General features: G+C 38.4%; 2 protein-coding genes and 1 long non-coding RNA gene across 9 annotated transcripts; 1 reads left to right on the top strand and 2 right to left on the bottom strand.

The window, feature by feature from the left end:
* Window positions 1–131899: 131899 nt before the first annotated feature.
* GRM8 (glutamate metabotropic receptor 8) lies at window positions 131900–489991 on the bottom strand. 7 transcript variants are annotated; one of them, XR_003923503.2, is made up of 14 exons: window positions 489871–489991; window positions 489306–489565; window positions 488064–489113; window positions 480930–481775; window positions 421013–421229; window positions 325942–326077; window positions 325306–325460; window positions 323973–324110; window positions 263680–263880; window positions 202042–202178; window positions 179539–180474; window positions 156906–157038; window positions 138500–138801; window positions 131900–133361 (listed from the first exon to the last, which is right to left on the bottom strand). XR_003923503.2 is itself a non-coding variant. In XM_030015133.1 (12 exons), the coding sequence occupies exons 3-12, from the start codon at window positions 481437–481439 to the stop codon at window positions 133312–133314; spliced, it is 2727 nt and encodes a 908-aa protein (XP_029870993.1). In that variant the 5' UTR covers window positions 481440–481775; window positions 489306–489565; window positions 489871–489986; the 3' UTR covers window positions 132260–133311. The 7 variants fall into 7 exon arrangements, 2 of the variants coding, with proteins under 2 accessions (XP_029870993.1, XP_029870992.1); XR_003923502.2 differs by lacking the exon at window positions 488064–489113; XR_003923505.2 differs by lacking the exon at window positions 488064–489113 and having other exon boundaries at window positions 138555–138801.
* LOC115341733 lies at window positions 354555–368662 on the top strand. Its single transcript, XR_003923507.1, has 3 exons — window positions 354555–354758; window positions 364434–364557; window positions 365049–368662. It is a non-coding gene; the product is annotated as an uncharacterized LOC115341733 (long non-coding RNA).
* A 32409-nt stretch (window positions 489992–522400) lies between the features above and the next one.
* Window positions 522401–538750, bottom strand: ZNF800 (zinc finger protein 800). Its single transcript, XM_030015743.2, has 6 exons — window positions 538628–538750; window positions 537772–537879; window positions 535406–535501; window positions 531661–531804; window positions 526926–528687; window positions 522401–523411 (listed from the first exon to the last, which is right to left on the bottom strand). Exons 2-6 carry the CDS (start codon window positions 537830–537832, stop codon window positions 523408–523410), a joined length of 2067 nt encoding a protein of 688 aa, XP_029871603.2. The 5' UTR covers window positions 537833–537879; window positions 538628–538750; the 3' UTR covers window positions 522401–523407.
* Between the last annotated feature and the right edge of the window lie 37966 nt (window positions 538751–576716).

The raw sequence follows: 576716 nt of genomic DNA, 5'->3' as shown, positions 1-576716 counted from the left end.
ATATAGTGTATATATATACTAAAACAAACAAACAAAAAGCTAGTACAGTTTTATGTATATTAATGTATATGACTTTATTTCAGTATATATATATGACTATATAACGTTATATATACAAATATACTAGTGGTTTTTTCCCTAAGAGAAAAAACTCTAAGCCCATAGTCAAGTCTAGTATATTTGTACACTGATATGTGTGTGTGTGTGTGTGTGTGTGTGTGTGTGTGTGTGTATGTTATTTGCCTTTAGAACTTTCTCTTTGCTTTTTTTTTTCTGATGCTCAGTTCTTCAGAAAATCAACATTGCTTTGCCCTTTAAAGGCCTTGGATGAATAATAATCTTAGGAAAAGTCATCTAATCTATTTTAGATGCTTTTTTTAGGATCAGATGAATCACATTCTGGAAGCACCTTTTCCTCTCTCCTAAGTACAAAGGGTTTGTAGGGTGACTTGCTTAGACTTGAATATCTACTCGTTAGATGCCTACATGAATGCAGAAAAATATCTTCTGAAACAATGCAGACAGTAATTCATTATTTTAAGCAGAGTAAGTTCCAGTTAAAACAGAGACAAAAATGCAGCAAAACAATCAAATCCTGTTAGAATTGCAATAGTAGAGTAGAAAGTCAGGAATAAAAGCCAGTGGAACAGGCTTCATGTGTGTTTTCTTCTTGTGTATTATCAGTAGTTGAAGGTTCATCATTTGGGAAATATCCAAAACCATTATCAGTTAATGAATTCCCCACTTTCAGAGACAGAGACAGAGGAAGAGGAAGAGGTAGAGGTAGAGATGTTACAGGTGTAGATATAGATATTTTAGAGAGTCACCATAATCACCAAACCATTGTAATCTGTTCTGGGAACAGAAACTGAAGGTAGCAATTGCTTTGGTACAACTTTCACAGTATTTAGAAAAAATGTTATGTTTATTTACACATTTGCATTGCTGCCTAATTCTGGAGGCACTTAAAACTGGCTAGGATGCTACCTTTTCAACCTGAGAGCCACCCAGAACTTAACTGCTTGTGACTTCTGAAAATCCTGATCTAACCAGCAACACCTCTACCCCTTGCCAAAGCCCTGACTGATCTAAACACACCATAATTCCTTGTAACGGACAATTTATTAGGCTTGTTCTGTTCTTTCCTACCACAAAGAAACCACCATAAATTCAGCACAGGGCACAGGGGATGTGGCTGATTTCATTAAGCTGGATGAAAGATCTGGACATGTTGGACAACAGCCTTGGGGTTAGTGCTCGCTACTGGGAAGCAAGTGATAAAAATTCTTAGGCACAGAAAGGATTCAAAACCACATTTCCTAAGACAATGATCTCCAATAAGTTAACTAAGGTAGGCTGATCACTTAGTCATAAGGCTGTAGCTTTGGGATGAAGATATTAATCTGTGAGTCCTTGATAACTTGGATATATCTATTTTCCTATATTGTTAAAGACATCAAATGTTGTGAGATCTGGGGATTGAAGTCTTCTTGCCAGTTGCTGCCTGAATAGTTAGCTCCCAGAATCAAGCTTTTGCTTCCCTGTTTTTCCTCTTGTAGTCCTTTTTATACAGTGTCATCTACACGACCAGCAAAGGTAGCCTGTTCTTCTCCGTTTATGTTTTATTCCTGGAAATAATGTGCTGTAACTACTCTCCTGGAATGCAGTTCACGGTTCATTTGAAGAACCCAAATTTCCCATTTCTTGAATAGCTGTTATGTAAAAAGTGGGTATTATCATTATCATGCTCTGTTCAAAATGACACTTACTCTCCAAGGAGGTTTCAATGCTCTGCATAGTGAGTGGACAGAGGATTATTAATCTAAGCTCAAATGAGGGCAGAATTTGAGCCATTGCTGTGCCTGGCATCCCCTATTTGTTACTGCTATGCTGGTTTTCCACAGTTCCTTGCAAGCACTTCCTACTCCCCTGCAGCTTTGGCAATATGAAAAACACTTTGTATGTGAAATCTCTGTTTTACACTGACATCCACGTTAGCTCCAAAACAGGCATTTTCAAAGTGCTTTGCTCTACTTCATAAGGAACTCTGCAAAGAACAGCTAGTATGAATCTGTGAACATGCAAACAATACTGAAAATACCAAATAAGAAATTATTGGAGGGGCACTGTGGATCTGTATGGGAAGGTACTACCAACAGCTAAATCCTTCATTTATGATGAGCATACCTATTATTAGGTTCTCACAAAAATACAAATATCTGTTATAGACATGAAAACCCTATATTGAAATAGCATAATCAACATTGCAATGGTATCATAGAATTGTAGAATCATAGACTAGTTTGAGTTGGAAGGGACCTCTAAAGGTCATCTAGTCTAACCCCCAAACGTTTTCAAAAGTTATGAAATGTCACATATATGGCAGTCAAAACACCTAAATTCTTACGTGCTTACACTTTTATACAGTCTTCTCTTACATGGTCACATGTTTTCCTACTTTTTTTCCCTCTTAGTATATCTCTCATTCAGTTAATATGATAGGAAACTCTTGAGACATAGCCCATTGATTAATATTTGATTGCATTTTATTAGTAATCAGTTTTTAAGCCTAACTTTTTTCTGTTGCCCATTATCCAAACTGCTTTGAAGAAAGAAATAAGGATTTCCTTATGTACTTTGTATGGCATTCATCATTTGCTAGAGTGCTGAAGTTTTTCAAATATGTCAATACATCAGTTTTCATAACATTACTTTTCCATTATCTCTCCAGTAGGCAAACTGAGCTAGATGCTAGAATGGACACAGTAAGGTTCTGTCCCTGTTTAAACAATTTATGCATGTTTTTTTGCACCTTACTTCTTTTTAAATAGGATATGTAAGTTAAAAGCACAGGCCTGGTTAATTTCTGTGACCCCATGCATTTGTCAGAATTTCTGCCAGAAAAAAATCCAGGTTCTTAAGGCAGTCATAAGCAACATATAGACTGTGGGGACCCAGAAAAAATCAGTTAACTGTTTTGCCTAGCATCACATGCAGTTTCATGGCACAGTAAGTAATAGAATCCAGTTCACTAGGTCATTGTTCAACTACCCTAACAGACAAAATTTTTCAATTCCTTTCTTCAATTCTTTGCTTTGTTTACTAGAAAAACCACTAGACATCTTTTATGGCAACCTTATCTTGACGTAATTTGTTGAGATCAAACATGTTTAGAGAAATGTGATGACTTCAGCAGATCTTCTAAGAACACAGGCCAGTTTTGAAGCTCACTTCCCTGTCTGGTTTTGGCTAGCTCCCTTGCCCATCTTCTTTGCTTTTTAGTCTTAGGCCAGCTCGTCCACACACTATTCTTAGGAGCAGGATCACAAAATCTTCTATCCTCCAGCTCTCAAGGCTTCTTATTTTTCAGCTGCCTGGTCTCAGGCAGCCTGAGCAAGGAGACTGGGGAGTTTCCAAAATCTGTTGTCTCCATTTTCAAAATCATTTCACTACAAATTTTCCCCACACATTCACCCAGAGACAGATCCACAGCTCACCACAAGTTTAATCACACACAGATGAAAACTTATAAATGTTAGTCTCAAACCCACAAGTCTGATGCCTTAGGCATGAGATTCAGCCAGCGAGGCCCTACTCCCCTCCTGTTTCCAACTGCTGGCATCTCCTGTAGTGGCCACGTGGCTAGCACAACCCCAGCTCACCACGCATGCTAGTGTGCAATCTGTGTGCTCTCCCTGGCCAGCAACCATAAGGACAGCCAAGAGGTCAGTGTGAGTAGAGGAAAGCGCAGAAAGGGTGGGAGCAATCGTTTGTTGATCTCCATAACAAGATCATCCAAAATGTGTGCATAAACAAGCAAAAAGACAAATATTGCACGATGTAAAGACTTGATCACACTTCCAGACAAGCAAAGAACCCCCTTTCTTGGTGCCGTTAAAGGTGAGTGCCACCTGCAGGTGTTCATTTAACACCAGTTCGAAATTCCTTTCCTTGATACTCCAGTAGAAAGGTGATTTATTAGTACAACAACTTTAGACATCTTATTAGATATACCGTTGGAATATTATTACTATATCACTTTTTAAGTTTTCCAAAGAATCTCTCTCCTCTATTTTTTTGTAGAGAAATTATACCCAATGAAAAGTTTTAATAACAAGTTTTGTGAAAGACTGCTCAAATTTTCCAATTGGCATTATGAAAAGCTTTTGTTAATTATCTCCTAAATATCCCTATTTATTGAGAGATTTTACTCTAAAATTGCTTCTGATTTACCAATGTTCTGTCTTTGAGTTATTTTTGATTAAAACGTCACGTATACCTGTGATAAGTAAATATGAAACTAATAAGGTATATATATTTACAGTAAAGGAGTCCTCTTGGTTTTCCTCTTTGTTTTGGTTTGGGGTTTTGTTGTTTCATTTTTGCTTTATTTCTTTCTTCCCTCCTATTTATTTCCTTTATAGAGCTTCCATTTTATCTATTTATGTATTTATTTATATTTAATGGTGCAGTTTCGTTTAGTTTAGCTGAAGTGTCTGTTACTCAGTGTCACACCAGCTTAACTACAAAAGCAGCTTACAAGACTGGGAAAAAGACAGCCAGTGATACCTTATAAATAGGCATTTAAAATGCTGGCAAGCTCTTGGAGAAAGTGAGGGAAGTTAATTTTACCTGAACACTAGCACCTGAAGAGCAGTCACAAAAGTGATTGATTGCTACACAAAATGCACCATTATACGTTGCATGGGTTAGTGTATTTATTTCCCGTATTATTTCCAGTCTTCTTGAATTTTCTATGAAGAAGTACCCTTTCGTAGATCTTGATATTAAGATACAGAGGCTATAGATAGTGGCATCTGTGTTTATATTCGGGACCAGAACACGGGTAATCTCAGAGACTACATCACCACTCTCTGGATATTCTTCACAGTGTAAGGCTACAAACGTGGTTTTAGTTTGTATTATTAAAATTCAGTAATTTTAATAATGGATTTTCTTAGGGGAAAAAAAGGAATTTCCAAGAAAAAAATGGAATTTCTGTCTCACTCAACTTTTATTGCCATCTATAGAAGGAAAAAAAGAAATTGCAATTACAGTTTACCTATAGCAAAACAACAGAATTCAGAAAGGTCAGGCATAGATCAAAAGAAGAATTCTCCACATTGGTTATATTTCGCATAACACAGGTAGAGCTGTGTGACATTGTTTTTGCTATCCTATTCATATCTTTTTGTTGCTAAATCAGCTATACTACATTTGGGAATTCTAGTCCTTCAAGCAGCATGATTTATAGAAGACTAGTGGACTGAATTAGAGGTCCTATAACACAAGGACTTAAAAAATACACTTTAATAATTTTTGTTCCTTTGCTGAACTGTGGGTATTTGCTTAAACTATATATTTAGGATTATGCCCATGCAGCAAAATATTTTGATTCAGGTCAAACCTCCCTAAATCAAAATAAAAAAATAATCATTTTTATTTTCTCTCTCTTTCCTTCTCTCTCCCTCAATACATATATTTATACACACACACACATATATGTGAAGCTGAAGTTGTTAACATTTTTTAAATTTACCATTTTCTTAAAATACTTATTATAAAACTCTGTTCTTCTCAAGGATGTATTATAATATAAAAGAAAGTTATTGTTTATTTTATTTTACATTGTTAAATAAATATTAATGCATTATTCAGGCGGTATAAACATGTATTTTAGAATTACTGGGGTAAATGCTCTACACTGTAGAAAAACACAGCTAATAAGAATTTAAAGTTACATCATTGGAAAAATCACAAAACAATTACTCTTCAAGGCTTATCAGAATACACACGAGTTAAGAAATACAACTCTTTAATCGTATGTCCCAGTAAGCACTGGGAAAATTCAGTGTTCAGTAATTCTGTGAAACTCTAACTACTCTTCCTGGTCACAGCACCTGCCTAGTAGCAGGAAAATGGTGCAGAGGGAAGCTACATACTGATATGTTAATGTTTCATTTTTCTTATGCATTTTATTTAAACTTAGGTATATAACATGTACATTTGCAACCAGGAGAATTGTGTCTTTTAGCAAGTATAAGTTGCGCTAGGACATTCCTTCCTTGTTTTGTGTTGAAACAATTGGTTGACAAAGAGACCCAACTACTCTTTGATTTAACTACATAGAAGTAATGGCCTTTGTACTGAGAGAAAAAGAAGTGGAATTAACTGGTGTTTAATATGAATGGCATTTCTGTATCTTTCAGAGCTTTGTACACAACCAGCTGGAAAGAAGGCAGACAAACTCTTGGAAGCACTGGATAAAAACACTAGTTGATGACCTGTCACAAAAACATTTCCTTTCCTCAGTAAGATGTTCTTTGGAAGTTGATATAAGGAGATTAAGATGATGGATGATGACACAGCCTAAGCAGTACGCAGTATTTCACTGGTCATATATGTAAGGCTGAAAGTCACCTGGAACTTTTTCAGTCTTTGTTTCTGCAGTTTTGATATATTTTGTTAAGGCCCAGCACGAAAATTTAACCTTTAAATTTAATTTTAAAGCAGCCATTTCACAGTAATAATGCTGACTGTTTTTTATCTTTCATATCACATCAAAACAGTGCTGACTGAACACTAACAACTTTTCAGTACAAACAGATTGACAAGTAAAGACCACAACTACTTGAGAATTATTTACTACACAGAGAAACTTCTTATTAAAGGCCTTCTCTTTTTCCATTTTTCTTCATCTGTTTGCTAATCATGCAAATGCATTGTAAGTTTTCAGTTATCTGGGCTTGTCTACTTGATCTTGTATATATTATCATTGGAATACTCACATGGGTAAAATGAATCTCTTGGCTAAATGGCAATGGAAATGTTGTTTTTCATAGCTCTTTTTTTTTAAATCAGTTTATCTGTGGCAAACCACTCTTTGTTATATTTTATCCTGTGTAATAAGGTGTCTTCATTAATGACTTGGATGATGGGATGGAGTGTACTGTCAGTGAGACTGCAAACCTGACCAAGTGGAGGGATCACTACGCTGGAGGTTCAGAATGGCTTCACCAAGCTGGAGAAATGGGTTGACAGAAAACTCATGAAGTTCAACAGAGGCAAGTGCAAAGTCTTGCATCTGGGATGGAATAACCACATGAGCAGTACAGAGTGGATAGAAAGCAGTGCCAGGGAAAAGGAGCTGATATACAACAATTTGAATTAGTTCAACCCTTACAGCAAAGGCAGCCAGCTCTTGCCAGCAGCTACAGGGAAGTGAACCTTGCTCACTCTTCAACACTTGTGAGACCACATCTGGAGTGTTGTGTCCAGTTTTGGTCTCTCCCATACAAGAAACACATTGACAGATTGGAACAAGTCCAGTGGAAGACCAGCAAGGTGATTGAATGTTCATGACATGGAAGGGAAGGCTGAGAGAACCGGTTTTATTCAACAAGGCAGCCAGTGAGAGGGTAAAGAGAAGACAAAACCACACTCTGCTCCAAGGTGCACAGAGATGGGAAGAGAGGCAATGGATGCAAGTTGGAGAAAAGAAATTCTCATTAGGTATAAAAGGAATTTTTAATATTTTTTTTTCCCGATAAGGATGGTCAAACACTAGAACAGGTTGCCAAAAGATGTTGTGGCATCTTGATTCTTGAAGATATTAAAAACTCAGCTGTACAGGTCCCTGAGCAACCTGATCTAATTGGACTTGCTGTGAGTGGAGAGTCAGACAAGAAGACCTCCAGACATCTCTGTAACCTAAAATACTCTATGATTCTATTAATGGAATCCATGCTACTTCCTTAAAAAGAAAACAACTTACTGCTTACAAATGGTAACAGTCAATACCTTTCTAGCTCTGTGCATAAAGATCAGCCTTTTGGTGCTTCCTTACAACCTTTTTTGCCTCTGCAACTTGTACTTTTTCCTCTATCATTCCACTAAAGTTGCTGTATAGTGTGTACACTCTAGTTACTAGTCTATACAGCCAGTAAGTCTTCCCTTGTACTCCAAAGAAACTTGCATTCTCGTCCCCTAGTTTTCTTATACTGTATCACTGTCTCTAAGCCTCCTGTGCTGTGCTGCTAAATAATGAACATGGAAGGGAAAAAAAAAATATTACATAGTACTAATATGAGATCTCTGACTCCTGTTGACTGAGTTGGTATCTCTATCAAAATTGGGATCCTAGTCTATAGCTTTCACTTACAGCTGAAATCTTCTGAGGCATGAAATTTGTTCTTTTTAGATTTTAATAGGCAAAATAGATTTGGGAAATCACATTACACTGATTCTTTACAGTGTAGCACTACACTGTCCGCATTATTCATATACTTATGAATCAGGTCTTTGAAAGTCTGTAAACCAGGAATTTGCACTGAAGAGACCCGATTAGAATAAGTAGGTTTTGATCTTGCCAGTATTGTAGTACCACAGATTAGGTATCTCTAAACCGTTACTGTTGTCTCCTATTGCACTCACCTGTATACACAGACATTAATGTTAGACACCCCTGCTGGTGTACAATGCATTTTTTTGTTCTTTGTATGATCTGACTTGATGGATTTAGCTCATTGGGTGACTGCTTTGAAACTGTGTGGTGCGAGTATGAACTGTTGGCACTACACAGAGAGATGAATATGTTAGCATCAAGGACTCTGATCTCAAGTCCCACTAGAATCAATGGGTATTTGTCATCTGAAAGCAAGCAAGTTCCTGACAGAACTAGGTCCTTACAGTCTCAGGACTCAGCCAAAATACTTTTCATCTCATGAAAAAAATGACAGAATTTCTCCCCAACCAGACAAAACTTGCAAAGTATGATTTACACTACCTGGACAAAGATCTTATGAAACAGCCATTCCAGGTGATGCTACAAACAGCAGAAAAAAATTGGGTGGGATAATACTATCACTATGTAGCTGGTGTCCCATGGGAGAGTAATAGTGAATAAAAGCAGTGTACTGATAGCACTAATTACCCAGGGGTATCATGCTGCTGAATGATGTAGAAGAAAAAAAAAATATATTGAGGAAAAATAGATACAAAGCAAGATGGGACAGAAAAAAACCTGAGGAAGCAGGCACAACTGAAATGGAACAAATTATTTTTCAGGGACAAGGATGCTTGACAAAATTGATCATCTTGGAGGGAAAAATAAACCATTGATCCAAAAGCAAAAGAATGTGGTAGCAAAATTAGATTGAATATATGTATCCTCATAGAGATAAATGGAAGCAAGATGGAAAATGTAAGAAGAAAAAGAAAATTGCCATCTTTAAATTGCCAGCCCTACAGTAATATAGGGGAACATAGAAATGTTATATTAATAATATTTTTTTTTTTCAGATGCACTAAAATAACTGCAAAGCTCGACAGATTATAACAGTGAAGGACGAAAAGCTGGGAGTCAATGGATGGCAGCACATGCAGTTTTAGCTAGTTTCAGCCATATAAATGGTAGATCCTGACAGACATTGTTAAGCCTTATCTGCCTTTGGGTGTCTAAGCCAAAAGTTAGATTCTGAAAGAAATATTCAAAACATCTGCCTTTTTGACACAGATACAGGAATTTTTGAGCTAATATACTTGTGAATGCAAGACTATAAATCCACCCTGCTTTTTGTTGACATTATCATAAAAACAGAACTATAGTTATAAACTGCTTAATGTGTGTAATTGGAAATGGGCTAACAGTGTATTGGACCATAAACTTATGGGTATCTCGTAGCCAGTTTAGAAAATTGCACTCATTAGCTGATCTTTTATCACGCAGGAAATGCCTCCTATACAAAAACCCTGATCCTGGCTCATTTAAACTGCACTTACATTATCAATTCTATTGGATTAATTTCTGATACACACAGAAATTAATAAGAGCCATGACATGTTACTCTAGCTTTCATAGTGCCTTTAAAAAGAGCATTAGGAAATTAAAATTTTACTTGTTTCTTTTTGGAGAAGAGTGTTAGAGGCAAAAGCAGGAGAGAATGACAAAAGGAGGGGACTGAAGAGTGGTATGGACGGCTGCAGGTAAATGGCAGAGCTGGACCTCACTTTAGCCATAATTTAGTAGCTTGGCTCCGTGAGGCTGGAACGACAGGGTAAAACTGGTGATAAGCATAGAGCATGGGTACTGCAGGCAGCATTTACCTTCCCTGGGTCAGTGAAAATGTGATTCCAAAAGTGCTGGAAGTGTGTGTTGTCAACATGTCTCCTCTTCTGTGGCTTTCCCAAACTTGGGATGGATTCCTAAGGAAATTAACGGGACCTTCAACAATGACATGACAAAACCAAGAGAATTCTGTGTTGCCAGCAGAAGAGATGTCTAAATTGGTCTAGATTTGTATGAATTGACTCTATTTTATACCTGGACTTCTGCTTTGCCATCTAGCCTTTTTCCAGGATGAATGGTGGATCCAAGCCAAGGCAAGTGTGAGAGCACGTAGAAGGTCAGTGATGCCCTTTCACGTGATTTCGTTTCTAAAGTAAGACACATGGTCCAGACAGGAAATACAGTTTGGATTGTAAGTTTGTCTTCAGTAACAATGAATCAGTCTTCCCAATTCCAATAAAAAACTGAAACCAGAAAGATTGGGTTTATTTTACCTATCAATCTATTTCAAAAAATATTTTGGTCTTATTAAAAATAGTAAAAAAGCAAGTTACAGTTTGTTAAAATGTAAGGGATCTTAGGCAGTAGATGAGACATAGGGTTCTCCCTTCCTTCCTTTCTAAATGATGAACAAGTTGTACTATTATTAACTTAATTACTAACTGCCACCAGTTGTTCTGATGGTTCAGCCCAAAACTGGCTCTGTTGTTTTGTAATATTATTTCCAATTAGTACTCAAATTGTATTTAATTTTACTGTGAGGGTTTAATAAGACTAGCAGTAGTCGCCTCCATTTGAGTGGTATTTGTCTGTTACCATTATTATGATGCTAAAGTCAAGGCGACTTTAAGTGAAGACAGTGAGACACAGGGAGGTTGCAGAGCTTTTCTTTCTGACAATGTAATTCAGTCACTGGAATAGACAGGCTCAAATAATACATTATTTGTGTTGCAAAACTATTCGTACTCCTGGGTTTTTATCAGTTTTAGTTTAGCTCTTGCTAAAGGTCAAAGTATGTTTCTCTGAATAGAAAACAACTCAGGATCCTCAGACTGACACAGCATATTTTGCATAGATCATATTATAGAATCATACATACTGCTTTTGCTACCTAAGCTCTGCCAAAGCCTTGGATAAATCTGAACATATCAATTTTTATAAATAACGCTAAGAAATGAAAACATGCAAAGTTAACAAGAATATTTCAGTAGCTCTCATCTAGGTATTTGCTTATATGAGCCCTCAAGAACTAACTTGATTCTAAAAATGAAAACATAGCAGACTTGTAGATAGAGGATGGCTTTGTGAAACTGTCCTAGGTTTGGCTGGGATAGAGTTAATTTTCTTCCTAGTAGCTGGTATAATGTTGTGGTTTGGATTTTGTATGAGAATAATGTTGATAACACACTGATGTTTTAGTTGTTGCTAAGTAGTGCTTATACTAAATCAAGGATTTTTCAGCTTCTCATGTCCTGCAGCATGGGCATGAGAATTTGGGAGGGGACACAGCCAGGACAGCTGACCCAAACTGGCCAAAGGGATATTCCGTACCATATGACATCATGTCTAGTATATAAACAGGGGGGAGTTGACCAGGAGGGGTTCATCGCTGCTCGGTGGCTGGCTGAGCATCGGTCAGCGGGTGGTGAGCAATTGCATTGTGCATCACTTGTCTTTCTTGGGTTATATTTCACTCTCTTTTTGTTATCTTCCTTATTAATAATAATAATTATTATTATTATTATTATTATTTCTGTTATTAAACTGTTCTTAGTTCATGAGTTTTACTTGGTTTTGATTCTCGTCCCCATGCCAACGGAGGGGGGGCGGGGGGGAGTGAGTGAGCGGCTGCATGGTGCTTAGTTGCTGGCTGGGGTTAAACCACAACAGAAACACACCAGCTCAAACAGGTACATTACTGTTTCAGTGCTTCGTCTGCTTCACATATGAATTACAAGTGAGTGAAATAACACACTCTAAATATAAATATTTTCAAATTCATGCTAGTTTAGCCACAATGAATGAGAATATTATGTGTGGGAAATATTAAATACAGGGCAAATCATGCAGAAACTATAAAACTCAGAAGGGTGATGGACATGTCTCTGTTGGAAGTGGTCACACCTCGCAGCCCACAGTCCAGACAGCAGGTTTGGGATGGAAGCAGTGTATTTATAATGAGCAATCTTCCTCAGCTGAGAAAATCTCCTCCTACTTAGGCTGGAACTTTAAAGTTAAATTGGCAACAAAAGTAGTGTTTGGCAACCAAAATAGCCTCTGAAGCAGTTTATGTGGTTTTATTATCAAGTTCTTCAGAAACAGTAGTATCACTCAGGATGTGTTTGCTGGGGTTCAAATCCTCTCAAATAATCAAATGAAGAAGAGGAGTTATAATCATCAGATTACCCATTTACTGAAGCATGGGTTCTGCTCACTCCCCATCCTGATCAAGTTTGGTTCAAAGGTTAGTGACTTCATTTGGATGTTTCACAGTCCAAAAAGTGATGGTCTGTTACCAGTTTCTCACATACAAGATTTCTCTCTCTCATAATTTGGGTATGAACAAACCAGTTCTGCTGCTGCTTCATGGCTGATGCCCAGTAAATACTGGAAGTGGTACCTGATGCTAGTATCAATGACTTTTCCATCCTAGAGTGAAAGTGTTCCTTCAGGTAACTATGACCACTCTGTTACTTGAAACCTTAACTTGTTTGCACTGTTATCTTCTGCATTATATTGAAATACATTTCAGTAACACTTTTCTTATGTTTTATTCCCTTGCAAGAATTTATGCTCATCACTAGTATGAAATACTAGTATTTTCCACCTAATTGATGGTTTTCTAAGAAATGCAGTACTGTAGAAAAGAGGTAAGGAACCAAAGTCTTTCATTATTGTTGATCATCAGTATCTTGCATATGTCCATTGTTTTACATAAGTATGTATGCATCTGTGTGCATGCTGATTATTCATGGTAGAAGGAAATGTTTATTTGTATTAGAAATTCTATGTCATTACCAAATAGTACCTGCCCATCTTACAAACATAAGAGTACCAAATTTATCAAAATATTGTCTTATGTTTTTAAGACATGGTTTAGTGGCGGACTTGGTAGTGTTAGGTTAACGGTTGGACATGCCAAATTTCTCACTGAGAGCATACATGAACATACTTTACAGTAGCATAATCTTGCACAAGTATTTTATAAGCAGCAGGAGCTGTATTTCACAAAGAATGAGTTCCATCAAGTTAGTGGTTTCAGGTTTCAGGTTTTATTATCATCCTCTATTGAATTTTTTTAGACATGATAATGATACATATCAAATTAATATCCATGCAGCAAAACCAATTTCTTATTCCTGAGAACTTATTAATCCTTGAAATTGTCTTTAGTATTATGAACTTTCAGTGTGTGAGCGATTTGTCTTTTCCAACAAATATTGTTAGTTTACAGCCTTAAAAGAAGATCTATAATGAGGAGTTTTTTAATATGGAGTAAGTAATATTTATAATATTTTCTTATTTATATATGTTGATTATATCTTTACAATACCTGTTTTACATTTTCTCTCCTTGTGTACAGCATTTAATAAACCCCTCTAGCTCTATTAAATCAACAAAGAACTGTTCATCAGTTATAGAGAGTAAGATTCCATTTCAGTAAATAAATATAAAAATATAGGGGAATATCAATCTATATATCGATCTACCTATCGATCCACCTAGCTATCTATAGGACAGCACCCAAATTTATTCTGGTTCAGTCCTATGGCATCAATCACCTTGTCATGTGGGAAAACTGGAGCAGAAAACACACACACTTTTTTTAAAAATTCTTGTTTACTTCACCCAGCTGTATTGTAAAAGATGACACTACACGTAACTACTGTAGCAAAATACAGTGGATGCAAAAGAAAAAGTAATGTTCTTTGTCTACCAAAGGGAACAGAAGAATTGCTGCAGATTAGTGGCATTGATCAGGCATAGCATCCTTAAACCGGGGGTAATACTAGAGCATTTTCTCCTTTCTTTTTTCATTCCTTGCTCCCTCTTCTTCTAGAGGTTGTGACTGTCATTTAATTTCCTTGTTATTACCTTTGTTTTGGCAACATATGTGGGATGATTTACATATGCTGCATGTAAGGCTTTTGTTCTCTTTGTTACACCATAAACCAGCTCTGGACAGCTTTCAAGGTTGCATTCCTTTAGTGATCAGTGATTGACTGTTTCTGATTTGCAGCTATATCTCCAGAGCCCCCGGTATCATCTGTGCCTCTATTCTCAAAGCTTCTGTTATTATCTTGTGCTCACACACTTAGGGCACCATGTTACAATCTCTGTTGTATCTATCTTGATAGATAGATAGGTTGTGTTTGTGTGTGTGTGTGTGTGTGAAATTGTAATTATGGTTTTCTTTTGCCAGTGTTAGTCTTGTATTCCATCACTACCTGCTGTGCTGTCAATTTTGTCACAAGTACTTCTGGGCATAAGACTGAGGATTGAGCAAATGAAATCAGGAAGAGAGAAAGGATTTCTGGGTTTCTGAGTGAGTAGAAGAGTGTAGAAGGAGCTGATCCTTAGTGTATTTTGAAGTGATGATAGAAATGAAAGACTGGATTGTTTGCTGAGGGTGTGTTCAGACTGTGGAGAAGGTATGCAGAGCAGCACAGCCCCTGCAATACACTGAGGTCCCATCAGCCTCTTCCTGCTCGTGGTTTTCCCTTGCAGAAGAATTGGGTACTATCATGGAGTCAGGACATGGGAGTGATCCAGTTTTGCATCCATGATCACAAGCAAGGAAATGCTGTTCTGTCTCACTGCATATACAGAGACTGACTGAGCAGATATCCTGTCCCAAATTCTGGACTACTTAGTACTCTGTCAGAGAACTAAGATGATTTCATGGTAAATAAAATGGGAAAAAAAACCAGGAGTTGACAAAGCCCCACTTTAGTGGAGGTTCTGGAGCTATTTAGCCACTGAGTCAAGTTACACAATTCAGGAGAGTACATCAGCCCCTACTAGTGACTGGACACTGGTGTTGCATTGTCCTCTTAGTCTGCACCTGTAAAATCACCGGGTTTTGCCATAGGATGGAAACTGGACTATTAGAAAAGTAAGAACTTGATTAATTTTGTGGACCTGCTATATATCTCCAGGAAAGATATTCATCTCACTTTGCCTCACTTTCTCATACTTTTGTAAATCATGTTAAACAGCAAAATATCAGGTCCAGAATGATACTGTCCCTAAAATTCAATTCAATGTTGATATGGAGACATTAAAAAAAAATGCTACGATCCATGTAGAGTTCCAAAAAGGACTTTGGCATTGGTATTCTGAACATTACAACACATAATTTACTGGCAGGTGGTCCACAGAGCAGGGTTCACAGCTCACAGATGTCCTCAGGAAGTGTTGACTGCATAAATCCAGGATAGGAAATAACTGGCTTGGTAGCAGTTCTTCAGAAAATAATCTAGGTCATGAGTCAACAGTATCATGCTGTTGAGAAATAAAGCAAGCATCACACAGATGTATGAACAGGAACCCATCCCGGAAAAAAAAAAAAAAAAAAAAAAAAAAACAGAAGAAGAAAAGAAAGAAAGAGAGATAGGAAGAAAGGAGGAAAGAAAGAAAGAAAAGAGGAAAGAAAGAAAGAAAGAGATAGGATGAAAGAAAGAAAGAAAGAGAGATAGGAAAAAAGAAAGAGAAGAAAAGAAAGAAAGAAAAGAAAGAAAGGAGGAAAGAAGGGAGGAAGGGAGGAAGAAAGGAAGGAAGGAAGGAAGGAAAGAAAGAAAGAAAGAAAGAAGGAAAGAAAAATGTGCATTACGCATACACAGAGAGATGACTTCCAGTTCTGGAGGTGCTCAGTCTTCAAGAAAATAAAAGGCTTTCAAATAGTAAAAGAATAATCTCTCATGGCAGATAGGAAATAAGAAAGAGCTTAGACTGCAGCAAGACAATTAAAGCCTTGCTAGTAATAAGGGTGGTAACCATTAAACAGACTGCCTGGCTAAGTTATAGTCTCTGTTACTGAAACTCCTTAGGAACAGGTTAAGTTAATATGTGGGGGGGAGGGGGGAAACTAACCAAAACAAAACAGAAAAATATATGGAAAGGGAGAGGGAAAGTAGAGGCAGGAAGAAGGTTTCTAGACTATATTCATTTGTGAGAGTGAAGATCTGAATTTTGTTCCAATTTCAAATATGTGTATTTGAAAACTATATCCAGTAATACTATATCCAGTGATGATTTCCTGAAGAATATATCACTCCCTGTATCTAGGATCAAACAAAAGATTTAGTAATTTCTAAAATAATGCCCAAGCATGATCATAGAAAATCATTCTTTGCCTATTTCTTCCCTGTGGCCCTATGAATCATTAAATATGTTTGCCCAAAAGGTCTGTTATGCGTGTGCCCTCTCTTTATCCGCAAATCTGGTTGTTAGGGCATTCCCACGAAGGTCAGAGCTTCCATCTTCCTCCTTCTGGCAGAGGAAGATGTTGAATTTGGTCTCCTGGTGTTTGAAGTTTGGATACATGTTGTAGATTATTTTGTGATACTGACTTATGTAAGTCCAAATTCTGTTATCTTTACTTTCCCATTAATTTATTCAGTATTACTGCTATTTCAAATAAATAACACAAAAACATTTTTAACACTAAAACTGCTATTCAAAGTACTGGTATTTTTAATTACATTTGCAGATTTTGCATTGAAATAGTCAGGTTCACAACTCTTGTTAATACTAGATGAAGTTACAGATTTATAATCCAAAATGGTTTGACATCATTGTTAATAGCTTTTCTTTACAGATGCATGAAATTAAAATGTAATTTTCATAAAGCAAGAATTTCAATACTAATTTCCATGAATTGTTGATGTTCAAATAGAATGCCATTTCCAAGAATATTCTTGAGCTCAGCTTTGAAAAGTGGAAATCTTGCCTATTTTCTGTGAGAAATATGAAGGGTTAATGTTTGGGAAGTACTGAGATAAATGTTTATTGATGGCTTAAAGTGAACAGAGTATAAAACGGACAAAATATGTCTTCTCTTTTTTGTAACTCAACAAGCAAGGGCATGCAGTCATTAAAAAAGGAAAAGGAATGAAATCAAAACAAACGAAAGACAAACTCTTAGACCGTGGTGCTGATGACTCATTTTCAAACCCCTTTTCAACTTTTCAGTTTATTTTCTAGGGCAGACTCCTCACCTGTGCCAGCTTGTGTGACATCTATAAATAAAATTGTGGAACTTATTTATGTAAAACACTCCTAATGTGTCGTGTGCATCTTACATATATAAATGTATTTGCATTGCCTCTTTGGCTATAGAAGATAAACTATTTCCAGCTAAGCTAAAGACTGCATAATGGCAGTGAACCCCTGAGTTACAGGGCAGACGGCCGGTACTACGTGCAGCAGGTATCCCCGCCGAGGCTGATAGACTAATATCCGCTGTGACTTCAGTGCACTGAGCCCTCCCAGTGCCGTTGGGATGTGGCACTTCCTTCACTTGGATTTGGACTGACAGGTACAGTATTTGCTAGACCGATGAGAGCAGAGAATGGCCAGCTCCACAGCAGTCTAACAGCAGCCGGCATTGCAGAGGAATTTCAATTAGTCAGGTGACAATCAGCTGCAGTCCCCAAGGAGCTGGCTACCGCCTCTTCTGCACAGTGCTCTTTCACTGCTCCTCAAAGCTCTAATTGTGACACCACTTACATCACCAGGTGTAAAAGTAGCTACTTGGGGGTCACTTTTCCTGTCCTCATGCATTCATTTAAAAACAGATCTTCTATACTGTTTCCCTGAATATGAATCAGTTAGTTTGTAAACAAAGAACTGAAAAAGATGAGTTTGGCATGGAGAGGCAGCTGAGTCATTCTGTAATCCCCATCCCTTGAATGTAAATGGCAGAGGTTTTCTTATTTCACATAAGTGCAGCTATTTTAGCTTAATGAGCTCTGGGACTTTTGTAGTAAAATGATTCCTGTAAGCTCTTGGTCCAGTCAGTGCCTCCACTTTAAACTTTTCTATCCAAGATTTCACTTCTTGACCACTATGAAGAGAAAATTAATATATTGTCTCCAGGAGCTTTCTTTTCTCTTTTTCTTTCTTTTCATTTTAGCTATTTATTTTAATAAATGGTGTTTGAATTGATTTGAGTACATCTCTATCTTTTGAAGGTAGTGTTTCTTCACTGTGCTATGCCTTTCATATCATTTACAAAGGGGACACATTCAAATGTTGGCATTAAATCTTTGGAGTGAAAATATGGGTATTTAAAATGTGATATTAAATCTTTGGAGGAAAATGTGGGCCCTCTGTGGAAGGAAACAAGAGACCTGGTTACCCAGGACATGGAGAAAGCTGAGGTACTCCATGACTTTTTTGCCTCAGTCTTCATGGCAAGTGCTCCAGCCACACCGCCCAAGTCGCAGAAGGCAAAGGCAGGGACTGGGAGAATGAAGAACTGCCCACTGTAGAAGGTCAGGTTCGAGACCACCTAAGGAACCTGAGGGTGCACAAGTCCATGGGACCTGATGAGGTACATCTGCAGGTCCTGAGGGAACTGGCAGGTGAAATGGGTAAGCCACTATCCATCATATTTGAGAAGTCGTGGCAGTCCAGGGAAGTTCCCACTGATTGGAAAAGGGGAAACATAACCCCCATTTTTAAAAAGGGGAAAAGGGAAGACTTGGGGAAATACAGGCCAGTCAGTCTCGCCTCTGTGCCACGCATGAAGCGGATCCTCCTGGAAACTATGCTAAGGCACATGGAGAATAAGGAGGTGATTAGTAACAACCAACATGGCTTCACTAAAGGCAAATCATGCCTGACAAATTTCATGGCCTTTTACGACAGGGTTACAGTGTTGGTGGATAAGGGAAGAGCAACAGACGTCATCTACCTGGGCTTGTGCAAAGCATTTGACGCTGTCCCACACAACATCCTTGACTCTAAATTGCAGAGACATGGATTTGATGGATGGACCACTCGGTGGATAAAGGCTCAGCTGGATGGTCATACTCAATGAGTTGCAGTCAATGGCTTGATGTCCAAGTGGAGACCAGTGATGAGTGGCGTTCCTCAGGTGTCAGTATTGGGGCCGGTGCTGTTTAACATCTTTGTCAGTGACATGGACAGTGGGATTGCGTGCACCCTCAGCAAGTTTGCCGATGACACCAAGCTGTGTGGTGCTGTCGGCATGCTGGAGGGAAGGGATGCCATCCAGAGGGACCTTGACAGGCTTGAGAGGTGGGATTGTGTGAACCTCATGAAGTTCAACAAGGCCAAGTGCAAGGTCCTGCACATGGGTGGGGGCAATCCCAAGCACAAATACAGGCTGGGCAATGAGTGGATTGAGAGCAGACCTGTGGAGAAGGACTTGGGGTTATTAGTGGATGAAAAACTGAATATAAGCCAGCATTATGCACTCACAGCCCAGAAAGCCAATTGCATTCTGGGCTGTGTGAAAAGAAGCGTGACCAGAAGGTCAAGGATAGTGATTCTCCCCCTCTACTCCACTCTGGTGTGACCCCATCTGGAGTAAGCACTGGGGGCCCCAGCATAAGAATGACATGGACCTCTTCAAGCAGGTCCAGAGGAGGGCCATGAAGATGATCAGGGGGCTGGAGCACCTCTCCTATGAGGACAGGATGAGAGAGTTATGCGTGTTTTGCCTCAAGAACAGAAGGCTCCAGGGCAACCTTACAGCAGCCTTCCAGTACCTAAAGGGGGTCTACAGCAAAGATGGAGAGGGACTTTTTATCAGGGAGTGAAGTGATAGGACGAGGGGTAGTGGCTTAAAACTGAAAGAGGGTAGATTTAGATTAGATATTAGGAAGAAATTCTTCACTCTGAGGGTGACGAGACACTGGAACAGGTTGCCCAGAGAAGCTGTGGATGTCCCCCCATTCCTGGAAGTGTCCAAGGCCAGGTTGGATGGGGCTTTGAGCAACCTGGTCTAGTGGAAGGTGTCCCTGCCCATGACAGGGAGGTTGGACTAAATGACCCTTAAAGGTCCCTTCCAACCCAAACCATTCTATGATTCCATGGTTCTATGATTCTATGAGTTTTGATTCAGAAGTAGAGGTTAGCACAGAAGAGGATTATTTCTAGTTTGGATTATAACGGCTAAAATTAATACTAGAAAACATTACAGGTTTCAGCAAATATACCCACAGTTCAAAAGATGAAAACTTTCACAAAACATGAAATTTTTTTTTCCTTCAGCACTACAACTTTGAAAAGACACAATATGAATAAAGCAATAATGTTCCACAGAAATTGATATAATTTATCTTCTGTGTGACATACTTATTTGTTTTATTGTACATATCTTTTGAAATTAAAGGAAAATTCTGTCTTGTTAGAATATCTTACCTAAATAGATTTAATGCTTTAAAAGGCTAAAGAAAGTTTAACATCCTCTAATAAATTCTTTGAAAATAAGTGAATACTGTTCTGGATGTACATTTCCACTAAAAATTTTATTGCAAGCAAAATGGAAATCCAAATCTGAATATGCTTCCTCTTGTCATCATTAATAGTATTGATAGTAGCCACATAAGACAGGGTACTTCAAAACAGCTGACTATATTCAGAGAACACGAGTCTCTAGGGTAGTAGGTTACGGCATTAGTCAGCAAACACCATCGCTGGATCTATAAATAGGAATGTTGAGTATAAAACAGTGATTTTACTGTGTTCAGAGCTGATAAACTCAGCATTTCAAATCTGGGGCAATGCAAGTTAAAAGGAGTGATTCAACTAAAGAGAGTCCCAAGGAGAGCAGGAGGCTTTTCAAAGGTCTGGAAAATCAGACATTAAAAGGAAGATGAAAGGTTTAAGTATGTTTAGACTAAGGAAAGGAAAAGACAGTAGCAGTGTTCATATATGTAAAACAGCTTCTGAGGAGTTTATTCCCCTCTCAAAACTCACTGCAGATCAGACAAGTGACTTTAAATAATGGAAAAGAAGGTCTATGTTAGAGTGTGTAATAGTGAGGACTATGGAGTACCTACAACAGTTTGTTGGGAGGCTGGGGCAACTCCCTCAGCTCTAGTTCCTAAGAGCAGGTTGTAAAAGGGTTTGTTCAGAAATGATACAGGTATAGCTGATCCAACCTTTGCAAAGGAGGAGGGAGTAGAAACTCTCTTAAAACTTATTTCAGCATCAATTTCTGCTATTTCTGTTGTTTTATTATCCAGACTTATTGTTCAGTTTATTACCCAGATAATAAAATCATGAAGGAATTAATTTGGAGTGTTGAAGTCAATACAAAATTTTTACAAAACAAACACAGGGCTAGGCCCTGGACATTAGATGGATATCCTTTAAAAATTATCCTTAAAAATTATCAATACTTTCATTTAAATTTTACAGCAGACATTTTCAGATTGAATTAATATTTTACCTTCAAATGTTCTAAATTTCCCATAATTATTATATTATTACTCTGTTCAATGATTGAGGCTACTGCCACATTAGCAAAATATTTTCTTTACTTGCACTATAACTTTTACACATCATATAATGCCAGTATTAAGCACTAACAACAAGGTTGATAAATGCAATTTCATGGTGCCAGCTTGTGATAGTAAAGGGTTTTGAAATTTCATGCCAGTCCAACTAAACACTACAAAATATAGCTGTGAATTGTTCTTTTCCTTTTTTTAATGTCCCTAAATATTTTACGCTGCTTAATGAGGATGAGACAAATTATAAGTTCATTATAAGAATTGTAATGGACAGCAGTTACATTTGTGTTATTTCACATTTTCATTATTCTAATTATCCTGACAATAGGCTGATGTTGTTCTGCCTCCTGTTCTCATGACAGTTTGCCAGAGAAGTGCTGTATCAGAATGCTAATAACTTGTCACATCCACTCTTTGACAGTCAATAGTAAACTTCAACACTCTGAATTTTCTAGTGTTCATCAGTTTTGTTCAGTGGGTCTATCCTGCTTTACAGTGGCAGTAATCCACCTGGAAGAGTTAAGAATGGTTTAGCTGTCAAAATACAGAAAAGACTGAACTCTGCATTTTTAAGTCTATTAAATATTTAAAGATTTTTCAAATAACACTGTAAGGCATTGCAGTTTAGGTATATATTTTTAAAACTATAAGGCTAAAGAGATACTACTCCGTTTTTAAAGTAAACCATTCCCAGCTATTAGTTCAGAGCTTCTCTAGGAAATTTGTGTATGATCATTGAGGTGCCATATATTTTATCTGAAAATTATTCTTTTGCAATATTCAACCAGGCAAACAGCACGTGTGCTCTTGATCAAAATTGATTCAACATCTGTCTTGCAGTGTATTTCCTCGATAATCAAGTAGATTTTCTTTAGGTAAATCCTGTTTAGAAATATGGTATCTTAGCAAAATATAATAGGTTTATTTAATATTAATACACTCATCTACACAGTTTGTATCAATTGCACAGCGTTATTTTACATATCCACTTCAGCATGCACATAACTGAATCTGAATAATCATCCCAGTCAGTAAAACATAAATATTCATTTGATTTTAAGTTCACTGACTTAGACATTCTAACTTCCTTAAATGTGAAAAGGTGTTTAAGTGCTATGCAGTGATGGGGCCCAGAGTTTTTAATGAGAGTAATTTACTCAATGTGAGAGATAAAAATAAGAAGCTTGTTGCTAATCATCTAACCTTATTTACTATAAATCTCCAAACTCCCAAATTCATGAGGAACAAGCTTAACTTTGGATCCGGATTGAAATTACTTGTAATGGATCAAAAGTTGATTCTCTCTTTGGATGAGAATAGATAAACTGATGTGTATGGAGTGGATTATTATGGTTTAAAAAAAAAACAGCCAAAAAACCAAGGATAAAAATAAGGCTACAAGTCTTGTATTGGACAAAAATTATTGAAACTATAGAATTGGCACATACAAATAAAATTTCCTCTGGTACTTTATCAGTATCATGCTTTAGGGAGAATTGCAGCATTTCTTATGGGTATACTAGAGGATGTTACTATAAAACAGAGGGATTGCATAGCAATGCTGTGTTGGAGAATTGAACCTGAAACAAGATCAAGCCATTCATCCAATTAATTCGTCTCAAGATGTTGAGACAATTCATCTGCCTAAACATTTGACACAAACACTTCATTTTATTAATCTAGTATTATTTGAAGCCAGGAAGGAGTTCAGGGGGAAAGGGGAGATATTTACACTATTACAGGTACAGGTCATAAACCTATTCTCTTTCTATTTCTTGTTCTAACATAATTTACATTGGAATACAACTTGATAGTAGTAAATGCAGCCCGTTGAAGCATTTCTGCCTGTTGAATCCTGGATATCAGACGCAGCAGAATTTCACAGGGATATGAATTAGTCATATTTCTGCAGTCATGATTATCATGGGCCTAGAGCTCTTTGAAACAGTACTGGTGAAATAATTAATTTCCTTGGTTCCTTTATCAGTTAATTCAAAAGTTGATGGACAGTCAGAGTTTCTGTGCTCATAGGATCTTCAGTATACCAAGCTTCATGGCTTTAGAACAGCTTAACCTGACTGAGGCTCCAAAAACTTACAGACAATTTGGGAATTTTTAATAAAAAATTGCCCAAGTATTGAAATAATTCACAAAACAAAATTGCCTGTCAGGCCAGCTCAAGTGACTATATTTTATAGTCAGTTCGCAGATCCATCCGTTTTCTTGAATGGGTGGGTTAAATCACCTGCCTTCACAAATCTATGAAAAAATCATGCTGCTGTCACCTAGGTATTTTAAATGAGTATGTAAAAAAACCTCGACCTCAGTCATTATCTTTCAGTTTGTTCCATCCTTCAGTCTTCCCTGTTTATCACGATGTACTTAATAATTTGGAGTAAAATACAGACCAAATCAAAATGTGTGCCATTTTCTACATTTTATTTCTGCTATTTATCTGTCTATATAGGTAAGCCCTCTTTGTATATTCTGAAAATGCAGAAACACTGAGACATTCACACTACCTAGCATAATATGTGTGATGCAGCTTACAGAAAGTTAAAAAGAAATAGCAAAACCTCAGAGTGAGGAAGCATTCATCATTTCTTGCTAAGATTCATTTTTGTAGACATCAGTCACTTTGTTCTAAGAACCTGCTTTTAAAATTCATTTGAGAACATAGCCTACACTTTTCTGGAGTTTGGAATTTTGTATAAAGTTGCCTCATGTAGTCTTCACAAATATTTTTTCTACAGGTGATAAACCTTTATGGGTATTGAGGGAAAAATGTCATGCAAATAGTAGCAAGTAAATAATAATTTAAATCCAATATCTAACAGGAAAGCTACAGTTTTCTTCAAAGGTAAGGAAAAAAATTAATCTTTACTGTAAGCCACAGAAAAGACTGTAGATTGGAGATGGGTGTAAACATGCTTTGAAGCTGAACTGTGAGTAACGTTTGGAAGTCCTTGTGTACCACAAACATTTTATTATCCGTTGTCCTTTCAAGTCATGTCACAGGTTTTTCTGATCCATGTTTTGACAAAACACTGTGCCCCAGATCACTCAATGACGTCCATTTGGAAATCATTTTGGGTGTATTTTATAAGTACAGCTGAAAAAGCATGTGGGAATGGGTGCTGTTTTCAGGTGACAATCAACTAATGTCTTTGTTAAACAGCATCATGCAGTGATGCGATGGGTTGACCCTGGCTGATTGCCAGGTGCCCACCAAAGCCCTTCTATCACTCCCCCTCCTCAGCTGGACAGGGGAGAGAGGAAATATAACAAAGAGCTTGTGGGTTGAGATAGGGACAGGAGAGAGATCACTCACCAATTACCGTCACGGGCAAAACAGACTCAGCTTGGGGAAAATTAACTCACTTTATTACAAAACAACCAGAGGAGGGTAATGAGAAATAAAACCAAATCTCAGAACACCTTCCCTCCACCCCTCCCTTCTTCCCGGGCACAACTTCACTCCCGGCTTCTCTACCAACCCCCCCAGCGGCACAGGGGGACGGGGAATGGGGTTTACGGTCAGTTCATCACACGTTATTTTCTGCCGCTTCATCCTCCTCGGGGGCAGGACTCCTCACACCCTTCCCCTGCTCCAGTGTGGGGTCCCACCCACGGGAGACAGTCCTCCACGAACTTCTCCAACGTGGGTCCTTCCCATGGGCTGCGGTTCTTCACGAACTGCTCCAGCATGGGTCCTTTCCACGGCATGCAGTCCTTCAGGAGCACACTGCTCCAGCGTGGGTCCCACATGGGGTCACAAGCCCTGCCAGAAAACCTGCTCCGTGGGCTCCTCTCTCCACAGATCCGCAGGTCCTGCCAGGAGCCTGCTCCAGCGCGGGGTTCCCAAGGGGTCACAGCCTCCTTCGGGAAACCACCTGCTCCGGCGTGGGGTCCTCCCCGGGCTACAGGTGGATATCTGCTCCACCGTGGACCTCCCTGTGCTGCAGGGGGACAGCCTGCCTCACCATGGTCTTCATCACAGTCTGCAGGGGAATCTCTGCTCCGGCACCTGGAGCACCTCCTCCCCCTCCTTCACTGACCTTGGTGTCCGCAGGGTTGTTTCTCTTACATGTTCTCACTCCTCTCTCCGGCTGCTGAATCTGCCTGTCCCAACTTTTTTTCCTTCTTAAAAATGTTATCACAGAGGCGTTACCACTATCGCTGATTGGCTCGGCCTTGGCCGGCGGCAGGTCCATCTTAGAGCCGGCTGGTATTGGCTCTCTCTCGAACACAGGGGAAGCTTCCAGCAGCTTCTTACAGAAGCCACCCCTGTAACCCCCCCTGCTACCAAAACCTTGCCACACAAAGCCAATACAGTTGCTAATAAAATGATGTTCCTATAATTGAGTAACTGGGTTGGATTTGGAGTTAAGAGAACTGGTGAGTTATTGTTATGCATGACAATAGCATTAGAAGCAAAAGAAAATGCAAGCATTGCTTATTCATGACTTGATCACTAAAACCTGAAAATAAACACATACTATGAGGCAGTTCAAACAGTAACTGAAAGTTACAGCACTAAATGCAGAATCCTCTGTCAAAATCACTTGAATAGTTTCAAAAATAAATAACAATATTTTAATATTTCAATATTTCAGATTCAAATGCAGTGCTGAGTTCTATCATTTAGACAACCTAGTGTAAATATGATTTTTGTAACAATTTCTAAAACACAGAGAAGATAGACACATTATACAGTTCTACTCTGTCATTTTACATCCTTTTATGATGTTTCATTTCACATTATTCTGCATAATATGCCAAAGAAAAAAAATATGCACAGGCAGTTGTTAACAGTGGTGCTATTTTCTGTGCTCTGTTAAAGGCAGAGAAACTTTGAAACCCAGATTGCCACAGGCAGGTTTGAACAAACCTGTTATTGAAAGTTTAGTTAAACAAAAAAATTGTTCTCATTCTGCAGTAACACAAGTCCTGTGTTCCCCACATATCATACACTGAAGATGTATTTCCAAAGTGAACCTCCTTTGCAAAACTGACACAACCATTTCTGTAAATATCATGATTTTCAAAAAGATTTCAGAATATTTTAATAAAATGGTCTGTGCTGGTTTTGGCTCGGATAGAGTTAATTTGCATCCCAGTAGCTGGTATAGGGTTGTGTTTTGGATTTAGGATGAGAGTAATGTTGATAACACAGAGACGTTTTTGTTACTGCTGAGCAGTGCTTACCCAGAGCCAAGGGCTTTTCTGCTTCTCCCCCCACCCCACCAGCGAGGAGCCTGGGGGGGCACAAGGAGTTGGGAGGGGACACAGCCGGGACAGCTGACCCCAACTGACCCAAGGGATATTCCAGACCACAGGACGTCATGCTCAGCATGTAAAGCTGGGGGAAGAAGAAGGAAGGGAGGACGTTCGGAGTGATGGCGTTTGTCTTCCCAAGTCACCATTAGGCGTGATGGAGCCCTGCTGTCCTGGAGATGGCTGAACACCTGCCTGCCCATGGGAAGTGGGGAATAAATCCCTTGTTTTGCTTTGCTTGTGTGCGCGGCTTTTGCTTTACTTATTAAACTGTCTTTATCTCAACCCATGAGTTTTCTCACTTTTACCCTTCCGATTGTCTCCCCCATCCCAACTCAGGGGGGAGCGAGCTAGCAGCTGTGGGGCTTAGCTGCTGGCTGGGGATAAAACCACAGCACAGTCAGTGCTCTTACAACCCTACTCCACTTTCTATTATATCTTATTTAATCCTCTAGATGGTTTAGACCAATTGTGTAAAAAGGATTGTGAAAAATAATTCTGGTATGCAGTGAGAGATGAGTGTTATGTGAGGGTGTTCTCCTTCCCTTCCAAAATGGGGGAACAATTAATTGTTTACTTCTGCTCCAGCTGAATTGTTCTTAAATAACTCATTCTGGTCAGGTATTAAATGTTCATCCTTCCAAATTGTGAATTACCATATTATAGGGTATGCATCAGAGAAATACCGGAATGTTCTCTTTAAGGGCCTCCTTTATCAGGTAGTAACATGAACACTTTCTTCTGGGAAAACTAAAGATATTTTTCCTTACTAGACCTCGCTTTCATTAATGTATTTTTTCACTAGAATTTTAATTTGGAGAATTTTTCTACAAAGCTATCTGTGGCATGATGATACTATATCTTTCCTTTTCATTATACTGACTCTGATTATGAATTAGTATCTTTACCAGTGCATGCATTTGTTTTATTATAAAATTGACCAGAAAACAGCTTACAGAAGCCAAACCTGAAATATACTGGTAGTCACTGGTGACTTAAGTGTGACTAGAAGTTTTGTTTATTATCAGGTTTCTACTTCTGAATTTACATGAAATCTGGTGAAAGTTCCTTACTTTGCTTTTTATGACTTAAGTCCTATTTGGATTATAATAATAATACAATTGTGAAATAATTTTCAGCTTCTGGAAATGTAGCAGACTGCATCAAGGGAGTGTTGAACTATCAGCCATTCAGGAGGAAAAAACCAAACAAGTCAGCAAAAGTTGCAAAGACAAAATTTTCTTTAGTTAACAACAGAAACATCTCCCTTCACAGGAAGCAAAAGAGCTCATTACAAGACATTTCTTTATTTTCTTATGCATTACCAAGGAAAGGGAAACCAAAACAAGCCACAGCACAGCTCTTTGTCTCTTCATTATTGTCTTCTGCACTGTTAATTCTGATTTTATTTGGAACTTTGTTTTCTGGTAGGGCCTGGCATCTCAAATATAGAGCAGGACTCTATTTTGCTAGATAGGCCTTATAGTATTACATTAACAAATAGGTCCTATTCAACAAGAATAAAGATGCTGAGCAACAAGGATATGTTCCTGATGGCAAACAGAACTCAACCATTTAGTAGATGTTTTTTTCAAATCTTAATTATACATTTCTAAAAAGTACAGTCTAATTTCTCACAGTTGTCATTTGCTAAGCTATTCATGTTATGTAAGTAATTGGTATTTTTCTTTATTTTTCTGGGAAAAATAAAACTCATACAAATGAATATGAAAATGCTTTGGTTTGGATCAGCAGTTTGGACTGTAGCTTTTCTAATTGAAATTAAAACCCTGTGTGTTTAATTCTGTTTATCATTCTTGCATCCAACACAAGCATTCCACTTACACACGTGGAAGGAAAGTGAAGGAAGATTAAAACTAAAAGAGGATGCTCACCTCTTATTGAGTAGCTCTGGTGTCTTGGCATCTTATGACTTATTTCCAGCTGACCAATATTTTTGCCAATTTGGAGTGAATTTGCAAACACTTTCACAAGAACCAAGAATACAGTTTTTGTCACATTGACTGTATGGTGGAATAGACAAAATTTCTGGTATCAGAGGGTTAATTTATTCCTCTATAAAATCCTTCTCTGATTGACCATGTCTACTTCTTTCCATTCAGCTTTTGAGACTATTCTGCCAGAAGAGAATGGATCCCTAAAAGAAAATCATTTGGGGACCTTTAATGAGATTCATCTCAATATTTTGTTTCTGTTTTGTTTTGAGGAAGGCCTTATTATCTCAAACTGGTTTATTGATTTGTTCGGCAAAATCAATCCTTGATGTAACTCTACTGCCATGAACTTATGATTCAAATGAACATGACCTAGTCAGTTTTGTGGCATTCTTATTGCTGTTGTTGCTAATGTATTTACCAACTGTCAAACCAACCTTACACTGCTGTCAGGCACAGCATAGGGAGAACACAAAAAAAATGGCAAGCAAAAATATTGACTAAGGAAAATGTCTTACCAGGTACTCTACTTCCTATTTCAACTGTTCTTACATCTGGAGTAAAGGGAGAAACACTTTGGTTTAGTTTTTAAAACTATTGCAGCAAGCCCTCACATGTAAATTCTATTTTGTAATCATGAAGGACTAAGCACATGTATTCCAATACATGTTATTACCTTCAATATTAGATAAGAGTGGGCAGTAAGAGAGTTGTGACTCTAGCCAGTAAAGGAAAGTTTCAATACCTTAAGTTAAACATTTTCTTCAGAGTTGGAAAGCTTAAGTGCTTCTGATCAGGCACCCTGTTTCATTCCTTGTTATGGCTTCAGGTATTTTATCCTTCTCTGTGCAGATCAACACAAATTTAGCAACGCTTGTTGTATTAGCTTCATGTCTGGAGATCTTAAGCCATATATTAAGGAAACAAAATCTCCCCTCAGAATAAACTAGAAAGCCTTTCTCTAGGTTCAATCATTAAGAAAAACATAATGATCAGGCAGAAAAAATATATTCTTGACTGAGTTTCAAGTTATCACTTTGGAGGTTAGTTCTAATGATAACTTAGGAAGCAGGCAATTACTAATAGAATGATATGATTGAAGGTAATGCAAAACGGTACTGTTGACTGTGCTTTTGTGAGGTCATTGCTCTCTTCCATTAAGGAAGGTATATGTTTTACTCAAATGAAAAATTCTGCAGTATCTACTAATAGTTTAATTAGGGGCAGTGAAAGGATGTTATGAGCACTTATCTGTACACAGTAACTGCAGAAAAACAACTAGGTTTTATCCTGACAGTCTGTCTAAAAGCTACTACCTTAGCTGAGAGCCAGTCCTTCGTTGTTTAGAGTATCACCACAATCACACTGGATAATGTCCATACAATGAAACGTCAATTTGCATCACAGCCTCTCTTTTCATTTGGGAAAATTTGCTCAGAAGAGATAATTTAACAAGGCTTTTAATTCTTCCAGGGGCAGAGAGCAACCTTGTTCTAATCCTGCTCTCAGATCTCCCTTACAAAGAGGAAAAAGTTAGCCTATCAGTTTTTATAGAGATCTTATAAAGCTTCAACTGAATGCTGAGCAGAGATAAGTAATGACCATTAATGCTGCTTGGGGAACTCAAAGAAATTTTTAAGACACAATTAAATGTTTTTTTCCCATCATTTGTACATTCCTAGGAGACTTTTTTTCGAAATATCACCTTTCTGTTCTGGCCCTACAATCAATAGTAATCTCAAGCATTTAGATTAACATCTGTGATTGACTAATAACACATTTTCATTATAATATATTCCTGGTTTTTAAAATTTTGTTTTGTTCTACTCACCAACCATAAATAGCCATAGAATGTTAGGAGCTGAGTAAAATAAGGTTAGTTAGAAAACGGTGTAACCTAGATTACCTGAATAGTTAAGTATGGACTCAAATCACCCCAATACTTATTATTTGTGGTGATATCTTCAAATAGAATCAGTAAGAAAAACAACTGTTTGTATACTTTGTGTATTTCGTGCCTGTACCATGAGTATAAATATTGCATCCAAGGTATAAATGGAAGAAGTTCAACTTTCACCTTAACAATTGCTTCGAAGACCATTAATAAACTTCCTGGGCATGTGGTTGCCCCATTGCAACCCTCCTGTGGGAGATGCAGGTGCTTCAGCTCCAGGGGTGCACCAGCGGGAGGCAGCGCTCCCCGGCCCGCACAGGGGTGTGCTGTCACCCCCTGGCAGCACCCACTAGCCTTGCCATCCCTGTTTCCCTCTCAGTGTCTCTCTCCCATTAAAAAAATTTGTACTTCTTTTATGTCCCTTTTCAAGCTGAACCCTTCTCTGTTTCAAAAGTCTCCTTGTAATTCCCTAGTTAATGTTTAATCTAGTTGATGATGACCTCCTTCTTTAGCATGACTAATTTGAGGCAAAAGTGTTTTCAGACAGTTTTGGGTGTGCTCTTCCCAACACACTCACATTCCTGTCCTAAAAGCCGGTCATGTTTATCTGTGAGCACCCCCACAACAGCCTTCTCATTTGCATCCTGTCACTGTAAACCACCACTTTTTCGTGCATCAAAATTATCTGGCTGGCCAGGTGGATTTTGCTCACATTTGTAGTGTCAATTCTCGTTACCCAAAGTCTTGTTTTGTTTAGTAATAGAGATTTACTCAGGAAATTCCTCAAGTCTCCTAGTATGAATATATTGATTTAAAGAGAATATCCATGTAGCTATGAGGCACAAGCCTATGTTTGTGATGTGTACAGAGTTCCCCTACACTGGTGTAACGGAAGTACCAAAAAATCTTTTTCTATAATCTCCCCTGCCTTCTGTTCTGGAGAAAAAAACAGATGAATTACAGAATATTCCTCTTCAGTCAATATTTCATGCTACTACTTTCTTCCTGTCTCCACACCTAAGAAGAAAATGAAGAAACAATCCACTTAGTTCCCTCAATGAAATTCCTACAGTCGTGTCCGCTTTTTTTTTTTTACAGTGCACAAATTCCTCCTTTTTAGTTTACAGGAAACAAAAAACAACCCAAAGGTCTAGTTTTGTCAAAATGGGATATACTTTTAAGGCTGGATTTGCTTTGCATCTTTCTAACAACTGCAACTGGTATTAACTCAGGGCCTTCAATCTCCAGCCAAAAGTAGATAGGAACAGTCATAACAGCCTGGAATAGGAATGAGATTTATTCTTTTTAGCCTGTGATTCTTTCTTTCTGCTTGAATCACATTTTTTCAGTAATGGTACTTCTGATATTACACTATAGCTTACTTTCTCAAAACTGGACAACATTGGCATGAAAACAATTAGATTTCCTAATTTCTTTTATAGGTGATTGATAGAAAATGTATTTAATCAGATGGTTGATATCCCCACCACCCTCTTGGAGAAAAATCCTAATTAATTACAGAGCTATCACCGAATATAGACAATGAAATATGCAAAATCATTACAAATTAATTATATATGTATGAAAGCTCAAATAACTAGTTTTATAACTGTGTTGTTACTGAACTGCCTTGATTTCCAGATAGAAAGTTGAACATTTAATTTATATGTTTTGGAAGATGTCTTGGAATGCCACCACTGAGTTAGCTGAACACTATAATAAAAAATTATTGATGCTATAGTATATGTAAGCCCTTAATCACAAATTGACCTGATAAATATTGTCTTAGATCACCCATGCTGTAAATGATTACACTTAATTTTTAGACAGAAGTGCTGTAGTACAAAAATGATATCTTGTTCTCTGTTAACCAATCCTTAGGTAGCAGAAGCACAAACAGAATATCTAGAATCATAGGCTAGAATTATAGAATTTTTTAGGTTGGAAAAGACCTTTAAGATCATAGAGTACAACCGTAAACCCAACACTGCCAAGTCCACCACTAAACCATGTCCCTAAGTGCCATGTCTACACGTTTTTTAAATACCTCCAGGGACAGTGGCTCACCCATTTCCCTGGGCAGCCTGTTCCAATGCTTAATAACCCTTTCAGTGAAGAAATTTTTCCTAATATCCAATCTAAAGCTCCCTTGGCACAACTTGAGGCCATTTCCTCTTGTCCTGTCACTTGTTACTTGGGAGAAGAGACCAACCCTCACCTCACTACAACCTCCTTTCAGGTAGTTGTGGAGAGCGATAAGGTCTCCCCTCAGCCTCCTCTTCTCCAGACTAAACAGCTCCAGCTCCCTCAGCCGCTCCTCAGAAGACTTGTGCTCCAGGCCCCTCACCAACTTGGTTGCCCTTCTCTGGACACGCTCCAGCACCTCAATGTCTTTCCTGTAGTGAGGGGCCCAAAACTGAACACAGCACTCGAGGTGCGGCCTCACCAGTGCCGAGCACAGGCGGACGATCACCTCCCTGCTCCTGCTGGCCACACTATTGCTGATACAGGCCAGGATGCCGTTGGCCTTCTTGGCCACCTGGGCACACTGCTGGCTCATATTCAGCCGGCTGTCGACCAACACCCCCAGGTCCTTTTCTGCCAGGCAGCTTTCCAGCCACTCTTCCCCAAGCCCGTAGCGCTGCATGGGGTTGCTGTGACCCAAGTGCAGGACCTGGCACTTGGCCTTGTTGAACTTCATACGATTGGCCTCGGCCCATTGATCCAGCCTGTCCAGATCCCTCTGTAGAGCCTTCCTACCCTCGAGTGGATCACCACTGCTGTCCAGCTAGGAACTCAGTAACCTAGTGTCACAATTTCTCCTTTTCCTACTTTACACACAGAATAGTGGTTTGGAAACTTTTTTTCTGTTAGTGGCATTGCTTATTTTAAGTGATTTTGTTTGGCTTAAAAATTCAGTTTAAGATACAATGTTACTGCATTGCAGTTACTCTTTTAAGTTTAAATTTATACTGTTTAATGTACAGGACGTACTGATTTAGACTCACATATTCTGTTTATTCACATAAAATTCCATTGTTCAGTTTGAACATATAACCACCAACTGTGCCTTCAGTTTCCAGTCTGAAGAAAGAAAATGTTGTTACTAACATCTGAAGACACATAATACGACAATTACTGTGTAAATTCTCTTTTTAAACTCTGCCCAAGTAAATGTCTTTATTTTATTGAATAAAAAGCCTCATTTTTTATTCAATAGAAGTTTCAGTTTAAGGTCATTCCAGCAGCAAATAACTGCAGCACAGCCTTTCTACTAATTATATACTCATGAACCTTGATTTTCAGGAAGGAAAATTTATTAACCTGAGTCCAGTTTGCTCCAATTTGTGGTATGTTATTTATTTCTTCTGAAAACAGGTGAAACTCTTAATCTGTATTTCCCAGAATACCCTCACCCTATAGCAGTAAACTGCTGTGCCTGAACAGACTGTGCCATAGCTATGCTTTTCATAGGTGCAAGTAACAGAGTGCTAAACTGAAAAAGAAGAAAAAGAAATGTTGACATCCATGAATCACAGTTCACCTAAGAGCAAACATGACAAAATTGCTGACAGGAAATAAAGTGGCACTGAGGTGCTGTGTGAGATGGGACAGATGGATCATCACCAAAAAATAGAGAGCTTCTGTGCATGTCCGTTCATCAGAATGGATGGCTGAATTGATAGAGTGCATGTTGAATATAAGGCAATGACATATGAACCTATAGACAGAAAAATATGCCTTGCAATCAAGGCTGAAGCTCCCCTTTGTGCCATAAAAGAACTATTATTTAGCTTTCCTGTGTTATCTCCAAGTCTTCTGGCATAAAATCATTTTTTGGGAGATCACCTGCATTTTCAGAACTTGATTATGAAGGATAACATTTATTCAGGTGGTCTGTTCTGATTCTTTAGTGTGTTTCATATATTTTAATTTTTTGAGACATGCAGGTTACCAAACTACATTTTCCTCAGTAGTTTCACTTTTATAGTGGCAGCTGGGAACCACAGAAATGTTTTGTTATTTGCTCAGTGTATAATGCAGGTGTTATAATATCAACAACATTTTCTACTCACTTGAGAGACCTATGCGAAAGGAAGATGAACGGCATATTGACTGAGTAGGAAATGTAATGCAATAGACCAAGCTCCAAGCAGAAAATGTAGGCATTTGTCTTCAGTGATTTATTCTTTGAAAAAGACAGCAGATCAAAAATGTATGGGTTTATATGAGGACAAATTATACCTAATATATATGTATGACTCTTCTTACAGCAGTTTGTACTCTGTTATAACTTGTTTGGTGGTTAACTGGAGATATTTGGGATTAAAAAAGAGATTTTATGTTGTTGGTAACCTTCCTTAAAAATAAATCGCATTTTGACGAAAATGGTAAAAAAAATTTCTTTCAAAATAAAAAATTGAAAATCTTACTTTAAAAATGCCTACATTAAAGAATGGAGACATTTGTGCTTCTTCCCCATTTTTTGAACTGAACATTGACCAACTCCATGTGGGCACACAGATAGCTTCAGTAAAACCAGATCTTTGCTTTCCAAAGGAGAAAATGGTAAATAAGATTTTTTTTTGAGCAGATTACAATAGTTCATATGTGTCTGCCTTGCTGTTAAAACACTTCTGTGGTCCAGTCTACTGAAGTCCATTGCTATATCTACATAGCAAGAAGAAAAAGACAGTTTGCAAAGAATTAATGATAAAAAAAGAATTTAAGAACTTAATAGCATATGTTTATTAAAATAGTCAGGTTTCTGGGGGAGTGAACAAAATTTATACATCAGGAATTGATTAAATTTTATTTATCATTATTAAAGGGATTAACTCAGTTGTTATTGAATGTTGAAACATATGGTGGTTGAAAAGAAATTATGTTCATGAGAACACTTTCAGCTTTATGCCAGGGTGAAGAATTTTTCCCATTTTGTTTACACTCTGAAATGTATTGTTCTTTGAAATGTTCATTTAATCTCCAGAAAAGCAGAAATAATATGACAAAGCCAATCACTAACACACAGTCAACTTGTACAATTTTGCAAACACATCACAGATAACAGACTCTGAAAATAGTTTATCTGGATTATTAAATCAATATGTATGAATAGTGAGTGTACTCACATGGAACATTATGGGATCACATATTTATGGCAATATTCCATATTCATGGACTCCTGAACTTATAGGGTCTAAGAAGTCTATTTCACTGTTTTTACTTTAAAAAGCCACATATAGGTAATGCAGATTTTACGGTCAACATTAATCCAAAAGACGCTCCATTGCTTTTAGCATCACTATGGATCAAGTAATCAAAGTTCAAAAGAGCTGGTGAAAAAGATTCTTGCTTTCCAGGAAAGCTTGAATCAAACTGTATAAAATAAACAATATGTGCAGGCATGAGAGAAACTGAAGTTCCTGGAAGTTTATAAAATGCTTCAAATGTAGTTAACTTTTTCCCTCTCAATTTTATAACTCTCTGGCAAGAGCTAGTTTTCTAAATGTGTTCTTAAGTGTCTATGCTATACTTATGATATTTATTGTTGAACTGTTTCTGGGACCATCAAGGCAATAGAGATGTAAATATGACATTATTGAGTTCTTAGCTATAGATAACTTACTCTAATAAACAATCAATCTCCAGGTAAAAAAAGGATTCAGTTATGAAATGGAAACCTTGATTTGAATTTATATTTTGAACATTCTTATATTTAATATTATTTGAATTATGATTCTCCATTTCACCACTCAGATTGGTTGAGTCCTTGTTTTTTATATCCAGAAACTACTGCTCACAGGTTTGGCAAGGTATGCTCCTACCCTTAAATCTGATCAAATGATTTTTCATGTTCCTGAATATTATACTTTAGATGTTACAAACCTAACATTCTGATTCAAATCAAGTGTGCACTTTAATAAAAACATATTACTTATATAAAAATCCTTAAAAATGTGCCTAAGTTTTTCTGTACAAGCAAACTTAGGTTTCTTTTTCTAGCTTATTTTTTAATTGGTCCATGATATGCTGCCTTTGGCTTAACAGGTTTTTTTCCTGTCTGTTTTCTGAAGATGTTTTAAAACTTTTGTGTCAGGGATGTCAAACCTTTATCAGAAGTGAGCACCACATATATCGTTTCATTTTGACATCTCTCATTAAAGGACTTAAAAGAGCTTTTGCACAAACAGTTCTGTCTTTGGAAGCTGAAAATAGATTTCCATCATCTTGAAACCTGAAGATCCAAAGGGTGCCCTTTGGACATCTGAGAATAAGGACTGATGCTAACAGCAAAGGCTACCAGTATATCACAATACAAATCAGTTTAAAGGAAGTAATAAGACTAATCAGACTGCTGTGCCATCTCTTTTGGAATGGTTTGGCATTATCTATTAAAAAAAAAAAAAGTGCTGCTTTTCTTTCCTAATTATCATGTGAAAAGATACATTCAAACAGTTTTTCATGTTTATACATTGTCAGCTGAATGGATCTAAGAAGTCAGCACTTCAAAGTGATCATTATTCCTTTGCTGGGAAAACATATGGAAATAAGAAATTACAAAGTAGAGAGAGAGAAAGAAGTTAAAAAATAATAATAAATACAAAAAGTGAGAAAGCTCAAAGCAAAAAGTTAGTTCTCTAGTTTTCTTATGAAACATTCATGACAGAGTGAAGGTAAATGGAGAATAGATAACAGTATTAGCAACCTTTGCATCGCAAGGGCTTTCCAGGCAGTGGTTCAGAAAAAAGGGTGATATCACTGTAAACGAACAGCCATTAGTATAGGTAACTACCCAGATGGAGAGGAATTCAGGTTCATGGTGGAGAAACAGGTAATGTTGGGAATGGCTAATGAAAGACATTTTAAGAGAAATAGGCTTTCAGAGCAGAGAGTTCTGTTCCTAAGCTAGCCTCAAAAACATAGAAAATTGTGCTCTGTCATCAGGCCCTCTGTGGATTGCTCTAGCAGCTGCAAGTTACAAAGTACAGGTACCCTGATGGTACATCAGTATTACATTATATGATAACTAGAAAAAGAAGCGACATAATTCTGAACTTATCAAAGCATTGGATGTTATTTGATTTATGGATTAAATTTAAGTTATTATCCTTTTTAAATTGGTTTTATCACACACATTTACAAAGATAGAAAGGTAAGAAATATGCCATGTTATCCACTAGTCTGTTTTGACAATCCAAGAAAAAGTACTCTAGAGGAAGATAACAAAAAATTACTAGAAAGACACACTTCAAGGAAGTTGTATCTTACAAACAATCAAAATACAGGAACAGTTCTATGATGATGCTAATTTTAATCCTAACAAGGACAAACCAACACAATCTCCACTTCCTTCTAGTATCACAACAGGACCATCTTCATGCATTTGCAAATGACAGTTAATTTCTCTATACATTTCACTACATTTACATGCTTTCATGATATCTTGTATTTGGAAATAAGCAATGCAAAAATTCTTAAACAGGATATGTGTTCATCATGATTGTTTTCAATAAGTTCTTTTCTTTTTCTTTAGCATTGTAATTATTACAACCATAGTTGCACCACTTGAGGATTAAGATGTTCTCAAGGTATTTTGTAACAGTACCTTCTCTTTAACGAGGATACTGAATGTCCCCTTGTGGAAATACTTGTTATTATTATTCTGTTTTAGAAGTTCTTTCCTATTCAAAAGCCTTAGAAAATTTAAGGGTGGGTGTACTAAAGGGCTTAGGTTTTACAATAATAAGCACTGCATTAAGTGGCTAGGATCTCAGTACAATGGATATGAAGAATTAGATACCTCCGATAAGCAGTCAGTGACATAAGCAAAGAGGATTTTATAATAAACAATAAGAAATATTGAAAAGATGAGTAAGGTATAATTCTTATGCCTTTAAGAAATGTGCCCACTGCATTTCAGCCTTTAGGAATGAGCTAAACTTCCATGCAGATTTACATACTTCCATCCATCCAATGAGAGGGACTGTCTGCTGACTAAGAAGTGTTCATTTAAATCCTTCACAAGGCAAAGTCCTTTCACCCAGCAGGAGAAAGTTCTTAGAATATGTGTGAACTGTCCAAGTCCACAGTCTTCTGATAGTAACAATTTTTACTCACAAAGTAACTTTTGATACTGTATTTGGGAAGCATCTCGATAATTATTAGTAGTTCTCATGGTAGGGAATATTTAACTAGCAGTTTCTGTGAATTAGTCCATTTATCATAATTTTAAGTATTTTAATGTACTTCTCATGCCTTAGCGCATAAAAACACTAATTAAAGCAACCTGTTATAGACCTAATGCATTTACTCTCAGTTTAGCTTCATGCCAGTCCTCATTGTTAATTTTCTTTCACCAATAAAATCTGGGCTTAAGGAAAATTCTTATCATCTTCATACTACACCTTGTTCAAGAAGCATTGTATAGAACAGAATAGTATATTGATTCACAAAACTCATAACTGGACTAGCAAATGGTGGGGCATAATGAGTTTATAAACTTTGATGACGGCCATGAGGAGCTGTAGAAAGGTCTCCTAATAGTTATCACTAATAAAATAGCAGATGACGTTCAGTGCCAATAAATTACAAGTGAAATGTATGAGGAAAGAATACTCTGAACTAGGTATTTCCTCCTTAGGAAAAAAAGGGAAAAAATGAAAAAAAAAATTATAATAATTCTTGGAAGACTGTTTAATACCCAATAAAGAAAAACAAGGAAATAAAACAACAAACAAAAAACCCCTGCAAATACTGTGCAGTTATTACAACAAGACAGAGAACAAAATATAAAACATCATTATGCCCGTACATAAATTAATCACAGATTAAATATTTGGCCCAGTTCTGGCAGTTAATCTCTGAAAGTAAAGGATATTTTTAGAAAGGTGTAACTGTGGAGGGCTGTAACTGGGGGGGAGCTGGGATGAATACAGCTATAGAGCAAGTTCCATGCAAATAGAAGTTACACAGACTCTGATTCTTTGGCTTTGTTGTTTGTCACAAAAGAGATATATCAAACTCTGAGTTGCACAGAGAAGGTGAAGAGAAATTAATTATTCCCTGTTTCTTAAAGAGTAGGCAGGAATTAAATCATATTTTCCAGTGACAGGTTGGAAACAAAAAATGTGCATTCTTAACTCTGGAATTCATTATAACAAGACATTATGGGCATGAAAAGTTTACATGGGTTCAAAAATTGACTGGACAGATTCATGGAGGAGGTTCAGAGAAACCTTTGTCTCAAGCACTTCAGACACAAATTTTACAAGGATATTTCAGGAGAAGCATAACAGTCTGCTTGCCTTGTCCTGCACTTTTTTCTGGACATCCACTTATGACTAAGTGTCAAAAATATCAGGCACGCTCTCCGATAGAAGAGAAAAAATAAGAAACGCTGTGATATCAGAAATATGTTCTATTTTTATTTGTTTAGCTATGAATCAGCTGCACCATGCTAACTGTTGAGAACTGACCTCATGGGCTTTTTTAGCCACCACCCAGGATATAATCTCAAATGTTACTTAATTAAGCATTTGGTTGCTGGGGAGCAGCAAGGACCAGCAGCTCCGCGAGGGCTAGGCAAACCCAGCTCAGGCTGTGCCTTCACCAAGGAGCACAGTCCCATGGGGTCTGGACACAGCAGGCAGCACCAGTTGCTGGTAACAGAGTCCATCAAGAGCCCCAAACATGGCAAGTGATGAGCCAGGTCCAGAGGTTGTCCAAGGAGCCGAGTTGGGAGCAAAGGAGATGAGGTCATGGACACAAATGTGAGGTAATGTGACTCAATGAACCTGACTGAAAGAACTTCAGGCAATGTCAATTTATCTCCTGGTTCAGATGGAACAGATGAGAACTCGTAGCATCGGCTCAGGTGTTGGGTCTAGATTTCAGCTCAGCCCTTTGGGTTTACATATTTGTGTGTTTCACTCTGCTTTATGTAGAGTCCGTGAAAGAACAAAAGGCTGGTTTTCAGTCTTGCAATGTACATATGCTAAGTATTTATCTTAACATCATGAGAGTATAGATAGGTATGAAATAACGTGGCATTTGGCATTGATACAGGTTTACTCAGGATTCAAAAATCAATCAAAAAACTTATTCTGCAAATATATGGATGTATTAGTAAAACTGACACTTCAAAGATTACTGACAGCATAAATTTAATTTAGTTTCTACAATGTCAAGAATGAGTTGCCTTACATCTAAATAGACTGTAAGAAACCATTTTAAACTTGAAGGAAGTCATATATAATCTTTGTGAGAAGAGGAAATGAAAATCAAATTCTCAATTCTAGTTGAATTGAAACATCTCAGGCAAAGGTGACAGAATAGATAAAACATTTATATTAAAAAAATGCCATGTTGCCTGGAGCTTATTGATAAATGCTGCTTTATTAGGCTCAGCTATTCCTGAAGATATACGCATGCAACTTTCATTGATTTCCTTCAGCTTATATTTTTATAATCATTCAGAGTACCAGTGCTTCCTGACATTTCATGCTACTGAGTCAAATTGGTCTTATTGAACAGTCATAAAAACTGGAGAATCACTGAATCATTCACACTGGAAGGGACCTTGAGAAGTCACCCAGACCACCTTCCTGCTCAAAACAGAGTCAACATTGAATTCAGATGCGAGATTTAGGGCTTTTTTCAGTAGAGCCTTGAAATTCTCTAAGAACTCAGCTTCTCCAGGCAACCTAAGCAAATGCTTAATCTATCTGATAGTGAAGTGTGCTTGATCTTGTTTTGGTTTGGGTTTTTTTTCCCAGCTAGGCAGTTGGAACCTCTGCTGTTTCAATTTATGTCCACTGCCTTTCATTCTTTTGCTGGGTACCTCAATAGAAAGCCTGGATCTATCTCTTTGGCTACCTACTTGTAGGTATCAGAAGGCTGCTATTTACTCTCCCCCTAAGTTTTTTAGTTCTTCAGACAAAAAAAAAAAAAAACATTCCCAGTAAAGCAGGATAATATTCCTTAATTTGACCTACTGACTATACTCCTGCTAGCTCAGGAGCTGTTGGCCACGTTTGCTGCCAAGGCACCACTGGCTCATGCTCATCTCGCTGCCCATCAGCACACCCAGGTCCTTTCCAGTGCGGTGGCTCCCCAGCCAGCCCGCCCCAGCCTGTGCCGCTGCTCAGGGCACCACGCCTGCAGGGGAGGCTGCGGAGAAGGCTGTGGCCACCAATTTACCGGGGGTACTCTCTCCAGCCAGTGATGGGGGCTGTGCCCTGTGGCATATTAGCACCATTTTGATTTCAGAATTCAGAAAATGGAAAATTTTTTTTAGTTATTTCATGCTTTTCATCCTTACTCCTTGTTTTGCCAAACTCAAATCAAACAAAACATGCACACATACACATGAAATACGTCTTAATTTCACCCTAAGAACCCTAAGATTGTGTTTTTAAAGTAGCCATTCAAACTTTGTTGTTGTAATCGTACTACTAAGTCTAATAAAATGCATGTCTTCACACAGGAAGAAGCACAGAATCAAGATTGTTGTTTAAAATAACAGGATGTCATGGTTTCAGCCCAGCTGGTAACAAAGGACCATGCAGCCTCTCGCTCACTCCTCCCCACACCCCTCTGGTGGGATGGGGAGGAGAATCAGAAAAAAGAAAAGAAAAAAAAAAACGGAAACTCGTGCATTAAGATAAGGACAATTTACTGGGACAACACAAAAAGAGAAGTTACAACAACAACAACAGTACTGATAAAAGAATATACAAAACGAGTGATGCACAGTGCAACTGCTCACCACCCGGAACCCGACACCCTGCCACTTCCCCCACAGAAAGCCAAGCACCCCCCTCAGCCCACTCCCCATTTATGTACTGAGCATGATGTCACATGGTATGGAACAGCTCCTTGGCTAGTTCAGGTCAGCTGTCTTGGCTGTGCCCCCTCCCAGGTACCTGTGAAAATTAACTCTATCCCAGCTGAACCCAGGACACAGGAAAAAAAGAAAATGCCCCAAAATCTCTTGATGAAATGTTATGTTTATTCAGGAAAACAGCAAAACTCCTATTAACTCTGATGAGAGTCATGATTCCCCTTCATCCTGCCACATAAGGCCTGTGTCAACTCTTTCGTGTGGTAAAGTATTATCTTGGGAAGCAACCGGTAGAGAGTTGTCTTCTGCCTAATGCTGAGAGGGAAGGACTGGACAATCTAACCTAAACAATGTCCTCACATAATGAGGAGGAGCTGGACCTTGTAAAAAGGTGGCTATACTTCAAGAACAGCCTTCCCTAATGCAAAAGTCGTGTCCCTGTACCTGTCCTGAGTATGTCCTCTGACAACAGCAGGAACTAAAAGCCCAAGAGAAGAAGGCTGAAATATCTTCAGTTTAGAAAAAGAAACTGGAATGCCAGGAAATGACACTAGCTTAAGGTCAAAGTTTCCATATAAAGTCCAGTTATTTTTGTTGATGTGTTTTAAAGTATTTTTACAAATATACTTCATTATTACAGGCTTTGAACACACATTCATATCACAGTTTGTATAGGTGATAACATCCACATTAATGTTAGAACAAATAAAAAATATCAAAGTCAAGAGAAAATTAAAAGAAAAAAAAACAGGAAAGAACAATTTATAAATCAAATGTTTGCCCGTGATGCTTTACCGGATAAGAGGCAGAAATGTAACTTTACTTTCCATTTGGTATCCAAATTTTCTGTTAAGCAGCTAGCCACTTTCCCATAACCTCAGAGGTTCATCATTCTTTGTGAGTGTCCTTTTCTCTTTGTCAGCAGTTACCTATCATTACTGCTACAATCCATATAACTGAAGAGACTCTGTGATAGCACAGCTGTTGCAGAGAAAGGTGGCTGCAGTGATTATGTTAATGGGATCACTAATTTCTTGTATAAACATAGCTTTAAGCTGTTGTGCTACTTCATGTGTCACTAGCTGGGTCAATGAAAGATCTTGAGCAAAGGACAAAAACATTAATACCTCGGCTGTTATTTATATTTCAGTGGTACCTACAAGCCACAATAAGGTGAGACCCTAGTATTTGAGGCAAAAAATACCCTGCCTCCTTGTAAAAGCCTATATAATCAGACAACAGGGCCTTACTGACCACCTCTACACCGTTCTTCCCCTCTACTTCACTCTTATGAGACCCCAGCTGGAGTACTGCATCCAGCTTTGGGGTTCCCAGTACAAGAAAGACATGGACCAGTTAAAGAAGGTCCAGAGGAGGGCCACAAAAATGATCAAAGGGATAGAACACCTCTCCTATGAAGACAGGCTGAGAGAGCTGGGGCTGTTTAGCCTGGAGAAGAGGAGGCTCCAGGGAGACCTTTTTGTAGCTTTTCAATACTTAAGGGGAGCTTATAAGAAAGACGGAGAAAGACTTTTTACCAAGGCCTGTAGTGACAGGACAATAGTTTTATCCTGAAAGAGAGTAGATTTAGATTGGATATAAGGAAGAAATTTTTTATGATGAGGGAGGTGAGACACTGGAACAGGTTGTCCAGAGAAGCTGGAGCTGTCCTATCCTTGGAAGTGTTCAATGTCAGGTTGGATGGGGCTTTGAGCAACTTAATTTAGTGAAAGATGTCCTTGCCCATGACAGGGAGGTTGGATTAAATGACCCTTAAAGGTCTCTTCCAACCCAAACCATTCTATGATTCTATGGTTCTATGATTCTATGAGAGACAGATAAGAGATGACAAAGAAATAGTGAGATATTTACCTAAAAAAGTAATATATCAATTAATAGACTGTCATTAACATGTTGGAAGCCTCTCCACTCCTATATCTATCATATGATAAGGAAAAATATTTGTTTCAACATTAACAAAAAGAAAGATATCTTTTAGTATGTAAGGTTGTCAGCTTGACCATACAAGCTCCATTCCTAGAACCATGAGATATACACCATCTCTCCCAGAAGATCAAGAGGCAGGAATGATGTAGGACTAGTTCATACATGTGCTGACTCTGGGACTTGACAATATGTACCTGGAGATCTTTTTACATTTCTGCAGATAATGTTAACTTTTGTGGTTAATTTCCTCCCATAGAGAAGGACTCAGGCTGCCCACCAGTCCATGGACCACTCCACATATATACCTGGCCTCCTGACTCAGAGGCTTTCTTGAATTGTCCACATTGAGACATGGATTGCTTATTCTTGTGGTGTATCTTTATTGAGGACAAGAGTCTGTCAGGATTTTTGCCACTGAGTAGAAAAAAAAGCTCACCTTGGACAGCTCATGTGTCTAAAGCTAGGTGACGTGATATACCTATCTGTCTCTTAACAAGGGAGCACTGTGTTTTCTTATGGGCCCAGTTGCCTGTTAGTATGTACTGTTATATTCAGATTCAAAACACAGAGATCTTAGCCTAAGTCCTTTGGAAGATGGCAGCAGTTACAGCAACAGACTGTAAATAATCAATCTCATCTGTAGACAAGACTTCCAAATCTTTAGAGCTTTTGCAGTCATATCCCTTCCAATTAAGCTTTCCACAAAAATAGGCAGGAAGCCAGGACAGATCAGCCATAGCCTGCTCTCAGCAAGAAATGTCACTTAGGTAGACAGCACTCATGGGGGTTTTTTTGCATATTTTGAATATGTACAGTGTGATGTACTTGCAGAGCACATCACAGCACTTTAGACAGCAAGTGTGACAAGCATGGATAACCTAAGGCAATGTCCAGATCCCAAGATGAGCCCAATGTCCTTGCCAAACACAGATGGAAAGCTTTATTCCGGCAACTGCTGATTCTTGGATGTCTAAAGGTTTTAAGCTTAAATTATATAATGTGCAAACACAAGTAGGTGTATAGACATAATCCAGAGGGTACCATGCAAGTACCATTGGCACTGCCTCTTTTCTAATAATGGCTCTTTTCTACATTCTACCTGCACTTAGGGTTTGGCTTTCAAAGGTTTCAGTTAGGCTCTTCAAACATGAGATGTGGTATTTTCATTGTATAGCACCCTGCCAAAAAATTTGTGTAGCAGCCTGTAGTACCAGTTGAGTGAGGAAGACACATACTTGCTGCCCAGTCTCAAAGTAAATAAGGAAAAATATGAAGGAAAGCAGCATGATCTCAAACAGCTGGAAAGATGTTCTCATAAAGAAAAAAAAAACATAAACAGAATAAGCAAATCAGAAAAGGATGCATATGACTGCACTTTGGTTTATTTTTAAATCAGTTTTTTTAAGACTGAAGTTGTTCAGAGATACCCTAGGTATTTCTGAATGAAGTAGCTCGAGTGCTGAAGAACATCTGTGCTTCATGGCATTTTTCCAAGGTTATTTTACGCCATTTCTCATTGACCCCAATGGGAAGACTGCCACACTACGATACTAGTCAACACCCAAACTAAGTTGTTTAGAGCTAGGTCAGACTTCTTTTTTTTCAGGTCTGCACTGGTCTGTCCCGACATCCTTCCTTATGTATTTCATTTATCTCTTGGCTAGATTCAGCAGTTGCAACCATCAGTGAGCCCCTTAAAACTGTATGTTAATATCTCCATCTATGTTGCACTCATCTTTCAAATTCACATTAAAATATGTTTCAAAAGCAATTTATGCTGAATTGTTTCCAAGCCCCTTTTAGGCACTGATTGTGAAAAGGACTAAACTGTATTCATACAATATTAAGAAAGCCTCTTCAGTCTTGAGCATTGTTTAGATCTGACTTCACACTGGCTGAGAGTACCTATACAACATATTGAATATGTAATTCCATCATATTTTGAGAATGATGTCATATTTTTGTTGTAAAGACAGGTGTCCTGTTAGGAATATGAGTTGAATGACACAATCACCCATTGGTAAAGAAGTAACTCTACAGTACTGCAACACTTTACTGTAACTTTACTGAACACTCAGTCTTTATAAGGTACTACAAGAAACCTTTCACCCAACTGCTCATTTAGGTTATGCAACCCTTGCAGTAAATTCACATACGCAATTCCAATATACAGCTATAATGGTGTCATGGTCTAACCCTAACTGGTAACTAAGGACCATGCAGCCGCTCGCTCATTCCCCGCACCCAGTGGGACGGGAGAGAGAATTGGAAAAAAAGTAAAACTCGTGGGTTGAGATAAAGAGAGTTTAATAGACAGAAAGGAAGAAAATCATCATCATCATCATCATCATCATCATCATCATCATCATCATATGACAACAACAACAACAACAACAATAATAATAATAAAAGAATTAGAATATACAAAACAAGTGATACACAATGCAATTGGTCACCACTTGGTGATCGACGCCCAGTTAGTTCCCGAGCAGCGATCCCCCCCCAGCCCCACTCCCCCCCAGTTTATATACCGGGCATGACATCACATCGTATGGAATACCCCTTTGGCCAGTTTGGGTCAGCTGCCCTGGCTGTGTCCCCTCCCAACTTCTTGTGCCCCTCCAGCCTTCTTGCTGGCTGGGCATGAGAAGCTGAAAAATCCTTGAATTGTTATAAACACTACTTAACAACAACTGAAAACATCAGTGTGTTATCAACACTCTTCTGACACTGAACCCAAAACATAACACTATACCAGCTACTAGAAAGAAAATTAACTCTATCCCAGCCAAAACTAGGACAAATGGGAACTGAGAATTGCACAGTCCAGATACAAATATATTCTAATGAAATTACACAATTCAAGCTTCTGGAAGCATCTAAAATATAGAAATATAGACTCAAAAAGTTAATAGTGGCATATTATTCACTGACTTCATTAGGTCTGATTATGTGAGGTCAGAAAGAAAGGCAGATAGGTTGAAACACAGGTTCTTTAAGTAAAAGGGCAGTACACTGCTTTTACATAAGCCTGTTTCCTTGCAACTTACTGGAAATGACAGCTCTCTGGTTACTGCAATAGTGGTACAGACTTTGCAGTGGCAAGGCAATGTGATTCATGCACTTGATGTTGTTGCAGTTGGCCAGTTCTTGTTTTCTGAAAGCTGTCTTGATAGGCCAGATGTGTCATTAAAAGTCTAAAATTGCAACAAAAAGAGCTACAGAAATTTAATCTCAATATAATCATAAACTGATGTTTTCTACAGTTAACCCATTAAACATTTGAATTCCCCCTGAAATAAAATAGAACTTGGTATTTTGGGTTTATATGTTTGAAAATTCTAGTTAAAAAAAAAATTAAAAATGTGGAAAGGCATGATTACTTTATAGTATCCTATTGTGCTCTTGAGCATATATCCTTTGCTCTTACTCTATGTAGTGGGTTGACCTTGGCTGGACACCAGTTGCCCACCAAGCTACTCTATCAGTCCCCCTCCTCAGCTGGACAGGGAAGAGTAAAATATAATGAAAGGCTCATGGGTCAAGATAAGGACAAGGAGATCACTCAGCAATTACTGTCGCAGGCAAAACAGACTTGACTTGAGGAAATTAATTTTTTGCCAATCAAATCAAAGTAAGGTAAAGAAAAATAAATCCAAATCTTAAAACACCTTCCCCCCAGCCCTCCCTTCTTCCTGGGCTCAACTTCACTCCCAAATTCTCTAACTCCTCCCCTTCAGCGGTGTAGGGGGACAGGGAGTGAGGGGTGCTGTCAGTTCATCACACATTGTCTCTGCTGCTCCTTCCTCCTCAGGAGGAAGACTCCTCACTCTTCCCCTGCTCCAGCATGGAGTCCCTCCCATGGGGGACAGTCCTCCATGAACTTCTCCAGTGTGGGTCCTTCCTACGGGCTACAGATCTTCACAAGCTGCTCCAGCGTGGGTCCCTTGCGGGGTCACAAGTCCTGCCAGCAAACCTGATCCAGCGTGGGCTCCTCTGTCCACTGGTCCACAGGCCCTGCCAGGAGCCTGCTCCTGCACAGGCTTCCCATGGGGCCACAGCCTCCTTCGGGCATCCCCCTGCTCCTGCGTGGGGTCCTCCCAGGCTGCAGGTGGAGATCTGCTCCACCATGGACCTCCATGGACTGCAGGGGGACAGCCCCTGCCTCACCATGGTCTTCATCATGGGCTGCAGGGGAACCTCTGCTCCAGCACCTGGAGCATGTCCTCCCCCTCCTTCTTCACTGACCGTGGTGTCTGCAGGGTTGTTTCTCTCACATATTCTCACTCCTCTCTCCTGGCTGCTGTTGCACAGCAGGTTTTTTCCCCCCTCTTAAATACATTATCCCAGAGGCACTACCACTATTGCTGATTGGCTCAGCCTTGGCTAGCAGCGGGTCCAACTTGGAGCTGGCTGGCATTGGCTCTGTCAGACATGGGGGAGGCTTCTAGCAGCTTCTCACAGAAGCCACCCCTGGAGCCCTTCCACTACCAAAACCTTACCATGCAAACCCAATGCACTGGATAAACCAACAGCTGGTATTTTTAATTTTAGTTTGGTTTGATCAGTTGGATCATTATTTTACTGCCAAATTAAAGTATCTTGTTAGTAGGAAGTTTGATTTCATTCTATCTGTGTCCAGCAACTGATACCACACGAGCCATAACACACAAAATCTTTGGGATTTGTATTTTTACTATTTTAGATAGATAGCCATGTCTCTTCCTGAGTATTCTTTACTTTTCCACTGATGTTTTACCCTGTTAAACTTTCTGACCAAGATGTTGTACAACAAAACATTCAGTGAGCTCACTGGGAATCTGGTCAGAGCCTGTTGCTAGTGTGCCTGAAATAGCCAAAGGAGTTCTGATGTAGAGCGAGGTGATCTAAGCAAACTGCCAGATCAGCATTCCCTGTCCATGACAGCTCAGTGGTTGAGCATCTAAACCTATGGTTCTATGGTATCTGTCTAAAGATAATTCAGTGAACACTATCTGTAGTTTGGCCACACACATATTAAATATTTTTTTTTAATTATCGATTGTAATTATTATTTAATTTCCAAACTTTCATTTGATTTTCAGAATTGCTGGAAGTGTCTGAAGTAAGTCCAATTCTCCAATCCCCTCTGGATAGCCTGTCTGCTTCTTTCAGCTCAAGTCAATATACTTTGCTGGCTGGTTTCCACTATAACACCAGAGACAAAACTGTTTATTCTTCAAGTACTTTCACTGTAGGAATGTAATGTGGTTCATGTTGTCTCTCCTCTGAGAGAGGACAAGAGAGTCAATTTCTCACAGGAAGTTTGACTTCCGTAGACCCTAACTCAAATTGATATCAAATTCCTTTTTATTCAGGCAATTTATAGTACTGGCATTTTTCTGATCAAAGCCCAAAAAGTTAGGAACAGTAATTCAGCCTGCTACAGCTATGATTTCTATTTTTACCCATATACAACATTCGATCCATCATACTTTACATTTCATAATCAGTGACTTTGTGAGCTTTTGCACTTTAGACAATTACACTTAAGTTTGATACATATAACTACCAAAGCAGCCAGCCAGCTTAACCTTCTCTGGAAAATCACATGTCAGTTTCAATTGCTTAAAACTATAGTTTTGAATACTTCCTTCTATTTACTTGTGCTTGCTAATGCCTTCTGTTTTTCATCTAATTTCATGTACAGAATTTATACGTTTTACTATACAAACATTATTTTTGTATTTTAGACATTCTCACCAAGAGGTGCACATACTCATCTACAACCAACAGACATGAATCGATGAAAAATATGTGATTATTGAAGTAAATATTCAATACATATGTTTAGTGGTATTGCATACAGCACTTGGTCTTAAAAAACAATATTTTTAAACCAGTTTCTGCCTTCATTTTCTTACTTCCTTCTCTGTTACTTGAATTTGCCTTGTGGCCCCATAGAAGGTACTATTCCTCAGTTTCAGAATCACTGTGGGTTTAGACATTCCTATGGGAGAGTTCCAGGTCTTTTCCACTGGTTTGTCTCCTCCTGCCTACTAGTTCAGTCCTGAGCTATATGAGATTTGATTTCAGTGGAAACTGTCATTTGGCCCAAATAGCATTATTTAGGATCATGAAATTCCTATTTTGTCCGATTTATAAAGACAACTAAATTTAAAAAGTTAAAGATCCCAAGCAATATCTTTACATCCAGACTACTGACTATTTTAGTACAGTCAGTAATTGTTCCAGCTGAGACTGTTTCACTGCCTCTTAAATAATTAAACATTCAATGGGACTGAGAAAAAGAAGGAGAAATTGCAGACCTGATTGTACATCTTGTTGGTTGGTGTTCTTTTCTGGGATACAGAAGAGTCAGGTTACAAGTTTCTGCTCCAAAATTCAGTTTAATTATTTAAGCAAAGAGAAATAGCTTCAATTGTATATTGAGAGGAGATCACACTAGGATATCCAATATCTTGATGATTAGGGTACTCCCCTGGGTTGCTGGGAGACCTCTCTTTCAATTCCTATGCCAGTGAATATTTAATAATTTATACACAGTAAAACTGCTTCAAGACAAACTCATACCAGACTATCCAGCACCTCAATGATTAGGACACTTATTTGCAATTCAAACAGACCTGATTTCAACCCTCTGATCACATCAGAACCCCAAATCAGGAAACACAAATGCTTTGAACTCTGAACTGCTGAGTAAAATAAGCCCAAACTCTTTATCTGCAGGTTTTGTGGAGCAGAGGATTTGCGAGAGCTGACCTGGAATTGGATATTTATTTACTGAAGAGGATTCTTTATTGAGACTATATAATATCAAGTGTCTCAGAGTGCTTCCATATCTTGGCATTCCCATCTTGGATAGCTCATAGCTGTTAGCTTCTGTGAATCCTACATGTAGGCACCAAATTCTCTATACTATGGCCTTCAAATCTGGGACCCGAGGTTATAGTAGACTGCAGTGTGCCTAAAGGTTTTAAATGTTAAAAATCAACACTAGCCAACTTCATTTGTATGCATGGGAGAAGAGAGAAAATACTCATTGGTATATAAATCACTTGTACATCTATATCATGAAAGAAATAAAGATACTTCAAAATGAGTAGCTTTACAGATTGGTTCCAACTGGCCCCCAAAAGAATATTGCACTTAAAACTATTCTCTGTCTGATCAGATGGAATTGTTTCATAATTAAAAGTATGTCAAAGAGTTTGTAAAACCAGAAATAAGTGACAGAAAAGATATGCTTTTTCTGGCATTTCATGGCTCAATAAATCCTTATTATTTAGCCTTTATAAGGTAGATTCATTCATACAGTACATTTGATGTATCTACAAGTATTCATTAATGCATAAGGTAAATAAAGCACCAATGACCTTGTTAAACATTGGAAAACAAAACTAAGAAAAACACTTCATCTTGACTAAGGGGGAAATAGATTTCTCTATATATAGAATTCATAGTATGCATGAGTCAATAAGAGTCAGGTGAGAATAAATGTGCTTAATCCCCTTGGACACCTATATTATTTAGATATACATAAGGTCTCTAAATTCATCTGATTATCTGAATTAAGCTATTCAATTAGTGCTCAGATCAAAACAGGAAAAAAGGAACTTTAAGCACTACAACTTTGAAAAAATGACTGGAATTTCATAGAGAAGACCTTGGATTGTACTTTACTGATACAGAAAAAAAAAAAGGAGTCGCACAGCAAACTATTATTCTAAATTATCACTATTACTATTATTGTTATTGTAAATAATAAAACCAATAACACAAAGATAAAATTTGCATTGTGATTTTACTAATTTCTTGTAGGTGTATCTGAAATTCCTAAGTGAAAGAAAAACTTTAGGTGCAACAGCCAATTTTAATATCCCCCCCAAGTAATGAAATTATTCACTCAACAACAATAAAAATTGTAATTTAACACCATGAAACAAAATGTATCATCTACACTGTGCAGGGAAATAATTGTAGTAGTAATAATAGTAATAGTAACAATAATGTTTTGACTTCACCCATAAAATGTATTTTCCCTTTACAACCGCAAAAAATCTCTAACACTTGTTTATAGGGCAAAAAGTGCTTTAATTTAATATATCTTTTCCCTTTCACATGTCTATTGCGTTAGGCCACAGAAAGTATATAGCTCATTTTCTCGCCAATTATTCTGTCACACCATTTTGAAACTGCATGTATATCATACTGGTGACTCAACCACTTCCCTGGGCAGCCTATTCCAATGTCTGACAACCCTCTCAGTAAAGAAATTTTTCCTAATATCTAACCTAAATCTCCCTTGCCGCAGCTTGAGGCCATTTCCTCTCGTCCTATCTCCAGCCACCTGACAGAAGAGACCAGCACCCACCTCACTACAGCCTCCTTTCAGGTAGTTGTAGAGAGCGATAAGGTCTCCCCTCAGCCTCCTCTTCTCCAGACTAAACAGCTCCAGCTCCCTCAGCCACTCCTCAGAAGACTTGTGCTCCAGGCCCCTCACCAACTTGGTTGCCCTTCTCTGGACACGCTCCAGCACCTCAATGTCTTTCCTGTAGTGAGGGGCCCAAAACTGAACACAGCACTCGAGGTGCGGCCTCACCAGTGCCGAGCACAGGCGGACGATCACCTCCCTGCTCCTGCTGGCCACACTATTTCTGATACAGGCCAGGATGCCATTGGCCTTCTTGGCCACCTGGGCACACTGCTGGCTCATATTCAGCCGGCTGTCGACCAACACCCCCAGGTCCTTTTCTGCTGGGCAGCTTTCCAGCCACTCTTCCCCAAGCCTGTAGCGCTGCATGGGGTTGCTGTGACCCAAGTGCAGGACCTGGCACTTGGCCTTGTTGAACCTCATACGATTGGCCTCAGCCCATCAATCCAGCCTGTCCAGATCTCTCTGTAGAGCCTCCCTATCCTGAAGCAGATCGACCCTGCCTCCCAACTTGGTGTCATCTGCAAACTTGCTGAGGGTGCACTCAATCCCCTCATCCAAATCATTGATAAAGATATTAAACAGAATGGGGCCCAGCACTGAGCCCTGGGGAACACCACTTGTGACCCACCGCCAACTGGATTTCACCCCATTCACCACAACCCTCTGGGCTTGTCCATCCAGCCAGTTTTTTGCCCAGCGAAGAGTACACTTGTCCAAGCCATGAGACACCAGCTTCTCAAGGAATATGCCATGAGACACAGTGTCAAAGGCCTTGCTGAAGTCAAGGTAGATAACATCCACAGCCTTTCCCTCATCCACTAGGCAGGTCACCTGGTCATAGAAGGAGATCAGGTTGGTCAAGCAGGACCTGCCTTTCGTAAACCCATGCTGACTGGGCCTAATCCCCTGCTTGTCCTGGACTTGCCATGAGAGTGCTCTCAAGACAAACCATTCCATAATCTTCCCCGGTAAGGAGGTCAGGCTGACAGGCCTGTAATTCCCCGGATCCTTCCTCCGACCCTTCTTGTAAATGGGAGTCACATTGGCAAGCCTCCAGTCCTCTGGGACCTCCCCTGTTGACCAGGAATGCTGATAGATGATAGAGAGTGGCTTGGCAAGGACTTCTGCCAGTTCCCTCAGTACTCTTGGATGGATCCCATCGGGTCCTATAGATTTGTGAGTGTCCAGATGGAGTAGTAGGTCACTAACTATTTCCTCCTGAATTAAGGGGGGTATATTCTGCTCTTCATCCTCACCTTCCAGCTCAGGGGGTGGAGTACCCTGAGGATAACTGGTCTCTTTATTAAAGACTGAGGCAAAGAAGGCATCAACTACCTCGGCCTTTTCCTCATCTCTGGTGGCTACATTCCCTTCTGTATACATTAAAGGATATATATTCTCCTTGGGATTCTTTTTACTGTTAACATATTTGTAAAAACATTTTTTGTTGTCCCTTACAACAGTGGCTAGATTTAGTTCTAGCTGAGCTTTTGCCTTTCTAATTTTCTCTCTGTATGATCTAACAAGATCCCTGTACTCCTCCCAAGTTGCCCGCCCCTTCTTCCAGAGATGATAAACTCTCCTTTTTTTCTTGACTCCTAGCAAAAACTCCTCGTTCAGCCAGGCCAGTTGTTTTCCTCAGCGGTTTGACTTGTGGCACATAGGAATAGCCTGGTCCTGAGCCATTAAGATTTCCTTCTTAAAGAACGTCCATCCCTCCTGGACCCCTTTGCCCTTCAGGACCATCTCCCAAGGGACTCTCTCAACCCGTGCCTCAAAGAGGCCACAGTTTGCCCTCCGGAAGTCCATAGTGGTGGTTTTGCTGACCACCTTCCTTGCCTCACCAAGAATTGAGAATTCTATCACTTCATGGTCGCTAAGCCAAAGACGGCCTCCGACCATCACACCTCCCACCAGTCCTTCCCTGTTTGTAAACAGTAGATCTAGCAAGGCTCCTCCCCTGGTTGGCTCACCTACCAGCTGTGTCAGGAAGTTATCTTCTACACACTCCAGGAACCTCCTAGATTGTTTACTCACTGCTGTGTTGTATTTCCAGCAGACGTCAGGGAAGTTAAAGTCCCCCATGAGGACAAGGGCACATGATTCTGAGACTACTGTCAGCCACTTGTAGAATGATTCATCCATCTCTTCAACCTGGTCGGGTGGTCTATAACAGACTCCCAGCACAATATCTGGCTTATTGGCCTTCCTTCTCATCCTCACCCATAAGCACTCCACCTTGTCATCAGAATCGTGTAGCTCTGTACAGTCAAAACATTCCCTACCATAGAGAGCCACCCCACCACCTCTTCTACCTTGCCTATCCCTTCTGAAGAGCTTATAGCCATCCATTGCAGCACTCCAGTCATGGGGGTCATCCCACCATGTTTCCATGATGGTGAAACATGGTCATAACATGCTTAGAATGATCTTTTTTATAAGTCTTACTGTGTGATGTCCTTTCCATCCAGCAGTTATACATTCTAGTGTCCACTTGCTAAGTAACCACTAATTGAAGTACCTAAAACTTGTATTTACACATCTGACCAATATGTGTCCAGAACAGACAGCAAAGAGTTGTCTGAACTAAACACATTCATTGTGAAGCTGGCTACAACTAATTGATTAAGATGAAATACTGGCCTTACGGTATTTTACTAGCAGATCCAGGCAGCCATGTCCATTGCATTTTGCATCTAGAGATGTAGAAAAATCTCCTGAAACTGCGTATCTATGTTTCTTTTAAACATTTGAATAGAGCTTGGTGCCAAAATATTGTCAGTAGTTGACATAAGCCTTTAATCTTACTCTTTACTGCCCTTCAGAGCTTCACAAGCAGACCCAGCAGGGCAAGGCCTTCGTGGTGTCTCTTGTACAACCCAAGACTGGTATCAGTTATTAGCTTATGGGGAAGGAGGTGCCCAACAGGCCACTTCTGCCTTAAAAACAGAGAGGCAGACTGTAGCAGATCCAAAAGTTCAAATACCTCATTAAGCATTGCCACAAACATTTATCTCCCCTCTGCCTGCCTGCCATGATGCAAGCCCACATCATTCTTCCATGACAAAATTCTTTCTACTATGTTTCCACCTACTTAGATAACTCTCTCCATGAAACTCTTGAAACTCTCGAAACTCTCTGAGATCTGAGAGCTCAGTGTGCCTGACAGATTTCCTCCTGGGTATTTGGCTCAGCTCCTTTAGATCCTTCAAGGGAGCACCCTCAGATACCATAGCTGCTTGTACCTGTATGACTAGCAGCACAGTGGCACAGGCACAGAAGCTGCCTTTGAAATTCCTTGCTAAATCTATGTCTTAGTTTGGGGAGTAGGATTAAAGAGCCCTCAAAAGATATGCATAGCCAGGTCTCTTTCCTGGCAATAGCAGCTTATAAAATTCTTATGGTAAGCCAAGAGGATAGTTAGTTGTGCTGAGCGTTGTCCATGCTGTCCTATAAGACAGCATAGACAATGAAAGAGTAAGACCTCATGACAAAACTGGAAGCATGAACAGAACTTCTGTGAGTGAGGAATTTTGAATCAAAAACATAAAAAAACTGTTGATTTTTCTTACACTTGAATATTCTGGGTAAAAGGTTTTGGCATTGGGCAGCTAGTTTTTATTTGAGTTCCTTTAGAAGTTCAGTTTGGAAAAAGAGCTTCACATGGAAATAAAAGCATCTATCTTTCTTTGTGATTTGTTATGTAAAGCATGGGAGAAAATCAGTCCTTTACTTCTCCAGGTTAAGAAAAGGTTAGCTCTTCATCAAGAAAGACTTGCTTCACTGTGTAGTTTGAGAGAGGCAGGTTATTAATGTTGTTTAACAGCACCAATCGTTAATTTTTTAAACCATCCAATGGAAAAGGTACTTAACAACTTGAAGTAAAGGAGATGGGAAGCTATTACTCAATAAAGCATTGATGTCCAATATATGATTCAAGGAGTGGTTTGAGCTTGAGTTTGAGGTTTGGGTTTTTTTTTTACTCAGGAGCAAATTTTTCCATCAGTAAAGTGGTGAAGGCATTAATTCCAAAAGAAAATGAGAGGAGGGGAAACCACGAAGGAAACAAAGAAAGCTACAGGCTACAGACATAAAACTGTGTTTCAAGAAAGAACTTCCAAAACCTGTAACTTGGTAAAATTATTGTTCATTTTGGTAAAGATTTTTTATTGTTCCCATATCTACTGTCACTTAACATTGAACAGCTCCCAGGTCTTCACAGCTACATGCAAACTGACTTCTTAAGGAAGCTGGTAAGAATTAATAGCAAACAAAAATAGTAAACCTCAGATCAAAATTGCAGAAGTCAATAAAAGAGAACTTGTAGAATATTTAGCAAAATTGTTTGCTTTTTTAACTGCTTTAAATTATTGTCCTAAGTCATTCCTCTAAAAATTATAAAGTTTTCACAGCATACTCATACTATGATATATACACACAGGCTGAAAGTTGAAAAAAAATATTGTAATAAAGAAATAAAAATAAAGAATCATAAGCTGTTAGGATTCATTTCTTTATGAAATTATACAGGTAGTTGAAATGCACAGGAAGAATACTAAAGTTAGTTTCTTTTAACTTCAATGAATTATACATTGACTGTTGATGTGAAAGTTAAGGAGATATCTTTGTTCCAGAAAAGCCTGCATGAAGCCACGCCAAACTATAACTTCAGTGGCAATTTCAGAAAGATTCTTCTCACCATATGAGTGTTTGACTGTTTCAATTGTGCAACCTCTGCAAACATAGATCAGTGTACAGAGTATCCTTTCTTGTGTGTGGAAAGAAGTATGACCGTTGCAGCTGCTACAATCCTTTATGCTATCATGGCAATCTTAGCTGGTTTTCATTCCGCAGACTTCCTTCACTGTGCATCAAAAGGCCATATGTTGTACCTATGAAAACACTGCAGATTGAGAAGGAGTGCCAACCACAATCATGTAAGAGCTTAACAAGAATTCTTTTCACAGGACCGTCATGCACTCTCAAAAAGAACAAATTGCACATTTTATTAGGTGTTTATATGTGAGTTATGGGTGTGAAGGTAATAACTAGTGGATAAGACTAGCAGAATTCACACGTAAGATCTCCTAGAACTCTTTTTCCATATATCTGAGACAGCTTTGCAAATGGGACATGATCATACTGCATCCACCTTGCAGATGGCTAAGGTGCAGAGTGGTAAAACAATGTCTAACAGCTATGTTAGGACTAGAAGGTACACCACATGGCTTTTTAAATTACTGAATACATGTACCATAAGACACCAACCTAAGCCTCCCTTTAGAATCAGTGAAGACAGAGACTACCTCATCCCATCTACTACAGACATCTAATTTAGGATATAAATTCACCTGTAAAGCTGCCTTGCTCTCCAACGACTACAGACGGAGCCTACACAACTAGATTAGACAGGATACTCAGTGTTTAGGCAGATAAAGCTGGTTGATGATTCCTGCTATAGAGTTTTTACGTTCTTCTTTGATGCAGTATCCAAGATGCAGTCCTAGCTTGACTATTTGTATATTTATATTTACTGAATGAATATTGAATAGAAAATTGTTTAACATTTAGGATAAACTGAAATTGAAACTATGCATTTGTATTTTATTTCATAATTCTTCTCATGCATCAGTAACACATTCCTTTGTTTTAATGATATTATGTGGCTCTATATCAGGTAAATTTCTGTGACCTATTTTCTCATCCTGATAATTTAAAACCACTATGAAGGATAGTGTGTTATAAAAATAGATTTTTTATAAGTGTGTTTTCTGTGTCAAATGAAGGTTTTTGGTATGTCTTATGTGTGCAGTATAAGTGTTATTTGTCAATGTGAGAACTGAATCAGAATCAGCAGGAAACAGAAAACTTGCAATAAGAAACACTGTCAAGAATAAAGCAAACCAATAACAATTGAGCAGTAGTTAATGAAAATGGATGGAAAAAAGGAGAAGAAAGAATTGACACAAGAAGACTGCTCATACTAAGGATAAAAATGATATAGAGTTGTTTATCTTCATTTGGCTGCCCATCTTAAAGTAAAGGATAAGCCCCAATGTTGACACTGTAAATAAAGAGAAAATATGAACCCTTTTTCAAACTTGCTCTGCACATAACATTGACTCCTGTTTGTAGAATCTTCTACTATCTCTCTTCTTTTGCCACATTAAATAGTTATTTCTTCCATGTGTGTCACAGACACCCCTCCTCAAAAAAAACCCCAAAGCTTTTGTGGGTTTGTTTTAAATTTTTAAATTTTGTAGAGAAAGAGCTATGTAGCTAAAAAAAAAAAAAATAAAAAAAGTTGTAGTTCAGCTCAAGAATAATTTTGGAATTTTCCTTTTGTCAATTACATTTTTTTAATTTAAATTTCTCACCTCTCTTATCTTTCCAAACTTTGTTATGATTATAGTTACAGTGAATTATTTAAAGAGATAAATCACTTAGAAGTAAGCTGTCATTACCTACAGCCCATTTGCTATAACTATATCAAGGTAAAATTCCAAGCAGTGGCAATCATTAAAGCTAAAATCCATTTGGTTCTAATGCTTCAGGTTTCACGTGAGCTTACTGTTACCCTAAAACAGTAAAGGAAAAACATGTTTTCTTTTTCTTCCATACTGAACATATAGCATTGTTTCATTTATCAATTGCTCAGTTACTTTGGGTGCCAAGATCTGAAGAAATATCTGCAATTTTGCTTTTCCTTGGTCTATGATTTTATGGCTGTCAAAGATCAGTAGAAAAGGCGAACAATGAAATCACACAGTTTTATAATGTACCAGCTGTTATAGAATTACTCTAGTAGCTTTTTGTTATTGCTGTGCTCTTACTCACCATTTTTCCTGAATTTAAATGATAGTCTATGATCACACAAATTAAGGCATAAATCACATCAGAAATATGTCACCTATTCCTCAAATATACATAAGGAATAAAGGTGTATTGTGAACTAATATTCTTGGAGGAATAAGACATCTTCTTTTAATTGCTCTTAAAATGTAATCATTCTTGCATTGACAGGAAAATGCCTGGGATTTATGATCCATATCTAAAGATCTGATAGACAGACATACTTCCCTTGATCTCAGTGATTTAGCCAGGTGAAGGCTAGGTCCAAAACATGGATTAATCTCAACTTTTTCTCTAAAAACCTTTAGGGTCTTGTCTCAAAAGGACTATAAACTCAAAAATGAATCAGGTTTATCCTCTAACTGTTTTTTAAAGAGACTATAATAACCACCACAAAAATGCTTCTGTTGAAATACAGAATACATCTCTATTCTCAATGGAAAGCTGAAATTACAAAGAAAATTATTTTTTACATACTGAGAATATATTATTGGATACTGTTACGTCTTGTTGAGAGTCACTATTAAAAAAAATCAGCACTTTTTAAAAAATGACCACACGAGCTATGATGCATCTCACCTAGATTTTGCTGTTAAAGTTAGTCATTTGTTATGCCTAATGTGGCAATTTAAGTTATTCTGTGGTCCCTCAAGAAGCTACTTCGAGAAGATCATTCATCCTACCAAAGACACATAGTTTAGGACAGTATGAATCACCCTTTAGAGGTGCCTGTGTTACTCCATCTACTTTGGAAGGAGGCTAGATGAGTAGCTGACACAACAATTCAATGGCTAAAATGAGATGAGTGCTGTTTCCAATGACTGTTTTACCTTCCCATTAGAATCAGAATCTCAAAAGTCTGTAGTATTTTAGGCCATAGACACACATGGGTCAAACCTTGGTAATTGATCTGTCTTGATTTTAAATTCAGTCTGGATGAATCAGAAGTTAATTTACACTTAATTTAACATTTAATGCTATTGCTTACAACTACTGACCTTTCAATATGCAGATTTTTTTCTTTCTCAAACTCCAAAATATATGTCCTGATCATTCATGTACAGCTGTCAATGATGCACTTTGTTCCAGATTTATGCCCCAAGTTTTAGTGTTTCATTTATTTGCTCATGATTTGCATTAATTATGTTTGGTAACTGCTGCTGAAAATGCTTGGGTTTTAGAATGGTAACCATTCAAATCCCTTTAACTGGCTTTATATGAAGAAGATAATACTATTAATATGGCAAGTGATAGTCTGCTAACAGTAATTTAGTGAAAACTGATTTCTTATTTTGTTCCTGAAACAGAACTCCAGGTTTTTCTTTATGATGATAAACCATAACATATCAAGAAATTCAACAGAAGATTGTACTGTAAAAACTTTATTTTATAAAAAAACAGCACAAATAGTTTGTAGTTCTCCTAAGTCATAAAGTAGTCTTGTGGGTCTATTCTGGCCCACTGTGTAAAGGCAATAAAATCTCCCCCAGAAATTCCTGCATTCAGCCACCGTCTTCTGCTTAGCTTTAAGGCATAGCTTTATGACATCCAACCTAGATTTAATGGCAGCATAATATGGTCTGACTTAAAAAATCCAAACCAAACCAAAACAAAAACCCAAAGGTATTTGACTTAGACTGAACTTTAAGGATAAAATCATGAATTCAGTAGAATGAATTGGACTTTTGCCACTGATGCCTATCAGATTAGTGTCTCTACAGAGAAAACTTCCAACATACATAAAGCCCTGCCAAGCAATTGTTATTTTCTTCTTTTTGTATCAGAAGATGGAAGGGAAGGACCCCATGGAGGTGCTCATAGTCTTGAAACAGACCATGTCCTAACTCTGGGAATTAAACTACCAAACTTTTACTGTGGAATGAAATTGGTTCAAAGAGCTGCTTTCTACTTCCTTCCCCTTTATGTATGAAAGACAAACACTGATAATTCTGATGTGGTATCCTGATAATCACTGAGAGTTTATTACATGAAAATTGATTGTGGCTTTTAAAACTCTGCAGAATAACATTGGTTTCTACTAAGTTTCATATGACTTTACTATCCCGGTTGACCTATACAATACCATGTTTTCAATTGCCAATGAATCATACACAGTTTTTTTTAGCAAGAGGCTCTGAGACGGATTTTTCCTTTACTTTTTCTGTCCTCCATTTAGCTAATATTGATTTTCCACCACAGAGTTTCTAATGAACTGGAAAACAACCTTTCTTCCTTTATTTACCTTTTTCTTCTCTATAGTACATTAGCATTCTCAAATTACATGTAGATATGTGTAGGGCAGAATATTACTTTAATTACATTTAGAAAAGAAGAGATTGGAAACCATTTTTAGAGACAGAAAAGGACATAGTCACTCTTTTAAAATGTTTTTTCTTAGTACAAAATTATTCTACACCTATATTAATTGTTAAAATTAGAATATGGTTGCCTTCCACTCTACTGTCTGCACAATGGTTACTATTTAGGATTTAGTATGTTTATTCCCTGCACCAGCTAGCAATGAGGATATGTTTGTACTCTACCACAAACAATTGTGTACTGCATATATATATATATATATGTAAGCTATGATTATATTGTTAAACCTAGATACTACTAGCAAAACATCCTGAGCAGTCTTTATCCCAGCAAAGCGCAACTGGTCAGCCAAGCTACACAGGGAATGCTGAATCCTGAGCTGTCACAAAATATAGATAGAGGTATCCCAGCTAGCTATTTTAGATCTTACCTTATATATGTACTGCAAACTAGCAACATGGCAAGGACAAGTAGGTAGAAAGAGATAGGAAGAAAGCGAAGCTGCTTACTGATGTAGGAGCTGTCTGAAAAATTTCTGTAGTGTTACAAAATCACAACAGTATTTTCAGAATTCAGTGCTGTCAAGAAAAATAAATTTTGTCTACTATTTAATGCAGAAGTAACACTGAAATTTCCAGAAAGATGAGAATGGCAGAACAAATGAAGATTAAGCCTTAATGCATTCAAAGGTTTTATGTATTCACTGGCAGAGCTTAAAACTAGTCTGAGAATATGGAAAGCAATCGCTACCTAGATTACTGTAATGGTAAATAAAATCAAAGGCTAATAAGTCTTAAAGGCAGCAAAGAAGCTTCAAACAATAATGCAAAGCTCTTGTGTGTTTATTCTGCAATTTAATTTTATTAAACTTCAGAATACTACTTATCTCAAATAAAAATTGGGTTTGTTTGCTGGCCATGTTCTGAAAAAAAGTTCTTGCTATCATCTGCAGGTGCTATTTTGTACTTAAGAAAAGTTAAAAGAATTAATCGTGAAAAGAAAAGTAAATCAACTTTTCTTTCAGCTGTTTACTGCAAAAATTTGGTACAACTATCATAAGATCATATACAGTTTCCAGTGTAATAGGCTGAATATTAGTTTTTAATATGGCAAAAATAATTATTAAAGTTTTATACTTACTACTATATATTGCCTTTATTCTCCAGTCACAGCTCCCCCGATTATCAATAATTGTATAGTTAATCAGGAAACAAATGCTCCCCAGAAATATACATTACATGATCTAAATTAATTAATGTGTACATGGTCTAAATTAATTAATAAAAGCAATAACTAGTGGATGACACTGTATGGCAAGCTCTTGCTTAGCTGTAGATACCAGATACTTTAGTGAATATAGGATACTTGTTCCGAGATGTGCAGACTTTACTCACTTTGTAGACTGTGCTATCATTTCAAAAAAGCAGATTATAATTTTAGTAAAATGGGATTAAATTCCAGTCTTTGGTGTCAGAATGCTACTTTCGGTAAAAAGACTTCAGTTACTCTAAGGAGAGATATATATTTTGTCAGATATTGAAACAAAGCAGTCAAGATTCAATCCTCCTTTTTAAAGTATCTATCATAGAGGTAAAGGTAAGGATTTAGCTGAAGGAGAGTGATTCAGATTTTTTAAATGAGGTGCTTAGTTTATATACTTTTCTCTACTGACTGAAGGGAGTTCTTAGGAGATTCAGAAAATGTTATTCAGTGATACTGTATGCGAAGGAGGGAACTGCCCAGAGCTTGCCAAAAGGGAAGGTGTCTAACACAAGACTGATTCAGGGCTGCATAAGTCTCCTTTGCACAAGTTGCCTGTTGGAGAGAGGAAGAGAAGGCACTCTTTTCCTAAAGTTGATTGACAGTATAGGCACTCTTCAGTGATGAAAGTTTACACGAACACCCTTGCTTTGTAAGAAAGGGTCAAAGCACCAGATTATTGACTAGAGGAAAGAGGGCTGCTCTCCACCTCTTTTATTGAAAGTGCATTTCTGTATACAAAGTAATGTAGCATTCATGAAAATAGAACAGAAAAATAAGTAAGGGGAAGTCTATATTTATAATCATGAAGTTGGAGATCTGCATTCACTCACATCTTCAGTTTTCTGATGTAAAAATAGGAAGCCATATATTCCCAGGTAAATCCTGTCATTTCCCTAGCATGGGAAACCTGGTTTCCTCCATGTGCCAAGAATCCCTAGTGATGATACCATTCTATGGAGTGTCAAGGGCAATGTGCAGCCCTCATTTAGATCCCTGCCTTATCACATAATCCAGTGTTACAGGAGCAGAGTCATAGCTGCCCGTACATATCAGCACTATTTCTAGCTCTGTGTGCATGTGCATGTGCATGTATGTGAGTTTATTATAATACCAGTTATAATAAACAACTGGTTTATTTTAGCAAAATTTGAAAAAGGAGTGGAGATTGCAAAGATAATTATCTTTCTGCACTTTTTGTTTCAATAGAAAAGGGAGAGAGAAATGAAGTTGAATTATCCTTTAGTTTGTTTCTAATACTTTCTTATTTCATTAGCTAATCTCCAATAAGGAGTGGAGCAGCCCCTACATTGTTGACAAAATATAAGAGAAGGCTGTAATGGAAAAAGACGAAGGGACGCTCACATTTTAACTGCTCTCGGGAAAAGAACCTCAAGCAATTTTCTGCATTGAAACAAGATGTCTGTGGTTAAGAAGTGACTGACAGATCACTTTTGATTCAAATACCTTTATTCTTCCAGAATTGTTAAGTATCTAAAAAGTTTATGGTAGCTTGTGATTTATACATACAACTGATAGAGTACATTCCTACTCCACAGTATTTAAAAGCAATGCAACAGTCCCCATTTCATTGGTGAGGAGCTGAGGCACAAATATATTGAAGTTCCCCAGGGTGACTAAGTAGAACTATGGAGGAAGAGGCAGAAAGCCACCTAACATATTCAACATACTTACTTCAACTGCATCCATTTTCACACAACTATGACCAACCATCCTTCACTGTGGAGTAAAAATCCTTTTAAAACTCCACACTAAGTTCAACTTTTTATGCTTCTGTTTGTGATTAGAGCTTTAACAATGATTTACAAATTTACCAGTTTTAAGGAGCGTGTCTAAGGAAACCAAATAAACAATCATTGTTCTGAAGAACTTTATAGCTTTAGAAAGGTCATCATCATATATTCAAGCTTATTTCTCTAGTCTCATTGTACACAGGTTTCTTCAGATTTGTTTTCAAAATTGCTGCCTAAAAGTGTCCTGAGAATTGTTCTTTGGGGTTCTGTTTGTTTCTTTTCATTTAAAGCAGGTACATGCAGGTAAACGCACACATTGATTTTCCTCAGGAAACTCCTTTTACGTCTGTGCATCACTACTGGAAAACCTTATTTCCCTGCCTTACATATACATTAGGGTTTCCTGTGATAATTTCTATTCTTCTGGCACAGAATAATGGGCTGAACTCCTTTCCAAGGCCACCAACAAAGTTTTTTAATTAACATATGAAAATATCGCAGCTCCTGCTCGTCAGACAAACAAAAAAACATGAAATGCAAGTCTTCCGAATAGATCTTGCAAATGACATCTCCAATCCATTGAACTTTCAGCATTTTCAAATACAGTTTTATAAGGGATTCCACTTCTTTTGCAACACGTTTATTTTCCAATTAAGACATCTGTAAACTCTAAAATGAGGTTTTTAATTACTATTAAAAACTGACTTCCATCTTAGAAAGGCAGTCTCCCTCAATAAATTTTATAGGTGTATAGACTAGTTTGAGAGAAATCCTGAAAATAAAGTAACTAAAGCAGCTAAAACAGAAAAATTACACCAACTGATTATAAGATGAAATTCAACAGAAGAAATCAAACCATGCACAGATGAGACATAAATGTTTTTTTCTTTCAATCAGAAATAACTGGAGGTTATATTGTGCAAAAGAGAAACAAAAAAGGAAGCTAAGCATAGTGTAAAGACCCTTTGTCTTGGACAAAATGGGGTGGTAAATAGAAATGTCAAAAGTTGAAAGAAGTTTGTTATGGACAAAAAACCAAAGAAACAAACAATGAATCCCCAAAGAAAGCTAAAGTCCTGAAGAGAAATGCTGCTTTCTTTGTTTCACATATACTTCAACAGTCAGACAAGATACCTGATGATCACACAGCATGTTAGCATGAGAGTTCTTCATGAAACCAACCCCAGCCACATAAAATTTTCATTTATTAAGAGAAATAGTAGATGGGGAACACTGGATTTTGAATAGCCAAATATTTCAAGAGTATTTGAAACAAAGTGACAGGTTTTGTTTGGGCTTTGGTTGTGGGATTTTCTTTTCTTTTCACTCTGCTTTAGATTATAACAGAAATATGACAGACTAATATTTGAAATTCTTGTATGTCTTCAATACCATTGAGTAATTACTCACTTTAAGAAAACAGGTGACCAGAGATGCTTACTTTATGTGGCCATGTTAAAAGCATGTATCAGACAATTTCAGAAGATGCCTACTTGAATTTGAGTCCTAATGGGACATCTTTGTACACAGAGAACAGATTTTGGTTTGAGATCAACAGAAGTTTCCTAGTCTTATCAGCATGAAATCAGTGCCAAGCAGACACAGAAGGAGAACCTTTTAGCACCTTGGGTACTTAAAATATCACTGATGTTGTGGAGTTTATACACCTCCACAGTTAGGCATTAAGTCAGTAGACATTTATAAGATTACAGGATCAGCCCTATAATCCCTGAATTCCCTCTACTTCTTTTGTCAGTCCTAGCCCTTGAAGAATTAATTACTAAATTTCCTAAGGAAACAGGTTAAGACACTTAAATTTGAATATGGATTTTATCTTCTCACACATGCATGTGGTTTAGTACACAGTTTTACTACTTGACTGAAACATCATCAGTATGATCAATTTCTCTATGCTTTACTTAGATGTATGCAACAAAGCTTCAGCCAGTCATTAAAAAGCGATAGACCAAAATTCCAGCCTGCAAAACATTTAGTGCCAGAAATTCAAAGTACATCATTACTAGATCTGATGACACTTAAACTACTGGTGAGTCATTCAACAGTGTTAAAACCTGGTGAATTACACCCATAGCACGGATCCCATGCCCATCACAATTTGCAGATGGAATGATAATTTGGATAAGTATGTCCAGTTATAACACTTTGAAAAGACAAAAACTGAGGGAAATTGGCTTCTTAGAATTCACAAAAAAACACCTCATAAGTATTATCTGAGCAATAAATTCTTCAGAAAACTAACATAGTTAACATTAGTCTTCATATTAGTAATTCAAAGCTTAAAACAACATGAAATTGCTTGTACTGTGAGATGAATAACAGAGAAAATTAGGTGAGTAACTGCTCTATACATTTTTCCATTAACACACTTCCCATTGGGCTATTCAGAAAAACATTAATTGGAATTAACATTAAATAAGAAAAAATAAAAATAATTTTTTTATTTGTGTCAGTTTTCCATTTAAGGAAATAAGTACTCTTCAAAACTTACTTTTCTCTTGAAATTGTTCTGAAACCCCTTGTCATAATTTTCTGTGATCTTAATGATGGACAGAAAGTTGTCAAAAATCAAAGCAAGCAGAAAGAAACAGATTTGGAAGACTTACAATGGTGTTTTCTTACCAGCTTTCATGCTTCTTTTCCCAAAACGAAAAAGGAGAGCTTCTTGCAGTGTTTCTACAAACTTTGTGAGAAGAGACTATAAAAGTGCTTATGTTATATTCAGGCAGAAAACAGGTGAGATTTAAAGACAAACCTTTCATTTTCTAGGACAACATGATTTATTGACTTCTAGAAGAAACATTACAAATAAGAAAAGGAAGAAGGAAAAAGGAATGAAAACTCAGAAGCTTGTAAAAATATTCTTGTTCTCTAGGTCAATGTAAGAAACTGCTAGCTGTCTTGCTGTGAAGAGCTTTCCTGTGCATTTGGGTGAATATTCTGAAATAAATAGCTGTTAGACTCAACCATGAATAGCTGTTTTTTTAAAAATAAAATGTAAACTTATAAATTTTGATTAATTATTAAAAAAATTACCAACATCATCTCCATCTGTGAAATATCTGTGAAATCAGGATAAATTATATGACTCTGTTCTGTTCTTTCTTAACATTTTTTTTTGTGAAATAATAAGCATCACTTTTATATAGTGTCATTACAGTACATAAACAACATACCTTGTTCCTTTTCCATGATTATACAGCATACAAATTATTCTACTGCACATATTTTCTACTTTGATGTTCAAAATTCAGTTTCCACAAACAATTGCAACTGTTTCAATTTCACTCTGTGAACATTTTCCAGCAAAACAAATAACTGGAAAATTTGTGAACAGAAACATGAAGTAGTTTACAAATGACACAATAGAATTAATTAACAAATGCAAATTAATATTTAAATTTCTGTAAGTATGTATTTGTTTTATTAGATTTTGTGCACAATGCATTTTGAGAGTTACATGGCAGTTATTAGTCAACTCTAAATCACTTTTTTATTTATTACTCTTTTCCTTCTAAATTATAAAGTCTTTCCTGTGAAGGAAAAATAGAGCAGGTTTTTGGTTTTATGTTGACATATTTTGTTCTTTCACTAATGCTCATAAAAATCAAGCACTAGTAACTGATATAAAAAACATTATTCTCTTAAAACAGCGATGAGACCTCTTCATTGGAAAGAATACCAGTGTTTTGATTTTTTTCCCTGTTTTGGAGGTGGTGACAAATTTTACATTTGTTGCTAGTTTTTTGTTTAATATTTTATTAAATAGGATGGTATTCAAAAAGTTTTCAGACACTGAGCCATGGAATTATTTATATTTGACAATACTGAAACTGATGCAAGAAGAAATAAAAGGAAATAGGGTACACTCTCACAGGCTGCCAAGACCTTTTGGATATAATATCCACCATAAAACAATATTAAAACATATTTTTTTTTCTTTGGGATCCTAGTTGTTCTGTTATTTCCAGTGAAACTTTGTTAGGTCAGATCCTTTCAGCAATAACCATGGCCTGTTTTAGTGTCAGCAAAGGCTATGCAATTCCTGTGGCCATAGAGGCTTTACAGTATTGTTTTTAACAGGAAAGGTTAACCACAAGGTTTTAACAAGTTTGTTATCTAACGTTGTGTTTGCTATTATATGCCATCAAATATTGAAGAGCTTTCTACCCAAGGCAATGATGACTGCCGATTTGGAATGGCAGGCAAGTGATTTAAACAGTAAGAAAATAACATCAGTCAACATAAGTGACCTATACAGCAGAAATTTAAAATCTGTAAGACAAATGTCTTTTGCTTCAGTAGGCGTCTGGTTCACTGAAGGACACAATGTAGAGGCTAACACATGAAACAGAAATAGATATGTGTTGTAAATAGCAACACTGAACACTAATACATTTTACATATTTCATAACTACACTGTTCTGCCACTCGTACCTAGAAAAGTATTCAACTATTCCCTTTGTTGAACATATCTGTGAAATTTAATGTCTAAGTATTCAGTATTATCCAGCTTATGACATATTTATTTTAAGAATTTTTGCATACCTCTATATTAATCAATTCATAAAATCAGTCTCTGGTTTAATCCTCATCTGTATTTTAATGATGTGTTACCTTATGAAGTATAAGACTGAAGGTTGCCTGCTACTGACATATTCAGTTCATAGGATCATGCTCGTCGTCTTTAACAGCAACAAATGTTAATAGAGAGAATTAATCATTAACAGCTCTTTAATAGGGTTGACTGCAACTATGAAACTGGAAGTAGAGTATTAACTCATACCTAGAGGATGTCACATTGCAATCAGCCACTTATTAAAGCATCAGCATTAGGCATTCACAACAGTGATTGAACAACAGGATTTTGCTGAAGTGTTCACAATTTCTTCTACGCACAGGTTTTCTGGCAAATCATTACATTAGCGTTTTGACCCTTGGCACCTCTCATTTGAAATTGCAGTTTACAGGAGAATACTACACATTTTTTTATTATCGCTTTCCATTTTTGTTTTCAGTTGAAGAAGTCTTTGAGTTTAACCTTTGAGACCTAGTATCACAGTGCCAACTTTCATACACAGGCACATTCTTTTTAGCATATGCTCAGAGAAAGGAGGATTTTCAAAAAATATATATATTTTAAGACTTTCCATTTTTTTCAGAGCTAAAATTTATATTCAAATTGATGAAAGTGGGAAGCCAACAAAAGGAAGAATGAAAGAAGGGAAAACTGAAATTTTGAAAACTAAGGACAACTAATATTTTCACTTATTTTCCCCGTTTCCCCCTTCATCTTAAGAGAAAGAATGCATAGCAAATGGCTCTAACATTTTCTTGGTTGTGTGGCAAAGTTAATATAAATAGATTGTGTTTATATTGTGTTTCCAAAGTTGTGAGTTCATTGGTCATTCTAATGTCCCACAGGAGGGCAATGTCGGGCAGTGACTCTTAAAGGCTGTAATGAAGGGTACAATGTCATTGATGTGCCTTGGGATGTCCCCAAGTGCAAAGGCTCAAATCTGCAAAGCGCTGTGGAAGAAAGGATCCATTTGTACTGTGCTAATGCTTGGAGCACTCAGCACATGCCAAAGAGTACTCAGCACCTTGCTAGATTATCCCTACGGAACAGAAGATTAAATAGGATGAAAAAACACATTACTAACCCACAGCTCATCTAGCACATACACTGTCTACAGCAGTAAGCACTAGCCAGTAGCTGTTAAACAGAGCCTTTTGCTCTTTCTTGAAGAAGAAAGTATAGCTTATTTTTGATTCTGGGAACTGTCTGCTGTGTTTCTTTGATAGAAATAAGGCATTTGCAGCGTAATTCTTCGATCACTAGTAGCATTACAACAAATGCAGCAAAGCCACTTCTTTGTTCCATATTTATTAATGAGAAAATAATTTGGTCTATTTTTTTTTCCATTATATCCTCTGTCATTTGAAAGATTTGGGTGGCATGAAATAAACTAGATAACTATAGATTTGGCTACCAGATGGAGAGAATCTGGTGATCTGTTTTGGAAATTCTGGATAACCAGTGGTCAGTTAAGTTATGCAGTACTCCACTCTGTTCGTGGGACACTGCTCTCAAGTTCCATTTTAGATGGTAGTTAGTGAATGTGTTTAATTCTAGTACCTTTGCAGTCCCATGCAGTTTACAAGGATTATTCAGGTAATTAAAATGCTATGTGTTCTTAAGTAACATGTAGAGTCTAAGTTTAATCTTTACTTGCAATACACAAGTGGCTGCTGAGAGAAGATTTTGGTTTTACATTTTTCTGATAACTAATGCTAACTTTAATCCTTGATTAATCATGAGCATTCAAAAGACCAAGATGGTGGACTGCAATGCTGTTAATAACACTATCCTGAAAAGTAACTCCATGCAAGATAGCAGATTCACTCAACAATCCATTCTTCTGTTTTATCCTTTTGACTTTGTAGGTGAGGATGAGTATTCATAATAATTTCATCTGTTCTTGCAATATCTTCTGTATTTTTCTTTTTTCATTCTTTGGATAAGAGAGCACTGACTGAAGTAGATTCACAGTGAAGTAGTCTTGGTCTCAAACTGCTGAAAGATATTAAATATAAACTTATTTTTTCTATCTTCTTTTATGGCCCAGTGATCAGAATAATTGAGCTTCATGAACAGAAGGTGTCTGTATTCTTGTCTCCTGAATTCAGGGGTGTTCCAGCTAGTGGAACATTATTCCTCTAGATTATTTTGGACCTTAGTAGTAATCAAAGAATACCTGTTGTTTTTCAAATTTATTATTGGAAGAGTGTCTATCCCAAAAAATTCATAGTTTAATAAATAAAGCCATGCATGGTTAGAAGGAAAAACAAGTGAAACATTGGTTTAACACAGAAATGCAGTAGCTCCCTACTAAGCAAAGGGAGGTTTAGGCGTTATGCCAGCAATGTGATCTGAAAAAAAATATTTGAGAAACGAGAAGCAATACTTTTACATTTCCTAGCTATGGAAGGCTGCTTCTTTTTAAGAAGAACAGGTTGGAGTGTTAGAGAGATATGAGAAGTGAAAATGCCTGGGATTAATGAAATTAATAAAAAGACAGTGTAATGATTGCATGTAATGATATCTGAGGCAATTGGAAATGACCATTAAAATGCTTGGAATAACAGATGCTTAGGCCTGAAAATGATCAATAACATGACTGTGAGACAGCTGGCTTCATTAATTGAAGAAATTAGCTAACTGGCTAGGAACTTGCATCTGGTTAGATCAATTAAAAACAACTGATTGAATAGAAGGAGAGTTGTGCTTCATTGGTTCAAATAAAATAAGTTTAGTAAAAGATTTAAGAAATCACAGATGGGTGTCTAATTAATAAAAAAAACACCAACAAAAAAGTCTTGAGTGGTTAAATGGGGAAAAAAAAGTTTGAGCAGACATAAGGGATCAAGCGTATTGAGGGCACATACCTGAGGACTTTAGGGTAAGGGATCCTGTCACTGGACATCACTGAAAAGAGACTGGTTCTGTCTTCTTTGCACCTTCCCTTCAGGTATTTATATACATTAACAAGATCCCCCCTCAAGCCTTTTCTTCTCTAGGCTGAACAGTCCCACCTCTCTCATCCTTTCCTCATATGAGATGCTCCAGTCCCTTACTCATCTCAGTGACCCTTTGCTGGACTCTCTCCAGTAGCTCCATGTCTCTCCTGCACTGGCTATTTCCATAACACCGGTTACGGGCCTCCAACTACATTTTGTGCCACTGGTTACCACCTTCTGGGCCTGGCTGTTCAGCTGCTTTTCAATTCATCTCACTGTCCACTCATCCAGCCCATATTTCATCAGCTTCTCTTCAACGATGTTATGGGAGACAATGTCAAAACCCTTACTGAAGCTGAGAGAGACAATATCTACTGCTCTCCCGCCGTTTCCCTAGCCAGTAACAATTAGCAGCAGTAATAAAGAGCAGCAGTAGGGTCTGTGCTTCTCTGTCACTGAACTAGGTATTTATGGGACCTAATATTTTACTTATTCAAACAGGAACTGATTTTAAATGTGATCAGATGGGGATTTGCCACTACACTTGAGAATCTGAAATGAAATGGAAAAAAAATAAGACAGAATTATTAAACAAACATTAGTCTATGTCATTCAGTTATTCATGTGAGAATTTTGCTATTTACAACCTCTTAATAATTTAATTATGTTATTCCCTTTTTTTACTGTTATTTGCATTGCAGTAGGACCAAGGATTCTGTTATTGATCACAACAGCACTGAGCAAGTCATTAGATGTAAAAATTGTGTTTCTCATATTCTTAGCTGCCGATGAGATCCAAAATCTGTTGGTTGGTTACTCTTTCTATTCTTTGGCAAGATGGCAGCAGAAATTATCCAAGTAGATTTGAATGAGAAGAGGAAGAGAGCTGAAAACAAGAAGTGCAGAAGCTATGGTTTTGAGCAGAATAGCTAGAAAAAGACTCAGGTAAGACAGAATAGAAGAGAAAAGGCACTTGTGTATAAGCACAGAAAGAAGAAAAAAGTTTTATGTTGTTGAGGTTGTACACTCCTTATCCCACAAAGAAAATTTCAGAGAGGGCATATTGATAATCATGCTGTAATATAAAGACAAGGAATATCCATTGCCTAAATCTACTCTGATGTACATTTAATAAAAAAAGTGAATGCCTGTATAATTCTCTACAGTTGCTAAATGAAGTCTGGCTATAAAGAAAGAGCAAAGATAGGGCAAATGCAAGATTGCAGTTATCGCTAATAAGAATGGCTTGCACATTTGCCACTCTAGTACTTAATTCCCTACTACTGCACCTTTGATAGCTTGGTAACTTTAGTAACATAATAATCACTTAGCAGTTAGGTAACATAAAGAAGATTAATTATTAACAGTAATTTCCTGCAGCTTGACAAATTATAAACATCAATGAAGAAAGGTTTAGAAATATTTATGTAGCTGCCTATTGCCCTTATGAGTAGGTAGTGCCTTTGAGGTCTGAAAGTGTTTTCCAGACATTAATTAAACATGTATCTAGAATACATGTAGAATATAGAATATATATAGAATACATCATACCATATATAGAATATATTATTAGTATATAGAACGAATAAAATTTTAAAAGTCCCAGAAATTAATTTGTTGTATTTTCTATGTAAACAGATGACTAAAACCAAGAAAGGAACCTTTTAGAATGGTGATGTCTATAATTCTCAAATAGTTATTTTTACCTTGTTATTTGGGACTGCAGAAGGAAAACAAAAGCACATATTTAATACTCCTCCTACTCTACAAACAATTATACTAATTAATTGAACAGTTGAAATATGTTCTTCTGATGGTTCTGTAACTAGCTTCCATTCATATTAATTCCCCTGGTAATTATCCTTATTATAACAACACATATTTATAACAGCATTCTAAACACTTACCTCCTAAGGCCACACCAGTATAATAAAGGTGAAATGTTACTAGTTTTGCCACAATGCAAACACTCAAATTGAGATTTTAGGGTTAATTGAATACAAAGGCTTTTTGCAAAGATGAGATATCAGACCTGTAAAATGCTGCTAGATATTACATTAGCTAACACAACTCATGAGTCCAACTAATCAGCAATAGTGGCATCTGATTCAGAACTTTTGTTCTATATAGAAGCTTAATTCTCATAACTGTTTTTACACAGAATAGTCCTGTCATAGTATTCCGTTCAAACCTGACTACATATGAGAATTGCACTTTAAAATTCCAGTCTTGCAAAATCACGCGAACAACAGGGAATGTTGGAAATGTTTTATAACTCTTTTAAGATAAATTCTGCATTTGTACCTCTGAAGCAGGACAATAAGCCCTATGACTCACTGATAAAACTCTTTAGGATCTACTGAGAATGTTCCGTAGCCTTCAGATACACCTCCTACAAGAGGTTTGGAGGGAAATCATCTTGAGGAGGATAGGAGTGAGTAGGATAACTTTTCTGTTTCTTTTCCCCACACATGTCTGCAAAGCAAGAACAGCAAGAGTACTACAGTGGGAACTTCTTTTTTTTCCTTTTTTGAAGGCAAAAGGAAAGAAGGAAGAACTTTTTTCTGCAGCAGGATCTCTGTGACACTATGTCTTTGGTAACTATTTCTACAACATAATATTCACACGAGACATTCCTTGTTCCTGTGACAAGTGAAATATTGTATTGATGCCTTTTCAAAAAATACCAACAGAAAGAGAGGGAAATAAATGGAAGGTCTACACTCAGAGAGTTGAAGCTTGCACCAATTAAGGTCACCAGGAAAGAGTTCTTCCATCCTCTTCAGAGGAGCTAGAATTTCACTCCACAGACTGTACAATTATAGAGCCTAAAAGTACTACCTGCATAACAGGGAATTTCATCACACAAAGTGAATTCTATTAAACAGTCCAGAGATCCTGCAAATAGGAAAAGAGAATTTATAAGTCTTGAGTGCTGCAGCTATACAAAAAGACATATTTTATAAACAAATACACATTATTGTCAAGGAGGGTTTTTTTATGTTTTCTATACATCTAGATATTTCTATTTTCTGTTTTTCATCTTTGCTTTTATTTGCCATCTAAAAATAATTTAGATTTTCCTACTGAATTTTTAGATTATCTACCTGTTGTTTGAACTGGCACAGGCAAAATAATTTTACTATTTAATTTAATTCCTCCTTGTCTTCCATAATGGCTTCTCTGTTCTCCTTCTGTTTCTCTTTTTGAACTCTGAGACTCTTTGAAAGAGTGGAACAATTTTTACCCCAAGTGTGTAACTTTTCTTCTCATCACAGCCAGTGACTGCTTTGGCTTTTCTAATCCTAAGTGGGATGAATCTCTTAAATTTAAATATCAAGAACATTATTGCTTTTGATCTCATCTGTATTACTATTAACATGTCAATTTTTTATTTTACCTTCAAAAACAAAGCATTAATTACTGGCCTAAAGGTAATTTATTCTGCATGTTCTGTCTGTTTCAGTATCTTTATTTTACCTATTTATCCTCAGACTGCTGTGGATAACACTGTAGTTCATTAATTAATACAGGGTATTAACAACAATTGTTCCAACTAAGTTTTGCACATGCAAGCCTAAAAGTGTTTTGCGTTTTAGTTTATGAGACAGGTCAGGTGAGGGGTGGAGAACTTATGGTGCAAAGCATTTTCTGACAATCATTTCTATATGAGACTAAGCATTCAAAAACTGGTGTAGTCTAAGAACCTGAATGACTTTTAAAGAAAAAGTCATATATTTATGACACACACATATTGTTCTAACAAATATACTGAATAATTTACAATTTTATTGGTTTATTACAATATGAATAAAAATTGTATAATCCAGTTTCTAAATATTAGTAAAGATCTGTTGGTTCCACAGCATAAAGAGAAATAAAAATTCCCTTTCTGAGGCTCAGATATGCTGTTGATGTAGCAGGAGAAGATCTGGTGGAGGTTCCATAGGACTCATGCCAAAGATGTCTTTGAAATCTTATTGGGAACATTACACAGCATGTGTCCTGCTTGCATTTTCTGACTTGAAATGAGAAACTTGAAGTTCTCACAGTAATCAAGTAGTATAAGATTATTGCAAGACATGTCTTTTCACTCTTGGTGTTATTCTTTGTTTGATAGCACCTGCAGTTTGCATGGCTCTTGACTTAAGGTTTGATGTCTACCAGTGTATACTGAAACTGAGCTGATCACACTTTTCTTGGTTAATACTGCATATTTTCAAAATTGCCATATAACACAAAATGAAGCTTCTGTGACACTACATTCTTCTTGGACCTTCTGAAGCCATATGAGATACACATCTTACCTGTTTAGAAGAATGCTCATTGGTGACTCCATTTGTTAGTTCAATAAGTATAATCTTTTTACATATTTAAATATAAATTATTTCCACCTTGATACTGGTGATGGGTTTTCTCCAATTTCTAAGTAAATAATGGCAATCGAGAATGCAATTTTGATTTTGGCAATAATTTTGGAAAAGTTACTCATACACATCTACCTCCAGTTTTGCTAGTACAAACAGTAGCAGAGACTATCCGGGGTTCTACACCGCAAATACTAGAACCCTGCTTCAGCTTTCACTGTCAACACAGATGTCCTTGAAAAACAACAAGCGAAGTCCTACAGAAGCTGGCAGACACATGCCTATACAGATGTGTCCTGCAGTGCTCTGATAAAGGAACCACCACAAAACCACTTTGTCCTCTGCCTGCCTCATTGATGATTTATTGCTTAAACATCAGTATTACTTAATTAATGTTCTCTAAGCAGAAAATTTTAGATGCACTAATAGCATTAGATTCACTTAGGATAACATTCTTAATTAAGTAAGGTACTGGGAAATGCACCTTGAGGAGATGTCTTGGGATTGGTTTTCACAGGTGTCTCTACCTGCATGGAACTATTTGCATGAAATTCAGTATGACTGAAAGGATTAATAACATTATCTGAAAAGGCCAATAGGGAAATGTTTTTAATTAACTCTAAAGCTCTTAAAAAATATATTTCTTTCTAACTTTTTTCTTTTTAATTGCTGAGTGTCCTTATAGGAATAATAATGGATATTTGAACTCGGATTGGTATACAAACTGGTAAAGGTCTAAGTGGGAACACCAGAGAAGGAAAGATGCAGACCAAATGTCTCTGTTCATCTGTGCCATGACAGAAAACACTAGTTGCATAAGGATTTTTCATCACTCCAGACAAACCTGCTTATTAGTTCCTCCTGGTAATGACTGAAACAATGTATGCACCTGCCCTAGTATGTCTGACTATGTAACACATGGCTGCCTAGCCTAAATCAACATTCCTTCTTTTGCTGTTCTCCTTTGAAAATCAACGCAAATTTTGTCTGAGTAGGGACAGCAGAACTGACCTCATAAATCCTGTAGTCACTTTTGTTCTTCAATCTGATGTCTAAAAAGACATATTTTGAATATGCTATATTGTATTTAAAATCAAATCAAGTAAGGTGATTATTTTTTATAAAACAGCTAACAGTTGAAACAAACAGCTTCATAGAATGGTATGAAGTTTCTCATTTTTAAATGTGATTCAGATAAGAGATTATTAATCTGTTCTAAGATTAAAAGGGTAACTAACCATAAAGATACTCAGCAAAATTTCTTTACAAGTTATACATGGCTACTTCAAAGTAACTCTTAAGAATCCTTTTTTCTCATGGTAGAAACTGTGATGTGATCACTTGAAAAATGAATGACACCAGCTTGTTATATAAATTGAGCTGAGTTCTATGGCACTGCAAAAATATTTAAATTTGAGTAATAAAACATATTTTAATCTTCTCTTTTTTTTTTCTTTTTTTCTTTCCCATGAGTTGATGAAGTACTTCTTTATGTACTATCACAAGTCTCAAAGTCCTTACACATTTTCATTCAGGCTTCCCCCAATTGAATAGTCACTGTTAAGGATCTGCTAGTGGGCTTTCCATCTCTTTCTACTCCATGTTCTTGGGATACACAAAAGATTTGACTCTGCCACTAGATATCTGTATCCCACTATTATATTTTCTTATGCAGAACGTGTCCAACAAGCATACAGACAAGTTTAGAATTTAGTGCAACACTGCTGGACACTACAGGCTACTTACTACTGCACAGAGACCAGGGCTGGGATGATAGTGTAATGTAACAGATTTGATCTTCTCGTTACACCATCCTAAAAGGCACTAGGCAGTCTGGCTCTAAGTCTTGTTTTCCAAATTGAGGAGGTGAAGGCAATTAGTGATTTTTATGCTTGCTAATTAATAATTATGGTATGTATCTCCATGAGCCAGATAGACAAGTTAAATTAAGAATAATGGATTCATTGTCTGCCTATATCTAATCACCATTAGGTAACCAACTTCATATGCATTAGTTGATATGCAAAAGACTTCTGTATCTATTCTTCATTTAATCTTTTTGCTGATACAGCAAGATAATGTTATGGCTAATGGTCTTAAAAATTTGTATCAAGTTTTACATCTATATTATAGAGTTTTGCATAAGTTACATTTAATTAAGTTTACAAACTACTCAAGGACATGGCAGTGGAAAGCAGAAGGCACAGTACAACTTGTATTGGTAGAAGAGTGAACATGCTCTGCAGAGAACACTGTACTATACTTTGAATTAGATGAAATCATGATTTGCTGTGACCTGTGTAATTCAATACACACAGATATCATAACCTTATTTGAAAAAAATGGGAATTTAAATGAAGAACGGGTACAAATGCAATATTTTATTCATTGCCAGTCAGTTAAATCTATTACACTAATAACAGACCTGTATTATTATTATTATTATTATTTATTATTATTATTATTATTATTACTACAGAACCAAATTTAGCCATAGATGCTAGAAGCTGAATCTGAGGCCCTCAGATTCATCATTCATTATCTAAGTGCCCTTTGGCATCTGAAATCTAGACTCCCAGTTTTACTTCTATGGCTTGATACATTTTCCTTCAACAGGAAGCAAAAGGCAGGCAACAAAAAAGGTCGTTCCACAGTTATTGTTACTGCTCAGTTTTGTCTGTTACTCAACCAAGATCTGAAGCTGTTTACATGAATCCCACTTCTTTCCCAAACGTTTTAAAGTTGCAAACAAAGAAACAATATTACCTGTTTATTTAGAGACATACAAAAGTAAAACAAAGTTTGATCCCTTCCAAGACATGTCGAAATCATTTCGTAGTCCTTCGGTAGTGCAAAATAATACATGCTATTACAATTATAAAAACAATCTGAATCTGATGTTCTTTTTATGGTATAAAACTAAAAGATGTACGATGCATTGTCCACATTTATTTTTCATTTTTACCTTTTACTCTTAGTATCACAAATCAAAAGTGTTGTCATACCTACCATTTCATTTTTATTGAGTATTCCACACATTTTATACAATAATCCTAGTTTTAGAGAATAAATTTAATGCATTCATAAATGGTAGTTTCACACAATAAATAAATATCAAGAAGGATTTAGGCAGGAACATCATATCATATCATATGCAACAGATGGCATAAAACATGTTGAAGGCCCTAAAGCCCTTCAGGAACTGAAAATTATACTACCAAATATGCTTGAAAAGGTGCCTGAATGAATGAGAATCTTCATGCTGCAAAAAAACCCTCATTGTTTGAGTTGAGACAATCACACAACACATTTTTTTTTTATTTCTTTTCTTTTTTTGTTTTTGATTTTGTTAATGCAAGTTGGCATTTTATGAAAATGCATTGCATTTCAAAATATTCAAAATATTTTAAAGCATCACATCAAGCTCTATGCATACCTTCAAGTTAGTATTATGTAAGGTTATTTATTTTTATATACAGATATATATTTATTTTCAGAGGTTAAATTAAAAAAAATCTGGTTTCCTCTTCAGTGATGATTATTTGTGATATTTAGATGATCTGCACTAACATATGCTGTACAATACCCATCTGATATAGATGTCCTATTTGTGCTCCATAGTCCTTTGCCCCACATAATTTTTGGTACCTAGGTCACCTGTGTTAGAATCATGCAGTACTGTAGAGCATAAGGTTAACACCACCAGAAAAGGATTCAGGTGCTATGATTAATTCTCTATAGATGCCTTTCTTTTTTCGTTTGCTAGTTATACTCAACAGGGTAACTAGAGTCTTAATGGGGGAGACCTTAGGTCAAAAGAGGTTTACCTACTTCTGATTTGTTACTGTAGAACTTCCTCAGGGTTGATATCTGTTCTAGGAAACGAAAAAAGACAAAACTTGCATTTCATAAAATCATGCTGACTGTCATTAATGAATCACATTTTCAGCCTCCAACATATTATCCTCAAGTCTTAGAAGTGATGTTACTCAAGGTTAAATTCAAACCAGAAATTCCCCTGGTTTGGCCTCTTACCCTTTTTGTCGCTTCTGTTTCTGTTACTAATAAAATAGTAAATACAGCACTAAATTTTTTTCACTGACAGAATACAAGTCGTAAGTCACTTATGTGTAAGCAGTATAGGAAAGGCCCACAAGTTGTACCATGATTTCTGTTTTCAGACAAAATAAGAAGGATGTATTTATACAATATACTGATGTAAATAAGGAAGAAGTGATACAATATCTGTTAAGATTACAACTCATTAAGTTAAAAATCTCTGATAATTTAGTCAAGAATCATAAGGGAATTACCTTGGGAGCTCTTTGCACAACTCAGTTTTAACAAGTCTTAGGAAACTGGAGGAATGCTAAGGGATTAAAACCAAGTAACGTATGCTTAATGCTATAAAAAGATAAAAAAGGATAAACTAGAGGACAACAGTTTGGTGTCACTCCTGTGTAAAATAACTAAATGGCTATTTTGGCACTCTACCAATAAAGATTTAGGGGATGAAAATATGAGTAATTGACAGCCAGCATGGCTTCATGGAAGGTAGGTTTCATTAAGCAAAGCCACTGTTTTTCTGGTAGGGTTCTTCTGACAGAATTACACATTGATAAAAGTAATTCTATTGCTTTGACACACCTTTTTCTCCAAGGCATTTTAATTCTACATAACGTTTGATTAATAAGATTGCATTAGGGAATTAATCAGTCACACATCAGAAGGACTGAAAATGGTCTCATTGACATATCTCAAAATATAATTGTTACAGAGGAGGTAATAATGAGCAGGGACATTTCTGTTGGGGATCCTTAAGGGACTGATTTTTGGTTCTGCACTTTTTATTACTTCCTTTTATGATCTCAATAAATATAGAAAATCTTCACTGAAAGAGATTGAAAATTACATGCTGACAACAGGATAACAAATATTGAGAAGGACAAGTTACTAATGCACACTGGGTAATCATTGGCTTCACTGATATTTGTGGGAATAGTTGGAAAGTAGAAATGTAGTAGCAGCATATTACTACTCTTATACTTCCTAAAATCGTAACTCTGTTCTTGGTGTAGATTTGTATTGCCTCTCACTGAAGTGGATGGAAAGGCATTCCGCTGTGAACTGTTTAAACCTATCTTTATACTTCCCCCCCCCAAGAAATACAGGACTCTAATTTTGAGTTAAAATATTTGTCCAGTATGTGGGGTTGGAATTGTTTTTTGTACTCCTGGTAGTCCTTCTATCACTTGCCTCTGTGAATCCGTGAGTATCCCTCTTAGCACTTCTCTACGTGGGCCCCAGTGGGTATATGATCACTCGTGTTGTCAGTGAACTTATAACATTCACAGCTCTGCATCTGGATGATGGGTATAATCAAATCTTATGTTTCATGGTTTCAGCTAGTTTCTTGTAGAAGGCAGGATTATATTTTCCTTCTTTTCCTTCAGAACTACTTGAAATAATCAGTTTTTCTTTCCTTCTTTCTTTTCTTCTCCATTTGAAACATTATAGATTTGAGACCAAACAGACTATCCCAAAGCTCACAGAGAGAGTAGACAAACCTATCTCAAGCATTTCATTCCCTTGATGGACTCAGGATGATACGATCACATTGAGATCCCAATCTGGGATTGAAAACAAATTTTCCTTAAATTCAGATTGGCAAAGCAATCACCTTTTCAGTGCCAAAGGCTTGGATCATTTGCTTGGATTGTTTTGCTGTATCTTAATCCAAATGGTGATTTCATGGTCTCTGATTTTCTCTGTCTATGGTGCAATCTAAAAGCTCAGTCTTGACAGGCTTTAATCAAGGTAAAACCTGCATCAATTTATAGTCAGTGATATACAAGAAATTATGATTAAAATATCCAGGTGTTCTATGCTTTAACTCTATGAAATAGTCAAAACCATTCTTAGAGCCTAGATCTTGTAAATCACCAAGCTTACATTTAATTGAAGAAATTATATTGTTCCAAAGCATGGGGTTTAAAAAATGGGTTAGAAAATGGTCCATCCTAAATCAATTTTAAATATTATATGACTAGATTCAGTTTTTTAGAATATCTAAGTTCCCCATGCAATCATTGGAGAGGGAATTACTCTTTTTGCTTGGGATACCTAACTAGAAGCCATTCTCTGAATAGATTATGAAATCTGATTTCTGTCCCCACCCATGCAATGAGGTTGGCCTATTAATAAATTACAAAACTGCTGTCAACTTTACCTCTATAAATGGAGTATGCAGGCAATAGCATTTAATTATGAAAGCTTTACAAATACAAAAGATACCAAGTCCTCACCACCTATAGATCAGTAAGTAATCAGAAAAATAGAACCAAATCAGAAGGTTCAAGTTAAAGATTTTTGAACATACATGGAAGTAACTCTTAAAATTGAATTCAGTACGCTGCATAAAATGCATGTCAAAGTTACTGGCACGCGTAGTAGCAAATCATAAAGCCACAGATGTATTTAACCTTATGAGAGCTTTGGAAGGAATAGGGTCACATCAGCTTCAGGGAAGATGACAGTTGTTCTAAGCAAGGACATAGTATCTATCTATCTGTGTGCTTGTCTGAATAAGCCCCTTGGGTTAAAGGTGGAATCAAAGCTCTCTGTTTGTAAGGTTTCCTATGTATTTGGTTTCTGTGTAAAAAGTGGAAACTCACTCTCTTCTGATCTCATAGTGGCAGGATAGGGAGCAACGTAACACATCTACGGTCAAGCCCTTCAGCCCTTTCATTATTTAACATGGAAACAGAACTCTGAAAATGTGGCCTAGTTTCAGCTGGGATAGAGTTAACTGTCTTCCTAGTAGCTGGTACAGTGCTATGTTTTGAGTTCAGTATGTGAAGAATGTTGATAAGACTGATGTTTTCAGTTGCTGCTAGTAGTGTTTAGACTAATGTCAAGGATTTTTCAGCTTCTCATGCCCAGCCAGCGAGAAAGCTGGAGGGGCACAAGAAGTTGGGAGGGGACACAGCCAGGGCAGCTGACCCAAACTGGCCAACAGGGTATTCCATACCATGGGACGTCCCATCTAGTATAGGAACTGGGAAGTGGAATCGCCGCTCGGGGACTAGCTGGGTGCCGGTCGGCGGGTGGTGAGCAATTGCACTGCGCATCATTTGTACATTCCAATCCTTTCATTATTGCTGTTGTCATTTTATTAGTGTTATCATTATCATTATTAGTTTTTTCTTTTCTGTTCTATTAAACTGTTCTTATCTCAACCCGTGGGTTTTGCTTCTTTTTCCCGATTTTGTCCCCCATCCCACTGGGTGGGGGGGAGTGAGTGAGTGGCTGCGTGGTGCTTAGTTCCTGGCTGGGGTTAAACCACGACAAAATGCAAAGTAAGCAGGCAACATATAGCATACTTTTAAAGAACTTAAAAAAAATGCATCTGTTGCTTTCTGCAAAGCAGAAAAATGTGTTCTTCAATGTTGCTATTGTGCCAATTTGTTATTTGCATTATTCTTAGCCCAGTTTCCTGTGGCAGAGAATTCTGTTGGTTTTTTTCTTGTAGACAGTGCTAGATGACAGTAATTACTTTACTGTAATACTCTGAAGGATTTAAAAAAAGAAGTAGACAAAAATCTATTTTTCCAATATATTGAGTGTTAGTAAACGATCAGGAAGAAAATTAAAAAAAAAAACCAACCAAAACAAAACAAACAAAGACCACACACACGCAAAAAAAACCAACCAAAAACCCCAGAAGTCACATCTCCCACGCTAAATCCATGCTGGATCCATGGATGAGTGCTGTGTGTTGTCCTGCTTGACTGTATGTCCTGGTCAGCACCTCTGAATTGTAGTCCCCAACCTGTGTCCATACTAGGAGACATGCCAGAGCACACCATCTCTCCCTCCTTACTGCCATTCTCAGTTTCCTTTGGAAGAAAACTAAGGGGCACGATGATGTGATGCTCAGGGCAGTCTGCTCCCACCGTGGACTTGGGATATGCTCAGAGTGCACCAAGATTTCAAGTCCATTCCTGCTACATAATGTAGCCACAGCCGCAGCTATGAACAGTAAGGCTATAAATATCTCTGCTTTAGGAACCAGGCATGCCTATTGCCTTTTAATATTATAATAATTTGTATTGTTATTTTAAATATTTATATTATATTATTTTTCACAACATTTTTTTCTTGGACAGGAAAGAAATTAATTCACCATACTTAAGGTGGCCTAAAATGCCTGCATTTTTTTTTCACCTCTGCTTAGTTTCACCTGTTTTATTATTTCTCCTTTAAAGTCACACAAGTCAGTATTATATATGTGCCTGAAATATATTCAGAAACATGAACTCCTGAATTGTCTGTCTTGTGTTTGAAGACAGTAACATAACTCCCATAGAATGCATTGGGTGCAAAATTAGGCAGCACAGATGTCACTAATGCAGAGCTACCACAACTGAGAGTTCTTCTGAAGATCCCTTAAACTTTCATATATATCAGTTTTATAAAGGTGTGCCTGATTTTGCCCAAACCAACTCTTTTATTTGAAAAAGGTATGCAGAGAAGATTCACAGTGTTACGTTTTAAGTCTGAGATATAATGTTCCGTTAGGTACAATATTTTGCACTCATGTTGCCTTTTCTAGAAAACAATAAAACCAAAGAAGTTTTATACAAATGCATTTTAAAAGTCTCTCTATCAGTCTTCTGATTCCACACACAGAAGAAATCTATCATTACATTCCATTGTGTAGTAACTGCAGGCTATTGTTAGCATTTTAATAAAGTTCACAACTGGGTGTTATAATACAGAGAGCTATTCTTTTAATATCTTAAATGAAATCTTCACTCTTATTACTGTGATAGTCTGAATCTCATATTGCATGACTCAAGCCACAAAAACCCCCTGCTCTCAGACTGTTTAAATGGTTTATTGGCATATCAGTACTTTTTTATTGATCTTGATACAGTAGACCAGAGACCTATAAATTGGCATTCTTCTTCTTTACTTAATCAAATTTCCAATAGTATAATATTCAACCAATTTAAAATAATGCTTCAAGTAGCCAAGCTTTTTGCTTTTCATAAAGCAAGCTGTAGTAAGGTGCTTTGTGTCATGAGATTAAACATATCCATCACTACTCTTTATGTATGTTTACTTTAAAAATGAAAGAATAAAGTACTTCCTATTCAGTGCTGTAAGTTAATTTTCCCATCCACTCTTGTCATCTGAGTATATACACTAAAAGACCATCTTCTGTATTTTAAACACAAATGACTCCAACTTGGCTGGCCTACACTTTCTGCCTTTAAAAAAATAACATTAGCTGGTTTCAAGTGTCAACCTCATCAAATTCCTCAGTCATGAAGAAAGCAAAAGTATTTATTTCATTTTGTAATATATTTGGTATAACTGGCTTCCTCTGTAAAGCAAAAAGACTGTTTTCACTAATGTCAGAATAAGTTTCAAGTTTGCAAGTACACAACAAGGGCCAAAACAACATGGTCACTTTGATTTCAGTCTGGACAGATACAGAATCTTTCCTGGCTGTTGCTGTGGATATGTATAATAAAACAGTAGGCATTTTCAATATCTGGTGTAACCAGTCTGACACCTTCAAGCCTGCAATAATCCACAGCATGAACCTATGTCAGTATTTTGTCTAGTGAGTGCTTTTGCAAATCATAGAATCACAGAATTGTTTGGGTTGCAAGGGACCTTAAAGATCATCTAATTCCAACTCCTCTGCCATGGGCAGGGACACCTTCCACTAGACCAGGTTGCACAAAGCCCCATCCAGCTTTGCCTTGAACACTTACAGTCATGGGGCATCCACAGCTTCTCAGGGCAACCTGTTCCAGTGTCTCGCCACCCTCAGAGTGAAATATTTCTTCCTAATATCTAATCTAAATCTACCCTCTTTCAGTTTAAAACCATTACCTCTTGTCCTATCACTACCCTCCCTGTTAAAGAGTCCCTCCCCATCTTTTGTGTAGAACCCCTTTAAGTACTAGAAGGCTGCTATATGGTCTCCCCGGAGCCTTCTCTTCTCCAGGCTGAACACATAACCACAGATAGCCAAGTCCTGTTCTTCTTCAGCCAATCAGGCCTGAAGTTCACACAAATGCCCCCACTTTCTGGATTTACACACACACATGCTCGCAGATCCCTCAAGCATCAGCTTCCAGTGCCTGACCTCTCTCTCTGCCCACATCCCAGGCACTCTTACCTGCTCCACTGGTCTCCCACTTGCTGGCTGGTCCAGCTTGGTGGTCTCTAGCAAACACACATAAACTCTCACACTCGTCTCACACACACTCCACGCTCACTTGTCCCCCCCAATACCAGCATGGACCCTCTGCTTGGACCTGGGGCCACCTACTCATCATCTGGTCTGCACCCACACACACCAGGTTAGGGAAGGATATGAAGGCAGTGGTCCCCGCGGCCGCTGGCATGCAGGCACACGGGCCCTATCCCCACTCCAGCTGGTGCCGGGACCCTCGCTCACTCCAGCTGGTGGCACCATGGGCACAAGGGCCCTGAGGTCTGACTCCAGCTGCTGACGCTTGCATCAGTCGCTGCAGCCCCCCAGCTGCTCTGCAGCAAACACACGGGTCCCCACAACCCAGGTGCCTCCCAGCTGCTGGCTCTGAGCCCCTCACCCCTGCCAGTTGCCGGCACCTTGAACGCACGGGCCACTGCCTCCAGAGTCTCGCTCCTGTTGCCGGTACTGGTCAACCGCTCTAGCCTCTCCAATTGCTCGCTCCTAGACCTTGCAGTACTCGCACATGGGTTGAAGAGTGAGATTACATAGAAAGGCAGTTAAGAAAGGATTTAATAAGAAGATAGGATGGCTGCAGTGATCAAGCAGACTGGCAACTGTTTACATGTGACCAGCTCTTTTAATACTTGCTCCTCTCTATTGCTCCTCACCAGTTCCTGCCCCCTAAATATTCCTCAGTAAGTTTTGCCTAGTCCCACACGCCCCCCTCAAATATCCATAATCCTCGTGTTCATCTTATTTGTGCATTTTTATCAGTTATAAAGCCCAGGTTCTGTCCTGGGTTTGGTTGGGATAGTTAATTTTCACAGGAAACTGGGAGGGGGCACAGCCAGGACAGCTGACCTGAACTAGCCAAGGCGATATTCCATCCATGTGACATCATGCTCAGTATATGACTGGGGAGCGGGCTTGCGGGGTGGTTTCTCAATGGGGGAAGTGGCAGAGCGTCGGGTTCCGGGTGGTGAGCAGTTGCACTGTGCATCACTCATTTTGTATATTCTTTTATCAGTACTACTGTTGTTGTTGTAACTTCTCTCCTTGTGTTGTCCCAGTAAACTGTCCTTAACCCATGAGGTTCTATTTTTTTTTCTTTCTCCATTTTGATTCTCCTCCCCATCCCACCGGAGGGGACAGGGAGGAATAAGTGAGCAGCCTGGTCGTGCTTTGCTGCCGGCTGGGTTTTAAACCACGACAGGTTTCCTCTCAGTTATAAAGTCCAGGCTGGCCCTTTCTAAGACTATGCCCCATCAGTTGGTGGCTGAAGAGTTTCATTCATTGTCATGGTCTCCCATTACAGTTTATCAGTTTTGTATCTCTGTGAGTTTTGTTTATCACTTTCCCTTTTGCTTATTATCCCCTTTGAAATTAAAGTTCCTTGATCTGACAATCTTACTGAAGCAGATGGTCTCACAGTCCACACATCCTTAGACAAGCATTTTCTCAGTTTTCTCGGGTGGGGACTATTCCCACATGTTTGCATGGTCACCCAAGGCCATGCTTGAAGTACAATGATATCCATCCTCCTTTTTTACTACAGTTTGTATCATACCAAAACTAATTAATTTGATGTGTTGTAGCCCACCTGCAGAGTAGGATGGCACTTTTTCCTTATTAATACAGGATGGGGTAATTTTATAAACCTATAACAACAATAAGATGTTTCTGAATATTTAATAGTTTAATATATATATCATGCATTTAATGTTTATCTATTTTCAGGACTTGATTTATGACAGAGCAAGTTTGAAGAATGAAAAGCTTTGATAACATGAAACCTACTTCTCGTAGGAAACCATTTTACAAAATGTACTTTTTCATGTATAATTTGGACTGCTTAAAAGAAAGAATGTTGCATTACCCAGTATAAAGACATTTTAGTGAGTATTGCACCTGTTATGGCATCCTTAGTAGTTACACAGAATGTATATAATGTAGCCAGGACTGTAGAATTTATGATTATGAATTTATACTTTTATGTAATTTTGGAGTCAGAGAACTTTCCCTAACTACATTTGTGTAGATGACACAAATTAATCAATACTTATCTATGTTGCTCTTCTTTTCTGTCAAGAACAAATTTATTTCAAAGGCAGTTGTTTTTCTGTATGTATGCCTTCCATCAGCATGTACTCCCTAAAAATCGATAAAAAATCCACAAGTGAAAAGCCTGATACAAGTTTCATGAAGGGACACTTTAGACCACTGCCCTGTAATGTCTCCATGCCCTTCCTATACAGTTAAAATGAGTATTTCCAAGAGTTCAAATTATTTAAAAAAGGAAAGGACAGAAACAAGAGCAGTTTGTTAAAGCCCCCATTCCATACAGCTTGCTAACACACAGAAAGAAATTATCATCCCACATATAATAATGATCTGCTGCATAAAGTGTGTCTGTGGGACTGCAGCTTTGCAACAGAGTTTGGATCTATTTCTCCCTTCACAATTCTTAAACAAAGACAATAGCTTGTTTTTTACTGAAGGCATATTTTTAGTTATAAAAGAACTGCAATAGTGGTAGTTGCTTTGGTATAGCCGAATAAACATCGACTGCATAATATTTAAAATATATGTCGAGAAATAAAAAGGGTATTTCTTTTCAGCAATGCTAGATTGAAGCTATTATTATTTATCATCTAAACTGTAATCCCTTTTTTCTTTTGCATGAGTACTTAGGAGGTCTCTAATCACAGTGTCCTGGAAAGAGTTATTGCTGTGCTGTTTCAAAGCTTGTGATTATCTTCTGGTAAAGACAGTGTTGTGTTTATCCACACTATATTCTGCTGGTTCATACACACAAAATAATATTTCAAAGTGTCGAACAGAACATTTTCTTTTAAGTTTGAAATAAACACACTTTAGTCCTTCATTATAGTATATGGAATACATTTGATTTCTGGCAGAGAAAATAACATGTTACTGTAAATGTTTCAGGCAAGACCAATATGGAAATAGCACTGATTTAACATTTTAAAATTCAGTAGGAACTGTAGACTTTCCATAATCAAGACTTCCACTGATTTAGAAATGGCTGAAGACACATGGCATGAATGCAGAGATTTAAGAACAGTACCTTTGTTCTTTATTTGTGAAATGGCACTTTTTATAGGTAAAAAATTAATAGGTAACAAAAAAGTAAATTTTAGTGTTAAGAATTCTCTGCATTGTAGAGGACAACAACATGAAGTATTTCTATGCATGTTAGCTACTACTAATTTTTTAACATATGCATTACGATATTACAAGAGAATTGTGCAGACAATGGTGTGTTCACTTTTACAAGTCATGAAGTGGGAAAGCACAATCTCTTGAACATCAAAAGCCACTCAGTTTAAACAGAGATAAGAGAAATGCTATGTTTGAAGTTATGAGAAGAAATTTCAGAGAAAATGAGATGCTAACTGATTTCATTAACAATAATATAGTAAGGAAAAAAGGCTGATCTGAAGCTGTGTAAGGAATCTGGGGGAAAGGAAGAAATTATTTTTTCCAGTTGTCTAGAGATTTAGATCACTGACTAGCATATCAAAATATAGAATTAGAAAGTTCCAGTATAGATTAATTGATCAATCACAACAGAAGAATATGTAACAGTAACCATCAGACTCAGAAAACATGCAGAATCAACATCTGTTTGTTTGTGCCTTATATACCACAGAAGAAATTGCATTGATACTTGCTCTTTAAAGGTGTTCATGGCAGCTTTGCTCTTTACATAGGTAACACACTGTTGAGCAATTGATGATCAGATTTTAGTAGCATTTAAAAGTCCAAATCCCATAGTTTCTGAAGAAAACTGAAATTTAAATTTAGAAAGGAAATGAGACAGGGCAACAAAAGCAAAATCCGTAGCCCTGAGCTACATGCTTTATACAACACAGAGGAAGAATCAGCTCTTTCAGAAAATAGATCCAGCAAAGTCAACATGGTGAGCAAGGACTACTGCGCGTGGGAATGTGTTTTACTAACATGGTCCAGCTGATGGCTTGAGCTGGAGCCTGACAATCTTTCTGCCAGGATGGCTCCACGCTGCCTTCCTGCAGAGGAGCAAAGGAAGACTGCACTCACTCCCTCAGCAGCTAAATGCCTTATCTCCCTCATCTGCTTTGCTGGGTGCTCAGAATCCTACCAACTCCTGTTGCATCCATTTGAAAGGAGAAGCTGGGGTCCCGCAACGGGGTTGCAAGCTAGCCTTCTTGGCTGATGAGACTGCACGAATCCTTCCCCTCTCAAGGCATCTCTGAGCTGTAAGGAGTCACTGCACTTCACTCAGCACTTATGGCACTCAGGCCTCCTGTGAAGGATGCAGCCTAAGTCCTTTCTGACAAAAGCAGAAGTCAAGTGTTTCCTTCGAATCAAGGCCAAGTGATTTTAGCCAACAGTTCAGCAGTTATGAGATTTAGGTAGGCAGTGGCCTACCTGCGTCCAAATCCTTTCTCTTCCTCACAGGAATTAAATTCACATCTTTGACTCACTAAGGTCAGTCTGAAACCATTAAGCTATACTGTATTTTTAAAAAGAGATAAAACAGTTGTTCATCTTTGCTTGGAATACTAGAGGATTAAGTGGAAGCAGAGGAAGAAAGAACAAGCATAAGGACAATCGATTCTCTGACCCAGTGATAAAGGCATTTAACTGATAGGAGGATGAACTATGTTCTATTCCCCACTCCTAAGAATGACTTGTGCTTTTTGTAACCTCTGCTTCTATTTTTACTTAATCAAAAAAATGTATTAATTTTTTATACAAACAAGCATAATATATACACACTGAAACATAAGTTTGCAATCCTCTTTGTTCCCTTATCAGGCTGATTGAGTGAGCTCAAGCTGACCCAAAGTCATTTAAAGATTATAATTTTAACAAAGAAAGTGCTGGTTCATTTTAGGATTGTAGAGGAGTATACAAGATTCTTGTATTAATCATAATCTACATTCAATGGAATAATAATCTTTTAAAGGCTTTTGGACTTTTTTATTTTAAATCATGAACCATTTTAGTGTCTCCTTCGCAGTATTTCTGTACCATGTATGCTCGATCTCATTATTAGACTAAGCAGATATAACAGGACCGTTACATTTGTAACTGTTGAGCCAGTACACTGCAGCTTTTAAGTGCCCATATCTGTTGCACTTAGTCCCCTCACCATGGTCAAAATGAGAACAGATGCAACGCTCCTAAAATGCAACTGAGTGTTCTCTCACTCTTACGTCTAAAGTTTACTGAAAATCTATCAAAATAGCTACTCCAAAACAAGGACTTCCACACTAGTGTTTGTTCAAATAATGACACCAGAATAGATATTTCCATACCTTGCCTGATGCAGAAACTGAGACTTATATTAATCTTACATTTTCGTACTCCCTTGTTACTATTTTTGATCTTTACTCCCACCCCTGTCGGTTTCCTCCGAATGATTTACCAACAGAGGGCTTAATACAATTGGCATAATAGAGGCCTACAGAAATCTGCAAACCTGCTCTAAACGCAAATAACTTCAGGTTGTTTTGAGCTCAGGAGGAACATGGTAATACAAAGAATTTAATTAACAAATCTTTCAATACTACTAGAAGAATAGACTACCTTTAATAAGAATCAATTGCTGATAATTGTTTTTCAGCCTGGCAAGTAAAGATGTTGTTTTCAGTGATCAGATTAAGCACTTCTGCACACCTCACAAGGCAGAATTAAGAAAAAAAATAGAAAATATGTGGGGTTTCATACTGAAGTAATTGCAAGGAAGAGTTTACTTTAACTTACTAGCTATAAAACAAGTCATAACCTGAGAGAGACGAGAGAAAAAGAGAAAAAAAACCCCAGAACTCAAAGAGTGATGTTAGTTAGTTGATAACAACAGAACTCAGTCACAGAAACAAAATTTTTCTTTTATGTATTTTCCCCAAACTATGTGTTAGTCATATAGAACTAGGCGGTGCACAATAAGCAGGACCTCTAGGACTGATTACATTTCCTTAAGTCTCCCAGTCTGCAAGGACACATATTCACTAGTCCACCCTTAAAAAAAAAACCACGCTTTTTCTGTGCTCTTAATTGGAGCCGCTAGCACTTTAAAGACGTGTAAGGTGATGGCAGTAGCAGAAGAGATTTGGAATAATTCTCCCAGAGATTGGTTTCTCTGTGCTTTGTCTAAGCAAGTTACAGAAAACAATGCAGTAGACTCCTTTTTTGGGTTTGTGTGGTGGGGTTTTGGCAGCTGGGCAGGGGCGGCAGGGCCGGCTCCTGTGCGAAGCCGCCAGAAGGTGCCCCGGCCCCGGCCCAGGCCGAGCCCGCCAGCGACGGCGGTATCGCCTCTGGGAGAACAGAGTTAAGAAGGGGAAAAAAAACCTGTGCAACTGCAGCCAGGAGAGAGGAGTGAGAAAACGTGAGAGAAGCAGCCCTGCAGACCCCCAGGTCAGTGAAGAAGGAGGGGAGGAGGTGCTCCAGGCGCCGGAGCAGAGATTCCCCTGCAGCCTGTGGGGAAGACCATGGTGAGGCAGGCTGTCCCCCTGCAGCCCGTGGAGGTCCACGGTGGAGCAGATCTCCACCTGCAGCCTGGGAGGACCCCACGCCGGAGCAGGGGGATGCCCAATGGAGACCGTGACCCCGTGGGAAGCCCGCGCTGGAGCAGGCTGTGCCTGAAGGACTGCACTCTGTGGAACGGACCCACGCTGGAGCAGTGGGAGGACTCACGTTGGAGAAGTTCATGGAGGACTGTCTCCCGTGGGAGGGACCCCACGCTGGAGCAGGGGAAGAGTGTGAGGAGGAAGGAGCGGCAGAGACAACGTGTGATGAACTGACCACAACCCCCATTCCCCGTCCCCCTGTGCCGCTGCGGGGAAGGAGGTAGAGAATTTGGGAGTGAACTTGAGCCAGGAAGGAGGGAGGGGGGAGGTGTGTTAAAATTTGGGTTTACTTCCCATTATCTTTGTTTTGATTTGATTGGTAGTAAATTAAATTTATTTTGGTTTTATCCCCAAGTTGAGTCTGTCTTTTGCCCGTGACCGTAAGCGGTGAGTGATCCCTCCCTGTCCTTGTCTCAACCCATGAGCATTTCTTTATATTTTCTCCTCTCCATCCCACCAGGGCCGGGGGGGAAGGAGTGAGTGACTGCTTCATGGTGCTGTGTTGCTGGCTGGGCTTAAACCACAACACCTCCTGTACCATATTTTCTCAGTCTGGTAGCTTCTCGAGCAACTACTGGACAAGGATGTACTGGGAATCCCAAATTCATCTGCTCCTTTAAAATCCAGCAATGAAATAATATTCTGTGATTTTTTTTTTTCATTTAGTAAGCCTTGCAATATTTATTTAATCAGTACTATTTTTTTCCTATTTTTTAATTAATTCTGAGGAAAAGAAACAATTTGCTGCTTCTGAAGCTGGCAGGTGAGCTGGGCAGAAAAATATAACTATCTCTTCATCTGCATCAGCTACCCCTGGGATGTAGTTCTTGTAGCTTATCTAGTTAGTATTCATACTGTCCTGAGCTGCTGGACATTCTTCTGAGTTCAAGACACACAGGCTTTTGATGCATTTCAGAAAGGAGTTTGGAGCTAGAGGGCAAATGGAAAGAGTTTTAATCTCCCACTCCTGTGTTCAACATAATACAGAAAAGCAGATAGTTGTGAGTTTTTGTAGTGATGGATTAACAGTATAAATAGCCAGCCCTAAGTAGCAGCATACACATCACCTTTAATTTAATGAATATCAAACTATTGTTTACTATTTTTAAATCATACTTCCAAACCTTCTAAAACCTGGTCCTTCCCTTCTACATCCTATTATTTCTACACAGCAGCAATTTGTTTCAAATGGAACTTGGACGAAGTAAGTCTAATATATACCTGTCTTGAGTGTTTTCTTGCTATTTGCAGTACCAGTTCTGTCTGTAAGAGTCTCCCTCTGTCCTGAGTGATTGCCTTCCTTCATGTCTGAGTGCCAGCTAAGCACTGAAAGTTGACCACAAGATGCTGTACTCAGGGAACTAGGCAAGTCAGTAGTTTTCTGCTCCAATTACTGGGCTTTAGTCATTATTAAAACACACTTCAATTTCTTTTGTGGGCAAGTATTCCTAGTGATGCATAACCAGAAGATGCATGCCTCTAGTAGAGCATCCAAAAGTTGCTCTTCCCCTAAGAACATAAATAAAATATGTTGGCCTGCCAGTAACATTTTGGAGCACAGACAGGCAATGGTATGCAGTTTAGCAAGAAAACAAGAGTTGGTATAACCCCAAGTCCTTAGTCTCCTAGGAAAGACAATTCATGTCTAGAGGGTTTACCACAGTAATTAATTTTCCTAGGCAGAAACTAAGTCCGAGCTCTCAAGCCTGCTCCACAGAAGAGATGACAGATTATTCTTTGCAAAGCTAGTTCAAAACATGCCACATAGCTACAGTGACGGGATTAGCAATGTCAGAAACAAAGTAGAGTGAGTGGGTGAAGTGCCCTATATTTATGAAAGACACCCTTCTCAACCTCTTTACAGAAGCAGGAAACACTCATCTCCAGAAACAGTGATGTGGACTTTCTTTTTACTCCAGAGTCAAACCTAACTAGCTATGGTTTAAAACCAGCAGAACCAATAGGCTTTGCTGTAGAGCTGGTTTTCTGCTGCCTAGCAGCTTATAATTTATCACATTGCTCATGATTACATCACTGCATAACCAGGATTAATCCGCCATGGAGTTCTTTATGGTAGCAAACACAAGCAGAAATGCCAAATGAAGGATCACAGCACATGAAAGGAGGCACTTGATCTGCTGTACCTATTTGGTTTGAAAAAAAAGAAAAACAGACTGGGTTGTGTTCTAATGCAAAGTACAGCATAAAGTACTGGAAAAGTCAAAACATAAGCTTCAACTTTACATTTTGGTTTCAGTGGGCTTTTGATGTGTTATCAGATGTGTACACAGCTCTACTTCATTATCATGCTGAGGAGGAAATAACCCCCCTTGGCCCCTTTTGATGACCTCTTTTTTGTCTCTCTTTAATCCTGCTGCTCAAAAATATAATGAAAAACACTATGCTGCCACAGCAATCACAGAAAACATATCCCTGAACTTAAAAATAATCTTAGGGAGTTTACACGCCTTTGGAGTTTTCTGGCTAAGTCTGTGGAAAACATCAATATGGCAGTGTGAAGGAGAATCCTTGCAGAGAGCTCTAGGGCAGACTTGTAGAGGTGTTTATGTACCTCAAGAGCAGATGGATGATACATAGGTTTTCAAAAAATTCTTTGATTTTCAATAATTTAAAGGAAAATTGTCTTCCCACATTCCTTTGAAGATCTTCTATTTTGTACCTGACTCCAATTGCAGTTAACCACTTCTGAAATTCCCATTAGATACCAGTTTGCCACTTTAGGCACTGAAACGACCTTTAAAATCTTGTTCTACACTTCTAGCAAACTGTGAGGGAAAGGAAGTGGAAAACAAGGAAAAAGTAGACACCAGGAACTCAAGGCTATTTCAAAAGGTTACTTAACATTCACTGTATTCAGAGCCAGTGTGCTCATGTTGGGTGTTGAAATGGGGATAAACATTGGCACCACTCATTTTTGGCCATCCAAATTATCCAGTTGCCTAGGCTGTCTCTGTAGGTTGCCTTTATCATCAGCAGGTTGGGGTAGGTTCCTCCAGAGGGTGGTTCAGAGGATCCTAACAGAGGTGCTGTGAACTATTCTGTGGAGGACTGTTTTTCTTTCCAGTACAAGGAGCCTGGCTGGTTACTTTACTTAGCTAAAGCAGGTATTGAAAGTTGGACAAAGTCAATAGACCCTGTACCATTTATTTTTAACTATCATGTAAGAATACGAGACTACTATTGTAAAAATAGAAACCATGTGAGAATTTCCAATTGTGGGCAATGCAATGCAACATAGCATGGTGATTTTTGATATGTGGTTTAATTGTTAAGGAACACCAGCATTATATTACCCATGACTATTACTGAAAGCATATTTTGATTTCCTCTCAATGTGAGAAAGCTCATTTTCAATTCCATCAACACCCACTTTGCACTCTTTGTCCACGTTTAGTTTATTTTAGGTTTTATACAGGTTCTCCTGTGTGAAAATTCAGAGTTCACCATAGGGATACTGTGTGATGTACAGAATACACAGAACCCTGTTGTATTTCCATGGAAGTATTTTATTTCTTCTTAATCCAAACCCTTTCATTACAAATGAATGGAAAATGTGGACAACATTTTAATTAAAAAGTAATATGCAGAATGAACTGAAAACCTAATCTTGCTTCTACAGCTTTTGGCAGGGACTCCTATACATCTGTAGAACCTCATTACAGATAGAAGAAGTAAACAGCCTACAACTGCTCCTGTGTTTGCCCTTACTGAATTCCAGTATGGTTTTTTATAGTTACTGTCTTGAAAGCATAACAATTGCAACATAACTAGAGAACTGACTGAAAACTGAAGAAGCATAATTTAATAATGCACTGTAATGTAGTTAGGATTTTTTTGTGTGATGCTTGTTTTTCCCCATAGTAAATAAAATATATTGTTGAGTGATGGGAAATGAGAATTTTACTGAAATACTAGTAATATATACAAATGCCCAGCTTTCCACAGAGATCGGAATGACTATTTAAGTATTTCCCATAGACTGACAAAACTCCAAGAGGAGATAATTAAGGGTATTATGTCTCGTAATAGTCCACTCAATTTACTAGAATGTAGAGAATGTAAGATAAGATAGATTCTGCTCCCTCCCCTGCATTAGAGGAAGAACAGATTTGAACTCAGATCCTTCACTTCAGATGAATGGCTTAACTGTTCTTCCTTTTAGAAAATTTCAATTTAGGTACGTGTGAGGTCTCACACGGAGCACTGGACTGGAGATAAGAACACAAATGTAGAAGAGCTGAGTTCCAGTATTTACACATTCAAATTATTTACATAGAGCAGAAAAGCAATGGCATTCATAGATCCAACAGAGACGATTAGAGCCTCTTACTCAACCCCTCCAAAGAAAAAGAAGAGCAAGACATGGCGAGATGCATTTGGATGAGGTGGTAAGGCAGGTTCAAGTACTGATTAAAAATTTAACCCTTGTTTATTCTAAGCTGAGGGAGTGTTCTGCCTTCTGAATTGCTGGATGAGAAGCATGAAATACTACCACTTCAATCCAACTAGCATTGGGACAATCAAAACTCTGTGTTTGATGGGGGATTTTTTGGCAAATTAACCATTCACTAAGGAAAAACAAATCATCCAACTCCACTGTGGTTACCCAGTATCCCAAGAATACTGATTTGCTATTTTCTAATACTGGTTAGCTGCCATTTGTCTTGGGATAACTTTCAGTGAGTAGTACAGCTGTGAATTATGTAAACACAAAAGCAGTAACAAAGCTCTCTTGCTAATGATGATTGTTTCTTAGTAATTGTATGTATCATTCCTGTAATTATAATGTTATTTATTATGTTAATTTACTACAGTATTACCATTAATTATTTCTAAATGTGATTGGACTACTTGCTATTTCTGACACTTGATGTAGTTAGGAATGATGTGGCCCACATTTTAATTAATTTGTTAATGTTGGTCTTGTTTGGTGTGTGCTGTACTGTGTACTGCTTATTTTGCAAGCTTTTTTTTTTTTTTAGTTCCCTGTCTTTCCTGGTGAAGTAGCTTGTTCTAAAGATGCAGCATAGAACAAAGGCATTTGCCAAGTCTAAACAAACAAACAAACAAACATACAAATCCCTATATATATATATTCCCCAATGCTCACCTCTATATTTCTACTATTAGATGGAGCCTTAAAAAAACCCTTAAAAATTATATATATGTATTTATCTCTAAGAAACTGGATATAAATTATACTGTAGCACCAGCAAAAAATGACATACCAGTTCCTAAATGTAAGATCTTATTCTCAAGTTTGGAAAGGGGGAATTAACCTCCCAGGAAAGATACTGAAGGTGTTACTGAGCGCTCTATTGGCAGGGTAGGGAGGGTGTTCACATCTTGACTGATTCTCAGATACTGGGGAAAGAAGTAAAAAGGAGACAGTGCCTAAAGGCATTGCACTTTTCCATGCCTGATCCTGATTTTTCTTCTGGATATTATCTGGGCAAGAAGTGCATTAAAAAACAAAGAAAGAAATCAGCAAGGCTGGACAAGCAAGGATAAGTGCAAGAGGTGAATGACAGCTAAAAGTAATCTGAATGAGTACAAATGGAAGTCTTAACTTAAAATATCTTACTAAGCACAATATATCTCTGGCCTCAAAAGCCCCAGAAGACCATCTCTGTGGCAGGCCAACCTATTTAAACAGAAAGGTCAGACTGTCAAAGAAACTAAACTGCCTCACAGAGCTGTAGAGCAGATGATGAGCTGGGAGGTAATTTAATGAACTCCTCCAACCTCCCATCCTTCGATATTTCACACTCGGAGGTATTTTGGCTCCACAGTTAGCAGTGCAACAGATATGAGCTCACTGAGTTCCAGGCAACAGTAATTATCCTGAAGAGAAGTAAAAGGGGGAAAGCAAGTTTTAGCCTCTTTGTGCCATTAAGACTACTCTAGTTTCACAAATAGCTGTCTTCCATAATCTGTTCACCTTTTCACAACTGTCTGGTTTTTCTTTTAAAAACAACAACCTTTGGTGCTGGAGAATGCCTTTGCTGCTGACACACAGGGAAGAGGAGAGCCCTCAGGGGTGGAGCCTTCAGCTTATTCCCCCATCCTGTTGTTTCCCTGGTCAGGGACTACATCTGGTCACTTGGGACGATAAGCATTGTCACTGGCATTTCCAGATACAGCTCAGAAGCAATCATGTTTCTAGCTGACCAGATAGCCTATTTCCTCATAAGAAATGTGCAACCAAAAATATGCAAGCAATTTTTTTGATACAAAAATTGAGGTCAATGACCAAAAATACTTTTTTTTTTTACTCTCTCCAGTGAACCCTGATACATCTCATTTCCAGGTTAAAAAGCCCCTTTTCATCAAAATTAAAAACAATGAAAGTTCAACCAAAAAGCAAATTTTTATTTGCTACCCTGCTTCCTGATTCAATGGGCACAAATATACTTGAAAAAATGAAATGTATGTGTGATTACAATAAATTGTTAATTACTATAATGAAATTAACAGTGACTTAGAGTATATTATCTCCCATGAACTAAGTATTTGCTAGAATGCAATGGTTAGCTACTGTGGTGACATAAAAAGCATAGTTAGGAACACATATTCCAAATACTCTCAGCCATCTCAGACAATGTTACAACCTCAGTTCCCTGTATAATTTAAAATATTCAAAACTTTTACTGAAATCATTGCAAACATTTCTGTGTGTACTTTGAAACTGACTCTGCACCTCCTCTCCTATTTACTGCTTGTTTATAGTTTTTAGCAACTTTTGCGTTTGTTTGGGAACTACTCATTTTCAGAGTAAAAATATCATTAGCACTGTCCTTCAGTGTGAACTGGGAAAAAAAAAAATGAAGAACCGTGGGATCTATTGTGTTCTGAACCTTCTGACAAGAACAAATAATTCACGCTACAACATTTTGGTACCGTGTGAAATGGGTAAAATCTAGCATTCAGAACAATGAAGCAGCATAAGAAGCTGAGGCCTTACATATCCTTCTCCTAAAATACATACAGTTCACAAAATTCATTAAGAAGAAAACAAAGAAAATGTTTGGGTTTTCTTTCATAAAATAGAGCTAGTCAACATGTAATTAGAGGTGAGCAAAGTGAATAAAGGGTGGGGTTTTTATTATTTTATGTGTATTAATGTACATTGGGACCCTGATCGTAACTGTGTAACACAGTTCCATGCAGTCACTCAAACCAGAGCAATTTGCACCATATAAAAAAGGACAAGGGTATCTGAAAAGGAATCAACTGTAATTAGAAATTGCAGTATTCTCAAGGTCAGAGCCGCTAAACAACTTAAAAACTTAAAAGTTATATGCCTCAAAGCCATACTAGCCCTGAAGTACAATGGGATCTCCTGGCTTCCACTAGTGCCACGAGGGAAGCTAGACTTTCACCTCACAAAAATGAAAGTTTACTTTTTAAGACTGACCAGACTGCAACTCATCTCTGCCTATTCCTTCTGCTGCTGCTGACAGAGCTGCCCATGAAACAGATGAAGATCTGTCAAGAAGTTTATAGCTGAGCGTTTTAAAATCAACCAAAGCAAGATTGGTATGTTGCACCAATCTGGATTTAGAAACCCCACTTTTCCTAATCCCTAAACTCATGAACTACATTCCAGTTTACCTTAGCTGTGGAAGTTCCAGAGCTACTTCAGCAGGCAAACAGGTAAGGATAGCAACTCTATTATCCACCTCAGGGCAAGCCATTCCCACTTGCAGAAAAAAAGCCTGTAGTTATCTGTCTGCACTCTTGTTTTCATATGGTATCTCAGCTATTATAACCCTCTGCAGGGAAACAGGATATTCAATTAGCAGATTCAATTTTCTCACTTGCAGGGAACAGGGGAGGGAATTAGGCTATATTTGCCTAAGATAGTGCACTGACTATGAGCTCAAAAGGTGTTTATAGGCCCTATTGGCCACTCCTGCTGTATGTTTTGTGTGAGATAGTGATTCTGCAACCATTATAGGTTCCCCTATACACATTAACTTCTCCTCAGTCCAACATCTTCACCCTGCTTATCATTTTTCCTGAGATTCTGCGTGTAGACACATCTTCCCAAAGAGTCTTTGCAGTACGTCACAAGTTGTTGTGTGTGTTATCATCTAATCAGTGGGAAATATTATTATTCAGACTGTGTTGTAGGATCTGAAACAACCAGGCCACAGGGCAGCCAGGCACAGAAGAGAGAAAAACTGACCTTGTAACAAAGACTCTGTTTCATTTAACCCAAGTGATGATATAAACTATATGGAGTGGGGAGTGGGAAGGCTGCAAGGAGTAGGGCAAAATGGAAGTGAATGTTGGCTGTCCTAGGTGGACATGATAAAGCCTCTGAATGATGGAAAAATGAGTTTTGCATGGCACCTTGAGTGACTGATGGGAGTACAGGAGTAGAGAGGAAAACAGAAGAAAAATTATTCCCACATGAACAACGAGGAATCCCAAAAGAACTGGATTCCCGTATGTCAGTCTGTAAGATCAGATCACGCCTAATTTTAAGTTCACCTGGGCAGATGTAAAGTTCATTTAACATGTCCTGTAGCTGCTGCTATGCCACAGTCACATGTCAGTCAAACCGTAAGCGACTGATAGAGCAGTCTGTTGTTCTATTTGCTCTATACACTGAAGTGCCAAGGGAAGCAGGAGAAGCTTTTGCACCCACTGTCGGGGTCCTGTGCCACCAACTGGTGAGCAGGCAGCACTCCTTCCCTCAGCTGGCTGCTCTGACCGATGAGCACCTCCAGTGCTGCTCAAGAAGGGGGAGACTTCTGACAGGGCTTCCAGCTTTTGTACATCTAGCTGTGGCCCACTGACATCAGCTCTCTCACCTTGGTGTTTGATTAGGATAGATTTTAGGATAGGAAATTTTTGCCAGCATGCCTTTTTGACAGAAGCTGAGATTAATTGTTACAATGACAGAATGTACAACTGCAACCCTACCCGCATGGTGCTAGATATGTCAGAACATGGTTTATGAGATTTTCTTCCATCTTTGTGTTGATAGTACCTTCACAGGGTTAATTACCAGGCTCAGCTGTATTGTAGGTAAGATTAGGTCAATTTAAGTGACTAATTTGCCACAGAAATCTTGCAAAACTATAGGTGTTAAAAAATAAAATGCCTCTTAAAAATCAGATTTATTGTAGTATATAAAACAGAAGAAAATTACAGACAACACTCTGTTTATGCTATTGTAGCAAGAACTTCGGTAGACAATGAAGAACGTATTTGTTCTTGCAGATGAATATGTTTGGTAATTTCTCCTTAATGAGCATGAGAATTGCATTATACACATAGCTCCCATAGACATACAGACCATGTTCTCAGAAAGGTTTTCAGGAAAAGCAGTTGTAGAATTTTCAGTTCACTTTTAAAAATCACTTTTCCATCATTAGTATACTTCATCTGGACTATGGAGTTTGGGTGTGTAGTAGGCAACAGTATATAGCCTATAACTGATCATTTTATAACATTAGCCATGTCCTTGTCAACTGACAAACAGTAGGTTCCTCCTGCCTGCTCTCCCCCTGGGCCTTGAAGCATCAGTATCCTCATTTCAACAGGTGGAAGGGAGACTTGCTCCCTCTTGTGTTACCTTATTGCTTTGTATTTAAAACACTTAAAAATTGGAATGTGTACTTACCCTTAAGCTACTGTATAAAACCAACTGCTTTCATTCACTAAGGGCTATGCTTACCCCAAGAAAAGATTTTGCACAGTGACTGGGATGGATCAGGTCCTGACTAAGCTGCTGAAGCAGAGAACGAGTTACCACGTACAGGCATCTGGCACCATCAGGGAGGACAAGGCACCTCTTTCAGCCCCATGGCATCATGCTGTGACAGCGAGTGCCTGGAGCTGGCTGGGCTCAAGGAGCAGAGGTCAGCCAAAGAGGTACGAGAGGTTGGACTGAATATGGACGTAGTGCCTTGTACACCACTCGGGATTCCTTGATGGGATGGATGGTGTGGTATTTTGTGTATCCTATCAAAGAAGTATGTAGCCAGGTAACAGGGAGTATTGATCAGTGTTTGTATCAATTAACCAGTAGACAATCTCTGGAGGCATAAAAGACTATCATTCTTCAGAGCAAATGGATGTGTTCAGTAAAGGGAAGATGGTGTGCAGGGGGCATTGGGCAGAGCAGGAACAAGAGTACAAGCAAGGAAAACTGACCCTAGGATGTAAAAAAAGTGCTTTTGGTAGGTAGCAAAGTTTTGGAGAGTCTTTAAAGTGAAAGGAAGACATTTATTCTACAGACCTCTATATGACTGGGTAAATTTACTTCTAAGCTAGGAAGATTGCAGGGAAGACCTCAGTCTGCCAGAACACAGTGAGTAGATTTGTCTTAAAACCTTTTATTTAAATAGTCTTACCAAGCAGAGCTGAGTTTTTTCTGTTTAAAGTAAAAGAAAAAAGGATTAAGGAATAGATGCTTTTAGTGGGGAGACATGTTTTAACAGAGGGATAAGGCAGAGGAAGAACAGATCCTTTGAGACAGGATTTTATATACATTTACCTCAGAGTCCAGGAAGAACATTTGGATACGACATCTGTATTCTTCTGCTGTAAAGCTCCTGAACAGCCCCTTGGGAGGTCAAGTAAGCAATAAAGCATCCATATTAGGTAATATTGCATTATGAAATTGTGTGACCCTCATCTGTAAGTATGTGTATATCTTACATAGCACTTAAACAGTAAGTTTAAGTAAGGGAGAGAGCTTTTACTAAATCACATCGAAGGACATAATGTATGCAGCATAAGTAGGGCAAGAAGAGAAAAAAAAGAATAAAAAGATGGATGGAAATATCCCATTCTTACCATATGAGCATAGGAGCTGACTTTTGACATATTTTCATCAAAGAGTAGCTCTGAAACACCAATACTTTCTAGCCAAGTGTTTAAAACAAGAAAAGACCTTTAAAATATTGAAATCAAATGCTAAAGATATATAAAATTACTAAAAATGGAGACTTGAATATGAGAAAGGAAAATACTTCAAAACATTTCTTTTTCAAGCCTTGAGGCAAATAAAACATTCTTAGATCACAGTAGATGATTACTAGTAACTGTAAGGGAAGGCAACCTACTAAACTCGTCACATCAGAAATATTATATTTCTGCCTTTTCTCACCTTTTATTATCCAATAATCTGAAATATATGGGTGAAAGACTTCCTTTCTCCAGTAGGTAAATTCTTCTGATGCATTATTTTCTGAGAATTTAACAGTATCAGAGTTCCACTGTTCATCTGTGGCAAGGCACAAGCAGGCTACAAATGGAAAGAGGGCTTGAAAGTACAAGACAGAAAATGCAAACAGGGTGAAAAACAGAAATTGTGTCTAACTTGGTTTAATGGTAATTGAACTTGCCAAGTGTAACTGTTTGAGCCTATGTTGCCTTCAAATAACACAAATGACCTACAGAGCAGCACTGCAGGAAACAAACCAAATATGCTGATAATGCAGAAGTCATTGAAACTGAGAGCCCAGTTATTTCAGTGAGCAAAATTAAAAAGCAGTAGTAATTAGGCTGATGAGGCAAGTCATATTAAAGTGATGAATATCAGGTTTAAGTGTGAACTAGCAGACATCTGTAATGTGTCCAAAACCAAAAAACAAACCTCAGATATGCACATACGTTGTTGAACAGGTGAGGGAATACACAAAAGCTTCCACAGAAGGGAAAAAGCCTTGCCCTGGAGGACAGCCAGTCATGTTGGACATAATTTTATTCCATATGTGCAAAATGATGATGTTATTTTCTTTGGCATGCATAGTTACTGGATTTCTTACAACCCAAATTCCTGCAGCTATGATAGGGACAGGCTGGTGTCTTTTATGTCTTTGCTTGGGAGACAAGACCTCCTCTGAATGCTTCTCTTCTGAACTGATCGGGTAGCAGGTGGGTAGAAGATTAATCAGGTAATTATTCTTGTCTTCTATGAACCTGAAGGAAAGGCAGCTTTCTGACCCCTTACCAGTAGAGCTGGGTTATGGCATCCTTGACATATACTTCAGCTGTTGTCACATAAGTTGACAAAAAAAACCCAAACACTTCAATCCTCAACTGGCTAGAGTATTTTACTGCCATAAAACTAGTAAACAAGTGCCTAATTTTCTGTGTTTAGTTTCTTTATTTATCATTATAGGGAACAGGATAACAGCATATGTTGTTATAAGGTTTTCATTTCAGTTCCAAAGAGCGTATTCTTCCAACAAAGTGACGGAGCTCTTGTCATTTTATATTTCCTGAGCAATGAGTTGCCCTGTGAAGTGTCACATCAGGTTGTGTCAGTCACATTGCCTTGCTTAATAGTGAAATGAATAGATTTCAGCTGGAGCAGAAAGTCTGGAAGGGTTTTAAAAACAGTCTTGAGGTAACAATGAATTTGGCCTTTACAAATACCTACAAAGAAACAAACTAGAGAGGCCAGTGTTCTTGCAAACAGAAGATGCACCTGTTCCCTATCACCCAAGACAGTTTTCACATCAGTCATTATTACAAGTATGATTCTCCAACCACTTGGCTTTAGACCACAAATCTGCAAAGCATATTACCTCTGAGCCATTTTGTAAGACCATCTATTAAGAAGCTAGATACAAAGATGTGTGTGCATGTAAGAACTAAAAGCATTAAAATATTTTGCATAGTATTGTTCTTACCTTACAATGAAAGAGTTACTGGTGTGATGAATTTAGAAATAATACATGATATAGTGCCCCATCAAACATTGTGGAAGTAGGTGCTAAATCACTCACTATGAAGCATTTTACTTCCTTACTCACTGTGAGCACACTCTTAGAGTTCATCCGGAAGGCTGCCATTCCCCCTGGAAATCATCAAACACTAGCTGAATTGTACATTGTATGACCATAGAAAGAGACCTGTGGGTAAAGAGGGGAGAGAAGCACAGTTTATCTTCTCTTGCTTTGAGACAAAATCATGACCCCAACTCATGTTTTTTAAAGAACCATCTTACCCTCAGAATGGGACTTGCATGCCGGTGTGAACATACACACTGAAGCTAACCATGTAGATTCCTTCATAGGAGGAATCCTTCCTTGTCAAAGGAGACAAGTGCATGCAAGTCATCTAACCCTTTTGAGGTATCCTCTTTAAGATGAGATGGATTAGATCAAAAGTTCTCTTCCTCTCCATTGACTAATAAAAGGAACCTAGTATGACTGGCTCAGAGGTAGATATTCACATAGTCAATATCTGAAGTTAGGTGAGACTGTCCTGTCTTTAATTCCTGGAGAGGGTTTGCAGTGTGGATTCTAGGTAGAGAAAATTCACTATAGTCAAATAAGATACAGTTTCTGGGATATTTAAGGTGTACTTACACTTCAGAAAAGTCCAAGTGTTCATCTGTCTTGAATTTTGTAGATCAGAATAATGAACTGCTTAGAAGGCTGAAAATGTTTTGCTGAATGACAATCAAATACATTTAGACCTTCTGTGAAAAAGGCTAAATAATTATTATTATATATTCATAAAATATATCTGGCTCAAGGGTTTCACTCCACTATTAGTATGTTCTACCTTTGAACAGGAAGGCTTCAGAATATGAAGTCTGAATGAGGTAGATAGTTTGCAGCTTAGGAATAACACTTCTGTTCATTATTGGGAAAAATGAGTAAAAGTGTAACACAGCTGCTCTTCTATTTAAGCTTACTTTAAAACAAACAAGGCCACCACTCTGGGCCCATCTAGTTAATAACAGCTGGAAAATGTTCTCGGCCAATTTTCCCATTAGGCAAATAATTATAGGATTTAACAGAGAACAGTTTTCCCGGTACAAGACTGTAAACTGGTCTCTAGGGTATACTGACAGTATGAGAGATGCTAGTTTGGGAAACAGTAGATGTTTTAAGCTTCTAGTGGAGCTTCTCTCTAGGCAAATAGACCAACACAGTTCTCGCATGAGTAAGAACTGGCATGGATGATAGTCGATTGGACATATGTTTTCCTTGTCAAATAACTTAGTTCCCTAGGGTCTGATTCCCTGATCCACTCTATATGTAATTTGGTTGGTTCCTGGACTGTCTTTTGAAGCAAACCAACTGGTTGCTTCTGGATAAACTCTAGATGTAAATCTCTCATTATGTTGCTCCAGGGACTATTCTGTAGAGGGAAAAGGAATGAAACTGCAAAAATTTTGCTTCCTTCATCCTGCTTTAGCCTGTAAGCCCTACCCTGATTCTTCAGGTTGCCTCACATCCATTTTCTTTCATGGAAAGGAAAACAGATACTTAATGTTATGCTATATATGCTCAATGTTATACCTGCAAAACAGATACTTAATGTTATGCCACAAAAATATCATTTTTGAAAGCCTATGAAACAATCCTCATTTTCAAGCACTGCAGCTTCACCCAGGGACCAAGGGTATATCACAGGGAATCCAGAAGATACTTTTGTCACGTACAGTGCAGTGTAGCAGCAGTCCATGGGGAAGGGTTCATCATTAGTACAGACACAGAAGCTTCTGCAACTCTTGGCTTGGAGGCCTGGAATCACTCCCAGGCAGCATGTCTTTAGCAGTATAAGTATAGTCTGTGCATTTGTCACTGAGCCAATGACTTCCACACCTTCTGTCTGTATCTGATGCCTCCATTCAAGAAAGATGACGATACTTTGTTCATGGCAGAGTTGCAGGAATGATTAAAAGACTAACTAAAAAGTCACACTGTGAAGGACTCCAGAAACTCTATCTCTTTAGCTTAACAAGAAGGAGGTTAAACGGCAACTTCATTACAGCCTGTAAGTAGTTACAAGGAGACCAGAGATGTCTGTGCCAGTACATCTAAGCAGAAAATAGAATATAGATATATTCAGGTGAGGAAACATACCATAGTTTTTTTAATAGTGAAGACATTAACCTTTGGAACATATTACCAAGAGAAGTGGTACATTCATCATCATTCAAATTTTTAAAATTGAGACAAGATTTTATTTTATTTTTCCAGAAGACTTGTTCTACTTCAAACAGGAATTAATTTAAGAAAGTTCTTTCCTTTACAGAAGGTCAGACTACATGACCCTTTTTTTGATGGGTAATCTATGAATCTATTAATATAACAGAGAATTATGCTGACGATAGAACTCAACCAGCCATTTGTCCTGCTGATAGGATACATCCTCTATAACATTCAGACTTATGTTTATAGAATGTCACTTAATTTTAATCACAAAAATTCTTCATGTTGGACTGACTAGCCATCTCTTTTGATTGTATAACCCACAAAAGTAGCAGCGTCCTAGTTCTGCTGTTCATACACATAACCCATATTTATTTCTGTACTGTTCCTAAGATTTGTGATATAACTACAAAATTAAATCTGTTTTAAAATTTTCCGTTTTGTTTTACAGTTATTTTTATCTCAATTGTCTCCACACATTAGCTTCAGCATACTTCCCTGTTTCAATTCAAGTTTCTGGCCTCAGTATCCTCTGTTGTACTAGTTATATTTTCCATTCAATACATCCCTTTTAATGCCTTCTGTGTAGATCTAATCTACCACACCTAGAAGCCACATTTTCTTTTCCCTTCACATTTTCCTCCCAACTTGATAATTTCACATTGTTCCTGCAAGGTTCAAAATCATCCTGTCACATAGAAACAGAAGAATTGATGTCAACATCAGATTACTACTTAATCTGGCACATGAAAATATACTCTTAGTTTGCATGTATTTTTCTCTTTACCCTTAACTTCTCTCATCTCTCTCAGGGAGAAAAGTTAAGAAAGCAGCATGTTTGAGTTTGCAGTAGGAAAAAAATAAATACATGAAAAGTTTAGTTTATTTGACTTAGAAAGACATATGTTGAACTGATACGGAGACATTGTTATCCTCAAACTTTCTTTTATATCCTAGACTCCAAAAATTCAGTGTTTCAGAAATCTCTTTGCACAGCTATTTGTTTTCCTGTCCAATGTCTCATAGCATTCTATATGAAGGACATTCTATATGAATTACCATTCTGCACATGGATTTGCCATTTTCTTAGCAAAATAGATCAGCTTTGCCATTTACAGGTATCAGGGAAAACAGAAAGAAGTTTTGTCTGGATTATTTGAAAACCTCCTTCAGTTTCTTTTATAAATATAGCAATTAGACTTGAGTCTTCAGAAATCAGGATGGAGTGGCTGGATTTTGATATTTGCTTCTGCTGCTTCACACTGTTCTACTCAGATAACCACGGCAAGGGGGATCTAAATTTTTGCAGGAAGACTATATTTCTTTAACGGAGATTCAGTGCATATACATTCCTTGAGTTTCTGATTGGTTTTCAGTGACAATATTTTTGTCAATTGTTTTTTTATGAAAAAGAAATACCATTTTAAATTATTTTGGTTTTATGATAGACCTTCTTTTTTTCTCTAAGTATATGTATAATGTCATGTCCTATTACCACACCACTCTCAGATTTTTCACAGTTATCAGTCTCACACATTGAGATGCACATTATCTAAGCTGCTGATTAAAATTGTGTCTTTTTTGATTAATATAGCGCTCTATAATCCTGACTAAGCATGATCTGCAGGGCATGGATATTACATATTTCATGGCCTGACTACCATTTTCACATCAGAACAAACCTTTTTTTTTCCCTCAGATGCACATCTTGAATAGATTTCTCTTGTGAGGCTGATGTTCAGATGGTTTGTATTGCATTTCACAGAACAATGATGCTCTCCATATTCCAGACTACATTCTTTCTTTCCCTTGATATATACTTCTCACTGGATGTATTTTGGATCAGTGCTATGTCTTGCTTTGCTTCCTATATTTGTTTTGGATTGATGGCAATAAATGGCTGTGGTTCGGCCTTCATCTGTGTTCCAATGGTAGTTCTGCAAGAACTTGTAAGGGTTTAATGACCTAATATTATCCATTATTGATATGGAAATAGTACTGAGGGACTGAACCGGTGAACTAAAATGTTAAATATGGTAGGTACTGGGCAAGTGCGGAACAACGATTCTCTATCCTAAAACACTTAAAAAGCTGAATATGAAACAGAAGACAATATGGGATATATTGAGAAAAGATACTTTGAGAGGACAAAAATTTACCCTTTGAAGGTTCCATTGTGTGAAAACACTGGTCTTCATTGCCCATTACTCTGTCTCTGACTGTAGCTGTTAACAGATGTTTAAGAAGTGTTAGAAAAGAGCATGCATATAATGATACCTCTCCAGAAGAATCCTGGCCAAGTTTTAGCTGCACAGCCTTTTGATTAAGAAGTGGTTTCTTTGCAGTTAATATCCCTTCATGGATTTTTCTTGCATGAGACTGTCCAGCTATTTTTCAAAACTATATACAGTTTTAGGCAAAGAATTTCACAGCTGGTTTATGTGATGTGTTAGGAAGCATCTCCTTCCATCTGTCACCAGATAAGAAGACTTAAATCGTTATTGAGTTAGACTGCACTTTGAAATTATTTCCACCAATATTTTCAGGTCTTGGTGATTTCTTTTTGTCTATTAAAATAAACTGTCCTTTTTTTTTTTTTTTTTTTTTTTTAAGATAGCAAATCCACCTACTACGGATAGCAGCCACGTTAACTTGTCATCTTTGAACAATATTAGTTCCTACCTATAAGTCAGATTCTGTTACTCTTTCTGACACTGAATAGTCATTCAGGGCTGGATGAACCAAGAAGACAGATGTATAAGGTTAAATGTAGGCATAACTTAAGCACCTAAGTCCAATTTTTTTGTTGTCTTTAAACCATAATTGAAACAAATCTGTAAAGAGGTCTAAAAATCTACAGGCATCCATATCTTGATATGAAAACATCTTAGTTTCCATTGTTTTGTTTCTAGCTCAAAATTGACTTCAACCCCAACAAAGCCAATCAGCTGAGCGTTTAGCTTATGTCTATTTCAGATTCATATATATTTGGTTTTCATTAGCCCATTTTTCTCAAGAAGCTCAATCTATTAATCCTTGAATGTGTGAGGTACTGTATCATTTGTCAGATTTTGCATAAGCTGCAGTGATAGCTACCCCTGTATTTCAAAGGATGGACAGAAAAAAAGGATGAGTTGCCCATTTTTTTTACAGAGGGTTTTAAAGTAGATTACATCAAATTCTACATCTTTATTTAGAATGAAAGCATCCCAGTGACCAAACACAAAATCCCTTCTTTCTAAAAAAGTTCTACTTAGCAAAAAAATATTTAAGATAGGTTGGTTGTAAAGAGTGAGTGTCAAAGGTCGTGTGTTATGCTGAGCTCTCGTGGGTCAGAGGTTGATTGCACACAAATGTAAATATGCTCATATATTGTAGTAATTAGACATATTTTTAGAGCTGGAAGTGGTGTAATCCTCCTCTGTGTCACTTTGTTCAGAGAACAATTACCTTAGGCAAAGAGATTCTGCAAGTAGGATACACAACTTAGTATAAAACAATTACTTTCTGTCTAGTGCATACAATGGATAGCTAGGATTAACTGTTAAGTATTAACATTCTCACCACTCCCAAAGTCAGCTAATGACTTTTGGCTTGCCAGGCAGATGCTACTTAGGTGGAAAAGGTTGCCTCTGATGTTCTTTGGAGTGGCCTGGCCCTTGATATTGCTGACTTGCTATCTCCTGTTTTTTTCCCTTAAGATATTTTTACCTTTTCATATTAATACCTTTTCTCTTTTATTCTTGAGCTGCTAATACTCATCATCTCAAATATCGTGCCTCTGTCTGCAGTTTTACCGTCCTTATCCTGCATGGTTCTACCATGCTGGCATTCTTACAGATACTTCTCACAACTAAACTGTTTCCTCAGGAGTCTGAGTCAAAGTTACGCAGTTGGGGCATATTGGGAGTGGGTCTTGTACAGCAAATATTTGAGCCCTTGAGATCAGTGTTAGGGTGGAATGAATCTGCATAGACCAAGAGTTGCTTATGTGCTTTATTCTACAGCTGTTTAATGTAAATATGCCCAAGCCTCCTCCCTCAGTCAGGAAAAGACCCAGAAATATACTCATCCCTCTTCCTCTCTGAAACTCAACAAATCTACTGTTATTTTCTTCAGAGTGAATCCACTTCAGAGGCTGATCATGCTCCATTCTCTCTCCTCCCTGCTGTCATGTCATGCTTATGTTCATACCCCCTTATAACCTGGCAGTTGCTACACCATGACAGACAGACACTGTGGAATGGAGTGCTTCCAAGAAAAGACAGGATCTCACTAGCAAGTGAGAGTGCCTCAGTACTGACATCTTCCTCTCACATCTCCCAGAAAGATTAGTGTTACCTAGATTTCCATACCTTGGATTCCTAAAGAAAGTGCATCTGTCTCTGAAGAGAGCCCAGAACCGTAAATTCCTAGCAGCTGAAAGGTCCCATGCTGCCATGATACAGATTTTGGAGACCCTCTTGTCTTCTGCATTTCCTACTAGATAATTTAGCCATGACCCCCCACAGGACCTTGGCTTTTGCAGAGCCTATTCAGAGGCACTCTCCCTGTTCTGTTCTTGAGGAATCTGTGCAGCTGATTTAGGTCTGTGGATTCTCCTGCAGGGCCAAAAGCCTAAAGCTTACGTACTGCCACATGCAATCCCCCTGTGAATTTGAGCCTTATTCTCTCTGGTTGGTTTCTAGTTGAATACACTGTGACTCCTATTATATACCATTTCACTGCACAGTTGCATGAATACAGCCCATTACAAATTACAGTGTGTTTTTTCTGCCTTTATTTCCTAACTGTGATCACCATCAAGACTATGTAATGTCTTGCCCATGGAATAAGATTCTACATGGATTTTTCGTTGGTGGTTGCTTTGGATAAAGTATCTCCTGTACCATTTTAGTATCAGTAAGCTCTCACTGACAGCTTGTTAAGTTTACAAGAAAAAGAAATCTCTTGTATTCCCAGATGTTCAGCTCATCTGCCAGAATGAGAACTGAATTAGGAACTGAACAATTAGAAGGTGACATATTACAGAACATAGAGCAAGCCAGAGTTGTACCAACTTAATAGTCTTGAAGTCTATGGAAACTGCTGGTTCCTTTAGCATTTTATACAAGATTTTAACCTAGGTATTTTAAACCAGATAGTACATTTATTATTGTTTCTCATTTAAATTTATGTTATCTTTAATACTCTTGAGTGCAAAGTTTTTGAGACAATAAAATGTGCAAATGTAACTGTATGTTGTATGTCAGCTAGGCAGTAAATTAGTTGCATTTTTTTTAATGAACACATCAATTTTTCTTAGTTTGAAAACATCAGGTATATATCAGACAACACCTTCTTTTTAAAAGTTCATACAACACATGTGAAAAAACTTAGAAATAAAACAGACCCCATTTCGCATCACCAAGGAGAAATCTTGAATACATGCCTTCCCAGAAGAGGAAGAAGAGAGGGATTGCTATATCAGAAGAGAAAATAAGTATTATCCATCCAACCAACATAATAAGGAATCTGCAATAAATAATTTAATTTCAGTCAAGTTCAAGCTTTCACACATAGTTTGAGTACTCAAGCATACCTATTCCATAGTACTGAAAAACATAATGCAATTTGTCCTGGTTTGGGCAAGCTTATGACTTCAGCTACTGTACCCAACAGAGAAATAATTCTGCTGCCTCTTTTAGGTCAGTTTCCTCAACCAGCCAGAAGTGTATTTATATGGCGCCACTTGCTATAGTATTAGAATGTCTTACAGCCTTTATATGTTTACCTTGGTTACATCCATGTAGAATAAGGAAATATGACTATCTCCAGTCTATGGTAGCAAATTCTAGCAGATAGTTCCACAAGGATTTCTAGGCCTTTAAAATTGAAGCCTTCAATAAAGCAAAGAAGTTAGTTTAAGTCTTTAAAGACCCATGGTAGTATTCTAATCTCTGTGATACCTCCAAGATCCAATCACACTGTGACTTGCTTCCCTTTGGCATTGTGGACATCTCAAATACATGAGCATGTTCTTGCTAAGGCATTCCTTTGTGTGATCCAGTAAAATGTACAAGCGTACAGGTAAGCGTGCAACTCCTAATGGCTTCAGTGCAACAATTCGCCTCCTTAAAGTTATGTATATCTAATTAACTAGTTGACACTACTGTTTATTTTTTTTCCTTAAAGTGCTTAGCCCTTTTTATGGTCACTCTTATCCACTATCAGCCAATTAGCTGATTTCATTCTTGACGGCTTTTCCTCTATAGGTGAAAGATATTCAGAAGGTAATCCTTGAAGGTTTCTGAATATTTTCTATTTACTTAAGATAGATAGATAAATAAATAAATAAAATTGGCATGTGAAGAAGAATCAAAGGAAGTTGCATCGGGTAATCCACTTTTTTGTAAAATCACAAAGGTTCCAGGGGTATCACAATCCAAGCTTCTGACCCGAATCATTTTAAGTCTGCCTATTACTGATATTAGGTCTATTTAATCTTGTGCTTCTATGCTTAACCACAGCCTGAAATATTGCTGATATATGTATTTTTTTGGGGTGGAAGTTTAGTATTTGTTTTTAGTGAATAGAAATTAGATAGATCATTATTGAACAGTAAATCCTGCAGACTATATCAAGAAATAATTCATATTCTTATTTCATACCTATCTTTTAAATAAAATTCTCTTCTATACTCCAATTTGTGCTTTCATTGCAACATTCTCTAGTAAAATCTTGAAGTAAAAACTAACTGTGGTGAAGTCCAGGGACTTGGACCAGACTTAAGCTGCCAGATGTCTGTAATTCTGTTTATACTAGTCAGAGGAAAAATGAGGCTTTAACAGAAAACTTGTCAAGATTTCAAAAAACGTTTTCTAAGCTTTAAAGATATTTACATGATCCTATTCCCAAGAATAAACCCTTTGCATTTGTACATGCATAACTGCATTGATTTTTCCAAGTAGATGTCTATGTATTCAGTTGTTTGGCTTTCAAATAGTTGTTTTGGTGTGCAAACAGGTTTGTACAAATTTAATGGGTGACGTTTCACAGAATCACAGAATGGTTGAGGTTGGAAGGGACCTCTGAAGACCATCTGGTTCACTACCCTGTTCAAGCAAGGCCACCCTTGGCCAATTGCCCAGGACCATGTCCAGATGTTTTTTTAGTATCTCTAAGGAAGGAGTCTTCACAACCTCCGTGGGCAACTTGTGTCAGTGCTCGCTCACCCTGACAGTAAAAAAGTATTTCCTGATGGTCAGAAAGAACCTGCTGTGTTTCAGTTCGTGCTCATTGCCTCTGCCCCTGTCAATGGGCACCACTGAAAAGAGCCTGGTTGCATCCTCTTTGCACCCTTCCTTCAAGTATTTATATACATTGATGATATTCCTCCTGAGCCCTCTCTTCTCCAGGCTAAATGGTCCCACCTCTCTCAGCCTTTCCTTATGTAAGAGATGCTCCAATCCCTTAATCACTGCAGTGGCCCTTCATCGGACTCTCTCCAGTACCTCCATGTCTCTCTTGGACTGGGGAGCCCAGAACTGGACACAGTGCTCCAAGTGTGGCCTCACCAGTGCTGAGCAGAGGGGAAGGATCACCTCCTTCAACCTGCTGGCAACACTTTGTCTAATGCAGTTGAGGCTATAATTTGCCTTCTTTACAGCAACGGCACACTGCTGCCTAATGTTCAAATTGGTGCCCACCAGGACTCCTAGGTCCCTAGTTTTGAGAGATTTTTCAGAAAAGTTGTTACATGGTGTTGGAAAATAAATAGAGTATTCCATCTTACTATCCATTATAATATAACTGAAGAGAAATATAAGTTAAAACTAAGCTTTTAAGAAAATATTTAGCAGCAAATATCTCTAAGTAAATCTTGATTACTAATAAGTTTGTAGTTCTGCTATTACAATTAACATTGTTTTATCTGAGGTTTTTCTTCTTTATTGTTAAAGAAACATTTAGACAGATTTTTTTATCAACATTTTAAACAAAATTATATCAAACTAAAGAGGATGCTTTTTGAGAAGGTGGGTAATCCACTGTATAATTGCTGAGAGATTTTAGATCTAGTTGCAGACAATCTCCTTAATGAAGAAAATCTCTATAAACAGTGGGTTCTAAGTTTTTTAATTCATTATGCATTTTTGTCATTTATGTATTTTGTGTAGTTTTTACCTCTAATGGTAATTTTAATTACTCATTGTAAACATGGTTGTGATACTTTAACACACATTGTAGGACTGCTAATTGAATCAGTCTTCAGATTTTTGTTCTATAATGATCAAAATGCTTGTGAAGTTTAAGACTTTCTTATATATGTTTCTCAAGCTATATATTCTTAGCCATCATTTCATCATTCATCCTAATTCTAATATCATTTCCTTATCCTTAAGCTACTCCATTACTGAAAGAATATTTTATTCTGTTCCAAAGAGAATTTTTTTCCAGACAAGTTATATATAAATTAAAGACAACTGTGTTCACAATGGAAACATCTGTCTTCTCCAAAAGATTTGCTCTCTGGATGCATGTGTATCTATTTTTACTGAACGAAAGATATTTCAGTTTTATCAGTGTAACTGAAAAAATACAACTTTTGGAGAGTTAACTAAAACTGTCTATATTATAGCTTCTCAGTAGGATTTGCATTGCAGAACAAGTTCATTTGTTACATATTAGAAGCTCAGAGTTGATAAAGGAATCTCTATGCAAATCTTTGCTTGGCAGAAGTGTTTTATTAAGGAACATGTCAACAGATTTGGAGATGTATGTTTTCATGCTCTTTCTGTACTTGCTGGTCCTAAATGAGAAAATTTTGCTACACAGCTGCAGGTACTTCGCAGAAGAGAGGCTTGTCTAACTAAAATGCTTTTGGGCATTTATCCACAAAAGACCTTAGCTTCATCCAAATATGCATGCTCTAAATTCCACTAGAATCATATAAAGTCTCCAGACAGCTACATTTTCAACATTTAAATCCCTCTAAATAAGTAAATGTCCATTTTTTTCTGGAAATTCCTTTCATACAAAGGTAGTTATGAGTTACAGAACTTGAAACAGATAAACAACATACATTAACTTCTTCAGTCATTCCATTCAATAGTGTCAGTCCTATTGCTCATATAATACGTTATTGCTTCTCCACTTTTCCACTCTGCTCACTCCTGTTTTCTTACACCCTATCTATCTCATCTCCTGCTATGGTGTTTACTATAATAACCCTTTATGGTTATTACTAGATTTAGTCACTTCTGTTTAAGAATAAATAAATGTTTGCTGACCATTAGTTTGAAAAGTATTCAAAAATGCCGTAAAATTCTGTCTTGAAGACATCTCAGTACCTGTTTAGAATATTGGATTTCCACATCCCAGATCATTTGACTCATGTTGAACAGTTAGGATATCGTATATTTTTCTTCTTTGTTTTTTTGTCAAAGAAACCAGACCTGGTTTGTGTGATTAAGTCCTGAGGTTGAAAAGGGTTTGTGATCTATTCCTCATCAGCTCAGGATTGTGTGAATCCAGGACAGTGTTTGGGCATCTGGGTGTCTAGTCCTGGGACTGTGCATTACACAGTGCAGCAGGGTGTCTTCAGGCTAAGCCAAGAGACAGAACTGAGATTATTTTTGAGTTCAGTTCTTGTACAGATTCACACATACCTGAACTTGCTACCATTTATTATCCTTTCAGGTAATCAATGGCTCATTAGCTGATTCATTAACTTTAAACTCCTTCAAACCAGTTCTACTGGGAAGTCCTACAATTAAAACTGCAAGGAATTCTACAACAGAGTAAATGCTAACATTCAACTCCTCTTCAGTGCAGACACTGGGCACCATTTGGCCCAGCCCATTTCCTTCCACCGCTCTCCCAGTGTCTATTATTCAGGACTGATGAACTGGAGAGAAACTGCAGCCCTAGGCTGAGGCTCGGGACAGGGCTCTGAAGCAGAGAATGAGGGATGAAGACCAGGTAGGAATGGTAGAAAGACTCACCTGCAAGCCCCTGGTGGATCCATATGTGCACGGAAATACATATACACACAGAGAAAGCATCCAAAAACATCTGCCCTTGGGATCATCATGTTTTTAGCTGAACTATAATTCTGTAGAAATGCTACTGGTTTAGCTTCAGTTTGTATTCAATGAAGAGCTTCATTCTGGTTCAGGGTTATTTAAAAGCAAGCTATAGGCTGGTTTGAACTGGTTTTTAGTGGATTTTGATTTTCAGACTGATCCTCTGCGTGCAGCACTGTAACACCTGAATTGCTTTGTACATTTACCTCAAAGTAACAGCAGCTCCATGACACTGCTACAGTACTAGGCACTGTGCCCAAGTCATAACCCTTGTCACAGTTCTCAGCTATTCATTCTCTGCTCATTTCCCAGTTCCTCAGAAAATATCAGTACAGGAACTGGATGTGGCAGGCAAGCTATTGTAACAGCCAGGTTTATTTTTTAGACAGTGATAATTTAGTGATCTGAAAATTAGACTCTTCCTATTACATTTGTAGCCTCCTGGATGTTTCAGGGAGAACTGGATGCCCTCAACTCTCAGGACACACCAGTATCTTACAGAAAACCTTGGATTAACTTCACAGTGAGAAGAATCTAGTGCTTATTTGTTCATAAATGATAAAGCTAGTTGCACTGTGGAAAATACATTCCTATCTGTTGAAGACTTCTTAGTAAATCATACTCAAGTTACCATCACCCACACATTCTATAAACATGTACAGACATTAGCAAATAATGTCATATTGGCTTCTCCACTAAACTGTGGGCATTAGCTCATCAGCTTTAAGTATGATGCTGAGCTGCACGGTACACATGAAGTGACAAGTGACATATACATAGAATCGAAAGTTTTGATCTTTTTACCTTCTAGAAATAACAGGAAACTAACAAAAAAGCAAACACCAAGCAGATGCCAGGAAGAACTTTTTCATGGAAAAGATTAGAAATGCATGGATCAGCCTAGTGGGCATTATCGTTAAAGCAAAATCACTGAAGCCATTCAAAAAACAATTACATTAGATGACTCCCTGGGGGGACTGGAGCTCTGAAGGAGAAATAAGTCCTAGTAGGATGAAAAGCCTTCAGTCCCTAAGCTTCATATCTATTAGACTTTGACTGTATTGAGTATACCTACAGATCTGAGATGCATACTGCAGTTAAAAGGTATTGGTTTACATCATCAAAGCCCAGGCTACTATATAAATGCCTGCTGCAGATAGATCACCCTGGCCTGACATGTTTGGGTTGTTCTAAACAAACATAAGGGCAGGGAGACACACACACACAGAGTGTAGGTCCCTAATTGATTATCTATTCAACTTAATACCATAATAAATGTCTTCCAAACACCTGCATTATACTGGATTCTTTTTGAGAGACATCATCTTCAAATTCTCTTTTTCAAAGTGATGCATCAGTTATTAGATATTGTATATATAAGGAGAAAGCATGGTAGATTTCATGCATATACATCCTCTAAGGTCAGTATTTCCTTTTTACTGTTTACTCAATATCTGCTGCTGTAATTCTTCCCTCTTTTCACTCTTTTTTATCTGTTTGTTATCCATTTAACTTAGGACATATTGCTTCTCTTTTTTTTTTTTTTTTTTAAGGCATTTTATTCAGATCGTTATGCACTTCTAACACTAAACATGGCAGTACTACTGTTGTGATGAAAGTTTAACAAAGGCAGAACTTATAGCATTATAGTACAGAATGCTATCATGTAGGTCTATTGAAAGAAAGTTATCAAGCAAAGGACATAAACTCATCAAGGAATGTCACTGCAAAAACTCTTCAGAATACATTAAGTGCATGGAAATAGCACCACAATTAATTTTATTAAATTCTGTTAATTGAATATAAATGAAATATTAATATCTTGAAAAGGCCAGTGCAGTGCTTTTTGGTCCTGCTCGTTGAAGTGTCATTAAGAATATTAATGTGTTTAGAGACTGAAATGCTATTACAAATAGAAATATGATTCCTATTCAGAGGGATCCAGTCCCCATACTGGAGTGTCCAGTGCCCCTAATTGGCACTTCAGTGCTATGTTTCTAGTTAAGAAAACTCCTAATATAAGTGTCTAAATTTGCTGTCTAGTCAGTAGGAAATTATGAAGATTTCATAGTAAGCTGATATACCCCTAAGATCACCAGCCACAGAGATGCTGCTAATGCAAAAGAGTCCTGTGAGAGGAAGAAACAGAACCAAGCTCATTTTGCCCATAGCGTGACTTTGTTGAAACTGTGTAGCCACTCAGAGCCATCTCATTAATATTGACAACGATTACTGACACTTGAAGCCTGCTAGCCAAATCACTCCCACAATTTCACCTACACATTGCTGTCAAAAAATTACCAGGCTGCATGACTTATCATTTTAGCTGTTCAAGTAACCTGCTAATTCCTTCTGGGAGAGATTAAACAGAAATGACACAACAAAATTATTTGGCCTCTATAAGCTATCAACAATTTTTTTGCATATGTGGTGTGTGAGGGAATATCAATTCTGTCTTATGTCAACTTTTGACATTTTCAGTTTTTCACTCCACTGGGGACTTCCAGTCAGCATCTTTCAAGTGTTTTCAAAGAAAGAAAACTCTGTTCAGCTCTAGACCAACAGTATAGTATTTCATTTGAGAAATTCTTTAGACCTAGGTTCTCTCATAATTTCTGATCACAGGCAAACTAAGCGGATAACACTGTTACAGAATGGAGCTGATGTATGCCAATCACTTCTTTCCTGTTTTCTGTGAATTACACACAGGGAGTTTTTCAAACTGGATGTGTCTCGGTTGCAGGCTAGTGGTTTAACTAGTAGTTTGGAGAATGGAAGAATGTTTCCAAAACCAAGTAAAATCCCAGATTATCCTCAAAAAGTGAATCAAAATTGACACATTACAGAAGTGCTGAATAACGACAAATGATCTGAGTGTCTCAGTACTGCTACCATTATCTTTAAGGATGACTCACCCTTTGTGCTCCTCTAGATACACTTTCTGTGAGCCCAAGTACCTTCTTCAGATACTGCTGATGGAATACAGATTAATATCCTTACACAGCTTGCAAATTCTTAAATGGAAATAATTAGAATATTTCATCCTGCTACAGTATTCCACCCATGAGCACCTTGGTCAAAAAAGATAAAGGACATTGTAAATACACAGTATGAACAGTGCATGTGCACCTCTTAAACATCTCCTCATTACTGTATTTTGTAGAACAGAGCATATAGATGTATGCTGTTTGGCCAGCTTCTGGGGACTTGTTGCCAGAACGAGACATTTTGAAGTACTTGATGGAGGCTCTCATGCAGAAAGTAAGCACCAGCTTCTGATATTCCTAAACTCATCTTTTGTTGTAGGTGTCTGAGGACTCACTTGCACATACTGCTTTAATTTGATTCTTACCTACAGAGATGTATCTGCCTGAAGTTTGTCAGCTTCATAGGGAACCACTTCTGCCCGTGTCCTAGGCTTCTGGTAGTGTCAGTCAGTACTGCCACTAGCTGCCATATGCTAAAAGTTTGTAAATAAGGAGTAGAACTATAAAAGAAAAAAATGTGGTTATTTTATTGTAATTAAAATATTCATCGGGTTCAGCAGTATTTTAACTAAAATATGGAAATTAATATGTACAAAATGCCAACAGCCAGCAATCCTTTGTAGGATATTCTAATTACTTATTTTCACAGAATGTTGGATAATTTGTTTTATCCTAATGCAGGGGACTTTCCATTTTTTTTGGTGCAGGAATAGTACCTCTGTAGACTCATTTAATTGCTCAGCAAAGATCTGGCTGACTGAGTACTTTGATCTCTTTACATGTCAGCACATTGCTATTTGCAATTTATATCGGAATAGAAAACAGGGTTACCTGGTATGTCAGTCAGCCTTCTTTTTTGTCTTTCTTTCTGAAAGCCTGACTCAATTTACCCAAAAGGCAATGTGAAATTTGTAATGCTGGCTGTGTATTACATATCTGATCAGTATCAAATTCAGCTTTCAGTGGAAAACAGATATGTGAAGACTTTGTGGATCCTTGAAAACGACCTGATACCAGTCTCTTCAGTTCAGCGTCTCCAAGCAACTATGAGTTCATTTGTTGTAAAATTAACTTCATAAATCTGCCCCCGTCCCCTGCAGTTGGAGGGGCTTTATCTATTGGAAATTTCACAATATCTAACTAAAAGAAACAAAACCCCCGATCTACCTGTTACCGTCACTTTACCAGATAAACAGTAACATCTACATCCTGGGTCAGGATGTGTTGCAAGTCCCACATTATGCAAGTGTTTTTCGGATGAGTTCCCCACACCAGAGAGCTGTGAGTCTCATTTGCATCAGTAGCACACCAGGCCTTTGGCCCTGGCAGCTGGCAGCTCAACCCCACCGTACCAGGCAGGAAAGCTGACATTACACTTCTGCTCTCCAAAAAAGGCCTTGCTTTGATCCCTGACTTCATATCTATAGGAAATTCTCCCAGATGGGATATAGTCACAGTGATGTTTTCCTACTACAAAAAACATTCTGCTGTCATTAGTGCTGCTTAGGGAAAGCTTGGCTTTCAAGCACAACCTCATCAAACGTAGGTCAGGAGCTGTGTCAGGTGCCTTGGCACTACGAAGTATACGGTGGGATCCAGTGGTGGAAAATGTGCAAGCACCTGCCTAGGACAGTATGACTTTCCTCAAATGGACACACAGGATTCATTAAAAAGAGGTCTTCTGCCTATGGATGGCTGATCCTCTTTGTTCTTGAAAGCAAAGCATGGTGTGTTTTAAGGAGGCTTATTACAAGGGGATCATGAACATGGTTCTTTCTTGAAAGAAAACCCTGGGGGAAGTCGACTACCATACTAGAGACTTTAAGTATGTGTGGCACCGTTCTGTACGTAGAACAACCAGAAAGCATGGTGTGATTACTTTTTGTCAGCGTATTACCTGTACTGTCTCATTTCTGTTTTCTTGGCAATCTACATAACTATAAAATGCACTGAATTAATCAGACTGAGAAAACAAATGGTTCCCATCTTTCACCTGTAATATTTATGTTGTTGTTGCCACTGCCGTTGTTTCTCTTTTCTGGTTTTATATGTGGTCTGTTTCTTGAAGTAACAGCTCATTTTTCTTAAGTGAAGAAATAGATGCCGAAACATCATCGTTTGAAACTATCTCCAGAACACACTTTCAAGGCATCCGTCCTAAACTTTCAATGCTTTAGGCAATAATTTATAAAGTGCCATCAGTCTGGCATTTGAAATAATCACATTTTTGTTATTTTATCTTGCAAATTGTGCGCTTCATATCTGTCATTCAGTGAAAAATACCCTGAATTTCATATAAAACTAATCTTTCTGTCATTCCTTGTTCAGTGTCACACTGGAGACGGTGGCAAAAGATGAAAACTCTCACAAGAAATGATAACCTCTGTATATCAAAATGATTGCAACTTGTTCTGCATTTTCAGGTAAGTGTATGAACCATAGAAATGAAGAAATAAACAGCATATTGTTTTTAGAAATGTCTATCACTTGTGATGAAAAACTATGGGGAGCCGGTGCAGAATATATGGATACAGTTATATTTACAACTCTGTATCCTCTCTAAATTATGCACACAGTAAGAACTGCGCATCTGAATTAAACACAGCAGGCAAGCAGTATTGAGGTTTACTCTTTGCAGTCTGCAATATGTGAGATATATAAAGAAATAGATAAATAGAAGTATGGATAGTTTTATCTCTGATGAAGATTTCATATTCTTGTAACAGGCAAGTCCCCAAAAGTTTGGCAGTTCAATATATCATATGCATCTCCAACATCAATTTTCACCTGTGCATTCTCTCTGTCTTTATCTTTTTGAGATTTTTATTAAAATTCTATTAAAAAAAAAAATGTGGGTAGCATTCAAAGGCTAATCCAGGTGTTGAGATTTTCTAAAAAAACAGTAAGCCACTGAGGCAGACTTCCAACAGCAGCCTGTGGAAACTGTCTTTAGATATGATTCTTCCATTCCCTAGAAGAAAGCAATCAGTCATGTCTCTAGCCAGGAATGTTTTCTGGAGTTGTTTTACCTTCTTTAAGCACTTTTGACCCTGTTATTCCTCATATTTGACTGTTGTTGCTATGGATTTACTCCATTGATATGTTTTCTTCCATGATACCAAAGCCAGTAGTTGGATAAAAGCTCTAAAGGGAGTACATGAGAACTACTAGAAGCTGTATTGAAGAAAGATGGTGATCAGTCATAAATCTAAACATATCTATTGGAAAGTTCATCAACACTCTAGCAAGACTAGGAAGAAGAAAATTTGTAAATTAAATAAAAATAGTTTATTTTCTGAAAGGTCATACTTATTTAATATTGACAGTCAATGACCACAAAGACAGTAAAGACACTGCAGCTAACCTGGGGAGTAGGCTCCCAGATAGAGAGTGTCTGTTGTATCAGGCAAACAGGAAGCAGAAAAGGCTTTGAAACTAGCACTGCATATAGGAATTCTTAATGACAGCAGTCTTGCAGAAAAATTTTGCAGAACAACACTAAACCTTGGCTTATCACTTGATCAAAGAGCCTCCAAGGCACATTTTCATGAAACAGGAACGGATACTGGCAATGCAATTTATGTTTTGCTTACTTTGGGATCAGGTTGAAGTTAACGCACTTCCAGTGTTTTTGATATTAGATGACACTGTGGAACAAGACACTCTGTAATGTTTGTATTGGCCATTGTGTGTGTTTCTAGGTGTGTGTTTCTTCTACATCTGACCAATAAACAAAAAACCCAACACCTTCTACCAGATAGCAATTAAGCTTTCAGACATACTCAGTCTGAATACATTTAATATACTGGTGAGCTGGAAATTTAGAGTTATTTTTGTTAAATATAGCATGTCCCACAAAATAATAATTTTAAGTGAGAAAATCTCAATTTTGCAGGCAAACTTTCCCTTTATTTTGGAAAATAATTTCCAGTTCCCTCTCAGACCAAGATATGATGGACCAGGAAGGCTCCAGAGATCTTCTGAAATCCCATCATTGAATTAGTCATTGACAAAGGAGAATAAGCTAATTCATTTGCAGAAAGACAGGTGCTGTATTAAAGGATATGTTGCAATCTTTGATCTCAACCTACTCCTTGTGAATCAAATGTTAAAGTATTTATATTTGCAGGTCTTTGCAGAAGTTGTGCATATTCCTTGCACACGATCATAATATTTTCTTGAATTTCAAAGAAAAATAAGTCTATGTTCGTATTTGCTACCTCATCCAACATTAGCTCTGATGGCTCCCATCGATTATTTTGTCATGTTTGTTCACTGCAGTTCTGTAGAGTATGTAAGATTAACACACACTCTGGGGATGGCATGTGCCCTTGACAGAGGTCAGCATGGACTTTTTGGAGCTGACACATTTCTTCAACAGTGGAACTTTCCAACATTTTCTGCTGCTTCCAGTAGGGGTTTAGGTACTGTGGTTCTGTCACTGCTCTTTTTTTTTCTTCCATGTCCATACTCCTCTGCATGTCATACTGCTCCACTTCTACTGAGAGACAAGTCATTTGTGTAATACAAACAAAAGCTTTGTTTGCTGTTCAGGATATTGTGCATCTTAGTGTACTTCTAACATTGTTTTAGCTCTGGGGGACACTGCTGTTTTCTCTTCGCTGCTGTTGTACCATTGAAAATAGTAAGTTCCTGGGAGCTAACCACCTGCTGTCACCCTATAATGCCAAACAAGAAAAACTATTGCTCTCCATTACTTTAGTTTTTCAATGTGATGGAAGAATTTACAGAGTTATCAACATTCATGAAATGTACAAAGAATTCTACAGTGATCTTTTATAGACAAACTTTCAAAATCTTTGAAAGAGTTTCACTGAAACAAGAAGTTTAACATACTCCTACATAGTTCATTTCCTGATAAAAAAAATTTAGTAGACTCATTATCAAGGTTTCCAATTTCCTTTAAGTTATCATAACCAAAATGTTTCCAGATGAATGTGTCTTTCCCATCAGTCAGCTTGTTTTCTTTGCACAAATGCAACAGATTATTTCCACCAAATGTATTTTGCCATTCTCATGATCCTACTGGTAAATTTAAGCCAAGTAAGAAGCTAAAAGGAGACAATGCAACTTACATATATTCAGCAGTTTAGGATGCAGTCCACAGATAGGATCTATTCATTCTTGTATTTGCTGTATCCCATTAATTACAATCATTTACTTTCCCAGGAAATATAATAAGGATTAGTGACACATATACTTTGCTCTCCTATTAGCTACTGAAATTTCAGAAGAAAGTCAGAAAGAAGTTACTTCTTGCTGAGAAAAAGACCATTTCACAATTAGATTGCAGGAGGTAATTATCCACAGCAAATGAAACATGCATGTAAAATATGAAATGGTGTTTTCTGGATGCAAACAATTGCAGTACCACAAGTGCTAAAGGTGCCATTAGATTAGATACCACTGAAACTGGGAAAAGGAATGCTTACTTCTTCTGTCATTGAATTTTGCTCTTTAAAATTTAACCAGAATATGTAGATCCATATGTAATTTCTTAATTATACCACGTGGCACATAAGCTATTTGCAAGTGTAGTTACAAGCTTCATTTTTTTAATGGCTGATGTGATGGTGAAATGTGCTGGATCATTCATTTACATTTTCAAACCAAAGCATTACAAAAGAATGCTGCAAGAGAGATATTTTCTCTTTATCCATTCACCATGCTATGTCTCCTGCTTTCACATTCTGCCTTTAAGTAGACACATAAATGAATAAGTTGTATTCCAATACAATACATTTACAAACTGGATCTGTTAGGAACGCTTTCCTTCATTTGTTTCCTTGGCTAGTAATAAAAATTATCTATTCATTGGAAGAGAGCTAGTTCTATTAGTTAAAAACCCTGCTGTGGAAATTGCTATTTAGGCATTTCTTGAAAGGAGATTTTTGTCAAAAAGTAGCTTATTACTCTTTCTATAGAACAGTTAAAGTATTGTCTATAAATTCTGTTTAATTTCTGGTTCATTGACCTGATACATAGAGTCATTCAGATCTCATTGTATCTATCCTGCAGCCACAAAACAACATTAAGGACTTGTTCCTGATCTCAGTGAAACAAAGTTGTATGTCCTGATGGAGTTGCTTCAGAATACTCACACATAAATGACCAGTAATCACAATTTTAAAACTGTAGTCTGCTTCTCCACGATCGGAACTAAACCCTAAGTTTGTACAATAAAGACTTTTTATAATTTTAGTTGAAAAAATGTTCCTGTGCCTACACAAAAGTTTAGTTACTAAACTTCAAGATCTCAGCTACTGAATTACTGTGAAATCTGAGTGGACTGAAAATAATTGAGACAAACTCCTTGTTTAACAAAATTTGGATAATCACATTTTCAGACACTGTCTCTCTAGTGTGCATAAACCATACCCTGCAGGCTTTCATTAGTATAATACTTCAGTTACTGTGCTTTTGGCATACATATTTTGGTCTTGCCACTGGGACCTCATTCATAACAATGGTAGCTTCTTCTGGATAAAAATTAGATTGGAATGTATTTTGACATTGTGTATTGCCTATCTGATTTATAAGTCATTGGATAGTTTCAGGTTACAGTCTGGACTAGAAAAAAGTAGAACCATCCAGTCCCTCTGGGTGGTTCTGACTAAGTAAGCCTACTAAAAGACTCCTGTGAACTTCACTTGGCTTTGGATCAAATCTTTAGCATAGAGTATATCTTTAGTCTGTAGAAGTATATAGTTGATAGGAGAGAGTAAATCTTGCCAAAGTATACTAAAACTAGTGTGCACTAAATTTATATGATGGGACAGCTTCTCTAGTAGAAGACAGTACCATTGACAGGGGATCTCACCCTGTCACCTGTCTGCAAGCTAGAGGCACCACCCCAGGCTTTGATCTGCATGCATTTTAATTTTTCTATAATGAACTGCTCACATTTGTGATATGCGGCAATGAAAGCTTGCAGAACTAAGGTTGCAGGTTAGTTCAAGACCTTCACCCATTCTTTGTTTCTAAATGGAAAGGTCTGAGATCTAGATACTTTTAGATACCAAGGTTTTTAACTTCCATCAGTACTAAAGAGATTCATCTACCATAGTCTATATTCCTCTAATGATTTCACTATTTGGTTCTTTTCCCCTCAACAATCATTTTTTTAGATCAGGTTAAAATGATCCTCTGCAGCTCTAGTTGCTGTGCACGTTCAGATACCAGGGAAGACTAGGTGATTTAAGAGTGTCCTGTGTCTCAAAGTCAGGCCAACAGAAGATCTAGCTTAGCAGTCCCATAACACCATTTAATTTATAAAACCTAATATGCACAGATTTTTTTATAAACATGAGTGATTTATACACCAGAGTTCCTTGTACACATAAAGGATTTTAAGGGTTATAATTATCAACTAAAATATAGTTAAAAATTGATATATAAGTAATGTAGCTTTTGGTGACAGACATTTATTTAAAGCTAATAGTTTAAAAAAGCCATATGTTAATTTAATCTCAACATGTTAATTTTGATCTCAAATCTGCTAAAACAAAGGTAAGACCTTCATTAACTTGAATGGGTTTTACATTAGGGCCATAGGCCCTCAAAATATACTTTGAAGGGAAGAAAGTGAAAAGGTATGTGAAAATGGATACTGAACATTTATATTTTTATATGGTTCTTTCCTATAATTTTTCCTTTAATTTTTCTAATTATATTGTACATAACTAGAACATACTGTATTATGATCATTGGCCAAATCTCAGTTTTTAAACTGTTACCATCTTCTGATTACATCTGCCTCAGAACTTTATTCTATTTGTAAGCTTTTCATTTTAACTTACCTAAATAACTGTTTTTCCATTTACATTCTTTTGCATATACACTAAGAAAATAAATGCCAAGTTTCAACGTGCAGAATCTTTGTGTGTGTTAGATAATATCATTCATAATGGAAATGTTGATAATTGTTTAACTGTAGCTTCACGAATGTCAATGTTATTAGATAAAGAGCAGAACAAGGTAGAAACAGAGGTTGTTAAAAAAAAAAAAAAAAACCAAACAACTAAAAAAAACCCCAAACAAGGAGTTTTCTGTATAGACAGATTAAGTGATGGCTATTTCACAGAGAAGAAAAATGCAGCAGCTGTATAAGAATTCAAAGGCACAGTAACAACAGACTCTGCAGGGATTTCTTATTGCTGACTGAATTCCCCCAATCTTCTCATAAAAATGGGCCTTGTAATATGAAAGGTAAAGCACAGAGGAAGCAATTTTTCTAAAATTCATCCTTTTTTATACTCATGTTGCAAAATTGTATCAATTTTTCCTTCCTTTGTATTATAAAATTCTCTGGCTCTTTCTTTATAATAGCTCTTTTTTTTTTCTTTTTTTTTTTTAGGAGGTTGCTTTTTTATTATAATAGCTAAACTGGAGACAAAGCCCCAGTAAGCTGAAAAAAAGACCACTCTTAACCTAATTAGAATCAATCATTCAAAAATATTTAATTCCTTCATCTGAACTGTTTGTGTTCAATGATGATGCTGAAAAAGGTACATCAGTCTTGGTTAGAGGCTGTAGACTGCAGTCTCTTAATCAATAATCCCCAAAGTAGAGGTCAGGTGGGGTCAGAAAATTTAGGTCACCTAACCTGGAAGTTAGGACTTGTAGAGCTGATGCACAATCTATTGCACAAATGGGACTTAGAGTCACCTGAAGACACAGTCTTGGAAGCAGAACTCACAAATCAGGTTGCTAGAAAAAAGTCTTTGGAACTGCTACTGTATGGGAAAAAGTCTCCTAAGCTGAAGAGAACAAAGTCAGCATTTCAATTCAGAAATAAAATGTATTGTTCTTCCATAGCTCTAGAGGGATACAAGAGAAGAATGTGCTTTTGAACACAGTTACAGGAGACAGATATGCACTATTCTATGCAAACGTATAAACTGTACATAACTACTCTATAGAAGTAAAAACTGCAGACCAGTGCTGTTCTGTTGTATTTTGAAAACACCCAGTTCATTCCATAATTCATACTGTCTGCTCATTTTTCTGATGAGTTACATTAATACCAGTGACACTCATAGGCTTACTATACTCCCTGTTTCAGACAGAATGACATAGAAAATGCATAGAATAATTTGCATTCCATTTTTACCCTACTGTTCAACCACAAAAAGTGTATATTGGTCTTGGTAGATCTCTTAAGAATACCATTTTCTTTGGACTACTGTGAAACTGGAAGATATTAATATATCATATACTAAACTTTATGTGTATATACATTTTTTATGTGTATATGAAATGTTTTAAACACAATTCCTATGTACTGCTTTTTCAAATGCATATTGTTATGCTTATGTTATTATGTATAGACATTGAAGACAAAATATTTGAAACTTTTTTTGTTGTGCATTGAAAACTAAACTTTTCAAAGGTTTCTTTAAAAGAAACTGTGCCAAAACACTTATTTTCAGTTAAAACACATTCTCTCTTAGGAAATCCATCCTAGACACGAAAGTCTGTCTTGTTAAAACATTGATCTAATCAATTCATTTTCACAAAAAACTTCAATTTGATGAGATATTAGCTAACAAAACAGAACTAAAAATGTTTTTATGATTTTTTTTTTGCAGGTCGCATTGCATTAGCTGCATTACTCACATGCTTGAAATTAAGAATATATTGGTTTATAGGTTTGGGATTGATGTGCTTGTGGCATAGCCAAAAAAGGAATTTTCACATAATATATCACACATACCAAACACACAATACCACACTATGTCAAAGCAATCATCAGTTAATAATTCAGGCATTTAAATGCTGGGAAAAAAATAACAATGTTTTGTCAAATATTTTGAAAATGGAAATTCACTGTCATGCAGTTTGCTGACTGTGTTGGATTTTAAATATTGACATTGTAACAGAAAGAGATTCAGTTTCAGATACTTCAATTTTCATTCATGTAATTTAGGACCCACCACAGCTTCTTCAAGATACGTTATAAAAATATAGCTCCTTTGAGGAAAAAAGCACAAGGAGCCATCCAGGCTAATTCAGGAGAAATAACATTTAATAACCAACTGATTGTGAAGACCCATTGAGTTCACGAATAGTACGTAGTGTATGGAGTGAAAAAGTCTTAAAGAACATCAAAGGTAGAGTTACAAAGTGGAAAGTCCCTACCTGTCTTTTTTAAAATTCTTTGGAGGGATTTATTAACATGATAGTTATCTATATGAATTTCTCTTTCTCTTTGCATAATAATTTCTAATGTATGCATAATCATTTGACATGGGAGTTAGAAGATGTGAAGATTGTAGATGGACATCTATTTCTTTGATTTTTTAAGTGTTAATAAGGCAATAGTACATATATCCACTGCTTTCCAAATTCTCCATTGATTTCTCTCCTGTTATTTCAAAGTCACCTTTATTGATAAGCATCTGCTACATTCCCCTGTCAGAGACAGGATACTAGGCTGAATAGACTTTCAGCTTAATCCAGTCTAGCTGTTATAAAGTCTTACAAACTGTAAGTTCCAGAAATGAAAAAGATCAAAAGTATTAGTGAAGGTTCAAAAATATAATACAATCATACAAAATAATTACCATCAGGACTCCTTCACTTTACAAACATATAAAATGCACTTACTTTCCAGGTGAGAAGCGGGAAAAAAATCCTTCCATTAGAAAATATAGTCACAAAGCTTTGAACAAATAAATTCACGCACACTGCAGAGTACACACACGCACACTCATGCAGGCATGCACGTACATACACGCACGCGTGCACACATACACACACACACATGCTTAGAGTTTACACTGCATTCTTCTGATGCCATGATTATTATTTTATTTGTACACTCACCTTTACTGCACATTCTAAACAAACAATAGACAACAGTGTAAGGACTTTTTTTCCTTAAAACTGCAACAAAACAAGTCTCAACATTTGCAAAACATTCCTTTATTATTAGAAATAAATTATTTTGTATAAAAATTAGCATGCGTTGACCACTGCATTTATTTTAGCATAACCCAGGACTTAATTCAGTCAGCCGCCACAAGAAACAAACTCTTCTTTTACGAGTTGAACAATGTAGGACAGGAAAGGAAATTGTCACAATCACAAAAAAGTACTTACAAATATAACATCAGACATGATTTATTTCAACAGCTTTTTTTTTTTTCACAAGCTAACATTTGTTCTCCATTTGTGATTTGCTTCCTTTTGTGAGTGAACAGTTCAGAAGCTTGACACTGTCTCTATGTTATAAAACTGGACTTTTCCTTCCCCTGTCTCTTTTTGCCTTTTGCCTCTTGTTTAATCCTTGTCCTTTAGGAGACTGACTATTGATTTGAATGTAGTCTACTGATATTTCCAAGACTGAATTCTGGTGGTGGTAAAGTCTATGTTTGTAAGATCCCATCCTGCAGGTCTTCCAGTGAATTTCATCCCTGCTCAGTTTGCCTGATTGCTGTAACTGACATAAGTTGTCTTGGTAGAAGAGGCTGTAAATCAAAAAACCAAAAATAAACAACAACAAAAAACAAAGTTCAGGATTTTTAGAATCAAGAGAGGAAGGAAAAAAACATATTTAGCATTTGAACTCAGTGTCCAACTATATTTCCAAATAACATGGCCCATGTTCAAGGAATAAAGTAAGGAAGTTTAAGCACGTATACAAGCCGTGAGTAAGTTGGATCTCAAGTTCTGTGTTCCTGATGATAACTTATTTTGTTTATGACTTGGGGAAGGAGAGGTCAATAGAGAGGAACAATGATGGGTGGTTTTAGCATACCTGTAACAGAATTTCAACGTGCTATTTGTCTGGTATTATTTTAGCTGATTTCTGTATAGACCTTTTTAATTTAAAGCTTGGATTTTTCTCTCTCTTCTGCTGGTTGAAGACAACTTTGCAGCTAGTGGTGGGTTGTCCATCTAAAAGGGCTTATGTTCCTTGAAAGGAGCAAAGCCTAACATGGGAAACATCTCTCCAAGTTAGCGAAACTGAGTAGCTACTGCCTACAGCACATATTCTCTGAAGAGCCTTCAGACACAAAGCATCTGCATATAAGTAAGCCAGCAGAAATGCTTATGAGAACCTAGGCTGTATTTTAGAGCTGCCATGCCATGCTATTATGGTCTCCTTTATGTTGACGGTCAGCTGATCATGTCTTCCTTTGAGCAAAGCTGATACCCCTTGTTCAGAATGAGGCAATATGTTGAGGAAGCTAAATACCTTTACTATTGTAAAAGTGAACAACTGTGAATCTTACATGGAAGTTTGTGTCAGCTTCTAGCCCTTGAATCTTATCCCTGTGCTGTAAAAAATACGGCTCAAGTCTCCACTGTTGTGTTAATGTAGTGGTGGGAAGAGGGAAGTGGTGACGTCAGGTCTCACAGGCAGCTCGCTAATTTTAAACCAGTTGGGTACATGGAAAATCAGACTGCTGGGGGACTAAGTCTCTTTTTTGTCTCTATAATACGGTCTATGCCACACTGCCTAAAGAGGAATTTGGCTTCCCAAATATGTTTTATATTCCGTCTGCTACAGACATGTTCTGTTCATGATAGTGAAGACTGCAGCTGGCAGGATGAAAATATTGTGATGGCACAAAAATTGTCTGATCTATAGATTCAAAGATCTTAATTCTATTCCCATACCTTCCTGCCTTCCTCTAATTTTTTTTTTCTATGTAGAATCTGGTGGGAGCTGAGATAGATAGGAAAAGGATTCTTCATGCTAACTCCTAAATCCAGCCCAACAACCCAAAGATTTTGGAAGAACAGACTACAGAAACCAAGAAATGACAGTTTCTCTCTCCTGCACCAAGGATTAAACTAAATCAAAGATCACTAAAATTGCTGCAAAATAATACTAGGCTGTATACATAACTAAGTTTGCTGCTTGCTTTTTTCTTCATGTTTTCTTTGGGTTTCTGAGCAATTTGATTTTCATATTGCATTTGCCATTTTGTAAGACACAACAGAACCAGACCATTATAATTCACATACTACTATAATTTTTGTTCCATAAGAAAATATATATAAGAGTGAATAATCAAAAGGAAGTGCAAAACATAATATTTCTTACTTCCACTTGCACAGGTAGCTCCAGTACTTTGTGTCTGCAAGAGCTAATTCATGAAAGGATTGCTTTTGGCACATTAAGCAAGTTTTTCACATAATCGATCACAGTATTTGAGCACCAACATGAAATAGCTTTATTTGCATGTATTGGGACACTTGAAGCAAATATAGCCTCATTTACATCTTTCAGATCTTTCAGATGGGATGTACTGATCCCATCTGAACTCTCCCATGCTCCCACAGCTGGATTTCTGAGAGGATTCTATTTTTCCTTTGGCCTGTAAAGTTCCTTCTGAAAATAATGCAGGACCGCTGAAATGGCACCAAGTTCCTTAGAGCATAAAAGGATTTTGTTCCCAGCTAAGAAATAACAAATAAATGCACATCTGCAAACTCTGCACACTTGGGAACAAAAGGACGGAAGGAGCAGAGCTTATTTTTTTCCCTCGCCCTGAAAATAGGCTCAGATACGTGATCAGGTTAAGCTAGCTTACCACATTACCCTGTATCAGCTGAGTTCTATGATAACTTTTCATGTGTATGTTTTTAGCCCACAGCAGTGTAACATAATCGGATTTATCACAACTCAGTAAGCTGAATTATGTGAGGACATTTGCAAGCTCAAAATACAAAAGTAAGTAGTTACTACACCTCAGCTGATTTAGAGTAACTTGTTAGTTTCCTGTAACTTCACTGTGTATCTGACACTTAAATAGTTTTGAAAGAATTAATCTAGGACTGATCAAGAAACAAAAATCATCCTATTGAGTTCTGAGTGTTGTTACTTTAAAAAATGATAGCACAGGAAGCTAGTGTAGATAGTCATTTGAAATGTATTAAATCTAATCTCATCTCCAAACAATGGTTTTTTACTTGATAAATATTGCAAGTGTCTTTATAGTTCACTGTAATAAGCCTACAATTCCTGTTTGGGGATCTGAAAGCTTCAGCAGCTGGTGTCCTGCTCTTTAAGACTGTTAGCATTTCATAGTAATAACATGAACCACATTTGGCAAGCATAGACAGCCAGAAAAAGTAGCAGACTTGGCTCAAAATATTTCTGGGAATGAACACTCTTTTCTAGCTCCAGTTACTACATTGCTGTTGGAATGAAACAAAAAGAAAAAGAATAAAATAAAAGAGGATCTAAAGCAATTTAAAATTATTGTTGTGATCTGACCTATATGCATTTAAAGTACTTGTCATTGTTATGTCTCCTGTAATTGCATCTGGATTTTTTTTTTTCATCCTGTTTCCCAGATACAATCTGTTTTCCACTGAAGATGAATGTATTTCCACAAAAAAACATGACTGTGTTCATATGGGGGACAACATGGAATGAAGTCTGTTACATGGAACAGGACAAACCAAACAGAGCAGAGTTGTCTCTGGATGGGAAGCAAAAGAAATTACCTGACTGTCTTATCTTATTTCTTACCTAGTTATGAGCACTGTTATCACTACCTGTATTTGTGCTTGCAGAATGGTGGGAAACACTTACTAACCACTTCTCATATACTTGGAATAGCCTGATTGTTTGTGATCAGCTTCATATACTATCGCTGAAAAGAAAGATCTACTTCACATTGAGTCAGTGCAAGAAGAAATTTTGCAATGTTGAGAGGTCATTACTATTGACCTAATGAAAAGGACTTATGTGGCATTGTGCACTGATAATTCACAGGAACCTCCAAAAGTTTTGACAATAACTATTTTGGCAGAAAAGAGGGAAGCTGATCAAATCCAAATGGTACAGAACAATTCTGGGCAAGAGAGAAACCCATCTTGAGGCCAAGAGCTCAATTACATAGGGACAACTCTCTGGAGTGCAGATGTCTTGACTGAATTTTTGCCTATGAAGCATTATGCTGCCTGCATCAAAGCCTAGTCAGGATATACTCCTAGTGAGCTCGGAAATATATACATGTGCTACTGTTAAAATTATGTTTAGAGTACAGTAAATAAGCATTACCCTGCATACATCACACTACTGGAGAAGCAGACTTGCTTCCAACAGTAGCTGTTTCCATGAATTATGCATAATCATAGTTTAAGTAATACCAGACACAGCATTTCTTAATTAGGTGCAGTAGATAAACATCAGATACCCAAGACTTTATTATTAACAGTCTTTCTTTCCCTACTGTGGAATCCCTCCTTTGACCTTTCCTCAGAAGTTAATAATTTTGGAAACTCAGCAAAATCCACCTCTCTTTCCCTTCTGTATTTTCTTTTGGTGACTTCTGAAGATTTGAGAAATTATTGAGTTCTTCATATTCCCATGCTATTATTTGATCCAAAAGGAATGCCATTGCCTTTCTCCTTTTGTCCTTTGTTATATGTCATAATCTGAAGCTGTATAAACCCATAGCTCAGTCTAGCAGATTTATACATTTTGAAGGGTCATGAGTTTTTCAAGTGAATTGGTTTGTACTCGGTATCTTCCATGCATCAGCAACTATATTATGGTAAACTTACGGACTATTTTAATATAGTCTTCAATCTGGCAAACTCTGATTGAATTCAGTGGGGGGTTGCATTTTTCTGAAATAAGTACAATATTTTTCTGCAAACTTGGTACTGATTTGTCTGAATGTGCTCAAGCAAAATAGTACTATTGAATCTCTTGTCAACATCATTAATAAGTAATAAAAATTTTTTAAAAAATCCCCATTTGCAGTAAAATGACTGAAAAAATTTTCTTTAACTATAACAGCTGCTGTCCATCCCATGTGACCTCTACCTCCTCAATAGAAACCAATTCTCCATGACTACTAATCTCTGGGGTAAAGTTACTGGCTCTACTCATATTTGATTATTATTATTGTGAAGTCCAGTTTATAAGACTGTATGTCATGTGGTGGAATGGAAGCTATAACCTCTGTTTTCTTCTATACCAGAGCAATTTAGAGATGTGGCAAGGTTCAGGAACTTTTCTGACATGGGAAAGAACTTTTTCCCATTACTAACCCACGATGTATCAGAACATGTAATGATTAAGCTGTACATGAATTATCACGATTTTGTACCAAGATGAGTAAGACCACAACCAAAAACCTGGATGGGAAATGTTATTTTGGGAAGTGTTAGTACTCATGAGTTGTGATAAATGAACAAGTCAACAAATATTAAGTTAAGGTGGAAAGGTAAAAAGCATTATTTTCACTTCCGTATCTAACTGCAAAATAAAAACAAAGTTAACTGTTTTCATTATATTTTTTTCAACAGCCTTTGAGTTTTGAATATACAATGATGACCATAAATACACCTCATGAACTGTCAGGACAGACCATGACTGGCACAGCAATGCACAACACATCAAATTAGCACTAGCTAAAACAGATCATTTTAAAAAGATGTGGCTTTCCAAAATCTGCTTGTGCATTTATTTCTTTTTTTTACTAGCTTCCTGTGAAAAACAAATTGTTTGAAACAACTCTAGGCATTCCTGCATTCAGCAGTACATGAATTCTGACATATCTCTGGATTCATGCAGAACAAGTAAGAAAAAGAATAAAGTTTATTATTAAAAGAAAGTGCATTCTTGTGAACGTACATCTATTAGGAAGTGCTGCCACTCTTGACCATGGGAAAGTCTACAGATGACTTACTGTTGGTTTCAAGACTTTCACACAGTTCAGTTTTGACCTCGCCATTTGGTCTGTCATTTCCTTTTTGGGTCAGTTTGCTTTGCATTGTGGCAGCTGTCACTACAGCCTTGAAGCTCCGCTTCCGTTTTTGAACATTCTGCTCTGGATGAAAAATGATAATATAAACCTTGGGCATGTAGAGCATGCCCAGAGACACAGAAGCACTTAAACTCATGGAGACAGTAAGTGTTGTTGTCTGGATGTACATCTGGGGAAGGAAAGAAACAACATAAAAAATCATTGTTATATTGATTTAATATAAGAAGGAAAATAAAGTATTTAACTCAAAAATACTAGGTGGAAAGGGGACCAATAACACTCTTCCTTTTCTGTACATACATCAGAAGGACCCTTGACTTTGGTTGCCTTTAATTATAGTCAAGTATGGCTATTTCATGTTGGTTTTTTAACATTAAGAGTAGGCGGTAGAAACAACATAAAATTTATTAAAATTCATTCTCATAGAAGTAATCAAGATGCTGTAGCAACCACATTTCCAGAAAAGAAACAAATATGTCTGTACAAGAAAAGAGGAGTGACAATAGGGTTAGCCTTTAATACACGGAAACCTCTACAACAATATGCCACGTGGTGATTCAGTAGTGTGTGCAGCATGGCTCAAGTGGCAGCAGGCATAATGCAGAATCTAATGAAAACTTTGATATACTCTTTGAGTTTCAAGCTTGGGAAAAAAAAATAGTTTCTCTGTAGCGAAGCATGAATATTCTTGAGTTTGTTGGGTCTGGGGGTTTTTTTGGTTTTAACTTTTCCACCTTACTGTTGAATTCTAGTCCCAATGCTCTCTTGGCACACAATAAACATACTAATATGTCACAGTCCTAACTAAGAAATCAGAAAATCGGGGAACCATGAAATCAGATCACAAAGGACTCAGTTCCCTATAGATACAAAGGAAAAATCTGACATTCCTCAGTGAGTCTGTCTATTGTTATCACCTACAAAAAGAAAGCAACTATGGTCTTCCATAGTCCCATAAAAGAAAATTACAATGATAACTCCATAAGGACAGCAGAGAGAAGTTTCTATTTGGAGAAGTATTCAGATAGTGTATTAGAAATAGTAACTATAGTTCTGCTCAATATTTATCTTTTTCTTAGGAAGTTATATTTTATTAGACAACAATTTTACTTTACAGTTGTGTGTGGTTTCCTAAACTAAGTAGGAAATCTCTCAGTAATCATGTTGTAATACTGAAAAAGATACTGCAGTAAAACCTGCTTACTGCCTTGGCAGAGGATTCACTGACAATGTTGTCAGGCATGATTTTAAGCACTGGCCAATACTATCGCATTAACCTGGAGATAAGGTAGTAAGTCTGTCTGCAATGTCAGCTTCAGATCATCTGTTTTTATTAAGTGCCCTTGGGTAACTTGGCCCTTGGCAGAAAAGTAGAGATATAATAAGCTGGTGTGCAGTCACTATTATAGTTGAATGTTTTTTAATGTTTTTCAGCTTACAAAGTTTTTCCATTAGATACTTTCTCCTTCTAGATCACAAATAAACTGTGCTCTCATTTAAAGCAATGTTAGGTGAGAAATGCGACAGATGTATTTTGGAAGGGTGGACTCCTGCTCCGAACCACCTTGCAAAGTACCTGTATAATTGTACAGAAAACTGCCAAATATTACCATAAAATGAGGGATACCCCAATTTACTCTTTAAGAAAAGACCAACAATGCTTCAAAATTTGTAAGAAGCTGAACCTCCTTTCAGGGACAGCACCAGACTGAAAAGACCATCAGGCTTGTCTTCCTATTGTGCTGAGGAAAGTTATTGGAGCAACACCTTCCTTCATTTCACTAATACATCAAGACAATACATCAGGAAATATACACAATACAGTCTTTTCTCACACCAGTGAAATAATTCCATGCCTTTCAATCTCCAAAATGACAGTGGTGTGCCTGAAAGCAGAGCTTGGCATAGATTGTGCATGAACACTTCTAACAAAAACCTCACATGGTTACATTAATAAGCAGTTTTTTCAGACTTCTGTGGAAGGACCTCTGTGCAGATACACATTCACATGCAAAAAGCACCAATGATATATCCATTTCACTCTGAACCAAACTGGCTGATCTCCAATTAAACTGGTACAGCAGTGGCTTTTAGGGTTAAGCATTGCATTAAGTGGTGTCCAAAAGCAAAAATATTTTGGTTCCTAAGGATGCATATATTTCCTAATGGGATTTTCAAAACTGAAATCAATGCAAGTAATACCTTTAACAAATTGTATTGCAAACGAAAATTCCATTAAACATAAAATATCCTTTTTTGAAGCCTTACCATTTTTTAAAATCCAACTCATGGCAGTTAAGTGGCTAGCTGAGCCTCACCCACGTAATCTGTAACAATGCCTAGCATTTAAATATGCATTTTTTAAGTCCTTATCAAGTACCCAAGCTGTAAGGCTCATCTTCCTCTCATGGTTCAGTATAAGAGTTAGGTGATAAAAAAAGGATAAAGAACCTCTAGATGTTACAGGGTAAAATACATACATTCATGTAATAGTACCAGTCATATTAGCAACAAATACGTGCATTATGGTAGATCTCAATGACTTTTTTGTGATAAGAAGTCCCACAGTGCCAAGCTCTTATGAATACTAAAGAGAAACAGTGTCTGCCTGAAGGTTTACATTCAGGTAAGCTCCATAAGTGAATCAAGTCTAAATCTGATCATGCATTCACTGAAATAATAAAACCCCACGGATTTCAATGCACTCAGTGCAGGTATTTTGCATGAGCTATATCATCAGATCTAATGTATTTTCTGTGGATTTAATTGAAATGACCAGCACAACAGCCTATTTAACATCCAAATCACAGATAGTTTCACGTTGCAGATTATGGTTCATATGCAGTAGGATTTATTTCCAATGATTGCTGTGGTTTTGAACCAGCTACTATGATTACTGAAACATTAAAACTAGAGTTGGGAATTTTCTGGTGGAATAGTTTTCAAATAGCGAGTATAGTCTTTAGAGAGCTTTGGTCTCAGGGATCCTGTTTTGCATGGATCACCCTTACTCTTTTCTCTTTAATGAAGCTAATGAGAAAGAAGGGCTTCAAGAAACTTGCTAGACCTTGAGAGGAAGGCTTTGAACATATACTTACATGTACACATTGTGTGCGGTGTGTACATCAGTCTGACTCCATTCGCTAATGCAATTGCATACTCAGCTGGAGACTAGTTGTCAATGACAGTATGGGTCTGATTCCTTTTCCTATCAGAATCATAGAATCATAGCATAGTTTGGGTTGGAAGGCACCTTTAAAGGTTATCTAGTCCAAGCCCCCTGCAGTGAGCAGGGACATCTTCAACTAGATCAGCTTGCTCAGAGCCCCGTCCAACCTGGCCTTGAATGTTTCCAGGGATGGGGCATCTACCACAACTCCTCTGGGCAACCTGTGCCAGTGTTTCACCACCCCCATCATAAAAAATGTCTTCCTTCTATCTAGTCTGAATCTACCCTTTTTTACATTACCCCTTGCCCTATCGCAACAGGCCCTACTTCTTTTTAAATGGTCATTTGCAGGCTGAGAGTCTGTTTATAGGACAGGAACATCCCCTGCATCTAATCCTTCCTATCTTTGGAATCCCCCTTCTTGCAGCCTGATGAAGCACAATTCTAGCAAACAGGATGCCACACACTTGGTTTGACTTTTGTCTGACTCTTATCTTGTTTTATCCCTGACAAGAGGACAATGAGGTTTTATGGCTGTGCATTCTGGGTACTTTTATTATTCTGGGAATATAACTACCTGTAACTTTTACAGAATTAGCTGCTCTAAAAATCAAGGAGCAACAAAAGTAGTTCAATTTAATAAGATATGAGGTCTGAATAATTTTTCATGTGTCTCACAGTGGTAGCTCGCTCTAAGTTACAGGAGAATAAAGGTCCCTTTCTCACAACGATTCATAGTTACACAGAAATAAATTTCAGCATTCCTCACACTAAAGTCTCTTCTGAACTACTAACTTTTTGTCCAATAATGCCTTTCACAGATGTAACAAAGACTGCTATATCTATTCTCCTTGTTCTTGACAGTCAGAAGATATAAGACAGAAAAGTAAAATCATGGTAGCACATGAAAAAAAAAAAAAAATCTTTATACTATGGGAAAAACTTGAGACCTAAATACCTTCCTGTCTGCATCCCCCACCCCAACCCCACACCAGAACTGATACAGGACTTCTTATATACTGTTTTCCACCTCCACAACTGACAAAGAATCCCTCACAACAGACTGTGTCTCATGTAAATGATCTAGACCCCTACTCAGACACATGATCTGCCTATCTCATAAATGACCTAGACCCTTTCCTCATCAGAAGGATCCTACAAGCTTGGTAATATAGCCTCTGACTGCCTCAGCAGCTAAAGAGATAATGGCTGTGTGGATATTTAGGGTTTTTCTATCTTCCACCATTGATTCTAGGACTACATATCTCCTTCTTTCTACTTTGAAACTTAAAATATGACATAGAAAATACTGGAGCACCAAAAAAGGCTATTTTAGAAAAACACAGATACTCTGATGGTTTCTTCAATTTGGAAGTACTTGAAAATGAATTGCCTCCTTGGTAACCTGAAAAATTTCTATGCATCAAAGCAGGTGTGTGCACCAAATTGTCCCAGTGCAGGTAGCTGAATGACTACCTCTCAGCTAGGCTTCACTGCTTAGAATTGAAATATCCTCCAAGTCTCCAGTAGTCCCCCATCAGTTTGGTGCTTGCAGAGGCAATGTCATGCACACAGCATGCCTTGAGTTCAACACAAAGCAACCATTTCCATTAGAGAAAAAAAAAATAGTGTTACTGTCACAACTTTTGTCCAGATTGCTTCCTTGGTTTGAGTCCTCCACTTTCACACATAAGATTATATTCAGGGTCTCTCCAGAACTGCTCGTTTTCTCAGGCTATTTGTTTTTCTTTTCTGCTCAGTTGTAATAGGTCAAACAGAGGGTACCTCCCACCCAGCCTGTTCCCTATTCTGGTTTTAATAGTATATCCTGGATAGGTGGGAGATATGGCTATTGTAATTTCTTGAGTGAACTGGATCTAAGTTTTCCACTTTGGTGCAAGTTCTCTAACTGCTAGCAGTTGTAACACAGAAGATGAACAAGTCCAGCAGTTAGAGAAGTGCTAAACCACAGAGGGAATTCTTGGTACATCTCAAGCTGTCAGGGTGCCTAGTGTAGATCCATCTCCACTACTTGCACTCCAAAGAGAAGTGGATGTTTAAAAAGACGCAGCTGGTCTAATGTCTCTTAATGCCTAATTCTATACAATTTGCCCTTTAGAAGTGCCTTTCTCCACAGGCTAAAGAAACAGCCTTGGTATCAAACACTGGAGTCTAAACCATCCCGCTGAGACAGATATACACAGATAGGCACTCTTGAACGTGTCCCACAATGCCAGTAACAGAGCAGAAGATTGAATTATGATTTAATTTTTCCCTTATCCTTGTTACCAAATACTTTATGTCTCTTACGTGAATCTTCTCAGCTCCTTCAGCCAGTTTCATTTTTTAAGGCCAGAACTGCAGCAAGCTTCATTTCCCACGGGGGTTTTTTGCTCTCATTCCCTTCCCCCTCTCTTGCCTTCACTCCCAGCTGTTGAAAGCCTTTACCAGACCATTTATAAACAGAAGATAAATGATAATGTCATAAATAAAGATACATGCCATCTATCCAAGGCATCCCATAGATTGGAAAAGACAGCAAAATGGTCCCTCTCCGTTTATGGTGGAGAGAGCACGAGTCTTTTTAGTTTCAGAAAAACAGTGAAAACATTCCTAGCCATCCTCACTCTGCTGCAGAATCTAGAGGGCTTAGAAAAAGACAGTCCCTTTCTTCTTTTAAAGTCATGCATAAGGTGCCAATAACTAACAAAAGGATTCACGCTTCTCTGCAGAACCTCCATCCCCATCAGCTTACACCTACAGATTTTTATTGCTTTCAGTGCACAACATACTTTTCTGTCTGGACCTGTGGGAAGAAAATTCATCTTTTCTTGAAGAAAAACATTACAGGTGCAAGTCAGTCATTGTTTTGCTCATATAACAAGATTATTAAACTTCATAGAATGAGTCATCTTCAAACATTTGTTCAGTTAGAAAACATGGGAAACTACTTAACATATATATTTTTTAACCTTTTAAAAACATTCCTTACCAAACTACCAATTAAAATGAGGCTTTGAGAGAGAAAGTCAAAGCCTTCTCACAAACATGAAAGTACAACATTCATTCGGTTATCTCAAGCAGTAAACGTAGGCTGTAATTCCGTACATTGCAGAGAAAACTGAGAAAACAAATCCTCTATTTTTATCTGTACATTTCAGTTCCTTTCAGAAACTTTAAGAGAAAGGAAAGATCTAATAACTGATTTCAAATTAAATGTGTGCCAGCTTTAAAAAGTATGAACTTTCATTAAAGCTTGGATAATTTGAAATATCAGTAGGTAATTTGATTCTTTTTTCTTCTCATGTTAGGTTAGATATCCCACTATCATACAGCTTACATTTACCACAGCACACAATTTATTGCAGTATTATGGTTTTTAAAGGGCCATGTGATCCATTCATCTCATCAACCTTACTATAAATAGAGCCACAGTAGTCAGTCACTGACCAAAGACTGATCTCTACTATGTTGTAATGTGTATGTCAGTCCTGATATTCAGGAGTACTGAACTCCAAAAGCTCAAGTAGAAAGTAGATACTCACAATTTGTAACACTAAGCTAAGAAATCTCCAAATACCAGTAAAAAAAAGTCAATGTTAAATAACCATGTTAGAAAAAGTCTGTGCTGCATGGAAAAAATGAGGAAGGAGATTATTTAAAAGTAGTTATTATGTTATACATTAATTGAATCTTCAACATAATGTAGAAGTAGGATTTTTATGGTATATTGTGTTACACTTAAGATCTTCTTATGGGCAAAATGCCAAGCAAAGAATTTATTGTTAGTCTAATTAAAATCTGAACAGCCTAATCAAAACTATGGCAAATATTATTATTAATACATTTACAATGATACTAGCTTTTACTGTTCAAATTACTTCATTATTACAGGAAAATCGCATTAATAATGTAGCTAATGTGTTATACATGAACTTTAGAGTATCAATCCCTTTTCTCCAGTGATACACACCCTGTCCATGCTCCTCTGGTTCCTAAGGACAACAGATTCAGCCCTCCACAAGAAGAATAGAGGGAAGGGGAGGTTATGTTGAGTTGTCAGCATCCCAGTTCGTTCACCAGGAGAAGGTGCATGATGTTGATGGCCGGTGTTCCACCCCCTTAGTGTTGGGTCCAGCTGAGGTTACTTTTACATATTTTCTAACCCTGTGTGCTTACCTGCTCTTTTTAAAAATGAGTTCCCAACTACAATCAGTCTATCTCCACCCATTAACTGCTTATTAATTGAAATTAAGTCCCAGTCACTTTGTTACTGAGTGGATTCACAGGTTTGCTAGATCTTTACCATATCCTGTATTCGGAGAGCTAAGCTGAAACAAGTTAGGCAGTAGTGTCCTGAACTGCTGGACAACTGTTATCACAACTAACACAAGCTCAGGATACAAGCCAAAATATATCCTGAAAGCCCACACTGACAGGTCGATACAAAGCCTGTAGCCTTTTCTAGTAACAAAAAATCATATTTATTGGGCTACAGCTGGATACTCTGTACAACAGTGAATTTCAACATTATTTCCAATTTTATTTAATAAAAAAATATTCCTTTATTATAAGATTTCCAAAGATTTTCTACCAGAGTTGTAGTCCAGCCTTAAAATCACTTTCATACTCCTTTCAAATACTTAGAAAATTAAAACTATCTTTGGTCAAATGCATTCTGATTTGCACAACTTAGATCCAATCATCTAGATAAGATGCAGCACATTTTAAAGAATAATTTTATTTTTGCACTTGTATGATTTTTAGCAAAATTGATTTTATAAAAATTGTTTATTATTAATTCAGTCTTCAGGTATGTATTTTGAATGCGGATTGTATTTACCCTGAGGCTATATCAACTAGCAAATGTGACAGGTGGACAACTATTCAAAATAAATTCATGTAGATTGGTGCATCTTCAATTATAAGCCATTTGAAAATATGGGAGCTAACATTTTGGAACACTTAAAACTCAGGAAGCCACTTGGCAACCCCAGAATTGTCACTTTCATACTCATAATTGTCTAGTGATGAAAAGGGGAAAGAAAGCAAGCTGCCTTATAAAGAAGTAAGGAAAGATGTTACCAGGAAAACAAAAAAAGTATGGTTTGGATTTAATTCATACTCCAGGTTTAAAAAAAAAAACCTAAATGGTTTGCTATAATACAGGAAGACCATTGTTGTTGACTGACACCTTCTTATAACTAGAATATATTGCTGAGTAGAAAGCAGTATTTTTCTTGTCCAGATTTGCAATTTATAGAGTATTACAATCCTGCCCTTTTAAAATGACCAATACTGACTGAAGATCTATTTCTTATATTCACAAAACATAGAAAAAGTTAAACCTTAATTGCTAGTTTATTATGCTATTATCTGCATTTTAGTTTCTGTTTCCTGAAGTCTTTTAAATATGCATTATACCTGAGCTAAAGAGAAAATTGTGCTCTAGAAATACTGTAAAACAACCTCTGACTCTAATAATTAACTTGCTACTAGGTTTAGTTTTAAAATTTGTTTGCTTATTTAGTGCACATGGCTTAAGTGTCAGAGTTCAAGTACCTGATAGAGACAAATATTAAGTGAAGTACACTTGTTCAGAAGATAATTTTGTTTAGCATCTTCAATCAGGGCATAATTAAGTTACTCTGTCATACAAAATGATGGAGGCTTAAGTAAGTAACAGCTGGTTACCCCAATGGCTGTACACTGCAGGGCAGCCTTTGGCAGGAAAAGCTGTGCAAACACAACCAATACATTATGCTAATGGGACCAATGTAATGAGCAAGGAAGCAGCTAAAATGGAATGGCAAAAAGAAAAACAAACAATCAAACAAGTCCCTTCAGCCCTTAGCATGCATTTCAGTTGCGATTTATGAACAGAAATCTTACAATGGCTGTACTCGGGTACTAGCCTTATCTGGAAATGTTTACTGAGTCCATTCCTTATGTCAGAATAAGTTTAATGACAGCAGGATAAACCCACTGGTGGTTGCTCTCTTGACTTCAATGAATTTACACTGAATTGCTCCAAGTGGTGAATTGAACAAAATATATAAAGTAATAAAAATATTTTTTCATTAATTTTCTCTCTGATCATTCAGAAAAAGAAATTAACTAAACTGCAGTATAAGTGGCCAAAATTAGACTTAAAAATATGTACATTACAAAAGTATTTCCCCCCTGTTAGTACTAATCTCTAAAGGTTTCACTTGAGTGTTTACTTGCCTTGGTGTCAGTCTGATTCTTTTTGTTCTATAATTCATTAGGACACTGCTCCAGTAGAGTTTTTCTGTCAGATTTCATTCATTGCAGAAGGCCATTGTGAATTCCTTACCTAGCTCTGGAGCAGGACAAAACCCCCACTAACCCGAACTGGACAGTAGAACCAGGCACCAGGTTCCTAGCTGCAGTGCAGAGGGTATGTTGTATGCTATACACAATACGATCTGTGCTGCATCTAACCCACACCCTTTCAAAGTCCACTCCAAAAGGACTTTCAAAATAGGACTTTTCAAAAATAAGACTTTTGAAAAAGCCTATACTGCTTCATAATCTAGGCCAACAATCATAATCTAGATTACCCAAAACAGAAGCAGAGGACAGGGATTTCCAGGGTTGGAGACAACAACCTGGAAAAGTTTAAGGACAGAGCAGAAACGGGGGGAGAAGAAACACCTCAAGAGCAGTTAGCTTATAAACTGCTGGAGGCAGTAGGAATACAGAGAGGAGTCTCTAACATACATTTTCCCTTCTATTTTTCATATATAAGTATAACCCACACTACTGCTGAAATGCTGGTGATCCACCAATCACACTGTGCTGGTTTTCGCTGGGATGGAGTTAATTTTCTTCATAGTAGCTAGTATGGGGCCGTGTTTTGGATTTGTGCTGAAAACAGTGTTGATAACACAGAGATGTTTTTGTTACTGCTGAGCAGTGCTTACCCAGAGCCAAGGGCTTTTCTGCTTCTCCCCCCACCCCACCAGCGAGGAGCCTGGGGGGGCACAAGGAGTTGGGAGGGGACACAGCCGGGACAGCTGACCCCAACTGACCCAAGGGGTATCCCAGACCACAGGACGTCATGCTCAGCATGTAAAGCTGGGGGAAGAAGAAGGAAGGGGGGACGTTCGGAGTGATGGCATTTGTCTTCCCAAGTCACCGTCAGCTGTGATGGAGCCCTGCTGTCCTGGAGATGGCTGAACACCTGCCTGCCCATGGGAAGTGGGGAATGAATTCCTTGGTTTGCTTTGCTTGCATGTGCGGCTTTTGCTTTACCTGTTAAACTGCCTTTATCTCAGCCCACGAGTTTTCTCACTTTTACTGTTCTGATTCACTTCCCCATCCCACTGTGAGGGAGGTGAGTGAGCGGCTGCGTGGGGCTTAGTTGCTGGCTGGGGTTAAACCACAACACACACACAAAGGAATCTGGTGCATAGTGAAATTGATCATCTTAGACAAAAGTCTAATATGAACAGTAACAAAATAAAAAACTTTAAGCGATATATTCACACTATCTATATTAGGATGTGCATGAACACAGAGCAACTGTCCCTGCTCCACAGACTTTATTATCTAATTTTACATAAGGAGTGTCAAAAATATGTCAAATAGCAGAAGACACTGATTCAGTAGAAACTATGAGAGTACAAGCAATTTAGCAAACAGATCTTTGCTTTGGGACATTTCATGTCCCTCTGTGATGGCACATGATTGTTGTATAAACCTGGCCAGATTCATTTATGCTGGCTACCAACAGTGTTTTTATTGGTTTCTAGTTAAGTGGCTTTGCATGCTCTGAATTTCACTTTGGCAGTCTTTCTCTGGGCTCAGATTAATGTATATATGCAAAATCTCAGCTCTTTTACCTCAGTGTCTGTGCACCTATCATCTCAAGTGACCTGAGCACACCAATTCAGAAGAGAAAGAGAAGAACTACCACCTCTTTTAGGCTATGCAAAAGCTTATCTAGTTTCTATAAGCATTGTTATTATGGACTCCCTATGTTCTTTCTAGAGAGCAGAACTGGTAAAAACTCACCATTATTTCACATCCGTCTAGCTGCAGATTTACCAAGGGGGAAAAAAGTATGTCAGGGCAAACATATCTTCATTTCTCCCACTGAATTACCTCAATAGCATAGCCTTGTGAAGTGTCATGACTTTAGTTCTCCCTTTTGCCTCCCTATGATCCATGTTTTGACACATTCTCCTTACAATGCCAGTATCTTCTTGCTCAACGGCTCCTTGCTGTATCTATCAGATACAGCAGATCTTTACACCCAGCAAGCAGCTGAATCTATCAAATCAGGGTCATGCGAGGAAAGACAGGCAGGGGCGTATCCTTAACTTGAAGAAAGTTCTGCACCAGGGCATCTGTTTAGTGCCACAGGACTAGTGCCAACCCACACACACAGTTGTTCCTGCAGGCACAAGTAGGACTGTTTTATGACCCCATAGGCATCCTGTGCTATGTACAACAGCCTGTCATGTGACAAAGCACTTTATCAATTGTATCATTTCAGGCTAACCATACTTCTTTTCAAGCCCAATCCTGCCATTCCGCTACATGGTTCAATCCAGCCATACATACTGTGACCCAAATTGCCTTGTTTCTTTCAGATGCATGTATCCTTATTTTACATATAATGTCATATGATGGCATGGAGTCCTGATGCTTCATCATTTAAACCAATATCTGTTCAGGATCCTACAGCTCCCCTCTGAAGTGCACACCTGCATTTCCTTTGTACGGAAACTTTCCTGGGTGACAGAAGAAATGGAAAAAATGCAATCGCAAAGACACGAGCAGAAAATGTATGACTTGGCACTTGTCAGGGGTCCAGGTACCTGGACAGGTAGCATATCCCAATGCTTCTCAACCTTCAGGACAATGACATCAATTTGATTACCAAGGTGTTTACTTACACCAGAATTCAGCAAGAAAACCACAGAGTGGTTTTAATGTGGCTTAGCTAACTATTACCCAAACTTCTAATTTGTATTTGAAGTTTCTCTACGACCTAGAGAATCTTCTCGGTTTCTTCAGCAGGTAACTACATATTTATGGCATAGACCTGACACAAACACTATTTTTATGTGAGAACCTGGATAAGCTTTAAATTTCTTCTTTGTCTACCTGAAGGATTCTTATGGTACGGCAGGATTTTGCTGACTCCCACAGAAATGTGCAGTATGAAGGTATCTTAGAGGACCATCTCTGAGGTATCTCAGGAGGGGATCTCAGAAGGGCAACAAGGTAGAGCAGTGATGACATATGTTCCTCCCTTTCCAATCCCTCCCATGCATACATACAAACCCTCCTTCTACCTTTCACCTTCCATTTGCTCTTTCTGTGTTCATGGTGAATCTTACAATGAACTATTCTGCCACATTATTATTTTTTTTTTTTAATTCAACTGCAACCCTCTCTGGTGAGGTTTCAGTTAGTTTCTCCTGGATAATAATACAGTGTAGTCCTTCCACAATTCTTATATATCATTATTGACAATTATTTCTGTATTTGCACCCTCACCGGCTACAATGTCATCCATAGGTAATACTGCATCTTTACTAGAATCTCTCTGATCTCAGCATCCGACCTCCGCTCTCCCTCTGTCATTCTTAACTGTCAAGAATATTAATCCTGAAATAAAACCTAACACGTTAACTTTTCTGGGGGTACCAGCAGGTAGGAACTTATGTGTAGAAGTATGCAGCAGCAGATGTGTCTAAATTGCACTGCAGAACCAGCACCAAGGTGGGCTTGTGACTGATTCAGGGCTGACTCCAGTATGCCTTGGCTGATAATACCTGGGGAAACTATGAGTGACCCAAACATTTATGTTACTGTCCCAAACGCAGTTAAACATACAAGGTGAATCTGGCACACTGGGATGTTCATGTATCCATCTACTCTCGCTGTGGTAACACTACACAGTGCGCCAGTGTGCTTCCCTTTAGAGATCTGGGATACTTCCTATATAGTCACTGTTATCATCTGCCACAAGGAGAGATTTGTTATCAGTCTGAAAAGATGCTGTCTATAAGGACGGAACAGACCTCGATTCAAGCAGAACGTGAGCCATAGCTACCAAAATATTTCAGTTTCCTACTGTTCAAATTTGAACTCTAAACTTGAGAATATGTTGGCCTGAGCCATGAAAAGATGATGGTAAAATAATCTCTCAACTTTTAAATGGTTACAGTACTCTTTGATGTACTGTGTTATACAATGGTGTCAGCATTACTGCTGAGAGGGAAACAGCTTGTCCCTCATGTGAGCATTCTCAGTGTGAAAAAGAGTTTTTGTCCCAGATCAAGAACTGATTTTTTTCTCAAACTGAAAATCCACAAAAACATGCAAAAATCCATATCAGTTCAACTGAAGAATTTGGTTTCATTCTTTCCAAAAAGATTTTGCTTTATTTATAATTATAGTCAGTTCAGGTTGGAGGGGACCTCAGGTCTCTAGTCCAACATTCTCCTCAAAGCAGGGTCAGCTGTGCAGTTAGACCAGATGTCTCAGGTCTTTATCCAGTCAGGTCTTGGAAATCCCCAAGGATGAAGAGAGATTGCACAGCCTTTCTGGGCAACCTGTTGAACTTGACTGTCTTCAGAGGAGAAAATGGTTTTCTTTTTATCCAGTCTGAATTACTTTTGTTTCAATTTATGCCCATGGTTTCCTGCTCTCCAACCACACCCCACTGTGAAGACCCTGGCTCCATGTAGGCACTGAGGGCTGCTGTTCGGTGTGTCCAAAGCTGTCTCTGCTCCAGGCTGAACAAGCCCAGCTTCATCAGTCTCTCCTCACAGAGCAAGTGCTCCAGCCACCAACCATCACGGAGGTCTTCTGCTGAACTTGCTCCACTTCATTGATGTCTGTCTTGTACTGGGAGGCCAATATTTCAGAAGTGGCCTGATGAGAGCTGGGTAGAGTGGGATAATCCCTTCCCTCAATCTATCTATCTGCTTCTGTTAATACAGCCCAGAAGGGTGTTGGCCCTGTTTGCAACCATGGCACTGCTACCTCACACTCAGTTTGCTGTCTGTGAGGCCTCCATGGTCTTTTCCACAGAGCTTCTCCCCAGCCAATCAGTTTCCAGCCTGTATCATTGCAAGGGCTCTACTTTTGCATTTGTCCTTGTTGAATTTTATGAGTTTCCCACTGGCCTATTCCTCCATCCTGTCTAGGTGCCTCTGGATGACAACCCTTTCCTTTAGCATATCAACTTTTAACCCCCAATTTTGTACCATCTAAAAACTTCATGAGAGTGCATGTCATTGCCTCCTACTGGTCATTGATAAAGATGTTAAACAGGACAGGTCCCAGAACCGATCCCTTGTTACTGGTCTCCAAGTATGACCTATATCCACAACCCCATGAGCCCCATCATCCAAACTGACTCTTACCTATTCGGTTGTACACCCACACAGACTATAACACCCTAACTTGGGCACCAAAATACTGTGGGACACAGTGCCAAAACACTTGTTAAAATCAAGGTAAATGACGTCGCCAGCTCTTCCCTCATCTGCAAACCCAGATGTCCCATCACAGAAGGCAATCATGTTGTTCAGGCATGTTGGCTATTCCCAGTAACCTTCTTCTCCTTCACGTGCCCAGAAATGTGTTCCAAGAGGGCTTGCTCCATGATTTTCCCAGGGACCAAAGTGAGACGGGCCTGCCTGCATATAAACCTAAATGTTTTTCAGCTTTTAAAGTTGTTCTTAAAATTGAGTACTACCAAGTTACTTAAAGGAACATGGGGGAAGAAAAGGTGCCACTACAAATCATATAATAGTAGTAGTGATAATTAGGAGGTGTTACACCACAAGTCCTATAATAGTAGTAGTAATAACTAAGAAGTGTTGCTGAATTATCTGTAATAAAAATTGAGAAGTATTACTGAACTATCTAATGATTTTATTAATATTTTTTCTTTCTTTGTCTCTGTGGTATACTCTTGACATCTTGACCTTCCTTGTTCTCTCTTCTTGAACTAAATAAAGAAGACTAAGACAAGGACCATATTTTAATTTGCTATAATTTGGTTTAATGTGTTCCAATTTGCACATTATGGATATTTAAATATCCTAAATAATAATGATATCAATAACAAATTAGCATTCAAAGGGGAATGATAAAATACAGTGAAACCCATGTAAAGTACATGGGATTCAGGTCAGCTCAATTAATAGTCTCTATTTTATATGGTATATTTTACTTGACTACTTTACACAAATTAAAGGGTTCTATTCCTCAAGGCATTTTATAAATGTTACTTATTAATATAAAGTAAAGCCTTTCCTTCAGTACTGTGTTTCCAGTGCTCAAAGCCAACCCAGAATTCAACAGATTGCATATTTTTAAGATGTTGCCAATGTTTTAAACAGAAAATCCCTTTGGTTTACATTCCCATATATTCAGATTGTTGTTGCACATCTGCTGTAATGATTAAATAGGACATTCCATCTCTGGAGGAAAACCAGCTCAGTTAAGTGCAAGAACTAAAAGGTAGTTTTCCTTCCCTTTCTTAAAAACAAATTAAAAAAGACACTTTTGTTTTTTCTACTTCTAAACTGTAATTAATACCTGTAATTGTATAACAAAATGACAGAGAGCAGTTGCATGCCAAAAGGAACATGACCACACAATTACTAGTTAAGAAATACTGATTTTCTGTCATTAAAAAAAATTAAGAACCAACACTACATTTGTTAGTTATGGTTCCAATGTGTCTAAATAAAGAGACCAACACTCCTTGTTCTTTTAAACTAATGAGATGATCTATTTGCTTACCTTTCAGTGAACATGATTCAATGTGCTGGAATACAGTCTGCAGCCTGCAAAACGGTGGCTAGACAAAAGAGCCAACTTCATTGGTTCTCTTAACTGCTTTATTGGGCTATTCCAAATTAAATGCTTTATCTTGCCAGATCACCCAGTTTTTCAATGCAAAGTTGAATGCTTGTCTAAACTAAAAAGCCTCTGCCACTAGCCAATCTGCTGGGGCCATGCTGTCAAAGCCCCTTGATGTATGCCAAGAAGAGATGCTCTCCTGCCAGCACAGTTACATCACCTCACTGAATGACAGATGCAAAACTAACATTAGCTTTCCTTTTTTGGCACAACCACACATTGGGGTTTTGCCACTGTGACTATGTTAGTCAGCTTTGGTATGTGTGTGTGGGGGGGTGTTCAGTTTCCACTCTCCTAGCTTTGTTGGCAAGTCTTTGTAGACATGGCCTAAGAATTAATGATCAAAATGGCAGCTGAAAATTTACTGCCATCTATAAGGTGTTTAATGTACTAAAATGTACCTGAAGACTAAAAAATACCCTTGAGGACTATAGACTTCTGTTTGATTTGATTAGAAATAAACAGCTCATCAGAAATGTTTCGTCTAGCTGTTTGACCAGAGACTCCAAGAAGTAACAGTCTTTATCTGAAGTTTTTCCTATGTTGGAATATCTACAGATTTATTCTGCAATGGAGGGATTATACCTTATAATATTTTCTAAGATGTAGTTCACACTACAGCTTGTTCTTCCCTTCTCTAGCTGTCCATGTAGGACCTCCACTTCTACATAAAAGTTGGCTGAAACTGGATGCCAAACTACTCCTTGTTTTAACTTGTGGTGGAGTTAAGCTGGCTAGGGCTGGTCATAAGTAAACTCTAGGTACTTTTGATATACAACTGCATATACTGTCCACACTTTATTCTGTCTGGCAGAACCTCACCAATCTCTATGTTAGCCTGACAGATTTACTGTATTTCCTTCTATCATTCCTATAAACCTGGAGAACTAAGTTGTTGTTGCGGTTGTTTTATCAGTGGTTAGTAAATCTGACCTGTATTGCAGACACCTACAATATTCATTTTCTGAAAGGAAGAGGTTGTTTGTTTCACGCTTTGCAAATCAGCATGAAGAGCAAACAAAGAATAAACATGGTGCAGTAAGATGTATGTTGTTATTTTATTCATTATTTAGCTTTATAACTGTATAAATAATCTGGCCTGGAGTAGGAACAGTCCAGTCAAATTTAGCACACCATTGTTTTTATGCAGTAGTGGTTTGTGTAAATTGTGTTTGTGACAGGTTATAATACTATGAGGAAATATTTTGGACGGAAGTAACAGGTGACCCATGACAACTCTAACTAAAATATATTATTGGTGTAACACAGCTAATAAACCCATCATATTCCAACTGTTGAGCTTCACGAAGAGGCAAAATAATATATAGTGCATGATAAAACAAATATGAAGAGGCAAGCCCTGTTATTTACCAGCTACACACATCCTCTAATAGCCAACAGTGATTCTAATCACTGTCTCCCTGTTGAGCCTTTTAGAATAAACCCTTTTCCCAGGTCACTTCCTTTGCTTCCCTGTGTCCTACCTTGTAACCTCTTTTGCCTTTATCTCTGAAAGCATTTTTAGATTTTTACTGTCTGACAGGTTGCCTACATCACTGACGTAGTATCCTGTCTTCACTGCCTTCCCTGATTGGATGACCTAATTTTTGCCAACAGGAGCACTGGATGAAATAATTATTAATGCCCTGAGACTATTCAGGTGAAGGCTAAGAGTACTTTAGAATAAGGGACATAATAGGAGACAGTAAGTATAGGAACATTTAGGACATTAAAAATAATTTCCTGTCCTTCCCCAAGCCTCTCCCCCCACACTCCCAACATTTTTTGCTTTTTGCATGAGGTTTATTTTTGGCTGTAAATATGAACTCTAGAGTTTATATTAGCTGTGTTCCTCCCTTCCTAAGGCAAAAGGCAGAGTGAAATCTAAATCAGATAGATACAATGTTTAGCAAATTTTGCAGACCCTTTCTCTTGCCATTTTCTAACCAATAAGTTGCTATTTCTGCTGCCATTCTCAACCTTCCCTTACCAGTGCTGCTCACTGATGACTGGCAGCCTCTGGCTTTCACTCCCTGGATATGTCCAAGGCATGTTTGAGGGCCATAAAAAGTTTCTATGGGGCATTTGCCATCAAATGATGAGCTCTTGCACCATGCTGTTGAGGAAAGAGCTGGTATACAATCTTTCTCTTCACAAGTAATTTTTCTGTTGCTCATACATACATGACACTTGTTTTTCCTCATTTGATATTGTGTTGCACATATGTTCCTTGACAAATGCAGATATTTTGCAGTAATCTCCTTTTCTTATCCACATTACTGATAGCCTTCCTCCACTTCCGTGAAAATCTAAAATCTACAAAAAAGTAGGTATGTCAGAGAGGGGCTGAAAGCCCATTTAGTGTCCATGTATATGCTCGAAGTCAAACTACAGTTTTTGTAGATGTAAGAGAAATGTAAGAAAACAGGGACAAGCGCTTACTGAATCACAAGTCAAATCGCATAAACAGAATCATAAATATATTATTCCACTGTTTACTCAGCTCTAAACCTGACACTTAACAAGAAACGTTTAGCCACATGAGAGAGGAAATTGCATCTTCTCACTTATCCTCATTCACGCTCTGTCTCTTGCATTTGATTTGTGCCAGATTAGCAGAAGAGAGTGAGGAATGAGGCTAAATTGTTCCTCCCTGTGCAGAGGGAACGCAGAGGTCTCCCAACAGCAAGTGGCTTTCCTCACCATATGTGCTGCTTCATCTTGGCCCAGCAGGGCAGGAAAATGGATTTGAGGATTTTCAACACAACGCACGTTATGTAAGCATTAGCTGCAGTGCTTTGCTCCATTTTTGCTTTCAGTGGCTTATTCACATGCATTTCACAGCGAGTGGCTAAGCCCAAAAGTTAGAAAAGATTTAGTATATGTGGCAAGATCTGTGGAGTTCAAGTTAAAATTGTTACATGAGGGTGAAATTCAGGTTAGTACTTTAGATATAATCGTGATGTAGCTCAGTAAGCAGGGCTGTGGTTTTGTGCACATGCAGCATACTTAGTCATCAGTTCCCAGGGTACTCCAAAATCAGCCTTGCTATTCTCAGTGCTGATAAAACAATGGACTAATTTGAGACAATAGACTCACTTGAGACAAAGTGACTGACTGAATAACAATGCATTTGGCTAATTGTTACAGAAGTTCTCTAGGTAGAGATTTTGGACAACACAGGAGATTCTCTGAACAGGTGCTGCTGCCATAGGGCAACTGATAGGCACCATTTGTATGTTGTTCCTATAGAAGCAGAATGGGTAATGCAGGACAGTCTTTTGTAAATAGATAAAGATAGTTAGGGGATGCTTTGTACATAGTTCAAGATAATAATGGGAAAAGTTCATGCATTTGGTGGAGAGGTGAACTCAGCAAAACAACAGTTCGGGGAGTCTCATCCAAACCAGTTGAAAATGCCATTGCAAGGACCCAGACAGTGACAGACCTTTCTGTTTGAGATATTCAATTCTACACATGAGCATTACCCTGTGCAACGCATTTCAACAAATTAGGGGATTTTTTAACAAGCATTCTGTCTGTGAATGTTTGCAACACATGAACCATACAGTCCTGAAGGGCATATCATGTTGTAATCTCACTTGCCAACATATGACCTCCCCCCAAGAAATAGCATTTTAGATGCAGCATTTAAAGTGGTTTCTTTAAACGTTGGATGTTCGTGTCTATGCTGTTTTCACCAGGTGGCATGATGGCCAGCTTCCAATTAAGCACAGGTGAAGTCATGATCATCTTTCTTTCCTGCCTTCATCATATTGATTAATGTTCCCCATTACAAGGGTATATATCGTATTGCTACCAAAAACGGGTAAGATGAGGAAATCCCTGTAGTTTTGCTGCCAGTTGTGAAGTCAATACAACTCAACCAATGCGCTTGAAATTAGGTGATGTGCACTGCCTTCTGGAAAAAAATTGGACTGCTGGTCAGACAGTGTGATGCGTTTTACCCTTGTATCCTGATCCAAGCAAACTCAAGCTGCACTGTTAGCAGATACTGAAGCCCGTAAATCTTACCTCTGCAATTGTGAGTAAACAATATACTCCTTAATACTATTTTTATGACTGTGTAAGCAGAGAGTTTCTTAGAACAGAGGAGATCTAAGGGAATCCATAGTTTAAAATGTTGTCCATAGGTATTTCTATGCTAATATATCTCTGTATCACTCCATTCTTAAAAAGCAAAATGTAGTTTGTAAGAAGTGGATTAAAAGACCTTTCATTCCTATTTTATTGACAAAATTTATATAGCAATCAAATGCTTGGAAAAATCTTTGTTCCTAAGCTATTGACAGAGTTGATTCAGACATTTCATATCTACGTAATAGATTTAAGGCCCTCCTCCAAAATTTAAGACTCTATTTATATCATATTATATCAGATGATCTTTATCACTTATAAACAGTCCCATGAAACAGAAAAAAAGTATTCAGTTGTGTCCAGAGTAAAGGAATGTACCCATTGCATTTGTGGGTTTATGTTATAGGCTGCCAATGCTTTATAACTGATCCCACAAACAATGCTCCCCTCCTCTCCAAAAAATAATTACTCTGTCTACATCCACTCTTATTTTCATTGCTATTCAAAAAAAGAAAACTAAAAATCAGAAAAATAGAAGTACAAAACAAGGCTAAACTAACTACATATGCCTACATAACTACTAAGCTAAATACATATGCCCCTTTATTTAAGCATTATAAAGTTTTATATATGAACATTCTGAAATTTATTATTTGTAATCTTGGAAAACAGTAAAGATTTTGGTGATACTGATTACCTGACTGAAGGAAGTATGTGAATATAAAAGTTTTGATTTGCACCAATTAACTGAACATTGAAATACATTTAAACAAAGCAATAAAGACAAAGTATATCTCAGGAACATTTGAATCTCAAAGTTACAACAGAATAGTGATGCTATGCTATCATAAAACTTTTTAAAGTCTCAGTTGTGGATCTCAGTGTACTTTAAAATCACAACGGTCTCCTTTCTTCTCAGTGAAAACCTTTCAAGTTATCAGTTATTTGAAGTTTTGCTTTTCCTATGAGTATCACCCTGTGAGGTTTTTCTGCCAATGCCATTTGGGGTGTGAAAAGTATCCTAATTTTCATTCTTTAAAAACCCTGTGACTCTGCAGCAGTCAGGCTTTTTTGAATGCATGGGTAACAAAATCAACATTTTACCTCCACGCTCCCCCTCTGCCAACAAAGCATCCTGCCAGTGTTTTCCCAAAGCTTACTCATATTTCTGCCACGACAGTTCTTCCACCATTTTCATACATTTTTCATTTTCCTTTCTTTTCAATACTGAAATTCAAAGATAACTCACAGCTACAGACTATCAGAAGTTACAGGTTGTTAAAGGATCTGCTAATAAAAACAGGATTTTAAAGGGACAGATTATATGTGTGAAAATATGATGGACTGAAACTGTGAGTGGGATAAACTACCAAAGAACTTATCTTATGATAGCAAAGTAATATAGAATATCAGAGACATGCATGTCATCTGGAAGTCATGTCAAATCATATGCCTTCTGATAATCAAAAAGAGGAAAAATTCATATACTCTTTAATGCTCATTCTTTCATGTAAAATGCATTCCACTTCCTCTGAGAAAGAATTTATCGACCACAGTGATGTTCTCTATAAAAAGTAGAAGCTACAGGGTTGATGCTTATGGCTGGCAAAAGTTGAAAAATTGATGTAGCCAAGACATTTAGTAAAATTATTGTATGATAGAGTAAATGTTTGTTTGCTTAAAAGTCACCATTTCAGACCATTGAAGTGCTATGAGTGTAAGGACTCCATTTATTCTATCAGTTTTTTAAAAATTCCTAGGTAATTACTATGTATTAACCATTTTAGCACATATAAAAGACTAGCTTCTGTGCTACAGAAACATTCATTTTTATATTTGAAAGCTTCCATGTATTGCATGTTCAGAGACACAACGTTTCATAAATACTGCATTTGTAAATGTGAAAGATAACAGACAAGTCATTGACAGGTGGACACTGAGAGTTCTATGATTATTCTAAATGCAGTATCTAGTAAGACCATGGGTTTGGGATTCAGCGTACAGACTAGAAGCCTAGGGTGACTGGGTTCACATATACTACATGTCTGCATACTGTCAAATAAATCCCAACTTATCTGTCTGGAGAACAAATATTGGCATAAGGAAACTGAATTGTCCATCTCCCTTGCATTAAGATCGTGTATTCCTTTATTCATTGAGCTTATCTGCCAACTCCATACAAATACCCATGTGACCAGTAAGCAGATTTTTTTTTTATCTCATCTCATTTACCTTTTTTATTGAAATATACTGCAACCTGTTTTTTTACAGTAATTATACATTTTTAATTTTTTTTTAAAAAGGCTTGTCTGCTTACTAGAATTTAAGTGGAAATGTTCTACAAAGTCAATTTAAAAGTGCTTCAGTTATGAGAGAATTCCATCCCCTGAAACACAACTATATAAATGTGTAAAACATGTAACTGCAAAGAGTTTTAATCGATCGGTGAACTTGGCAATGCAATCTATTCCTACTCCATTGGAGTGCTCATAAATTACACTACAAAATAAGCCCTAGTTTGCTCCAAAACATTATGCCGTTCAGTTAGCCATCGATGCACGTATGTTCTGCTTGTGGGGTGACTACAGATACTCCACGTGCTGCGCACCCAGGCCATCCTGACGCAGTGTCAGGATGCAGTCAGACGCTGTGAGGTAGACATGTCCAGATGAAAGGTCAAGTGAGGGAGGTCACCTGTCCCCATTTTACTTCCAAAGCAGTAACTAAGCAGTCTTTCCACCAGCCACACAGTACTTTCCCATCAGAACATGCACCCTGTAGATTAGGAGCCTCCTCTTAAAAGAAGAGGTACTTTTTAAACTGTTGGTGCCACAACAATTATGTCAGATTAGGAAATTTCACTAACTGCATAAAACCTAAAAGCTTCCACTAGGATGAAAAGTCATACATTATGTATTTGAAAGTTATTAAACACCATGGTTTGCATTACCAGATGAAAGCATCTTGGAGTAATCACAAATAATTGAGTGAAACAAGCATTTGGTGTCTCCACTTAAAAAGTATACTCTTGCTATGCAAGTGGAAAATCACAGCATGTTTGCAGGAGCACATTTACTTAGCTGCAGAGAATACAGATTTCAAACTTTCCAGGATGAAGACATGAAGAAATTAAAACATGATTCTAAATGAAGGAATGTTCTTCTTTTTCATAACCACAGCTACCTAAAGATGGGGGGGGAGGATGTTTGGTTTTACTATCTTATGGTTTGCACGGAATGACTGACCAGATCTCTCACATAAAGCAGAGCTGCAAAAAAACAGATGGGGAACAAAATTAAAAAGCCTGAACATCACAAAAGGTTTTCAGGAGCTCAGAAACACTAACAAAAGTGCCATATAAAGGCAAACTACTAAGAAGGAAAAACTGGTGACAAAAAACCCCCACCCAGTTCTATACACTTCTACTACAAATAGCTATTTTATTTTTAAAAATACATAATATAAAATGAAAATTTTCTAAATGTTTAAGAATGTAGAAGTTACTGGATTAGAAGTGTGATCCATGTGGTCAAATATCCTGTCTTAGAGTGTGGCCAAAGTGAGGTGCTTTAGAGAAAGGTATAAAAGAGACCTAGCTGCAGGAAAATCTACTCTCATGAAGTTCTTATCTTCATAATTAATCATTAGAGACTGTACTGAACCCTTAAGTATGATATTTTATCCCCTTACAAAATTGTTTCATGCATTAGCTATCCTTATCATCTAATTCCTTTTGAATACTGTTAGATTCTTGGTCTCTGACAGATCTGTGTGCAGGCCTATCTGTGTATCTGCAAAATTATTAGTTGTTTTGGGACCTAACTCCACACTTTTGTGGGTGTATAAATGATCATGGTGATGGGTATTGGCACTCAGAGTCTAGCCTCTCACTCCTCTGCTTTCAGGTGCTATGTATATTATAAAACTAAAATACTTATCCCTTGGATAGACAAAAATTCCTACCACAGTAGAAACCCTACAAAGGTCACTACACCTGAGGACCCATTCTGTATTTTATATTCAGGTACATCTGGCTTTTGATCATGAAGCTATATCTAACTGTTCAGCGATGTAGGCATATAACTACTTGCAACTGTCAGGCAGAGCTGGGGGCCAACAAGTGGCTGCCTTGGCTGTCAGTGTATTTGAGGAGGACTGCACTGAATTCTGCACAGAATCACCAATAAAAAAGACTATTGTCATACTTTTTAAAGTCACTAGCAGATTCAAGGACAACAATAATTTCAGTGGAGATATTCTGAGATATCCTTCTTCTCATGGGAAAGGAACTGTGCATTTTTTCTATGTTAGTAATCATTTTCCATTTACAAGTAATTGTAGCCGAAGGCTGTGTTTCCCCTAAGGCTACTGTAGAACAGTGTGTACAGCACTGCCATGAAGCAAGGGCGTAAGACAGTGAAGTTAAATCAATGACGTATTTTTTTCCTCTGGTTTGGTAAATAAGCCATAATTTAAAAATTGGTTGAGAACGAACCAAATGCATTTATTTTGGTTTTGCTCATAGAAAAAACAGAGTCAATAATGTACACCATTTTTTATTAATGAATATTTTATTTATCACTGAATCATATATTTTCTTTTCAGGCCCTTGAAAGAAAAGCAAATTAAATCAAATAGAGATATCAGAGACAGAACAGATGGTGGCATTCTTTTAGCTCATAACTGTTGTTAGATATTGTTGTTTAACCTCGTAACTGTTCCTGAGAATGGAGGGACTTTGGCTCATATTTCCCAGAATAGTAGCTTCATAATCTTGCTACAGAGCATCCTGGAATTATGTTTTACCATACTTTCAAATGGAACTTTTCTATATGAGTGAACAATTCAAGATTCACTGAAACTAGAATCCCAGCTTTCTTTTTTTCCTAATTGGTCTCTTGCTAGTAGGTTCCTTGGCACAATTAGCTCCTTTACAGAGTATCATTCTCAGAGACAATGATCAGGAGTAGTTCAGGGATAAAGCCAATGATAATTTCCAAAGGCAGCACAGACAAAGCTTTGTCAAAGATGCCTCTCTCCATTTTGTATTGTTACTAGCTGAGCAGGAAATGAATTCACAAATTCTACATGCTCTCATGGTAAAGGATCCATATTACAGGGTGAGATTTCTGTTACAAAAAGTTCTCTCATATGCTGTATGCCCTCAAATTATTTCAGTCACTTTGAACTGAAAAAAAATGTACAGAAAAAGTAACAATTATGTCTCGGGTCCATAGATGCACCACATGGGATCCAGAAGACAGATATTTTTAAGCGCCCTGTTGTATGGTTGTAGCCATTGTGGTTTCTATTCCTATTTTGTTCAGCACTAAAGACGTAGCTAATAAGTCTTGTATATCTGAGATCTTCCTTGATTTTTTTTATTTCTTTTTTGTTGTTGATGATTTTTTTCCCATTTTTTATTTATTATTTCTCTACAAAGGTTTCACACTAGTAATTGGACAATGTCTTAAACAAAGTTCAGCTGTCTAACCCAAGTGATCAGCACCATGCTATTTCAGAGTACTCTGCACCCCAGAGGGCACAACATTCCTGAGAAAAGTTGTTCACCATCTTCGAGTCCCACTGTGGACAGTTTTATACTAATCATAAAAAGGGACGGTAGGACTTAGGTCTGCTATGCTCACTAATTCAGGTTTGCTCTTCCACATTACCAGTAGTGGGAGATCTGTAGTTCATCTTCAGACACCCCTATTTCTGTAAAAGTAACCCCAAGTTCAGAAAATTAAATTCCACCTGACCTTGCAGTAAGCAACATAGCTGTATGAAGGCTTCATTGGTCACGTAACAGCGCTGCAACTGCAGAGACACATGGCAGCGACTGAACATGCTGTAGGGACACACTGAGGTCCACACTCAGAAGCAATGTCTCCTGGTCTTTTCCCTGAGTGCTCCTCTCAAAGGTACTTCAAGCTGCTCAAAGCACTGTGTAGAGGTAGCTTCTCTGATCAGCTTGAGTCATATGTTCTATCTATCTTGTTTTGCCAGGAGCCATACTTACCATATGAGTTCACTGGAAAATGGCACCCTCCTACAGCATAGGATAATCTTTTCTCTTAGGGAAAATGTATCATCCAAAGCCATAATAAGCTTATAAGATGTTTCTGTCATCAGTGTGTCATAAGAGATCGTGCACACATTACCCACTCCCTTCAGAATTTATAGTATATGATCTGTCTATGCAGCTAGTCAATCCTTTCTCTTGTCCTGTTGTGTTCCATTTGGGCATTTTTCATATCCAGTATGTTAGCTTAAATAGCATGTATACTCAAGAAAGGACACAAACTGATATTTTCTGCTCTTTCCCTCACACTCTGGTACAACTACTTCAGGAGCTACAGAATCTATGTGTCCCAGAGTGCCAAAATTAAGGTTGCACAAAAGCTTCAATTATGAAAACACCACATTTACAGAGGGTTTTCTTTTGTATCTTTGTCAACTTGTATAGATTTTATTCTGAGGAAAATGGAAATTCATTTACTGTAAAAATTATCTGAAAGCAGTTCAGTCTTTCATAGGAAAATCAAAGTATCTGATGTGGCTTCATCAAATAATCTAGTACAACAGATGTGGCTCTTTTCCTCCTTTGAAATGTCTAAAAGGAATTCCATACTTCTAACTAATGAATTAAATCTTTTTAGTTGATGTGCTGACCTGTTCCATTGGATTTCACGATACCAAAACAATTACAATATCTTGCTAAAGCTCCAGAAGTGTATGTTTGAATTTGGCCCTGAAGCAGTCAGGCAGTTGGACTAAATGTTCATTGTAGGTCCCTTCCAACTGGAATATTCTAATCTAGCCTACTCTAGTCTAGTCTAGTCAATTCCAGCTCTTGTTGTACAGCACTGATGACCATGTAGTAACGGCTGGTCCGCTCATGGAATCAAATGTAGCTGTAAGTAATGTTTGCTAACTCCCCTGCATGCCTTGGGTATGCAAGTATGTCTTCAAACACATGGATTAACCCACTCTTAAACTCAAGCAATTGGCTTAACATACCTTAAATCCACACAGAAAACTTTAATTAAACTGAAATTTGAAATTAGACCTTCAGGCCTGGACTTGTAGAAATACTGGGAACAGAGGTGAAGACCACTGACCTGGCACTCTCTCAAGCTGTGAAAAATAATCACGATCTATGTACAAAGCAGCAACATTTTCTGTTTTCTTTGCCAAATCTAAGTACTTTAAGCTTTTAGGAAGCAACAGAGTGTTTTCTTTTCTTTTCGCCTTTTAACACAGATATTACACGCTTTAATTAGATTGTGAGCTAAATGCTGTCATCATCTGAATAAGAAAACATGTACACTTAAACCTCTTAAGGAAAGAACATATGATTCTTCAAAATAAGTGAAAGAGGCCTTGGTTAAGGAAAAAAAAAAACAGAGAGAGAGATGAATTGTGAATATAAGGAAAAAGTAATTTCAATGAGCAGTCAATAAGGCGTAGAGTGTGGGGCCTCTGTGAAATATCCTTCATCCAAGTGGATGGCTTTGTAGGAGGAAGGAAGTACTGTTTACCAGAGCTGAAAAGCAAGAATAAGTAAGAAAAAAAGCACAGAGAAAATAAGCGCACTGGTGCTCTGAAACACATCACTGTTGGCTAACCTGACAGGTTAGATCTAAGTTCCTTGCCTGTACTCTGTCATTTTAAACAGCATGGTAGTGCTAACTGCAGTAAAAATAGGTCTTAGCATTGACTCTGAGGCATTACATGTGTTGGAGGGGTGCCTGTGGTTTCATTTTGCAACCATAGGGGTCTAGCCTTCTGTCAATGTGGGTGCACAACAGCTTTAACATTAAAAGGAATATGTGTATTCATCCATGGGCAAAAAGGCCCAAAGAGCTTGTGTTAGTATTCAGATGACACAATTAAAATCAGGCTTAATCCTTCTCATTCTGTAGATAAAAAGTCTAGCATAATTTTACCAAAGCGTTTATTTCAGTCATGTATAGGAGACAGAAATTATTAATTAGCCTTATAGTCAAAGAGCGTTCTGCCAGGTACAGGTACATTGCATAAGATGACACCGACAGCACTTAAAAATCTCTTTGTTGCAATTAAAAAAAAAAAATCTATCCAGAGTAGATCTTCAGCCCACTGTCAGTGTTTTGAAATACAAAGAACTTTTTCCAGCAGACAGGTATAGAAATGACATTAACTTATGTCATACAGAATAGGCCTGTTCAACTGCAGTTTTGCCATTTCCTTGTATATTCTGATGACCTTGAGAGAAAATGGATATAGTCAAATACTAAAACGCCTGGCTGTGATATTAAAATGCCTGGCTCTGAACCACATTCTCAAAGCAAGCACAGCTGGAGCAATGCCAGCTGACAGTGCTTCCCTCTAGCCCACAGTCTAGCATGAAACGCGCCCAAGTACCATACAGAGCTACACAGGTACAAAGAGAAAAGCCAAAAAAGGAAACAGGGAGTCAACAAGATCTGCTTGTTACATCCCTGCCTAGGAGACAGGAGGAAGCATGCCACGTATTTCTCTTTCCTACATCTATGCGCCCTTCTTGCTTACAAACGTCTAGTGTAGCAGTAAAACCATGTATGACACTGTTTAAGGACATAATGTATTTAGAATTTCTCCTGGTTTGGATGTTTAGAGAACCAGACCTGCCTGCAGTGTATTTTTATACCATTCTCTTGGTATACAGGAGAATTCAAACACACACAGGGCTGTTTATTAAAACTACAGAAAAGTATAGGACAGTCAGCTCAAGATGAAGCCAAGTCATATATGACATTATTTAAGATAAATGATGAAAAATACAGTGTCAGATTCCCCAATTATATTCTTGTATAACAGAGATGTGCAAAATTCTAACTTACACAGGTCCCTTTAGAAAAGCTTCTAGCAGCTTGGAAAATAGATAGGATGCATACAGAGGAAGGATTAAAGGAAGAGTTAACAGCAGTTGGAGCAGTGACATCAAAGGTTTCTTGACATCATTGGCAAAACTCCCACTCACTTGAACTGGACTGTGGCTTTACCTGAACCTTTCAGAAATGGAGCACTAAACAAAGGAACTAAAACTTGGATAGATTTGAGAATGCTGGATGTAGTCAGATGGAAAGAAAGAAAGAAAGAAAGAAAGAAAGAAGGAAAGAAAGAAAGAAAGAAAGAAAGAAAGAAAGGAAGGAAGGAAGGAAGGAAAGAAAGAAAGAGAGAAAGAAAGAAAGTGTTTGTGTACAGGAGTCATAAAATTTTGCTAAATTTAAGAATGAAAGTAACAAACACCAATAACAAAAAGCCAACGTCAATGTCAGTGAGGGAGAAGAGGAAGAGACACGGGGAGAAGTGCAGGGTCTAAGTACTAAGTCATACAGAAAAGAATTAGTATTTTGGATATTATGGAATAAAAGTGGCACTGGCTGGAATGACTGTTCTATCCTGGACAAATTATAAGGTAAGCAAACAGGGAAACAAGACAGGAGGACATAAACAGCAAAAAAATGAAGGTTGATAAGGACAAAGGTTATGGCTTTGGTGGTGGTTGGAAACGAAGAAATTACAAGCCTCATTAACAAGGCAAATAGTGCAGAGGGAATAACAGAGAAATTTCCAACTTGGAAATCTGGAAGCCTTGATGGAGATACATGATCTTTGTAGGTCAATAAAATTTTATGCACTGTGATGGCTCAAAGGGATAGAAGGTGATGTGTTCTGGAGAAAGCTGCTTCAGACTGTACCATAATTTCCATTGTATGTGTAGGACTTCTCCCTCTACAGCACCATTTGAGTAGATCAGCTCTTAAGGAAAACATATGGTGCAAACAATTCCCTTACAGAGACTGTTTGAAAAGCAGTTCGGGGCTTTGGGACCAATTTCTGTATCATGCCACATTGGTTTGCCTGGGTCTTTTTGATGACTAGATTAGGAGATAGATGCTTTGCCTGCTGTGAGCTCTTCTGCTATACCTCACTCAATTACAAGTGCTAGCTTACTAGAAAAGACACTTGCAAAATGTCATGTGTTCCTCAGCTTCAGGGCTAAAAATCTTTTCCTATGTTTGCTATTGAACACTGTCTTTTAAGTTCCCTGCTTCTCTTCTAATCTCCTTCTGACCTTGCTGTTTTGTAATTGGGAAATGTTGTGCAGTACCTGTTTGAATAGCATTCACAATACCTGTGAATACCTGCTGTTATTCCATCTGAGTTCAGTGGAGTTAAAGGACAATCAAGTCCTGTGCCTTTCTTCCTTTCATTGTTCAACTATTCTTATTGTACTGTGGCAGACAGGAGGATGTTTTCTGTAAAAACCAGATTTATCCACTTGCTGTGTCATCAGTTTATCAATGAGCCTGATAACATCACTTTAATCCCATCCGTATGTTTCACCATATCAAGTAAACATGACCTTGATAATCACCATGAAAACAATCATTTGACCGTTCTACTAGGGTCATGTTTCTGGTAAACTGACTGATTATGGAATTACTCTCAAGTCCAGAAAGCACTGTTTTAGGAAGAGAAAAATTCAAACTATATGTACATACTGAAAATGCATGTCTGAAGTTAAGAAGATATTTCATAACTAATCCATTTTTAGCTGGATTACTAGGAAAAAAGATAACGTTCTGCTACTGTTAAATTCTGACCCTCTTGGCTTAGCTTGTATGGTTCTCTCTATTTTCATTTTATCTCTTGTTAAGAAGCTTCACTGTAAACTGAAAGAAAAATGGGCTTTCAGAAAAACAGATGTATATGACCAATTGAAGTCTTTGTTTTGTACAAGGTGGTCATATATGTATTGAAAGTATTGCTTTTGCTGGGCCTTTTAAACTGATTATTCTGGTTTCATGCAAGAAAGATCTTACAGTTATATAAAATGAAATATTTGTACAGACATGGTTACATGCATATTCAGTGTTAACAATCCAATTAAAGATTCATTCCTGTAATAGATTTAGTTTTGCTTTTTAAGAGTAAGCATAAAGCTCACTAGTCTGTGTGAAATCAGACTTCCAACATTTTCTGGTTCCTGGTACTTCCATCCTTCTGAGATAGGAATTTAACATTCACTGTCCCCAAATTTAAGAATTTTATTGTATTTACCAATTCTGTTACAAAATTTACTGGGCTTATATCGAATTAAATTTTTGGTCTGGATCTTGTATTTTTATTGAATGTCCAACGTATTGGCATATTCTCAGCTACACGAACTATTACAATTCTTAAACAACAGAATGGTCACGAGGGGCTGAAACACATATCAACTTACTGTGCTTTACATGACTAACACTTTAGTTGAGTCACCATAATTGTCTTTGAAAATGTTATTACTCTAAAGGAAATAGAGGGTAATATGGCTTTGATTAGGTGCTGATCATGAGTCAAATTCCAGATGTGGTGTGTGATGATCTTGTACATGCGTTCTTCTTAAGGCTCAGCCTATGCATCACAATTTACCAGTCCACAGCATTTCATCATACTTGTAAGATCAAAATCTTGATAGTGTTATGAAACCTATGCAAAATTGGAATTATTGTAGTAGGAGATAAGAAAGACGAGAAGCTGAATATCTACTCAAAGCTAAGCTAAAAGCCTTTTTAATTTGTTTCTTCTGTCTTTCATACATGTGTTTACTTGTTTTCAGTAAGGTAAAAGCATTTTTAAAGCTACAACAAAGGCTATTTTTTGTACTGCTTCCAACTTGGCAGGAGCTAGCAAGTACAAGAAGTCTCACAAGACCATCCCAGAAAGAGTTCCTACCCAATTTCTAAACAGTGTTCTATTCGAAGATTTTCTATGTTTCTTAACAAAAGTGTAAAAGATAGCTGGAATTAACTTTCTATTACCCATAGATATATTTTTTTCCCAGTATGTGGGTTTATCATATAATTCTTAACTGAAAAAAAAATAAAATATCCCTCTTCCTGTGTATTTACAAACATATTCAATTCCATTTTTCAGTAAGTGATAAATTTGCTTACATATACTTCCTATACAGTTTGTGTTACCACTTGTCCTGGTTTCAGCTGGGATAGAGTTAATTTTCTTTCTAGTAGCTGGTATGGTGCTATGTTTTGGGTTCAGTATGAGAAGAATGTTGAAAACCCACTGATGTTTTCAGTTGTTGCTAAGTAGTGTTTATACCAATTCAAGGATTTTTCAGCTTCTCATGCCCAGCCAGCAAGAAGGCTGGAGGAGCACAAGAAGTTGGGAGGGGACACAGCCAGGGCAGCTGACCCAAACTGGCCAACGGGGTATTCCATACCATGGGACGTCATGCCCGGTATATAAACTGGGGGGAGCGGGGCTGGGGGGAACACTGCTCAGGAACTAACTGGGCATCGGTCAGTGAGTGGTGAGCAATTGCATTGTGCATCACTTGTTTTGTATATTCCAATCCTTTTATTATTATTATTGTCATCTTATTATTGTTATTGTCATTTTATTATTGTTATTATGATCATCATTAGTTTCTTCCTTTCTGTTCTATTAAACTGTTCTTATCTCAACCCACGAGTTCTACCTTTTTCCTTCTGATTCTCTCGCCCATCCCACTGCGGGGGGGACAAGGTGAGTGAGTGGCTGCGTGGTGCTTAGCTGCTGGCTGGGGTTAAACCACTACACCACTAGTTTTGCTTCATCCAAATTAAATCAGCCTTTCTAACGCCCCAGGAACCTAAGATTTTATAAAATGCAAGTCACTTCATTGCTCTGAAGTGATGGCTGAAAGGAACAGGGTCCTGTCAGGCCACAGGGCAGCAGTGGAGCTAGTCACTAAAAGATTCATTCATCAGTAACACATCAGCCTGCTCTGGTCTCAATCTGAGACCAGATTTCAGTCTGAAATGGAAACCTGAATGAGTTTGTAGGCTCATGAACTTCTGTGAGGATTAACTTTTTATTAGGCATCTGAGTCCAAAAATTGCTATGTATCCCTTCATTCTGAATGCAGAATAATGGATGGTATTGAATACAAAACAAGATGCAGGAGCTGCATTTGTCTCAATCTGGGTTTTTTTGTAAGGTCCCATGATGCAACACTTTATGTGCATCCCTTGAATACCCAAATCCGCTCTTGTTGCATACAAAGAAGCTTGCAATTGGTCAAAAGAAGTATGCTTGCTTTTAATGAACTGTTAAACTGTCTGTGGTCCTCTTCACTGCATCCACTCTTCAGATGCAGCGTGGCTGGGCACCAGTTGCCAGTGCTTGACCATAAGGGCATGAAGCAGCTGAAAGCATGATTAAACTGTAAGATGTATTACCTACTTTTTCTTTTTATGCAAAACCATCACTGACTTGGATGCTGTCCTGTGCATAATAATGACATAGAGGACCCCATGTCACAGTTACACTTGTTGATGAAACACAATCTTGAAAGTTTATAGCATCTTAATACCAAAGAGCAATCTCTTAATGTGCAAATATCATCTAATACAACTGGAAGGTTATCTGTTTAACTGCACTTGTTGAAGACAACCAGATTTTTGGCATTGAACAAATCAGAGCCAAAAGATCAACATTTTTGTGAGGTAAAGCTGATTTCTAGAAATACAGTAGATAAGGCATAATTTTTTTTCCAGATTATCTCTATGAAACATTTGTGGTCTTTCACAAACTGCTATGTGTGATTACTGATTATTCTTTTCTAAAGTAGATGGAGATGGCAGAGTTATTTAGCGATCTGTGCTTCACAGAATAGTTTCTGCTTCTCAGTTAGAATTAGTTACTTATCACAGAAACCAGCAAGCATCCAAAAAGGTCTGTTTAAAGTTCTCTAGCACGCATTCCTTCTTCATATACCTGTTACCAACTCTCTGACATTCCTCAGGATGGAATAGGAAGCAGATCACAGGCAAATTTAATTTTTCTGGCAGCTCTTTCCTGTCTTTGGGAAAGAAGCTATCACTCATCACAGGGCCAGAAGCAAACATGTCAGACAAGCAAAACGCTGGTGTTTTCCATTATGTGACAGGTGCATATCTCTACAATGTACACAACTAGGTACGCCAGCTCCATGCTTATACTGGAACAGACATGCAACCATGCAGAAAAGAACAGGGTATACAACCTTCAGGTGTACACACGAGCATCTCACTGAACTGAAAAAAATGGCTTTATATCTCATTAAATAATCCACTTCTTAGAGAAGCTGGCATTTTCTCTCTTCCTGGTACCTCCTAATAAACTTACAATGAAAATCAGTGCTCAGCGTATATACTTAAAATGCTAGTGGCTTAATTAATGTAAAAGTAAACAGAGAAATAAAATTGCAACCTAAAGACTGTAGGCATATCTTAAAACAATAAAGTTGAGTCTTTAAAATTACGTATACATTAGCTTTGCACAAAGTCTTTAATTCAGCAAGAAGAACACCTGCTGAAATTTGGGTACACACTATGCTGAATAACAAAAAATCTAAACAGGGGCTAGGATTTTAAAAAGTAGCTGCATTCAGCCCTCCATAAGATTTCATTGAGTGGGTAGCAGTCTGACAGAAACCTTCCCCCTAGCTTTCATGCACTTTACCAGGCACGTCACACCTACACGTCATGAGCAGGCAGAAGCAGAGGGACCTTTTCTCTTCAGTCCAAGGGGGTTTCAGCAAAGCTTTGCAGATGCATTTCACCTCAAAACAACTTGAAAGAACTTGGGAGCCTTACCTCTTTTTCCTCTAGTCATTCACTTCTGGAGAAAAGCAGCTAAACAAGGGAGCAGATGACTACCCCACAAAGAATGCTATGATCTTAAATTATCAAAATGAGCCTGAACAACATCTAAGTGAACAGAGAGCTCAAGACACCTTTTGGCAAAAAAGACTGACTTGGTTGACTACAGTAATCCCTTCTGATTTCTTAGTTAATCTAATGCAGTTTAGATAATTACACTATAGTATAGTTTCATTGCTAAGAAAGTCAGTACTTGGCCTGAAAGCTGGTCAGAAATGTTTTGATAAATGTTTCTTTAAATGCAAGTCTGGCATTACAGTTACCAGTCAGTTCAGACATTTTTCAGTTTAAGAAAGTGGGAACAGTTTAAAAGTTATGAAATTATGCTCTTTCAATATCAAAACTGCTCTGCTTCCAAAATCCAATTTAAACTCAAAAAGATAGAAAAGGTTCAAACTGGAAAAAAGCTTTCTAAATGCCCACAATATTTTAAATGACCCAAGCTATCATTTTTGTTTCCCTTATTAGCTAATAAACTTTTTTCATAATTTTCACTTGTGATTCTAGTGGGAACAGAGAAGCTTTTCCTAAGAAACAACTTTTGGAATGGGTTCCCCCAAAGTGACTTTTGAAAGAAAAGAGGATCTCTATATTTAACTGGTTTCTTATTAGGGGTACCTTTTGCAGTTTACGCAGCCACACTGGAGAAGTATGACCACTGCTCTGTCCTCTTGCACCAGCTCATGGAAGGCTGGGGAGAGAACAGGTTCGTGGGGCTGCTGCAACCGTCATTTGTTCATCCAATGGGTGGACCCAGCAATGTCCACGACCTGCACTGCACTGAATATCTTCACCAGCTGGAGGGAAACACGCTGTCTCAGGAATAAGCAAGGAATGAGGAATTTCCCTTACAGAGGGAAAGGGAGCAGAGGAAGATTGGGCAATAAATTGCAATTCAGTTGTACTCTTGTTCACGTCTTTTTTGCCACTCTGCTTCTACAACAGAACAACAAAGTCCTAATTTCTGCTAAGGATTAGGTCACAAATCCTAGGAAATTATCAAATTTAGAAATAATTCAGCTCATGAAATATTTACATTTTGAAAAACATGAAATGAGAAAACATTATTAAAAGCTTCCCCTTTCTTAACATACAATTTCCAGTGAGAGGGAGGGATATTTCTATCAGACAATCTGGTGAATTTTATCTGATTTTCTGTGTTCCAAAATATGCAAAAATTCAAGTGCTGATAATTTTGTTACAAACCTGCAGGTTGTCCCATATTCCAAAGATTATGAAAAAATAGCACAGAAATTGAGTTTTGAACAATGATAAACTGCTGAATGTGGGAAGTATCGCTTCAGCAGTATTCTAACTTTGTATCCCGTAATAATGAAAATCAGAAACTGTTCCAAATATCCCTCAGATTAATCCTCATGCTATGCACAGTGTTGGCACTAAAGATTCTAGTTTAATCAAGCCAAACATTATTCATAAAATGGAAGAAATACTAACATGATAAATTGTCTTTCTGGACTTTTTCCTGTGATGTGTACTGCATGGACTACCTGCAGAGCTAGATCTCTGAATATGATCAGGATTAGAAGAGAGTGCTTTGAGGTGAAAAAAAGGCTCAGAGCAGTCTGCTTCATTAACACAGCTTGAGGCATCATTAAGATGCTTTGTTTTCTTACAGTCACAGGAATATATTTAGCCAAGAATTCATAACATAAACACACACAAAAAAGGCGATTTGTATAAATTTTTTAGAAATGTGGGGGAAGCAAAGGGTCTTTACCTGAATTGTCATTAGTAGTTCTTTTCTTTAAGCTAAAGAACATATCTGACTAGACTGATGGAACTACCTCTCCCACTGAGAACTGAATATCTTCCTCTTGACAACTACAGCAGTAGTTTACAAGTCACATTAATACTGGGATACTCTTAGAATTGTTTCTAGCTTCTTTTAATGTTACTAACATCTGGGTATAAGCATAAGATCCACATGATCAGTAAATCTAGGATGAAAACAGCTGGAATAGTAAGGTCATAAGGATAATAATTTATGGGAAGATTTCTACCATATATTACAACTTGTTTTGCCTCTATTGCAGTTATGAAAAGAGAAATAAAACTTGTCAGCATAATTGGAAATACATTAAAATTTATCTGCCTTGTTAGATTACACCTTGCAATTGCTTCCAGTGGGAGGAGAAGGAAGAAATCGTTCAGTGTTTTCCATGGTCCTTTTTCCTCAGCAGAAAGCGCAACCTCTTTTCTTTCACATGGGAAACAAGTATTCATCTTCTCATTCAAAACAGAGTATTTCCAGGTTAATGTAATAAATGATATCTTTATTATTTGTGAATGAACATGATTCATCCACCTGTCAAAACTGGTAAAAGGATGGAAATTTTAAAAGTTCAGTTTATCAAATAGGGACGTACTTTAGACAGCCATCTATCCTCAGCTGGGTTTTGTGCAGTCTTCCGCTGTAACTTAATTTTACCCAGAGGTTCCTCAAACATCTGTTTTAATCACTCAGCTAAATTCAATCTTTTTTCTGTTGCATTCCAGACATCATGACATTTCAGCCATCTCTATTCCAGATGATCCCAGTACTTCCAGTGTTTTGCCATGTTCACATGCATGACATAGATGAAGGCTATATTCACAGAATGCTTTCTCACAGAATTTCACTCCTTTGCCTCTAAAGCACCTCACTGACATCTACGCAAGTGTTAGAAAACTGGCATTTTATGTTGTAGGGATACATTTTTCATTCAGTTCAATGACACACTGGAATAATTTAACAATCTGTGGTGTGTTCCTTCTGTAAAACAGCAGCTATCAAAACAGGCTTGATCATAAATGGGCAAAATCATGAATTGGACAAAAAAAAATCACACAGGACTTAAAGTCAATGCTCTTATTGTTCTCTGCAGAACATCTGTAGGAATGACAATCTAAAAATGGTGCGTTTAATAGCACAGGGGTTTTATATTCTGCTGCTTGAGATTAAGGACAAACAATAAACATGGACTTCCATAAGACCCACCAAGCTTGGGTTGTGCTAGGAAGACAGTTAACTCTATCCCAGCTGAAACCAGGACACAAGGTTATTTTAACCTTTTGTTAATTGGCCATAGATACATACAATTTTAATTTCTTGAATATTATGTAGTACTTTTCTCAATTTTGTATTAGTTTTAAACTTACACATAAACTCAGGTAATATATATGAGTAGAAACAGCATCTGTTATAAAGGACTGTTAAACATGTTACAAATGTCAAGACTATAAATCAACATATTCCCACTTGTCAAGTCTTGTCAAGTTACCTTAACTTTTACCGTGTTTTCTCTTATGGATGTGTCACATCATGCAAATTCAGGCATTTAACTCAGCTGTATTAACAGCTAGACACCCAATGTTCCTCATATGCACAGTGGAGAGAGAGGTTTCCCATCCTGAGCTTCACAGCAAGAACATATCAGCAAGATTCACAGTCTGTCTGCAGAGAAGTACTTATGCTTATTTATATGCCCTTCATCACACATATTTGAAGTTTGACGGACACCAACACTCAATTTACGCACTTGTGCCAACTGTACAGGCTTATACTCCTCTAGGTTCTACCCAAAATCTCTTAGCATATTTACACTTTTGGGAATTGATCCCAAGGCCACTAAAAGTAAAGGTAACCTTTCCACGATGATCTATGAGTTTTGGATCTAGACACCTGTTTTTCGCATTAATGGTCCTATTTTTTTGTTCAACAGTGGAAATACTTTGACAGTGAAATAAAAATAAAAGCTTCTCGATATATTTTCTACTTAATCTGTGTTCAGGGAATAGTTAACCTCTGTTTCAAAAAATGCATAATGACTTCTGCTATTGTTGTAAGTACTACTGATGTTTAGGAAAACAGAAGTTCCTTAAAAAATTTTGGAGAAGTTTTAACTACTCTTTATTCAAACAGAAGTGTGTCTAAAGCTAGTAGTTCAATGAATTGCTAGTTGGAAGTACACCTGGCTTGTAATGAATGCTATGTTAGATTTTATTACTGTCAACATTTCAAAAAAGGAACCACTGCTTTTAAATAGTACTTTAAGTCCCCCAGCTTATTGCTCTGTTCTCTCTGAACAAACTCAAGCCATAAAAAAAAATAATTTCAGGATTCTAAAATCAACTGCAAAGTGAGTAAGCACATAACAAAAGTCTGTTTAAGTTCATTTTCTCTTTCATTTCTTCCATCCTCAAAAAAGGTCATAACACCAAATTTCAAATAAAGTATTCTATAATGTATTAGTTTGCTCTTAAAATGCTTCTTTTGGTGTTATGCATTAACTGAGAAATCTACAAGCAACTTTGAGTTTTTACAGCCAATGTACATATGTATGCACTAAGATATTACATTTTTGTCCTATTCGGGTAGGCAATTTAATTGTATGAATATACGAACTATTACGATAATATCCATAAGACTCTGTGTGGAAACATGTTTTTATTTGCAGCAAAAAGTAGAAGCACTGTGAAAAGAATTATTTGAATTACAGAGCTACTGTATTAGCATATTAATTTCTTTTTTTCCTCCTGAAAGTTGTTACCTGAAGACTAACAAATAATTTAGAAAAAAAGGCAACTAACAAGTGAAATTTAGTGTTAGAAGCTGTGTGATTTAGTATCATTTGTGTGTTCAGTCTTCAGTTTCATAACAGAAATGCAAAACAGGTGTTCATTAATCTTGTCTTTAAAGGTCAAAACCAAGTCATGCTTTACTACAAGCTAAGGTGAACCAATGGCGTAAATCAAAACTCACTGCAGAATTGCCAGCCAAATAATCTTTTCTGTGTTTCAATGCTCAGAAATACATTTCTTTTGTTATAGGTTCTTGCTATAAAACTGACTGGCCCAAGCTGTTAAACCAAAAAGTACCACACATTTATACAATGAAGTATTTTTCTGACTTAAGCCTACACATACAAAAAAGTCGGAATTTAAATACAATCCACCTAAACATGCGAGAGGGCAAGAGTGCTCTCTAAACCAGACAGATGCCAAAACTTTGCAATTATAAGTGGACGCATTGACTTTTCCAATTAAATTAAAATGTATATTTTAAAACATTATAAAAAACACCTACTAGAAGAAAAGGGGAAAGAGTTTATGTAAAAGACTGATGACTTTAATTTCTTATTTTTAAGATTTTCCAAATCTCGCAGATCTGCAGTTTTTGAGACTGATGCTGGTATTATGGCTCTTTCCTACCTAACTTGTCACTTTCATCACTATCACCTGGATAAAACCTTACACAGTCGACATTTTCCTCTGCCTTCCCATTAGAACTGAGAGAAGGAGAGTTGAATGTCTGACATATTTTGTACTGCCCACTATGACTGGTATCAGGAAAGACCCATGCCAATTGAACAAGGAATAACAGATATCCAAGTATGCAACATTTCATTTCTCATTAAAAGATCAAGAAAATGTTTTCTTTTTGCTCTGAGATAATAATTAGTGAATTACACTTTATAGGATTTTACATACACTTAATTAATTCTTCCCCTTTCTTTTTTTTTTTAAAGTTATATGTGTCAACCAGAGAGAAAAGTAATTCTTTTCATTCCGCCCAGGCATTCTTCTTCATTATTTTTGACAAATGTAAGTTGATCTTCTTAGACTTTTGAAATGTAACCATTTCTATCAGATCTGTGGATGATAACAAAGATTTATAGTGCTTCCTGTAACAGGCAAGAGCATCACTGAAGGGTAATAATAAACGTTAGAAGAAACCGTCATTTAAGGATATATTGAGAAAATGTCAGTGTTGTTATGCCAGCCACACCACAATCACATTCAGTTTCTTGTCTTAAAATATAGGAAACCTACCTTTTGAATCATATATTTTATTATCTGTGAATTCTGAGAGTTTGTTTGCAATTATCATTCAGAATTACTCATTCATAAGAGTGAAAGTGTACTGTAGTGCTGTAAGTATTGCAAGATGAAAATAGGAAAAGGATAGTATTTAATTTGTAAACTTATCATCACTTACCTTCTCTGCTGATTGGGCCGTACCAAAAAAGATTGGGATAAAAGCTAACCAAATTATGCAGGTTGTGTACATGGTAAATCCAATGGGTTTGGCTTCGTTGAAGGTCTCTGGAACCCCTCTTGTTTTAATAGCATAAACAGTGCATGTGACCATCAAGAGAATACTGTATCCAAGGGAACAAATGAGAGAAAGATCTGAAATGTCACATTTGAGAACTCCCCTGGCATTTTCTGGTTCAAGTGTCCTCTGCTCTCCATAGTCTACGATGGTATGTGGTGGATCGATAGCAAACCAGATGAAGACTCCAATAAGCTGCATGGATATGAGGCTGAAAGTGATCACCAGCTGGGAAGCTGGACTAATAAATTTGGGAGCTGTGACAGACTTTTTACCTTGTTCAAATATTCTGTGAATCCTGTTTGTTTTGGTAAGCAAGGCAGCATAGCTGAAACACATGCCAAGTCCTAAAAAGATCCTTCGAAACGAGCAGACCACTGTATCAGGAGTCGCGATCATTAAAAAAGTAATGGAGTAACAGAGAAAAATCCCAGTCAAGAGCACATAACTGAGCTCCCGTCCAGAGGCCCTGACGATCGGTGTGTCGTTGTACCGGACGAATGTCACAATCACAAAGGTGGTGGCAATTATACCAAGAATAGCTATGAAGACGGGCACGATGGCCCAAGGAGAATGCCACTCCAGTTTGATTATAGGGATAAGCTGGCAATCTGTACGGTTGGCGTTTGGTCTCTTATTAATGGGGCACAGTTCGCAGTTGAATTCATCCACCTGGTAATGGTACCCCTCGCAGCGTTCGCAGTGCCAGCAGCAGGGCACTCCCTTCACGGTTTTCTTTCTTTCCCCAGCTTTACAGGGCAGGCTGCAGACAGATGCTGGATGAGTGTGTTCTCTGTTAGCCCACTGCATGTCTTCTACCTGTGGGTATAAAAAATTAATGAGCCTTCTATTTTCCCCCATTTATAATACCCTAATCCTGGCCACAGGTTTGTCATAAATCACTACATGCTGACACTACAAATACAGTTTACCATAATAAGAAACCTGTTTCTTTCCCTTGTATTGACTTTATAAAAGTGTTAAATGATTGTGTCCAATAAATCATTCATGCCACAGGCTTGATGAGTGTCATTAGTTTCTATTTACCTCTTTACTGCTGACCAAATTGACGTCTGTAAAGATATTTATTGACTCCAGGCTAGTTTAAAAGCAAAAAGCCCTCTACACAGTGCTTTAAAAGTTAATTACATGCAAATACAAATACCAGTAGTTCTCAAACATTTAATTACAAAATAAGGCTATGTGAGTTTCAGACAAGTTTCTGGTACAGTAAAGAAATAGATTAAAATCTCCCTGCATCAGCTCTGGCAGAACAAAGAGTGCCAGAAAAAAAAAGATCTGTGATGCCACCTCTTCCATGAATGTGGATATTTTATACCTTTCCACTTTCTAAGTCTTGACATGCACAAAAGTGTTTTGTTTACACTTCTAGAAGATAAAAATGAGTATACACTGCTTTCTGAATAATAATGGGAAAAGATGTCACGGCTACTACTTTGGTCCTCCTGATTTAAGAAGTCCAAGGATCTTTTTGTAGTACAGAAGAGATGCACACAATGCAGTCTTGTTTTGGAAATCCCAGATTTCTTCATGGCAGCGCATTAACAAAATACACTTTTTTCATCCACTTATCTATTCTGCCCGCATGCCCTCCAAATAAAATCTGAATTGGAAACTCATGGATTTAAAGCATTTCCTGCTTAAAATTATGACTCGCTTTGGTGCCAGCTCTCCTTAGCCCACCCTTAGTAAAACCGTGTTCTCCCAGAGGTCACGCTGAGGGAACCAGAGCAGTGCGTGGAGTAAAGAGCTACTTGTGGGCACCAGAATCACTCTGTGTTGCTCCCATGCTCCACCTTCCATTCCTTTGTTAGGTGGTGAGCACTCAAGGACAAAGGACTTGCCTTGTTCTTGCCTATTAAGTACTTAGCACTTTTGATTCATTTGGAGGCTTTATTTATAAGTGCAACAGCAGTAACAAAACTTCACATGTCAGGAATGTTTTCAGTTCCTTCTGGAGGAGGACAGAATGAGGACAGCTTATCAAGAGGAATAATTTTGTCCTTAACAGTTTATTTTTCCAGCAATATTTCACCAGATTTGAGAGAAAATCACAATGTAACATTGCCGGCCTCGTTTGCCTTCCTCAGAGAGCTGGAGCACCGGTTACAGCACCGCGCAGGGTGAATAAAGCAGCAACAAGCAGCCAGGCTCTTTGTCTCCTCTGTCCGCTCTTCTGCACAGTGTAGGACTTTGATGTTATTCACCACTCAAAGGGGCAAACGAGAGACCACACAATAACAAGGAGACAAGAAACTCGCTCATACAACCAGCTCTGTGAATCCCCAGAGTCACTCAAGGACTTCAGAGGGGTTTGGATCGGTCCTGAACCTACAGAAGTTAACCGTATTTTATATCAAGGACTGTGATAATTACACAAAATGCAGCATCTGGTGACTATCTAAAAGGAAATCATTTAAGTAATTAGCTTCCTAAAAACCAGAAGAATAACCCAGTTGCATGAAACAACTTTAACAGAGCCCTAGCAGAGCACTTGACGCTCTAAGAAAATATTCACCTCTATTACCTCCTGGTTTTAATCACTGAAATTCTCAAAGCCTGCATAACCCCTACTGTTTCATCTACTAGACAAGAGAGAAAACATGTTATGATGAAACCAGTGTGATAGCAAAGACGTATTCTCCTTCACAGTGTTGTTAGGAGAATAAATACATCAAAGCTTGTGATTTAGTCAGATACTATGATAATGGGGGCAACAGGAGGCCATGGTCATTAATCCAGATCTGTGGATAAATTTGGGATGACTCAAGAAAGAACAGTATTGCATATTTGCCAGATTATAGCACACAATACAGAATCACCAGGAGAGTACACAACACCTCATCCAGCATAAAATTAGAATGGCATGGACAGGCAATATCTAATTTGGCAGAAAGCCTGACAGGATAAAGCTAAGGTGTCCATTTTTTTTTAACACATTTGAACTAGCAAAGTGAGTTTATATCAGATCAGCATTTAATACCATGAGGCTACAGTGTTTCTTAGCTGCCATTAAGCATCCTAAAGTCACATTTACTGTATTGTGAATCCACAACTTAGGTACACGGCATTCCTTTGTGTCTTTCAGAGTTTCTACCTTAATAAAAGCAAAAAGAAAAAAATATCCTTTTATTGTACAGCTATTTATGAATTTGTATACTTTTGTCTTGACGGTGCTTTAATTGACTAAAAACATGCTTAAAAACTCTTCCTGGTTGGCAAGACATTAGAGTGCCTCAGGTTACACATCCCAGTGGCAACAACTGATAATAAATTCCTATTTCTGAAGGTCACTGGTAAAGATTTGTACTATGTTTTTCATTCTAGTACATCTGACACATAAACTACATAAGATATAATCTCCAGCATGGTAATACAGGGTTATGAATGTTGGAGAACTCGTTGGCTAAACAAACTTGAGGGGGGGGGTTAATTAATTATGAATATAAACACTATTAGCTGTTAGCGATGGAACGATTCGAACAAGAATGGACTCTCAAAGCATAAAAACATTCTAAATCAATGTCGAGAATAACCAGAATGAATGGCTGTTACAGGTGAATTTTACAAGGTATACAAGTTATAACTTACCATCTGTCTTGTCTGGATTACTTTTTTTACACAAAACACACAGTTACATTTAGGTTGACCTACATTTCTGAAAAAGCTCTTAACGAAAATGTTATGAATTCTTGCTCATGAGTTTTTAATTTCATTTTCTATCCAATAGGAAAGAGAAGATATATTCCCAGGAAACATTGGCCAGTGTTTGAAATTGGAGAACCCCTTTAAGATACTTGCAGATCTTAGAAAATTCTGGCATTGTAGGATTTTAACTCTGGAAGTGGGTGCAAAGATGGGATTCTTCCGTAAACCCAGCCATCCTGACAACTCAGTTTATAGCTACATTAACAAGCAATGTGGAATAGTCAGAGCCAATCTTCTGAGGACTTGATGTTCACATTGGTCAGTATTTGAAATTAGAGTCTGGGCAGGAAGGTTATATTGAACTAATTCTAACGTAGTTCAGTGGACTGAACACACAATAATGATTAAAGAAGACTAGATGTCCTTCTGGAAAGCATCTTCTGTTTTCATTTCAGCCAAAAGCAATCCAGTTGACATAGCCTGAGACCCACTCCACAATGAGCAAGTGCACTAAGTGGGAATAATCAGCAGATTCCTTTCAAAAGCAGACTCTTGACTGAAACCAAAATGCTAATGTGTGTACACCCTCAGACTGCTGCTTAGATGCTACTGTAATAGAGGCAGAGTAAAGGGCCGGGGAAACTATACCTCAGAGGGAGCACTGCTTGCTTTTATTACATCTGAACAGGTCTGCTAAGGGTTTCTGTATCTGCAGCAATTAAAGACTGAAAAGTCATGCTACTTCTGGTCATTTTGCTCATTCCCAGCTATCCATAACCTGCAGCAGTCTTTGCCTGTAATGTATTTTTGAGTTATTATTTTGCATAATAGAAATGTAATAAGGAAATCCAGTATAAGACATAATTACATCAATGGTCTTTAAGCTCTTATCAGTTTTTTCAGTCACTGAATGTATATACCAAAGGACCCAGCTTCTTGAAACTGTGCATAAGATTCACCCATGTGATTATTTTTCTATCCTTAAGTTATAGTACTATTGATCCCACTTCTTCTCTGAGATTAACTTTAGAAAAAAGGAAAGCAAAGGAGGAGCATTTAGGAACAGAGACCAAGGAACATTGTATAATTTTCAGAACTGCTTTTTCAGTTTTCACCTGTAAAAGTCATAAACTTTAAAGGGAGTTGCTGGTTCCTCAGCCTTTTTTGAAAATCATAGTTTTTTATGTAGACATAAATACTTAGCAGTGGAACTTTCAAAAGTGCCAAGGGGAACTTGTTCAATCCAGCTAATTAATTTAAATGGGAGCTAAGTGCCTTATCTGTTTAAGTGCTTTTGAAAATCCCACTATGCTTCTATCTGCAGTTTTCACGATCTCAATACTTTTGAAAATCTGCCCCAAAGTGATCTAGAAGTTCAAACGTTACAAAACTAACTTCAGGGGAGCTTAACTTCAGGTGCACAGTTTTAAACAAAATTCTCATGAGGGAAAGAAACTGACAAAGAAGCCAAAGACAGACAAAAGACAGACAGAAAAGAAGTGGGGTGTTGACATTGAAAAAGAATGAAAAAGTTCTGCATCTCTTCAGCCTGTACTGATCAAAATACCTGGGTCTGCAGCACTCTTTATACTGCTCAGACCCTGCTAAGGCTGAGGGAGTCTCAGATTATTAAGTAGCCTTAGGTAAACATAGTTTCTAGAAGACTTATTTTGTCACCTTCATTTTCATGTGACATCTTCTAGCTGCTCTTCACTACAGTATGATATATGACAAGGCAAAGTTCATTGTTAAGTGCATCTGAATTCATCATCTAGGTCAGAGGGACTGGAATAGCCTAGCTCTTGTATCTATTATTAATAATAGTTTAAACATTATTATTAATTTTATTTGAGTATCTTCTCTGAATTTGGAAAGTGTCTGATAGATTGATGTGCTATCATGAAGTACCTCACATTTCCCTAAGATGAGTTTCCATTTTCTACTATTCCAATACTTAATGGAGTGAAAACATCAGAAAGAGTATGACAGCACGTCTGTAAGACACGTACTCATTTTCTATGAAATGCATCATGATACAAAAAGAGAATGGCTTCATTGCTATTTAAATACACATAAAAATCATCTCTATATGAGATATCTGCCTGATGGAGCTGCAATTTGCTTTACTTTGCAGCACTAAGACTCACAGTTCACTAAACCATTAGAATACAGACAAAATGCCATTTCATATCAAAACCAAGTAAACACCTCTATCCTTCATGAACATTACAAATGCAATTTCCTCTAATATCTAATAATAAAGCTAAAAATTAATGATGTGAGAACTGTGCTAAAACAAGATGAGATTTACATGACACAGTACAAGTAGTACATTCACATTCCCGGCACCAATGTTCTTCCAATAATCAAGCAACTCATTCATTTAGCAATGACCTCAGCAACCGGAGGAGACTGATCAAAAATGCTGTTAATAGGTCACGTATAATTTCTGAACAATTTATGTGTACAAACCCGCTCTGTTTTCCATTCTTAATGATCATGGAAAAATCTATCACTTACATAATTCAGCAACCAGGGACAATATAAAGGCACTTGGACAGCCTTCAGAGAGTTTATATCAAGGACATTGGTGGATAATATTTTAATGTTTCTGATTATGTTATATTGTCACTTGCAGGAATTTTCATTTTTGAAATCTTTTCTCAGAGCTAGATATTTATTAAAAATAGTGAAACATATGTGTTTAAGGATATTACTGTAATGAATGGAATTATACAAGACCTGGACAGAGGAATGCAAGTAGTGCATTCCACCAGAGTTGTGGGAGCAGGCAAATATCTTTTTTTTGTAGTCAGTTAGCCAAGACTTTCAGAAGCATCAAGGCTCTCACATATAACTTCATACAGCTTTTAATAGATATTCAGATTCTTAGTTATAAAAATGACAAAGAACTGAAATATCACCTCCAGCTGTCATTAAGAGTTGTTCTTATTTTTGTCTCGAGTTCCTAGAAGTATTTATCTTCTGACAAAAATGTTCATCAGAAGAGCATAGCAAGTGAGTGAATTAAGGTAATTTAGTCTAATATTTAGCTTTTTAAATTGCCTAATGCATCTATCCTCACAGTAAAAGTTCAAGTCTCTAATGTACCTTGTCCAATCAAGTAATCTCAACCATCAAAAACCAAAATTAAACTGAAACTGGTTCAACCAAAGTGAATTCATTATGAGTCTAAATATAATGATCATTGCATTCAGTCTGCCAGACAGACTTTATCCCTCTAGAGAAAAGCCGGACTAAACTTACAAATATTTAAGCAGGCATGGACTGAAGAAAAATAAGTCAAGGACAAAAAATACAGTTTTAAATTAAAATACAAAACAAAACCCAGAATGAATCCAAATTGTCAATGACAGTATAAAATCACTATCATTACCAAGTTTGCCATAATTGCTGTAAATTATTTACCTCATTCACTATACACAGATGTTTTCCTAACAACTGAGATGTCATTTTCTGGAATTTCAGGCATAGACATTCCTAGAGGTTTGCAAAGAACATGGGATCATATCTTTGGTTTTACCACATACTGGTTGAAAATTAATGCAGTTGAACATCAGTTTGAAGAGGAGTCTGAGAAGCTTGATCAGATGCAATGACCATTAAAGGACCAGTCTGAAATATTACAAGGAAAATGGTTCTTTCTCTTTTTCTTTAGGAACAGAAGCACAGGTTGTTGTTACAACTCAGATGGAAGCTGATTTCTCCTAACCGTGAATCCACCTGCCCAAAGTTCCTCCTAGGCACACCACTTACCCTCTCTATCTCACAGCTTCCCTAAAGGAAAAACAAAGACAGTTAAATTTACTGTCATTTAAATTTTAATACCCATTTACATGCATGTATGTATAATTATATATATGCACGTATGATTTAAAATGGCCTAGACTACAGGAAGGAAGGTGATAATTATATTATTTGAAAGCAGTGCTACAGAACAGTTAAACAGCTTTGGTCTCTAAGCTTAGAGTTAGCCTATATGGCTCTGATACAGTGTGACTTTCTCGGTGACCTTAGGCAAATTATTTAACCTGCTTGAATCTCACCTTTGCAATTGGCTGGAGGGAAGCTGTCATGCAGGCAGGAGCAGTGGAAACACTTAAGTTTAAAATGTGGGTAAGAAGTTTAAGTAGCAATATAACTGATCTCCATCTCTCAGGTCTAGAAGGTTTTTTGCCCAGCAAGTACTTATATTTTAGGAAGCTCGATTAAAACAATTTTTACTTTTAAAACTGAGCAATATTTTTTTCAAAGATTTATTACCAGAAACATCATAACAATTCTGTGCTTCCTCAGCATGTCAAAATCTTTCTTGTCATCTCCAGTTTCCCAGAACTAAAATATTGTCAATCTCTGGAGTTACTAAAGCTAAGAGAATGTACTTTTAATGTTCTGGTCATATTAACAAGTCATTCTCAGCTAGGGCAAAACAACTGAAGGGAAGGATGCTCTGAGGTAATACACACAAACAGAAAAGAGCGGTGTAAACAAATATAAAGCTTCTTATGCTCATAAACAGAAAAGGTTAAATACTAGCCTTGCTTTATCAATAGAAGTATGTTATTTAGTGTGCTGAGACTGTAATTTTACCTCAAAGAAACTAGCCTCGCTAGTTAAGTCATAAAATTCATGACTGCTGAATACTTACATAGAGGAGCATACCATGGAAACCTTAAAACAGGGAATAATTGTACCACTGTATCATAATCTACAGAGACTGTTTATTAGTGCTATACAGACTTTAAACCCCAGTCTTAAAATGCTAGCCTTTGAGTGGTTTGGGACCTGTTTATTTTACTTTTTTTTACTTTTACTTTTACCTTTCTCTACCTGTGGTTTGATTGGTACTGATGGGCTACAGAAGTGCTTACCCTAACAGACTCTTGGTACAAGGGTAGGAGGAACTGCAATATATTCCCTTCTTCAATTTGACAAACACCAAACTTACTAATGTGCATGGAATACCTGGAAAACAACGTTTTATTTTCAGAGGCCTTGGGGAGTAGACTAGCACAAAGTGCAGTGATTAGCATGTCATCAAGTAAACAGCCACTGTTACTACACTGTATAACTATCAGATGGAATTTTACAGCAATCTAGTAGGCACTTCAATATAGGCAAGATTTTTTTTTTCTTTCTTGGAAACATGAATCACAATTAATTTTTAAGCACCTGTTCCTGGAGATAGTCTTTTTATTTACAAATGAGGCCAAAGAACCAAAAAAACCCCCCAAAATCCAAACAAACAAAAAAGCCCCACCACAATTATTTCCCTGAGTTTTATGACACAGAAATATCCTATACAAGATGACATCAGCAGACTTCAGATTTTTTGGAAGTGCCTTGCATGTTCTATTGTCTATATTTTGAAAATATGTAATTACTATCAATGGATCAGACTGCAAATCAGGTTTCCAAAGTTATTCTTTATGCAGAGCATTTTCACATTGACAATCTCTATCACATATACTTACCTAGAGGTCCTCACCACCCTTACATGCACCTGACATGCACTGGGAGAGATTTTAATGAGCATTTATATATATATAACTTCTGATGTACACACAAGGACTGAAGTCATCATACACTACCAAAAGCAGACTGTGCCATAACTTTGCTTATAATTAAGCATGTTAAAAAAACCTCAAATTAAAAAAAACCAAACTTGTCAGATTTCGATTTTTTTTCAAAAATGCTGTTTTGAGAGGAAACCTTCCACCATTGCCCCTTTTTGTCAAGTGATAGGTTTTGACCAGCTCTAGTACTAAGGCCATTTGAACCACAAGGCTTGGGAGTACATTTTTCTTCCTGCAGTTGATCATGCAGAAATAGCCTGCAAGCACACTTAAAAAAATTTAGTGCTTTGAGAAAAGAAAAGGAGCCTAGTTCCGGAAAAGGGTTTTTTAACATCACTTTCATTGTGCCGTTTCTCAGTTCTGCCCAAGGTCCATATGATCACTACTTTAATGGACTAGTTGCATTTCTTGATGAAGCTTTTAATAGCCATAACAAACATGCTCCCTCCCAAATCTGTTGTTTTATTTACAGTTACCTAAGTTAAATTTCAAGTTGGCCTGTCCCAAGTCCGGTGCTCCATAGCTACTATATTTCCCTCCAATCTGTGTCAGATGCCTTTCGTTCCCAATGGTGCTCAGATTCTCCCCCACTTCACAGCTCAGAGTAAACAGAAGAAACACAAGGGGTTAAGCACAGCTGCTGTTTGACTTTAATGGAATTTTATTTAGATTTTTTTCTTTAATTTGAAGACTAATTCATTTAATAAATCCCATTGTTTAATGAAAAAATAGTCACCATTACATGCTTTTAATCATTCTGTTGGTTTAAAGGTGAGTTTCTTTATCAAACCAAGAAGCTGCTGTCCCCAAACACCTTCATGATGCCCTGTAAAAAAATGTACTGGTCTAGACCTTCAGCAGATTTAGATCAGTCCACTAACTTCAGTAGAGTTATGCTAACAAGGTCATGACCCATACACATACTCAACATTACTTAAGAAGATGACCTGTCACCCTTTTTGTTATCTTTAATATGTCATTATTTTAAAACTAGAAATTAGCCAATCAGAAAAAGCCTCAGTTCAGTATGAAAAAAAAAGATATTGATGGGTTTGTTTTAGTTTTAATCCTGGCTCATTATTTCTAAATAGTTTAATCTATTTTGCATTTCTTGACCAGTGCAAAAGATGCTGTGCATATGAAACTGAAGAATGGATGCCTTTAAATTCCAACCTGCACAACCTTTCTGACAAAATAATACCAATACACAAATAATATATTCTTTTTATTCCCACGCTGCTCACAGACCAAGACTTCAATTACACTAAAGGATATACAAATCTGCAAGAAAAAATGATGGTCTCGATCCTATAGAATTCACAGTCAAACCATAAGATAAAGGAGAGCAGAGTATCAGCATAATATAGAAAAGGACATCGTAAATACAGTAAGGCAACACTGATCAGCATGATAGTCAGCAGCCATAGCATACCTCCAAACAGATGCTTTATAAGGAAATTGTAGCAAAAAGGTTTTTAATGAGAGAACTGAAAGAAGAGAGCAGGGGAATTTTGCATCCATCTCTTGAGCTTTCCATCCAAGCGTAAGCGGCAGCAAGACGGAAAGCACAAAGGCAATAACTTCATCACGGACCTCTCAAAGAGTAACAGAAAACAGAGCTGGAATATCTTGTGATCCTGTGCTTCTCGCTTTCTAAACAGTGTTTCATCAAAGTGAAGCACTTGAAATTCTGAGCAAAGTTGCCCTCACCTCAGCAACCTTGTGCCTTAATTGACTGTGACAGAGGAACAGACAAGCTCAGTTGAAATGTAGGGATCAAGTTTATTTCCCTGTCTCAGGAAAAGAGGCACTATACCTAAACCGTTCCTGACATATTTGTCCAACCTGTTTTTAGGAAAAAAAGCAGTTAATATGTGTAGTACATTCTATCCTGAAGCACTGCAAAATCCTAAACACTGAGACATATGTTTTGATATTACTGTAAGGTGGTTTTCCACTATAATTGCTCATATCTTCTTCGCAAGCTCCTCTTAGTGAACAGGCAGATCTTTCCATTACAATAATTGTGAATTTTCAGCACTACATAAACAAAAGAAAATCACATTGGCCCTTTAAACACAGTTCCAGCCAGGTAAGAAAATCACATATAAAAAGTCTGAAAGTCTAAGCTGGTTCAGAACTGGCAGAAAACAGGCTGTGTTTTATACGAGATTTTCAGCAGCAGGGGAAGAGCAATCTCTGCCAAGTCTATACTGCTGCTTAGAATGAAGAGTCAATAATTAAATTGAAAATTCAGCGGAGAGAGTGATCTGGCAGGCACAAAACAAGCATGTGGAAGAAGCTTAAGCTAGAGAAAATGCCACACAGCACATTTAGTCAGAAAAAAAAGGAAAAAAAAAAATCCTTGTTACTAAGGAAAGAAAGATGAACACATTCAAAATGAGAGTACTTCAGGAAGACAGGGGTTTTCATATGGACTGAACATATTGAGATTTATTCTACAATACTTAAAGAACTGTCTTGGAAGACAGAAAGCTCTTGAGACTTTATGGCAAAGTATGGAGAACTTGCAGATGGGAAACCTAGTGCTTATGCTCAGAAAAGAGGGGAAAAGCAGAAGCCAGGGAATTATCAATCATTCAGTTTAACTTGAATTCTCAGAAAAATCCTGAAAGAAATAAACAAACACATTTCAAAAACACAGAGAAAACAAACAAGACAAATAACAGCCAAAAGGGATCTGTCAACAATGAGCTGTCACATTTCCTTCAGTGAGAGGGTAACAGGCATCGCGGATGAGAGGCAAGCAGCTAGGTGTCATTTATCTCAACATTAGAAAGATTTTTGACACCATCTCAAATTACACTCTCAGTCATAAGCAACCTATTGAAACAGATCTAGCCCCTCAGGGCTAGGTGCAAATTATATCAGAAAGCTGTGGGAAGATAAAATTTGCCATTGATTCACTGTCAGGATGGAAGATGGTATAGGGTGGGGCCTGGAAAGGTCTATACTTAGTCTGCTATTATTCAATACTTGTAATAAGCACTCAATGCAGTTTGGATGATAAAATAGAGTATATGGTGATCAAATTTGGGCAATAACATTGGAAAAGGTTGAAGCTATGCTGAAGGTCAGGACACTTATTCCAAATGATACTGCAGAGAGTCTGAAAAAAAGGAGCATGCAGTTTAACAGGGACAACTAACAGGTAGCACATTATGGGTCAGGAAGGACAAAGAGAGAGCAGCTCTTCAGAAAAAAGAGATCGCAGGGCTCTGGTGGATTATAATATGTTGAACCAATGTCATACTGTTGCAAAAGGGGCAAATGCCATCCTGAGAAATGCAGATAGAGAAAATAATCTTTCCCCTCTACTCTGCACTCATGAATACATGAAATGATGTTTCTCCTGTACTCTGCACTAGCGAGAGTTCAGCCAGAGCACTTTGTGAAGGCTGGATCTTTGGGTTTCAGTTTGAAGGGGAATCAAATGGGAAGTCCAGAGGAAAACAGCAAAGATCAGAAGTGTGTCTAGAAAACATGATCTATGTGACTAAATTGAACAAATTCAGGTTGTATAGCCTGAAGAAATAACACAGCCTAGAGGGTGAAACAACAATCTTCGAATACATGAAAAAGATGAGGATGTGCTTGGTGTATACTGAATAAAATAAGAAATAATGGGTTTAAATTATAGCAATGAAGAGTAAAGTCAGGTATTTATAAGACACTTCAGAGTGATAAGGGTAGTTAAAAAATGGAAGAGTGCCTTCAGAGGCTGTAAAGTCTTCATGCTTGGAGTAACATAAGTATAGAAGATGCTAACTTCATGCAAGGGCTAAATAGTCTCTTGAGATCCCTTTTGCTGTCTTCTATAGTGCTAGGGCAGATTTCAGGTACTAAAGATTTTGAGCACAAAGAAAAAAACTAAGATCATAACTAGGCCAGGTAAATAGAAAAATCTCTATGTATTCTCATGACAGCTAAATTCTTTAGACTGCCTTTTGTGGTTTTACAGAATACCTATTTAAGAAACCAATTTTTTTGTATTTATAGGAATAAAGTAAATAAGAAATGCTGATGATTGTACTTTTCCTACTTCTTGGCTAATTAATGATGCATTTTAAATATTTTTATGGGCAGAGCTGCTGTATTGCTTCTGGTTACAGGGAAAAAGCTTCTCTGAAAAATGGTAGAGAAAGAAGGTCTAAGTAAAAGAAATCACCACTGTCACAATAGTAAACTGTTTTCCACATAGACATAAAGCAACATAAATCAGTTTGGGAAGTATTAAGCAGCTCTCATGTAAAAAAAGTCCAATCTGGAGTCTTATATGTGAACGGAAAGTTCTCCAAGTATTCATAGAAAAGTTGTCCTTACCTACTAATGTGGTGCAGAACCTGAAGCAAAAGAAGATCCTAAATAAGTAACCAAGTTTATAAACTAATAAATCTGTCATGGCGTTCTTCTAGAGCTCTTGCTAGATACATACACAGTGTTGCATTCACTCGGGAAACTTAGAGTGTAGGAGTCCAGTTGCTTGTATCCCTCCCAGCATTTGCTCAAGGCATACAGGAAATCTACCTACCAGCAAATCAAACAAAACAAACAAAGAAAAGCCAGAAAACTTAAGAAATGATGGCTGAAGGAGATCTCGGGAGTACTCCCCTGGCCCCACCTCTGATTCAACTCTGCAAAATCAGTCTGTACTGTTCACCTGCTCCAACCAGCCCATAGCACTGGAGATTGCCCAGCCTTCCAGGCAATGCAACCCAGTACTTAATTATCCTCATCATTAGAATCTTCCAGCATGTCTGGGTTAAATCTCTCTTACTGTAATTCAAGTCCACTACTTCTCCTAATAGCCAAATTAACTATGACTAACAGTTTGTTCTTTTTCTGAATAATCTTTTACGTATTGAAAGAGATTAATGTAACTCCCCTCAATTCAGTCTTCTCCAGACTAAACAGTCCTAGTTTGCTCAACCTTTCCCTACAGGCATACTTTTAGATGGCTGATCATTATCACTGCTTGCAGCTGGACTCTCTCCAGCTACTCTACTTTTCCTAGTGAAGTCACAGTTCTGCTAAGAGGTCATAGCACTGGGGAAGAGAACAGATGGATTACATCACAAGTCTAAGAGTTCCTTGCTGCAATGGCCTCTGGCAATGCAAATCTCAGTTAACCATTCCAAAGACATTGCTTAGCTTTATGCTTATGCTTTCCATAAAGGAGGTTTCGCTTCAATTTGTGGAGTTACTGGAAACATTACTGCAATCCTCCCTATTTGATCCAGTCATTCCCAGCACATCCTATTGTCCCACTCAACACTAAATCTGTTTACTGTGAGCTGAAGTTAATAATGAGATTAGCTATGCATTCTTTATTCCCTGCCTTAAGCTGTACTATCACAATATCACCACTAAAACCAGTGATACCATTTTGGAAATGCGGAAAATAATTCACTCCCTGTGTTTAAATAACTTTAAAAAACGTGTTTGGGGATTTATCAGCATGAAAAGTCCTGGATAAATATTAGATGACTATCCTAAAGAAATGAAATTAATACTACTGCAAGATGAAGAGAAATTGCAGCAAAGCAAACAGAAAAAAATAATCATACAGTAATGTTCTGCTAACTGCTGGTTATTCTCTTTCATCATATCATAACCACTGAATGTCTCTTTTGTTTCCCATTTAATGATTTTTAATTTACTAGTAGACTTCCATTATGTAACACAAATGAACAATAATTAACGTAATTTAATCTACCTTTGTTGCTTTTAAGCATGAACATTTTGCTTCTAGGTTTAAAGGGCAGCTCAATCTTCAAATTATAATACATATATAAATTTATGTGGGGGAGAGGAGAAAGATGGAAGAGACTGGGGACGAAACATGGTGATACTCCATGTTTCACACTGGTACCTCACGAAGCAATTCACTGCAGACTTGCTGCCAACCATGCATAATCCAAGCTACCTGCTACGTCCAGTAGCTGTTTGTCTATGCTAAAAGTCACAACATTAGCTGGTACCAAGGGAGCCGCTAACCCTGCTCTGAAGTCCCATACATGAATGCGGAACTCTCCAGGAATATATATATAAGCTCCTGATTTTTCATTGGTCTATCACCACACAGTTGTTTTTCTTGTGAAAGAGAAAAGAATATTTTAAAACACAAGTGACTTATTTTATTTGTCATGCATGGCAAGGCCTCCTTTCTGGTTTTTTGAAAAAACAAGAATACTCTATGGTCCTGTTAGTTATCACTATTTAAAGAACAGTTCAGTCTAATCATAACACTTCTTACAAAAGATGATAACAAAAAGCTATAAAATATCTACCATCCACTCAAGAATCTTGTGGAAAATTCACAGCCAAGCGTGCAACTGCAACCCCATGCTTCATTTGAGAAACCTGACTTTCACTCACCCTGACAAGGTGGGAAAAAAATCCCTATTCATCCTAACTCTCAAGCAGAGGCTGTTTCATTGGCAATCTGGTATCATTCTAACGAAGAACAAATGGTTATCCAAGTTCAGGATATTTTCTTAGCAGCTCTCTTTTTTCCATTTTCTTTTTTTCTCTAGAGAATCAGTCAAGAAGTCTGTTTCATTGAGGAAAAAAAAAAAGACTATTAGGACCACCAAAGTAAAAATCTTTAAAAGGAAGACAAGTTGTCATTCTTCTTGGGTTCCTATAAGGTCATTGGCTTTTGAATCCAAGTTCTGTTTTGATTTTCAGTCATGTCTGAAATAGCATCTGTTCTACTACAGGCACGTCTTAAAACCATTTAATGCTTTTTCAACATCTGTATTCAGCTTATTTCTCTCCCATCCCAAAGTAATTTTTTTAAGAATAATACAATCTGTAATCTTTCAAAATCATAAAATCCCAATTTTATTCCATGTTTTGTGTATTTTGTTGGCTTGTCTACAATTTGCATTCACTGTAGCCTACTGTTGACTGACTTCTTCAGTCTAGCATTGGTCCTTAGTGACTACAAGTCTCATATTGACCTCAGACTGACAGTAAAGAAGAATAAATCCTGAGTCATACTTATTGACCAGTGCTAAGATCAGGACTAGCTTTGTAAAACCTATGTAGCCTTCTAAAAACCATAATAGTCTCTCTCTACTTTCAGCCCTGTGCAGAATGAAGGAAGACAGCAATGTAATTTTGAGAAGAAGAATAGAAGAACCTAAAACATTTTTTCTTGTCTCATTGAGTTTTATTTTTAACCCAGCATCAACAATTTTCAGGCAGATAACATGGATGGAGTATAAGTTTGAACTCTACTGCCCTATTACATATGGGCAGAAGAGCACCCTGCAGGCAGTATGATTGTCATATTTTGTTTATAGATATAATCATATACAGCACTAAGTGCTCCTGTTGTATATTTCACTGTAGTGTGTTCTTTTGTTAAACACAGGGCTTAGGTTCAGCAATTCGAAAACATCTATCAATTATATAATAACTACCATAGGAAAAAAGAGGCTCTCTGGCTTCTTTAATGAAATATAGTGGCCTACAGCAAAGCTTGAAACTTATTTGCTGCAGTTAGAGAAAACATCAGAAGCTTCTTGAATCATTTTCTTTTACCATGTCACAAGAAAGGGAACTAATGCATTTTGAATCTGTTACTTCCAAAAAGAATTCACTAATGTCAGTGTTGATAGTTTCCTTCAGGATTAGATACATAATTTACAAGAGTCCTAGAAAAGAAGAGAAATCAAGTACTGATTCAAATTTTTTTTTGTGATATGGCTGCCTGAAGGGAAGCTCATTGTCAATGAGGGGTTCCCAATTTTTACTAGTTCACCAAACACTGTGCTTAGGGCTGATGATGATTATGGCTGTCTCTCTGATAGTTCATCACATCAGTGTAATTTTAATTTATGGTTTTCTTAGCCATAAATCAAGACCATTACAGAAAAATGGATGCCCCTGAGTCATTTATATCCTCAGTGCATACACTCCATAAATCTGAAAGCTTATGCATCCTATTATTTCTAAGAGAATGTTAAAAATCTGTTATTGTAAAATTTCTCTTGCCTTACAACAGAACTGTTGTGCTCTGGTGAAAAAAACAAAACAAAACAAAAAACCCCAAACACAAGTGAATTCTGTCTCAAAAATGTCACTGTTTTCACTTGAAAGATACAGTGTTTTGATATGCTTTGTTTTTTTCTTAAGGAATAATATCACATAAATGGATATCCACTTAAGCTTTTTAACTGCATCAGCTAAATACCTGATTCTGAAAGCACCAATAATTGTGTCTGCCTGAAGTCCCATCAATCAAAATTACTAACTTGGAAGAATATGGATTTGGATCTACATATTTTTTCAGATTAGGATCTTTAAACACAGATTTTGGTAGACCAAAACAATGCATAAGCTTGAAATGAAAACTGACAATGCTTTAAACTATATTAAAAAGGATTTTTTTAAAAAGTCAAAATATTAGATTTTAAAATTTGTAAACATTTCAACTTTTCTTTTTCCAACTGGCATTTAGGTTTCAAAATAGAACATTTTTAAAGAGGGGGAAAAAGTCCCTCAGAAATTAAGCAGAACAAACTGAATGGGTTCCTAAGGAAAGGGAACTGAGAAAGTTGTTATTAAAAATTTAGGACTGGGACTATTTCCGTTGACTGCCACAAGCCATCAGTCAACATCTTGATCTAGCCCTTATTACAACACGTGCAATACAGAACACAGTTTCTAAGAGGGAATTCATTATTAATCACAAAAGGAAGTTGATTTCAAATCGTAAGCGCCAGGAGAAGCAAACTTGTTTTTAACAACTTTCCTCCTACAGAGACTGCATGGTTGAGAGCTCAAATTTGCTAAACCCACACATTTGTAGGGAACTTTTACATGAGACATCGTATGCAAAATACTGTTGCAATGTGAATAAAACATAACTTTTGCAGAAACAGCTACCTTTTCCTGAATTTTTATTCATTATGAAACCCAGAATATTTTTGGAAGAAAGCATTTTAACTATCAGAGTTTCCTGAAAAATGTTACCTTCTTCTACTGATAAAGAAAAGAAAATGAAGAAAGCAAACAACAGAAAACCCTCACAGTTGATGTGTAGTCAATGATCAGAAGTTCTAAGGCAATTATTTTTTCTTTCAAAGTGATACTAAAAATTTTTAGGGTCTGGTTATTTCCAGTACATTAAGATTATTGAAAGTCAGGCAACCTTAGAGAGTAAAAGGACTTTAAAAGGGGTGTAAATCTACATTGTCAGAATCATGTAAAGTGACAACAGTACAAAAAACAATCAGGTTCTTTGAGATTATAGTTTGATGTTTCTAAACATCTGCTTTCAGAGTTTCCTTGCATCTGTCAAAGATTGAGATACCTTATTCAAACCGAAGAATCACACAAAAATTTTAATTTTTTAAGATTCTGACTTTTTTAATTTAACTTCTATACTGGATGTCTCAGCATTGTCACGCATGTGTTTGTTTTGTAAGAATTGGAAGAGTAGTACTGATCAGTAATTGTGAAGTTCTTGTATCTGGAAGCTAGGGCTGCTTCAGAGGAAATCTGAAAGGTCAGTCTGCCTAAAGAAGAGCATTAATTACTGAGGACTACAGGGAGAAACCAGCATCGCAGCTAGGAGGGTCTCTGCAGCTGGTGAAGCCTGCTGACAAAAAGCCCCTTAGGGAGCATGATACAGAGTCTTTATCTAGCCAGAGTCAGCACTTTCTGCCCAAAGGGAAAGCCAGCACTGCACCAGGAAAGGAACCTTGACCTCAAGGACCCTGCAGAGACAGTGAAAACTTTGAGGAACCAGAGGCACCAGCAGAGGAATCCTGAATCCTGAGGGTCGGGGTCAGGGACAGGACCAGGGCTGGCCACTGGGTGAGGAGCCATAGCCCGCACAACAGAGACCTGCAGCCAAAACCTGACGGAGAAAATATCAAAGAGCATCCTAAGGAAAAGGAAAACAAAAAGGAAGTGGAGAAAAATAATTTAAAAAAAAAAATCAGAAAGAAAAAAGGAAACCTTTTGATTCAGTTATTTAGATACAAGGTGTGTTCTAATCTTAGTTATATTAATTGTTCCAAAGGTTGAACTGTACTACAAACCTGGTACTTTCATGATTTATTTTTCTGTCATGGAAAATAAATAGATGAATAAAAGCTATAAATTTTCTGAAGCACAATACCAGCTGTATACATGAACACAATCATGAATACATCATAGCTACATGTTACCACACAATTTGAGGAAGAAGTAACTGTAAAAACAGGAGTAGAAGTGTCTATAAAGTAACTGTAAAAACAGGAGTAGAAGTGTCTATAAAGGATATCTAGCTGACAGAATCATTAAAAATCATAGTTACACGCGTCTTCATTGACAGGAAACTGCAGGACAAAGAAGGAAACAGTGGGAAAAATATTGTATTTTAAAAGCATCTCCTTTATAGAACAGCAGGGTAAAAAGTGCTCTGCCATCTTAATACTGCTTTGCCTTCAATAAATATAGATGTTTTCACCGAAACCAATGAAAACATCCACCGTGTTCCCTCTGATTCATTGGCAATCAAAGGCACTACCTAATTTGCAATATGATGATTTGGAGTATTGACAATCATTCACAAAGATTACTCGGTTTAAGTACATTTTGTCTAGTGAGAGGAGGCAACAGCTTTGCCACTGCAGATCATCATGTGGCATAACTACTATCGACACGTGCTATGTAAGTTTAGTGAATATAGAAACAGATGGAAATGAACTGTATCACCCCTATCATGACTTCCTTCTTCACTGTTAGCGTACCAGCGCCTGCAGATGCCGACGGAGACCAGCATCCAGCATCTCGAGCCCTGACAATCTTTAAGAAATAGATCCCAGTCGTCCCTTTAGAAATCTTCCTGGCTTTAGATAAAGATGACTAAGTCGAGAAACAGGAGTGAAAGGTAGGGAGAGAAACATCTTGCTGAATCGGTCCCGTCGCACCGTGCACGAGGGGACTGAGCCCTGTGCGCCTGCTCGCTCCCTGGTCCGTGTGCGCGCGGGCTGTGCAGCAGAGCAGGGGCAGTGGGACGAGAGCAGGGCCAGGCAGCAGGCTGGGAGCAGAAACACCCTCTGCGGAGCAGTGTGCCAGCCTTTTCACATCTCCACAGCTCCACACGCTAGACAGAGCTCGCCCGCAAATTTGGACAACGGCTGTATCCAGCGCGTGAGCTCGTGTAGGTGAAAAAAAAAACAGATGAAAAAAGAGAAGCAAGGAACATCCTAACACATCCATTCTTAATGAGAGTTAACAAGGGGTGTCCTTAGATAAATCCTTTCCTGTTAGCTTTGTGGTCAATGTGGTTAGCATGGTGTGGTCTGGGTAGCAGCCAGTCTAATCATATTTCAGAGAACTCCCTGGAGTACACATACATCAGACAGAAATAACGGGACTGAAAAGCTACAGGCTTAATGAAAAATTTAGCAGTCTAGGGGGGGATAGAAAAAGGCAGATTGGAATGATGTTAAAATTGAAGCAAATTCTAAGGTAGCTTTTAGCTACTACTATGTAACTGCTATGTTAGTACTAACATTTGTGCAAAATGTGTGTTAGCAGTTTTTCAGCTCGCCTAACAAACACTAACTTTTCAGAAAACTGTAGCAATTATAAAGAACTGGAACATATGCCATACTAGTTATGATAAGGGTCTAACTCTAGTGTTTTCCAGAAATTACTACTTAGTATTAATCTTTAAACTTGTTTAACCATTCTTTTCTTTTCTTGCCTTTCACAGACAGATATCAGGTTAGTGGAGGGAGATAACACTGCCACACAGTCTGCTACACACAGTTTCTGTTGGTAGGGTTTTTTCTATTTGGGCAGAAGAATTAAATAAATGAGTCCTTGCCAAGTAGTTATAGATATTAAATGGTAGATATGGTAAAGTGGTTTAACAGCTGTGGCTGAAAAAGGGGAGCTATCATATGTGTTGCTGCGGGTAGCACTCAGATAAATATTGCAAAGTAGCCTCAACAGGAGAATCATTTGTAAATATTTACTACACCGTCTTTGTTCAGGAATCTCTACACAATCTTCTTCAGGAATCTCTCACATGGAAAACCAGAGATGTTTGAAACCTGCTTTTTGTGGTTTGATTAAAGTAACTGCATAAACTCCCTTTGGTGAATCTAATCGTCAATTCACACTGTTGCCCTTCTCATCACCCCGTAGCAAAACAACACTTGATATTTCATGTTTGCAGAGCTACCCAAATGGCTAACATACCTCAACAAGTAAGCCCTTTAAATATTGCACAGATAACAAGGAAACAGTTTAACTTCATTTTGCTTTTCTCATGATTGTAACTCTTCTCGCATGGAGCCATCTTCTGACAGAAAGAAGTGCCTTGGACCCAACAACTTCTCAAGTTACAGCTGTGGCTTGATGCTTAGCTGTCATACAAATATTGCATACTACATTCTCTGAATTTTATTGGGATGGCAATTTTCAAAGCACATATAATTCCATGCACAGGTGGGGCTTAACTACCACAAAACTTGCAGAACATATTAAGGTAGCAATGAGAAACACCCCCTAAGGATAGGTAAATTGTTGTGTCTTTTGTTTCTTCTGCTATTAAGTAATATGGAACTATATTAATCCTAGTTAACTACAGAAAAACTCCAAATTCTCCCTTTATATTCAAGAAATACTTTTATTGCAGTAGTTCACCATCCCCGTGTTTCAACTAAATCAGAAGTGGTTAGAGAGCCCAAACTTCTCTTTTACTAAATACATTTCCAGCCCCTTATATTATTTGAAATACCTGGGCAATATACATGTACCCATCATTTTGTCTGACACCCTCTTTTGAGGGATGAGTTCCTATTTCCCCACCTAACTTAATAATCAGTCTGAGGAATATCAGATATATAATGATTCTAAAATATCATTTAAAGGAGCAGGTAAATACACTGCCTACTTTAAAATATAAAGAATTTGGTTCAGGTTGTTGTGCTACCTTTTACTGTCTTCTCACAAAGAGAATGGAAGAGCTCTCTTCTGCTAACTGACAGAGAATAAATCATCAAAATTTTTTAAATGTTTTGAAATAATATAATGCTCAGTGAGTATTCTCCAATGTCTGCAACATAATCAAACTAGTACTTACATTTAGATGAAGTTGGTTAGTCCATTGACCAATTACTTTGTATTCTGCACTCTTGTTGGTGATTTGATACTGAAAAATATCATAGCGTCCAGGAGCATCTCCATTTTCATTGAAGATAACAGGTGTTCCAGCACTCCCTGAAAAAAAATTAAAAAGCAATTAGGATAAATACCTTTAAAGCAATTTTCCAGAAAATAGATTTTGGAGGAAAAATACTAATTAGAGATTGAGCAGGTTCTTTGTAATGCAAGGCTAGTATGGTAATAAATCCAGAAACATCTGTGGCAGGTACACCTGCCCTGCTAGAGACCGAAACATCTCGACTGCTGAAAAGAAAGAGTTAAAACTAGAAGCCGCGGTTTAGGGGTTGAGCCGCCTGGGCTGGTGGTCACATACACACCTCGGCCGGTGACCACCATCCCCTACACACTTCTGTCAGGGGATAGGAAAGGCAAGGCCCTTCAGTCAACAGACAAGGCCCTCAGCCAATGCAACGCCTTGGTCAAGAGAAATTTCCAGACCGCTGACCATCTATGACCACGAGCCCTGGTTCGACTTAGGGTATAAATGGAGCCCGCCAGAAGACCCTTTCGAGCCAGTCTTCCTCAGAGCAGCAGGTCTGCAATTGGAGGCTGTCCCCTTAGACTGGGATGCTGACTAAGGAAACTCTCTGGTGTCGAGTGCCTCGTCTTATCAGTGAGTGATCGTGCATTTTGAGTCATCATTCTAAGCTTAGATTTCATTATTGTTCGTGTAGTAATAGTTCCCCAACTGACACCTTGAACCTGTAAATAAGTTGTGTTTGTTGCAGTGTTTACAACCTAATACTCCCGTCCAGTCTGGCTGTTATATCTCAATACCGCATAATGTTCCTGTTCAATTTGACCGTTACATTTTGCTATCATTAAAGAACATTGACTTTTGAAATACACTGCTACCTGTCTGGTGTTTCTGCAACTACCTCACAAAGAGAAAATATGTTATCATCATGACAAAAACTACTTTATCTGTAAGTTAATTACAACAATTTAGAAAGATAATCTTTTGCAATCTTTTTGTTTGGTTGGTTGTTTTTTCGTGTGTGTGTCTATTACAGAACATTAGGAAATTCTGTGATAAAACAGAAGTGGAGAAGCTCCCTTTGACTCACAGAAGGGCACAATTTCACCTTAGTATGTGAATGCAGTGCAATAGGCACAAAATAGCAATCTTGTAATGAACTTGATAAAGAATTTTGCTGTTAAGTATGAAAATAAAATTAATATCATCAACTTAGAAGCCAACACTCATAAAAGACCTTGAGATGCAAGTGTCTAAATCTGGCCACAGTTAATGTGATCAGTTTCTAGCACTGACCACCTGTGTAAAAGTGTTTTATCAAAATAAATTAAGGATAACAGCTGTGCTTGTTGCTCTCTCCTCTATACATGACACTGCCTGACAGAAAGGTCCATTGCGGAAGCTGTCAAAAGTTATAAATTGACACTGTTCTTACTTCGATCAACAAAATGTTCAAAGATTGAAAACTACATGTCTACCTTGGCAACCAGGCCAGCCAAATTAGAACACATTTTGATGAATTCCCTCAAGGTGAGATCAAGGATCTGCACTCCTACAGAGACTTTTCAAAAACTACACAAAGAATATGATTTTCACCCATCCCCCAAATTCATATGTATAAATGAAATGTATTTATAGTTGAGGTCCATTGAAGACAAATTTAAGTATGTTAAAGTTCTATTTCAGTGACTGGAGAATGAAATCTACCTTTACTGGGGAAAAAAACCCAAACCACCACAAAATCCAGCCCCAATGTTTTCACTTTCTACGTATGAACAACCTAGAAAGGGATAATATTCAGCTCATAGTAAACTGGTACAGCATTAACCTAGAGGCCCTAAGTCCACTGTGAGTGGTTTCTAGAGAATGCCAAAAAAAGCCTGAAATTCTGGGTACATATCAAGTAGAAGCTAGCCAGCAGAAGTGGCAACAACAATCTACATACCCCAGAATTTCAGCATAAATACTTCTTCTATGTCTGTCTGTCTCCCACAAAGTATTTTGTTCTCTTGTTTGGTATAGCAGCTTTCATACAAAACTGATATCCAGTGAAATAAACACTGCTTTGAGAGTGACAAGTGGCACATTAACTACTGTGCCAATTTCACAGTTCTGGCAGCAAAAGTCTGGCTGCAAAAATTAGATGTGAGCAACCATGGAAGAGGAGTATCAAAAAATTATGTGTGATAAAGACTAAAGACCCCATGAAGACACAAGAGACTCAACACAAAATTTTGGAAAGCTCTTCATGCTTTGCTCCCAATTCATTTGACAGAATGAAGGGCAAGAAAAATGCCAGTCTACAATCTTTCAAGCAATGAAATTATTCTTCACTGCTCAAATAACAGGTTGATCCAATAAACTTCTTCCACCTAATAAACACATACTCAACTCTTGCTGGTATGTAGGTATGTAGGTAACCTTCAAAATATTACTCTCAAGTAATGATGGAATTCATCTTTCCACTCAGCAGCTCATGGTTTTGAAGAGCTCATGGAAAGAACAGGTATCTTTTACCAACAGATACGAAATGTCCTTTGTATCCCTTAAGACTAATGGGAACTTCAGACGTTCTTATGCTCAGCAATAACAGTGTGAGCTTATAATCTATTGCTGGCTTTGAAATATCATGTACGAAGAGACAGACTATAGTACAAGCCAGAACCATCTTTCTCTTTGACGTAGTGGTGTTCTCAGCTACAGCATAACAGCATCTCACGCTGTGCACCTCAGTCGACAGGGACAGAGCATCCTGCTGAATTCAGCTGCCACTCCAACTGAGTCCAACAAGATCTTTCTCCTATAGCAGAAGTTAAAACAACCTTTGCCAAGTTAATAAAATTAATCTTGTTAAAAGCTGAATAAGTAACAGAAGATTCAGACTCCCATACATTGGGAAGACCACACTATCCCTCTGTTGAATAGCAGATCTAGAAAGTACCGTAACAGTCACAGCGCCTGCTGTAAAGTAAATTTGATTATGTTCTAGCAATGCTGCCATAACTAGTAGATACTGTTAGCAAGCAGTACCAGACCCTTATTTTCATCTATGTCTTATGTCTTATGACTTATATATGTCTTTTAGTTCATTGTTGCTTTGTGAAATGAAACATGTAATGGACCTAAAACAAGGAGGTATGCATGGCTGGATTGTGCAAATAAACATTAGCTACATAACCAGGAAAGAAAAGCTTAAAAACTTTTGAAGAAAAACTGGGGATTTTACCAAGGGTTCCCAAAATTATGAATGCAAGATGGTAGCAGAAGCCTTGAAAGTGTAAGGACAGAATGAAACTAGAGGTCTCAAGGCTATACACAAATCACCAATGGTTACTTAGTGTTCTTAAAAAAATGTTAATCTCATCTGAAGAAAAATATACCCTGGTGGACGACCCGGATGAATAGTTCATCTGGGAATGGATAGTCCACAAAATGAAAAGGTTTTCTAAGAAAATATACTTTGTTTGATAGTTCATCAAATTAAAGTGAATACTTCCTGGAAAAAATGGTTAACACTGTACAGAGATCAGATAATTAAACCGTGTAGAGAAACACTGTAGCTGACCATAACTAATAGCACAGGTGGAGGCATGTCTATATTCGGTATGTAACACTGTAACAAATGCCATTGAGTTGCACAAGTGCCTTTTTTTTTGACAACCAGAAATGCAGAACTGAGCACTCTTGATATCTGGTACCATACTGCCACATATGCTTATACTGTACCATTGCAATTACAGGGAGCTGCATCTTAGTTCTAGTTTAAGACACTGAGTGTTTAATTGCTCCGCTTAACAGTCATCGAGGACTAGCTGCTAAATCTAAATGCAACACACTGTGGAGAGACAGTAATACAGAATACAACACTGACCTGAGGTAGTGAGCCCAGGTTAAATAAATTCCAGCTTAGATAAAAAGATTTTGGGAAACCACAGTGAATAGTTCTTGGATGTGGTATTTACCTTAGAGAATGAACTTGGATATCCTCACCCAGGAACCGCATTTATTACCAGGTAGTTAAAGAACAGTGAGGGAACTGTGCCTTTGGGCCTTTTCACATTTTATCCTCTGTGTGGTTATGTTGCCATGCATAATTTTAACCCATGATTGACTCAGGTAATTGTATTCAATCTGTCACCATCTTAACTGAATTTTTAATATAGTCTGGATGCCTAAAACAGAAGTACGTGGTAGATTTTCAAGAATACATAATAAGCTTGGCTAACTATGGAAAATCATGTGTAAGCCTTCATCTTCTTCATATTTCCTTTGTGCCAATCCTTTTTGGGGTTTTGTTTCTTGGGGTTTTTTAATATATAAACAGAGTTACTAACTTATTTTGAGATCTGTTTCTGAAGTCTCTCTTTGCTGAGCAATTCCAGAATACTTTTAGAAAGCCTTTTTTTTTTTTCTTCCTGATATATAACTGTAGACTGATAAGTGGAAGGAAAATTTCAAATTTCACAATGAAACATTGCTCAAAAGGTTTTCAGACTTGTTTTGAAATCGCACTTTTTTGCAGTTAAATAGGTAAAACAAAATAGGAAAATGCAGCTCATTTAATGTCATCAGTCTGTAAAGGAAAGACAAGCAGTTCAGTCTCATGGTTCATATAGAATGAAAGTGCTCATTTTTCTTTACAGGAACTACTTAACCAAAAGGGACAAAAGGGATAAGATACAGAGAGAAACATGCAGAGGCAGAGCTCCGTCCATTCTTCTGCTGCTTCAAAGACATCACAGCACGAAGGGATCACATTGTCCTGACAGCAGAGCTGTGGCTATGTCCAATGAGGTGGTTCGAAATACGGACAAAGAAATACTAAGTTGTGCACCTGAACTGGTGTCCTGACTTTTTCAAGTCATAAACATAAGCATTTGTCTACTGTTGGGCATCCTTTTAACAGCCATAGGTACTGTAAGTCTGATGTGGTCACCTCAAAGCTTCGGAGTCTTTGCTATATCGCATACCAAGTCCCTCAGATTTTTTGAAACACTGAATGGCTGATAAACAGATCCTGCTTCAAAATCCCTCCAAAATCAGACTAGAATATATAATCTTCTATAAACCCCATAGAAAGTAGAACAGCTCTGTTACCATTCATTTGAAGACAATCCCTATCCACAGCATAAAAGAATATGTTACATTTTATTAAGCCTAAGGGCACATTTACTTATTGTAGAAATAAAGTAATAATCTGGTACTGAAAGAAGTTATCCCTCCTCCTTCCCAGTTTACAGCCAGCAGCATTAAACAACTCTGGGTGTTAAACCAGCACATTAGCTAAACATTACTGAAGCAATGTGTCTGTGACCTCAGCTGTTTATGAGCCTTTCAAAATGCAGCTTAAACTAGCCAGAAATGTTATTTAGAGAAGAAAAAAAGTAAAATGCATGAGGTTTTTAGTTCAGAATCAAGAATGTAGCGGATCCTTTTGAATTCTTGATGCCTGACACTGATGTCAGGGAGGACTCTTTCTGATAAACAACTGTTTTATGACAGGTCCTTTGTGCACTGAACTTGAAAATTCACAATCTCCTGAAGAAATCCTTAAACATGTACCGTGATAGTCTTAAGATGCTTCTCAGCAACTACCTTATCCTGCATATGCCTACCTTATCAAGTTACATTTCACATGAATCTAAAACATCCCTTCTCCTAATGCAAACTGTAATCTTAGTTCCCTGCGAGATTATGGAGTAAACTTGCCCAGATGCCTTCCAGTGAAGTTGTTCTCTTTACATCTCAGGTAGTGGGAAAGAAGTGGAATGACTGGAAAACCACAAGTTCATGCGTAGTTGTGGCCAACTACATTTTAAAGTGATTAATCTGTAATGGTTCCTAAATTAAGAATAGTGGTGAGCCTTATTTAAAAAAAAAAAAAAAGAAAAAAAAAAAGTTAAATTAAATTAACAGCCTTGGATTTTTCTGATATGAAAACCTTTAATAAAAATTTACTTATTATGAGGCACTGCTACTTCAGTGCCTTGACAAATGTGTAGAAAAGTGGTTGTGTTGATAAGTCTCACAACGGCCATTTACAGAGTATTCCAACTGTAGTGGAGCTGATTTCATTACAAAGCTTGATACCAGATACAAATCTGTTATTTCACCATATTTCAGTGGCTTGATATTAATTTCATTTTTTAAACTGAAATGAAAATTTCTTAAGCTAAATCTTCATCCTTTGAGCTGCTCCACACAGGCTGTTTTATCTGTAATGAATCCTAATGCAGTCAGCATGGATTCAAGGGTATGTTTAGGTGAATGGAATTCAAGCAGTTTATTGTACACTGTAATACAGTTAACTGTTGTGTATCAAAAACTTCAGAATGCACCATCTGTTAGAATTTGGCTTTACTGGAAGACTCTTCAGATTTATAGGATCAACCCTTATTTCATTAATTTATACAATTAGTTTCAAGTGGTAGAGTTGGGGGTTCATATTTTTTTTTAATTAACATTTCATTTTAATTAGCTGTTAAAACAAAAAAGTACTACAGAGATATACATGAATTAAATTGTTCTCAGTAAAGTAGAAAGAAGGAAAGTAACCATTTGAACTTTCAGTACTAAGAGTTCCCAGAGAAGAAGAATGCATTTGTAAAATTAAATAAGAAATATGTCACTGATAAGTATTTCCATGAGACAAATGACATAGAAGGTTGAAATGGAATCAATGGAAAGAGTAAATACAAGCTGTTAAAACATTTAATACTTGGGGAAAAAAAAAAAAAAAAACCAAAAAAACAAAAACCCACAGAGAATTATAAACAACTAATCAGAACTAACAAAAGTTAATTTGTGAACATTAGGCTGGCAGACAGAGGAAGAAAACACACTGTATCAATCTATGTAAGGTTTGTGATAAATGAAGCCATTATCTGCTCAATCTCCATACAGCAGACATTTTCAAACAATGAGCAATGTGGTTACTAAAATAACAAATGATGATTGTCTTACAGCTATTCAGAATCTGAAAAGACTTCTCTTTATGCTTACCCTAAATGTCTCAGTTCAAGATTAGGACAATAAAACAGGATTGCATCCAGTTTCTGTAAACATAGATGCTTACTGATGTTTTAAATATCCTAAATTACTGGAGACATCCACACAAATATGCAGAATATGCATATGACCGAGAACCTGTGCCTTTCCCAGGCAGCAGCTGGAGGCCAGATGGATACCCTGGGGTATCTGAAATGGCATTCGATGCCCATATTTAGGCAATTTATCTCACTTACCACAGGGGAGATTCTGGCTTTTCATGTACAAATGCACAAAATAGAACTAAAGAGAAACTGAGAGTGCTACAGGAAATGAATTATATACAGATTTGGGACATATGTGATATAAATTAAGGTGGTACCTGCTACAGGGCTCATAGAGAAAGTAAAGAATTTAGTATTAAAATAAATTTATATAAATCAATTCCAGGCCAGGCAGTATGACTTTATATTATTGCAGCTGATGGACAAGAACTTTAGTTGTGATTCTGCAGAGATGGGTATAATTTATTTGATGTCTTGATCCTCAGCACAGTGAATGATCAGAAATGTGTACTTCTGTGAAAGGAACAGTTCATTCCACCCCTGCATGAGAACATCAGGCAGGGTGGGTATCATGAGTGGGTATTTAAAGTAAGAAATAACAAGTAGTACTTTTTTCCTTCCAGAATATGTCAGGATTTCTTGCCACAGCAAGCACAGAGACACAATGTCTCATAAAACTTACCCTAAAATGAATAAAATTTGAAGGTGAGACTGAGCTGTTGCAGCCAACAGTATAGGTATATTAAAAAACAATTTTCCCTGCCATTCATTAGCGTGTCTATCAGTGGTTACTAAAAGCAGTGGTCTAGATGCAACTCTGGTCCATGCAGTCCTTCAGCTACTAATTGCAAGAAGAATATACAGGTGAAAAATTATTCTACATTTTATTTGTTCCCTACATTCTCTCCCCAAGTACCTGCTATCAGCCACTCTCAGCAAATGTACTACACTGGTGAAATTTTTGTTCACATCCTGTAACAAGTAATACTTGCTCCAGAATATAAAAGGACAGAACTCTAGCTCCTCTCCTTACAGCACCTTGAGTCTACTAGCAGATGATAACTATACCTGTAATACAACCACATCACAGATTAAACTTCATATTTTGCCAGATAAAGAATTAAAATTGCTAGACACCAGTCCTGCTATGGTGACATAGTATTGTGAAGGCAGTTTTATATTTCCCAGCCTGGGCTGATGCCATTCTTCTCTACACAGCGAGGCTGTGCCTCTACCTTGACCTCTCCTCCCAGAGGTGGGGCAATGCTATGTGAATGACTTTCCCTACTCCAGGGCTAACTGAGAGGGGTAGGAGACATAGATTAGCTTCTTCACGGGTAGGTGCTAAAGCAAGGCAGGCATTAGCACTGTGGCATTGGCAGAAACACCCCTCAGTCCTGGGAAAGGAGTGTGAAGAAGGAGGTTCTGATGGGGTAGGAACTACAGAGAAACAGAAAATGAGCCTCTTTGGACCTCCCCTGCCACCTTAGCTTTGTTCCTTTCACCTCTGGAAAAGGGACAGCCCTGTCCACACAAGGACATCAAAGTAGATAGGGAGCGGGGGAAGAGGGGAGACAGAGAGTGAGAGAAAAAGCTTGCCGTTTCCTACATGCAGCCAAAAAGCTCAGTGCTACCAGAGTACTTGGGAGAATCCAGCCTGTTTTTATTCTGGACTCAGAAAATCCATAGAGACAGGTTTCATCTTAAAATCTACAGCCAGAGAAGATTGGTTCAGTTCTGCAGCTGAAGAACCCAGTAAGCCAAAAAAAGCCAACAGGCTCTGGGAAGGGATATTGTATGCAATGAGGATACATAACTCAATCCCTTAAAAATCAACACATGACATAAAATTCCACTGAAGACAAATACTACTCTAGTAACACACTAAAATAGCAAGGTGGTATGACATTATCTAGTACAAGCTAACAGCTTGTACTGGAAGAGGAACTTATAAGAGGGTGGTTAGGTTTTGGGGGTAACAGCTATACAAACATGTAAATAAATGCATAAAGTTTTGTTTGCCTGATACTATAGACTGGATAATATCAAATGTTCCTGGGTGAAAAATGTTTATTTTAATGTTATCAAGTATATGTTCATATTTTTAAAAAATAATGTTGTTGGGTGTTTTTTCTTTTTAAATGTATTTTGCAGCACCAGTAATAGCAAGCACATTTCTTGTAATCCTTCTGAGAAGAGTTCATGGTTACAATTCTCCACAAGAAAAAAAAAAGAAAATAAGGTAACTTACATGCTGGGAAGTGAGTGGGAGTGAAAGTGTGAGGAATCTTCACCACAAATAAAAATGCAAGTCATTTGTTTCAGTATTGCCAAAATGAATACATTTCAAGTAGACATGCATTTCTCTACAGAAGCACGATCACCTCCAGTCCCCAGCAACACAACCATACAATAGATGCCCAGTTCAAAAGGGTCTTTATAGCATTTATTTCCATTTTCATTATTTTACAGGCAAAAAAACTCTTCCAAGAAGCTGTAGCAGTATAGCGCAAATGGAAGAGTTCAGAAAAGATTGAGGACATCCAGGAGCATCCAAGAACATCTGCATTAGCAGGTTTTTGTTACCTAAAACTCTAATTAGTATGTTCCTAGGAAGCACAGAACAATTCCCACGTCACCATAAATCTGGCAATCAGTTTATCTCAGGGTACACAAGAAGGACACGCCAAGACGTATATGAGAACTACATGTCACGAAGAGTGCACCCTGCCTGCATCTGTCTTCAGCAGTAGCCAGTCTCCAGTGCTTCATGAGATACTGAGGTTCCTCCTTATTCTACATTTCCCATTTTTCCTACTTTGTGACATGATTTGGGGAGGGTGGTGTGGTGCTTCATCCCCTCCACCCCCTTTTTTTTTTTTGTTTTTGTTTTTGTTTTACTAGTCCCAGAAAGATGTACTGATTTCAGCACTACTGACCTCTGTCACTGAATACACACTACTTCCACTGGGATCACCTGCCGTGTTCATCAGGTCCTATCTAGGTAGATCCTACCTAGGACACTGTGCATTATACAAGAAAAAAAAAAAACCTGTTCCCTTCCTGGATTAATGTTCATACATCATTCTATAGCAGTGATCCTATTATTACAATAGATACAAGTATAAATATTCAAATTTTCACTCTCTCTCTCTCTCTCTTTGTTATTTTAATCTTTCAAAGAGTTCTGGCCAGGTTTTGTGTGAAATTCTGGTTTTATAAGGCTCCTCCTTTTTTCACTTTGGTAATTAGCTTATGTCCTCTGGAATAAGCACTTCTGCTCAGTTCTACTAAAAGGTAGGCTTGCAGCATACTTTCTACTCTGCATCTCACTTCTGGCACTCTGAAACTTTTCAGGTAAGAGCCTACCAAGCTGACAATTGACAGAGTGTCTTTCAGATGATACCAGGCTTTTCTCACCAGCTTGCGCTTACAGAATACGGGAAGGCAGAGACGAGTTACAGCTCTCCCACTTCAGACTCCAGCCTGAGCATTTACTTCAGGCCGGGATGAAAACGTGCCAAGCAGACACAAACACACCTCTGTGGACTTCAGAAGTGAAAAGACACTAAGATAAAGTGTTTCAGATAAAGAAAAAACTTTGGTGAATATCAGTAACTCACAAGTGCCTGTACAGTCTCAGGAAGAAAGATTTCTTCCCTTCCCACTCCTGAACAATACCTCTGGTACTGAACCATGTGAGAGAAAGGAGATGTGGAGCTAAGTGAAAGCCCTGCCCAAATGGAGATGGGGCTCATATAAGGAAGCGGATCAGAGCCACACATTACTACAGGAATCAACACAGAGACTGTGATGTTCAGGAACTAGCTAAACTGTAAGGGATGACTGCAGAAAAAGGGAGTATCTGAAGAGCTGTCTATACTTCCAGCTGCTGTTGGACAGAAGTTTTGGGGGTTTGTTCAGCTTCTCAAGCAGCTCTTCTGTACTAATAGATTCCTGAGGCCAATGGGAGGCAAATAAAAGTGCTTTGCCACAGGTGATAGCTGCCTGGGGAGCAAGGCAGTATCCTGGTGAGGAAAGGTAAGTACCTTCTTCAGAGTAATTGTTAAAATGGCATCAAAATGGGAAAGAGGGTAAATGGTCCTACTAACAGGCATCATCCCCCATACAGGGGCTTCTGTCCCAACTGCAGCATAGCTTTTATTTGTGATTCTGCTCCTCTGTCTCCAGGCACTTCTCTTGAAGTCTTCACCTGATGAGCTCTCTGTTCAGCAAAGTAGGGCTTTACATGGAGTTACTCTGCACTAAGGTCACCACCTGTACTGAAGCTGGTGGTTGGGCTTTGACACAGCTTCTGTCATCAGCTGCTTTTTCACCATGCTATTTTTAATTATAAAGAGAAACTTTGGAATCAGAGGGGAAGGGTAATAGTCACTCCCTTAGCTAACCTAGACCATGGTCACAGTTCTCAGATACCAAAATGTGATTCATCGTGTTAATATTGACATGTACTGATTGTGGTATTCCATGTCTAAGCCTTCATTCTTTTTCCAGAAATTATATATTGCTAGAATAACATGAACAGAAAACAAACAAAAAAGAAAACTTTGTCACATAATCATAGTTGAAATAATGGATTACAAGAAAATGAAGGAACTAAACATTTTCCCATCTAAGGGAAACATACAAACCCATAGCCAAAAGCCATGAACTATGAGGGTGTTCTGAAAGCACACAGATAATTTACGATTTCTCAAACAAGACACATCTGCGTCTTTAACTGTGTCTCATTGGGATTGTCATGACACAGACATTAGTCCATTAACATTTAGTTAACAGACAGCTGAAACATAAATGTCATTTTCTTCTCTAACCCAACTCCACTTAACATTTTCTTTCACATGCAGCTTAGTACCAATGTACTCTCAGTCATCCATGAGTCTAGTTCATCTTGCTGAACAAGAATCTATTTGACATTAAGCTATTTCCTGTCATTTCCTGAATGCAATAAGCTGTGTGATAATTAAAATAATTAAGCAGGTTAAAAGTATATCGGGGCATTTCCTAATATTGATTTCCATCAGTTGACAGGGATCACAAAAGGCCTTCCTTCCAGTGTTTCAGCTGCGGCTTAAACTCTGTTTTTAGAGAGGACATAGCTTCAAAGACGAACTGTTAAATATCCATAACCCATTTTGTAGCTAGATTTCTTTTGTACAGTCTACATTGAAAATGAACTAACTCACACAACCATGCACACGTACACAGACACAGAGCTTCAGGTCATGCTTCAATTATCACAAAAAATTTGGAGAGAGGCATCAAGGAAGAGACGTCCCTGTCTGAATCACATCTTTAGATTTTCCAAAGTATCCAAGGTAATGTTATTTCAGCCTCATGACCTTGTCATGTCTTATTGTTTGATGTTTCTAGAATGCAAAACAGTCTAATACAATTCACAGCAAATACTATGTTACTCATTAAAGCATTACCTTGTGCTGAAAAGATAGGGCAGACTACAGAGCAGTTACTGAGAAGTCTGATGTGCTGCAGCAAGGAAAAAAATGCTTGAAATTCCCGAGTCGTTCAACTCTGCATGGCAATAATTAATGTATTGAAGTCAAAGAATAACAAATAATTTCTGGGGTTTTATTATCTTGTTTCTTTGTAATTACAGCAACCATTAGTGAGTAACTGGTGCCCAGTGAAAATTTACTTTGTCGCCATCATTATTTCATGTAATTGTACAGCTATTAATCTCCAAAGACATAAAACAATATTAATGCTATATCTATAAAACATTTAAGAAGTAATTTTAATTTACAATGTTTTACAAGCAGTTTATAGGTCACAGCCTTACTGAAGAACTGACTTAAATTTGGAAGTGAAGTCATTTAATACACCTATAACCTATATACTTACTCCCACGCTTCCCACTTTTTAAAGACCCTACTTCAGATCATGCTGACCTTCCAGGAGGTCTGTCCATGGAATCTTTCAGAAACTTATATAACAATGTCTATACTAATGTTATACCTTTATGGTTGTTGTGAAAGAGTATAACTAAATTTTTTTTCACTGACTTTTGCCTAGTATAAAAGGTTTTTCACCTGTTTACATGGAGCATATTAGAAGCTGTTGATATCTGGGGAAGTAATTTACTTTTATTGAAGACAAATGAGCACAATTTTTTTTTAACAGCATAACAAATCAGTATGAGAGGAACAATATATTCTCTGAATGGCTAATCTCTCCATTCAAGGAGACTGATGATGAGTAGACTTCATGAACACATTTTTACAGGTACGGTTCTGTATTGATGTTAGTGAATAGCACAGGCCATATTGCTAATGCAGTAAAGCTTGAGACTGTACATCTCAATCTTGTCTACTGCTATGAGAAATTCACATTCCAAAAATTACAAGTAGAAATACCACTAACATTTTTAGTATTACTGAAATTTTATGGCTAATCTTACAAAACTTCTTTTTGGATCCCAGATACTAGGTTCATGTAAACATGGGAGAATCTTTTTAGCTTTCTTTAAAAAGTTCTGAATCCTCAGGGCCACAGAGAAAAGGTTTCATATGCAGCCAAACCGCTATTCAGAAAACAGATGGTGCAAAAGAATTTCTCCAAGAGTATTTTTCATCTTAGAATTTAAAGGCTTCTTTGGGGGTCTGACTCAAGACATCTGAGCTCATGGTATTGGAATACTTCATTATAGTAAGCGATATAATGAAAAATGCTAATATTAGACATTCTTCAAATCTTGGCATTATCTTCCCTACATAACTAAATTATGTAATGACTAAAAGACATATTAATCAAACAATGCTGGCTTCTTCCTTCAGTATCATAAGGAAGACAAACTCTGTTTAACTAGCTACTTAAATCAGGTTTGCAACTGATTTGCATTGTGGAAACAAGATAAAAGTTTAAAAAAATTGCAAATAAAAGAGAGATTTTATAAACATGTTTGGATCAAAATTTCTAAAATAAATCCTTATAGTTTATCACTGTACAATGAGAGTCACATAAAAACATAAACCCACATTTTTTTCTTTTGCCACAGTTATCAAGGCTTTTAACATTTAATATGCTGGTTTGGGTTGAAATCATAAAAAAGATACTATTTTCACAGCTGGGCAACAAAACCAGATACCATTCTTCTCTCAACTCATACTCAACCATAGTAATGACACTGTCCTGATTACCTGCTTGTCACAAAGGGTACTTTTTATCTGATTTAAATGTCAATAGGCCTATCGGAAGCTCATGGAGTGCAGGGACCTGTTGAATTGCCTAGAGATGAAGTCATACATCTTGAGTTGGCAAAAGGCATACCTGGCAAGAGGGCTAAACCCAGCAATACTGGGTTGAAAAAAAGACACACACACACACACCAAAAAAAAAAAAAAAAAAAAAAAAAAAAGGACAAATATAAGACCGTCTTGCTCCTGGTCCTATTCAGCATGTGCAAAAATAAGCTTTTAGGACTGATTTGGAGAAAGTGTTGATTGGGTTATCAGACTCATATGATTATGTCCAGGTGTCTAAAATCTAAGATTACAGCATTTAAAAAATAATTCATAATGAAAAGTTTAGTACCTAGATTCAATGCAGATACTGGAATTCATATAGCCATAGGTTATCTCAGGCATTCAATGGAAGCATAGTCTTCCCAGCTGTTTGAAGCCTTGTGAAGTCTCTAATAATAGCACAGATTACAGCATTGTGTGCTTACTTACCATCATGCCCAAGTTTATTATTTTAAATGTGTCAGTAAATCTAGTGTTTTCACTGATAACTACAATGCAATATGAAGATTTAATTGCTACCATGAAGTATTTCAAAGACCACTTAAAAAACCTAATTTGCCAGTTGTAGCTCTACCTGCCTAAAATAATTTGATCATTCTTGCAGGTGGTTAGAGGAAATGGTGTACTGTTTTGTTACTGCACTAGGTACATGCAACAGATATCTGGCAGACATAAACTGGAAAAGGTCTTGTACAGATTCTCATTTCCTTTTGCTATTTCCCTGTAAGAAAGTTGGACTTCTGTACCCTGTCGGGGTAAAAATCAGTATTTGCCTCTGCAGCCATCAGAGCAGACCAAATCCCCTTACAAAAAAAGAGCAATTTTTTTGATGCAAATATTGGTGTGATTTAAAAGGCAATAAAACCAAAGTGTGATAGCAGTCATCTCTGCTTACCATAACCTCAGCAAGTACAATGGGACACAGCCTATGCTAATTATTACAACTTGCACAAGCTTCAGTAACAGTTGCATCCATGTATCTATAGGTAGTGTTAAGTCCAAAGAGCTGAAGATTTAGGATTTGTTGATCCCATTGTGTAAACTTCAGCTAACACTATACATGACCAGTGCTTGAGGCTTTTAATCACATTGACTGATGTCATAAAAAGATGATTTACAGACAAATTTCCTCCCAAATCCTTACAAGGACAAGATTCTAGATGCTGATCTTGCAGAAACTGCCGAAGAGTTACAAAAATTGCTTCAAGGAAGGATCCTATCCCAGAGAAAGAATACTATGTTGTAACCATAGGCTGTCAGATTTCAGCTGCTTTCTCTTACAGTAAAAACTCCATCAGTTCAGCTCACTCAAATATTGCTGCTTTCCATGCCCGTCTCACATACCCTTAGAACAATGGCTTTATCACCCACCAAAATCCCCATAAAATAAGAGAAACAAAAAGGTGATTTCCTATTCAGGAAAATACTACAAAGCCTTTTCAGATTCCTAGACTAGTATAACCTGTGCAGTTATCTGGAGCCCTTTCAGATTTGTTCCTTTTAAGGATAAACTTGATTATATGAAGCATGTAGTTGCAATCTTAGTAAGTTAAATAAATAATGCACATAAAATCCCATTTTCTTGAAACACGTCTGGCCTTTTTGCTATTTCTACAGCCCAAGGAAGTCTTAGGTCATATTTATAGCTGATTCTCCCAACACATCTAGGCAGGAAGGACTGCAGGAAGGTATCCCCTGAGCTACTTCCGAGAAGCCAGCACACCCACATAGTATAGTGCATTGTAGCTTAGCAGCACAACCTCCACAACCAGCACAGCTTTGTTGTTAGTACTGTGCTGGGTCAGGTTCAGCAAGCCCCATGTCGCAGCACTGGTGTAGTTTTGGCACTACTACAAAACAGTCACAGTGAACTAAAACATCCCCTCACCACTGCTTTCCACTGTACAGCCTGTGTGTACATGCTTACGGCCTTTTTACTCTTTCCTTTCTTTACCAACCACCTCCACGACTCCCCTCTCCACCTCATGAAACCTGAGAGTGCAAGTCAGGACCGTCACCATATACTGTGTATCATCTGATCCGCTATGGCTGTATAGCTCATCACTTGGAACTATGTCTCTCAGTATTCACAGAAATTTCACTCTTTAAAGGAGCTTTACTGACACATTTGTTGAAGAAGAAAAAGGTTTGAACTAGTTTGAACTAGTTAAAACAGTTTTAACTAGTTCCTGACTGGCTGATCTGGTTGAAAGCATCTTATACTCCATGCTATGATAAAAGCTGCCGACTTCTCTTCTTCTCTCACATCCCTGGCTGAAAATACACTCTCAAAGCCCATCATTATCTTTCATTAAAGGAAATAACTGTAGAAAAGCAGAGGCCAAATGAAATAAAAGAGTGTGTGTATATATATTTTTTTTTTTTTTCCCCCCTCAAAAAAAGTCAGATATGCAGTCTCTTCACTATTTCCCCAACTCCTCAAATCAAGTACCTGAACCTAGGTGGGAAAGGAAGGCAGATTTGACTCCTAAAAAGGATGCCTTTGAAAATTGTCCTGACAGGCCTCTCCAGCACAGGAGTTAAGCTCAGCAGAGCAGCACATGACAAGTTGCTAGCTGTTCATGACTGCCTTTTTACTTGGATGTTAAAAATGCTACTCACATTTGCAACTTGCGTATCTAGCCTTAGCAAGGATTAAACTTTCCAAGTAAAATATTGTTTGGTTGGTCACAGCTGAGCACTGTCCTGCTTTGATATTCAGCTGGTAGTGTGCAGTACGTACAGAATAGCAGAATAGCAGAAGCTGGGCCCTTTCCTTCTCATGGCTTTCTCTGTGTGTGTGTGGCTTGTTCCCAGCACTGTTACTATCACAGCATCCTTACCAGCCTTGACCCTGGGCCTGTTAAAATTTCCTGTTTGGTTACCCGAAAGACGTTAAAGTAGTTGGACCGCTGCCAGCTCTGTCAAATTCTTACAATATAGCTCTAAGGCAAAGATTTAATCATTCAGTGAGACCTCTGGCTATGGTACCATGATCATGGTTACTCCCAGTAAGTAAACAAAAACTGCTGCCTGTTGCCACTAGGGAAAGGTGTTCTGTGCATGCCACACAAATTAACCAGTTAGTTAGTCTTTCTGCTCCTGTAACTGATAATACCATAGATATTGCTACTTATCTCCAACTATCTGCCAGTTTGTATTCAACAAAACTCTAAAGCTCCTGGTGCATTCTCACCCACACTCTGATATCTGAAAGCATTATATGCAGTTCTGCAGGGTTTACAGGTTTTCTTGCAATCACTGTGAATTCTCCAGGTGTACAGGTGCCAGACTGAGAATTTTCACCTCTCTTCTTGCAATCGGAGTATATGCCTTCACATGCCAAGTTTCAGCTGGAGTGGTCTCACCTGATGATTATGCAAGATTGTCCCTCATACCTGTCAGATGATATTCCACATTTTGCCTTCTGTTGCTCTTTTTTCACTCTCTTTCTCACTGTGACATTTTGTATTTTAAGATTATAAAATCCTGTTCTGATCATTGCATTCTCTTTATGCTTTGCTTCAATTTCTTGTTGCTTTTTTCTTTAGGATGGCTCTCTATCAGAAGAACAAAATCATGTCATGGCTTAGAGTTCAGCTTCATAAATAGTTCCTGAATAAATACAGGTATAAATACAGGTAATCACCAAAATCATGAGTTGGTTTCTTGAGAAAACTTCTCCTGAAATTCATGCACCTGAACTGATTTCCACTAGTTGATAATCTGATGAACACCTTTAAATGAATGAGGAACGGTGTTTCATTAAGCAAAGCAAGGCTAATAATTTCTGATAGATCACTCATGACCCTTTCAAAAATCTGTCCAGAAAACAGTTTATTCACAATATCATATTTACAACTTATGTCCAGATGTTAAACTATTAAAGCAAAGTTAAAAACAGAAACAAAACCAAAACCCCTCTTCTTGTATTTTGCAAAAAGGCATGTATATTTGCCAGGTCATTAAGAAGATTTTCTTTACATATATAATCCAACGTATTAAAAAGGTTTCAGACTTTTTTATACAGGCTCCCTACAGCTACAATAAGCTTTATAAAAGAAGATCATAATTTGCTCCAGTCAAGCTATGCATGGGAGCTAAAATACACCATCCGTTCCATGATTGAGAATGTGAAGTAATGAACAACACTCAGAAGAGCAGCCTAATGATTCAAAACACCACAAAGAGAGCATGAGGCTATCCATCTAAGTCTATAATGATCATTTCCTAATACAGTGACCTAAATCTCATCAGTGATGCATGGTAATATACGAAAACATAGTCTTTACCACCTGCAGTAATACATCTCACCTGCGATATGTTGCAGGCATTAGACTCCAAGTCCTGTATAATTAATAACATTCTGCTTATCTAAATATTCCTGCAGTGTTCATGTAGACAGTTTCTTTCTTCTAGGTCAAAAACTGACAACTGAGGAACTCTTGTCATTTAATTCTGCTGAACAAATTTCACCTTTTGTCTTTAAATTGTCATGGAATGTACATGTTAATGTACAAAATTCAATGCTCTTCTTAAGAATTGCTTCATATCATGGTGAGAAAATAATATTCTTTAGTAATATATTTTAACTGTAAAGCTGAGTCTCATGGCATAATATAACTAATGTAACCAGATATGAACTTAGGATATGTTATTGCTGAATTCTTATTTTCTAATATTACTTGTATTTTTTAAAAAACTCCTGTAGTAAATATTTTTAAAGATAATGAAATGCCTATCAAATGACTCTTCATGCCAGAACTTAAAAATAGAGTTAAGCAAAAATATTTTTATTATGAAAGCTATCAACCAAAAATCTTTTTCAATGAAAATATTTTGTGGCTTTTCATTGAAAATTTTCATAGATTTTTTCAGTGAAAATCTAAAAGGGTTCTGAATTTAAAAAAAAAAAGTGTTATTTTAAGATAACATCAATTAATATAAAACTGCATACATTTAAAGACAAAGGAAGCAAGTTAAGGCTGGATGCACTGCATTTAAATCAGAGAAAAAAAGGGGGGGGTGGAGGAAGAGTGCTAATTATTCCATCCTACCACAGCAAGATATTTCATTGTAAGGCTTTGTTCACAATAAAGCAGAATTGTTGAAAACCTCAGAAAGCAAGCAAACAAACCACATCCTCATATACTCTCTAGATTTCTAGACCAAACCACAGAGTAAAAGGTTGTGCTAACCTTGGAGTAAGGAGAATAAACTTTGGAAGCTTTCTTGAGCTACACACAGTATCTAAACCTTCAGCTATTTACTTATTACCAATTTTAGCACCATTAGGCACTTTGTGTGAAATTTTATCAGAACATTAGTGTACACCTTTGGTGTTCAAAGGCATGAAACTCCATTTATCTGGCCTCCTAACAGCCCCCAAGGAATGTATTAATGAACCGTTAAAGCTGTTTGTTATGACCTATTACATTAACCCACTTCATATTAATAAGTATGTCACATGTACCATATTTCTGCAAGAAATAAAAAGAAATTAATCAATTTTTACTCTCCTGCTGTTGTGCAAGATATTAGAAGTGCCTCAGACAAATCCTGTTTCAGCTTAAGAAAACCATAAATTCATAATTTTATTCTTAATTGAGAAATCCAAGGTCTGGTTTTCCAAGTTTTATATGCAGTGAAATATCAAATGCAGACAATATATAGTCAACAAAATCCACAAACACAAGACCTCTTTATCAATTTCAGATATAATACAAACAAACAAAAATCTCTGATATTATCTTTTAATGTCACCATATTTAATACTAAATTGCAGAAATAGGCGCATAAAAAATCTGTGTAATACACACACAAAGGCCATTCAAATAAATCCTAGTTAGAAATGCTTCAAAATTCAAAATGGTGGTTTGTTAAACTTTACTGCACATTTCCTCTTTGCAAAGGAATTCCGCAGGTACAGCGGTACAAATACATCCTCTTTTTTTTGAGTACAGTTTCAAAGACACCCTGTGGACTTTGTGGGTGTAATAAGGGACACACTGACATTCCTTAGACTGTGCTTTCCAAGGCTTACCAAATAAGCTAATGATTTTTTCTTGTAATGTCAATAGCTGGGGAAAGAACAAACACGCTTGCCTGGAGCTTTAAAAGACAAAGAGCTTTATACTAAGACTAGGATGCACTTCAGTTTCAATGCAGAGAAGAGGAAAGTGAATCCATATAGATACATACATGGAAATGACTGAGACTTATGTGCAGTCTATATCATGCTGATTTACATCCTTGTTCATTGATCCGCACACATTTTGACAGAGAAAAGATTTCTCTAGACCACAGCTGAACTGAATGCCTTGAAAACAGTAACACAAGGACTAGACAAATTATTAAAAATTTTACTATAAAATCATAGAATCATTTAGGTTGGCAAAGACCTTTAAGATCATCAGTCCAACCATTAACCTAACACTGCCAAGCCCACCACTAACCTATGTCCCTAAGTGCCTCATCTACATGTCTGTTAAATACCTCCAGGAATGGTGACTCAACCACTTCCCTGGGCCCCCTGTTCCGATGCTTGATAACCCTACGATACAACATATATGGTAGATTTTTGAATAGTTGTAATTTCCCAGTCATCATTGTAATGGATAAATGAAACTGATAAAGCCATTATCTTCCATCAGAAGCTTGTCTGAATACAGAAGTTGTGATAAATCATTTTCTAATACGGAACTTTTGCTCAATTTCGCAGCGTAGACTCTATCACAAAATAGCAAAACATAATTGCTGTACACCAACTCCAATCTGAGGACAGTCTCAAGTTCATGAAACAGGGAAGTCAAATACAGCTATTTTTTCGCATCTAGCAGTCCATATCAAATCAGAAGAAACTTATCTAGGCAAAAAGATTGTTCCATTTGTTGCCAGCATTTGTTCTCTAGGAACAGTCAAATGACTGCAATTTAAAAATGAAAGCCATGATTTTTGATGAGCATTTTTTTGCATGCTTTCAGGGGAAGGCAAAGAAAAAAATTTTCTGCTACAGATTGAATAACAAGTAAATAAACACTGTCTGTTGTACCATAAAATCTGAAGTAATTATAAAAGGAAGGACAAGCAGAAGGGTAGAAAATTTCACTATGTGCTTAGGATAATACTAATTCCCGGGAAAAAAAGGCTTAAAACCCAAATATTTCAAATTATACTGGACATCTCAACTTTTTTTTGTAGTCATTTTGGATTCACATTGACTTTTGTCCCACACAAACCAATTATCTCAATTCTTAAATGGAAAGTTGCAGAGAAGAGGACAGAATGATCTAACATCTTTTTCCATCCTTAATGCCTTCTGTATAAGTATTTGTGTTGTAAATGACGAATCATGGGGCTAAAGCCAAAAGTCTTTGAGTGAGCAGAAAGGGAGAAGAGAAGGCTACAGTAAAGAATATTGCGAAGAAAATTATTCTGGTAGTCTTTGAAAGTCTTTCATTATTTTATTTTCTCTCCAATCCTAAACTTTAGCCTGGCATCTGAATGTTTACACCTCTATAGTATCAAAATTCTTACTTCAATGTAGTTAATTAATTTTTTTTTAATTCATTTTTTTTTTCCTTCAAGAAACAGGAAAGTTGCTGTTTCATCACCACATAAAAATATGCAGAAGTTATAATTTTTTTAACATGGAATTCTAAGTACTAAGTTATTTATAATGGAAAATTGAGAAGAGTTATTCAAACTTTATCTATCTTGTACATAAGATTAGCTAAAACTGTTTAAATTTTTGCTAATATAACGAAACAATTCTCCAACGTATTGAACAGATAGAAGATGCAGTTGTTTGTGAAGGACTCTTGCTCAATATCAGGCAGTTCAGGATGAGAAGTGTAATGATTTTACTTTTATTTATAAACCCTAAAACTCATGACATTTTTAAAGTAAGGAATTTCCCAAGGAAATTCCCAAGTTTCTCATCTCTATCCACAATGCATATTCATTGTATGAATAATTTTATTAACCTGAAGGGCTTTCAATAATCTTGAAGTCAACACGACCTAATTTTCTTTCTATTTATCATGACTATATTTTAGACACAGTCAATCATCTTGGCCATAAATAAATTTTACATTTAGAACAAAGTGTAATCTGCCATACAAGACTGTTGTGGACATAATTCAAAGTACACATCAGACACTAACGTGACAAATCACTGACATACAAAACGTTAACTAATAAATTCATTTTAAGCATTCCTCCTGTTAGTCCCCCAATAGGAAAGTCCATTGTTTGGGTTTTCTTTTTACTGATGCTTAACCCTATTTTTTTTTTCTGTTCACATGCTAAGTATTACAATTTTAAAAGTATAACACATTTGAAGTAAACTGTGGTGCTTTAAAATATTATTGAAAATTATTTTTTTCCCCAGAAAATGCCTATAAATCAGGCAGAGAGAAAGTAGCAGGAGAGACACTAAAATAAACTCTCCCTTGTTCTTGCTGAACATATATACCTGTATATCTCAGCCATATCAGGGTGGGGTAGTTTGATTTCATTTTATGTACTGTATTAAAACAGATGGCCCACAAGTTTTACCATGAAAACTCTTAAGTTTTTAACATACCTAGATTTCTACTCAAGGAAGTCAGGTAACTGCCCACTTCCCACATTTCTGTCATCCCTCTGGCCATGCTGCAGGTACAGAACCTATGCCATAAAAAAAGTAACATTAAGGGATTATGCCTGTCATCTCAGGCTGGATATTTCTGAGTCTGAAATATCATTTTCAGAAAGGATTCAGGTGACAAACTGTAAGCCCATTGGAAGGAGGGATTGGTTTGCCTAACTTATTTCAAACACTAAAGACTCCTTAAATTACACTCTCTGGTGTTCCAAGGCAAGATGCAGGAATATAGTTCATTGTGCTCACATTTTTGCTACATGAAAGTAACTTCCAAGCTCAAACTTCGATTTGCCTTTGTTTGCCTTAAAGAAAACCAAATGGGACTGAAGAACAAATGAGTAAAATGGTAATGCATTTATCTTCTACACAGCAAACTTCCTGTGGATTTATGTCAACTGCTGATGAATGGAAATGAGCAAATGGATGGCTAAGCCTTTCTTAATCTGCTCATAATTGAGTAAATCTAGTTAAGTTAATTCACTTTTAATTTATAACAATGGAAGCATATTTTGCTAGCTAGGATGCATCTCCTGAAATGATCTACCGGGCTTGAGATGTAATGTTACAGGACGCACTCTATTCTTCTCTTTTAGCTAGAGATATCCTGCTGACAACATGTTGTCTAAAAGCAAGAGCAGTGAAATCCTACCAATTTAAAATATCATTGTCTCCCACTAGAGCAACCTTCCATGGAAGTACAAGCCCCTGGGGAACATTCTGTAAGCGTGTGAAATAAAAATTCCTTAACAAATACGTAAGAACCTACAGTGCAGTAAGAGCTATAAAAATCCATTCAGCGTATTAATGTAGTGCAGGAAATTCAGATATTCTGGAAGTGGCCCTGGGAATACCAAGTACCAAAAGAAGGGTGACATCCTGCCTAACAAATATCAAAGTATTTGATCATGTGACTCCTGCCTCAAATCTACAATTATGGATCAGAGCACATCCCTTAGGTAGAAGCCTGATCTAGGTTAAGGAATTCAAGTGGTGGGGAAATGCACCAGCTCTCCCAGCCTTGTCCAACCAAGCACAGCAAGAAGCACCTTCTCTTCCATTGAGCAGGCAAGTCTTTCCCAGTCCACCCATCCTGTCTCCAGGTGTCTTATCTACCAGTTTCTGGCAAACTCTGCTGATGTTTCCTGAAGATCAGCTCCTCTCCACATTTGCTTACCTGCAGAGATGTTCTCTTTTCTTTTTCTGTTCTTTCAGCCTTGACAAGCTTGAGGAGTGGACCCATGTGAACCTCATGAAGGCCAAGTGCAAAGTCCTGCAGCTAGGTCAGGGAAATCCCCAATATCAGTACAGACACGGGGATGAATGGATTGAGAGCAGACCTGCGGAGAAGGACTTGGGGGTACTGGTGGATGGAAAATTGGATATGAGCCAGCAATGTGCACTTGCAGCCCAGAAAGCCAATTGTATCCTGGGCTGCATCAAAAGAAGCGTGACCAGCAGGTTGAGGGAGGTGATTCTCGCCTCCTACTCCAATCTGGTAAGACCCCACCTGAAGTACTGTGTCCAGCTCTGGGGTCCCCAGTACAAAAAAGACATGGACCTGTTAGAGTGAGTCCAGAGGAGGGCCACAAAAATGATCAGAGGGAAGGAACACCTCTCCTATGAAGACAGGCTGAGAGAGCTGGGATTGTTCAACCTGGAGAAGAGGAGGCTCTGGGGACACCTTATTGCAGCCTTTCAATACCTAAAAGGGGCTTATAAGAGAGATGGAGAAAGACTTTTTACCAATGTTGGTAGTGACAGGACAAGGGGCAACAGTTTTAAACTGAAAGAGGGTAGATTTGGATTGGATATAGGGAAAAAATTTTTTACGATGAGGGAGGTGAGACATTGGAGCAGGTTGCCCAAAGAAGTTGTGGATGCCCCGTCATTGGAAGTGTTCAATGTCAGGTTTGATGGAGGTTTGAGCAACCTCAGTGAAAGATGCCTCTGCCCATGAAAGGGGCCGTGGATCTAGATGATCTTTAAAGGTCCCTTCCAACCCAAACCATTCTATGATTCTATGATTGCCTGCAGGAGATCATTATTTCAGCTTCTGATTGGTTCCCAGGTTAAGTACTTCCTTGCCATTAGGGACATATAAGCAGCCTCACACTCTAAAAATATCACAGTATTTCTAGTTTCAATTTGTCTCCTTCAGCTTTCAAACCATGCCATGCTTGAAAAATTAAAATAAAATTAAATTCTCCTTTATCAGAGTACATTCCTTTGTGAAACAAGAACAAAATCAGAAGAGTTCTTAACCTTTCATCAGATAAAGCTTCTTGGGTTTCTCACTGTAAAAAAAATTCTTGCTAAAGTCTTGTAACACTTCTTTTAATCTCTTTGCAATATGCAAGCAGCATTTTTAAACAATGAATACTAGAAATGGATAATGACTTCCAGTGATAATACCACAAATGCCAAAGACAGTAAATATAATTATACTTTTCATTCTGCTATTTACACACTCAGAATCACATCTGTTTTCTTACCAAAATTCTCCCCATGAACTGGCGTTCAGCTGATTATCTACCCTGAGTCCTAAATTATTTTCTTAGTCCCCACTCACTAGGATATAATTAATTGTTCATTATGTGTATGCTTTGTTTTGGTTTTTGGTTTTTTTTTTTTTTTTTAAATTATGTAGGGCCCATAATATAAACTCACAGACTAAAACATCAGTGTATTTTGGGTCAGTTACTTATTTTTTTCTTAAGCTTACAAAAGATGATAAATCATTAAAAAATAGCAGTTAAGAAAAATTACTGATTAATAAATGCCCTGCTAAAGTGAGAAAAATGGGGCTTTTTATACCAAAAGATCTAGAAGTATACTGCAAAAATGTTGATAGAGTCATTAGTCTGCTTGCTTGAGAAGTACTATTAACAATACCAACACACAGTGTAATGATTCTACTGAGGCACAATACAAGAGTAACAACCAAAAGGCAGCAAATACAGATATGCCTGTTCAATGCCCAAAGTGACTGCTTAGATACTTCTGATTCTGTTAGAGCATAACCAAAATTTCCCTCAAGCATGATTAGATTTGCCCTCATTTTTGGATTTTCCTGTAAAATATAAACCAACTTTGCTTGACATGCTTTATCTGTACTTGCAATAGGGAGGTGTCAATATAATAAAACTTTTTCTTTAACCACATAATATAATGTTTGTATCATTCAAAGTCACATTTTAGATCATTAAATATATAGTGTACCATATACCTACATCATTAGGCTATTATTATGTCATGACAAGTTCAGAAGTCAGCTCATTAAAAAGTTTTGTAGGTTTCCAAGCCTAGGGCAAGTTTAATTAAAGTCAGTCAAGAATTTTAAATTGAAAGAAAATTAAAATAATAGAAAACATAAAATATAATCTACTGATTCATTTGCAAGTTCTCCAGAAAAAAGCAAACAGGATCAGTTGTTAATGAACATTGATTAAAAGAGTCACATACATTACAGCCTAGGTTAGAAATGGCAATGGAAAGCCCGCTTTGAAGAAACCTGCCTCATATGTGTGTCTGTCGGGCTCTAGAAGCAGCATTTTTAATTGTATGGTATGTGATGAATTAGTTAAGAGAGCATGGACTCAGTCAGCATGGGTAGGATTCATCACACTTCATTCAGCTATTTTAAATTATTATATAAGTGGAAGGAGATAGACAGGGTGATTCATCTTATTCTAAAGTTGGCTTTTAATACAAGTGGGTGAATCACCCCTCTGAAGATTCCTAGATTTTTGATAAACCATACAAGGAGTCTAAATGGCCAAATTAAACTAATGCCTGGTTTTGCACAGTTAAAGTTAGGTGAAACAAAACTGATGCCTTAAATGTTTAGGGTATGTAATGAAAAGGAAAAAAAAAAATGCTCTTTAGACCTTCATCATGGCTATTTTTCTCTAGACAAAACAAAACTAACTGAAAACAATAAAAATCAATCATAATGTACTTTTGAAATAAACAGCTAATTTGAATTATTCAAATTCATTTTCTTTTCTGCAGATGAAGAAAAGATCTTCCATTCAGGAAGATAAGGTTCAAATGTATTATGGTATCTTCTGATTTCTTTTTAGAGGATTTAATTTCAAGACTGTATTTTGAATTGAACAAATGTACTGATCTTCCTTATCACTTAAAGACTTTCCTTCACCATCTATAGGAGTAGCTATAACAATGTGAAAAATTCAAGTCTTGGTAATCATTAATGGAAAAACCCAATGTCATGGTTCCTACCCATTTTTCTTTTTCAGTTTAGTGGCTCCCCCCCAGATATTTACTTTGCTTCTGAAAATCAAAGCTATTTTTCACGGTAAGAAGGGACATTTTGGGCCCAGGAACATTTATTGATGACAAAGCTAACAGTAACTAAAAACACTTGGTGCTGCATTTTTCAGTATGTGTATGCAAAAGTTGTAGATGCTAAAAGGAAAAGGGACAGGCTTTCAAATGAATGTAGCGCTGCATGTCCAGACTTTCTTATGTTATTTTGTATGGGAAAATTATTATCTGGGCAATGGAGCCCTGCCAGCAAATCGCCAGCCAGTTGTGATTACCAATATAATGTTATGTTCAACAGCAGCTGCTTCACCCAACTTTCCTAGTTTTTTTTCATCCAACTGGATCAGTGGTCACAGGCCTATTTTTCAATGCCCAAGTATTTCTACTGTACACATCTGTAGATTAAAATCAGGTTTCACTTTGAGATTGTATATACACAGGCAGGTTCTGGTTTAGTCTATCATTAATTAAAATGCCAATTTGCACGTCACTCTTTTTTTTCCTATAGTGTTTCTTACTGTTTTAAGAATTATGACTTTCCTGGATAAAAAGCAGTAATAAATATAAAAGTCAGACCCACTGAACATGAAAGTCAGGACTGGGGTACTGCTCTAATGGGTCTCACTTTATCTGCTTTCTCCAGATGGACTGAATATCTTCCTAAGAAGGCAATAACTTAAACATTTGTAATAACTTACTAAAGCGGCACAGCATCCTAGTTCCTTTAGGATCCAAGCAAAGGTTAGTTCCCAGGCTGCTTTTAAGTAAGCATACATCACAGTATTTCAGGAGTATATGTTTTCTGATCTAACAGCAAATAACTATCCCAGCCTCAGAGCTGCCAGTCAGCAGACTGCCAGGATGCTTTTCTTTGTTGTGTGTTTAAGAAAAAAGGTCTGGGTAATATTCTCACAAAATTTCAGAACTTCAAAAAAATAATCTAAAGGTAAGAGTTTCAAGGCTAGTTAATGGGATTCAAATTCCCAATCTATGCAAGAAATGAAAGAAAATTGCTGCAGCTCTGAAATCACAAACTGGTGAACTACCATATTTTATATATATATATATATATATATATAAAATAAATTATTATAAATATATGTGTTTATAAAATATGGTGGGTGAGCATGTACAAACACAAAGAAATTGGTCTGAAACACAGGCTAAGCAGAAATGAGTATGACAAGTATGCTCCATTAATTGCTGTAAGATATATTACACCAACCAGGCACTATTGACATTGGTTTAGCTGGAAAGTGTGATTGCTAAAGAATTTTATGAGATTTTTCCACATTGCAAGTCATCTTTATAAAAAAGGGCTATGAAATTGATCACTTTATTGAACTCTGATTGTAGGAATATAACTACATAATTAGGTCTTAAATCATTACAGCATCCTAGATGAACATGTATTTTATACCAGCCATCTAGCAGACCTGGAAAAAGCCAAGCATAACATAATAATATATATTTCTTAAACAGGATCAGGTACCAAATTTAATTCTATAATAAACCCAAGTGTTTAAGCAAGCAATGAAATAATGTCAACAGAACTATACACCGTTGCTCCCTCTGTTTTCCCAGAGGCTTCTCTCACTGTTTTTCTGCGTCATCCAATTCTGTAAATGCATGTGAGGGCCCCGACTAAAGCAGGAGAGAGGCTGAGAGCATCGGCAGAGCAGACTTTTAGGACGGAATTCCATTAGATTTGACATGAGCTTCCCAGAAGGGAACAAGTGCAGCTTTAAGAAAAGAGCAATGCTGTGGTTTTGGTACCTCCTCAATCAATCTATCAGAAAATATTTTTACTTCTGTTTGATCTTTTTTCCCCCAGGATTTTTTTTTATTTATTTTATTTTGTAAGGCTAGTGGTACATAACAGAATTGTTCTCATATTTATACTTAAAGACTCAACTGAATTGTTATTGTTAAGTATAACACAATGTAACCTGAATCCAGCAAAGGAGGAGTGCTGCAGCTTTGCCTTCTAACCTCACTTAACTAAAGATATCTTTAACAGGGTTAAATTTCTATCTAAAATAAAAAACTCAGTGCATTTCAATGACATGTTGCACTGAGTTATGTAAGAAGATAAATCTAGACCTCCCAAAGTTAAGTTAAAAATTTCTTTCAGTTGTCAGTTCTTCATTCATCCTTAAACTTCTTTCTTCCCATTTTTGCACATTCTGGTTAGTACTTTTATATTTAAACATCTCTCATAGTTTCTCTGCTTAGGGTAATAGAAAACTAATTCTGGCTCAAGCAAAATTTTCCATGCAAAAGCAAATTTTCAAGGCTCTATCTTAAGCATGCCTCTAACATGGTTTGCCTGACTGGTAGTGATAAAAGTTTTGACATCCAAATGACAGTAATGCCACAGTGGGCTTGTGAAACAAGGTCAAAGAGTTAAAAATTCAATAATAGACTATTGCCAGAGTTTTCAGGGGAAATAACTTAAATACGTTTATCAAAAAAACATGACCTAATTCTGGCCAGAGTAATACCTGGGTTTCAGGTATTAGTTCTTCTGACTTGAGTAGTAAAAGGTTGTAAAGGTAGGCTGATAGAAAAGACAGGGATGGTTTATAAACATGTTGTGACATCAGTTAATTAAAAAATTCATTGTTTGGGAAAGGTTGTGGAATTGCCAGATTTTTAAACACATTTTCTCTGCCCTGTAGTAGAAGAATGGACTAAACAACCTCTTGAGGATTCACCTCACTCTATTTTCTGACACCAGTATTTGAACATGATAAAGGAAAAAATCATTGACAGTAGCATAGACATTATCCAGAAGTTTACCATTCCAATTTTATTTCATATTTGGATCATACTGGTAAATAACCATTGCTTAGATATAGTACCCACATACTGATTTGTTTTCATAATACTCAAAATTTCGCTCCTCTGTATTTGATACTGCCTTGGACAGCAGTAGATGAATGAGCCAAAGCAGAATAGCAACCCATAAAGAAACTGTATCACAATTGCGAGTGTAAATACCATCTGTATTAACCTTACATTCTTTAAAATTTCCCAGGATGTCTTATTTTCGGCATTTAGGGAAGCAGAGTAGCCCAAAGTATACATTAGTTTATTGCTGGGAGATAAAATTCAGATAAAGAGATCATTACCTTAGAAGACAGGAAAAGAAAACACAACTGCAAGTATTGATCCTGGTTTTAATGTCATTTAAGGTATTATTTGGGGAAGGAAGCAGCTTTCAGAAAACAGGAGGACTCTATTAGGAGTCAAGAGGAAACAGGCGAACTGAAATAAGAGGACTCAGTCCTCTTATTGCCTTAGTCTGAAACTCACTGTGATGCCCAGAGTAATATATCAAACCGCACATTTTCAGGGGAAGCGTCATAACTTCAAAAGAACTAAGTATGATTCGTAAGTAGTTATCCACATCATCACCGAGTCTACAAAATAGTGAAAGAAATTAATTACATGGCCATTACTTTTTCCAAAGGACTTCCAGAATTTAAACCACTATAATCCTTGAGTTGGTGTCCAAAATATGATCTTAGGTCATTAAAATGGTTATCACTATGAGTAAAAAAATGCATCTATCAAAACTGTCATTAATTTGCATATCAGAGACCACAGCCAATTTACAGTGATTGCAATTGATAACAATTTGGGCATTTCTGTATCCAAGCTGCTCATTAGTATGAAAAAACAAAATTATCTACTTCTTTTGTGAGCTTTGCTAACATCACATAGATGGGGAAAGTAAATTAATTATCATAACACCTTTCTCCATAGAAGTGTGTATCTTGGAGACCTTGGCAGTCTTTAATAAAATGTAACCATATAAACAATATATAAATAGATCAGGCAGAAAACTAGTAATTAGGTCTGTGCAGGCATCATTCTCACTGAAATCACAGGAAGAAATAGGACAAGGTCAGTCCTTATAATCCGGTAACAAGCAACAACACTAACAATATGTTGGTATAACCATATTGATTTCAATAACTGTATTTTTCATTTGTGCTGGTGTCAGCTCAGAAGCAAGTCTACACACATTTTCATGTCCGCTTCAGTTTAAACAAAGCCCACGGACAGTCGTCAGCACCAGCAGCTATTTCACACCTCTGCTGTGGACTGCTCACTGCAAGAGTGACCTCACTAAGCCACCAGCAAGACTTTGTACTAACATACTATCACACCAACATATGTTAGTAAAAAGTGGGTGTAACTTTTCAACAAGAAGCTGCTGAGATAAAAGACAGTCTCATGCCTGAGAAAAAATCAAGTAAAATGTGCAACGGCTGAGTTTTCTTCAGAGATTTCTAATTTGGAGAATTTAAGCCTTGGTCCCAGATGGTGAATCATTCATAAAATTATCTTCATTGACATCCTTAACATCAGTTTATCATAATATCCCTTTCCTCATTACTTATGATATCTATGCAATCAATGGCTATTACAGCTTTCAGTCTGGTTTTTAAAATAGTTAGTAATTACTCTAGTGACATCCCTTTTCCTATCTATGACACTGGGCTTTTACTTTCTGTGTGGTGAATTAATGACATTAATTAGCTCTATTCCTTGACAACACACAATTTCTGCCCAAGGGCTTCCTCAAACAAGAAGGAGAATAAGATCAATTAAAACAAATGCAATGAATTTAATCTCTCTTGAAGACAAATGGTCAGTTGTAATACATATGGCATCCTAAAGATCTAGATCCCACTCCTGACTTGAATACTATCACCTCAAGTTTAAACTCGTGTGATAAAAATTAGGCAAGTTATATGTTTTCCAGCCCCAGGGCAAAATTTGGGTGAAATGTACATATTTAGTTTGGAAGCAGATCAGTTAAATGATTAATAAAAACTTCATTTCTTCACTACTGAATCTACTAATCCTCATAATCCATGACAATTATGGGAAAAATCTCTTCATTTCCCACTTTGGAAGTGCAGTTACTCATCTGTTGCTAAATGCCTCTAAAGACAAAGGTTGCTCAAAAAACGGTCTCTGTTTAAAAAAGAGCACAGATCCCATCATGTGGGATGCACACATGCAAACATAAAGTATTTACAAGCACCTGCAAATCTGAGTGTGTGTCATTCCCCCTGAACAACACACATCAATTCTCTAGTGCGAATTCTGCAAATGCAAAAAAGCAGATATGCATTTCTAAGCAAAAAGAGGCAGTTTTAGAGAAACAAAGTGAAGAGAAAGCCCACGAAAATCAAGCCCAAAAGACCATGCAACACAAGAAATAATTTTATAAATTACTACCAAAGCTGGATTTTCTGTTTGATCTGCAAATACCAGTTGCACCCCAAGAAGCAAATTTTTGCTTCCAAGTATTAATGTCATTGCACAAATGGAGATTGCTAGTATGCAAATAGTGCACAAATGCACAACCCTGTGTGGATGGATGAGAATTTGGATCTAAATGGTCAAAGAGACAACAGAATAAATTATAAATATGTTATGAGAAGTACAGAATTATGATAGCATAACATCAGTCGCATATAAGCATTAAAATGTTAATGGAGTACTTGGGCAATCCATATACCGCATATAAAAGTAGTGAAGATGCTTTCTAAGTAGGAGCGAAAGAATTGATTCCCCCCACCCCAAGATTATTTTAGACATTTCCTGTCACGTTGAATTTCCGAACTGAAGACAATGATGATATCCATTTATATCATTGTCGTTCTTTTATGCAGTGTGACATAAATGATATGAGGCATCTCAACAAGATACAGCAGGCCAAAAAACTGTACCAGGGGCTTCGCATGAACTCAGTCTCAGCTCCCCACCACAAGATATATTTTGTGCTTTCCTTCAAAATTTTTATATCATGAAGAAGAATTACATTACCGTTTCTGTTCCCCAAACACAATTAAGTGTAGCACATCTTTAGTAATTAATATTTCATTAGAACCTGATTTTTTTGTAAAACTCGGAAGGTAAACAACTGCATTCTCCATTTAGTGATTTAGATTGGGGGGGGGGGGGGGGGGGGGGGGGGGGGGGAGATTTACCACACCAATGTGACCATTAGCACTGTTCAAAATGCATACGTAGAGCTTTGATCACCTTCAAAATCATACTAGGACTTCTAATATAACATTAATGTAGTGCCACAGTATTTGAGGAGTAAAAAGGGTTGTTGTTACAGAGTATATACCCTTCTATCAAATAGTATGTAAAATGGCTAATTAAATTAAGGTGGTTGTGATGCTGCAGTGACCTGAGCATAGTCTTTACTATAGCATTGAGGATTAACACCTCTGGCAGTAGGCCTGGCCAAAATGAGATAAACCTTATAAAAGTATTTTAGATTCCAGCATTATATGAATCACAGAATGGAAACAATTTTAAGCGGTTGTGGATTTCTTAGAAAAAGCAAGACAAAGAGCCCAAATGTTAGGGGATCACAATACATCACCAGTTCAAGTGCTTTCTCTAAACCAGGGTCTCACATTCCATTCAAAGAGTTACTGTTTATCTGTTCATCATGGTTTTTCCCACCCCACCCCCTTCTCTTATTTTTATCCATCTCCATTCCCTGCGAAGTGTTCACATGAAGGTTTGATGATGAAAATATGGTCAAAACAGCTGCACTTCTGCAAGAGTTTAAGTTTCCAGAAATTAGCATTTTGAAGTTGAAAAGGGTTTTGTCAATGTTCTCTCAGCCTCCCCTACATATTCCACTTGAGAACCATGACTATCCCAAAACTTCCTGGGAAAATGGAACTTATATTTTTATAGTAAGGTTAGGCAAGGGCTGCTATTGCATCACTAAAAACTGAAAGGTCTTGTAAAAGGAAGAAAAGCCCTGTTCTAAGACAGGAGCCTTAGGGTTCTTATTCATGTCTGTCTATTATTTGAGACTCTGTATTGAACCAGTCACATCTAATTAATGAGCTATTTTTAAAAGACGTAAGCTACAATGATAGCTTAATACCCTAACAGCTTTTGTTTCTATAAGCCCACCACATCTCATTATTCTCAGGATAACAGTAAAGCTAGCATAGACTGGAAGTTTTTTGGTTGTTTATTCTTCAAATAAAACAGTACCCAGGAGCTAAAGAAGAGAGATCAGCAGAAATGTTGTAGTATCAATACAGCCCTATTTATGTGGTGCACGATTAGTATATTAGGGTTTACGAATATTTTTTTCCTCTCAAAAGATCCAGCTGAATCAGATAGCTCTTAAACCATTCAAAGGACAGGCTTGTTTTGACTAGCCAGAAGGAAAGAAACAAGAGACAATACCGTCTTGGTGAAGAACGATAAGGCAGACCAGAAAATTTATTGAGAAGTAGTTTTCATGGGAATGAAAGAACAAGTCATGTATCGGTGTGAGCAGACTGAAATTGTCTTTTAAAAACAGGTCTGATGGTGACTCAGTGTTGAGGGTGCTCTTTTTCTATGCTTATATTCACAAGAGCCTGCCATTTAGTATGAATTAGGTAGAAAAAAAGCTTCAGTCCATGGCTGGCAAGGGCAAGTCTGATAGTGGCTGCACTAGAATTAGGAACCTCCTGCACTGGAGTCTCAGCAATGCTGAAACACATATTGAAGCTAATCCCTCCTCACCTCCAGCAGGCTGGCAGTAGTCTCCATATTAGTATGCAAAGCCATTTGTTATTGGAAAAATAGGGTTATTCCTCCTCTTGAAGGTATGGATATATTCAGTCTTGTTTATTTGTTAGCTTTAGCAGAAAGCGGATTTGGTTTTTATCGCTGTTCTTTAAACCTTTAGGGAGATTGAGCCCTGGCATACATACTGATCACATGCTCCTAATGCCCCCAAAACATCTGGGTTTTTTCAGACCACTTTTATATGTGGCATGTAGAAAGGAATCAAATAAAATTTAAACCATTAGCAGTAAAGGCTTGGTTTTTATTACTGTAACACATGTAAGAATCCAGGAGGCCTACCTCTCACATCTGTGATTTTGTAATGAGTAAAGGTATATGCAAAAACTTGCATTTTAATTTTTGCTTGAGGCACAAGCCTTAAATATCTCATCTATGCATATTTTCAGCAAACTAGCATTTTTAGGAGTACCAATGCAGTAAATCCCGTGAAAATGCACAGCATAAAAAGGCAGTTAAGAAAATTATTAATGGTAATAGCAGCCCAACAGTAAAAGTGTACCTGTTCTAAAGTGCTTCCTACAGAAATCCAATATGTTACTTTATTTTAATAAGTTCTGCCAGGAAGTCTGAAAATATACAAGAAAACTCTCTTAAAATGTCCACCTAAGAATAATTTGCTGCTCCAAAAACTATCTGAAGCAATTTTCAGCCCTGCAATTAAACCAGGTTTCATTTCCTTTTTGTTTTCTTTTTAATCCTCCCTTTGCAGAGATGGAGGGTTTATAACTTTTAAAGAAAACTGTCAGCATGAAAATGAGATACAGAAATACAGAGTATTTAAAGACAATCTATTGCAGATTGCAATGGTCCTGAATTGTAGTTGCTAGTGCATCAGCAATACCAGGGTGACAGCTTAGCAAACATTTCACATGGACGGTGTCACAAAGAACTCAGTCATAATAATTCACATCGCAAACTCTCCAAAAGCTCAGGTGTTATACGCTTACAGGAAATGCTACTCAAACACAATATAGAAAGATAGAAATGCCACTATGAAGAGAATCACTTACCTCCCTTCAGTTATCATGAATTTTGTTAAAATGATGGATTAATGTCACTTCACTTCACCCCTGCCCTTTTTTCTCACACATGTACCTGCACATTTAGAGTTTGGTCTTCTGCATTAAAATTCCCATGCCAGAAAATTTCTGAATATGTAACACAAAGTGGTTTTGACAAGGGTGTTGGTTTTAATGATTTTAAATTCGCTAACTGATTATAACAGTGCATATAATAATCTTTTTTTTCTTTTCCCATTTCATTTTTTCTTTTCCAAGCACATGAAACGCAATAAGTATGAGAAGTTACCAACACAGGATTTACAATAGTGAAGAGCAACCAATAAGGAAATTTTGAATAAAATGTGATTTAGAATAAATACATGTTAATTATATAGGGTCTGGGTTTTTTATAAACTAGACAGATTTGTAATGGAATGCATTCATATCATCTTTGAGCATTATCAATTTACCTCAAAATATCATTCAACATCACAGTTGAAAAGGAGTTACATTCCACAGCAAAGAAAGAAAATGGTGGTTGAAATTCCATTTTTCATTTCTACTAACTTCCAATTGAAAAATTGTAGCAAACGTGTTTTTACTAGCTACCTGAGGAGAGCTGACACTGTAGAGATGCAGTACAACAGCCCTCGACACGTCAATTGTTTCACCCATTTGCTAACTCACTGTACTTTCAGAATGACTGTTATCAACCTTGCCTTTTTTTCTAATTGCTGATGAATATACTTAATAATTTCAGTTTGTCCTCTTAATGCTATAAAAAGATTAAACTTTAGAGACCACTGCATAAAATATTACAGATTATTAAAGAAATACTCGTTTTTTCACTAGATGCTATAAAAAAATTCTGAGTTCATAAGGACCAGCTGGTCATTGCTGGGCCTATGATTGTTCTGTGTAATCCACTTATCAGCTGTAAATAGGAGTACTCTGGAAGTTCTCTACAGGCAAGCTGAAAAGCAAATCAGCACTGAAATTTTCTGGAAAGGACTGAGAAGAAAAGTTTTCCTCAGAGAACCTTTTTAAAACTGTTGGTCACAGAAAACAATGTGATGTCAGTTTTAATGAGAACAGCAGATGTATCTGCCCTTTTAAAAATCATACCCAAAATGTCACTCTTAATATTGCAAGTTGTGAGCACTTCTGTTTTGGCCCTCTTACTGCATCTTCTGTGACTCTTAAACTTCTCCTAAATATCATAACGTTCTAAAACAATTCCAAGATTTTCCAAATAATTTATCATATACAGCAATGTGCTATATAGAATAATGCATTAGTTCATACCTCCAAGATTTATCCACATTTCTGAAAGCCAGAATTTAGAGAACTACAAATAAGAGGGAAGTTTTACTGTAATTAATGTATTTGAAACAATGTCTGCTCTCACAGATTTTAATGATCTTAACAAATGTTAATAAATGGCACTTTTCCTTATTAAGAGACAATATTTTTAATAAGGACTGAGGGAAGATAAAATTCAAAGAAAGTGGCATTAGATAAATGTGGTTCTTGTCTTAAAGTAGAAGGAGGCAAAAGGCACAAAATTCAAGGCCAATTAGCTCAATTTCAGTTCCTAAAAAGTGGTAGAAAAAATAATCAAACACTGTCTGAGCACTTACAAGATTAGAAAGATATGAAGATGAGTAACAGTGACAGTGGATTCATCAAGAAGAAGTCGTGTCAAAATAATCTGATTTTTTTTCCATGATAGCATAATAGGCCTTTGGGATAGAGGAAAAGCAGTCACAGTGTCATCTAGTTTCACTTTAGAAAGCCTTCTGATGCTCTCCCACATGACATTTTGATAAGCAAACTAGGGAAACACTGCCTGGATGGAATTACTACCGAGTATCATTATTAAGAGTTCACTGTCAGGCTGGACAAGAGTTTGCAGTACTGTTCCACAGGGGTCTGAGTGTATTCATTATTTTCTTTAATGGTTTAGATAAAGAAATCAAAAGTATGGTTATTACATCCGGAAGATGACACCATGCTGAGAAAGCTGCAAATACACTGGATCAAAATGATCTCAACAAATTGAAGAAGCCTGAAGAAAATTCAGTACAAATAAGGGCAAGATCTGCATTTCATGGTAGAAAAATTAACCACATCATTGCAGAATGGAAATAACTGGTAGAGAGCAATAGCATCCCATTAGTACAGGTGGCTCTGCCACAAACTGAACATGACAATATTTTATGCAAAAATGGCATTTTGAGATGTGTAAAGAGATTATTTTTAAACACTCTTCCACCCCATTCAACACTCGAGAGGCCTTAGCTGGAATATTATATCCGTTTCTGAGATCAGCATTTTAGGAAGGATATGGAACAGGAGGAGAAGCTTCAGAGGAGAGATTAAGGAAACAAAACCTGGTTTAACCACAGTAAGTGGTTAAAGGAACCAGGTGTTTTTAGTCCAGAGAAGAAAAGACTGAGGGGCAATATGATAATATTAAAAATGTAAAAAGGTAGGAAAAATAAGAAAGGAAAAAGCTCTTATTCTTGTCCACTGTGGATGTGAGTTTAAAATAAGCTGAAAATTTAAGATTATTATTCCAAGACATGGAGTAACAACTTTCATTTGCAAGAATGAAGACTTCAGTTAAAGCTAAGGAAAAACTCCCTAGCAGAAGGCAGTGAAGCAATGGATTGCCTGCAAGGCAGACTTTTTTCAAGAACAGGCTGGACAAGCATCTGTCAGCAGTGACAACAGTACAGTTAATCCTGGCTTTGGCAGTAGGATAGAACCAGTAACTCTTCAAAATCATTTTCAAATTTATTTTATACTATTTTTATGATCCTACACTGATTGCCATTTATCTATCATTACACAAGTAGAAGCTTATGGACTAAGTCACAGTGTACAATATATAGTAACATACTTTTAAAAACTATCTGTAAAACTAACATGTATGCTTGACTTTTGGTGAAACTTGACCAGACCATTTACCCCAGGTCTGAAACTATGAAAATCATTAAATAAGTGACTGAATTTTAACTATAGATATGAGGGATAACAATGTGAATCTAAACCCACATATAACAGGTTTCTACTGAAGAATAAAACCAATGGGCAGTTAAAAATCTCATTCTTCCTTAGACTTACATTCACACATTACAGCTTAATGTACTGTAATACTGATTCCATTAAAAACAAACAAACAAAAATCCCAAACAAAAACAAAACCCCAAACCAACCAACCAACCAACCAAACAAACAAAATGAAAAAAAAACCCTACCAACCACAAACCAAAACCAAAACCTTTTTTTTTTCCAGTTTTAAATATTTGGAGACTCACAATATTATGTAGCTGGAATGGAAACAGAAATGTTCCACTTTTCACGTCACAACCTGCAGAAGCCTTTCTGACAAGTTTTAAAAGTGATTCTGAATCATACTTCAGTCATAACTACACTGCTAACTCAAACACTTCTATGTCTGAGGTGAGCCCAGGGGAAATATTTAAGTCTGCACAAGTAGTGATTTCGTTTTGCTTTAGAACTTAAGGCTGAAAAGCTTACATCTGAGATCAATAGGAAATTTGAATTGAATTATGTCCCTTTTTTTTTTTCCTCAGCTTTCTTTTTTTTAATGGGTTTTAAGTGATTTCTCCATTGACATTGTTATTAAGTATTTATATAACCAGAGCAAATATTGAGCATTATAGAGAAGATATCAGTGTGATGTTCTCCCTTCCAACAACAGAGCCCATGTCCTTCTCTTTCAGAATATAAACTCATCCAGCCTGCAGATAACAGTGACTGACAAAATATCCAAGAACTTCTGAAACCCTCACATCCTCACTGAACTGCTAGCACTGGATTAGCAGTTGGTAAGGAGCCGTAAGGGAGGCTGCTCAAAGCAGAAACAGTGATTTACAGCTGCTGTTATCTCTCCTCCCTTCTTTCATTGGGGTGTCTACTCATCTTTTCGATAGTTCTGACTATGGAAACCTCATTGTCCTTTAACAGCAAATGAGTACGATTCTGTTTAGTGATCGGCACCTGTCATTTCAGAACCCCATTTCTTCAAGCAAGTTAATAAGAGGGCGTATCTTTAACTCTGTACTAAATCCTTCAGTTGTAAATATGGACCAGATAACACCTTTAAAAAAAAAAAAATTATGTGTTTGTCAACTGAAATCATATAATGATCTCTAGCACTTATATCTCATCTCTATTGTTTATACATACCTCTGTTGTTATTTAAATCTTCCTGAAAGATATTCAGATCATTACTTCCACAAAGCTTCTCATTTTGTCAAAATTATTTCTGTTTGCAAGAGTAGTTATTATTACGCTTAAAATGCATCTTTATTACATTTCTGCCAGCCAAGTGCTACTTACAATTCCATTAAGGTGACTGCTAACAAAGCAGTTAAGCACATGCATAACTTTACATGGATAGTGTCCCTAAATTCAGCGAGTCAATAGATGACTTGCTTGTTAACTGCAATTGTATGCCTTGAGGGGATTCTTAAGTGCTCTCCTAAATGAAAGGTTATAACCTTGATTTTTAAATCTGAGTTAATATTATTTGATATTCCATAAGAAAAGCTTAAAATTAATTTTCCTCCAAGACCACTAAAAGGTTTACCAGGTGAAATAAATTATCATTACATTGTAACACTCAAGGACTGCACAACTATAATACCGTATACCGGCACCACTACGTCTCAATATTTCACCAGGAAAATCTGAATATGTTATGTGTATTACCTGATTGTTCCTGTAGAATAAGACCTCTAGCCTTGTCAATAAAGGTACTAGTGGTCATGAAGAAGAATGAACTAGTTTGGTTCCATGCGAATAAAAGTCCATTTAAAAACGTCCTGCAACTTCTAGAGGTAAATAATCACCAGGTCCTCTTCATATGCATGCAAAACTCTAATAAACATCGTAGCAAGATAGAAGAACCTTAAACCAGATACGAAGAGCAATGTGGATTTTTTTTCCTGTCACCTGTTCTCAGAGTAAAAAAAAGCCAAGGGAACAGGAATGTCAGGGCAGAAGAGAGCTAACAGAAGCAGGCAGCAGACAGAGCAGGTTGCTCAGCATTTTGGGGGCTCTGCTTGTAGATCTTCTGTGAACTCCTCCTGGGATGGGCAGAGACTCCCGGGAGCTCCTGGAGGAACGGCAGGGCGCCTGCCGTGCCGGGAAAGGCAGCTGCGCGGGGCTGTGACTTCCAGCAGCTTCTGACGAAGCTGTTGCCGACCAAAGGGCGCTCTGAGCTTCAGCTGACCCTCAGCAGGGAGAGTCGGGCACCGGTTCAGCAGGTGCGGGGAGAGGCAGGCCGGCCCGGAGCGCAGGTCCCGGAGAAGCGGTTTCTGCAGAGGCTGCGAAAAGCTGGCTGGAATCCCTGCTGCGGAGGGAGGCGTCCACGGGCCGGGCAGCGGTGGTGGAGCGCCACAGAGCGCGTCCCCCGCCTCCACCCCAGCGACCACGCCGGCAGGCGGGAGGCTCGGCGCAAGCTCCCAAGGGCGGCCGCATCTCTGCCGGCCTCCTGCTGAGGCTAGGGCCGGGGGAGGACGGGCGCTCCGCCTGCAGGAGCCGAGCGCTGGGGAGCATCCACGTCGCCGAGCGGAGGAGCTGTGCCGAAGGAAGGGCAGGATGAGTCTGTGCTTACCGGCTTCAGAAATGGAGAAACCCAGGACGTTGAAGCCTGAGACTTACAGTGGCAGAAGAAAAGCTCCTTCTCCGATCGGCAGCTACAGAACAGGGTCTGTGTGCTGGTAGCAGATGAGGTGCTGAGTCCCAGCAGGAGGTTGAGGCGGTGATCCTTCCTCTCTCCTGAGCACAGGTGAGACCACAGCTGGACCACTGTGTCCCGTTCTGGGCTCCCCAGTAAAAGAGAGGCATGGACGCAGTGGAGCGCGGCCAGCAAAGGGCCACAAAGATGATTAAGGGGTTGGAGCATCTGCCATACCAGGAGAAGCTGAGAGAGCTGGGACTTTTCAGCTTGGAGAAGGGAAGGCTTGAGAGGGGGATCTTATCGGTGTGTACAAATATCTTATGGGGGGAAGTAAAGAAGATGGAGCCAGACTCTTCTCAGTCATGTCCAGTGACAGGACAAGAGGCGATGGGCACATACCCACCCACAGAAAATTCTGTTTAAGCATAAGAAAAAGCTTTTTTAGTGCGCAAGCAGCCAAAGAGCGGAATAGGTTGCCCTGAGAGGTTGTGGAGTCTCCATTCCTGGAGATACTCAACATTCAACTGGATGCAGACATGAGCAACCTGCGGCTGTAGTTCAGTCTACTCTGAGCAGAGGGGGTTGGACTAGACATCTCCAGAGGGCCAGCCTCAACCGTTCTGTGATTTTGTGAACAGTAATTCTGTTTCTGAGGTGTAGTGAACCCAGACTTTCAGAAAGTTGCAAATGGTCAAGGACAATGACATGAGTATTTGCAGCCATCTGGCTGCACCACCAAGCCAGGACAGGTGTATAACAGCCACAGAGAGCCATCTTTGCTGCCTCATTTCCCTCTGTTAAATACCAAATAAGGAATATCTGAAAAATCAACATAGTATGTTTCATGAGCCTCATCTTTAAATGCAAAGGGATATTATAATTCTATGCATGTATCGTCTGTGTGAATCTATGGAATGCAGACTACACAAACCTGAATGAGAAAGGAAGATGACCCATGAAACACCCACACTATTAATTGTTGTCAGCACAGTGGAAAGACTTCAGGAGCTCAGCCCTCGATAGCTTTGTGTTGGAGGAGCTAACAAAGACGCAGGCATTTGAGAAATTATACCTGTAGTCAAGGCACTCATGATATGTACGATTCTTATGCTTATTCTGGCATGAAAATGTATAATGCTTTCTCTTTAGAAGTAAGTAAGATTGAATAATAAACTAAATAGCTGAAGATATGTGTAAATAGAAACAAATCTCTTCAACTCTCTGTAAAAATGTAGCTCTAGATTATAACTAGAAACTAATAGGTAATCTTCTTCTAATTTTTAAAGCATACAAAATGTAGATACTACCACAGCCAAATGAAGTTTATAATGTCGCTTGCAATTTCAGTTCAGGCAACAGAAGAAGAAGCAGACAATATGACACATGTAACAGATCCAATGAAATAATGAAAAAAGTGCATATCACATGGGGAAAGTGAAAACCTTTGTTACATTTCCACAGATCTTGTCTGTTATAGATCATTCTTGATAATGCACTGAATATTCCCAGAAATTACTATGAATAATTTTAATTAAAAATAGACACTTTTTTTGGAAGTGCTACTTTTTAGAAGACCTGCTTCCAGGAATGATAGTGGACAGGTCAGTGTAGAAAATTGGACACAAAATAATATAACCTTAGGATATACACAATAGAATGGGCTGTAAAACTCTTCTGTTACAGTCGTTTTTCTCACTCCTGTGAACTGCTCTTTTAGGATCCATTTAGCAATTAATTGCAGCCCTCACTAGATGATAATGCTGCAACAGAAATCTACAGAATAAATTGTGCCAGTGCAAAAGAGACAGTGATTGGCAGGCCTTTCTTAATTACAGCATTAAGTTCAGCACTTGTGTTAATCTGAAATTCATTAACATGTCTCCAGATACCACTAGTTAAATCCAGTTTGCCAACAGGCAGAGCCAGCCCTGAAATTAGTGCTTCAGAAAACCTTGTTTACTGCCTGCTGTCCTCTGAAAAAAAAATCCACTGAGGTCAGGTTTCCTGACATATTGTTTGACTGGATTCCCAAAACAATTCCGTGATATTCTCAAGGGGCAACTCTGGACACACAAAAGCTAGAACGCGGTTTGTGCCAGAATCACTTACATACAAGTAAAACTCTTATTTCTTCAAACAGATTCTTAATTCCTCTTTTTATACTTTATTGATATAGTCTTTCATGCTGCATTTTCATGATCAATAGTTATTCTACCCATATAGAAATCTCTGTAGATGATACAGACAGAAATGCAAATGAGAATAAAAGCTACATAAATTTTTCAGAAACGGATCGTGCCAATGATCCTGGTGTCTTTCTTTGACAGATAAGTTATTTTACTTTACAAGGAAAGCATGACAGATATAATCTCTCTGGATTTCAGAATTTTATTCCATGGGAGATGTCTGATTAAAATTGAGAAGATGGGGATCAGAAGCTGGACTGTAAAGTGGATAAGGAACTGATCAAAAAGGAGATCAAACGAGTTGTGCTGAAAGTGTTGGGTATGGGTGGGTTCCCCGTGCAGTTCTTCACAATCTGTTTTGGAAAATGTTAGTGTTTTCACCAGTGACTATGCCCCCAAAACAGAAAAAAAATACCCTTAGGGGGCACAGAATGTGCTAATGAAGTGTATCAAAAGTGTGAAGACGGGATGCATCAGGAATATGGAACGAGATCAAACATCACATGGCAGAAACTGGGTAACCTTAGGGGCTGAGGCAATAAAAAATAAGATGATATGTATATTCTGATGCATTTACAGGCTAATAGCAGGAACTTTGCTAAGAACACAGAGTACATATGCTTCCAGATACCAGAGAAGAGAAAGTGTGTAACAGTTCAGATAAATCTCACACTAGATTCCTGTCTTTCTTTTCAGTCTCTTTCTTCAGGCACATTAAGGATGTATTATCTACCTTCATAATGTTGTAAAATTATTTTTATTTCATATTTTGATCTCTAATATAATTACACTGGGATTCTCTATATTATCCAAACTTTTTCCCAATCTTATTTTGTAGACTTTCCTTATTATATTCTCAGAGCAGTAAATCTTGCAAGGATTTGACATAGATCTTCTTAGATCCAAAAATAGGCCATCATATGAAGTCATGAAAGACAACCTGTTATTAAACTTTCAAAGTCATCTCTTCTAAATGTAGCTTCCAGCTTTCTGTCTACATTTTCATTCTTACTTCTTTATCACTCTCATATCAAATTATTTTACACACATTTCTTAGAATACACTGCATTCTTTCTTCGAAATGCTTGGTCATTTTACACTGGATGGACAGATGCCATAATGATGGATTGGGTGAATTCTACAGAACAATGAATTATATAACTCTTTTCTTCATCTCATTTCTATAGCCACAATTGTCAAAATTCTTCCCTTTCTTAGCAGAGTGTTGACAAATGACAACTGAAATAAAGCATTATCTCACTGGCTCCCCAAAGTCTCCAGAATTAAATAGAAGTCTCTTCTACCACATCTGATTCTTTTTCCCAGGTAACGTCTCCAGTTTGCTTGAGTTCCAAATAATAAATAACCTTGTAAGTACTGTTGCTTGCTCCCATGCACATTCTTTTTTTGTTTAATGTTCAGTTCCCCAGCCTTGTCAACCCCTGTCACTTATAGTCAGAATTACTTGTCTAACTGTTGTACAGACATACAATATGTTATATTCTGCATTTACATGTTTCTATCCACCAATTTTTCCTACTGGTTTCAGTAGGCTGTTTAAGACCAATTTTATTTTTCTTTTTCCTGAGCTTTTTCCTTATTTGTGTTTCTTCCCTTATTCCTTTCCCATTGTCAGCTTTGCAACCTGCAGATTATTTTCAGTTTTAAAGGTGTTGTCATATTGGTGTAATCTAAAATCTTGTTTGACAAGATGCATTTTTAACTATCTATCTTCTTCAATGTTAATAGTTTTGTCTGTAAGGAGGTTTTATCATTTGGATGTGTCTTAATTAGTCTATACAATTTCTGTGTATATGAGGGAGAACTCCATAGGGATTACTTCTCCTTTCACTGCTTTTAAAGCAGACACAAAATAGTAGTCTAACTTTACTATTAAATAATTTATGGTTATTGTTACTGTTATTGTTACTGGTAATTAGATTAATATCTCTCTGCAAAGTAGTGTTACCATATGGCTTTTTGCACCTACTCTAAGTTTCTGCCATTTCTTCTTTCATTTGGCAGAAAACTTTCAGGTGATTTACAATAATAACACTTTATTCCTAGTTTCTCTCCTCAAGCTCATTTTTCCCCCCAAAATCAGAGTAGTATTGGAGTCATCTCACCTGCCTTTGGAAATAGACATCTAAAGCTGATGTAGTTTTATAGATTTGCTCTGCTGTCAGCAGAGGCATCTCTACAGCACAATTCATCTCGCTTATTTTATACAAGTAAATGATGAGGTGAACTATGCCCGAGTAAGTGACTTTCTCTCCATTCACTATAAAAGTAGTGTAATCACCTAGTTCATGTGTAGACATCTGCACTGTACATATCTAATGTGAAATAAATTGAATTCCATTCCTATACTGTTTGGCTTTATGAACAGCTAAAGTCTCTGTGTCCCTGTATTATTCCATTTTTGATACTTGTCCCCTCTTCCACTTTATCTAGTTGCATGACACACAAAATACAGCGAACCAAATAGATCATAGTAATAGAGCATTTTGCTACTACCTTTTACAATGCTAGGAAAAACTGCATCTTTTATCACCTACATCATCACGTGTCTATATTGTTTGCTGTTATTTCTCATTGGGAAAAAAGAAAAAAAATACCATTATAAATAGCCCTTGTCTCTAATCTATCTACTGTTCAATATTTGTAGCATGTCAATCTGCTGAAGTTATGAACCCTTCTGTTTTTCTGTGCCTAACATTATTACTTTCCATTTCCTGGCAACAAATCATATGGTTCAGGCACTGGCTTGTGACCCTGTTCTATGGGAGTCATGTTCATTTGTTCTCACCCTCAGTGCTTTGTCCACAGTTTTCTATTATTGCCAGATTTCATTATCCTTCCACATTTCCCTACTCAGAACCCCTCTTGTTACATATCTGTCTGGCAATTCATATCAAGGTCTGTGCTCATTCCTGTTAAATACTCCATTAGAAATCATTAGCAAGTCAGGACCATGAAGACGAAAGATTTACATTTTCAGAAATATTCTTCCATTGATCTGGATGTTATTGATTCTGGCAGAGGGACCTCTGAGGGAGGACAAAGAAGCAATTGTAGCAGCAGCTAGGGAGAAAAACTAAGAATACTTATAGTCCTCTTTACAACATGTTAGGAGTAACAGATGCACATACCAAACCAAGAAAATAAAGGTAAATGTTTATAACAATAGATCTGTATTAATTTTTCATAGATGAGCCTCAATAAAAGATCTATATGCAGTCTCTGAAGACACTGAACTCCATGAGAATTACTCCCTTTCTTGACCACCTCCCATTTAACCACAGTATATCTATGTTTACAAGGTCTGTGTTATCAGAGTCCAAGGACTTCACAATCTGAAAATCACCCATACGAAACAAGACCTTTTATAGGATAAAGACCAATAGGAAAGACAAGATTGCAACTGCCTGTTTTGGTGACCAACACCTGAGTTGAATTTAGTTATCTAAGAACTGTCCAAGTGGCACTGAATTGCAACTCTAAGTTTCTGAAGGACCAGCACTTACACTCCCATTTTCAGAAATTCCTTAGTCCAACCAGTGAGTCACACAGCTGCTTCTTCACACCCCTTGCAGCTCGGACCCAAGAGGGAGAGGCACCCCTCTTTTTTGCTTGTATCTCTGATCTGAGTTGTCCTCTCTGGACAGAATTCAAGAGAAATGCAGCTACAAACTCACGGGGATCCTGGCTGCTGAGGGAGGCAACTCTCAGCTCTGATGACATGGCACTAGCTCGGCACAAGGGAGCCTTGCCCAATTTCAGATGGGCTTGCCCTGAAGGTTAGCAATATTGGAAGCTGAGAGACTCCATTCCTGGGACTGATTTCCCAGAGGTTTTCACTCAAGGACCAGAGCCACAAAAAGAGTTTCTTGCAATTGCTCAATGAAATCACATCCTTGTCAGCAATGTCAATTAATTGCTGGTTTTCATTAGCGATTGAACTGATAGGAACATCACTCACCAGTGCAGCTTTAGGGCCTGGAGAGATTCTGATTCTTCATGAAATTAATTTTAGTTTAATTCAGGTCAAAATCAAAAAATTAAACAATAAGACAGGAGAAAAATTAATCCTTCAAAACAAAGCCTGTTTGTTTTTTTTTTTTTTTCAGGTGACACAAGATAAATTGGATAAACAAATTTCTCTTTAAAGGCCATTTATGCTTTGTAATACTATTTCAATCCAGTCTAAGAATTCAACTATTTTATAAGGTCTTTGGTTTTCCGGGTCTTTTTTAGCATTTAATGACTTCAGAATAAGAATATACTACACTATTCCATGAACTACTGAAAAAACCCCCTCATATATTAGGAAAATGCTTTTAAAGTGTTTGATGCTGGAAAGCCTGACTTCAATACACTTTATGAGGAGCACATAATAACCTCTTAGCTGCACAGACTCGTAGACATCTGTTCACATGACGTGGTATGCACCTGGGTAAAAGTACTAGACCCTGGCCAAGGAGCTCACAAGGTATGCATTTATAGGCGTTAGTGGACCACTTCTTTAAAAACAAATTGCCACCTCTTCTCCACACATGAAAAAAAGTCTGTACTTCTCAAGTGGCACTGTTGTTATTCACCGTTTGGCAAATATAGGCAATGTCTATTATCAGCTTATCTTCCTAGGAAATCTTTAATCTGATTATACATGAATATAGAACACACAAAAATCTCCTCCTGTATTCGGATGACTCAAATAGAAGGTGAATTTCTCAGCTGCCATTTTCTACCTTCTTTCTCTTCCCTTCTTCACCTTACTCCTTTTCAGCAGTTACAACCTCTCGTCTCCACAGGAGTGGCAAGGTCCTGCTATTCAAACCAAAATAAGTCAGCTTAAATCACCTTTGAACACAGATTCAGAGTCCTTATTTAAAGAGAATGGTTCATGTCTTTATTTCAAAAATTTGGTGGACTGAGATAACAGTCAGTTATGTCTGCTACATACTATGCAATAATTCATTAAAACACTGTAGTTAAAACACATTCACACGTATGCCTTCACTTTTGTTGTGCAAATTGGTATAAGGATTAAGAATTTCAATCCCTAAATAATAACAGAGGCTGCAGGCACATATTGCAGATGGGTATGCCTGCTACAGGGTAGCTGGCAAATGCATATATCTTTGCTCTGACCCTTCACACCTTGTGAGAATGAACTTCAGCAGACCTGACAATTCAGAGCCCAGCACTTGTGGACTTATAAAACTTACTGGCTAAAAAATATCTACATTGTCTAAAAATGCCTTGAAAAGCTAAAGTGTTGTCCCAGGACTACCTAAACAAAGACACAAGCAAACAAATAAATAAAATAACATCTGTAGGTAATTTTTGTGTTAGTAATACAGTAACCCAGAGTCAGCAGGTGTCAGGCAAACAACATAAACATGAGAAATCTTCAAAAGGTCAAATTAGGTCTAGGGCAAATCAGCTGACATAAGGAACAACCTCAACATTCAGCTGTAACTGGAACTAAAAATTAACAACTTTCTTAGATTTGGGAACAACTTCTTGAACATTACTTTTTTTTTTATTTTACACATTCCTCAGAAATTTCTGATTCATCATACAAGGCTCAGGACAGCTCACTTACTACAATAAGAACAAAACCATGTGCGTTTTATGCTCAGATAAGCAAGAAATCCTGCCTAAGCACTTTGTGCATGAACAATATCCCTTGCTGGTAAGAAATGGTGAAAGTGCAAAACAGAGAAAAAAAATTATCAGTGTTTGAGCTGCAGTTAGTCTGTGCATAAGGGAGGATCAATACAACAATTTGTAACTATCAAGAGCTGGAGCCTTTAAACGCCAGCTGGCTTAGCAGAAACCTTCCCACAGTGGCTGTATGTCAATATAAGGGTTATTTCCAAGCACCTTGAGTTGTTTTTCTCCAACATGATAAGCAGTGGACTCTAATATCCCAAGGCTTTCTCTTCAGATCTCTGGATAGGGACTTGGAAGAACCACAGCAGAGACTGCACTAAATCAGCCTTTCAAGTTCGCAAAGTCTGGCGTGTGCTGAGGAGTCTGACTACGCTGTAGCTGCATATCCTGCACACAGGTTCCATACATAGTTTTCACTTTCCTTTAAAATGCATAATAATTACTTCCAAAAAGTGGGACACAGCTACCATACCTGGCCATATTATGAGTTGTGACTTAATGCTACCTAGGGATATATTTATAAAATGTGATTATGTGTGGCACGGGAACAGTGCCAATACATTTTTGTCTCTCAACTCAGGATCAAGCTGTATTGAAGCAGAGCCAGGGTAGTCCTAGAGTGGCTGCAGGGCCAAACACAAAAATCAAACGTTGATCCAGCTGGAGCTCAGAGTGAGCAATAATAATGTCTTCCATGATTATATCTGTTTGCTTAGCCTTACAGTCAAAGGAAAGCAAACTACCATTGAGGTCTCCACAAGATGCAACATACAGAATTGTGAATTTCTTGCTATTTTAAAGAGTTTGATGAGTATACGTATGGCAAACCTTGAAAGAAAAGAAATTCTGAGGAGCCAGCAGGATACAGTGCATGGGTGACATATAGCTGCTTCTTTTCCACCAAGTCTGTACAAACTGCCACCTTCACCTGCCACGAATAAACACAAATTCCCTCGCCTTTCCACTGAAAAACATACAGCTCCCAGGGGAATATTCATTTAGTGAATGTCAAGGACTGTCTCTTACTGTGCTGTTTTTCTACTCCTGCAGATAAACATATGTGACAGAGAGCACGTCTGTAAACTCAGGATTTTCTGAATTCCCCAGACACGTCAGGTAACCGCTATGTTACTATGACACTTCCCAAGCTCTTAGGAACCATCTTCCCATACAGAGCAAGTGCAACACCTAAACTCGAAGCCACATCAAAGTGACTAGATGATACTCATAATAAAAATAAGTAATTGTAATTGCAAATGTTTTTCTTCTGTCTGTTTGCTTGTCAACTCACCTGGATTTTGCTTTAACTTACTTTTTTAGCAATTCTTTAAAACTCTTAGGGTGACTACTTTTTTACAGTGGGTTTCCAGTATGACTGATGAACACCGGTATTCCAGACTCACTAAAATAAACAGTAAATTTTCTATTGACTATAGTACAGTTGGAACTTTATAAACCTAGTGTTGATAAGCATAATATTTCTGCATTTTCCTGGTTAGCTGATGGATTTTCCTTTTTCAATGAAATAATGAACAGGTAACATTTATTACCTACTTTTCAAGAAATACTTCAGCAAACTGAATGACATTGTTCCATTTCAGCATGTGAAATAAAAAGGGTGAGCTAATTTAACAAAGAAGTTCAATACTCATAATCTTGGAGCATTCAGGTTGGCTCAATATTTTTTAATGCTTCCAGGCACTGGAAATTTCTGGACAGTAATAACCAGCATTAATTTCTATCTGCTGTGATATTTGTATGTTATTGTACTTTTAGGACAAGTCACAGATTAAAGATGAAAAATATATTGCAATCATCTTTTAAGAACATTTTTTCCTAAATTAATTAAACACTTGAATAGATCAGAGTTTCTACTTCTTTATTGCTGGTTATATTGGTAAATTCTAATTACAAATATCTTTAGCAGCTCTGAATCCTTATTTGTTTTAAGTTAAAACATGTGGAAAAAAGTTACAAGGAGATATGCAGATAGCATAGACCTAGAATTGCAAATGCAAAAAAGTACTGTAGGAACAGAGACATAGCAAAACTACTGCTTGAAAAACTGCGTAAAATTTTGGGCTTTTGCAAGAATGGACTTAACCAGACACTCCCATTTCTGTGAAAATTCTTTTAAATAGGGTGTTACCTAATCAAGCTATATTTCACACATTGTAAGGACGTCATAAGAAACTTGAAAGCTATTCATTTCATGGTAGCATAACATCTAACCTTTTATTGCTCGTTGAAAGAAAATAAAAGTGATTGATGGAATACTCGACCATCATTATTACATGAAAACTCTTTTTTTTGCCCAAACATGAATTTTCTCCTTTATATTAAAACTATGTTAATAAGTTGATAGTTTCTTTCTCTAACCAAAGTTGGTTGGTTTTGGTTTGGCTTGTTTTGCTTCCTTATTGGACAATAATTGTTTATTAGCAAAAAATAATGTTTAAAAATCATTCTAGCTTCTCTAACCCTTTGGAGATAATAGAGATATATGGCTTTAATACAGATATATGGCTTTAATCCCAAAGGGTAACTTGTAAATCATCTTCTATAAAACAGAAAATTTTTTATCTGAATAAAAATGAAAAATAATTCAGATGTTGATGATAGGTCTTTCTGTATGCTGCACAATAGAAAAAACTCCAACAAATGCATAAAATTTATCCTGTACTGCACTAAGATTTCTTGCTTCAGTGCTGGCTGGGTAGAAATATGGAGTCATACATTTATAGCTGCTTCCATTCTGCTTTCACTAGAATAAAAATACAATAAAAACTACAACTTCATATAAATTAATAGCCACTTAGTGCTACTAACATAGGATATTGAGAGTCCATTCGGATAGGACTTCTAGGAAGTCTTGCATTCTTAGCTGCACAGAAACACAAATGCAACAAGACTAAAGAATATCCTCCCAGTCATGCCCTACACTTGTTTAAGGCTTGCTTCTGGGACACGGCTTCAGTCTCCTTTGGATTAAAGGCTTAGAAGTCAATTATTTTATTTCTTTAGTGAACATCCTAATCCCAGACTAATATGAACATTTTGGGGGAAGGACCAAACTCCACTGTTTCTACCATCTTCATCTCAAAGCAGAGTTAGCACTGCTGTATCAAATATTTCTAATTCCCCTCTGGAACTGTTCAGAGGCATAAACCTCTTCCCCTTGACTTAACATAGAATGGTTGTACCACACCCTTTTACCTTCCAGCTAGACTCCTAAAATTTAGGCAAGTCAGCATCAGAGTTAATCATACCGGGTAATAAACCTCACCCATTGTAATTGGTGGGTCTAAGGAGGAGGCTATGATCGGTGCGTAAATTTTGATACAGTAGTTAAAAACACATCCAAATTTTCATATTCTGAAGTGTAGCTGAGTATCCTCTAATAATCTTACTTTTACATAAATAGCTCAACTATCAGCAGATAAAACTGTATTCAAGTAGAGTACCAGTCAAGCTGATAATTTGTTAATAGAGCTGTAAGTAATAGAGAGAAGCACCATTTTCAAATCCATCTGGCTATGTAGGCTCCTATGACTTGGCTTAAAAGAGTTTAGGCTTCCAAGTGTAACTAATAATAAAGAGTATTCTGTATTTCCTATATTCCAAACTATTTTTTTATTAAATGCTAATGTAATTATAAAAGTTAATAACCTAAAGAAATTGGCACAAATTGAAAAACGTTAATATAGAAGCCTCACTAATGCATCATCACTTTGAAAGTGTGCTATGCACAGAATCCACAGAATTGCAAATATAATCTTTACTGCAAATTATTTTACCTTTAATTATCAAATGTTCAATTTTGATGATAGAGAAAACAGGAGAATTGAGAGAAACAGTCTCTCTGTTTAAAATGGAATGCCTCAGGAATTTGTGCATCAAATCCCTTTTATTTCAGGCTTACAAGGGAGAGATTTGGCTAAGACTATGGGGAGCAACATTTTGGGTCCAATCTGTTCAGCATAAAACATAACCTGCTGTGTGGCCAAAATGATTGGATACCTTAATCCTCAGGAATAACAGCAAATGCTTCCTCTGCTGGAGTAAATTACAGAGGCTTCTAAGGTAAACTATCTTCCACGTATTTAATATTTCATACTATTAGAAATGCTTTAACCAGCCTTTGAGAAAATCTCTCTGACTCATAGCTGTTTGCAGAAAAACATACAGAAGTAGATGAGTTGCTATGGTGCCTAAATGCTAACGGACAGGCTAGCTCTCTGGTAGCCTTTAGAGGTATCACCCTCTCCCATCACCTATATGGAGAACTAGACACTCACTGCAGACTTCACCAGCTGCTGAAACTGAGGGAAACCTATTTGCCTGTGAGGGATGAACTGAATCCCACCCCTTTGCTCTTGGATGACTTGTTTAGTTTGCTTGGATTCTCCTGGGTTTTGCTTAAAATGACATCTGGTGACAAGCTCTAACATGTCTAACTTGCTCTTGAATCCAGTACTCCTTTGCCTATAGATCTGAATGTGGTTGATTAGTGCTGAACACAACATCTCCCTAGAGTAGAAAAACTAGATAGTGCTGTCTGATGATGTCAGCAATGTCTGTTAATTATAAATTTATTTTCTCCTTACCGTAATTCCTGCCCTACAGTATTAGGTCTACCTGATTGCACTGTCATTCCCTTTAACATAAAGAAATGCTTACTTTCCTCTTTATATGAGAATGTAAGATTTGTCAAGATAATTTCTCTGACAGTGACGTCCCTGAAGAACGGCTCTATTTTTTGAGTTTGTCACTTATCAGCCATTACCAGTTAGATCACTTTTTATGTGAATGAACTATAAATGTGGCGTATTTATACTACCAAATACCCTTAATAAAATCCTTGCTGTTTTTTAACCTTGATATTCTCTCTAATGTGTCTATTTCATTTTGTAAGTAAAAGTTGTAGGAAAATGAAAAAGGCTCATATTATTCTGTCACGGAGGTACTAAAAAGCAATTCATTTCCCCTCATGACTGTCCTGCTGGCTTGCAGAACTGTTGTCTTACCAAAAGGGTCATTAATCAACATATGGAAAAATTAATAACTTGTACAAACATTCTTACTTGATTTGATAGATTTAAGAGGAGATTTTAAATTTAAACATTTAAGTTAGGAAGCTTGTCAAGGTATTCTTTTCCTCAAAACATGTGGCATGCCTTCTTCCTGTTAATAAAGGTAATAAGGATATCTGAATGGCTTAATAACACTGCAGAACTGCAGCTGTGATGTTTCTTACACTGACTAAAAGGTAAAAAAATACATGCAATATGGATCCAGTTTCTTTGCACTCAGATACCTTTTCACTCAGAATGGCAAGGTTTAGTTTGTACTACTCCTCACTATTGCTTCAGTTTTTCACTTGGTCATATTAGAAAACTGTACTTTAATATAGCTGAATATCCTCACCTATCAGGAGATGTGAATCAATTTTCATGGGTAATGAGGGTAAATCATTTATCACCTTCCTTTGCATAATAATTATAAAAATACCTTATGAATTAGACCTTGTTCCTCAAAACAGAGAACTGACCTCAGTCACGTTCTACATCATGAATTTTGTATGTGGAGCATATATATTGCTCAATTAATCAGTACTTAAGATCTGTACGTAAACAAGAGCACACCTATAAATTGCACTTACTTTTAGGTTCTACCTTCTAATTTCACATCCAGCATTTTCATAATCTCTGATTTTAATCACATGGATTCATGAGGTACCTAAGACTCACAGCAGCTCCAAGCTTTGCTTGCTGTGCGTGCTTACATTATAACCATACGTTACTTAAACCTGTTAAGAGTGATTCAGAATGTGCAATTTCAGTTTCCTGTATAGCCACCTGGATTAATTCCCTCAAAATAATTAGCATGCTAAAGAAGAACTTATTTGAAATCATCCCCTGCTCATCTCCAATAATAAATTAACAGAGGTAACTCCTTTCTTAATTTAAGATAAAGGTATGGGAAAATAGACATCAGGATTCTTTATTACAAATGGACTGCCACAGCCTCAGTGCATTCACAACCCAAATTAGACACCTCTGAAACCATGACAAAAGTACATGAAAAGAATGAACTATTTTGAATTCTGGGATTTTATGAGTTCAGGTCTATATTAGCTTAAGCTTAGCCATGTTTTCAAACATTCCTCTGTACCACCAAGATTAAAAAAAAAAATTACATGGAATTATGTCATGTGACATAACAGACAAACAGAACAAACATCACAGATTTTAATAAAACTGCAGCAGACATTCCCCCTTCCACTCCCACTTCTGCAGCTGAAAGCAGTATCTTTATTTCTTCAGTAGAGTACAGATTAGTGAAACTAGAGTTGCTACCACAGTGAATCCTAGCAAGATCAGCAGAGTTCAGCCCTTCCCAACTCATTGTCAATGTTGTTTGTCCCTCTCCGATCTACTCATCTGCTATTATCTCCCATTATACTTAAATATGTTTTTAACCCTATCAGAATACCAGTGGCATCGTATGATGCCAAGTTTTTCTGACAGTATGAACCACTAAATTATGAACTGACAATAAGAACTCATAACTTTGAAAATCACAGATGTGCCCAAATTCAACTGTTTCAAAAAGTTTTTTTTCTCCATTGGTAGTTGTAGACTTGAGAGTTGGATTTTTAAAAATCTGAGTTAGGAGTGGGACATTTAGTTCTATTGTCCTTAATGCCTTAAAAAATATCAAAACTTATCAGCCTCAAAGGGCACGACTTTAAAGCTTCTGTTTTAAAGTTAAATAATGATTTGAGAATGCAGATTTTGTACTCAGTGAAAGAATAGACAGGTGTCAACTTTCTTCAAGAAAACACTTAAAACAGTCTGAGCTGAATATCAAGCCATGAGAGTTTTGCATAGATTGATGTCTTAGCAACTTCAAAAGATAGCAGGAGAAGATTAATTTTGTAAATGGCTGATTCCACAATAATGGTTCTCTGGAGGGTTCAAAATTCTCCATGAGAAACCTCATTCTTCATTTTTTTTAAATACTGTCCTCAATAGGTACTGCTTTCACAGAAAAAAATATTACAATGTAGAGTGATCATTAATTTTTAGTTTACAAGTGTTGACACGTTATTTTGAGTTTGCCTGCTAGTTTCTGTTCTTATGTTCTCATTCTCTGGCATCATTCTGCCCTTTCCGGATGAGATTTTGCATGTTTCCTTCTTAACTAGGGCTGATGCTGCATGCATGTGTATTTTTGTTTGTGCAGCCAAAATTAAACTTTTCTCAAAGGCATTTAATTAACATATCTAAAAACCAAATAACAGCAAGGCTTACTAGTCTACTCAGACTATGAAATTAGTTCCAGAAGAACAGAGTAAAGGTAACATATGTTCATTTAATATTGTAAAGCAAGGGTAAGTGACATACTTTCTTTCAAGTCCAGCTAGGGCTACAGAATCACAGCATGGCTGAGGTGGGAAGGGACCTCTGGAGATCACCTAGTCCAACCCCTCTGCTTAGAGCAGGCTCAGCTAAAGCAGGTTGTCTGTGTCCAGCCGGGTTTTGAATATCTCCAAGGATGGAGACTCCACAACCTTTCCAGGCAACCTGTTCCAGTGTTATTGTAGACTTGTCACAAAATCCCAGCAACATAGTTGCTTTACTTTGTCCCAGAGAGGACCAGAGAAAAGGTTGCACAGTCAGACTCAGATTTTATTTTGAGTCTCTTCTTCACTAGGAGGGGGAATTGATGTTGCAGTGACCTCCTGCAGAAGCAACAACATTTATCTAAGCATTGACAGCAAAGGGGAGTCAGTGCTTCCCCCAATTCTCTGTTCCCTTCTCGCTTATCCCTGCTTACCTAAAAAGATATCAAAGTAGCAAGTATCCCTGCTCAGCCACAGGATAAGTAGCCCATCAAAGCAAATAAAATGTCTGTTTGTATGCATGAGAGTATGGGTCAAGTTCTGCCCTTACCCTTATGATTAAGCGAAAGACTTATATTGTAATATCTGTAAATATATTGTGTCCATGTGTGATGTTTTCTCAATATTTATCCCTGGAACTACTACAGTGTGTTAATGTCAATATAAATACAAATATATCACTAAAGGTAGGCAAAAACCACCTACCTTATACTAGCTATAAGTCTATATAAATAGAAAGAGTGAACTTTCTTCTATAAGAAATGTTTTATGTACAATATAAGCAATGATCTTTACCTTTGGAATTTAACTATAAATTCTGATCTTCACTTTTGTAGTGGGACAAATGGAAAGGGAGTCATTGATCAGTCCTACCACTTTCTGCTTTATTCCCACCCAAGAAATAGCACTGTATCCATGTTGTCATCCTTTTTTTGCTTTGTCAGGAAGGAAGTATAAAGATAAATCTTTTTCACAAAAAGAAAAACAAAACAAAACCACCTTTGAAACATCTCCATCCACCACAAATGCATGTTCATTCAAGTCCCGTTTCTGTTAAATGATGAGCACTTATGTTGAATTCAGCAGAGCACTTCTCATAAAACACTCAGCACATACCAGGGTAAAAACCCTTAGAAAACATCTGCTTATTTTGTAGACAGAATAATGAAGTTAAATAGAGTGAGAACACTAGAGCAACGTGGTGGGAGAACTTATCCTGCCACAATTACAATATTGCAGACATCACCATTTGTAAACCTAATTAACAGAAAAACTATTTGCTTTGCATAACTTTAAATATGAAACACCACTTTCACATAAATATCTCATTCTGTTTGAATACAAAAGCTGGTAAGGAAAATCTTTCAAATATGGCACGTTTATTAAAATAAGAACACCATAAAGTGACAACATTCACTTTTTGCCTGGGAAAAAAAAAATTAGGAGCAGGAAACTTCTGAAATCTCTAAGTATTCTTTGATCAAATAGCCAGAAAGGGCTGGTTATGGTCTACTAGCAGTGACCATCAAGAACACAGTGAACTAAATATGACGCATCTTAGCACACTGGCTTTATATTTTCCTGTTGTTTAAAAACTCTTTCGATGTACACAGCAATAGGTTGTACCAGTTACATTAGAAGTTTCTTTCCCCATGAAATTAGATTAATTATTAAACTGCCCATTATAAATGAAGAGCAATTGTTTTTAGACACCATACTTTGCTAGCTGTCCTAAGAAAAACACAGGCAATAGTAAAACAGGAGACTACACTCAGCAGTAACTCAAATCTCATGTACAAATAAATTTCTTCATTCCTATTACAAATGAAGAAGTTCTATCCCCTTTAAAATCATGCTGAACTGTGAGATTTTCTGCATTTATCATACAACTGGTAAAAGAATATCTAAGCAGAAACAAATGTCGTATCAATTACATCAGTACACTGTGTGCTGGTGGTTATGATCACCCTTCAGTCATGAAGGTGTCATGGAATATTACACAGATGAATCCTTCAGGGGAACAAATCCTCTTCATAATTTGTAAATAAAACTAAAAAGAGTAAACAAAAATAAACACATTTCAAAGAGATTACTTGCAGTCAAAAGCAAAACAGTTACTCCAATGAACACAAATATCTATGTTTTCTTACCCTTGCAAATACCCTCCATAAAGCAGAGAGATGTCCTTCATAATACAAGTCCATTTTGTGAGATGAAACCCACTAAGTTGAATGTGACAGCATATTAATTGGACTTACACCCACTCATTACTACCTCGGTTAAGAGGGATATACTGCGTTAAGAGAGGCGAGAAGTTGGTTTAATATGCATAAGGGTAGAATCATGTGGGCAAACTGATATGGAATAAAAAGAAAAACTGCCTGTCTCAAAAATGCCAGTTACTTCTTGATACTAGAAATTATTATCACCTTGAAGAGCAGGGGCTTAATTCTAAAAAACACAGGAAAAGTTGTTTAAGCATAAGAAGAAACTTCTTTACTGTGAAGACGATCAAATATTGGAACTCACTGCTCAGAGAGAATTTTGGAGGGTTCTCCATCCTTATATATATTTAAAATCTGGCTGGAAATGGTCCTAAGTAACCTGATTTGGCTGATCCCGGTCTGAGCGGGACATTGGAGTAGGTGATTGCCGGAGGTCCCTCCCAACTTCAGCAATGCTCTGATCCTGTGATTGTTAGGATAGAAAAATGCTACCTTGAATGGCTGTGAAAGCCCAGGTTTTCTGTTCATGTATCACTTCACTTGTAATATACTACATTATTAACAACTGAACCTATGATGCATGTCAAAATCAACACACAACACTACTGTCAACTCCCAGCACAGGACGACTGGCAATCTATGTAAATATTCACTTCTGTAAACCAAGTCGGACATAGCGGCAGTGCTGTCCTGAGGAACAGGAATTTGGGAGTAAGAGGAAAAGGCAAAGGCTTAAAAACTGTCCTCTGCTTATGCCTCCAAACGCAAGATGAAAAAAAAGGAAACATTTGGGCAAATAACACATGCCAAAAATTGGTACACCAGTACATAATGTGGACTAGCATAGTACAGGGAACAGTTAACGTATGCCATGGGACAGAAAGTCAACCTCACAGAAATGTTTCTTTTTTTTTTCTTTTTTTCTTTTTTCCTCTTTCAGTAAATCACTAGTTCAAAAACAGATATTTTTTCATTAGTGTCCAGAATGCTTTATCCCACTCTTTCATCTCCCCTTGTTGCAATACTTAAGAGTCAGCCAGAGAAATCATGACAGGTATTGATGAAATACAACAATCTAGGGAGAGAAAGGTTTCATATAAAATGTACAGCTTACCTTTCTATGCTAAACTTCCATGCTTACCAAATGAAAATACATCACTTTCTTTGTGCTTTAACAACACATACCCAGAAGAATATCTACTAGAAATGTAGATAATTATCACTGTAAACCTTACAATATGCTGCCTACCTTTGTCATCATAACAGTATTTCCCATTTGCTAGCAACATATTTTGCTCCAGGAGGTCTTTAAAATCACTAAAGAAGTATTTAAACTTCTATCTTTATATTCCTGGAGACAGGGATTCCCTTTTCATGAAAATTACATTGGAAGAAAAAACTGTGAACTACAGCCAACTTTCATATCAACCAAATGGTCTGGTATATTACCTAAAGCAAAAAAAGCTTCCACTCAGAAGCTAAATTCAAAATGACCTTGTACTTTTTTTCAAAAAGGCTGGCAGCTGAGGTCATTGGAATAAATTGTGATAGACAGTGCTTCTCACTGCATAGTTAGAAGGCATGTCTAGTATGTAAATTACCACCAAGTGGAGAAAAAAAAGCAACCAAAACACAGCAAAGAATATTGTTCCATTTCTTTGTAAAATAATGATAAATATAGTCTACAATAATTATGACTTTAATGAAATAATGTAGGTTTTCAGCAACTTTATTTCACAATCAAGTATGTTCTACCCTTTTCAATTCCACATACATAAATTAATCCTGTTCTTTATTGGCCTCTACTGTTAACAGCATAAGCATCTGTAACTACATTTCCCCAGCAGGCAGATCCCAGCTGCACAGAATATTATGTAGTGTTGTTTAAAAATATATATTGCAGTTGTGTTAAAGCTCGCTAAATCACTGAGTCAGAAACAATGAAATGGAAAAGAAGCCAGAACTGCTAGTGAGTGTTTTAATTGAGATTTAAATATGCAAATTGAAAGCAAACTCCTCACTATTCACTTTTGTAAGGAAATTGTTAACAGTAATTTCAGAAGAAGGCAATTTTCAAAAGGGTATTTTTTTCAGTTCATTCTCTTGCAAACACACAAGCAACCTCTGTCAAAGGATTTTAATCTGTCAATAGGACTGCATGAGTCCTCAACTTGTTTCTGTAATAGCACCTTTTCACCGGAATATTTTGATCGACAGATTCTTATTTTTAACATCTGCCTCTTTTGGGAGCAGCTTAATGTTAAGACGAGAAATACACTTGGGGTTTCAAAGCAGGTGGAAAAACTCACAGTTCTGATTAAATGAGAACTGCGTCTAATCCTGTTTTCCACTGTGCCTTAAAGTATCCTACATAAATAAGAAAAAAAATCGTGTCACTTCTGAAACATTTAAAGAAGAAAAGGGAGCGGGGGGGAGTACATATAACTTACCATTAAAGTTTACTGCCCGGATATAGCTAAGTAGTTCTTTACCATCAGTTGTGCTCATCCTTGGGCATAGACCAATATATCCAGGACAGAGATCTTTATGCATGTTGTGTAGTGCATAGGCCATGGAATATACCGCATCAATTACAAACTGAACTTTTCCTTCTTGCTCATAGGCTGAATCTCTTGCAATTCTTTCTAAGCCTAAGGAAGAAAGAGAAAGAGGCAGTTTACTTCTATTTCTCTGTGTGTGTGTATGTGCATGAGTATTTGCATGCAAAAATTCACAGTAGAACATAAATAATTACAGTTAGATTGATAGGTAAAGTTAGGACTCATCTATCCGTCACCTAAATAAACAAGACAAGGAAAAAATATGGCCATCTGGTTTTTGCCTCTAATCATTGTACACTGTGCCAGGTATATAAACAGTATGTTGAGTTCTGGGCTGGGAAAGAGGACAGAACATTTCATTACAAGAAAAAAAAAATATAGATATATGTATTTCTACAGTCCAATAGAAAAACTCTCTTTCCACCTTATTGACTTTCGTTCAACAGCTGTTTATTGTTATTTATAGGACACTTCTACAGCAGCCTGCCAGTCTGTTTGAGATAAATTTAAGGCTACCTTGATTTTTATCCCTGTCTATTGTTTGATAAACATTATTTAAACATGTCAGGGAAAAAAGCTGAATGCTTGCCAAGTGATGTGGCCATCTGTCTCCATATTGAAAAGTGCTTATTCTGAGACTTTTTTTCCTGTATTTGCTAGTGAATTATGCTTCACATTGAGAACCATGTACTGTCTGTTATTTCCTATGGGGACATTTTTCCTTCAGAGGGAATACAGAGCAAATCAATACATTATGAAATTTTTATTCTGCTGGAATTGCCCACATTAATCATCTATGTCCAAGTCCAAAGAACCTTTTACATTCATAGGTGATAGTACTAAGTAGAAAAGTTGAAAAATAAAGTTCAGAAAAATTATATTTTAAGCAGACAATCAACATGAAATCCCATGTCCTATATGGGAATTCAGCCACTGATTTCAAAGGCTCAAAATCTTCATTTAGCAGGGAAAGAAGGCTCTGCAGATCTCACCATGAAATCTGCCCTGCTGAAATCTACATTCAGTGGACACAAGAATAAATACCTAGCTTATCTACCAGACTGACAACTCAATCAGTACGAAAATAATCCATTCACATTATTTAAGACTATCTAGAAATGAAACAAAAGTTTATACATTTTTTTTTATTTTAACCTTCTGTATCTTATTTTTTGTTTCTTTTTTATCTCTAAACACAGATTTTTATCAGTTCAAGGTATCAATTTTGTTGTATCCAAGTTTTTAAAAGTGCACTGTTTGTTTATGTCTGAAAATATACTGTACACGAGATCTTTCTTTAGACAAAGTATGCAAGCCCAGATGACATGAAAAAAAAGCCAGGGAGTATGCTCAGAAGCCTTTCTTCTGTTTGCCTGCTGCACTTCAGTGCCACCATCTCGCATTACAATGATAATGTATGAACAAATTTGTAATCTGACAAACAGTAGTGTTTTGTGCTTTAAACATCCTTGAGCACTGGGAGCGATAGAAAGCCTTGAAAAATCATGATGTACTTTTATTTCTCCTCAGGGATTAGTTAAAAAAAAATAAAATCACTACCTCTTGAAAAGGTACTAACCATTTGGAGAGGAAAGCATATAACTCATTTTTGTGATTTGTTACAACTTCATAGGCACTTTTCAAGACATGCTATCTAATGATTAGCAAATAATTAGCAAATAGTGCAACTCTGCTGCAAATAAACAAACAGAAAATCTTTTCCTTGCACATGCTAAAAATCACACGATTAGTTGCAATCCATTGCCCAGACATAAAAGAACATATGAGGGATGGAAGAGATGAAGCTTAATTAGATTGCAACTTTATTAACTTATTTCATGTGGGAACTAGCTTCCAACAGTATGTGATGGGTAGAGCTCGTGAACCCCACCTTAACTGTTCCTGCCTTGTTAACGACTGCCAGACAACAAGTGAAGGACAGGCTTTACAGAACTGCTGCAGGCACACAGCAGTCAATAACCTGTATGTGCTCCCCAGAGCTTCCACATCCTCTAAACAGGATGGTCAGGGCAGGAGGAGTTTGAAGGAGATATATCCGCTTTAATTGCCAAGCTAAATATAATTCCCCTCACATATCAGACGGATGGATGTGTATGTTGAAAAGTGGGGGGGTGGTGGAAGACAGAGGGAAATAACTTTCTGTAATAAATGCTAAGTCATAGAACACTAAAAGTTGCAAACGCTTCAGCAAGTACGTTGTACTAAGTGGTACAGATTTTAAAAGGGGGAAAACATCAGTATAATACTCCCCTATGTTATACTATATTTTAAACGCACATAGGATTTGCATAACTTTCTTCCACAGCATAACATTTTACCTTTACTCTTCACAGATATGTGATCATAAACTAATTTATCATATAAATTACAGCGAAAAAAAATTAATTTATTGGGACTGAATGTGTTTCCATACATACAAAGGGGTGAGGAACATCACAGAGTTATCAGTTTTAAACCTGCCAAACCCAGAAGGCAATACACAAGAAGCGTCTCTGTGCTTTGCATAACCAACAAAACCCAACAAATTGGATTATGTGCTCTTTCTTTTTGAGGTTTTTCTTCATATTCTCTTTCTAGAATTCTCAAACACGTGAAACAATAATTTATAAAGATGACAAGAACTCATCAACTTAAATTACATTACACTGCCCTAAATGTTAATGTATAGTAGTAAAATGATGCATACTGTCTAAGCCATAAATATGGTCAGCCTCTACAGAGATAATATTACACATTTGGAAGACATGATTATAATTTTCCTTCAGACTTGTATATCAAGTAATAACATTTTCATTTATAGCTTGACTCTCAGCACTACAAGGCATGTTTCACACTGGTGACTTGAAAGAATATAACAATTTGTATCTCATAATAGAAATGTTTTAATGCTTTCTTAATGATCACTTCAATTTCTCATCCTACAGTTTTTCCTGCAGATAATTTACTTAGGCTGTGTCTTTATCAAAAAGAATGAGAAGATGTTCCCAACTCTTGAACCCAGGCACTTGATACTCCTGTGGTCTGACAGTGTGTCAAGAACTGAGACAAGCACTGGGCTCGCACCATCCCTCCCTAATCTTATCTCCAAACAAGGGAATCCAGGGAAATGTGCCATGGTGCTTTCCAGCAGGTCTTTCAATCCAGCTGTTGAGAAGTGCAAACTTGTGGGGAATTTCAGCAAGATGTCAAGACTTTCCCTGACCAATGAAGAAAATACATAGACGCATGTACTAATGTTATCATCTTGGACTAGAGAAGAGCTAGGAGAGGTGTAACACTAGCACAGGAAATGCGTCGGCTGTTCCTGGCTCCTTCCACTTGAAGTCTCTTTTGGGAACCCTAGAGTGAGCCACAGGAACGACCCTATAAGAGCCTGTACAGGTGAAAGTCTTGCTACAGCTACTCTTGCACTTCCTGAGCAAGAGTGACAAGCTGGGCTGTTGCAGGAGGTATTGCCTCCGTACCTTCTCATCATTTCCCCCTTTGTTCCTGTAGTTTCTGTGCTGCAGGACTAATTGCGTATCCTGGTCAGGATGGTGGAACTCAGCTACGACAGAGAAAGATAAGGAGCATAACAGTAGGAAGGTGAGACGTGGATTAGGTGGATAAGGGGATGTGGCTGGGGCTGCTAGTCTGGGGGGAAGGCAAAGTAGGCGACATTGTCAATCCCCTAGGTATGAACTGGGAATCAAGAGATTTCAGGGAATATAATCAAGAGAAATTAGGCCTTTACAACAATAAATTAAAATGTGTCTTAATTAAAAACTTAGTAACAGCACACAGTAAGTAAATATAGATTAATGTAATATAGCTAAGATAATGAATTCCTACATGGGTGATGATATCACCTGTGGGATACAAACAACTATCTTAATCAGAACTTAAGTTGCTGATCTGACCAGCAAGGGACTAATCTGCTAGGTGATAAATGTTGTGTAATTCATCTAAGTTTTAGAAACCGTGTTCTTAATGATGATCTTAAAGCATATGTAGAAGTAACTTCTGCACACGTATAAGTCCATGGCAATAGGAAAACTTCAGAGCAGAGTTCCTAGTTATTGCTCTTTTAAGAATATAAAAAATTCTAAATGAGGCAAATGGATACACCTGGTTTGTAACTTGTGATATAGGAGAAAAAATATTAACTGCTCTGTTTCTGGAAATTGCCAGTTCACCTAACATTCCTTAGCAATCCCATTCCTGCTGTCTCACAAATCTTTATGTTTCCATTTAGCGTTATTGAAAGCAATTTATTTAAAAGTGCAGCCAACATTATTTCTCATTATTATTTCCATAGTTTCAAGAATCCATCCCATATATCTAGTTAAAATTTTAATTCATGCTACTTGAAGACCAAAGGTTGAAGTCAAGGACCTTGTCCACAACAGCTGGTTAGAGTTTTAGATTGGAAGAACGTTGTGAAGGTGCAGGGTTTGAGAAAGGTTTTGGGCACTGGACAGCTTTGGAAGACAGGAGTAGGGCTCCATCATTTAAAGGAATAGAGATATCTGGTATGGGGGTGCAGTGTGCATGGGAATACGATCCTAATTTTGACAGAATAATCATCATAAGCTCAGGTTCCAAGCTTAGAAAAATAGTGCAGCCAGAGACAAGAAAGTAGGAATAGGTAACTAGAGCTCCAGGTAGGAAATAGGATGCTTCAAGGTGTTGTCTCCTAATCACTAGTCAATGGCTTTTTTTTCTTTATCGTTCTCCTTTATTATAATTTTTTCTTTGTCTTGTCTAGGACTGATTGGAACACAACTGGCCAGCTCACTTACCATTTTCAGTTCAAATATTGGCTCAGTGTAAGCGTTCTTCCATTCTCTTGCAGTACTAATTCTCAAAAGCTTATCAAAATCAAAGTTAAAAACTCATAAAACTTCCAACTTTCGTCTCTGAAAACTCTCAGGTGGAAATTATAAAATGTTCTTTTTAAAAACTCTCACCTTTAGTTGTTGCAATGTGTCATAGTCTTTCACTTAATTAAAATGGAGATTACTTTTTCATCATCATCATCTGATAGGGTTACATCTTTTATATTAGTAACCTAAAAATATTAACGTAATACTTGTGATTTTTCTGTGTGATTATTGATACATCTAGCAATGGACTAACACTTTATGTCTCCTTGAAAAACTCAATTGCTGACTATAGATTTGCATTTATACTATATTAAGCCACTTATTTCTATGTTTGCTATTGCTTGATTTATGTATCTTACTCTTACAGTTGGTAATTTTGGTCAAAATTAGTATTTACCAGGGGAAAAAAAAAAAAAAAAGCTTTAAAAAAAAAAAAAGACTTGCACTTCTTGTCCTTCAGTTGGGGAACAGCAATGTGAACAGTTAGCTTAGCAGTGACAGAAGTCCTACTGTAAGAGCGTCAGGAATCTCCTAACTGTGGATTTATCACCAGAAAGAAAAGATCCCTTTCCAAGAGCCTCTACTCCTCCCTCCTTTCCACATGCCCGTCCACTCTTCTGTCACCCTATCCCCTCTTGCATGTGCTGAGTGACAAATCAGCTCTTTCATGGACTGTGCTCCAAATAAGGGGAGAAATCTTTCTGGGGTAATGGTGGGAGGACAAGTAATGCGGAGTGGGGGAGAAAAATGACAATACAAATTATTGTGAAAATGGTAACAGGCAAAACGGTTACTCATGAACAGCTTTTATTCTATTTGCTTCCCTTTACCTGCCTTTGTTATATATGCTTGTGCATAATTACTGCTTAAAGACAGTTGGTGCATCTGTGCAACTCTCGGTTTTTTTCCTGAACTTCTGTTTTGACAACTCTGGATCTTGGGATCTCTAGTAACATTTTTTCAGTTCACAGTTACAATTCACATTATTTACTCAGTGCTAAATTATTTACCCCATTACTTGGCTTACAAAACAGTTTTACTTAAGCTGCACTTGGAAGCAAATGAAATCAAAGATAAATATTATTGTGTTGAGATTGATCTTTTTATGCGTGCCAATCACAATCACAACTAAATCACAAAAATTTGTAAGAAGGCTCCCACTACTCTTCAGCTCAGGCATGATAGTCCTCTATTTGTCAGAATTGGTTAGAACTTCCCACCTTTGCAGCAACAGGTTTTTTCCTCAGAAAGTTGGCATCTGTAACTGTAAGCCATTTCAGCAGGCTCAGCAGGAAGCACCAGGAGCATATGTTGCTCCCATTGAAGTCTTCCCGATTATTCAGCTGTTTTCCTCACACATTACAGAATTTGCTCTCTCTGAACAAATAATGCAGTAGAAATCATCATCTTCTGTTACTCAAACTTAAGGGGATGATATACTTTTACGGTGGGAGAGCTGAGTTTTGTAATAGCTGCATGGTAACTGTGATGCTTGTTTTGTGCATGAGTTAGTTCGCAGAGAGCATCACAAAACCTGTGGCTCTGCTGTAATAGTATGGTGTCAGTTTAGGAAGCAATTCAGAGAGGAAGTTAAGGATTATATCAATTTTCTCAGAAAATTGAGAACGTAGAAGCAATGCTAGTGAAATGAACCAGTTTGTCTACTCTTCTCCAACAACTGACAGATGTGGTTTTGTGGTTTAATGAACTGGCATTTGATGTAATTTTTCTGGGGTTATGCCTCTTTACGCCAACTCACACAAAAAAAAAAAAAAAGAAAAAGAAGACAGCAAGACCAATTAGCAAAAGTCTGAGAAAGAAACAGTTTTTCAACCCCTAGAATAATGTGGAGATTTTCAAACACTTCCTACCTGAAACTGAGCTGAAACCTCACATTTTTAAAACACTTTTCAAACAGAAAATAGCAAAAAGAACATTTCACGTAAGTGAATATGTTTCAATAATTTTCACTTTAACATCACCATAAATGAGAAACTAGCTTTTTTGTTTGCCTGTTTCTTTAAATGAAGTACCTTAAAAATTCTACCCCTGCCCACAAATATTTTTCATTGGAAATACCATAACATTTTTTGTGACCTTCACAGTAAATCAGAAATTTGTTTCAGCAAAACACTTCTAACAAATGCACAATAGTATATATCAAAGTGGAATTAAACCATTATTCTAGTCATATTGGGGGGGTTTGTTCGTACTGCTATATGTGACATTTACTAGAGTGTTTTCTCTTAGAAAAACAAACCAAAGTTGCATTGCTAATAGAAGATTCTTTTTTTGCTCATTTCTGTGCTTTGAGAGAGACCTTAACAACAGTTTGAATGTTGTTATCAGAGTGAAAAACTTTCCCTTTTCTACTTAATGCCTTCACACCGCTTAATTATAGCTCCTTGAAACAGTGTATAGATTTGGAGAACACAGGCATTCAGAACTCTCAAACATTTAAAACCTGAGTCTACTACATCTAACAGCAGCAGTATTGTGTAAAATACCACCTTGCTGAGCCAAGATTTGCTGTGATGCATATGTTAGGCTAAACAGTAATGACTGCATTCAAATAACGAGGAGACACCGCTGGATATGGTTTCTGCCAACCACACTAAGAACCACACCATGCATTTAAAAGAGAAGGTGTATCAAAATTACAGTGGGATAAGCAATAGTTCCTTCAGGCTAGTCAGTATCAATAGAATTGCCCATGTAGGAGTATATTATTTAGCGTGGACAAAACTCGAAGCTGGGCATAAAGTTTTAAAGAGTTATATGGCCTTGTTATCAACAGATTGCAGCTTTGAAACTGCAGGCAGAGCATTACCAATGTCCCTGCCAGTAGATACTTGCCCTCCAAAAATGGTGCTCTGGCAGAGATGTGCTCACCTATACTGGTTCACTTTCTAGCTACAATATGTCTGACAACCTGAGAGCACACAATCACTCCAGAAATACCTGCAGAAAGGAAGACACTGTAGAAGTTTAAATAAACGGGAGAGAGACTTTTGCATTACTAAGCAAGGATCCATAGCAATTGATAAATCTGACATCACGATAGGTTTTGTTAAACTTTCTCCAATTGTTAAGCCATAGAGAAAACCACAGTCAAGTCTTGCAAAGCTTTCTTTACAATTCATTCCATGCATTTTGTAGGTTTCCTAAATATTTACATAGTCATTTAAATATCACTCACGTCCCCTCTTGCTTCTTCTCTTTTTATTTTAGAAAAGACACTGAAGTCAGAGATTCACATCTCAGTTTTCCTTGAGCCTTATACTTCTGCAAATTTTGTACCATATATCATTTAGAAGTGTTAGTGATCCACTGTCTCTTTCATTCCTCTATATTTCTAGTTTCAGTATGTGTTAAAGTAATGCAGTTGATCTGATTCTATCTTACTATGGTATTGCACTTTCGTAACCCTCTAATATCTATTCTGCTTTAGTTATAAAAATAAAAATCTAATGCAGAACTAAGTTCAATTTATATATTTGTCAGATTTAAGATTTTATTTTACATCTATCAGTATATAGTAACAAACAAAATTCAATTTCAATGTAAAACCATAAGTTTTACCATTAATTACCATTCCCTAAATTCTACAAAAATAGGGAATTTCAGCCTCAAAAGTTGTCAATTTGATTTATGAATGAGGAATGTTATTTTACTGATTTTTTACCAAATCAAAATGGTACAGGGAAAAAATGTTTCAATTATGTTATAAAAAGAGGTGTATTTGTCATAATTAAACCATGTCAAAAGTTTTACTTGAGCTTTCTGAACAAAATAACATGAAGATAAAGGAGAAAACTTGCTTCCTGTTTGCTAACACAGAGATCTAAGGACTATTTGATCAAAGACACTTTAAGTGTTGTTCGAACTTTAACTCTCAAAGTTAGGTCAACCTTTTTGACTCTGCTTTGAGCTTCTGTACCCGTAAATATAAATGTTTTCATTAATAACAGCAGATAAAAGAATGCAATAACATGGAAGCATTTGTCAGTCTCCACCCTACTTCAACTTTTATAAAGTCTATGAAAATTTGCCATATCTGTGTATTCTGTTCATTTTATAACTGGGATCCAAAGACATGCTAAGCAATTCAGTCCTGTACCCTGGTAGCCTAGCACACTCCTTTAGGCACGTATGATAAGAAAGAACACAAAATTTTGGAGAAATACCACATTTCTTTATCTCTCAGAATAGCATCAGTATGCAGGTGAATGTTAGCATGAATAGACAAGCAAATATTTTGCTGAATTTCTCAAGTTTAAACCAAATCAAAAAAGGGCTATCTTTTCAGATCTCGAGGTGAGTATGTAGACAGAATCTACATTTTCTAACACAGATTACCCATGGGAATTTCTAACTACGGGAAGAAATTACTAGTGTACTAGTCCAGGCACACAGGTGGAAATACCTGATATCACTCTAAAATCCCACAGGCTGCAACACTTCTAATGCAGACTTCAGTGTATAACTACAAGGCCTATAGCAATGGCTATCAGAAAAAGAAAAGATTCAGTACAAGCAACTGAATTTATTCATTGTCTGTTAGCATTTAATCTCAGAGGACCTTCAGTGCATAGCAACAGTATGTATAAAAATACTTTCCTCTGCTTATTGACCACGAGAGCTTTTAAGTTTAAGCTTCAGACCAGAAACCCTAGGGACTTTTGTCCTCGGGAATATTACTTTTAGTTACAAACTTGATTGAGATCCTGCTTAAGAAAGCCCTTTCTTGCAATTGGAAAGCATTTGTTAGAAGTATAAACAGACATAGAGGTATCCAGGTACATCACTTTCTTAAGTACTTATGGCCACTATGTGGTATGAATCTGGAGACTAAAGAGTTAAGTTACAGCAAGACTTCACCAAAAATATTGCAACATCTGAACTAGTCATATTAACAACTACTGACCAGAGGTTTAAGCATTTTCCTTTAGTTTGATGAGAAGCTCCACAAAAGCAGACTAATTTAGGCTGCAAAGAGTTCATAGTCAACTTTTTACCAAAGAAAAAAAAGTATCAGTCTGAGATGTTATTATGCCCCTTTCATCACCTATAGATACTTGTTACTAACCCCTCTGTAGGAATTTAAGGCCTCTTCAGCTGAGCCAACAGAAGGAGCCCCTTCTCTGATATCAGAGAGCTGGGCTGAATTATCTGCTCCTGCACCAAATGAGGACCATGTGTGATGGATATCTCCTCTGGCTTGGCTTGCAGTCTGCAGGCTAAGGGGCAGCAGCTCCCCATCAGGACCGTTTCTGCAATGAATATTTGATGGCTTGTTTATGCAGAGAATTTAGATATAGATTTGGAATGTACTGTGAATTCAGACTAAGTGTTTTGACATCGTGATTTCACAGCAAGTATTGGAAAACTTTGGTTGCTCTTGAAAGGGAGCTTTCATCAGCTTGTGGTATTTCCTTGCAGTTAGTGGCTTAGGCAGGATGCAGCTCATGCAGCTTTAGTGATCTAATAGTTAATTGCCTAACCTAAAGAAAGCTTTTTTGTTTCCAAGGAGAACACTCACTTGCCCTCACTGAAAATAAGCATTTAAGAGAACAGGTTAAAGTGCCCTCCTGAACTGACTTTCTTGCATGACTAGCTTAGACTACATAGTGAACTCCTAGAGAACTAGTATTATGTAAGATAAATCCCAACCAAAGAAAAGGATGGGTCTTTTGCTAATCTTGAATTTAAACAGTTCAATGAACAAAATATCCGTTTTGTCAAGCCTTGGATAAACTCACTGTGGTATCCAGCATTTCCATTGGAGAACGGTTTTTCCTCCAGTGTTTAGCTTCTCTGCCCCCATGTACTCCACTCAGTCCTGGGCATCTCTCCCTTAACCCAAGACCTGAGATTCCCTCAGCCACCAGCCCACTCATCCCACTGCTCCTGCTCATTCTCAGTGGCCTGTATTATTTTCCTTTTCTTACTCTGTCAACATCCAAGTGCTCTTTAATCACATTTTACTGCAGGTCTGTGTGATAACTTTGCAGTCCTCAGATGAAGCCTACTGCTAGTGTAAACCAGTATCTCACATACTATCTACTGTTTAGTCAGCTGCTATGGGGATAGAGTCTCAGATCCAGCAGAACAAAAATGCAGTTGTTATGTTTTCTTACAGTTGTTGCAAGGACTGACTATAGCTATGAGAATATATGTCATATTTGGATTAATTCACAGGGCTGCATGTTACCGCTAAGACCGGAGACAATTCTGCAAAAAGATTTCAAGACAAATGCAATGAAAACCAATGTAAAATGAAAATAAATGTAATAATAAATCTTAAAATAATTTCACTATGAGTTACTACTGGGTCTGTATTCACAGCATCAAACTTCCAAGAGGAAATTTTTGGAGCTGGATGAGATTCAAGTACTCATGACAGAGTTCCTATGTGGAAATAGGGTGGCTTTTTTCAGGAAGCAACAGTGGGAGGATTTTTTTCAACTGCAACCGAAAAATAAGGGAAAGAAAGAATGCTTTTCACAGCAAAGGGACAACTACCAATTTAAGCATATAAAAGATCCAACAGTAACTTTTTACAATATTGAAAGCTGAAAAAAATGTTGCATTAACTTTTCCATTTGCCCTATCCACTGTCTCTTCCTGCTGTGTCCCATTTTAATGATCCTATCACACTGCAAGAAGTAGGGCATGATGAGGAAAAGAAATAGCTGATTTTTCTTAGTGGAACCAGTAGGAAAAAATGTTACAATGTCACAGAAAATTAAATACTTTTTTTGGTTCCATTTTTCACTTTTCTGCGAGACAAAAGACAATTTTTGACGGTCAGAATGTAAAATGTGGGTTGAAGAACTCTGAATTGCTATAGGCTGTAATTTTATCATGTATTACTGTCAAAGTAAACCTATGTGATTTTCTTGAGATGGCGAAACACCACTTTGTTCTACAAGCTGTGTAGACAGCAGTTGAAACACAAGATTTGCAACAGATGAAAATCTGTAATTTCCCCACTACTCTAATTAAAGGTGTTTCTTCAGGACCTAATAAAAATAAGAGCACCATAAATTAGAACTAAGCAGCTAGTTAATGGACTGCTTGATGCCATGAACAGGACATGGACAATTGGCTTCTGGAAGGGGATTTCAATCTAAAAGAGGAAGCCAGTTTACCCACAAACACTACTCTTCCCACAACCTAGAAGACAGCTAGTTCTTTAATCACAAACTAATTAGAACGGATTGGCTTCATTGCTAAATTAGGGACATTAAAGGGGTTTGCTCCTTTTGCAGGTTTGCTGCACACGCTCCATTGGCAGCACTCTTACAGCTGCACATATCCCATCCTCAGCGGGGCAAAACGGTGACAATGACAATCTTGCAGAAAAGTTCCCTCATTGACAGTGCTCTCCCTTTCAGACACAGAGAATCGATTTGCTCTACTTGCTCCCTTTGTATGAATCAGGACAATTATCTACAAAAAGAGGAGGGGAGAGGAGGAAGAGACTTGTCTGGAGATGGTATTTTTGAGGTAGAGGGTAGAAGATATTCTGTCAGAGCTTTTGCAGCAAATTTCAGAATTATCTTGGCTGAGACATGCTAAATTAGATAGTGCTGAACAAGAAGCTCGTGACTAAGCAACAAACAACACCCAGAAAAGTATAAAGGTCCCTGCAGTACAATTTAGGCATCTAATATTAAAAAGTAGTCAAAAACATCCTTAACTGCATAAACACCTTCAAATCTCAAAACTTTACCAAAGTATCTGAACTTCTATTAAGTCACACAGCTAACACAGAGCCACTTTGCGGATTTGAGGGCCTTTCCACTGTGCCAAGGGCAGTCTAGAATTCACAGTACAAACAAGTTTAATTCCTCACAGGGGATGAATCCAACAAATACATCTGAGTACACCAAATTTACACTGAGTTTAGCACAAAATATAGACATCCGATACTCATCTCCTTAAAAGTCTTAGTGATTAAGGACTTTCTCAGGAATCAAATCTCTCCTTTAGGTGCTAGTACACTAGTAATAATAACACAATAAATATGCAAAGTACTGTTAAAGTACAGGCTTTCTCTTGATAGGAGGTACTCACATTGTCATATTTTACATACCTGTATCAGCAAAGCCCCTAGCATGAATTGTTATGAGCACAGTAAGGCTTCAGACTTGCAATTCACTGTACAGTCTTATAACAGTATTCTGAGCCTGAAGTTTTGTTTTCATCACTGATTTCTACTGGCAATATGTACCCAAAAAAGCAAATCTTTAGCAGTGTGTACATACCACTGTAACACTGAGACAGTGAACACCTGCTTGGTTCTCATGCACTCTGAAATCAAAGGAAAAAGGACATGACTTTTTAGGTATTCTGGTTCTTGCATTGAAAGAAAAGACCTCCTGTGATAAACATTATATTATCATAAGTCTATTATAGTAACCTAAGGCTGGTCAAAAGTAATTTTTCACCTGATCTTGAACAAAATTGAAATGCTCCCATCTACTTCCTTACAGCACATTTTACAATTATAGATACACTTTCGGAGAAATCAAAACTCCTCCACAGAATGCCACAATCTTGTGCAGTTCATGTTCCAATTTACCAAGCGCAGTTTGATCTCATTTTACCAAGGCTCTTTCATTTCTCCTTATTCTTATAACTCGTATCATAACCTTTAGTATACAGACTGATGGGAAAAGCCTCAAAATCATTTAAGTGTTTCACCAGTACATTAGATGTGTAAATGTGTTTTGAGCTCCTCTATATAAGTATCATATCAATAAATTGGAGCAAGTTCAGCAGAGAGCCATCAAGACGTTCAGGGGGCTGGAGCACATGCCCTGTGAGGAAAGGCTGAGGGAGATGGGTTTGTTCAGCCTTGAGAAGAAATGGCTTTCGGGCCAAGTCCCCCAAACAGCAAACCCCAATGCCTACAGGGAGATGGAGCCAGGGTCTTCACAATGGTGTATGATGCAAGGACAGGACATAACGGGCATAACTGGAAATGAGAGGTTTAGTCTGGTAAAAGCTTTTTTCCAATAAGGATGCTCACGCAGCAGAACAGTCTGCCCAGAGAAGATATGCAGTCTCTCTCCATCCTTGGAGGTTTTAAAAACCTGGCTGGATAAAGTCCTGAATCACCAGGATCCAACCTCAGACTGACCCTGTTTTGAGCAGGAGGTTGGACTAGAGACCTCCTGATGTCCCTTCCAACCTGAAATATCAGATGATCCAATAGTCAGATGCCACTGCATCAAAAATGTCCTAGCCAATGCTACTGAACAATCTCAAGTGCATATGTACATATGCATACATACAAGTGCGTGTGCTCATGCAGATGAGCACGTGGAAATCCACAACAGTCTAGACCGAGCTCATTTGGGAGGGAGCTCTGAGGGCATCCCAGGTGAAGAATTAACCCCCTCTCACCTTGTCTACAGACCCAAAAGGCAGGTTTGGATAACAAGAGTTCTGACAATGAGGCCTTTTGCTGATTTCTCTCTCATTCCTTGAGAGAGATTAAGAGAGGTGATTAAGAACAGTTCAAGGCAAACAGAAAACCAGGTAGATTTTAATGAAAAATATTACTAGATTTGACCTCATCATGTAAGATATCTGCATCTTTAAGGACATATTACATAGACGGGGTACAATACATTTAGTGTTGCCAGGTTGGATGCTTTTTATTGCAACTACTGTATCACTTATTGCAAGAATTTGGTAACTAAGACTTTTTCACTCATTCCCATGAGGCTGGAGTTCTGTGACAGTGGGAGGAAAAAAAAAACGTTTACTGATGGAAAGTGGTGGTGAGAACCTTGGTCCCTTTTTAAATATGTTTCAAACATTTTAATCAGTAGAGAACTCACTCACTGTGACTTCAGTGGATACCAAAGTTTTAAAAAAACAGAAAGAAAAGCCAAAATGTACTTTGGTAAGATCATTTTTAACCCAGCCTAATGATCTGCAAGTGACTTGTTTCATGACTGAGAGCGTTCAGAGCTCTCGGCACTCATCTCTTCTGCTGGCCTAAATCAGCTCAGTTCCAATGGAAGTCAATTGAGTAAGGGTGATTTACAGCCCCTCCAATTTTGTCTCAAAATTATGTCTGGTGTAATGTGAGACTGCCAGAGGGGTAAGGACAAGAATTTTATTTTTTTAAGACAAATTGCATTATTTTCTGTTACAGTAGACTGATTGCTTCCTTACAGTAGACCGATTCTGATGTTCTCTATTTTAATTTAATCAAAGAAAGGGCACCCGAGGGATAGAAATTCAAACACTACCTAGATCATGTAGCTCAGCATAGCTGTGGTCAGCCTTTCATTTTAACATTCTCCAGTCTCATGGGTACATGCACTTAGTTATACTAAGTTAATTAGTTAGTAACATACAATAGCTGATATATAATTCACAAGATGACCATCATTGTAAACAATGTAAACAATATTTTGTAATTTATGTTTCCCAAAAGCTATATTAAAACCTAAAATAGATCTGATAACGTTCAGAAAGAGCAAGAGAAAGGGATGGGAGTGAAACACAGTAACAGAGTAATTACTATTCAGGATGCAGAATAACAGAGACGTTTTTTCTAGCTGTAATCAGTATGTAATTATGGCCCCACAAACAAGGCAACACATAAAGAAACAGCTAGAAACTAGTGCCTTGTGCTATGCTATAAATGTGTGGTCTCTTCAGGCTTTTTATCTTCATTGACTTTATGGACAATTGGAAATCTGTATTTTTTAGGCTGCAGCTCTCTTCATCAGTAGCACCATCCAGAGGTACATGTTAATGCTCTGGAGAAGCCAGTTTACTAAAAAAAGCACCAGGAAGAATGACAAATACAAACATTTATTTATTTAATTAATTATTTAAAATAAGGCAAGGCATGAGGACAAAGTGATTCCGTTTTGTGCATGAGAAATAATTCAATAGCAAACTAAAGATTTTTTTCACAAAATGAAATAATAAACATACATCACAGCTTCTTAATGTGAAAAAGGCCTCCAGTTATCTTCTGTTATGACTTCAACCTCTTAATGCCTTGACGTCAAGAAACCCTTATCAAACAAAGAGGGACAGGAACTTTATCAACAGGTCCCTTAGATGAAAAGAACATTTTCAGACTTCTATATTTTCCTTTGATTTATACATAACATTTGGTTAGGACGCTGAAGGAAAACAAATGAAATCTTAATGAAATTCAAGTGATGCCATTCCACATTGATCACTGGAAGATTTGGCCAATAACAGTTGCAGAAAGAGGTGATAGCTGAAAGATTATTTTCTTCTTTTGGTGAATAAACCTATTAATTTATCCTTATTAGTTATCATAATTATTCAATGTAAAAATAAAAGCAAACAAAATGTATTCTACATAAAGAGTATTAAAACTGGATATTTTCGTGATTGGTTAAACAGGATGCAGTTGACTCAATTACACATTTTTCCACTGCCATAAAAAATCCTGTTCTTAGAAATGTAAAGATATAAAGATACAAATGGCACTATCATCTATGGTAGACTGATTCCTTCTCAAAAGTGATGTCAAAAGATGAAAATTAAATGTACATGATATATATGCACACACTGAGTGAATCATATATATTGAATTATTTGCTTGCTTTTTTCTCTTTTTCTTGGCTAGGAGGAATATACATTGATTAAAGCTTCAGAGTCTGTGACCAATACCTTTACTATGTGGGAATTATTTTATAAAACAGATTATCCCATAATAAATCTCTCACAAATCAATGAAGCAGCTTTGCATAGGGAGTAATGGCAGAATCTGACCTGTGTTTATTTTACTTTATTTGTTGTAGAGCTTTCTGGAAATAACTTGTGATATGTTATTGCTCATAAGAAATGAAAGCATAGCTAGTTGTGATAAGAACCATGATAAGAACCGTCAGTAAGGAAGGGTCAGTTCATACTTAATATACATGTCTGCCAGCATGACATGGAAAATGTATGTGAGTGTCAGGCTGTGCATAAACTATGTAATTACCATTACAAAATGACTAAACAGGTCTGGCAGCATACTGAAGATGTGGGTTGCAGTTAATCAGTGCAATCTAGGAGACCAGACAGTCATGACTGAATGCTTGCTACTTTGGAAGGAAAATCTTTGAATAGCAGTGCTAGGACCTGTGACATGCCAGTGTGAAAAGCTAGTTCAAGACAGCAGAGCCAAGAAAAACCAAAATACTCCTGCCAACTGTGTAGGCAAAAATGAATTTTTGCTACCCCAGGATGGGCCACTTTTGCCACAGAAAGAGAAGTCAGAAAGAGAAAGACAGAAATCTTGTAGAGCTCTGAAACACTAGGCTTGCTCTTAACACTGTCACCAAAAGATGAAAAGGATGGAAACACATGCCATAACCACAAGTGACTTCACCCATTTTCAGCTGAAGCCATGGTTTCTTGTAACTCTCAGGGGAGCTGGCAGCAACCAGCTTGGCTCTCCAGGCTGCTGGGTGGAGGGGGGCACGGCAAAATCTCCAAACAACAGCTGATTTTGCCTAGTTCAAATTTGGTCCTATCTTGCCCTTGCTTCATTTAGAAGGTTTTCAGGCAGAAATGCACAAAATCATTTCAGGATGGCAGCTAAACAGAAACAATGGGAGCACTGTGGTTTAAATCCCTCTATTTAAAATACATTCCCACAAAGATCTGGAATAACTGCAAGTGAACTTGTAAAATTGGTCTAGTTTCAGTGAAACAGTACCAAAGATCTTACAAAGCGATACACAAAATCAGTATTATGCAAGGATTTGTACTTAGGTAAAACTCTCCCTGAGTGCTATCAATAATCATACCTTGCTAATCCTTTTTCAAGATTTTACCTCCAAAATTGTTTTCTGAACAACCAGTCTGCAGAAAGCCCATTGTATTGTTCCTCAAGCCAAAAACAAAGGCTACATGCGAACAACATGCCAGCAAAGGAGAGCTATGGCTGAGGAGGCCTTCTTTGAAACACAGACTTGATGTATAGATGAGAGCTCTGACAAAAAGATCAATGACACTTCATAATAGTCCCATCAGTCCACTCATGTTCCTATTAGTACGTAAGTGGTTTAGTGTACTCACTGGCATCACTTCTGCCTTCACGGGACTGAGATAAGACCAATTTTTTTACCCAGGCCAGAGTTCTCAATTGCTAACTCAAAAGTAATTACATTTATCAGTAGATAGACCTGACAATCCTGGTGTCACCAGAATATTGGTAGCTTTTAATTTCTACACCACTCAGAATATCCTTTGGCACACACAGAATTAATAAAACGAATGACAAGATTCACCTTTTTTTTAAGACTCCACAGCTGATAGCTGTTGCTGAAACAACTCAATATTTAAGAGAGGGAATACGTTGAGAGCTGGTTTTTTTATAATTCTAGTGTCCCTATTAGTAGAATCAAAGCATCTTACTATTTTATTTCTCTTTGTTCTAGAATCTTCTTAAAGAAAAACTGTAGTCTTTCTTTAAGACACTCAATCTTTTATTCTTTTACATAAAATTTTGTTCTAATTTAAAACAACAGATCTCAGCATACAACCACAATAACAAAAGCTACTCTCGAGATCATTATTAGCATTGATAATAATATAAACAGTAAATTTGTTATGTCGTGTCCTACTGATCCTAGGAAAGCAGCACATGAAGCAAAGTTACCATTTCTGCTACCAGGAGACAGAAACACTTCATCAGGGAAGAGTTTCAGATCATCCCTCTGCTCTACTGCTGTTTAACTGCATTAAGTTCACAGGCAAGCACTGTTTTGATTTGAGCCCTTATAATTCATCAGAGCACAGACTCTCAAAAGAGAAAGTCTGTTTAGTCTATTTCTATCATCATAATGACAGTAGAAACACAAAATAGCCTGTGGCTCCGGGTGAGTTAATTATCTACTTTTTTTTTTTCCTAGGACACTGTCTTGAAGTACTAACACATTAACCTTGCAGACTGTTCTCTTAGACCTTCTGCACAGCATGAGATTACTACTAGTCTCAGCTGGTTAGTGTCAAGTTCCCTGCTCTCCAGGGTTACTCAGGTCACTCCTTATTGCCTGGAAGATTCATCTCCCTCTTAGGGACAGGGTAAATTTAAGCGTACAAACACTTGAATAAGCGATGGAATATATTCTGAAGAGAGAAAAACTAAGTGAAACAAATCTGCTGTTTGCCCTGATGAAACAGAAACACCATCAGCAAACAACATCCTTTTTTTACTAAAATATTTATTCATACCTATTCTAAAAATATATCCAAATTATCTATTTTAATGAAAGGACTAGGACTCTCCAACAATACACTTTGGTTTCTCAATACCGTAAATCTCATAAAGGTTCATTTATATATAAGTACAATGTATTTATATTTATATATGATACAAACGGTGAATCTTCATGGCCCCTCACTTCAGTGGCCCCTCACTACAGGAAAGACATTGAGGTGCTGGAGCGTGTCCAGGGAAGGGCAACCAAGTTGGTGAGGGGCCTGGAGCACAAGTCTTATGAGAAGCAGCTGAGGGAACTGGGGCTGTTTAGCCTGGAGAAGAGGAGGCTGAGGGGAGACCTTATTGCTCTCTACAACTACCTGAAGGGGGGTTGTAGTGAGGTGGGTGCTGGTCTCTTCTGTCAGGTGGCTGGACATAGGACAAGAGGAAATGGCCTCAAGTTGCAGCAGGGGAGGTTTAGATTGGATATTAGGAAAAATTTCTTTAGTGAAAGGGTTTTCAGGCATTGGACCAGGCTGCCCAGTGAAGTGGTGGAGGTGTTCAAAAAATGCGTAGACATGGCACCTTAGGACGTGGTTTAGTGAGCATGGTGATGTTGGGTTGATGGTTGGACTTGATAATCTTAGAGGTCTTTTCCAAACTTAACAATTTGGTTTGATTTGATTTGATTCATCCACTGTAAGTCACCTGTATTTATGATTTCCTTGCAACCTATTATATAACTATCCTTCTCGTAGGATAGTGATTCACCAAGTTGTATCAAATACAAATGAAGTAAATATTTAGCAGAATATTTTAAGTGTGATACAAAGATTAAAAAACTAAATATATGATTTCCCAGCTCTGACTCCATGTTTTCATTTAAGCTTTTACTTTTTACTTTTCACTGACTTTGGACAATGGAAATGGAATCAAGAAATTTACATTTAGGTTCCTGATGTAAACACTACATTATTGAAAGAAATATTGATTCATTTAACTGTTTGGAAGTGTTGCTGTGTAACTTCACTGGAAACAGCACATCTTTTTTTATTCTTTCAGTTCTGAAGGATTGCTTGGGTTTGCTTTTTAGTAGATATTTGCTGATAATACTCTTGTTAATTAAATCGTGATAACACACTAGTTAATTAAATTGTAACTTTTGTAAGACAGATATAATGGTTTACTATTATCAAATTAGTATTTTTTCTGAGCAGGACAGAGAGAGCTTGCATTCAGCTTCATTTCAGATTCCTCACCTTTTTGAATCTAACAGCCTGTTTCTTGATACCAATGTGGAAATCATTGATAAATGACCACCATGTGAGCCAAAAGATTTTAGATCACCACAGAGTCTACAGAATACTGTCCTTTGTCAGAAAACATCATCTTTGTCAACCTGTCACAGAAAATTTCTTCAAGACATGTGACCTTAAGACTCAAAAGAAGAGCGGTTTACATTATGCCTTAATAAAGATGTCTTTGCAAATTTTAGAGATTCTACTTCCAAGCTCTCACAGCACATATATGGCATACAGTTTCTGGGAAATACAATAAAACTAGTACCACCTTCAGTAAAATTTAAGTTTTTCAAGTTATCCAGTGAAAAGTCTGGTTATGAATAGCCATGTAAGGCCAAATAATCTTATAAGGCTGGTTGAAAATTTGATCCCAAAGTAGTCTAGTTTTGGAATGAGCAGAAACAGGTGTTTACTAGGAATAATTTGTGAAAATCAGATTATGCAAGTCTAAGTCATATCTAAGTACTGCATGACATCTACAGTGACTGAAAATAAACTCTATCAAGATCACAGCCAAGCTAGTATAGTTGTTCTGTAATTATTTAGGTAACATAGTTGGAAATCCCACAGAAACACAAAAGATGCACAAAACAGTACTCACCAACCATTTGCTTCAGGTAATCACTGTGTGCAGTAGAACTATCAGCTTTTAAGGAGCATTCTAATAAAATTATTTACTTCCCAAGTTGCTCATGTTATTGCTTTAGGTGAGTTTCTTCTCACTTTTGTTAAGACATTTCACAACTCTTAGCATCCAACTTAATGCTGCTTTTAGGAGACCAATTCAATTATGTCCTTTTAGTTTTAGACAGAATTGAAAGGTTTAGCAGGCAAAACAGAGAAGTCCACTTCATTGTACATAGCTCCATAACCCTAATACCTTGTTAATACATTCATCAAATTTGAATACATCCATTTGTTTGCCATTGCAATATACAGAAAGCTAAGATGTCTGAGTTGCTAGATTAAGTTTACACAGATCTGTATCTATATAGCTGGACAGACAGATAGATAGATAAGCACTCACACACAAAACTAGAGTTTCAAAGTGGGAGATGGTTTTAATTTGTTTGAAATCACTTAAAAACACCTCCATTTTTTTTAATTGATAGCTGAAGGTTCTCAAAAGGGTTTCTTTGAGGAAAATCATATTTATGTGAGGTTTTCCTTAAATAACCCAATGATAAATGGTGCTTAGAAATTTCATCTGAAGGAATGAATTCAACACTTAAGAACTATGCTGGATTTTTCTTGTCTACAAAGGCGTACTGTTAGGATCTTTAATTTCCCTCTACAGGATTCCAGGCTCAGATGCTGATTTCACTTGCACACATTTTGAATCTTGAATAATATTACTGAAGTAGATTTCTTGCACAGTTGGCCACATTTACATTAGTAAATGAAACAGGGCTGGTTTTCTAGCTTAAGCACTAGTGTGCAGCCATTAAATTTTTAGCCTGGGATAATAATGCCTGATCCTGTGGGGTACCACAGGCTGTTGAGATGCAGCCACCCTCTTTTGGGAGGGTAAGAAAGTTAAGTCATATTGATGTAAGTCACCTCACAGCAGCATCTTGACCTGTTGTCAGTCTGCTTTATCTATTTGTAACTGCTGCTGCCAGGACCTGACCAGACTTCCCTGGGTCCCCCTCATCCCACCCAAAGGCCCAGAAGCCCCATTTTGGCTCAGCCGCCAGCCCCCCACTGGTGCCTGGCCCACATTTGGTGACTGCACTTCCAGGATCGACCTCGGACAGAACATCTGTGCCTGACGATCGCTGCCTGGATGGGACGTGCTGCTGCAACCCCTTGGCTCTGCTCGCCCTGCTCAGGGGCTGTTGGACAGCGGCAGCATCAGGGCTGCTCCTGCTGCTCCCCGGCAGCTGACCCCAGATGTGTCCCTAGCAGTTTTCTGAAAAAAATACAGTTCTCATCTTCAGGTGGTATAGAAAGAAAAGGTTACCTTCATGATACTTGCTTTACACCTTCTAAACCACTCTTCAGTAGAAATTGACTTTCAAAAACTGAGCAGTGATATGATTTCACCTCTTAAGTCTGCCCATTCTGAAAGATTTAATTTTAACTAAAGTACATTTCAGAAAGGATGACTGCATCAGTACTAGAATTGCTGAGTTTAGTTGATTTACTAGCTGCACTTTAGCTAGCCTTTGTATGACACACTTCTTTTCTAACAACTTCAGTAAAATAAACAGCAAGCTTAGCCATTTAGACGCCTTATTGTCAATAACCCATTCAATCAGCAGGTTGTTCAGCTATTATCGAATTATTGCTGAAATGCCTTCAGCTTTAACTCCTACAAATCTTTTGATGATATTTTGGGGGAATGTTATGTCTCCAGCCCAAAAAGAAAAAGATAAAAAGAAAGGTGAAATGTTTCTCTTTCTTAGAGAAATTTCTAAGTGCTAAGAGTAGCATTATTAAAATATATTGACAGGACTCTGTCTTCTTTCACTCAGTTCTAAAGTAAGATTTTTCACTCATTAAAACCCAAGAAGCACCCTATTAAATCCTTTAAGTCAACCTATTGGTCATAAATAATAAGTCGAGTTTAAAAATAATGAGCTACTGATGTAGGATTAATGCTTGATTATATTTGTGAAGTTGATAATAGTGACTTGCCTGAATTCATGGGCCATACAGAAGTGACACAGAAAGGGCAGCCACTGCTCAATTATTTTCATTAGAACTTCTTTATTTAATGATGGAATGTCATGTGAAGCATGCTATGCTTCACTTGGGATCTGGAAAATATGACTGTCGAAAAAAAAGTACCACGGTTCTTTCTCATTTATACTACAATGTTAGCTTGGTTTGTCTTTTTTAATGTAGCACATATTTGAGAGATTTTGATGGGTACATGGAAGCAAAAGAATTTGGAATTAAGAGATAAAAACTGAAAAAAAAATACAAACTGTACACAGCAGTATAAATTTCTCTGTATTTCCTTCTGAATTGATAGTGAATCAAAGTTACAACATAAATAAACCAGTGTTTGGTTTTGTAGGACCAGAATGAGCCAAAAATGCATTATAGATGTCAATGACACAGGGCTAAGTGTAGCCACTCTATCCAATCAGGAGACATACGCAGGCTGTCCTTCAGGTGCGAGTGCTTTAAATTCACCTGTCTTTACTCAGCATGGGTATTACACTTATTATTGGTTTTGATTCACCTCAAGTTCACAGTCAAGAGAAGACACTTAAGGAAAGTAATCATACCCTCCCTATTTCATTACCTCCGTAGAGTTAGGGAGACTTAAAGGTAATATGAAAAAGCAGTGAAGTGAAGACCAAAAAAAAGAGAGTATTCTGAATTACGGTTGCAGCAGTCATCATAAACCCTCCATGGTATCTGACATATCCTCAAAATGGCCCACCTCCCTCCCTCAGTAACAAATTTCTTTCAGATTCAGTGGTCTAGATTAATTCAGTCATGGTACTCTGAAGGCTGTAATAAATATACAAATATATATATATACATTTGAATTCTGTTTCCCTCTGAACTCTCCCAGAGGAATAAGACTTTTTAGTAGAAGGACAGTCTCATTAACCTGCCTTTTTACAACAGGATTCTGTGTAAAGATTCCAGGCCTGTAAAAGTCAATGCAGTTGTAACAGACGGAAACAAGGTGAGTGCTAAGTGCATGGCTTTTTAGTGCACTGAAGTGCTGAATTTTTTCATTCCTTCCCTCCCTATATCATATTCCCATCCTGCATAGCTTATTCAGAATGACACAAACTACGACAGAAAGAAGGCAATTAAAAAAACAAGGCTTAGATCCCCAGTGGCTGAAGTACTCTCATAAATCCCTATGGCTGTCCTGGTCTTCCAGAAGCACTGGTCTCGTGCAGTTAAGAAGTTGCTGTTGTTTTCCCGATGTTTTGGTACGCAGGGAATTAGGAGTAACCAGGTTACACTTCCTCTTCAAGTGTTCCTCCAGAGTAAGCTACTGTTAGCACAGCAGCATCCTAAGGATTCTGCACGATGAACCCATGAGAAGCCAGCTGAGCTGAATTTATGGCTGCTTTCTATTGCAGAGCAGTGATGGAGCCTGAGGCAGACAAAAGTTCTTGCAAAAATCTCTAGTGCCATCTATTTAGCTTTGATAGAGGAAGAAAGAAGCTCAGCCACACTTAACTAAATTACACTGAACACTGATATGTGAATATGGTGTCAAAGTTAAATGAAGTGCTATGCGGAGATAATATTCTCTTTCATTGCAAAGACCCAGAGCTAATCAAAACAATTAACTAAGCTATTAACCGTACTGAACATACTGACTAGTATTGTTTATTACTCTTCCCAAAAGAATTTCTCATTTTTCTATGATGATGGAAGAAGGAAATACATTATCTTAAGTGTGGCAAGTGAAAATTATGATGATCCTAGAACCATCTCTGAAGAGTGTGTAGGAGAGGTAATAGTAAAGGAATTACAGAGAGTAGACATGTTGGCACCAAATGTGTCAGCCTTACACTATTCACGGGGGTGGGCTGTAGAGAAGCTCCAGAATTAGTCCTTTTCAACATACAATAATGCAATTTTTCATCCTCCTTCTTTAGTAAAATGCTAAGCAACAGTGCTTTTCTCACTTACATTCTGTCTTTGATTAATAGACAGCAAATATAATGATGTGTCTTGTCCTGACTCACTCTAAGAAGCTCATTTAGAGGACCCTATTTCTACAAAATGGCATTGATCATCATCAATTACTTATTTATTAAAGTTCTGAATGGACCTTCAAATTCTTTAATAAACATGCAGCAATCAAGTCTGTAAATTACAGACCCATCTGGATGTCAAGACTTTTATTTTAAAATGATCTTCAGCATATGCATGATTTGGTGAGGCTGTATGGAGCTCAGCTACCATGTCGTTTGAATGGAAAAAGACAAACAAGTCAGCTTGTTCACATCTCTAGTATCTGAAAAGAAGGCTCTTTGCATATTTACTATTTATCTTTTCTTGATCTAATGCAAGACTGGCTTTTTAAGTGAGTACCTCTCCTTAAGGGAGGAATCCATTTCGATTTTATTACTATTGTGGTACAATGCTGTAATATGACCTTGTGCTGATTCAAAAGCTCAAGTTATTTTGGACACAAAATGCTGTATAATGAAAAATACTTTGGCAACACATCAGTGTAATTCTAGGCACCTTGTGAGCAGCCCCAAGTTAGCAACCCCAGTCCTCTGTATCTTTTCTTCTCTTTTTTATCAGAGAAAGTAAACATCAAAGGAAGATGCTTCAGAAACCAAATTGACACAGTCCTTCTCCATCAATCACCTCGCTAAACTGTCCAAAGCTATGGATTAAAGGAAAAATGTGAAATCCAGCCCAAAGTGGTGTCCTTCTGTTCAAGAACCATCAACCTGCTCTGAAACTTCAGTGTGGTAGGTGAGTTTTCTACCAGTCATATAGACTGGTATCTGTAAAACTACTTGTAGTTTTACAGAAGCCTCATGACCAATCATTCTGTTGGGTGCTGGATATTCAGATCTCAAAGACAGCTCCAAAAATTTCAGCCATCAACTACAGAGCTATCAAGTAGGATTTTAAATGTGTCGGTTCTGCCTTCATGAAGAATGGAAATTGTAGGTTCTGCAACAATGGATGGAAATAAATGTTGAAAAGACTGAGTCACAACAAAGGAGTTGAATTACTGGGTATATATTTTTTTTTATAAATGTGACAAAAGGAAAGGAATATTGGTAACATACATGATGAATCTAGCCTGCTCCTCTAAACATTAGTCTCTATCTCTCATTTCAGTGACAGAGGCACTGCAAGCAATTCACTGTGTCACTTTTATATTAGTATGTAAGATCATAAGTTCAATCATCAGAGTAAAAAGGAACAAAGATAAAACTGAAAAAAATCCAAGGGAGGTCTGGGAAATGATGGTTATTTGCAGAAAAAAAAATCTAAAGAAAAAGATGGCTTTGGTTAAATCCTGAAAGTTGCAGTATCTGAAGGTCAAACTAGCAGTGCTGTCACACATACTGTTGGCAATGGGTAACAGTAGCATAATACCGAAGTACTTTACATTTAGGAAAGCAAAATGAGAAGACTCAAACTTTAAGAAAAAAAAAATAAAAGTAATGGTGGGCTTTTGCTGCATCACTAAGTGTGCTGTAACTTTCTGTGTCATGTGAAGCTCTATGCCCCCAAAAGTGTGACAGTTTCAAAAACTTCTGGATGAAAAAGTGGTAAGCATCATCAAATCAAGTCCAGGAGGCATTCTGCTAATATTTAAGACTGTCTCAGTGAAACTGGCAGACCTCTGACAATCCTTTGCTTTTCCACTCTCTAGTCTGTATAAAACATAAAACAAAATCGTATTTTTTGCACAGATTATACATTGGCACCCAGCATGCAGTACTTGAGAACATACTGATGATAGCTGGCTGTGTGGAAATGTCTGGAGCATTCAGGGAAAAAAATTGCCAGTCAGTTCATCAGTAGTGAAACTGCTGGAATGAAGAGAGGCATTAGCAGGATGCCAAAAAGTGGAAGAGAGAAGGAGAAAAGAGGGTTGTGAGAGACAGACTGGAGCAAAAATAGCAGAAGAAGGAAGAAGAAATGGAAGTGTACTGTGAGGCTGAAGAGCAAACAGAATAGCAGCAAAGGTAAAGGTGATAGTGGGAGAAACTCTTGAGTACCATGGTTCCAGGTGTTGTTTTGGATTTCTGTGCTACTTAAACATTTGAAATTATTGGTTTTAAATATGCATCAGAGTTCAAATGATAAGAATGTTGCCATTCTGATTCATAAGCTTAATTAGAACTGAGGAAAAATACATCCTCTATTAAGAGTAACTCTTCACATCTTAAAACCTTATTTCTACTGTTAATTTGTTATCTTTCAGATTACAATATTGCTTTGAAGTTCCAGACAACATCAGAAATTAAAAATACTTAGAGTCATGTTTAAAAAAAAATTTAAAAATTTAGGAATCTCAGAAAGTAAGATATCCCTTGGCAAAATCTTAGGTGCCCAGCTGAGCCTCCCTTATATGCCACTTCCATGGGCCTTTAAAAACAATTCACTTACAAATTATAGCTACACAGTAGCTATAAACAGTCAGCTGCCAGAAGCACCAGTAGCCAATTAAGAAAGGCTGAGTGGAGGAATGAGCCAGAGCTACCCATTGGCATCTTCTTCCATTTTGGTTCATCCTCAAGGTTGAATCTTCTAAAACTGTTCTTTTCTTTCAACACCTGGTGGTGGTGCTGTTGCTCCTTTCTATACAGGAGCTTAATCTTTCCAGGTTTCACCTGGGATGTGAACAACCCCGAGTTTATAATCCGGCACACAGTGCTAAGAGTAATGTTGCTGTACTCTCCCAACTCCTCCGTGGGCTGTTAGCTCAGGTGTCCCTGCACTTCATAGGTATGTGCTGAACACTTCAAAAATCCACTGGAAAAGGACAGTCCTAGTTTTGTAAAAACATACAGCTTAAGTAAGGAAAACAAGACAGTGGGATGACAGCAGAAAGTCACTGGATTGACCAAAAGTGTTGGAGTTGGAAAAAGAAAGCAAACCTCCTGGATTTGGGGCAGTGTCATATCTACTTGTTCAGGCAGTTTTTCAGAGAGAGGAATTTCACTCATATTACTAGTCCTCTTTAGTTCAGAGGTCTAAACATGTTCATTTAGGTGACTGGAGAGATCAGAAAAATGTAGAGCTGTATATATCTCCCAACCTGCTGTGCATGTGTTTATAAACAGCAATTATCATTAAGAAGACAAGTGGTTGCTAAATCTGAAAGATTTGTGCCAGTGATAAGCACAGCATAGTTTCTGTATAACTTCACTGATCAGATTTTCCAGCATTTTATAAGACAACAAAATTCTAAGGGAAGAAGTCTATTCTTTTGATTTATTGTTTATGATTAGTATCAGGTACACATCACAGTATATGAAAAGCTTGCTTCAAATGTAAAAATAAATGGTGCAGGCTAAAAAAAATTCAAGCCATAGCAACAAAAAATTTAAAATGAACAAATAGCAGAGCTATGTAAATTTGTCAAAATCCTGCTAATTATTTAATCTTATTTAAAAAACAAAACAAAACAAAAGAACAGCAACAAACAAAATCAACAAAAAAGTTCTGGTAAGAGAACTCATTCAAAAGTTCTCATATTTATGAGCTGAAGGGTAGATAATTAAAATGTATGAACAAAAATGAATTAAGCACTAGCAAGGGCTTTTTCATGGTTTGCAAATCATCTAAATGTCAAAATAGAGCAATCCCATTAAAGAAAAAAACAAACACAAAAGACAAAAACATGACTAAATCAAGCAGAACCAGATTAATGCTTATGCACCATAGGTCTGAGATTAGGGCACCAGCTTTTGGAATAACATAATGAGATCAGAATCCCAACTTTCTTTAAAAAAGCATGTTTCTCATCCCTGCAGTAGACAGGAGAAAGGAACAGAGAAAGGGGAGAGCTTAAAAACAGAAATGAGGTGTAATTAATGTCCATGTCTGCAGATAACTCCAATGGATTTAAACTGTAGCACTGAAATAAGTCATCACGGAAGGAGCAGAATCACACTCAAGACAAGGGAAGCAAGCAAAGGTGAAGATGAGTTTTGGTGTTGTCCTATATTATCTAATGCCATGGATTCTGTTCTTTGATTGTTGCTGATTTGGGTACCATACAGCATATCAAAGCTCCCTTCCTTCTGTTTCTGAATAACAAATGTACTTAGAGATGCTACACTGAGTGATCTTGCTTTTGAAGCACTTCTAACCCCCTCCCCCCGCCTCCGCTTTTTTTCTTTGCTGGGGCACATTTACTGCCTTCACAACCTAGACAATCCTTAAGCTTTAATAAATCTGGAAAAAAGAAAGTTCAGGCAGGGTAAAGGAAAAACAAAAACTGGGGGGGGGTAGTGACAGATAAAAAAGCCCATGTAGCTAAAGGAAATAAAATCAGCAGAATAATGACTAGTGAGAAGAGAAAATTGTAATTATCGTCATTTCCAAAACATTCAATGTTGAGAGAAAAGAGCAAGCAACAAATGTGAGAGTAGCATCATGAGCAGGGATAGACATAGTGGTGATGTGAATGGAATGGCTATGTATCTGCACAATTGCATCTACATCACCTGTGCATGAATTTAAGCTTTGGATGTGGCAGTGTTAATATGAAGAAAGGAACTGCATCCCTCTCTATTAGTCACACTCATAAATCCATGCTTGTGCAGTGACATCCTTCCTTGTTCTGAATAACAAGCACAGAAAAACATTTCATCTGACATCCCAGCAACTATACGTCTATGTCAGGGCAATCCTTTCCTAAACTGAACTGGAGTGAGACAACCCTTCTCTGCTACTGCAATTGCACAGTTTGCACTATCATTTCATGATTATTTTTTTCCTTTTCACCTAGATAAAGTGCCTAAAAAAGAATAAGACAATATAAATAGAAATTTAATAGTCATTGATGCCCTTTCCAAGCACTTTCTCATTCATTATCAAAATAAACTTTTCATCTATCATGCCAAAAAACTCACAAGCAATCTGCTCCTGAATTTCAGACAAAAGAAAAAAGAAAATACCATTGTCCATCCCCAAAGTTTGTGATTCTTTTGATTTCACTCATTTGAATGTGATTATTACAGTGTGGTTCACCTCTAGATGCAGATATCTAAATGTCTTGAACATAGATGTATCCATGTGCGTGAGATGTCTTACTCCCCCTGAGGTCATGGGAGATCCAGTCAATCGAGTCTCATATACTTCCCAGATCACCCCCAAAAAGATATCTGCATTCAATGAGCTGAACAGACCTCCAGACTTTTGATTAGCTCTATTCACTATGAAGAACATCTAAATTTAGGTGTCTGAATCTGGAACCGAATTCCACTTCTGGGGCTCAATTCAGCTGTCCCCACATAGGAATAGTGTCTCCAGCTGCCACTTCAGAAGGGCACATGTCATTCCAGCCAGCCACATACAGAGTTGTTGGATATCAATAATCTCAAATGACCTATGTGTGAATCAGTTAATTGATTTACTCAAGTGCCAAAACCAGATGCTTCTTCTATCTGTTTTTGCAAGGATTTATAAAGCATATGGATTTGGCTCCATAAGTTTGTTTAGAGATTTCAAACCTAACCATACATCCTGGGCTTTATTCAGGTTGTTGGATAAATATAAATCTTGATCTCACTGACCTCATCCTGATATCACTTAAAAAGTTATGCAGGGTTGTCAGAGAAACTCTCTCTGCGATATATAAGGGATACGAAGAAACCACTGTGTGAATGTATTTCTCACAGTCTTTCTAAATGGCCTTTTACTGTCTGGAGAGTTGTGAATTGTAGCGATTATTCAACTTTCTATCAGAAATACTTCAGCTGAAACTTTCTAGGACTGCATTTGCCTTTTTCAAAGCCAGATCACATTAGTAATTCACAGCCATTCTTTGACGGAATACTAAATCCAGCCTTCCATCTGTTTCTTCCATGTGATGAATTCTCACTCTACAGTATATATTCTTATTAGCTTTTTATTAACAGTCCCTATTAATTCTCATTCCAGCTCTATTTCTCCATTCCTAGGGAACTTACTTTTTTTTTTTTTAGTACTGGTGCCAATCTTCCTACAGATTGGTAATGTCTCACAGGTGTGTTTCACCAGATGATTTCCTTGACAAAAATCTTCATTTCTGTGTCCTGCCACTGACAAAATAGGATGGGTCATAGGGCAAATGTTTGAGAAATCCTGTTAGTCATCTACCTGTGCTTTCCTTTGAATACAATAACGCCTCCCTCTCCATTAGCCAATTATATTAGTCTTATAATATAGTAGCTTGATAGTTACAATTTTTACAGTTCTTACTAATACCAACATTCTCCATTTCAAACTCATAATTTCTCCTCTAGCATTGTGTTAAAACCTAAACTGATAACCGCAGAGATGAGATCAACTACATTTTCTTGATTTAGGGAAAAAACCCACTAAATCATAACTTTCTTTGCAGATGTTTAGGTAAAACAAATACCCATATGAAAATACACCTCCTTCCCCCAAAACTTCAGCTTATCTGTAGTCTAACTGAATCCCAGACAACTTCAGGCTATATTTGAGTATAATATTCTAAAGCATCTTCTGCTGCTGGTTGTGCCTATCACCCCAGAGTTCAACTGGCATTAAGCTGTGCAGCACCCAGTTCACACCAAAGCCCCACACAATCCACACAAGGTGTTTTCCGGTTATCTCACAATCAGGACCCAATCTCAGAAACAGTCAAAATTCATCACTGGGCTTAATACATCACCTAACCAGGAATATGGTGAAACTCCTCTTAATCCAGCAGCCAATCACTTAAAGCACTTACTCACTTCTCTCAGGATATTTATGTGTGTGAATGGTGATTCTGTCTTTTTCCTTTGAGAAATACTGCGGTAGGCAGGGAGGAGGAAGGAGTCATGGCAAATACCCGTCACCACAGTACTGACAGCACCTGTTGAGAGTTTTGACCTTTCAGTCCATCTTGTTGAAGCTCTTCCATCATCTTTAACAAATTAATCAAATGTAATCTAAGCAAAAGACAGGCAATGACTTCACCATAATTGTTCACTGGGCTCTTCATTTTCTTCTGGGAACCCTGGTTTTATGTACTGTTCTCTCCCTTTCCAGTGTTTACCTAAACTGTTTAGGTCTGGCCAAAGAACGTATTTTAATACAGGTGTTAAAACATGTTAAAATAATCTATAAAATACTGTATATAGATCTAGGCTATTGGTGCCATGCTAACAGATTACAAGGAAGTCATATAATAGAGGAGACTAGAAATTTATGTCACTGATTTCAGAATTTTGGTTAGGCTAACCCAACCCAATGGCAAATGTTTCACAGACTGTGACATATCTTTTTTTCTTGTTCAAACAGCAGTATATGAAACCTTTGAAGTTAACTATGTGACAATATTTGTCCTTGAGATTATTAATCTTAAAATAAGAAGTGAGATACTTTGCAAATGAGTATTATTAGAGATTTTTTCAAATTTCATACTCAAGGTTTTGCACCCTTCTTTTTCCCTTCTCCTAGGTCACAATACAAAAAGTAGAACTTGAGAAGGAAAAAACCTTTTAGAAGTTAGTTGACAAAAATAGTTTTGTGAATTCTGAAACAACCAAAGCAAAATCAACTCTGTTTGGATGACATTTCTGCTAATTTCTAGTTTTATGTGTCAGAGAAAGAAACAAAAAATGTAAGTTTGATGGATAGCTGCTTTGGTTTCTTGCAGAGCTGTGTTTTGGGGAAACCATATTTTAATCTGTCAGGCTGGTTCCTCTTCCCAGCATTCCTCAGACAATTCAAACTAACAAATGAAACCATATTACATGGGACTAAACTAAAGTAATGATACAACTATGGAGTCCAAAGGAGAAGCAACCTTTTAGCTGTTCCCAAACAACGTGTTATGACTACAACTGCATTCATCTTTCAAGACTTGATTCACAAAGGGCAAGTCATGTTTGACCAACCTGATAACCTTCTATGATGAAATGACTGACTTGGTAGACAAGGGGAAGAGAGCAGTGGATATTGTCTACCTTGGCTTCAGCAAGGCTTTCAACACTGTCTGCCATTAGATCCTCATGGAAAAGCTGTTGATGTTTGGGCTGGATGAGCAGACAGGGAGGTGGACTGAAAATTGCCTAAACAGCTGAGCTCAGAGGGGGGTGGTGGTGGTGGTGGTGATCAGTAGTATGAAATCTAGTTGGAGGCCAGTAACTAGTGGTGTACGCCGGGGTGAATACATGATCCAACATTGTTCAATATCTTCATTAATGATCTGCATGATGGGACATGAGCGTACCCACAGCAAGTTTGCTGGTAACACAAAACTCGGAGGAGGGCCTGATACAACCAGAGGCTCGTGCTGCCATCCAGAGGGACCTTGACAGGCTGTGGAAATGGGCTGGCAGGAATGCCGTGAAGTTCAACAAAGGGAAGTGCAAAGTCCTGCACCTGGTGACAAACACTCCCATGCACCAGGGAGTGCATGAGCCATGAGTAAAATAAAATATAAAAAAACTGAAAAAAGGGGTTTCTTTGTCCAGGGGAGCTGAGTTTGGAGCATTCCAACATCCCCTTGCCCTAGATCAGGCAAAACAGTGTGATGGAGACAACTATATAGCTGAAAACAAACTAAATTTATAAATTTGGTTTGTGATCTAAGAACCTCCATTTACAGGGAACTTAAATCAGTGACCCATGAGACCTCTTCTAGAGCTTTTCTCTTACATAGATATTTTTTCTGATTGTTATGAGTAATTGAGGACTGCTGCCATACCACAGAACAGAAACTACCATAATGTAAAGTCATTGCCTTTGATGTATATTTTTATATTTCTACATAGTAAAAACATCATGGGTTTTGTGAAGAAAGAAATTGTGATGACAAATACCTTTGTGATAATTATCCATTAGCTTCCAACTTATAAAACCAGAAAAAGTTCAACATCAGGCCTCAATGCACAAGAAAGTGCATGGAACAGCCAGCCTATTTTAAAGTATAATTTCCTATCACTGTGCTTTTCCAATTCTTTTGTTTTAGCTAGGCTTGCCAAGGCTTTCCAATAAAACATTTTCTTCCATGGATTATTCACTGTGTGAAATCAGTGTCTCATTTCCAAAGAAAATTATGAACAATGTCAGCCAAAAGTAGTAAGAAAATCGTATTTTTATATTTTGATTAAGGTACCTCAACAGGATTTCAGTTCAATTACCTCATTTTCTTGTAATAGTGTATGTGGTGAATTCTATAGTCTAATTTTCTCTCCCATGATGTGCTGTGGCCATAAAACTGACATGATATGCAGACTCTGCTTATTCAGTTAAGAAGGTTATGATACTGTCCCATTAGGAACCATATCAGTCTTGGTATCGAGTAAGATGCAAGTTCTGTCAGTAGAAAAGGATGGGAACAACAGGCAACTAGAAATGCATTCCCCTAGAGAAGTGTGACAGCAACGTCGAAGCAAAATATTTCTGGATTTTAATACAATATCATCCGTTCTTCACACACTCCTGTCTGAAGCCACTCTGGATATTTTAGTGATTGGAACAACACTAATCCACTGTACCCGTTCTCCTCTGCCTGCCCTCTCCCTCTTTATAGGCAGGCACCAGCAAGAGCTCAGACCCTGCTCGCAAGCAGAATTGGGAACTGGCAGCAGACTGCTGTAGTGTCTGGAGTCAGGAAAACACTCCCAGCTGCAATCTCTGTTTGCAAATGGACACACACAGATGATTCATGTGGTCCGGGGAGCCTCTTATGTGGAAAAATTGAAGTCTTAAGGAGACTCTAACAAGCATCTTACAGCACTCATTCACAGTGTTGTGTTTACTCCTTCAGCACCTGACATAGGTGCTCAGCATTGCACCAAAATCCTATTTTCCTGCTGATCTGAGATGGAACAATAGGTTTTCCACACAAGCGTTGATAAGCTATGAAGGATTCCTCATAGTCTTACGATGACAGGCACATGTTTAAATCCTTACCAAACAACAAATTCAGTCATCGGTAGTAACTCACAACAGCTGAAGAACAGACCTCTTTGATTCCTCAACAAGGCCAAAGCTGCAGAGATCAGCAGCATTCGTCACAAATTCATCCACAATGGAGTTAGTTTTTTTCACAGAACACTTTGCAACACGAAGGTTAGATTTTCCCCTTCCTGTATGAGTTGCCATTCTGACTAGTGTCAACTCTTCTATCAGAAAAGGCAACTGATCTCATTCTACCAGACAATTATTTCAAATTTGTTGCTAAATGATTTCTGGTGAAACCAAGGTGATGAACTATTGAACACTCAGTTCATTAGCTGTCATCCAGCTTGACATTTCCATCTTTCAAGCAGTATTGCAGAAAATCAAAGATACACAGGGTTGCACTTCCAAAGCTGCAGAGGTAGCCATACTATCTTCCAGAAAAGGGACCATGAAGGCTATTGTTAATGGAATGTGAAAGATTACAGCAACCCCTAAGCAGATAAAAAGTGTTGAAAATTATTACTTCACATGCCCTTTAGACACACAGTTCCAAGAGGAACTAACTTTAATAAAACAGAATAAGACCATAGTAACAGAACTTAATAACAGAAGAACATCATAATATTCTGGAGACAGAATAAGAATAAAAATCTCAGCACAAATGACTGGTATTATGCTGTGGCACTTTTTTAAGTCATCCTATGTAAATATTGCTCTCTATATCCATGTGAAAGACAGTTACAATATATAGAAAATAGGTGAAAGAGTGCTTATTAACCGAACACCTTTATGGCAAAATTCTCATACCAATACATGTGCAAATGAAATAATCACTATTCTATAATACATTCTATATATTATGTTACGATTATTCTTTAATTACTGTTTGCTTTACCTACTTCAGTCTTTAAGCCATCTGATATTTGAATCACCTTCTGCAAGGGCTTGTCAACTGGATTCCTAGCTTAGGTACCCTCTTTCACAACTGAAGAGAGTTTTCTGTTTTTCTCCTGTCCTTTTAGTTGAACAAGCTAAATATAAAGAAATCTTCATTTTTTTCATTTTCTATTATTATTTGTTTCTTTCAAGATTTCTCTCCCCTCTACACTCCCACTTTTTATTCATGCATTTTAAAGTTAATACTTTCTTGGCCTATTTAGAAAACAAAAAACCTACTCTAAAATGCCCTAAAATCTACACATTCTTTAAAACTTTTCTAGTTTTCTTCCAGAAGAGAGGTATATAGTGTTTGTCAGTACCTCCTTAAGTGTTAAATGCATCTATTGTTTCCAGTCATCCTGTCTGTGTCAGTTCTTTTGAAGTCCAATTGCCATCTATATGTGACATGACAAGGATGACACAGGTATCAATTTATTGAAAGAAATGTGTGATGTCTGTGATTTAGTCCCTGGATCAGAAATTGTATTCTTGTGTGTGCTGTTTATACTGATTCACTCAGGGCAACTCCTCTCCATTGGCATCACTAGACTTCAAACTGACTCCCACAGCTTTGTGAGAAAATAATCCCCAGCTCCTGAGACTCCTCAGAAACCATACCTAGAGCAAGCCTGCATGCTGCTGTACTCTGAAACTTGTGCTGTTCCTTGAGGAGGAAAATGCTCAGTGTTAAAGATCATTTCTATAAGTAGCTATGGCTAAGCTTTCATTTAGCAAAGGAAAATGTTAGATACTTGATTAAGAATAGGAAATCACATTTTAAAATAGTAAATATAAAATATTCAATTTATTCCCAGGACTTCACAGTTATCTGCCTCAGTTTTGCTCCCAGTTATTAACTGGTGCATCCCTCTCAGTGCTGAGAGTTTGGGAACAATTCTACCACCTATTCCTGAAATTCTGCTTCCCTGAGCTAATCTCCTTCCTTGACCACTGTACAACTTCAGCGTCTTATTGAGGAAGCTAAACCTGCCGCCTTCAGGCCAGGTCTGCTCAGAACAGACCCTTCTCCAAGCAACCATCTTTTGTCAGAGATACTCTTCCTTCTTTGGCTTTCAACCCTCTTGGCTTGTCTATCAGCAGAACCAGTAGTCAAGATTTATATAAAAAATAGTTGTGAGGAACATGGCTTGGTGAAATCTCCTCAGTCTATATATATTGAGTACCTAACTGCGCCTTCAGCTTATATGAACCAACCCTCCTACAACTAGCATCTAAGCTACTTATATTCTTTGCAATGGGACGGGGCTGGTTGATTTGGGCATCTCAGGTGTAAGAACTGATTGATAAGTTTAGGTTTCTAAGTTATATTCACAGGATCTTCAAATGCAAATACATTTGTCATTCAAAGAATAAAGAAATTTGTCATTTATTTAAAGACAACTAATTTGCTAGGCACTTAATATTTCAGTACAGTTAACTGCATATATTAAGCAGAGATAGTTCCAATCTCAATTTCTCTCCTCTTTCCCTTTGGAGATCGATTACAAAAATGCTGATTCGATAAACACGACATTACTCTCACTTGCACTGTGGATGAGGTTTCTGCTTCCTTTTTGTAAACAACTTTGAATTTATCTATCTACTACATAACTTTGAACATACTGCCTGTTTCAGACTTCTTTGCAAGAAGGATCATTTTCAGTATAGTGGGACCAAGTGACATGCCTGTTATTAGATTCATACATTTGAATTCACTATGACATCTTCAAAGAGTCTGCACATGAAAAGCTAGCAGCACAAATGACAGATTTGGGACCCAACATTTTCTTCTTTCAAATTTTGTGAACATTGTAGGCCTTGGACTGAGATTTCAGAAGTTGATAAGATGATTTTTTTTTTTTTTTCTTAAAGTAATTTATTTTTGAATATCATCATTGTTGGTGGATCTGTGATCTAAACCACATTTGTTGGTTTTTCACAGGGATGACAGGTCAGTGATTTCCTCTGGCACTAAAAGGTGGCCATTATCTTTTACAGTTCAGCCATTTTCAAGATTCAGAGTCTGCATTCATCTAATTCAAAGAGCAGGCACATATCAATGAGAATCTCTGAACATTTCTGCATTCCTGCTAAGATCTCTTTCTGTGACTTTGCATACAGTTACGTTTATTCCTATCTATATAAAAGCCTGATGGTTACATTTCTGAACAGTAAAACCCAAATAAATACTGAGAGTCATAAAGAGTTCCTTTATTTCTTTAGGTAGTGCACTAAAGCAGTGCAGAAGAGGCTAATAGGTTCTGCAAAGCCATTGCTTTTTGCCCTTGTGCAAGTGAGCAGGAAAGGATAGAGAGTGACTGAAAAATTATTGTGACAGGCTCTCAGCTGGCCATAACTCTGAAGTTGGAACCGTTGTATTCTCCCCTTAAAAGTGACCAGACTAAAGATACTAAAATGGCTTGCAGCATCAATGATTTATTAAAACACACACTAAAACAAGTGACTTTTACATGACCAGTTAAGTGCAATATGGTGAGACAGAGTAAAATAAAAGCGTTTGCAGACAAATCTTCCCCTTATTCACTGTACCTCACAGAGTAGGTCCTTCCATTCCTATTTTCTAGGTCAGCAATTTTTAGCAGCTTCCTGGACTCCAACAAATTTACTATGGTCTGCTCAGGATCCCCATCAAGATCCCCTTTCCTATGGGAAGGTTTCTGCAAGCCCTCCCTGAGGATTTTCTGCCAACTCCGTGCTCCCCTCAGGAATCTCCCAGCCTGTACTCGTGCAGCAGCATCCCCACTCGTGGCACTCAGCACTCCCCATCTGTCCTACCTCACATGCCAGAATCCTCTCCCCCATAACCATGTTCAGTTGTCCCCAAGGAAAAAGCAATTTCCCCCCCTTCTTGCTCATACCTCGATACCAGTACTGTAGCAGCCTGAGCATTGCCAATAGGCAGCCTTCCTGCCTGCTGCTCAGCCACGTTCTTTTTTTTTAACAATGGGTGATGTACACATATAATAGAGCGATAAATGGTACAACAGGTGCCACTTACCACAGTTATTTCCAGTGACTGATCTGGCCTGTGTGCAATTAGTACACAGTTGCATGACAAGCTATCATACCTATTATTTTGAAGATCAACATGTCATTTACTTCTTCGGGGTAGAGGAAGAGGACAGCCTCATTAAGACTGACTACAGGAACCCAGCCACAGCAGCAGTCTTGTCCAAAGAGCAATCACCTGTTCTTTTTAAGTTTCCAAGGACACTGGAGGGCAAAACAGGTTGGAAATTCCTGTTTCTCTGAGGCAAGAAGGACATTGCTGTTCAGATGATTTGATCGACGCTTTTCTATTGCAAGGGAATGACTTCAGGCAGCCTCAGAGTTGGACTCCAGTAGGAACAGAAGCTCCTCTTTGCAAGAACATAAGAATCTCATTTACCTTGTGCAAATAAAGTGCCTTGTTTTGCAAGCACCAGGAAATGCTCTCTCACAAAGAGGCAAGGTGCTATCAGTCACTGGTATCTTCACTCTCAAAGAAGCAGGGTTTCTCTTGACCCAGAAACATAGGAAGGCACTCGGGGAGATGGAGGTTGTCACTTGAAGCATTGCTTATATCAACACACTGGAGATGCCACGAGAAATTTAGACCAGCAGCAGTTTATGTTTTTCCAAAGTAGCAAAAAGAAAGCAAGAAAGATCCAGACCTACAACACCCCTATCTTTCCTCAGATGAACCAGAGCAGTCCAAGAACAGGTCATCCACTACTGCTGGCTACCCTGTAAATGAGGTGAGGAAGACAACTACACTATTGGAATGTGCTAAGCGGATGCAAAAAAATTAGTTGTATTTATTTTCCTCTTAAAACAAGTGATATTTTGTACTGAAGGTTATTTTGCTGGATATTATTTTAAGGAGCCTATGGCTTTCTAAAATTGCTTTGAATTTAAATATTTGTTTTAAAATGAGAACTTTTATCATAAAAAAAAAATAGCTTTACTTGCTTTTTTAAGCCCGGTTACATTTTTTTCCCCTTAAGCTGCTTGGCTCTTTTGTGCTCCTATATGACTGTAAAGAGGAGTATGTTATTATTTTTGGAAAGGTTGCTTTTTATATTCTTTCTTTATTACCTACCCTAGTCTCTTAATCTTTTTTGGATATGTTTGGGTGTTCTATTCGTCTGGAGTTTATTTATTTTTTTCCCTGTGCAATATGTTCTGTACTTCCAGACCTGTCAGATACTAATTTTACTTAATTATCTCCTTAAAGTTCACCCTCTTAAAATTATCACTCCTTAAAATTTGCTACTATATGTTGCAGACTCTGGGCTTTTCATAAAATACATTAATAATATTCATCACAGTCTCCCCTTCTCTCTCAAAATCAAATTGCCCTTTAAAAAAAGCAAAAAGAAGACTTAATATTTCATGTATAAATGGAAGGGAATAAAAGATATTTAATAATGTGCTAATAGATAGCACATATTTTTAATTAAATTGTAGTAATGGAAAAAAGCACAGTATTTTCATATTATAGATGGAATTGCAAATCTTACTTATGTATCAGTTGCCAGATTAACTGAGCAATTTCAGAAAAAGATTAAAATTTTAATATAGAGGGTGTATTTCATTTTAGTGAATATTTGTGTATGAGAACATTAAGAAGACTGATATAGCATGGAAATGAAGCTTTCTGTTTGCAGTCCAGAGCCTGTCAATGTAGCCATCATAGATGAAATTTGCACAAGTGGAAATGTCCCACATATAGGCCCCCATATGTTTTAGCTATTTACCTTCTAAATTTCCATGGAGCTATAAAGGTGGTGTCCAAGCACCAGTTTAGCTTTGTGCTACAGCCTGGCATTCTGGCCGCACCAGGGGGGTCCCACCCTGGACACCCAGATCTCTACAACAAGAGCAGGTATGAGACACAGGAGGTTGCAGCATCCTGGCTTATTTTGTTCCTGACACAAGTTGACACCTAGGAAGTGAGAAACAGTATTTTTTTTCCTCCAGAAAATGAGATAGAAATGCATCTGCAGTCCTATCCCCGGTCTCTGTCCTTGCAACAGTTTGTTCCCTAAAGATGGATTACACCTACATTTTTCCTGAGACTCATAGAATCATAGAATAGTTTGTGTTGGAAGACCTTTAAAGATCATCTATTCCACTCCCCCTGCAGTGAGCAGGGACATCTTCAACTAGATCAGGTTGCTCAGAGCCCTGTCCAACCTGGCCTTGAATGTTTCCAGGGATGGGGCATCTACCACTACTCTGGGCAACCTGTGCCAGTGTTTCACCACCCTCACTTTAAAAATTTTCCTCCTTATATCTAGTCTAAATCTACCCTCTTTTAGTTTAAAACCATTACCCCTTGTCCTATCACAACAGGCCCTGCTAAAAAGCCCATCTTTCTTATAAACCCCCTTTAAGTACTGAAAGGCTGCAACAAGGTCGTCCCAAAGCCTTCTCTTCTGCAGGCTGAACAACCCCAACTCTCTCAGCCTTTCTTCATAGGAGAGCTGTTCCATCCCTCTGATCATCTTCGTGGCGCTCCTCTGGACCCGCTCCAACAGGTCCATGTCTTTCCTGGACTGAGGACCCCAGAGCTGAACGCAGTACTGCAGGTGGGGTCTCACCAGAGTGGAGTAGAGGGGCAGAATCACCTCCCTCCACCTGCTGGTCACGGTTCTTCTGATGCAGCCCAGGATGTGATTGGTTTTCTGGGCTGCGAGCGCACATTGCCGACTCACATCCAGCTTTTCATCCACCAGTACCCCCAAGTCCTTCTCCTCAGGGCTGCTCTCAATCCCTTCACCCTCCAGCCTGTGTTGATACCAGGGGTTGCCCAGACACAGGTGCAGGACCTTGCACGTGGCCTTGTTGAACCTCATGAGGTCCACATGGGCCCACTTCTGGAGCTTGTCCAGGTCCCTCTGGATGGCATCCCGTCTCTCAGGCGAGTCAACTGCACCACTCAGCTTGGTGTCATCTGCAAAACTTGTGCCAAACTTGCTGAGGGTGCACTTGATTCCACTGTCTATGTCATTGACGAAGACATTAAACAGTACTAGTCCCAGTACAGGCCCCTGAAGGACACCATTTGTCACCAATCTCCATCTGGACATCGAGCCATTGACCACTACCCTCTGGATGTGACCATCCAAACAATTTCTCATCCACGGAACAGTCCACCCATCAAATCCATACCTCTCCAATTTAGAGAGAAGGATGTTGTGGGGGACTGTGTCAAAGGCTATACAGAAGTCCAGATAAACAACATCCTTATAAGTTGCATCCATCCTGAACATGTATTCCTTGTTTGACAGTTGTGTAAAGCACCTCCAGACAACGATTTTTTTTTAGATTTCCGGAGGTATTTGTCTGCCTTTATAAGAAACAAAAGCATCTAGACAGAGTGATTCTGCCCACCTTGGGCAGATCACTAGCAGTTTCTTTTCACTTCAGACCCATTCACACATTTGTAATGTACATTTTGAGTCACTCAGAAGTTTGGGTCCTTAAAGTCCACCTAAAGACACTGTTTAGGAGGTCTTGCTCACAGCCCCTAATATTCCATGAAAATCAAGGTTATTAAAATTCTCCACCTTCTTGTTATTCACAATTGTCATTATTCCTAATGACTTTTAAAAAGAACCCAGAATGAACCACGGACTGTCCGAATACCAAAAATTGTAGTCTCTATTCCAAAGATAACACATCTTATTTCTTTAAGGTCTCAAGCCCAAAATATTTCCTATCAATAACATTTGTTTCAACCTGGAGTTGAAATTATCAATTCTATTCACGGGTCATAGTTTATAATTATCTTATCTCTCTCAGATCTTATTCATCAGACAAACCAGCTATAACAGACTTTACAAAAGGCTTTCTTTTGCCTGGTTTTGCACATAAATACTGTGTTTGTATTTACTTCAGATACAAATGGTGCCACCTGCTCCTCTTAGTACCCTGACATTTGGTGCTAATTAGATGGACTTGCATTATCAACAGCAAAGTAATACCGCTCTGCAGCAGGCACGGTTACCATGGATCCTAATGCACTCAGCATTCCACAGGAAATTTAGCAGAGCGTAAGAAATAAATTTATTCCTGTGTGAACCTGCACCAGTTCTGTGACACTATTAAGGTACATCCTCAAAGTCTGCTAACTCCAAGGGTAAAAACCATTATTATTTCTAAACTTTTATTAATGTATTTTACCATTGAGTCACCATGTAGGTGAAACAAAATTGCAAGTTGATTTTAAACACCCTGACAGTGTTAATGGAAACAAGTCATGCATTCAAGCTGTAAAGGAGAATGAGTCTCAACTGGGGATCAGTTGCCACAAAAAAAAGACTACTGGCATCTGTAAGTGAGAACAGTCAAAACAATTCATACTTGTAGGACTGTCACACTGAATAGTTGCAGTGAAAACTCACGCTATTTGTTCCTTTTCAAGCCTACCTGAATGTACCTAATTATTATACTCTAAGACCTAACAAACACAGGCTAATCCAAAAGTTGCTTCTACAGAGTGATTTGACATAGTTCAATAAACTCTGCAGATCAAATTAAATGAGAAGGAGGAGAAATGGATTATGGTGAGAGCAGAAGGTGAAGAAAAGAAGCTAATAACAGAGAAATAAAACCATTAAATAAGAAGGCAATATAAAAATAAAATTCTTTCCTTTCTCCTTTCCTTACAGTGAAATGCATATAACACTATAATTCTTCCCATCTGTTCTAGGGTCCAACCACTCCATATTTTACAGTTGAGGTAAATTAGCATTTTCTGCTTCAGGCATCAGCCTCAGACATTGTTTGGGGTTCCTCCTTCATCGTCAGCATTATCTGCATTTCTGTCCTGTACACATCTTCAAGTGCCACAGAGCCAGACTTCTATGAGCTTTAAGATTCTTTCAGAGTTGTACCCAACCTCTCCATCTCAGAAAGGAAAAGTTCAGCACCCAAGTTATAAATTGCACATCCTGTGTTCTCTGCATGGGCTTTTTTAACAAACTACCAAAGGCAGTTTGAAACATTATCGCCTTCCCCTTGTGATTGGAATTATCGGCTGTGGTATGGAGCAACACACCGCAATCAAAGGAAAATCAGGGAGAGATCCACTCCCCAAAGCTGAAAACATCATAGCACAATGCCAGGAAGCATGCGGTATGATACACAACCTCACCAGGCTCAGGCTGCTACCTCCATGCAAGTCCTTTAGGTTTCCTCACAATTGAATTCTAATTAAAATATTTAACCTTTAAAAGATGAAATTCATTTGAGAATCACCTCATTAAGCTCAGTTAATATAAGTGACTTAGCCCAAGGGAAGTGGAAGAAGACAGGCCAGACAGCATCTACAGGTGTAAAAGCTTTTTATAGGGTAGCACAGATGTACTGACCAGGAATATACAATTAATAAACCACTCCATGCAACAGATAAGTAATCAAGCTGGTAGGTGATACATGATTTGGGGCAGGAGAGAAGTAACATTTCCTCTCCTTTTTTTCTCTCTCTTTTTTGGCAGCTACGAATGGACAATGGACCTAGGTTTGTATAGCATAGTTCTATTCACAAGCAATCACATTAAGAATCAAAATCACACCCTAAAATATTACCAATCTGTCTATATTTGAATTAGCAATCAGTTTCTAATCGTGGGGAAATTTCTGTATCTAAATTATCAATAACTGAAGTGGCAGTGAAACCACAGTGTATGAACACAATGCATGCTTTCGAAATGGGAAATCTCAAAGTTTGCACATGGCCTAACAAAAAGTAAAATATCCACTGATCTGACCAGAGACTTTGCTTTGCTTGGAGCCCTGAAGACTGTTCAGCCTTCACAGTTGCTAGATGCTTCCCCACCACCAGAGCCTGTCAGCTGACATAATTTCACAGCTGGGATGAAATCTGTGTCCACGTAGCTGAGTGCATTCTTACCCTGGGTCGCTCATGAATAACCAAGAATTTGTCTGTTGTACGGCATGAATACCGAAGAGGAAAGAGAGAGCTGCTCTAACGCCTGGCCAAGAAAAGTTTATCCATCAGTAAGAGGGGCTTGGTTTTCCTATGTGTCAGAACAATACAATAGTCCCCACAAATAAGGAAGAACATTAAGGAATCTTCTGAACAAGAAAAGCTTGTGTTAAAGATTTCCACAATTATCAATGTACTTTGAATTAAAAACTAAGGAAACCACAGCTTTCTTGAACAATAACTCCTCATGAACCACATATACTTCATTTCTAATGTCGTGATACTGCCGAAACTTAGTCTTGAAAAAAAGCTGAGGAACATGTCCCTATGATACATGTTCAGTAACTTGTTAAAGTGTTCATCCTAATTTTTTCAGGGGGTCATAGGCCAGGATAAGAGAAGAGACACAAATGCTGCAACTTTTGGAAATAAGTTTAAAATAAAAAAAGTTCTGTAAGAGCATCATATTTGCGTTCTCCAGAGAGCTTCGACCTCTTGTAGTTATTGACATAGCTGGGTTTCAGGAAATACATAAATGTTAAGTGGTGAGTATACCCAGCTCCCACCTGACATTCTACTTCTACAATCACACCTTTGATTTCAAGGAAGAGATGAAAAGCATAACTTAGATATTCTCTTCTGAAAAATAGCCCCAGAGAAGGATAAATCCACTGTCCCGAGACATGGAAAATTACTAGACATCAATGTCAACATTTTTATCTGTGTTATTCATTATAATCAGCATGTCAATTATACACACTGTCATTATTGTCTTCATCAGCTATGTGCTAGATAAACATTTGCAGAGGTAGCCGTTCACATACCTACTGTATATAATAAATTGTTATACACTACTCTGATAAAAATTATTTTTTCTGGGTCCCAGATCATACATTTTTTCTCATCTTAAAACACAGGCTTATGGAGAGGCTTTTTTACAGAGCTACATTTCACTAGAGAATGTATTTCCATCACAAGAAAAATACTTTCTAAAAAACTTACTCACCAACATTGAGATTTCTAGGGAAAACAACAAAGAAAATTAGCACTATGTTGAAAATATGATTGTTGTATTTTAGAACTGAACCACTTTGAAACTTTTGGTTACATGCATTTGATTTTTATGTTAGATAACACGCTATAGTATTTTCATTGAAGTCGAATAAGGTTTAATGCATTTGATTTTTATGTTAGATAACACAGTATAGTATTTTCATTGAAGTAGAATAAGGTTTAATTCTCTTTTGCTTTGAATTTTAAAATGGTCTGGTTTAATTTCAATTCCAAATGTCAAAATCCTTTTTGAAATAGAAGATTGATCTTCTTTGCAGTTCTGCTTCTCAAGAGGATTTCCTGAATAATAAATTAAGAATAAAGGTTTTGACCCTTATTGTATTTTTTCCCACTTTCCGAAATTGGTCCTGAATGTAACAGCAGTCATTGGAAAAGCTCCACTTTCTTCAACAGCTCGAATATATCACTGAGATTAGGAATGAGGGAGAGGGGACTGGCACTGTTCCCCTGTGGCCTGCCAGTGCTTGTCAACACCAAGAGGTCCAGTCCCAATTTCCAGCTCCCACAGCTTTGGCTCCCCTTTCTCTGGGCAGCCTGCTCTGCCTCTTAACTCCCTCAGCCCTTCTCCATCTCCTGCTTAGAGTTTCTATGCTGAATTGAAGATCAGTAACACAAAGATTAGGGGGAGGAGAGGAGGATGGGAAAGGCAAAATGGTTTGCTCCAAAAGCATCCTCTGCGGACTTGCATACAGATAGGGATGACAATGGAATTGAGGTAGAGGGCAAGGAGATATTATATAGGAGAATAAATGCATACAGAGACATATATACACACATGCTGTACGCTGTAGTAATATTTTAAACAGGAACGCCCCAGAGAATAGATCTGTATGGATGTCAAAAACCAAGGAATAAGGTTATATCATCATCCTTTCATCAGAAAATGAGTCACATACAAACTTGAAGAACATAAAATATGACCACTGAAAAGTATTAATAATGCAGTTTTTCAAATAACCACCTACTCTCTAGGAAGGTATCATAAGAAGGCAATGTACAGGCACTCAAAATTATTTCTCTGCGGAACTGGCTATGGAATATTTTTACATGGATAGAAAATATATCTAAGACATGCTGCATGTTGCCATAATCATTCTGAAGTCCTTTCAGCTGTGAAATGCTACCCAGTTCAGTGCAGTCCTGCACAGATGCGTAAGTGGGCCCCATACAGCCTACCTTGAAGGATTGGAGCTATATTTCCAAATACTGCACAGCAAATTGTTTGAAGGCATAATTACACCTGAAATGCTTGATCATAATGTAATTAAGTTCCTCACACTCAAATGAGAACTAATTTAAACTAGCATTCAAAACTCCATTTAAAAATGGAGGAGTTTGGAAAACAAAAAACCTAGTCAAATAACACGTTAATAAAGGAATTAATGTACTGAGCTATAGCAAACTATAGCAAAATGTACATAGTCTTATAAAAGAGTTACTAAGGATTTGAACACCATGAGCCAACTCTCTAGGAATGACAAATGATATCTGATGAGGTGCAGGATTAACACTGCATATTAAAGAACAGACGAGGCAACAAGGTAAAATTTAACCTTATCAACAAGTGTCACAGAATTGAACTACTTGAGTGATCAGAAAGAGGGAGAGGATGATGGTTTGGGCCACACAGCCACAATAGCAGCAAGGGAAATGAAATGCTACAGAAAGTTATAGAGACTGAAGAAGCAGAAAACATGATTTCAAATTTCAGATAGCCATATTTCAGGCAGGTAAATATCATAATGAAGCATCAGCCAGAGATACTGTAAATGACCAACATAAACAACAAGCAGAGAAACCCAAGAAGAGAAAGGGTGTTGGGTTCAATCTGGAAGAGTGCACCAGACTGAATTCCAGATAGGACTACAAATGAGTGCCTTTGTAATCACGACCAAATTATGCTCAGATACCCCTTCCTAAAAAAGAAGAAAAATAAATAAATAAACCAACAAAAAATTAATATAGCAGTGTTGATTTTTTTTTTAAAGGAGCACTATAAAAAGGCAAAGAAGGTGGTAAAAACACTATCCAAATTCTAAAAGCACACTTTCTTTTTTTAATGTCACACGTATAACTGAAAGTAAGCATATAGCCCTGATCTCAAAGGCTATAAAAGCAAAAGTCAACATGATTCAATATCACAGTGAAGGAGGCTGCAAGAAATTTTAATTCTTTTTTTGGAAGAGTAATTCATGCTAAAATGAGAAAAACAGAAAGGATAAACTGTGGAAAATAGAACCATGTAACAGCAGATCAAAAGAGATTTCAAGGAGTAATATGCACTGCAGTTCCCTCCCACATACAATTTTCCTTTCATCAATACTAGAGAATTTTAGAATTTAGTAACACTAAGGCCAAATTCTCGGCTGGTTACCCTTTTCATAGGTCGTTCAGACTTCTTGTCTCTATTTCAAGGTTCTGTGCAACCTGTCTATAAAGCTCTGCTTATTTTGATCCTACTTTTAAGATCTAAAACTCTTGTCTTCTGAAGTGAAAAGCAATGTAGCTTCCCTTCTGATGATTCCTTTAAAGCTTTTCTTACCCTACTCAGCCTTTGATTACTGACCTCTCTGGGATTTCCACAAAAAAATCAAGTTATTACTCTCATTTGGGGGGCCATATCCTCTCAAATCTCATACCTCTTCATGTCAATAAAGCAACACGCTTGTACAGCACTGAAGATTTGGCCATTACACATGCTTTGTATTTTACCTCTGTGCAACTCAGTTGCAGAATCTTTGGTCTCGTGTTCCAAACCCTGTTTCATTTATTATCATCATAAATTACATGAAAGAATTTCACAGAGGAATTAGTGAAAACAGTTCACATGAAATGGAAAGTGACCTTAATACTCATCCAAAATTCAACCCAAATCTTATGCAGACCTGGAAGTCTCATAATGCAGCTTGCAAAGGTATGGGTCAATCGGAGCCTGTGTAAAGGAACAGTGTTTAACAGAGCTCCAGGAAAGTTTTACCATGAAGGCTGATATGCAGGCCATAGGTAGTTCTGCTGAAAAAAGTGCAGAAGCTACAGTATAATATGCAGAATTACTTGCCCTTTTTCCTGCAGGCTGTCAGGTACCAATCTTTACATTCCACACTATCCCACTGCACACAGAAATTGCAAATGTAAAAGACCTTTGCATACTCACTTTCAATTCTGTTAGCTGACATGAAGACTTGTACAATCTAATACAGCAGATTAATTCTTCTTCCTTTCATTATTTTTTCCTCTCTCCATTTTAAAACACTGCTGCAACTACAGATTTCACCTGAAATCCAGTGAAGAGGTACTGAAAGTTCATGAGCAAGTTTTTTCCTATTAAATTTCTACTCTAGTTTTGCAGAAAAGTTAGAATGACATATATCTGGTATAATTAAAAAATAAAAGCAGTAAGTTCCAGAAATTAAATCCCTGAATGTGTTTGCTTTATCTATCAGTAAATAATTAGCAATTTATACAGCAAACTTAGCCTCCTTTTCTCTTCCCAAATTCTGTGAAACCATTTGTAATCTTCCTTTTATTATTTATTTGGAATTACTAATTACAAAGTCAATGGCTGATTTGTGGTCTGTACATTCTTCTTTCTGGATAGTTTTTATCTAGAATTTGAGGAATGTTACATACTTTTAAGTAGGATGCAGAACACGACAGCCTTTTTGTCTCACAGTCATACTATTCAATTTTGCAAATTGCTTTACTCTGCTGTAGCCTTTTGGCAGATGCTAACATTTCTGTCCAAGTTAAAAAGAAAAATCAATTATTCCAGCAATCTGTACACATGGACTGTTTGTTATAGTTTCAGATTTTATATGTAATATATCTTGCAAGAAGTTTCAGTGAATTGCAGAGCTTATTCTATCACTCTCCAGGCCAACACTTACAATGTTCCTAAAACTGCCACTTTTAGCATCTCAGGCTCTTTTTCAAAATTTAAAAGGAATAAAATGAATTTGTTTCTTGTTCGCTGTAGTTTCAAAAGTTACAGGAAGAGACAATTTAAAATGTTACCTTGAAGTGCTTCTGGTGCTGGAAATGATTTGTTCATTTTGAGATGAGAGAATAATTGTTAATCTATCTGAGAGTCTCTGAAGAACTGTTCTTTCAAGGGTATGGCTCAGGAAGAAGTCTACCAATAGTCAGAACTCAACATTGAGAGTGAAAAAGCACCCTTATTTTCTAAGCCAAACAATGCTTATGTGGCACTTAAATTCCACTGGACTCCTCCAAACAGGTTTATGACATGTTCAAATCCCAACTCGTTTTTCTTCTTCTTTGCTTGAAAGAATAGAACAGGAAAACACTGCTCAAAAAAAATAATCTGAAAAATGCAATCTCTGGCCCAAAGAGTTTATACTTGAGCACACGGAGAAGTAGGGAACAGATGGGAAGCAAGGGAAACCTGAACAGCATGGTAGACCATGGCCTCAGCACACCACCTGCCCCATCACTGCAGAACTTTTGAAGGCATTTGGGTCTTATTATTTTGTGGGGTCAGGTGGAATGTATGTAGTGCATAGACTTTCCCTTTCACTATCTTGAATTTTAACTAAGACAGTAGCAAATCAATGAAGACCATCCTTGGCTGCCAAAACTTCAGTAAACGCTGAAGGTACAGTAGAAAAACCCCACAGCATTAATCACCCACTTTTTACTGATGCAGCTGAAGATACCACTAATGGAAGCACACCTTATCCCATAGTATCACTTTAATAAATTGAAAGTAACTTATTTTCCACAGGGTGTGTAGCATGTGAGGTCACAACACCAGCTGCTTTTGTCTCAGTAACAGATCATGTACATTATGTAGCTTCATCAAAGATTTTAAAGCCTTAATTTGTCTGTCTCCTGGGATTATCTCATCGCAGAATAAAAGGATCTTGGCCAGAATAATTAAATATTTCTTTTTAAACAAAGCCTAAATATAAACCTGAAATATAAGCCTTTGTCAACAAGCCCCTTTAAAATATTTTGCAAAATTCAACAGGATATTGCATCCTGAAAATCTACAGTATTATCAATAGGCAAATAGTCACATATTCAGATCTGAGGAAGATTTGCTGATAATCTATGTACAGAGGACTGCCATGTATTACCTTCCCTTTTGTTTCTATCTTTGAAAGTAGCTGTAAGGATGCTAATCACCTCTAAACATTTAAGTAATATAGTCATAATTAATATAAACAAATATTAGAGTTATCACCAGGATCTTGCATGAACTGGGAAGGCAGATTGCTTTGTTGAGAAGGTGGTGATCAATGCAACCATGGAATGGGATTCATTTCACTTGACTTGAGCAATCTAAAAGTAGGGCACCTCGTCCAACTTAGTCATCTAGGTCTATTTGCAGTCTGTAAAGAGATGGGCATCCTCACAGGCTAAGTCATACCAGCCTAAGCAGCTTAATAAAACACCTGGAGGTGGCCTGCCAGAAGTTAAAAAATTAAGTAAATCCTGTCTCTTGAGCGCCACCCAAGGGCAATCCTGCAAGACGTGAACATGCACTAGTTCAGAGCTAGAATTTGGGTCTAAATCATTACACCCAACGATGCAGTTAAACCAGTGTAAGTTCAGTGTGACAAATATACCTCTCCTCCCCTGTACACTGATTTTAACACAAACTGGGGACACTTGTGCTTCTACCTGACCTTTCGTAAGAACCCTCTATACAAAAACACCTATCTCAAATACTGGATACAAATAATATTCTGGAAATATTGAACTATAATTGGTACATTTCATGGATACACTTATCCATTAAAAGCACAATTCTAACCTCCTTTTCTACACTGATTTATACTACAGCCATTATGTACGCCCCATTGACTTTGCTGGGTCTATTTCTGCAATAAAACTCTGCTTTGTAGATTAAAAGCATCTGCATCTGTTTACAGATGACCAATCTGAACTCCCTTCCACAAAAGGTGAGCAATTACTTATAAATCAGGGGCATTTCACAGATGAATAATTATTCAATGTATTGAAAATGTTCATGATCTAAAAGCAGTCCACGCTAAGTATTTTCATTGCTGCTTCATGCACTTACCTATACTAATTATATTATAAAATGAATATAATTACTGAAAATACAGATTTACTTGGGGTATTGGTGGTATCTGAGTAAGTTGCAACTTTTTTAATATCAAACATAATTAATCAGCAGAAAGATTAAATAATTTCCTTTGTTTTACCATTTTCTTTTCCCTTGTGCTCATATTTATTTTAACTTGTTGATATCCTGTAAATCAAGTATTAACTAATAGAGAAAAGGTTGTTTTGTGGGAAGTTCTGCATCAAGAGTTTATGATGTAAGTCACTCTGTATTCCAGTATATGTGTGAGATGACATTTTTCTGCAGTTACAAAACAGGACAAACAAGCTACTTTTTTTTGACCTACTGAGAAACTACATACTGGTAAATTTAAATACACATCTTGGATCATTGCATACTCCAAGAATATTAAAAATAGCTTATAAATATTGAGCTGTGTATTAAACAAGACTTTTTCCCCCTCAGAACAGCTAATCAATGGAATAATGCAATGTTAGTTTGTAGTTAGTGGTCTTCTGCAAATAAGGGCCAAGAGCAGTCACATCCTGCTTGTGCTCAGGAACTGAGCACAGAGAGGGCTCTATATCCTTCTGACTTACTCAGAGGGATCAGCGTCATGAGCAGCCGATTTCCCTTGCCACACAGACTGTATGGTACTGTAACCTGAAATACTTGAATAATGGCACAGATGAAGTATATACAAAATTAAAACAGTTCTTCCAGCCCTCTCACTAGGCAGGATTACAATAACTTGGTCAGAGGGGAAAAAAACAAATATCTTTTCTACCTGAAGAAGGACATCTGGGACTCAGGCTTATATAGAACACATCTTCCTGTTCACAGCAAAGGTCTGTTTGTGGCAGACCAGGAGAGAAAACTGGATGAAGAACGGCATGCAACACTCCGACTATCAACTTCCCGTTCTACCAGCATCTGTCTGTCCAGATTGGTTGGCCTGGTACTGGAAATGACAGAGTAACTTACTATTGTCTCCCAGGAACACGGATTACGTACAGATGACGTTCTTACGTGTGTGACATCTAAGTTACATCATAAGTAATATTGGTTACAAGTTTTCTGAGGCTACATTTGAGAAGGTGCAGTTCCAAAATTTACACAACATTGTACCAACAATTCGTTCACTAGGATATGCCATTCTTGCAGAGGCTCTGAGCTGGAATAGAATTTCTGGATTCATAAGTTACTAGCAAACACATCCACACATGTGCACGTACATATGCATATTAAAAGTATTCCAACTTGGCAGCAAGTGTATCAAATCTAAAATGGCAAGATACTCTGTTTAAATGATTGTGCAGTAGAATATGAATCATAACTTTGTAAAACATTATAAATCTAAAATTGATACATTTCCTGACAGAATACAAGACTTGAATTCCTGTTTATGAATAAAATTATAGAGAAACAAAGACTTCTATGGAGTATATCAACAGCTTCTTCATATTAGAAGAAGCAGCTTTTTTGAATGATATGTTTTGTAGGTGAATCTAAGCTTTGACAACAAGATTGAGAAGTGCTATTCCACTGGATATATTATAAAGAGATCTAAAAATACTAACAACTGCTGAAACAACAAAATGGATGACAGCAAGTGAAAGGAAGAAGTAAAATCAGTGAATGGGCAGCGTATGTTAGGTCCACTGATTTGACAGCTCTCAGACACATTGAGTAATACTTACGCACATTAGCAGTTGCTGGAATGAAATACTATTCGACTTGAATCTTCTGAAATTCTGTAGTTTCTGGAATAAAATCCAGAACTGCCCCTCTGTAAGACAACTGTATGTGTATATTTGGATCAAATACACCTTAGGCTATGGTCTTCTATCACTTATCAGTCTATCAGACACTGACAGCAGAAAGATGGCAAGGTTCATGCCTGCCAGTTCTCCACCATCAGGAGAGAATTTGGTCTAAACATTCTGACCTGAAGTATAGCACAAGAAAGTCCATATTTCAGTCTTGTTAATTTTGGCAGAATGTCACTCACTTTTCTCAAACATGAACTTTTTCTTTGGAACTGACTACCCAGGCTTCTGAAATTGGGAACCAGAAAAAAATCGGCAAAAATGGTGAATTTATGGCCTATAATATACCATAATAGGGAGATCAAACTTCATTTTGGTTATTGGAAGAGGTCTTGGTGCCACTTGGGACATGATCTATTGTCCTAAAACCAAAACTAGATACTCTCTGGCTCCATATATTATTTAATGACACATGATGCAGTTTTATTTAATGCTACATTAGAGGCAGCATGAGACCACTGCAGTGCAGCTACCTGTAACGCATAATTTTCATAGTTGTGAGACAATGTCCAATGCAGAGTAAGAAACAGCTCAGACTATGACAAATACTCCTCAAAGTCTTTTGTGTCCAATTGATGTGATGGGTAGCAAAGATTCAACAGTCAGCTTGGCTCCTGCTTATCATGCCACAAATCTGACTACTGTGCTTTTTACGTAGAATTACTGTACTTAAACAAAACAGCAATAGACATTTTATAAATATAAAGTCAAAAATCCTTCTGCAATGTGTTTATAAGCTACTTTGCAAATGGGAACCAAGAAAATGGCAAAGAACAGCAAAAGAAGAGAAAGACTAAGAATTGCCCTTTCCACCTCTTATGCCTAAACATACTGGTCACAACACACAAGTCGCACAAAGAGGGAGACCATGCAGCTCTTTCTGTGCGCTCGAAAACAGTCCCTCCTGAGCCTTAGTGCCTTTTGGGAATTGTGGTGCAACTCACCATGTGTCTCAACTGCACCTATGCTGATTGTTTTTAACTTTGCGCAGGTCTCATCAAGAAAAAAAACTACTTTAGGAGTGATTTTATGGTAATGGAACCATTACTCAAACTAAATAGCAATGTGCTGTACCTCTGCAACTGAACTTTTCAATTTGTTCTATAATTTTTTCAGAATGTGGCTGCATACACATATGAGTAGATCTACTTCTTTCTATTAATATTTGTAGGTGCAATTGTATTTTCAAAGATGTTAGTTAAGAGAAAACAATTAAATAATGTATCTGTAAAGTTCCCAGGTATGCACAATGTCTATTATACTGCATTGTGATTTTTTTTCAGTAAAACAAATGGTTCAGTTTGATAGAGCAAATTGAAATTAGACTAATTTACACAGATGTCTATATGTTTTTGGAAACTCTTCCATCTTTACTTTTAGCAGTACAGTCAGTCATCATAGGCAGTTAAAGGCTGATGAGGTTTGCAAAGTAGTTAAAATGCTAACCATACAAAACAGGGGGAGAGACTACTTCTGTAGGGATGTGCATGAAAGAGCTTTTTTAATTAACGTTTTTGTTGAGGTTTTATTAAAGGGCCACATTTTGCTGTTCAAAGACTGTAAATACTATGACAAATGCATGCCTTGAAGGGATGCTATGAGGAAAATCCAGAACAAATCTCAATGGAACTTTATCTTCTTACATCAGATTTGAATTTGAGGCTACCACTGTACACATTAAAACATGATACAGTAAGCAACTTTACTTCTTGCTAGATTCCTATCTGCTTATGCATGCAAACACAAATATCTACATGTGTACACACATATATATGTAAAGAGGACTTCTTCAGAATTTTTTGTGAGAATGAAATCAAATATTAACATTCTGAGAGGTTAATGGAAGCAAATCTGAGTACACTTTGTTTAATTCTTACCCTTCTCCCTTAACTCTTCATCATTAATGCTGCTTTCTTTTTCTATCACTGTATTTTGGTCTTCTGAAAGAGTGATGGTGCATATTGTCAGTCCCACAATTCAATGCAAAGAGTACTCTGGGATATCTTTGTTTCATTTTCAAAACTTTGTATTCATACTTTTGTACATTTCTTAGGAAACACAAGTCTAGAAACCTACCTTAAGGTAGGACTGACAATTAACAACCAAGAGCTGGAATTAACAACACAACACCAGGAATAAATCTGGTCAGTCCACAGTGTTTCTAAGTAATGTTAAATCTTCAGCTACCAAAAACTTGGCCCACCAATTGAGTCAAGTGGGAAGCTGAATGTATGGGAAAATTCTCCAGGATGTTAAATTTAGAGTAGAGCGAGAGGCATACTGTCCCTGCCATCTCCCGCAACCATGGTGCAAGCCCTTCCTCTTGAAGAATGCAGATAATCAAAGGATGAATGCTGTCTCTCTCTACAGTTTTCTGCTGGGGCACAGGGATGAGTGAAAAGCTTCTCATCTCCTCACTTCTCATTCCCACAAAGAGATTCCAGTGCTAAAGAAAGGCTGTTGAAGATTCCTGAAAGATTCATGTCTCACTAAAGATCTTTTTATTGAATACAGAAAACCTGCACCTTGAATAAATATGTAAAGTGAGGCTTCTTGTAACCTCTACACACAGTTCAATCCTTGTAGTGCTCCATTCTTTTCCATTTTATTGTAGTAAGGCAAATGAGTTTTCTTTTCAAATGCCTTTCCACTTCCCAATTTAAAAAGTTTAAGGGTAGTCATTGAATTATTGTTTCATGTTTACTAAGTTAATGGCCTGATTTTTTTTTTTTTTATTCCAGAATAGCTGGAACAAAAGATCTCTAATATTTTTCAATGAATTAGTCTAATCTTGATGATTTGATCAATGTACACTCATATTCAGAAACACATAGAGCTAGTTGCAAATCAATAGTGGCAAAGCAATTACTTTTTCAAAGTTTAGATGAATAATTGCTCTCTGTAAACTGGCAAAAATCAGAAAGCAAACAGTCGGGCAAACTTAAAATAAACTTCTTATTTTATTTACCTCCTAAGCACAAATTCTTTTAGGAATAAGAAGCAACAGCAACCACAAATAAACAGTATTTTTAAACAGTTTTAAAATAGCAGTTTTCTTTAAATAAACTGTTTAAGCCATTACAACACTAGACTATAATAATGAGTAATGTATAAGAATAGAAGGAGGTAAGAAGGCATATGCCCTTTTGTAATTCTTAACGTCGAACAAGGAGAGGAAACCTCTTTCAGGATTTCCAGTGTGAAAAAGACTGTTGATTTTACATGGAAAAGAAAAGAGAAAAGTATCTTTCGCTATGGAGCATTTTGTAGTATCTTCATATGAAAAAAAATGCTTGAAATTGGATTAGATTGGCAGCATCCTGGCTGCAGGTAGTAAAAATTTAAACCTATGAACAGATAACTCAACTAAATAGAGAACAGGGATATCAGTTTTGTTGTTGTTGTGAATTACAAATGTCATATGAGAAAAAGATTCAAGTACCTCCTAGCTAAGATAAACAGGAATGCCTAATAAAACACATCTCAAGCCTGAGAAAACTTTATACCTATCAATTTGCCTTTCAATATCTTTGGAGAGGGAGATTTTCAGATTATGGCTGTATCTCGAGCTTTTGGATTTCTTTCAGTGTATCACTGGCTGTTGACATGACATACAAATTGGGCTGGTGGGCAAAAGACAAAGAGGATCTTATTATCTGCAGTGCCCAGATAAAACATGGGAAAATTAGGATAAAAGGTGTTTTTAAGTTCAGTCCTCAAGTCCTGAACTAGAGATGGGAATACATTCCTTTTAAGAATTGAGGTGAAATTTAGGACTGAGAAAGTAGACATAAAGTTTCAGAAAAAAACCACTGACAGGACAACTGGCAGCTGGGATAGGCAAGGATCAAAGTCTTCAATATTAAGTTATAAACAATTAAATGTAACAGCTCCTATATCCTTATTGAAATCTAGGGGTTTATTCATTTCTTTCATTTACTGCCATTATTTCAGAGCAGACTTGGCCATGAAGTAACTAATGTCTTTGGCCTTTCAAGGGAAAGATAAATTAATGGGTGGGATATTCTCCTCTTTCAGCAGACATAGAAGATCATAGTAGACTGACTCGTCTGCTTTGAGGGCTGTGGTATGAAGAACCAGCCAGAATTTCATTACTGCCTCTCTTTTGTGCACAGGAGGCCATGACAAATGAACTGGGGTGGGTCAAGATGCCATTTGTGATTCTCTAGGTCTAGACTGGGAGGCCGTCATTCCCCCATTCTCCACTTAGCATTTCTCCTTAAATAACAGGGGTTTATTTTGAACTTCCACCCTCATCTCTTGATTCAGTTTGCTTAAAAGGGATACTTTTTCATTGTTTTTGTTATCCAACACTTTAAATTTCAGTTAGATAAGCATAGGGATCATGATGAGTCATCAGCTTGTTTCAGGTCTGCTGCTGTCCAAGTGTCTCTCCTATTGTAGTAAGCCTCCTTTAAGTGGTTTTAGTCAAGGGTCCTGTCACTTGTAGGTACTCCTGCTTGCAGAAGAATTCATAGCTTTTTCCCCTGCAGGTGAAAATGCACGTGCAACCTTCATATGAGACTGCCCACGTCTTAATCCCATCCCTTGATACTATGTTAACTTTCTGGGTGCAGAAAATATGTTTGCTTTCTGTTTTCAGGCACAGAGAGCATACCATAATTTTGTTTCATAAAATATATGGATATCCGTTTCAAATGGCGAATTACTTTGAATCTATCAAGATACGGCCTATGCATTTTATATGCTACTTTTCACTTGGTAATTCAGTTTGACAGATGTGATGAGGCTGAGACAAGTCATACAACCATCTGTGGTAACATTTAGAGCTTCTCAAACTACAGCACATACAGCACTCATTCCACCTGAAGAACTTCAAAAAAACATCTATTTTCCACTTAAAATAGTAAAAACAAAATAATTCCTTCCCAGACATGGGTAACTACCCATCCATGACTTACTGCTATATGAATCAAGGCCAAGGAGTAAAGGATTAGAGTAATGAGCTATCATTAAGCTCAGTGAGGAACTGAATATCATCCTTTTTTTTGTGGAGCATGTGGTAAAAGGCAGAAGACAAGGCGTCATTGTTGAAATGAGAGAGTGCATGCATGGCGCTCATATTTCTCTGCGAGATATGTCTGTGCATTGCGAAGCCCAGTGCAGTAAGTCATGTACACATACAATAAATCTGATGGTTCAGGAAGTGCAGGACTAAAGGTGCATGTGCTTGGAGACTGCAGGGTATGTCTGTCTGACAAACCCAGGAGAAGTGGGGTGCTGGCACGCAGCTTTTGTTTGCAGAAAGTTTGGAAGCACACCCCTATAACAAAGGCTGCATGACAGTGTCACCAGGTAGCCAGAAATCTTGGAACAGCAAGTGAACAAAAATGTTCGTGTTCCATGTAGAAAATATTATTTGGTGAATGAAAACACTCGCAGGAAAATCAAGGAACACCGACGACTAATGCATGTAGTGCAGAAAATTGGGTATTGCTGCTGCCACTAGTCACAGAGATGGTGGTCACTACCAGTAATGCTGGGGGGGGGGGGGTGGTAATTAAGGAAATGACACTGGGAGCCCTGACATTAGGCATAAACTATCTACACAAAAAGTAACATAAACAGCCTGTTGTAGTCACAGAAGACTAAAGGTAACACTCTTGTAATAAACTTTGCAAGGGACAGCAAAAGGCCAACATCTCATAGGGGAGATGAAACTCAGAGCTACTGATGCAACTGCTATATGAGCTGTTGTGACAACTGTGTCTGGGTAGGATGCCTGAGCAAGCAGGTTTGAGAACACCAGTACCAGTTACACAGAGTTTTTGCTCAAACTTCATAGAGGCTTTCAGCGTTATAATACAATATAGAATCCTGTTCTTTACACATGAGGACAAGTAATAACAACATATTGATTTGATTTTCACTCCATCCTCAAACACAGTTTGTAAACTAAGTAAGGAGTTCATGACTTGACCTATCATCAGGACCTCAATAGTTTAAACAGAAATTTAATTTTCTCTGTATATACTTGAGGGATAACAATATGAGAATTACTGTGATGTGCCTGTTCACTGAACAAAAAAAAAAAAAAAATCATATTGACAACTATAGATGGGGTGAGAGAGGAGGTCATGGAAAACATGAAAGGAATTGAACCACAGTCACAGCTCTTTAACAAAATCTGTACCATCATTGGATTTGTGCAAATTAACTACCAACTTTCTCAAACATTGTCCAGGAATTTTTTCTTCAGGTTTGAGAAAAAAAGTCACACTTCTTACAGCATAATAATATGGATTGAAGAACTGAAGGGAGCCAAAAGAATGATGAAAAGAAAGCAGTTCCTTTCCTGCACTCCAATGAACAACTTACAGATAATGTTTTACTTTCACAGTTACCTGTGCATTTCTTGATATTGCTATTTCTTTTTCCATGTGATCCTAACTTGCATCCAAAGTTCTCCTCCCAAAATTCTGCAAACCAGACATTTCTTCGATTGTTAGCAAGTGTTCGGCTCCGAAAATATCTATCAAATCCTACATTTAAAAGAAGTGAAAGAAGCATTAAAATATGATACAGCCTAAAAATAGTCATTTAAAGACCTTTAACAGGTTTTGTATAAATATCAGAACAAGAAAAAGCTTTAGCTACAACTACTATAATAAGATATTTTATGAGCATAGTAGTATCTAAGGATTAAAAAAATAGTGTATTTATTATTATCCCATATTCGCTGTAGAACAAGATTTTGTTAAATACCTACAGCAGTTAAAGAGTCTCTAAAGCTCCAGCAGAATTCTATAATTTAAAAAAAAGCAATGCAGATAGTTAGGGAAATAGCTTAATTTTTAATACACAGATGAACAATTAAAGAATTGGATACCTACAAGAAATTAGACAAACTATAATCACTACTTGGTCAAAGATTGTGAGCCAAATAAATTTCATTTCAAGGCCACCTAAAATCACCAGGTACCTCTCTGTTGAACCAGAGGGCTTCCAGGACACCTAAATTCTGCTTCTAATGACCCCAGTTGAGAAACTAAAGATTCCTGCTTAAGCCTGATCAGATTCTGCACCAGCCTTACCTCTACAACCCAGCAGCCATAATGAAATCACGACTAACACATACCATCTGGATGAAGCTCTTTACAAATGTTTCCATGTGGCTAAATTCTCCAAGTAGCATCAATAGTGCTCAGTTTTTCTAACTGTTTACCAGTTTAGAGCACTTACCCAGACAGTAAGAGATGTTACTATGTCCAATACCCTCCTGGGAATAAGGTGATTCAAACCAACAACTTCCACTTCATCCACCAAGTCAGAAACTTTGATAATATAGTGGCTTCTTAAAGTAAGTTTAGGAGAGGAAAGCAAAGCCTAAACTGATCTACTCCCAGGAGAATGAGCTGACTCATTATCATCCACCCAATACTCTCCTTTTTTGTCCCAAAGAACCACCACATTATGGGTAAGAAGCTCTCCGTCACACATGTTCTTGTTAGACAATTATAAGATTGCCTAATTGCAGATTCACCATCTCCTAATCTCAACAGAGCTATTAAATGAATGTTGGATCAGGCCAACTCAGGTTACTTAGTTGGAAAGGTTTCCCTGATTTCCCTGTAGTCAAGGACTACATGATTTTTTAATTTTTTTTTTTTTTTCAAGAGAGCTAGGATGCTTGAACATTGTCAGAAAATGAGGGGTTTGTGCCATGTGCATTCCTACCATCTATTGATGTTCTTTTGGGCAGAATGGTTACTGCTCCTTCCGCAATCTCCTCCTGCTGCTGAACTGGTGAAATTTTTGACCCCCAACTATCTGAGCCAATCCAGAGGAAATGTCCAGATTGATTAGCTTTTTTGGCTGCTTCCAGTATTCGCCTGCAAATAAGCAACAAATTACTAATTAAACAAACTGCATTTACAAAGAACTTGAGAATACCCAGCATTCATTCTGGCTATGCATAAGTAAGCTCATACTAACCAATCAGTCAATAGTTTTCACAGTCTAGAGCATATTCAACAACAGCTGCAATGAAATCAAGATACAGTACCATACAAGTTAATTTGTTTCATCTTTAGCCATACTTTTCTAACATTCTTATTGGTTTCTTCCTTTTCAGTCACCAAATATCAATCTATTGGATCTGCACTATTAGGAACTAGGAACAGGTTAGATCTCCTCAGAATAAAGGACCAGCATACTGTATAATTGCAACTCAATTTCTTATCACCAGATTTCCAAGAATTTTTACATGGGATTGAATGTGAAACCTCCTGTGTTACTCTATTCTGCACCAGCCAGTTGAGCATCTCTGTGAAGAGAGAACATCTTTAACACACAAAATTAGGAAACAGGCACCTAATATCATCTTCATTCGCAAACATGATCACTGCTCGAGCATTTGGAGTTTCCAACAAGCGCTTGATGATCTTTTCAAATTCTCCTGGTCTTGGCTCCCGAGGGATTTTGAGTGACTGAGCAATGCAAACACCTCCTGTGAAAAATTAAAAGAAAAAAATAATCATTTTAACACATTAAATATCCACACTTCAGATAACCCATATTTAACCAGGTAGGCAAAGAAAACAAGATGCTAATCTGATATAAGGCAACGCAGCCAAAATTTACTTTTTCTATGTATTTTGAAATATGCACTGTACAAACTTACACATTTAATGCTGCATTAAAGAGTTCAGCTCAGTTACCTCTTACTTTATTTTTTATATAAAATTTAAAACAACATCCTGAGCCAGACTCTCAAGCACCGTACTCTGGCTCAGCGGGACTGAGTTCCACAGACCTACCCCAAATTGTGGCAGGTGACAACCCAGCCTTGCCACAGGATTGCATTTAACCATGGAGCCACAATTTGACAGTTATCTTCTATTCATAATGTGGTTCTTCAGTATCAGGTACTATCATATACCTCTACTTTTTCAACAAAGAGTATAAGGTTAACAATAAATGCCGTGGTTACAGAATCAAGTAGAGAACTTGAAATGTTCTCTTATGAACAAATACATACAGATCACTTCTAATTGTTATTATGACATTCTTAATTAAGTTGTCTTAATTATTTAAGAGGCTTTGGGTTGTCATTGAAAATTCTAAATTACTAATCAGCAAATGAACACAAATTCAGAGATGATATTTATATCTCTTCCTGACAGAAGGAGGAAAGTGCTAATTGAAATCTCTACATTTTAACTGTCCTGCAAAAAGGGACAAATGACTACAGAAACTCAGTGATTTCTAATGGCTTTCATACACCAGTGCAGGGTTATCTACTTCCCAGTTATGACACTGTTATCTATGTTTGAGCACACGAAGAGAGAAATTCCTTGAGCCTGTTTCATGAAGCACTGAGTCCAGATTGGCACCAACTTCCTATACCATGGATGATCTTTCTGTGACTCTTCGCTGATTTTTTTGTTTTAATTATTTTTTCTTTAAGAACTATTGCCTGGGTCGCATCGGTACATCTAACTGCCACCAGTATTTGCTCTTGCCCATTGTTATTCCCAAAATAAGAGCCTTTTGTGGATAATCTAATCATTAATAAACCCAGAAAATTAAGAAAATGAGAAAATGTTTATTTCTAACAAAAAGTGACATGTTACTAAAGAAAGGCAAAGCAAATGATAATTTTTGCATCTCTGCATCTAAATACTTCTACACTGAAGAGTGCCTTCAGTGTGAGTAAGAATAAGAATGTGTTTTAAAAGAGCTGTTCTATTTTAACGAATACTGGTATTTATTTTCGGATGTATAAGATCATTTGGGGCATATACATGTCTATGTATTAAAGGTAATCAGACAATGAAAGCCACAGTTAGATGGCTATGTTGTATATGGGGAGGCTTTCCAACTTTCTCAACAGTCTTGTCCTCCCTATCAAAATGTCAGCCTTCTGTTTTTCCAAAGTACTTCACAAATTAGGTTGATACACACTGTCAGTGATAGGATTTGATTAAAAACAAGGGTCCAGCCAGGCACAGGTTGGGATGTAGAGCTACATGAAGATGTTACAGAGGTCTCTTGTGTTAGCTTTCTTAAGCTGAATGTATTTAATCTTTAAGCAAAACAAACAAACAAAACAAAGGCATTTATAAAGCCTTTTTTATTCATTTTACTGAAAGAATGAATGGGAATTGTTCAAAGCTGCCCCATGCCTGTCAGTGTTTAAGAGGCATTAAGACAATGCCCTTAATAACATGCTTTAACTCTTGGTCATCCCCAAGTTGATCAGGCAGCTGGACTAGATGATCATTGTAAGTTCCTTCCAACTGAAATAGTCATTCTATTCTATTCTATTCTATTCTATTCTATGTAATATTTAGAAAATGCTGGGGATTCATTATCAGATTTTGTTCTGCCTTTGCAGAATCTCATCGACCTCCATAGTTCTCTGCACAGGCAGATCCTAAGTTTGAATCAAGTTTAGACATGGCATAAATGAAGCATGGAATTATCAACTGCCAGCATAAAAATAACAACTTTCAAATTAAATCAGCCAGTTTGTGACAGGCAAACATATCACCTTTTTCAGTTATGCATCAATTTCTTGGGATGTTATATTATTATCTTATTAGATAGAAAGATGCGTACTACAGTACAGATTTATCCTGAATTCTCTGCTTTACATGAAAGAAATAATATTTGCAAATAAGAACATTTGCCATTTCTAACAAAAATTGTTTGTACATATTTCTTTACAATCTATAAATAGTATAAAGATATAAATAATTTACTCTTATCTGCTTTAAAATGGAATATAGTGCCTTTTTCTGGCAACAGATTTCTTCAGTTTTTATGAACAGCCTGGCTCCCCATGACAGACAGCTAATTTGCCAATAACAACAGATGACCCCATATAGCAGGTGACCCTCACATTCACCAGGTATCTTTGACAATCCAGTAATGAAAAGATGGACACTGTACTATGAGAAGCTTTAGCCAATTCTCTAAACTGGTATCAAGCTATTGTGATAGACACTCAAAAAGTCCTTTACTACAACCTCTTTCTCAGGTAACAGGGCTGAAAAGTAAGAGAAATATTTAGCAGACATCCTGTAAATTTAACAATCAGCAAGTCACTGTTAAAAAAAAACCAACTGAAAAACAATGCCAAGCTCTTCAACTGTCCCCAAAGTCATTCAGGCACAAAAAGTAAAACAGATCCTAAAAAATGACATAAAGGAATAATTTGTTACCTCATAAATTTTGAGAGTGCATTTTTCAACCATTTCTATTCATGCAATGGCCCTTAGGAAAAAAACATTCTTTCCACATAAAACTCAAATGCAAATATTACAAAATGCATATATATAATACATTATGTACAGCCATCTACAATCTGTGTGGAATGGATATCAAGCAGTGAAAAACTGCAGTATCTAAAAAAGCTATTTTCAGTCAAAATGGTGTAGAAGAAACACCATTCCATCATTGCAGCAGCAAGTTCAATCATGACTGTACTGTGCATCTTAGCATCTCTACACTGAAGAATGTGTTAAGTACTAATAGGAACAAAATAAAATGCACTTCAGCCTTGTTGCTACATTTATAATGAATTGTGTAAGCTATCTCCAACACACAAAACACTTCGTGTACACCCTTATCTATATATTGCATATACAGCTGTTGCTCAAACAAATAACAGAGTATCAATTTTCAGCTAATGATGAAATGCTAGATCCACAAAGGTACTTACAACATTACTGTGTCTAACCTCTCAGCACCCTGCTGCCTTTGAAATCTACAGCCTGGGCTGAGTGCCCAGACACTGAGAGGGATGAGTGTCTAAGAAAGGGATTCCTAGGAGCCAGCAAACTGAATAAGGAATAATTATTCCTCCAAAATAGCTAGCAGAGGTACTAAAAGGACAGGTTTTAAGGCCAATAGTTAGGATAATCTTATGAAGCGTGAACAAAAGAGACTTCCCCAAATCAAGAAGAAATAGGGTTTGAGAACAGATGTCTCGTATGAGATACCAGTGGATTTACGATTTGCTGCAGAGGTGCCAAAGGGCAGATGGTTCAAGCACCTAATGCCCCTCAAGGATTTATGGCTGTGAATCATAAGAACAAATAGTGTCTACATGTTTCGCCCTGTCAGCATTTCTGACTGATTTGGCATGATGACTGCTTGTCCCTGTTGCTGGTTTCCAAAATGTTTGTTATCCTTCATTGTCTGGGGATGCACCTAAAAAAATACATTGGTCTAAATTTCCCTTGGCTAAAATTACAATTAATCTAACATTTGTATGAGGAAATGAGGGCTATGTTCTTACTGAAAAGGAAATGTTGTGTTCAAACTTAGTCAATTAAAAGGACTTATGAACAGGCTTCAGAGAAGGCTGCACTAAAAGGTGTTATTGAGACCAAGAAAGGAGTCAGACAGACAGACTCATTTCAGGTAGCTCAACTAGGAACAGATACTGTTAAGAAACTGTACGCACTCCTATTGTACCCATTCCCTAACTCATGTATGACACAGGAGATGAAATTAGGGTTTGTATCTGTCACAAATGTTAAAGACGTTACGATAGCACTGATGGAAAGTAGTTCTTCAACTACTCTGGGAAAAAAAAAAAACAACCCCTTAGCACCAAACTGTGCTAAGCCTCTTTTGTCTGCTCTTGGATCTGTAAAACTAAGGTTGTACTCAGTCATCCCAGAGCTTGATTTGAGGAATAAACCAGTTAATATGAACTGCATTGTGTCAGCAATGATAAGAATCCATTTGTCTTCTGTCTAACAGCTATCAAGTGTGACATCCAGCACCTGGGGCCAGGGGACAATGAAGAGAAGGAGAGCAGAGGTGGGAGCTGGAAATCAGGCTCACGGCAGGAGCTGCCCCACTCACGATCAGGGGCTCAGTCCAGCCACTCTGCACCACGGTTAGCAGCTGGTAACTCATGTGCTTTTAAAATGGGGACATAACCAGACCTGAACTACAATATGTTTTTGAGTTGTTTTCTCCATTGTGATAAAAATCACATCTTAAACAAACTGTTCTGTGTTAAGCTTGTCTTGCTTACAGGTGCTCTGTGTAACACAGCTTGTGGGAAATAGGTTATCACCAAACAAAAAACTGGTAGATTTTGAAGATATTGTCAGTACGCTGGATCAATGAGCTTTTTTCTCTCTTTTTGTGCTCTTACAACAGCCATTCTACCGATGAAAAAATAAAACAAAAGGGAATGTAGCACCTGCATCATCTTGGTCGTTAAACTTATGGTAGTTTTATAATGATAAATATTCATTTTAGCTCTCATGGGTTCTGAAATCACAAGATGGCATGCTAATTGTACACCATTAAATACTCAAGTATGCGGAGGTGGGTGTCAGAAGTGATGTCAAATGTGTATTTGGAAAATAGCAAGCAGACTTGGTAGTAAACTTGCACTAACAAATGAATTTCCTGAAGCAAAGACTGAAAAATTAAGATAAATGTAAATACAAAGGCCATATTCTCTCCTACCCCAGCCAGGATCCAGCACTACATTATGGACCAACTGAGTAGGATACACAAGAAAGGGGACTGTCTTTGTATCCGAAAAGCTGACGACAGTTTCCAGTTCAAGTGTGTTTAGTGTTGGGACCACAACCATACTACTCGGAACCAGTTTACCCTCTGAAGTATTTTATCTCCCCATGTATATAACTAGCCTTATGATTGTAAAAGGGGAAGGGATCAAGGTAAGCACTTGCTTTGGCAAGCTATCTATTTCTTAGCATAAGGAGGCATACCTCACCTGACTCAGTATATATCATTGCAAGTCAGTTATTTCACGGCAGCTTCATCACAAATCACATTGTTCCTGAAAAAGCTCAAGACAAATAGCCAGAGCACATCTGGGACCCAGTCCTACCTGGCAGGACTTTCTCAGCTGCCTTCAAGTACACATTTACTTTTTTTAAGATAAATTGTATGCAACTGGTCACCAGGCCAAGAAAATTCTAACGCAGGCCTGTGGAAAGTTTCCAAAAGACATTACAGAAATATGTGAAGGCAGAGTTCTTATTCCAAGTAGGGGAACAGATGTCAGAGACTCAGAAGAAGCCTCAGTAAGAAACTCTCCTGCGAGGCACGCAGGGTGCTGTCACAGGCAGACACAGCCTCAGCTCAGTCTGACAGGAGACTGCATGCTTCTGACAGTATCACATGATGCAAGAGAAAATGAGGAAAACCAGACAATTGCTTTTCTCCTCCTCTTCCAGCCCTTCCCTGGTTATACTGAAAGTCTAGAAAATCTACACATGGTTATATGGAAAGCCTGTTCCAATTGCCAGGAACCTAATCAGCATGAAGATTGTTAGAGATATTAAAACCAAGACGCTCCACGCTCAAGTTCTGTTGACAAAAATCAGGGTAGCCTTGTGACAGTGAATCCCTCAAGACATTTTTAAGCAGACAGTTCATTATTTGATAAATTTGGATGCTAAGAAATTTGAATGTTAGAGAAAAATAAGGTAAGTGACTGTTCTGCATGGGGCTTTCACTGATGCTGATAATCAGGAATTTTTAGGAATTATCATTTAAACTACAACCAACTTGCTGTCATCTTCTTGTGTATCCCTAGATGCCCTTAACAGTAATTTTCTAGATTATGAGTCAACAGGGAGTGACACCTAGGAAGATATAATTGCACACTGAAGATGAAATTTCTCGAGACACAATTCTTCAAAATGTAAATGTCTCCTTAATGCCAAAGTCCTGTAGCTGGGAGGTCTGAATGCAGCCCTGCATTCTTTCCAGACCTACCTTCACTTAACGACCCCAAGAAACCATATGATCACCAATGTGGCTACATGGACTTTAGGGTAGCTTAGCTTTGTGAATAAGAACCTGAGCCTTCTGCAGGCTCTGTGCTCCCACTGACATCCATGACATGGCATCTTTACTGCTATTCATGTCCAAATCTAGTTAAATAAAATCTCATTCCAGTACACCTCCTTAGTTGCAGTCACCAACTAACTGCAGTATGGAAATACCCATTCATTTCCTCAGAAGCTCACCAAATACCTCAGCAAACAATTCACTTACTCTTGCAAAGACAGGTAATTCTTCAGTCAATAGTGGCAATACTTTTTCATGTAAGGTAATAGAAAGAAAATAATTTTAAAAATTAAATAATTTAAATAATACTTCACTCTGAATGGACAAAAGTGGTATTTAAGTATCCAATACACTAAAGCATAATGGAGGATGAGAGATTTTGTTATAATCTTTTAACAGACAAAAACATTCTGCATTTTGAGCCCATACATTGGTGTCTTTTTTCCTTTATTTAAGTAAAAATGCATTTTCTCAAAATCCCTTAATATTTACAACAAATATGTTTTTATTGCACAAGCAGGTTGATGCTTTTTCATTAACATGTCAGCTACAGTCATGAGCTTTTCTTCTCAAAACTAACAGCCTTTAAGAGATCAAAGTCTCTCTCATTTATTTTAGTGTTTTAGAAAGGTCTTTTAGCAATGTTTTTGTTGGGTCTTCCTTTTATTCATTCCTTTAGGAAAAAAAAAAATAATTAGAGGACACTCAGTGAAACCATGAAAGAATACAAAAAGTTCTGATAAACACAATTCACCCCTTCCTTTTAAACCTGTCTTTTTGCATTTCTATACGTATTCACATGCATAGAGCCATGCAGATTTCACAAACACATGCGCTCACACAGATACTTAAATCATGGGCAAAGCAGATGTTAATTCTAAAATAGAAAAGGAAGAAAGAAAAAAAACCAGCTCTGGCTCCATATGAGACCACTGGCTATTGGCTTCAGTCATCAGAGTCTGTCTCTAAGGTGACATGAAGCAAGAGAGATCTGTTATTTTATACTTCCATTCTGAAGAGTATTTTTTTTTTTTTTCCCCTGGAAGAAACAGTTCTGAATGTACCAATACAGCTTCCATTAACACCAGCACCTGACAGAAAATAACCGCAAGGGATATTCTCACCGTCACCAAACCTACTGGGTTTTGGGGGATTTTTTTGCACGTTTAAAAATAAAAGCACAAACAACACATTTTTCATCCTTTGACTTTTTAGAGCTATTTGTGTAAATGAAAGCCAACCTTCACAGTCTTGAAAGTGAGAGGCTAAAAGAAAAATTCGTCTGTAGTAGAGACATTTATGAATGGGTAAAAATCACATATCCAGCAAAAAAAAAATCCTGAAAAGAATGAATTCTGGAAGGTTGTGAAAGAGGAATTTTCCTCCCCACAGCAAATCACTCTGTAACCAGTTCATAAAGGATATGGGATGCCCAGTCAAACTTCAAAACAATCTGTGGCCAAAAGAATGCAATTGAAATTGGTATCCACTTACATTTACTGGTCAGCTGTTGCAATGCTTTCACAGCTATGTCTTTTTTTATCATCACAGTGGGTATGAATTTCTCCCTCTGAAAAAACATGGTTCTTCCTACTTGCAGATTTAGAACTTGCGGAGGCATAATATGAAAAAAGAAATATACTGCTATTTTCTGTTTTCCAGCTACATGCCAGGTACCTCCTTAATGAGGAAAGGAGACCCTCTTTATTTTTGTTTGTTTTATAAAGATCAGGAAACCTTAGGTTATGAAAATAAATTTCATAAATGACTAAATTCTAGAAGATTTTCAAATTGTTTTTTTCAAAGTAACATCAGTTCTGATTTATAACAAACTAATAGTGTGAACTCAAACCCTGGCCTGTGGTTACCTGACATATTTTTCTCTGAAAGTAAATCTACTTGAATATGGCCCTTATTCTTTCCTCCATTTCTCTAAAATTCTCAATACTAATGGGCCTGAGTAGCAGAAAAGATTTGGATTTGATGTTTTAGGGAGTTTAGAAGCAAATGGCTGCTTCAAAAAATTCTAGAGGTGAGTCAGGCATAAACATCACCAGTTCAGCTCCAAGTACAGTCAATGAATGGTCCCAAGTCACAATCCCCGATGGGTGTATTCAGCATCATGAAGATGACACAGGAGGTTATAGCATTCCTTGTAACTATGTTTAGGCAGGAAATGAAACCCCAGCACAAGAAGTGTTGGACTTTGTAAAAACATTTATTTCTAAATAAATATAACCTTTCTTCTTTCAGGATAATTTGTTCCCCACTGGGATCTTCAGTTTAACATTTTTTCATTCCACTCCCCGCCCTGTTTATTTTAAATATTTTATCAGTGATATAAAAGGCTGTTTTCAGTTAAGTTGTCCTGGATTGCCTGATTTTAATGGTGGGCTGGTGTCCTATTTTTCCCTTGCGTGTTTCTTGCTCCTATCGTGGTGTTCAGAGATTGCCTTCAGTCACCTCCTTTGCACTTAAATGCTGTACACAGGCAGTGGAACCTGACTTTTAATCATGCCTCCTAAGAAAAACATCAGCAGTGATTAATTTTCTCATTCTGAAACTTTTTGGTCTGCTTTTATAAGTGAAGACATGCTGCTGCTTTGTAGTCATAAAACAGCCACAGCTTTCGTGTATTCACTGGAATTAGAAAAAAAATAAATAAAAATCCCTTCTGCTTTTTGCTATCTTCCAGAGTGTGGATGGCAAAAGCAATTATTTCCATCTTTATGTATTCCTTTAACCAAAGTCTAGTATCAGGGACTTATTCTTAAAATTAGGCATATGTTATTTAGCTTAGGTTATCTCTAGTCGTCAAATATTTATTTTCTCAGAATTTGAACTATCAAAATAGTTTGCATGTAAAGACTTACTTAATTTTAATGAAGATAAGTCTGAGTTTGATTTCTGATGTTTGAGCTTGAATATGACTTTCAAAAAATAGTCTCAAATTTGAAGTGAAACAAAATAACTGTCAGCTAAGTTTTGTCTGAAACTGGGAAAAGAGAATTCTGTGGTTTTCTCTACATGAAATTATAAGCCCAAATTTGTAATGAAAATCAAAAAGGAATCACTTCTGACAGGGAATCTTGTAGGTAAACCTAATCCCCAGAAAGCAAATATAATATAGATTCACAGCCTCCAACAACAAAATCTCGCACGTGGAGGTAATGGGTTTTACTGCATAAATTCTCCACATAGCATGCCTAAACTAAAATTAAGCCCATGCTAACATTGCTTGAGTGCTCACTTGCAACCTTGTGCTCAAAGACCCTAGTCTGCTTTCATGGAAATTGTCGTCAGGAGCCACACTGACTTCAGCCATGCAGGAATAAGCTGAAATTCTCTTCCAAGTCATGATTATCTTACAGAGATGACATCATATATGAGGAGCTCTGTTCATGGATTAGACTAAAAGAAAAAAAGATCTTCAGGCCCAAAGAGACAATTGTCATCAGCTACCTTGGACACTTCCACACTTAAGGTTGATCAGAATCTTTTTCAAAGGCCTAAGTTAGCTTTTGGAAAGGCAGTTTCATTAAAATCGAAATATTTTGCACTTGTTTGACAAAATTTTGAAGGATGAAAAGACATACTGGTTGATTTTTTTTTTTTCTTTTATCTTAGCAATATTAAAACACTAAGATAAATTTGAATCTTTTATTTCAAATGTATCATTTTGAGGGGTTTTTTGATTTTTTATTCAGCCAGTACAAGATGAAACATGAACATTATTGAGACAAAAAAGTTAAACACTTGAGAAGTAAATATTTTATTTTCACTATGGAAAAATTCAGCATTTCAGAATTCAGTATATCAGAATTTCCAGTGAAATGGAAATATCATTTCTGATATCATTTCTATCATTTCTGACTCACTCTGCATAGTGAGTCAAAGCATGTTAACCTATAATGTCTGAGACCAGCAGATTTCCATCTGGGCTAAAGTGTATAGCTAAAAAAAATAAAAGTTTCAAGGTATGAAGGGTGTGCCACACCCCTGTAGAAGTTTCTCCAATGATTTATAATCCTCATTACTGGAAAAAAAAAATGTTCCTTTTCATCAGTTTAATGTTTCTAACTTCAGTTTACAACAACTGAGTCTGGTTACACCTTTTTGATCAAAAACAGACATCCGTCTCCCTCATTCTTCCAAACACAACAACTTGTACACTATTAAGTTATGTGATTAAGTTAAATAACCTTCTCTTACACAAATTAGGAAGGCTGAGTTTATTTAATTAGGTATCTAGACTACAAGTTACATTTGCAAAATTCATAGATATATTTTGATGTTAGTACCTAACTATATTTATCTGCCTTTAAAGTACTTTGAGAGCCGGACACTTGGGTAAGAACACCATTAGGATCTAAAAATACTAATGAACTTTATCTGCTGACTTCTTACCATTGAGGGTTATAAAATATGAAAAGAATAAAGCTAAGTCTTGTATACTGCTTCAGGTCTTTATGTTTCTTTACACCAGCTGAAGATATAGTGATATTAAGAATCAGCAATACTTCTTTTATAATGCAGCAGTAAAATAAAGGAATGAGTTAGTGAGTGAACAAGAGGCACTCCATAGCCTTCCACATAAATAAACCTACAGAAGCCTACCTTAATTCTAAAAATGTAACTGAATTAAAGTTGGCTACACAGCTACTGTAGCCTTAAGAAAGTCTGTGGCACTGTGTTGTGAGATTTGAATCAGAGAACAAAGTCGAAGAGAGGAGCCTCGTGTCTATGTTTTTAACACCAAGTGGTAAAATATCTCTTGAGAAGTCTAAGAGTGAGTGGATCTGCTGATTAGTCTTTTCTTGTTGGGATGAAGGATTAGCTTAATTCACAAAGCCCTAGAGAAAAAAAGGCATCAGGTCAAAAGTGACTAACCAGGAGACATGTTTAAGGGGCTGCAATGGGCCCGAGAACTTAGAGCTGAAGGAAGAAGCACGACAGTGTTCAGAAGACCTATGCCTGCAATAGAAGAGAGCTTGCAAACTGAACATGTTTTAGTCTGCTTTAAGGCATGTAACAACAATACAGAAGTGATGGGACAAGAGTAAAAACACTGAAACGGTTTTAATTCTGGAGTATAATAAATGCTGAAAAGGTACTAACATGTTCTTGGATGAAAGGTACCATCTATGTACATATGAAATAAATTGCATAAATACAGCAAAGTTTAATTTTACTAAATGTCTAATTACTCATATCTGTCTTTTGTTTGAGGACACAAATATCAGATTAATCTTCTGAATTAATGCTATCTTGTAAATCATACGCAAGCATATATGTCTACTATGTATTCTCAGTCCTTATTCATGAAAGAATAAAGTCCTTATTCAGTAAGAATACAGTAGCAACTCTGTAAGGTGAATCACTGACAAATTCTTAGATTCAGACTAAGGATTCTGGATAGGAGTTCCAATAAGTGGTCAGATTCAGGCCTACTCTCACTATTTCTAAAATGGTGGGAATGCACTGCCATGCCTTGTTGGGAAATGACCAGCAAGTAGGATCAAAGTCTGCTGTTACATAGTCTGTCAATAGCTGTACTTGGACAGGATTTAACCCTGCCTATCCTTTTTTCAGATGCTAGAAACATGGCTTCATTCTCACTAATGTTCTGAAAGGAATAAAGGCTCTACCTAACATCAAAGAAGGAAAAACACAGGAGAAAGCTGTTACCCATGCAGGAAGAAACAGAAGAACCTGCTCTTTCCATCAAAGTGCACAGCTAATATAAAATCCCCTGTAAAGAATGGCAGCTAATAGAAAGAAGAGCTTTTGCTCTCCTTGGCCAAACTTGGAAAGGCTCAACCAGAATATAAAGATCTCAGTCAACCTCAACCAAGCTGCTCAGTGGCACCCGATGAACAAATGCAACTGTGTTCAGAATTAAATATGCTAACGGTACACTACAGTAAAAGGGAAATCTGGATACTTTTAATAATGTAGCTACAAAATGGATGAAAAGCAATGTCTGTAAGTGAAGGAAGGCTTAGAACATAGGGAACAAATCAAACGCTCGAAGGTGGTTGGACCACAGTTCAATCCTTGCCACAGAGCTGTACCCTTCTTTGTCCTACCAGAAATGAAATCTTGCATGTGCTCTTCAGGCTTTGTTTCTGCCTAGATTTTAATGTTTTAAAATTAGAAGAATCTAGACCCAGCTCCTTCCATTAAAATAACAGCTGTGCTACAGGAAGTCACCATTAGCGGTAAAAGAAATGGAAGGAAGTGGTTGCTTTGTGATAGATTATGTATTGAAGGTGTCTAGTAACTGCCAAAAGATGTCTGCAGCTCACTCCCTTCTAATAAAATGTTAGGTAGATCCACCGTATTTTGTAAACAATGAAGCAAAAAAAACCCAATTACAAAAAAAGACTATAACTACTAAGTACAAAATTACTTTTACTGAACATTGCACAGTAGTGGACACCATTATGCTGTTAATACAAGCTGAAATAAAAGCCTATTTTAATGTGCATTTAGTCTCTACATAGAACTTTGATCAACAAACTATCTCATCAAGGACCTGAAGGATTTTTCTGTGTCCATGCTACTCATCTGATCATATGGTTTCAATAATTTCATGCAATTCTTCTATCACATATAACATTTTTAAGCATCCTTCATTATGTTTTTCTTTTTCCAAAAGCTATCAAAAATTATACCAGACAAAAATCTGTTATCCATAGAGAACCTATATCTCATTCATTATAAAAGAAAAATGCAGAAATACATGTTTTCAAAATTAATTAATTCTGAAATGTATTGCCCATCAAATCTGTCAGAAGATGTAACAGAGGGAAAATGAAGGTACTTCAATTTACTCTGAGTTAAATCTTGAATAAAGACATATGATTAGCCCCATGGACTCGTGAGAAAGAAACTCCACCTTGCAGTAACAAAAAATCGACCCTGTACTACTTGATGAAAGTAGCAAGTGAGGATATAAAATGAAGATAACATAGAAGACAAAGGGAAGATAACAAAGCAAGTAAGGACTGGAGAGCTGTGCTACAATCACTCATTGTTCAGTGTAATGCACAAATAATAGTGCTGATCATAAAACAACATCTGCAAATGCCTAGTGCTAAAATAATAATATACCTTTGTTTGCAATGCTTTATGATTAATCACTGTCAAATTTCAAAGTGGAAAAAATATGCAGTAGGAATGAATCCTTTATTCTCCAGACTTCCAAAGAACTTTCTTTCTCTGCTTATTCAAGTTTCATCAGTGAAATACATATACTTCTTCCAAGAGAAAGAGTAGAGGAACAATTACAGATCTTCCAAAGTTTGCATTGAAATATTCAACTCAAACATGTTTCCAAATCCCAGAAGAGCTCAATAAAAGTTACTAGAAATTTGAATAGTGAAATTTTAACTTTTTCAAATTTTGAATTCTGATAGCAGCCAAAATACCACAACTTCAAGACTATTTTTCTGCATATGAGAAAGATCACAATCAGCCAAAGATGTACCAAGTTCCACTGAATTTAGTATTTGAAAAGGCAGTTTCATTAGGAATGCCTTTGCCACCATTTAGAAAGTTTCCAGTGATGAAAAGATAGAAAAGCAGAACGAAATAATTTTCAATAGTAAAAAACAAGCAACAGCCCTGAAGAGCACAAACAACTTCTGCCCTCTCTTTTCTCGTGTTTGTTTTCTGTACAGATATCTGACATTTTAGAACAGACTAGCCAAATAAAATGAAAATAAAAGGAATATGGGAGGAAAAAAAAAGATATGAACTGCAGAATAGCACTAGTGATAGCTTGTCTGAGGATAAATTTAATTCCAATGAAAGAAAGAAACATAATACATATATATACACACAACAGTTTAAGACACCCGAGCCCCTGTGTACAATACCTCTCTACAAGAAGAGAGGACAAGTCAGGCACAGTGAGCTTGCTATGCTCATGCATTTCCACACTGTGGCATGTGCACGTGAGGTTGCTACATCCCATACCAGACATTTGTGTACAGTCTGTGAGACACACTCCAACTTCAGGCTTCAGATCTGGGCTCCCTGGGTCAATACCTAAGGATGTCAGTGTCCAAATACAATTCATCTGAGTTTTTGTAAAACCATAAATTGACTAGTAGCCTGGGTTAGCCCTATTCACAAAGATAACTTTACTTCTTGATAAATAAACTAATTATTGGCAGGTTTTCCATACTAAGTAAACTGTGTGCATAGCAATCCTAGTGACCAAAGTCCAGCCATTCTGCACTCATAATTCCACAATCTTTTTCTCCCCTGTGAAACTTCTACTCACTTGCTTTAAGATTCATCTCCTGCATAGAAAAAAGCCATGAAGCATGAGATTGCAGTTGGTAGGGAGCAGAGGAGCAGAAAAGGGACACTAGGGGTCTTCAGCTTCTCTGTTAGCCTCCTATCTCCAAGCCAACGTATACGTTCCCAATATAGCATTGTTCTCTGGAAACTCCCTCCAGATGAGAAAACCCACAAAAAATATACATAGGAGAGGTTCTATACAGTGCTGCCGGAGAGGTTCTATACAGTGCTGCATAGAACCTATGTCTGTGTCCCATACCATACCTCTCACGTGTCCCATGAGAAGGACACTACCCTACGCTGTCTTATGTGACACAGAACAGGAATGCTCAGTCTCCTCACCATCACCACAGCTGTAGTCAGGCCCAAAATATTTAATGAAGGAAATATGTCTGCCATGCACTTAAAGAGACTCTAACAGCTGCAATGCTACAGAGATGTCTGGAGTAAAATCCTATATGGAAAACCACATTAAGACTGCAAAACTATGTACAATAGAATTAGCCACTGGTTGGCTTCTCTGAGGCTGTCTGATTATTTATTGGAAAATAATATACTAATGTCCTAGAAATCACCTTTAACCATCTGTGTGGCTGCTACATTCAGGTCACTCCTTTAGAAGCTGAAGGGCAATGCTGCCAATGATAAAAGTCCAGAGGCAATCCCACATGGGACTTCCTAAATTGAATTCCTGCTCTCACAGCGTTGCTATGCTTTCCTCCAAGTTACATGTCTCAGACTGGCATTGCAAGCCAAGCTCGACGTGGGCACAGTGAGTGCATGATTTAAAATCAAAGCCAACAGAGTCTGTCCATTTTTTAACAAGGCACAGTGACACAATGCTTATGGCATTGGAGAATATACAGTCAGCCCAGGTCCCTCAAACAGAGGCAGCGAAATGAAACAGGCAAGGATCTATCCAAAACAAGGACAGCACAAGGGCATGTATGTAGAGTTAGCTGCCAGAGTTGTAAATTCTGAGAAACAATCAAGACCATGTCTTAACAGATAACTTAGATTTCATTCTCACAGCTAGCTAGAAAGAAGCCCAGCTTTTCTGAAGTGCTAAATCTAGTGACAAGTGATTAGCAAGGGAGAAGATAAGAAAATATTTTACTTATACCACAGTCTCCTGGTATTTTCCCATTGAGCACATTCTCACCATTTCCAGAACATCTGTCAAAATCTCTCTCCAAGTCTCCTCAAGTACTTCTGTCTACAAAGCCAGGATCATCCTTTCCAAGAGTGAACCAGTACAATGGGACTTAAATGACTCACTCAAAATTCGTTTTCCCAGAGAGGATATAACTGAAAAAAAGGTACTCTAATGTAAGGTTGGGTACGCAGATTTCCACCCTACTAAGAGATGGATAACTCTACTCTGTCAGAAAGGAAACCTGTTCATTACAGGAAAACAGCATGTACCTGGACAGTTACAGTGAACAGTTACAGCGGAGTTTGAACATAAATTCATCCCCTGGCTTATTTCACAGTAACTTCACAGAGATACGAAAACTCTCACCAGCACTTCTCAGACCACGTATGAGCAGCAAACACCTGTTTGTTGATAATTAATGAAGAAAAATAAAGTAAGTTCAAAGAATAAATTATTTGTTGCATTTTGTTTGTCACTGAAGGGACTAGGAAAAAAGCATATTAGTATTCTGATTGAAGGCCAAAATGGATAAAATGCTTCCCTTCTAATAAAATCATATGTATGACAGGAAAGGATCCTTTTTGCATCTCCTCAGAAGGACTTAGTTCCATATTTTTATTTGGAATAGCCTTTTCTTTTATTTTTTTTTCCCCCACACGTGCAGCTGAAAGCTCCCTGCCAGCTGTCAGTTTAATTAAATCTTGCTAACAGAGCCCACTGGATTTCCACTTGCAAAGGAATCTCTACAGAAGAACTGCCATGATGGGTCTGACCAAAGGTTTATCCAGCCTGATAGTCCCTTTTCTGGCTATGACTCATAATGGAAGAGGGGAAGGACAGAGTAAACATATGTGCTGGCACGTTGTCCCAGCCTTCAATAATCTCCAGCTCAAGGGCTTTTTGAGAGAAGGTGTCTTTATGGTCATTAAAAGCCCTTGATAGAATTTTTCTCTATTAATACATCTAGTCCACTTGAACACAGGTAAAAGCTACATTAGATGTTCCAGGGCTTCCCTCAACATCACTAAGTCTAAACTTCACAATACATAAAGATAATTGTCCTTTTCCGTTCTCCATGATTACAGTCTTAAGCTCCAAAAATCATAGTTTGATCCTAATACCATGACAAAGTCTTTCAATGTTACATGTACTTTTCAGATTTGTCTTCTAGTTAAGGTGGTGGTCCCATGGAGCATACATACACATCGCTTTTTTCCACTTCAGAGAATCATAGAATGGTTTGGGTTGGAAGGGACCTTAAAGATCAGCTAGTTCCAAACCCCCTGCCATGGGCAGGGACACCTTCCACTAGACCCGGTTGCTCAAAGCCCCATCCAACCTGGCCTTGAACATGTCCAGGGATGGGGAGACATCCACAACCTCTCTGGGCAACCTGTTCCAGTGCCTCACCACCCTCATCATAACAAATTTCTTCCTTATACCCAATCTAAATCTACCCTCTTTCAGCTTAAAGCCATTACCCCTCATCCTATCACTATGAAAGTCCCTCTCTGGCTTTCTTGTAGGCCCCCTTTAGGTTCTGGAAGGCTGCTCTAAGGTCTCCCTGGAGCCTTCTCTTCTCCAGGCTGAACAACCCCAACTCTCTCAGCCTGTCTTCATAGGAGAGGTTCTCCAGGCCCCTGATCATCTTTGTGGCCCTCTTCTGGACTTGCTCCAACAGGTCCATGTCTTTCTTATGTTGGGGGCCCCGGAGCGGAATGCAGTACTCCAGGTGGGGTCTTACAAAAGCAGAGTAGAGGGGGATAATCACCTCGACCTGCTGGCCACACTTCTTTTGACGCAGCCCAGGATACAGTTGACTTTCTGGCTGCAAGTACACATTGCCAGGTCATGTTGAGCTTCTTATCAACCAACACCCCCAAGTCCTTCACGTCAAGGCTGCTTTCAATCCACTCATCACCCAGCCTGTATTTGTGCTTGGGATTGCCTCGACCCATGTGCAGGACCTTGCACTTGGCCTTGTTGAACTTCATGAGGTTCACATGGGCCCACCTCTCAAGCCTGTCAAGGTCCCTCTGGATGGCTCCCCTTCCCTCCAGTGTGTCAACTGCACCACACAGCTTGGTGTCATCGGCAAACTTGCTGAGGGTGCACTCGATCCCATTGTCCATGTCACCAACAAAGATGTTAAACAGCACCGGTCCCAATACCGACCCCTGAGGAACACCACTCATCACCGGTCTCCACTGAGACATCAAGCCACTGACCGCAACTCTTTGAGTGCGGGCATCCAACCAATTTCTTATCCACCAAGTGGTCCATCCATCAAATCCATGTCTCTCCAATTTAGAGACAAGGATATCATGCGGGACAGCGTCAAAGGCTTTGCACAAGTTCAGGTACATGACGTCAGTTGCTCTTCCCTTATTCACCAATGCTGTAACCCTGTCGTAGAAGGCCACCAAATTTGTCAGGCACGATCTGCTCTTAGTGAAGCCATGTCAGCTGTCATCAGTCACCTCCTTATTTTCCATGTGCCTTAGCATTGTTTCCAGAAGGATCTGCTCTATGATCTTGCTGGGCATAGACGTGAGGCTGACTGGCCTGTAGTTCTCCAGGTCTTCCTTTTTTCCCTTTCTAAAAATGGAGGTTATGTTTCCCCTTTTCCAGTCAGTGGGAACTTCCCCAGACTGCCATGACTTCTCAAATATGATGGATAGTGGCTTAGCCACTTCATCCACCGGTTCCCTTGGGACCCATGGGTGCATCTTGTCAGGTCCCATGGACTTGTGCACCTTCAGGTACCTTAGATGGTCTCAAACCTGATCTTCTCCTATGGTGGGCAGTTCTTCATTCTCCCAGTCCCTGCCTTTGCCTTCGGCAACTTGGGTGGTGTGGCTGAAGCACTTGGCAGTGATGACTGAGGCAAAAAAGTCACTGAGTACCTCAGCCTTCTCCATGTCCAGGGTAACCAGGTCTTCCGTTTCCTTCCAGAGAGGGCCCACATTTTCACTAGTCTTCCTTCTATCACTGACGTACCTACAAAAGCTTTTCTTGTTGCCCTTGACAGCCCTGGCCAGATATAATTCTATCAGGGCTTCAGCTTCCCTAACCTGATCCCTGGCTGTTGAGGCACTTTTTCTGTATTCCTCGCAGGCTACCTGTCCTTGCTTCCACCCTCTGGAGGCTTCCTTTTTGTGTTTGAGGTTGTCCAGGAGCTCCTTGTTCATCCACACAGGCTTCCTGGCATTTTTGCCTGACTTCCTCTTTGTTGGGATGCATGGCTCCTGAGCTTGGAGGAGGTGATCCTTGAATATTAACCAGCTTTCTTGGGCCCCTCTTCCCTCCAGGGCTTTATCCCACGGTACTCTACCAAGAAGATCTCTGAAGAGGCCAAAGTCTGCTCTCCTGAAGTCCAGGGTAGTGAGCTTGCTGTGCGCTCTCCTTGCTGCCCTAAGGATCTTGAACTCCACCATTTCATGGTCACTGCAGCTGAGGCTGCCCTTCAGCTTCACTTTACCCACCAGCCCCTCCTTGTTGGTGAGAACAAGGTCCAGCATAGCAGCTTTCCTCATTGGCTCCTCTATCACTTGAAGAAGGAAGTTGTCATCAACGCATTCCAGGAACCTCCTGGATTGCTTATGCCCTGCCATACTGTCCTTCCAACAGACATCGGGGTGGTTGAAGACCCCCATCAGGACCAGGGCTTATGAATGTGAGGCTGCTCCTATCTGTCTAGAGAGGGCCTCATCTGCTCAGTTGTCCTGGTGGGGTGGCCTGTAGCAGACCCCCACTATAATGTCACCTGACGCTGCTCTCCCTTTAATCCTGACGCATAAGCTCTTGGTCAGCTCCTCATCCATCCCCAGGAGGAGCTCCATGCACTCCAGCTGGTCATTGACATAGAAGGTGACATGCCCTCCTTGTCTCCCCTGCCTGTCCTTCCTAAAGAGCCTGTATCCTTCCATTCCAACACTCCAGTCATAGGAGCCATCCCACCGTGTCTCTGCGATGCCAATACGATCATAGCCCTGCAGGCGTGTGCACGTCTCTAACTCCTCTTGTTGATTCCCCATGCTACTTGCGTTTGCATAGAGGCATTTAAGTTGGGCCCCTGATGAAGCTGACTTGCTGGCTGGAATTCCTTTGTGCTGCTCTTCAGGTGCTCTCCTGCTGACCTGTGATCCCTCTCCAGCCTCTGGGCATCTATTGCTGGCACTGGCATCAAACTGGTAGCAGCGGGATGGATTGAGGTTCCCCTCCCCCAGAAACTTTAGTTTAAAGCCCTCTTGACCAGCTTGGCAAGCCTATGACTGAAGATGCTCGTCCGCTTCTCTGACAGATGGACTCCATCAGCCCCCTGTAGACCAGGTTTCTCAAAGCAACTCCCATGGTCTAAGTAGCCGAAAGCCTGACTGTGGCACCATTTGTTGATTCGCCAGATTCGACTGGCCCCTTCAAACCCCTTTCCTTTGACCAGGAGGACTGATGAAAAAACCACCTGCGCTCCGGAGTCCTGTACCGCCGCTCCCAGGGCTCTGTAATCCCGGATACTCGTCAGACTGCTCCTGGCTGTATCACTCGTGCCCACGTGGAACAGCAGCAGCAGATAATAGTCGGCGGACTGTACGAGGCTTGGTAGTCTCTCGGTGACATCCCTGCCGGGAGCCCCCAGGAAGCAGCACAGCTCCCTCCAGAGTGCGTCAGGTCGGCAGATGGGTGCCTCCGCTCCTCTCGGAAGACAGTCGCCTACTGCTATCACCCGTCGCCTTTTCTTAGTCGCGCTGGTTGTTACACAGGGAGCAGATCGGGCTGCCTTACTCAGCTCCAGCGTCTCTCCTGACGTGACGGGTCTTTCCTCTTCACTCCGCAGAGCGGCGAAGCGGTTCTGCAAGGGCACCTCAGGCTTCGGGGGAAATCTCCTCCCGCTGGTCCTTGCCATTGCAAGCTTCCATTCTTCTGCATTACTGGCCCCCCCTCCCAGTTTTTGGCTGTTTGGCCGTGGGATGTGGGTCCACCGCAGACTGCGCTTGGAACCGTCTGACTCCTTCTCAGCTCCCCTGATGCTACGCAGCCTTCTCACCGCCTCCTGCAGCTCAGCCACCTGCTGCCGGAGGGCCTCCACCTGGGCACAGCGTTAGCAGGCAGCAATGCTGCCTGTCCCTGCCCCAGGAGAAAAGGACTTTCCTTCTTTTATGAACAGACCTGAAAAGTATATTTAGATACATTTCTATGGAGCTTCTTAGAATATTCAAGTATCTAAAACTGTAGGCATATATTTATATCCGCATATGTGTGTCTGCAGATTTTTTTCACAGGCCCCAGAAAACTGGCCAAGAAAAACGGCATATGCAAGAATCTGAATGTGCAGGCATATACATACATCTCTAAAGGCTGCATGAAAGTCTTTCTGAAGTAACAGGTTCTTTAGTTTCTAGGACAGCTTAAATCAAGGATCAGATATATTTGACAAGCAATTTGGTGTTCTGGAATCAAGAGAACTGTATTTTTTTATGAATGATTCAAAATGCTAATTACAGAATAATCCCAGATATACTTTCTCTGCGGCTTATTAACAATGGCCTGACAGTTGATCTTGTACTTACATACTGAACCGCTTCATGTTATATATTCAAATATGGTGATTTCCTACATCTATTTCTGTTTGTAAGTATCCAGTAACTGCACTGTTTTAAGGTAGAGTTATCATATGAGATGCGGAAGAAAAGTCTTCCCATACATCTAGAATAATTGTATTTATAGCAATAAATTGAACAAGACAAAATTGGTTACTGACTTGAGTTTACCAATTTCATTAAGTTTGCTTCTAGAAGTCCTATTTCATACTGCACAGCTCCCACTGAAGTCACTGAAAGGGTTTCATTTTTCATAGTTTGGAATGTTCATTAGATATTTATATGAAAAATGAGAACGAACTATGCTACAGTAGATAGAACAAAAACAATTTCATAGGGCAGTAAACTCTCATACTCCAGGGCATAACCCAACCAGTAATTTACAGGGTTAGACAGAAGCTTTGCTCACGGACAAGTTATTTCAAAGAGAACACAACTAAGTGTTAAGTACCTTCCTTCAAAGCATCCCTTCAGTTGGAAACTGGACAAAATACGGTATCATAATTTCTTGGCCTGGATCTTTATGAAACCAACTCCCTGCCTGCCACGCTTGCTAGAGTGACTTCTACAGCTCCCTTTCTCAGTCCAGACTGCTCTCAGTATTGTTCACATATTCAGACATCAATGGGATCAGCTGATGATATTCTTTAGGATTTAAAAAGCTTTTTCTAGCCATTTTACTTCTTCATTTTACTTTATTTCCTACACCCTTTGTTCTTTAAGATATGAAATGACCATTTTTTCAAGTGAGTGGGGCAAATTCTCAGTATATTCCTTGCATACCGTACATACCACCCTGTAAATACACCTACATTTAAAAGCATAAATTATCTTCTTCCCTCATTTGCACATGGACTCTTTCAGTCGTAATCCTGTATCCAAAGCACAGATATGTGTAATATCTAAATCTGTATTGATGAAATTTATCCAAGGCTTGCATTAAATGAAGATAAAGAAAATCCTTTTTAAATATAGAAATGTTAAACATATAAAACTTGTACAATTATCTATCTTGTTCTTAATACACTTCAGAAAACATATTGGAAGAAGCAAAACCCTTCATCCACTGCAGCCACTGATCAAAGGGTCTTTACGAAGCACCAGGATTAACTGTTACAAGTATGATCATTAGTTTGATTGTCCTTTTAATTCAAAGGTGCTTCTCATTTGCTTCAGCACAATTTGCCATACATGTACCTTATCATTTAACATCATTACATCTTCGCACCAGTTTATCAGTGAATGTGTCTTACAAAATTCCTTGTCTACAACTTCATTCCTCTTTGGGTTGTATCTTACTTCTGGTAAATAGGCTCAGCCTCAAACAAATGCTCAGATAAATCATCCTAGGAAAGGAATTAAAATAAAGGAAAGCAGAAAGTGATTTAAAGTTTTCATGAGAATCCAAAGTGACTGTACACAGTCAGATAAGGGCCTCTCACTCAACAGAAAGCAAAACAGCAATCCAGACCTGGAGTGCATCACAGTGAACCGTGAAGACTTAGCCATTAGAAGTAGAAATATCCATTCCTGTTGTTTCTCCTCATTTCTTAGAGAAGAAACCTAAAATGAGTAAGTTTGTCAATTTTAAATGTAAAAATTAAGGCAGGGAATTTGTTCTCATTGCTCCCTTCCATCCAATAACCATGTGGTGACCACTGCAACTGGCTTTTACAGGTGAGCAGGCTGGAGGCAGGTGCCACTGCACATTGTACCGGCACCAAAAGGAACTGGTGTCAGCTCCCCCTGAAGAGACGAGCACAAAGTTAACTCCCAGTGAGATACGGCACAGGGGCAGCCTGAGGTTTCGGGAGCGACAGCCATGCACGAGCCTCCTCCCTGCCTCCAGTGAGGCAGGAGGCACGTACCAGAGCAGCAGGGACCCTGCCTTGCAAACATCCCAAATCTGCCCAGAGCGAGAAAACCCACCTCGTCCAGGTGGGTCAAGGTTAGAGACTGTGTCTGCAGCCTCCTGTTTCCCTCTGCTGCCCCTTTCACCAAAGATGAGATTCCTCTGAGAGAAGGGGTAAGAAGAGTTTGCTTTAACAAGTCCCAAAGCATAAACTGCTCGGTAACTTAAAATAGGAAGATCTTCTGTGGCGGTTCATTAAGCTTTGCCTGCCTGCTAAGAGAAAATAATTAAATAAATGCTGCACAGACACAGAAATGTATATTTAATTAATTGTGACTCTTGCATGGCATTTAAGAGGACTGTGCTTTCAGAATGAAGCAACACGATCTGATTTTTGAAATACCCTTGTGTTTGAGATACGCACTTATTTTATAAGCAACTACTCACTACCTCATGGTATACAATGTGCAACTATAGCTCTTTAAAGTTAGGGCCAAATTCTACCATCTGAACTTCAATAGAAGAGTCTGTTAAATAATAACAGAAAACATTTGTCACAGAGCTATATTTTAAAGAAAAGAGGTTCAAAGTAACACCCTCTTCTTACTTTAAGTAAGGTCCTTCTTTAGGTTCACCATGGTTTAATAGGAAAAAGGAGCTCCCAGTATGATGACAAATTATAAACAAAAGAGAAGTTATTTGGATACTTTTTTTCTAAAAAACCAATATTGGCCCGCTGATGCTAGCTGCGAAGGAAGCATAAGGACAGGTTTAGACATTTTGTATTTCTGAACCCGTCGTTGGGACACCACACATTTTCTTCGGTGTTTCTTTCACATTTACTTAGAGCACAATAAATATATCTATCCAAGCAACTATATCAACACTAGGAGCTTATTTTATCTAAGATCAGGCGCCTTGTGTTGTTATGTAGGTGGAAAGGCAGATAAGTTTCTCCCTCTTCCTCGAGATGAGTAGGTGTGTGGAAAAATGCCATACGAATCAAATTATCTTTGATTCATCATTGTAACATTCACATCATACAAAAGGATTTGCATTTAGGAACTCATTTTTTACCCCTGCATTCCTGGCAAGTATACAGTATACAAAAGAAAAGACCAGAACCCAAGAAGTCCACTTATTCAAGATCCAATTTACATTGCATTTGCTCCACAATAATTTTTTTTAATTAATATTTTTACAATGATTTGTATAATAGTATTTAGCAAATTCCTATTGCAGCCAAATCTTTTTGGTAAATGCCTACTCAAAGCACTTAGAATCCCTTTCTTTGAAATACCTGTGGTTAGAGTAAATCATATCCTCTACAGCAACCAGCTGAGCTCAGTTCAACTGTGAATGTTCTTTTTTAATCCACTTGGATGTCTCTACTCCTCCCCACACATTTTGTGGGCAAGGAAAACCAAAGGTCTTGATTACACAGAATGCCCCACAGTATTTTCTTCTAGAGCATTCAAGCATAAAATTAGGGACACATTGCACCATTCCTTCAGAAGTCTACAGTAGTGGTATTATAAATCTCAAACTGACTTCCTTATTTGATCTTTTCCCAGCATGTGAACATGCAGGCGCTGGAAGTATCTGTGGGATTCTGAATACATCTGAAATAATGTGCACATATGTCCCCTGCTGAATGGGTCTTAAATCTGCAGCATTTACTGTTCAGGCCACTGCTTCAAGTTGACTTGCAGTGCAAGAGGATTCCTGCAGAGGCTTTATTAAAGTCCAAAATCTGCAGTCTGACATAAACAAAAGGCAACTTCTCAGCTTGTTACATGCAAAATATGTCTGCTAACAACACTCTATTTCATTCACTTGACATGCAAAGCCAATTGGGAGAGTGATCTGTGGGGGAAGAAATGGTTTTGTAGTCTCATTCCAGTCAAAAGATTGAGGATGTGTTTCTAGCTGAGCCATAAGCAACTCTGAAGAATCATAACCTCTTCTTCCTCTGTCTGTAAAAAGCGCTATTTCTTATTTCACACATAGACCAAGCAGGCTAAGGTTTTGTTGATTTCTGATGCAACAGGAGTGAAATTAAAAAAAAAAAAAAAAAAAAAAAAGAGCATTCACAATTTCAAAATTGGTAAAATGGCTTCCTTATCTGAACTAAGAAAAAAAAAAAAACAAAAAACCCCAAAAACTGTTTTCCCAGGCTTATTGCATCCCACCACAGAAACCACCTAAGCATTGCAAAGTAGTGAGAAGATACTGGTGAGTTGGGTCTCCAGATTTCAAAGGATTTTTGCTTACTTATTCATACAGCAAATTCAGCTAAAGGTATTAGTAGTTCTTTTTTTCTTCAGTTCATCTAACATGGGCCTTTCTGCTTCTTCACTCAGTGTTATTACTTCTAGGTGTGAATGCCTTTTCAGTCATGTGAAATTGATACCCTACCTCATTAACATACTATTTCTTTTCAGATTTCATTTTCTTTCTTGTCTATAGTTAGTATTCTCTATTTTACTTTTTACTTTCTTTGTTGTTTCTGCTCTTACTCTATAATGTGTTTTGGAATGTAGTTTACATGAAAGATGCTATACAAAAAGCTAAAGATAATCTAATTTCTTTCTACCAAAGAATACAGAGTTTTCTGCAGGCAAGAGTTATGTCTATTATTGTAGTCATTCAGGGAGCCTAGATGTTGAAAAAGTCAGAATAGCTAGTGAGGGTGTATTCTGCATTATTGCTGTTCTGTAAGGGCAGAGGGAATGCAACGGGAAATATTGTGTTGTTTGCAGTTATTAATTTCTGCGTTGCAAAAAAAGTAACACAGAGCAGATGCACCTTTTTTCTGAACAGAAGTGTTTTCTCTTCCTAATTAATTGGGGAGTTATTCAGAACTGGCTTAGCAACACAAAATTGACCTTTGAAGATCAAAGTGATAAGCCATATGGGGCTAAATCCTGCCTCTCTTACGCATGCAAAACTCTCACACATTTCAGATGAGTTTGCATCAGGATTTAGACAAGTGATCATCATATACCATGAAAAACAGCCCCTGGGACAGTTTAATCTGCACAACCAGAACTTTCATGTTTCACTTTATTTTCTTTTCCCTCCCCTCCAGTGTCCACCCCTCCCTTTTTTCTGGGTTTCTTCTGGGAAAGTTTTACCCCCACCCACATCTTCCTCAGTCGTCCCATTTTGCTTTAGCACAGTTGGCAAGCTTCTTGTAACACACACAAAATCTTGGGAGCGAGAATACTAGCACTGCATAATTTAAGAGAGCCTCCTCATTACACTGCCTCTTCATTTCAATTGTTTGAAATTCTTCTGCACCTCAAGGCATATGTAGAATCCAAACCAGGATCCAAGCATGCTTACATTATATTACTATTTCTTGAATGAAGCATTTTAATACCAACATCCGGAGGGTTAAAGCAATAATTCAGAATCAAGAAAATATTTTTCTTCTGAAATACCTTATAAATTACACTGACTATATAGTTTTGTATTGCACGTTTATAGTTTATATTAAAAATACTTACTTCAATAATACTATCTCTGCTGCCATAAGGATTGTTTTATCAACTTTTTGCCAGAAATACTTCTTAAATTTAAAATAAGCCCTGCTGGTATCAGAAGATGAAAGTTGTAAGACCTCAACAGCACCAACAATAGCCAAAAGTATATTAGAGGTTTTATGTGTTCAGTGTATTATACTCCCTTCACACTACCACACTTGCATTTTATGGTGATTAACTATCTAGGCACAGAATACAGCCTATAGTCATTCTAGTCATTAAAAAGAAGTCTAAAAAATTCTAGCGTTCTGACATTGTCATAACAGCCAAATGACACAGATGCAAGATGCTCACGGTGTCCTACTAACTCCTCAAAGCTCGTGATTACTGCACGTCAGCCACACATACTGGGGGCTGTACTGCATCAATCACACCCTAGGTAGGGAAGAAGTTGTTTAAGTTTCAGGCAAAGTCCTGCACTGGCATTGTTTAGACAGTATGGGAATACACCCTGGATGGTGTCAATCAACATAGTTCCTTGATCATCAGTACAGCTATGTTTGATAATACAATTGCGAATATCACATTTTTAGTCTGCTCACTGATGGAAATAAGAATAATGCAATCTTATTGTATGCCATCTCATAACTGGCTAACAGACTGAAAAAAATTTAATAATATTTAACAAGATATTTTTAAATTAGGAGATGGGAAGACAAGCCAGACCCATAGTTCACCTGGAAATAACTCCAGGCACTTCAAATGTGGTGATAAGGAGAAACAAAAATCCTTATAAAAGAACTGCCAGAAGAGCTTTGATAAGATACTGTGCCTTCAGTGACACCAAAGTCAATTAATATAAAGATGCAAATTCACAGGAAAACAATCTTCATAAGTTCTACTATTTATGGAACTGTGCCATAGCCTTGCAATGGTTTGTACAGAGCAAAGCTTTTAAAGCGTCCACTAATATCAGGTTCTTGTTATTTTAAGACATCTTTCTGGTTGTTGAAAGTGTAGGCAGCTAAAGACTGTTACTCAAACTCTCAATCATTGACCTTGGAACATAAAACCAGGTACTAAACTACATTCAGATTTTGTACCTTGTTATGCTTTTAGGTTACATATTAAAAAAAAGCCAACACATTAAAGTCAAATAAAGAAGGCCTCTCAAGGGTGAGATGCACCAATGCTGCAATTGGCTGCACTCTATGAAATGGTAAAATACCCACCTACAAAAGACTGGAGCTGTGAGTATCTCTAAATTAATGTTTTTGAAGTACCTCAGATATCTCTGTCTACCTAAATTCTGCATAACATAACATGCAGGATGAAGTTCTACACTGAATTAAACCCCCCAAATTCAGTCGTACTATGGTCATCTGGTTCTCTCAGCAACGACAGAAAAAATATTGTAAGACAAAAGGACTGTTTAAACAAATCAGAATGTTAACATAAAGAAGAAACGGATAGACACAGACTATGAACATGTTTAGGCTGGAAATTAGAAGCTTCTTAATTAGCTGTGAAATAGAGAATATTATTTCAGTAGGTGTAGAGCAAGCAGTAAAGCCCAGAGGTTTTAAGAAAGCCCTAAGTCAGTCTATGAATGGGATCATACATCCTGATCGCCCTAATCAGTGTCCGGTATTTTTTCAATCATATACACTTAAGGAGTTGAGAGACATTCCCAGAGCTCAAGTCAGAATTATAAGCGATAAGAGAGAACTGCAGTACTTCATTGCAGACCCAGGAGGACGTGTGATGCTGCAAGCAAATGAAGGCCATGCTCCTGGCTAGGAGGCTGGGCTGTGACCTGGATTCAGGTCGCTGCTCTGCTATTCATCTCTCATGTTTCCTCAGGCACATCACCGTCCCAGAAGCTTTTCATCTGCGACGGAAGGAAATACTTAACACCATCAGTGGTAGGTACAAGGATCAATATCGTATGGATCTTAGATACCAAGGTAACAAAGATCATATAACTACCTTTACAGGGCGCTTTCAATCCAAAAATCTCAACTTTTATGGGCACGGGGTCCTCAGCTTTGTTAGCACACCTAGCTGGCATTTGCATTTCAGGCCAGGTGACAAGCACTGCTAAGAGGGCGCAGACCCGCAAGCAAGGTGGTTCACAGAGAGCAGGCGGCAGCCGGGGATGACGCAGTGCCCGTGGTCCTGCTGCCTACTGAGACCAGGCTGGAGCCCTGGACTGCACTGCGGCTGCTGCGCCGAGGGGAAAGGGAGCGTGTCTGTGTCTGTCTGTGTGTTAGGGGAGGGGGTCAGGCTGGGGGGGCAGATTTGGACCCCTCTGAGCATAAGGGCTTGCTGTCCCCTGCCTCCCACAGCCCCCAGCATGAGAAACACGGCTGCCTCTCTGGGTCTTTCCCCTCAGCCTCCTGGTTCACCTCCATCCTCCTCCGCGCCTGCCCATGCCAGGAGCAGCAGGGCTTTGGCCAGGCTCCGTCTGTCATCTCTGATGGAACAAAATTCAGTTTCACCTGCTCTGCTGGGAGGCACTGAGCTGGTGCCGGCTGCTACATCAAAGGACGACTCTGCCGCTGTCACTATTGCAGCTGCTTTTTAGTTCAGAGGCTGGCACTCTGGCAGTTTACTGCGTACCTGCTGGTTTGGTACTGCCTGGCGGATGCTTTGCGATGACTGCATCCCCAGAAGAAAGTGCTGGGATTAATATGCAGCTTATCTGTATTTAACAGTCAGTCAAAATATCAAAAAGCTATGTATAAAACTGTATCTCTGTTGCTACCTAAAGGAGTCCATACTCCTCTGTTTCTCCTATGAACACTGATTTTCTTATTCAATTAGGATTTTTTTATACATATCTTGTAGCTGAAGTCATACATCCAGCTTGTTAGCCTAAAATTCACAGATTGCCTCCAGTGTTAAACTTCCCTTTTTAACAGTACACTCAGATTTCTGTTTATAGAAAGTGAAGTAAAAATATGGCTCCCTGTGGGGCATTTCAGAGGATGACTCTAAATAAGCCAAAGGCAGTATATTAAAGACCGGATCTTTATTATGAAAGCTTAGATATTCACGGTAACTGGCAAGAAAGGAAGGCCACAGAAATTTCAAGAAAATAGAGTAAATTCAATAAATATGCTTTACTGATGGGTTAGTGGAGAGTAGACAGCACTCCAGAAACAACAGCTTAGAAAACAGATCACTATCTGGGCTAATAACAGTTCACACGCATATCTGGCTGGAATTCTAATATCCCTATATGGAAACCAGGGCTAACTCAAATAATCAAAAAATCAATATAGGATTTGGACTCTAAGCCCAAACCTGCCAAAAGGTCAAGAGAGTGGAAGAGCTCAGCTCTAATTAGGAGTTGAGTATCTCATTTACATCCACAGCTTCTGCATGTGCATAACGACAGAAAATGAAGGAAGCAAATTTTTTGCACACTGACTCACTGGATTGTTTTCCTTGAAACACATCCTGCTTTAGAGCTTGTTAAAGTAATTCTCACCATAGGGCCTCCTCACTTTTATAGAACTGAAGTTCAAGTCTGTGAAATGCGATCCCATGGCGTGACTATTTTAGAATTCTTTACCCTCATGTTAAATTAATAGAGTTGAGTGAATTCATCATAGTGCACAACTGGTCATTTTGGGGGCTTGTATCTGGTGAGGCTTTTTTGATTTTTATTGTTTTGCTTTGGGGTTTTGAGGGGTTTGGTGGGGTTTTTTGCTTAATCACTTGGGCCCCATCAATGTTTTTATTTTGCTTAAGTAAGCAATTTCTTTGTGATACAAAATTCTGACTAATTTCTTTAATCAGCTTTTGCTCAGAAACTGTTTATTTCCATCTGCATTACAAATGCAGGATTTAAACAATCTATCAACACAGCATAATGCAGCAAGTGATCTTGTCAGTTTGTCCTTTCCTCTCAGGGATGCAGTTACTGTATTCTGTACTTCTGAAGAAAGGAAATAATAGGATTAGAAAAACATTGAGGACAAGGGGATGTCAAACAAAAGAAAAGCATGCTGCAGTTCTAAAGCATTCTCATGTAGTATTGGGAATTGTAATCCATTTGTGCTAAAGACTTTGCCTTTGCTCATTATACAAAAGAACGTAAAAGACATATACTTTGATACTGTAGTTTGGCCTATAGGGAATCATAATTAAAACACATTCGAGTGTGCTGGTTTTGACTGGGGTAGAGTTAATTTTCCTCCTAGTAGCTAGTATGGGGCTATGTTTTGGATTTGTGCTGAAAACAGTGTTGATAACACGGACATGTTTTCATTACTGCTGAGCAGTGCTTACCCAGAGCCAAGGGCTTTTCTGCTTCTCCCCCCAGCCCACCAGCGAGGAGCCTGGGGGGGCACAAGGAGCTGGGAGGGGACACAGCCGGGACAGCTGACCCCAACTGACCCAAGGGGTATCCCAGACCATAGGACGTCATGCTCAGCAATAAAACTAGGGGGAGGTTGGCTGGGGGGCCACTGCTCGGGGACTGGCTGGGTATCAGTTGGTTTCTGGTGAGCAATTGTTTTCATTTGCATTACTCGTCTTTCTTGGCCTTTATTTCTCTCTTTTTGTTATTATCCTTTTCATTACATCATTATTATTATTATTATTATTATTATTATTATTATTATATTATTATTATTATTATATTTCAATTATTAAACTGTTTTTATCTCAACCCACGATTTTTCTCACTTTTAGCTTTCCAATTCTCTTCCCCCCATCCTGCTGGCATGGGGAGTGGGAGAGTGGCTGTGTGGTGCTTATTTGCCAGCTGGGGTTAAACCACGACAGAGTAAATGCAATCTTAGTCATTATTAAGCAACACAAAGTCAGTCAGCCACACAAACACAGCATTATCTAAGGACTACAATGTGTGAGGCAGCCAACAATCAACCTTAAAGTTCCAGTGCTTACCTAGCATACCAAAAATTAGTAATATATAATGCCCAACTGTTTTAGAGAAATGATTCCATACATCTATGAAATAAATTTAAAAATGTGGGCCAATAGGAGTAACTAATTTCTGTAAGTATTTGCAGCTACTGTGCAGAAGTTAACTCAGTTCATTATTCAAATAAATAGTCTTTGTTGTATAGCACAGAACTCCAAGCAAACCCTCTAAATCCAAATACCTAAAGCCTTCCTTTGTATTACCATTAGACAGTTCTATTAAAAAAAGAAACACTATTTAAATAAGTCACAGTAACATCAGATATACAGTATAACTTTTAAAGAAAAGTTTTGTGGTCTATTTTCTTGGTCTTCAGAGATATGAATCGGGTGGTTTTTTTCACGTACTTCTGTATTGCCTCAGCTTCAGGCACTAGGCTAAGTAAGCGTTCACTTAAGATTTAGTTCTGTTGAATTAGGATGGTACTGGGAAGAGTGACCTTCTCTGCATATTAAAGTTTATATAAGAAAGGTGAAAAAATGTTTGTGACCTTGTAAAAGGCCATGCTTTCCATTTAAACAGAGCAGCAAGCAAGCACAGAGCATCCTTAAGGGTGTTAGGGTTGTGTGCTAATCACTCTCAAGTCTGTAACTGTGAGTGAATAGTGTCTGACTACTGGTCAGGAAATCACAGAAAATAAAAGATGAAACCTACCTCTGCTGATAATATGTCAACTCTAAAAGCAGTATCAAAGCCAATTTTGAAACTCAACATTAAGGCTTAGGGTATTTCTCCTATAAAGACCAAACCAAAAATAGTAAAAACGAGAACTAAACCAAACCAAACCTTACCTCCTTCCTTCCCCCCCCCCCCCCCCCCCAAAAAAAAAAAACCAACCACAACTGAAAACGCAACAACCAACCACTTTTTGCTCAGAACATGTTTTGCTGTATCTGGAATAAGTGAGCTGCAAGTCTCAGAGGACTGTTGGGATTTCAAACACAGTAAAGGAGAGTCCAGTGAAACTGTGAGACTCAAGACATCAGTCTCTCTCAACATCTAGATCAAGGTAATTCAGATGAGAATTCATTGTTTCAGGGATGAGTCGAACTCAAAGCAGAATGGGAGCAATTTGACATCCCCATTGCTGCAGTTAGCAAAGCCAACCGATGTGTACAGAGGTTGTACTTACTGTTCTCAGAACGCTTTTCTTGGCCAGTTCTTCTGTGCAAACACCATAACAGTATAATATAATAATACCAACCTGCTTTAGGCCCCTGTATTCCTCAGTGCTCATTCAAACAGGGCTTATGCAGTTTTGCTCAGATGCGTATACATTTCTATGTATCGAGGTATGCAGAGAAAAAGCCGAGATGAGACTGTTCTCTCCCAGGTGAATTGCAGAGCTACAGAGTCACTCTCCCACCCCACTGAGCTTAGTTATCCATGAGGAGGCACAGGATGTTCATCCTATCAGAAAATACTACTCAAGCAGGCTAAAGCTATCAGTAAGTACTTTGGAAAATGCAGCTGGAAAGTACTGTAAATGTCCATCTGCTCTCTGCAGAAAGCAGGATGTTGAGATGTAGAGATAACGCAAATGTTCACAGAGAAATACAAGTTACTGAATCTTTCTGACCCACTTGGCTGCTCATGTATCTATAAACTAAAATACTAAAAGCAGTCATCAAAAATATGGCTGTCTACTAACTGCAGTAGGATTTGCAGTTGTAAAATGTTGTCATATTGCTATAATTAAATGAAAGATTGATTTAGCAGTAGCGTTATTTTCAGCTGTCCAACAAATCATAAAATCACTGGATGCCACCTTGTCTTTCACAAGATGCCTTAGCATGGCATTATTTTGAGTGTCTTTTCCTCACTCTCACATATAATAGCAAAAATCATGAAGAGCCCATAAAGCTCTACTTTTCAGAGCCATTCAAGCATGCAGCGGCTGTAGTTCCACTGACCAGCTCTGACACAGGTCTGATCGAGCTCTGCTTCATAAGACTTCCACCAGACTGCTCCCTCCTGGAGAATTTCTAGGGCCCACCTAGCAGCACTTGCCTGAGAACTAGATCCCCTCATCTCCCTGCTTGTGTCCCTGTGCTAACCTTACAGATTGTCCTGACTCCACCAGCCAGTCCTCTCCCCAGCCTGCACGCCAAAGAGGCAGGAGAGCTATTCCTCAACCTAACCATGTCACACTGCAAGTATTCAATACCTAGAGATCAAAGCAAAGTTGTTCACTACTAAAGCATGAAAAATACACAGTTCTAGACATAGGTCAGTCTTGCAAACACGCAGACTTTGACATCCTTTTAAGCTGTACCTTAAGTGTCTTCATGACATTTTGGTGCTTCTTGAGAGTTACCTCTGAACCTTGGAGTCTTTTCAGCCCAGCTCACCTTAGCAAGACCAACAGCTAAGCCATGTACACATATGGTTACTCAGTGGCAAAGTTCTGCCCATCAGTTCCTCTCTTCTCACCTGCTGTGTTTTGTGCCACGCTTTTCAGGTGATGCTGGGAGTCTGTCTATATATAAAAAGTTTGGTCTCTTTATTCTGTATTTAGTCATTTTCCACCCTCTTCCTACAGATGGACAAAGTATATTCATTTTTGGTCAAAGCACAGTCATTAAATTTTAAGTATTGTCCCGAGGCTGCAGGGTATGTGTTGGAAACCTTGTCAGTAAATATAGATAAACATTTACCAAGAAGTATTCACAATACAGCAATTTTCGTAACTACAGAATAATTCTGTAACATTGATTGGAATACATGTATCATATGCAAGTTCCCCTAGTCATCACATGTACCTACTGATGTCTCTTCGAGCTACTTCAAGGACAGGCAGCATCTGCAGTTATTGCGAAATGTGCATTTATGTAACAATATAAAAGTATCTACTCTAATTTTAGCTCCTGCCAGCAGGGGAAAATGTTTGCAGCTAAAATATAAAGTTTGAAATTTTTCTAAACAATTTATTTGTACTTACTGTACCACCAACCATGCTCACACATGAATAAAACCCAAAGGATTTTCCTGTTAATTTGTTCAGCATATATTTAGAATTTCAAATATGTTCAATTACAGCTTAGCCAATTTTCTACATTTCTTCTGATTGTTCTGCCCCTGCCCTTTAAATGATGAGGCATCTCTCTGCTGTGACTGCAGTATAGACTATTCCCTTTCACTATTAATAATCCCATTGAGAAATATGAAGCAGCCTGGCAAGATTAGTTTAAGCTTTATTATTTTCCTAATTTCCCAAAACTGAGTATTTCCCTAGTTACTACAAGGATAAATTATATTTACCACTGCTCTTGTCAATTCAAAAATATTTTCACATTCAGAAATATTTGCATGCTATTGGATTTACTACACAGTAGCAGAATAAAGTGGCAGAGGAGGATGCAGTATCCTTAAAGATGGGCAGTAAACTCCTTGCTTTTTCATTCCTTCAGTTTATATTATGTTTGTGTTTGGGGGTTTTTTGTTTTAACTGGTTTCCATGTGAACTGGCAATACAGCATACAGCCTTCTATACCTGTTAATATCTTCCCATTTGAGAAAAAATAGGCAGTTTTTAATGTATGTATCTCTGAGAACAGATTGCGTTGCAGACTAGACCTCGTGCAAAAGAAGAATTCAAAGTATCATAAGCAATTCAGCAAAACTGCAACTTCTACCAGGCAGATCTGCCAATATGCTTTAATTTGGGAACAAAATTACTGACTTTATTACTCCAAATACAAAATCAACACTAACAGGACTAACAGCAAGTGCTAACAATGGAATAGCTCGTTAGTATTAGGATTTGGCTATTCGTCTGGACTTCCTAAGAATTGAGCATTTATGAATGAAAAACTTTTATAATTAGTATCCAACCTCTGCACAATCCACATTATCTTGCAATTCAAGAACAAAGTAAAATGCACGATTGTGTAAGTGTGATGGAGACAGAGCAAGGAAAAAAAGAAAATGTTCCTTACAAGAAAACAACACTTACATTTAATGCCAAAAAAAATAACAAGATTGCTAAATATGATAGGAAGGAACTCTTACATTCCAGCCATATGCTGAGACTAATCTTTTCTAGAAAAACTGCATTCAATACAAGTGTATCTGGAGAAGAGCACTTAGCTGGGTACAAGTCATAGACACTTGTACTCGATTTGTAAAGGAAGGAAATGGAAGAACAAGAGAGAGAAAAAAAGCTATATTAAGAAGTCAAATTGCAGGAGCCCTTTGACTGCTATTACAAACTGAAGAAGATCTTCAATACTGAAAACCTGCCATTAATCTCTTATTTACATGGAAAGCACATGCTTCTTTTTATCTGAAATACTTACAGTAATGACACGAGCTGGGACTAGACAGATAAACACAATATGTCTGGTTATCAAGAAATTTAGATTTCTTATCTAAATTTGGGTTTGAAGCTGATATTTGCCTACTGTGAGCAGATAGTGCATCTGCTCAGTGAAACTTTTGTTCCCATCTACTGCACTGCTAATAGCAGTGGTGAAATAACATTTTCATGTGGCCCAATTTTTCAGGAAGCAGTCATTCCTAATGGGGAGATAGTCCAGTTACTGAACCCTCCCCAAAATCACAGATTATAAGGCCTGAAATTTTATAATGGTGAAGTCCAACAAGAGGCTAGGCACAAACCAATAAAATTCACTAAAAAGTTTTTAAGCCCAAATTGTTCTAAGTGAAACATTTGAGCTAAACAAACAGGCATTTTGTGATGCAACTGTTCTTAGAAAAGTTCCAGGAAGGACTGCCTCTTGCTGCATTTTTAATCAGACTTGGTAAATGCAGCAGCTGTATACATCTGCTTCTTTCTATGCATGTCTGATTTGAAAGTGGGTGATTGGGAGTGGCCATGTTTATTTATCAGCTTTATTTAATTTTTTAAGAGTTCTGGAAGCACGTGTGATTTTTAACAGGCAACCATGTGGTCCTTTGAACAGCTGTGCTGTATAATGGAAAACAGCAAAGCTTCTGCCTTGCTTAACCAGCTAAGTCAAAGTCAGAGAAAATAGGAGGCCATGACACTACTCCTGCAAGGAAGATATAAAGTCATCTCCGGTTTTGTTTTCAGGGTATTCTGTCATGTAATTTATTGGCCTCATTATAGGCTATCATACCCAACACACACCTCTACTTTGATCACAATGTTAATTCTGGTGATTGGCTTGAAGTCCCTGTACGGTTACTTATGCCATCCAATGTAGCACTTCTGAAAGCAAACGCAGAAGGACTGCAAACATAGCAATTCAAGTTTAATCCTGTCATTCATTAAAAAAACCTACATTTTTTCTCACTCTGCTACGTGTCCACCTCACCCTCTCTCTTATTCACATAAAACTCCCACAGATTACACAGATGATGGTAATTAAACTAAATCATTCTATGGGAGTGCTGCCAAATACAGATAAACCTAGGTCCTGCTGTACATGTGTCATATAATGGGGATATCAATTAAAGTGCCCAATATTGGGCACAGAGATTATTTTATTTCAACATATGCACATAGTCTTACATTTCTGAGTCATAAGGCCACAGTTTATCTACTGATCTACAAGCAGATTCTTTGCTGTGGGATAATATTAATTAAGACCGCTAGAAAAGTGTCTATACATATCTCAAGTTTTTACTCATTTGTTCTTTTAACATCATTGAGTTATACATAAAAAAATATGTAGGCAATGTCAACACCACGTTTGCTATTCCTTAAGAGTCATCACATCTCTCTCTATTCCTAATCCACCAACACAACATACCGATTCTTGAAATAATTAGAGTTTTACTCCGTATTTTGAGGACGCACTCTTCCCAAACAGTTGAATGCCATGAGGCCTATGAAGGTGCACGGCAGGATTGACAGGAGGACTGAGTGATTATTTCCCCTCATATTTTGAATGCAAAACTATTCTGCCAGCTGCTCATGTCATTAAGGTATCATTGTGCCTCTGAAACTACTTGGTTTATATTTTAATGGTACCCTACTGCTTGGCTTCCTATCTCACATTTGCTGAATCAACACTATCGCAAAACAGCAAAACCTGCCTGACATAGCGATCTTTCAATACATAATGATTCATCATGACAGGACACTGAAAGCCCTGTGGCATGTGGAGAAAAGCTTTAAATAGTACTTAGTTGATAACTTATTTTAATTAAAAAGGCAAATGCACAAGAGAGAAGAAAACAATCTTTCTGTATCACATCACTTATTTGCTCTACTTACCAGCACAGGATTGTTTTGGTTCCATTAACAAATTCTATTTTAAAAGAATGTTTTCTTCCTTACTTTCATATTTTCCTGTCTTTTCTGCATACCATATCTAAAGGCACAGAGCTACTGGCTGCAAATACTACAGAGAATCACTAAATATAGGACAGCATGAAAATATGTTGAATACATTTGTCAGCACTGTATTAAAACAGAGCTGCATAGCAGAAAGATTCCCACATTGCTAATAGATACTGGCTTTATCACCTTTCCCAAGGTGAGAGCACCCACACAGGTATCATAATCAGTGACGTTTTTGCAAATTGGTTCAGGATATTTTATTTATTTTTTGTCTCCACAAAATGCATGCTGAAAATGTGCTAATGAAGGTTACACAACTTTTTAGTATTATATTATTAGCAGAAATTCATTATTTCATTTGAAAGTACACAGGTCTGAATCTCCCTTGTTTGAAGTGTTGCCAGCACAGCTGCAGAGTGCATCTCAGATTAATGGGAGCCATGACAAACAGAATGAGTTACCCGCATGCAAACTTTTCATCAAATATGCACAGCAGGTAAACAATTGCAAACTTCCATATTTTCTCTGCACTGTGAAGTCATTGCAGATGACATTATGTTGTTATGTAGCAAGGGACATCAAAGCAGTATGTCACATCAGCAGAAAACCCAGAAATAGCACAAGAAATATTTCCAAAAACTATTTTCAGCCTTTCCCAGGAAAACTACTGTGAAGCTGCATGGTAGAGCTAAATAATTACAGCAGTTTTCAGGCTTACTAATCCATGATATAGAAATGGACCGATGTCCCTTAATGAACAGCATTTCAGCTTCACAACAGCTCTGCAGAACAGAAGAAGGGCTGTAGAATTCCCTATCGAAAAAAAGGAGTTTTGCTAATGATACAACCCCATCATTGATCTTTTTTCTTCAAACACATCCGTGAGATTCATGGTGCTACCTGAAAATCTTACATCCAGAGCAAAAGTGGCAGGAACCATCCCTTCCCCAGATTTTAAAATAACCTAGTTACTTCTATTCCTCACAGGTAACAGAAGCTCCACTGTGCATGCCAAGTTGTGATGAGAAGCGTTACCAAGTATGTTTCAACACCATGACGGCAAGTAAAGGCAACTCTTGGAATCCACATTTAATCTACTCTGTGCTACCAATTACTGCTGCTTTAAAGCCTCTTCCAGACACTGGCAGGATTAAATGGCTGCCTCCAACATGTTCTACAGCCTATGAACAACCAAGGAGCAGTGCAGAGAAATCCTATTACTGGTACTTTTCAAATCACTACAAAGTAGTTTGTACATCACCAGTGCCAAAAATCTCAACTATGCTCACTTCAGAAATTACAAATGTTTCATGTCGATTTTGGTAAAAATACTTTTGCTGTTGGGAATATATAATGAAGGAGAACTCGGTGGGGGTGGTAGTAGAACAGTTTATCATTTGAACAACATCTCACAATAACCAAGTACAGATATATTCATTTATTAACAAATGTGGAGATCACAACTGTTTTGTTTTCTTAACATCAGCTACTTATTTAATCCACATATTTAGCTATTGTAATAACCAAAAAAACAAAAATTCTCTTTCCCTTGATGACTACACATTTGTACTGCTTCTCCCCTGTTCTCAGCAAATTACTTGGGTCAAGTGCAAGACACTCTTAATAGCATTTGTTATCATGCAGGCTTCTGGCAGACAGCAGTATCTTATGTTTCCACTGGCATTTCTTATCATTAAATGGCCATATAAGTCTCCTGGCTTTAGCATATATCTTGCCCACTGTTCTTTTCTTCTCACATTTAAGTCAATAATTCTCCAGTCAAATTAGTCACACTTAAAAAGCTTACACCTATCTGCTAATTCACAATAATAAGTAACAGAGGAAATGCAATGTTATATGAAATATCTTAGACAAAAGACATGAATATGTTCTCTACACACATGGTATAAAGGGCACAAAGTAATGAGATTAAATTACAGCAAGAAAGATTCAGGTTACAAACAGGAAAAGCATCCATAGAACCAGGGCAGCTAAAACACTCAAGCAGAGTGCTTGGGGATGCTGTGTCACACCTGTCACTGGAGGTATCTAAGAGTGGAAACAAAAATCTACCTTGAAGTATTACAGGTCTTGTCAATCTTGCTGTGGGTGAGATGGACTAAATAACTTCCTGTAGTTCTTTCTATCCCAATCATTCTAGAATGTGTTGGAGACACGGAAAATACAAAGTTCAAAAATTGGACTAGAAAAAGTTTATGCTACCCTCTAAATTAGTATCTGAACTCATCTCTAGAGCCTACTTCATTCTTTCAACATTATTAACAGAAAGCACACCCCTGGGGAACTGATACTTCTAAAGCAGAGAGTGGGAGAAGGAAGAGGAGAGAAAAAACATTAGATATAACCAACACTACAACTGATAAGAAATTCACCTTCTACTCTTTTTTCCTGGTTGGGATTTAGAAACTTATAAAAGTGACATGGTTCAGATGGAAAGACTTAAGTATAAAGAAAGTCCCACCAGAAATGCTACGTAACACAACATTCCTTAATATTATTGTCATTCATAATAGCAAGGTCTCATTAAAATATTACTGAAAATGACACTGACTTATACTGAAGTGACTTAGACATACCTCTTCTACCCACGGCTTCAAATTCTCCAGTGATTATCTTCATACCATTAGCTACACATTTTGATTTCAGAAACATTTGAAATGCAGTAAGACAAGAAGAACCTTGAAAGCACGTACATATCCAGGAGGAGGCAGGTAACCCAAAGAAATCTGAATCTATGTCCCAGGGAGCCAGAAGTACCATGGCACCATAGCAGCGACCATGCAGCCTGCTCCACTCCAGCGGAGGGGATCACCACCTGCAGTCATCCCCACGGGCACCCCTTGCATGTACACTGCCTTTTCCAATCTGCCAGTGCCGCTGTTTCTGCAGTGGCACCATAATAATAACCCAATCCAAAAGCACGATCCAAGCTACAAAAGCTTCTGTAGTCGTAATTCAGGTAATAGTAAACTACTATTTACATTACTTGCACTAGCCCAGCTCAATCTGAGTTTACTACGATCCGGACACAACACCATGAGCAGCTGAGTTTGTTGCATGAGAGGATGAAGGGGAAGACTGACCCAGGTAGCTGGGCTTATAACCCTCCTAGCTGGCCCAGCAACAGCTGAAAGAGGATGTGTGTTCAGGTCTCCAAGGAGCAGGGAAAGGTGATTGTGCCCTTTCTTCCTGCTAGTGGAATGCAACTTGGTGTGACACTTCTGTGTTTAACAGCACCCCTGCCTTGCAACATTTTTCTCTGCGCAGATAATAAACATCCATCCACAAAGAAATTGTAATCCTCTCCCACAGCCCTTTTCCTTTATTCTTTTATTACTTTAGAATACTTTACCGAGAATTCATCGGTAAAGAATAATTTCTTCTAGTCGCTCCTAACGTCTGCCATTTAAAAAATTGTCATTATTAAATTCTAGCTCTATTTTTGGGCTACAAAGTAGTCCATAAGATTAAAAAGTTCAGAAAAGGCAGCTAATTTTTGTGCACAAAGAAGATTCATGGACAAATTGCCTGCTTTATGGAGACAAGGAAGCTAACAAAAGTTCTCTGATGACAGTTACAAAAGAAGCAAGATTACCATTCTTCAAAGCCGCATAGAAAAGATCAGTAGAATGCTCTGGTATTTAATACTTTAAAGTAAGCCTCTATAATTAAATGTTAGATTTTCTATTAGAGAAATGATCAGATTAAAGATGGGTTGATCAAAGATTTAAATTTAATTTGGCTACTTTAGATACTCTAATAAAGATGTTCTGTTGATTCTCAAACCAGTAGCACTTAAATTAAGAGCATTTCAGGGAATGCCTCATCACATTGTGAACTACAGTATGTTCTTCTGTACTGAGTACAAAATTCTGTCCTTTTAGGGAAAAGAAGAAAAGCACGCGAGAAGATTTTCTGCTTATCTCTGCAGGCTAAAAGGGTAATAAAATTTGTACTGTAACCTATCCTTTGAATTTTCTCAGCCTAATTGCTCACTACACCCACAGACTCACATTTCTAGAAAATAATATTTTAATAGACTTTAATCCATACCTTTTCAACTGCATTTTTTATTCATTTTCATGTAGTTCTCAGCAGAGGATCAAACCTGTATCAACAATGCATACTTCACCCTGTTTCCCACCACATGTAGTATATGATGCATAGGCCTACCAGGAAAACAAGGAAATTCCCTTTTTATGTCAGCAAAAAGGGAACTCCTTGGACATCATAATCAGTTTTCTTTATCTTAGCCTGTAAAAGGGTAAACTAAAAGAAATAACTAAAAGACAATAGCCTTCCTGCCTTGTTTTAGTAAAACAACAGTACAATAGGCCACATTCAAGACACCTATGAAAGCAGAAAGATATCAACAGCATGAAAATTTTAGTTCATAAAAGAGCTAAATGTGTATAGCTCAACTAATTGATAGGAATGAAACTCAACAGTAAGAGAACAGAATGAGCAATTAGTCTATCTACCCACATTTCAAATACCACATAGACATTCTTAGCTCAACTGCACAACTAACATAACTCGGAAAAATGATTTTGCATTGCATCTATGGCATTTTTCACCAAATGTTGGGCAATTTGTTTACTCATGTTCTCAAGCCAATAAAACATGTACATCTGCCCATCAGATACCCTTCTACTTCTGTCTTCATTTCTTCACTTCTCTTTTACTCCTTTGAAATGATGCAGACTAAATGCTCCTTTGTTTCCACAGTCCCAAAGAGCATCCAGTCTAACTTTATGTAACGAAGTAGATGCCTACACCAAGACCTTAATCATTCTTGTCTCATCATTGCCCATATAAAAATGAGAGACTTTGTCCACAGGCATCTCAACCCACCCAAAATCTCAACAATTCTCTCCCTCTCTCTCTCATATGTAGACAGGTAAGGATACCTAAAATGAGGTGGGAAGAATCTGGGCCTTAGCTGCAACTGTAGTCAATATGGATTAAATGCTTCTACTTACCAGCTACATAACAGTGAATTTGAGCACTGAAAGACACCAGAATCTGAACCCAACCCAAAACAGAAACTTGAATCTGAATCTTAGACTGGATTCTGCATCTGAATCAGTCTTTAAATCAGCATCGTATCTAATCCTCAATTGACTCTAAATTCTCAATTTGGGTTCTGAGTGATTTTCTTTAAAGAAAAAAAAAATGTATTTTCCAAACATTAAGGTTAAGGTAAATCACTGTAAATTCTCCAGCAACCCTACTGATGATAACAACGGGTGTGGTTATTTCAGCAGTCTGGTATTACAGCGGGAGGAACTGTAGGCATTGTGCTGAATGGTCCAACGCATAATCCTAGCAGTAACGGAGTAAGTTGAACGTTGGGAAAGACTGCATGAAAAGAATGTAATAAGTGTGAAATAGTTTCATAAGAATAATCATAGAAGCAGCAAGACATAGTGACCTAATGTTAGACACACAAAGGCACCTTGTATGGTAGACAAATATACATAATACCTCTATAAGACCAGTTTTTCCTCAGCTATAGTTATGTACATACAATTATTTGCTCTCACGTATATGTGACAAGAAAGGTGAAAAATGCAGCATGTTTATATTTAAAGCTGCACATGCAGGTATGAGGGCCAACTTTGACAATTCTCGTGCTTAGAATACTGCTTCTTCTTAATCTCCCTTACCACCTGAATATGAGGAGGGGAGAAAAGACAATACACAATATCTGATAATATGGATGATTTTTAAAACTCTTCATTACTGATTTTTTTTTTTTATCAGCAAGGTGAGAATCCTAGAAGTTAAGGATGCTTCTTCAGTTCATGAATATTTGATATCAATACTGCAAGGGACAATTCTTGAAACAGACCCATAAATCCACATAAAAGAGATTAAGAGTGATCTTGAGAAGGAAAGCACATGCAGGATGACAAAATGGTAAAAATTAAAAGTGTTACTACATAGCTGTTGACGTTGCATACTATGCATGAAATGCTCTTCCCCTCTTGATCATTACATCTCAGTCTTCCTTTCACAACTGGTTATTAAATACGTGACGATTTGGAAACTTCCTTTTTATTATGTATCCTAAGTAACACTCTGAAACCTTGTTTCTGAACCCATTAAAAAGACTTCTTTACAACAGAAAGAAGATTTGAGGTATCTAGGTACACTCCTTAAAACCTGAAAAATAGTACTGAGGAAAAATGTATTCAAAGTAGAATAATTTTATAGTTTTCTGAACAAGCAGAGGATATCAGAAGCACAAGCAGCATGAAGAAGAATAGAGGCCTTTGGGATTCTAAAAAAAAGATGTAGCCAGGCTGAGCGAGGAAACTGTGCTGTTTCTCCAACTTCTGCAAACAATGGCAAGCAGCTCTAGCAGAAGGTAGGTGGTTTCATTTGCAAACATGCACTTTACAGTTAGGAGTCCTTCATTTTTAGTAATTTCTAATGCTCACAAGATATATGCTTAATGTTGCGACTTTTTTTTTTTTTTAATCTATTGCTCATCATTCACTTTTGTTGCACTTTGGGGTTTTTTTTTTTACTTCAAAACACTTCTACATTTCAATATTTAATTTTTTAAAAAAATTTTCCATTACCATTCTGTCTTTGAAATGCTTTTACAACTTCTATCTTCCCTCTTCTCTCCTGTTTCCACTTGCTTGTTTTCCAGACAACTGTTCTAAGTGTGAGCTCTGGGAATGTGAAGAGACATCCCGCCTTCCTGCCTCATGAGGCAGAGCCTTGGGTAGATCTATCGAAAATTTCTCCATATAACAGGGTTATACAAAAAGACTGTAAGAAGTCTCAGACTCAAAAAGGCCAGGGTCATTAGAACTGAACCTTTGATAATGTCCTGGTTTCAGCTGGGATGGAGTTAATTTTCTTCCTAATAGCTGGTATAGTGTTATGTTTTTGAGTTCGGTATGAGAAGAATGTTGATAACACTGATGTTTTCAGCTGTTGCTAAGTAGTGTTTAGACCAAGTCAAGGATTTTTCAGCTTCTCATGCCCAGCCAGCAAGAAGGCTGGAGGGGCACAAGAAGTTGGAAGGGGACACAGCCAGGGCAGCTGACCTAAACTGGCCAAAGGGGTATTCCATACCATGTGACGTCATGCCCGGTATATAAACTGGGGGGGAGTGGGGCTGGGGGGGCAGATTGCTGCTTGGGAACTAACTGGGCATCAGTTGGCAAGTGGTAAGCAACTGCATTGTGCATCACTTGTTTAGTACATTCTAATTCTTTTATTATTATTATTATTATTGTCATTTTATTATTATCATTTTATTATTATCATTATTATTTTCTTCCTTTTTGTCTAATTAAACTGTTCTTATCTCACCCCATGAGTTTTACTGCGTTTTTTTCCCCGATTCTCGCCCCCATCCCACTGGGTGGGGGGGAAGTGAGTGAGCATCTGCGTGGTGCTTAGTTGCTGGCTGGGGTTAAACCATGACAGATAATTAGCTTTTTATACAGACAAAATTCAAAGTAATCAGGTAAAGCAGTATAGAAAGAGAGTTTTTAAACAACTCACCCCCACAAACAGGTCTTTGATGTCAGGTTTTACTTCAGCCTACTCAGCAGCATAGGAAGGGACAGGGAACCCTGCACGATCCCCATCGGCCCCTCAGAAACCTCTCCCCAGCCCACCAGGGCTGCTGCTGCTCCTGGCTGCTCTCAGCCTCCTGGTAGCATCTAGATTGTCCTCTCCCTTGCTGCTCAGAAGCTGGCAGTAACAGACAGTTGTGACATCCAGTGAAAGTTGCAGAACACAGAGATTTCTTTATATCTTGCTCTAAATGTCCAATACTTTTTCTTTCATGAAATTTTACTTTGCAATTCTATAAATATATGAAAGCAAGATTTTACTACCTGACACATATCACTTATTCATCATTTCCCAACATGTAGTATCAGTAAAAGCAATAATTTCTACCCATCTATTGACAACCACGTCTATTACTGTTGATTCACCAATTTGTGTCAATTTGCCTGGCTAAAATTGTTATTACTAGTCTATGACATAATTAATCACAAATTTGGAAGCTTCTTTCTAATTTCTTCAAAAAGTTCTGTGAATGTATTAAACCCAGTAAAGCAATTGGAATATTTTCTGAGAAATTCAGAATTCTTTATACAGGGTGATTTTCTTTTTCCCTGTGCTCAGTGATTCCTAATAAATGAATAAACAAAATTCCAACGTTCCTACTTAGCAGGAATATCCTGTCACCCAGCCAGTGACCTGTTGCAACATCTATTATTAGATGCACTATTTAATTAGGATACACACTCAGGAGATCTGCTTAATCAGGATATCTCCCAGTGAACACATTTAAGTCCAGCAGCACTCACTGGCAATGACTTTCATAATGGGGACAGTAACTTTCCTTAATTGGGATGTCTTAGGGTGAGTAAGTATGTTAACCTGAGTCTTGTAGTACTTCTGTCTTCTCTGACAACAGCTTTCAGATTTTCTCAAGCTAGAACAGAAAACACATGAAATATGTATCTACTGCCTCCTCTTAGATCCAACTGTGCAATAATGTCAGAAATAACAGTGTTAAGGAGTGTGGGTTTGAACCCCCTTCAAGCCAAGTTAAAAAATGAATTTTCAGTGAATGTTATAAATTCCAAAGAATAACATCAAGGAAAAATCACATTTAAAATTAATAACTCAACTTCATGAAAAAGCTTTCATATAGACCTCAGAATTAATTTTCTGCGAGGGAAGAAAATCTCCCTACTTGCATTGTGAAGGCTTCTGCCAAAAAAAAACCCGTGTTGTTTCACTTGTACTGTAATTTGAGGTATCCACTACAGGCTTGTGGAACCAACAACATGGTTATCTTAACAAGGGGTATAAGTATGAAACCACATAAATAAATAAAATCCATGAAACATCCTCTTTGAATATGTTTCTACAGGAGAGGAAAAAGTGTAGGAAAAAGATTATCCAAATTGCTCAGGTGCAGAAGGGAAAAAAACATATCTAGTAAAAATATAGCCATATGATGCACATATCACTTGCAGGGCACAAATGGCAAGCAGATGCTTAGTTCTTCAACACTCTTTTAAAGTCCCAGTAGAGACACGGTCAATGTCTGCATACAAACTAAACATTAATAGGCATATTGGACCCGACACTTCAATAAACTGCTTGTGCCTGGCTGAATTTTTTGTCCAGTAATACCAATGTACAGAGTGTTACAAAAAGACCAATGTGAACAGTAGTTCAGCTCATAGGGTTTCTGCATCTGAAAATTGGGTTAACTGGGGGTCCACGGTACAAACTGATATTAGAATTACAACCCCAACAGGGGCCCTATCCTACATGTTATTGATCACTCTCACCTACCAAAGAATATAAAGGTACTAAGAAATTGTTAAACACCCTAGAAATCTGGCCCATCTTTGTAAAAGGGATACTTCTTTTATAGTACAAGTCATGCATCATAAATGTCAATGATATCCTTTAATCTGTATTTCTTAAAGGATTTGCAGTTTGGGGAAGATCATTGTAAAATAACAAGATCATTTGAATAGGACTGCTTCCTTACATATAAAGATTTGCTGCAGATAGTTCACATCTTTGCTTTTGACTAGATTAATTATTTCTTATATATTATTTATAAATCCTATAACAGCAGAGTTAGTTGATCACTATTGCAAAGGTGAGGCTAAAAGACTGTCATTTGTCAATTTACTTCATTAGCTCTGTCTCAAATGCAGCGTAATTCAAACCAGAAAATATGAACTCAGAGCACTTTTGCTTTCCTTACTTAGAGAAAATTTTCTTGTGAAGTTTGAAATACTAATTTGAAATTAGTAGTGACCTTTCTTTCAAATTTTGTGTCTGCTGTTCATAGCTCCATCATTACTCAAAAGCTTTCAACACCTGGAAATACACGTTCTTTGGATTTCTAGAAGGATCCCAGTTCTGATGGTATTTTGGTATAATCACTTGCCTAAAACCATTTTTGTCAGTTTAAACTGTGCACTGTCAACAACTTTATATCTCAACAAAACCAGTCTTGATCTTGCATTGGTATATTTCACAAAAAAATAAATAAAGTATGTGTTTAATGCTGGCAATCCAAATGCAGCAGGTCTCTGGCTATCAGGGCACTCACTAACTGTGATCATATGCAGCAGGGGTCTTCTGAGTCCCTCCCTGAGTTTTATTGACCCTTCTTGCCTCTGGAATGAAATCTTTAGTCCAGTTCACACTGGAAAATTATGAAATTCCAAGACCATAGTGTGTGTATTTGCATTTAACTACATAGAGAGAAAGAGAGAAAAAAAGCATGGTCTCATTAACTATTCTGCCAACACCTGGGAATATGCATTCCATTTGAAAAGAAAGGAAAATACTGAGCATGACGAATCATCTGATTTTATTAGAGATTTCTTTTACTTATACATAACCGTCATAATTCAGAAGGCTTTGCCCTGCCACCCAGTTTTGCTTAACTATTCTAGAACTAATCTTGGTTTAACTGCCTTTGCTGTAGTTCTTCACAGATCCATTCCCTTTCCCTTGAAATCCTATTAATATTATTTGACTAAATTTTCTCATTGAAATGAATTATACTCATTAGATATTTCATTCAAAGACAAATCTTTTTCAAAAGTATTTATGCTCAATTTACTACAAAACAGTTTCACTGAATGTCCACTAGTTCTTTTATTATAAGCTTAGACCAAGGAAAAGAGTTTTCCAGTCTCAGCTGAACCCATCATGGTTTTTAACTAATTTTATGATCTCACTCTTTACTGTTCTCTCTAAATTAAATTATCTAAATCCCTTTAATCTGTCTTCATTTATAAACATGGCCTAACTTTTCACCATCCTATTCACCCTTCTCTGGTCATCTCAAGTTCATTACCATCTATTTGGAAATAATTTTGCTTAGCTCTTGCTTACTGTAAGGCATAAGCTCAATTTTTGTTCAGTTTAGTGTTGAGGGAACTTGTTCTGGTTCTGAAAGAGCTATCAAGAATTAGCTGGTCAGCTAGCCAATAGCCTCATCATTTGCTCCTTGCCTTGCTGCCCACAAGCTCTGTATTTTTAAAATGTTCCGGTTCTACCAGAAAACCCCATGGGCAGCAGGTAGCATGCTTTGCTATATATCAGGCACAGGTTGGTGTCGACCAGTATAGGCTGCATCTAGACAAATAAACAACATATTCTGCACAAATACTGTACTGAAAGCAAGTCTTGAGAAAAGCATGTGTCAAATAATTTGCTTAAGAAATATGACATTCACCAAAACATAAATACCTAATTTAGCAAATGCTATTTGCTGGCTGCTGTACTATCAAGCATTTCAAGCTTACCAACCACCTTTAGCTAACTCTGGATTAAACTCCTTAAGCTACTTACTGTGCCCCACAGATTCTTCCCTTGGCAAGTGCTAAGTAAACCCGTACGTTCCAAACTGTTCCCACCGTACTTGAGCTCCATCCTGCTAGCTCTGTCCCAGTGCTATGTATCAGACTGCAGCTCATGTATTGAGCCTCAGTGCCACTGGCTCCTCGAGCTGACGCTGGGGAATCTGCACTAACCCAACATCTGGTGCAACTTGCTTCCTCCTGAGCCTGGTTCAGCCCCCAGACAAGTGTCACGACCCCCCCGCAACACGGCACTGCATCATCCCGCTGCTCTAGCCCACTCCCTCCTTCTGTTTGGGACAGGACGTCAAGCAATAAACACCCAGAAAGCTTTCTTCTACCTTGCTGCTCCCGAGATGACTGTTCACCTTCATGGATGGGTATGTAGAGTAGATTATAAGCCAGCTCACATATTGTACTGTTATTTGGCTGCCTGCTTATTTTTGTTCTTTTACTCCTTTTAAAAAAACTCTTTTTCCATGTTGAGGTCATCACTTTACGGTCATCAACAAGGCCCAATCGTGACAGCTCTTGCTGATCAGAAGAGACCCAAGGCCGAAAGCCACAATTTCTCACAGGAGGTCAGAGTTTAGAGCTGGTTGAGAAAAACTACTTTGTATCCACACGTTAGAGAAGAAGAAAGCAAGCAGCTGTGTTATGTGCCTTGATTAAACTGCCTCTTTATTCATCACCAATTCTATCAGCCTCAGTTGAAGAAACCTTACCAACAGGCAATTTTTAAAAAGAAAAGAGAAACAAAATCTGCAGTCTTTATGTGCACATATTCAAGTACCATCTCCAAGAAGAACATCTATTGAAATAATTTGAGCTGGAAATATGCTGCTCGTTGACAATCCAAGATAACCAAGGGCTTATTGATCTCTCTCCTCCTCCTTCTCCTCCACTAAGAGAAAGAAAGAATGATAAAGAGCTGCTATTGAGATAAAATGCACCATACTTAACATCAAGTACAATGCATAAAAATAAAAAGTTTAGGATTAGCTCAGTTACTGTCAGCACAATATCAGTGAATGACTTTTTTTTTTTTTTTTTTTGCAACGCTACCTTTGCCCCCTAAATTCTACAACAGATGGAAAGAAAGCAAAGGTAATATCAAATATGTACACCCTGGGAATGAGAAGCTGCACAAAATCCTGTGTGATTGTACAAGCATATCCACATAAGCAGATGCCATTACTTGTTCACTTGAGGTCTGAGCTGGCTGGATATAAGCCAGCTCCAGTCCAAAAACTACAGAACCATGCTACCTGGTTTATTATTTTAGGATTAGCACTATGATAACACGTGCTGCTGGCCTGCACCCAGCTGTCTGAGAGCACAGATGGAACAGGAGCACAACTGTCCAAACCTCTACATGTAAACATGGCCTGCTTGTCACTGCAGATCTCCATTTGAGGAGCTAGGACAGGAACTCCATGGGCTATACACAATTAATCTGATTCTCCCTTCACTAACATTCATATAGGAAGTAATGTCACAGAAAACAACGAATTGCGCCCATGAGCACAGATACTAAGTGCAATGAGAACCTGGCTTGGCAGCATTTTCAAAGTATGTTAATTCTCCTCACTGATCTAGTGCTCAATTGTTTCCTTTTCCAGCTTCTGGGGTTTTTTCCTTACATTTTAGTACGGCCAGGATAGATTATGATGACACAATTTGTGACCAAATGCTATACTTTCATGACTGGACAGTTAATACCTGGCAGCATATTAAAGCAGCACTTCATGGTCCCAATTTTCCTGAACAGAAACTAGATCACTAGAAAGCAATTACATTACTAATTTCTTGTCAAGTCACATTAATATTTTGTACAGCAGTTCCCCATGTTATGGCCCTATCCAGCAGGGTACTGAGGATGTTCCGGATGGAAACAGCATTCTGAGCTCTTGCTGGTAACTGGGGAGTGGGTGGCAGTTAATCAGCATATTCCAGGAAGAAATGAGCATCTTGGGATATCAAGTAACTAATTCATTGTCCTCCCTAACTGACTGTGTTTAATTCCATAGACATTTGATCAGTAAAGCCCACACAAGTAACAGAATTAATAAGATTGGATGCTTTTGATAATGTTCAGTGTCAAGCTGGATGAAACTACAGGAGAAGCGGTGGAGTTTTAGAATCATAATATTTTCATCTCCATGATGTTTCCACATGACTTAGGCACTGGTTTTGTGAATGACTAGACATATGTAATTCTATCAGACTGAAAAAGTCAAATACAGACTCCTTATACTTAGCTGTGCACCGTATCAGTTAAAATATGCCTTTTCCCAGGACTTCTTGTAGATTCTTCCATGGGTTTCCTAATTCCTATTAAATTTTATACATCCAGAGAGAAAAAGAAAAAATGATCACCTGATCATCTTATTCCCACTGTGTGTTCTTTATGACATACCTCCTATTGTTTTACCTACTCTAACCAAAATGGCAGGATCTAATCTGCTTTTTGGTGTCTCAAGTGGAATTTATTTTTAAGCCTAAACCAGAAAGCATGAAGAAAACATGTATTTCCTTCTTACCTCTGCAGCGGTATTACAGTTTCCCGCTGCCTAGAGCCCCATTTCTGCTTTTGCCTAGGACTCTCTCATCCTTGACAGGCTTAAACAGCTCAGCATCTTTGTCAAACTAAACCTCTATTAAAATCACACCTGAGTTCTGATTCCCATTAAAGTCCATCAAGGGGTTTGAACTGTAAGAGCATTTCCAGTCTAACAGAATAGGGCTTTCCACAAAACACAGCTGCAACTGTCACTTTCAAAGGTGACATGGTTCAGTGAATAGCCTACCACTTTTTCTATAAAGTATGCAACAAGTGAGATACTGATATTCCATGGCTACTTCAACCATCATCTCCTGTCAGGCAGACCAAGGACAGCTTCCCAACCACCAGCCTGTGAAATGGAGAGTGCCCAGTCCTGCTAACATTTTAAGAGCAGCAATTCTACTCTGCTCTTGCTGAAAAGACTAAAAAAAATCAGTAATGAGAACTTAAAAAGAAATGAGCCCCAACAGAAGTTTTCAAAAACTGCTGCTTCACCACTTGTCAAGAAAAACAAAAACCTCAGTAGTGAAAAGGGACTCTTTTTTTTAGATTTTTTGAAGCTGCAGAATGAAGCCAGACACACTTTTCTCTTGCTAGGTGTATAGTGAGCCCAGTTTAAGAGATTATGGAAGAGCTCTGGAAGTGATGATCCACTTGTTACAACAGAGCTCTGCTTGTATTCAGTGAAGGAGGATTCAGTAAAGGAACCCTACCAGTTTGTGCTTTATTTAGAGAGCCTACACGATCAGAACATTTTTCCTTCATGTCTGATCACGCTCCTCTTTCACCAGCCAGTGTCGGATGTTTTGTAAAATGAAAAGGTTTATGTAACTTTTTTCATTCAGTTCCTGTTCTGAGCTGTAATCTATTGATTTTAAAGAAAATCTAGAACTTATTACTAACACCTGGTATTATCTCCTGTACAGTATACCTCACATCACGCAGAAGTTTCTAATTCAAACCCATACCTTTAGGTTGAACTGGTGAATTCTATTTTCTTTTGTTTTCTGCTTAGTTTCTGAATTCCCAGGTGCAGAGATCATCTTTTTGTTCAACAGCTACCACATCACTAGTGCTCTAAAGCATTCAGCTAGAAAAATCTCCAGACTTGGCTGACAGTATTCAGCAGTGGAACTATCTACATTATTTGCTGAACTTTTCATACCTGAGATAATACTACTGGTAAACAAAATTTTTCTCCCTGAATTTGTCCAGAACCAGTTTTAGCTATTGAGTATTGTAATATCTTTTGTTCTACAAAGGATATCTTCTCTTCCTGAGAAGAGACACACAGACTAGTTCAAATCACCTCTTGAGCTTCTTTTCAGTGAGCAACTTATGTTTCCCATCATAAGATAGACTTTCCAGCTCTTAAACTATTTCTTTCTCTGAACTATTTGTTTTAACTGCAGGACTCAAAATGGAATACACTGTTTCAATATTACTCTCACTAACATATACAGAGGTAATATCTCTTTGCTGTTTTAATTAATACTACATTTATATACTCAGTGATGTCTTTAGCCCACCTAGCCAAAGCACCTTATTGGACACTCTTTTCTTCATGCATTGCCCTGCATTTAAATGCCTTCAAATTCACATGGCTTGAGTGCATCCATCTTTTCTATTTGACCAATACCATTTATAGGTATGACTGGTCCAGGACATTCTAGCATTTATTTTATTTTACTGCTTCATTATCCCTTCCATTACCTATAAACCTGAACAGCTTCCCACCCAACAAACCCTGCCCCCCAGTCTCAAATTTTTACTTTTGTACAGGGGAAATACATCTCTTCTCTGTTTCTGGCCAAATGACACGTAGCCATTTTAACAAGTTTTCACCAGCTTATTCACTGAATGAGTTAAGCAGGTTATAGTCCTTTCAGTTATACACTGTAGATTTTCCATAATGTCTGAGTTGATATAAGCCTTACACTGGTATGTAAAGGAGGCTAGACTCTCCATACTGAATCATCTTCTAGAAGACACCAAATCTTTCCCAGACTTCATAGGCCACCTGAACAGATTAGCCTTTCACCTTGACTAAGTAAGGTGATGAAGATTAGACGGCAGGATTCCCTTTTCCTCATCCTACTTCCATGTGCAGTCTTTTTCATATGACAAAACATCTGTAGAGTAATATCACAGTTCTGCGGCACAGTCTTCACTCTTGTTTCTGCAGAGCTAGCTGAGAAAGCAGTTAGAATTCATCTGCAAGAGTCTCATATTGAGACGCAAAAGACAACAGCAAGCATATAAACAACTAGAACCCTAAACTGGCTCACAGCTTAATGTCTCACCAGACCCTTACCCATTTTTGCACAATTTATAAACCAGACATATTTTCTCAGTACTTTGTCTGACTTGAAAAACTCTTTAAATTCATCAATGAAAAGTCCAAGTTCAGGTCCTGGTTAGTATTTTTGAAGAATAGTCTTCCAATAGCAACATGCTCACAATATCTGCAAATACCTGTATCATGTGTATGCGCTTATATGCACGAACACGCACAGAGAAAGGTAAAAATTCTGTGAAATTTGACAACTAAGCTTAAGCAATCACATTTGGGGGTCTGAGGTCATGTATTACGAATCTTTGATATCCCAGATTATTAACCTGATCAAAATAATGTCAGCACTGCAGAAAATGGCTTTGATCATTTCATCAAGTGAAAACTGTTAAATTAGATTTAGGAAGAGAGATCAAATAATCAGCTTGCCTGACAAGTTCTCCCCATTCCAGATTCCTGTTTTAACTCATTAATACTGTTCTACTCCTTCTGCAGAAACACAAGTGTTGCTCAAGTGCTGTTCAAGAGCCACAAGTGTGCACATGCAGGAGACGATTGTATTTGTATAGGTCCTACAAACATGCCTGCCGTACAACAGTATTTGTTCAACCACAAAAAGTATGAAAGACATAGAAACTGAGAATTTATTAAACAAATACACTTTTGCTTGTTTGTTTGGAAGAGGATTGAAAGAGAGGTTGAAACTTCCAAAAACACCTGCTCAACAGCTTCCTAGCCTTGCTCATCACAGTGATTCTGACTGGGGACATAGAACATTTTACAGTTCTTCTTGAAGCTGAGAAGCTTCTTGAAGCTGAGAAGATGTCAATGGGAGTTGATGATGCTGAGTGATCTACCAGCACCTTAAATAATTGTATGCTGCACTGCAGATCTCTAAAGTCTGGTGTAGTTACATAAAGTAATATGAACAGACTCTGAATGAAAGTAAGTAAAAATAATCCTAAATAATATTCATCCTTTGATATTGTACAGTCTGATACATACTGATTATATAAAAAGCTTATGTTGCACATTACAAAACACAAAAACGTAACAAAACAAGTGCTTTTCCAGTTGTTGTCATGTACATGAAAAGTTTTTTAATAGAGTAACAGTGCATTTTGGTACAATAAATACCCTTTGCATTTTTATATTTCAGTTGTGCACCTTGTCACAATTTATCATGCATCTTGATGCTTTTTTGTTGTTGTTAAATCAATTTAAATATTTCTTCCTTGCATTAATGGCATTTCATGTAGCAAAATTTGTAAAGACATTTGAATTTTCATCACCTTTTATCCCTCTTCCCAGTCCTCATCCATGGAAAGATTTGTGGGGCTGGAAGAATACTGTTCTGTTAAAGATATTTAACAGATATCACTCCTTTGGTGTGAAGTACACAGTTCAGATTGCTATTAAGTCCAAATAATTTCTATAATAATCATTTTGCCTCAAGACTTTAAAGAAAACAAGTTTATAAACTACTACTGTTCATTTACTATCTTTACTTTAGGCACTAAAAAAAAATTATCAATATCAACCTGTCGTGGTTTAACCCCAGCCAGCGACTAAGCACCACACAGCCGCTCATTCACTCCCCCCCACCCAGTGGGATGGGGGAGAAAATCGGGAAAAGAAGTAAAACTCGTGGGTTGAGATAAGAACAGTTTAATAGAACAGAAAAGAAGAAACCAATAATGATAATGATAACACTAATAAAATGACAGCAGCAATAATAAAAGCATTGGAATGTACAAATGATGCGCAATGCAATTGCTCACCACCCGCTGATCGACACCCAGTCAGTCCCCCAGCGGTGATCCCCCGCCCCCACTCCCCCCCGTTCCTACACTAGATGTGGCGTCACACAGTATGGAATACCCCCTTGGCCACTTTGGATCAGCTGCCCTGGCTCTGTCCAGTGCCACCTTCTTGTGCCACTCCAGCTTTCTCGCTGGCTGGGCATGAGAAGCTGAAAAATCCTTGACTTTAGACTAAACACTACTTAGCAACAGCTGAAAACATCAGTGTGTTATCAACATTCTTCGCGTACTGAACTCAAAACACAGCACCGTACCAGCTACTAGGAAGACAACTGACTCTATCCCAGCTGAAACTAGGACACAACCTTAATTCCCTCTAAGGAAAAGAGGACCAAACGTTCAAGGGTACGCTCACATAGAGAACTGAAGTGTACACAAGATGCATACACAGAGAGAAAGAACAGTTTGTTTCTCAGTGATTCATTCTTTTCTCAGAACACTTTTTTCCTCATTGATGCTATCCAGCATTTTTGGAGGGCTTTTCCATAAAACTGGTGTTCTTAAATTGACAATCTTACCTAGTAGGTGGGGTAGGAGGAAAGGGGGAAAGGAAAGAAGTATCTAAATATGACAAGTATGCTGTATAACAATAACTCTGAATGGCTGTGTCTCAACCAAGTATGTCATCTGATCTCCGTGCCCATAAAATCCTTTTCTCAATTCCTACCTTGATCACTATGGTCCTTGTAACACTGTTACAATCTCCTCCCCTCCAATACATTAGGCTATTACAGATATACTAATACTGCTAGTGTGGCCACTTCCAGACATCCAGAAACACTTGTTGAAGAGTCAGTGAACAATATTCCACATTTATCACAGGTGAAAAGGCAAGGGCAACTGTAGATGAGGTGGCTAGCCTCATCTTTTCTGTCACTTAGATCAGGATCCAGACTATCTTACATCATCTCTAGTTTGAAATATAGCAATTTTAGGCACTTAATAGCCTCAAGAACAACCAAGAAAACAGTTCTCCTGAATTTATACACCAGGTCCTATAACCACACAGAGAGCTCAAAACTCCTTCCGTATCTACAATTACATCCCTGTGCATGCCCAGCAATGGGAGATTCCTACCTCAGGTCTAATTAAGGATCCTCTGGTCACCTTAAAGCAGTAGTAAATCCACCTTTGAAGTCTGCTTTGGCTGGCATGCTCTGAGCTTGTCGTAACAGTATCAAGTGAAACATAAACCAGTCATTTAATTCCAGTATTTCTTCCACGTGACAGCTGAGCAGCTAACATACAGGTTGATACTCTGAGAAGGCAGGTGGTCTCAAAAGCTGTCCTAGCGGTTATCGAGATCCTCCTTGATTCTGAGAGATCCTAGCTAATCTCCTTTGATTCTATATTTCATTCTTTACCTTTCTTACTTCTTGTATCTTTATATGATTTTGCTGGATTTCTATCAGAAATAGAGGCAATTTCTGCTCTTTCAAGAGGGTTTTTTTTGAAATCTTCTTTAAGAAGAGAAACCGAGAAAGAAAACAATATGAAGAAATTGAAATTATTTTATTTAAATGCTTTACTGTCCTGGTTTCAGCTGGGATAGAGTTAACTGTCTTCCTAGTAGCTGGTACGGTGCTATGTTTTGAGTTCAGGATGAGAAGAATGTTGATAACACACTGATGTTTTCAGTTGCTGCTAAGCAGTGTTTAGACCAAGTCAAGGATTTTTCAGCTTCTCATGCCCAGCCAGCAAGAAGGCTGGAGGGGCACAAGAAGTTGGGAGGGGACACAGCCAGGGCAGCTGACCCAAACTGGCCAAAGGGGTATTCCATACCATGGGACGTCATGCCCGGTATATAAACTGGGGGGGGTGGGGGGGTGGGCAGGGGATCACCACTCGGGGACTAACTGGGTGTCGGTCGGCGGGTAGCGAGCAATTGCACTGCACATCATTTGTATATTCCAATCTTTTTATCATTACTGCTGTCATTTTATTAGTGATATCATTATCATTATTGGTTTCTTCTTTTCTGTTCTATTACACCATTCTTATCTCAACGCACGAGTTTTACTTCTTTTCCTGATTTTCTCCCCCATCCCACTGGGGGGGGGGGGGGGTGAATGAGCGGCTGCGTGGTGCTTAGTCGCTGGCTGGGGTTAAACCACGACATTTACGTAGCATTCAGTCACACAAATGGACACCCAGAGCTGCTGAAGGTGCGGCAAGCGCCTACTCTCCTATGGGCCCAGCAGCACCTGCGGTACTGACTCTGCCCTGGCAGCTGTGGCACGGGAGCAACAGGAGAGCCATACCTTTGGGGAGCTGCAGCTGGTGGCAGAATGACCTCCCCAAAAGTACCTAAACATCACTAAGTGCCTTTCCTTCAGCCACTGAATTCTGCCCTTTTTCTGATAATATAAAACCACTGCACAAAATATAAAATGGTCTGTCAATGTAATAATACCATATATGTTTCTAAAGGAAATTAAAGTATAAAGAAGCAATAAATGGAGAAAAATAAAAATTCCATTTTGATAAAAATAAAAATTTTGTTACATCAACAATTTTTTCAGTATCTATAAAGCTATATTTTCCAGGGGGGGTAAACAGCAACAACCACCACCACCACAAATAAAACATATTCCCATTTTTCAAGTTGCAGTAATCAAAAATAATTTTCAGTCTTTATTGCTCCTTCCCAAGGTAATAGTTTCAGGTTTTTCACCACAGCGGTTGCTATGCATGGCACTTTCCTGAACTTTTTTTAGCATCTTTCTAGTTCTGAAGTGCCCAGCACTGTAGCATTTTTTTCTAGCTGTAGTGTTAGCAGATCTCAGAAAGGGGCATTATCACCTTCTGTTCTAGCTGTGATGCCTCTAAATATGCTGCAGTTCTAAACTGCTTTGACTTTTTGCTGCCATATTTCACAACAAACTTATATCTAATTGTCTGTTATTGCCCATCGGTCTGTTTTTCAACATTATTGATTTCCATCAATCTTCTTCCTGTTGAAGGTGTTTGGGATTATTTTTCCCCAGATATAATCAATCATCTTTCCTGCCCATTCTTTAAATCTTCTCTAGGAAGCTGCCAGTATAGTTCTGTGAAACACTATCTCAGTGGTTTTACATGAAAAAGCCCACATTATAAATGCATAATTACCATTTTTATTATTCTTTCCTAGAAAAATAAAGATGATTTGCTCTAGTAAGGAACAGAAGATCATTATTCAAAGGGATAGAGCAGGATTACAAAGTCACTTGCAGCCAATGACACCTTTCTGAATTGCAACAAAAACAGTGGGATTGCTCCAGTAATTTACTCACTGAGTTCAGGCTCAGTGTGAATGGAGTTCAGCCCACACTGAGCATACAATATGACATTGTCCTTCTCACCAGGTCATGTCAGGCACAGCACTAAGTTAGCAAGAAGTTAAGAAAGCCACACCAGAGACCCACAGATTTCTGAAGTAACAGCAGGGAACTAGGAGACCAGCTGCTGAGGACTAACAGTCCCTTCATCTATGGCACCCTCCTACTTAGAAATTCAGAAGTTATACAGAATCCTATTTAACATCAGTAAATACAGAACATTTTAGCCTTTGCATATTCATTTCCATGAAGACCAAATGTAATTGCAATGTATAATCAGAGTCACCTTTTTACTGTTGCAAAACAGTTTTTGAGTATTCATTTACTTTTGCGCTATGAAAATCTCACATTTTGGAGGCATGCATTACTATAAAATAAGAAAAAAGCTGCACAATCAACATAGTCTAAGAAACAGATTTTCCAGTGGTTTTTTTTTAGAGCCATTTCTTGAAGTGGTGATAGTATTAACCAATATAATACCTTGACAAAGCTCTATGGCACAACAATTTTGGTTTATTTCAAATCTTACTTTTGTAACTTCTCTGCTAATGCAACTTGAACAAACAAGATAATTCTTTCTCCTTTATTTACTTGTGATTTCCTTACTGAGCTTGATGATAAGAAATTATTTTTTAGTATATAAGTTTTAAAATTTTTCTCTAGAAAACCATGTCATATGTCAAATTTTGTCTTATAATGCAGCACAAAATCTCTCTGAACTAGAGTTTCTCTACTGATCTCCACTGCAAGGCCCATGTTGTGATTCAGGTCATCCTAAGGCTTCAGTAATGAGTGCAGGATATGCCACCATTTTCACCAGTCAGGTTCTAGTCAAAATAAGACAGTGAAAGTCTGTATCTTCTGAAAAAAGGGCATTGAATATTTTTTAATAGCAGTGTCTCAACTCCAGCAAGACATTCAAACTCTGCTGTTCATTTTGAAAAGCCCCCTCTACGAAGAAATGTTTCAGTCAACCCTTTATTACACTTTTTCCTTCTCCACAAGGCAAGACCATATCTCTGAAAAATCCATCAGACTTTCTCCGTCTTCCCTTTGGAGGGCCTTCTCAATATACACTTTTCTTACAGTCCCTGTGAAATAATCTGTTGATTATCAATTCCAATCTGCTCAATAGAAAGGATTATCTAGCTATATATTAACTAAAATGAAAGAACTGAAATGCAGAGAGAGTGATTTATATTCCTCTGCATTCATTATCATCAATTACTTTCCTCCAGTCCAGCCATCATTTATAATAATTCACATCCTGTTTCCATATAGTATGAAGACTTGGGGCAGGGACAATCTCTGTTTATCAATACAGTGATTAATATGTGAAGATAACAAATTTGAAACGTTTGGGCATTATTAAGAGTGAAAAAAACCTAAAACTATCTCATGGAATTAAGATAGAAAAAGACAAGATTGCAGTTTTATGAAGCAACCCAAGGAAACAAGCAGTTTGATTGACTCATGGAGGTTTTAAGAACATAAGCAAGAAGACCTTTCTTGGTTTTGGATGATTTGGAAGTGGCTCAGAACAGATTGAGAGAACAAAACTGGCAAGTTACAATGCAATTCCCTTCCCAGGTGACATTAACCCTATGTTCTCGCTCTTCTCTATAAGCAGTACACTTCATACCTGGATTAACTTTGTTAACATGAAATGTGAGATCCCTGAGCACACTTGCAAACCAAAGCCATAAACACTTCAACCAAGTGTGCCTCCTAAATACCCTCCAACAGAACTCAGGAAAGTAGCAATAGCATTTGCTACTCCTTGTTTTAATGTGTATTTTATGCATTTTTTTTTAAGACTCCTTCTACCTCACAGTCTGTGCTCCCCCCCTTTTTTTTTTGGTGTTATCTATGCTACAGATTGTCACACCTATGCTATCAGTGCTCTCTAGTATAGAAGCAGAAGGAGCATGACTGTTTCTCACTTCAAGAAGACAACTATACCAGGCAAATATTAGAATGCAAACCAAGCAATCATGACACTAAAAACAAAGGAGTTAGAGCAGTGTGAAAAAACAGTCTCATAGAAGAAGTTCAGGCTTGGATTGTACACGTCATTTGGTTATCTATGGAATTGGGACACAGACAAATTACAATCAGATACGCTTGTACATTAATGTAAAGAATATTTGCCACTGCTCTGCAACAGATACTCACATATATGCTCCAGAGACAAGTTACATCACATTTAGGGCAGAAGCATATGTCTAGGCTATTACTGTAGTATTATAAATGATGTGCTAAATTTATGTCCCCTCATAATTTGTTAATGTGCCTTTACCTAATGTGACATCTTCTAAATGATGAAATTATGAAAACGGAGATACTTGCTGGAGAGCTTGCAACTCTCCCAGAGGAATATCATCTTTCAAGTCTTGAAAAGCACAGTTAAGAAATCTGGACAGATCTGAAGGCAGAGCTAGGAGATTTTCAGCAGTAACTTTAGGAAAGGTTAGCAGATTTTTTTGGTTTCCAAGTGCAACCCAAGAATAATGTCCATCATTCTGGGAAAATGGCTACTGGGTCACATCAACATCATGCAGCTTTAAATACTTAATTATTGATGAAACAGCATCACTGCTCTGCATCAGAAAAGCAATCTTGTTATAACTAGTCTTCAAAAAAGAAACTCCAAAGAAAAAAAAAAGTAATGACTGACACGTAAAGGACCTCTGGGAACGGATATTCAGACTTGCTTATTTCTACCACTTCCACAGACTTAATTTGAAAATCCAGTGCTCAGAAGAACTGAAAATCAGTCCTGCAAACCACATTCAGAGATCCCAAACTGGTCTAAAAATTTTATGACTAGATTGGAAAAATGGTAGGAAGGTACGATCTCCCTTGTTCCTAAAAGCGCAATCTGTTCCTACACTAGAAGAGAGGAAATTTATGTAACATGGTCTTGACAGTTATTCCAGTAGGAAACTGGGACTGATGGGCTCTGCTGCTGGCTAAACAGGACAATTCCTCCTACACAGGCAAACTCACAAATAGTTCAGCATCAACTTACCACACTTTATACCACCACTGTGCCGTTCCTACTCTTTCTCCAAGATGCTTGTGGTGGGTTGACCCTGGCTGGATGCCAGGTGCCCACCAAAGCCATTCTATCACTCCCCCTCCTCAGCTGGACAGGGGAGAGAAAATATAACAAAGGGCTTGTGGGTCGAGATAAGGACAGAGAGAGATCACTCAACCAATTACTGTCACAGGCAAAACAGACTCAACTTGGGGAAAATTAACTTACTCTATTGCCAATCAACCAGAGTAGGGTAATGAGAAATAAAACCAAATCTTAAAACACCTTCCCTCCACCCCTCCCTTCTTCCCGGGCACAACTTCACTCCCGGATTCTCTACCTACCCACCACAGCGGCGCAGGGGGATGGGGAATGAGGGTTTACGGTCTGTTCATCACATGTTATCTCTGCCAGTTCATCCTTTTCAGGGGCAGGACTCATCACTGTTCCCCTGTTCCAGCATGGGGCCCTCCCACAGGAGACAGTCTTCCACAAACTTCTCCAATGTGGGTCCTTCCCATGGGCTGCAGTTCTTCACGAACTGCTCCAGCATGGGTCCCTTCCACGGGCTGTAGTCCTTCAGGAGCACACTGCTCCAGTGTGGGTCCCCCGCGGGGTCACAAGTCCTGCCAGAAAACTTGCTCCAGCGTGGGCTCCTCTCTCCATGGGGCCACAAGTCCTGCCAAGAGCCTGCTCCAGCATGGGCTTCCCACAGGGTCACAGCCTCCTTCAGGCACCCACTGCTCCAGCGTGGGGTCCTCCCCGGGCTGCAGGTGGATATCTGCTCCACCGTGGACCTCCATGAGCTGCAGGGGGACAGCCTGCCTCACCATGGTCTTCCCCACAGGCTGAAGGGGAATCTATGCTCCGGCACCTGGAGCACCTCCTCCCCTCCTTCTTCACTGACCTGGGGGACTGCAGGGTTGTTTCTCTCACGTATTCTCACTCCTCTCTCCGGCTGCCATTTCTGTCTGTCTTGCAACTTTTTTTCCTTCTTAAATATGTTATCACAGAGGCGCTACCACTATCACTGATTGGCTCGCCCTTGTCCGGCAGTGGGTTTGTCTTAGAGCCAGCTGGCATTGGCTCTGTTGGACATAGGGGAAGCTTCTAGCAGCTTCTCACAGAAGCCACCCCTGTAACACCCCCGCTGCCAAAACCTTGCCACACAAACCCAATACAATGCTTCATTGATCTCTCTTGACATCTTCTGAAACTTGATCAGAACTACACACAACACTTCCTATGGGCCTCTACTAGACTTTTGGATTCCAGCATGACCAGTTCTAGTCCCCAAAATTGAAACAAAAGATAAATAATTCATGACAGCTCATAATCTGGTAAAAAAAGGTGAAATAGCAGGTTTTGTACAGCTGAAATCCACAAAGCATTATAGATACGTGGGTTTGCTTTGTTAAGAAGAGGATAAACTCCATTGGCAAATAACACACTTGGATCCAAGCCCAACTGCGTGTCTGAAATGATGGAGGCACAGTTAGCTTCCCAATCAATTTTGTCTGTGTCCTGGTTTTAGCTGTGATAGAGTTAATTTTCTTCCTAGTAGCTGGTATAGTGTTATGTTTTTGAGTTCGGTATGAGAAGAATGTTGATAACCCACTGATGTTTTCAGTTGTTGCTAAGTAGTGTTTAGACCAAGTCAAGGATTTTTCAGCTTCTCATGCCCAGCCAGCAAGAAGGCTGGAGGGGCATAAGAAGTTGGGAGGGGACACAGCCAGGGCAGCTGACCCAAACTGGCCAAAGGGGTATTCCATACCATGTGACGTCTTGTCTAGTATATAAACTGGGGGAAGTTGGACAGGGAGGGATTCACCGCTTGGGAGCTAACTGGGCATTAGTCAGCAGGTGGTGAGCAATTGCATTGTGCATCACTTGTTTTGTATATTCCAATCCTTTTATTATTATTATTGTCATTTTAGTATTGTTATTACTATTATTATTAGTTTCTTCCTTTCTGTTGTATTAAACTGTTCTTACGTCAACCCACAAGTTTTACTTTTTTTCCGATTCTCTCCCCCATCCCACTGCGGGGGGGGGGGTGGGTAGTGAGTGAGCAGCCACGTGGTGCTTAGTTGCTGGCTGGGGTTAAACCACAACAGCCTGTCCCACAGGCAACCCAGCCAATAAGATGACTATGTTGTTACTTTGAAAACTTCATCACAGGGGCTCCTTAGAGCAAGATCTGTTTCTTCATGATTCATGCTTTCTAAATAGATTTTAAAACCTCTACTTTAACATGCCTACCTTCTGCTCTCTCTAGACTCCATTAGAGGCCATATTGTGTTTTCCACTAAATGGTGACAGGTCTATTGCCTTGAGAATACATTGCTCAAGGTAGCATTTACCTCGAATAAACAGGAGCCAATTTCTACATCAGATGAGGTCAGCAGGGTAAAAGGCTTTACTTTCATGAAACCATCAAAACCACAGATATCTTCTAGCAAATCTTGCTGTCAAAGTTTAAATATTTGCATATCCACTAGACCAGTGGTCTCCAAGCATTTTTGATCATGCACCCCATCAATAAAAAATTTTGAGGCACACACCCCAATATGTATTTATTTATAAACTATACACATCTACTACTCTATTATTAAAAATAATATACTGTTGCTATTATTACAAACATACCCAGAAACAAAAATTTTCAAAGGATAAGATAAACATGAAATAAACACTACTGTTAAATTTGTTTTTTTATTTTATTAACACTACCCCCAAAAAAAATTCTTCCTGCACCCCAACACATCCACTGGGGCATGCAAACCCCACTTTGGAGACCACTGCACTAGACCACCCTGCTTCTCTGCCAAATAACCTGTGTTTGTGCTATGGTTACACCATTACAGAGATAAAATATAAGTACAATGCATATTTATCAGAAGTTTATCGATATGGCATGGCTGTGTCCTAGATGTGACTGAGACCCAGAAACAAAATCCTTTTTGCTACCCTTATTATAGCTACTCTGTTATATAGCAGTGGGGTTGGGCAGACAGCTGTAGCAAGAAGGGGAGTGCATCCTAAGCAAATCAAAATCAGAGTCACTACTGAACATCTGTTAGTGCCGAAAGGCACTCAGTTGATTGTTCCATGTAGACCTCATTGCCCTTATTTTTGTTGTGCTGTGAAGCAGTTTGTGTGGAGCGAGACCATATAGGGAGAAAAACAAACTGTCAAAATGTTCCACTAGCCCTAGGCCTGAATATTTTGTCTGTTCTCCAAAAAGTGCACATAAATCAGGTAATCACAGATGACAGCAGTATCACCTAAATGTCAGTGTCTAAAAGTTAGATAATAGAATACAAGCTAGCCATCCAGGCTCTGTTTATCGACACTGGGGAGAAACCAGCCCTATGAGAGTGCTGCTCATCTCATCCCATTGCAAATATTTAAGGGGAGTCAAAAAAATTGGCTTCTGAAGCTACCTTCATCTTTCCAGGCTGTCTGTGAGGCAGCTTATGATAACTTATGCCATCACAAATACGTAGGGTTTGAACCCTTAAAGTAGGGCAGGTGAATACCAACCTGTATGCCTACCCGTTCCACTGCACATGCCACAGACATCAACTTATACTTGGAAATGCTTGAGATAAAGTTTTCGTCACTATATATATAAACAGCTTCATTTCTTGCCCTACATTCCTCTGAAATGAACATCAATGAGACAACAAAAAAAGACTACCGCAGTAATTGTGTTACTGTCACCCTGTTTTCCTATGGTTTCTTATAGCTCCTATTTAATTTGCGGCTATGGCATTTAGAATATGTTGTACACTAACAATACCAGTATCCGGAGAGATGTCTTGTGCATTCACAATGAAACACAGCTTTCTGACCTTTAGACAAAAAGAAATAGAGGAATAATTATTCAACTGATTATTTACATTTTGGCAACATCTACAGGGCCATACCATTTTACCATATACTTTGGACACACTATTTGCCCTGTCAACCCTTGATTCAAAAAAAAAATCAAAACAAAAACCATGGAGAACCTATACAGCATACAAAAGAGCTACTGGCACATCAACAGCCTTTGGTATGCCGGTCAGGAGGAAAGAGAGAAGTTAGAAAGTTAAAGAGCAGGGAAGGAGGACAATGAGGGAAGGGAAAAAGCGGGAGGAAGGAAGGGACAGGCAGCAAGAATAACAGGACAAGATGGCCCATGGGAATAAATACACAGTCTGCCAAAGGAAAATGGCAGTTTTCATGGTTCAGCGCATCCGGAGCAGCCTGTTACCAGCAGTGAACCAAGCACTCACTGGGCTGAGACAGTAGGTCTCCCCCTACCACACAACAAGGATTTTTAGCTATGGGGAAGAAAAGTTCTGGCACTTCCAGGTATCAGGTCTGCTTCAGGAAGATGTGCAGCAGACCTTTCCTTTAATACCCCGTGGTTGTGAGGATACAGAAAAGGAATATGAGCACAGCCAGATCTTGGTCTACTGTTCCTGCTACTCCCAAGTACTGTCTAAATGTCAGGACGACCATGGGCATGGCATATGCCATTGTAACAAACCAGGTATCCAGTGACAAAATATGTCCCTTGGGAAACAGAGCTGTTTACTATGCATGTTATCTAAGGCGTGTTTTCCTGTTACTATGATGGAAAAAATGCCTTTAACTGACACAGATATTCCCAATACCCAGAGCAACATGTTTCTCATTTCACTGCTGCAGTTTCTTTTCTTTTTTTTTGGCAACAAAAAAGCTTTACAGTACTATTAACACAGTGAAACCAAAATAAAATCTGTGCCATGAACAAAACATCCAAATAGTAAAGATCACAAGAACATTTTGTCCTTCTTTCCCTTCTCAGCTATTGATAGATCTGTAACTCTGCTGCCAGTTCACTGACATGAAAATTTGATTAATTGCAGTAGTCAGGTACCTAAAAGGTCAGGGTATTCTGTTACCTTAGACCTTTAACAACCAAAGTTTCATCTTATGCTTTTGTTTTTATTAAAAGTCTCTCTAAACCTCAGAAATATCACTGTATATCCTCTTTCAACAGGTAGCTCTTATTTTATACATCACTTTGGATATATGCTATAAAGGTACGCTGTTAGGTGCTCTATTTAATTGGCCAAAGTACTTTGGTCGAATTTTGCTACAGCTCTTCTCCCATTGCTTCAGGAATTCTCTTTTCCATCCCAAGAGAATGTGTCATCTTTTCCTCCTAAGTCCTTGCTTTAGGTGTTGTGAATTATAAAAACATGGCAGGTTCCACTCCTGAAGTGTCTGCATTCCAGCAATGTAGAAATTAGTTCTCTCATAGGCAAATTTCTACTACTTTAAAAGAGTTTTAAAACTTTCTAGAAGGGAGACAGCCCTACATATGGCTGTATCATGAAACAGATAATAAATTGCAATATTTCAGAAAATATTTAAAGATCCCTTTTTGAAGGAAGGATAATCTTAAAACAGATTATTAGTTTTCCTTGCTTCAGGGAATTTAAAAGCACAGTCTGTTAAATTTTCTTGTGTCACTTAACACTTTTAGGACATAGAGCCAGATGTAACAGAAGGCACCTCAAATGGTAAAACATCCACTTGAACTAGATGGATAACCTTATGCTTAGAGAGCCTCAAATTTGTCACTTGTTGAAATCATTTACAATTAACTTTTCATCTTCTTCAGCAATTCACATATTCGTAGCTTCTTGTAACATACTACAATAAGTATTAAAAACTGAAATAGCAAATCCCTTAGGTTTAGGGCTATATTTTTTTCTGTCAGGCCCAATCTTTGTAGCCTTTATTCACTGTCCAGCTGCCTGCCTTAGTAGCTGTCTTGTTTAAAATAGTCTTGGCAATAATAAAAAGAAATAAAAATATATCATGAAAATATATCATGCGAATTGTGGGGTTTGTATTTTCAAATGTATTTTAAGAAATCAAGCAAATAAAAAAAGACTACTGAATTTAACAAATGACAAAAGTTATTTTAGGCTTTCATGAAGACCACTGTATGAAGATACTGTATTTAGTGAAGTCTTCAGTACATACTTCACCTCTACAATTCTCAGGACATTTCAGCCTGCACCTTCAAGCAATTTGGTTTGGCAAAGGCCACCTTCAAAAGAACAGTTACCCTACCAATATGTGATACAGTGCAAGAACACACCTATGGTCTGTTCTTCAGAGAGTTTGAGGTATTTTCTTGCAAATGTGGGGGCTTTCACCAGTATTTAAATTTTACCACTTAGAAGTTCCCATTTTCAATAACTGTAAGATTTCTTTGTTTTGATTTATAGCCTTTTTTGATACCTCAAAGAAAGAGCATCTGTTCAATATTCTCAAAACTTTACAGTATTTAAAGTACAGTCTGAAACCCTTCCTTTTGTTTTGTATCCTGGGAGAACATCAAGCAAATACAACAGACACAATTTATCTGTGATTAGTTGCCATTTCTAAAAGCCTCATACAACCACAAATAGAAAAAAACCCACTATTTCCTACACATGGGTATTTGCGCCTTTTTTCCTTGCTATTCCCCAGTCTAACCAGTGGGATATAAATATTCTCAGCAGACCCAAGGACTGACAGCTTCCTTTTGTTATAAGCCAAGAAAAGAGATAGAGATGCAAAGTCAAGATGGTCATGCGTCTTCTCCCAGTCCTACTTGGAAGACTCCAAATTGATTGCCTTCATAGTATTAATACTATCAGACCAACCACGTGTCCAGTAATCCAGAAGTAATTAAAAAAAAAAAAGGGGGGGGGGGGGGGGCGAAGGTCCATTTAATACCCACATACAGACCAGTAATCATCACAAGATTTTCTGAATTCAGAAAGAAGGTACAAAGTTACATATTATTACCCTTCTAACTCTTCTGATTTATGCAAGTAATAGATGAATGGGATCTCCCAGTCATTCAAGAGAGAAGACAAGAATATGCTCTACATACTGATTCCTCTTTGTTAAAAGACATTCTTCAAATTTAGTAGATGGAGAGTTTGGCTCAGTGACCAACAAACTTAGAAGGGAGAACTTAAAGATCACTCTGTATAGGACTTACTATTACTGTTATGATGTGTCATTCCCTAAACACACTGGTTACTAGTACTTCAGATTTCAGATACATTCGTAGGCAACTGTGATAGTTTAAATATTCTCAGCATTTAAAAATCAGTACCTTAATATTAACTATCTCAAATTTCCATGTGTTCAGATTGCAGAGCAAGGCTTTCCTCCAAACATAAGATCAAAACATACGTGACAACTGAGGCTCAGAAAAGCCTTTGCGCTATTACTGTGCTGTATGGTGATCCCAGCAGGCCAGACAGATGGGCACTTTGATTTCTGCAGTAGCAGATACGACCTCAGTTTTATACAGTCCAACAGTCTTTCATACCTCTTAAAATTCACTCCCATGAAGACCTGTGGTTCTTTAAACATGCCACCTTCTCCCACAGTGTTTTTTACAGTTCAGTTTAGCTGTCTTAACAAAGATTTTATACACTGCCTCCATTTGTTCTTTATATCTAAATTGTATAATTGAGCTCAAAGATTAGGATTTGAAATGTAGAAAAAATAAGTTTTTTCACCATAGTCCATAACACAACCAGTTCTACTTCTTTACTGAAATGTTCTAGGGACTGCCATAACAGATTATAAAGCTGTAAATCATCTGTATATAGTACATCCAGGAAACAATTTCAGTTTGAATTGAAATTTGTGCATTTCTACCACCAGATACCAACAGGTGCACTATTCCTTTGACTGCCAGAAAGGGTCCAAATTCCTCACAGTTTGTATTTTCCCAGATTCTCAGCTCCACATTTTCTTTAGTTGCAGTTCATGTTCTACAGTCAAAGGAAAATTTATTCCCAATGATATTGTGACAGCTGCTACACATGGCATCAGGGCATGCACTAACTGTTGTAATCACCACCAACAAAATTAAATGCTACAGAGTGCTACAAATTTGTAGTGCATGTAGTTCATTTTGTTCAAATGACAGTATCATTAAAGCCATTGAAATATTGGAATTTGTCATGTTTTAGTTCTGTAACTTTGCACCCCCTATCCTGGAAGGGCCTTGAACACACTTTACATGAATGCAGACACTTCAAGAGCAGAAGCTTTATTAATGGCATGAATATTTCAACCAATCACAAAACTGTAAATAAATTAATCTCTACAAAGTCACAAATAACGTTCCAATGTTATTTAAAAAAACAAAACTATGTGAATGTTTTGTAATGTTGGATGCATAACCCTAGTATCCCAAAATTCTGCAAAACCTGTCTCTTCTTCCACATCCACAAAAAAATAGCACATTCGGCTACATTGTGTTGGTTCTGAAGGCATGAACTGCTCATAGAATTGCAGAAACATCTCAAGATGGAAGTTGGAAGAACAGGCGGGTACATTAGAAGAAACCAAGTTAGGTTGGGTGAGGCAAGAGAGATGATTGACTTCAGAAAGTAACTGAGTGATTTAGCTTGAAAAAAGTGTAATAACAAACTTCTCACAAAAAAGACACTTTATTATTTTGCTGCTGATGACTGCACCTAATATTCATGCAGTCATCAGGAACACATTCTTTTTTATTAGATGATCTTTGGGCAAGGTTTGCACGTGCTTATCATACTCTGAGTGCCCATGAAACGGCAGTAATTAATGATGAATCATTTATTCATTGAATTTGGTCTCTTCTTATGCTTGAATACCGACACAATTAGTCTGCAGTTCTTAGACTCATGTTTCAAAACTGGTGTATCCAATTATTTTCCATGAATATTTCTTGATAGGCAGCTTGCACATGAGCTATTCTTACTGAAAATATCAGAGCATCAGGGTTTCAACAGGCAGATGGAACAGATTACTTTCAACAAGCTTTGAGGGAAAATGTTTCCAGTATGGCCTGTTTCATTATGTCAGATATCCTAAACTCTCGTGTTGAGTTAGGTCATTCTTGCTGTCATCAAGAGGTCACATTCCCCAAGAAAGCAATAGGGGATTCTGCACATTATAGCATGTGCCTCAGCAGGAGGAAAAATGAATGTCATACGTCTGCTTTTCTGCAGTTATCAAGTTAGGGGATGTCATTATTAACATTTGCCACATTGCCTCTGAGAGGCAGTTACAGGATGTGCCTGGTACCTCAATGCCATGCTTGGAACCCATCACAACAAGCTGAGAAAGCCTTTTAACTATCTGTTTTCTCCTTTCATTTCAATAAGGCTCAGAAGGCCCTTTTCCTCACACACATTGCTTTTCTACAGAGTAACTATTAGAGGTGCTTGTATCTAGTTTGGAGCAGCACAAGAGTATATTGTGTCTGTTGTTCTTTCCACAACCAGAATAATCAGTCTGAAACAATCACCCAGCCACAACTGAGCATCAAAAACTATTCTTAATTAAACTATAAAGCACACTACCTACATTTATACTGCAGCTCTGGTTTCTACTAACTACTGAAAAGCAGAATATACCGGGTGGTCTGCGAAGAGTTGAGACAGACATACCCAAGCTATCTGGCTAATTTTGTTCAGTGCTATCAGGCCCTGAGATCCTAATGCAGTCAACAGCAAGGAGTACTTACAATGCCTATTCAAATATGTGTAGTAGACAGTCTGTCTATGACCCAGAATCCAATTGTAACCCACAGAATACGTTAATATTACTTCTGAATTGCTTATTCTGCCTCCATCTGTCACCTTACAGTGATCATCAGCCTGTTTTCTTCATAAATTCTATGCATTTTATTATAAAGACCTTCTTCCTAAAGCATTATTTCCATAATTGAACATGAGCACCTAAAACAACAACGCAATGTGCTGAAAGTCATTGGGGCAGAATTATAATGGATATAAATAGAATCCAGTTTTTCCCCTTCTCCTATGGTGTAAAAAAGATGTTCTTTTCTTTCTAGAACAAAATACTATGCTGTGGGACTAACCCAAGCATTTATTTCATCCATTTGCAGATTTCAGCATATTTTTTTCCATGCAGTCAGATGATGTATAATGCAATTAGGTGCTCTGGAAAATGAGTCATAATACCGTTTAAATGTTATGAAAAATCTCTTAAAATGCTAACTTGAGAATATGACCAACATAATCAATATTTCTCTAGCCACCTGTAACAGACAATTCTGAGAAATCCTGGAAGAAAGCTGGAAAATCTCTGCTTGCCTAGAAAAGAACAGCTTTGCTATATCTTTCTGTCCTTCAGAGGACACTACACTCAGGTGCATAGGAACATGGGATTAGATGGAACCAGCTTGGTCCTCAAGTCCACTCCCAGTGACAGCAAACAGTCTGGCAATAGATCCACTGAACATCACTTTAGGCCCTTGTGGTGGGTTGACCCTGGCTGGATGCCAGGTGCCCACCAAAGCTGCTCTGTCACTCCCTTCCTCAGCTGGACAGGGGAGAGAAAACAGAACAAAAAACTCATGGGTCGAGGTAAGGGCAGGGAGAGATCACTCAACCAATTACCATCACAGGCAAAACAGACTCAACTTGGGGAAAATTAACTTAATTTATTGCCAAACAAATCAGAGTAGGATAAGGAGAAATAAAACCAAATCTTAAAAGACCTTCCCTCCACCCCTCCCTTCTTCCCGGGCTTAACTTTAATCCTGATTTTCTCTACCTCCTACCCCCCCCCAGCAGCACGGGGGGACAGGGAATGGGGGTTGGGGTCAGTTCATCACACATTCTCTGTCGTTCGTTCCTCCTCAGGGGCAGGACTCATCACTGTTCCCCTGTTCCACCAGCGTGGGGTCCCTCCCACGGGAGACAGTTGTCCTTGAACTTCTCCAACATGGATCCTTCCCACAGGCTGCAGTTCTTCACAAACTGCTCCAGCATGGGTCCCTTCCACGGGCTGCAGTCCTTCAGGCACAGACTGCTCCAGTGTGGGTCCCCCACGGGGTCACAAGTCCTGCCAGAAAACTTGCTCCAGCGTGGGCTCCTCTCTCCATGGGGCCACAAGTCCTGCCAAGAGCCTGCTCCAGCACAGGCTTCCCACGGGTTCACAGCCTCCTTTGGGCATCCAATCGCTTGGGTGTGTGGTCCTCCACGGGCTGCAGGTAGATATCTGCTCCACTGTGGACCTGCATGAGCTGCAGGGGGACAGCCTGCCTCACCATGGTCTTCATCAAGGGCTGCAGGGGAATCTCTGCTCTGGCGCCTGGAGCACCTCCTCCCCCTCCTTCTTCATTGACCTGGGGGTCTACAGGGCTGTTTCTCTTGCATATTCTCACTCTTCTCTCTCTGGCTGCAGTTTCTGTGCCACAGCAACTTTTTTTTCCTCTTCTTAAATATGTTATCACAGAGGCGCTACCACTGTCGCTGACCAGCTCGGCCTTGGCCAGCAGTGGGTCCATCTTGGAGCCGGCTGGCATTGGCTCTGTCAGACACAGGGGAAGCTTCTAGCAGCTTCTCACAGAACCCACCCCTGTAGCCCCCCGCTACCAAAACCTTGCCACGCAAACCCAATACAGCCCCCATTCAATAACACCAAATGTTTAAGGCCCATCTCCAAACACTTTCCAAAAACCAGCAAGCCGAAGAAATAACAGCAAAGCATTACTGCAATTCACATAATGCAACAGAACATAAAATGCCTGCAGCACAATCTTGCCCCTGGGATGAACACATAAAAGCCACTGACAGGGGTTGAGAGCTTACAGGGAAATTTTTTCAGCAGCTGAGTTGCAAATTTTCTTCCTGGGGCACCTTTGTGCTAAGGTTCAGGTCTGGCTTTTTTTCCACATCCAGAGCTATCCTGCAGCTCTCTATCCACAGAATTGGAAGGTATAGGCAGGGAGAGAAACACCCTTGAGGGAGAAGACCCAGCTCTTTCTCCCTGTGTTGTGTCACAGCAAGGAACAAACACAACATAAAAACACTCATGGACCACAACTCAATACTTCAGTTTCTATCTTGCTTTGGAGGAGCTGAAGGACACACGTGTATGAGCGGCTAATGCAGGAACACCAGACAGCACATCTCAGGCTAATGTGAGGGAGAAGAGGGTTAAACCCTCTTTAGCCCCTCGGTAAATCCTCACGTAAGACAAGATCAGTCCAGAGGAAAACCATTACACTCCCTGGTGCTGGAGAATTAAGGAAAGGTCAGAAAGGAGTGCTGTAAAAAGGACTCGGGTAAAAGAGTATTTTCCCTTCTAATCTGTGGTGCCAGAGGAAGGAGATAACATTGAACCTGCTGCAACCTCACCTCAAGTACATCTGCACAATGGATGCATCTTGGTCATTAACAATGAACAGAGGCAGAACCGACATGGAAGTTTGCGCTTAGCACATCGCCGAGACCTTTTACCTGTCGCAGTACAAACTGACCTGTTCCTGAGGCAGACCTTGGGCTATCTGAATCTTTGCGAAAAATGCCCACTAAAGTCAGAACTGTGAGGAACCAAGTCGGACCTGTATAGTAAGAACCAAATTCTGTTCACAGTTGAAGAAAACACTCTTAAACCAGCTGAGAATAGTGCAGGGAGTTAAACTCCTTTACTATTTGTTTCTAGCTTCAGTCTTTGACAATGGCCTCTTTATTTATATCCTGCAAAGGTTAGGCAGCATCTAGGCAAAAAGCACATTATGGCACTGACAATTTATTTAACTGTGGTGATATTAAATTGCTGCGTATGTGGGAAGGACAGTATCACAGAAACACATTTCTCCTTTTTCCTTTTCTCAGGTCCTGGTTTTTACGTCCTAAAGCTACAGACTAACAACTTCACTCATAGAGCAGCATCAGGTAAACTATGTTGATGAATCCCTTCATCATGTAACTTCCCGGGGAGATGCTCATTATGTGCTTCTTCCAAACAAGCAATAAGAAGCCTATGGCTTAGTAGGTGCAATTAAAATCTTGACATTTACCACACACAGTACTTACAGTTACTGTGATATTTACAGTATGCCACACTGAGTTCTGAATGCCACAAATACTATAGGGAAGGTAAATATTGCCGTGCATGAAAGATGTAGGCACTGATAGTTTTCAGTGTCTTATAAACAAGGTATAAATCATCGATAAATAAAATCCTTCATTTGATTCCTTCATTCTTCTCTTTTGGGGGGAGATAATTTTGGAAAGAGTTTTTTTTTCCCTTTTTATCTCCAATAATTACTTTCTAAGAGGGGAAAAAAAACCAACAGTATTTACTACAACAGCTTTAATTTCAGACGGTAAATAAGATACCATTTATTTAACACTCCAAATCAAGTGTTTGACCACATTATTGGCATGCTTTGCACATTCCAGAGATTTTTATTTTTTGTTTCCTAATGAAACTAAACTTATGCAATCATACTATCATATTCTGTGTGGATGGATGTCGCCTTTTTTGGTGTATTGTATGAGGTCTACCAACTTTTTGCACAGTTTTGCCAAATTTGACAGGGAGATAGAGGTCCAAAAGCTTATTAAGTACATTCATCTTTTGTGAAAGCACAAGGCTGATTAGAGACGAGACATCCAGTTAGTTGTCTCACTGAGGGAAAGACTAATCTCAGCTTTTGCTAAACACCATAGCATCTGCACAGGACAGAGTCATTTTAAATGCCCCAACAACAGATAAAACTTTAATCAAAGTTCTCAACCAATTCAACAATGAAATACCAAGCCATAGTTAATGAGACTACATTATGCTCCTGCTCACAGAAAGTCTTGTTTCTTTAATGTTTAGAACCAGAGATATCTGCAGTTTACAAAATTCCAAAGCCTTTTATCTGCTCTCGGGCTCCTACAAAAATTGAATAAATTCAGGGAGCACAGGTTGATCAAATGGCTATTAAATAAAATGGTCCAGCTACACTCCATGGTCTAGGAAATCCTGGTGAATCACTTTGCACATACATCCTGTTCCTTACGTTTTTTCTGCAAAAAGCCTTTGCCAGAGAGAGACCTGAGCTATCTGGACCTTTGATTAGACCCCATTCAGCTGCATTAAGGCTCTTACGTTTTGTGAATTCTGGATAATTACTTTAATCATAATTAAATTTCACTGACCTCTCTTCCAAGAAAAACTCAGACATTTGCTATCCCTTCCCTTAAATGAAATGGTGTCTGCATTTCATAATATTAAATAATGGATTGATCAAAACTCCCTGATTTCTTTCCTACAACAGTTGTTCTATTGGCACACAATACACATGGGATGAAATACAATCCTGCTAATGAGATGATTAAGTTAGGCACAGCCTGATTGAAATTTTAAATGTCTGGGCCCAAATGGGGACTTCTCAGTCCACTTAAATTGACTCTCTAGAGAGTTTAGACAGTCAACACAAAAATGCAGAGGAAGATCTCATTCTCCTATTACACCTCCCTCCTTCTGCAGCAGAGCACTGAGTCCCTTTTTATTAACGTATGTAAATCTAAACACTCTCCATTAGAATCAATGTCAGGTTTTCATATAAATATGGGGTCTGTTCATAGCAAAAGAGAGAGAGAAATGGAAGGAAAGGGGAAAAGAAGAAAGGAAGGAAAGCAAGCAGGTCTGAACCCGACACCAGGGACCTTCACTCCATTCACTGCAAAAATGAAGGACAGGTGTAATTCCCCTTACTTTACTCGTACAAGAAAGCAAAGCACTCACTCTCTCACACACACCCTCTCACACTCTTTCTTTCTCTTTTCCTGATGCTCTCAGAGACTTCTATCTTTAGTTAGTTGTCTTTGCTGTTTCTTTAAATTGTAATTGGATGACCTTCCAGATTCTGGGGGACTCCTTTGTCACGGGAATTCCTGGGAATATAACCCCTATTTGATGAAACTAAGAGCTGCTAAATTAACAAAGGACTGACTACAGATATGATTCTTTGTTCATAGTAGAAATCCTGTTTTAACAGCAACTATTTTTAAGGAACGCTATAAGAAAATAGGTAAGGTCATACATTCATGGGGTTTTATTTTATTTTCTGTCAAATAAGACTCTGAACTTACAACTATTGTTTTTCTCTGTGTGTGTTTCTGAGAATGTGGATCTTAGCCTGTGCACCTGCTACCCCCAACCTTAGAGATCCCAAATTTATAGGCACCACTTGAACTTACTTTCCCAAGTAATTTTTATTTTTGCTGTTTCTCTGAGTGTGCATGTGGCTCAGTCACATGCAAAAGCCCTACCAGTAACAGCACCCTCCCAGCCAGGTAGGCTCTGGCTGCAGGCAGCCTGGGAAGGGCATTCACACATCTCCAGAAATCACCATCCACTGGTGCTAGAGTGACCTCATACTCCAGTGCAAGAGTGAGAGGGCCATGATGACCACAGCATCACATGAAGTAAATCAGCCTCCTGACCACAGCCAGTGTTTCAGGCTTCTCCAAGGACTTCAGTAGAGTTGAGGACCTGGCGTGCTTACAGCCAGAAGCCTCCAGCGGGAGCTTTCAAATGAATGAATTTAGGTCTAAGGGTTAAGTTGCCTGGGAAAAAAAACGACAGCTGGAAGGTCATCTCCGGCTCTGACAGGATGGAAGGGATACAACTCATGGCATCTTATACTACGGAATTAATTCTCTATTCTTCATCCTTAATTCCTTTTTATCATCAACAAACTGCATCTCTTGTTTTCCTTTTTTTCCCCTTTCTTGCTCTGAAAGACTGTCATGAGCAAGTATATGAGAAATTAAACGGTTTTTTCCACCACAAAGATCCTGTGGTACCATATAGCACCTGTAATGCTTCCATTTCACCTCATACTTTGCCATCAGCTTTGGTACTATGATGTCTGTCTCTACTTTCATACAAGCACCATTCCACGCCCCACCACCATCACAAATATATATGTATACACATCTTAAATTCAGCAACTCAGCACAATGAATCAAAAACTCTATAAAAGCAGGAATGACTCAGTTCTTGGAGAATGTAGCACAGCATGTTGCACCTAAAATTAAATCAAAAGTAACTAACACTACGGCAAAAAATTCTGGCAACTAGCTTAAGCTACGAAAATAGTGCAAGTCCACAAGACAACTTTACTTGCTTTTTTTCCATAAGTCTGCCATGGATGCACAAACACCAGCTTTGTTTCTGCCTTCCAAAAGTTCTTTTACTTTGATAACTGTGTTCCCCTTGTTAGATGCCAGCAATCAAAAAATTAAACCTGATATTCATTTTTACAATGAACTTACATTAAATGCAAAATACAGCTGAATATATGCCATTTTAGCATTTTTGTTGTGTCCATTATCTTACTCCTACAGGACTTCAGAGAAAGATTCAGTGGAATTAGGATTACTTTAATACACAAATTACAGGTTCTTGCACTCCATCCACTCACACTGCCTCTGCAATGGAATCATTGTTTTCTTTTCCATTTGGTGAGCACTGAACAATAATTTCAGTAAGAATAAAAAGTTGATTGAGCAAATTAATCAGGGAAAGGCTGAGGCTAATCTTGGTATCTCATCATGCTGGCTGTTAGTGGCATCAGTCTTATTTGTATTCCTTCACTGACTAAAATCTATTTATTCACATGCATGGAAAGGAATGAATTAGAACGGTGGGAAATTCAGTGCTTGTAGAAATGGAGAATTAATAAAGTTGGGTAAGCAAAAGCAACAGCGCTGTGTAAACTCTCTCACCGTGCTTTCAAGTGCACATGGCATGGATTGCTAAAACAGTAAATTGTGAAGATCTCATAATACTGGAATACCTCGTGATAGGAAGTTTGGAGACAACAAAGGCTCTTTTGCACCAATAACTAAGATTTAAGCTCACTTGCTGAGGCAAATCTTTGGTATTACATAAACCTATTTATTGTCTATGTCTAGTTTTTTAGTTAAATAACCAAAAGTCCACAAAAGCAGTCACTGAGATGAAATCTGATCTGACCTATAGTCCACGAAACTACAGCTGTTTCAATAGGAAACTTTTCTAATTGAAAAAGTGACTTAGTATAGAATACAGTCTCCAAACTAGATCATCTGCATTCTTAGTTGTCTTTGGAAAGTGTATCTCATAACTGGAGTGAAAAGATAGTATTTGTGGATGTATTTCATTTCGGTTAGTTAAGACAGAGTGAGCTAGAGCATAAGGATTTTGTGCATCACCAAAAGGAACATTTACTAAAGACTTGCAAGTTCATTTGAATAAATCCATTTAAGATGCAATAAAATTACAGAATCATCAGTCAGAATACCGTCCCAGAGAAGTGGGAAAATCATGGCTTGAGCAAAAAAAGATGATTTGATGGGACACAGGGAAGCCAAGCTCAACTCTCAAGTTTGGAGCCTGCACAACCATTCTGTCCCCAGAGCCTAAGCAAAGCCTAAGAACAACACTGCAAGCAAAGGGATCATCCAGGTTTCTGAGTCAGATCCCACACTGTCTCAAGCAAACACATTGAACAGTCACTTTTATAAACTGATCAAGATTCATTCTTGAAACTTGTTTTGGTTTTCTTCCTATGAATAAATTAAATCAAATTGGGCACAATTCAGGGGCTTACTTCCCTGTTCAGCAAACCATGGCACTGCCTAGAGTATCACTCCCTAAGAAAACATAACTATATTTTGTTAAGCACTTTATTAAGCTGAACATAATGTAAACTAAAGGCTGATAATAGATAACAGAAGAAATCCACTTAGCATTTTTCCACTTTGTTTATGCTCTTTCTTCCCCTTCTTTCATTTCTCATTTTCCCTGTTTTCCTCTGTGTAGACTCTCTCTAATTGGACTAGGAAAAAAAAGCATTTGGACACGATGTATTTTACCTTTTAAGCCAGTACATAACCTCTCTGTTGCACAAGTTTTTCTACGCCTGTATAACAACTGAAATAACAAATGAGCAAAAAGAGTTATTTAGGAAGAAACAGAAGGCAGCTCTCTACCCACCACAGAAGTCCTTGAATGCCTTTCACGGCTCCTCCTGAGAAGCACCTGAGGTGCAGGTAGCCCAGAGGGGCTTGTCACAAGCTTGCAATGCCTGTGGCAAGTGCACATATGGGAACTGAGGCTCTTCCATCACTAACACATTTCCTGAACACATCCAAATGTCCTTCTTTCAGAAAACTCTCTCCTTTGTAATTGGTTCTCACAGAAAGACAAAGCCGAGAACTCCGGTTAAACTGACTTTAGTTAATGAACCTTATAATTTCATGGACATTACTGTGGAAAACTGGCCATTACCATTACTCTCTAATAGGGAAGTCATTCTACATCTGAACTGAACACTTGCCATCACTTGAAATCCTCCCACACACACACTGTGCTCAGACTGTACCAAGGTGCACATGGGAAGAAAATCATCTTCAGAGTCCCATGACTTTAACAGCCTCTGTACAGACATCACTGTTAACTCATGTACATCTGATTAACTAAAATATCAAAACAAAGAAGGGATTTAATCATGAAATGCCCATTAACTTCAATAAGAGATCCATAACTAAGTCTGTAAAAACTTGTGCCACCAATACCATTCTGTAGGTTACTTTTTATTTTTAAACCAAATTCTTTGCACTTAACTGGAGGAAAAAGAAAAAAAAAATCACATATTTTCCATGTTTTAGCAACAGAAAGAATATCTTCAGGTTGGCTTCAACATCTCAATTCTGTGAGAGGGACACTATACTTTGCAAAACAAATGATTCTGGAAAAAAATTAAAAACATTAACCAATTAAAATAATTTAACTGAAATTAAATAATATTTCTACCTCCTGAATAAGCTCTGAAAGGATTTAATCCATAAAATACTACAATATAATGGAAGTAATTATGAGGTTTGACAATTCTTATAAATTGAGCAGTGAGATTATCTGCACTTCATTAAGTGCATTAACATGTTGGGTAAAATACTTATAATCATATCACTCAATTTACTGGCCTTAGCAAATGTTGTAATGCATCTCACAGCAAATCCAATATGCTAGCAAAATATATTACAATATACCTGCTAGAGCCTACATAAAAGTACTGCCCTCTCCTGGCTAGTATCTGAACGTAGTAGTGAAGAGGGTCTCTGGCTTATGGATTTGTGCTTTATTCCCGTCATCCATGGGAAATTCTAAAAAGTTATTATATGCAACAGAGACAGCACTGAAGAACTGGGCAGGCTCTGTTGAGTTATATGGCCCCTCATTCTACCATGAAAGCAGGCTTTTATGGTACTCATGCCAACCTTCAGCCTAAACGTTAATAAAATGGAGGTTGTTTATTTCCTGGGACTGCACAATACCATTCTCTATCATCCTTCTGGGGCCTTTCGAAGCAAGCTGCCACTATGGGTTTCTCTGCCTCCCAGGTAGCACTGGTGAAATTCAATAAGATATAATTCTCTCAAAGATTATAGACTCTCTTAGATGATCTGGGATGTGCAAGCTGTTTTAAAGGGAGTAGGCCATGCGGAAAATACTACAAAGACACCACCACCCCCCTCAAAATAAAGGAAAAGAAGTAAAGAGGAAAATAGGAATGCCTACAAAAATAAACTTGACTGCAATTTTAGTTCAGACTTTTTATTCCCATTTTTGAAAGAAAACAGATTTTGACCTGATACTCCTGAGAACAGGTATAGTTGTTCTTAATTTAGAAAGCATCTACATCAATGGGATTAATGACATCCTGCAAATGTCATAGATCATTTAATGGTAATTAAACATTACCAGCATAAATGTTTGCAGGAACCATTGAAGTTTTGGGATAGTTTTGTTTTTCTTAGCCCCTCCCTCCCCAAACATTTACAAATTCCATAAGTGCATGCACTTCCGTGGACTCAGTTCTCAGTTTGGAAATCTACAACTGCCTTGTTCCTATGTTTGCAAGGGTTTTGAGATTTTCTTCCTCCCTCTATGACCAATCACAGCATTTTGGCAAGCAGCCCAAGGAGAAGCTGACTTATGAAGGCACATGAAGGGTATTCTGCACTTCTGTATATTGTTGTATAGTATGCTCAGTATGTACATGGCAGAAAGTTTTCTGGACGCATACAGCCACAGCAGCACGTAGGGATTTATCTGCGTGACACCTCTGCTACTCAAGGGTATTGTTTTGTAACTCATTCTCTTGATTAATCATCTAGTCAAAACCTCCTGCTTTAATTAACAATGTTAAAGAAAGAGACTGGCATTTTTGTTAGAATTTCAGCATTTAAAACAATTAGTTCTATTTCAGTTTCTTCTAAAAAGTGATGAAAAGCCACTAATCATTCTATATTGACGAAATGGTAAAAAGTAGAGGAACAAGCAATACTATTTCCATCACAAAAAGTCCTTGAAACGACAGAGTTCTGACCTATGAAACAGTTTGTTTTCTAGTAAGAGAAAAAAATATATCTTTTTTATAATCTGTAAGGTTTCACAATATGCATATTTCTGCCACCCCAATGTAAAGTGGTGGTATCACAGCTTGTAATTTGCATAAAAATCATGCATTTCTAAAAAAAATAAATCAACTTAGGAGTCTTTCCAACTATTAGTGAAGCATATACATATGCCTGTTTTTTCTGGAATGAGTAATAGTAATTCTTTGAAATATTCTATTCTTTGAACAAAATTATTTGGAGCTCTGTGGGCAGTTCATTATGTAACAGAATTGAAGGAGTGACTTGTAGCTGACTAAAAGGGTTACCCCTGTCTGAACGTATGCAGACTCATGCAAGCACCCAAGAGAAAGCTGTTACTGCTAAGCTACCCCACTGCAAGTTTAATAGCAAACATGTGCTTACTGTGACTCAGAGCACAATATGGCCCCCTGCCCTTCAACACAAGAAATAAAATAAATAAAATGAAGACAAGAATGTCGCTTTGACATTTACAATCAGACATTCTTAGCTTGTAATCTTGCAAGAATATTGTCATCATTGTAACATTCAACTCCTCTACATCATGCAGATAAGCAAAGCTCAAGTGTCTTGTATTAGCACAGTGTATTAAAAATAGCAGTCAGTGACAACTGCAAACTGTTGTTTCTCATGCAGGCCCTGGATACTTCTGTATTGGGGTTTGGGGGTAGGAAAGATTTGAACAAGTAGGGGAAGTCATAAAGAAATAAAACAAGAAGTGAAGATCTGAATGGTAAGGCCCAGAACACACTGGGATTTACCGTAATATAAAGGAAGAACGATAGCGGACATCTCTTTAGTAGGCCATGGTTTGGTTTTGGTTTTATTTACAGTATCCTTTTTTATCTCTTAGATTCCCCAAAAAATCCCAGAAAACCAATCATAATGCTAAGTTTGGTAAGTCCTAGTAAGTCTTTTCAGTCTTGAAATATCTGCCATGAAGCTATAACAGACTGAGAAGACTTGGCTACGTATATATCCTACTACTGAGGATACAGTCATATATGTTTTTGTCATATATGTACAGCACAGTACATAACATAATGTGCATAAAGTCACATATAATATTATGTAAATATACAGAATGATGAATAGTTATTTTCTTGCTTTGCTTTCCCTTCAGAAAAAACAAAACAAAACCAAAACCACTGTCTGCTTTAACAGCTTCCTAGATGTCAGTAGAACTGCCCAAGAAAGTAGACCATATACCATGTACATACACTATTTATTAACAGAATTTGGCCTAAGGGAGGAATGAAAGATGATTCTTGGCTAGCATTAATCTTTATGATTATTTTTCTTCTGGTAGATAGTACCATTTAGCCAAAATTGATGAAATTCGTGAAAACAAAGTTTCAGTTGTATTTGTTCATTTTTTCTTTTTAATATCAGAAGACATAACTGCAAAGCCATCACATGAAACAGTCATTTTCTGTTTCATTTTACAGCTTTTTAAAAATAAAATTATACTGAAATCTGAACAAAACATGCTTCAGCTGAACTGTAATGCAGAAGTTTGTACAAAAAATATAATGCAATTTCCCTCTGTCTCAATTCGTAATGAAATTATCAGTTGTCGAAAGTTCTAAAGAAAGAGAAATTCCAAGTTTCATTTAGGGCTAATCTAATACTTGAAAGACTTTAGTTCCCTGTTACAAAGGCTTTCTATGTAACTGAGTCAGTGACTTCACATACAGTTGGATGATAACAAGAATTCAACTTAGCACATGTTGGAAGTTACTAACCTTCACCCTCAAACTACCACAGCACTATTGGCTCATTAACAGACAGTATGATCCTATGTAATAGGGAAATGTATGAGTTTAAAGCACCTTGAAGAATAAATGCATACAGGAGGCCCATATAGTTATACAAGATACATTTATAAGGTAAATTCAAATCTCTCTGCATTCTGTTATTATTGGTACTTATATAGAAACTAACAGTAGTTACTACCAAAACAGATATATCAGCCTTGCATATGGAATGTTAAAGTTCATAATAGAGTTTTTAGAAGAAAGACTTTAGGAACTTGGGTCAACAGGCAGAAATTGGGGGGTGGGGAGAGGGAAGGGACCCCCAAGGATCAAACACAACAAAGAGAAACAGTCAAAATTCAGCACTGGAAAAGGCTAACAAACATGTACTCTAGAACTGCCTACTAGGACTTGGTTTGTATAACAAAATGCTCTTCTAAAAAAAGGGAGCAAGAGAATACTGAGCAGAAAGATTGCAAAATTTGAAGATGGTATAAAATTATTTGAAATAAACAAGAGCAGAGAGAGGAGACAGAGTATTCACAAAGCTAGATAAACAAGTATATCATAGACAAATATTGACTATTGACAAATGTAAGGGAGCACAGACTGGCAGGAATACCTGGAATTGTTCATACACATCATGGAGTTCTAAATCAGCTGTAGCCATTTGTTAATAAACCTTGAGTGTCAGAACAGGTAGCTTTTGGAAATAATTTTCTTGATACCCAGCAGCCAACAGAAAAAGCTTAAAAATTGTCAGGGTGCATAAAGAATGGGTCTGAGGATAAAAATGAGATTACAATGACACTATATAAATCAATAGTAAGGTTTTAGTTGGAGTGTTCCGTCATGGCTACACAGCTTAACAGAGATATAAATGAAATAAGAGATCCAGGAACTGACGACAAAAACTATTAAACTGCAATTACTTCATATCTTCTAACCCAGAGTTAGGATAAGTAAGAAAGCATGCTATGAAGGAGGTTAACTGGATTCTCCTGCATACCATTTGTAGCATCAAAACAAGAGGACATTCAATGAGTGAGGTTAAAATGATAACAAGAATAAATTATAATGGATATAAGTTTTCATGCTTCAGGAAATCTCAGCATCAACCACTAAATACCTGGGGTTACAGAACACTCCTCGGATAGGTAGTTCTGCCAGTGACTGTAAGATTTTGGTTTCTTTTTCTTCCATTCAACTGAGGCCACCACTGGAGACAAGATATTGACCGGCAGTGTCTGACTCAGTCTGACAGTTCTACTCCTTCATTGATTAAACTGCAGCCACAGCTCATGAAAGAACAGATACTAAGAGTATATTGCTAAAAGTCAGTCATGAGGCATTTCTCACCTGTTATTTTTAAGAGGTACAGTTCTCCAGGTAGAAAGCAAAGCTGCAAAATTGCTAAAAGTTTAAAACTACTAGAAACCATTTGAAGACAGAAAGACAGACAGAAAAATGCAATTTTCTCAGCAAACTCAAGAGCCAGGAACTTCTCTTTACTGGGTGTAACTTCTCAATGTGAATGAGACTACTGACTCTAGCCCAGTGAAGCACAACCAAGATTACAATTCAAATACTGTGAACCCTTTGACATGTTAACAAAAAAGAACATGTAACTACAGCCCAAATCCATGTCACCATGTTCCTTCCTGTCACTTTTCTTGGATAGTGCCCTTAAATACAGGCTTTCCTTACAAAAGTCTGTACACTCTGGGAAAGCAAAACCATTAAATGTTATGTTGGCAAAGTTCACTCACACAAACTCTGATCAAGGCTATGCCACGGTCTGCATATTCGATCCCTGATTCAAGGTGGACTTGCAACAACCATTCACACCACTGCAATACAAAAGGTGCCATGCTGAATTTTGTGTGAAAACAAGCTTTCTGCAGAAGTGACAATAACAGAAGTATATAAAAAAAAAATACAAAGGAACTCTTAGTTCTTGAGAAAGGAGGAAAAAAATCTCACTTATTGCAGAACCTGTGAAGCTTCTGGGACTTATTATTGACAGATTTATTTTTATTTTTTTTTAAAAAGTTAAGCATGGCCACCATGGAAAATAAGCTGTCAAAGTATTTCCCATAGTTCTCCTGTTTTGCACCACAGTAAAATCATAATGCAAAAGCCAAACGTGGGCTGCTTTATTCAGACTGCAAATCATATTGCGTGTCCTTGATGCTTTCCCTTCTAGTATCCCCTTTACAAATACTTTCACTTACAACAAGAATATCCACTGGGATTAACTCTGTTAAAATCCACTTCCTGTTAATGGGATTGTGTGAAATTTGGTCATAAACAACTGGAACGGCATTTTGATTCAGACGTTTCCTAAGTTTGCTTTCACAGGAGTTTTTTCATTATGTGCGAATTATTTGCTCTGGGACTCCTTCTAGCAAAAAAGTCGCAGAATCTAAGAGAAGCTACAGGCTCAACAGTAATGCATGCTAATACACAGAGCAGCAGCACTTGACAAATTTCATTTCTGTCATTGCAATGATCTGATGGTACATTAATACCTATATATTTATCCTACCTTTTATTTCAGAAATTTTAATAACAATTTATAAGTCCAGAAAGCACCCTTATAATCATAGGGGTCTCAAGCATAGTGTAGACTACAGTTTAAGCAGTGATTTCTAAATTTGGCCCAACATTTTGTAGTGAACTTCCTTTTAGAAAGATTTCTCTTAATGATTTAAACCTCAAATAAATATACCAGTATACCTTAGTATTTTTTAAATGCTTATTCACATCTAATATTAAAAAGTACACCTTACATCTTATTTGAAATGGTTTCCCTTAAACTACTGACTTCAGTTTATAGACACTGAAACTTGTAATCCTCAACCACTGCTGCAGAGCTCTGCATTTGAAAAACCACTTCATGAAAATGCATATTCATTATGAACACCACACACTATATTTCAACAAAAGTATGCTTTTAATCTAATAAGATTGCTTTCTTAAAATTAGCATCAACACATTTATAATTTTGTTTGCATTTTTATATTTAAAAATCTTGAACTAGATATCATTACTAAGTTATAAGGTTCTACAAACGAGCCATTGCACTAAAAGCACTGCCAAAATAAAACTTTGTTTCCTGGACATTTTTAATATTTTTTGAATTTGTGCTCACAACCAATGCAAATATCTGGTGTTCACGTGAAGTAAAAAAAAAAAAAAAAAAGTCATATAGTCCAATGACTTCTATAGTACTTACAGGAGTAAGATAAATACGTGAGTATACACACAGAGGTGCAGACGTCCTCCATATTATATTGAGCTTTTAACATTTATTTTTCAGAGTTTTCTAAATGTTCTAAATTCACCACAGTAGGCATCACTGAGGAAACATATTGGTCCTTGCTCTGAGGAGCTGATTTGTCTCAGGTCTCCAAGAGCTGACTGCTATAAGCAAAATTAAATCAGCTTCAGACTCCAAAGAGATTAAATATCGCAGCTATTTGGTAACTGTACCATATAAAAATAGCTAATGAACTCAGTATTAACCACAGTTCACACCCCAGCTGGCATGAGACAATAAATATCAGTGGGCAAAACCAGAAAGTGTGAGGTCTTCCTACTCCGAGCCTTGTTGGCAGCCTCAGGGACAATCTTCTTGTGCAATTCACCGTTTGCTAAACCCCATGAGATTCAGGGAAGTATTCACTGACTTCTTTCAGTTACAAGCACATACACAAGCCCCTATTTCTTGCCCAGGACTTCTTTCCAGAATCGAATTGCAAATTGTCTCCTGTGGAATAAAAATAATTTGTACAAGTAGGGGAACAAGATGAAGTCTTTAGCGTACAAGCTATCCCTTGTAGCATAGGGACGGTACCTGTGCCTAGCTCCAGACTGAAGCCTCCCTGGGACCCCCTTTGCCAACTCTCATGAGTACTTAGTTCACTCCGGAAGTATGAAAATATAATGGTGGTTTCAAACATGTGACAACATTGCTTAGACAATCCATGAAAAAACTATATTGGCTGTAAATTACTTAGGCTTCTTTGTAACTGTTTATGGCATTTTTTGTCATAGTACCTTAAAAGCACCCCTATGAGGGATATTATTGCTGGAATTGGCCACAAGAACAAGAAACCAGAACAGAATACCACTCTTTCAAGCTTATCTGTGAATCTGTGCTGGGTGAGGAAGCAAGGTTGGTTACGTGACTTTTGTCAATACAGTCCACTGTATGGTACATACTCTTTGGGGCAGGTACAAAACCCAGTGCTACAGAAGCTTTCTGCCCTTTTTTTTTTTCTCCCTCCACTGTAGTTAGTGAGCTTTCTACAGGAGGTTTAAAAAGTGCCTCAACTAATTGACTGAAGAAGAAACCCTTCAAGAGCTGTTAGCGATAAAGAAGTCCCTCTTCCAACAATCACTGAAGTGTCAGAGAGCATACCAGGAAAGTATGCTTACTGCTCTGAGATACCTCCCTAAAACTACAGAGAAAAAAAAACATATAATTAAAGCTGAAGAACATCATATTGATTAGCACCACTGAGAGAAATTAACATGGTCCTTCATTATAAATCACTAAAAATTACACTGTTCTTTTTCAGGTATTAATTGGTACAAATATTAAAAACTGCTGGAATAATTTTCAAGCTTTTGCAATATTAATACACCTACCATCTGATTTTGTAATTTTTCAAACATTACTTTGAAGCTCCTGTAGCCAATTATATAGTGTTATTATTAATTACAGCTTGCAGCTTGGAATACAGTGTTATCGATACAGTTCAGCTGCATAAATATAAAAGTAAAACTTAAAATTGAATTAAATTGTTTCCCCTTTGTGAGGGTATGTTAGAATATTATTAGATGTGAAAATTAATTTTTTAAGCTTGAAACCAGTCTTTAAAGCAGAAATATCTCTGGGAAAAAGGTTACATTTCATGTATTGGATTTCTTCAGTCTTCATGTTGCAAGATTTTTTAATCTTCTGTTAAATAACATCCGAGGGGGGACAAAAATATAAAGTCTATTCATCAGCTTACTTAAGATATAAAAAGCTTTAGCTTTGTATCAAAGGTATACAAAGATTACTGCAGGAAATGTGAATTAATCTTAACAGCAATCCATCTTATTTATTTCTAGATTATCAATGAATAATCTAAGTGGAGAGGAAAGGTTACACACCCTTAAGTTTTATTTTCCTGTTCAACCCTCACTCCCCACTTCCCACTAAATTTTCACTTTATCCATTGAAAGCTTTAGAAGTCCAAAAGATATTAAAGGCAAGAATCATCTCCAATGATTCCGAGAAAAGCAGAGATATATCACACAACTGCAGACACACAAAAAACTGACAAGAGACAAAGATGACCCAAGAACTATGTCAAAGAAATGTCACAGACCATTCTCTATGTAAACAAAATATAGCTAGCTATGTTGCAGTCTGAAGCAGTTTAAATAAACCTACTGTAGCATTCATTCAGGATATGTATTCATTATAATTAGGTATGTAGTTATCAGTGTGACTGTAATGGTAAAATATTATGAAGGATCATAAAAGTAACTGTGGTCCCTTCTCAGAAAAACGCTATTAACTGCAATATACCAGGATAAAGGGAGTAGGTAAAACTACAAAACCCTGTGCCTAAAAACAAGCATTCAAGGGTACACGCTGATATTAAGTACACCGTTCTCTTCCAGGGTAAAGCTGCTATGAAGTGATGTCATTTGGGCTCAAAGGTCTGGTCCTAAATCCTCTTTGCTGTCTTCTTTACACCTCTGGCAAGACATGCAAAACTGACTTACAAGGAAAAAAGGGGCAATCAATGTTAAAGATTCTCACCTATTCTTAATGATCACCTACAGTTCCCTGCCTTTATCATTTTCACCTCCTCTTCTGATAGTTTCGTAAGTGTTTCACTGCCAGGACCCGTCAGCTCTTGTGCCAAGTTTTCGTTGACCACTAGTGGGCATAAAATCTGTCACATAGCATTTCACATACTGTTTGTGGATTTGTTACATTTTCCAGTACAAACATTGCACTAACTGAGCAAGTACTCTGACCCCAAAGAGATTTTTCTGAACCAAATGTTTTTGTATTCTGTAAAAAAGTGAAAAGGATCCCATGATTTTCTCTCTGATAGGATCTAATAGCAGAGGGAATGAACCATTAAAAGAAGACTGATTAGAGACTTTCCAACATTTATTTTGTCAAACATCATTAACAGCAAAGTAAATAGAAGAGCAATATTCAGCATGACAGTGTAATAAGGACTTGGTAAAATGTGCTTTCTTCTTTTCCCCTTTTTAGTTTCTCTCATTGAGTCAAGTCTCACTCAATTTAATGCTTAAACTCCTAACCATTATCATTTTGTATGAATTCATTCCTTTAGCCAATGTACCAAAAATGATTTGATCACGATGCCAAAATGCTTATAGTGATATCATTGATTAACTTTGTAATGGGAGTAGAAAATACTATAAATTTAATCATTGTTTTCGAACAATAATGCATGGAAGAATGCGTTGGAATAAGTCCCATTCCCTATTCTCCTTACAATCATTGTCATGTAAAATATTTAACTTCCAGCTATGCTTTGTCCCAGACAGGATCTTTGTCATTAAAATTAGCGCAGATTTTGATATGTAATATATTCTGTGACATGTCAGGGTGGCACCACTTTGACCTTTTCAGTATTCCACATTTCATTTGGGAGCCTGTTCTTTCTTTTCTGCTTCTGTTACTAATCGAGAAATAGAAGTTGAACAGAGGACCAATCAAACTGGAAATTAGAGGCAAAGAGTAAAGCTCACAACAAATAAGTACCTGAAATTATAAGTACATGAAATTAATCTCTATTTTTAAAATATTTAAACCCCTACCCCTTCTTAATTCTTAAGTGACTGGAGAAAACTTAAAAACAAAACATAAAAACAAACAAACAGACAAACAAAAACAAAAACCCCCAAGCTTTCCTATTTATATTTTCAAAACTTCTGTCTCGCACGTCCTCTCAGCCACTGAACGTTCTTCACAAATGAATGTATCAATTTCACATCCTTTCCTCAAATTTATTGCTTTCCATTATGCTTATCTTCACATTCATTTAGCTTCCAGTTGTTGGCATCTTATCTTAAACAGGATGTAAAGTACTCAGAAAGGAGTTGAGATGTCCTATGCATTTGTATGCCAGCAGCACAGGGGGAACCTGATTAGGTTCTCTTAACACACAGTTTATTAACATAGTGCTGGTAAATTTTGCTGGTTTGTGTGCAGTCTCACACTATGTGATGATTTTTATAAACCTATGTAAACTCTGTAGTCTCAGACCTCATAATTAGACGCTATTCGAACTTTCCATTTTAAAAGTGTTTCCAGCCCTATGGTTCAGGTAAAAAATATGAGGACAGTGGACAATAGAATTAGGCTGGAAGGGACATTAAGAAATCATTCAATCCACCTCCCAGCCCCAAGGAAGAACTAAGTACACTTATATAACCCCTGGGCAGGTGTTTGTCCAATGCATTCTCCCAGATCCTCAGCAATGGAGGCTCCAAAATGTCCGCAAGCAAGCTAGGCTGATGCTTTAATGTCTTAACCATTAAAAGAGGCTTTCTTCAAATCTAAATGGAATCATGCTAGAGATTAATTCCATTACTTCTGTTCACATACACTGTATTTGGATGAACAAGTGGTCGTCTACCTTTCTGTAAAAGCCATCTGTCTATTTGAAAACATTATTTTCCATCACCTTCCCTTCTTAGTCAGCTCTTCTTCAGGCTACCTAACCACCTTGCTCAGTCACTCCTCACAGACCACGTTTTCAAAGTTTGTGATTGTCTTTGTTCTTGCTTGCCAAGACTCTCACCTTTTGTGAAGTGAGGGTCAAAACCTGTACTGAGTTAAAAGGAGGTTTCACAACTACCAGGCAAATTGGAGGATTACGCAAATTATTTTACAGATGGTATGCCCACCTGCATGTTCCAGTAAAACATGAGGAATATAGGCAGGTTATAATTTACTATCATGCTCAGATCATTTTTTGAGATAGTATTTTCTGACCAGTCGTTCTGTATTCCTTATTGTACAGATCCTTCTTGCTGAAGCACAATGTCTTGCATTTGTCTCTTAAATTGCATGCTATTTTTTCAGATCATATCTCCAGTTTTGGACTCTAAGAAGCTCTCCTAATACACTCCTAGTCCTTCCCAGCTTGAAGTCATCTCCAGATTTTACAGGCATATCCTTCATTCCAAGTCTGTCTGGACTAAACATGAAAATATTGGCTAGTACCTAACCCAGCATAAACCCCTGCCAAACACACAACACATTCTTCCTTTTAAACAGAAACCATTGCTAATTACTCTAAGAAAAGTTTTCTAAATAGGTCTGCATCCAGTCCATGATATTTTCACCTAAATCACAATTCCCAAATTTGCTCAGGACAATACTGTATGCGGCAGCTGAGATAACACTACTAAATTCAAGAGACATGACATCAAGTGCTTCTTCTCCAGCTATAAAGTTGTTATCCTGTCAAAGAAAATTATTAGATGGCTTTGATACTATTTGTTCTTGACAATTCTGCAGTGGCTATTGATCATGTCCCTGTGGTTACATATGATTTACCTGATTATTTATTTCAACATTTTTCTAGGAATTAAAAATTACTTGTCTGGTTTATAATTTCCTGCCTCTCCTCTGCTTTCCTTCTTCAGAACCATTCAAGTCCCTGTTACCCACAATAGTGGGTAAGTTGCTATAAGCACAAAGGTTGCCAAAATCAAGTGCTCTAGTAGAGAACAAAAGTCATAAGGAAAAAAAACCAAACAATAAACAAAAGTTATTTTTTATGTTTCCTGGTATTACACAGATCTTGTAATGTTTAGGATACCCATTCATTATTTTAACTGCTTTGGATTAATATTTATTTAAGTAATACCATTAATAACAATTATTTAATGAATGACAATGGTCTTTTTTTATTCTGATCAAGATTCAACTGACACAAACTCAGGTCATTGTGATTATCATGAAATCACTGTTGTCATTGCACCCATCTGAAGAACTCTTATATTTCTGGAAATGGGAAATGGTAAGAAAGTCCTGAGCACTTTATTTGCCTACTTTCAGGACTCAGCCAAACTACCCGGGCTGCAGATGGTTTCAAGCAAAAGTGATTTTCAGCCAATGAACTACTTGGTGAATGTCTGGGGCAGCCAATCTATTCACTGCTGTATTTGACACAATAGATAAACCGTCTCTTTTTGGTACAAACTGTGGAAGAATTATCCATGCCTTTGCTAACTCCAGATCAAACCATTGTATTGTAGTCAGCCTTAATTCTCCCATGAAGACATCTAGGATCTGAGAGCATTGATTAGAAACTAGAAACAGAATTTTTATTAATTAATCGATCGAGCATATTCTATACACTGGTTCCCTACTGGCATGAATCGCTGCGTTTTTGTCTTACTGCCAAATTATGAGTAATCAGTAACCTTTATGGTTCAAGCATAAGTACCTGAAACACACATGTGCTTTCCTATATGACTGAGATGGTCTCTGTATTTACGTGCGGTTATTGAAAATGGAAGATTTTATCATATTTTCTCACCCAAGCTGACTTGAAAGAACAAAAGTTCATATGTACCTGCCCTGAAAGTCAAATCCAATAGATTAATCCAGGCTTTCTGAGGAAGGACAGGAAGGCTGTTTACAATTTTTTTTTTTTTTAAAGGATACTATTTTGTGTCATTTAACACTGTACTTAATGAAAGACCAATTCCGCCCTTTTTCAAACCACCTGCTACTCATCATCTCAGTCCTTGGTGTCCAAAACCTACTGCTCCTGAGAAACAGCTGTTTTACCTACTGCTCCTGAGAAACAGCTGTTTTTCAGGCCAGAAATAACGGGGGGGGGGGGGGGGGGGGGGGGGGGGGTGGTGCAGATCAAAGGGACTTAAATATACTTCTCATAATAATGCCTGTACTTATATAGCACATTTCATCCTGAAGGGAAAATAAGAAGGGTATGTCTTTGTACTTCACAGATTTTTTTATTATTTTTCAAATTCCTCAAAATTAAAACCCCTAGATTTATCAGTGCTGGAACAAGGAAAATGAGGTCTCATTGGATTATGATTTTCCTAAGCTAAATCAATTGCATCTCTTCAAACCTGGCTGTAATTCAGCTGGTGGTTGCTTTTTGCTCCTAACTCATCAAAAAGCTCCCCCTTTCCAAAAGGGGCAAGAGACATAAATCTTTTGCCTCTCTCAAGAGTTCTTAAATTACTGCCAGAACTGTCACCTTGGCAGATGCACAAACAGCAAAATCATCCATAACCCCCTCCACTTGAGTCCAGGTAACGCGCCTGCAGGTGTTCTGATCACTCTGTGTAGACCTAGGCAGAGTTCAGTGATGCTCTGTAACCCGGCAGCTATAAATACAAAACCTGATAAACATACACTCACCAATTTCCCTGGAGAGCTGGGTGAACGCCTCCACGCCACTCTCTCCGTAGTTGCCTTCGGAAGCCAGCGTCGACACGTAGTTCCACCCAAGGGCCGTCACGATGTCAACCATGGCCTGTGCTTGGTAGGAGTCCGGTGGGACCACTCGAGAGAAAAAGTCATACCTGGTGTTATCGCTCAGTTCTGGAGCTGTAGATGCATAGCTGATTTGAGGTATCTGCAAACAGAATGACAAGTCATTCAAGCCAATCTAATACCATTTTACACTATACACTTGTATGTTTCAAAGGCTTAAAATAGATTATGCACAGGCATTGCACAGAACTGAATATCTTGTTTTAATTAAATCAACCGATCAGAAAGCATCTCAGATTTTGTGAAATGTCAGTCAAGTCTTATTGTATAACACTCTCACCAAGAAATAATGCATTCTGCTTTTCTCCAGATGTCATGATTCTTGACATGTAAGTGTAACAACTTCTTTTTTGATCCTGGCTCTGATAGGAACAGATGAAAGGGGAAAAAAAAAAAAAAAAAAGAGGAATTCTTACTATTACTACAGAAGATGAAAAGGTCGGGTTTGATGACTGTGATTCTTAAAAATGCTACACTTAAATTTGATGAGTAAAATTTAGATTATTTCCATTTCATTGTTTTGTGTATTTATGTACATGCAAGTGTGCTTTCCCATTTTATTCCTATTTTTCAAGCTCTGCTGTAGATTTTTCATTTTCCAGTTTTAATATGGTATTGTGCATGATTTAAGAATATGGAGGCTATGTAGTTAATACCAAAAGCTATTTAATGAAAAAACATGGAAAAAAAAATTGTCTGTATACAGTATACATATAGAGAAGGAGAAAGGTTTAAGGATAGTAACCTTTGTACAAACCACCATAATATTCTTTGTAGAAACAAACAAAAAAAAAACCAAAGCAACTCCAAAACACACTAAATAACTGAAATACATTTTTAAAATAAATTACTATTTTCATAGGAAAAAAAAATGTAGGGTGATTTTCTATTAACTCTTATCTTAAAGAAATATTTTGGAAATGTCCAGAAGCAGCTGTCTGCAAGCAATATTCAATTATTCTGAAAAGTAATTTGGTGCAAGAAAGTTTAATTAACATTTATGCTAACTTAAAAGGGGAATGATTTTCTCATTTAAAAATGGTAACTCTGATCAAATAATCACTAGCTTGAAATGAAAGATACTCCAAATATTGCACTGCACTGTAATCTATATTAATAGTAGGTGCTTAATTCACATCTTACAAAACATAAAATAGTCTTCAAGAAAACAATCTGAACAGAGTTCCTAAATTGATTCTGTTGAGACCTGAATTTAGCAGTCCCAGATAACAGGTGATCTGGTAAATGCTCACTGTCACATTAGATGCTATAATAGAAGGTTTTAGTGCAACCCTTAGGTCGTGTACAGCACTTCCTTATCAGCACAAACTAGAAAAGGGATTTGAGGCAAATATAAGGGATTCAGAGACTCTGGTCATTAACCATGCAAAGACAGCATAGACTCTTACAGCCTGAAAAAACAGTTTATAGCCTAAGGGATGTCAAAATCATTTCTCAGTCAGAAGCAAACAAAATAAACTCGTATGTATCTTGGCTATATCCTTCTTTAAGAAATTTTCTACTCATGGAAACGCCTCAGAATAAATAATCTGAAATGTTGTAATAGTAACAACCAGAGAGAACACAAAAAAAAGGAAAGGGAGGATCACAGGAAAAGTAATCTAAAGGTCGTATCTCATGGAAATCAGTATTCTGAACACAGCAAAGATCCACCAAGTAAAAATAAAGGATAAATTGTCCTTACAAAACTTGCCTTGTATAAATTCCCTTTCTTTCAGAAAATGTTTGAAACATCTTTATCTCTTTACAGACAAGAGATTTTGCCCTGTAATAACACAATTATGCGCATTTAGAGGGGATATCACTCCCTTTCTAAATTTGCCCTATCAGTCTCTAAACCAGCCATCTTTTTCCAGATGGAAAAAAATAAAGACAACCTTTGTGATTTTACTCATTGTGCTCCTCGGTGTGCCATTTCACAAATTCTGTGGCGTTGTTGCTTTGCTGAAAGTTATTTCATCAATAATGTTCATAAAATCAACACTAGTAAGAGATCTTTTAGACAGATACTTTGTCATTGAAAACTTTCAAGCCTAGACCACAGAGTTATATCCATTAACTTTCTCAGTTCCTGTTTCTCTTCAGGCATGTGATGAATAAGAAATCCTAGATATGTGTTTGTATGAGAGTCATTGGTTCAACACAGCAATGAGGTGTTTCAGATCAATAAGCGATACTGTACGTACTATGAAAATCCTTATTTTGGGGCCTTGGAAAAAGCAGAGAAGAGATGCTACTTTCCTACTTTTCAGCTCTTTGTAGTTCAGCTTCTTCCCTAGAGTTATTTCTAATAACAGTGGAAGAAAATGGAAGGTAAATACTGTCCAAACCCGATACCCTGAAATCATTGGGCACACCTAGTAGGCTTAAATCACCACTGTTTTATAACTTCTGCCAGCTTTTCACTACCATAAAAGAACAATATGCCATGTTAAAGTAGGGAGAAAGACACTCTCTAAATAGCAAGCCATCCCTAAGTTTTGAGAAAAATGGTTTATGCAACAGAATATGTAGTTATTTTCCATATTTCTTTTTGTATACATCCCTCATGGTTATAGACAACACTTTACATTCAAGAATTTTCTCCCCTAAACTGCAGATCTCCCACCCAGAAATACCTCATGGATTTCTTTCTGTGAAAGCATTTTATACAAAAGTAAACAGAAACTTCCTTCCTTGCCTGCTTTTAAATGTACATTTGTATACAGGGGGGCACTGAAAAGTAGCTTTAAAATTTGAGGGTTTGGGGTATGTTCCAAGTTACACAGTTACTGAAAAGGCTTGGAACAAGACTCAAAGAAATTGTTTGGCATGAGGACAAATTGTTAGGATTTAGTGGTTCAATAATCCATGAATGAAAAATATATACATTAAAATGAAACAACTCTAGTTATGGACTGTAGGTTTAATAAACCATTTTACATGTCCCCAAGTACATTTTACAAGATAGAGCATAATGCTGCCTAAGCAAGGGAACTGTTATGCTCTATCAATTCAGTAATACGTGCTTTTAAGACTCCCTAAATACAGACTGTATTTATACTTTAAGTTCCACTGGCCCCTTGAGACATAAATTTGCATTTTGAAAGAGACCTGTAAAGGGGTTTTATATTTCTCATTCTAGATTTCTCGATCTAAATTTTCAAAATTAAATACAATATGTGTAACATTTACATTGTATTTAAGTGCTATATAGCACTGTTAATAGCGTATTTCCTTTTCTTTGGGGGAAAAAAAGGGAAAAAAAAAGGAGGATTATATAACCACATTTGAATCGGTTATCACACAACAGCTGTCACATTCACTGACAACGGCTAAAAGCATTCACGTTTGAATGTTCATTGATATATATTTTTCTATTCTTTCCTACTCTATGGTTTGGCCTCCCATTAACCTATGATAAACACTCAACTTCTAGTGGGTGACAGACTTGAACTCTTTGAAATAATTATACAGAGGAATTCATAGAAGCCTTATTTTAATTGTTATTTTAAGCTTGAGCTATCTGTTAAATGTTTAAAAGCAAACATTTATAGTGTGGTGCTTTGAAACAATATCCAGTTTTAGTTATGTACTGGTCTTAATCCTGGTGCATACTGAACCACTGCTGAAACTACCAGCAATCCCTCGGTCCTTAAACAAAGTCAGTGGTGGCTTCATCCCATTCTATCATCCAGTCACTGGCATCGGAAAATGATTCTGCATGCTTAAAAAAAACAAAACAATTTAGAACAAAGAAAAAAAAAAAGAAAAAGAAAACAATTGCTGATAACTAAGTAGAACAGCTAATCCTTCAAGATACATTCAAGCCAAAATCAGCAGTCAAGAAGAGTCTGTTTTTCCTGGATCGTTCTGTATACATCTCCTAGCTGATTTAAAATCTGTCTCTAAAGATCTCCCCTTCCCAGAGGATTAGAGAAGATGGAGCAGTTACTTTCAGAACTAACTGTCCACAAAGCGTGACTGTGGCAGCACTTCAAAGGGGGAGCAATATCTGTACAAGATAGCCACCAAACATTACTACAGAGCAGACTTCTACTCCCTGATGGAGATGTGGACAATTTCTGAAGTGCCAAAGGCAGCTAATGTAACTTCTCATTTATTTCAGCCAAGTGGTAAACCACTTTCAGTACCTTGTACACTGAAAATGAAAGCCACCTACCACTCCCGAATCCAGGACTATTCATAGGGAAGCATTACCCTGGATCTGTTTGGTGGGTCCAGTGCTGGGATTCAAACCCAAAACCAGAGAGGTGTTACACTGAGGACAGCAGAGGAAACAACATGACCTAGGGTTGCCCTTCCAGTAAAGTGTCTTCACCACAGCAGGCAGCTCTTAGTATGCCATCTCTTCAATGGCACGCTGTCCAAGTTTTGGACAGAAGTTCACTGGAACCTTTTTTATTGAGCTTTCAAATCCATTTGCATGCTACATTTGTCAATGTAAAGTATCAGCTGGCCATTTGAAATGCCATCTTCCTTTATACAGCCTTTCAGCTGAAAGCATGATTTGGGAGCAGAGTAGCAGACAGTGAAATGAGCTAAGCTCATAAGAAAAAAGACCTGAGAAAGGAATCACTGGTAATTTTGAACATTACAGATTATGAGTTACACTCACGGCAGTAACTGCACTGTACAGTCACCCAGAGTAATGGGCTTAAATCACTCGCATCTTCAGTTTCACTACCCACTCAGTCCTATCACTACTAACTTCAACATATCAACTAGCATTTTATTTCCCTTTTCCATTCTCTCATCACTGAGCAGTCTTTTTTTTTTTGAGGAATATTAGCAATACAATATTAAAAATAGTAATAATTGTAGCTAACAAATTGAAGTCAGGAAACTTTAGGTTAATGATTGCTCAGTATCAACTGGCATTTTACCACCAACTAATAAAGCTTACAAAGGAGTAAAAATGCTTGAAATAAAATTTGACTGTGGAAACACATTTTCAACTTGGTGATTTTTTTGAATTTTAAATGTCTACCATTAATCATTAATGGCCCTGTCTTTTCAAGATTTTTATTCCCTCTTCTGTACAGCAAGAAAGAGCTCTTTGTGAGCACAAAAAACTCACAGCAGTGAAATGAATCCTCAGGGTCTAGATATTGAACAGTTGCTGAATGAGAGCTGAGGTCACTATATTTTAGCTATTAGTCACATTTGTAAATTGCCATCAACCAGAGCATCATCTTAGCCTGCTTCCACTTCTGAAAAATGTGTCAGCCTGCAATACAGTAATGCTAAAGTCATTTAGGGTAGACATTCAAGATTCAAAAGTTTGATGAGGCTTAATAACATCTTGCACTATACCAAACAAGATTAAAAATGTTCTCTTTTGTTACTAACTGTAGGAAGAGATGAAATGCACCCTGAAACTGCCCATTTCTCTCCACTGACTATAAAGGGAGCCTGGGAGATTAATTCAACTGTTGTACACACACTATGTAGAACAATACTGTAAACAGCTACATGTCTTCCATTGAATCTCACAATCCCACTCATTTTGGCTACACATGACTATTAAGACATCTGTGCACAGATAATGATGAACTTCCTTCTGTGATGTCTCCATCTTTCCATCTATGACAAAAGCTGAATAGGCCACCTATGCCATCATTAGGGACCTTGTTTCATTCCTTTTCAGAATAAACCAACATTAAATCATTCTGGGAAGATATAACATATTAAGACTCAGTAACGCCTTTGGAGATGTGAGATGCCCCGTTCAATGCTCAGAGCAGCTGAGCAGGGTGACACCTTGCCAAATCCACCAGCTACAAACCACCTCTGCTAGAGCTGATGCTGTGGAAAAGTTTCAGCATACGAAGTTTTCTGATTCAGCCTCTTTCCATGGATTTTACCATGAGGAGGAGCAATCTGTGACAAAATATTTTCCCAGTAGATGTATATATGTACTCACTTATATTTATAAACACATGTAATTCTAAACTGTATTTATTTAGACATATACACTTGAGGCTCTCTCTGTATATTAAGGACACTCAACCACAGTATTTATCATGTGTCCAGAACAAATCTTGTTTAGGAATTACCACAGATTTCCACCTCTCCCCCCAAAAAATATGTTCATATCAGCTAGGGAAAAAGCAAGAAAAAATAGGTATGCTTTTCACCTAGATGAATACACTTTAAAATGTATTTAGTTCAAAAAAGTTTAACAGAATTTAAACGCTTTGGAAAGGGAAAGAACAAAAGTATAATCTGAAAGCTGACATCAGCTGATTTAACTTGGAAGGCAGGAATTTTTTTAAATCCATTAGAGCTATTCTAAGTCATTCTGTTTGCAGTAAGTATCATAGCAGCTCCTGTCAAGGGTGCTTGCAATTCATACACCTTATGATGAGGAGCTAATGATAAGGTCATTTCAAACCTTTCGAAAGTTCCCTGTGTGTTTGTATGGGTATTGTGCAAAGATATGGTCTTTGCGATAAAATGCAACATAGCTATTGCTATTTTTTCCCCCAAACACAGGGACAGAAGTGATCCATCACACGTAAATGTTTTTGAGCTGGGATGGGTAAATTATTTTACTCTTTCTTTTCACTTCCTATTACTCTTTCACTGCCTTTACTTTACTTCTGTTGCCATCAGTTACCTTCTGAAGACATATTCCTGAGCAGAATGTCTCTTCAATGAGCTGCACTGATATTTTCTCAAGAAAAGGACATAGATGAGAATCAATGCAGTACGGTTTGTTGCCAACAAAATTATTTCTACAACCATCATAGGTTGGTCCAGTATGTGAAAAATTACAGAGGCAGATGGAATCGCTAGCCCAGTGGAAATACAGGGATAAAATCAAACACGCAAATCCTCTTTCATTACTGATTTTCTCTTTTTTTCCTCAACTACAGACACAGTAATTATCTATCACACCTATCTCTTGTGGTCAAATGGACTAGCAACTACAGTATTCTGAATAAACAATTACCCTAGAGAAAGTAATTTCTTATAGTTAATGCATGTAGTTATATAGTATCAGATTATGGGATGAAAAAATATTAAAGCTCCATTGCATTGCATTCTATCCCCACCAGCCAGAAAATATCTTTCATAAAGTCTAACCAGACGTGCTACAGCAAGAATATTTTAGTTTGTGACCTGCTGGGCTGCCCTGGTAGAACAGGATGCGACAAAGGAGGAATGTGTATAATATATAGTGTCCCAAATTGAGAAGTAGTTTCCTTCCAGTGGGTTGAAGTAGGTCAGGGACTCATTAGAAGTCATTACTTTTAATTACACACAAGGGATACAAAAGAAGAAAATAATAATAGTAATAATGTGATATCACAATCTCCAATCCCATAATAGATGCGGCATCTATGAAACAAATTCACCACTCAGGAAAGTACAGGTCTCTGTGCTGTGTGATGCACTTTAGGGCAAAAACATTAAAAGGATATTTATGCATTACGAACATTTTTACAGCTGAAGCACATCTTGTCACACTGTGCGTCGCTGTGTAACTCCAGGAGGATGAGAATCCATCTAAGGACAGCTTGAACTGTCATCAATGTTCTGTGCAAGAGAGTCTATTGATAAATGTTTAACAATGGCATTTTCTCAGTAAGGGAGCTCTATTCTGGTATTTCCACATCATTTTAAATCCTGGGGTTTGCCTCTCTGAAAACCAACTACGTTAAGCAGTTGCACATTAAATTATCCACCATCTGTAGGCAGCCTCTTTCTAAATATTTTAAACCCAGCTGAGGTCCAGGCACTGAATGATAAGCTGAAGAAGCAGCAGATCAAATGAGTAATATTCATACTGAGATCAAATAACAAGGAGGGAGGAGAGGGACGACCTTGGGCTTGGGAATGGCTGTTAGCTCTTCCTTCACAGTTTCTTATGTTCTCCAGTCATCAGATCAAACAGGAAGACAAGGATGGTCAGATAGCTTTAGGGACTTCTTAAACTATTAAAATTCCTTTTCTACTTGTTGGGGAAACCCACACTTAATTACGTGTATCGATATGTTAGACTTGTGTCAATCTCTGCTGTGCACAGTGTGAACTCTGATATTTCAAAGCTTTTTTTAGCTCTACTTTCCTCATTAGAGCTTGTCATGTCAGTGTCTGGAACTGTAATCTCTTTTGATGAGTTCGAGAAAAATATACAAAGATGTGCATTACTTTTGGTCTGAACTAACAAAGCCAACTTTTTATTATTATTCAGCAGTAATAAATTTACCTAATAGCTCATAAAGTATTCCTCAGTCCAGATCAGGATTCCTTTACATTCATTTACTAATTAGTACCGTAGAGAGCACAGCAGGCAACTTCAGAGACTCACCCGTGGGGACACGCAGTTGTCCACAGCAATTTTTCTGATTACAGAGACCATCATTATGGAAGAAGAGGGTGCTCTCGGCAGGATGCAAGATGGGTGCTCTGCTTAATGGACAATTCTGATCTTTGCATTCACTTTTTCATGCTGCAAGGCCACTTCAGCTTACACCACTGGCTGAGCTTTGCTATCCATGCTGCCAGCTTAACATCCTGAGATACAAGTAACTGAAAAACGTCATGAGAAGGGAAAGCAAATTTTGGTTTGGTCACAGCTCTCTCCACATTTGTGGACAATGTTAAGATATGTAAATGGGGCTCAGCTGGCCAGGCACACAGGCGCAGTGCTTTAGCGGGTGCTTTCACATGTTCTAGGGTATGCTGCTTACACTTCAGCTGTGAGCCCAAAAAGCCCGGCTTTCCTGTAATCTGTCTGCCCCACGCTAATGACTTGGATACCTCATATCAGACTGCATTAAGGGAATCCTTATGATTCACCATAGCTAGGGATTCCTTCTGCAGCATAAGCAGTTCATATGGGATTAAAAGCACCATTTTAAATCCATATATTACAGACTTGGAAGAAGAGAAATGAAAGGTGTCCCTTTTTTGTGTGTTCAGATGATTCTTCTTAATTTCTTAAAACAATCAGGCTTGGCAGTTAAACAATTTTACCTTGAGTTTTTAACCTTAAAAGTTATAAGAACAAAACATTAGCCAGTCTCAAGCCATTTCCAAAAAATTAAATCTTTCCTGTATTACCACAGTGAGATGCTAAGTCCAGTTGCTACTGGTAGAAAAGTTGAAGAAAAAAGCAAAACATTTCCAATCAGAAGATTGGAAGTTATCTATGAATTAAGCTCTGAAGCCCATGCGAGTGATATCCAAGCCTTCCTTTCTATTCAAAATGTACTTTATTTTAAAATAGTAGGGTGGCTGTGGAAAAAAGGCATCCTCCTCCATATGGCTCCTGAACACCATATGGCAATGTCTCTTCTTTTCCATCATTATTACCAGATTTCCATTCTGATTTCTGACTTAAACACTATGGTTTATCAGTACATTGATCCATGGATTATCTTATCAAAAGGATCATGGCAAGCAGAGAGATGAAAATCCAGGCAACCCAAGTGAGAGCACAACAGCGTATATACAAAGTAGGACTACACTGCCACTCATCTGAAGACTGTCTGCAACAGCTCCTACAGAATTTTGGAAATTTGTGAAAACCTAAATATTAAAATCCATGAACTGGACAGGTGCATTGGAAATGAAGAATTCACCAGGGTGGGGAGAACAAAACAAAACAAAAATACTGATTACCTAAATTAATCATGTGATCAAAGCTATTTCAAAGAAAGTGTTTTCGTTCCTTGTGTTTCCAGCGTCAGAGTCTGGAACCCTCAAAAGTACAACCTGGCTGCCAGTGGGCTAATCTTACTTGGCCCTTTTGAAAATCCCAGCCTTGCACCATAAAAAGGTGGATGTAAGTGCATTATCTATCATTTGGGGATTGTTCTCAAGAATAACTAACACAATCTCAGCCTAGAAAAAAGGAGCCTTGTAATATGCGCTCAAAAGTACACTGTACAAAGTACAAAAGTACACCTTGTCCCCTCCCTCCACCAAAAAACCTATATTGAAACCTGCATGTCCAAGCTCACGCAGCAACTTTGTACCCACTGTTTCCACCAAGGCATTTTGCTGACAGTCTTTGGGGCCTTGAAAAAGTGCACGGTGCTTTGGAGACTGCTTTCAGGAATAAGATTGCCCTGAACGTCAGGAATCACAAAAGAAATTCTTCTATTTCTATATAAAAATATTTTTATGTATGTATAAAATATGTACACAGATGCACACACATATACCCTGTGTTGGGCCATTTTTCTTCCCTTTCTGACACAGTAGTCAGTGGTTTATACTTCCCCACTGGGGAGGCTACCCAAATCTTGTTTCTAAACTGATATTGTTACTGACTCAATTTGAGTAAGATGAATTTTAAGAAAAGCACAGCTTGAAGGAAGTAAGATCACTTGAAGAAATAGAGAGATCTTGCAGAGGTTTCCTACCTGTACAGCAGTATATTCTTAGCTTCTCTATTAATACAGAGAAATAGAATATTGGGGAAAGCTTTCTAAAAATAGTTCAATGCTATTTCTTATTGAATGGTTCCGTATTTCCTATACATATAGATAGGTACTTTTCCCTGACATTTTTCCCCTTTCTTCCTATAACTCATACTTACTTTTTTCCCCTCAGACACTTCAACAACTTATAGTTCCCTCCTGCTATCTTCTTGATGTTTTCTCTCTTTCCTCTCTGTGAACATCTCCTTCTTCCCAGATATGCCTTTTCCTTCACACCTGGTTTCCCCATCTCTTCTCACTCCCTCCTCCCTTCTCAACCACAACTTAACTGAAGTGAGAAGGAAGAGTGGACAGTGATTAGTTTCTAAAGAGCTGATTTAGGATTTTCAGTTCCAGCTCTGCTTCTCCCCTTCAGCAGCCTACGGTTCAGAGATACTCAGTGTTTCCACTTGGCCCAGCAGAAAGGGCAAAGGGGAACTCTTCTTCTGTGAAATAAGCCTGGACAGGGTCACTCCTCACTCTCATCTACCGAGTAAGGCTTCCCTCCCCATAATAGGCATTTCTGCGCTCTGACTGCAAGGGGAACACATCCACAAAGTCAGCAAAAGAAGTATTTGATGTAGGAAAAAAGCCTGTATTGGATGAGCATTTCACATCATTTCTGCAAATTCTCCTTTTCCCTATTTTTATTCATTGCAATTTAAGTATAAATCAGTTTACTGTTATCACCACCATACAGCCTTGTTTGATTGCTAGCCTTAGCCTTCCCGGCTAGTGCGATGGAGATTTCCTCCCTAGCTGTGACTCTCCAATATCTCTAAGTCCAAATACAGATGATATATAAGTCCTTCTGAAGGTTCTTAAAAGTCCTCCTCAGTTAGCTTGATCCTGTAAGTCTGGCCCCACCATGAACGCCCTACTTCAGCAGCTCAGCAGGATGCTGAAAGAAGAGGGTGTGAGGAGCTTTCAATAAGCTCAAAAAGCTCCACCACTCATTTTTTCCCATTTCAGCAATCCCAGTAACACCCCATAATTAGTCAGAGGCAGGGCTTGCTAACAACCACTTTATGCTGGCCTGCGAAGCGGCTCCCCTGCCTGCCTTCATGCCTACAGTTACCAGCGCACCTTTGCCACACAGCACAGCCAGGCAGTGCTTCAGCAGGCAGCCAAGAGAACCTTGGCCCTGGGTCTCCATACAAACCTTTGCTTTCACCTAAAGGGAGTGAAAATGATCACGTCAGCCCACGACATATTTCACAGAATTCAGGGCTTTATTTGGCTAGAACAAGAAAGCAATTGGTCCTATTCTGACCAAATATTGGGAACCTTTATATGCTCAGACTGCTGAAAATGTTTCCTTTGACTGATGCAAAACACCTGTTTTTTAGCTTGATTATAGATCTTTTTAAGAGAACCCCACATTTACCACAGAGCGTTTCAGTCTGCAGCTACTGTATGCAGCACATTGGTGTACTGATCAGTAGTCTTTGGAAATCTCCTTTTGTATACTGTGCACAAACGATTTGTATTAGGAACTAGAGTACCACTGTACCACTTCTGAATACTATAGCAGCTTTTGATGAGTGAACATCTTTTATTTTGAAATTGTCCTCCCTCAGTCTGTTGCTGCATATGTTAAAAGACCCCATCAAATGCAAAATTACACTAAACTAGATTTAAAAGTGTCAAGTGCATTGAATAAACATTGGAGACATCAAAAGCCTCAGTGGATGCTCCTGATGACAAGTGGTGTGGGAATGCCAGCCTGTGCTGAGCCTGATACAATTCCATTTCTATCTACTTATTGAAATTGCTTCACAGATATATTTCTGCATATCAGTGTCACCTATCCACTACCAGGCACTGGAAGAGTTGGTTTAAAATTGCCAGCTGAAAGAAATCAACATATTTTTCCATGGAATATCAATGTCATTTATACCTCTTTCAAAAAAAAACCAAAAAAAACCAACCCACACAACTTTGAAGCATTTTTTTTTTATGTCTTTAGTCTGTCTTCTCTTTCACAGTTTGTAGATCTTACTTTTTAATCATAAAGGCAACAAAGAACCAAGGTTTATTGGAACAGAATTTGTGGGCTCCGTCTGGCACATGGGCTGCCTATGCAACATATGATGAAGTTAAGCACCTTGGAATGGGATTCATATGATACTTCCTGAGCTAGCCAGTAGGAAATACTAAGCAAGAGATGTGTCCAAGATCACATTTCTTTGGTGTAGGTGGAACCAAGACTGCAGTTAATAGCCCAAAGCCATCTTCCACACATAAGAGTGGTTCACACCAGTTCTAAAAACATGTCTGGGGAAGAGGACAATGTTGCCATGTCTATTTATTTTTAAAAGAAAACTAGTTGCCACAGAACCCACATTTGTCCACTTGCATCTTCACTCATAGTTGGGAGCCCTTCCTTTGTGTAGGGCTGACAACCTCCCTCAAGTCCCTTTCCTCTAGTTCAGAAACCAATACAAGAAAAGGTTATAGCAGAAGCCAAGCTGTGAAACATGGCTCTTATGTCACCATCAGCACGCATACAGCCTGAACCAGATCTCCCAAGGGATTGCTCTAACACTGGCCAGACTGAGATGGGGAAGACCTCACGCTCCCATGGTAGCAGGACCCTGCGTGGATGAGTTGCATAAAGCTGGAGAACAAAAAAGTGCAGCAGACATAATTGCACAGCTCTGCCATATATCTGAGCTGGGGTAGGTCCCAGGATCTGGTCTTCACTTCTTGAGGTACCTTTGACACTGAATAAAATATTATTTGTAGGCAATAAGCTAACTACCAAGGTGGCAGCGCTTGTGGGGAAATGCAATCACAGAACACAATGCTAAGAGAACTTTACTGGCCCAAATTAGACACCAGAAGTTTCACAGATCCAAGAACATCTTTACAGATCACAGACTGAGATTTCTGAGTGCCACTTTAGGCACATAAGAGGGTTGTGTGAGGTCTTACTTTATCTGGGCTAGGTAGTCCAAATATAACTCTTCAGATTTATAAAAACGATTAACAGGTCCAGCTGAATTATGCGGTTACCAAACAAATCTGCAAATCTTTGGTGTCAGATTTCCAAAGAACTGTGATTTCACTCCCTATCAGGATAAGAGAAATTTCTGCCTGACAGAATTCCCCATACAATTGAAAAAAGTTATTTTCTATACGTTTGTACATCAGAGTCTTATCTATTATTTCTGAGCATTTTTCCCTGCACACTTTATAATATATATCCTTTCCACACACTTCATTTGTCCGAGCCAGCAATGAACAATATTTTACTCGAGAGAGAAGAATTTGGGCTTTATGTACACAGGTGTCACAACAGTCAGACTCTAACAAAAAGAGTGAATTGTTTCAAATACGCTTCTCCATGTAGAGAATAGATAAAAGTAAAAACAGAGCTACTGCCAACGCCTGTGCTGGTGGCCAATAGCCCCAGATTCCCTCTACCTAGGGTGTCAAAGCGAAGGTCACCTTCAGAGGCCGCCTCACCCTTTGCACAGCCTGGTGGACACAAGCCTCAGGGCTGGAGTCTCTGGAGCCTGCTCTGTCCCGCAGCTGACTGCAGAGCAAAACCTTATTTTCAGACAGGCGGTTGGGTGCAGGAACCCAGGGCCTCGCATCCAGCGCTTTGACTCACCAGCCAACATGTGGGGAGCCACAGGTGAACACAGAGCACGGCTCCTCACCCCAGCGCAGCCTCACAGGAGGCAGAGCACAGCAGGCAGGAGCAGAACGGCTCACCCTGCTATAGCGGATACAAAGGCTTTGCATTTTTCTTAGTATCCCAAGAATGAAACTTCCCTCTGAGCTTCTGCAACTCAGGTGGGGTGCTCGCGCTGCTGCCCCTCCGTTCAGTCTTGTGGGATCACAGCCAGGGGTTGCACCGAGAGAGTGCGAACCACGGCACCACGCTCCACTGTTCCAGAACGCACGTTGCATCTCGTGACTGCATCAACCAACAGAAGCCAGTGTTTCTGGGACACTTCATTTACTTTCCTTGTAGTCAGGGATACGCCAGTGAGAACGAGACACTAAGTGAACAGGTAGTACTATCGCTTTAAGGCCTATAGATTAAGTTACAGGGTCACAAAAAAAGTTCAGCAAATACTGGTAGCTGGCTAGACAGGAGATCATTTAAGTCTCTGCACAAGAGCTAGGCCAGCCATGTTATACCATCACCTTTTCCACATGGTGATTTTTATTTTCCCTCTCCCACACCAGGACTGCTCACTTCAAACCACAAACTACTGATATTATTAGCGGCATTTTCTCAAATTTTCCTAAAAGCAAAGAAACAAACAGAAAAACCCTCTTCAGACCTCTGTTTCACAGTTTGGATGCGTACATGTCACACAATACAGAAACCACCAAGAAGCCTTTCTGCATGGAAATTACCGGGTTGTCTCCATGCTACCATTCGACCATAGACTTTGGAAATCTCAGCTCCACAGAAAAAACTTCCAGAAAGATAATTAACAATCAGCCTCTCCTTACCATAATTCTTGAAGCTATAAAACAAAACTAATCCATATTTCCTTTGATCCCTAAATTGACTACTCAGGAAGTAAGAGGCTCAAGTCCCAAACTTTGTCAGTTCACTATCCAATTGCTTATTAAGGTCAAGGAAGCTTTTCACAGACATGGAATTTTACCTGAAAGCAGCAGCTGAAGAATCAGAATCAAACAGATGATCAGAAATGTGATTTTCTCACACACACCTTTTTTAAAGCTTCTACGTACACGCCTACATATACTCAAGAAATAAGCAGCACTTGAGATTCTTCTCACACTGCATCAATTTCCACATCTTACCTCACTTGAGCTCATACCTGCTGCAGAAATGAAATTTAAGAAAAAAAATTAACATGTTCAAACGTAACAGTTAACAATAAATTCCTGGTGTATAGTCAGAATGGGTTAATTTGTATTATCTGTTTAGAATGCAAAAAGCAGCAAGTTAAATACTGAACTCTCTCTCAGAATGTGAAAAATATATTATCCTTTTTATTGACTGTAAACATTCAATCTAAAGAACAGTTGGAAGGTAGAGTCTGGAATACCTGCTTTGATTAGTCAACAGATGCTCTACAGAGTCAAAACTTACTTACTTCCTGAATTTTGACTTTTATTGTTAACTCAAACAATAATAAAATAGAAACCTAATCTTTTTTTTCCCCCAACTGACTACATCTGCAGCAGCTTTCTAAAAACTATCTCTGCCCTAATACTTGATTATATCTGCTTCAGGGAAAGTTTCCTGTATCTCGGATAATTTCCACCTGCTCGTATGAGTCACCCGTTAGTACAGCTGCTTCTTAATGGTAGTGCCTTGCAGCTGAGATAAGAGTGAATTCAACAGCTAAAGATCAAGAGGTGATTTGATAGTCTAACACATTAGTTTCTTCCACTGACAGAAAACTTATTTCCTTATATAAATAAAATCATGACATGATCCAGTAGCTAAAATGAGGAAAGTAAAAAATTAGGACTAGAAAGAAGATAAAGATATTTAATGCTGAAAGTAACAAATAACTGGAAAACTGTGCTGAACTCTACTTCTTGCTATCTATTGTAAGATAGCAGAGTACAGAGCCCAGACTTCAGATCAGCAGACTTCAACTTATTCAGGAAACTGCTGGGTGTGATCCTATGGCAGCTCTGAAAAGTAAAAGAGTTCAGCGAAGTTGGCGGGTCTTTCAGACAGCACCCTGCAAGTGCAAGAGCAGTCCTTCCCAATATTCAGGAAGACCAGCAAACTTACCAGAAAATCCGCATGACTGAGCAGGGAACTTATGGTGCAGAGACATTAAAAGGCAATATACAGGAGGAAGATGCAGGGACCAGGTACAGGAATTCAAAAACATTGCTTGAGCAGGCAATGACTGTGTCAGAAAAGCCAAAGCTCACCCAGAGTAGAAGGGAGATCAAAAGCAGCAAAAAGAGCTTCTACCAATACATTCATAGCAAAATGCTGAACAAGGACAATGTGGGCTCATTGCTGAATGTGGTGGGTGATTTAGTCACAGCAGACACGGATAAGGCAGAGATACTCGATACCTTCTTTTCTCTAGTTTTCACCAACAAGGTTTCTCAGGCTTCTCTGCTTAGTGAAAGGGTTCGCAGAGGAAAACAACTTGCAGTGGATGAGAATCAAGTCAGGGATTACTTGAGATAAATCATCCTGCGCACGCCCATGGACCCTGTTGGGCTGCAGCCAAAGGTTCTGAGAGAACGAGCTAATATCCTTGCAAGATCACTCTCTATCACCTTTGAAAGGTTATGGAGACTGGGAGAGGTGCCCCATGACAGGAAGAAAGCTTCAAAAAAGGTGAAAAGGGGAACTAGATCCAGACTGACCTCACCTCAGTCCCTGGAAAAATCATGAAGCAAGTCTTCTTGGAGTGCATCTCTGGACACATGGAGAAGATGACTGGAAGCAGCCAGCATGGATTTACCGAGGGTAAATCATGCCTGACCACCCTGATTGCTCTCTACAGTATAGTGACTGGGTCTGTGCTCAAGGCGAGAGCAGGGGATGCCATTTACCTTGTCTTTAGCCTTCGATACTGTATCCCACAGTATTCTTGTATTCAAGTTACAACTTTACAATCTGGTGGTGAACAACTGGACAGGTAAATATCCAGTTGGACGATCAGGAGAGGGTCATGATTAAAGGGCCATACCCCACCTGGAGGCTAGTAACCAGTTGACTACCACAGGGGTCTATCCTGGGACCCATCCTGTTTAACATTTTTACCAGTGACCTGCAGGTCATTGAGACAAGAGAGTGCACTCTCATCAAGTCTGCAGATTACACCAAACTGGGGGAAACAATGCATATGCTGCAGGGCAGGGCTGTCATATAAAGGGACCTAGACAGGCTTGAGGAACAGGCCAACAGGATCCTCATGAAATTCAACAAGGACAAATGCAAATCCCTGCACTAGGAAGGCAGAGCTCCTTGCAATGATACTGACTGGGAACTGATGAATGGGGAGCAGTTCTGCGGAAAAGGCTCTGGGGCTCTGGAAGACAGCAGCATGAGCCAGCGGTATCCTGGCAGCAAAGAGGACCAGCAGCATCCTGGGCTGTAGTAACAGGAGCAGTACATCAAAGGAAGGGATTATCACCCTCCACTCATCACTTGTTAGACCACATTTGGAATACTGTGCAAAGTCTTGGGTCCCCCAGTACAAGACAGATACGGATAAACCAGACCAAGTTCAGCAAAGGGCCACCATGATGGTTTGGAGCTGAAGGTCTTGCCCTGTGAGGAGAGGCTGAGGGAGCTGGGATTGTTCAGCTTGGAGCAAAGCTGGCTTGAGGGGAACTGAACAACAGCCCTCCAGCATCAGAAGATGCAGCCAGACCCCACAGCCATGCATGGTGGCAGGGTGAAAGACAACAGGGAAAAGTTGAAACAAGAAAAGTTCAGACTGATATGAGGAGAAACTTTTTCACCATAAGGACAGTCAGGCAGTGCAACAGGCTGCCCAGAGAGTCTCGCTCCATCTTTGGGGGTTTTCAAGACCTAACTGGATAAAGACCTGAGCAACTGGTCTGATCTTATAGGTGACCTTGCTTTGAGCAAGAGGCTGGTTCATCCTACCTCACTGGTGACAGGACTGAGCTTTGAGTTAAGTTGTCCTCAGTGCTCTCTGTAGAAGAGAGCCTCTCATGAAGAGAGGCTGCAACTTCCATTAGGTAATTCACATATAAATGGACTGATAAACCTCCACTGAAGACCTATTTGTCTCCAGTGACTGCAGACAGAGCTTAGATTAAAGTCACAGCCTCAATAATATTCAGGTATCTTTCTGTGCACCAAAGAACCAGCAAATATTTGCCTCAATTCTTGTTTAAATTTAGAATTTAAATGGAAGTAGGCATTATCTGACCTAATTTTAGTCCTTCTCTATGTCCTGACAGAGGAAAGTAAATATAACACAGTCATTGCAAACATGCAAGATCCTAAACCTGGACAGATTTTGTTGCTACCTTAAGAATTGCAGCTGTACAGTCAGGTGTTGGGGTTACTTTCTCTAAGACTTCCTGTGGGAAAAAGAAGGTATATTAAATTTAATTCAGTAAATCATGAAAATTATAAAGGAGATTTACAAAATATTGCTGAACCTTAAAAAGCAAACAGACATGAAAAATTTCATAGTAAATAAAGAGACTGTATGGGCAAGAATAGCATGCTGTGACAGCACAAAAAGGGGCATTTGCATTGAACCAAGAAATAAACTCCCACAATTTCTTAAAATAGGCACATGCACAGAGTATCAGAATAGACCACAGCAAGAACTGAGGTTCAATTCCTGTCGGTAAGTGAATCTGCTCCACTCTGCAGCAGCCCCAGTGGTGCCCCTCACTATCAAAATGCCAAGGAATTTCTTGGCTCCTTATGCACCCTGATTTTGATCCCATAATACGGGCAGTAAGGTAAGGCATGTGTGCACCTCTCTCTGCTAAGGTCCAGTTTCCAGAAGTACATGGTGTTCTCACGTGAGGGGCACCACTAGCCCTAAAGACCACTAGGAAAGTGAAAGATGTCTTCCAAGTCTTCCTTCTCTTTTTCATATACAGAAGCAGCACCTTATTGAGAATGACAGTCTTCACCACCTAGAAAACTCAAGATATTTTAGCAACATGTTGTTTACATATTTGTAAAAAAAAAAAAAAATTTTTTTTGACGCACACATCAGTTCCATCGACCAGCTAAAAAGGTCAATTTCACTACAGCAAGGAGATGAAAAACCTTTTCTGTATCTTTGCCCTTTCAACATCATTTTGAAGATATTCTTTGTGAAAAATGTCCATCTCATCTAATCAATTTCTTTTTCTTAAATACCACTACATTAAACAGCTCTTGGACAATTTTATTAATTTTTATAAGCATTTACCTCTTCCTTCAGAATACATAGTTTCAGATTTATTTTGCTTTCCAACCTCAGCCTTTACAGCTACTGTTCCAGCACAAGTGCCACTTCAGTTCTAGCCTCCCCAACACAATGAGCCTTTGCTGGTGCTGTGTGTCCCAGACCACAATAAAAGCTCTGTGGGTAAGTCACTGTGAAAATAAATAAGGTGACTGGTTGCTAAATCTTTCTGAAGGCAAGAAAGAACATTTACTTGTTATCATGCTTACCATCTATAAAGCAAGAATAATTTGTCATTAAGATATAATGCTCCCTTTGCACTTTATCCATCTTTCAAGAGTGACAGAACTCCACGTTACCAAAATGGTCTTAATTTTGTCCAAGGTAAGAACGTTTTGAAAGAAATACTCTAAGAAATCCTCAGTCTTTGTAATTAGAAATAAAATTTCTGTAATTCCTTTAATAAAGCAACATATTAAGTATGCTACAAATAAATCAAATAAATTACCATTTTTAATTAGGCATAACAAACAATTAAACAGATGACATTTAAAATTAATTTTCTCTACTGGAGGGAACACGATTTAAATCGGTGCTGAGCCCAGCACTCTCCTTGTGGATATCAGTGACATTCAAAACCATCACAACGGTTTCAGAGACAAGTCTATTTCCATTTTTCTGTATTTGAGGGTTCACTTTTAAGCCAATTTTTTTTCAATTACCAAACTTCCCTAGAAATGCTTCATGTCTTAAAGTTTCTGCTCAGCTCCATAGTATGTAATTGCTGAACAGCTGCACAGTCATACCAACCACTGATAAAAAGGCATTACAAACTTCTAAGCAAATCATATTTATAATGCATAATATTCAAGGCCAAAGAAAATCACTAGTACTTCAAGGCAAACTTCTGAAAATAGGGCAAGAGCATCTTGGGAAAGATGATGGTAAATAGTGCGCAGCAATGAAAAGATGCAGCTGTCTAAAACATAACTCCCGTTCAGCACACTGAAAAGAGAATTACCTTACTTTCGACTGCACTTTGTTTCCCAAATTAAAGCATTATCTACAGCTAACTGCTTCAAGAACTGGAGTAAAAACTCTTAGGACTCCAGTCCAGCACAGAGTAGGTACCTTCAGGAGGTACGCAATTCTGAGGAAATGGGTTGTCTCCCTGACTTCATATATGTAAATACCTCAAAGATTAGACCCTGTGAGATATTTCAGGCAATCCAGAAGCCACAAAGGAGATGCTCTATTTCCTACTCTGAAAGCTCTTCCTTAATTCTTCATTTGTAACGGTGTAAGCAAAGACTGAGTCTGTTGAAATCAGCGGAGTAAGGCACTGTAAACCTAGCAGAAAGGAAATCTAGCAGGTGCACATTTCACTTGCAAGCTTTACTTAGCAATTGCCATCACATGCATACATATATTCTGCAAAGCATCAAATCCTAAAAACAAAGCAAAGACGTTTCATATTCACTAAAAGGTGACAGACGAGTTTTTAGAGACTGCAAAATACAATAGAGCATTTCACCCAGAAGATCATTTTCAAGCAAAATACAAAGCCCAAAATGAGAACATGAATTTCATTTTTGTTCTGCTTCCTGAGAGAACTAAATGTAGAATGGTACCTTCCTGCTTAGACTCTATGTGTGACTCCCATCAGCAGAAATGAGCGCTATGTATATGCATTGAAGGTAGAACAACTCTGGGTCTGTATGTGCAATCTGGAGTGTGAGAAGGTAGCAGCGGATTTGCTCTAAATTAAAGAAGTGGGAAGCTGAAGGGGCCATTTTTGTAGCTAGCACATCGCTAGAGACCTTAAATGGAAGATGTAGTTGGAGAAACCTATTTGTGACATATGTTAGCTACATCAGTCAATTTAAGACTATAGCTAGTCTGCTTTATGTATATACATATATATAAATATATATATCAAAAAAATCATGCAAAAAAGAAAAAGTTTTTGAAACATTAGAATTATGACATAAATAAGTCTTTGTGCTTGGGGAAAAGCCTCAGGGGAACAGTTCTACAGACAAGCCCCTGCAAGGAAAATGCTTCCAGGGAATGCCTCCCTAGACAAATCTCCTGCAAAGCAGAAAGCCTCTGGCAAAATGCTTTTGGTAAAATGCTTCTGAAAGATGATGACTCTCTTGACAAAACCTGTGCTCTCTCAGAGTGCCCAAAGCCAGGCTTTCATCACTGTGAGGAGCAGCCCATCAGCGGGATGAGCCCTGCTCCGCACTCTCTCTAACCAATAAAAATAAAAACTGGAACCAATTGCTGTCTGTATTTCAATGATTATAAAGCCAGAGATTTCCATAATCACAGTTATTACAAATATTTGTTCTTTGATTAGGTACTAGTGACAAATAACTGTCAGAAGTAAGGGATTTATGTGTGATAGAGTTACTGAGAAATAATCGTACTGTGGTTATGCAAATCAGTTCTCATCAGCCAATCTGACTGCAAGGATTTGCATATGTTATTACAAATGTGCAGTAATACATATGTAACTTTGTGCTCTGCCTGCCTGAGAGACTGCTTCTCCTGTGGATTATTTAGTTATCCAAAAAATCCTGAAGTTACACTGGTACTGAAATTTTGTCTTGTTTTTCACATTCCTTGCATTATCTGGTACAAGTATATCTGTTAATATATTCTTGTGCCAAAAAAATCTTAAATCATATACTCACAACAAACAAGATTACTGTAGTTTCCCTGTTCCTCACTAATCTATTTATTCTCTCACTGTCCTCTTGCTGCAACTACATCCCTTGAGAGAAGTGTTTTCAGGCCCTATGGACACGATGTAAGAGTGAAAAAGGAAAAAGTAGGAAGTCACCATTTTTACGATAACACAGAATAAGGACATCAGAGCATGCAGATAAACGTGCTGTACAGATATTCAGAAAACATCATGGTTTAAGTAGATCGATCATATTTCAGGCATACTGCTATAGCTAAAAAATTTAGCCATGCTTTGCATAAAACCCTTCAGGACTAGAAAACAAATAGCAATCTTCAAGCTACAGTATCAATTTCCCCTACTTTGGATTGCTTACCTCTTCAGGTCACTATGGTATAAAGAGCCTTACAACAACATTAACACTAGCTTTTGGCACAGCAGAAAAGCAGTGAGGGAGGGGGAAGGAGTAAAAATTTACAAAAGATTAAGCATTTTCAAGACTTTTCTACCTAAAGTGATTATAATTCAGTTTACTGCTCAATCTGAATACATTTCTTATATCTAATTTTCTGCATGTAAGTTTGAAAGTGTTGATACAGGCTGATAGCCTGGGATATCTGGTCACAACACAGTTTAGACTGTAGGCCAGATCCTGTTCTCCTAAATCCTGCCTGAGCCAGAATGCAAGCATATGAATTCCCCTTACACCTCCAACAGCAATCCAGCCCTCCAACCTGTGTGCATAAGCCTTTAAATACACTTCTGCTTGGCCTAAAAGTTCCTTTGGTGTCTAAAGTATGTGTCTTATAAGAACATAACTATGATGAAATACATTGTTAGTATTTCTAAAGACTTTGGGAAAACTGCATTTATTCTCATCATGCAAGGAACTTTTGATTTTTATTATCAGATATTACAACAGTCATATCTCCTAATGCAACTACAAAGTATGTTGTTCTTACATGGGCCATTTCTTATTTGCTTTTCTGTATATATTGTGCTGTTCTTTTCTGTTGTCAGTGCATGAATACAAGGAAGAAATTATATGCACAGAAATCTTTGCAAATGGAAATATAATTGATGACACTTGAAGATAATTACAAAAACCCTAAGGAAAGCTCTTTACAATACTGAAGACAATGAATACAACATCTTCAGACACATGCTTATTCAAACTGTTTACAACTAGGTGCTGCAGAACTGTGTGGGAAAAGGTTTCTCTACCCTAACAACAATTGCAAGATTTCAAAATATTTTCTGTGCTGCATGAGGATGGAAACAAGACCTGCCCAACTTTTCCACAAAAAAAAAAAAGTAAATCAATGGTTTATCATATGAGGTGTTTCTAAGAGGTGGAAAATCAAAGTTTAAATGTCTCACTTGGAACTGAAAAGTGATACACTGATATTTCAGTTGGGATTGGGGGCTGTCTGGAAGCTATATGTATTTATAAGTACAGAAACTCCTTAATGGAGCTGGAAAACTTTCCATGACCAGAGTTTTAGTAAAACTATACACTGCCCTTAAAAAGTTTGATTCAATAAGTCATAATTTTCAAACAAAAAAAAGCCAATGTTCATCACAAAATTCCAGACAAGCAGTAGTTGCTAGTATCCAAATGTTGATATAGTACTCATTTTATTTTTATGGGGTTCTTTATTATTATTCTGTAGCAAGTGAATCATTTGTCAATCAAAATAAAATTACAGTCAATTTCAGTCTATGGTGCTCACTCAAACCAGCTATCTAATTAGACATAGTCAACGTTATGACTCATAAACTAATGAGATCTCCCCTTTTGATTCTTTCAAAAAGGAACAGGGATTAACTCACTTGAGAAACCGTTTTCCCACTTTGAACATTAGACCATAGTAATCATGAGATCAAAAGCAGTCTATTAAAAGGGTGTATTCCATATGTATTGTATAAACTTACTGCATAATATCCTATTAGGAAATTGTGCGTTCTTATCTAATACTGGAAAAACATTCCAAAAATTACTTACAGAATTGCTCTTTCATTCGTTTATTACATGTAAAAGAAATAAAAACTGTAGTTGTAGCCATGACAAAGGCTGACTTGCAGACACAGCAAAGCTCTTTCTCACAAGGCAGGACTGGAAAAGTTGCAATCAGTGAGCCTATATACCAAAAAAATAGTGAGGATAATATCAGCATGCATTGGTTGCTTGACATCACCAGGTACTGCAAACAGATTTCAGTTCATTTTTCCTATCATTAAAAAGTGTCAGGAATGCCTGAGGGTTTCTGTGTTGTTTTACTTTTTAGAGAAAAGCTTTACGCTTTTTAAATTAAGTATCCAGAATGTTAATGCATAGTTAATATTCTGAATCTACTTCTTTACACTGATTTATTTTGATCTGCTCTTTTTTTGTTACAGAATGTAAGCCCACCCCCAGAATGACTAATTTAGGCACTGGTATATATATATTTCTGGCGCCTGCTGAACTTTAGTGTAATCAGTGTGACTAGGTTTAAACACATCTTGTACATTAAGGCGAGTGCCCTCGCCATCCAGCAGCAGGGCACTGGCAGAGAGGAGAGGTGGTGTCAGATTCACTGCCTTTCTAGTAGGGTGCAACCCAGGAAGGTAGCTCTTGCTCCTGGAAATCTACATTCATTTTGCATAACATTACCATTGGGAAAAAACTACATAAAAACAAGGGCATAGTCATCTAACTCATCTTAATTACAATCAGGTTGCCTTTGCGGTGGCTCCTCTTGCCCTGTGAAACTGGCACTTGCTCAACGTACAAGCAAAGGACCACAGCCTGATGTAACAGCTTTGCCCCGTGCTGGGGTTTGGCCACCCCTGAAGGTGGAGGAAATGAGTGGACAGGTCCTGGCCAGGCTAAGGAAGACTCACGGTGTCCCTTTTCTTTTTCTTGCAATCCCACCAGGTCCCATCCCCAAGAAAGAGGTTTTTTCCACCTTGCTATTATTTAGAGGGTGCCACCACATAGTTAGTTGTAGCTTCACCCATTACTGATTTCGATAGCTTTTCTGGGTCAGCAAGCAGCCTAAACCTGTCTCTCTCTAGAGAGAGAAACCTCTCTCTCTAGAAAACAATGTTTCTGAGTGCTTATGGGTGACCTAAGCACTCAGATAAGTGTGGACGTGGCGCTTAGGGACACGGTTTAGTGGTGGACTCGGTAGTGTTAGGTTAACAGTTGGACTTGATGATTTTAAGGGTCTTTTCCAACCTAAATTATTCTATGATTCTATAACACACTTCAGATGCCACAGGAACTTTTAGACAAGCAGAAGTGTATTTAAAGGACTATGCACAGAGGTCGGAGGGCTGGATTGCTGTTGGAGGTATAAGGGGAATTCATATGCTTGCATTCATACACTTGCATTCTGGCTCAAGCAGGATTTAGGAGAACAGGATCTGGCCTACAGTCTAAACTATGTTGTGACCAGATATCCCAGGCTATCAGCCTGTATCAACACTTTCAAACTTACATGCAGAAAATTAGATATATCAAATATATTCTTTTTAGCAACTAACAACAGCCTGATTATCACAGATAACCTGTACCTAAAGCTACTGTAAGATAATCCTAACCCCTCCAACAGTCTCAGTGGTTAGAATTCCTGAAAATGTTATTCCACTGTCTACAAATCCTGTTTTAGTTTATTTTTGAAATAAAATGTTGATCTTTAATATGCCAAACAGATTGCAAACCAAACCAGATTTTAAAGCACTTGAGTCAGTACTGTTGTTTGAAGGCTTCGGAAATTAAAGAAAACTTTCAGAGGATCCCACTTTAAGCTATCTCCTAATTTGTGATGGTCTCAGAGACTGAGATTTCCTACTCACTCACTGTAATTTTCTGTAGTTTTGGGTCATTCTTAATGAAGATTGTACATTGTATGGAGTGTTGCAATGGCCTTAGTCTGTGATGGCATTTTGTGGACCCACTTAAACTAAGCATCTGTTACCTGGCTCTTTTGTGGTGGAGGGAACAAGGATCAATACTGATTGGGGGATAGATCAAGTGGCCTTTCCAATCTTCTCATTCTACATTGTCAAATACACATAATTTAAAAACAACTAAGCTGATTCCTCCAGGTCTCACTAGCTTTTCAGTGGAGTAGAACAAACTGGGATATTTCACAAATTGATTTGTTGTAATCGCTGCAGGATACATGGAGAATTCAATCAAGCAGCCACTTAGAGTCCTCTCTGTTCTCTGTCTGCGTCCTTCGCAGCAGGCTCTTACCAGGGCACCGATATTTAGTGCTCCTGCTTTTCCTGGCTTGCTGCATTATGGGGTGAACATGAAGCAGTAAACCAGCTACATTCCTGGAAAAGATTTCCCAGCATTTGCATGATTCCCCTTCAGAATGCTTGCTAACAGTGTTCATTACTCCTTCATTAGCTTTCTGCTGCAGGAGCAGAGTTGGTCCTAGTGTGGAAAATTCATGAATCACATTACATAGAATTAAATCTATGTGCACCGAGGCTGCGCACACAGCCTGGCTGGGGATGACCAAATCAGTCTTACACAGACTTGTGTCTCAGGTAACAAAGGTGGCTGAAGATTTCAAACCTGACATGTCAGCTACAAACTACTCTGGTAAGTCTGAAAATCACTGCCAGTCTGAATGCTTACTCTCTTATCTTTTTCTAGCGATCTGTTAATCTTCGCTACAAGTACTTTTCCAAACTTCCCTCAGTATCACTGATACCTTTTTTTAAATAGTATCTATGAAGGATCTCATGAAGTATGTTAGCTGCAATCAGTACTTCCTAAGTGAAAACTTTTATGGCTTTGAACACGGGAACAGAAGGCTCATGTGACAGCTCAGCTTGATTTGTAATTAATAAATCTACAGGTCACTCAGCAAGAGTTCCTACTGCAAAGGGTTGTTCTTTCAAATATTAGGACAGGAGCTGACTCCAGCAAGGTTGAGGCTGATGGCCAGCTAATTTGGGTAGCACATGATGCTGAGCATCTGCTCCAAAGCAGATGCTAAAGCTTCTTTCTCTTGCAGACACACTCCTCCCTTCTGTCTGTAGAGGTTCTAGTAGATGGTGCAAATAGAAACAGCAGGAACATACTGGAGAAACCTTGATGGTCCTATTTATATCAGTTCCACAAAGCTCAAGTTCATAATTTCAACAAAATACTAAGAATCTCTCTCAAAGGACATCCACGTGTGCTCCACTTCAGACAAGTGGCCTGATTTTTGGGAGCCTGGTCACCACAATGGAACAGCTGACCACTCAGAAACTCTGCAAAACAGGCCAAGATGAATTAACATTGTTCAGGATGAATCCATCAGTCATGCATGCTTTAAGAGTGCCTTCACCCAAAGTACTTTAAAAATCTGAAAAGGCTGAAAATCTGCTGACCACAGTTATTCAGTGATATCTCTAGGAGCTTTGTGGCAAGAAAGCCAGCAGCTTTCTGGCAGCTTGTCTGCTAAATCTTCATTTTGGCATGAAATTTGTTTACAAGACAGAGGTAACATCCTTCGATAGTTTTTCCCTTAATAGCTTCTAACTCTTTCTACTGAAATTTTAATTGAAAGCTATGATAATGACTCAAAATCCAGTTAGAAAAAATAACTCAATGGGCAGCATATAATAGGGATAAATCTTATTCAAATTAATTCACATTCAGATATCACATATGAAAATAACTTTAATATGCTCCTTAGTAAAAATGAAATCTATTCAGTCTAAATGTAGAGAGCTTACATGTTTATGTGTAGATTGATAGACAGATAAATGTAAATGCTAGTGATAAACGAAACCCAAGGAACAGACGTTTTTAATCCTTGAGTGTTGAGGGGCTGTTTTTTCATATTATATTTTGCCTACTTTTCCCATAAACGTTTTTATTTGATCTTAATTGACCTGCCAGAACAGGGAGCAACTATCAGTTCTGTGCTGTGGACATCTGTAACTAAAAAAATGAACCAAAAAGACCAAAGTTGCTTCACATATACCAATTAACTACCACATGTGAAGAATTTCGAGTCACTACAAACAGCAGCCAGTTTTGAACTTAGAGGTGAAAGTACCCATACTACAAAGCTCAAAAATGTCAGGGGGTTATATTACTATCTGACTGTCACTCAAAATAGATTACTTCTGGTTTTGAGGAACAGAAGAAATCATTGCCCTCTGGTGGTCAAAATGGCATTTTTTAAGCATTATGGACTCAAATTTTAAGCAGGGTATATAGGGACAATAATCCACTATCACATATGTACAATGAAAAATGTTAAAGGATGCTACTTTTTATTGATGTTGATATAAATGGGAGAAAAATACCGTCCTGTCTTTCATAGTTTCAGGATACTTAAATCCCTAATCTAGATGCAGTTTTCTCCCCCTACAAGAGTTTTCTCCAGTTCAAATTCAGTTTGATTTGTGTGAACGTACACCCATGAAATATATGCATGTACTACCTACCTTTGTTCAATGTCAGGAGCAAAGCAAGTTTTCAGCACCTAGTCACCTCTGCCAACAACAGATTGCATTTAAACATAGTAAGGCATAATTATATTTGTCTCTGAGAATGCTGGTTTTTTCTAGACAGACACCTATGGATGAATGTGAAATACGAACTCAAGCAACACAGCCAATCTAAGAACAGTTCTTATACAGGGAATATAGCCAGGCAGAGGTTTCCCCCAGTCCATCCACAGGCAAGGGCCAATTACACTATTGGTGCCATGGTGAGAAAAGGGGTTTGTTGTGCTACAGGAAGAGAGGGAAATACAGCCACTGCACTCAGCGAAGGACATACGCACACGCTGTTCATCTACCATATCAGCGATTCAGAAAGGACACTGCCTTCTGACACACACACATGCATGCTCTGCCTTTGTGTTAGCAAAGAGCAATGCAAACAGTATACCATAGCTCACTGCTGACCACAGTCTTACATACCAGAAGGCTTAAACAACCGCTAGTAAGAGCTCCATGATCTTCACCAAGCATCTGTTTACGTCCTGGTTGCTCTTCATTTTACAGACGCTTTAGCAAGACAGACTCTTTAGGTTGGCTCCTTGCTTAAAAGTCACAACTGCTCTGTAGATTGTGCTGAAAATACAGCACGGGAGAGGGAATGATCTGAACCTCTCACACATCTTTTCTCATGGCCCATCTGAACAGGTCCCACTGCAGCTAGGTACACCTCTGGAGGGCAGTGCAGAAAGTGCAGCCCTGTACCACCTTTTATGTCCCTAACTGCTCCAGGCTGTGAGCCAACACTCCTGGACCTAGAAAACTCCCAGGGAATCTGTATCCAATAATTAGTTTATTGACATAAACCTACATTCATTTTATCCATGGGGAATTTAAAGGGCTCCTGCTTAGAGGCTGGTTTAGCCCAGTAATTTTCCTGGGAATTAATACTGTCATTTCATTACTTTTTCTCTTAACTTTATTCCATCACTGCAATTACAGATTCTTATCACCACTTTAAGCAAAGACTAGAAATGACAGCTGAGCAAAAACACTTTGCAAGCAAAGAAGGGAGAAAAAAAGAAAAGAAAAAAGAATCCAAGCCAAGACAGAGCAAACCCAGAAAATGGGTCATCTAGGAAGCCACCTATGTTAGAAAGGAGTCAAATTAAGCAAGACAGAGTTAAGATTATGGTTTTTCCAGTCTATCAGGTGGCTTTATCAAGTTCTTAAGGAAGATAGAAACAGGATGGAGAACTCCTTCCTGAACGGAAGGGTAAGATCTTTATCCTCCAGCCTTAATGCTTATTCACATAAGCAGTTACTGATTTATGTCAGAACACACTTTCTGTGTTGCACAACTGACTTCTGTGTTCCCACCAACTGTAAGCTTAAACTGTTCTTACTACCTATTTAAATAAGGCTGCTTTTTAACTAAAACATTCTTGTACCAAAACCTGGTCATTTTATCTAAGCCCAAGTATCTCAGCCTTAATCTTCATATACTGCACCGATTATAGATGTGAAGGACTGGCCTGTGGTTTGGTTTTGTTCAAGTTTTTTAAAATGTGAAATGCTTTGGTTGGATCTTCATTTCTCTGAATGTAATTACCTTTTTAAAGAACAATGACAAAGGCTAACAATAAAAGCAGAATGACAGAATCGGATAAATTTTATGAACATTATGTTGCCTACAACAAATGAATAATCTTTCATTCTGAGTATTGGCTGAAATACGACAATTGTCATCTCATAGTACTATTCATTTCATTAGAGAAGGATAAGCTTATTGCACTTCAAAAAGCAGTTTTTAATCTTACAGCTGCAGAGCTTAGATTGTTTTCTTCTGTCCTTCTCAGCTACAGAATATGCTTTATTCTAGCTATGCCAACAAAGCACTGAGTGCAAGCAACATTCCTATTGATTACAGTGCATAAAAATAGTAATCAAGCACTTCAGGATCTGATCCAGTATCTGGGGTTTCTGGAATATTGACATCAGAGTAGATGTTATGGACTGGTTGTGAAATCATCAGCGTTTTTACCAAGATCAATGCAGAATTTAAAACTGTTATTATTTCCTCTAATTGTCATGAAATTCAGAAATGAATGAACAATTATTCCAAATTTAAGGGAGCCTTCCAAAAATGGGACCAGTGCCTCTCTACTAAATATTTCCCACAGCAGATATATGCAGAGATCATTTTTGAACACTCCATCTTTTATCTTTTTGCCTTTTTAAATACCATTAATTTTAAAATATTTTCTGTATGCTTGTAAGTATTTGTAAAAATCTTTCTTTTGTGATCTAATCCTGCATGGGCATGCTTCTTATAGTAATATTACCAGGGCTTAAAGTACCCATAAAATTAGACTGCGATCCCATCTGCCTCATGAAAGTTTTGCTCTGGGAATTTCTTTGGAAATCAGTGTTAAATCTTTACCTTATGGTAAAAAGTACTGCATTCTTCTTTAAAACTGTGTGAGATGCTTGCGCTAGGGAAGACTCAGCAGAACAGAACTGCACACATCAGCAGGACCCTGAGCATTTCATCAGGAAAATCTCCCAGGGAAACGAGAATTTCATCTGGAACAGCAAAGGCAAGATGGGGCTTTAATAAGGGGACATGCGCTGGTGTGGCTGAGACAGGCCACGGCTGGAGGGTCTGGGGATGGCACAGCCGAAGCCCTTGTGGCTGCATCGGTACCGGCTGGCCAGGTTTATGTCAGGTAACCCTTTCTTTCTGAACATATTGCAACAAAGGCAGGGTTTAGCAGGTTCATAAGGCCAGACGGTTTACCCCTCAGTTTAAATGGATTTTCTTAAATACTGTACATCACAAACAGATGCTGTTACACCCAAAGATACGTTGATTTAAGTATAACTCGTAAGGACTCCTAAGGAGTTCCCATACAATTGTTTCTGAACTTCAAACAAAGAGACAATTTTCCGAGGAGTCTGGTACCTTTTAACTGCAAATACTCCTCCACCAGCAGTCCTGAGTCCATTTCACAATGGTGTGTGTAGAGACCCTGGTTACATCACATGCCACTGTGAACTCTCACAGGTAGCTGTTACGTTATTTAGCGTAGAAGAGGTTAGCTGAGGTTCCTGGTTTAGGATATCTACTTGTAGATGGCATCTCTTCTCTCTAAATTTCCAAGTTCGCTCACAGGCACCTCAAAATGAGCCACCTTACAGCCAGACCTATGGTGCCTCAGATGAAGACAATCCAGCTGCTTGCACGTGGCTTGCCTATGATGCCGACACCACAGGAAAAACAAAACACAATATTTGATTTGGAAAAGTTTAAAAGAGCACACTTTGAGGGAATGATATATTGAGATTTTAGAATACAAGGCTCAAAAGTCATCTCAGTAATTCTTTGAAAAAGTATTCCTGCTTATGAGCCACAAGCTATGTAAATTGCTGGGTAAGATTCCTCAAACAATTGAGAGTTAGGATTTCTTCCTTCCTTTCCTGGAATTTGTTGTGATCAATAGAAAAGTTTCTATTCACATCCCTCCTCTTCCTTCAGCTTTTTTCATTATATGCAGAGTCTACAACCACTCTGATTAGAAAACTTAAAAAGCTTAGACATTAGCTGCTTAAGAATTAACTTCTTAAGATTTAACTTCTTAAGACCATATAAATTTAGATCCTCTCTGCTGTCACATTAGCCCAACAATTCAAGCAAATGCATGCTCTGATTAAAAAAAAAAAAAAAAGAAGGAAATTCATACAATTCATAAGGTAATTATGCATCTGCCAAATACTCAGAATGGTACTTTCTAGTCTCTTTCCTTAATCTTAAGTATAGAATACTCATTTATTTCCAATAAAAGCTTTACTAGCAAGGTGAACAACCTCAGAGCAAAGCTGATCAACTATAAGAGTCTTCCAGACTTCATGTTTCAACCACATCTCTGCTCTCTGGATCATTAAACCAACAGAAGTGCAGAGTCAACAGTCCCTTTCCCCCTATTGTGACTCACAGTTGTTTTCTCTCATCTACTACTGACGTGTATATACATTCTGTAAGCAATGGATCTGACTCTTCTGGGAGACTGACAATGAGCAAAAGCCCAGTGCAGATTTAAAGGCTTAAAAACGACAAATAAAATACCTATGTCATGCTGTTTTCAGATGGACTGAAACATTTTAAAAGAACTTTTGTTTTCATTGAAACACTGATATTTTAGCTCATTGTCATCCTTTTGAATGCACTGTCATCCTTTTGAATGCATTGTCATTACTGAAAACAGATTCATAAAACTTTTGCTTTTGGATCTAATGCTTTCAGACTTGAAATCCTTATGTCCAACATGAGAAGGACATGCTTGAGTAGGATGGAATTTAAACACTCTAAACACTGAAAGGGGTGCCCAAACTGAACAAGAGAAGCAGGATAGAATAACAAGGCTTAATTCTGTCCTCACAATTGCCTGTGCAGTCCCCCATGACTTCAATAGATGTATTATATTGAACTGTAGGTCTTGGATAAATTAAAACCAAAAAGAGCTATTATCTGTTATAAGCAGAACATATATCAATAAAAAGTATTACTATTATTATTATTATTACTATCCACTCCATCCGTCAGGACAGGATTGTCTTTTAAAAGGGCATTTTCTGGCACTTTGCTCAGTCCAGGTTTAGATGTCACATGAGATATGACATATTCCTTCCTCAGGAGGCCAGTTTGCTCTGAAAATATTGCAGCCATAAAAAAAGGTAGTCAAGGTCAATGATTATTTACTTCATTTCATTTAATTACTTGTCATAAACTCTAAGACCGCCCTAAATCATTCATAATTATTTATCTGCAAATATACAGTGCATGAAATCTTATCTTCCCTGCTGATAAATCAAGGGGGCCAAAATTTCACCCCATCTGTAACAGGCCTTCTCGGAATTACTGCTGCATCCAACTGAGTCAAACACAGCTTGAAATGACTGACTTTCCTGAAACCCAGGATTCAGGCCTGTTAACTCTTGCAAAATTTCATTTTAGAGTTGATCAGCCTTCAGTTTCTATGATTTCTCCTGTTTCCTAACTGGAGCTTCCCTATGTGTGAGTCTCTTGTGAGGACACTGTGCCTGGAAGGGCAGGCAGCCTTACTGTTGAAACAGGACCAGAAAAGGAGCCATTATACTCTACCACGTTATTTGATGCTGTTCAGTCTCACGTTGTACGGGCTGCTTTTGCTCTTTTCCTACACCGCAATCACTCATCAGATTTGCTTTCTGTTCCACCCTTTTGTCTTCCAAGGTATTAAATCTTGTCAGTTTTTTGCATCACAAAGAATACCAGTACATTTCCCTGAAATATGATAAATTACATTTTAAAAACTAGGGGATGAAGCCTAATTTTCCTCATTTTCTGGGAAAAGCTGGGCAAGTATTTTGCTTCTCTTTCTTGTTCCTTTGTTCTGCTTTATTTTTTAGTTTCTAATTCCATCCTTGGAATCTCCTTCTACCTTTTCATTTTCTTTTATTCTCACTTAGCCTTCAAATACATCTTCCATTTCCTCTTCTCCTCTCCTTACTATCATCTGTTAATGTCATCAGTTTCTGTCAATCCTCTCTCCCAGATCATTTTGCATAGGAAAAGGTTTAATAATAATCTCTCTGGCATCCTGCTAGACAACTCCCCCTAATTTATTACCTAGACATTTATTATTACCTTTCACTTGTGGTCCAGTTACTAAATTCTCATGTCAAAAGACTATTTGAATTAGCATGAAAATTAAGATTTCATGAGACATTGTAAAAAAGACTTACTAATACCTAGCTTCATTGTCTCAGGCTGTAGTTGTGACAAGATCAACAATTGCCTTTGTGAAGCTGTCATTACAAGACTTCTTAAACTTTAAAGACTGTTAAATAGTTTCTTAGGGGTTTAAGGTGGAAATTTCAGATCTGCTGCACAGTTGGGATACAATGGTCTTCATTGGGAGTCTCAGCAGGGATGAGATAGAAAGATTCTCCCATTTGGGAGTGCATATGGATTTCGCAGCAGCTTCCTGAAGGCTGGGAACATGAAAGCTGTATCTATACGTGGGTCTGTCTGACCTACCCATACAGACAATTTCTTTCCTTTCATTCAGAGACACACAGAGTGTCCTTCCTTTTGCTTCCCAAGAGTCGTGCAGTTATGTGACACAAGGGGTGCTAAAACACAGTCCAAAGCCTGGACTGATGCTATGCTGGTTCCTCTTGCTTAGATGTCCTTTTGCAGCTTTTGGAATAAACATAACAAGGCTCGGGATAGACTTATCCTGGCATACAATCATCTGTGTGGTAGAAATGTCAGCAAGTCCCATGGCACAGTTTTGGCTTCTATCAACAGCTACCATCCCAGAATATGTCCAGACTTAACTTGGGGAATAAGATGGGCCAGTACTGGCCATCCTGGGCAGGAATATCTTTGCTATACAGGTGTAAGCTCCTGGCACAAAGGCCAAAAATAAAAATTCAAAGGCTGAAAAACAGAGACAAAATAGTCCAAACCAATTTTGTCCATATTTTACAAGGAACAAGATCATTCAGTCTCATTCACTATCAGGATTTCTGCTTAATACCTCATCTCCAGAGGTCTATGACATTATTTGCTGGTTAAACTGAACAAAAAGTTGACAGATCTGACCTACTGAAGGTAGAGATGGATAAGATTTATGGAATTTCCTTTACCTGTTCCTCTGCCAGAATAAAGACTCATAGTAAAGTGCATTGCATGTATCTTCTGTGACCTAATAAGCTCCTATAAGGAGACATATCTCTGGTCTTCTTTCACCTCAGTGTTCAAATCTTCCAAGCAGTCATTTCTTGTTGTATTTTCCTCTCTAAATCATTGTTTAACTGCTGTACATATTTAGCTCTTTAAATCTTTCCTGACAGTGATTTCTCCAGACCACAATAATTTCTGTTGTTCACCTTTGAAATGTTGCTCTAATTTGTCAATATAGTAAGAAAAAATATGGGTGAAAAATTATACAAAAGTTTGACATAAACTGCTCTTTCCTCTGTGTTGTGATCTTGTCATGAAAGCATACTGAAATCACACTGTCCTTTTCTATAGGTTTACCACACAGCACACTTATATCTAATTTGCTGTCCTTACTGGATAGTAATTGCTGTTATCACTCTTCCCTTTTTTTCTGTCCTAGAGCTGGGTAATTTCTTTTCTTGAGTCTCTGGTGCCATCCCAGTTGCTAGTGGTCTTTGTAAGTGGTTAGATGCTCAGAGAGTTGCCGTGATTAAGCATCATCTGGAATGATTTATTTGCCTCGGTTTACATTTTCCAAGTATTCCTGAATCTGTATTTCATCAACAGCTGTTGTTACATGATCTCAATTGTCTTCTAATTGCCTAGCCTTCCATTTCTTACCATTTCTTGCTAAAGGCAATATTAAAAAAGGACTTCAATCCCCTGACTATTTTTAAGTTACATTTAATTTTATCGGCTTTTTATTTATTTTTTAGCTCTCTTTCTCTCTAATCTAGTTTTCAAGTTACCTTACTTTCTTCTGGAAAGCATTGTATGACTCCGAGTCATTTCTGAGAGTCAAACTGTATAGCTACCCCTTCCAATTCTCTACTTTTTCCACTTGAAATCTTTTTTGAGGATCTCACAGGTTTGAAAGCTGGAAGCAGTGATGTTGTTTGGAAGGAATATGCTCCTTGCTCTACTTTTCATGTGTGAAGGTCCACCTGCTTATCTTTCAATGTCATCTCCAGCTCAAGGGCTTTTCCTTCTTCACCTTGGCAACCACTGCTCCAGCCAATAGTCTCTTTTTATTTCAGCTTTTACTTACTGTTTCTCAGTACTCTCTGTCTCCAGCATGGGTTTTTGGGCTACCACCATCACAGACATGTTGGCAAGGGTAAAGGTAATAATGATGCTATTGCAATTTAATGTAGCTCCATAACAGATGTGAGGGCTTTGCAGGAATTTAAGTACCAGATACTATTACTACCTATCCCATTTGTACAATATCTTGACCCAAGCCAAAGAACACTTGCCTTCAGCGTACCTTCCCATTGACTTTGTCTATGAGTTGCTGTCTGTCAGTAAACCTATAACTGTTAAAAAAAAAAAAAAAAGCTTTAAGAACAACTTCATTTGTGAGATTGTCAGACGCAAGGCACATCAACAGCGGAAAATGCAGTAAGTTTTCAAATCACATGCAGTAATACAGATGTAAACCAGCCATTTGAGTAATGTGGAAGGTTTAAGGTAACCAAGCGACTTTTCATGAGAAAGGATCTCCTACAGGAGGAAGTCCTTTTTCATTTGTTTAGGGAAAGAAAAATAACTGGTTTATCTGAGACAGAGACAAACCAGGGAAAGGACCAGCCATTGCATAAAGTAGAGCTTGTGGAGTCCTGTCATGCTGCTAGTTCAGAGACAAATTTTTGTGACAAGAAGAGGCCCAGACAGTTCAGTGAATAACATTTCTTGATGAAATGATAAACATGTTACACTAATAACCTCACAGTATCTCTGAATGCTGTGGGATATTGAATCTGCTTTTCTGCTTAGCAGAGATAAATCTATTTTCAGAAAGGTACTCTTTAAGGAAAAAAAAATTACTCATGTCAAAGCAGTCAGTAACTTTAATTTCTAAGCTCTGCCATTTGACTAGCTGAAGGATCACAGTGACATTCCTCCCATTGATGTTGGGACCATAATATTATCATTTTTATTATTACTTATCAGAGAGAAGTAAACCAAAAATAATCCTCTGGTTTCTAAGATGTGTGGATTTTAATTCGCTCCCTCTCTCTTTACTGCTATTTCTATGTCACCATTTCCATCTTCTCTCTGTTCTGCTTATTTGAATCTACCTTGCCCAGAAAATCCAGATCAAATCCTTCAGAATGGTCCTGTGACATTCACCCTTGCCTGCCAGCTGCCACTCAGCAAGTGAGTGGTAACAGCTGGAATTTCAGCACTGGGCTCGTCTGATAGCCAAAATCCCTATGAACTCCCATACCTCTAAAAGACAGGCAGCATCTTTGGCTTGTGCCCTTTCCTAAGCCATCATACAAACAGTAAGGCTGAAAGGAAATGAAAGCAAGTACTTCCAGACTCCTTTCACATGTTCCAAATACATGAGGCTCCCACACAATTTCCAGAGCTGCCAGCCCCTTACAGCATAACCCCTGGCAATGACAAGCATTCCCAGCCACATCGAATGACCTTACTGAATTAACCCATAAGTGCAACTTTCTAGGGACATCACAGAGCAGTGAGATCAGAAAGGATGTTAAAAGTACCTGAGGATACCAGTGAGGAGTAGCTATTTTCTGGCTGGTTCATAGCTACCATTGTGTTGGCTTATTAAAAGTCTGGGACTCCAAATCTTTGCTAGTGATAGTCTCCATGAACTGCAGTATTCCCCAAATGCCATGCTTACAAATTTGTCTCAAGAGCACAGAAACTATCTATACAGAATTACTCACAAGTAAACAAGCACCATTACTTTTAAGTCAATACAGAGGGTCTTCAAGTGATCTGTCTCATTTCCTGCCTGTAGCAAATCTGATTTTGTTGCTTCATTCTGCAGTGATTTTGGCACACGACTTGTAGGTCAAATGCCCTAAAACTGATATTTTCTGAATTTTTCTAATGTTTTCTGATAAAGCCTATTGACAGCTTGGCCCAAGCAGTTACCATCAGATAATAAAGCACTCTGGACAGAGAATACCTGAATGAATTTTTTGCAGGTACTTAGCGGGTCAGGTAGGCTATCAAACTGGGTAATTCAAAAGCTATTTTTACTTTAATGGATCTGTTTTAAATGCACACAGCCAAGGTCAGCACATTAAGATGAATTTCTAATGTTCATGGAAGGAGAAAATATTTTTGGAATTTAACTTTTCCCTTAAGACAACAGAAGCAACAGTTCCTCTTTATTAACTAATACAGGAATATTTGAAAGGATACAAGGATATCCATTTCCCATCTGACCAGGATGCCCAAAGAAAGATTTCATATGTTGTAAGAAAACAACACATGTATTAGCTGACAAAGCACAAAGTTTTTTGTACTTGGAGTGTGATTCCAGTGATTACTTGGCCTGACGCTTTGGATATACGCTTTTGTAAATTCCAGCTTCATACCAAACATAAATCACCCACAGAAACCTCTGCAGTTCCTCTTACAGTAGCACATGAGAAAAGAACCATACTGGGTCAAACCAATGGTCTATCTTTGACAGTGGTCAGTAACAAATGCCTCAGGAAAGAGCATGATAAACAGCAGATATTCTACCTGGGCATTTTAAGAGATGGTCTTAGACTAAGCTATTATGGGGAATAAAGGGGTTTTGGCAAGACATATACTGCAGTTTGTGTCACCTCCATTAATGACTTCAAACACCAGTTTTGAGGACAGAACCTAGCAGAAAACAAAAATAACAATGTCCACTTTGCTTTCTTGAGACCAGATCCTTATGGAGAACAAATTCACACATACACAGGAAAGATCACTACCTAAGCTCTACCTAATTGTGCAATTAAAGTTTTTTTTCATAAAGCCCCAATCTGTTGTTCTTATATATATTTCAAGCAATTATTTATTTGGAATACCATAACTGTACTATCTTCATCACAGAGTGGACATTTACTTGTTTCAATACAATTACTGTGACCAGTAAGTTAATGTAAGCTCATAACAGAGATGCCATCATTACATAGATTTATGAGAAGAGCACTAAACATAAAATTGAGGTAATTGCCTGTGTGCTGCCAGGCTATTTTGCCAGTTAATATAAATAATATCATTCTCAGCATGAGCCACCAGAAGGACATCATCCTTAAAACTAATTCCTCACCTGCCACTGTCAGAAATTTTCTCTATAAACTTGATGAAGAATGTGTTGCTAAGTGTTACTGACTATCATATATAACCAGGGAAAGGTGGTTACCTCGAGTACCCCAAACAATCTGTTGTTTTGGTATGTTACCACATAAAATTGATTTAATGCTGCAATTTTCCCTTTCTCTCTGGAGCACAGGCTGCTAATTTATTAGTCACGTATATTGAAATTTCTCCTTTTTCCATTCATGTATAAATTTCCATAAGCAAACTGAGCAGATAGTATTTTGTTTGGTTTATTTTTAAAACTTGGAAAAATAAATCACGTGTGAAGTTCTGCTAGTCATGCTATTGAAATGGGTCCTACAAAGCAAGCAGAAGTTAAAAGTCATATAGAGGATCTGAGATAGGAAATGTTAGTATGAGGGAAAAAAGACATATGTATTTTCTTGTTTTATGCCTGCAAATACAAAGTTAAACAGAAATACCAAGAAGGGTGAAGTAGAAGGGTTTTTCTTATTTTTCTTAGTAAACAATGCAATAGTTGATTTGAATGGCTGCTACAGTATATATTTGAATTTTTATTCAAATTTAATCTCTTAACTTCTTCATTTTTTTTTAATTTTTCAACAAAAAAAATGAACTGCATGTCTGAGACAGTGGGTCTGGAGATTTTTGACTGCCAACACCTGCACAAGAGCAAAAGCAGGTCCCCCAGCACTCAGGAATGCTCTTCTGTGATCGATCTCCTCTTCACCCACCAGGCTCACTGTTTATCAGAGGTCTTTATGAGTCCATCAAATCTCACCATAAAGTGTAAACATTGTTGTAACTGAACAAAAGGGATTTAAAAGCCTATCATACACCAGTGCAACTAAGTTTTCTGAAATACAGGGTGATGGTCTCAGCAGGATCACTGTCATGCTCTCATTTGCGGTGGGGCCTGTATGTTAGCATGTACAGATCAACCCAGCACTTGTCTCACATACTTTTTAAAAGCAGTAAATAATATTGAGGCATACTGCAGGTATAGCTGAGAAAGATCTCAAAGAGCTGAAAAACTAATGAGTATGATGGCAAATTACTCCCTGCTTGATTGCTCTGCGGCCAATTCTAGAGTGGTGCAAAGTACTTTAAAAACCAACAGCTTTTAGGAGAATAACTAAAGAATAATGAATAGGCTCTGTTAAAGTTAGGGATTCCCAAAGCAAATTTTGTTTGTTCCAACAAAGTTCATGGTACTAGAAAAGGTCTGATATTATTATCTTACAGGGAATGGACTAAGACAGCAACATTAATAATACTCCTTCCCTTGTAAAAGAAAGTTGCGGAGGGACCATGATTTTTGCAACCAAACCTATCTTCCCATGGCCCTGCACACACCAGAAACCTCCCAGGTGAAGTAAATAATAATCAAACAAGATGTTGATAGCCTTTTCAAGGATAGCACCTATGCTACTCTTGAATATATCCAATAAATGCAGAAAATTTCAAGGCAACTAACTTTCTGATAACTAGTGTGTCTGCTCAAGACAGTGGAGAAGATGTGGTGAAAAAAACATTAAGCATGGGAGTTTGTATCTCATTATTCCATACCATCCTTTACAATATTATGTTTGGTTATAAACAAGCGCACTTTCTGTGTGTTCGGGGAAATGGAATGTTCCCAGCCTGAAAAGACATTTCAGGTGCAAAGAAGCTGAGACTTTATCTATCTGAAAGTCAAGCAGCAGAGACAGATTTCAGGTGATGAATGCCTTCCAGCCAATTAATCTTTTAAACAGTCCTCTGGCTCAGGACCCTTCAGGCCACAATATTGCAGTAGTAAGTTAGTATTGCTCACATGGTGGTTCCAGGCTGAAAGAGATGTGTCTTCTGTCCTCAGCCTCCTGCTGAAATAGCAGTGGTACCAACATTACCATGCCCTGACAGTTTTGCCTTCTATCCATCGATCTTTCAAGAATGTAGTTTATGACACAGGACTAATTTTCAAATATCCTTCCTATTCTTTTCCAACCTTGTATTTGCTACTGATCGTTAGGATCAAAGCACAAACTAAGCAGTAGCTGCTCTCCTAATCTCATGATAAATCATCAAGGTTTTGATCAGGCTCCCTACAGGACAATTTTAGCAACAACTTCTGGAGAAAGGAAATATTTGCTCAATTATTTTTTTTTTTAGTAATAGGGTCAGGTTTTTATATTGCACCGTACAGAACATGAATAATCTTGACCCACGAATCCCATTTCTTTTGGCTCAGTGTGTATATCTTGAAATGGCTTGGGTGACTGAGCTAACAGGGAAACAATAAATTCAAATGATACAACTGGTATCAGCTTGCTAAGTTGATGGCAAGAATGTAAGACAGCATAACCGAATGCACAGTACACAGTAAAGAGCACCTCTGCATGAACAGTGTGTTGAACAGAGGACAAGACAGCTCAGACAGTACGGCTGTACCTTAACCACAAGGCCATACCCTAAGGCAACTGCAAAATGCCAGCACAAGGGCCTGAGGAGCCTGCCAATGAGGCAAATGCGCCTGATGCAAAAGCATGTTGTTTCTGGGGCTTATGACCAAACTAAAGGAAAGAAGTAAAATGAGAAATGCAATGCAATGTATGAAGAAACACCCCAATTTCATATCCTGCTGTTAGGGGATGAAGAAAAACTGTTAGTCAGCCTCTTACAAAATACAGGGTTTAAGGTTTTTGGAGGTTTTTTAAATAATGACAGTATAATTTTAAAAAACTGAACTTTTGGTGTCTAATTTCTTCATTAAGACTTGAGAGACACATTGATAAATGAGGCTGCAAACTGCTGTGCATGGGGAAGAGTAAGTTACATAGATGAGATAACAGCTAGCACTTTCCATGGTTATTATCCTGAAAAGAAATGCTTGAGCTTGGAGCTTCTGTAGATCAACAATACAATTGACAGATTATATGTCCAGAAATACCCCAGAAAAGACACAAGAAACATACCCCTCCTCCACTTTCCTGGGAGAGAACTGCAATGTTACCGACTGCTTCTAAGGATTTTCGGAGCCTGTCTGTTTGCTGCACTCTCGAACAGAAGTGAAGCACTTGTTTGTTGAACTCACCGACCCCGTTCTCCCACTTGCTTCACTAAAGAGACCATGCAAACTTGCTGCAATTTGTCTGTAGGTTCCCTCCCCTGACACAGTCTTATCTCCTCGCCTTTCACAGGCAGTTCTCTTACTCTCACTCCACGTTGCTCTCCTCTCTCAGAGGCCATCGGAGAGCTCCTGGCAAATACACAGATTTCAGCTCCCACCAGCGTACTCTGTTCATGCCTCACAGATACTCCAAGAAAAACTTAGAAACAAGCTGGATAGTTAAAAAGGTTCAAGAAAAACGGGCTGCAACAACCCCCCAGTTTCTGGCTCATAATCAGGAAAGGAGTGCCCAGAGGGGCTGTAGAGGACCACTGTCAATTTGGGGAGGAAACGTTTCCTTCACTGAGTCAAGCATTGGCATAAGAGCAATATCAGCAGTAGTTAGCAGAGAAGGACTTTTCCCCATGAACCTTCTTTCCCATCCCCGAGCAAAAGCTTATCCAGATAAACCCCAAGCTACCACTGGTATTAATGTAAAGAACTGAAATAAAAAATATATATATTTATGATGGTCTTGTTAAACAAGGTAAGGATAAAGTTAACTCAGTATCTCACAGAATGACTGGTGGCACTGAGGTTTACAGAAGTCAATGCTGTAAGCTTTACAACTCAAAATCTTGCTAAAAAGATAATCAGGTTTATTTGCCAAGACCTATTTTTCATCCCTCCATGTAGGCTGGCATTCCCAATACTTTCATTCTGCATTAATACCATTTTATATCAACTGTTGCATTATTTTGCCCCTGGCAGGGGGGACTGGTTGCCAGAATTGCCTTTCCCCCCCCCCCCCCCTTTTCAAACATTGGCTTACTCTAGTTCTCAGATTTCCCTGGCAATGTTCATGGAGTAAAGCACTGCTTAGCAGGAGAGAAAAGGCAGACACAGCGTCTCAGGGGTAATGCTGACAACAGGAAATAAAAATCAATTTTACAATCTACACAATATTAGCAACCCCATTGCCTTCTCAGTACTGCAGTAAGACACACGGTGTAGAAGGTCCCAGCTGGGAGACCGAGTGCCCAGCCTGCTCCCATGCTCATGTCTGCAGCTATGCCTAGCAAGTACAGCACAGACCTGCTAGTCTGTGTTGGGGATACCTCAACCAGCACTGCCAGCCTCACTTCTCTTTCTCTGGTTCTCAAGCCAACAAACCACGAGCTGTCTAGCGCTTGAGCATTTTTACTCAGTTTTCTAATTCAAATTACATTGAATGTTAACACACAGTATAAATAGGTGAAAAGGGCTGATGTTATTTAAGTCCTATATATTAATATATATTGCAATATATAATTAATATATATTGCAAAATGCAACTGAAAACTGTTAACCGTATGCATGTACCCGATCCTCTGCTTTGCAAACACGCAATAATTGGCAAGTATCTGCAGATGTGCTGACAGTGCTACTCAGGTATGTTCTGACTGTCTTACTGAAAGAAAGGTTTTAATGAAATAAATGTCAAGATGATTTCTTGGATGACTGCTTACACTAGGATTTGATCTCTTGTTTATACTTGCTTAATAGCCATAAATTATGGCATATGTTTCAGAAGCATGTAATTACACTTGTCATTCCGGGTGTTAGATTCGTAAGTACTGCAGACAAACTGTGCAATGATAGATGGCCAGTTCAGCCATCATTTATGGCAAGTTAAATCATTTTCCAAAAAAAACCACATGTAGCGCTGTAAAACGATCAAAGATACATGGAAGTAATGTTACTTTTGGTTTTACAAGTTTTTACCAGCAGCAGAATTTTACTAACTTTGCATTTCTACTTGATAATCCTTTGCTTAAAAATACATTAAATACTGTTAAGCTTTTCTAGGACAAGTCTGTAGCAGCTTTTTGCAATTTGCAATATTACTATCAAGGTTTGTTTACTTGCTTCTTAGAGAGAATTTTCAAGTCACTCGTATAGATCATCAGGCACACCAAAGTGCTACCCTGGCCTGTGTGATGAAAAGACCAAAGTATTTCTTTCACTTTTTTCTAAGGCAGCAATAAATGTTTCTTAATTTACACCATTCTGGAATGCTTTCCAGCAGTAACCAAAGGAACAGGAAACTTTCACATACCATTTGGCACTAAATTTCCATGAGTCACTTAATGCCCTTAAAACAGCTTCAGACACTCTCATTGCTACGGATGGAAATTAAGCCTATGCCCACGAGAGAACACTTGGCCCAGGATACTGAGATCTCCCTCCTGCAAAGCCAATGTTCAGCTGCCGCGGGCTTTCCTGGCACGAAGGACAACCTGCCACTGTAGGCAGGGTGGATGGTTTTTAACATGTTGGCTTAGGGTGGGCTGCTCCAGCATATCAAAGAACACACATGGCTGGTTTTTGCAAACCAAAGCAAAGTCCCTATTTGATACATTGCCAGATAAAATTTGATGCTAATAGTAGCATATGCACAAGCTGGTTTGAGGCATAGGACAACTCTACTTCTCCAAAAGTATAGCCACTTTGATCTAGTGGTATTGCATTTCTCATGTCCTCAGGCACTCTGGTGCACTGCCCAGGGGTAGCAGCTGGGGCTGCGGAGCACGGCTTGCTTACGGGTCTCAGGCTCCTGCCATCACTTTCTGTTCTCCTTGGCATGTGGTACAGTGTAGGCAGTGCAGAATTCAGCTCTTACAAAGTGGGAATAAATATGTATATGACGTTTCTTAACAATTTTTTCCCCTTAATCTTTTCAACAGAAGCTTTTAGTAAAATCAGTGACATTCATATATATTGACATCTAACTCCATAACTCAATTTTTTTCAGTCAGTGGATCTGAAAAGTATCCCAATTAAAGTCATAACTACTGTATTCTTTCATTATGACTTACAGAAAATGTTGGTTGTATGCTGCCCTTGCCTTCTCCAGTCCTCCCCACATCCTGAACCTTCAGTTAAGAAATGTCACAGACTTAACTGTTTAGAGAGACTTGTATGTTAGATTTGGAAAAAAAAAAAGCTTCCGTCATTGTACAATTATTTTTGTTTGTCCATTTGACATTATTTTTATGGTTCATTTTCTGTTTAGGTTTTAGGGAGGTGCCTGAAGCACTGCTGCAAATAGGAGCTGTAGAGTAAAATACAACATTATTTATTATTATGATATCATTCTGCCTAAATAACTATAGTATCCACAATATTCACAATAGCCTGAAGAAAGAAAGAATGACAAATATCACTGTCAATAGCTGGTGTGGGAGTGTCCTCCAATTTTCTATATTCAAAACAAAAATCTCTACAATCCTTCTATAAAGCCCTATGTGTAAAACAAATCAAAAGTAATTACAAGCCTGTATGTCAAGGACAGAAGCCATCTATATTTTATGAGAGTATGTAAATAAGACAGTTCACGGCAAGGGTTTTGCACAGCAGAGATATCAGCCCTAGATACTGAAGGACCTGCTTAGCATTTAGACACTTCAGAAGTGAGATGGTCAGTACTGTATAGCAGTAGGTGGTTAGAAACTCCTAGTCTTTGGAAGTCACTAGGTCTTCGTCTATGATTGATGAACACACATAGGCACTTCCAGAAGTCCACTCGCACTTCAGACTCACAGGGGATGATTCAGCCATCCATATGAATACAAGGGTCTGTCCTTGAGATCTATGTTAAACTAGGCAGCTGAAGATGGGGGTGAGACAAATCTTGTGTTACCTTTCTGGCCAAGAGTTTCAGACTTCATCTTAAAGAAAAAAGCTTGGAAATCCATGGCTAAAGCATCTAAACAAATGTGTCAGTATTCAAATGTGCTTTACTGTTAGGTCTCCCCATGGCATTCAGCAGGACTTCTTTAAAGGCTTCCCATTGGTTCCGGTCTCTGTCACCACGTATCTGTCATTTTTTTGTAATTTATCCTCTCAATGCACAAGTACATTCCAAAAGGAAAAATGAGGCTGTAGTAGCTGCCTGTATTATACTTAACAGCCTGGAGGTTAGAGTACTCAGCTGGGAACAACTAACCATTGAGTTATAGGGTTTTTGGTCATGAAAGTCTCTCCTGCTGAATCTGTTCACGTTTTCATAAACAATTAAGCTTCCATTGGACCCGCCTGAGAGTAATTCACTGGGTAGTCCAGTATTTAGCAAGAAACAGGGGTAGGTAAGTTCAAATCATTGCTCTAATGAATATTTAATGAATTCTAGCATAGATGAAATAAAACGTTCCCATTGTGAAAGCTTATCAGCAGTGAATAGACAGCATCTGGCAACAGCAGCGTTAACTTGCGTACAGCTGTTCAGAGGGAGAAGAGTGGGAAGGAGCTTTCAAAGAAGCAGATGCACAATTACAGGCCAGTTTCGACAAAGAGTTCTGAGATTAGAGCTCCCCAGGGAAAATCCTGCACACAGGAGACTGGTGGGATAAGACCTGTTCTGGCAGAAAGAAAAGTCACAGGGTAGAAGTTCAGGAGAGCTCAGTTACACAGTGTGCCCTGGCGTCCCAGTGAAGGAGTACGCTTCTGCAAAGCTTTCATCCTCTGTGAACAGAACTCTTAATTTTACTATAAAGCAGTTTTGTCTGTTGTTGTGGGGACTGGAGTTGAGCTGTCCCATCTTCTGAACTATATTGGACTCCCTGCTCTGAATCCACAAAGAAGAATTTGCCTAAGAGCCTTGTGTAAGTCATGAGTAAACATGCTGTGATAAGAAGAGGGTCACCACCACTTAATGAATGGTACCCAAGATTGGCATTTCAAACATATCACTTTTTTTAAAAACTGTAAAATTTCCAAAATAGAAATATTCTGTTTCATGTGGAATAGAAGTTAGCATTTAACACAAACCAAAACATTTTGCAGAGCTTTCCTCAACAAAATAAAACAAAAAAAACCCAAAACAACCAAATAAAGAACCCCAAATCCCAATTCAGCATGATCATTTTTGTTCAGATTAAAATGAATGTTTATTTTCAGTTCAGCTGTCAAACTGACTAATTATTTGCACAGCCTTGCTCACAATATTGCATTCATGCTTTGGGTATATTAAAACCAACTGAAAAGGAGAAAATTTAAAATTAGGAATCACCTTTTCTAAAAGGTGTGGAAGGCCCTCTTAGCTCCTGATCTACTCCTGGTAAATAGATGAGGCAGTTATTTGCCACACAGCTGCCAGAAGTTGCACTATTCATAGGGATTTTTACTCAAGCTAGAGATAAGCAAACAAATTTTTAATGAAATCAGCATGAAGAATGAAACGCAGGGAAAAAAGGTTCCTGAGACACCAAGAAACAAAGTGGAATAATAGTCAGTCAGTCAGCAAGTCTTTTACAAAACTGATTTGATTGTCACTCTTCTCAAGCATTTAAGAACAAAAAAAATCCACTCAGCTATGTAGAACATACATCTGCACACACCTGTCTTAATTTTCTTTTACCCTACACTACTTAATTTCGTGCTTTGTCGTAATAATGGCAGACATTCATTTTTCCCAATCACTCTAATATAGATTGGTGAGATGAGTTTTAACAATTTTAATTTTCCTGGCTAATAATCCAAATATTTTTTTCCTGACTCTGTGGCTCTCTTTCTTTGACTGTCATGGCTTCCTAAGGGGGATGTACAGCCTCTGATTGCAGGTCGGGCAGGCTTCACCACTTGCTCTGGAGACTGATGACTTGCATATTTAAATCATACAGTGAGTTGGATAATCCCCTTTCATAGCAAAACCCAGGGGAGGGAACTATGTAAGAGGATACAAGGAATCCCTCGTTAAGAACTAGCTATCTGAGGTACTTATATGCCCCCACCCCTCACTCTTATATCTGATTATCAAGGAGCCTTTATATTCACAAATCCCTTCGGGGACAGAAGTGCTATAACCAGGGAAGCAGGGGCAGAGGACCCTGGACTTCAGTCCTCTGGAGCCTCTGGTCACCCAGCTCCATGGGCATCAGCCCTCAGGCTGAGGATTCACTTCTGCGTGGCTTGCCCAAGGTCACAGAGAAAATCTGTGGTGAAGCAAGGCAAAGGATGTAAGGCTTCAGCGGGCACTACCACACAGCGAGGGCAGTCTGTCACACTCAGACAAAGCTTTGCAGCTTGCCATTGAGCCGAGCGATTATGTGACCCATCCCAAAAATACTCCGCGTTTTCATCTCTTTTTACATCTTTACTCTCATTCTCTCCTGCATGCCAGAATCAAACATTATTTGATGCGTACACAAAGATGCAGTAAAATAAGTACAACTTGCATGGTGAATCTTCATTCCTGAAGCACAAGTCCTTTGCTATTCAGCCTAAAAATAGCAATAAGGAAAGAAAAAAAGAAAAACACAAGCTTTGAAACTTGGCAGAAACGGCAGGAAATCATACCTTGAGTCACAGGGCACTTGCAGCAACTGTTCCAACTGCAAGCTTTTCACGCTCCCTTATACAGCACAGCTACCCTCCCTTCATATTCCAGTCCCCAAGACTAGCCCTAGAGATATTATTCTTTCTCTGCAGTACATCTTGTCTCAAATACTTTACATATGCACTTTCCAAAATGCTGTTCAGTTGGTACTGGAGATGTGAACTAGCTCACAGATGATGAGTTTTTGCTGTTCAGAAGATATTTGGCAAAACAGTTCCCAGTGGGCTGAAAAAACAGCTCTGACTGCATTTAGGTTTTGCAAGTGGAATTGTTTGTAACATGCACAAAAAAAGAAATGCTGGTTAATAAGATAGATGTTTACACTTAAACTTTCAAAGGGCATCATCAAATCCTGTCCAACAAAGAAGACAGAAACACATTATTTTTCTCTCACGTTTCATGCTTTCTAATAGCTTTTACTTTCATTACAAACACTTCAATTCTGCCTGAACAGAGCACAAAGAGAATCAGCCCTTTAATCCTCAGGACAATACGTGTTTTCTTCACACTTTGGAAAGTAAATATAGCAGCTGGTAACTTTTAAATCCTGCGCTTTGTTATGCAAAGGATCGCAGACAGAACCATCAAAGTTAGGAGTGAAAAACACTGGCTACTTTACCTAGATCATTTTCCTGCTGATACAAAAATGTATATTTTTATACTTCTATCCAATCTAATATTCAGAAAGCTTGGAAATAGGAAATTTGGCATTTTTCCTATCCTACACAACTGGATTAACCTTTAGACAACATACGACAGCGTACTTCTTGGCAACCTCTATTTTCCCACCTGAAACAGTATCCTAGCTATATATGTCCATGCTCTACTAACTCCTCTTTATCAGTAGAATTTGGGGTGTTATGTTTGTAGTTAGTCCGTATTATAAAAGCCACTCTGCATAGGCATGCCCGTGGAGATCAGATTGCCAGCTTCCCCAAGATCAGTACTGTCCCATAGAAACAAACCATCACTCTTCCAGTTGAACATATCCATATCTCTTTGCAGACTGAGACCAAAAGAGCATCACCACGATCATATCTGAAAATGCCATGAAACAATAACTGAGGACCCACATCCACTTTTGCTACGCACCTGTTGAACTCCCATACTGGAATAGAAAGCCTACTGACAGTAATACCAACAGGATGCAATATTGCATGGACGTAGGACACTATTTGCCTCTGGATAAATCCAGTTTTATAGTGGTATAATTCAGTGGCTTCCCTGGAATTCATTGCTCTCTCAGGGATTCTTCCTCATTTAAACAAGACTAAAAGTGACACAAAAATTAGACTCTGTTTGCCTTTTGAGTAAGCAGAATTCAACAAGCAGGTCTTATCCAGCTGGCTACAGAAGAATGTAGTCATTTATGCTACTTGTCTGCTGCTCCTGAACTCGGCAGAAGCCAGATATCTGACTCCTAGAACAAGCCGTGCCCCTGCAGCAAGCCTTCTGCAGTCTTGGGATTCCCAGGCCTTCACACTTTCAATTCAGTGTGTGATACCAGCCCTGAGAGCCTGTTTGTCTGTTTCTGTGGGACATGTTTTTGTTTGGTCCCAAACACCATAGCAATGAGCATAGTCTGAATCCCCAGGATTTTTTATGCTGCTCCTAATGATAAATGAGTTCCTTGTCTTGGATTATCAAGATAAATTCTCTTCTCCCACAGCAGTCTCTTGAAAGGCTGCTTGGACTATGTAGTCCACAGCCAATGAATTTATGGTAATATAATAACATAGCAAACATACATGTACAAAAGCACACATACATCCATTATATATTTTCTCCTTTCTATTACTAGCCAGTACGTATTGCCTTCTACAGCAGTGCATTTCAACATTTCAGACCATGTTCCACTTAATAATCCTTTCACATATCATCCGAACAGTCAAGTCTTGAGACCTCCTGTGACTTCACCTGCGTTCATATGGCATACCATGGCATCACCATGGGGGATGAGTGCTACCATAATGCAATGGTGTTGCTTGACAAAATTTTACCCAGCCTGGAAGAAGATTGTAATGGTATTTCAAACACGACAGAGCCACTATCAAAGTAAAAAGCTAATCAAGTTGTTAGGAGCTTTTTGTAGAACGATACCTAAAATGGGCTATCGTCCTTTTGCTACTTTTAAGTTTACAGAAGAGCCATGTGCATAACTGTACTAGTGAAGAAGGAATAAAGATCCTGATTCTGCCTCTACAAATACTGCTACTACGCAACTAAATGCTGGAGGCACCTTCTACAAAAGAACATAAGCCAAAACTGAAAATATGAAATCACTTTTGCTCCTGTTGCACAGTCTCAAGCTATAGAAGAAACACAATAGGAAGAGAGTTCTTGCAATACCATGGCATATCTCACCATTACTATCAGAAATAATTTATTTCAGAGAAGAGTTAGAGCGAAGTATCTATCTGAAGTGCCAGACAAGAAATCCTACAGTGAGGTAAAAAGGAGAAACCTTTGTCCCTTTAGGGCTCAATCTCTCAATAAGCATTTCCCTTATTTCCTGTTATCCCCCTAGACAGGTCTCACTCATAAGTTGCCCAAACTGCAGCTCTTCCTCCTGCTGACCCACTCATCCTCACGAGCCACGGAAACTGAGACCCACTCAGAGCCTTGCTTATTCAACATGTCTGGAAAAAAAATTGTTTGGAGACTATGGAATGAAATATTCACTTGAAAAATAATGGGAACAGTGGTCAAAAAGTAGCTTTTCTTAACACAACAAGAGAGAGAAATAGAGCAGGGGGGAAACGGAAGAGAAAAGGAGATGGATAGGATTCCTCCCACAGGAAAATAAGGAAGGAATTAAGAAACTGGCACCACCCTTGAAGGTGTTTAAAATCTTCTCATAAACATGTACAGAGCCACCTATGACTTCCATGCAAGGCTTCCAAAGCCTTCCAGTGAGAAGAGGTTCTGTCTGGTAGAGTGCAAGCATGGATCAACCCATCATCTTTCTGTAAATGTGAAAGATGCATCAACACCCATAGACCTGATCCAGTCCCCCTCTGAAAGCATTTTACTCTCTCTATTGAGGACACAGGCAGCCAAGGGCAAACAGCCTCCTAATTTAAGGCCTCACTTAAATGCTTAATTGTCCTGTCAGAAGGAGAGGGGACATAATATCTTGCTTCTCTGATCTGGGAGCATACGGAGATCCCAGCCCAGAGGAGGATTTTGCTCTTGGCTATTTAGTTCATTCATGTGGAATTAGAGTCCTTCAGTAAGACTTTTGTTTGGATGACTATTTTTCTCTGATAAATGCTAGCAAACACAAGGATATACATTTAAGCACTCTAAACCAGTTTAATCCTAAAAGCACAATGTGCTTTAGGGAAAATAATGAGGATGGAAATACACAAACCGACAAAATCTACCAATTGGCTGTAACACACAATAGTGCCTGGTTTCTGATGACAGTCAGAAAGCAGGACTATTCATATTGCACAGCTGTCACTGTACTGAAACAATTATCCACCAGGGGAAAAAAAAAAGTCTTAATTTAGTTCTCATCATGGCTAATAAAACTAACATTGCTGTACTAAAACACTGAAACAGCACCAATGATCCTTGCAGTGTCTTGGCTTCCCTTCAGTGTGACGTAGGAGCAGAGGAGCTCTGTCCTGAGAAATCAGCAGCAATGTCTATGCTGGTAAATCACATCATTTCAGAGCGCATCCCTCAGCAACAGCTCAGCTGACTCCACTGCTAGACTGTCAGGACAGTCCATAACTCAGCCGTGACCTGTGCCAGCCAAGTCTCCCAATTTCCAGACAGGCTTCAGGAGTCAGCATGGGTCAGGAATCATTCCCTGCCAGTAATTTGCATGCAGCCCCATGATTTGGGGGAATAAAGGAGTTTATGATATGGATGTGGATTGTCAGAGTCAGCTGGCCTCGATGCCAGAGAACTATGCCAGGTACATTTTGTTTACTAGCAGAGATGTAAAAAGTGCCTCCTAATAACACAAGATCTTTAAAAAAGCCCACTGCACAGTTTGTGTTTCTGTGTGTATGTGAGCTCTTGTTGAACTGCTAGCTTCCTCTCAGCCTTTCGGTCTTCTCAGTCATGAAATTATGACTGATATCTATATTAATATAGGCACTACTCAACAAGTAACTCAGGGCCATCTGTCACATACAACCCTAGTACAGTGGTAGAGACTCAGCAAAACTTCAGCCATGAAAGGGCAAAATAATTCTCTCCACATATGCAGTTTCCTTCATGTGAGGGGAAGATGTGTATATATATAGTCCCAACTGCCCTCAGGAAAATGGAAAGAAAATCAGACCACTAGTGTTTAATAGCTACACTCTCTTTGCAAGGTGCTCACATACTGTGGTTACAGAATGACAAAAAAACCCTCAAGCTTCAGCTTGCCTACAAAAACAGGGGAGACAAACCATTTAACAAACATTAAAGAAGCTTCCAATTGTTCCTGTGAAATGGTTAAATACAAGCAAATCAAAATGACAGAAGAGAAGAACTAAAAGGTCAAGAGATCCGTCTCAAGCCTTGTAGCAAACCAATGACAAACATGGAAAAAATACAGAGAAACAGATTGCCCCTCTGCTCTAACCACTAGTTATAGCTCCATCCAGGAATGGGAGAAAACTAAAAATATTAAATCTTCAGAGGAATATTTAAAGAACTAATATACTGTAAAATACTAAATGAATGCATCAAGTTGCTTTTGTACTCCCTTGCCTCAAGCAGCTTAGCACAAATAAAATTTGATGCTAATCAGTCCTAGCAGTTTTCACAGAGTCTGAAAACCTATTATTTCCTCTGGCTGCAACTAAAAAATTTCCCAACTGTTTCATTATTGATACTTGCAAAGTATCTGTTGTACCTATAATTTTATCTTTGTGTTGACCTGGCCATAATACATTTAACCTGGTAGTGACAGAAGAATCATGGTTGAATTAAAAGGGGGTTTTGCATAATCGGGTATCTACTACCATGGAAATATAAAGAGATACGAATGTTGTTTCTATGTAAAAGAAGCTGAATTATGAAAAAACCCACAAGAAATGGAATGATTATAATGATATTTTCCAGCCAATAACAAGACAAGATGCTCAGGCACTAAGCAGATATGTGCTTGTAATAAGCTACAAAAAACACTGTAAAATTAAATGGGATGTATTGGCAACGGGTTCCTTTTATAATTAAAAATGATTCAGAAAGTGAAAATATTATCTAGAACAAAACTAAAACAAATCTGTTCATCTTAAGAGCTGATTTCAAAATGTTTCAGTCGTCTTCTCCCTGCTAACAACAATTTTTCTTCACACTTCACACAAGATTTCCCACATATGTTTTAACCACCCAAAAAAATCATCCTATTTCAGATTTCAAATGCCATGCAGCAGAAAATGTTATTGACAAATGTAGCGTTACACAGTGAACAGAAAATTGATATATTTTAATCAGTGCAGCACTTTTTTTTTAATTAATGCAAATATGTTGGGTAAAATTCTTAAGCCTGTTCTTCACTTCTTATGAAGTATATGGTAAAGATTTTCCATTATGGAAAGGCTTTGCAGTCAGACATGGAACAGACTGACTCCTGCATCCCTCTAGAGCTTCTGAAGTCAGTAACGCTTATGAGGTGCAAAAATTTCCATAGATAGAGAGTCAGGATCGGGATCTGCGTACAGTTCAGGTTGCGTCACGAAAGTATGTATGTGCTCTCTGAAATTGTGGTACAGTGTTATTACATTTTATTTACATCACATTCCCTTCCATCATGAGATGCACTCTATTGCCACAATTAAATACATAGCCCTGTATTTATTAAGTTCAGTGAGGTTAGCCTCTGTACAATGGTAATTCCCGCGTTTCTGGGAGGCCTGTCTGCTGTTTTGTGCAGGTCTGGAACACAAGGCAGCAAAAGTGCTGAACGGCAGCCAAACGTAAAAAGACCTGCAACCAAGCCTAAAAAAAAGCATCATCTAGGTACAGCTATGCAAGGCTACCAGCCAAAAATATATGCTAAAACCCAAAATGAGGCAAGGAAACAATCAAAGCACATAAACAAAATGCTGAGGGGACTAATATATTCACTTCTAGATTTACTGAAAGAAACTGTCCCTTGCATTTTTGATGGTTTCACAAAGTTGAGAGAGTTACTCCATAATGTAGCCCGTTTGTAGTTGTACTTCTGAAGAGGTAAATGTATATGAAAAGTATAAGGCAAATGTGCATGAAGTGAATATTAGTCTAGACAGCAGCTATTAAAGTGGATTACAGCGGTGCAACAAGAAGGGAGTTTGACCAAAAAGAAGAAATAAGTCATTTAGTCTTGGGAAAAGAGGAAAAAACAGAAGGCCAGGCAAGGCAAAAGGCAAGGCCAGGAAAGGAATAAAACTGTTGATGAATATTTTGGCTTTATACACATGGAGATAAATATATACATAAAAGCTTAAGATCACAATTCACCAAGCATACACTCCACCCGTCTCAATTCACATGCAAACCATCATCCCTAGGCTGTTCTAGTGTGACATTGGCTAGAAGATGTGTGAAGGTGACAGATGGAGCATACCAAGGAGTTCAGAAATAGCGTGAGGTTTTTAGATGGGAGGGCACTAGCATAAACAAATGCCTCTCTTTCCAGCAGATTTTAACCACTGACATGAGTTATTCAGACACTAAACAAGTAGAAGCTTTGAATACAGGCGACACAATACATGAAGTGAGCCAAGTTACAGAGTCTCTTGTTTCCTCCAGGCCAAGTTTTGAGGGACTGGGAACAGCCCAGATGCTTATGAGCATCACACAAAGCACCTGAAGGATACCACCTGGTCATGCCTGAGCACTCTACAGGAAGCCAAAATTTCAGTGAGACAAAGCCAAGGAAGGGTATAAGATTTTCACTGATCAAGTGAAGAGGAAGGTTGCCTTTGTGCTAGTGAGAGATGGCCAACTGAGACAGACAGCCCCTCAATAGATCCTACCAGCCAAACAGAAACAAGCTTGGCAGCAGGATTTCCAGACTGAAAAAAAAAAAAACAAACAAAAAAAAAAAACCACGAACAACGTCACTTTCCATTAGCCAGAGGAATGAGCATCTCCTGGTGCATCAGAAGAAAGGAAAGAGGCTGGCTCGTGCCCGTCTGTCCTTTTTCTACAGTCACTGCCATGGGAAATGCTAAAAAACTGTCAAGGCCCTGAATGCACCAACAGGCTCTGCAACACCCTCCCTTCCCCAGCCATGGATTTGGCTCCACATGTTCAAGGTCATCTCCAATATGGCGCAGATGCATCACCCTGGATCAGCCCAGGAAAACAGCTAAGTTGTAAGGAAGAGAAATAAGAAGCCTCGTCAGGACCTCTGTCCACCTTCTTTGCTCTGCATTTCAGCTCTGGCCCTTGCCCTTAGCTCCTGCTTGAGATATGCTGCTGGCCTTGTACCTTGCTGACCATGACCTTGCCTTGCTGACCCCAACCTTGCTTTGCTGACCTTGGACCTGTCTCACTACTATGGACTTGTCTGGCCATCACTGGGCTGTTGGCTGAACCTGGTTACACAGACGGACTTGTTTTGTTCTTCTCATTCAGGTGAGGCTATGAGACAACTGCCCTTCTTGCCTTACTGTCCCCTCGGCTCCCATCTCCATTTCCCTTGTGAAGCAGCCCACTCCTGACGTTCTCTGATAAAAACAACTTAAAATGATGAGCCAGCAACTTCAAGTGGGGACAATCTGTCCCCAGATGCACAAAGAACTGTTTAAGTGGGCAGCTACTGTGTTACTAAGTAGCACAGTCCTTCTGTGCTCGTCTCTGAAGGTCCTCTCCTTCTTCCATTGTATGTGCAGCAAGACCACCTCCAAGTTCTGAAAGCTTAATAAGCAACTGTTTCACACAATCTTTTTGCATCAAGCACCAGAGTAATATACCGCAAAAAAAGCAGTCTTCTCACAATAATCAAGGAATAACAGGTCCACTTTCAAACAGTTAATTCCTTGAACAATTGTTTCTTGTTTGTAAAGTGCCTCTGAAAGGTCTAAAACCATCAACAGGTGAAATTTAGCCTGTCCAAATTTGGACATTAATGTTTTGGACCTGCAAGGCTAAGACCTACAGAAAATCACCTGTTAAGTGGTGGCACACCTGGAAATTCACAAAAGGAGAAAGGACAGAGAAGAATTCAAGGTGAGCCATTTGACCAGGAGGAAGGCTATAGATCAAGGTCACTTTCTGTGGTGCCCTTCCTCCCCTCTTCTCATGAAAACACTTAGATAAAAGGATACCATGACTATCAATCAGTTTATGCTATCCACCAGATCATCAGATAGGACTATTGACCTGTATGTTTTATGTTGTAAAATCAATAACAGAAAGAAAAAAAATTGCAAGAAAAAGAAAAATAGCAGCATAAAAATCCAAGCTGCTGTGCATAGTATTTCTCAGGCTATCTTTGTGTATTCACATTGAGTGACATAATATATTTCTCACAATTTCATCAGAGATTAAAATTTCACTGGATAACAATGTTCTCAAAAAATGTGTAGTCCCAACATTTAGGAACTTCAGAGCAGATATTAAAGCAATACTGAACTTCAAATTACAGGTTCAACTTGCTGAATAGAACTGTTAGACAGAAATATGGATGAATCACACTCATCCTGGATATAATGGAAACAAGCATTTGCATGATAGTGATCACTGACTTCAATGAAAGTACAGGCATTTACACCAGCTGACTGCCCAGCCTTGACATATACCAAGGTACAGTAAGCACGATGTCATACCTGGAGCCTTCGTGAGCATGGACCAAGGTCCTAGTCCTCAGCTGCAAAGCTGTGGGGATGCATCAGCTGAGAATGTCAGCCCATGTCTTTGGTCTGAGTACAACCCAAACTGGATTATACTTCTGTATTTCTGGCAAATGTCTCTATTTCCTAAGCCTCTTGCCTATAACCACTGTGAATGGTTTCTATAGTGCTTCTAACTGAGGGCCTTATCCAGAAGCCTTTACTCATGCAGAGATAACAGATCTACTTCTGAGAGGAAGGTGTAAAAACAGACTTCAGATGCAGGTCTAACATCAGACATTAAAGGGTATAATTTTTCATTTTTTACATTATTAAGAATATTTGTGCGGGATCTATAATTAAAACTAAAAGAGATGTCTCCTCCTTTTGCCAGCAGCTGTGTTACATCAATTAAATGGGTAAATAAGATCTTTCCCCAGAGGGGATATCACATGACCCTCTATTGATTAAGACTGCAGTAGAACGTTATTTGCAATCTTATTGCATAATGGAAATCAGGAGGTAGCTGTCATGGTTTCAGAAGACAAATTGCCACTATCTTAGACAATTCATAGGCCTCTTTCCTTCTTGCTGCTCTTAATTCACAGTTAATGCATGTCTTACAAGACTTAGTTTCTTAAATCATTCTACGGCACTGTATTCAACTCAAAACTGTGTGTAAGTCATAGTCTACATGGCCCTGCATTATGATGGGTACTAAAGTGACCGTTCCATCTATCATTACTTCAGAACTATGCATTATTTAATAGGGTAACACAGCTTCAAAAAAGGATGTGAAATTAAAAATGGACACCTCCCACAGCATGTATGATTGCTCCCAGGAAAGACAGGTCTCCCGCGCCAGGCACGGCTCCAGAGGTGCTCTCCATACAGAACATTTTTAAGTCTTAGCTCAGCTTTGTGTACTTGATTTTCACAAGCAAAACATATGGATGGAACAAGTCCACTACTCTCAAACCTGTGCAGTAAATGCAGCTACGGATCAGTTTTGAGATCATAATGAACACCTGACCACAACCCAGCAGACACATTGCTCCTCCACTGAACTGTAAATCCATCATTATGCCCTTCGTGGGAGAACTAGAAGGAAGGACAAAAATCTCCATTTAAACGGCTGAAACACTCTTTGCCAATTTGAGAAACCTTCGCAAAAAAAAAAAGCCAATCTTTCCTTACTTCTAATCACTCTCTCAGTTATAACAATTAGAAAACAAATGCAACAGTTTTCAAAATATGTAACAGCAGTTATTTAACATTACCAGAATCTCTTCCACTAAACTCAAAGAAATGGTCTTTAAGCGGTCTTTGGTGGTTGTGAAGTTGTAAGGCAAGATGAAGGATGTAAGGCAAGATTTCTGAACAGAAGGAACGAGTCTGAATAACAGTGGGTGGTAGGACAATAATAGATTCAGACAAAAGTTACAGTCGTTCTGTGTGTAGAAAAAAGTGCTCAACTTACCATCATCTGTTCGCCATTGCACAGGATTAAAAATTAAATGTCTGCTGCCTGATCTGTTCCAGCTAAGTTGATTGATTAGAGTGTGTTCATCTTCCCATCTAACTTAGCAAGTTTAAAAGTGGCAGGTTTACTTTTTCATTATTTATAATGCCAAAACTTAATAAAGTACATGGAAGGAAATGCCAGTAGAACTGTTGTCCAAAAGTAATCTCTCACAAAGTGATAAAGTCTGGAAAAAAATATCACCTTGTAAAAAATATGGAGGAGGTTAAGATTTCAAGGAAATAAAAAATATTTCAGTACACTTCATTTGGCTGGACATGCATATCAATAGCACTAGATTATTACTGGCATATCTTCCTATTTAGGGAAATTATCTGGTCCTCCTACAAATGGATTTGTGTTTAAACCTTATATTTCATTCTCCTGGAAATCTGAAAAATCAATCTCAACCTAGTCTTGATGAGCTCAATATGGAGCAAATGTGAGTAGTAAAAAAATAAGGATAAAAAAAACCCTAAATAATTAAAATGTGGTTTCGTTGCTCAGAACTTCAAAAGGGGCATTTGGCACCTTAAATTAGGGTCTGCAATCGTTGCTCTTTTTTTTTCCTTTGCTTTGAAAGGGCAAGCCAGTCATTTCAGATTTCTGAATCCGTCAAAGTCCTTTCTTTTTTGAAGATAACACAATCACCTCACTTAACTTCATTGCGCTTGAAATTTAAAAGAAAGAGAGAAAATGTTCCTTACCTTAAAAAGTCTTAAAATATTTGCGACCATAATGGACACAGAACTTGCTGCAGCACCTATCACACCTGATATCTTGTCTGGCTTAGTGAAAATAGGTGGGTCACCATTAGCACACTTCACGTCTGAACCATCTTTTTCTATCAACGCTTGCACAAATGTTAAGGACTGCTCCAATGCGTAAGTGTCCCTGGAACACGTATCAAGGATCCGGACACCTAAGGTGATATTGGCAAGAAGATCAGGGTCTTTATTAATCTGATCAATTGCATACAGCATTGCCTCTAGTCTGTGGATCCCTTTCTCCTTCTTGAGCTCCCCACAAGGCACCCCTCTATCCCCTTTTGCGTGGACGGGGAACAGTCCTCCCAAGATGATGTCCCCATCCAGTCGGATGGAGTGGGCATATTCCTGGCCATGAGTTCTTTGCATCAGGGTGAGTATCCAGTAGAATTTGGCTGTTAACAGGAAGAAACAATGGCAGGAAACTAATCGTTTTCCTTCGTATACCATTTTCTCTGAAGACGTTGTTGCTATCCAGTATCCAGATTTTCTTCTTGCTAAAGGATGAGGTTGACCATTTGACGCTGCACTTTCTGGAGGCTACCATCAGTGCCCAGTAAGTAATACAGAACCATGCAGTAGGTAGAAAAAGGATCTCAGCAGAAGTACATAAAACGTGCTTTACAAAAGATGTCCACTGATGTCATGGGTTGATCAGCTTTTCTGAGATGTGGTTTTCAATTGCTCTTAATTGATGGTGAAGTGTAGGGTAGAATGTCTGATCCTGATGCTAAGAGGAGGTCAGGAGCTTACGTCCTTGTATTTTGCCCTGCAGCTGAGGTACTTCTGGAAAAAAAAAAAAAAAAAAAAAACCAGTGAGAAATACCATTTAGTTCGGCAGTTTTATACCTGTCACACAGCGTATTTACTTTTGAATATGAGTTACATCGCCTAGGTTTTACTTTCAATATTCCGTAAGGGAGTAATTCCTGGCCTTCAGTGAATTTGAACACCTGGCTGCACTGTACTACAAGCCAGGAAATTGATGATACCAGCAGAGCAAAAGCCAAATAAGGGGAACTAAACGTAGCTTGGTGTTCAGATTCCAACCAGCAATTCGTATTTACCTTCACATTGCATGACATCCAGAAACAGATTTGATCCATAGCACATTGTATTTTCTGTTTTGCTGCATCATTCTGTTCCAGCCTACAGAAGTGCAATAACTGCTTACACTCACACTTGTGGAGAGGTTCCATTTATGACAATGGAGTAATCAGGGCTCCTGAATTTAAGTACACTCTTCAGCCACTGCAGTACAAGCACATTCAATTCATCGGGATATTAAACTGATTATTTCTCCAATGGAATTCACTTTTTTCTCGGCTTACTATATATCTAAAACGCCTTCCAGATAATTTCTAACATTAAATTACTTTTATGAAAAGGTAGCTGATTTCTTAAGCAAAAAGAGCACAATGTATTCTGTTAGGAAACCAGCTGAACATCCAGCATTCGCTTTCTGACATTTTACTTGAGCTGAAGTCCTACATTAACAAGGTCTCTATTCTCTGCTTGCATTTGGGCCACACTAAATAGGAACAATGTTGTGCCCCCACTGACATCTGGAGAAGTCCCACTGATTTTAAGGAGATGAGGATTTCAGCCTACATATCTAAACACCTGTGTCATGGTTTAAGCACAGCCCCCCCAGCCCCGGTGGGATGAGGGGGAGAAAATATAAAGAAACGCTGATGGGTCAAGACAAGGGCTGGGAGGGATCACTCACCACTTATGGTCACGGGCAAAAGACAGGCTCAACTTGGGGAAGAAACAAACTCAATTTAACTTACCACCGACCAAATCGGAGTCGGGTAGTGCGAAGCAAACCCAAACCCTCGAAGACCTTCCCCGCAGCCCTCCGTCCTTCCCGCCTCAGCCCCGCTCCCGGTTCTCTCTCCCTCCTCCCCCCGGCGGCGCAGGGGAACAGGGGACGGGGGCGGGGGTCGGTTCCTCACACCTCGTCTCTGCCGCTCCTTCCTCCTCGGGGGGAGGACTCCTCACCCGGCCCCTGCTCCGCCGTGGGGGCCCTCCCGCGGGAGACAGTCCTCCGCCAACTTCTCCGAGGGGAGTCCTTCCCGCGGGCTGCAGGCGGGCACCCGCTCCCCCGCTCCCCTCCGTGGGCTGGGGGGGGACGGGACAGCCTGCCGCCTCACCGCGGGCTGCGGGGGCATCGGCCTCCTCCCCCCCTTCCTCACGGACCCGGCGTCTGCAGAGGGGCTCCTCTCACGTCCCACTCTCCCCCCCCGCTGCAGGTTTCCCCTCTTAACTCCGTTCAGGTGTTACCGCCGTGGCTGGCGGGCTCGGCCTGGGCCGGGGCTGGGGAACCTTCTGGCGGCTTCGCACAGGAGCCCGCCCTGCCGCCCCTGCCCCGCTGCCAAAAAACCCCCGTGCCACAGAAACCCATAACAACCTGACTGACTGTTATACGTAACTCCAAATTGCCCCCACTTTAATTCTCAAGTGAGTGGCATTTATTTATTTCAATATTTAACAAAATTACACATGCCTGAATAAATTTTTAGGCCTCTGAGGAGAAGAGCGAGAGAATTAATTTTACCTGATACTAGATAGGCACACTGTGGGCAACTGCATCTGAGCCAGTCTCTCAAGGCATCTGTTTCAGGAGCAGTGGACATCCTAGGGTGCAACTCACCCGACCCTTTTCTTTAAAAAAGTTTTATTTATTATGAAATTGGTCACACTGAACAAGTGCCTACCTCACTGCCTATACAAAAAATCCAAGCAACAGGCTTATCTGTACATATGTGTGTACTTTGTCCCTAGTGATCTGACTGGTTCCTACCAAAAATATGATTAAATTAGAAGACAGTTATAAACAAAAGTAGAAGACAGTAATAGAAAACTATACTGTTTTTCAATGACATTTTGAATTATTTTCCACAAGATTTTTATATTATGTGCTAACAAAACTCAAAATGTGGTTTGATAATGCTTTAAATTGATCATCCTCTTCCTACATTTATTTTGTTACATGTTTTTCCCCAAATGATAATACTAAGCTCACAAAAGCTGAAGAAGAGTTTTTAAATAGTGGCTATTTGAAGGCCTGAGAAAAAGATCCATAAGGGAAAGTCTTCTATTGAATGTAAAGGTATCTCACTGTGATTTGGTAACAGAGCAACGGCTTGAAAATGAAACATGTTTAATGGGTGTGAATAAAATCACTGCAATTGGAAACAGCAGCACACAGGACTTTCAGTGTCTCTTAACATTTAGTTTTGCTTGAATTTGGCTCAGCATTGAATCTAAATGAAACAAACTCTGTGCTGTTCTATGTGATAATTCCATCGTTCTCCTTTGGCTTCTTTTGGGCACACAGCTTACAAAGCTGCCTAGGCTTCAGCCCCATGAGCTGAACTCAGACTCAGCCACAAATGGAGGAACTTGACTAACGTCACTGTGTGAGTTGATCCAGCCCCACGGTATGTTTCTTATATGGCCCACGCTGTAAAGAAAAGATCGTGTGAGCGATTGAACTAGCCACAACTGTCTGTTATCTTGATTGCCTCACTAGAAAAACGCAGTTAAGAGTTCAAAATAGTAAACCGCAAAAGTTGTAGCTACACCTAAAATAGACACGGAGGCAATTTCCTTTCTGGTTCCACAATGAACAGCCAACTCATTAGTCTATGCATGTATGTACAACAATACAGGGAGCAATTTTTCTCTGAGGGAATAAAAGATAAGACTACCCTTACTTAACACTGTACGGAGAACAAGTAAACACCACTGAAAAAGTGAAAATATTCATGAAGGAAAGAAACATTGCTTTTTCTCTTTCTCAGCCTCAGGTCAATTCCTTACAGCCAAAGAACGCCCAGAAATTAAAGCAACTGTCAGTCTTTGTACAAACAAATAGTGATGAATTCAACTATTGCAACCCAAATTCCAACAACAATGGAGAAGCCACAGTGAGCCCAATATCCTCAGCCCAATACCTTATCTGGAACTGACTAAAAGTCAAATGAATTGGTAATAAACATTTTTCAACATTATAGTCTACATAAGCATTAATTGCTCTGTCTCAGATTGCATGTTTTCCTGAAAATGTATGTTTCTTTGCTGCAAGTGTCCACAGCTTGTCTATAAAACAGAAATAAAATTTTACAATGTTCTTTTTAAAAATTTAAGACCTTTTGGTCTTTTTTTGTTACCTAAGAAATAAAAGCTTCTATTACACTGCCTAATTTATTCATGCCACACTGCTTTTCATATATTGATTAATATTAACTTTTACAGAATGTTGTAAGCCTGTGTAGCTAAGCAGAAAGCATCTGATCTAAATGAATTCCATTTTTATCAATGACTTTTAGTGAAAAAGCATGGGCCTCTGGGCTATAAAGCCTGAATGAACTTTCCTCATGTGCAGATTTCTTTCAAAGTAAAATGCTGTCCTTTTCCAATTGACCATAAAAGTTTGAATTAATGCAAATATATTCTTGATTTACCAGGTTCCCCACTGTAGTTGTTGGTGTTCACTAGAAACATGACTTCAGAGAAGAAATTCACACATTTCCCCAGCACAGTCCAAAAGTAAGTGCACCACAAGGCCTCTCTTCCAGTCACCTTGGAATACATGCTTCTCTTGGGTTTAATTCATTAAAAATATCTGGCATTATCAGAACATACTGCTATTTTTAAAGTCAGTATTTCAGCACAAACCTCCACTTGTTCTGCTAGAATATATATTTATTTTTAAACCTAAGGAGGCGGAGTACTGCAAGACAGGGGACATGGAAGCTTCTGCATGTAGTGTCTGGTTCTGAAATTACTTCCTTCATAAAATCATTCAGCTTTATCAGATATTTGGTACTCAGGGTTGGGTACTTTGGTACCATGTTCCCAGAATCAGTGCATCAGCATGTGCCTGGACTGGTCACTATTCCAACCACAGACTCATTGCACTGAGAGATGGGCTCATTACGGGAGTTCTTTATGTTAATGAAAAGGTCTAAATAATGAGCTGAGAGTGACAGATAAATACTGAAATAGATATACGCAATGTCTTTATTTTGATAACAAGGTTCCTGAAAGAGCCATCGTCAGCTGGCACTGATATCGTGGCTGAAACCATATAGAAAAATCCAATATGTTCACCTGGAAATACCGTTTTAAAAAAATCTCACAATTACAGACAGTCGCAGGAGCAAAGAGTACTCTCTGCAGCATAAGCAGGAAAACATGTTCACTGAACTTCATGGAACATTTTTTAACTGACGTTGCCAGCCAGGAAAAAACATCTGAGAAAAAGTATTTAAAATTTTGTTTGAGGCCAAAAAAATTCATTTGTCATTGCATTTGAAGCACAGTTGGAACTGCACTAAAATAAAATAAAACCAATATTCTGTGAAGTAGAAAAGGAGGAGTTTTAGGGTGAAAACCCATTTCTACTTTCACAAAATGTCAGAATGTCTAGTCAATGCAAAACCGATCTGGTTTTATTGAATGAAAACAAAGTAACATCTTCCATTATGAAGTTCTGAGGAGAAAAAAAAATTGCAAAAATGTGATTATCTTAACTTTTTACTACTGATACGTTACTTCTGAACTATCAAATAAGAATTATCTTGCTAACGTTTATTTTAGTGTTCATAAAAGTTGCCTCTTTCTCCTGCACAGCATTCAGCAATGAACAAATCGCTGAATTTCCGCACAGAGCAGGTAAAGAGTTGCCACCTGCATACAGTAACCTGACACATATAGAAGATTAATGGGTTTTGCTGACAACACAAGGGAATTTGGAAAACCTTTGGCCTTGACATCGCAACTCCTAACTTGCGGGAGGATTCTTCACTGATGTAAGTAGTCTTATCTACCTCAGCTCTTCTGTAATGATTTGCTGTGCCCCTGCCACAGCGGTAACCTTTACACAATAATCAGGACTTCAAGGCGAATCACCCTCAGCATCTCGTTTACAGGAACTATTTCTTCCTAGCGCACCATGAGAGAAATGTCTCTACTCAGTCTGATCCACCTCTTTTCAAATACCCCAGAGCACCTGCCTTCACTTCTACCCTGCAAATATCCATTTTTCAAACAAGCTACCCTGCTAAAAACCAGCACAGGTCCTTCTGCCAGGGTGAGACTAATAGGAGCTTACAATTTTTAAAAAGGAAACAGCGTCAAATATTTTCCTCTGCCCTTGCCTGGTCTCTCAGCTGAATAAACCACATCAATATTAACACCTTTAGAGTGGGTTTCACCTCTGGTCTGGCAAGTGATGATCAAGGAGATTTTCCCGGGCAGCCTAGGAGACCTTCCCCTCTCGTTTTTGTTTTCATTTCACCCCCTTCCCCACCAGACTCCCGCTCCCCAGCGGGCACCGCTGGGTTCAGAGCAGGCGCTGGTAGCGCAGCCCAGTGCTCCGCGAGAGGGGCTCTGCCCCGAGAAACGCAGCCGCCCGCCGAAATCGTCCCGGGCCATCCTGCGGGAAAGCCACCCCCCCCACCCGTGTCCGCGACCGGCCCCGGCGAGCGGCCGCGTCCCCCGGGCGCCCAGGTGGCGGCGAGCCCCGCACCGCATCCCGCGCATCGCACGCCGCTGCATTCCGCGCAGCGCTCCGCACCGCACCCGCGCATCCCGCCAATCTCACCCCGCGCAGCACCGCACCCCGCACCGCACCCCGCGCATCGCACCCCGCGTTGCGCGCCGCACCCCGCGCAGCACCGCACCCCGCGCAGCGCTCCGCGCACCGCGCTCTCCCCCCCCACCACCCGCCGGGAGCACACAGCCCGCCACGCACCGGCTTCCCGTGCGGCTCCTCCGTGCTTCCCCGCTGCCTTTCGGCTCCTAATGCATGCCGGCCCCTTTCTCGGCCCCAGAAAGGGCTAGCGCAGCCCGGCCGGCCCCGGCCGGCCCCGCCCGGCGCTGGGGCCCGGGGAGCGCCCCCGGGGCTGGGCGAGCCGCCTCTCCCCGCGCAACTCCACGACCATCGCCCATCACCGCGGTGTTTCTCCCTTGAAGGGAGCCCCCTATTGTTCTCCACTTTACTTAGCCGAGCTATTTTTTTTTTTTTTTTTTTTTTTCCCCTCTTCCCAAGCTCATCCGTACCCCAGCTGGCGCCTGTCGTTGAGGGATTCCGGCACAGCCTCGGCGCGGCTCTCCCCGGGGCCTCGCTCCTTCCAGTTAGCGGCCGTAGGACGGGTTTAAATCGCCTCACTCCGCGGCCTTGCAGCCGAGGCGGTCCGTGCGCGGCGGGCGGCGGGCACATGCGGATCCCCCGGCTGGAGCCGAGGCTCCGGCGGTCCCCTCCGAGCCCTGATCCCCGGCCGGCAGCAACCGCACCTCCGCGATGCAAGCACGAGCGTCGCCTTTTATTTACAGCCGCTGGTGATTCCTTCCTCTCCTCGCATCAACTGGTCAGCTTTAATGCGCTTCTGTTCCCCCTCAATGAAAACCTAAGTCTCCTGTAATGAATCCCCGGTCCCAGAGGTCAGAAGCTTGCGAACTCCAAAATGCCAACGCCGGATTTGCATGCACTTTGGGTCACTGATCGATTTTTATTACTTGCGTTGTGTTGGGTTTTGTGGTGGGGTTTTTTTTAACCGTGTTACACGTTCACCTCCCAACACTTCGGATTCCCGCAACAAACACACGCCAGCGCTGGGGGATGCTGCTCCGCGCCGCGGACAGCTAACCCCTCGCCGCGGGCCGGCACGGCCTCTCGCCCTCTTCCTCGGGGGAGGAAGCCCCCGGAGCCCGGCGGGGATCCCCCGTCCCCTTTCCCACCCCAGGGACACGGGGTTCTCCCCCGCGGAGCCGAGGGAGCGGAGCCCACCCGGCAAGCGGTGCGGTGCGGTGCGGTACAAGCGGGCGGCCGGCAGCTCGCCCGACCCCGGCCCCGGCCCCGGCCCCGGAGCCGGAGCCGAGCGAGAAGTTGGCGGCGGCGGGCAGGGCTGGCCCCGTCCCCCCGCAGCGGCGGGAGCCCCCGCTTCCCTCCCGGCCAGCGAAACGTGAACAGGGGGTTCCCTGTGTCCCCTTCCCCTCGGGGGTGGGAGACGACCCAGTTAAGGAGGCAAGCTCACTCTTCAGGAGCACCGGTATCCTCCCTTTTTGCTCGCTGCTGAGACGGCACCGTGCCCGGGATCTCTTTTGTTAGAGCTGATCGGGGGAGGATATCGACAATAGGAATGATAAATAATTGAAGTAAAAAAAACCCAAAAGCCCCCGGCGCCACGAAGCAGGCAGAGAGGATTGCCCAGCCCAAAAACGTTAACCGAGGCAAAACTTGCATTATTTGTGGACTCTTCTCTCCTTAAAATAACTAAAGGCGACACACACATACACAAATACCTTGATCGAAAAGAGTTGCATATCCATATTACTGTAGAGGTCACTGGGATTAATACTCGGCGCCGATCGGGAATAGCATGAGGTAATTTCTGTACAACCCTCGTCTCAAATAGCTTCCCCCAGTAGCGTCAGTTTAATATGCAGGATCTCAGCCTGGGACAGGTAGCCAGGAGAGCGATTTCAGTAGTGCTGCATAACACTCGCGATTAGCCAAGCCGAACCCGCTCCGCTGCCTCCTTCCTTATTCCTCCTCCCCTCGCCTAAAAAAAAAAAAAAAAAAAAACCCCAAAAAAAAAACCAAAAAAAAAAAACCGAACAACAACTTTTTGGGACCCGTGGCTCGGCCCCCGTGACGCTCACCACCCTCTGCCGCCTCGCCGCTCAATTGCAGCGGCGGGCCCACGCACCGGCCCGGCCGTGCCCTTCACAGCCAAGTAAGAAAACGCCCCCCAGCCCCCACCCCCCGGCCCGTCCCCCCTCCCCGCCGGAGCGGTCCCCGCCAGGAACCCCGCGGCTCGGTGCCCCCGGGCGCCGGCGGGAGCGGCACGGCGCTGCCCGCGCTCACCGCGGCTCCGGCGGGGCGGGCGGGGCGGGCAGGGCGCGGCCGCACTTGTAGCTGTTCTTGGTGCTGAAGGCGGCGGCGCGGCACGGCGCTCCCCGGCGCTCCCCGGCGCGGCACGGCGCGGCGCGGCTCCATGTGAATCCCCAGACGGCCGAGGGCCGCGGCTCCGGGCCCGCCCGCCTCGCCTGGCCGGGGCGCCGGATCCGCCGGTGGGGCAGCCCGCGGCCGGCACCGCCCTCCCCGGCACTCCCGGCTCCGCCCGGGGCGCGGTGCCGGACGAATGTTTGCCGCGGGATTTCTGAGCAGGGGAAACCAATGAGGGCTGGGGCGGTCGCCGTGGGGGAGCGGGAGCAAGGAGGGGGGGGCGAGGAGGGGGACACCGGCGGGGGCCGGGGCTGGTTAATGCGGCCTCCCCCGGCGTGCGGGACCTTCATCCCCACCCCGCCGTCCGCGGGCGGCGGAGTCGTGTCCTCCCCTCGTCGGATCGATGACACAGGGGAGGTTTCCCCACGCTTTTTGTCCCATCCCCGGTTTCGGCTCGGGTGCCGGGCGGAGGAGTTCCCGTTTTCCCCCAGGCAACAGGGAGGTTTCGGCAGCGCGGGTCCAGGGCCACCCCGGAGGGAAGGGGACACTTGGCTGGAACGATCTGGAAGTTTGCTCCTCTCCTCAAAGGCGCTCCCCACCCCAGGGCCATCCCCCGCTTGCACAGCGATGCTCCGGGGCGCTCCGCTCCGGGCCCCCCGGGGCCCCGCGCCGCCGGCTGGGAGCGCCCGGGCCGGCCCCGCACAGCCGCGGGAGCGCAGCCCCGGCGGGGCCGCACCGCCCGCGCGGGAGCGCCCGCCGCAGCCTCGGTGAGAAGGTTCCACCTCGAGGGCGCTGCCCGCAACTGCACCCGCGGCGCCGGGCTCCGCCGGCCCTCGCACGGCTCGGCTCGGCTCGGCTCGCCTCGGCCCGGCCCCAGGCCCCTGGAGTAGGAGAGGGCTCCAAACTCCCCGGTCTGAGCAGGAAGGCCGGTTCGTCAGGCTCCCCACACTGACCAGATCTCTCCATCTTCCCATTTCAGATTACTGTGAACTGCTTTCCTTAGTAGCAAGTAATATTTTGCTTTGCTTTGCCCAGAGCTGTCTTGCTTACTTCAAACATGGGTGCTGGAAGGAGGAATAATCCCAAGCATGCTCTAATATACCCAACCAGTGCTTCCGTGATCGTCTTTGTTGTATGGTACTGCTTGGATTTTTGTGTTAAAGGTCTGCCCCAGGCAATCCACAGAACTCTGACAGTATCTGATGAGTCTTTCAGTCCTGTAACTTCTTACGGAAACAGTCTTTCACTATCGGAAAATGGCACTGGGAAATTGGCCAGGTCTTAGACAGAATATGTTAACTCATGTTTGCATTTGTTTTTTCTCAAAACCTTCCATGAAAGAAGACTGAGGAGCTGTGATTTCAATGACTCTGTCATAGAAATCTGCAATATAGTCACATAGGTTAAATCCTGATGTTTAACCATGAGCAAAATTCCATCTTATATTAGAGATCCTCCTTAACCCCATCAGGAAAATAAGCCATGCATGAGTTACCTGTAGTGTTGGGTAGACCAATTTCCAACTTCATTTAAACTCTGCAGGTCCAACAGCTGGACAGAAATTTCAGCAAAGCAAAACCAGGTGATATTCTGAGGGCACAGCTGATGCTTGAACTTTTGGATAAATCTTGCAGCTGGAGATGCAGGCTGAGGTCAAAAGATTAAGATGAGGAAACCTCCAATGTGTTTCCAGCTTGGCCACCAACATGAATGTAACCTGTTGCCTTGCCCTGACTCTCCCAGCCACATCTTTTTTAGACCACAATTTTGGGGGCATGGGGACTATATCTTATAACGTATGTTTACAGTGAGTAGCACAACGACTCTTAGGTGGGAGTATGGTAAAAAAATGCATAATCAAAGAGACATGTGCTGTGTTTTGACTGAATGCAAGCAGAGAAAATAAATTGGGGGGTGGGGTAGAGAAAAGGAAAGAATGAGAAGTTTTACATGAAAATGGTCGTGTTTGGTGAGGATATGTGATGCAAAAGAGAGGCAAAGTACATCTGTCATTCTTTGAGTAGGATTTGTTCTGATTCAAGCCCAATAGCAGCTAATGTCAGTTTGTGCAGAAGACTAACATCAGGACTGGCAACAACTACTACCTGCACAACTAACTGGGGAGGGAAGAAACCCAGTTCTGGAGACCTAGCTGTCATAAAGGAGCTCTTAAATGACCCTTTTTCAAGTGAGAAGTCCTGATTCTCACAGGAAGCATCTTACATGTTTAGGAGACTTGCATAGACTAAAGGCCATACTAGAATATCAAGACCACAGAGACATGGCCTGAGAGGCTTCAGTTTCAATTACTGCCTAGAATAAATGCTTTCTCTAAACACCTCTCTAAAGCCAAGCAAAAACAAATGCATCAGTCCAGCTCTGTGCCTATATTTCTCCTACACAGAAGACGTTGGACCTCCATGTATGCAAGCAGTGATTTTGGCAGAGCAGCTCATGTTCCAACGGCACTATTCCATAACTGTGCTCACCAGTACAGTTTTTAATGACATTCAAATGGAGCTGATTTTTTGTAACTTTGAAATAGTGAGAAGTAAGACACTCTGGAGTTCTGGGTGGGTTTTTTTATTGCTATTCGAGTGACAGAAACATGACTTTTGGAGTTAATCAAACACGGGAATTAAACCCACCAAGGCAATAAAACCACTTGAATAATCACTTTTAGGGAAAGGTCTGCTAATTAATAGCCATCAAGGAATACAAAGCCACGAAGTCAGTGATTTCCATTAAACTGATAGTGGATACTGGGTTCTGAGTTACATGATGTTTCAGAATATGAGTGTTGGAATTTTTCAAGAAAACATAATCACTAAAAAAAGAACTTGACACTTGTGTGTTTTGTGTGCACTTCTCTAAGGCTAATATTTCTTTAAGAAATTTATTGCATGGTGAAAAAATAAAAGGGGGAGAAAAGGCATTTCACAGTAGTAACTATGACAAAAAGCGTTATCTGGAGGCCAAAGAATGTGCAACCATCTGTAAAATAGAACATACCTTTGGAAGGACCCGACTGTGATTTATTTCAAATAAACTTTTCAGCAGTGAACAGGAGATGTCAAAGCTTAAAATATAAAAAGAAAGATAGCCATCATGTAGGAAAGGTAGCATGGTTTCCAGGGAAGGTGTTTTCAGAACGAGAATATTTTTAGTATCTAATTTCCAAATGTGTCTAACAAACTCCAGTATGTTAGAAGATTTTAGCAGTTGGAAACCATCCCTCTGCTGGAAGGAGCAGTACAAGAACACTGTTCTGTAAATGGGTTTTTGAACCTCTACTTTCAGGAGGCAGCAGGAGCCGGCTGCGCTGCAGGGGAGGGCAAGCTGGGAGCTGAAGGGGGACAATACAGCAGGCAGGGGCAGTGTCCTCCACAAGAGACACAGTCAGAGCTTAAAAAAGCTCCTGAGTGATGCTGGAGAGCCCAAATGAGATTTCTTACAGCTTTCTGATGAAGCTGTCTCCTCAGCAGCCTGACCCAAGGTCACACCACTGCACCACCGTGTCAGAGCTGGCCTTGAGCACAGGCTGCCAAAGCCATAGGAGCCGGGCAGGGCTCTTGGCCCTCACTTATAGGCTGGTCGAAGTCTGTGTCATATTCTCTTACATCTCCTTTTTCTGCACAGAGCTAGAGGATGACAGTGACACATCTGTCCTGAGCATTGTCATAAAACCTGATAAATTTTCTTAACGCACAGTGTAAGGATATGCCTCTCAGTGTGATTGAAATCTGAAGGAGACCCATCTGGAAGTTAGAAATGGTGGACTCATACTAAATTTTAGTGAAGGATGTAGTATATTTATGAATCAAATACAGTGTTTCCAGAACACAAGTGGATGATGAGCCTGCAAAATCCTCTCCCACACAAGTCAGAACATTGAAGTCAGCAGAGACAGTTGTGAAGCAACATAATATTTGCTAAAGAGAAGAGAGGCTCAATCCTAATTAACTAAAAATTACAACACCCACAAAGGGAGTTATGCATTGTTATACCTTTATAACAGGGACAGTCTCCACTAGCATGTCCTCTAGTATAATGACTGTGTGGTTTTATATCTATATTTAATAAAGTAGCTATACAGGTACTAAGTTCTGCAGCTTCTAAAACCTTAGTCTTTCATTTTGTCCTTCACTGAAGGAAAAATGAAACCATGTGTAAGAGTGCCTTTCATTCTAAGCCACTTTACAAAAACTGATAAAAAGCTATATATAGTGATTACTTCACCAGCCTTTGAAATGCTGACATCTTTGAGGTGAGGTATAAAAAAGGTTTATAAATCAGAAAGTAAAGCCACATTACCTTTTCAACAAGTCAGCCATAGCCTTTCCTCTTAAACGACAACAGATGGACACTGCTATTTTACATGGAAAAAAATCTTTGCATTTATTTACCCTCCCAAAGAAGTTATTTGCATACAATGTCATTTGCCAAGCGACAAGTGGAGCTGTTCATGCTCTGCCTTGTTCTAGTCACTTTGTAGGCTGTTGGCAAAATCCTCTGAGGTTAGCAATGCGTGGAAATAGCTAATCTTCAAGTTGTATTCCTATCATTTTTGTGGACAGCAGAACTCGTCACAAGACTGTTTTCGAAACTAAGTGCGCAAAATGACCCGCATATTCCCTAGATAAAAAACATACTCAAGGCTTGATATAAGGTAAACTTAATTCTACTTTTAATACTGCCTATCAGACAGCCAGAAAACAAACCATTAATCCATCTTCTAGAGTTCAAGGCATTGCACTGCAAAGCCAAGCATTTATTTTCATGGCTTGTTGCAGAAGCAATAGAATTGCAGCTCTAGGAATCATCACGATCATGAATGAAGACTCACTTGAAGTAATAAAATGCTTTGCTTAAATGCAGTTGTAAGTCTGAACGTTGCAGGACCCACCCTCAAGCAGCATTGACCAGGGAGAGCATTTTGAAAAGGCTCTGAGAATTCCCCTAAAACCATGGCATCAATGCAGTGTCCATACAGGCAGCAGACATATGTCCAGCCCCACATTTGGCCTGAGGTTATTCTCTGAGTAGATATGTAAACTCACAAGAATGATGTTAAGTAGATTATGGTGTCACCTCATGTGCCCAGACTCATAACCTTAGAGTAAGCAGGTGAACATGCCCTATTAGCTGTTGCTTCTGAAACTGTTCTTCAAGAATGATGTAAATATATTGTTGGGTTCTCAGTTAGAAGACATTAAAAATGGAGTTGAATTTTCTTGTGCAAAATACACAGGTCTTCAGGATAGATTCTCAAACATCTAAAATGTAAAATCTTATATTTAAAATATTCCTCTAGGCTCCCTGTGTAAATGCAAAATATGGAAATGGAAAGAAATAGCTACTTTCCAGGCAGTGAGTCATCTGATATTACCATAGATGTCTAAATAGAACATGTAAATCATGCCTGAGAAGTGTCTTTTTCTCTCCACGGACTATAAAAAGAGTCTAGACAACTGGCTCAGATGTAAATGTCTGCATTGTAGGTGACTGAAGTGAGGTGAGGTATATCCACCACTGGAGCATGGGAAGATGCAGACAGTAAAGGTAACAGGTCAGGCTCAGGTTCTGAGAACACACACCACCGGTTTGTGACTAGTTTTGCTGATCTTTATATCTGTTCTTATGGTAGGTAATACTCCAGCACTAATGATTCCTTCCTCTTCCCTTTCTCTCCTCACAGTAAGTTGCTGACAAATATTCAAAATGGTCTTAAGAAGTAGATCAGCTGTGTGCCAAGTATTTAAAAGTGAAAAAGTCCTAGAAAACAATAAGTATTTTGTATTTATTAAGAAGCTATATATTTAGAAGGAAATAATTCTGCAACTTTTTCCTAAAAATTAATTTAATTGGTACAAAAATAAGCAAACATTTTCATTAACTGCCTGTGAGAAAAGGAATGGTCATGGTTGGGTCTTTTCCTGCTTGACTTTTACACAAACAAGATGTAATTGAGCTGCTGCTCAGGATTAACATATGATGACTTTTTACATCCATATGGCACTTTGTGGGCGAGTTCACATTAACATTTCAGCTTGGATCATGAACACACTCTTGAAGTAAACCTCCTAGTCGTCCCCACTTACTATGTGCTTTGGTTAATGTGAGCAGTCTTGGGGCTCATGGACTGGATTCCTCTTGGGGGAAACATGTGGTGTGGACATCAACTCATCAGCACCAAATATTTTGCTCTATAGACCTGCGCTGCCCCACACGACTTGTTAATGTAAACATAGCCCAAGTCAGATTGAGGTTGCAGTCTTGAAAACCGTCCTGGTATTTCCCTGAGGGCCAGAGCTGAAGGACTGAACTGAAGTTCAGAGATAGATAGATAGATAGATTTTGTCACTAATTAAGGATTAGCATGATGCATGGCATGTTTCACAAGGAAGTTTCACACTTTATTTAATGGTTACCAGCTGTAAGTAATGTACATGATTCTATCTTACATGTGTAAAGTGAAGACTAAGCTTTTTTAATACTGTGGAGGATCAGAAAACATATGTGCAATCATATTTGCTATAGGTTCTGTGCTACTGAAACAACAGAGAACTCCCTATCAGTGTTGTTGGGAGGAAGATTAAGTGTACAATGACGCAACATTCATCCAGTGTTCTGCTCTGCATCTGCAGCTTGGGAATTACCTTCACTTATCAATGATAAGGTGATCTTAATAAAGCTCTTAATTATTTAAACTCTGCTTAAGTACAAAACAATCAATGACATTAATAAAGAAAGATGAATTGTAATGTACTCTTACAATAATGGCATTTTCTTGTCTTAAAAAAAATAACCTAGGATGTCTAAAAGCCACTTTGTCATGTCATTGATATTAAGGTTAACGATTCTTGCTTTCTTGTGCTTCATTGCTTAACTCTGACCTGAAGACTGGTAATCACTAACGGTATAATTAAGTGAGTGTTGTACCAGACACTTACTGAGTAGGGACGCTTCTGCAGCAGAAATATTTCCAGTTCTTAAACGCCACCTCATCGATCTTATTGGGCAACTTTGGGACCGGCAATAGGCACATAGCTGTTCTGATGTGAAATACAACTACTATAGCACTACATTAGATGCTAAAATATTTATCTGTACATTTTCACTCTTCAACTTGCATTCAGCAAGGAGACTAAGCCACGCATCGGTGGGATTTTCATTAGCATGGTCACAAAATCATTTCAAGGAGGACATATGCTCACATACAGAAAATGAAGTGGGGGAAGGCTCCACAGTCTGGCCTCGCCTTAAACATTTCATTGTCTAAACGGGTTCAAGAAGAGTTTAGGGGTTTTAATGGATAAGTTAAATGTACTGAAATAATAATATTCACATTAACATGGATTTATAGAAAGCGTATTATGTTGTAAAACTTGACATAAAATTCCTGTATTCCTTAATGTCTCTAGCTGCTTCTCCCAGATTGCCTTGTGTTTCTCCTCAATATAAACTCTCAATGGCCACAATGGTGCTAATAAAAAAAGTGTGTGCCTGCTGCCTGGCCAAACAGGTAAAATGGAGCAAAAAGCTTTTGAACTCAAATTGCAACCCTTTCCCTCAGCAGAAGAATTAATTCAAGTATCCAGCCAAAAGCTTTCAAGAAATAAAATATTCCTTTGGGAACATAGTATCTTTATATCTCCATCACTGGGGACAATTTAGCTGAAAAAGTCCATAGGCTAAAAACTATTTGGCAGACTAACTGACAAACACGTGAACAGAGACATAGGGTTTGAAATAAACAATGTATCTGAATGAAATCAAAATAAAATAAATAATTTAGAATCAGACAAAAATATTTCTCATTAATTTTTTAAAATTTGTTTTATTCCCTAAATGCTATTATGTTGTTTGTTTGTTGGTTTTGTTTTGGTTTGGTTTTAATTTTTATTCAACACTTCAAAAAAACAAAGGAAATATTGAAAATGACGGGCTGGGGATATGCAAGAGGAGAAGCCGGTGGGAGCAGACCCCTTCCTTCAATGTTGTAGCTGTGTTACTCATTTGCCATGACAGAAGCACACGCAGGCATCCTCTTTCTGACTCATTGCAACCAATGACTGAAACCAGCACTCCCTGATGTCAAGAAACCGCCTAATTTCAAGTGTACTCCAGGATGGGTTTCATTGCGTGTGTCTATATTTGCATTTTAGCTTGGGTTAGGAGTGCTATTTTGAAGCAAATCTCTTTTTTCACGCCTGTTTACAGCACTTAGATTGTACCACAGAGCTGTCTTGAACCAAACCAACAGGATCACCCTCTGAGACGAAGCCAAAATGCAAGCTGCGCTCCAGCTTCATCGGGCACCCAGACCTCAGAACCTAGTCCCAGATGACACCCCTGCACCAGGGACGGCATGGACACAGGGGCCTTAGCGCCCACCCCACGGATCTGCTCCTATTGTGCTAAACCACTTGCTCGACACATCTTCTCTCCCTTTCTCTTGTGCAGCTTTTTCTGCTTCAGATCAGAAAATGCCCATTGGGCCAGAAAGCGTGTTGAAGAACGAGCCCAGATAGATGTACTGACTGGAGGGATATTCAGCCTTTTGCTCAAGCAGCTCAGGAGCCTGTAGTAAAATTACCCCAATTCCCTGCTGCTTGGGATATTACCCCTTCAGCAGGCGAGTTACAGAAATGCTCTATAAGCCTTGAGAAAATAATGAAGATTTTCATCAGTTTCAGGCCAGGAGATATATTTTATCTGGAAATGACTATGTATTGAGGTGTCCCAAACATCTCTTTTCATTATTTTTGCTTCACGGAAAAGTTTAAAAGCTTGTAAGCATTCTCGAACCGAAAAAAAGGGGGATGTTTTAAAATATCAGCAATTTTAATAAAAATCTAGTTTCTGCCAGTTCTGTCAGGAACCAGTTTTGTGTAGATAGATCCACATAAGCGCTATTGCTAACTGCTGGATGAGAGCCCATGGAAGCAATGGCTGCAATTCAATAGTCACATTCCCTTCTGCCACTTCCATTTCCCAATAACAGGGAAAAAAATCATATCAACACCACATAATGGTTTATAAAAGCACTGGTTTGTTGATCATCAGAAAGAAATTTTGTTAATCATATCATTTCAATGACATATCAATGGATTTACAAGTCAAACACTTAAAAATTACCCTTCCGTCCTGCAGTTGCACTGTATGCTAGCATAAGCGGAAACTCTACTCACTAATGTCTGGAAGCTACACTTCTACAAAATTAACATTACAATATGCTATGCTGCATACTCACTTTAAAATGCAAAAAGATGGGATTAAAATAGCATTTTAAGGTGTCGTTATTACTTATTAGCTTTTAAACATTAACACAGGCTCTTGTTTTAAACTTCAAACACATGAAGCAATGAGCGAAAATAAAATCCAGTAGCTTTAGCACACACTGAATGAGCTTGTCCATATTATGGAGTAATACTGGTTTTACAGGGTCTAGCTAGTATGTGTTAGTTAGTTAAACCAGTGGTTTTCAGGCGCGGGTTTGCAGGTCATGGGTGAGGAGCATGGTAAATGTATTATTTACCACTCAGCTGAAGGCCGCACAGCACATCATGATCTGTGACAAATTTTGAGGACTGACAGTGGTCCTCCAGGAAGTCTGGGGACCAAGACTCGTGTGCCCCATTGGCTTCGGCATATAACGGTTCACGTGGGCATTATACGGTAACCCTAAACTTTTTTTATAAACCAGGAAGAGAAATAGTCTTCTCCAGGGCAGTCACTTCATCCTCAAACAGGTGTCTTAAAAACGTTTGGTAAATTGACTCGTAGATGTGGTAGTCTCTCTCCGTTGACCACAGAGGGAGTCTCAGGGACTAAGAAGGGGGACACTAGCTTTAGACATCTACCACCATGACTATCTAGGCATAAGGAGCCAAGTCATTGCTGACAAAAAAAGACATCTAAACCAAAGGTCTTTGCTCCTGTTTCAGACACAGATTTCCTGGCGGGAGGGTCTGGAGGCGTTTGCCTTTTCCCAGCTGCCCTCAACGTTCCCCTCCACGGTCTCCGTGCAGGAGGCTCAGATGCTCCTGCTCTGAGCCGTGGTTCCTCCACCACTTCTTGTGAACGGGCTGCCTCTCCTCCAGAGCCCGTGGGAAGGGAGAGGGGAGGACAGCCTCGCAGCTTTCCACCACCACCCAGGCCCACGCACGGGGCACGCTCTTCCTCCCGGTGCGGAGAGCAGGGTCCCCCGGAGGCTCACGGCAGGCGCTGGGGCTGCCTCCGCGCCGGCGGGCTCTGCAGTCTGCTCTGGTGACACAGCCAGAAGCGCCTGCGTCAGCACAAGCACCTCACCTGACCATTTCCACCTCGATCCAGCCTCTGCCTAATCTAGACCAATGTCAGCAGAGACGTGTTGGTACTCACGGCTGAAATAGAGGAGCTCTGCAGCCTCATGTACCCTGGGGAAAGGAAATACAAGCACACAACTTACTTGGGAACAAGGTTTTACCCTGAGTCAGCACAGGAGTTTTTCTTCCTGCAGTCCCACGGGGACCATGAAAATCTCTCTTTTTGTACAACACCTACTAGAGAGGAACCTGAAATTGAAGCAAGCTGGTACTGATGTTCAACACATCCACGTTTTCTAGAAATCTGCTTTTTATCTGCAGGTGCAGATTTCCAGAAGGGTGTCCGTTTCTCAGTGTTCTCAGTGCAATACAGATGCATCCCATGAATTAGCTACTGTATAAACAGGATTTTAATGCTTAACACTCATAACTGCAGCCTTGCAGAGGAACGTTTGACTCAAGCACACCTCGTCGGGATTCTGAAATGCTTCTGCTTATGAGCCGTAATATTTAAAGTTGTCACATCAACCATGAAAAGAGTTTAATTGAATGAAACGAAGTTAAGATTAAAACATATACACATTTGCTAAAATAAAAAGTAATTTAATCTGGTATTTGCCAGTTAAAAATACACTTTTACAATTAAATTTAAAATCTCTAGAGAAGCTAATTGGGTTAATGTGGATAATTTTTAAAGCTTTTCCTCAGTGGAGTCAGTTCTAATTTTGGGATTAAATGCCCAGCTAATATAGACAATCAGGGTTTTTTTCTACTCATACATTTGATGTTTGCTTAAGGATTTTTTCTTAACGAGCACCCCTTCAAAATAGCACTGCCTTCAATGAGTATTTAGAGCACGTGACTTATTGAAAACTTAAAATAAGCCCTAGATTATTACATCCGCATCCATTAACACCCTTGCTTTGAGAAATGGCTTTGCTAAAAGAGCATGTTTTAATCTGCTGGTACTACTTCCTTGCATAAAGACTAGAGGGTTTTACCAGTTTTATTAGAATTTAAAAATTGTGCAGTCCTCAGCAGCTATTGATGACATAGTTGGTACTAACAACGCTACTACAACCTGATGCATTGTATTCGATATTGCAGTGCCTGTGTATGCTCCATATAACACAATTCTTCTTCAGTAGAAAAAAGCATGAAATCAAAATGATGTAAAATAGTGTGGGGAAAAGAAGAAAGCTTGTCTGTGGACTCTGACTCCTTGCAAAATCACCCTGGAATATTCCCTCAGAGATGAAACAGTTAACATGCCTGTTAAGCTTGCAATAAAGCCTCATTTAAATTTTTTCTGGACAGTGGTTTATCTAGGATTATGTGATCTGCAATGCCAGGTGAATGAGCAATTGAACCATTCTGGAATGACCTGAGAGATTTCTTGTTTTCCAGCCTGATCCTTCTGATACCCACACCATCCATTTACCACTTCCAGTATTCAGTAGACTTTTCTATAACTCAGCCAGGTTCAGTTCTGCAGCTACAATTCAATCAAAAAAATCATGTCAGGGCTCAGAGTTATATTAGCTGAAATTAGAAATGTTGGTCATTTGTTACACTTGGAGTCATATTTGTCTTCTGGGTCTCAGCTTTCCACTGAAGACAAATTCTCGAGGTTTTTATAACAACTAAAGAAAAAATGATTTTTTCTTTTAATAGAAACTTAGTGCATCCTGGTATTTATCCACCTTCCAGGTCTTTACAAATGGTCACATATTTCACAAGACTTCACAAAATCACAAGAGCTGTCAGCACTGACATTTACCCATCAACATTACAGGGTGAACAATTGCAAAGATATGTACGAGATCATTAGAAGTATAGAAGAACAGTTCAGATATTTTTTCTTATTCCTTTTGGGTTAGGTCCAGTAAAGGATTTAAAGGCGGCAACACCTAAATTTTGGGCTGACTTCCAGAATGACATCCAGAGCCAGATACCTGAGCTCCTTCCAAAACTTGAGATAGCCCACTCAGCGGGAAGAACTAAGACTCCTGACCAGTGGTGAGAACCCCTGTCCCCCCGTTCCACTGTGTCCTGCCTCCCCACAGCTAAATCCTCGTGAGGCTGCTGAGCCTTACTCCCTCCTAGGTTTCCCCAGGAGGCTTCACGCTGCCCCACGGCTACAGTGCTTTGCTGCAAGAGGGGGGAGCGGGAGCCTGAAGCCCCTCAGGTTGAGGAGGGCATCCCACCCGTGTCTCTGCCTCTTGGGGGAGTGCTACAGCCACGATATTAGGTACGAGAGGTTCATTAGAAACATCTTACTCGTAAGTACTGCTTGGGAGGGACACCGTTTTGCAGTGTGCAAGGCAGGCTCACTTCAAAGGACTTTGCATGCTTCTCTCCCTAGTTTTGGGATCCACTGAGGCTTGGGCAGGCAGGCAGCGTTGCAGGCTGAGCTGAAGAACTGCTCCAAAGGTGCTCAGAAACCTTCAGAGTTAAGCAGCCACTGGGCAGGGACGTTCAGATAAAAGGCACCGAGAGCTCGGTCCAGTTGTCTAACCATAAAAGGTGTCTAGTAATGTTTGCCATGTCCTGGGGAGGTGCGGCTGGGAGGTACGACACAGGCCACATGGAAGACCTCCACTTTTCTGGAGTGGCAGCAGGAGGCCAGCAGATACCCTGTAGCCTCATAAATGGAACTAGGTGCCTAAGTTTTAGCAACTGAAATAAGCCTATATAATGACCAAATCCCACGTTAGGAATGGAAATCTTGTACCTTGTTTCTGGTCTTTGGTACACTGAGAAGATATTGCCAGTAGCAGTAAATACTAACCACTTAGTTAGAGGTGAAAACCAGTTGAAAATATGACGTTTCCTATGTATTTTATTGTGCTAATAAAACGTTATGGAAAACAGTCTGTGCCAAAGCACAGACGTAGTTCTGCAGCTGCACATTGTGAAGCCTGTGGGAAGTGGGAATACAAGAAAGTGAGATGCAGCTGCCTCCAGTTTCCACTCTCTTTTCGAGGTCAGTCAGACCATACAATAGTTTACAGCTCTATGGTCAGAGAAATCTATCCATAGGTCTTTCTGAGAAAAACAACTAGCTCCAGAGTGAAAGCCCACCTGATGAGATTTGTAAGCAAAAAGAGCATCTAAACAACATCGGGACTGAGTGCTTACCCCAGCAGGCTGCTTGTTTTGGACACATGATGGAGAAGGCTTTTGCCAATTTCTGTTTAGCTTGGCAAACCCCGTGGCAAGTGTAGTCACAGTGAACATACTCCCAAACCAGATGATACACATGGTTGCAGAGCTGATACAAAATGGGCAGATGAGGGCTAGAGTATAATACAACCAGTTTAAATATTGTGTGACACCAATAGCTTTGCATACTATTGCCTTCAATGTATCCAGCCAAAAACAGTGTCATAAGGATCTCACATTTCTTTCACAGATAAATGGCAGTGGTAGTGAAGTCAAAGATGAAATTATATCCAATTGTATATACAGAAAATTTGATTATTTTTTTTTTCCCTAGACACAAAGACTGATCTTGGACACATTTGCTAGACCAGACTCACAGAGAAGTCAAACTCAATTATAAAACAGAAAGCAAGGCATTATTTTTTAGCAACTGTGTTATGTGAGCAGGAGGAAGGAGACGATATCAAAATGCCGGTTTGAAATCGATAGAAACTTGGCCAACCAGCCTCAGGCTTTTTTTCTGCTGTCTTCTAGGGTATCGGTTTACTAAAATAATCATTTAATCCCATGTGCTTCAGGAATACTGGACATTTGAAGATCTGAACATTTAAATCCTGGGCATTGTAAAGCTAACACTTTATGCACATTCAGAAGTTCATAGCAGGGCATTCAACCTCTATCTGGTCAATCATAATTTTTGTCATGTGCAACAAATGACACTATGATCCAATTCAGATATTTATGCTTGAAAAAGGATTCATTTTACTTAACAAAATTTCTTATCTGGAGTATTAACAAGTCACGAGTTCCAGCTCCTCAGGCCAGAGGAGATTAAGAAGCCAGTATACGTATGGTTCATAAAAACAGTTAGAAAACTTGAAAATCATTGTGTGTTTCTGCCATGTGCTGACCTGGTGCTGTAGATGTTTGGCTTCTACATATTAACCCATCCATTCTGATACTACTCAGTTAAGTCCAAGATGGCCACCAGCTAGCTGATGTCTTTTTAGTGTCATCTTCTTACCAAGCTCAAATTGCAGGTAACGGTGACAATACCTTAGCTTACCACAACAAAGGACCTTGCTGCAGTGGGTCAAACCAAACAATCAAATGCAGGGCTGCAAAGCATCAAAAAAGTTATTACCATTCAAAGTAATTCCTCTTCCCTACGGCCCTCATGCCTTTATTGTGAAGGACAATCCTCAGTCAGGTTCTCCAAGCACACACACACATTTTGTGACTGCATGTTTTCCCTCTTTTCCTACCAGAGCAGATGGGGGAGTCCCAGGCTGTGGTTCACAAGCCTGACCAGACTGAAGAGGTAGATGTACAATTTGTAAATAATATTTTCAGCTGAGGTGTTTGACATCTACCAGGCAAGCATAGATGCTATCCTTTGCTTTTCAGAAATGGAAGCAGAAAGTTTGTTACCTGAAAGGTAGGTACGCAAAGTCCCATGGAAAGAGAGTGGCGGGAGTGGGCTGGGACACAGGACAGTCCTTGTGTCCCAGCTCGGGGCCAGGCTCAGGGACCTACAACGCGCTGCCTGTCTCACGCTGCTTTACCCTTCCGCCCGGCCGATCGTGTGCCAACATTGACATGAGAGACAACTGTATAAGGTCTCGCCAAGATCACTTTAAGATGTCACAGAGGTTACAGTCTAACCCATTTCTCCAAGTTACAGTCAATCGAGTATAAAGTTTCACCTGAAACACGTTTCCGCACTGTGTACGTCCTAGTGTAATACAACTGCTGCTCAAATGGCTTCTCAGCATCTGGTAATGAGACCTGTGTGAAGAGTTCATACAGCTTCAGCATTCGCAAGGAACTAGAAGAGCTTTGTCCTTGAGCTTCTTCAAGAAACAAGAAAGTTTGGGAGAAGATTGACATTGATTTTTAAGAAATATTGGTATAATGAGGAAAGAAGAAAGAACGGCAAAAAAGTTAATTAGATATTAAGAAGGTTAAAAAGGATGACCTAAAGGGATAGAATGGTATTGATCACACACAAAATGATGGAAGGCTGATAGGGATGCCATTTGCCATGAGTAAGAGTATGGTAGCATAATTAATGCCATTCAGCAAGAATTATGGAGAACAGATTTTGTCACATAAATAACATTACTGGAGGAGATTAGAAGTTTAGGTGATAAAGGTAATTATACTGACATAACAGGTTTTGACAAGGTATTTTACATCATGCTGTAGGACTTTCTGTTTAAAAACAAGTTTTGTACCAAAAAAAGTGTAGAGTTATAAGAAAAATAAGATAAAAAAACTTCCTAAGATTATCTAGTTCATCATCCAGTTGCAGAAGCTTGAATATGAGATGGATTTCAAAAGGAAATTGGATTAATACATTTCCAAACAGAAGTATTTTAAATGGTGTTGCGCAGAGTTTCTATTCTTGGCTCAACAGTATGAAATACCTTTATTATTGAACCGAATACAAAAGAATCACTGCAGCTAAAGTACAAACTCTGGCAGCATGCTAAATGATAAGAATGGGTCAGCTCAACACAGAGACTGTGGTGCTAGAAGTGCTAGTTTCATTCAAACAAAGAATATAGGTCAAACATCCAGATATGGAAAAGCAGTATCCTGTAATTCAATGTCTTTGAGAACTCTCATTTAAGGGAAGTAGCAAATGAAAAATAAGCTCATAACATGACCGTGATTATAAGGGCTAGTATGATCTTCAGACATGTAAATAAGAATGAATCTGTTAGAAGTAGGACGATTGTATACTGCCCAACTGAGAAGAGCTAATTGGGATTTTTTTTTCTGACATTTTTCATCAGAAAATTCAACATGTTCAGAGGCAGGTGGAATTTAAATAAAACTCTTTAGAAAAAAGTGGGAAACAGTTCTGATTTTCATGACACTTCTCTTGCATTTTTAAATATACGTGTTTTGGTTTTAAATCTAATATGCCTTTTATATCTTAGGTGACATCATATCATATTAAAAAATAAAAAAAAATATTAAAAGTCAAACTGTAATGAAATGTTTCATGTTTGCTGTAAGATTACTTGTGAGCCTACAGATGTAGAAATTGTTAATATCTTCTCTTTTTGTTCTGATTTGGGAGAGGGAATCTCTGAAATCCCAAATTTTCTCTCCACTGAGATTATCATTCAAATATTGGAACCTGAGTCCAATGTCAGTATTTTAAGAATACAGGATGCCAAGAAACGTTACAAACGATCCTGCAGGAAGGATCTGAAGTTGAACTTCTTCAAAACAGAGTTTGAAAACAGGGGTTTGGATGTTTCCTTAGCTTACTAGACCAACAGAAGCATAACAAGACCTAACATGAGAACCACAAGCCAAAGGAATTCCAATTAAAATTAAGTGAACATTTATTACGCATTGGAACAACTAAATTGGGATTACCATAGATCAATCATTTTTTGGAGCCTTTAAGATGACATACTTTCCCAAAAGGCACGCTTGTAGCTCAGTTACAGACTTTAGGACTGGATACTGAATTTCTGCGGGGAGGTCCTGCAGCCTGTACTGCGCAGGAGCTTACAGCAGCTCCTGGGTTTAAGCCTATGAATACGGGGAAAGAAACAAAGCAGGAATCGGGCACTGCTCAGGTCAGGCAGCTGCCTTCCGTAATCAATACACATTTACAAGAATGAGCATTACTTGCCAAAGGGTCTGACAGGGCAGAAAGGGGCCTGGGTCGGCAGCGTGAAGCACTCGCTGAAGACAAGAGATGAGCTGCACAGGAGAGACTCTGAAACAAGTGCAGCCACACAGCTGCAGGTACCGCGCTATGGGCAAAGCACTTTTAATCTCCCCAACCTTTCTATGCAAGAGCTAAAAAGAAAAAAAGATAAGCAGGCTTTTTATAATGGTAATAAATCAAATTATAGGGGGAGTTGTCTGAACAGGACCCAGTGGGCAAAATTATTCTAGTCCACAACTCAGCAATATCTCTGGGGGAGCAGAGAAAGAGCTAAAACCTGAAGTACAGAGAACTGAAAGGAAAAGAGAAACAACACACACTGTCCTCCAACACACTGAAGATAAGACACCGCAAGCAAGACCCCTTCCCATGCAGATCACTGGCACCTTGCTCTGACTCAGCTTCTTCCCTGCCAGTCAGTCTTTCTGCAAGTGTAACTGCAACCTTAGGTTTTTTTAAATATACCTGATAAATTATTCCTCTTAAATCCATAGCAATAATGCTTTTGCCTTACAGCTTCAGATTAAGATACATATTTTCCCACATTGCTAATCTTTGTATAACTCGTGTTTCAAGAAAACAGACCTATTAATATAGAAAATATTATAAATACAGATGAAATTGTGAAGGTGTATTAGAGTGTAAGAAATCTTTCTTAATTAAGGTAAAAACCTGTCTTCTTATGCAATAGATCAGTCATAAGCAGATGTTTCCATTAGTATCAGGTAAGCAGTCATCTTCCTGATGTATTAAAAATTCAACAAATACAGCTAATCTGCATTGATTCACCTCTCTCTATCCTTAGACTGCAAGATCTCAGACCAGAGACTCTTTTCCTGAATGTTTGGAAAGTGTTCAGTAAATTGTGGGCACTAGCATAAATAAATAATAATACCATAGTCACTGGGGACATTTAAGTAAAATTACACTCTGCTTTAACTATTAAGCTCCTCTTCCAAAATCCCAGATGAGCAATGGTGTTCAGAATCCTGGTTTTCATTTATCTTGTTTCATTAGGAGTTTCCTTCTAGCAAAACAGAACTGTAACCATACATGTCCTGTTCAAGTACTCTTTCCCCATGCACTCGCCGATGCTCAAGACAATCCCCCTTTCTCAAATGCTGTGGGACAGATTCTGTTCTATTTGCTGCTTCTAAGTTCTTGTTATGTTCTTTTGAAAATACAGTGTCAGCCAGAACTTAAGAGGAAAGAAACTCAGTCTTCTTTGGGGAGCTGTTTATTGTGCTTAAGGGATGCTTAAGTCAACAGATGAGGTAAGGGAGTCATCGCATGGAAAAGAGAAGATGCCAAGAAGCACTGAGAAGCCAGCCAGCCCTCAGGGAGAACGACAAGAACTTCCCAGGGAAGAGGAGGCTGGACAGTGTTTGCTGTAACTCAGCAGGTCACTGAGCTGGCTAAAGCAAGGACTCACCTGAAAGAGCAGTTATTGATTTTTATTGTTTTTTCCTTTTTGTCTTTCTTAAGAGCTTTTCGTTCTCTCAATTTGAAAATTTAATTCTCTAGTTCTTATTCAAAAGAAGTTTGCCTTAAGGTTAAAAAACCCAACAAACGGCCTTTAGTCTTTTGAGAGCATTTAATACAAGAATGTAATATAAAAATATTGTTTAATATAAGAATATAATACAAAAAACTTTGTCTAATGCAGGGTCCCATCACACACTTCGGGAACAGAAAGAGGACTGCCCTCAGTGCTTTCCACACCACGGAGCAAGGATGGAGTCTTTCATGCTGGGAGGTTTCACTGCTGTCAGAAGTGGAGCAGTAAGTGTGAAAGAAGGAAAAGAGTGGAAAAATAGGAGATATTTTGAATGATAACAGGCCTCCTCACCTCCCCACACACCAAATGTCCTCCTGCAGGGAGGACGGGTGCAAAAGAGAACACACAAAAGAGAGTGAAGAGTGAAAGCAAAGGAAAGTATCTGAGGAGAACAGTGAAAAGGGAAATGAAGGATAAAGGAAAGCTGGGAATCATGAGATCACTGGCAGCAAAAGCAGAAAAACAGAGCAAGAGAACTACATAAGAAGGTGTTTCTTTCCTGTCATCCAGATAACTCAGTTATCCTAAACTGAGTCAACTAACTTCTTGTGATACTGAGTTCAAGAGTAAGGAGGCAGCTATTGCTCTGATGAGATGACATGAGATCACCTGAGACAGGTGACAAAGGTTGGAGGTAAATGTTCCAGAAGAATTGGAAATGGTATAAAATACACATCATGCACCAAAACAAGTAGTCCTTGCAAAATTATACTTTCAAAAAAAAAAGGAAGATGGCATAAATGCTCAACTCCTTAACCCCGAACACCTGGAAATGAGATGTGCTTTTTAGAAAGTAGTTTCTAATGCCCTTTGATCTCCCCATGAAAAACAAAGTTAGAATGGGGCAATGCTATAAGGTAAACATGGATTTTGTTGGTACAGCCCCAATTTTTAACTTTTTTTTAAAAAAAAGGATAGTTTAAACAAAACAAAAAAAACCCTCACAAATCCCCTTTTCTTTAACCACAAAGCTTGTCTTCATTTAAGTTTGCAGGACCTGCTGCCAGCTGAGATAAACTGTATCTCAAGAGAAACGCTATAGTTGCAGGGGTGGGGGGAGTACACCACCACAGTCTTTCTTTCCTCTTCTTCCAGTGTACCAGCCAATTTGTGCTTTGCAGACAGACCTGAACAATATGCAACAGCAAGTCTTCCCTTCCTCAGAGGGGAGGAATAAAGGCTGAGATCTGTTTGAAAGCAGTAATTCTATCTGTGACTAATACTTTTCCAACTTCTGCATCCCTTTAGATGTCAAGATTATATATATTTCCCAAAATTAAGTAGATAGAATTAATTAATGTAGATACATAAAGCCGGGAGAAAGTAAAAATGACAATCCTGTGGCCAGAAAATTCTCAAGTTGGGAATTTAGGTTTGCATCTATCCCAGAGTATTGCCATATATGAGTAAGCATCAGAACAGAAGGATGTGTTACATGGGGTTCTCCGGGGGTCTGTCCTGGCTGCAATACATTTCAGTACTTACTCCATAATTCAGAGAACGCATATTAAATTTGCAGATGGCAAGAACCTAGAAGGAAATGAAAGTATTGCAAAGGACAAAATAATCTTGACAAAAATGGAAATGAGGTCTGGGATAAAAAAACAGAATGCACCCCAACAGGGACAAATTGAAGATATTCTAAAAGCAAATGAACCACAAAAATACAGAACAGGAAATAGCTGATTAGAAATCAGTTCTGTAGAAAAGGACCTTGAACTATATCAAACAGGAGGTGAACATAAGTCAACATCAAGCTATGGCAGGTTTCTTTAGGTTCCAACAGGATTCTGCATGCACCTGAGAGCCAGAATATATTGTGCATAGAGTGTGGAAAACCCCTTCTGCTCTGCACTACAAGGCATGACTGTGATACTGCCTTGTTCTCACAATACAAAAATAAATAAGTAAATAAGTAAAAACTCGTGTGGGCCAACTGGAATAATGCAGAGGAGAGCTGCAAGAACAGTTTTAGGAAACATGACCCTGGAGGAAAGATGGAGCAGTGAGGTTGTGAATCCAAAGAACGTAAGACACGACACACTAACAGCCCTCAAGCCCATAAAACACTGCTGCAGGGAGGGATTGAACAGTTAGTTCCCCGTGTCCATCCAGGAGAGGCGAAAAAGTAACAGGCTTAAATTTTAACAACCAGGTTTCCACTTCAAGACAAGGAAATTTTCTCTGTTGGCAAGAGTAATGAAAGGCAGGAATGGATTGCCTGAAGAAGAGGTCAGACAAAACTTCCTCGAGAAAGACAACTGACCCTGCCTTGGAGTAAAGATACACTCCAAATGTCCCTTGCAGCCCTATCATTCTCCGCTTGCCTATATATTACAGAAAAAAAAAAGAAAAAAAAAGTTATCATCCTGCATCCTTTAAAAGCAATCTCTTCATGATGACTAGCCGACCTCTTTCACTGATTAGATAACCGTGCCTTGCTGTGTTCTTGCTTCTCGGCCCTCTGCAGATTAGCACATGGGCTTTACTTGGTCCGGAGTGGCAGCCTCTATTCTCCAATTTCCTGCACATACACCAGGGCTATTTCTGCTTTCTCTAAGCAATGCTCTACAGAGCATACAAAAGCCTTTATGGATGATTAATAGCTAGCTTTCAAGGCTTAATGATTTGGCTTAGAAACTACATCTTATAGATCAGTCAGCTAATCTAGATCTTGGCCAGCTTCTCTTCTGCTCTTTCCAACAGACAGAGTAAATATTCAGCTCAACATCTCTCATGCTTTCAATCATTTTTCTCCATTACTAACCACCTATTCAGACGACTATTCCCAAGTTGCACCACTTTGCTCAACAGACCATCACTAGCGCATTCCCAATGGACAAGCAGAGAAACCTTAAACCTTGATCAAAACAAAGTGTCACTAAAGACACAGAAATAATTCAGGAATTAGTCCAGTTTTCCACTTTTGTGTATTCTGTTTTCCAGTTTTCGGCTCTGCAATGATGAGACTGCTATATCTAAGGGAGAACACACCATTTTACTACACGTTGGGCAATGTATACAATTTCAAACAGCAGAAGTTCTTTCCTTCTGTTAGTGGAAGAAAGATGAATAATAATGTTAAAATTAGTTACAGCCAGTATGTGGTAGATGGACTGTTGCCATATGGTGGTTATGTAAATTAAACGACAAAATAAGGATCTAGCATTTATAAGCAACTTTTGCACACTTCAGAAAGCCAGTCTGCCTGTGCAATACCTACTAGCCTCCACTTACGGGAAAAGAAGACATCAAAAAAATGCTTTTTTCCAAGACACTGAACAATTATTTCAAGGAAAACACAAACCTTTTATTTGCCTAACATACAAAGAATATTAAATCCAATCACCACTCTCATGCGTTATACAAAGTAGTCTTGTTCTCCAATTAACTTAAACGTCTATTTTCACTTAGTAAAATGATCTCCCAACAACGCATGGCTGTGTTGCCTGTCTGGAAAGGTGCCTGACCATACTTTATGGATGATTTAAATGCCCAAACTTAGGGCAAAGATGATTTCTGTCCAGAAGCCGTCAAAGCCACCTACCTTTTTCCTTGACTAAATAGGGGATTTAGGGCCAGCTTAAGGAGTCCTGATACTCTATGTACCTGTCATTGAAACATAAAATGGGGGCTTCAGACAGGTGGGCAAGGTGCTTCCCCCACCATTGCTCAGGAAACTTTAAATATATTCTAGAGGCAGCATTTCAGACTCCATATGTAGCTATCATGTAGGAAAGTGTAGAGGCACTTACTATGTGTATTTTAAAATATTTCAGCAGGCAGGGACAATAGCTATCAAGAGAGACAAGTAATTGGATCAGAAATCAAAACCCAGTTTCTTCTAAAGCTGGATCACTATATTAAGACACCAACTCTCATTTCTCAGGTTATAATGAAAGTATAGCACCTGCTATGGAAAAATAAAAGTTGAAATTAATTATGGTACATAACAGCTTCATGAATCCTTGACATACAGCACAGATTAGATTCAGGACTCCTACTGTCCCACCACAAAAAAACATGAATATTTTTTCTCTAACCATATGCACAGAGGCTAATTAACACAAAATCCTTTTTCCTTACTGAAAAAGAAGTCTTCAGGCTTTATTAGAAGAACAGGAAAGCAATTAACTAAAGATTAAAGGGCTCCATCTGCACGAAGCATGATAGAAATTGCCAAAAGGAGCAGGAGACAGGTAACAGAGGATATAACAAAAGAAAGGGGAGGGAGAGAGAGAATGAGCAATAGAAGGTTAATGTTAAAATCACGACTGGAGATCTTTCTCAGTAACCTGTTGGAAGTCAGCCAGAGGTGACAGGTCTAATGTAGGCACAAGCTTAGGCAAAAGTCTATGGCCTCTGCTATTCAGGTCAGACTACCTGATGGTCCTTTCCAGCCTCATAAATCTAAATTACACCTGTATGAAGACAGAACTGAATACTAAGCATAAAATCGAGGAAAGGTGTAAATCTAAGTCAAACTAAAAACCTTACATTATCATGATAGCAGAGACAGTATGTAAAAGGCATTAACTGTTTATTCTTGATATCTCTATCCAAGTATATACCCTCTATCAGTCTTCACAGGAAGTGATACATCTCATAGGGAGTAGCTGCTTGGCATCTTTCTGAAGAAAGACTACAGGACTACTCTGCCAAAATTATTATCTTCTTTGACCCTTCTATCATAGGGTAGCACTGGGTTTATAACATATGATCTCCTGTACAGATTTCTTGCACTGGAACTTTATTTAAAAGCCATAAACGTTGCACAATCCTGTCTGAGTGGATCTAATGTAGCTATTTTCCAGCACAACTCGATGGAGGTGGAAGTCCCTATGCAGAAGGTGTCTGTATTAATATAACTTGGTCTTTTGTCCTACGGCAAATTGCAATACACATTAACTGGCTTACTTCCGTCAGCATAAAAGTTGTCATAGTGGATACTACAGACTCGGGAAGGGAAAAAAAGGGAGGTATAGTCTCAATAAGAAGGTCAGTAAGTCCCAGGGGGTCCCAAGGTCCTTTGACACATACTGCTAGAGTGCACAGCAGTCAGAGGTCTTGTCGTGAGCACTCACCTTACAGTAGATATTAGATCTACAAACGGTTCCTGCAACACCATGGACAGATGTAGCTGCCTGGAGGTCTACACAAGACCCTTTCCAGAAACGGGCGCTGCCACGCACCATGCCTTGGCTCACACGCTGTCAGTGAGCGGGGGGAAAAGCCAGCACCATGGGACCTCCTGGGGCTCATCAAAAGCTGAGCATTCCTTAAGGATAGTGACTAGCCTGGTGGATCAGCTAGCAATGAAACCGTGACAGTGAATTTGGCAGGTGGAGCATCCTGTTAATTCATTTCCCCCGCAGACAAAAATAGTCTGCATGTTGGATGAACAGCTTCTCCCTAATGACTGGAACTGGCCATCACTGATATTATCACAAACGCAACAATAGCCCTAAAAGAAGAGCTTATTCCCTCAAAGAGATCAATTCTCTTTTCTCTTGAGACAAAATTGAAGAATTTAATGGAATAGAGCATCTTGTTAATTAAAAATTGCAGGGCACCGTTTATCTATAAGAAACTACTGAACTTCTGCTGGTTTCAGCTAGAACAGAAGGATCTGCAAATCCCAAGCGGACAGCAAGGACTGAAAGTTCATGCTGGTACTGGTAGCATTTCACTCACCTTAAAGCAACACATAGACTGCAATAGGAAAATAATAATCTATTCTAACATTGATGCAACTCATAAACACCTTTCTATGCTGTCAGATGTCTGTTAAAATCATCCGGTTGCGAGGTATATGCTGTAACTGCAACAGCCATATAGGGACAACGGTGGGATGGGTATGAGCATGGAACAATCCTCCAACTGAAGCTCTTCAGAGCCTGGAGCATACCCTTCACTGTACAGAGCTGAAGCTTGAGCTACCTGCGTATCTCCAAGCTTAGGAGGAGCAGGAGATCTGAGCTGGTTGAAAGACACAGCTGCAAGCAGAGATAAGCAGAAGGCCAAAAGAGGAATCACATTCTTGGGAATAGCAAATGACGTATCTTCCCTCATTCTCACATAGGGCTGTGGTGTCGAGGAAGCTGGCAGAGGTATTGCATTAGTCGTAGGTGCTGTGGGCAGCGAAGGGCTGGCGTAGAGCAGGAACACCCCAGGGAGCAGCACGCGTGGGACTGCTCTGCAGGGCAGGATGAGCTGGGAGCTGGGCTGATAACGGTACTGGTGAGCCGGGCAGTCTCCTCACTGACTCAATGCACTCCCACAGTACTCACGCAGCAGTAAGTTTTGGTGTGCAATTTAAGCATTTAGTACCTTGATTCAAGATTTCTGGATGTTCTGAATTGCAGATATAACCGCTGCAGAGCGCTCATTTGCAGCAAACCCATCATTTCACATAAGCATTAAATTTAAGCTGTGCACTGTGTGGATCCAATAAACCTGACACAAAGTGCTACAGAGTGCTCGCACATGCAAATGGGCCCGCAGACAACAGATCGGCATCCATGCATTAAATCCACCATGTCCTGAAGAGGTCTGATTTGACTGTGTGCAAACAGAGTAACTGAGCTCACTGCATATGTTTTAAACAGTATATCTAAACATTTCTTCCCAGGCAGAATCATAAGCTGTGAAAATGAGGGGATCTAATATGGCACTACTGGTTTTAGCCATCATCCAAGACACAGAACAGTCACTATACTGTACACTGACCTGTATATGCCTCATTATAGCTACCAACATAGTATTATATTCCCTGCAGTTACTGCTCAGAACATGAGAGATACTGAGGTATTTTCTTTTTCTGAAAAAGAAAAAAGAAAAAGAAAAAAAAAACAAATGTACTTATTTGGAAAATACATTAATTGGCTTTTGTTATTATTATTATTCTTTTGGCAGAAGCTTTGCTAACTTGAAGTTAGGTAGTCATCTTTACCAAAAATGTAAAGGAGATGGTATCTATCTGTAGACATAACCCTTGTTTCTCCTTTCCAAATGATAAGTCTGGGAATATAATAGGATTCAAGGTCTGAAAACAACACGTTCACAGATACTAAATAACATAACAATGGAGAAATTTCTATTTACAATATCTCTTCCACCATCCCCAAGATAAAGCTTCTGCTTTTTAAAGGGTGGAGGTAATTTTGCTGTCAGTACTTTGCTTTTTAAATGTAGAGCTAAGTTAAATGAAGCTTGGAGGAGGTAACAGACATTAATAAAGTACAATTCCTCTGTTGATAGTCGGCAAGGGATTAAATAACAGCACCAAGCTTGAATGGTATTGAGCTGCGTAGGCTCTTGATCTGTTAATTTTGAGAAAGCATCTGAGCAGATCCTACCTAACAGTGTTACAATGCATTGTCCCCAGCTATCCCACAGCCCTGGGGACAAAAGTTAATGCAATCAAGCAAATTTAAAGTCTTCGTCCTTACAAACATCATTCCAGAATTTCAAATGCCACAACACAGGAACAGTTTACAGAAATCACATTAACGACCCATTCCTATGTCGCAGACTTGACCAAGGCTGACCTTTCCACAGTCGTTTGTCCTCACTTTTAGAATATCCACCTCTTTTTCCAAGGATGTGCTTACAGAATCCTGCTGTACTAAAAGTACTGGTGGATTTGCCACCTCCAAAATCCTTGCCGAGCTCTCTCTCACGATCGCAAACTGCGTGCTGCCATCTCGCGGCTAGTTCAGCAAGTCTCATCCCGGCAAAGAGTTTCTGCCATTTAGCCCTGCAACACCGAGACCCTCGGGGGACAGGTTACAGTAAAAGGAAACATCAGAAATGCCTTTTTTGAAAACAGTTACGACGCAAACTGAAATACCCGAGTTTCAGTCGCTCCTCGGAAAGTCAGGCCAGGGGGAGCTCGGACGACGCCGTCCGACTGCCCACCTTGCCCTTCCCATCCTAGAAAAGGACCGAGAGGTGCAGGTGGGCTCCGGGCATCGCCGGGTTTCCTCTCCACCGGCTCCCCACTCACATTCAGGTTCTCTCCTCAAAAGCCACTGCAGACCTGAAAAGCCTTATTTCTCACCATCTCTGAGCTGCAATGCCCAGTTTTCTTCATGCCCACCCCTCACACCAAGACTTGCTGCTGCTCTGTTTGCAGCCACCGCTCCAAAAACCAGATTCCTTCCCGGCTCAGGGTCTTCCCACTCCTCTTCCGACATTTCCCTGGTCCAGGGAAGAGGACGTGGCAGTATGGCAGCGGATAGACACAGCTTAATAATAACCATAGCCTTACTGCCCTTCCTGTCCACACACAAAACACTTGCCCAAAGCCCTTCACTCTTTATACCAAAATAAAGTGAAAACAAAATTAGTTTTTAAGAATGTGAATGCTGCAGGGCAGGAATTACCCCGTTCCTCTCACATGCGCTTAGTATACAGCAGTTCAAACAAATACATCAGCCTCAAGTGCTTTCACGAGTCTTACCATAGTTACCTAGTTGCTCTGCTGAATTCTATTTATTTATTCATTTATTTTTGCTCCAAAGGTAATAAGAAGGTGCAGCTCCACAACCAGCAACCCCATGCAGAGCACGAGAAACCAGGATTTCTTAATGATTTGAATATAGTTATGTGCTACCATTCACCGGCTCAGAACGGTAAGTTAATGACTATGGAGAAAACAATTCAAGGGCACCAAACCTCACCTGAAAAAAACCAAGAGAAAAACAAGCACTTCACTTCTGATTCAGGCACACAGAAATAGTGAGAAAAATAGGCCTAGACAGGGCCTGAAGATCTCAAGCCATTTACTAGGTGCCTAGTGCAGGGAGAGAAATACTATTCCTGGCAATTGTTTCTCTAATCTATTTTTAAAGGCATAAATATAAGAGGATCCGCACTGTTTCTGCCTGGATCTCTCCCTGCTCTGCCTTGCCTTTTTCACAATCACCTTCTAGGAGACTCCATAACCAAATTTTAAACTCCCAAATCAGTGGTGTTTGTATCACCTCACTCTCCAGAAAAAAATCACTGACCCAACACTATTAAATGCCAAATGGTTTCAAAACAGCTTTCAAAACAGACAAAAAAAAATATCCTACTTCCAATAAATCAAGTTAAGTGTTTAAAGAAGCTAAAATAATAACCAGATAAATAATAATCCAGCATAACATGACCACAGCCAAATAGTGAAATGTTAAAAATTGGACTGGGGACTACACAGCTGAGTAAGAAGATGACCACCTCACTACTTGATGGAAACAGAAAAACGACAGCACCTTCCACAAGGGAAGAGGGGGTTTATGAAAGAATGAGAGAATTGTCCTGTAGCTGTGCTACCGTAGCTATCATAGCTACATGGTTAGTTTTATCCTTTCCTCCTTTAAGAGATCCTTATTCACATATTAAGCCTTGCCCCCCAAAACCTGTTCAAAAAATGATCTTAATGATTCTGCTATTTAGATTACATTGCCCTGCATTGCACCATTGTAGGCATTAGAAACTCATCTACTGAGATGAGTAAATTAGCTCCAAGATACAAAAATATATTGTTCTGTATTTCAAGATGCAGAAGTATCTTAGTCTGGTTTTGAAGCCAAGAATGCTAATCCTTTGCTCGCCATTTCCTTCCACCATGGGTCAGTCCATCACTGTGCATGCATTCACAGAGTTTCAAAGGTATCCTCCATGCTTCTCAGCATGTTTTTCGAAGATGAAATTTCTTGTTGAAAGGAAGTCTCACTCAAAACATAACTGAGTACCTGACTCTGCATTGCTGCAATCAGTTGGTTGCCTTAACATTCACAGACAGATAAGACAAGGAAAACAAACATCCTATCATTGCATCTCAATAAGATGACTGTAAACAAAAAGACAGCTTACTGAAAACAAGAATTTGAAAACAACTCTTCAAAGTGGAATATCTCCAGTATCACCCTGAATAGCAGAAAAGGAAATTCTAAAGTTAGAATCATGAAATAATGATAATTAAACTGTAACTCAGAATAGCAACAGCCAGATCAAGTACAATTTATGAGATGTTTGCATGCTGTTACACTGCAAAAAGTATGGCTTCCACAAATGGAACTGATCCCAGCCTGAGCTTCTAGATGTTACTGACATTTAAGAAAATAGTCCCTTTGATCTTTTAAGCATGGAAGACCATTTTCATACTGCTTAATTTGTTAGTACTTCCAAGCATGTTTCCTACATACTCTCTATACCAGCTGCAAGCATTTTCACTTATAAGAATCTGCAATATCAAACGGTTGGCTTCAGTTTCTAGGAATGGCAGTGCAGCCAAAACTCTTTAAAAGACATTTGTGCATCCACCCGAGGCATTCAGTGTTCTGATATCATTAACACAGTATACTTAAAATGGATCAATCACCTTAATAGGACCCAGACAGATCAAGAGTAGAGTTAACCTTTTCATTAAGAAAAAACACATCTTCTCAAAAAAAAACCAAACCAACCCACCCAAAACCAACAACAAAACAACCCCAAACAAACAAACAAAAATCCCCACAAAATGCTTATGATGTTCCCAAGATGCCACCAATCACGGACTGTTGGAAGAGTATGTTAAATTGTTGAAGACTCGAGTCAGAACAGCCCACCTTGGCACTACTCTTATGTAAACGATGGGACCAGAGAGAGTGTATGCCTACTGTCTTGTCTTGATAACACCACATCGCAAGGGGTAAGACAGTTCCCTCAGAAGGGCATTTACAGGAGACATAGGTTTACCACAGGTAATTCTAGCTTTGGACACCGAGAGGACAGAGGAGGATACTCAATGCATATCACCAAAGATGCCCCTCACAGGCAGGTTTCTGCTTTGCCATCAGTCTCCAAATGGTTCTCCATGAGAGCTCTGTCCCCAAGCAGTGAGGACACAGGTAATGTTTAGGCTACATTAAAAAAAAAAAAAAAAAAAAAAAAAAAGACAGACACTGGGTTACCATTGGACGAGTCCTGCCACTGCCCTCAGCAAGTAGAAGCAAGGAAGAGGACACTTCTAACACTCCTTCCCTAAGGATAACTGTGCATGGTCAGCTGGGAGGTGCCTCCAGGCTGTTGGACAAACACAGGGAGGAGGGAGCCTGTGATAACACTAGTGGACTTCTAAGAAAAGCACAAAACTTGCAGCAAAATTAAAATCTACAGTCATGGTGGAAGAGTCTTTGACAAACCTCAGGAGAGACAGCAGGCAGTTGGTGCAAACTAGAAAGACACTGAAAGTTAGCTCAGACTAGAAGGAATGACACCTGCATGCAAAGAGGGCAGGAGCTTCATTTTTCAACTTTTTTAATATTTAAACAGGCAGATTCTGTTCTGATACAAAGTATTATTCCTCTACTTTAATATTTTGTGTTCTAATAGCATCCATATTTCACAGGCTGGAAGGCTGCTGTTGTAGCCATTTAAAAGAAAATGTGGGACAGTTTCACCTCAAGGCTCTGGTCAACTCAACCCCATCATTTAAAGATGGATGTATGTACCTCAGCCTTGCTATCTAAATTCTCCCCAAGTAGCCCATCAACACTCTCTCAACTTTCTCATTTTTATACTGATGTGCTACTCTTGCACAATTCCATGTCAGCATACCTAAAAGATCATGTCGTGCATCCTTACTTATATGTCAACACTTATATCTTTATCCGTTCCCAAGTCCCATGTATGCACAGAAAAAAATTATGAAATACCACAGAGGAGTCTACCATATGCAAGTGTTCTTTGAGGAGCAAATATCTATATTTACCTACTGAGATTTAATAAAAAACAACAAAGTCACCCACAATCTGTTCAGTTCTGAGCAAAGTCAACAGAGATGTGCACCTTGTTTTCCTCATTTATACTAATGGGAACAAGTACCCTGAGCCAGCATAGACACCTGATCTTAAACCCTGTGAATCCAGATACCACCTAATCTACTACCAGTTTGACACCACGCAGAAAAATTTCTCGAATTTGGGAAGCTGTTCCCACTTCTATATCTGAGAGAAATGATACGATCTCCAGCTATTTTGATGGAAAACGCAGCTTTACACATTTAAAGGATGGAATGTGTCCATTTTAGGCTTGCTCGTTCTTAGGTAGTTATGTTTCTTCAAAGAGAGAGTGACAGTTCAGATTTAGATATACTGTTATGAAGGAAATAGATTACTATATTTTGCATACCCACACCTGTTTTAAGTCTACGCTGCAACCGACCTGTCTTGCCACAAGACAGTGACTTTAAACTATCTTACTCATCCCTTTGTTTGCTGCAGAAAGTCACAAGCTGAGAACTGTAAAACCACATCATCCTGGAGAATAAAACATCTGAGCAAGGGAGGAAAAAAGGTATGAGCATGTGCACACAAGATATGCTGCAAATCCCAGACTGTGCTTCATGTTCTACATTCTGCCCCAGAACCCACTGAACTCTTTTAGGTAACATCAACAGCTGTGGGAATATCATCAAAGCAGACTGTTTTGCCCCTAATAAAGGAGCTGACTTGAGGCTCAAAGCACATTAAGTAACGTGAAAGAGCAAATCCAGTTCAGCCAAGAGAGCTGAACTAGCTATTACTCCAGAAACGCTTGCGCTAAGAAGACAGATCAGGTAAATCTGAATTGCCTTAGATTGAAATGGCAGAAAAACAACTGCTGTCACCACAAAAAAAATAACCTGTATTACCAATGCTAATAAATTTAGTGCAGTGGATCACCAACACAGAGAACCTCAATCCTACCTATAACGGACTTAAAACCACTACAAAATCTGCTTCTGAAGAGTAACATTATAGCAAGATACAAGAGCACATCCTCCTCAGCCATCCAGACTTCGTAACAACCGTGCCAGCAATTGCTCCTGGCAATGCAGTGAAACGGTACATAGTTTAAACTATTTGGAAGAAAAACGTATTTGATCTATGTGCTATCAAAGGCTCAGGCTGTCTTCATTTCCCACTAAATCCTCCAAAGTCAATGACACCGTTTCCTCATTTGAGACATGGTTCCAAGTATACAATGCTTTTATTAAGATAACCAGTATCTTGCCAATCCCCAAAGGAATCAATGAACCCAAACAATCCTAACTTTTCAAATTACATTCTACTTTGTGTCTATGAAACTACTACTTTAAGACTGTAACAGAGGGATACTGGAAAGCAAGTTCCCTACAAAAGGGAACTAAAATGTATTCCACATCATTCACTTCCCCTCTGCTCCCCTTTTCCAGATGGGTGGAGAACCTTTGTACCCAGCCAGTGGTCCCTCTTGAAAGTCTACTTATTAGTACAAACACCAGAGGTTCTCCATCAATATAATTACTGAGGTCACATTCTTCTCTACCCCTCCCCAACCAACATACCGGTCTACCTTTGCCATTAACCAATTGCTGTATTTCACTATTCAGCAAAAGGGAATGATGTGAAATACCTACCCACAATTCTTTCAGCCATCAGTCAAAACCAGTATTGTTTTCAAAGTACTTCAAGCACTTGACTAGTCACACAAATCCTTCACACAGTAGCTTTTAAGTTTGTCCCAATAGAAGCAAATCAAAAACCAAATGGTGATAATCACCATCAACTAAGCTACAGTTTTAATTCTCCTATAAAATTGAGACCAAACACTACAAAGACTTCAAGCCCTGTAATCTTAATGTTCCAGACAGCAAAGACAAGTAAAACATAAAAATAGAAAACACTCCAAAATTAAACACAAAAAAATAAACCCAGGAAGACCAGACACCCTCAGCTGAGAGATGATTAACTAAAAACAGGTGAGTCTGAGACAGAAGCCAGCACCTCCAGTATAAGTGAGTTTCACTTGTTTATGCAAGATTTCACATCAATTAAAGCCAGCCCCTCAAAGCCTTAGTATTAGAAGATATGTATCACTTAAAAAAAAAAAAAAAAAAAAAAAAAATCAGACAGGCTTCCATACAGAATGCTTAGATCATCCTCAAAGTTTTCCGTAAGGTATCTCACATTCATTCTGAATAAAAATGTCTTTTAACAAGACACAACCTTAATTCGAAGGGCCACTAAAGAATTCACATTTGTCTTTGGCTAGTCCAAGCAAAACAAACCAGACCAATGTGCTTTATCAATGATGCAAGACTGCATCTTAACTAAAAATTCATATCCAGAGACATTAATGTGTAACCCCACAAATAAGTGCCCATATGGATCCTGACTATATTCAAAGCTTTATTACAGCTTTTCAGGATTTTTCAAAAAATACATATTGTGTGAATTAAAAGCAAGAATTAGCAATCCTTCTCCCTTCAAATTTTTGTTTCCTCCCATTCAAGATGGTTGCATGGAAAGACTAAAAAAAAAATAAATCACTAAATTGAACAAGTCCATCATAATCAAATAATTTATTTTGATTATTGGAAAAAGAGAAAACAAAGCTATTCCACAAGTCAGAATGAAAAGGAGACTTGTGCTTCAAAAGAACTACCAAGTAGATTTAACCTCATGGAAAGATACACAAAAAACCCCACAAAACCCACACACAACCAAGTTGTGGCAATTGTGAATTATTAAGCCACATCTTTAAGAAGAAATATGCTACCCAAAGCTTCAAGTAGAACAAAACAGTTTTGTAGCTCTGTTTATCTACATGGATGCAGAACTGGAGATCCTTTAGAAGAAAGCTTACCTTTGAAATAGGAGTAACTTCACCTTCACATATTTCAAGATGTAGACTGCACACTTATCCAGAACAGACAGCAGAAACCACAAGGATTAGCTGAGGAATGAACAGTTATTCTATCACTACACCTGCAATTTACTTTCCTAATCTTAATCCACAGGCATTCAGGAACATTTGTTAAAATCCACTCACATAAACAGCTTGACGTCTTCCTTTACAAAAGAATAAACAATGATTATGGCAGTTCTTTTCTTATATTCTAATAAAAAGAAGTATCATTAGATGCTACCAACATTATTTGCAATGCAAAACTAGGTAACCCTATTTTATCATTACAAAACCCAGCATAGCCTATCTCCTTCAATATTAATATTCACTTTTGTTTTAATAGGATAATTAAAAAAAGCTTTTCTCAGTTAAGGAAGAGATACCTTTACAAGGAACAAAAAGCCAGGATCAACAGTGTTTTCTAAAAATATAGCAAGGGCCAACCATCAGTGTGGAGAAGTGTTCACTCCACAACTGCCAAACTTTTAATAACAAAAAAACCCATTTATTACAACAGAATATTACAAACAACTAGTTTCAGTGATCAAAGAGTAAAACTTTACAAAAATGCAAACACTGTAATTTCTGATTTTGGAGTGATAGATATTGCAGGTTTACAAACATGACATCTTTTTGTTTATGCACACTTAAAAGTAATTTCCAGTCTGCTTTATTTTCCATCAAATACAGTACATTTATCCAAACAAAAGCATGTACATTCAATATAGAACATCTTGAGCAACAGCTACAGTCCAGTTCCCATTCACAGTATTTTTAGTGCAATGCACTAACAGGGCCAAATATTTCTCTATCCATAAAAGCATTTTTACTCCTGATCTTGTGATCAACATTTTTAGATATATTTTATACAAAAAGTATATATGAACACGAGGCACCTCCCTAAGTAAGGGAGTGAACCTATATAAAAACATGGTATTTCTTCTGATGTACAATACCTTTCAAATTGTAGCAATTTGACACAAATCACTAAACAAAATATTTTCTAAAAAGTAAAAAAAAACAAAAACAAAAACAAACCAACCAAAAAACCCCAAACCACTGACGCATGAAACCTGCCAAGAATTTCATAATGGTAGGCATGCGACTGTTTTCTACACTCTTGATTAAAAGGTTAAAAAAAGGTATCTAAAACATTTTCCAAATTATAGAAGTCAAGTGCTACCTATAGTGGTCATTTGTGATCTTGAGAGAAAAAATTTTTCAAGTTTCTCCCATACTATCCTCCCTTTTTATTAATATTTAATGAAATAAGCTAACATTATAAGTGGTTGTGCACAGATTGTCTGTCTATAATACATCAGCAAATATTCACTACCTTCATATTAACATTAGTGTGTTGATCTTTCAAAAAATAAACTGAAAAAATAAACTGCAACTATCATTAAAGTGCTTGTGTATAATTTTTTTTTTAAAAAATTAAAGAATAGAGGAATGTGGATATTCTTGTAAACTTCCTAGATGTTTACAAAGTTTTCCTATGAACCACATACGGAAACAAAATGGAGATCTTTGAAGCAATTTCAGTACAGTGAAATTCAGAATGTCCCAGAACTGGGAAATTAGTCAATATGAACAAACTGATGTTATGGCAAATACTAAAAATTAGTACAATTCAGCCAATATACACTACATTGTTTGCTCTTATACATTCATTTGTAATAAATTTAAAACAGTATATAACACATTTGCCAAAGTAGGATATCACACAAAAGTTAGAGCTGTTCATCAATTAGCACTACCAGGGAGGACCAGTATGCACAATGAGCTCTCTGAAGATGATTTCCCAAATAAGGAATAAAAATCTTCTTCCAAAGCTGCTGTTCATTAACATGCTCCTGTACTTTTTTTAATTTCAGAAAGTTTGTTCTATACTGTGTCAAACCTCAACTGCATAGAGGTAACTGCTAATTTAGAAGCACATGTGCATTTCAACTAATTCAGCATTTTGGGAGGAGGCACTGTCCTACAAGCAGTCAGAATGGTTACTAATTTAGTAAGAAAACAACAGCTTATGAAAATATTTCCTCCTTATAGTACCATTATCAAGATATTAGCGGTTCCAACAACAAACTAGTCTTTTTCATTCAAATGAACTCCAAACTTTCCGAACATCACTTGAACCTATCTGAGAGGAGAAATGAGAATAAATTAATACTTTGAGTTTACCCATATAATTCTGTTTTAAATTACACAACATAAATAATTTATAAGGCTAAATTTTTAATTCTTGATCAAATTGCAGAAGTCACTCCTCCTCTTAAATTCAGCAAAATTCAGGGTCCAGCTCAGTTCATTTTTGAAGTTCTGTCCTACTTAGCCAGGATTTGTTACGAAGTCACAAAAGCACCAGATTACAACTTAACATAGCTGGATGGCAATTCACTACAAAAGCTGAACTCACATCAAATTAGCTCCTGGGAAATAGCATTTTAGAGTTGAAATATAGAACAAGGCACATATACTTGGTTTTCTTTCCACCAAATACGCTAGAAAGATAATTCTGAATAAGGATGTTAAAAATTCTTACAGGTATCATTATTGTCTCTCTTCATTATAATTTTTTGTACAATCCCCCAACCTTCAGGCATCAGCTGGTCATTCTGAAACACAAACTGACCGCATACATACATTACTTCTTTTTTTAAAAGGTCATTTTAAAAATAGGCCATCTTTAACATGAAGGCTACGGAAAACTGAGAAACTATGAGTACAACGCTTCCAAGTGTAAAAAAATTCCCAGGGTACCATATAAACAGAAGTTTAGAAAAATCTTGGCCAGACTTCTACGCATACTTAGACTTAAAACAAAAATTCTTGATGAGACTCAAACACTTTAAAAAAATCAATGACCAGAAGACTCCAAACCCGTGCTTATATAAATAAGCATGAAAAGAATCAAATCCTAAATTTGATGATTTTAAAGGTGTTTGTAGGCACCTAACTCATACTGATTTGAAATCAAAGCAACTAAGCATCCGAATTACATTCAAAAAACCTGTTCTATGTCCTTTTGTTGACAGGACATAGGCAATACACGTTAAAATTAAAAAAAAAAAAAAAAAAGGACAAATGATAATTTCAATAAGTTCATAGGGATTCTTTCTGTCAACAACTTTTACTGTAGTACCTTTAGTACTTCTTCAACTGGGTAACAGAGAAGTTAATTAACAGGTTAAGTTATTCAAACCAAAGTATTGTTAATTTTAGAAAATTACTATTTTAGAAATGTACATATATTAGCTTGATTACAATAGATGCCTTAAGACAATTTAAAGAGTTGACTCGGTACAGTTTAATCCATATTCTATTTCAACTACCTACAATGACAAATTTAGAAATTAGCTCTTTTCCAAAACACTAAAAACAAAATCTAAGAAACAAATATGACATCTACCTTAGTATTTAAGCCACTAAACCATAAAATCTATGGAAAAATATATTTTCAGAAATAAATCAACAACAGCAAAAGAAAGGCAGTGGATTTGTTTTGTTTTTTTCAAAAAAAAAAAAAAAAGACAAAACACTTTTTCTTTCTCCTCACCAGACAACAGCTTTAGATCTTGTACTTCTGCCTTTGGTTTTATTTTCTTCAGGTGAATGAGATACATTTGCTTTGTGGGTTTTCTTATGATGTTCTAGGAAAGCTTTTCTAGCAAACGCTTTCCCACATTTATTGCATCGGTGCAGAGAAAAGTTTTTTGTTACTTTTACTTCAATGCCAACATCAGCTCCTTCATACTTTTTATTGGGAGAATTAGAGGTGACATCCTGTTTTGAACCAATCTGTTTTGTTTCATCCCTCTGAGGGCCTCTTTTTGTCACCTTATTTAGAACAAGATCAATTGGCTTTTTTATTGCTCTAATTTCTAAACTTGCAGTTATTTTCCCAAGGTAGCGTGGTGACTTTTTATGAACTACAGTTATATGCCTTATCACATCACGTTTGCGACGCGTTTCGTAAGAGCAGAGTGGACACCTGTAGTATTTAACATAAATGTTATTTCCATCTGTGTGTAATTCAATGTGTTTTGTCAAGTTCTGTTTAGAAGTAAATTGGCGTTTACAGAGTTTACAGTAAAGCTGCTTGAAGTCAAAGCCAGCTGAAAGTTTTGGCTTCCTGGTTTTTTGCTGGCCACCTGCAGCAGATGCATTGGTTGATTTAGAGGTTGATTTAGAGGCTGATTTACAGGTTGATTTAGTGGTTGATTTAGAAGTTGATTTAGGGTTTTCAGGGTCCTGTTTAACTTTATTTTTCTGTGCTGACGGTGTGCTCTTTTTCTCATTTGAATGATTTGTTCCCTTTAATTCATTCTGTGGAGAAAGGGCAATGGAAGGGGGTGAAGGTTCTACAGAATCTGCTGGTTCAACTTTTACTTTTATTTCTGTGCCATTGGCAGTATTGTTGGGTCCTTTCTCTCTTTTAGAGTTCTTTCCAGAAAGAGTTATCTTGTGAACAATTTGCATGTGCCTTTTCAGCATTATTTGTGAACTATATTTCCTCTTGCACAGAAGGCATTTGCATGCAGTTAAATTGTATTCAGCCTTTGAAGACGACTTTTGTTTTCGGGTCTTAAAAGATTTTTTAGCAGAAACTGTATCCAAGAACAAAGGTTGCCCAGGCTTTGTAGCTATATCAGGAGTAATGGAATCCCTTCTTAATCCTCTATGAACTTCATCAAAATGCCTCCTTACGTTGGCTTTTGTAGCAAATGATTTATAACATACAGGACAACTTCTACCTAATGTTACAAGAACATTCTTATTTCGTCCTTTCGCAGAGCACTGATTTGGTTTCTTTTTTGTTTCTATATACTTCTTTAGCTCTTCCATCTTTTTTTTGTGTACTTTTCGAATGTGCCGGCGTACACTGCGTCTGGAATGAAATTCTTTCCTACAAAGGCAGCATATCAACTGGTGGCCAAAATCAGAATTATCCAGAGAGTCCAACTCAGGATTTACTGCTGGAGGCTGTTCTTCAGGAGTAGGTATTACCTTGTTTGTAACGGGATCAGCAGGAGGCAATTCTACAGTCTCCCCAGCTGGGACTGGGGCTGGAGCTGAAACAGTCTTGGGTTGCTCAGTGCTGGGCTCCTGTATCTGTACTGGAACTTGATCAGGGGTACTACTACTTTCTATGTTCTCATCTGGGCTATCAGTCCTTGAAACATATTGAAATACAGCATTCTGATTAGTTTCTATAGGTTCCAATTTAATTACATATTCTTGCTTATCTACCCTTGGATAGATTGCTTCCAGGAGGTCATTTATGGCTTGACTCTGTTTATCATTTATATCTGGGAGGTCTGTGAAAAGAAGAAAAAGTATTTTTTAATGATTTGGTAATTTCAAATTTTTTAAATTTCAAGTTATCTTTTAACCACTGTGTCAATTCAGTCACCAAATTTGCACAAATCCTGTATTTGTACTATTTTTCTGACTATTTACACTTAGAGGCTTTGAGTAATCATTGTTATCATATCAGTACAAGTTACTTTTTTATTACAAAGCCAATATTGGAAGTACACCTTTCTAACGTGCTAATGTGAAAGCCACCTAAACTAAAAATTGGTTTGCCTGGAATTAAACTGATCTTTAAAAATCTGTATCAATTGCAAAAATAATGCCATATGACTGAGCTTGTTCTCCCAGCGCGCAACTAGGACTGAAATATCATTAGAAACTGATTTACCTACTGCTGGAAATGGGCATTCTCAATAAAGGAATCTAATTCTGGAAATAAGCTCTTCTCTGTAAATCCTGAACAGTCCTTCTTAAGGACTTAAGAATGAAACGCCTGTGTAACCTGAGCACTGCATAAAGATATAAGTAGGTAAGAGAGAACTTAACTCCTGAGGCAGGGAAAGCTTTTAGTAGTACCAAAGCAGTTAATAGGCTCAGTGATACAGTAAGATAGTAAATGTTAAGGACAGAAAAATCCTGTATTACTCAGGGGAAAAAATTGTACTAATTTCTCAAAAGAATGAAAACTGAGCCAAATAAGTTATTTTAAGAAATGATAATTTCACTGAGGTTCACCAAAGGTTCATCCTGTGTTCTGCCCTGATAATGAGTTGGAGCAGACTTAAAAAGCAAGAAAGAAGGATACAGGGATTCTCCTTGTTTGTCTGATGCCACTATACTTCTCAAGCTGAAGTCTGCCTTTAAAGTACTGTTTTAAAACACCTAGTTTCAAAAAAGTTTATTCAAATGCTTTTGAAGCATTGATATTCTTGGCTACCACAATGTTAAGCTGTGGGGTTTTGTTTGTTTTACCAGAAATACTGATAATTTTACTGGCTGGTAAATTTGCTGGATACCCCACAGTTTTTGTAGTATGAAAAAAAAAGAAAAACAAATGATTGCTCTCATTTACCTTCATGTCACTGATGATTTTACAGGCGTCAGTAATACCCTGTTTTTAAATGCCAAAGTAGTTCAGTGATCTAGTTCCCAGCATGATACACTAAGCATCTGCACTGGCCTAACTAAGAAGCCAGGGTGCCACAGCAAAAAGGTGAGGCACTGAGATGATACAGCTCAAAATTATCCATGGTGATTTGAAGATAGGATTCTTGGTAACAGCTAATTAAAACCCCACACTTAGTCAGGGTTGTTCCTTTCACGCTGCCAGCAATACATGAAAAGAACGTCAGTAAAAGAAATACGCTGTTTTGTTGCTCAGAACTCATCTTTTAACACTGAATTTTTAACTTTTTGCAGTCAGTTTCAAAGAGGACTATCCATATAATTTTTATCAAGGGTAAAAAGTCCTTCCTATTTTATAGCACCTTTTCAGACTACTTAATGACTACACTAACAGAATACATCTCAAAAAAGTCATCAGGGAATAGTCTTTGGAATTCTTCACCATGGGGACACAAAACTTTTATTCCTACCTCTTGTTCACTATCTTTTATTTATTGAAAAAAAACTCCCACTTTCTTCAATAATCATCATACTCAATTTTATATAAAACATGAGTATTTACACAGTTTTATTCAGAGCATGTAGTATTATTCTCTTCATTTGTACCCCTCCTAGTGAACAGTGAAATATGAAACCTAACCAGCCAATTAAATGAAGGCTAGAATGTCAGGAGCTGGATGGGCATCTTATTTTGCTTAGAAACTTTTGCATCTAAGTCAGATGCACTTCTGACCTCTCTTTGAAAATACAACTCATCCCTTTTCACAGAGAAGCTCTCTGACTCTCTGCAACTGGCTAAGCATACTCCTTTAAGGAAGGTGACAGTACTAGTCTTTTCACCTTCTTGTCACAACGCTAGCTGACACAATGTGGGACAAAAATCACCTAAATAAATCTCTGTTCATTCCTAATTTTTGAAATATTGAGGCAGGAAGGCATTAATCAGGAAAGAAAAATCCTCATTGCACCTATGTCTCTCTAGTCAAGAGATCAAGACAATTAGAAAGCTTTACAAAGCATTTTTGAATGCTGGCACATTTCCAAATTACTCAGCTTTACTCAGATCAACAAAAAGTCATCACTGGAATGAGACTTTAAGTTTCTTTTTTCCATAAAAATATACTACTTTATTTTTTCCTCATCATTTCAGTTACTTTCTTTTAATAATGAAGTTTAATTTCTGCAACACAGGTGGTAGGCTAGGCATGATCACATAGAATATCTTAAAGCAGCTGAGGTGATGCGAGGCAGTGGGAAAGAGATACTGTTATTGAAACACAGGTCCTTAAAGAAAATGGTGAACTTTTAGTCTGTGTTTCATAATGAGTAAGACTGGAGGATTGCATCCATGACACTAAGTGCTTCCCAAGTACAAGAAAAAATTATGGATACTGATCCACGCCACTTTACAGGATCCAGCTGAAGTCCCTCAGAGCTATGCTGATCAAAAACTGAAAAGCCTTGTTAGATCCACACTTTTCTATAAGATTAATTTCCCAGTCCTTTGGCATACATTTTGGTATCTTTCACAGTAAAGAGGGAAAGACAGGGAAGAAAAAGGGGAAGAACGAATACAAAGTGTTAACAGTGACACTCTTCATTAAAAGGCTGGACGTATAAACTAGCTATGAAGGTATGACATTGACAAGGGTCTTGGTTGTTAATGCATATGAAGTCAGTGCTGTAGCTTCTTTACTACCATAAGAGTGATCTGCATATGTTACTATTGAAATTTAATTCCACTTCTTTTTTTGCATTTTGTTTCTGGTGTGTTTGTATAAAAGGTACAGAAAGATAAGTTTCTCAACTTCAGGTAGCTTTATTAAACACTTTCAATTAGTAAGACTTACTATCATCCATCTGGAGACTTGGAGGACAATAGAACTTTTTATGAGTAATTAAATTTGGTAATCCTCTGAAGAGACTTCGGCATAATTTACACTCAAAAATGGTGTCCACGTCTTTTAATAAGATATGTTTAAGTTGTTTAGTTCCTGTAATAAAAGAAACGTTACACTTAAGGAAGGTTTTCTGTTCATCTTTTAATTCACATCATCCCACAAAAGTAGAAACATTTTAAAATGTGACAATTATAACAGCGTTTTATCTTGTGTTAATGTTACTTCATTGCACTGTAAGCTTATGACACATACTCCAAGTTTCACTACAAAAACAAGACTAGTTTGGAAAAAAAAAAAAAAAGAAAATGTCAAGGATTACCCACATTACAGTTTACTGGGAGAGTGCGATGATAAAAACTAACAGCTAATATTAGGAGGAGTCCATACTACAGTATCAGGTTGCTGCAATACAATTGCCCAAGAGGAAAGAATAAGCACCTAGAGCATTTAAAGAAGCCTGCAATATTTTTTCTTTAAGCTTATCCAACAGCACTAGGAAAACAAAGAGATACACAGCTATTTCATGTAAAAACAGCACCCAGTAAGGCAAAAAACTAAAGCATACAATAAAACAAAGAGAATAACAGGTCAAGAAATGTTACTACATCTAGGTATCTGACCCAAGATCAAGATGAAGATGCTTAGGCAAGAAAGTAGAACTGTAGACATATTTTCAGCCTGCTGAAAGGAAAATACATATAATTTAAGTCAAAAAGTTTTCTATTAAAACATAGGCAGAGTGACAAAATATGCAGGTTTTCCAGACTATTATACATTGTGTATTTAAAAAATAAACCAAAACACAAAGATACAGTCTGATCTAGCATTGCTGACGTATTCCAGCTCCTGCTTTGCTTAAAGAACTAAAGGATTCAGAGTTTAAGTTACACTTCAAAACCACTCCTTCATTTCTCATCTCACGAAAATTATGAACGGAATGCCTACAATTAGTAATTGATTACTAAATGATGAATGCTTACCCACTCGAATTATAAAAAAACACTAGGTAACCAAATTCAGCTAATTCCTCTAACTTGATTTTTTCTTACAATGGAATAAATCAAAACTAGTCGAACAAGCAAAGTATAATGAAACTGGACCAAAAATAAATAATATCAGAAAACTATGAAACAGCATCAAGACATTCTTCAAGCTGAAATAGAAGTTCAAGTTTTCTGTCATCACAGATACTTCTATTAAGAATTCCTTCTAAAGATCAAACTCGGAATCACACTGCAAAACTATTTCCTAAATGAAACTCTAATTTCATAACAACAGTTATTCAATATGAATGGGCCTTACCAAGACAACTTTTTATTTCTTGGTGTAATAGTAGTACTACAAAATTTTTTACGACCGAGTTTTATAGCTAAGCACAGTGTCTTCTCCTTCTTCAACAACTGCTTAAAAATGGGACCCAAACTTGACTATCTGAGGCTATCATCCAGTTTCTGTCCTCTCCTATACCTTTCCTGGGCCACAGCCCTAGCCTATTGTCTTTTCCCCTCACTGCTCCTTCTTCCAAGTGTTACTAACCTCACCTTCATCTGACCTGTATTTTTACAAACAGACTACTGGACAAATATTTCGATTTAGTGAAAACCCCAAATTTAAAAATTGTACAGAGTTCCCCCAAAAGCAAGCTGTTTACTCAGATGTCACCAACCAACGTTTGAATTTCTGCATATAAAGAAAACCACTGACAAAAACCCAGCTGAACAAAACTGAAGATGTTCCATGTAGATAAAATTCCAGTAAGTTACCAAACTACAATTCAAACGAAAGGCCTCCAAATTTGGCAATAGCACACAATAAACCAAAGTTTGGCCATGCTGTTGATGCATGCCCTGGCCACAAAGCCCTCTCCCAAACAAAACAAAAAAATCATCTAATTCTCCACTAGTTCCCAGTCAAGGGACACACAAGTCCCTCATCCTCTCTCCTGTTATACTAATATTTCAGTCTCTTTCCATTCAGGACCGAAATGTTTTTGTCTATTCCAAATTATCTGGCTTAAGAATTACTGGGTGAGATTAAAGGACTTATGACATACTGGAGGTCAGACTAGATGACACAGTAGTCACTCTGGCTTCAAACCATCCTTATGCAACTATGAAGCTTCTCACTGGTGGGAGTAAAAAAATAATTGGTCCTTTTGAAATAAACTGTAGACCTTTAGGGACTTCTGGAAATAAATTTAAAACATCCACTGGTTTTGTGGACACAGCAGGCAGAGGAAAAAAAATAATCATTTCCTTATTCTTCACTAACTGCAGACTGTGGCAACAAGCAGTCAGTCTTCTGCCAGCATATGCTGCCTTCTCTATTTTGTAGCTCCATGTAATTGCGGCAGGTGATGCTTTGTCAAATTCTGTTAATATTTGTAAATGTTGACACTAGAATAACATCATAGTCACAGGAAATTAGTACAGAACATTGGTTATTACAAATACTTCTCTGGCAGAAATACCAAAGTTTATGCCTTTAGCAAGCAACTTCATTTTTAGAAAAAAAATTTAGATTCAACTTCATCTGTTATTCTTAAGCTTTCTATGACAGAAGCTTCTGCTAAATCTGCTTAAATAGTTATGGACAATACTCTGGCTTTAATCCCTATTTCTCTACCCCAAGAAACAAAATAGTTTACTTCCATAATGAAATGTTGCTTGTTCAAAACTAACCAGTAAAACCTTGGTCTAAGTCCTTTTGCTTTCTGTCCAGCTTCCCTGGTGCAGATGACTGAAGATGTCAAGGTAAACTATCAATTTAACACCTGCCAGTGAGGACAATCCAGAAGTAGCCCAGAGACAGAGTCCTTGCACCTAGTTTGCGCTAGGACCAGTAGAGATTCCATTAATCCACTTCAAGCAAAAGAAGCCTGCCATGCATACCTGAGGCCTTAGGCAATCTCAACCAAACTAAAAAAGCTTATTAATGATGACTCTCACATCCAGTTTTTCTTCTTAAGTTGTTGAAATGCTAGTGGAGAACTTAAATATTGTGCCCTTTTACAAGACCCAGCCCAGACATGCATCCTATTACATAGCAGTGATAATTTATACATGAAACATTTCATACATATAACAGCTCTATGGGGAAAAATCTAGACACATATAGATAGCAGCATTAAAGACACTGCTTTAATTTTGTAGTAACTGCTATGTTCTTGCACCAAGGGTTGTGAAAATAAAATGTTTGGCTTGCCATATGAGAAGTGTAGAAACAGCTGGAAAACATTAAAGGTTTCAATCATCTCTGGCATGCTCACCCAAACGCTCAGTTGTTATTCTTAGGTTCATTGCTATGTATTGCAAATCCCCAAAACAACCAAGGAACACCTTAAAAGTAACATGATAAAGCAATTCTAAAAAGTTCAAGGTAAATACTGAATTTTCTCTTCATCTCAGAAGTTTTAGGATAAACTCAGCAAGAGTAATAACAGCAGGAAGGATGACTCAAAGCAGAACAACAAACTAATTTTTAATGTTTCTGAAAGATTACTATACAGCAGGAACTGTATCTCCACTACTTTATAGGAAAACCCTTATTAAAATGAACAGCACCTAATTCCAAAAACCTACAAATAGTTTGCAAATATGTAGAAAGTCAGGTGTTGGTTATTTTAATATACTAAATATATATAACTCTTCTAACAAGGTAATGAACTTTTTAAGAGTTAGGCATAGTTTCATACCTGATCGAAAACACTCAATGATTTGTTGAATACCAGATTTTGATGTTTGCAGAGGCTGCTGTAATAAGGGAGGATCACCAGGTTCCAAGAGATGCACTGAAAAATATAAAAGGATAATAAGCCATTAGAGAACGCTCAGGTGATTTTTATTAAGTTATGGATTTTCCGTGCACACAGTAAACTAGTTAAAAAGAAAGGCCAGAACTAGAGTAAAAGTTGCCTTACTAAAAAAATTTCATCTACATTGAATTAAAAAACAGTTAATACTGAATTTTCCAGCCATGATACCTTCTGACAGTTTGCTGTCATTTTGATTATGTAAAGAAAATGTGTATTCAAAGCTATGTGTATCAAACACAAAAACATGTAAGTATATAAACCCAAATTAACTCACTAGAAATTTCCATCAATTAAACCAATTCCCCAGAACAATCTACTTGACTTCCACCATTCAAACTGAAACAGATGTACAAAAAAGCATTACCAAATACTGTACTTCACAGCGTACCATGTGATTTCAATGTTGCCAGTACACACCTAAGCACTGAATTCAAATTTAAAGTAGCAATGATCAGAAAAAAAAGCACAAGCATAACTAAGTAGTATATACCAAAAATAGCTATTATAATATTTTTAACAAACAAAACCACATTCAAGAAATGCTTCTGGTTCAAGCAAACTGCTGAAGTAATACCTTATTTCCAAAGTTTCATTCCACATCACAATCTTTGTAGAATGTATTGAAACTAAAACATTTATTGATCAGGATGATTATTAGTTATTTCAACACATAGTATTTATGCATGTGAAAATTAACAGCATTCCATTGCTGTATATGCATATGGCAGTTAAGCTTTGCCCAGAGGGAAAACCAAATTTAAATGAACAAGACCACTTATTCAAGCATATGTTTGCAAAATCCTTAGTTAGGTCTTCTTTTTACTTGCTTATTGACAGAACAACTAGCTTTGTACTGCATAAATCGGCTCCTACCTTACCCATTTGGTTTGATTTTTAACCCCATTGTAACATTTCCATTTTTAAACGACGCACTGAGCATCTCTAAGAAATTTATTTTTGATAAAGAGCAGTAGTAGAGGCATAGTATAAAACTATTTAGAAATACTAAATGCAAATAGATTAAACACATTTTGACAGGAAAGTTGTTCTAAAAGTTGTAAGGTTATAAATAAATTCAAGCTGAAAAAGAAAATCAGAAAGAAAAGCATTCCTAGAAAAGAACGATAGAATGAACACCCCACTCAACTATGCTGGCCCCATAATATACTATTATATATACGAACACATAACAACCATTACAAATCAGCTAATCGTTTGGGGATCTCTAACACAATGACATATTGTATTCTACTAGCCCATTCCGTATTCTTCAAAATAGTATATTTTGGTTTGTATACTGCCTCTAATATGCATGTGCAACACCCACTGACATCAAGAGGAGTGACATACGTGAAACAGACATAACACGTTGCTGTTATTTGTAAGGCAAGAAAAGTATTTTAGCTTTTTTAAAGCATTAGAACAACTCAAAACCATTTAATCTTAAACACAAAGAAATGTTTCTACTAGCTGAACAATACCTAGTCTCAAATTACATTTAATTAAAGGAGCATTATCAAAGTTGCCATGCTCATGCTTTCAACTATTAATTCCCCAAACTGATGCCTTTCTTTTCAAAACACAAGTGAAAGCATCCAAACAACAAACTCTACAACAAGGCAACAAGAAAGGAACCAAACTCCCTTTTAGGCTACCAATTATAACAGTAGGCAGAACAATTACAAAAAATCTAGCAAGTCGGCTGAACCTTCTAAGTATTCATTATACTTTCCACTGAAGGCATCTTCCATGTCACACAGCAGTGGAATGCAAACAGCAGTTTCAGGACTTGGGTTTGGTTTTTTTTTTTTTTCCTTCTCTGAGAATAAGAACTCCAAGTCCATCAGAGCTCACCAGAGATGACGTAAAGTAAAAATATAAACAGCGAATGCAACAGATTGCCAGAAACATCATTTTACAAAAAGTTCAGAATATTACACCTTCTGGAAATGAAAAAGGTCAGTTGTTTTACAGCACTTCTTGCCTTCCTCTGCTCACTGCATACAATGCCCATGTGGTGGCTTGGGGATTATTACACATCCTGCAAGAACTGAGAAATTATCTTCCTGAAATAATTTCAACATGACAGTTCGAGGATATCAAAAAGCCATTTCCAAGCAAAATTCAGAAACTTTTTATATCCAAACCTGCCACTAATGACGCACATCTGCAACACCACAACAGCTCCCGCGAGCTTTTAACGAAGGAGAGAAGTAAAACAGCCAAAGCGTCGCACGCCACTGTACCTGGTTCGCAGCACCCATGGTGATGGTGGTCAGTCTGACAACACTTGTCCCTTAGAGGCATTTTCCGTGCGCACGACCTACTTTCCTTCTACATCCAGCAGCTCGCTTCTGCCAAAATAAGCAAATTCACTGTCAGCCCCGAGGAACCGGCGGCTCAGGACAGCGCTAACCCCGCACACCCACTTCCTACAGCGGCACCGCCGGAGCAGGCCAGGAGGCAGCGGCACCCTTCGCGCAGGAGAAAGTTTCCATTGTTTACAGCAGGTCTCACAACGCCCTCTGCAACGGCCGCTGCGGCGAGCCCGGCCGCCCCGCTCCGCTCCCTCCCTCCCGGGCTCCGCCACCCGGCGCGGCCCGGCCCGGCCCGGCCACCTGCGCCTCGGCCGGCGGAGGAGAGCCCCCGGCCGCCGCCAGCCCGGCCGCCGTCCTCCCCGCCGAGCCCAGCCGCCCGGCCCCGCGCCCCCTCAGCGGGCGGCTCCCGCCGCGCCGCTCTCCCGCCGCCGCTCGCCGCGCTCCGTCCCCACCTCCCAGCCCTCCTCCCGCAGCCCCGCCGCCGGGACGGCGTCCCTCAGCTCCCGCGGCAGCGTGCGTGTGTGGGGGGCGGGGGGGAGCTTCGCCCCCGACGGCCAGCGGCCGCAGCCCGCCCGCCGCCGGGCCGGCGCCCCCCGCGGCGCTGCCGGAGCCGAAGCCGAAGCCGAAGCCGGAGCCGGGCGCGCCCGCCGCCCCGCCACGCGCGAGCCCGGGCGGGGAGGGGCGGGCGAGCGGCCGGCAGGTGACAGCGGGCGCCAAGGGCGGCCGCCGCCGGGAGAGGGAGAGGGAGGGCGCGGCGGGCGGGCCGCCGCGGGCGAGCCCCTACCTGGGAGAGGACGGCCGGCTTCCCCCTCCCCGAATAAAACTTTATTCTCCCCTGTCCCGCCAGAGCGGCGGCCGCTGACCCCGGAGGCCGGATGGGCACAGGGGCAGGAAGTGACTGCGGCCCTGGCGGCGAGGGGCCGCGCAGTGCGCAGGCGCCTCGCCCGCCGCTCTCCGCGCCCCCCCCCCGCCCGCCCGGGCGGCACAGGTGCCGGGCGGCGGCACGCGGCGGTGGCGGCCGTTGGGCGCGCGGCGGCCGTTGGGCGGCCCGGCCCGGCCCGGCCCGGCCCGTGAGGGGATGCGGCGCTGGACTGCGGCGGGACGGGGCGGCTGGGCGCTCCTGCGCCGGCGGAGGCGCAGGGGCGGCCTGAGGCGGAGCGCCTCGCCGCAGGGGTTAACTGCCGCGCGGAGGGCTCGGCGGGAACCGGCGCCGTCCTTGCCCCTGCGGGGAGAAGGGGCTCGCGGCCAAGTCCTGCGCACGACGGTGATGTGGAGAGCTGCCGTGAGGGCACCGGTGCTCGGACACCGGTGCGAGCAGCTACCATCACCTGAGGTGGCATTTCTGCCCCGTCTCAGCCTGGTCTCCTCTATTACAGTTTGCTTAAAAAAAGCCTCCAGTTGTTCTGGCAAAGTCACCGTCGGAAAGGAGAGAACAATGTTTTCAACACCTGGAGGGAAAAGTCCTTTTCTGAGAGAATTGTGTGATGTGCAATCCAAATATTGGCAAGAGGATGTCGGTGCAGTGTAGGTTCACTGCAGCCTGGGCAGCTGGTGTCTCCAGATAGGGTTCCATGGGGTGCCTGCTTAGTCCTGCCGCTCCCTTGGTGCACTTAGCAGCTTGGGTTGGTGAGAAGGTAGTACTCAGTTTTTGCCAAAGGAAAGGACGCGATTAAGTCGTCTTCTGCTTAAGGAAAAGCTGCTGTCATTTAAGGAAAACTGTCTGTAAGGAAATGTAAGGAATAAGCACATCATAAAAACAAAAAAAAATTGCTGAGTGATGGTATCAACACAGAAACAATACTGTCAAGCTTTGGCTTGTAATAGCATCGCTTCTTAATGGAAATGGGATGCATGTTTTCAGGCAAATTCGAAGTCCAATCTACTGTTCCTGTTAGAGTAAGATTTCTGACACTGTTTCTCAAATCAGACATGGGGAGAGCTTACCATCTGTGACCATCAACTTGTAAGCAATAGTCTTCTTTTAAAATACGGACGTTGATTTCACCAATAAGTTGTCTTTTTCCAAAGCGACAGGACGCCAAATTCAAGCTCCATAAAGTCCATTCAGGTTTTGGTTAATAAACTGGAGGCACCATAAGCGTCAGAGAACAGCTCAAACAGCCTAGTGCCAAGTAGCATCTGAACTCTGAAGTACAGCAGAAGTCAACTGAAGCCTTCATGTTAGGCAACCACACGCAGGTGTCTGCATATGTCCAGAGGTGCTCTCATCTTGATGAGCTGAGCTACATCCTGAGCTCTGCTGTGTTTTAGGCACAGACTGGAAGAGGCTTAAACTCCACCCAGCCATGTAGCTGCGTTCAGCCCATGTATAGCGCACTTGGGTAAAACTGTGAATCTCGTGGGTAACAAAGTGCAAGGAACACAGCTGCAACTCTTTTCCTGCACAATGGCCTACTGACTGTTGTACTTGCCCAAGAAGTAACAAACTTGGAGAATTAACATTCCCCACCTCCCAGGGTATCGGGTTCAAAGTAAGATCATCTTCCATTCTTGCTGATGCCACTGCACTACACATGTCAAAATAGTAGAGTAACAGCAGCTTAACTTTGCATCTTGGTCATTTACTATGAACTTTGGTAGCCTTGTTACCAATATAATTTTACTGAGTGATCAAAAAATAAGAAAGACAAAATCAACCTGCAAATCATAAATTCAGCAGTCGGAATTCAGAAACTTTTGGCTGTATTTCAAGTGACTGAAGAAGTTAAAACAACTTTTGTGAGTGTCTGAATGCCACCAGCTGGCACAAAAAAGAAGCAAACATAGTCATTGTTCATGTCCTGGTAAGCTCCCAGCAGAAAGAACTGGAGTTACAAAAGTCTGCTAATCTTTATTGATTTCTTACAATCCCAGCCATCATTCGTCTCAGTCTCAAAAGGGAGATTTGTTTCACGCTTTTCCAAAAATAAACATCCAAAAGTCCACTGCTGCCTCAGAAAAGTCTTTGGCAAGGCATGGTGTCTTCAAAGTGGGTTATCCAGTCATAGTTCCTCCAACTATTCCTTGAACTTTACTGATAAAATCTAATAAAATTTCTCAAGATCCAGCTCATTTATGGGGACAATGCTTAAAGATTTAAACAGTGAGAAAAGGAATCCAGTGCAGGTGAACCATTGCATGGAATCAAGTGTTGGAGAGCAAGAGTGCCTGCCCAAATCAGTGGCAGTGGCGTTCCTCACTTCAGCATCCCAGTGGGGCATTTTTTAGCATGCCATAGTCCTTTGCTGGGGTCCAGCTCACTGTAGAATATTTTACTGTAATAGTCATCTCTCAAATATTGAGTTACCTTGATATCAGCTTATAAATGTCATCTCCTAAGTGCAAGGATCAAAGACAATGGACAAAGCAAAAGCTTATTAGTGCTACTTCTGCCAGTTCTATAGTGATATTAATTCCTCTTCAGCTTCAGGAAAATCATTTCTTACATATCACATGCACGATTTTAGATATAGGTCAAACCCCACATAAAATTACAGAGCAATTTAGGCTGGAAGCCATCTCACACAGCTTCCTGCTCAGAGCAGGGCTATCTTCAAAGTCAAATCAGGTTGCTTAAAGCCTTGCCCTATCAAGTCTTGAAAAATCTCCAAGAGTGGACATATCATAACTTCTTTGGACTTCTTCTTCGGTGTTTAGCCATTTCCAATGTGAATTTTTTCTCCTTTCCAATCAAAGTTTCTCTTTTTGCAGCTTATGGCCATCCCCTCTTGTCCTTTTCCTGTTCACCTCCAAAAAAGTCTAGTTCCACCCTCTTAGTAACCACCCACTCAGTGAAGCATAGGGATTATATCTTCTCTCAATGTTCTCCAAGATAAAGACACTGGGTTCCTTCAGCCTCTCCTTATGTCATATGCTCCAGCCCCTGGAACCATCTTGGTTACCTTCTTCTGGATACTTTTCAGCTTCTAAATATCTCTTGCGTATTTGGGAGCCCAAACTGGACACAGTGTTCCAGATGTGGCCTCACAAATGCCAAGTAGAGGAGAGTAATAATTTCCCTTCACCAGCTGGCTGTACGCTTGTTAATTTAGCATGGTATGTGGTTAGCCTTCGTTACCTCAAAGGAGCAGTGCTGACCCTCATTCAGCTTTTTCATTGGGACCCACACGTCCCTTTTTGCAGAGCTGTTATCTCATTAGTCAGTCCCCAGCCTACACCATTGCATGGGGTTTTTTTGTCCTGGGAGCAAGACTGTCCTGTCAGCCCATTCTCTAGCTTGTCCCAGGTCTCCTCATACAGCAGACCTGTTCTCCAGCACCTCAGCCACTCCCCCGGTTTCATATTATGCACGTGCTGAGGGTACGTTCCAACTCATCCAGATCACTGAGTATGTTAAATAGCATTAGCCAGAATATTGCTCCTTGAGAAACACCACCCATAACTAGCTGCCAGTAAGATTTCAAATTACTGACTGCAACCCTTTTGACCCTGACAGTCCAGCCAGCTATATGCCGTACATACCTACCTTGTAGTCTTCCCACCCAGTTACATTTGGATTTGCCTAGAGGGATGCCATGAGAGCCCATGTGGATACCCTAGCTGAAATCAAGGTAAATGATACCCTCTGCTTTTCCCTCATCTACAGAGCCACTCATTTCATCATAAAAGACAATGAGATGGGTTAAGCAAAAATTCCCCTTCTGCCTTCCCCCTCTCAATTAAGGTTAAGTTCTCTACTATTTAGTTTGTTGCGGGGGGGGGGCAGTTGCTTATGTTTGGAGGTTGGCCCAATAGCAACTGAAATCTTACTCTATCTTAAATGCGTTTTCATAACTTTTGTGTTCCACTCTTAGGGAAGACCAGAAAAAATGGGCAGTGTTGCACGCATGTATGAATCTCAGTAACTTAGTTGATGTTGTAACTGCTTTGTGGGTGGAAGACCCTAATCTGTATATTGTTGTGTTTAACTCATCATGTAGTTTATAATGTAACCAATTAGTGATGGGGGCAAGCAAATGCACCCAAACTTTGACCAGTCAGATAGCCAGTCATGTGCAAACTTGATAAAAAGTTGCCAGCACAGATCAGGTAGTTCCACCTGATGTAGCAGAAGATGCCTTCAGGAGGCTACATGCAGAGGGAGTCCTTTCAGCCAGTGACTGGCCATTGTATATGAGAACTTTGGATCAAGGTGTCAAAGATCCCGGTAAAGCTCACTTCACAACGCCCTGCTGCAGTTGTTCATCCAACAGGATAAACTGGAACTAAGATCTAATTTGAGTTTCATTGTGTAAATGAAGAACAAGCAGATGATGTGGCCTGACTTTGAAAAATGGAATATTCCTCCATTAAATATGAATGATAATTGGAATCTATAAATACCTTCTAATAAAACTTACTGAATAAAAACAGTGGGGCAAAAATGGGGTAAACTTCCTTTTTGTCTTACATAGATAAGAAAAGATTCAATGAAAATAAAAGAGATTTTTAAAACAATCAGAAGTAATTCTTCACACATGTATCCAGTGAACATGGAAATTCACAGCTAAACCACATATAGTGTTAAAAAGATAAGGATGAAAATCCTTTCGATCCATTTCATGTAAATACTAGGCATAAAGTACATTATTAGGGTAGTTGTTTTGAGTTTAGCTTTTGTTCTCTGGCTAATGTTCTCAACCAGCAGACTTTGAAACAGCATCTTTACTTATTCATTGCCTTTTAGATGATACAGAACTGGTGAGATGTTTTGAACTGAGACTTCCGTTACAACTTGATGATCAAATTCTTTTTTAATTGTTTCTCTGTTGTGGTTAATGACTTTGAGGAATCCAAAATTCAGAACAATTCCTCTTAGATACTGGATTGTGCTTCCAAAATGTATAATGAAGTATTCCAGCAAGGGAGGTATTTTTTGGTAGAGGATATTGAAGCATTATCTCAAATAGTTGTGATAGTAGGTTTAGTGTCCACTGAGAGGTTTTGTTCTGCCAAAGGGCTGGTAGTAACACCTGCTGAGATGCCTTGCCATCTGTTTATACATCTAAGAGCTGTAAGATTTGATTAGTAAAACTTTTCCTCATATGCTGTGACCACTGACTTTTTTTTCTGTATTTGGGATGCATTTTGGATGAAGCACCTGGCTTCACAGTAGTTTTTCCTAGGAGAAAATAATTCTAAGTTGGAGTGAATTAATGCTGTGATGCTGCACGGAGCAGAGTTCAGTTTTGCAGAGATGAAGGTAAAGTTGCATAAACTCTGAAGGAACTCACACGTAATGTGTGCTAATCAAGCAGTGTCACAAATCATAGTCATAAAGTGTTTCACTGCAAATACAGATGTTCCAGCATTCCTTAATACATCAGTCTTAGTTTATGTTACTGATTTGATGTGGCTTCATCTAATGTTCTCACTGAAAGCATCCCATGATGAACTGTACATTCATAAACTCCAGATTAAACAAATTTTAGACATAGAAGTCTGAGAGCAATTCAGACTGTTTCAGGCACACTAAGACTCCTTTGTTAGAGTCTCTGTGTCCATGATGGCCAGATGGGTAGAACACTCACCAAGGCAGCAGAAGACCTTGATTTCTAAATCCTAAACTACAAGTTAGAGACCCCTTTTGTTAAGCACAAGGCACAGTTCAATCAGGAATGCAAGAGCTGGGGGGCTAAAGAGAGATTAACAAAGACAGGCTGATTCTATTGAGAATGCGATTAACTTGGGGAAGGGGAAAAACAATACTGAGTTCTGGTTGCAATTCCCAATGCTGTTTATTTATTTATATCCAATGATGCTTAAATGGGAAATGAATAAACAAGTCTTTAGAGCACAGACATGTTGACTTTGAAATAAAGGTGGGATCACTCAGACAACTCTTAAGTTGTTTTTTCTTGGGTCAGTCACTGCGAAAAAGTACATTGAAAGTTTTCTGTGCACAACAAATGTAACAATGTGAACTAGTTCTCCTCATGCTGTTTTATAACCCAATACAACTTGCTTACAATATTCACAGTTTTAAACTGTGAATATTTATATGCCCTATGTTTTTGGTTGAATCTTAAAATTAAATGCAGTTATATTTGCATCAAATCTACATTTGCATAATTGCAATGTTTACACTATCCTTATACCTTAGCCTTGACAGTATCTTATAGAAAATCCCTGGGCTAGTATAGTTCTGAATCTTAGTCAATATTCCAGTCTAACAAGCAGCTGCGTCTTCATGCTCTGTTCCCCAATTAACACAAAGCTTCATTACACTTTGGGGATAAAAATAAACTTCTATGTGTATTATCTTACCCATAATTTATTTATTTACAAAGTTAGTAAAACTCATAATTAATTAGACTTCTCATGAGGTGCTTTCTGGTGCACTACTATAAAGTTCAGCAAAGGGAACAATTTGCAATGCATCTCTCCCCTAGGAGATCCTTGTCATCATTTGATCACAGATTCAATCTATTCTGTCTTTTCCCTTTATACCCTTCAGCTTTGATTCCTGGTTGCACAGTGACACAGCTTCACATGGAGGCAGGAAAAATTTTCTGCCCTAGAAGTATTTAGCTCATGATTACAGCTGGTGGTTCAGTCTCCAGCAGGGTTGCATGGGGACTGGAATCCAGGTTTCCCATTTCAGTGCTGCACCTTCTTCTGACAGTGGTTTCTGGCAGAAGAATTAGATAATGCACAGAGTAAATGCTTTTTCTAGAAAAAGTCTGTGTAGCTAGAAACAACTGAGAAGAAAAGCTTTGGCAAACTGCAGGTGACAAGAAGTGACCATTGTAATGCACCAAGAAGACGTTCTGCATCATCAGATCAGTGTGGTCGGTAACCCTCTCTTACAAGGAGTAAGGAAAAAAAAAGGTGTAACTGCATTGAAGACATAGCTTGGGTAGTTCTGAGGGGGACTTGGGCACTTGTGCCATTGGGAGCTTAACCTCAACTAGGCAAGAAGTTCCAGTATTCTCATTTCCTCCTCATGGATCACTGGCAATTACAGCATGATTTGCAACTTTAAAACAATTTGTCTTGCATACCTTTCTTTAAGGAAGGCATCGTTCTGTGTAAATATTCTCCCCTTTTTACTTTTTGTTCCCTTTTAGTTCACTGTTACCTGCCTAGGTGGGTTAAAAAAGTGTGCTGCTCACAGTACAGATAGTTTATTTAATAAAAGAATGAATCTAATCAAATATATTAGGAAAAATGAAAGACTTGCTTACAGTGTTATATAATGAATTTGCATCTTCTTACCACATTCAGTTTTCATCCAGTCCAGTGATTTTTTTCCCTGAACAGTCTTCCTGTAGAATGAACATAAAGTTAATTTAATTCGTGTTCTCATCCCTGATTAATCTGATTAATACAAAATACAAACACACATGCAACACAATGAGATGCATGCTTTTAGAAATTATTTAATTGAGGCATATATATTTTAAGGGTTCAGTTGTACTTATGATGTGCACTAGGAAATGGAGGAGAATGCATCTAGATAAGTGATTTGAGGCTGAATGCAGACCTGGTCTAGCATGCTGATTCACAAGGTGATCATGTTCTGTACCACATAGTGTATATAAAAGTTATTTCTATTTATGAATCTAGTGAAGTTTAAAATCAGTATAAAGCATTGCCAGCTGTCTCTTTCTTCTGTAGGTGGTGGCAAAGCATGTAGACTGTCGAAGACAGAAGAGAGAGGGGAGGGAAGAGAAGACATAAGAATTCCTAATTCTTTCTGTGGAAAAGATAAAGGAGCATACTCCTAAACTTATCTCGAAATGTGCTGCTGAGGGGAAAGTACTGGAGAAAATCAGACAAGGATATATGTTTCTCTGTGTGTGTGTGTGTATGTACACATGCAGTTGTATGGATATAGTGTGGGAAGGGATGGGAAGCATCCTAGAGTGTGGTAGGTAGCTCGGAGAAGTAGGAGAGTGAGAGAAATATATCTGGGAGGAGTCTTGGAGAAGGAAAGTGTCAATGAGAGAGATTCATGAGAAGAGGGGAGAAAGAATTGGGAAAGGCACAGGAAAGATTTAGAATGAAAGGATGTAGTAAGGTGCAATAGCTTAAAAATAATGCAGGCAAGACTGACAGCAAGAAGTATAACAGAAAAGGGGAGGAAAGAAGTAGGAAGTCAAGAAAGAAAGAACAAGCAGCAGAATTCACTAAGCCAAGTTTCCTGTGGTTTTGTGACTTGTAATGAGACTATTCTGTTTGCTGACCATTTTCTTAGCATTTATAGTAAAATCAAACAGGAGGTATAAACATAAGCATCCAGGTCCTAGGTCTAATCAGAGTAACAGTGCTTAGCAAATCCAGAAATAGTAAGATTTTTTCTATTCAAAAAGGAAACAACTATTTTCATAATCTTATTTATATGTGTATGTGTCTGTATGTAAATCAAGTCCTATATTGCAGGAAAATAGCAAACTTTTAAATTTTGTTTGAGAAATCCTGATTTCATTAGCAAACTTGCAAGATATTACTCAACATCAAAGAACAAATACACATACTTCAAGATGTCTGAGGGCAGACCATTAAAACCAAAAAAATAAGAAAGCTGAATTTCAGAAATAGTACTGTCAAAAGTCCTAAGAACAAGAAGTTGTAGAAATGCAATATATAAATTAGTTAAATACAACTAACCCAATCAGCATAAAAATACTGTTTCATATAAAGAAGGACTACAAGTGATAAATCACATGATGAACTGAAAGAAAAATGAAACGGTGCATGGCCTAATGAATATCGGTGATAGGCAGCTGATAAGCTAATCTACGTATGTCGAAGAGAGAGCATATCCATATAAATGAACTGAGGTGCAGCTTTGCCCTTGGTGAGAGACTGATTGGGTTTCTACACTCTGCCTGGCTCCACTCAGCTTGTGGGAATGTTGTAACACTGAGACCTTGAGCACTCTGTCAAAATTGGTTGAAATTTTCAAGAACGTTCCAAAGGTATTGCAAGACTCAGACTGACAGAATGTGCAATGGAGTAGATGTTGCTTCCTTAGGAAGTGAGGCTAAAACTGTAGAAAAGCAAAAATAGATGAGAGATTTATTCAGATAGACAGTTGATTGCCACTACATTAGAGCTAAATGCAGTTTGCATTTGCACTGCAAATTAGATTTGCTTCTTGGATAGCAGTACATGGCATGTCTAATTTGGAGTAGAAGTCCAAAATAAAGGACACTTTCATTAAAATAAAGTCAATGACAATAAACTAAAGGTACAAATTGGGAGGTACAAAGCTCAACACAAATCAGGACAAAAGAAACTGTACAACAGATGTGTCAGAAAAGATTGACACAGGCTGTTCCTATTTCAGTGTCCAAAATCCATGAATGCGTAAGAAAGATAGACACTAAAAAAATCAGAAATCAGAAGATTAAGAAGTAATGACAGAAATAGTATTCAGCAATAGAAGAAGTGGGCAGTTACATCAGTAGCAACATATTTCGGCAGCCTCTGTTCAAGTTGGAATTAGACAGCAATGACAAATAGTCTCAAGGAATCAAACCTCAAACAGAGAATGAATCCCTGTAATGAGCAGGACTGATCCGCTCTGACGCTGGGTCTCTCTTTCACATTTTGACAGTACCTGTGTGAATGAAATTTATGCTAATGAAACTTAACTGAGACTGGCAGAGGATATTTTGTCCATGAAGGAGTGCATCATGACTCTTGCTCAAACTGTTCTTAGCCCACAACTTTTACTAATTATTTTTTTTTTATGTGTTAAAGAAAAGGTTGGTGTGCAAATCAGCATTTTTTTCATTCATCAGCTTGGCACACTTTTCTGATACATCCTCAAAAATAACTTAGGATGTGATATTTAATTGGCCACTCAAAATAAATTGTCCAAGCACCATGCCAGCTGCCTCTCAGGTGAATTAATTCTGTCATTTGCTTCACTTAAAATACATCTCCTTGAAGTATTTCACAGTTAATAATCATATTGTATTAAGCAGTATAGATATTAGAGAATAGTTCTGAAAACCAAGTGAATTCGGTCTTATCACTAGTCTGGTGAACATGTGTCTCCCAGTTTTTACTGTCACATAGCGTGTGTAGCGTAGACTGGGTCCCAGACAGCTAGTGAATTCAGTTAGTTATGTGCAAAGGAATAAGCTATAGCCCATAGGGGATTGCAGTAGCCCTGGGCTATTACATAGCAAAAGAATAGTTGGATTCCATTAATTCAGCACAGATGTTAACTCATGCTGTATTGTAGATATAAACATTGGAATAGGGTAAACGAAGAAGAAAAATACAAGCCAAGGATTTAACAAACCTTTCAGTTTACCTTCATTCCCCCCAGATACTGAAACAAGTAATGGAAGACACTGTTATTAAGCATTTAGAAGATAAAGGGGATATGTAAAAGCCAACATATACCTGGAAGTACAAATCACGACAAGTCATCTAATTTTCTTGTTAATGAGTAAAAGGCCTTGAGAAAAAGAGAAGTGGAATCTAGCAGGATTTCAGGAAGGCTTTTGATGTTTTTTTATGTGGGATTCTCATTCATAAGAAAGCTAATGTGACTAGAAAACCACATGCAAAGAGAATTTATCAGTGGTTTACTTTCAAACTAGAAAATTATATTAAGACTCTATCCTGGTCCAATACCATTAAATATGTTCATTCATAGCTTGGTACGTTTGTTAAATTTGTAGATGATTTCAAGCTGAAGGACCTGCAAGCACACAGAAGGCCAGCATGAGAATTTAAAATTATTTTGATGAATTTGAAGAATAGTCTACAAAAAGAAGGCATATGTCAAATTTGGAAATGTGAAATTCTGCTCTCAAGTAAGAATAGACACTGTGTGAGTGGCATGCAGGCATTAATAATTAAAAAAATCATACAGGGGAATAACGTAAAGATGCTACTAGAGTGTGTGTGTACATGAATATCTGTTAATTATATTCCTAAATAGGAGAAGTATAATATTAGAGCTACAGTTTATCAGGTTACCAGAATGGTGACAGTTATCACAAACTGCTGAAGAAATTAGTGAGGTGGAAAATTATAATAATGAGAGACTTCAATTATTTACTGTCATGCAATTAAGATCCCCAGCAATCAGGAAGCAGCTGTGAATAGCCCATCTTGAGATAGTAAAGGTTATGGGCAAAATGAGATGAGACTTCTTCAACAGTAATATTCAAATTCTGAGAAGAAAAGGAAAGTTTGAAAGAAGCAGATAAAAAAAAGTTTGCTTTGGATTGGAGACTTTATAAAATGTAGTGTTATAGGCCAAGAGTCAATGAATACCCTCAGTTAGGAAGATATCAAAAGCATTTAAAACCAAAACAACACTAGTGTGATTAAATTGCAAAGGAAGATACTGAAATATAGAAATAACTTCCAAAAAAACATAGTCATGTCCAAAAGAGGAAAAAAAACAGGAGCTGCTCTATGAAGTTAAATGTAAAATCACAGATAAGTCCAAAACCATTTTGAAGAAGCCCTAACTAAATGTTTAAAGCCTTCTTAACCACATTGAAAAGAAGCAGTGTACCAGACCATCAGTGGAACTAACCAGTGATCACAAGCAGCACTCAACAAAGATAAACTATATCAGAAAAAGCTAAGTTAATTCTTTGCATCAGTTTTCACTGTAGAGAAGGTCAGGGCAGTTCTTAATGCCATTCTTTACGAGTGATAAGTATGGGAAACTGTCTCAGTTCAAAATATTAATAAAAGAGGTTTTAGAACAAACTAATAAAATTAACCATACTAAATTACAAGGACAAGAAGGTAATCATCCCAGAGCTGTAAAGAAATGCAAACATGAAATTGCTGAGCAGTAGTACCGCGGTACATAACCTGTTGTTTAAATCATCCTCTTAGGGCCAGAGGTCTAGACACTGACAAATGTGACACCAAGCTTAGAACAGGCTCCAAGAGAAATTCTGAGTACTACTGGCCCATAAATCTGATTTATATTTTCAGTTTTCTTTCTACATAATTAAATATTATACTAGTAGATACATGGATAAATATAATGTACTGACAAAGAGCAGAACTGTTTGTGAGTCATGCCTTACCAATCTATTGGAGATCTCTGAAGAAAATAGTAAAGTAAATGTCATCTGATTGATATGTTTCTCATCAATTCTCTTATCAACGGCACTTAAATAAGTTACACTGTCATACATAAGATATAAAAATAAATAATCAGGTTTTACAATGAGAAGCAGCTACCAGTGGAGACCTCCTAAGAATCTGAGGTAGAGTCTTTGCTCTGTAAAGCAGTCATAACCATATGGAAAAGGAGTGAATTGTGAAAGGACAGAATTTTCAGGTGATGAAGTATTATGCATGCTAGACAAACATAAAACTGACTGAAAAGGAGTCCATGGGGATCTCAAAATACTGAAGGACTTTTCAGTAAAAACAACCAAATTAAATCGTGACAAGTATAATACCATGCATGTGAGGTAAAAATACCTTAATTATAAATACATAACAGCTGTCTCAAACTATGGTAGCTATTATCTTTCAGAAAGAGGTCTGGAACCACTGGAGGTGGAAAAAAAACAATAAAGAGAATGTTAGAAATTACTAGGAATATGGAGAATGAAACAGAAAATCCCATTATGTCACTATGTCAACTCCTCTCGATCCTCCTTTTGAACACTTGATACAGTTCTGATTATATGTTTTCAAAAGAGGTGTTACAGAATTTTAAAAAATACTGCAAAGGAGAGTCAGTCACGGAGATGAACAACAACTTCTGTACAAGGGAAGAGAAAAAGGACAAAGACTTTCCATGCTTGGAGAAGACATGATAGAGGGAGATATGATATAAGTCTATAAAATTGTAAATTGTTTGAATAAGATGGATAGGGAGTGCTTATTAATTATTTCTAACCTCACAAACTATCAGACCCTCAATGAAATTATCAGGCAGCAAGTTAAACATGAATAAATCTTAATACAATAAGTAACTAGATTGTGGGCCTCATTGCCACAGAATACTTTGGAAACTAAACCTACAAATAGCTTCCAAAAGTGATGGATAAATGGATGTGGAAAAGTCCATTTGTAGCTGTAAGATATGATGGCCTTCAGTCCAGGGAGCTCTTAGGCTGAGAAGGTAAAGCAGAGGTAGGATCACTATTATGCTCTTCTTGGAATTTTTGCATACTGGCTTTTGTTGTGAACATGGGTCTGGGTTGCACTGCCTTTCAGTCAAGCATGAAAGGCCACAGGTTCTTATGAAATGTTTATGATTTTCTAGACAGAAAATCTGCAGAAAAGTTTCTTGGGGATATAGTGGATGACAAGCAGAGCAAGAGTCAGAAATGTCATGCTGCTCCAGAAAATGAAAAGCATCAAGCGGTGAAGTATAAACATGAATATGAAGGAATATTTCACTTCAGCTCAACTCTAGTAAATCGTTAGCTGGAAAACTGGCCAGGTTTTGGCATTGCATTTCAAGAAAAATGATCCAGAAGAAATCTATAAATATGAAAAATGTTTGAAGAGTATGACCTATAAGAAACATCAAAAGCATTACGGATCTTTAATTTAGACTGAAAACTTCCAATAAGTAAAAGGTAGCCTCAAAGAAGGAAGAAAAATTGATCACTAGGTCATAAGAATAAAGAATAAAATGTAGAAAGCTTAAACTGTTGCAAAAAAGATTTAGGCTAGACCTCAGGGAGGGTTTTTTAACAGCAAGATCCCAAGCATTGGTGTAGATTGCTTAGGGAAGTGTAGAATCTCTATCATCCTAGGGTTTTAAGACATCTGTTAGACCTATATCTTTACAGTTTAAGTGCAGATCATCCTGACTTACAGAGGTTAGTGGGCTACATACGTGTTCAACGTCCATTAGAGCCCTATTTTTTTCTGACATTTGAGGAATGGTTTGTCTGAAATGTGTGTGATAAATTCATACTATTTTGACTGCATGCTGGCATGCAGCTATTCATGCTGTCTTTGTGTATATTTATTTTCTTTCTCACTCCATCTCTAATCATCTATAATTTTATTTACATGCTCAGCAACTGTTCCTCACTATCAAATTCTTCTCCGTTGGCTTGCCACTTACTGCTTAGTCTTATTGCCTGTATTTTCTCACATTCCCCTAGCTCATTTTTCAAACAGCCAGTGGTGATTTGTTCTTATTTTTATAAGGACAATTTCAAATTCCTTTATTTATTTTTAAAAGCACGATATATAACAATTGGGCATGTTATACTAAGATCAATACCATCCCCTTATTCAGCACATTCTCTCAGGAAATACTTACTCCCTTGGTAAAAAACTCAGGTCAAGTTGCCCAAATATTTTGCTTAACCATTCTTGGGGGAGAAGTACTTTTTGCTTTAAAACTAGTGCATGCTGTTGGCAGCATTTACACACTAAGGTTAGGCTTGCAGGATGAGGCAAGGAGCAAAGGTGACAAAAATTTAAATGTGCTTCTTCATCCCTGGCACTAGCAGCTGCCAGCTGTGCTGTGCCACAGTGGATCCCCACGTCCAGACTGGAAGAGCAGAGCCTGAGCTCCCTGTGGCATGGCACCTCCACAATGGCCCGCTCTTCTCTGCCGAGGCAGAGCCTGAGCAGGCACTGAGGTGCTGAACAGGCACCAGCTTTCTTCCTCCAGAAAGCTCTGAAGCCTGGCCTGTGTCCACACTTAGCTGAATGCTTACTTACAAACAAAATACCGAATGAGTATCGAGATCACAGCAAACTAGTGTTCATGATGTTCTGTGTGCCCACATCTGTTGACTGGAACAGGTAGGATTTTTTGTAGATTCTGGGTCACTAGAGCAGAGGTCACAGATCAGCACGCTCCCGGCAAGTGTACTTCCTATTACTCATACTAGCAGAAGTAATAGTAGAAAAGTCCAGTAGTAGAAGCAAGCCACATAATGCATCTGAGGAGGAGATGGGTCTCCTGCCTTCCTTCACAGGATGAAACCTGAGATAACTTTTTCAGAATCTTCACTATCAGCTACTAACTTTATGTGCAAGGCCCTTAAAGGTGATCAGTTTTTCAAAGGTATTTATCCCTGCTTTCTGAAAATGTATCCGAGAGACGAAAAAAAAAAAGAGATGGCATCCAAAATCATCCATATTCATGACAATCTTGATTATTATTCAAAGGAACTCAGAGCTATCTGCAGAATCAAGATCTGAGTAAGCAATGCCATTTTTACAAACTGTCATTTAAACCAGCAAGGTTATACTTTTGTGCAGAACTACATGGTGGGTAACAGTTCTGTACCCGTTATATTCCAAAGTGATTATTTCTAAAACCACAAATATTTTACTTTCTTATTTGGACAACATCCTTCAAATGGCTTGGGACAAACTCATCTCCTAGAAGCAAAGGCAGGGAGACACATAATCTGCAAGCCCTTTAAATTAAAACAGGACTGGGCAGAGAAATGTGCCACTTAATCCTTCCCTTTAGAGTAAACCAAGATGTAGCAAATGATGGCAAAATAACTGTGAGGTAGATTACTCATGCCTGATGGAGTAGACCAGGAGAAATCTGGGCTAACTGCATCAGTATCATAAATGAGCCATCAAAGTTTGAAACTTTTTATCATTCCACCTAGAAATCTACTAGAGAATTAGAAGGACTTCTTTTATAGTCATCCCTCTCAATGTACATAATCCTCGGACATGCTTAATGTTCCTTGATTACATGTGCTGTTTCTCCCTTTTGTTGATTGGCAGTGATATTGTTGTGCCAGAAGAGGTTTAAAGTTTTCGTAATTCACTCCCTTGTTGCAGCCAGCTAAGATCAATGTCTTTGTCTTCTCTTTGATTCTCGGAAGTTCGGTTTATTTAACCCTATTGTTTTCACCCCTTAAAAAAAAAAAATGGTTTTCATTTACATTTCCTGTAGATGTCTCATATGGTTTTATGGCACCCCTTCCTGTCCGGCTGCACTAGCCAACCCTGTGATCAATGAAATACAGTATTCTTAAAGAGCTGCCCCAAACAGCTATCTGATTCCTTTCATATATGCCCAGGAAAAGCATAAGTATATACATCTGCCTCAAACCAATGCTTCATGTTGACTCTCAAAGGTGATAAATATTTTTATTGTGTTTTTTCCCTGTTAGTCCTGAAAGGTTTTTAACTTCATTTGCTATTTTTTAATTTTACGTGATTTTAACAGACTGATAATATAAATGTCAGTCCTGGTGTTGCCTGATTCTGCTGAAGAATACTTATAGAGGATGTAAAAAGGCACCAAACCTTTCCCTGAAGTGTCTGTTTGTTATTGGAGCTATGTAAATAGGGATTAGTAAATAACAAGAGTAGAAGAGTAAGAGAAACAAAGAGAACCAAAAATGCTCCTTTGCTCTGTGACAGCTTAAGTTTTTCTCACTTACTTATCATAATTCCACTTACTCACTAGTCTCTGTAGTTAAAACTGAGAAAATTGTCAGAAACTTATTTTTAAGAGAAAGAAATACATTTGGTTTTCTGCACGGAGCACAAAATTATAAAGTATGTATAGACATGAGGAATTTCAGAAGCTGATTTTACAGTATAAAACAGCATTGCCTATACAGTAAAACAGGTTATAAAATTATCTCTCATAATTTCTATAACCTAAAATTATTCTACAGTTTAAACTTTAGATTCTAAATGCCATCTTCTAAAGCCCTAAGCTTAATTCAGCTAGAAGTACTACAGACTAGTGCTGCAGATATTAAACACAAAAACTACATTAAAAGAACACTGAAGTTGCAAAGCTAGTATTCACCCAGTGCCCTTAATGCACTGAGCTCCTTTGATAACCAATTCTCCAATAAACTGTTTTCTCCTCATTGTGCAGTGTAGCCTATGCCCTCTTTATTGTACACAATTCAACTCCTGCTCTGAATTATTAATTTTCTTAGAGGTTCTTCCATAATACACATCAGTACAGGAACTGAATGCTGCCCAAACATTTATTTTCACAAATGAGATTAGAGATACTACTCTCTTTCTTTTACTGACTATGAAACACACGGAGACACTAAGATCAAAAGTACTTACTAATTTTAAGTACTCTGTTTCAGACTTTTATGTGATTTTTCAGTCTAAACAGCATAATACTAACTTCATTAAACTCAAAGTGCATTTGTTAACTTCAGAGGTTGCTATGAGCACTCTCTCAAATGAAACTGCAGTATTTCAAGTCCAGCAGCAACAAAACAAATACAGAATTGATGATCATGTAAGGTAAGAGAAGCCTAGTTTACGATACTTGTATAGTATCTAACTATGTGACAGAAACAGAAAGTAAAAGTAATTCTCTAAGGTTGCCCCATCAGACCAGTACAGTTTTTCCCTCTTTCCTTTACAGCACTACCTCCCACATCTGAATGCTTATTCTCTACCATTTACTGCAATAACAGCCAACCTTTTGGATCCTATGAACTGCATGCCAATAGTGGTTGAGTAACAACACTTGGAGAACTCTAGGATGACTGACAGGCAAGAGACAATAATGGCTTCTCAAGAATCCCATTGGTCCTTGCAGAATGGGTCTGGATTAGGTTACAGCAATGGTTATCCTGGTTTTATTTCTCACCACACCAAGGAGTTGAAGAAACAAACACCTTCAGTAACAAAACATTCCTACCACTGATAATGTAAGAGCTACACAGCACATAGCATAGAACATACCTTCGAATGTTTGAAAACCTGTATATCACTTAAGAATTGTTTGTCCAGCTGTGACCCCTTGGTTCTAGGCCCTTCTCTTAGCTTTTCTTTTTATCATCTAGTTCTAGCCAGCCTAGAGAACCAGTCCAGACTTCCCAGGTGCTGCTGGTGCGTTCTGTGTTGCTCCATCACTCAACACACTCTGTTTCCCCTATTCTTTCACCTCACAAGCTCAACTGGCCTAGTTGTTCCCCTGCACACTGATTGTTTCAGTCTGTTCTCTTCCTACACGACTTTCTGATTTCTACTTTTGATCTATCAACACTCGATAGACACTGTATGTCCTCTTCCATGTGGCCAAGCATAAAGTTTGAGAGTAAAAGGGTGAGAGCACATGACAGTTGACAACAGCAAACTTTCCTCAAAACCAGTTCACCCCAGTTAGGTAGGAACTACCACTTCAGAAGAGTTCTTCTCAGCTTGGACCTGAGATGCCCAGTGCAGAGTCTTTGGGAACTTTGGCTAAGAATCTTAGGCTCAACTCTGGTAATATTGGCAGAGTGGCAGTTTTTCAGAAGTCTGTAAGTTGTCCAGCTGTGAGCAGACATAAAGATCAACAGCATAGCAAATTTCAAGAATGCTGCATCAAAGTATTAAGACGGTAGAACTTCTCAAATCATTGTCAGACTTTTTAAAAAAAGATAAAAACACATAGTTCTCCATAGCCTTGTTACTGGAATGAATATTTTTATTAGTTAGTCTCAGGCAGCAAATTTTGAGCCCAAGCAGTTAATATTTGCAATGTGATAGAGAAATAGAACCTGGATGTTATAAATGGGACAATGTCAGACAATAATACTGTAGCAATGGGAAGCACTGCCTTTACCACATCATTACAGAGCCAGAAGCTTCCTTAATCCCATCAGCTTCTGTCTCCCTTTCTGCTTCCACTGAGCTGGAAAGTTGTGTTTTCCTAGTGCAGTGCCTTAGACAAGCTCGAGGACCATGCAAGAACTATGAAGTGACCTGATGAGGAACAGAGGAGGAAGGGAGTGTGCGAGGGGCAAGGACAGGTTGTCTCTCATGATCAAGGGGTTTCCCTTTGGTATGAACTAGCATGGACAAGTAGAGCATGCCCTTATGGTAGGACCTGGAAGAAAGATGAAGTTCAGTTCCCTCAGTCACTTGGGAACTGTCCCAAATGGCATTGATGTCTTAATTCTTTCCTCTCCCACAATTATTTCTGTCTCCAGTCATGGAGCTTGGGCTAAGATTGTTTTACAAGAGTCCAGGCTCCCTGACTAGAGACAGAAACAGTAAGCTGCAGAGAAGAAATGTAGGAACAAGGATGAGCTCTTTCAAACTGTGTTCAGAACCACAGAACAGCTAAGCTCAGGGATCCCATTCCCTGGTGATTCCACGGGACTTCACCTATCTTACACAAGCAAAGGCAACTCACTTGAATTCAGGGTAAGCATATGAGATCCAAAATTGTAATACAAACCCCCAGATTTCTTTAACTGCTTAAGAGACATAAAATCATGTTCCTTATTCTCTCATCTTTCTTTGCATTTAACTATATGTGCTCACTCACAATGCCAAGGACCTGTCATAATTTTTTATTCTGTGTTACCAAATTCTTGAAGGAAGGAGCCAGAGTTGGCTTTAGGTCCCTATGTTCTTGGCAGATGTGCTAAACACTAGGGTAGTAAATGCTGTAAAAAGAACACAAGCATAGTATCTTTCATCTTTCCTTTAAAATAATAAAAATCCCTAACTCCTGACTTTTTTTTTTTTTTTAATGGCCAGCTTAGGTACCCCAATCCAGAAATGGCCAGGCAATGCTTTCCTGCAACCCTGACTTAGATGCATACTTTCTGGCAAGGCAAGGGTCTCAGGAACCTTAGGTTTAGCTCTTTTGCTCAGCAATGCAGCTCAGTGTGCTAACTACTCTGCAGTCCAGTCTAAGGTGCTCAGGCTCCTTTGCACTGTTAAGCACACAGTGTATCAATTTTGGAGGAAAGGAAGGCAGCAATATCATAGATGTCGTTTTGTTGCAACACTTTTGAAAATTAAGGTGTTATGTACCATAAGTTAAGGTTATAGTGTTGTTTCTTAAGGTCTTATTCTGATCTTCATTTTGATTTCTGAAAATTCATAGAAATTTGCATGACTTGATACCTGAACTTTTACATCTAATCAACTGAGTTCAAGAACTTTCCTTTTTTAAACATCCTTTCACACACACTCCATCAGAAAGAGGGTGTTCCTTCTTTTCTTTCTCTGCTCTTGCTAGTTGGCTGGGGTTTTTAAATTCCTTTAGAAAGAAATTTTCCTCCTCAAAAGCAGTTTGTCTTCTGGACCTGAGTTTTAGTGTTAGCTCTGATGAAGACTCTTCTGCTAACTTGCAGGCAAATCTGTACACTCAGCCTCCATTCTTCAGGAAGCTATATCCTGACAAATATGCACAAGGACCTTCTCTCTCTATCCATACAAAACATTGCCTTTTTCTTTCCAGCAGTAGAAGGTGAATGGTTGCAACCTCCACTGCTTTCACTGACTGAATGCTACTGTGGGGTGGGGAGAGGGGCACCACAAAGTTTGCTGCTGTCACCAAGGTAAGGGGAAAGGGGGCAGAGCAGCAGATGCCAGGTCTGCAAATGCAGGAAGGAGTATTTTAGTGTTTGCAAAGTGTTTGCTACTTAGACAGCCTTTCCCATCCCCTCTGAGAAAGAAGAGCAGACATATGGAAGTGTACTGCGTGGTAGATTCAGTTCGTGGGCTATCTGTTGAATTACGTAGATCAGAGACAATAAAACACTTGTGTATGCTTGAGTTGCTAATGTTTGTAAAATGCTTTGAAATCCTGACACACAAGATCCCTCTTAATACCTACTAGATAATGGTAAATAATGAATAGATATGAATAATAGGGTTCTACTGCAACAGCAGGCATAGTGTTATCTCCAATGTCATGTCACATTGTCATATCAGGTGATAAAATTTGCATGCAGTATAGTAGCTCATTTTAGTAGTGTACTCATAAATCAAAATTTTCCATTTGAAGGAATTTCTTTGCATTATATTTTGCAAGTGAATTGATAAGCAATCACTACTTACTGTTTTTACTGTTTGATTTTTTTTAATTCCACTGCTATATTTCTTGGAACTGTTTCAAATGACAGATGGTGAGTGTTTTTCAGTTCTTTGTTGCACACTTCACAGTCTAGCCCTTTGGCCTGCATTGTAGAACTAGAACAACTATATTGTGAGCAGAAAAACAGCACGAGAAGTTTTAGCTACATGATTCAAAGATAAGTAGAACTGTTCAAATATTTGATATAATTAGGCACTATTACTATTCATTCAGATTTTGGTAGCAGGAGACTCTGGCTTGTACCAACCTAACAAAAATCAGTCCCTTCCCAAAAAGAGATGAAGGACAGAAGAGCCACAAAAGAGATGGTTGCTGACAGAGATGGGACCAGGAAACAATGAGACAGTAGTCACAGCCCGCTAACCTGACAGTGTCCAGTCTTTTAGCAAATACTATGCAAAAGAAGAACTTTGAGAAGGGACTTGTAGCTATTGAAGTGGTTCCAGATATGCACAAAATTTCCTCCCCAGTATGTAGGGCAGCTGGAGCATAACAAGTAAGGTGCTTCTCTGAAATCTCAGCAAGGGAGTGCTGTAGGCTGCTATCACTCACAAGCAGATGTAGATATCCACATTTTGATAGGGAATATGAGAAAGCTGGCTGGAAAATAGTGTTAGCTATAATAAGTAGGTTCTGATGGAGGAGAAACCCATGGAGAATGGCCACATAGTCAATGTCACAAAAATGTTCTTTTGGAGGAATGTGATCAAGAAATGGCAGGATCAAGATTAGGAAAAGAAAACTCAGAGAAAAATGTATGCTCTTATCTTACACTACAGGTTTAGCTGTGATTCTCACTAGAAGAGGTTACATACACATCAGAGAGAGTCAGAGAAAAAATATTGCAACTCTTATACATAATAGTTGTGTATAGAGAAGGAAGACATCTGATACTGGGTTGTATGCTGTAAGATAAGGTGGTGTTGATTACAGTAGTACAAAAGAAAGAAGGGAAAGACTAAGAATCTTGTTCAATGTGAACTAACAGTCTAGGAAATACTGGAGACATATCCAGTATGCCTTAAACTGTAGAATGTTGAAATAATGATGAATGAGCTCCATACTGAAGCTTTCTGTGCTGCAAATAATCATTTAAAACCAGTTAAAGAGAGTCATTTCCAAAACACCTAAGATATTGAGGAGAACTATTACTGTCAAACTGTCATCTCCTAAGAGCTCTGGAATATCTCCTCTAAGTATTTTAAAAATAATTGCTAGTCATGAAACAAATGCTGAAGGCCTAATTTTACATGCCTGTTTCAAGCCAAGCTCACAGACATCAGGTTGATTAAGTCAGTGGAAAAGTGCCCAATAACATTTTAGTGTCTTTTTAATCGCCTGTTTTAATAATCTTTTAATAAGATGTTTTACTTGAAATTAATGTGATACATAATGTTATATTAAGCTAAATTAACCAGCATCTTTTAGTTATGGTTGTACTGGAAGAGGAGTTCTGAGTATGTGTTCAGTCTCAGTGCTGTAATTCAGACCAGTACTGGCATGGAACTGGAATGAATTACATGGAATGGGCCCATTGCTGAATGTGTCCTGCATAGACATGGGAGTCTGCACTAGTAAACTGATCTGCAGAGTCAGGACTTAAAAAAACAGCGCATCTTAGAGGACACCTTTGTTAAAGACAGAATGACACCACCTCCTGAATATGCTGCTTTTGTTATTTTAACCATCCACAGTGGAGTACATTACTGCTCATAGAAATGCTTTTGTAACTCTTCACCTAATGATAGTTGGAGATGTTTTTAGAATTAGATAGTAATAGCTTGCCAGACAATTAGTGAATGTCAGGTTCACAATTAATATATTGTATTTCTAGAACACCTGAAATCTAATGTTTGTCACCTATGCCTGCTCCAAAGGGAAAGGTAATTTATGTTGACAAAAGAAAAAAATAGAAAAAAGGAAAACAAATTACACAGGAAAGAAAGGACAGAAGCTAGCCTACAAATAACTGCATTTTCTTATATGGAATTGTACATCACTGTATATTGGGATATTGTACTTTACCAACATACTGAGGCACACAGAAGCACACATGTTGCTTTCATGCCTAAATAAACATAGTATCTCTTGAATAAAAACCCCCATTCATCCAAGAGGCACCTCTTCTTCTCATTCATGGCATTGCTGAAACACTCTGGAGAGATTCTACAAGGACATTACAGAGAGAGGACAAATAGCCACCCAATCCCAAACCTTGGAAAATATAACAGTAAACTGTAAAAATGGCCTATCTTTATTTTGTCTATTTAAGTTCACCGTTGGATAGCTTTTTACTACTCTGTGTCTGCATGCAAAGGCTCAACACAGCTGCAGTCCTTATGCTTCCCTGATCCACTGACACCAAGCTGCGTGCTGCAGTTGACACACCTGAGAGACGGGATGCCATCCAGAGGGACCTGGACAAGCTCCAGAAGTGGACCCGTGTGAACCTCCTGAGGTTCAGCAAGGCCAAGTGCAAGGTCCTGCACATCGGTCAGGGCAACCCCCGGTATCAACACAGGCTGCAGTGTGAAGGGATTGAGAGCAGCCCTGCGGAGAAGGACTTGAGCGTACTGGTGGATGAAAAGCTGGATGTGAGTCGGCAATGTGCGCTCGCAGCCCAGAAAACCAATCACATCCTGGGCTGCATCAAAAGAAGCGTGACCAGCAGGTGGAGGGAGGTGATTCTGCCCCTCTACTCCACTCTGGTGAGACCCCACCTGCAGTACTGCGTTCAGCTCTGGGGTCCTCAGTCCAGGAAAGACATGGACCTGTTGGAGCAGGTCCAGAGGAGCGCCATCAAAATGGTCAGAGGGATGGAACAGCTGTCCTATGAAGAGAGGCTGAGAGAGTTGGGGTTGTTCAGCCTGGAGAAGAGAAGGCTCCGGGGAGACATTATTGCAGCCTTTCAATACTTAAAGGGGGCTTATAAGAAAGATGGGGTCAAACTTCTTAGCAGGGCCTGTTGTGATAGGACAAGGGGTTATGGTTTTAAACTAAAAGAGGGTAGATTAAGACTAGATATAAGGAAGACATTTTTTACAGTGAGGGTGGTGAAACACTGGCACAGGTTGCCCAGAGTGGTGGTAGATGCCCCATCCCTGGAAACATTCAAGGTCAGGTCGGACAGGGCTCTGAGCAACCTGATCTAGTGAAATCATTGCGGGGGGGGTGGAGTAGATGACCTTTAAAGGTCCCTTCCAACCCAAACCATTCTGTTTCGATGATTCTATGAACAGAATACTTGTTGGAGATAGTAATGGTGATGCTCAGAACTCCAAAGGGACAGAGATGCAGGAAGACAGAAATCCTACCTCCTATCCACACCGGTGAGTACAACCAGCTGGTACAAAGAGGTATGCATACAGTATAGGAATATACACTCGAAACAGTAGAAGTGGTGCAGACATATCTGAGTTAGGCTTAGTACTTGTACCAGGGGTGGATCTCAGAGGGTGGTTTTTGAAGGGGAAAATTTTTCTTCCCCTTCATCCTCAGTTACGTGACACAGAGGAGTCTATGCAGCCCCTGCTGGTACTGCACCTGCATCTGTGCTGTACTAATAGTCACACAGCAGGAACAGCAAAAAGCTTAAGGATCCCAGGGAGTCATTGTAACAGAGTAAATATGGTGGTTAAAATCTGCACCATTCACATTGCAGGTCAATGTGTATGGGCTGTAGCACATAACATCTTCACAAATAAAAGACAGCTGATTGTGTATTTGCAAACTACAGATTTTTTTCTGAGTAAATACATTAACTGACATTTATGCCAAATATATTACATAGTCATGTCAAGAGAATAGAGCCCATCTGTACTGCAGAGATGTAATTAGCATTAATTAATATGTTCACATTGTCTGGTGTTCATATATTTTGCCCTGAAGTCATAAATGTGGCATGGCATTTAGTAAGGCAGTATTCATAAGCCTTCATCTGAATTCCAAACATTTGGATTTTGCGATGCTTTTAGTGCCCCTTGTTATTAACTGTTTCTTAGCATTTATGGAAAGGGAGTTTTGCTCATTGCAGTGTTTGAGAAATTGCTGCTTTTCATAAGATACTGTTACAGGTAAACAAGTTTGTTCAGCAATTGATACTCTAGCATAAAAGTAGACAGTTACAATTAGCTTGTGGCACAGACACAGTAACAAAGAAACTTGTATTTCACAACCATGAAACAATTAACAGCAAGTGTTTGAGTAGGTTATTAACAAGCTAGAATAAAATCTGCTCATCGAAGCCATTTGGTAAACAACATCTATATATTAATTGAAAGGATATTGCAAGTGATTCAGGAACAAATGCACATCATCTATAATAGCACAGTTTTTTCCACTTCTGGTTCAGCAGAGATCCTCAAATCAGTGAACACACTTGCATGCCCTACTCATGACTAATGTGCGTTTGTGGAGAAGGTGCTTCTGCTCTTATCAAAAAACTTTATAGGCCTGTGAGACCCTCTATTACCACTTTTTTTCTGTCACTGCAAACCTCACTTCTGGTTCTAGTCATTCTGACAATTGGTCCATAAAAGACATCCAAAGTACTTTGGACTGAATTTCTTTGTTGGAAGTCCTTCAAGTGTGTATTAATGCTCTTTAACAAGTCATACTGCATGGAGCCACATGTACTTTCTGCATAATTTTCTATAATGTTTCCTCCCATCCTTCCATTTCTGAGGGCTTCTTCTCACCCATTTACTTTTAGCTGTAATCAATTTTTTCACTTCTTTTGATGCTGCTGCAAATATTAACAATAGCTGAAATTGCTGGATAAGCATTTCAGTGGATAGCTTCCACAGAATTACTGGCTGATTGCCCAGATAACTGGAAGTACCTGGGCTACCTACCTTACCAGTAGCTTAGTATTTCTACAGTGAATGCAACATCCACAGATGCAGCAGAAGCCATGGATACATGAATGAGTTAACTAGTATTTTATGCTGTTCAAGTTTTTAAAAGCCACAAACATGATTCAACCTCTAGAAACAGTATGGCCCTGCTCTAGCAGTGACAAATTTACCCTTGGATGAATCAGAGGCAATTTTGTCACATTTTAATTGTACACCTTTCAATACACAGCCTGTTTATTTCTCGTGCTTTCAGAGGCACAGCTTACTTTATTGTAAGCAGCTGTCACAAGTGTGATTTGCTCCAGTTTTCTACATTCAAGCCATTGTTCATGTGTCCATTAGTGCCATAACCTTGATGGGATTTGGCTGAAGCTTTTGAATGTTCCTAATGCTCATTTAGGGTGTGACCCCATGCACCTTTTTCTTGGCAGCCATGAGGCCTTAAGGAATCATCTTCACCAGCATTAGACATTTATTTACTGCAGTCTTAGTTGTGCTGACCCAATGGTTTGTAAGGCTGTGTGGAAAACTGGACCAGTTCACTGATGCAACTGAAACACAATTTGGCAACAAGAACAGCTATTCAATGCACTGATTTGGTTTACCCTAAGAACCCAAAGAAAAGGGTCACACCATGAGTGAAGAACCAACAGAGGATGGGAAATCATTACACTGATATACTGTAGACAAGTAGGTGCATAGTAAATCCATGCAGATACATGTACTGAGGTTGTACCAGCAGGGGCTAGTTTAATCCAACTGCTAAGATTTTGAGCTGCTAATCAAATCACTCTTTGGAGCTGTATCATCACAAAGTGTGGTCACTCTCACTTTAGCAAGGCTGGTGGAGTCACTGCTCTTTAAACAGAGTAGGTAAGCTGCCTGGAATAAAGTTAACTCAAATTTATCTGAACTGACTCTTTCAGTAAAGATAAACCTTAAAACAAACCTTCTGAAGCAGGTCATAGGAAATGCATCACTTGATTTTTCACCTGTCTTTTCATTTGTGGTACAATATCACACTTAGAGAGTAACATGGGTTTTTGCAAATCATGAAAAATAGAGGGGAAAGAGACAGAGACAAGTTGTACCCTCAGTGCAGCCAACACTTTATATTGGAAAAGGAATCTTTGCTTCCTCTTAGCAGCATCTTTGTCAGCATCCTCAGGGTTTTAACGCGGTGAAAGTCATTCTTAAAAAGGAATAACACTGTAGTTTTCTTCTGGCTTGAACAGAGTCCACATGGGTAGCACATAGACAGGGACAGTTCAAGCCATTGGACTGGGGAAACACCTATGGTGTAATTTATTGTTCTAACATAGCTAAAAGAAGAGCAATACCTCCTGCATGGACTTTGTTAGCCTCGCTGCTCAGGCACAGTAATAAGCTTATTATTTACCTCTTTGTGCACAGTTATGACTCTGTCTTGCATCGATATGTGGGTATCAGTGCCTGCAGAATCAAAATTTGAAGATATTAGGAGAAAAATACATACTGAGTGTGTGGAGTGTGTTATATGCAGAGCTTATATACGCAGAGCTTGAGGTTTTTTGCCATTTCAATTTAAATTTAGTAAACCTCATATTTCAACTTAGTAATTTTGTTCATGCCAAGTTTGAAGTATTACATTCAACAGATTTCTGAGTTATCCAAGAAGAAATAACAACTGAGCAATTTTCTGAAAGCATGAAAACCACAGGGTTCTCACAATATTCAGATCATTAAAAATGAACTGAATGGATTTCCTTTTAACTTTGGAGAAATGTTCATATCTGAGTGAACAAACATAAGAATTTTCAGCTTATATAGTCACATTCTGGAAAAACTAAATTGCTGAAAATGAAAGAGTAAAAATCCAGGACGCCTTTATTTAAAAGTCTATAACAGCAACACAAACATCACAATAAATCACGTGCAGAAAATGAAATGTTGCATATCAGCTATTTTAAGTAGGCCTGTTTCAGGAAAAGATACATAAACTTGTACATTACTTGAAGCTTATGGTAAGATCCTACTCAAGTTAGACTACTGATACTTACATATGCAAGTGTACATAAGCTACTGTTTTTAAATGGAGTCATAATTATCTGAAATTATATAAAATAATCACCTCCTAGTTGCATGTCCACTATTGCAAACAGTAGTTTCTACAGTAGAACAAAGAAATCACAATGTAAATGACAGAAAACACATAATAAAAAATTAAATTTTAAGTACATCCATATGCAAGATGTTTACCAAAATATCTTCAAGTTTCTGTCCAGAAAATCAACAAATCAGCAAAGATGTTTGCAAACGTAATTTTTTTTGTTTCTCTTACACTGTAGAAGGCTTATACTGGAACTGACATTCAATCTTTACTTCTTATCAGTAGTAAAAAATATCTCCTATACAGGAAATTACTTGTTCAAGGACTTTTCAGAGCTTTTGTTTGATACCTTTAGTATCAAACAACAAAAGCCAGCAATTTCTCTGCCAGTGAGGATGAGAAATTTTTTGTGCCTTCTTTTAACATTATCTCTGAAAATCAAAAGCTATAGGGGTAATATAATAGGCCTAGCCTTCAATATTAGGCACAAGACCTCCTTGAAAAAGATGGTTGAAAAAAATACTAATAAAAAAATTTATAAAGGTTTTTGCCGGTAAGAATGCATTTTTACCCTACATTTTTTATCACGTTTTCAGGAAGGAAGTGAAGAGGAGATTGTGCTTCCCAAAGGAAAAGCCTAGCTTGACAATTTTCCATGGTTGTTGGGGTTTTTCTCATTAAACAGAAAACAGAACTGGTGAGGAAAGCATACAAGCATCATATCATTTGAGTGTAAATGTCTGCTGCCCCTCTGTGGCTGTTTTCAGAGTCTCTTGAGGTTTTCAAACGAATGTAGTTAATATCCGATTATTTACCTGCTATAAAGAATTAGCACAACATATATGTACCATTTGAATCCTACGTAATCTCTCAAAATTGAGTCTAGATCATAAGCAGGTCATGTTAGGACTATTTCAAATGTAAAAGACATCATAGCAGTAAGCAGAAGCAGCAAGAAGCAGAAGCAATAGTTATGACATCCTAAAGATAAAAATGAGTCTCTAAAGCGTAGGGTGAAGTAATGGCCTTCTTTGGTTTTGAAAAAGTGCCTGCGCATTTCCAACCAGTTTGTATTTCATGTCAAAAGGAGAATTTAACCATCCAAAAGCTCATCTGGTTTTTCCAGCTATATCAATTGATCTAATAAAAGTTGTTATCTTTTCCTACAACCTGGTCCATTAATATATAACTGCAGTTTGAGGGATTTATTTAGACCCTAGCATTTGCTGGGTCGGAGTAGGGCTATTACCACAGACCTCTGCGCTAGCCTGATTTGTACGAGGACAGTGGAGGAACCAAATGCTCAGCAAGGTGTGCAAGGGACAATATGTTGGGTCTGGATGGCTCCTGCCAATTGCTTCAATAGAGGGGAGAACCTGGAATACAGGCAACCCTTGAGACAAGGTTAGTCCTGGGAGGTACCCCAAGAAGTTTTCTGCTTGTAATGTTCACTTGTAATACACTTCCACGTTAACTTCTGGTTTATTACTTTCATCTATTAAAAAATCTCTCCCAATCACTCATAGTCCACCTTATGAGGTGCTGAGTTCCTTCAATGCTTTCTGAATGGAATGGGTATCAAAAATGTTTTCCATTCTGCAAGAAAGGGCCTGGAGTTCGAGACAATCCACTGATTGTTTCTGCCTAGAAGCAGCCCCTTTTCCCCTACCACAATGTGCAATGTGCAGGGCTCAGACAATACTAGACACAACATGACTCCAGGCCAGCTGGCCACATTTTTGTGCATATCCACTGCAGGAGTCAAACTCATTCTGTGGTGAGAGCCAAAAGGACATTTTCCGTTAGAGTCCATGAATCAGGACTACGAAGTTAAGCATAATTTGAAATTTATGGGGCATAAACTCTTACACTTGGCATTGCCTGGAACCAGGTCTTGATGTATTCCATGGCTGCTGCTGTCATCTAGGAAAATGCCTTTAGCATCTTTTAAATTTTATTGTTTAAAGGCTTTTCTTAGTACTGTTTCACTGAAAAGTTGTTTTACTTCACTGATTTTACCTGTGAAAAATCCAAAAGGGCTATCCGCAGCAGTATAGTCTTGTGAGTTACCAGCACCTCACATCTCAGGACTATCTGTAGTTATTTCTGTTTAATTTTTAAGATCAGAATAATATAGAAATACTATTCTCAAAAAGCTGTGTGTGAAAAAAGAAGCATACAGAAATATTAGAAAGCTCTGTCCTTTTCTTCTGTGCAAATGGAACAGTAATATTTTGAAGGATAGATGACATTATAGCTCTCTTCAGGTTCTTTAAAATTATGCAATATGTTCTTACATTGAATCCTGGAGGAGTTTATGTTTATTTCTCATATTTAGCTTCCCAACTGAATTTGAGCCAACCATATGTATAAAAGCATCATGTATTTTTATGAGAGTCACAGACAATTCTTTTAAGACCATTTGCTGATTTGCTGCTGTATTTCTGAAAAACGTGCAGCTCCTAAAGATGTTTATCATGTGATGTACTGTGGACAATGTAGATTTCACAGTTGGGTTCCTAGTCTAGGATGGCTCCTGATCAACATCCAGGTAAGAAAGGTTTCATAAAGCCTTAGGTCTCCCTGTCTTGGATTGTATTATCTTTAGTTTCTCAAAAACGTCAACATCCTTTTAAAAGCCACTACTGCAATAGATTTACAGAAATTAATCCCCCACACTATCCAAATTGCTATCCCATATCCTGAGTATGAAGATAAATTCCTTTAATTTGTTTAAAGCATATGAGACATTCCCATCATTAAGTTCCATTTGCTCTTGCATTATGGAACTTCTTTTTTAAAAAAAAACAGGAGGAGCTGATAGCTTTAGAGAGCACATCTGTAACTGAAGTCACCACAGATGAGATATTCTGCATCCTGTGTGCTTTGGCAACATAGGGCTGTATGATGCATTCTTGAATTAAAACAGAAGGGGCCAATAGGGAAATAGCAGGGACTATTAAATACCAATGAACATCTGTATTCATTATGATTACTTTTCAGACACGTGCACAGACAACATCTGTAGTATATACAGCAGTGAACGCATATCTTACCATCCTGGTTATTTATACACCACCACAAAAGGTATAGCTGCAACATCACTTGACTGTTTTGACACAAGCTATCACTCTTTTACCTCACTGCTGTTGAGGATAAGCATTACAAATCTAGGGAGTGCGATGCCTCTCAGGAGTCCAACCTGTTTCCCCAACCTGAGTGACCAAAGAGATTCTGTGTTACTATCCAGTCCCAGAAAGGTGGGGTGGGAGTTCCTTGATGATTCCCCAAATTCTTCTTCAACAACATTATTTTTAAGACAGCTTTGTTCAATAAAACATGTGTATTTTTTAGAATATGCTCTCTTCCAAAGGATAAGCAATTTTTTAAAAGTTTTTTTAGTAATATTCATTGGTTTAACTGTTTATGAAGCTTTAAAACCACTCACATGAGTAAATCCCAAACTAAATATTTTGGCTTGGAAAGTTACAGACCAAGGGCTGGATACACCATGTGTGCAATTCAGGCCAGTCTTATTAGCTTCAGTGGGATGAAGTGTTTACAGCAGTTCACCAGAGGTAGGAATCCTTCCTTAAGGTATAAATGGATTCAGTTTAATATGAACAAAGCCAATATCAGTGATGCAGTGAGGAGTTGTCAGGCTGAGTGAAAAAGCAGAATACATTATTTGTAAGCTCTTAATTATGACCCTGTATTCCACCTTCTCAACTGGTGAGTTTTTGATGAAACCTTAGCATTTTTCAAAATCCAGAGGGAAAGAAAGATTCAGTAATACTTTGCATTTCAGGGAGTAAGCTTTGTCTCAGCATACTACAAGACAATATGATCTATAGTAAAGTTTATATTTCTGGATACAAACAATTAGTTCTTTTATTAATCAAGTCTTTTGTCAAATATCCTCCAGCCCTTTAATGAATAAGCCACACTGAGAATCCAGCATAATTTTTAATTCTATCAGCATAAAATGGCCTTGGTGCAAAAGTGAAGTTAGACAGGTAGGATTTTTATTATTTATTTTTTTTTAATGAAAGATTCCATATCCAAAAGGACAATAAGGCTTTGAAATGAAAGATAAAAGTTTCAAGGCCAATACTTGCATTATTTATACCTGGAATTATACTACTTATACCAGTGGAATAACAGGCCTGTAAAACTGTTGTTAAAATCAGTCTTTCAGATGACTGTGCAAAGTTTTATATTTCTAACTATGGAAGCCCTGTAGCATAATATTTCTTTTAAAAGTCTATGGTGTTTCAGAGAGGTGGGTTTGGCCAGTTCATCAAGCTTTTCACTATATAAAGTGAATATCTTATTAATTGTTACTTAGATGGCATATTTCATATGAGGTTGCTGTGTAAGTACATATTCATCTTATATATGTCTCCAGAATACTCAAGACTTCTCTTCCTCCCTTCCCAAATGTGTCCTTCACAGTGCAGACCTGCACCTCCTTGCTTTCCCATTCCTTCCTTCTTTATTATAAAAGGTATCTAAAAAGAGAAACAGAAATGGAAATCAAGAATTACAAACATTAAAAAATAAAATCCCATACAGATTAAAAAACAGACCACCTACCTTATGAATCAGCCCTATAGCAGTTGTTCTTAAGATAGCCTAGACTCAGTGTTCAGGGTTAAAGGACATAGTCTCTTGTTCCCGCTTTCTTCTGTGCACCAGGAAAGTAAATCTTTCTTCACGGTTCTTGCTTTTGTTGACATCATATGGGTATTTTCAACATGGAAATTTTCTTGTCAGTGGAATACAACAAACCCCATGTTGTAACATCCAATGGGGAAAAAAATCATATAGATTTTATAGTGGAAAAGCATTTCCTTGTTTGCCATGTATTTTTTTCTTTGAAGGCAGGTCTTCAGGTAGTCACTCAACAGGACCAAGTGAGGAGGTATTCACACAGTAATCACTTTTCAGATTTCCTGTCACTTGCAATTCTTGCATAAGTAGCATTATAAACTTGAAGAAGTCTGATAACTCAAAAGGGAGTATATGGTGGAAAGTGTCCACCTGCTGGGAAACATGGAAGATTCATCCAAACCACACTAGATCCTAGGTGTATGTAGATTTTTTTATATTTCATAAATAGCAGTCATAAATTTACTTTCAGCGTTACTTAAAAAAAAAACACTTGTTAACTGAAAGTACTTTTGACTTCATGAGGTTACATGTGTGGTGGTTTGACTTTGGCTGGCTGCCAGACACCCACCCAGATGCTCTCATACTCCCCCTCCTCAGCAGAACAAGGGGGAGAAAATAAGGTGGCAAGAAAAAAGCTCATGGGTCAAGATAAGGACAGGGAGGTCACTCACCAATTACCACCACAGGCACAACACAGTTAACTTGGGGAAAAGTAACTTAGCTTATTGCCAATTAAGAGAGATTTGAATAGTGAGAAAAAAAGACAAAATAAAACACCACCTTCCCCCCACCCACACCTTTTTCCCAGGCCCAACTTCACTCCTTCATTTCCGACTCTTCCACCCACCCCAACCTTCAAGTGGCGCAGGGGGATGGAGATCGGGGGGTTGTGGTCAGTCCAGAACAGGTCCTCTCTGCCGCTCCCTCCTCCTCACACTTTTCCCCTGCTCCAGCATGGGTCCTTCCCAGGGGCTGCAGTCCTTCAGGAATATCTGCTCCAGTGTGGGCTCTCCACAGGCTGCAGTCCTTCAGGAAATATCCACCTGCTCTTCCGTGGTCCTCCACGGGCTGCGGGGGAATCTCTGCTCTGGTGCCTGGAGCACCTCCTCCCCGCCTCCTTCTCCGACCGTGGTATCGCAGGGCTGTTCCTCACGCTTTTTCCCTCGCTGTTGTGCGGCGTTTTGCCCTTTCTTAACTAAATTTTCCCTGAGGTGCCCCATCCGTGGCCGCGGGGCTGAGCGGTGCCCCGGGGCGGGCGGGTTGGATCCGGCTGGAACCGGCTGTGTCCGGCACGGGGCAGCCCCGGCCGCTCCTCACAGAGGCCGCCCGCCCCGCAGCCCCCGCTGCCAGCGCCTGCGCACCTGCACCCAGCACAGCATGTTACATTCAAAACTTACAGTTTTGAGAATTGGTAATTCTCTTCTGCTGCCAACAGGAGTAGCTCCCTTGTCTTCTCAAGGGAATACAACTTTTATTCAGATGGTAGCATGATGAAAACAATTAGAGAATTAAAGGGCATGAATAATGAAACATGGAAATACCAGGCTTCAGATCATGATTTGTGTCGGGTCCTGCACTTGGGTCACAACAACCCCATGCAGCGCTACAGGCTTGGGGAAGAGTGGCTGGAAAGCTGCCTGGCAGAAAAGGACCTGGGGGTGTTGGTCGACAGCCGGCTGAATACGAGCCAGCAGTGTGCGCAGGTGGCCAAGAAGGCCAACGGCATCCTGGCCTGTATCAGAAATAGCGTGGCCAGCAGGAGCAGGGAGGTGATCGTCCGCCTGTGCTCGGCACTGGGGAGGCCGCACCTCGAGTGCTGTGTTCAGTTTTGGGCCCCTCACTACAGGAAAGACATTGAGGTGCTGGAGCGTGTCCAGAGAAGGGCAACCAAGTTGGTGAGGGGCCTGGACCACAAGTCTTATGAGGAGCGGCTGAGGGAACTGGGGTTGTTTAGCCTGGAGAAGAGGAGGCTGAGGGGAGACCTGATCGCTCTCTACAACTACCTGAAAGGAGGTTGTAGCGAGGTGGGTGCTGGTCTCTTCTGTCAGGTGGCTGGACATAGGACGAGAGGAAATGGCCTCAAGTTGCAGCAGGGGAGGGTTAGGTTGGATATTAGGAAAAATTTCTCTACTGAGAGGGTTCTCAGACATTGGAATAGGCTGCCCAGGGAAGTGGTTGAGTCACCATCCCTGGAGGTATTTAAAAGATGTGTAGATGTGGCACTTAGGGACATGGTTTAGTAGGCATGGATGATGGTTGTACTCTATGATCTTGAATGTCTTTTCCAACCTAAATGATTCTATGATTCTATGATGTCAGACAAGATAACAAAGGAAAGTAATGAGAAAACAAGTTGATGTATGTTATCTTGAAATTATAAGAAAATTATATGCTTATATGATCTAAACATTTCTCAACCAGAATCAACACCATTAGAGTGAAATATGAAAGTGTGAAGTACATTTCTGATGTGACAGAAACCAGCAGAAAGTTGATAGAGCCTACACCAAACTCCGTCGTTTGGAGTTTAAGCAGATTTGCTCCTGCTGGCAGACCTAGAACAACAGGCAGGAACCACGAATGAAGCATCCTACAAGTGGGTCCATACAGGTGTAAGTACACTGTGCATGACGTCTGGGCCTGAGGGTCTTAAAGATTGGACTCATCTCTCACACATCACCTGTGAAAAGCACGAGAACTTCCGATACATCTGTGCTAAATATATACCATAATTTAAAAAAAAAAAAAAAAGGAAATATTGCAAGAAGAAGAGCCTTTGTAATCTTTGTAATAGCGAGGTCCAAGCTGTAGAAAGGCCTGATAATCTGTCACTGAACGCAAAACTGCATTCGTGTTTATGGACACGAAAAGCTGTGCAGCAATGGATGTTGCAAACGTGTCTGCAGCTCTCCATCACAGTCATGACACTCTAACCCCCAACCTTTGCTTCAACATTCTGCAGGCATTAGGAGTTGTTAGTAGGAGTTTTATATGAATAAACTTAGCAGGCATGGGGCCATCATATTAATAGTGATACAATTTGCCGGAGGGAACCTTTGCAGATATCACGGCTATTACAGCTGAACAAGTACATTGTGAATAATTGGATGGATGAAGCATCTTTCTGTTCAAGAGTTGTTGAAAAGTAGCTTACAGTTTGCTCAATTATATTTGTAATTCAGAGTCACCCAGTGGATAATTAGATGAACGAGTTTTGCTCTGAAGGTTGTTCACAAGCAAGCAGTTCATACCAACATCCGCAATTTGAAAAGTTTCAATTAGATTTCATTGCTTATGTTGGTCACATACTATTGGATTTGACTCCTGCCAGTATAAGTACTGCTCTTAGAGTCCAGAATATGATGTGAAGATCTACTTACAAATTCAAAACATAGATTGATCAAACATTCTCCAACATTTTGCATTTCAAAGTTAACATTTTTGTGAACATTTCTGCCTTCACCAAATACTGCAGAGAATAATCCCAAAGCACAAGCACTCTTTTTTTTTTTCACTTTTTAGTTATGGATTAAATGTGAGATATTTGTTGAGATCAAATACTAAATTTTAAGTAAAACAAAGCATAAAAATAATTTGAAAATATCTGTTCAATAATGTATTTTTGCTGCACTCGTTGTCTGCATGCTATAGACACAGTTAAACCTTGAAGCACTCAAATGCAGTGCTTTGACAATTAAAATTATATATTTTTTCCTTCCTACACAATTTTTTTGAAGCTGTCAGATGCCATTTTCTTCAAGACTATGTGGTGTACCTTATGTTTAGGAATGGATAATTTGGAAAATTTCTGAAAGCAGGGAAATGTGTATTTTTTAAGGTCACATTATTTTCAAAGTTTAATATTTAAAGTTAAAATCTGCAGACCATTCCTCTGTGATGTGGGTCAGATCTTAGGGCTACAGAAAAGCAAATCAGAAATGTAGATGAAGCCCAAGAAAGGAACCAGACCTAATATTATTATTTTAATATGATAAGGAAAAATCCCTTATCTATGAGGTAATGTAAAATGCAGGTGCATTTTCTTCTCATTTGTCCTTTTCCAAGATTTAGAATAATCCATGTGTGGTAAGAGCAGAGGTAGTATCTAGGATAACGCCATTAAGAAAGGAAAATAAGAAATTCAGCACCAAGTTACCAAGGAATGAACAGTCAGCCTCTCCAAGGGGACAAAGGATAAAAAATACACAAAAAGTAGATTCTACCTCACTGCTGTATTATTCTCCAGAAATTTTCTGGAAATCTGTTTCAACTAAATCATGCACCAGTGGCAAGAACCTTACTAAAATTAAACAGTTGGCAACATCAAAGAAAAGATGAAAAGAGTGTTAACACAACTGTGGTATAATTTCTGCTGCTTCATAGACTCACACCATCTGCCCAGGAAGAGTAAACACACAAACAGCAAATCTAAGCCTGGAGAAGAGGAAGTCACTTCAGTCAATGAATGTTCAAACTGCTGTAACTTTTATCTTCCCTTACTCAAAATATACCCTCAGAGGGACTAGGGACAGGAGTTTTATCTCGCTGAACTTTCCATTCCTCACCTTCAGTACACAAAAACTCAGAAAAAAAGCAGATACCCAGCTCTCAAACTAACAGGCCCCAAGATGTCAAATTAATTCCTTTAAAAACAATAGCAACAAAAAAGTGAAGCAAAATTATGATGCTGAAAAGTTCTACATCATGGTTGAATCTATTTCTCAATAAACCAAATTTGTGCATGTTTGTTGTGCGGAATGAAAGGTGGGTGACAGAGACCATTTCCTTGCCTACAAAACAAATTCTCAGAGTCAAAGAAATAATACATTCTAAATTAAATATATTTCTTTGTAACTCTGGTAGAGACCTTTGGAATGCTTCATATTCTGGATTACATTTTGCTTAGCTCTAGTGGGTCAAAAACATAGTACAAAAATATCCCCATTTTGCTTTCCATTTAGGGAGACAGGTATTTCCAGGGCCAGTCCTAAACCTGGAGAGAAGGAGCCTCTCATTAAGTCTTATCCTGGAAAGGGATGGCAATAGACAGAACAGGTCTGTTTGGAAGTGTTTTCAAGAAATAATCTGAGACCCAAATAGGCCACCTAACTAACCTAGTTCTTTCAGCAGAATCAACTGTATCTAAATAATTTCTCACAGTTGTTTAACCTCTTCTTTAAAATCTTGTCTAACTTCTTTAAACCTCTCATCTAAGCCATACTTAAAAATCTCTAATACCACAACTGCCTTTGGCAAACTTTCTTGGGGTTTATGTATTCTGACTGCTAAAAAAAATCCTCAATGTTAAATCCAAATTTCCTTTGCTGGCATTTACAGCTATTTCTTGCCCAGCCTCCAGTGGATATGGAGGATGCTTTATTCCTTTCCTCTTTACCTATTTTATATTTTATCTTTTCCATACTACAAGATTAATTTCCCTTCAGATTCTGTTCTTTAAGCTAAAATACATCCCCAACAAAATTAAAGGGAGAAT

Source organism: Aquila chrysaetos, chromosome 5 (genome assembly GCF_900496995.4).
Source record: "Aquila chrysaetos chrysaetos chromosome 5, bAquChr1.4, whole genome shotgun sequence".
NCBI lineage: Eukaryota > Metazoa > Chordata > Aves > Accipitriformes > Accipitridae > Aquila > Aquila chrysaetos.
The sequence above is the reverse complement of the archived record's forward strand: the minus strand, read 5'-3'. Positions and strand labels throughout refer to the sequence as shown.

What these genes read in the sequence shown, in the direction of transcription:
- GRM8 (XM_030015133.1), bottom strand. Translation starts at nt 481,439, where the DNA reads ATGGTATACGAAGGAAAACGATTAGTTTCCTGCCATTGTTTCTTCCTG. An exon ending in CAAAAGAACATCAATAGATG is followed by an intron (nt 324,111 to 325,305) that starts GTAGGAATGCAC and finishes TTTTAAATGTAG; the next exon opens with GATTTGATAGATATTTTCGG. An exon ending in TGAAAGTCTTGAAACCAACA is followed by an intron (nt 133,362 to 138,554) that starts GTAAGTCATCTG and finishes TTTGATTTACAG; the next exon opens with CCTCTTCTACCAAGACAACT.
- ZNF800 (XM_030015743.2), bottom strand. Translation starts at nt 537,832, where the DNA reads ATGCCTCTAAGGGACAAGTGTTGTCAGACTGACCACCATCACCATGGG. An exon ending in CATTGAGTGTTTTCGATCAG is followed by an intron (nt 531,805 to 535,405) that starts GTATGAAACTAT and finishes CTTTTATTACAG; the next exon opens with GAACTAAACAACTTAAACAT. An exon ending in AAGTCTCCAGATGGATGATA is followed by an intron (nt 528,688 to 531,660) that starts GTAAGTCTTACT and finishes TTCTTTTCACAG; the next exon opens with ACCTCCCAGATATAAATGAT.